Raw genomic sequence first — 576716 nt, forward strand, 5'->3', positions numbered from 1 at the left:
GTGGTGAGTCGCTGTGCAAAAGAACAGGGAGTCATGTGGTCCAACTGTAAAATAGAAAAATTGCATGTAATTATTTTACGAGCAGAGTGCGACGATGTGAAAGGAAGAACTAATGATGGTGCTCTCAGCTTGTTAGAGGCTTTTCCTTCTGGGGAGCTCAAGGTTACAAGAAGTATTGCTCACTGGAATTTTTTTCTTCCTCTTCCCTGAATACAAAATGTTACAATAAACCCTGCACCGAGGGGGTTAACGCTGCAAAGGATGCTTTTAAATAATTTCTGTGACTAAAGCCGGAGATACAAACCTGGCAATAATTCTCCCTGACTTCAAGCATCCTGTATTGATTGATTAATTATTCCACCAATGAACTAACAGGTATTGACCTTATCTGGTTGAGTAGCATTTAGCCAAAAGTCAGTAATCTAAATCGATCACTTAATGGAACATCAAAGCTCAGCATTCTGACAGGTTTATGTCATTCAGCAAAAATCTGTCTATGTTTTGCTGATACCTTGACCTTTTGTATCAAACAGTCTTTACAGAAAATGAAAAGCAATGAGAAAATTAAATCTTGGAAATAATGCTTTGTTATGTAAAAGGAAGTTCTTCTTGGACTATTACAAATAGCCTCTGCTAAGATTCCATTGAGCGGTTTCTTTGCAAACTGAAAAGAAGTTTTCTGCATGCTTGCAATTCATGATATTCTGCCGAAGCAAGAAATTATCAAAACAATGAATCCTGGACTAATTAACACTGCAGCAGAGCTTCACAGAGATAACACTGAACAAATTGGATTCTCTAGGGAGGGGTCCATATAAGGAGGACTTGGGCCAATGATTCAGAATGGGCAGGCCTAGCTGCTCTCTTTGCCCATTCTAAGTTCCAGAATTCTGATTAAATATTCAGACAAATCCACTGATCCAATCCAATAACTATCTATCTACCTCAAAAACTGGAAGAGTTTTTCACAACAGAAGGCTCAGTTGACAATACCTAAGCCCACCTTTACAGTGATCATTATATACTTTGGTATCAGATTTATGGACAGTGAATATGAAAAATACACAGTAGATTCTTATATCTATCTCCTCCTCATTAAGGAATTGGTGATGAAACCCTTAACAAACATGGCTCAGGCAATGGTCTCTAGAGCAGTCCCTCCAGAATACTCTTCTGTGGCTCCAGTACTACTGTTGTCCCATGAGGTCCGGCTGCATAAGGATGCTCACTTCTTACTTGAGAACTCTTATTTTTACGTCTTAATTAGTTCTCATGCACTTGACTCAAGTACAGTTACCGAGGACAAAGCCTTGTCTTCTAGGAAGATTCTGCTACCTTCCATCATGTGAAGACGGTGGTTCTACCCATGCAGCGCTGTATCACAGTGCACTATGCTCTCTCTCTGTATCTCTGCTCCTAAAGGCTGCTTTTGGTCTGGAGGATGCAGCTTCTAATACGCTGGAGTGCTAAGTGGTAAGTCTATTCAGTTTAAAGCTCTTTTAGTTTGAAGCAGCTATTTCTGCTTGGAGCCTTACTTAAAATGCTTCTAACAATTGCCAAGCACCATTTCAGTTCATCACATGCAGTGCTCTCCATTTGAAAACAAGCCATGAGCTGCGTCTCCCTTACATTTTGATAAGCTTGTACACTCCACGTCACGCTAAAATCTAGGTCTATGTCTATGACTTGTTTATTAATTAAAACTAAAATTTATCTTTACCAACAATGCTTTCCAATAAATGTTGAGTATTTTCCACAGCTAATCTAATAATCACTGTTTAGAATAAAAATGGTAAACAGATTTCAGCCTGGATTCTACTCCTTCTACGCTCATTAATTATTTCTGTGGCTCTGGGTAAGTCACGTGTCATCAGTTTCCTTACCTGCAAAATACGGGTGTTGGCCTAGGAGAAACTTAAGATCAACTCTATCACTTACATTCTGTTATGCTCTACTGAGTATTTATCAATCAGTTATTTCAGAATATGTTGATAGGAAAGCTCACACACACAAAAAATAATAACAATATGCTGGAGTAACTTTTCCTCCAAGCTAAAATGAAATCAGAAAAGGCATGAAATAGGAAAAATACATTAACCTTAAATGACCACATGGGGCAATTTGACTGATTAGTAGATAAAGTTCAATGCTTTTGAACTGAAAGTTGGTTTCATTAAGAACCTGACCCAACAGGCACAGCTCATATGGTATCACAGTCACCAAATGAAAAAATGCTGTAAAACATTTAGGCTCTCTGAGGAAGGAAGGAGAACTCAGACTCATCTGGGCCTTCTGTGCTCTTGTGGTTCATTAACAATAAAGAGAAAATCTTAAATGGATAGTTTTCACATTAGAATTATTTTCCCTTTAACTCTAGAGTGATTAAATTGAATCAAGGTGGCTAGAAAAAAATGCACATCTTTTATTATGATCCTGTAGAATGCATGATGTATTTTGTCTAAAAATAGTCCTTACTTTTGGTCAGAACATACATATTAATACTGACTGTGACTGACATATTAGTCATTTGTTTAGATTTTGTGCTCATTTTGTATAAACTGTAGAATTTTGTCTCCTTATATATTGTGCTCCATGATATAAACTAGTCAACTGAATTTACATTAATGCTTATTTATCTTCATAATATGCACGTAGACCCTATATACTAAGTAGAAGATACAAGTAGGAGATACATCGTCCTTCTGGAGACATAAAAATAAGATTTACTTTTCCAAAAGCACTAACCTTTGGATTTCATAATTTGAAGAAGGATACACATACTTTCTTGGTAGAAAAAGTTAGCAGAATAAACAGCCATACAATTGGACAGAACTTATTCCAGGCAGCTTGGGAAACAAGTGTATAAAACATTGGTGAGTATAACTAAATTAGGCAAACTAATACCAACTGTTAAATTTCTAGAAGTCCAAGTCATTGAGAGAATGAGGAACCAGGAATCTAGATATATGAAGTCCAGTGATTAAAATACAGACTCTGATTCATATAAGAGGCATTACTCACTCTACTGCAGTTCAGGGTTCCCAAATGTTTTGGCCTCAGGACACTTTTATACTCTTAATAACTATTGAGGACCTCAAAGAGCTTTGGTTCATGTGGGTTCTACCAACTGATATTTAACCACATTAAAAATTAATTTAGTTTTAAAAGACAATAACAAACATCTTACATGTAAAACAAATGACAGTTTTAAGAAAAATAGCTACACTTTTCAAAACAAATTAATGGAAAGAATGACATTGTTTTACTTTTATTTTTTTCAAATTTAACATGCGTCTTATATGAAGGTACCTAGACTCTCACATCTGCACTTATATTTAATCTGTTGCAGTATGTTATTTTGGTTGAAGTAATAAAGAAAATCAGACCTCACACAGATCTGTTGTTGTAAAAATATTTTAATAAATTTTTCATATAATTGTGGATATTCTTTTTGCTACTACAACAAAACTCACTAAGTGGTAGTTTCCTAAAAATCAGTTGCAATGCAGAATCTATAACCATATCAAGGAATTTTTGCATCTTAATTCATTAAAATTCTTTATTCTATCTTTTGTATGCAATTTTTTATTATGTATGGCATTTTGTATGGAATTTTCACCCATAAGTGATTTTTAATAGATTTTATTTTTGGGGAGAGTTTTAGGTTCACAGCAGAATTGAGCAGAAAGTACAGAGAGTCGCTATATACCTCCTGCTCCCACACATGCATATCTTCCCCCCCACAATCAACATCCTGCACCACAATGGTACATTCGTTACAATTGATGAACCTACATTGACACGTCATTATCACCCCAAGTCCATTGTTTACATTAGGGTTGTTCTTGGTGTTGTACTTTGTATGAATTTTGACAAATGTATAATGACATGTAGCTATTATTATAGTGTCATACAGAATACTTTTACTGTCCTAAAAGTTCTCTGTGCTTCACCCATTTATCCCTACCTCCCTCCAACCCCTGATAAACACTGATCTTTTTACTGTCTCCATAGTTTTATCTTTTCCAGAATGTCATAAAGTTGGAATTACATAGTATGTAGCTTTTTCAGGTTGGCTGCTTTCATTTAGTAATATGCATTTAAGATTCCTTCATGTCTTCTCATGGCTTCATAGGTCATTTCTTTCTAGTGATGAATAATATTCCATCATCTAGATGTACCACAGGTTATCCATTCAGCTACTGAAGGACATCTTGGTTGCTTTCATATTTTGACAATTGAATAAAGCTTACATAAACATGTATGTGCAGGTTTTTGTGTGGATATAAGTTTTCAACTTCTTTGGGTAAATACTAAAAGGCATGACTGCTGGATCATATGGTAAGAGTATGTCTAGTTTTGTAAAAAATCTGCCAACCTGTCTTCCAAACTGGCTGCACCATCTTGCATTTCCACAGCAATGAATGAGAGTTCACCAGAATTTGGTGCTGTCGGTATTTTGGATTTTCACCATTCTAATAGGTGTGTAGTAGTATCTCATTGTTTTAATTTGCAATTCCCCAGTGACATATGATTTTGAGCATCTTTCTATATGCTCAAATTTTATCACTAGCTACATATACTTCCAGTCGTTTTTTTTTTTTTGACAGGATCATTTCATTCGCTTTTCAGAAAGTATGTCTCAAATACAAAAATCTGAATAACTATAAGTTTGTCATCCATTCTTTAAAGAAAAAAAATGGTGCTTTGGGGGGGAAAAGGGCAACTCATTAAGCTCCTTTCTATTTTCAAATAACTGCACAAATGTTTTTCTTTGAGACAGCCATCATACTTCCATATCACCACAAACGATACCTTCTTCTCATTTTATCGCACAGAATATTCAGAAGACATATACTCAGTGGTCAAGATTGAATAAAATTAACTTTTATGCTTCATCATCTGTAAATTGAATTAGCTTTTTTTTTTAAACTGTGAGTGCATGGCAGTGAAAAATACACGGACTATAGTATAATTTCATGTAAGTGGTTTGATTTTGTGCTAAGGGGCCATCAGTTTTACCTACCCTCAAACTTGCACCATGCCACAGTGAAAGGCAAATAATGACTTAGCATTATTACATAAACAGTTTTGAACTTTGGACTCCTTAGGAGGGTCTTAAGGATCCCCAGGGTTTCATGAACCAGCCTTTAAAATCTGTGGCAGCTGTGCAGTTTTACCTACCAGTCACAGAAGTCTTGAGGAATTGTTGAAACTTGTACACCCCCATTCTAGACAAAGGTACACATGCAAAAAAGTTTTACACATGATTTTAGGGGTTCATACACAACCAAGAGGCCACCCCTGGGTAACCAGACAATAGGTAATGAACTCTACTTAAAAGCCATGGGCTTTATTAGTTACCCACGTAGAATTTTCTACCACAAAATTCTGAGAAGCCTTAATGTTTAAGTGTCTATTTTCAAATAAAAATACACCATGTTTGCTACACACAATGTCATAAATAATTAAGAATAGAGTCACTTAAATAATAACAATAATGATGTTTCTATAACCAAGGTTTAGAAATGTGATTTCTGAGAATCCCTAGCTCTGTCCCTTTAATTTCTTCCCTATTAAGGAAACTAAAATAAATTATCTATAAAGATTGTTTAAATTTTGATGTAGTTGACCTTAAACGAACTGGTTAGATGTTTACTTTCTGATTATTTCAGTTTCGTTTTGTTTTTCCCACCATTTGGACCTCTTGCTGCCAATGAACTCAGGAGAGTATCCCCTTTAATAGCCAGCCTCAAGTCAGTTTCAAAGGTATTCACAGAAGAATAGCCATGCTGATGCTATACCCCTGGACCAGTGATAATAGTAGACCATTACTGGTATCTGCAATTTTTAGAAACTATCAGTTTGGCACAATTTTACTCATACAAATAGAAACATACACCTTAATAGAAGCATTTTCTGGGAAAACAGAAAGTAGCCTTTTAGTACCTCATTGCCTATAAGCCGGGCTTTATGTACAGAAAGTTACTTTACACGGATAATAAACCTAACAAAAAACAGTTACTTCAGGCAGCTAATTTATCTTTATAGTTTATAGAGGTGTCTTCTTCATAATGGTACCTTCTGATTCTACTTTCCCCGAGTTCAGCAATCAGTGTATATTACTGCAGGTTTCCACAGAAATGAGACAACTAACGGTTTTTAAATCTTCATTCGTGGACTAGTTTTACAAATAGTGTAGAGTTTAGAATGACTTCTTACTAAAGACATCATGATTGAAACAGAATGATGTTTAAAGTATTTTTGTGTAGTTTTTGATAACAATAGACCCACATATTTAAACACAATGATCTATAGATCCAACACTAAGGGGATTAAGTGACCCTCCCCTAAAGGGATTTTGAATGAATTGTATAATATGGAAGCAGCTGTTGAGCAGTCGTGAAATTTGAGTTGTTAGTACACATTGGCTACAATTTGTCAGGAGCTTATTGTTCTTATAAATATTAAGGAATATCCAGATTTTCCTTAAAAAAATTTTTTTTGACATTTAGAAAAACTTTCTACACCCCTCCAAAACTTGTGAAAGAAATGCTAATCAGGTTAAGTTAATATTGTTAATTACTCGGCTTTAAAATGCATTCATGTTCTTAAGTAGTGATGCCAATTGTTGGTCCTTGATAAGTAATTGCTTATTATGCTGTCTTTGAACTTTCTGTATTTGTAATATAAATTTAATGTGTGTACCTTTTTTAGTAGTCATTTTCTTTATGCATGCTACTGTGGATAATGCATTTGTAATCCATTTATAGTACTTATCAATTAATTTAGTAATTAAAATACAATTACTAAAAGCAACACAAATCAGAGTTCCATCAATTAGTGTGGCTCATTAAAGCTGGGATCTTTTTCCAGCTCTGTAACTTCCCTCAAACCACTTGCCGGGTTCTAATTTTGTTTTGTGAGCATCGTGGAGATTACAGCTATAATGTTAGGCTTCCTATCATCTCTCCCATTAATAAGATACAAAGCACTAAACTTCATCTCAAACTGTCCAAGGGACTATGGGATAAAGTATTATCTGGTCTTAAAGAGCACTAGAAAGGTGAAAGAGTACTGGGTTTCTGAGTCTTTGAACTCCATATCCATTTTGACTTGAGTTACCAATCAAGCTTCATATTCCTCCTTTTTTCTTAAGCACACTGTGTCACCTTTCCCATTTCTGAACCAAATCTGCTGGGGGCCCTCTAATATGGCGGCTCCTCACACTTCGTTGCAGGATATAACTTACAGTCATCATCAAGGGTGCTTTATCGGTGACACTAAAGTTAATCCAAACCTCACTTACCCTCAGAGCAGATTATGCCTCCGTTTGCAGGTTGGTCTCAAGCAGAGGGTTTGCATGACTGTTATGTGCCTCGGTGGGGTACTTGTCCCGCATTTGTTGATGTCAGAAGTCTGCCATGGCTGGAGCTCACTTTTATCTAGCATTTCAAAGGCAAGTTAAAAAAACCCAGCAGGGCCCAGCTGAAATATGTTCTCTCAATATGCCCAAGCTGCAGGCATAAAACACAATAGCAAAATATACAATGGAACAAAGTAAAAGGCCTTTATAACAGATCTTTGTCATGCCACAGTGCGTACTTCATAACATCAGCTACCGTTTTTCTCAATTGACATCATATAGGTCTCAGTTAATGAAAAGAGACACGGAGCATATTGCATCAAATAGATGCTGGACAGGAAACAGAAAATGGATCATGAATCCAGGCCCCCTAGCTAAAGCAGTCAAACCTCTGAATAGCGAAAGGACTAATGTGTTTTAGCTGTTCTCCCTTCCAGCCATAAACTCAAGAGCAACATTGAAAGTATTTTTTTTTCTAGGTTGCTCACCAACCCCCTAGCCACCACACCTCACCGTGAAAGCCAGTCAGAAAGGATGAAAAACATTTCCTTTTAAATGAATCATGGCAATCCAATAAAGATGCAACACGCAGATTATGTTCAAATCAATGACAGAACCATAGCCAGTATCAGCAGGCCTCAAGGAACAAAAATTGCTCACAGTCAGGGGGTGTCTGTCCAATAATGAGCTGTGGGGTTAAACACAGAGCCCATGCTATGCTCTGGGCACAATCCCTTGAGCTTCTACTGTTCTGGCTTCTTTAAGCAACACTGGACTGCTGTAGTATTGTCCTCTTTTGTACCTCCCCAGATGGGCCGTGATGGCTTAGCTTAGCTTTCCAAAGAGGGCCTTCAGTGACACAGTTACATCCGGGAAACAGGCAAACCACTGTAATGCTAATATCTAGAAATAAATGTTCATGTAAATAGGGGACAGGATGGATTTAAGAGAGTCAATTACTATGCATGATTATTCAAGAATCCTGAAAAATAAATACAAAGAAGATTCTTAAGTGTTCAGTGAACTTGCCAACAACTGCCTGTCAACTGTTTTTTGATTGCTGGAGATATTTTTCTATTTGAAAAGCAAAGGGAATAAACACATATTGCTATGTGTCTACCACACTTTCATTTTTTAAAAGTATTTAATAGCATCAACCAACTTGCAGACCTCTCTAATCTCCTTATACCTCTCTTCCCTGATACTCGCTATTGTTCTTTTCATGTAACACTGGAAGTTCATTTTCACATTGGCACAAGGAAAGCATGATGACACTCAGTTCAATAGGCTAAGGTATGAATGAAAAGATAAAAAGATAATCAAGGATCAAACAGTAAAAACACAGAATATATTTCAGAGACCCAGGTTTTCACTCCAGAGTAAAACCAATGAGGTATAAGACTTCAGACAGGCCACTCACTCTCCCAGAGCTTTAGTTTCTTCATCAGCCACATCTTTTCAGCTCTAAATTTTCATTTTCAGATCTAAGAGTGTGCTTCCAATTAAAAGAAAAGAAACTCAGAGTCTTTCACATTTAATCAAAAGAAAGTTTATGGCCTTCAGTCTCTTCCAAGAGCATTTCATGTACTACATAGAGATTTGACAACAGTTGATCTACCATGGGCAATTTTTCTTCTTTCATATTAAAGAAACTATTAATATGAGTCACCTTATTTAATCCATTACCTGCTAATAGCCTCCTCTAGGATTAGCCCAAAGATCTAAAATAATAACTAATAATCATCTGCTCATTAAAAAACTATCTCCTTCGAGGATGCTTCTACTTCCTCTAAATTCAATAGCCCATTGTATTTCACATTCCTATTCCCAGGGTTTACTGATCTCTGAGATCGGTCAGAGCATATGGCACAGTTATCCTCTCTGGGAGGAGAGAATCAATTTATTCCAAACAGAAAGAACTTATCAGATCTAGACAGATTTCTAAAACACCTGTAAGATAATTTGGAATCACAGCAGTAATAAAATAACAAACAAATTTCCCTCTCCTGAAAATGATAAATTACTGTATTTCATTGAGGAGACTTCTCTTTATCTGATTTGTTTTAAAAATGATAAATATGTCTCCATAAATCTGAAGGCAACCCAGGAGTCACCATCTACCTAATTGAATCAGAGCTTATATGATTCAAAGAGATAAGAACACATTAAACAAATGAGGATATTTCACATTGCAAAGGTGGATATAAAATTCACCTTTGAAGAATACAAGGTGAAACATAAACACTCAAAACAGATGAAATATCAGAACTGAAGGATAATTAGTGGGAGCTGCCTCCATTTATGAATGGAGGCAGCTTGAAATCTCAATTTTACTTTTGCAAATATTCTGACCAGTTTTATTATGATTTCCTTGTACGTTTACCCATTGATTACCCAGTTCCTTGCAGCTTATAATGAAATCTTTTGTCAGTAAATTTTCCTTTCTGTTCATGACCTTAGTGTTTCCATTATCAATGATTAAGTGTTCTGTGGTTTTGATTTTCATCTTTTCAGGAAAAAAATCCTCTTTCCGATACACATTTCTTTTGCAATTCTTGTTGTCAGCATTTAGCTTGCTTCCTGTCTCATTTTGCTCTCCTCTTGGGCTCTGCCTTCTCCCACCTTCTGGCTACCCTCTAATTGAGACCTCTGCTTCATTTCCTCTTAATTCTTTGTCATTACTTTTGATTTTCTACTTTCTCTTCAATTCTTCTCAAAGTAAGGCTCTCGCTCCTTCTCTGACTACTTCTGGGCAAATGTTTGGCTTTGGAACTCTGCTTCAGGGTCATTATTTCGGCCACACGGCAGGAGGATATCTGAAAACTCATGGTGACTTAAAGGAGAAGAGCTTGGTCTCCCTAGACAAGTAAAGAATGAGTTTCCTATTGATTTTTATGAACTACGACACTAATACCATTTAGAATCAGGAATCCTTGACACAGTCTCTCAAGATAGAAAAATAAAATCTGTCTTTGACATGAGAGTGGTAGGTAATTCATTTCATAACTGGAGACCTTTCAAAACACAAAAAAATTCTTTCTTTTCAGATGGCTTAAGTGCATACTAGATGAAATCAGTGAATCCTTTCCAGTTTATAAACATAGGCATATATCTCTTTATTTTACTGTAAGAAAGAGAAAGACAAGAAAAAATAATGGGGTGAAGAAGTGCACGTCTGGACAAACTAAGGCATATGGGATACTGGAAAGGGGAGTTAGCCAGAGAAGGCTTTTGAGATCACAATACTCCCCAGATCAAAATCTCCAAGGGCTTCCTATCATATTTGAAATAAAATACAAACATCTTGTTATCATCTACAAGACCCTACCTTATCTGGTCCTTGACAATATCTCCAGCCTTACACTTTATCACTCTCTCCATCCCCTAACCCAAACCCTGCCCCCAAATGATCCACTGGAGCTCCATATGCATTCTCTCAGTTTCTGGAGCAAAACAAGCTCATTTCCACCTCAGTATGGTAGCACTTCTTCTTCCTCTTTCTGGAATACTCTACCTCCAAATCTACTCAAGGGTCACTCTCTCACTCCTGCTGGTATATGACCTCCCCAGAGACACCTTCCCCAATTCTTCTGTTAAAAAAAGATCACTTTTCCTTACCGTTATGCCCTAGACTCTTTTATGCTATATATTTTTTCTAAAACACTATGGAAAATAGTGCCTAGCACAAAATAATAAAAAAGTATTTGTTAAATAAATGAATGGAACTATTAAGTCTAAGAGTAAAATGAAATAATGTATGAAGAGTACTTAGTACAGTGCCTGGCACATAATAAATGTTCAAAAATTATCTTCTACTATTATAACTTATTATTTCTACCTTTTCCCACCAGATTATCAAGTTCCTCAGAGCAATGACCGTATCTTTTTTTTCCCCTTACGACTCTATTCTCAGGACCTAGGACAGTTCCCAGCTCATAAGAAGTGACCGCTGAATCTTTTTCTTTGAATGGATGGAAGAAAGAATATTATATGCTGGGCAACACATTCTAACATAGTTACTAATCAAACCAATAGTAATTCTCCCAACTCAATAACCTAAAGTATTAAATTAAGCAAACATTTAAATTTCCTTTGTTCAATTATATTTATTGAGAACCTACTATACACAAAACTTGATGCTAAATGCAGCAGAAGAAGCAAAGATAAACAACAATATATATGGAATCTAAAAAAAAAATGGTTCTGATGAACCAAGGGGCAGGACAGGAATAAAGATGCAGATGTAGAGAATGGACTTGAGGACACGGGGAGGGGTAAGCTGGGACGAAGTGAGAGATTGGCATGGACATATATACACTACCAGATGTAAAACAGATACCTAGTGGAGGGCAGCTGCATGGTGCAGGGAGATCAGCTCGGTGCTTTGTGACCACCTAGAGGGGTGGGATAGGGAGGGTGGGAGGGAGACGCAGGAGGGCTATACGTATATGTATACGTATAGCTGATTCACTTTGTTATACAGCAGAAGCTAACACAACATTGTAAAGCAATTATACTCCAATAAAGATGTTAAAAAAAAAAATAGATGCAGCCCCCACGAAGCTAAAGATAAGACTAAGAACAACTTACTTGATGTGGAAATGAGGGAGTTCAGTTAGACAATGATGTCACAACTTTAAATTTGTATATCTTGGAAAATTATGTATCAATAATTGAATGGAGAAAGAAAAATGAAGCAAGTGAATATTGAGTTATAATGTAAATAAGGGAGAAATGATTCACAGTCCATAGATCACATTTAATCTTATGGTTTTTTTTTAATCTCAGGGTTTAATGGAGACATATCTACAGTTTTAACAATTTCTTGATGAGTTACTACCACACAGCAAGGAAAATATACTCATGGCATTTTCTCTAAACTATTGTCTCCAAGAGGGTAACACTTTCGTGAAAATCTTCTAAATAATTAAGTTTAAATACAAATTTCCAGATCATAAAAAACTGAGAGAGAAAATATTTTCACTAAAAAAGTCTAAAGGTACAATTCACAATGTAAGAGACACAAATATATGAAAAATAATGATGATTTTTAGGGCACCAGGAATGAAATCTTCATACAGATATTATAACCTACTTAAAGACAGAGAGAAGAATTTTACAACATTTTGTATGTTTTATTTTTAAAAGGTTGCCACGTCAGTTTATAGCACAATAATGAATCCTAGCTTTCAAAATGTATGTGCTGAACTCCTGATTTTGAAGCAAGCTACAGCTGCAAAATTATATCAGAAACATGCACAAATGTTCCCTTTAACTACAATAAAAACACATAATTTTTGTCTTATACTCATCAATCTTTTCTAAATGTGCAAAAGCTTGAGGAAGCCTTTTCACAATAATGATCAACTCTTAAACACAAGAATCATTTTCTCATAAAATCAAGATAAATTAACTTTTTAAACTGCCTTTCTAAAATATGCCTCCCAGCTGATTACTACAATAGTTTCTTTTCAACTAGTTCTCTTTGAATTATCATATTAAATTATGTTCACTTGATAAATATGATGTAACTTTTAAATGTATTCACTGAACCTAAATTGAAAAGCTTCTTTAATTAGCTTAGAATTGGTATCTTTCTGTAGACGAGCAGCTAACTTGCAGCACTCCACTCCCTATAGTTCTAATTTAGTAAGGATTTAAAGTCATTAATACAAAACAGCTCTTTTTACAAAAAAAAAAAAAAGAATTGCATACTTCTGCTTCTACAGAGTTCACTTACTTTATGGATGACTCTTACATCTGATATTATGCTCCTGTAATCAGTTCCACCAAAAATGTATTAGATAAACTAAAAAGAGAGAAAACATCTTATTCTAGTGTGATTAAGTATGTTTATTCTCATGTGATCTAGTATGTTTCACGCTAACTTTAAAGTATACAAAAGTCTTACTCCTTTGTCATGCTGATCGTGATAGTGAAAGAAGCAGAGTGCAGGTTACGGGGCTGCTCAGATGCGCAAGGGCTGCCGCGTACTGCTAGTTTCATTCTCACAGAGTATACCACTAGTTAAAGTACTTGAACTGGAATAAATCATTTCTCTTTTCATTATCTGAACTTCACCAAGACTTCACTGCACTAAAATAAAGAGGAAGATATCTTAATGGGAATAATTCATTTTTATATGTAAATTCAACTTTTTTATTGAAGTATAGTTGATTTACAATGTTGTGTTCATTTCTGCTGTACAGCAAAGCGATTCAGTTATATATATATATATACACATATATATATATACATTCTTTTCATATTCTTTTTCACTACGTTTTATCACAGGATATTGAATATAGTTCCCTGGGCTATATAGTAGGACCTTATCGTTTATCCATTCTATATATAATAGTTTGCATCTGATTCACTTTTTTAAAAAAGAAACAAAACTCCTGCAGACTCACTTAAGGAACCAATACTTATATTAATAAAAATTAAAGATTTACAAATATGCCAGCTGGTGAAAATAATTGGCATGTCCCAAACGAGGGAACCACCTTCTAAACTGATACGGCTGATATGTGCAAATACAGGCTAGTCCCTCATGGTGGACCATGTCATTAACCTGCAATTCCTCTTTGACAATGGTCCTTCTGGCCTCATAAGTGACATAGAACAGAAAGAACTTGAGTATAAATACTGTACATATTAGCATATATTTTATGACTCATTTGAAGATTTATATTGTCAGAATACTAAAACACTTCATTTAATGTTACGTATTAATGAGATTACTGTATGATCTTATTACTTCTCAAAAAATTTTTTTTACTTGAATGTCACAAAAAATTAAAGAAAATGAATTTATAATGATTCAAATCCCAGAATTCTATCTATGGAAAATATTTCAATAATGAAGTGTAACCAATAGGTTAAATGAGCATGACACGGACCTGTGATCAAAATGCATCTCTAATTCTCTCTCCAAGCATCACTTTAAACATTTCTACTCTTCCTCTGCCCCTGTATGAAAACTTTTGAAGGTCTGTGAATCTTCCACTCTCTCAGGTAACAGACAATTCTACAGTCGCTACGGACTGCCAGCAGCCTCAAGGCAAAATTTAGGTTTTTCATTTCTCTGCAATAATGAAAAATCTAATCTCAGTTTAAACCTTCTCTTCTGCTGAGGTCTGAAACCTGAAGTGGGAATAGAATGCTTGCTTGTCTTCTCTCATCTCCCTGCTCTCTGTCTCCCCCTGCCTCTAACTGCTCTTGCATTCTCCCTAGAATGAACAGTAGGAAAGATAAGGATAGAACAGGTCTTGCTGAGCTTGACAAGTTCTTCCCTCTGGTTCTGAAGATGTTACAGCTGAGTACATTTCATGGGGTGCTCTTGAGTCTCCTTGGAGATTCCTCTCTGCATTTCCTTGGACTAAAATAGATGTTTTCTCAGATCCCGGGCAACCAGGAAATCCAGCCTCTTTCCGCTGAGACTTTCTTGCTTTTTGCAGACTTTATGGAAGAGAATCCAAGTTGATCCCTTTCTGGCTACCTCTGCAGTGTGGTCCACATCTGCATGGGAAATACTCACGCATCGTTTGACATAACAAACTCTTGGACTGTTCTCAACACTACATCACTGACTGTCCTGGCTCTTCCAACAAAGCAGCTAAGTCAACCCTGCCCTTGCTTTTGGGTTTTTCAAGAAGATAGCATCCTCTCTGCCTCCCAGTGCTCCCCAGGAGGCCTCTGAAAGCCCTTCTCACTGCACTGGGAGTTAGTGTAACTCCACCCTACCCTTTCCCAAAGATGGGTCAGGAGCCTTACAGTAGCACAACTACTCTCACCAAAAAATCTACTTGTCAGTCTCCCTTTCAATCCTCTGTTTGACCCTCTTTTTAAATTTTTCTGATCTTGTAAAGAGTTTAAGAGTGATGGAACAGTCTCTCTCCTTTCCTGTTGTAAACTCTGCATATTTGGGCCAGCAGGGGTGGGGAGGAGACCTTGTCTCACAATACTTTGGTTTCTTGACATCTGTCACACTGTCACCTCAAATGAAACCGAAGCTAGTCCATATTGTGAGTTACGGTAATAGCTTACTTACTCCATATATGGGCAAATGGAAAAAAATAAGCAAGAAGATAATGAACTCTGATATCTGTATATAAATTGTTTTTACTCCTGAGCTTTTGTGCTATCTTAGCTTTTTAACATGAAATAAGTCTCCATGGTATTAACACCTCTGTACAGTCCATATAACATTGAATCAATTTTTCAGCTCTTTCCTTAGTGATTTGCATTAGAAGGGAAAGGATATCAAGCTTTCTGACATCTAAGCTTTGGGGCTGCCACTGAGGTTATTTTCAATTATGTATCAAGTAACAGCAACAATGCTGTGTTGCCAATTAAATGGCTTTGATTCCCCATTTAGTGTGAATTCAAAGCTCAAATACCAATATAACCAGGCATGATAGAGCTGAAATCCAACAGGGGTCCTGCGAATCACGGGATTTAGTTTAAATAGCTATGTTTTGAACTCTCCCTTCGTTCTATTCAGCAATTAGTGACCATTAAAACCAAGAATCAAAATGTGCTAATACCAGGGAGTACAGGAAAATAAATGGAGACGTCACCAACATTTATTACAGCCTGGAATTATTTACTTATTTGATTAATTGTTTATTTCCTGTCTAGATCACCAAAATGTATATGCAAAGAGGGCAGACACCTTGTCTTTCTTATTCATCATGTATTTCCAAGTAATTAGAAGAATAATGTCTAGCACAGAGTAGGCATGTGGTAAATATTTCATTTGATTGAAATGGGTTGAATAATGAATAAATTAATGAAAAATAATTTTTTGAGTGAATACTGCAGTTAATTCTAGAATGGAGATTTAATTTTTTATGTTTTCCAGTTAATGACCAACTCTAAATCATCTAGACACTGATTTCTTTTCTTACTATAACCATAGAACTTTAATTTTTAATTCATTCCCAGAGCTTAAAAAAAATAGATTTTACTGTGAACAAAAGAGGAAAGAGAAATGAAAGGTGATTAAAACAAATACTTCTTTCACATTAGCTGGAAAACAACATCTAGAGAATAATAATGTCAGAGGTCAGGCATGGTAGCTGTATTAGTTTCCTAGGGCTACTGTAACAAACTACTACAAACCATCTGGCTTAAAACAACAGATTCTTATTGTCTCACACTTCTGGAGACTAGAAATCCAAAATCGAGGCATTGGCAGGGTTTGTGCCCTCTGGAGGCTCTGAATCTGTTCCATGCCTCTCTCCTAGGTTCTGTTGTGTAAGTAGCTCCTGGTGTTACTTGGCTTGAAGCTACTTTACTCTCTGCCTCCATCTTCATGTGTCTTTCTTTTCTCTGTGTCTCAAATTTTCTTTCCTTTCTCTCTTTTTTTTTTTTTTTTTTTGTGGTATGCTGGCCTCTCACCGCTGTGGCCTCTCCCGTTGCAGAGCACAGGCTCTGGACGCGCAGGCCCAGCGTCCATGGCCCACAGGCCCAGCCACTCCGCGGCATGCGGGATCCTCCCGGACCGGGGCACGAACCCATGTCCCCTGCATCGGCAGGCGGACTCTCAACCACTGCGCCACCAGGGAAGTCCCCCTTTCTCTTATAAGGACATCAATCATTGGATTTGGAGCCCACTCTAAATCCAGGATCATCTTATTCAAGATCCTTAGTTTAATAACATCTGCAAAAACCTTATTTCCAAATAAGGTCATAATCATAGTTACCGGGATTTAAGAAGAACATCTCTCTTGGGAAGACACAATTCAATCCTCTACAGTAACTTTCAGGTATTGGCCAATGGAAGCCAATACTAATCCTCTTCAGAACTATAAATCCAGTTAAGTTCACCTTTTTTCCCAGTCTTGGTCTCTGAACCAAGTACTCTGATTTCTCCACATATAGGTTCAGGTGCGTTCCAAATCCCTGACTAATCGAGGCATGATTTGGTCCTTCCTGTGAGACTGAATCCTGCCTGTGAATGCCTGACACACTGGGACAATGACCACTTGCCTTTCCAGCCGCCAAGTGTCAATTCCTGTCCTCTGGGTGCCATAACACTTCCTTTAGCATCCTGCCTAAATCATGACAGAGGTACGCTGAGCTTTGCTCACCTGTAGATTTTTTCCCTGCTCACCATCCCAGCCTGTGGTTTAACACAGAGGACACATTTCCTATGAGGTATGCAAACCCCACCTGCCCTGTGTTGTCAGGAAAAACCATGATGTCTTGTATATTCAACTGCCTTTAAAGCAACACACTGCCCTGATGTTTCTTCTTCATTGAGCTAAGAAGCTGCCTGAAATTCAACATTAAAGTGTTTGAGCCTCAAATGTGTTCTTAGAGAATATGTCTGCCGGAAGAGAGAGAAGAGTGCCGTGAGGAATCAGGGATAACACAAACCTGGGAACTAACTAGTGGGCTCTAGAGGAGGATCTGCCTTTCTCAAATGTTTTCCTACACCTGACCCGCCTTCAGTCCAGCCATTATCACTAGTAATTTTTAATGCCTTTTCCCTCAGTTATCTCAATGTGATGGTGAGCATGGAAGAGGAAGAATGGCAGTTTCCCCAAAGTTCAGTTAGTATTATTTTAATTCATGTGTAATATTGCAGGCCCTATAGAAATTTTAGGATGATAAATTGATCTAGCACATGTTCTTTGAGGTTTGTGGAAAAAGAGCCTAACAGATGTGAAATTCAGCTGGATGTGGATAGGCACCATGTTCTTCTGGTTAACACGCTGACCTGGGCAGGGGAGACTGGTCACTCTGTTCCGAGTAAGACACTAAACAGTTTTGTGAGTTCAGACTATTGGAAACTTAGCTTCCTCCATCAGTATAAACCAGCAGAGAGATTAGATTCCTCTGAACTCTAAAAGGTATAGTTATAATTGTTAGACAGGATTCAACACAACAGAAAGATTCATCACAAAAAGAAAAGAGAATTGAAGTAGAGATTTGCTGACTCTACACAGTAGCAGTCGTTAGTTACACTTCCCTATATGTTGACACTTGATGCTGGAATGGCCATTCTGTCACCAAATTGAAACTAGAACCTTGTATTCATTAAAGTGAGAGCTGAGATCTCAAATGCTGGTAGTCTGTCAGATCTTAAAAATTAATAATTTCACATCAAATTCCAGCTGTTCTTGAAAAATTAGTAAGTCCCCATTACTGAGCCTACAGTTTCATGAGGCATTAAACCACTGAAGCTGAATGCAGCTGCCCGCATTAGACAGAGCACAGGATTTCTAGTTTGCCACAGTCCTCACCACTCCCTCTTGTTTCCCTGAGGCTGTAGCTGAAAATCAATTGCTATGCCTGTGCTATTTTTCCCACACTAGGCCTGTTTCAGGCAGTTACAATACAAACCTGGCCCCTAGAAATTTGCAAATTTGAAATTTGCAGCTGTGGTGTAACATCCCCAGAGTTCCCCTAAATGAAGGTATGTCCGTATTGGTGGTCAAGCATTTTCTGTGGAAGGATGGATCCTTTAGAACCTACACTTCTAGAGGGAGGATAGACCTTGATTGTAAGCCTCTGCCCACAGCTCTAGATACTGAATTGTGGACTTCCATTCAGCAAGCACTTGGCCCATGTATGGAGCACTTCCTAGGTGCCAGGAACTGTGTGAATCCAGAATTTCTGTGTCAAAAAATTCCATCCATGAAGACTTTGATAATGCTCTGGAAACAACAATATGGGGCTAGGTAACAACAGGAATTTAGGCTTACCTTCCTCATACAGCTTCCTCTTCAACCTGAGCCTCTCCCCATCTTTTGCTCAAGACTGCCACAAGAGTAGAGGGCCTCTAGAGCACTTTGGAAATACACTTTATTACATATACTTACTTTTGTCTCAACTTAAGATTGGGTCTCTTCTTCTGTGTTGTAGACGACGAAGCCCACGTCCTTTGGGCAGACTGTGTAACAGGTCACTTAGGCTTTTGCAGACTTTGAAAGATCAGGCAGGATTGATTGGTTTGCAATGCAATACCTCAAGCTGACCAAGGATAAAGTTTCACCTATGAAACAAATATCAAATCAATTTTTAGATGTTCCTTAGCTAAATCTTGCTTAGAGCAGGCTTTTCATATTCTTTCAGCTCCCTCAGTTGCTTTTGAGATTTTTCCATACCAGGGTAGGAGAGAAGTAAAAACAATTCCAAAATCATGACTCAGAATGAAGCCCAGTTCTGCCCCCACATGAGGGGAGAAAGAAGGGAGGGGGCAATGAAGATGCAACATGTTGGGATAACTGGATACAATATAATCAGTTTTTTAAGAATTTACCAAGTTATTATCCAAGGAATGATGTTCCCCTTCCCTTGTGTGAACATTCCCCTTCCCTTGTGGGATGTTTCCCTTCCTTTGTGTGTCTACCATTAGTAGACACTTAAAATGGTGTACATATTGTATAAGTTATGAAGTTTTTGAGGTGGGAGCGATAGTTAGAACCACAAGACCTTGTTTGCACAGACAAATTATATGATGAAGTAAGACAGTTGTCTAAATGTACCATTTTAATGATTTGTATAGCTTGTTCAACTGATGGAGAGAATATTAGCTTCATAACCTGATAGAAGCATAGGTCAAAAAACTGAGAGTTTTAAAACAGCTGAAATGATCTCTGGCTTCATCAATATTCCTTTAACCTTTGCTGGGAAAGCTATATGATTCATCACAATCTAGAGAGTTTCCATTAGAATCAGCCTTTGCCTTGAGACCTCAGACTCCTGGAATGTATCTGACTTTCTCTCCTATTTATTCTAAATAAACTTTGCTGATGAGAGAGATGATTAAGAGGACCTCTATTTGCTATTGTAATCAAAATTTCATCTTGGTCTACAAATTCCTAACTCAGCTATCAATTGTTCACAGTAGCCTTCTATTGGTCAAGCTATCATTGTGTTAATCTTAATTACCCCATGTGTCAAACTCCAAATGCAAAATATATATTCAGCCTGGGTCTTATTTAAAAAAAAATAAAAAACAAGCAGTAAACAAATATCAAACTCTAAATCAATGGTGCATGTGCAGAGGTGCTTACGGATGAAGTCTGAAACCTACTTTTAAGAACATCAAAAAAGATAATAAGATGGCCTGATGGATGGCTAGAGGAATGATGGACATATGTGTGATAAAGCAAATATAGCAAAAGATGAACTGCAGAATCTAGGTAGTGAGGATATGCAATGCACAATTCTTTCAACTCTTCTGTATGTTAAAAAATTATCATAATAAAATGTGAAAGGAAAAATTCACTTGAGGTATGATATTAGAATACTGAATAATTGGATAATATGGGCACTGACCAACCAGAACAAATGTTGGCAGGAACAGGCCAGTTATCTGCATTGAATCACCCCTATTATTTGTGCTGAAATCTAGGAATTCTGGGGAATACAAGAGATATAATTTTAAGATACTAGGCCCTGGTCTCTGAGAACTGACACTTTTATGGGGGATAAAGGTGTAGACAGTAGCACAGTCACAAATAAAATTCACACAACATGAGTGCATTAGTCAGGGTTCTCCAGAGAAACAGAACCAATAGGATATATACAGATATATTTATGACAGGAGATTTTTTTTACAGGAATTGGCTCACGTGGTTATGGAGGCCAGGAAGTCCCACAATCTGTTGTCTGCAAGCTGGAGAGCCAGGAAAGCTAGTGGTGTAATTCAGTCCGAGTTCAAAGGCCTGAGAGTTGAGAAGCTGATGGTGTTAAGTCTGGTATGAGTCCAAAAGCCAAGAATCAGGAGCACTGATGTCCAAGAACAGGGAAAGATGGATGCCCCAGTTCAAGCAAAGAGAGCAAATTCACCCTTCCTCCACACGTTTGCTCTAATCAGGTCCTCAGCCAATTGGATGATGCCCACCTGCACTGGTGAGGGTGGATCTTCCTTACTCAGTCTATGGATTCCATTGCTAATCTCTTCCTGAGACATCCTCACAGACTCACCCAGAAATATTTTATCCACTATCTGGGCATCTCGTAAACCAGTCCGGTTGACACATCCATCATCATGAGAAAACGAAATTCTTTTGTTTTTAATTAATTTGTCTTTCCTCCTGAGCCCCTAAAATCGGTAGCAGGATAGAAACAAATTTCATCAGGTTTTTAACTTTATTGTCATCTGATTATCTTAATGCTTCCTTTATGATGGTAAAGCTCTTTCTTAGAAAAATAATTTTTGTCCTAGACTTCTTGGTCTTCTGTCCATATCTCTGGCTCCTCTACAAAATTATGTTTGAATGTATGTGCCAGTGGAAGGGAGGTGTGTGTCTCCCACCACCTCACGGTGGAGAGAATGAGCCAGTCTCTCTCCGGGCACTGCATCTCTGGCCCTCTGGTCTCCAAGGCAATGCTGTTATTTTAGTGCTGCCTGCTTTATTTGCATTTACAACTGAATCCAACATCTATGACAGCTTAGAAAATCTGCTCTGCTTAGGGCTCCAAAGAGTTCCCTGTGCCAGTGGACCCCACACTGGCTTTCAGCTTCCCCTCAAACCCTGCGGTGGAGCCTGCAGTGACTACGTGGATTCACCTATGCACAGTGGAACCAACTGCTGCCCAGGAAAGTTCAACTTCAAGGCCTCCTGTCGCCTAAGCAAGTGACACTGCCAAGTTGCCTTTACCAAGAGATGATGCACTGGCACCCAGGTAGGTAGAACATCCTGTGCAGAGACCTCCTTCGGGAGGCCCACCCTTTTCCAGCACGTGTCCCCTTCTGCCATCTGCAGCCTCTGAGGATCTGAAAGAGTGAGGAGACCAGGTATTGGAGCCACATGCTTTATTACCTCCCTCAAGCTTTTTTTTTCTCCTGGCAATGAGGGTGTATTAGTTTCCTATCACTGCTGTAACAAATTACCACAAACATAGTGGTTTTAAACAACATCCATTAATCATTTCATAGTTCTATAGATCAGAAGTCTGGGCACAGTGTGGCTTAGTGAAGACTTCCACTTAGAGTGGACTAAATACAGGCATCATCATACTGTGTTCTGTTCTGGAGGCTCTAGGGAAAAACCACCTTCCAAGCTCTTTCAGGTCATCGGTTAAATGCAGTTCCTGCTGTTGTAGGACTGAGGTCCTGGCTGGCTGTCAGCAGGGATGGTCCTTTGCTTCCACAGGCTGCCTGCATTCCTTCTCACAGGTTACACGTGACTTCCCTCCAGCAACAGCAGAGGGAGAGTTGCTCTCACACTTCAGATCTCTCCCCTTCTGCTGCATCTCTCTGCCTTCCTCTTCTGCTTCTAGCCAGGGAAAAGTTCTCTGCTTTTACAGGCTCGTGTGATGGAACTGAACCACCTGGATAATCCTGGATAATCTCCCGATTTAAGATCTATAACATATTCACATTTCCAGGGATTAGTGGTTGGACATCTTTGGCAGGGAGAGGGTATTCTGCCTACTATGGTGAGGGGTTATTAATGATTTCCTCTTCCTGGATGAAACTCTGTTAGGTAAAACACTTTGATCTAATTACCTAGCCTATTATTGATATATTACATGAAAGCCAAAAAAAGATATTGGTACAACAGTTTTGACCTATTGCACATATAAGAAAAATGAGGCTCACAGAATTTAATTGTCTTGCTCTCACAATCTGAATATTCAGTGTCTGCCTGTGATGAGTCACATAAACAATATTCAGACCATTGTTTTTCCACATTCTCCCTCTTTTGGTATGTGGAGTCATTTTTTCAGTTCTGATGACATCCTGAAGACAGCCCCTAGGAACTAATGATGTCTATTTTTAACACCATGGTACAAGATCAATCCAGTTAAGCAATATGGGCCTCTGGCAGGCACTGGCTTCTTAGGTTCCCACTTTACCTATGGTGCTGAAGTACTTGGGGACCTGGAAGATCTCTATCTATGATGAACATAAACATCAAAAAGTAAAGAGAAGAAAAAGAAGTCGTTTTAGCCAAGGCAGGAAAGTTTGTCACAAATCCAACTGTTTTCTTCCTGAGCTTCCTCTTATTTTAATGCTATCCACAAGAGGCTGAATTCTAGAGTGTGAGTCCTGGTTTACATAATTTATCGCCTAACCTATTTTATAATTTTAGAGGAGTCAGGCAATATACAGAAAAATGTGACCAATTTAGACAATATGGCAAAACATGCCATTTGGTCTCATTTATCATAATAGGAATTTAAAAGGATACTCACGAGCCACTTAGAACCCATGAGTTAGCTAAGCAGAACAAGTGGCTTTGAATAAGACCTACCCTTAAATCATTTAGTGCCTTGCTGCATCATGAAAAGCAAATACTGAAAAAAAGAAAAACCTCTGAGAATCATAACAATCAACTTCTCAGAAAAACAATTTCACCCCTGCTTAAAGGGCTTGCAATGCCAAGAGGACCACCTTTATTCTAAGCTCCAATCCCTCTGCGATAGAAGGTGCATTTCTCCCCTGGCTCTATGACAGGGGAATGGAACCTGCTTGGCCACCTTCATCCTCCCGTGTAACAGTCTCCAGCTAGTGTGTTAACTAACTCTGGGCACTCTGTCCAGCAGAAGAAAGAAGATGTCCACAGTCAATTTTGAGGCAAGAACACTGAACACAGAGCAAGAGCAAAAGGAGAGGGTCAGGTTTGTGCAGTGGGCGGGTCTGCACATTCGGACGCGTTCAAGCCGGATCTAGCCTTCTGCCCACGGGCTTCAAGCCCCTTTCATGGAAGAATACAGTGGAAAGGGAGTCACATCCCCCAACACGCCCCTCACAGTAGACAATGGAACTACAGACTGGGATCTCTTAATGGTTTATGAATCATTGTTCTTCTGTGAACAAAGGAGACTGAGACCTATAGTGAAGAGACTGTTTTGAACACCAAAGGCAGCCAGCAGAACCTCTCCTAAGAAACAGAGACTCTACTAATGGAATCTCTCAAAACCACTAAAGACACTGCCAGCAGCCTACTTCAGGATCCCTGTGCTCACATTATGAACCAAGGGTACAGAAGGTATCAGTGGTACATGTGATTTCCACTGCACCACATCATCACGGCTACCATAACATCATTTTTGCTGACCACTGATACAGCTCTTGTCACAATACATCAAAATTATTCATTTAAATAATAATTATAATAAGTTAAACTTTATATATGCTATCTCAGTTGATCCACACAGTAACCTGAAGAAGTAGACACCATGATTGTCCTATGTGATAGGTGAGGAAACTGAGCAGTGGTGAGGTTAAGTCATTCGCCTCAGATCACACAGCATCTGCTAATCCGGATCCGCCTCCGGATCCAGCCCTTGAATTCTGTGCTAATAATACCTGCAGTGGCCTGCTTTTCCTGCCAGGCAGCAAGCTCACTGAGGGCGTAGGCTGCTTACTACACATCTCTGCATCCCCCGTGACTGACATATAATAGCTGCTTAGAAAATGATAAATAAATGTCACATGAATAGTCCCACGTCTTGTCCAACACAGTTCACTGATCCTTCTGGCTAAAACATACTTTCTTTAAGGTCATGAACAAAGGCTCATTCATAGGAAGAACAGACTGAGGAGATGGTAAGCGGAGTCTGGTCAAGTGGCCAATAACATTCCTTGAATTGGCTATATTACTGGCTACTTGCCCTTATAAGCTATTGGAGGTCAGGGTGACAAACTCATTTGGCAAAGTTTCCTTGACTCAGTATTATTTTATTATATATAACATACGAGTTATTAATCAATCTATAATTTACTTACATTTATACTGAATCAGGTAAGACCTACATAATCATTGTCTAACAAGTATTACTGTTTTCTTCATTACTCAATTGGGAGATGAAGTTGGGGGGAAAAAAATTCAAATATAGAAGTACACACAGGAAAAGATCAAATCCTCTACATTCTCTATGTTTTCCTCCCAGAGGTAATGACTATAAACAACTGACTATGTATCTTGCTTTGCATTTGTATACAATTTTCTCCCAAATAAATGAGATTACATAAACTGTTGCACTGAAACTAGATTAAGTTCTGTAACAAAGTAAGAAAGAGGATGGAAGTATAACCCTGTGTCTCAGCAAAGACTGCTTATAGAGTAGGTGGAGCTCACACTCCCACCCTCCACTCCCACCTGTTCTGAGGGATTCCCCACTTCTCATAGACTTGGGGGACCTCCAAGCTTTGTGAGTCTTTGTAAGTCTCTATTAGGAGCAGATTCGTTTGCTAATAAGCTCAAAATCTGGTGCATCCTTCATACTGACCAGTTATTGCTTAAGTAGTGAAAGTGACAGTAATTTTAATTGAGTGAGTCCACACTTTCCATTTTCAGACCAAGCCTTAAAGACGGGTGTTGCTTGGGATTGCTTGTTGATTTTTATTCAAAATAAATCTTGGACATCTCTTTCTATTCTTCTTAAAAATTGAGTAATATTCTCAAGTATGACTGTTCCATACTATAATTAGTATTTCCCTTTTGATGAAGGAGATTTAGGCTTTTCCAAGATTTTTGCTATTAGAAACAGTACTGTGATACATTTCCTATAAAAGTAGTAGGACTTACTGTAGAAAAAACGTTCAAAATGTGTATTAAAATACCTTAAAAGGGTAACTGTTATGTATGGACGGCGTGGTTGCATCTCCCCCAAATTCGTATGTTGAAACACCTCAAATGAGATGGTGTGTTAGTAGATGGAGCCTTTGGAGATAATTAGATTTAGATGAGGTTGGAAGGGTGAAGCCCCCACAAGGAATTAGTGTCCTTATTAGAAGAGAAAGATTAGAGCTCTCACACTTTCTCTGCCATGTGAGAATACAGCAAGAAGGCATTGTCTGCAAACCAGGAAGAGTGATTTTACCGGGAACAGAATGGACTGGCACCTGGATCTTTGCCTTCCCAGTCTCTAGAACTGTGAGAAATAAATTTCTGTTGTTTAAGTCAGCTAGTCAATGGTATTTTTGTTTTAGCAACCTGAAATAAGACAGAAATCCCATCTGAAAAATATAATTGCTGAAACTATCTTAAAATATTTACTTATTTTGAATCATTTTCCCAAGTATATAAAATATTAGTTTATATGTTTGGCTAATGCTGTATATTTGATTGTGTATTGTGCTTTGTATTACACTTAACATTCTATCATAACATTATCTCATAACATTATTTATTGTTAGATTTGATTTTTAAAGGCTGATTTTAAGACATGATTTTTAAAGGTTGCCCACTGCATCACATGTATGTAACAAAATTTATTTACCCTTTCTTCTATTTTGGTCATTTACACTGTTTCCAATTTTCAGTTATAAACAACGGTCAAATGAATATTGTAGTAAGTCAACCTGTAAGGTAGGTAATGTTTTAATGAACATTTTATAGATAGAGACCATGAGCCACAGGAAGGCTAAGAAGCTTGCTAAATAGAACAAGTATATGGAATAGAGAAAAAGAGGAAAGAATGATAACTGTTATTTCACACTATTTACCCTCTCTGCCTCAATTATTTTACTATCTCACAACAGGATTATTAGGATCAAATGAAAAAATGCTGAAATTACTTTGAAAGAGAATATTATCATGGAGCACTTATGATGTCCAGATGTAATAGGGAATAACAAATCTGACTCCATATTAAATCTGCTTCTTTTACCTTAACCTTTGTTTTCTATTGCTTTCGTTACAAGTTAATCACTAAAGGGATGTTGTCTATAGCTTAAAGTACACATAAGCCTGTCTCCAACCCCCATGCCTGAACGTAAAACTAATATACCTTTGTTCAGCTCACAGGAAGCATCCTGACCCAGCCCACCTGTGAAGGGCTGCAGGAAAGGAGAAATTAACATATCCCCTCCTGGAGGCAGGCCAAAACCAGGAGATATTTGCAACAACTTATGGCCTTTTTACTTTACTTCCTCACCTTCCCCTTTCTTTGTTCTATAAAAGAAACTAGTATTCAGACCTCAGGAAGATGGTTCTCTAGGACATTAGTCCACCATCTTCTTGGACTCCCAGCTTTTCAAATAAAGTCGTTATTCTTTGCTCCAACACCTCATCTCCTGATTTATTGGCCTGTCATGTGGCAAGCAGGATGAGCTTGGACTCAGTAACACAGATATTAAGTTAAAAATGAAGGTGAAGCTCTACTCGGAGAAAAGAGTCAAATATAATGTAAATATTACTTAATAGCTACATAAACAAATTTGCATTGGATAGTTAGAAAATTGTGTGAAAATAAACAAATTTGCATTGGATAGTTAGAAAATTGCCTGTTCTTACTCTTATTTTATACTTCCTTGGCAATTCCTTTTTATATGTGAGTTGATTCCCTAGGGGGGAAAAATGTGTGCTAGAGCTCTTATCTGATTTATTAACAGTTTACTTTTTAAAGTGGAATTCATATTTGTATAATTGTGAATGACCTTTATGATTTTTAAATCTTTTTGCATCATTCATGAAAGATAAGTCTTAGGCTGCACATGGTTTTGGTGGCTTAGATTCAATAAGCTGTTGAACCTCATGAAAGTGTTTCTTGTAAATAAAAAAAATATATCATGGAATTAATATAGAGTTCAATTTATTAACTATTAATACTAGGGGTAATACCGGGTAATACCTTTGGACTGCTACCTAGGGGCACTATTGTCTCATAAATTCAAAGAAACAGAACAAAAGGGAAAGGGAAGGAGAAAAATATAAGTTGAATAGAAAAAAAACCAAAACAGAATGAACAGTAAGGAGGATTAAAGAGGTAGACATGAATGAGACATTGCCAAAAATTTGCAGCAACTTACACTTAATGTAGCAAGGTTTATTTATTTTATTTTATTTTTTTTTTTAAACATCTTTATTGGGGTATAATTGCTTTACAATGGTATGCTAGTTTCAGCTTCACAACAAAATGAATCAGCTATATATATACATATGTTCCCATATCTCTCCCCGCTTGCGTCTCCCTCCCTCCCACCCTCCCTATCCCACCCCTCCAGGCGGTCACAAAGCACCGAGCTGATCTCCCTGTGCTATGCGGCTGCTTCCCACTAGCTATCTACCTTACGTTTGGTAGTGGCAAGGTTTATATGTTACCTATGTTTTTCAGTAAAGATTTCAAGAAAAATTTAAATTTGGGGTTGGATATTATAAAGCAGTACACTCAATACAAGCTGTATATTATATCTCTTCAACAAGTAAATCATGATCAATAGAAGATCTTACACATGTTTTATAATCAATATGTCAGCCCCACCTACCATAGCCATGAAAGCTATCTTTTCTCCATTCTAAGGAGAGGAACTTTAGCAGAAAAGTGATTCTGTTTAGAAGTGGTAACTCCACCCATTCCCCCAAATGGTGCTAGAGTCAGTACTTCTGAGGCTGAATATTCCACCTACCATAATTTGATTCTAACTCCTTATTCCAGTTTCCACCCCCTTCCAACCATCATTCTCCTAATCAGAAATATCGTAAGAAATCAAAGCATTGCTGATGCCTTCAGAAATCCTGACATATCAAGTGGATTTCCTTCAGTTCCAAGGTATAGAAATCCCTGCTCAAACTAGCTTAAAACTGTAAAAGAAATCATTGTCCCATATTACTGAAGATCCAAAGGAAGTTCTGAATCCAGGAGAGGCTTGATCCAGGAGTTCCAAGGAGGCCACAAAAACTCAGTTCTCTGCACCTTTGTTCTACTATCAATGGTACCCACTTCATCCCTGAACTCTCCAAAGAGGCCTAGCAGTTTCTCTGGGCTCTGCTCTGGTGATAGCAAGTTTCCAGAGTTCCAAACCATGTGTCCTCACATTATACCAACCATGGGGAGAGAGAAAACATCTATGTTCCAGAAATATCAGTAAACATCTCCTTGTGTCTCATGAACTCTGACTGGGTTGTTGCCAACTTCAGAACTGGCCAGAAGAATGAGATTTGTTGATTGCATTTAGTTACTTAGGACTCAAAGCCATAATTTGGAGTGGAGTGGACACTAGTCAAACACGTGACTGCTACTGGGACGTATTCGGTATCCCAAACCAAAGTTGAGCTTCTCTTATATAAAAGGGGGATTGGATACTAGGCAATAATAGCAACAACACTCCCACAATAGCTGCTGTACATAATGGTTTAGAAGAGGGAAGACAGTAAAGGGAAAAAGGGTAATGATATCATGATAGCACATAAGATCCAGGAGTTGTTCTAAGGTCTGTACAACGGAACAGACCGAGAAAGAGTTAAATCATAAAACCTCACACATCAACAAATACAATCTTAGAAAAAGCACCCTAACTTTCACTTACCTGGGTTGCATATACCCATGAAAAATGAGTAATGCCATTTTCATCATCCTTACTGAAGTTAATCAATTTTGAAAGAGCACTGAGTAAAAGTTACAAAAATTGGAAGAAAGATATGATCTTCAGAAAACATTTCAAACATATATTAATATAGCAACAAACCTCCTAAAAAGCAGATAGTGATACATAATGCAGACATTCTTAGTCCTATGAAACATGAGAGGAAAAAAATTCAGGCCCACACTAAATGGAATACAAATTTATTGTAGGAGGCAGATTTTACTACTACTTTGAGAGAGCTGTTATTGTCTATCATGTCAGCTCTCCCATCTACCACAACACATCTTTGTCACTGCACTGTCACTCAAAATATGAAAAATCATAGACCTCAAAATAATTAGAAATCTGTAGTTTTTTGGCAGTGCATTAGAAGACAACATATTTAATAAGATCAGAAAATTCAACAAAAGTCAGTACTCCTCCGAATCAGAAAGCAGCAAGGTTTTCTCTGCAGGTACTGAGAGAGAGGTTGGCATCACACCAATCAACCCTTAGGCTCAGGTTCCCCCAAGAATTGACTTTCAACAATTCCAATCTATTACACTTTTCAGCTTCTATCATACCTTAGAAATCTGCCATCTAACCCAAGGGCCTGAAGGGTTCATGATACAAGTGCATAGGACTGAGCCTGCTGCCTCAGGGCACATTGACACAAGAAATTATGGACTAAAAAATATGTGACATTGACTGCAAAAGATATTTCAACACACTTATTTATATAATAGACAATTACTGAGTATATATTTGTGCCAGGTATTATGATATGCAATAGAAATATAAACCATGAGTAATAAAATTTAGTGAAGGATAGTGACAAAACTACTGTGTGATACAGTCTAGATTTGTGATTGAGAATTGAGACAGGAGCTAGGTTTATGGGATCAGAGAGAAAAAGAAGCCAATCTAGAATGGCCAGGTCTAGGGTCAAAGGAAGGAAGGAATGCAAAGAATGGGGGAGGCTGGAAAAAATACATTTTGATGAGCATGAACTTAAGATGAGTACTTCAAGCAAGTGTATTCAAGGGTCTTTGCAGTGTGGGTGGGGGTGAGGGATAAGTTAGGAGTTTGGGATTGACACATCCACACTACTAGATAAAAAAATGGATAACCAACAAGGACCTACTGTATAGCACAGGGAACTCCACTCAGTACTCTGTAATGACCTATATGGGAAAAGAATCTGAAAAAAGAATGGATATATGTATATGTAGAACTGAATCACTTTGCTGTACACCTGAAACTAACACAACATTGTAAATCAACTATACTCCAATATAGAATAAAAATTATAATAAATTTTTTACCAAAAGAGTCTTTGTAACTAGCTAATGTAAATAGGTATTTCCTAAAAGTGCACTTACAAACCTTTATGCCAATAATCGGAAACTATTAAGTACTATACCTAGGGCAATCATTTGTCAGCACGATATATACCTGCTGTTACAACAATATTTATTAATGGTACCCCCTTTCATCCTCAGAAGCATCCTGGTTTAGACGATAACTTGTATAGTTACCTTACTTTAACAAAATATCAGTGGGACCTTTTGTCACTCCATGATTTAAGTAAATTTGCCTAGAAGCCTCTCCCTTCCCTCACACTGTCTTGGCCTTTGGAAGCCCAAATCTCTCCCTGAGATTTTGACAAATTCCCCGGGTCTTACATTAACCCAGACTTCTGGGCTCCCATGACCCTGCATTCTCCCTGTGGGCTGCCCTCATGGCCCCAGGCAGAAAACGCATCCCTATACATTCCACAAAAAAATACACTCCCGCAATTAGCATCGAAATTCTTTTTTAGTGATGACAAGTGGAAAACAGAGCAGAGGTGTGCAACACTCATCACCCAGGAAACTAATTTCATCTGTAAAGTATGTAGCTGTCTTCTAATGGCAGTGGTTCAGCAGTTTCCATCTTACCTCTTCTCCCAGGTCATGTCCAGTCTCACGTTTGTTTTTTTTTTAAATAAATTTATTTATTTATTTTATTTTTGGCTGCCTTGGGTCTTCGTTGCTGCCGATGGGCTTCCTCTAGTTGCGGAGAGCAGGAGCTACTCTTCTGGCGGTGTGTGGGCTTCTCATTGCGGTGGCTTCTCTTGTTGCAGAGCACGGGCTCTAGGCACGTGGGCTTCAGTAGTTGTGGCTCGCGGGCTCTAGAGCACAGGCTCTGTAGTTGTGGTGCACGGGCTTAGTTGCTCCACAGCATGTGGGACCTTCCCAGACCAGGGCTCGAACCCATGTCCCCTACATTGGCAGGCAGATTCTTTTCTTTTCTTTTCTCTTCTTCTCTTTTCTCATCTCGGCAGGCAGACTCTTAACCACTGCGCCACCAGGGTAGCCCCCAGTCTCACATTTTTCCAAATCCTCTCTCTCCGCGTTTTCTTTTCTCCCCCCTTCTTTATCTTTTCCCCTTATCTCAAGGAGTCAATTTAACCATTTCTCCCTTTATCTGATATACGTTCAACATGAGATCTTGGGATCTACTAACATCTGTTCTAACCCCCTGTGAGGGGAGAGAGGCAAGTTCTCTCTCTAGTTATAGTTCTAGTGCCAGTGGAAGCAGAGCTGGGAGTATGCGGGAAAAGGAATGGAGAATTAGAAGTAGTATGTCTTGGGGAAGAGTGGGACAAGAAAGATCACAGGGATCCAGACAAATATGCAGGTGACTATTCTTATAGGTACTTAAAAAAATAATTATCCTAAATACACCTAAAAGTCTCCTGCGCTTGATTTTCCTTTTATGCAAATTATATTATTCTGGGGAAAAAAATCCATGACTTCTTCTCAAAATACAAACAGTAAGATAAAGTATATAAAAGGGAAATATAGAGGAAGGAGGAAAATTTGGTTAGTACATTTTTAAAAAACGCATTTCACGTGTGCTAGGAACAGGCTGCAAATTTGACTCAGTGCTTCCTAGAAATGAAAGCAAAGACAGAGAGAAAACCAGTAAAAAGATTCTTGATAGCTATGAGAATTCAAAAAAAAAAAAAAACCTCAGAAAGAGATGACTTTCTTATTACTAAGACCTGAGAAGAACTTCTCCCATGAGTTTTCTTTATAAGTGTACTCTGAGATGTAATGAACCTCTTCCTCAGCCATGTTCCCTTAAGAACTTCAAGTTTCCTTCACATGGCTGCTTCTTCTTCCATGCAAGTTAATGGCATATGCCCAATGTAATTGATTAAAAACATTTTTAGAAGAGGCTAAAACTACATGGTAAAATTTGTAACATGGTAAAGATTTGTAACATTTTGATGGCTTGATATACATTTTTTTAAGCCATCTACAGCATTTGAGAGTTTGCCTAGCTTTCGGTCAATCCTCCTTGATTATAATTTCTCAAAACCAAGATTTTGATAGGAATTGAAAAGCAAAGAGTTCAAAATTGTATTCTTTGTCAAGAACTTATAGTGTTGATACTGTGTGCTGCTGATTAAGGGCAAATCCATATTCCTTGGCAATCAGCTGAGCAGGTTTCCTATAGCAATTAAACAGCCTAATCGAGACTTGCTGCTGAATAGATGGCTACCCCATCTACACATGAGGTGGGTCAAGAAACTCCTATTGGCAGAGCGAAGGATTCCTCAGAACATAGCTCTGGGTCTGCTCCAACACTTGGACAAATAAGCAATCAACACCCAAGAAGTCTTTACCATAGAGCATGGGCATAATACAGCACCAGGAGAAGTCTTACGTTGAGCAGTATAACTTCGCAATGCAATCCAGTTCTAGTTTGCAGAATGCAGTATGTGATATTTGATCTGCTAAATAGAATTTGGTGGTCTCAAGCTATTAAATATTGGGTGACATTTCCTGAAAATAGCAATTTAGGTTTTGAATCAGATTATCTTGAACCATTCTTTATAATAATCATTAGCTGACAGAACTTGCTTTAAGCCATTCACTGCTTAGGACAGAAGAATAAGTTCCTATTTTCTCATAATGAGATGAAAGAAAACGAGATGTTCTTCCATAGGCTGAAGAAGAAGTGGGAGAGCCATGCTTGGAACACAGAGAGGTAGTGGCCTAATTCCACTGTAGACAGTGCAAGGCCTGGTTGGGGAAGCACAGAGCCACAACCTGGAGGCCGGGATCTGGGGTTCTAGTTGGAGTTCTACTATTTACATGGTGTGACCCGAGTCCATCACTTAACCTCTGTGGACCTTTGTCCTTCTTTTATAAAGAGGAAAAGGGAAGGCCCAGAACAGATTATGGTTCTTAAGTATTTAAAGATATAGAATTTCTTCAAATAATAAAAAATTTGTTTCTACATTGTGTAGTATAGGTGATTGCACTGTTGGCCTGAAACAAATAGACTGCCAGATATTTCTCCAGCAAAGACGAGTTTATTCAGGATCAGCAGAGAATTGCAATTTGAGGTCTACAACCATGGCAAGCCACATGCAAGTCCCTGCACGGCAAGGGAAGGAGAATGCTTTTATAGAGGAGAAAAGGAAATTGAGAGGGCTGGAGTAAACAAAGAGTTCATGGCTCTTCATTGGCTGAGTCCTTGCCAGGAAAGGAGAGGAATCTTTCTTCTTCCTGCTGGGCTCTACTATCATCAAAGGGTGTGAAAGTGTCCCCTCCTGGTTTTCCAACTCTATTTAACTGAGGTTTCTGTTTATCAAATGTTTTTGCAGCACCAATATGCCTTCATCAGAGTGTTAAAGCAATTTTTCTGCTCCAAAATTAATGTCTTCCAATTTAGAATAATATGCATAATATACCTTCATCAAAAGAGGGCAATGAGGAGCTATAGATAATATATACAGTATCCTTACCTTTATACATGATACTCCAACAAAGGTATATGTTTTTCCTTTTCTTGTATATAGATTCTGTGGAATACAAATACGAGGAAAACTACCAAAATGGAGTTTCTAAGTTCTCAATAGGGGAAAATGTCAATCCAGAGTTTCTTCATTTATATATTCCTATTTTAATGAAAAGCATTTTCTTTAATGTTATCTATGAATAAACTTAATTGTAAAACATCTGCATTGTTTTAGTTCCACACAGATCAATTTATACAAATAGCCTTCACAGGAAACAAAAGTTGAGCTCATTTTTTCACCAAAGTGAGCATCTGCTAACCAATAAGGCTATAGGGCTTCACTGGTGGTGCAGTGGTTGAGAGTCCACCTGCCGATGCAAGGGACACGGGTTCGTGCCCCGGTCCGGGAAGATCCCACACGCCACGGAGTGGCTGGGCCCGTGAGCCATGGCCGCTGAGCCTGCGCGTCCGGAACCTGTGCTCCGCAACGGGAGAGGCCACAACAGTGAGAGGCCCGCCTACCGCAAAAAAATAAAAATAAAAATAAGGCTATATATGCATGTGGCTTCCACATATTTCACTGGCAAATGTTTCCCTCTGAACGAAACTGGATCCTTCAAATGCAAAGGAATCCGCCATAGATAAGGAGTCTATTTTTAAATAATGCAGGAATGAATGTGTGAGTTCCAATTCTTCTTAGGAAGACCGGACACTCCCATGTTAACATTCTTGAACAAAGTACGTCCAATATTCCAATATGCACAATGACAGGAAAAACACAATGATGATGATCATTTATAGATATTAAATAACTTTAATCTTTTAAGTAGAGTTCCTCTTTCACAACTCTTTGAGTATATTTTCCAGCTAGTTAGCCTTCAATTCATAAAAAAAAGATAATTATTTAAAAAGTCAACCTAAAGTCTTAGATTTGATCATATACAATTCAAATCATGCCCAGTATTTCACCAGCCAAAGTGCAAATTTTAAACTATAATTTCTTTCTTGCTTCTATCCTCATAGATAAATATGGAGACTGAAGAGGAAATCCATCACCTAGAGAAGCATCATGACCACACAGAAGAGGATCAAAACTGATTCTGAATTTTTCAGAAGAAAACCTAGTTAGATTACAAATTCCCCAAGACATGTAACATTTAGCATCATTACAACTGATGTGTATTAAACCAATATGTGGGAAAACCACTCTGGTTACAGGTGAACACTTCTTATATGTTCTACAAGGAAGTAGCTAAGGCAAAATACCCAATTCCTTCAGCAGTGTAATTAGAAAAGAAAAAACTTAACTATAAAGGCAAATACTCCCATCTTGTGGCTGCTGTTGAAATAACATGTTTTAAATGAAGATTGTTTACTGTAGAAAATTTAATTCAAGAAATCATCACAAACATCACTGCTGTTTGTTGATCCTTCCTAAGTGCCAAGCACCATATTAGGTACTCTATGTACACCATCTTATTAAATGCTCACAGCAACACAAAATTTGAATGTGCCATTTACATTTTTCAGTTAAGTCATGTCATTTTATAATATGAAAGTTACTTTTTGCTACTATAATTTCACTTTTTTATTTAGTTGTTGAGAACAACTGAAATCCTGGCTGGACTCATATTCATTGATTAGTCATTTTTTCTAACAGAGCTTGTACCTCTTGGTTCTCAGTCTTGTGCTAAAATATCCGATTCCCTCTTGTAGTATATTATTCTCAGTCATATGTGAATGGCTCACATTCCATTCACACAGACCTCAAATTTAAAACTATAGTCATTATGATTGTCAAGTAGTTTTTTTTAATCAAAATAAAGAATATTAATTTCTTTTTTTTTTTTTTTTTTTGGCAACTGAATACACTGTTACAATTGATCTCTTACAGGAAAGGGATTTTACTTTTAATGACCTAATGTTGGATCAGGTCAAAATACTACTTCTGATTGGTCGAAGGCCACCGAAAAACTTCCAGAAGAAAGAACAAGTACAATTAGTCTTCAAGTGCCAATTCACAAGAGAACATGACATGAAATTTCATGCCTAGAAATATATATTATTAACAAACTAATTTTATAAAAAGGAATTCTCTAACCTCCATGCCATGGAGCCCATTTTACGGTATCATCTAATTCTAGCGAAACTGATGAGAGGCAGAGAGAGAAACAAAGAGAGACACAGACAGAGTTTCAGAGATAGAGACAAAAAGAGATACCCATTACAGTCACATCTCTTTTCAAAATAAAGTTACATTTTTCTGGAATATTTGTTAAGTTTACTCTAAAGACTTCCTGGCAGATGCAGGAGACAGAAAACACAACATTACTGTAAGAAGTTATCCACTTCAGAGACCCTAGTTATTGGTTGCTGGTTTCGAGGCCTCTGCAATTAGATCATGGCAGTGAGCTAAGCTTAAATAAAGATTTCCAGTTTTTAAAAGCTTGCTTAAGCTTGGAAAAGATACGATTGGCCAGATAAAAGCTATCTTCTTAATCACTGTTGTTTGGTTATTTCCAGCCTGTTAACAATGTGTAAATTCTATTTTATGCCAGGAGTGGGAAACGGTTGCTACCTTACCCCCTGGCTCCACCCCACACTCTTTTATCATAAATTATTGGATCTATGGAAACTGAAGAGAACTTTCTTCCATAAACTTTTATAGGCCAGAAGGATGAAGTTTTCTGGTCTATTTTTATATTATTATTGGGAATATATACCTTTCCTTAGTTTAACTAATTTGAATAAGGTAAAACAAACATTTAAGTTAATTAAGAAACTAGTAGGACTACATGTTCTTATTCAAAAGAGACAAGAACTATACAAATGGCACATACTAAGTCTTAGGTGATAAAATTTGGTTTTTGAGTAAGAGTAGTGTTAAAAAAAGTATACCTGAATCAAAGTTTTAAAATTATTTAAAAAAATAATCTAAATAAAGTTTAATCTTTTTATATTAAAAAACTTTAAACATTAGGGCAGAGTTTCCAGTTCAGCAAAATATAGTCCCATTCTCCAAATACATGTAATACTATATACCATACCAAAATAAATAACCTGTTTTCATATTTTTTAAATAAGCCCAATTTTTAAAGTGAGCTCTCATTCTTGCATATTTCAAATGTGTAACTGAATCTCCAACTATTCATACAATATGAACGTAGTTTTATACCCATGTTATAGCCCCCCAAATTGCCGTCTTATGACTTCTGAAATAAGTTATATCCGGAGACTAGTACTGCAAGTTGAAAGCTTGCCTTAGAAATTGTGTGTATTCTGTCCGGTTGGCCAATAAGCAGAAGATCATGAGTGCTGTATAAATTAGCTGCCTACTAGAGGGAGGAGCATGTCAGTAACAAAGTACAGATGGTATAATGGTCTTCACAGCCTGAAGGAGCCCCTGAGGTCATGCTTCAACATCTGTATGCAGTGACTTAGCACTTGAGCTACTGTTAAAATTGAGATACCAAGCTGGGATATGTACAATGACCAAATTAGCGCACCACTGCTTCTTGCTAATGTCAAATTCCAGGAGGCTTTCTTTCTCCTGAATTATGTCATTAACTCCTTCCAATAAGAACAGCAATCGAATAAAATGGAAACACAAGCAGATGGTATCAAATCCTAAAGTACCACTTAGATAAAGTTCTCTAAAATAATAGGATGTCTATAGGACAGTTTGAAAACAATATGGAGAGTAGTGAGGATTAGACTTAGAAAGGGTATATCCATTAATAAAGCCTGTGGATTCTTGCTCACCTCAGGGGAGAGACAGAATTCCCCTAGTTCTCCATTGCCCCCACACTTTGGAAAAAGAAGGAAAGTAGCTAAGATATAACAGCGCTCTTACTCATCCCCCAGGGCCCTTCCTCTGAGAAAAGAACCTTCTTCTTCCCAGTGGAAATGTAAACTCTACAACCTAGCCTCTGTAAACTTGACGGTGCTTGGGGCAAGCTGGGCGCAAAGAGAGAAGAGACATCACAGCATACATAGGACAAGAATGGTCTAGATAAAATATGTGGCCACACATATAATCTGATTCGAGGAACACCAAAGTGTCCTCAGAAGGATCATCCTTTCTCTTTGAAGACACTGAATTGCCAGCGTTCTAGATTCATTTCTTTCATTTTAAAGCCAGAGAACTGTTTGACTTTCAGGAATTCTTTATTCAACGGCAATTATCCGTGTGCAGGGTAAAACCCCTCTGCAGTTAACATTTAAGTGAGGATTAGTTGACTTTTTGCTGAAAAGCAGTTGAAGGAGAAGATAGCTGCTGGTTACCTACCAGCACAGAAACAGCAAAAGAAGAAAGCATGATTCTTATAAAAACATACTTTGTCTAGCATCTAACTTTTCCCAGTGCTGATTCTCTGCTCAAAATATCTGCTTTTGGTGGCTTCTCTAGTCATAAATAGCTATGAATTGTGCCTCTCAAAATAAATACGAAGGCTGTGGGAACATCTCACAGCCTCTCTCATTCACAGGCATAGGTTGTGTTTTGCATTTGGCAAACCTATATTCTGATTTCTATCACTGAGATGTCTACTAATCTGGTTCTCAAGAATATCACATAGGGATTTCCCTGGCAGTCCAGTGGTTAAAACTTCACCTTCTAATGCAGGGGGTGTGGGTTCTATCCCTAAGATCCCACATGCCTTGAGGCCAAAAAACCACAACATAAAACAGAAGCAATACTGTAACAAATTCAATAAAAACTTTAAAAATAGTCTACATCAAAAAAAATCTCTAAAAAACAAAATCACACGGCTGAGTTGTTTTACTATAAAAGGGAAGTGCATCAAAAAGCAAGGGAGAAGTTACTGACAGGTCTGGAGCTCTTGGTTCCTACTGTAAGCTCTCGCTTCCGTTTTATCAATATATTTCTTAAATATGCATATTTTCATTCATCAGTAAACCTTTGTTCTCGAGGATTAATATGTAACATCTCCTCGTTGTCTGCATTCTAATTAACTTGTCTGTCTTCTACAAATGTGGGAAGAGACCATTTGAAGTAATAGAAGGAATGTCAAATCTGGAGAAATGCACATGAAAGGTGACACTAAGCCATCACTGGAGACTCCCTGTCTCCAAGGCCCCAAGTTTTCTAGGTTTGCCCCAGTTTCTAGTGACAACATAGTGCCACTATCCTTAAAACCTTTCCCTCTAGGAAAAACCTGACACTTAGCCACTTTCGAGGAGATAATCTACCAGACCTAACCAGGGCCCCAAAGTGAGAACAACCATTGGTGAAGCAAGTATTTTTTTTTAATATAAAGTTATTTATTTATTTATTTTTGGCTGTGTTGGGTCTTCATTGCTGCGCGTGGGCTTTCTCTAGCTGTGGCACGTGGGCTCGGTAGTTGTGGCGCATGGGCTTAGTTGCTCCGCGGCATGTGGGATCTTCCCGGACCAGGGCTCGAACCCGTGTCCCCTGCATTGGCAGGCGGATTCTTAACCTCTGTGCCGCCAGGGAAGTCCAAGCAAGTACTTTTAGTAAAAAGAAGAACAACTGCTCTCATCTGATTGGAGTATAAATTTCTTCTGGTATTAGCACCTCTGTACCAAATTACCTTTAATATCTTACTGTTCTCTTTGGGGAGTAGGTGTCATTGAACAAGTTTCTCTCTTCTCATAAAACTCCTAAATTTGATTTTAACATATCAACTTCCTTCATCTAATCCAAGTAAGAAAAAAAAGGGAAAAAAAATATATATCTCTAACTCCTGAAATTCAGTTCATATTTCTTTCTTTTCCACTTTAGGTTAAAATATTTCCACTCTTTTTCAAACAGACTAAACCAGTTTCTTGCTGTGCCTTTTGGTGGCAGATAAATCCTGGACTGTATTCTTCAGGTTAAGAATGAAGGCCATAAACATTAGTGTGCCGTGTGTTAAATTTATAGAACTTTTTAAATAGGATGCTATTCAGATTAAGGAAAAACGCTGGACACTTCAAAGTTTGAAGCGTTTTGTAGATTCTTGCCGAAAGATAAACAAGAAACAGATAGTGAACATTAGACTGAGTTGATAAACATTTCTTCAAATAATGTAAAACGTATTTATCAAATTAATTTCACTCTGGCTGTGTGATGCTAAATTTGCAACGTTTTAAATTGTGGGTTCCTAGTTACAAAAGCACCCCACACACACCTTTGGTGCTCACTTTTGTTTACATTTGGCAAATGGTGTCTTCCTGCTTTTAGCAAAGGAAGGCTTAAGGAGGTTTATGACCACCTACACATCAAATAGTAGCTACAGACATCTTCCTTCTTAAACACAAGTTAGATACGTATGTAATAATTATAAAGTTGAACTAAAATGGTCAGAACAAAATGCAGGAGACCAGTTCGATAAACTCTTAGCTATTTGAAAGCTCTCTTGAAGTATTCATGAAATCAGAACTACAGCTGAATGCCCACTGCCTTCACATAAAACCATCTTGGCTATAAAAACTTGGCTTACCTCCAGGAGAGGATATTTAGTGGACCAACCCCAGAAATACATAGTGAACAAGCCCTGAACTTCATTCTCAAGGATTTTTGAAAGCCAGAGAGCATGCAAATCAGACTTCCTAAAACTTAAAATGATTTTAGTTGTTAAAAATGTATATACAAATCCATATAAACATTTAAATTATAATTATATGTACATATAAGCATTATATGGGAGTAATTTCTTATAAAGCTTGATAACAATTAACTCTATGCTTAAAATACGTTAAAACCTTTCATCTTTAACCCCCTTTTATTTCTTTAAAGTCTTTATTGAATTTGTTACAATATTGCTCCTATGTTTTAGTTATTTTGGCTGTGAGGCATGTGGGATCTTACATCCCCGACCAGGGATTGAACCCTCACCCCCTGCATTGGAAGGCAAAGTCTTAACCACTGGACCACCAGGGAATTCCTTCATCTTTAACCATTTAACCTTCTGTCCTTCAGTTCAATACGCTTTTTAAACATCTCACAACGTATAGGTGGTTTCTGAAGTAAAAAATCCAAGACCTAACACCTATTCACTTAGGTCCACTTGGCTTTCCGCAGGTAAGTATCCTATAAAAAGGAAAAAAAAATTAAATCAGATACTGTTAAGAACCAATAAACCAACTAAGTCTCAGGAATAAGAGTGTCACCTCTCCTACAGACAGTAAGATTGCCATCATTCAAACCCTGCACCAAGATGCTTTTAAAAATTAAACCAGGGCTTCCCTGGTGGCTCAGTGGTTAAGAATCCGCCTGCCAATGCAGGGGACACGGGTTCGAGCCGTGGTCCAGGAAGATCCCACATGCCGTGGAGCAACTAAGCCCATGCGCCACAACTACTGAGCCTGCACTCTAGAGCCCACGAGCCACAACTACTGAGCCCGAGCACCACAATTACTGAAGCCTGCACACCTAGAGCCCGTGCTCCGCAACAAGAGAAACCACTACAGTGAGAAGCCCGCGCACCGCAACGGAGACACAACACAGCCAAAAAACATTTTTTTAATAAATAAATAAATAGGGCTTCCCTGGTGGCGCAGTGGTTGGGAGTCCGCCTGCCGATGCAGAGGACGCGGGTTCGTGCCCCGGTCCGGGGGGATCCCACGTGCTGCGGAGCGGCTGGGCCCGTGAGCCATGGCCACTGAGCCTGCGCGTCCGGAGCCTGTGCTCTGCAGCGGGAGAGGCCACAGCAGTGAGAGGCCCGCGTACCGCAAAAAATAAATAAATAAATAAAATTTAAAAAAATTAAACCAGGAAATTATGTCTGTGGGAATTGCAAACATTTCCATCAATCTCAACAGAAATGCAGAGGTCTGAGATAATCTGAATAAATGAAAAAATTCAATCAAGCATGAGTTCAAGAAGCTCTGAGCATAGTGGGAGAGAAATTAATTCCAGGAAGGTCAACAGTAAAATCTAAAATCTATTCTCAACCAAAGAATTCATCCTACATGAGTGCAATGAATTCTAGAACCTACAGTCATTTGGATTCAGCCTTAAGATGAAAAACTGCCATGCATCCAAAAAGATGTTTTTCTCATTAACAGAACATCAAACACAGCAATCTAAAATGGACCAGCTCCAATCCATCTGCAGCAATCAGACTGTGGGAAAGGTTTCCAATCATACAGTGAAAATCAGAAATGAAAGCTTTATCAAAAAATATAGTCATCTCACAAGAGGAAGGAAGCCTCCCTCCCTCCTCCCCCTCCCTTCCACCCACTACCTCACCCCATGACTTCAAATAATCCCCAAATCTGGGCACCATTAATAGAGTTGCTCCAGCTGATTCCCACCACTGTCTGCAGTAGATGAAGGTAGTCTCTGCAGTAGCAAATGTTAAGGTTTAGTGTAAAGTGTAACGTTCATTTCAGTCACAGAGATACTCCATATGAAATAAAGAGGCCATTGATAGAGAACTGCATAAATGTCTTACATAGAACAATAGCATAGAACAAAACAAGCATAGAACAATATCCTGGGTGAGGAAGTGATAAATAATAAGGCATTCTGACCACACCTGCTACTCGTTAAGAGACAGAAGCCTCTTAGACACCATTAATACTTTCAGCATCTGCCACGGGAAATAGAGGGCTTTATAAAGGACAAGATGTTTTTAAAAGGTGGTGTTAGGACTGAGCAGATGTGTGTCTATTCGTTGATTACACTATAGCGGGATTTACTGAATAAAGATTTAATAATTAAAGCTGAGGCATAAACAACGTAGATCAAACGATTTATCTAAGGAAGTGAGGAGATTCAATTCAACTCAGAAAGACTTGGTTCCAGTACCGACTTTGCAGCTAACACTGTGTAATTAAAAGTTGTTTCTTAACTATTAGGACATCCCTCAGAATTTCCTTAAAATGAGACTTCTTCGAGATAGTTTTCAGATTTTTGGATTAAGGAGGAAATGAAGACTATAAACAGAAGCCAATCCTCTCTTCACAAGATGAGAAGTAAGTTGCCTTAAGGATCCATTGTAGTGACCTGAAGTGGCCTCTGGCACTTTGGCAGGGCCCACTGTCACTGGGGACGAAGGCAGCAGCTTGCAAACAAGTCCTTGCATTTTCTAAGCCCAAACACGGGAGCGACCCCAGGAACGGTCTCACAGTGCTTAGGGATGGGGGTACAGGAACCAGCAGAACTACAGACCTCTGGAAACACTGAAAACTGTATTTTTTCTACTACCACCTCTCTCTTACTGGACCCAAAATAATGGAAGCTGCACTTGCAAATATCCACAAGGTTGGAGTTCTTTTATCCTTGGACACCTGCACCTAGAGAGTCTGCCTTTAACCCTGGCTTGAGTGTGAAAAGGAAAAGGAGATTTGGTAGACCTGCAGCAAGTTAATTTCTCTATTAGAAAAGCATTTGTTTTGAGTCCTCAGAGCCTGAGTTTCTGGGAGAAAATCAGTAGGAGCTATAATTCTTTAGCACCACTAACGGATAATTTAAACCATGACTGCTAAGCCGCTCTCTGGCCCTGAATCCATTTCTAGCAGCTTTGCAATGGGACTGACTTCTTCCCAGAGTCTGCCTGGGCACTGAGGGAAAGTGATTTGATAACTATTGAAATGTTGATTAAGATCAAATGTTCTCTCAGGGGACTTAGCCCTCTCTCAGCCATCTGATTTTTTTTTTTTTTTCCTATCTCAATAGCTAAACCTGAAGTCTAACTCTTGAATGTAGCTTTTGCTATTTCAAGTTGCAACCACAAGATAGCAGAATAACTTAATTTGAGCTCCATCCGGTGAGGTAATGGATTCCAAAACTGATAAGAGCAACTCAGGAAACATGAGAAATATGATTATGATGTGGTACAGGACAATATAAAATTAAGTTAAATAAATGTAAAATTTTTAACTAATTTTAAGAATTTAATGTATAAATATATTATATGTAATAATCAATCATAAAGGAATATTATAGAGAAGTTTACAAGTTGCACAACAAACCTAGTACTTATTAATATAATGATGGCCATTTATATTAGAACCCCACTTTCAAGTCATTACCGATTAAAATGATACATATGAATATATATAAATCTGTGTGTTTCTAAATGATTCTCAGCCCTTATTATTTTGAATGTGTATCCATAAAATTCATAGATTAATTACAGAAAGAACATAAGAAGGAAAAGAATTTTGCATTAGCTTTTTTTAAACTACCACAGCAATAAAATATTCTCTAAGAATATTTAAATAGACTAAAATGTCTCATCTTAATAGTCATGGATGATTCTTCACAGAGCTAAACCATAAACATGTCTCAAAAATCCTCGCCAGTCTCCAGAGATTTCGCAGAGCTTCTTTCACATCTCTCCCCAAGCGCAGAGCCTGAGAAAACAGATGGGTATTCCTCTGTGGCCCTGAGGCCAGCAGTCTCAGCCTCTGGGAATGGTCAAGGGGAAGAGTTTCAGGGCCAAGGGCCCTTCTCAAAAAACATTCCCTTTCCTTTTCCCCAGAATTCAAAGTGAGACTGTAATTCAGCATTGGATATGTTGCCTCTCAACAAATTACTAGATGTCACACCAGATTCAGTATAAAAGAAGAAAAGGAAAAGATAAACAGATATTGGAGAGTAAGCAAACCACTTACAGGATACGTTTGTTAGCAGAAGTAGTCAAATACTTCATAAGATACAGTGGTGCTATATGCTGTAATTATGGAATGAAGTAAAATAAGTATAAATCAAGCAACTTAGCCTTCAGAAAGTACTAAACTTTAAGTATGCTTGTAAGAATGAATAGTTAAGTACCACATTGAGGGCATAAGTATAAAAAATACACAACTCATGGGAAATGATGCAAAATATTTTCTCAGTCTAGGGATTTTTGAAAAGTACTTGTGAGGATAGGTAAATCTCAACACCTAAGTTGGAAACAAAGTAGGAACGCAGAAAATCACTTCTGGAAAGACTGTACCCATCTTAATTTCTGTCTCTGAAAAGACTTGATTTCCCAAAAATAAAACAAGAAAAGTTTGTGGCTATACAACATCTACACAACAGAATTACAGTCAAGAATAAGATGTCAAAAGATCTTATTCTGTTTCCATTAAAAAGGTCCCCAAATTATCACTATTTTTTAATACATTAATCCCCAGATATACACTGACACAGATTGTCTTCAGTTTTCAAATCATAATTAGAAAAGATTAGCATTTATTATGCTTACTCTAATAAATATTGCAATAACTGTCTTCCTTCAAAACTCTTCCTTCCTTTCCTATTTAGCCTAGAGCAGGAGAGATGAAATTAGTTTCTTTAAGCATGAATCTTTTTCTTCACAACATAGAAAAAAAATGACAAATCACTGAAAAGACCTGTTAGGCCTGTTTGTCCTTGCATTCTGTCCCAAAGAAGAGTCTGGAAAAAATGTTTGTTTTCACCTAAAAGCTGATGAACTTCAAATTATATCTCCATCTCAGACGGCTCTCCTGACACCCATATTTCTGTGTTCAGCTGCCTTATGGACACGTCAGCCTGGATGGTCTAGAAATCCCATAAATTCAGCAAGTCCAAAACTTTAAGGAATGAATGAGTTCATACCCTTTCTTGCCAAAGGATTTCCTCTTTAGAACACCTTTTCTTCATTAATTCCATTACCATCCATCCACCAATCATTTATTGGATTCTTTATCCTATCCTCTCTGCCACTGCCTTAATTTAGGACTTTATCTCTCTTGCCTGAAATATTGCAACAGATTTTTGAACCGCCTGCTGCCTCCAATACTGAAACCTTCCATTGTCCTACTAAAGAGAAATAGCTGAAAAGCAAATCTAAAAATGTTACCCTCCGCCCCCAATTAAAACTCTTAATGGCTCCCCTCCAGTGGAAAGCTGAAACTTCTCAGGATGACTTACAAGGTCCTCCATGTATGCTTGAAGTTAAGGCTTCATGTCTACATCCTCCCTTTCTACTCCCCTCACTTCTTTATGTATTAATCACCTTGTGTTCTAGACACTCAGAAATGCTTGTAAGTTTCCAATAAATGTCATTCCATTTCACACTTCTTGGCCACCGCTCAAACTCTCCATGCTCCTTGGTTACTCTATTATCTTCACACTTTTGGGTAAACTCTTCCTTCAAGTACTTTAACATCCAGATCTCTCATGATATCTTGGCCTGCTAAAATTTCCTTAATTCACCCACTCATTTGGTTACTCCTTCCTTTGTGCCGGACTGTACCTAGAACATAAGAACATAATTCTAATACTATATGCATAACACTTTATTTTAAAATAACTTTCAGAATGTCTTTTCTACTAGACTTTGAAATCCTTATAAGAGAGAAGCATGTCCTTTCTTACCTTGTGTTCACAAAGCCTTAAAGAGTGTTTCGTATGAAAGAAGTAATAAAAATTAAATTAAAAAATAGCTAAGAACTGAATTAAAATTAAGTTCTATGATTTGGAAGTCATCATTCTAGGTATTGTGTGGGTTACAGCTACAAATAAAACAATGTTTTATACTTAAGGAGCTAATGGAAGTCACAAGATATGCATGTAAATAAAAATATAGCAGGATAGAAAGCAATATAGCTGTGAGAAATTTAAAAAGAAGAGACTTTTTTTTTTTTTTTGAACCAAAAGGACTAGAAAGTTTTCATGGGGAAGAGAAAATGGATGTGAGACTTGAGAGTCATGAAACCAAAATTCAGACTGAAGTGCATGAGATTTAACTGGAAAAAATCAGAAGCCCTCAAAGTTTTGCAAGCATGAAAACGAATGTTCAGAGCAAGACTTCAAAATGATTAATTTGATAGCAGTATAGAGGATAAATTGGATCAATGAAGGCTAGATTCAGAGAGGCCATTTAGAGAAGTATTATAATATTCCAGGGAAACCATTCTGAGAGACTTTAGACTTGAATCTGAGAAATGAAACTGCATCTGGGAAAGTAAAGAGATGGGAATAAACTTGGGATGTTTGCAAGAAAGGATCAATGAAACTTAGCAAATGATTTCAGGGCCAAATAAAAAAGATACCCAGGAAGAATTAGAATTTTTAAATCTGATGGATTTGAAAGGATGGTGGTACCATTAACAGAAACAGGGAATATATTAAGAACAACTCTGAAAAGGAAGATTACTTCTGGTTTTGTCACGTACTCGGAGACGGTGACACATCCAAGTAGGGATGTTTAGAACAAAACTGGAAAGTTGTCTAAAAAATCTGAGAAGGATTGTGACTGAAAGTAAAGATTTTGATCTTTCATCTAAAGAAAGTATTTAAAGATACAAGAATGAGTATTAATGACAAGGGATAAAAATACAGGAAAAGAAGAGTCTTGAGAAAGAAACTTGGGAACAACTTACATACAGGAAACTTGAGGAAGAAAAGAACCCAAAAAGAGAGTAGAAAACAACAAAACAATCATGAGATCACAGTCATTGAAACTGAGGAAAAGCAAAGTGTAAATATGAAGAAGTTATTGACCAGATCTAATGACTGTCCAGGAGGGTGGCCACCAGCTACATGTGCCTATTTAAATTTAAATAAATAAAATTTAAAATGTAGTTCCTTAGTTGCATTAGTCACGTTTCAAGTGCTTAATACCACATGTGGCAAGTGGCTTCCATAAAAAATAGTGCAGATATAGAATGAATCCATCATGACAGAAAGTTCTTTTAGATGGTGTTGGATTGAGGGATATAAAGAGTGGAAGAAAAGTGAGTAAATAAGAGTGGTCTTTCAAGGCATTCAAAGACATTGGTATTACAATTAGATCAGAGTTAATTCCTCCTTATTCCACTTGGTGTGTCCTTCCATAAATCTTTATACCCAGTTTCTAGCGCTTACCCCTAGAGTTCTTTTCTAAGTGATTAAATGGTGACATATGATATTTTACCACAATTCCTTGACCACTGTGAGTCCTAAATAAAGGAGAAATAGCAGCTGCATCAGCAGTGCAGTGCAGAGGGATGGAAGTCAGACTGCTCATGATTAAGAAAATAGGTGGTCCGTATGTGGATACAGCAGGTCTGGATCAGAGCTTCAGGAGACAGAAAAATAGGAGGGCAGATTATGCAAGTAATAGTTTGGAGAGAAGTTATTTTAAAGTAAGTGCCCTAGAGGATGCATGAGCATAAGGGGATGACAGAATACTTGAAGAGGGAACAGATAGGAGCAAAGCTGGAAGGATATGTAAGTATCAATATATACTTTCTAATGGTTGAGAAAATGATTGTGTTTCCTGTCAATGATAATATCACATATCTGTGCAGAGACTGGATAGGGGAATTTTATTGGGGAAGTATAAGAGCAAGTCAAAATAGGAGCAAGAGGTGTTTCCCATTGTCACTGAAATGACCTATTATTAGGTCAGGGATTGGTTTTATTTCTAAAATCCAAGTCTGACTTCTTGGATAGTTACTGCCTCGAGTCCTAGGTTGAAAAAAGATTCTGAGGCTGTATTTGAATTCATTGGGAAAGAGAGCATGAATGAAGAGCACTTCTACAGGGACACAGAAGTCAACTCTGCACTTGACCCTGCTTCACATGGTTACAGGTGATTAAATGGTCACAGTCATAAAGAACCACCCTGGGCTTTTTTCCCCAGAAGGTCTCCTGCTTCTGGGACACGTGGACTAGAAGGGCTTAGATTCTGCCCCTGGAGAACTGTGCTCTAGGGTCCACATCCATGTAAACAAAAAGCCATGTCCTACTCCTTCCTTCACCAAACACAGGATAAATTCTCCACCCCAGTCCTTCCTGTGCTCCAAGACTTCCTCAACACAAAATTCATCCCCACTTGCTCTCCAAGATCCCCTGAAGCACAACTGGTCCCCACGCCTGGTGAATGTTGACATTCTTTCCGCATTCCATTCACAGTCACTTGAACCTTGAAAGGCAGAGAGCAGTTACTTGAACTAGTTAAGGACACAGGTCATAAAAGATGAAGGTTGGGTGATACTGAGACAAACAAAAAGGGTGATACTGAGAACTTAACCTAGGTCCTTTTTTGTTTTGTTTTGTTTCCATGCAGGATTGAAGGTGATGAGCGCTGACCTGTTAGGAGGAAATGCATCACTAAACGTGATGACACAAACTGTGAACCTAAAATGGAAGTAGCTTAAAGATTCTTTGTAACAGGCTCCAAACACTATTCATTTTTGTCTGAACTTTGCGTATCGACCAATCATTAGTCGGTGTATCTGACACTGGTGATAAAATAATGAACAAGATGTCACTCCTGACTTCAAGGCAATTAAGGGCTTGCACATAGTAGGCACACAATTATTTCTGTTGTTTCTGAGTGAGTTGAGAAAGATAATGAGGTTTCTATTTGACTATTTGTAAGGGACATTAATTTCAGTCATTATGTGCTCTTTTATATATATTGGGCCTAAAAGTTTCCTAGAACAACAGCGAATATGCTCATCATTAAATGTATCAGAATAACTTAGAGATGTATTTGATTAGATAAATGAACGAATTTTTCAGATTCCCTTCATAATTTTTAACCATAGTCCAATACCATCCATACTTGAAAAAAAAGAGGAGAATATTGCTCACACCCTAGTTTTCAATCAATTAAAATCCCAGCAAGGCTCCTTATATCCTACCCCTTCTCACCCTCCCCCAACAAAAAAACCTAATTTGGGGAGAGAGGCAAATTCCTGGATTAGGTCAAGTTTTGCCAGAAATATAGTAGCCAGACATTACCACATGTTTAGTTGTTTTGCTTTAATATATTTTTCTTCATTAAATTGAATCATTTATGACAGGTTTATGGAGAAATCAGAGAAAAATGGAAGAATCACTTTGAATGATCGTGTTCAGTGTGGCGGGGTGAGGAACAACTGCAATGAAGCCTTTTTCCCCTTTACCTGAAGTATGGCTAATCCTTAAGGTTTTATTCTCCATGATCAAAATGACTTTGAAAAATTAAAGAATTGGGGAAGTGAGACAAGGAGTGTTTAAGCTAAAACAGAGACCTCTCAGAAGTGTGTTGAGCTATACCAAAAATATAGGGCAACGTGAAACTGAAAGAGGGCTTGCTCTTTGAGTCTCAGTGCCATCATACAGGAGCTCTGTGGCTATTGGAGCCCCAAAGAGCCTTTCATTTCTCTCTGAGGCAAAACGTTTCTATGTAGATACAAGAGCTCTGTAAATCAACCAAGCCCTCCAAATCAGTGTCTCAACTCTCTCTCTGTTTATATACACTAAGCATATGCTTCCTGTGACCACTTCAAAAGAAATATAACTTTCTTAAATATTATTTAAGTGCAGCTCTATGGCTGTGAAAGAGAGAAAGTATAAATGACTGAATCTTTTACTACATGGGTGGAGAAAGAAGGAAGGAGTGATTGAAATGTTACGCTGACCAGTCTAGGAAATGGGTAATAACTTGTGATTAAATGCAGATGTTAACCTGAAAAATTCAGTTAATCACAGATATTAAACATGCCTGGAAGCTATAAAAAAAGCAGAATGTGAACCAATGAATAACCTTTCATTGAAATAGTGTAGTGACACACACTTCACACTGGAAAAAAAAATAATGGACTAAATTTAAATGACTTTAACTTTTCCATCTTGTATAAATGTTTATGTACAAATGAACAGACCATTACATGGACTAGTAACCAGGGAACATTGGCCAATTGAATAAATCAAAATCAGAGTGGAAAGAGCCATGAATGACAGGGGTGTAAGTAGCACTTGGAAAAGAACAAGCTGAAAAATATTCCATTTGAGTAAGCATAAACCTCACTAGAAACAGTACAAATAGGTTTTAAAATACAGAATGACTGTTATATCTAAAGATAGTGCAGTAATTTAGAAAGCAGATCGTAATTTGCCATGAAGTGGTGCTTGGAGATCACAACGAAGCATTTCATAGCTAATGCTCCCCAGCCTAGCACCGGGCTTGGCACTTAATTGACACTCCATAAATACTGGTTCTGATTTATTGTTAGCAGTGCTCCTCAAAATAAAATACCTGAATGTTATAGTAATAAGAGGACTTCAAATAGAATTCAAATAAGTCAGTATAATTGCTACTATCATATATATATTCACACATTGGACCAGCAGCCACCACTCTTTGCCATGTCCAGTAACCAATCTAACCTTGTTGAAAAGCACCTATATTTCACTTTGAGCTACAATGAGTCTCTCATTCATCATTTTCAGCTGCTGACTTATCACTTTCAGCAGCTGGTTCTTCAAAGCTCGGTTGAAAATGCAGTCACGAGTTTGGGGATCAAAGAGGAGAACCACAGGTTACAGACTGGCTTTTTTGAAAACAAACCAAAACTATTTCTTACCATATTTGCTTTCCAAAGCAGCTTCCAAGATACATTTTCACAAAATGTGGGGATATGCCATATCCCTTCATCAAATAAACATAGTCCTGAGAGCTGTGATACTGGTCAAATCACATTAGGAAGATTGGAAGAGAATTCCAAATTTGCGAATAGTAGAAAAGTGAAATGAAAGAGTTTGGTGTTGAGGAAACCACACGAGGTCAAAGTCATGGCTGTGTAAGTTAGAGCAGGTCAACTCAGAGTCTCTTGCCATGAGACATATTCAATACGAACTAGTCTACAGTTTCTGTGGCAGAAAGGGAGAGATGGAGAATGTGAGAGCTGAGAAGACATCTCAAGTCTCATACTTAACAGTGCTTAATAGTAATTAAGGAAGAAACTTCTAATGAATGAGGCTCATAGAGGTTCCATCAAATGTCATTTCTTGCCTTTTCTAGCATATGCAAAATCCCACATTTTCAATGGACCAATGTTTGCAAAGTTAGTAATCATTCTATTTCTACAGGTCAGTTTTCCTTACCACAGGAAAAATGCTCTACAGAACAGAGGCTGAAAAAACTGCAAAACAAATCCCAGCTCTTTGAGAAAATCTTAATATCAAAGAGCAAAGAGTCATTGTCACAACTGGAACTACACTATAACTTCTGAAGTTTCAGTTTCTCATTCAGTGATACATGCCGACAAACATGGAAATACAAGTAAATTTGTTCAGTTAGAGAAAAGCTATTTTGACATTGTCCTTCCTTTTTATTCCCCCAAGCACACTACTGAAATAAAAATAGAATTAAACTTATCTTCCATGATCCAGTTTAAGTTTAACATATAGTTGGATATATCCAGGGATGAACTAGTGAGAGTATTTAAGGCTAGAGATAGAGTCAGCGATCTCTTAAGAGTTTAGTGAAATTCCATCTCTTGTCAGTTGTGGTTCAGCCAAGCAGTTTTGCTTGAAGATCTCCAGTCCGTTTGTTAAGGTGAGTCACTTGGTTTATCACAGGCCTTTTTACTTGTTTTTTGTTTTTTTGGGTTTTTTTTGCGGTACGTGGGCCTCTCACTGTTGTGGCCTCTCCCGTTACGGAGCACAGGCTCCGGACGCGCAGGCTCAGTGGCCATGGCTCACGGGCCCAGCCGCTCCGCGGCATGTGGGATCTTCCCGGACTGGGACACGAACCCATGACCCCTGCATCGGCAGGCGGACTCTCAACCAGTGCGCCAGCAGGGAAGCCCACACAGGCCTTTTTAAATGGAACATGTTTCCTGGTTCGTCAATACTCTGGTTCTATCACAAGATAGCTCACCATGTTCCTTCACCTTCTGAAATCTTTGTGGGTTTTGATACATATATATATGTGTGTGTGTATATGTGTACATATATATATATATATGTACACATATATATATAGATTTTGGGGGGTGCTGCTCTGCACCACTTACGGGATCTTAATTCCCCAACCAGAGATTGAACCTGGGCCCCCTGCAGGGGAAACGCTGAGTTTTAACCACTGGATTACCAGGGAATTCCCTTTGCTATTTATTTTTAACCTTGAGGTTTCTTTACCTGAAAACAATGACTTTTTTGAAAGAATTGGAGTCCATTTAGATGCATCATGGCAAAAAATAAGAAGATACCCATGAAGCAGCCTACAGATATGAGCCAACAGAAACTGTAAACTCAGCAGCTCCTAGTAAACCACAAATACTTTTCACTCAGGAAAATAAACTTCATTAAAGCTGGGAAAAATTTCATTGCCTGTAACGCCAGTGCCTACAGGGTGCCTGATTCATAATAGGTGTTTGATAAAGATTTATTGACTGGCAAAGTGAATGAATGAATGAGTGAAAAATAACTTAAGAATTATAAATGGATTTAGTTGAAGGATCCTAACGGATATAACATTTAATTTGCTGTACTCAAAAGCGGGGAGGCTATGCAGGTGCTGATGATTATTTGTGGTTTTGCCCAAGATTACTTAGTAGAAGATACAAAGTGAAACTCAAAATAGTCAATGATGTTTCTGCTTAATGTCTTTTTTAAAAAAAACTTTTCATTTTAAAATAATTGTAGACTCACATGCAGTTGTGAGAAAAAATACAGAGATTCTGTGGACCTTTACCCAGTATCCTCCAGTGGTAACATCTTGTATAATTGTAGCACAATAACACAACCAGGAAAGTTACAATGATACAGTCCATCAACCTTATAAATATATGCACTTATATAATATGCACTTATAAAATATTGACTGATTTGCACATATGTGTGTATTTAGTTCTATGCAATTTGATCACATATGTAATTCATGTGACCCACTTGGATGTCTCATTGTTTTTTTTTTTAATTTATTGGAGTATAATTGCTTTACAACGTTGTGTTAGTTTCTGCCTCACAGCAAAGTGAATCAGCCATGTGCATACACATATCCCCCCCTCCCTCTTGGACCTCTGTTTCCTGCCCCCCGTCCCACCCAACTAGGCCATCACAGAGCACCGAGCTGAGCTCCTTTACAGCAGGTTCCCACTAGCTATCTATTTTACACATGGTAGTGTATTTATGTCAAACCTAATCTCCCAATTCATCCCACCCTCCCCTTCCCCGCCCCATGTCCATATCCATTCTCTACATCTGCCTTTCTATTCCTGCCCTGCAAATAGGTTCATCTGTACCATTTTTCTAGATTCTACATATATGCACTAATATATGATATTTGGGGTTTTTCTTCTGACTTCAATTCACTCTATATGATAGACTCAAGGTCCATCCACATCTCTACAAATGACCCAATTTTTTATGGCTGAGTAATATTCCATTGTATATATGTACCACATCTTCTTTATCCATTCATCTGTCAATGGAAATTGAGGTTGCTTCCATGTAATGGCTATTGTAAACGGTGCTGCAATGAACAATGGGGTACATGTGTCTTTTTGAATTATTGTTTTCTTTCTTTTTTTTATTTTCAACATCTTTATTGAAGAATAATTGCTTTCCATTGTTGTGTTAGTTGCTAATGTATAACAAAGTGAATCAGCTATACATATACATATATCCCCATATCCCCTCCCTCTTGTGTCTCCCTCCCACCCTCCCTCTCCCACCCCTCTAGGGGGTCACAAAGCACCAAGCTGATCTGCCTGTGCTATGCGGCTGCTTCCCACTAGCTAGCTATTTTACATTTGGTAGTGTGTATATGTCAATGCCACTCTCTCACTTCATCTCAGCTTACCCTTCCCCCAACCCTGTGTCCTCAAGTCCATTCTCTATGTCTGCGTCTTTATTCCTGTCCTGCCCCTAGGTTCTTCAGAACCTTTTTTTTTTTTTAGATTCCATATATATGTGTTAGCATATGGTATTTGTTTTTCTCTTTCTGACTTACTGCACTCTGTATGACAGACTCCAGGTCCATCCACCTCACTACAAATAACCCAATTTCGTTTCTTTCTATGGCTGAGTAATATTCCATTGTATATATGTGCCACATCTTCTTTATCTATTCATCTGTCGATGGACACTTAGGTTGCTTCCATGTCCTGGCTATTGTAAATAGAGCTGCAGTGAAAATTGTGGTACATGACTCTTTTTGAATTATGGTTTTCTCAGGGTATATGCCCAGTAGTGGGATTGCTGGGTCGTATGGTAGTTCTATTTTTAGTTTTTTAAGGAACCTCCATACTGTTCTCCATAGTGGCTGTATCAATTTACATTCCTACCAACAGTGCAAGAGTGTTCCCTTTTCTCACACCCTCTCCAGCATTTATTGTTTGTAGATTTTTTGATGATGGCCATTCTGACTGGTGTGAGGTGATACCTCATTGTAGTTTTGATTTGCATTTCTCTAATAATTAGTGATGTTGAGCATCCTTTCATGTGTTTGTTGGCAATCTGTGTATCTTCTTTGGAGAAATGTCTCTTTAGGTCTTCTGCCCATTTTTGGACTGGGTTGTTTGTTTTTTTGCTATTGAACTACATGAGCTGCTTGTATATTTTGGAGATTAATCCTTTATCAGTTGCTTCATTTGTAAATATTTTCTCCCATTCTGAGGGTAGTCTTTTCATCTTGTTTATGGTTTCCTTTGCTGTGCAAAAGCTTTTAAGTTTCATTAAGTCCCATGTGTTTATTTTTGTTTTTATTTCCATTTCTCTAGGAGGTGGGTCAAAAAGGATCTTGCTGTGATTTATGTCATAGAGTGTTCTACCTATGTTTTCTTCTAAGAGTTTTATAGTGTCTGGCCTTAACGAATTATGGTTTTCTAATTCAATTTTATTTCAAGGAATTTCTGCCACAGAGTAGATGAAGTGGGCTTAAGAAGAAGGGAAATGACTGAAATCAGAGAAGCTACTACAGAATCTGGGTATGTGAGTAAACATAAAAGACAAAGTGTAAATTGAGAAAGATACAAACAAGAAGAACATGAGATCTTCCTGGAGTTACCTAATAAATTAGTAAGGGACACTTGAAGGAATCAGTAAATGGCAGAATATGAGAGGGTAAGCACTGGAAATCTGCTTACATGAAAAAGGTAGGACAGATAGGAACAAATTCCAGATGTTGGTCAACATGGGAAAATATCCAGTGAAAGAAGGCTATGCATTTTTTTTTCCGTAATATACATGTGTAAATTTTTATTTCTGTTTTTCAAGGTTATCATCTTCCTTGTCTCTAATAGTCCTTACTAATTTCATACCACATTCACTACCTGGTTAGGGAAACCACTGGGCATATTAAAATGTTAAGAATAGCATTTTATAAACTATGCGAGATATAAGCTATGGTTTTTTTTTTTAAGTTTTCTTTCACATACACACATCTACAAACTTGGAATGACATCTACTCTTTCAGGTAGAAAATAAACACGTCAGGTCAATGTCCTAAAGTTGACAAGTCTTATTAACATCTCTTTCCTTTATTTTCACATGCTTGAGAGGTAATAAGACAACTGCTATCACCCATAAAAAGGCTACAAGAACTGGAAGAGTGGTGTGTTTATAGAAAAACACTCTAAAACATACCTGTTCCCCATACTAAATTTGAAACTAAATAGTAGTGATGCCTCTTGAAATCTAAGCAAAATAAACATTTATCCTTTTGAGCTACATTTTTCTTTTTCATGAAATTACAGATTTATCTCTAAAGATTTGCCTATCTTGTTAATCACTTCAATTAAAGCTCTGAAACCATGCCATTCCTTAGAGTTTTTGCAGTGTTCAGACATGACTTCCTTTTTAATCGTGCTCACTTGCTGTGTAAGAACTTCTGATATCCTTTCCCAGGAAATCTACTGGATTTCTGCCAACCCACCATCCTCCATGGTAACTGATGTAAAGAATTTATTAACATTTCATCAATTTCTTCATTCTTTTCTTTAATATTCTTTCCCTTTTTAAACAGCTCTATCACATACATACTTCTGATCTCCAACCATATTTATAATTAACTGTTCACATTCTTGAGGGATTAGGCATACAGATTCTTTGGAAGCTAGTAAACAGTGCTCTCTTTCTATTTCTGAGCTATGAATAAAGAATTCTTACGAAAATAAGATTTGGGACTGGATTCAGAAGAAACTAAGAGAGACAAAATGACATTCCAGGAGTGGTCCCAACAAAAAATAGTATATGTGTGTCCTCTTGATAACTTTGGCTCTCCTGACTCTATACACCAACAGATTGCACCTATGTATGCATAACAATACACACACACACACACACACACATATATATAAAACCTATGTATGTATAACAGCTTTCAACACAAAAGAAAAAGGGAGGAAAGTTGGCACTAAAGCAAGATGCCGTTCAATTAATATAGGAAAATTCGAAATGAATCATAAACATTCATTTCAAAAAATATATCAGACAAGTAAATGTTCTTATGATTCAAGACAGCTGAACATAGGATAAAGTGGCTTACAGCAGAGTTATTTCAGTACATTAAACACTAAAACAGTATGATTAAACATAGAAGGAAGTGACAAAATTGTATACACCCTTTCCCAACTTTCATTAAACCCATGAAACAAAGATTAGTTAAAACTTTAAATGTTATACACTAGCCTGGAAAAGCAGTGAGAATGCCTGCTGAAACCCAGAGCAGTAAAGAGGGGAAAAGATTTTAACAAAAAGATATCAGAACCCCAGTCTTATTCTCTATGTGAGTTTAAAATCTAATTTACACCAAGCAGAAAATTTATTATAAAAACTGGCCCACAATCAGAGAAACTCATGGGGATCTAGTGTAGATAAGTTTAAATCTACCCCTTAGAAATATTTCTACAGACCTGGGTACCAGTAACCATGGAATCAACTGGAGCTGAAGACGTAGCTAACTGCTAAATGCCTGCATTCTAGGCAAACATGGGGGAGCATCAGTGGGCTTAACAAGAAGGAAATTTTTTTTTAAGGATTTATTGATTTTTTTAACATCTTTATTGGAGTATAATTGTTTCACAACGGTGTATTAGTTTCTGCTGTATAACAAAGTGAATCAGCTATACATATACATATATCCCCATATCTCCTCCCTCTTGCGTCTCCCTCCCACCCACCCTCCCTCCCTATCCCACCCCTCTAGGTGGTCACAAAGCACCTGAACAAGAAGGAAATTTTGCACCCAAAAGACAAAAAGTACTTTTAAAAATCAGAAAAAAGCTTCAAATAAGTAAGTTTAAAATATTCCGGAAAATAAAGGAATAAAAACAGTAAGTTTCCTCCATACTAATAGAAGAATGTGAAAAAAGAAACTATTTGAAAATTACTAAAATGGAATATTTGGAAAGAGAAATACAGTTGACTCTTGAAGAAGATGGATTTGAACTGTGCAATCTGCTTAGATGAGGATTTTTTTCAATGGTATCTGCAGTTGCGCAAGTGCACCACATATGCAGAACCCTGGATACAGAGGAACTAGGGATAGAGAGGGTTGATTATAAGTTATATGTGGATTTTCAACTGCTCAGAGGGTCAGCCCCCCCAGTCCCATGTTGTTCAAGTGTCAGCTGTATATTTTGTGTGTCAGGACTCCCCAAGACCACTCTCAGGCTCCATGTTTCACTTGGAGGATTCACAGGACTCAGAAAGCTTTTATATTCATAGTTACAGTTTCTTACAGTAAAAGGATACAAATTAAAGGAAAAGGCACTGGGGGTGAAGTCCAGGAGAAACTAGACTCAAGCCTCCATGTGTCCTCTCCCAGCAGAGTCACACAGATGTACTTAACTATACTAACAATGATGTGTGATAACACACGTGAACTGTTCTCACCCAGGGAAGCTCACCTGAGCCTTGTGTTCAGGGTTTTTATTGGCAGTCAATCACATAGGCATGCAGCACTACAGTAAGCATGCTATAGGACTTAGCTTCTCAGACTCCAGCCCCACAGAGCAAAAACAGAGGTTTACCATAAATTACATTCATTAGCATAAACTATCTGATTAAATTGGTACTGTGTTGGCCTCAGGCACACAAAAATGCTCTTATCAGAAAGAATATTCTGGCCTTTCTCACCTTCTGAGGCGGTCCACTCTGTCTGTGGATTGTGTGCCTCTCTAAATAAATCCACTTCTTACCTAAAAAAAAAAAAAAAAAATTCCAAGGACTCAAAGAGCTCAACTTCCAGGAGCTGTCCAAGAGCTAGTTCTGAAAACAGGTCTTTCTTGGGAATGTGGAAGGTTTGAGCAACTCACACCTGAAGGGTTAACCCTTGCCTGTACATATTTATAAAATTAAAAGGAAAACAATCAGTGAGTGAGTAGTACACAATAACAGACACAAGGAAAACATAAATGAATATAAGTTGAAAGACTGATCCAAGGACATCTCTTAGAATTCAATACAAATTGACAAAGATAAATATAGAGACATGAAGGATGGAATGGGAAGGTCCAGTGGCCCAGCAGGAGGAGTTACTGAAGGAGAAAATAGAATTAGAGAAGGGCTCTCATTGTTCACAGACATGTAGAAGAATATGATCTCAACTTAAAGGAGCCCACCAAGTTAGCAGCAGGATAAGAAAAACAAATACAGACCAATCAAAATGTATCTGCAGGGCTTCCCTGGTGGTGTAGAGCTTGAGAGTCCGCCTGCCGATGCAGGGGACACGGGTTCGTGCCCCGGTCTGGGAAGATCCCACATGCTGCGGAGCGGCTGGGCCCGTGAGCCATGGCCACTGGGCCTGCGCGTCCAGAGCCTGTGCTCCGCAACGGGAGAGGCCGCAACGGTGAGAGGCCCGCGTACCGCAAAAAAAAAAAAAAAAATGTATCTGCAGAATATCAAATAAAAATCTTTAAACTTACCAAATAGAGATTTATTATAAAAGAAAATTAGATGATTAGACAATATATTTTGTGTCACTGGATGTCAGCTAAGGATAGAATTTTAGAGAAGCAGTTATTTTCCCCTCAATGTATATTTTTCCATTACCTCTGGCATTCACTGTTGGTAGCTCTTAAGAATTTTCCAGTCTGAGAAACGTATTTATCCAATCAGTGACTCAGTTCATTTATGAAATGAAGATTAAAATTATAGTGTTTACTTTAGAAAATAAAGTCCAGACATTTTCAAATATACATAGATAAGGAGTTTATGATTTGGTGATCCTTTGTTAAAAGATATACTAAAAGAGGTGATTCAACAAGAAAGAAATTGAAACCACAAAAAAAGAACACAGGAAATAAAGACATTCTTAAGCTTGTTGGTAAGTATAAAAATAAGTATTGGCTATAAAATATGTTAATGATGAAATTGAGGGGCAATGTTAAAATAAGTTGGAATTAAAATACCAGACAACAGTAACATGGGGTAAATCAGAGTTAATTTTTCTAAGATCCTTGCATTATATAGGTATTCTGTAGGAAGGGGGCATAAAGATGCCGAACAACACTAAACATCTTTCTGTTAATATACAAGTTAAAATTTAAGATAAATCATTATTTTAAAAGTCAGGTGAAATGTATACCCTCTGAACCAGAAAACAAGAGAAAAGAGAGGAATTCTGTCAAAATAAAAAAGCAAGAAAGGAGTAAAATCAGAAAAAAAAAAAAAGGAAGCAAGGAAGAATAATTATACAGTTAAATAAGTTATATTGAAAATACAAATTAAGTTGTAATAACTATCCAAATATGGCAGTAATTACAAAGAATGTGAATGAATTAAATCTATCCTCAAAGATAGAATATCAGATTTGACTATAAATAAAATTCAGTTATATTCTGTTTATATGTAAGTTCACATGTCCCAGTTTGCTCAGGACCATGCTGGATTCACCTATTGTCCTAGCTTAATTATTAATAGCATCCCTTTTACTCTCAAAAGTTCTGGCTTGGATAATAAATGACACATTAAAAACAATAATATACAAGTAAATTGAAGACAAATGGGTTAAAGTATAGACTGAACAAATATTTACCAAAAGAATGTTGGTATAGAAATATCAATAGCACATAAAAAGGAATTTAAGATAAAAGTCATTAATAATGACAGAGGAGCATCTCATAAAACTAAAAGGAACAATCCACCAAGGAGATTAAACAATCATTAACTTGTAAGCCTTCTACATCATCCTAAAATATGGAAAGCAAAAAATGACATAAGTACAAGCAAGATGGAGAGCCTCATAATAATGGTGGGATCTTTCAATACAGTTCTCTGAGAAACTAATTGCTAAATTAGAAAAAAAAGTAAATATAAAAAGAATTTGTACAACAAACTTAATCTTGGTTTCTACAGAAAATACATGTTGTTATCAAGTAACTATGAAACAGTTATAGAAATTACCCATGTACTAGACCGTAAAGTCTGTGCTCCTCGATTCTGGGGCTACCTTGAGACTACTTTTGGCTGCACTAACTAGCTCTGTCCATTCCAAGCCCCACCTGTCTGTGCCAAGAGCTGAAGAAATCAACTCATTGACATACCTATAATCTATTCGTGGTTGACGCTCTATTCAACAAGTCCTGAAGAATCAGTGTTATATTAATATTCTCTGCCCAGTATGCAACCCATACTCCTAAAAAATGGATTGGAGAAAACCACAATAAAAATTATGAAATATTTAAACTGAATGACAATAGAAATAACATTTTGAAACTTGTGTGACGGAACTAATGTAGTAACTAGAATGTTATTTCCTTGAATGCCTTTTTGAAAAAGTAAAACTTTAAATAAATAAAAAGGACAGAAAAAGAAAATAGAATAAATAAAATGGGGAGAAAGATAATAATAAAGACAAGAGTAGAAATTAATAATATAAAAAAGCAGCCAAACAAAAAGAAAAATAATGATTATGAAACAATAGCTGGTTTTTGAAAAGACTAATAAAGTACAAAAACATGTAAAAGACTACTCCAGAAATGGAACACACAGACACACCCACATATATACACACAAATGCATCTTTTACATATTTACTAAGGGGTGTGTGTGTGTGTGTGTGTGTGTGTGTGTGTGTGTCTGTGTGTATGTGTATTAAGGATATTTATCCTTTAAAAGGTGAAGATTTGAAAAACTGTGGTAGATTGGTAGAATGAAATAATGCACAGATGTTTGAATAAATGGAGCAAATCTGTAAATATCATGAGTGAATCTTCATAACATAATAGAATGGAAAAAGCAAATTGCAGAATGTTATCTAGAGCATGGTATTATTTAAGTAAATATGAAAATCACATGAAACTATTGTTTATGAATGCATATATATGTATAATAAAAGTATAACCACTTGGGTTGACACCTAATTTATGATACACACCTAATTTATGATACACACCTAATTTATATACACACCTAATTTATATACACACCTAATTTATACACATCTAATTTATGATAATACTTTCCTCTGGAGAAAGAAAGCAAGAAAGAGGAAAAGAGGATTTCAGAGAAAAAAAAGAGAGCTTCCACTAATTTGTAGGTTCTGTTTCTTTTGTTTTAAAAATCGGAAGAAATATGACAATCCTTTTTTTTTCCTTTTAAGTATGGGTGGTGGCTCAGTTTGTAAGGTATTAATGTCCTTTTCTAGATTCAAATGCTTCTCTATCAGCTCTTCTGGTACAAGGGATATCATCAGAAATCTGGGATTCAGATATATTCTGAGGTCAATTTGGTAATCTAGGGTATCTCCAATATTCCCTACACTATCTTTATGGGTTGTCATGAATCTCCTACAACAGCAATTCTCAATCCCACTATATGTAATACTCTACCATCTTCTAAACAAATAATTGTATAATATACTATCCTAAAATAAAATCATTAAATAACATAGCACGACTTCATGCAGTTTTTAAAAATCAATGCAGGGCTTCCCTGGTGGCGCAGTGGTTAAGAACCCGTCTGCCAATGCAGGGGACATGGGTTCAAGCCCTGGTCTGGGAAGATCCCACACACCGCGGAGCAACTAAGCCCATACGCCACAACTACTGAAGCCTGCGCAGCTACAGCCCGTGCTCCACAATAAGAGAAGCCACCGCAGTGAGAAGCTCGCACACCGCAACGAAGAGTAGCCCCTGCTCGCCACAACTAGAGAAAGCCCACTTGCAGCAACTAAGACCCAATGCACCCAAAAATAAATAAAATAAATAAATTTATAAGAGAAAAAAATCAATGTATACCTAACTATAAACTGAAGAAGAAATAAAAGTAATTTAAAATAAAACAATATATATTTAAATATGTAAATGTTCAGGCACTATTGTATTTGAAATTATAATAAAATATTCAGTTACTTAAGCCTATCAAGCTATCAAATAGGTGGATACAAAAGGAGACCAATATATGTGTGTTACATAATACAGTCTAACACCATAAACAATGTGATTTTCTAAAATGATTAACATCTCTTGATAAAGACCTCAGCAAGGTATTGGACAATCTTCCCTCAACTTACACAGCATTGGCATCCTCAGAAAATTAGGTGTATACTATAAACTTTCAGCTCTAAGCCGAGATCAATGGTTCTCAGCATTAATGTGCAACAGAAGGCTCAATAAATCATGGATTTCTTGGTCTCACCCGTGAGTTTTCGATTCAGTACGTCTGGAGAGGAGCCCCCAAATCTGCATTTAAAACAATTTCTCAGATGATGATGGTGCTGCTGGTCTGGAGGCCGAACTTTAAGAACCACAACTTAAAAAATTTTAAATGTTCTTTTTACATATATGAATGCCTTATAGAAGAGTTGAAAGACATGTGTAACCATTTTTAGTTAGGCGTGACTACCCCATTGTTGCAGGAGGTATAGCATCCCTGGTACCCATGCACTAAATGCCAAGGTAGTTCACCTTCTTGCATGGTAGTTCAGAGTTCCAAGCACAAGCATTCTAAGAGTAGGAATATGGAAGCTATCAATCTTTTACATCCTGAGCCAGAAACTGGCACTTTCATTGTATTCTATTATTCACGGAGTCAAAGACATTGCTCAAGGCCTAAGATCTTGTCACCTCCACCGGTTCCAGGTGCAGAAAAGGTTCCTCAGATACCTATTCCAGGTACAGCTCCTCAAGTGTCATTCTTCTCTATCTGCCCCTCACACATCCACCATACAATGTTGGGACAGAGATAAGATAACTTCAGCAGATACTACCATTCAAACAGAAGAGAATGGGAGACACACAGCAGATTTTGGTCCACAGAAATTCTGAAATCAATTGGTCATATGCTGCCAGTTTACCAAAGATTGAATTGTGTCCCCCGCCCCCAAATTCATATGTTGAAGCCCTAACCACCAAAGCAATGAAATTTGGAGATGGGGCCCTTGGGAGATATGTAGGCCATGAGGCAGGAGCCCTCATCATGGGATTAGATATGATAGAATTTTCTCTCTCTCTCTCTGTGGCATGTGAAGTTACAGCAAGAAGACAGCCATCTGCCAGCCAGGAAGAGGCCTCTCACCAGAAACTCAATCTGCCTGTACCTTAATCTTCGACTTGCCAGGCTCTAGAACTGTGAGAAATCTTTGTTGTTTAAGCCACCCAGTTTATGATATTCTGTTACGGTAGCCCAAGGAAAGTAAGACACTGTTCCATGATTAGTGCCCAGCCCTGCCTGCAGGTAAAGGCTGTCTGCAGCTCTTGCTCTACTTTTCGAGTTCTTTATTTCAGTCATCCTTCCTTTTCCATAAAAAAATTAACTTATGTTTGCAGCCAGGTAACCCATGTCTCCAGCTAGGTTTGAGGTCTAAAGAGCTCTTTCTATTTTGCATTGTTCTGTTCCTTTAGTCCAAGCTGATGCTACTTCTTTTAAAACATTGTGGGTTTTTTAATATATCAGTTTATAATCAACTCCATTCAACAAAAGTCACACCCACATTTCCTTCCAAGACAAGTCTTTTTATACCTATTCCTAAGAAATCACTGTGGGATAATGCACTTAATATTCTTAAACATACTATCGTATAGTTGAGAAGGTCTAAAAAGTATGCCTTTAAAATAAGTAGAAGGTGTATGAGGTCCTGGCTTAAGTCTTTCTGAGGCCTTAACGAATGGTCTTATAGCCACTTACATCTTAATTTGATCCTTGCCTTAAAGGAATTTCTTTGATTTTGCTTAGAGAAACTTGGATTAAAAACATCCCATTAAAACATGCTTGTTGGGCTTCTCTGGTGGCGCAGTGGTTGAGAGTCCCCCTGCCGATGCAGGGGACACGGGTTCGTGCCCCGGTCCGGGAAGATCCCACATGCCACAGAGCGGCTGGGCCCGTAAGCCATGGCCCCTGAGCCTGCGCGTCTGGAGCCTGTGCTCCGCAACGGGAGAGGCCACAACAGTGAGAGGCCCGCGTACCGCAAAAAAAAAAAAAAAAAAAAGTTTGTTTTAACTCAGCAAATCCTAATTCTTTATATTTTCTCTAAATTTTGCTTAAAATGTGACCAGTTCTGTTTAGCTTAGCTTATCTTTCTCCTTTTCCTATTTTATCATATGCAGCTAAAATATACAAGTTGATGTTTTTGAGATTCCACTTAAAAACTTTATCTGATACACCAGTTCATTTGATACATTTTCTATTTTCCGCATTCACGAAACTTCCTGCCACTACATAACAACAGACTATTTCTCTAGCCTCTGGTAACATTTTTTTCATTTCCTTTAAGCCTCATCAACAGTCTCCTAAAGGCCCTTCCACTTTAACTAATAGCCTCCTTGAGGCCCTTACAGCTTCTACTCACTGCCTCACCCTAGAGGCATGTGACTGAGACAGTCACCACCCCCAAATCTTGCATATAGCCTTAGCCAGGATAGCTAGAATGCTGAGCTCCTGTGGGCACCTCTTCTCCATACATTCTGAGTCTTCTCACCTGGTCTCTCATGAGGTTTAGGCAGACTTCTTGTATGCTGGAGGAGGGCTCCACAAGTAAATACTCTGAGAGAGAAAAAGGGAAAGCCACTAGTCTCTGAAGTCCAGGCCCCAGAGTCAGGCACACCTGCTCTTCTGGCAAACACTTACAAAGCCCACCCAGGGACGTCCCTGGCGGTCCAGTGGTTAAGACTCTGGCTTCCAATGCGGGGGTGTGGGTTCGATCCCTGGCTGGGGAATTAAGATCCCACATACTGTGGACTGCAGCCAAAAATTTTTTTAAAACAACAAGAAAAAACAAAGCCCACCCGGATTCCAGGGGGAGGAAACAGATCTCACCTTTCAATGGACAGAGTAGCAAAGAATCTGTGTCTGTCTTTAATGTACCACACCTACCATCACTATAACAACCAAAAACGTCCTTTCCTTTTTCAAAAATTCTTCCCAGGGAAGAGGAGCACACTCTGTGAAATTTTTATTGAGAAGACTTGAATTTTTCAACTTGACTTTAGGAGAACTGCTATTCCCAAGAACCTGAGTTGTAATGTTCAGTTTCAGTGAAGAAGCTGATTTCTCTGGGGAACTGACCACATCCACAGAGTTTCTTGATCATACTAGGGACACCTATGTGGGCTAGAAAGGACATTACAAGACTAGCAAGTGCTCTTTTCCTTGGGATTAATTTTGACTGTTTTCAAGGTGTTTCAAGGCAATCACCAAGTGCCTCTATTTTGGCCAACAAATGCAACCCTGGTTTGTCTCCAGGGAATTCCCAAAGTGAGTTTCCAATTTGTAAGTAGAGAGTCTAGACTTAGAAATCTTTTTAGATTTCTTCTGGAAGAGGTAGGAACGAGATTCTCTGGGCTCTTACTGGCCTGGTCTGCTACTACAAACTTCCTTACACAGACTATGTTTAAGTCCTTATCACTCTGCTCAGCTGGAGCTGCCTGCACAGTGTTAGGACAGAAGAAAATAATTAAAAGGTTCAGGATTCAGACAAAAAGGTGCTGAGGGCCTAAACTTCTGTGGAGCCAGAGCTAATGCCATGGCCCAGGACTGAAGAGGCCATCTATAACCTATGGGCGCAAAAAGTCTTCAGAGGAAGGACTCTGTGGTATTCTTCTGTGCAGTCTTTCAAAACTTCTGCTAAAACACAGACTTTCTAAACTACAAAGTGTGATGACAGACATTTGTGTAAAGCCAGAATCTTCAGAACTGAGGGCTTTCCCCAATGCAATCGCCTTTATAAACCACCTGTGACTAAACGCTTCCTTCTCTAGCAATGAGCTGGAAGGATTTTCGAAGCCTCTTGCCTTTGTGTAAGTGAATAATTTCTTTCAACTTGGGGTTTGCACCTCTCCTACTGCTTAGAATTTCTTTACTCTGCTATTTTCAGTGAGCCATGAATAAATACCGAGGTCTGCTACGGGGTCTCGGGTCATGAAGTTAAATGCTGTCGACCTTGCAATTTCCACTCCAGTTACATATAGATGATGCTTGCGAATAGTAAGCACTAAAATTTTCTAAGTTGCTTGTCAGTCTAGGATTCTATGCTATTTTGTAGATCTATTTCTCCTTTTTTGAAACTTACTAATTTCACATTAGTGCCCTGGTCAATATATTTCAAACCATCTCAAACCTATGTAGCCCCTCTGTATTCTTGATTTAGGAAATTGAGACACATAGAAACAACCCAAAGTATTAACATGTTGTCCGTTTTTGTCAGAGCTTTTTTTACATCCAGAAGAATTCAGCTGAATCACACATGTGGTCTACAAAAACAAACATAGGAAAACTATTGCTGGTTTTAAATTAGTTAGAAGTGGAGAGAAGTTTCTTTTTTCCTTTTATCAAAGAAAAACCTTTGGTTTCCTTTCATAAATGCTTAATCATGTTCTAAGCAATTCCAAGCATGAGTTTATCACTGATGAATACAAACTACAATGGCTAATTTTCTTAGATTTGTTTGGGTTTTATAAACTAATTGATAGATTAACTGCATGAAAAGTGGAATGTTAAGTTATTTCTACTTTTTTTGGTAAAAGATCAGATTAATTTTTTAAGCCAAACCCCAATGAGGAATTTTCCAGAAAGTCACAGACTATAATTGTAATTTTGTAATGCATGGGAATTTTATCTGTGCCAATTGGAACTTGGAAGGAAATAGTATACAGTTACTTGTCTCTTTCTGCAGATCATGTTACAATGCTTCTCAAAGACTAAGCCAATATGCAGTGTGTGTTGTACAGTAACATCTACAGTGAGAGAAAGGGGGAAGAAAAGCTGAGCTGGTCAAAAGCAATGTCCTCTTTCATGAGGTCAGCCAATAGGAATTGTAACAGCTAATATCCTAGACAGTGGGAATGCAGTAAAGGATTTTTTCCCTTCTTTCCCAAGAGAAAAAATAAATATCAAGGCAGTCATTTTGAAATCCAGAAAAATCACAGCTGGAAACCCGAAATAAACCATCTTCAACTCTAAGATTCTGACATTTGATCTGTTACTTCTTTGGGAGTCCAGCTAAAGTAGGGATATTAACTTTACAAGGAGTTTCATCCTGATTTCTATTAGGGGATCCCAATTAGAGGTAACTTGCTACTTGGATTAAGGTTTATGTACACCTTTAAAGTTTAATACCACTTACAACTATTTAATATAAATCATTCCTATCCTTTTATATTCCTATCCTTTTATATATCCTTTTTTTATACTCTCTTTCAGCAACCTGACTTTTATCATCTTCTTCACCAAGTCAGATAAGCCTTTATGAAGTCGAACCTGGATGCTTTCCTGAATCACAGATTTCACTCCCTTACATGTCTTTACATACATGTCAGTCCCCATCCTTCCTACTTTGAAAGGTTCCATCCCAACTCTCATCCTCTTGCCTGATGAAGTGGGGATGGGATGTAGGATTCTTCAAAATCATTGCACAATCAACCAACTTCTCGCCACGAGCTGCATCTACTGCCCTAGCTACTTTATTTCTATTTGGAAGCAAAAGGACAGCAAAACAAAACAAAACAAAAATGACGGACCAAAGGATGGATATGTCCAGCCTTTTGTATTACTACTGGCTTCAGAGTAATTGATTGTGCATTTTATCCACATGGATCTTGGCCGTATACTGTGCCCAGTGAGGTTGGCCTCAGTGTAAAATAGATAAGGTAAAGACCAAATGGTAAAGCCAAACCGTGTCCATTGCCCATCTCACACCTTTTCTCAGCAACACCTGAAATTCCTCTTTAGCATATTCCTGTAAATTCTGTTAGATTAACATTTGTTAAAACTCTTCCTCTTCTAAACTATTGATGAAAGCTTATAGACAACATTATAAACTCATTTTAATAAAATATTCTCTCCATAAAAATAGTACACAATTACGGCACTTTCCATGTAACATGGCACCGTTCTAAGATCTCACGTACACAGACTCAGCTAAGCCTCACCAGATCCCTGTGTGGTAGGTATGATTACATCCTCATATTACGGTATAGATGGGGAAACTGAGAGACACACAGGCTAAGTAACTTTCCTGAGGTTTCAGAGGCAGTAAACAGCAAGCAGGCCATGGGTTTGAACTCAGGAAGTCTTGATTCCATGCCCTTAACTACGATGGTATGCTGCCTCTCTGGCCGCCAGAGGTCAGCTTCCCTGAAGGAATCAAGATTGATTGAGGTGCGATGCTTTGCCAAGAGAAGCATAGAAGAGTCTGGGGATTCCCATCGTGTTTATAGCATGGGGCTTCTACACAAAAGAACGCTGGCAACAGATGAGAGATAACAAATATGCCTTGACTCAGAAATCTCCTGATGCAGTTCTTCTGAGGCTTGTTTGAAAGAAACATAAAACACTTCTGGGAAAAATGTACATTTAGAGGCATTACAGGGTACCCAGAGTATAGAGGACCAGAGATGTACATATATCATTTTTCTGCTGCTCGTCAAGTTAATTCTCCAAACATTTATTAAGCATCTATTATTCATAAGACCGTAGACTAACAGGGCAATGCAAAGATGAGTTCTGTTTGTTTGGAGTCTGGAATGAATGATCCTTGTTATTAAACTCAACTTGTAGAGCAAATGTCCTTGAACTTTGCTACATACTAAAACCACCTGGGGAGTTCCAATTAAAAATCCCATGAGAAAAATTCCAAAGACCCCAGACCAATAAATTCAGAATGTCTAGGGTGGGACAAAGACATGAAGATCTTTTTAAAGCTCCTCAGTTATTCCATTATGAAGCCGAGGTTGACAATATTGAGAACCACCGCTTTAGGGTATCCTTTGTGTCAGAGCCTACTTGTCCTTAGTAAGCACTATGGAAAACAGTATGGAGGTTCTTTACAAAACTAAAAATAGAAAAAGGATCTCTCTTGTCCTTGCATTTTCTTTTCTTTTTTTTTCTTCCTGAACAGATAGGTAATAGGCTGTAGTTTCCTTATTGCATTTTATTTAACCTATTTAGAGTGACTTTATCTGGAGCATTCATTTGCTTCTAATTCAACAGTGGCATCAGGAGGTGTGGTGTAGGGTAGGGGTGGCCACTGCTATTTGCTTTCCATTTTGGACTATGGAAGATTGTATGGGCAGTTAGATGGGAAGCAATATAATGTTGTGAAAAGGTCTGAGCTCTAAAGATCTTGGCTCACATCTCAGTTTTTCTATTCCGTGTTATGACCTTGGGTGAGTTGCTTAACTCTTAAGTCTTGGTTTCCCTTTTTGTAAAATAGTGATAATAATGTCTGTTTGTGAGAACTAAACCAAATAACTAATATAAAGTGACCGGTACAGAGTATGTGCTCAATGAACAGCATCTTCTCTGCTATAATTATCTTTCTAATTAAAATGAACTCCGTCCCTTTTAGATGGCTTCTTTGCTAGTTTCTTTTATAACTTCCATGCTGTGTGATGGAGTCAAGGGGCTACTCTCCCCCATTCAGACAAATGTCTTTGAAACTGTCCATTTCCTTTAGCAGCAATTTCCCACGCTGGACTGCTAAAGTCACATCTTGGCTTCGCCTTAACAGTTTTTGATTCTTCGGATTCTTTTGTCTCTTTCATTTTTTTCCCATATCCTCAGACTTCCGCTTTAAAAGTGGTCTTTGCTCTCAAGATCTTTCTGTATAGTTCCTTCCTGTTAGCTTTCTCCTCCCTGTGATGAATCCCATTTTATCCCCTCCCCATGATTTTAGATATATAAAATAGACACTAAAACTCTTTTTATTCCAGCTTTTTACTTCAGCTTTTACTTTTAAGATTAAGGTTATAAACCCAATGAATATTTCATGTGGAACACTTCTCAGCCTTCATTTGCTGAGGTAGATGTAATAACCAGCAAAAAAGCTGTAATAAAATAAACTCAGTAAAGATCACCAGACAGTACATATTAAGAGACCCAAATTTATGAGTTTGATGAGTTGAATGTTCTAAAAGAAAATTTCCAAGTTCCCTTTTTATCTCACCTTCTTTAATCGCTTTTCTCAGTTTTCTCTGTTTAGCATCATCCTTTGCAATTAACCCCTACCAGCTTCCTTTTTAAATCCGTGAGCACTTTTTATTCCCTATTCTAAGTACTTTGCTTTCACTTTTACCAATTGTGAAACAGACTGAAAGCAATGATCCACTATGTCCCTCTTAGACATCCCTGAATATCACAACACTGGTCCTATTTTATGCTCCAGGTCAGCTTTCTTCTCATTTCTCATCTTTTCCACAAGTCTAGCCTAATGATAGATGGCTCTGTTCTATGTCTCCTTTCAATACATAGAGCAGAGTCTTCTGTGGAAGACTGACTTAATCCTGGTGCCTTCCTCTTTCCACCAACCCACCCATTGACTAAAGATGACAAACGTGGATTTGTGAGGTGCCATGAGTGACAGGCAGCAATGAGCTCATATTCACTATTTTAAAGAAAGGTACATCATCAGCCTGCCTAATGCTAGTTGTTTTATCAATCTTCTCATTTCTAATTTAACAATTTTTTGCTACCTTCTGAACCTTTTTTTTTTTTTTTTTGCGGTACGCGGGCCTCTCACTGTTGTGGCCTCTCCCGTTGCGGAGCACAGGCTCAGGACGCACAGGCTCAGTGGCCATGGCTCACGGGCCCAGCCTCTCTGCGGCATGTGGGATCTTCCCCGACCGGGGCACGAACCCGTGTCCCCTGCATCAGCAGGCGGACTCTCAACCACTGCGCCACCAGGGAAGCCCTGAACCTTTAAATGTAGTTTGTCACCTTCCTCTGACCACTTATATCTGTGCCTTTTATCCACTGTTGTTCTGCTAAATTAGCTTTTCATCAAGGCTGTGAGGTAACATCTTCAATTCTATTTGTCATAAATAAATATTAGAAGGGCTTTATTTTGTAGATGATTATTTTTAAAGAATCTTTCTGTCTTATCCATACTATCACTTAATAATTCAACATCTTCTGAATTTTGCTGTATGATTTTTGGCCTTTTTCTCTTTTTTTGGAGGACTGAAATATGTATAAATATGACTTAAAAACAGACTTTCTTCAAGGTAATGCCTATTGCTCATTGATAACTGTGAGTCTTTCAAATAGGTACCAGTCTGTCAATGTTCTTTAAGTTTTTAAAGACTGTGAATCTTCCTAGTACAAAATTTGAATTATTTTTGAAACAGCTGCAATAATATTGACAAAATACAATCTCTAAAATCCAGAGATTAATTTACCCAAAGTTACTTGCTCTCTCAAAAAATTTTATAAATTGCACTGCTCCTTATACACCTAAGACTAAATATATCCTCTATATCTATGTGACACCAAAATTATGTGCTATACAGAGGAACAATAAAAGGTCTCTGAACAAGAAATCCCAATGTATTCAAGGAAAAAAATTCCAGTCGGGAAATCATTGCATCAAATAGTTGAATGTAGAAAAAAAAAATGTCACCTTCTTAATTTATCCTAAATATTATGTTATCAAGCACAGAGCTAGATACACAATAGAATCTGCAAAAGTATGTAGTAACTTGTCAAATTTAGACAATAATATTTTAGCCTAAATGAATATTTATCATCTAATCAGTTAAGTTGTGATATTAATATAAATATAGAATCAGGATTACTTACAAATAATACTTTTTTAAAAAATAACATTTGGGGCTTCCTCGGTGGCGCAGTGGTTGAGAGTCCGCCTGCCAATGCAGGGGACGCAGGTTCGTGCTCCAGTCCGGGAAGATCCCACATGCTGCGGAGCGGCTGGGCCCGTGGGCCATGGCCGCTGAGCCTGCGCGTCCGGAGCCTGTGCTCCGCAACGGGAGAGGCCATAACAGTGAGGCCCGCGTACCGCAAAAAAAAATAAAATAAAATAAAATGACATTTGAAGTCATCAAGCTCAGTCATTGAAAAACTTAAGTAAACAAAACAAGAGAGCCCTTTCTCCTAAAAAAGTCTTAGGAGATAAAAACAGTTTCTGGCTTGGAAAATGGGTGGAGTCCCACTGTCTAGGCTCATCTCATCCTCCTCATCCCATAAAGACTTGTATGAAGATATCTGATCTAGTTTAATATGTTTATCTATAAGTGGGGACACTAAGGCCTAGACAGGCTAAATATCTTATCCAAGATCATAGACCTCATTAGCAATACAGCATAAACAAGAACTGAACTCTCCCAATTTCTGGTCTAGAGGGCTCTGTGGTATGTCATGATGTCTCCTCCTCAAAGAAGTCCATTTTGAAAATCATACTATGACCAAAAAAGTTGTAATGGTGGAACATCTTGAGATTCTGCTCAAAATTGTGAAGTGCACATTTGAAGAAAACAAGCACACAGGCCCACCACTGTGTCTACATATGTCCTGTGCTTTCTGTACTCTTGCATTTATGTTTTTGAACTTATCATTAACAAATGGGTTGTACAGCAGCTTATAACTGAGAATTCTGAGGTTTCACATAGTATATGGGAACCTGTGACTACAGCTATGACAACGAAGATAGAATTATATAAATATTTGTTATGGTACCATTCAGCTGTGTTTAAATTTAGGCAAGTTTTAATGAGTTTGAGTAAGAAATATTTTCAGATATCTTCTATACTGATCACTGCCCTATAGTTATGACTCAGCCAGTGACATAAAGCAGCCAATGAACAAACAAATTTCTACAAACTGGATTTGTCTTGAGAGTGAGATGTCATCACAAAGCCTCAGGGAAACATTAATGGGACAAATCATGTTTATAAAAGACTATGAAAACTTCTGTATATTCTTTATTCATAATGAACAAAAATAATCTAATTAATGAGGCCCACTGAATTCAGAACCTATGATATTTATAATCAATATGCATTTTCTCAGTCAACTTGAGCCATAATAAAATACCATAGACTGGGTGGTTTAAACAACAGAAATGTGTTTTCTCACAGTTCTGGAGGCTGGAAATCCAACATCAGTATGCCAGCATGGTTGGGTTCAGGTGAAAGGTTTCTTCCTGACTCTGTAGACACTGCCTTTTCACAGTGTCCTTATGTGGCAGAGAGAGGGAGAGAGAGAGAGGGAGAAAACCACTCTCTGGTGTCTCTTCTTAAAAGGATGCTAATCCTATCAGATAAGGGTCCCACCCTTATGACCTCATTTAACCTTAATTTCTTCCATAAAGGTCCTATCTCCAAATACAGTCACATTGTTATGGCCTCAACATATAAATTTGGGGGAGACAAAATTCAGCTTAGTGTATGCATAATTCTCATTTAATAAAAAACTTGGAATACATACCATAACATGGGCCTTTGATATTTACAGCATATATTATAAAATATTTTCTGTATTACATAATTATATTGAAATCCATATTGTATCTGTTACTGTAGAGGGAAAACCATTTTTCAAACATCATGTGGGAATAAAATATTTAGTACATATAAATATTTAGTACATATGAATTTTCCAGATAAGTAAAAATTCCCATTACACCACCTTTAGCAAAATCATTAAGTACCATTGTCAAGAGAAAAAAAAAAAAAAAGTAAAAATTACCATTATAAGTAATGACTCCTGCTAACACCTATCCTTCACAAACTCTTCCAAAATATAGCAGAGGGAGGAACACTCCCAAACTCATTCTACGAGGCCACCATCACCTTGATACCAAAACCAGGCAAGGATGTCACAAAGAAAGAAAACTACAGACCAATATCACTGATGAACATAGATGCAAAAATCCTCAACAAAATACTAGCAAACAGAATCCAACAGCACATTAAAAGGATCATACACCATGATCAGGTGGGGTTTGTTCCAGGAATGCAAGGATTCTTCAATATACGCAAATCTATCAATGTGATAAACCATATTAACAAACTGAAGGAGAAAAACCATATGATCATCTCAATAGATGCAGAGAAAGCTTTTGACAAAATTCAACACCCATTTATGATAAAAACCCTGCAGAAAGTAGGCATAGAGGGAACTTTCCTCAACATAATAAAGGCCATATACGACAAGCCCACAGCAAACATCATCCTCAATGGTGAAAAATTGAAAGCATTTCCACTAAGATCAGGAACAAGACAAGGGTGCCCACTCTCACCACTCTTATTCAACATAGTTTTGGAAGTTTTAGCCACAGCAATCAGAGAAGAGAAGGAAATAAAAGGAATCCAAATCGGAAAAGAAGAAGTAAAGCTGTCACTGTTTGCAGATGACATGATCCTATACATAGAGAATCCTAAAGATGCTACCAGAAAACTACTAGAGCTAATCAATGAATTTGGTAAAGTAGCAGGATACAAAATTAATGCACAGAAATCCCTGGCATTCCTATATACTAATGATGAAAAATCTGAAAGTGAAATCAAGAAAACACTCCCATTTACCATTGCAACAAAAAGAATAAAATATCTAGGAATAAACCTACCTAAGGAGACAAAAGACCTGTATGCAGAAAACTATAAGACACTGATGAAAGAAATTAAAGATGATACAAATAGATGGAGACATATACCATGTTCTTGGATTGGAAGAATCAACATTGTGAAAATGACTCTACTACCCAAAGCAATCTATAGATTCAATGCAATCCCTATCAAACTACCACTGGCATTTTTCACAGAACTAGAACAAAAAATTTCGCAATTTGTATGGAAACACAAAAGACCCCGAATAGCCAAAGCTATCTTGAGAACAAAAAAAGGAACTGGAGGAATCAGGCTCCCTGACTTCAGACTATACTACAAAGCTACAGTTATCAAGACAGTATGGTACTGGCACAAAAACAGAAAGATAGATCAATGGAACAGGATAGAAAGCCCAGAGATAAACCCATGCACATATGGACACCTTATCTTTGATAAAGGTGGCAGGAATGTACAGTGGAAAAAGGACAGCCTCTTCAATAAATGGTGCTGGGAAAACTGGACAGGTACATGTAAAAGAATGAAATTAGAACACTCCCTAACACCATACACAAAAATAAGCTCAAAATGGATTAAAGACCTAAATATAAGGCCAGAAACTATCAAACTATTAGAGGAAAACATAGGCAGAACACTCTATGACATAAATCACAGCAAGATTCTTTCTGACCCACCCCCTAGAGTAATGGAAATAAAAACAAAAATAAACAAATGGGACCTAATGAAACTTCAAAGCTTTTGCACAGCAAAGGAAACCATAAACAAGACCAAAAGACAACCCTCAGAATGGGAGAAAATATTTGCAAATGAAGCAACTGACAAAGGATTAATCTCCAAAATTTACAAGCAGCTCATGCAGCTCAACAACAAAAAAACAAACAACCCAATCCAAAAATGGGCAGAAGACCTAAATAGACATTTCTCCAAAGAAGATATACAGACTGCCAACAAACACATGAAAGAATGCTCAACATCACTAATCATTAGAGAAATGCAAATCAAAACTACAATGAGATATCATCTCACACCAGTCAGAATGGCCATCATCAATAAATCTAGAAACAATAAATGCTGGAGAGGGTGTGGAGAAAAGGGAACACTCTTGCACTGCTGGTGGGAATGTGAATTGGTTCAGCCACTATGGAGAACAGTATGGAGGTTCCTTAAAAAACTACAAATAGAACTACCATATGACCCAGCAATCCCACTACTGGGCATATACCCTGAGAAAACCGAAATTCAAAAAGAGTCATGTACCAAAATGTTCATCGCAGCTCTATTTACAATAGCCCGGAGATGGAAACAACCTAAGTGCCCATCATCGGATGAATGGATGAAGAAGATGTGGCACATATATACAATGGAATATTACTCAGCCATAAAAAGAAACGAAATTGAGCTATTTGTAATGAGGTGGATGGACCTAGAGTCTGTCATACACAGTGAAGTAAGTCAGAAAGAAAAAGACAAATACAGTATGCTAACACATATATATGGAATTTAAGAAAAAAAAAATGTCATGAAGAACCTAGGGGTAAGGCAGGAATAAAGACGCAGACCTCCTAGAGAACGGACTTGAGGTTATGGGGAGGGGGAAGGGTGAGCTGTGACGGGGCGAGAGAGAGTCATGGACATATACACACTAACAAACGTAGTAAGGTAGATAGCTAGTGGGAAGCAGCCGCATGGCACAGGGATATTGGCTCGGTGCTCTGTGACAGCCTGGAGGGGTGGGATAGGGAGGGTGGGAGGGAGGGAGACGCAAGAGGGAAGAGATATGGGAACATATGTATATGTATAACTGAATTCACTTTGTTATAAAGCAGAAACTAATACACCATTGTAAAGTAATTATACCCCAATAAAGATGTTAAAAAAAAAAAAAAAAAAGTAATGACTCCTTAATATTATAACAATTTCATGGAATCATCTGCAGTATGTTCATAAGTCTCCCTCTTATAGACAGCATATTTTAAAGACAATTCAAAAATATTTTCTTGACAATGCAAGGTCATCATTTAGAAGATCAAGCTTTACACTCTAACAGTGAACAATACAAGATGTGCAAAAATGTTTCCTTCTACTATAAGATACCCCAGATTTAACATCTCCATACTCAAAAAAAAAAAAACAAAGCCAGAAAAATCACAATCCCAAATATCTCAGGTAAAGACCTTCTATTAGGCTGTTCTACACTGCTATTTATTGGGTAAACTGGTATATTAAATTGCAAATCTTCCTTTTACATTTAATTCTGAATTAATAGGAGGTAGCCTAAGGGCCTGAAATTTCATCCCTAGGAAAAGAATATGAACTCTGTAACTTTTACGTTTGTTGCTACATGTTCCTTATTTATTTGTGTGTGTGTGTGTGTTTTAGTTTATCTTAAGAATCAAAGTTATTAAAAATCCAGTGATATGTAAAGACTCATTATTTGAAAGAAATCAAGTTGCATTTAATTTAAATATCCTATAATTCAGGCTTTTCACTAAATGTATTTATAAGTATAAATTTGGATTAATTTAGAATTAAAGAAATGAATGGGAAATATTATACTGGCATGATGACTGCTACTGAAATATAATCATGTAAATACTTTTCAGCTCCATTGGGAGTAGCCTAAGTACTATTTTTAATGTATACACTTCCTTTTCTCATAGACTCTCCATATTTAAATAATTTAAACTAAATAAAAACAAATGTTTTTGTATAGTCACAAGAATTTAACTCAGCTTTCTCATTACAATAATACCATTTTATACACTTTCAATCTTGATTTCAATTCTACTGAGCTGAATCATAATTTTGTTAACAATGTTTCTAGTTATTTTGATAGATTTTTATTACTATTAGTGAAACTAAGCCCTAAATTTTATTTTGTATATACAATTTCATTTCTTTAAGTAACAGTCAAGTATATATTAAACATATAGCATGTCCCTGCACATTTTGGTGTTTTAGAACATATTTGTTCTCTTTCAAAATTCAATATGTACAGTTCCAGGGAGAATTAAAGCTATTGGTTATTAATATTAATGAAGAGATCAATTCTAGATAAGAATCTGGTTTTTTTTAAAAGAGAGGTTTTGCAAATATTCTATGTAGACATTTGACTAAAACTTCTGATTTCTTCTTTTTGTAAGATTACACTAGTGCTTCATTAAATGTTACTCTTGTTGAATAGAATTTGGCCTTGGTTTTTTCACTGCCAACCTAAGCATTCCAAGAAAATCACAAAGTAAGCTGTTACATAAACTTCATGGACAGTGATTTAAATAATAAAGTAGTTCTTTTAAAAGTCCTTCATTGTCACAATCACTGGCAAAAACAATGTGGTACAATAGAAAATTTAAACTTAGATGTTTTGTTGCAAAGGAATTTGGGAATATGTATCAAGAAACTAAAGTATTCATATACTTTGACTTAGTATTTTTCTCTAGGGGACCTATCATTTATTTATTTATTTTTAAACATCTTTCTTGGAGCATAATTGCTTTACAATGGTGTGTTAGTTTCTGCTTTAAAACAAAGTGAATCAGCTATACATATACATATATCCCCATATCTCCTCCCTTCTGCATCTCCCTCCCACCCCTCTAGGTGGTCACAAAGCACCAAGCTGATCTCCCTGTGCTATGCAGCTGCTTCCCACTATCTATTTTACGTTTGGTAGCGTATATATTCCATGCCACTCTCTCACTTCGTCCCAGCTTACCCTTCCCCCTCCCCATGTCCTCAAGTCCATTCTCTACATCTGAGACTTTATTTCTGTCTTGCCCCTAGGTTCTTCAGAACCCTATTTTTTTTTTTTTTTTAGATTCTACATGTATGTGTTAGCATACGGTATTTGTTTTATTTGTTTTTCTCTTTCTGACTTACTTCACTCTGTATGACTGACTCTAGGTCCATCCACTTCACTACAAATAATTCAATTTCATTTCTTTTTATGGCTGAGTAATATTCCATTGTATATATGTGCCACATCTTCTTTATCCATTCATCTGTTGATGGACACTTAGGTTGCTTCCATTTCCTGGCTATTATAAATAGTGCTGCAATGAACATTGTGGTACGTGATTCTTTTTTTTTTTAACATCTTTATTGGGGTATAATTGCTTTACAATGATGTGTTAGTTTCTGCTTTATAACAAAGTGAATCAGTTATACATATACATATGTTCCCATATCTCTTCCCTCTTGCATCTCCCTCCCTCCCACCCTCCCTATCCCACCCCTCCAGGCTGTCACAAAGCACCAAGCCAATATCCCTGTGCCATGCGGCTGCTTCCAACTAGCTATCTACCTTACTACGTTTGTTAGTGTGTATATGTCCATGACTCTCTCTCACCCTGTCACAGCTCACCCTTCCCCCTCCCCATAACCTCAAGTCCATTCTCTAGGAGGTCTGCGTCTTTATTCCTGCCTTACCCCTAGGTTCTTCATGACATTTTTTTTTTTCTTAAATTCCATATATATGTGTTAGCATACGGTATTTGTCTTTTTCTTTCTGACTTACTTCACTCTGTATGACAGACTCTAGGTCTATCCACCTCATTACAAATAGCTCAATTTCGTTTCTTTTTATGGCTGAGTAATATTCCATTGTATATATGTGCCACATCTTCTTTATCCATTCATCCGATGATGGGCACTTAGGTTGTTTCCATCTCCGGGCTATTGTAAATAGAGCTGCAATGAACATTTTGGTACATGACTCTTTTTGAATTTCGGTTTTCTCAGGATATATGCCCAGTAGTGGGATTGCTGGGTCATATGGTAGTTCTATTTGTAGTTTTTTAAGGAACCTCCATACTGTTCTCCACAGTGGCTGTATCAATTTACATTCCCACCAGCAGTGCAAGAGGGTTCCCTTTTCTCCACACCCTCTCCAGCATTTATTGTTTGTAGATTTTTTTGATGATGGCCATTCTGACTGGTGTGAGGTGATGACTTCATTGTAGTTTTGATTTGCATTTCTCTAATGATTAGTGATGTTGAGCATCCTTTCATGTGTTTGTTGGCAATCTGTATATCTTCTTTGGAGAAATGTCTATTTAGGTCTTTTGCCCATTTTTGGATTGGGTTGTTTGTTTTTTTTGATATTGAGCTGCATGAGCTGCTTGTAAATTTTGGAGATTAATCCTTTGTCAATTGCTTCGTTTGCAAATATTTTCTCCCAGTCTGAGGGTTGTCTTTTCATCTTGTTTATGCTTTCCTTTGCTGTGCAAAAGCTTTTAAGTTTCATTAGGTCCCATTTGTTTATTTTTGTTTTTATTTCCATTTCTCTAGGAGGTGGTCAAAAAGGATCTTGCTGTGATATGTGTCATAGAGTGTTCTGCCTATGTTTTCCTCTAAGAGTTTGATAGTGTCTGGCCTTACATTTAGGTCTTTAATCCATTTTGAGTTTATTTTTATATATGGTGCTAGGGAGTGTTCTAATTTCATTCTTTTACATGTAGTTGTCCAGTTTTCCCAGCACCACTTATTGAAGAAGCTGTCTTTTCTGCATTGTATATTCGTGCCTCGAAAGGACTACTTTTAATGAGCTCTGGCCCAGCATTACTATATCATTTGTCACAACTACAAAACTCAGAAAATTGTTACTTCAGCCTCTACTCGCCATTCTTTGTTTCTGTTCTATTTCTCATCCACATAGATATCTATCTTATATCTGAGTCTAGTTGTGGTGTTTGTGTGCTTGTGTCTGTGTGTTTTAAAACTTTACCCATCATTGCTATGTGTTGGAAAGATTTTTGAAGCATAAATTCTCAGCATCATGTTAGCCTGAAAGCCTCCTTCTTTTTTCAAGCTTCTTGAAAAAGCAGTCCATTTTCAGCATCTCTATTCCTTCCTCACCAATTAAGTCCTTCACTTGTAATCAGGTATCTGCTCGCACAACATCAATGAAATTGCTCTTGCCAAAGTCACAGAGGACACCCAGTATATCTCCATATTATCTGTTTGATTGTTGTCAGAAATTTCCCTTGTTTCCTGCTAGAGTTAACTAACTACACAGAGACAGTTTCCTGTCTTCTAGCTCTGATAGCTCTGCAAAAATCCCCATAGTTAGCTGACCAGCATTTCACTCCTTTCCCCACTCCTCAGTGCTATGCACTGGATGTCCAGGGCCCCCAGACTGCTCTGAGACAAACCACAAAGAACCTCACCCTATGATGTGGTTTTGCCCTTCTCCCTCCTTCTTCTCATCTTTTGTCAAAATAGACTGAGTTGTTTTCAAGATTCTCTAGTTTCTCCTTTCTGCTTTTCATGATAATAATCAACTAAACCACCTCCATAATGGGTTAAAAATCTGTCAATGGCTTATCTATCCTGGGCAAGATGTGTGTATTTTAACAATGACTTCTTATAGCCTTAACCTAAAGAAGTAACTCAAATGGAAGTCATTCACTTTAATCTAAAATTATCATTCTAGTATGTCCCTGATTACATGACAGACAGGGATTTATGGCGCCAAAGCTGATCAATGGGTCAAACAATTAAAGGTAGGAGGAACCTCCTATATGGCCTCTGCCCAACTATTACAAAGTCCCTCAAGGAGAAAGTGAGGATGGATGTGTGAAGAAACGGTGTGTCCAGGATTAGGTCCACAACCTGCCTGAGACACTGTGAAGTAAGGGTTTAAAGTGGCCAAACTTCTAAAATTATTACTTAGTTTCCATTTTCCAGGTAAGTTCAGGCAAACACACTGGGGAAGGGAGTTTAAAAAAAAAAAAAAAAAAGCTCTCTGTGAATTTAGTCACATACAAAAATATACCCTTAGAAATGAATGTAATTTATATTCTCATTTTCATTTTTTTTTTTTTTTTTTTTTTTTTTTTGCGGTACGCGGGTCCCTCACTGTCGTGGCCTCTCCCGTTGCGGAGCACAGGCCCTGGACGTGCAGGCTCAGCGGCCATGGCGCACGGGCCCAGCCGGCTCCGCGGCACGTGGGATCTTCCCGGACCGGGGCACGAACCCGTGTCCCCTGCATCGGCAGGCGGACCCTCAACCACTGTGCCACCAGGGAAGCCCTCATTTTCATTTTTACTTGTTAGTTCTTCATCTGGATGGATGTCAGGGAAGCTGCAATCGCGTCAGAACTTGAGCATACACTGTGATTACATACTCCAGGGTTGATAGCCGAAACACTGAATGGCCCTTTCTAACTGTATCAGCAGCACTGTTTCTCCCTTTGCGCCTGGAATCCAGGTGCTTGTGTTCTCCCGTACTTATTACTTGACATTTGGAATGGGCTGGGGGGGGTGAGCTATTTTTTTTAAACTACTGATCATCAAAAGATTGCATCAATGCTCTGAACATCTTAGGAGGCCTGTTCCCATCTAAACTATTTGATCTTATGTAATTATAGGTTAATGCTCTATTTTAAAAGGCCTCGACAACTACCATTCGAGGCATTCACAGATGTACATGATTCATCATGCAGCACAGACAGTGTAGTCCTGGAAAAGCAGGGCTAATGAAAATAGATGGTGGACCGGAATATGGTTTGAGGGATAATAAGGTGCTGAGTGAAACTAAATGAGCTGAGGAAAAAACAAATAAACAAAAAACTTCCAGGACCTATTCTGCAGTAAGCTATCATTAAATTAATCATTTCCTTCACTTGAAAATAAAAAATAAATAAATTTAAAATAAATAAATTATTTAAAATATTTATTTAAAATAATTTATATTATATATATTATATATAATATATTATATTAAATATTTTAAATAATTTATTTAAAAAATAAATTTTATTTATTTAAAATATTTAAAATAAATTTTAAAAAATGAAAAGGCATATCAGAACTGAGGGAAATACATGCCATCAGATATGACCTCTTTCTGATTGTCTCTCCTGAATGGGTGTTTGCTTTCATCCAGAGACTGTAAATTAGTTTCTATCTGTCTTTATAGCTGTGGATTAGGGATAACGAGTCTCTCTTCCCCACATACACATCACCAATTATAACTTACATAGGCAAAGAGTCCAGCTATTTTTAAGAATATTTTGGCTGATTTTCTTTTGTAAAATATTCAGGAATGTATCTTAAAATCCACAGAAGAATTCTGGCAGGCATGCAAATATTTAACTCTGACTTAAAAAGAGTTCTCAGGGATAGGGCCCAACTCGAGATGTCCTGCATAATCTGATTAACAGGCAACAAGGCAGTCCTCTGAACTCTTCATCGTTTGGTTCAAAACAGCAAGCTCACCACTTAGCTTTGCAGGAAAAGGCTTTAGAGTCAAGTGTCCCTAATATTAGTGATATAAAGCTTTACCTGCAGATGCTTTGGGAAGAATTATAATATGTACCCTTGAGTAGGACTTTCAACTTACAATAGAAGTTCAGGAGGAAGGAAAGAGTCCCTTGAAAGGAAAAGGATTGGGGGCCTAGGGGTGAAAGAGATTTACTGTATCATTTACTTTGCAAAAGTATCAATATCTTTTGTATAAGTTCAGAAATAAAACTACACACACACACACACACACACACACACATACACAAATATTTTTGACATTAATTCAACAGATAGTTCCTCATCACTAAGACCATTCACTTCAACATCTAATTATAGACGCTCATTAGAATTCAGCTCTAGGCACAATATTATCAATATTAAGGCACAAAGAACTATTCATCTTTTCCTGTCTCAGGAACTGGGACTAATGTTAAAATTTTATCACAGACAAAAATCAGTCAACTTTCAACTCATGCATTAAACAAACCAACCAATACATTTGAACAATTCTTTCCTTGTAATTTTCTTAGACCTGCCACAGCAATGAGATTTGCTTTTGCTTCCTTAGGTATGTGTAGGTGCAGCTAGCTAAATATTTCTTGAGGAAACTACCAATAGCATCCTTTTGCCATAACACGACTTGTTCAATATTCTTATAGAAATCATCAGTACTGCCATATATCTTGAGATAGACAAGCCCTAGAGAAACTTTAAGTCTCTGTGTACATGAATTTACTAGTTTCCAATAAATTAACACTAAAGTCTAGAGGAGAAGCTCTCAGTGGATCTACATGAAAGTTTGAGTATTAATGGCAAAGCCCAAAGTTTACACAAATCTCAAATCATACCTTCATTTAATGCTCATTACGGAAATCCTTACATTTTTCTCACACCTCTGTACTTCTATTTGTCTTTAAGACTGAACATGGAAGCGTTCAAATACCAAAGGCATTACTCTTTTATGTTATTTATGGCCTGACCAGGGCAGGAAGTATCACAAACCTCATGAGGATTCCCTCCCTTGCGTTATTTTCAGCAAAACATGTTTCATGTTTTTAAAGGTCTGCATAGTTCAGAGGGCCTTCTCAAAAGCAAATGAACCTGAAACTTTTTCCAAAGCAAGTCCAAGACGTCCTCATAGTTGTATTCTAAAATTTTTGTAAGAGCTAGGAGAAATGTTTCCCAGACAGCTATTTCCTGACCTGTAAACTAGATTCCATAAAAAGCAAGAGGTTCATATATATATATCCCATATCTACGAATAAGCCCACGGACCCAGTTGAATACAGAGCATACAATATACTTATCCCTACTGCTATTTGACTAATAGCAAGTTTCTTTGATTCCATTAAAAACACCAAGTCATAAAGTTTCCACTGAAAGGAGCCTATGGAAGAGTGGAACCAGGTTTCACCACCAGAAATCATAAAGGCACAACAACAACTCAGCAAATGGATAATAAGGTGCAGTAATTCTAACCAAGACCACTGCTAGCGTCTATCTCCCCCTCTGGAGAGATGTAATTGAAAAGGCACCTCCACCAGAAAAGACACATTGGAAAGAGGATGCCTTTCCTACCAGAAAAGGCATTTGCATCCCAGGGTACATGACGTAGGGGGGTGGAACACAGGCTGAAGAATTGCCCCCACCTCCCCCTCTGATACAGCCTTTGTACCCAAATGCACAACCATAAAGCATGCTCTGCTTTGAATACACAGCCCTGACTACTGTCATAGTTCACAAGGCGCAAAGCCTAGAACCATCAGCAGGTGCTGGATTTAAATATTGCTCTCATTTAAGTCTTCCATCTTATGTTCATTGGGAGATCAGGTACTCTAAAGGTATGTCCTACTGGTAGGATCTGTATTCTCATTCTTCTGAGGTAGGAAGCATTAGAAAGAAGAGAGTAAAGGAACAGAATAGCACTTGTTTGTATAGGATTAGTTGAGCCTGCGTGAATTTTGTGGAGCAAATACCACTTTTTCAGGCATGTTGAATTTCATAAACGATTTACAAGGCTGACAAACGTTCAACACAAAAATCTCTCTTGACAAAAAGGCCTTTGTCAAAAACACGGAGACAGAAATATTTTTGTCACATACATTATCGATGACAGAATCACACTGAATTATGTAAGAATTTCACATCATTGTAGCTCCGCCAGAGTTATCATGTTTGTTCTGTTCTCTGTTCTAATTCAGGTGGTTGATGGGTAGATAGTTTGACAACTACTGAATGTTGAAAGACAAGTAAACAATCATGTCAAACCTCTCCAAAACAGGCTGACAGATGACATGGTGCACTACGTTGGAGAATACAGTATTTTGTGACCAGAATGCAAATTTAAAAGATTTAAGGCAACTCCTCTCATATGATATTCTTAGGTTGCCCATGGGGTGGACCACTGCCATTCATGTTCAGAGGGGAAGCACTGCCTGACACATTCAGGCTACAGGGCTCACTAGGTTTCAAGAGCACCTAATTTATAAACTCAGTGAACAGAGTTATGTTTAGACTTCTAGTTCCATTCTTTACTCAATGTGTCTTTGTTTTGGCCTTACCATATCCTAGGTACTAGAGTAAATGCTGCTAGGTAAAATGCAGAAGAAGATTAATTCTCTGTAGAGTTTATTAGTACCTTTGATAGGATGTGATATGTGTTACAGCATGCTTCAGTGGCACAAGAAATGAATCCCAGTCTTGCGGAGTTGGGGGAGGCTGCCCAGAGGGTGTGACATCTAAGGAAGATCTGAAGAAGGCATGCACGTTGGCCAGACAAGAAGAGGGGAGAATGAGGCATGGTGGGAGGGTTTCAGGAAATTGTAAGCATTTCAATGTGGTTGAAGTGTAAAGAGATGAAGCTGACAGATAAGCACAGCCAGATCATAATGAGGTTGGTATCACATATTTGATGTTTGGACATTGTCCTAAGGACAATTGGAACAACTGACAGGTATTAAAGAGAGAGACATGATCTGGTGTACACTTTGGCAAGATTATTCTTTGAAAGATAGGGAAAAAAATTAACATGGACACTGGCAGATGAAGAGAAACTTTGTATACCCAAATAGGAGGCAGTTGCAAGAAAGCTACTGAACGAAGAGTGTGACTTAGAGTAAGGTGGTGAAAGAGGGGGATGGAGATAAATAGGAGAGTTGGGAGATACTTTGGAGGTAAAACGGACGTGAATTGATCATTGACTTTGATATAGTGAGTGGGGCCAGTATTCAAGGATGATGTCATTTTCCAGCTTAGGCAAGCGAGTAGAAGGAGCCACAGATAATGAGTATAATTTTGGACACATTTTGAAGTCACCGTGAGACAGTCTCCTTTGATAGGAGGTTAAATATGGGCTTCCCCCTGCTCCTCTCTGCCCTCAGCCTAAGTCCAGACTGATCCCTCTCCATTAGCATTTGACTCGAACTATTTGGAATAAATAAGAAGTGGAAAAAGAGAATGAGCTAACGTACATAACTACAGTGCATCATATTCAGTTTTTCTCTCACCATCTTTTATGCCTCATCCAGGAGGAGGGTTTAGCTACACAGAACCAGGAGAAGAGGGAGTTATGCACTGGCTAAGAAAAGCATCTGCTCTAACAGGAGCCCTTTTGTTAAGAAGGGAGAAAATTTATGCGAAGAAATGTTTTTATTATTTATATGTGAACGTGATATTTAATTGTAGGCAGCATATTACACAGCATTCCAGTGGCTGGTTATGGAGTGCCATTTCAGCCCATATAATTTTAGAAGGTTCTGAGAATTATGTTTCTGGACATTTTCCCCCAAGAAAAAGTTAAATTCTGAGACTTGTGGCTCATTACTAGAGAACTTCCTCTGGACGGGTTGACATTAACCCACAAATGACTTTTTTATAAGGGGGGTGTTTAACGAGTTATGAATTCCCTAACAATAATACCAAGCGGTTCACACTTGTGCACAAGGATATCATGATGTATTTTTAAAATCCTTCCTCCAAATCAAGAGATACAGTGGCAATGCCTTCCTCATCTTTGCCTGTCCTAGTGCCCTATCAAATAAAGGAAGTGACATTTATTTAGCATGACTTGGTCGTTTCTGAAACTATGGGGCTTATGATAATTAACATTTTGTTTTTAGAGTGTGTGCAGACCATTGGTTTATTTGTCCTGTCTAGAATTTTGTCTTGAACTATCTAGTTATTCCCTAACTTCCAGCAACCTCTGTTTTTCCCACTGGCAGATTATCTGCTAGTAACTCAGCATCATTTTCTCCCCCGGGTGCCCTCAACTGAATCAGAAGGCTGGAAAACCTGGGAACTATTTCCCAGAATCCCTGCCAGCAGTTTCCACTCTAGACATGAGTCACTCAGGTGAAAATTAGAAGGGAAAAAAAAAAAGGCAAAAGCCTTATTTTTGGTCCTCTGAAGGCTAAGGTAGAAGACTCCCAGACTTCAGTAGACATGAAGTTATAGCAGCCTCTGCATATTTCCCTGAAAAGCACCTTTCTTCGTGCTGGAAGCAGCTGTGATCATTTGTCAGCCACTCAATTTACTGACTTCCCCAGAGCAGCAAACCTGAGATCTAGTGGTAAGCTTTCCTCCTGCCTTTCCAAAAGTCTTATAAGCACCTATCTTCTGTCTCGGGTTCTTTAATGTCTGAAAAACATAGAGTGGCTTCTGTTTTCCTGACTGATAAATTTCCCATGGAAAACAATGGAAGAGGCAGTACTGAATGGTAACTAGCAGTGTGGGCTTCTTTCTTTTAGCTTTTTCCATCAGAAACTTATATTGCAGTGAATCAAGTAAAGTTATCTTTATCTACTATGTTCGTATGTTAGACCTAAAGCTGGAAATATATCAGACATGGAAAAGGCACTCAGGACTGGTCAAGAGTGGATGAGAATAGGTATTTATATAAGAAAGGGGGGAAATGTCACGAAATAATTTTATTAGCAGTAATGGTGAAGATATTTAGTCTTTCAAAGGCAAAAAGAAACATGACATTTAAGAAAAGTCACTTTTTCTCAAAACATGGACATTTTTGACACAGACGTAGATGAACTACTGCCAGTCTCTTCTTAAAATGCCAAATTCGCCCAGAGAATTGTTAGCTGAACATTTCCACGTCACTCTAATGAAAGTAACATTCTTCTCTGGAGTGTCAGACTTACGACTTCATTCAGTGCGTGGAAAAACAAAAATGGGAAGTTTCAGAGGAAACAGGGCAGACAAAATGACGATTCTCTGCTCTTTAATTTTACTTTCCATTCTCATATTCCCATTTTAAAAAGCAAAACCTAAGGGAGACTTTTTCTTCCCAACATTTATCTGCTTTTTCACATTAAGAAAAACTGCAAAATATGAAGGCAAATGGTTTACTAAGATAGCTGAGCAAGGTCACGTATTAAAAAAGCCCATAGTATGTTCTGTGGTTTTGGTTAACTCTGTTAATTTCCTCCCTAACCATCATTTTCTACTACTCTTCTTGCATCTTCTGTAAAGAAAATTTTTGTTCAGAAGAGAAAGCGAATACTAAGAATCAAAGACACCAAGAAGTGAACTTTAATTCTTGCTATTTGGTTATTTTTATTCTACTCTCGGATTAAATGAAAGATAATCTAGCATTTAGATTTGCTTGCTTATTTTAAAATAAAAGTTGAAGTTGCTGAACTTTATGTTTGTTTGGGCTAAGAGGCTTGGTATCTTTGTGTGTCCATTATTCCTAAAATAGCCATGTGGAAGAACCACATGTATTCAACTTGTAACAGATATTTATTGCCCACCTACAAGAGTCAAGTCATGGTTATGGGGATAGCTTCTGGGTTGGATAAAAATATGAATAAGCCATAATTTTTGCCCTCACATTGCTCAGAGTTCATCAATCTAGGCAATAGATCTTACTGTCCCATGGTTCCTATGCCTTTTCTTCAGCAGCAAGGAGGGAAAGTAAAGCTAAGGGTGGGAAATTTTCTGGCCTAAAGTCACATATATGTAAAGAAAGGGAAGAAAAAAGCACTGGACTCTTCAAAGCTTTAGAGTTTTGTGGGGGAAACCTCTCAGCAGAAAATAACTGATGGAGGTAGTTAGCAAAACACCGGATATCCTGTCAGATCTTCCTTGCTGGCAAGGTTCCTACACACCTCACAAGAATGCATACGCTATTTGTTGGAGAGATGCCTGGCATTTCCTCAGGAGCCACTGACTGGCCTGAAATGTCCACTTCCTCCGGCCACACTGGCCAGAAGCAGGTGGCCTATTCTTCCCACACTTAGTCCAGCTGGAAGCACGCAGCAACCAAGGGCTTTGGCCTTTAGGACGGATGAACAATTCCAGGACTGCACGCTGCACTTATTTTTATTTTCACATTCTGCTTAACCCATTACTTCCATGCCCATTTAAGCTATGGGGGCTATGGGGTTAAAGTAGCAACTTGTACTGCTCTTTGGTGTTTCTCCAAGATTCCCAGGAATCTCCATGCGGAGCTGATGGAAAATTCAACTTCACCTGGATCAAAGGAGGAACCCCCCCACCACCACCTCTCAAATATTGCCTTTCAATGGGACTTCTCCTACCTCCCAATTTCAAGCTGCTTCCCCAGCATTTCCTACCCCCTTTCCTACTACGTTTATAGTACTGACTGCTTTCTAACTGACTATAAAATGTCCTTCTTGTATATTAACTGTTTCTCTCCACTGGCATGTAAGTGGCACTTCTGTGTCTATTTTGCTCATTGCTATATCCCCAACCCTAGACTAATGCCTGGCCTGTTAAGAGTGCTCTATCAGTATTGCTCAATGACTTATAAGTAACCTTTACTGAACATCATTGTGGACATATAACATATGGCCCATGAACCTGGAAAAGACTAAATAACACTGTGGACCTCTTTCAAGAACACATTTGTTGGAGGTAGTGGCCTAGTGTAATGAACTGCATGGCCTATAGACTCAGACTATTGAGTTCAAGTTCCAGCTCTACTACTACTTGCCATATTACCTTATCCATACCTGTATTTTCCTTCTGTGAAATGAGGATGATGATGTCATCAGTGCCTCCGCTGTAGGGCTGTAGTGAAGATTAAATGAAATATGCATTGTGTGTATGATAATATTGCTACTTATTTCTACTTATTTCCACTTAATGCAGTCTCAGTGTCTGGCCAGGCTATATTTACGATAGCTCCTTTCATTCTGTAGGGCAAACATTTTACTAGGGAATCTGTCAGTTTTCACAGTGAGTGACAACTGCCAGACTGACACTTACATTCTGGGATTAGTGACCAAGCAGGAGGCCTCTTTCATGTTGTCTTTATAACTTCAGAAAAGACTATACTCTCTTTCTAGTAACCACTTCTCCTAAGCCACTTCTCCCACACCAAAAATCTAGAGTTATAGAGTCTCAGGGACAAAAGAAACTCCCTTTAGATTTCATCAAGTCCTCTCTCTCACCAACCACTGTTCTCACTCCCACCCCCAAACTGGATCCCTTCCAAAATCTCCCTGGAAAGGTGGTCATGCAGCCTCTTCTTCATCTCTTGCCTTCTACTGCTTTACAAAAAAGTGCATCTCATATTTGCACACTGTTGTTAGAAAGCCCTTCCTCATGCTGAATTAAATCTAGCCACTGGCTTAGTTCCAACCTCTAGAGTTACCCAGAGTAAGATGGCTCCACTTTCCATGTCCAGAAACCTCGATTTCTCTTCCCTGATGACACAGTGATGAAATACTCCTCGTCTTCGTGACCATTCCTCATATGGCAAAGTTTCCAGATCCTTCTTCATCCTGCCCCCCTCCTTTTAATTTTTTTTCACTCCAACAATGACCCATTGAATTATGATCCCCATGACATGCCTCTAAATTGTAAATATATCATGTCCTGGGCCCTGGAATTTGACCGTCCAGGATTTGAACATTCAAGTTCTTTAAAGGCTACAGGGGCTGGTACAGACAATTTTGGAAACTATGTCACACTGTTGGCTCAAAGTGAGGTTGTGGTCAAGTAAAATCCCCAAGTCTGTTCTGTGTGAGCTGCTATCAGGTCAGATTTTCTGGCTTCTTTGTAAACATGGATCAGTGCTCTGTTTTCTCCAGATGCTCCAGAGATGTGTGGACTCACACATGTGCTTTTCTCTTAGCAGGCTGTGTGCTAAGCTCCAGCTGCAAAATCCTTCTTAAGAAGCCCAAGCCACAGGTTTGGTGTCAGGAACAGACAAAGAACTCATTAATATGTTCTAATTATTAATAAGGACTCACGATCAAAAGGTGATTTGAGGAATCCTATCATACAGAAATATAAAGTTCAAAACTTGTTCTGTCTAGCTATTCTTATCCTTAAATCCATGTATATACTTCAGGAAGTCAATGACCTTCCTCAAAGGTGTACAAAATTTAGTGCCAATATGCATTCATGAATTTTTCTAGGGAGAGTATCTATAGATTTTATCAGTCTTATATAGGAGCTCATAACCAAAAGAAAGATTAAGAACCTCTGTCAACCCCCTTATTTTAGAAAGGGTGCATTTGAGCCCTGGAGGTGTTAAGAAAATTACCCAAGGTCACATAGCTAATAGGTAATGTAGTCTGAACTATAACCAAGATCCTTCAAATCCCAGCCCAAGCTCCCTCCATTGCCACATGTAATTGCGAGAAAGTGTTACTAAATAAAGGAAAAAAATATGTGTATGTATATTCATATATATGTAAATGAATATGTATATTCAATACATACTTGTCTTACATCTGAAAACATATATTGCTCTATTTTATATTAGTATATTCACATCTCTTATTGAGAAGGCTCTCAGGCATTGCTAAATTGACCGCAGATAAAGCTAAAAACGTGGCAAGTGATACAGTTAGGAAATAATGTCTTCTCATGGATGCTACGCAATAGCTTTCTCTGTGCTTTGTAACTCATGCTTTGAACGCCGTCAACTTCAAAGTAAAATCTGTACTTCAAAAAATCAAAGGAATTCACACCAAAAGAGTATTTAAAAATAATCAGCTTTGTTTCACTGTGTACATGGTACACAGTGCTGAAAACTATGAGAATAGATGTCACATTGTTTTAAGTCAAGGGTGGGTGCCTTTTCTACTAGGGAGGAGTGCATCACAATCGAGTAGTATTTGCAATTTATTACTTTAACAACCGTTGCTCTAAGAGAGGGTAAATTTTGTGTGTCTTGATTTTATTCTCATGCTGGGTTGAGTTTTTAAGTAACATATTAAGTTCCTTTGAAAACCTCATGTTTCCTAGTCCCCACTACTGATTCTGACTCCACTCCCCACTACACTTCTGTTCAGAGGAAACCGCCTTTCAACAGTCATCCTGGTTAGCATAAGAAAAGTACTAAATGCAGTTTTTCTGATACCCAGGCAAGTCAATACAAAGCCCTTTTCGTTTTATGATTTCTCTAAATTGAATCTGAAATCTGGAATTTTGTGACCATGCATACAACAGGAGGCTCCTCATGGCACAACTTTATCAGTAGTCAGACAGATGTATGTTCAACATACTGCTGATCGCCCCTAGTTGAGAAAAAGTGCAGTGGAGGAGCCTATGTATCGGTGATGAGGTGTTATCAGGAGACAAGCAGCAAGCAGATGAGGACATCTGCATGGAGCAAATAACCCTAAATCATCCCCTTTTAAATGATGGAAATTTGATTGAAATTGACAAAGTTAAAGGATCTACTCACAAATAAGTCGATCCAAAAATCTTCAGGTAAAGTGCTTAATTTCCTAATGAATATGTTTCTTCTGACGTTCAATTAAAATACACACACACCAAAATGTCTTGAGCATACATTGGTAGTATTACTTTCACTTATTCTGGACAAAAATGTGTCTTAATCTAACACAGGAATCAAAGTATCTGAGATGTTAGAGATTCATCTTTTTAAAGCATTTCCTCTGATAAAAGTCCTATGGCTAATATGTGGAAGCATGTAACATTTGATGCTTAGTTCAACAGGGCTCTTTTGATAATAACATGGTGACTACTTCCAGTAAATTGTTGACCTGTTTTATTTCTCTTCATGAGATATAAGAACAAAGTGAGATGTTTTTTCATAAAGAATAGTAACCTTAACCTTTCTGCATACTCAACAGCAACTCTCCACTCCTCCAACTAACATTTTTTGCTCTCAGTGACAAGGCCCTGGACCCACTGGACAATTAATTAGTATTTGAGAACATATTTAGAAATGATCAATGTTTCTTCTTTTCCAACATCTTCTCTTGCAAACAGGTCCATTAAGTTTTGGGAGATGAACTGGTTGAAATCAGAGATAAATGTAAAGAACATTAAACTATTAATTAAACTATTACTCCTTTTTCACTTAAGATAGAAAAGTAAAACACAGAATTGAAATATTTTCTCTTTCATTCATGGAATGAGTCAGGATTCTGAGGGTCCCAGACACAACAGTACACTGATGGAGACAAGATGTAGCTGACTGAAAACGCCAAGCATTTCAATCCTATTCAATATCAGTCCTTACAGACACATGTTTCTTCTGTGTGGGGAATTCTCTTGTCCCTAAGTAAGATCACTGTCCGTCGAAACATTAAACTAGGAGGAAAGAGGCTGGTAATATAATATGCAGGCATGAGAAGAAAAGGAATAGAATAAAGGTGGAGTCTGTGTAACAATATAAATATACAGCCTGGAACACTTTTAAACTTTAATGTAAGTCAGTGGAGCTTATCATCAGCCTGCATAATATGAGTACTCAAATACTGCAAAAGGATAAGTAGAAAGTTTTAAAGTTAGTGTTTACTCAGGGTAGAAGTGTAAGCAAAGTGTCTGACTTATGTACACATATGTTTGGGGCAGAGGGGTGGCTTATCAGAAGGAAATGGAATGCAAAGGCTAAAGAAAAAAGTACAAGCATAGGCAACAGCCATTTAAAGAACTGGCTGAGTATGACGGTTAATTTTATTTGTCCACCTGTCCACACTGTGCCCAAATATTTGGTTAAACATTATTCTAGGTGAAGGTGTTTCTGGATGAATTAGCAACTGAACTGGTAGACTGAGTAAAAGAGGTTGTCCTCCCCGAGGTGGGTGGGCTCCATCTTATCCTTTTTGGACCTAAATACAACAAAAAAGGAGTAAGGAAGAATTCACTCTCTCTCTACCTCACTGTCTTTCAGCTGAGACATCAGTCTTCTCCTGCCCTTGGACTCAGACTTGGACTGGAAATTACACCATCAGCTCTTCTGCCTCTCAGGCCTGGGACTGGAACAATACCATTGGCTCTCCTGGGTCACACCTCCCTAATTGTGTGAACCACCAATTCCTTACAACAAATCTGTACATCTGCATCTGTATCCATATATCCATATATACAAATAGAACTGCTTGTATAAATATATATATACATGCATATTGGAGTTGTATATGTATATGTAAATTATATATATATGTATATATATATACACATATATATATACACACATATATATATACACACAATGTGTGTATATATGTCTCCTATTGGTTCTGTTTTTCTGGAGAATCCTGACATACATGAGGGGACAAGAAGGAGAGATAAACAGGTGATCCGGGATAGAGGGTCTGAAATACAAGAGATAGGGAACCTGTTAGAATAAAAGCTAGTACCCAAGAATCACATCACAGGCTCCTCAGCAAACTGTTGAGCTGGTGCACCTAAACTCACAGGAGTGTAACCCTATTCAAACCAAAATCCATGTGGTCCAGGCCAAGAGAGTTGTTTTCTTTAAAATGCATGAGGAAAATGGGAATTCCAATCTTTATTTTTAGCTCTCAAAAACATTTAAAGAGATGCTAGTGCACTGTACATTCACAGCAGTTTCTGTTAAATGTCTGGTCCTCACCTTTCTTTAGTCCCCAGAGACTCTCAGCTGCTTCACATCCTTCCCAAAGTCAATGTATCTTACAATCATCTCTGAACAGCATCTTCACCCATAAAATAGTCACCCAACTTATTCAACATGAAGGGTTATTTTTCTTAAGAGAATCTACTGAGTTTTATTTGTCCTTTCTCTCCTCAAGGCCAGTTGTGTATGGGGTAGGGAGGGTGTTACGAATCTCCTAATCCCTATTAATGTCTGCTCGTTACTAGTTTTGACCAAGGTTGTAGCGGGGACTTTTTTTTTTTTTTCTTTTTGGTACGCGGTCCTCTCACTGCTGTGGCCTCTCCCGTTGCAGAGCACAGTCTCCGGACGCGCAGGCTCAGCGGCCATGGCTCACGGGCCCAGCCACTCCGCGGCATGTGGGATCCTCCCGGACCGGGGCACGAACCCATGTCCCCTGCATCGGCAGGCGGACTCCCAATCACTGCGCCACCAGGGAAGCCCGCGGGGGCTTTAAGAAGCTAGGACCTGTTCCTTTTGAGAAACACTCATCAACCAGCGTCCATTTAGCCATAGTGGCTTAAGGCATGCATTGTAGGTGATGAATGAATTTATCTCCAATGCATCTGGAATGATACCAACTACTTCCATCCTTAGAAGAGTTGAGAAAATAGTCACTCAAATCATTTTCTGTACAGCTTAATTCTCTTATGGAACTGCTTGAGAAAGGCCGCTTTAGAAAGTAGATTAAGGTTAAAAGCAATAGATTCTCTACAAGATCCATGTCATCAGGAGTTACAACTATCAGATTCTCAGGGTCCTGAGTGCCCAGCACAGTGCACAGCATTCAGTGAAGATTTGTTGAACTGAGGAATGAATGATTCAGTACTGGTGGATCTATCCAGATAAATCTAAGCCCTGAAACTCAGGGTTCTAAAGTAAACTAGAACAGCAGAGAGCACCTGACAAGGATTCAGTTGTACTTTAACTGAGCCTAGAAATTTATGAGTGATAACTTGCTTGTATTAAACTACATTGTAGCTACACTGTACTCCATCATTCCCTCTCTCTGTAGAAAGGTTTAGCTGTACATCTGGACAGTATGAGCTGGAACGTCGTGTACCATATCAGACAAGGGATGCTTCCAAGAGAACAAAACACTTCCCCAAAGCCAGTGGTTTGCTTTTTTTTTTTTTTTTTTTGCGGTACGCGGGCCCCTCACTGCTGCGGCCCCTCCTGCTGTGGAGCACAGGCTCCGGACACGCAGGCCCAGCGGCCACGGATCCTCCTGGACTGGGGCACGAACCCGCGTCCCCTGCATCGGCAGGTGGACTCCCAACCACTGCGCCACCAGAGAAGCCCCAGTGGTTTGCTTTTGACATATACTCATCTTATTTTTAACATGGACCCCAACACATTGCAGTGGGGGCAAGGTCAGTGCTTAGCCTCATGATATTTATAAACCATTCGCTGCTTGCTGTGTAACCCCCCAACCATCAACTTCTTCCAGCAAAATTTCCTGTTGATTCATTTGTTACATGCAGCTTGATAAGAGCAAGGTGGGAAGTCAGGGTGGGCCTTGTTCTGCTTCTCATCTCTGCTAGATAAGGATCTGTCTTCATACAGCAAACAGCATTATGTAAAACAAACCACAATCAAACTATCAAGAAGCTGCTGCAATCTTTTAACCTTCTGTATGTTGCAAAGTTCTCTCACCATATTTTTGAGTCAAGGCAATTAATATTTCCTTCCTTCTTCCTTTACTCCTCTTTTCCAAGTAGACTATGGATTCCTGAACCTTCAAGATGACATGGATCTGCAAGAGGGGGGACACCTGGGTTCTTGATCAGATTCAGCAACATCAGTAAGTACAGAAACAGAACATTCAATACAAGAAAGGGCATAAACAATGGGATCCTGGAAGGCAGCCAGTCCCTCAGCCTTGAATCAGTACTTATCACAGCATAACTCTCATAGCAGGACACAGGTGGAGGACAAAAGGCCCAAGCTGCCCAGCAGGGTCCCCAGGCAGCTGTTATCGTATCAGTTCAAGTAAGGCAATGTGTTCAGACTTTCTGGAAAGTTCCATTTCTGTACGGGACAAAAAACATATCAGTCTTTTCAAAAAGTAGAATAGACTACAGCTTAACAAATGAGTCCCAGCTGTTTAAAATTAGACTGCTAAGGGGAACTCCATATAAAAATATTCCCTAGGACTGTAGTATTTTCACTAAATTAGGACTTGAATGATTCATTCACTGAAGATACTGGCCTCTCCATATTGAAGCCTGACATACTTAAAAAAGCGTTCCTAAGCATGCTGGTTGTGACCATGCTATCTCCATCACCTAAAGCGCTTACATTACTTACTTTTAAAGTTGTATATTTTTTAAAAACAAACTGCTTGAATCACCACCCAGAAGACACCGACCACACTGTTTGACTCATGGGAAAGCAAAAGAGTGTAAGCTGAAAGAATTCTGCCCTAGCCACAGGAAACCTGAGTGATGATCTCTGTTTTACCACTGTGAACCACATGAACTTGGGCAACTGTCTTCACCTCAGTTGTCCAGCTGTAATATGGAGATGATGTGAATGTTGATGGAACATCATGGTTGCTTGAAGTCCATTCCAGCTCTCTAATGGATAATTCCATGACTTTCCTGGTATGGATTGTATTTTTAATATATGTCTTTAAGTCAAACATGGGCACATAAAACTTGGCCCCTTAAATTGGTGTGGGTTTTCTCCAGGATATGCCTTCTACATCTTTCCAGGCCTTCCTCATGCCTCCTTAGGATAAAGATCCTAATGTGACGAGATACTTTCTGGTTTCTCTTTCCCTGGTCTTCGAGTCTGCTCTTACGGCAATACTGGTCCCTTCAAATGACAAAACCTACCACTCTTCTTTCATTCTTTGACATAGCAGTTCAGCTTATGATAATTCAGATTAACTCAGAGGATAATTCAAGCATGTTTAGTATTTTTGTAAGTTCTAATTATTTGTCAGATATTGTACAACATTATGCAAATATTATTTGTTAAATACTTGTACTTAGATATTCAGTACATAAAATCTCCATAAAATATGTATAATGCACATGGCTTCTCCTGAACAGAGTGACTAAAACATACATCTTCTTCAAAAGATTTCCATGTCAAATGACTTGGGCCTGCCTACAAACCTAGACACCCGGGGTGAATCTAGAAACCACAAATAATTTCTTGTTATTCTTTTGCCTCTGTTTATCCTTAAAAAAAAAAAAGCTCTCCCTCATCTAAGGCCATGTTTCTTCAACAGAAATAAACAGAAATGCATATAGGTACCACACAGTGACAAAGGTGGTTCAAGCCAAATAGTAAGTCTGATACATCGCCTAGAACATCTCTTTTAAGATTTTTTTTAAGCTTATATGATTTTAAAAAATAAAACAGGAGACACAAAATAATTTTAAAATTTCCTATACACTGCTTGAGAATATGCTCCCAAACCCAACTTCTCTACAGATTGAAGATATCCATCTTACTCCTCTGCCATTTAGGGATACTTCAATGGACACTTCAGGTGAATAGTCCTAAGAAGATATGAAAGTGTCTCTTCTTTGAAATACAAAAAGACCTGTGTAATAGAAAATATACATATCCATTTTCTTCAACTATATAGATAAGTTACATTCAAGTTTATGTTTGAGGGTATATTTTGCAGTCCTTGGAGATTTCTTTGCCATCAACCTTTTTGCTGCCTACTCGCTTGTGCTGTTTCTCACCCTTTGACACCTTCCCCAATGCACCACCTCAGAGCCTTACAGGGCACCCTGATTCTGGAAAGAGGCTAAATGCTTCTCATCCGATATTTTCCATCTTTGCCAAATCCATCATCCTTATTTTATGGAAAATGCTACCCAAGTTTTGCCCGGCATTATCAGCAACATCAATTAACACTATTTATAAAATGTATGTTTTACTTCAGGTTTAATTTTGTGAAAATGAAATAGGCAAAAATTTCAAACCTTTCTCTAGTTGTAACAATAAAAAAGAAAATGATATATCTCTTGCTCACACAAACACACACACACATTTCCGCACACAAAATAATTCTTAGAACAAACAAAAATGATCCTGAGGTAGAGAGAGTTTCTGAACGGATGGGAGTAAGAAGACAGACATCACACTAGGAATTTAGCCCCTCCCTCACTGTCTACGTTTCATCATAAAAGAACCAGTTTCCTCTAAAATATGTTTTGTTCACAGAATGCTGGAAGAGGTCTGGTTTCCTTTTCACTCATCTGTCTTCCATATCAATAAAGCTTGGGTCACAGACTTTACATGGCCTGTTCTTTGTTTGGAAAACAACTCTAGGACACGAGGTATGGAGAGGAAAGGGGAGATCAGAAAACAGAGCCAGCTTCACTCTGAGTCAGAGACTGAGGAAAGGACTGTGGGAAAAACAGCTGGCCCCCAGGGCCTTCCAATCCAACCACTCTTCCAAGCCTCTCCTTTATCCCCGCAGGAAGGAGGGGGCAGAGCCCTGTTGCCACCAGAGAAGATCAATCAGGATCCCTTTGGACAGAGACAGCCACATCCCCTGGCCTACTAAAGAGAAAGGATAGATTTCAAAGGGATAGATATGGCAAGTCATCAACCAATCAAACCACATGTTGCTTTTTTACAGGGAAAATAGCTTAATTTTTTTACTAAAAAAATACCACATTTATCATATAAAACTCAGACAACACATAAAAGCACAAGGAAGAAAGAATGAGAAAACTCATCTGAAACAGGCATAAAATTTCTTGAGAATCTACTATGTGCCCAGCATTGTGTACAGTACTGCTAGGAGTAATGAAGACACATAAAATGCTCTTGAGCAGTTTATAATCTGGTGGAACCCTGGTATTTGAAGCAGTCTCAAACAGGATGACAAAAGAGACCACTAGATTTCCATATTTAAGCCCTCAGGGCATTTGTCCTGTCACAGAGGGTTGGCCAAACGCCAATGAAGAGAGGGCACTCTGGGCAGCTCCGGAGGACAAAGACTTGTAAACACCGTGTTGCGGAGAGGGGGCACACCAGGCCCTCCCCCATCTACCTATTTTATTTTAATGACTTTGAGAAACACTGAAGTACTGACTCTGAGTTCAGATAATGACTCTGCCACATACAGCAGTGTGACTTTAGACAAATCTGTTAAAGTGTCTGATTATTTAAAACAAACCTAATAATGTCCACCTCACAGGACTGCTGTAACATGTATTAGCTCATTTAATCCTCATAACAACTCTGTGAGGTAGCTAGTTTATCATCACCATTCTATGTATGAGGAAACCAAGGCCCAGAAAAACCTGTGTAACTGGCCCAAGGCTACATACATAGTAAGTGGTGGAGCCAGGATTTGAACTCAGGCAGCCAAGCCCCAGAGTACATACTCTGTAGTCTGTAGCAGTAGTTGGTCACTACTGCCTCTGCATTTTACTAAATTTAGTAAAAGTCCAATCATGCCATTCGAATCAGAGTCTGGTGAAGACAGGAGGAGTGAATTTTTAGAGCCTGGGGACATGGGACCAAAGAACAGGCTTAATAAAATTTTAAACAGAGTAATAATAACAATAACTGATGTGCTTATCAGGTGAAAGGCATTATACCAAGTAATGTGGGGGGCACACCTGTGTGTGTGTGTGTGTGTGTGTGTGTGTGTGTGTGTGTGTGTGTGTGTATGTAAATGATCTCATTTAATCCTCACAATAATTTGTCAGTTATGACTTATATCACTCTACAAATGTGGCTACTGGGGCCATGAGGGTTTCTGCAATTTCCTGAAGTCACAAAGCTAAAACATTACAATGCTCATGTCAGGGTTGAGGTCTCTGTGACCAGATTCTCAACTCTTGGCATGAATTTGTTGAGTCAAAATGGTATGCAGGTCCCGTGAAAATGAAAATAAATACAGAAAAGGGATGAAAAATCATAGATCACCTCCCCTACAGTGTGCAATAGTGACAGATAGTGAAACAGGACACCTGGGTGATGATTCGAAGTCAGCCATTAATGAACCACATGGCAATGAGCAAATCCCTCCGCGCCTGTGCTCTGGGTTTTCCATCTATCAAATGAGGAGGGTGAAATAGGTTTCTGATTCTCAATCCCTTGGTGATCATAAACCACTCTCATGAATTCAATGAACTCTCCCTCCAGAAAATTGCATACATGAACATAGGACATACAAGTCTGCATTCAATTCAGTAGTGACATCATGCATTATGTATTAGTTGCTAGGCTTTCCCACTGAAATGTAATATCCACGAGGGCAAGGGGCTTAGTCTTCCTCACATGCATATCCCCAGTTACCATCATAGTACTTGGCACATCATAAGCTTCCCCACGCTATCAGTTGAATTAATAAATGGATTAGGGCTACTGGTCTCCTTGAGGTCAGTCCATATTAACCCCAGGTTAAGAAAACTTGGATTAAAGTATATCCAAGGTCCTTTTTCGTTCTGAAAGATCTAAGGTTGATCACATGAAATAGCCAATACTCCACTGCTTCTGACCCCAAAATGGCAATTTCATGTGCGTCAAGCTAATACGTTAATTTACAATTTCCCTGACTCACCTGGTAGTGACTCTGTGCATGTGCCCTTTGATACCTGGTGCTAATCTTTTAGTACTAATCATGTTTATCTGTGACAGCTGTTACTCACCTTGCATTTATCACATGATGAAAGCCAGGCAAGCAGGTAATTGTGTAGTATTTCCTGCTTCTTGTAAATTGCCCATGAATGCAAGAAGAGCCCATTTCTGTTTAAAGTACAATTCAGTGGTAGTTTCTCCTTAAATTACATAATTTGAAATTGATCAGCACTTACATAATTCCAAATGCTTCCTTAATAAGGTAGCTACTAAATAGGTTAAGGCTGGATTTAATATAAATAGGGCAGACTTCTGGAATAATTGTTCAAACAAGAAAACTGTTCAACCAGAAACTAAACTTTTTAAAATGCGTGCCAAGTATAAACTTCAGGTTGGTTAAAATGTAGTATAGCTATTCCATTCTGTGACTTCTGTATTTGATCATAAAACATTGTGTTTAGCATTTATTCAGCATTCCAGGTAACCTATAACATCCAGTATCCACTATTCAAGCATTGTGCACTGTGAATTTTTAAGTCTGTGGATACTTACTTGTAGAAGGCTTTTGACATGAAACATTTTAAAAAGATTGCTGAAACAAATATTATAGAATACACTTTTATGAGTTAACTTGATGCAGTTTAACTATTGTGACAATGTTTCTGAAATACTCTATGGAATATGTTGCCTAGTTTAGTCTTGCCAACTCTCTACTAATGGCAATGGCAATTTATTTGGATTTGTGAGAAAAATGACAATATATGGTAGTTCTGTTTGTACTAAGACCACTCCGGCCTCTTCTTAACCATAAAGATTTAACAAGCGGTGTTTCAATGAAACCTCAACCAGCCTCTAGCTAAGCTGCCTTTTTTCTTCTCTAAAGAATGTTTCCATTAAGATGGGTTGAGGTCCAGTCAGATAGAATTAAGATTAAAAGAATAAAGCAGGGGCTTCCCTGGTGGTGCAGTGGTTTAGAATCCTCCTGCCAATGAAGGGACACAGGTTCGATCCCTGGCCCGGGAAGATCCCACATGCCATGGAGCAACTAAGCCCGTGCGCCACAACTACTGAGCTTGCACTCTAGAGCCCGGGTGCCACAACTACTGAGCCTGCGCTCTAGAGCCCGTGCTCCGCAACAAGAGAAGCCACGACAATGAGAAGCCACGACAATGAGAAGCCCGCGCACCACAACAAAGAGTAGCCTCTGCTTGCCGCAACTAGAGGAAGCCCGCGCGCAGCAACGAAGACCCAACACAGCCAAAAATAAAACACACAAACAAATAAATAAATAAATTTATATATTTTAAAAAAAGAATAAACCAAAGAAATTTCCTGCCAAAAAGGCAAAAGCTAAGAGGAGTCGAGGGCATGGTAATACCTGCCAAATACCAAGGAAACAGAAATAATATGATAGGGATATTATAACGTTTAGCATGTATTCCCCTAAAGCATTCCTACTGTCTGTTATATTCATTAGGAAATCCAAAGTCGGGAAAAAACAAGTAAAAGGTTTTTTTGTCTTACTTTAATGGCTGCATTTTTTAAATATTTGACTTGCCCATTGCTAGTTGGAGGTGTCCAAAAAAATTATAGAATTGGATGAAAGAAATGAATATCTGAACCTTAATGTAATCCAAATTCCAGAATGGTGTGTGTGTGTGTGTGTGTGTGTGTGTGTGTGTGTGTGTGTGTGTGTGTGTATGTGTGTGTACCGGAGGGGGTACTAAACTAAAAGCAACATTGTAGACAAAACATTTAAAAATTAAATATATTGATTCTTGGGCTTCCCCGGTGGCGCAGTGGTTGAGAGTCCGCCTGCCGATGCAGGGGACGCGGGTTCGCGCCCCGGTCCGGGAAGATCCCACATGCCGCGGAGCGGCTGGGCCCGTGAGCCATGACCGCTGAGCCTGCGCGTCCGGAGCCTGTGCTCCGCAACGGGAGAGGTCACAACAGTGAGAAGCCCGCGTACCGAAAATAATAATAATAATAATAATAATATTGATTCTTCAATCGAACTAGTAAGTAGCAAATTTATCACTATTATGAAAAGGTACTAAATAAAAAGGAAACAAAAACAACGAGATTGGATCACCTAACCCAGAATTACCAAAAATTGTATCCTCCCTTATCATTCAGTCATAGGGAAGCAAACCTGAATCTATTTTCTAGAAAACGGATCTTATTGGCACACCACATAACTCTTCATGGTTATCTCTTTCTAAAAACAATATTATCACCCTATAGACTTAAGCACTCATGTTCCGGAACTTTTAGAGGGAATTAAATTATAGAGGGGGAAAAAAGATGTAAATCAGATCTACTTATAAACTGTACTTGTAAAAACAAACAAAAAAAAACAGTAGAGAGAAACTTGAAAATATTGGATACAATGAAGTTTGAGAATTCTTTGTTAATTTTAATTTATTAAATCTATATTTACCCCCTTTTATCCCTGATAAGGTAGTTGTCAAACCCAATAAGGGTAAATGTAAGCATTATGTTCAGAGTGTAAAACTAAGGAAATGCCTTTCATAGTAGTGAGTAAAGTTCAGATTGTAAAATTATTAACTACTTTTATGGGTATGTGTTACCAAGTGTTTTGAAAACCAGTGGCCCAGAATTCCTTTCTAACCTCTATTCCTACTTTTCTCTGAACTCCTTAAGTCATCAAAAATTCTGGAAAAATACAATAAAATTTATTTTTTTCTTTTTGAGCATATCAACATTAAAGTAAGCTTAAAAAGAAGAAGTAAGAGGAGAAAGAGAAAACTAGGAGAGAAAAGATATTTTTTTCCTTCCTGGAAAGGGCCACAAGGACCACGGAAGTTCTGCTTTTGTGAGGTCTTGTGTGAGAAAAGAAAGGGTGAGAAAATCCAGCATTTGCAAAATCAGGAGCCAGAGCCAGAGCCCATCTGGGACAGTGATGTCCCTCCTCATTATCTTATCTTTCAGTCTGAAAGGAAGCAGAAACCAGGCCAGGGTCCCTCCCTAACCAGTACCCAGAAAACCAGATGTAAAGGAGAAAAGACATAATTACCCTGAAGGAAGATTTTTTAAAAGATATTGCCCTGAGAGAAAGGTTACTTAACATTAAAAAAAAAGTCTCAAAAGTATCAAAGAAAACAAGGGAGAGAAAAGAGGGTACTAAAACATAGAAAGCAATCATCATAAGCAAAAAAGTAAAAATTAAGTATGCTTATTTCTCAGTTGAACAAATGTATAGTGAAATTACAAAGAGGTCCTGAATAAAAGGGGAAAGAAAACACAGAAATAAAAAAAATTAAAACAAAAAGCACATTAAGTCTTTTCCTCACAGTTGGATGGGAAAAGCTATAAAGTGGAAAACTGTAAGTCTTAAAACAGCAAAAAATCTTCCACTTGAAATTGCAAAACTCCATGAGAGAGAGCATCTCAGGTTACACTAGAAGGAGGCCTTCGCTGGTTGCCTGCAATTGTTCCAAGCTCAGATTGCCAGAAGGATTCGTAGGAAAAGGTTGCTCCTTGCCCCCAGATCCTGATAATCAAGGTAAGCAATAAAACACCTTTGTATTTGTCCAAAGAATGAGCAAAAGAGCCATTAACAGGAGCTCTCTGATTTACAGTGCATTAGAATCACTTAGGGAGCTGGTTAGGAATTCTGATTCCCATGATTTCTCACCAGGGATCCACACTTTTAATTAGCACCTACGGTGATTCCAAAACACATGGCCCTTGAACCTCACCTTGAGAAGCACTGCATTAGACATTGCTATAGGAATCCCTCTGCCCATACGCTGTCTATGTAGGTTGTGTTGGTGAAACGTAAGACATCTTGTTGGCTCCCTCATAAAAAGGGACTAGCACAAGTCTAGTTGCTCTCATATTTGGGTATGAGATGAAATTCAAGATATTTTCCAGCAACCTGTACAATTACGAGCAGGCCTTCTATTAAACCCAAAAATTTTGCTAAATTTATCAGACTACTGTCTTCATAGATACAAAGGCAGGCTGTGTTTGTAAGCCATTTTCAGATTATTAAGATTCCATAAAAACAACCTAAGTATATATTAAAGTACATTTTAGAGGAGAAATATATGCTACTTCTCCAGGTCACTAGATGGGGTTTTAAGTACAATTACTGACTTAATTTGAATGGAAAATTTTACACATAGGATTTTAGAAGTTATCTCCAAATAATTAAGATCACAAAGAAAAAAAAATGGACAGTCCTGTATTTCATTTCTTATAATGCTCACTTTTCTAAAGTTTCTTACTGCTCAGTGACCCCAGACTTGGCTAGTAAAACACCCTTGCATCACAGTGGGTTGCCTACAAGTATTTATATTTGAGAGACTCTCAGTACATTATTGACTGCAAATCAAACCCCCCAGAAAGTCTTCTTGCTTCACTGTCTTCAAAGGAGCTTCAAATAGAATGTTCCTTTTCAAAAGGGGCCTCAGGAGTTACTTTGCTCCTCCAGCAGAGTTAGGTTGTTTTATTTTGCCTGATACTAATCTACCTTTTTAAGGCTCAAAAATGACTTTATTATCACTCTTCTATGTTTTTCCAATTGTGGAATCTTACAGCGTTTTTTGTTGAAGTATAGTTGATGAACAATATTATGTTAGTTGCAGGTGTACAACATAGTGATTCAACATTGAAATACATTAGGAAATGATCACCCCAGTAATCCTAATAACTATCTGTCTTCATACAAATTTATTGATATTACAGTATTATTGACCATATTCCTTATGCTGTATTTTATCAATATATCATTTTTCAGTACTCTATGATCCTTTGAGAACTCAATGATAGATATTTTCTATAAAATAAAATATAAACATTAGCAGATTAAAGTCTTTGTTTTTTATGACCACAGTGGCCTATCCAAGCATTTCAGTTTTTGTCTAATAGAAGATGTGTTACTTTTTTTTTTAATGTGGTCGTTGGAGCCATGAATCACATTAGTCCCTTTTGTGGGGGACTGAGGCTTCTATTTGTAAGTTAATTCTTAATGCTACACAAAATCACTCTTCTTGTCTTTTTTTCCACTCCAGAGTAACCGCAGCAACTGTTTGGCCTGGATATTCTGAGAGAGCCCTAATATGAAATACTTTTCTCCTATTGTCAGACTCTATATCATAATATCAAGCCACCCATGACAAATTTTTCTTTGGAAAATATAATTACAAAGTCAACACATGTCTTTAAAATGACTGACTTAATTTAAGCATCTCAGAAGGACCCTCTGCACCACTTACCCCCTCTCCTGCTCTTGATATCTGTTAGGATGGTGACTTGTTGAGGATGGCATTGATCTTAACCCTCAAGGCCTCTGGATGCTTTTGGTCCTGCTTCAGCAGGAAATAGACTTGTGGGGTTGACTGAATTTAGTTTTAAAGCTCTCTTATTTCTTGGACCTGTGTCTGCCGCTGCTCTCCTGGTAATTTTTCTAACTGCGACCTCATCTTGACCTCTAGTTTTCACTTATTCGCTTATCCTTCTTACTCAGTGACAATCTCCTGTTTTTGATCATCGGTTTCATCTATCCCCAGTACTCTGGCTCTTCTGGTCCAGGCTTTTAGTCTTAAATACCAACTATAGCATCCTTATCTGTGACTCAGCCTAACTCTACCATCTGCTTTCAAATTCTTCTCCCAGGCCTTCTCATGCCCTCTCTTTCCAGCTCGACAATATCTATTCCCTTCCTCGTAGCTCCTGTTCTAAACTTTAGTCTCCTCTTCCCTGCCACTTTCCCAGTATTGCCCTGGTAAATTTCTGACCATTGAAGCTACTAGTAACAGAAGCAGAGGTCCAGTAAGGAACAAGGGTCCCAGGAGGAATACATGTAAACCTGGCAGGAATACTGACATTGAACTTTGAGAGAAGTTAGAGTTCAACTTCCAAAAAAATGAAGGCTATACACATAGAGTTTTTTCATACACAAACCAGTTTAATTATTTTGATTTATTCTTTAGTAAAAAGAAATATCAAGTTAGTAAAAAAAAACATTAAAATTAATTATTCACTGACTTGAGGGGTTTTTAAACCAATGTTTTACAGGCAATTCGATCAGAACAGGCAAACTTGTTTGTACATATAGCCCAGTCTCAAAAATACATAGATAGAATAACCAAGAGTCTAATATAAGGGCGCTTTGGGTTTTTTTAAATAATTGCTTCTCTATTTTTTTTTATATACCTTTATTTATTTATTTTTGGCTGCATTGGGTCTTCCGTGCGGCGTGCGGGCTTTCTCTAGCTGCGACGAGCGGGGGCTACTCTTCCTTGTGGTGCGTGGGCTACTAATTGCAGTGGCTTCTCTTGTTACGGAGCACGGGCTCTAGGCTTGAGGGCTCCAGTTGTTGTGGCTCGTGGGCTCTAGAGCGCAGGCTCAGTAGTTGTGGCACACGGCCTTAGTTGCTCTGCAGCATGTGGGATCTTCCCAGACCAGGGCTCGAACCCGTGTCCCCTGCATTGGCAGGCGGATTCTTAACCACTGTGCCACCAAGGAAGTCCAAGGGTGTTTTTTGTTGTTGTTGTTGTTTTGTTTTTTGTTTGTTTGTTTTCGGTAGGCGGGCCTCTCACTGTTGTGGCCTCTCCCGTTGCGGAGCACAGGCTCCGGACGCGCAGGCTCAGCGGCCATGGCTCACGGGCCTAGCCGCTCCGCGGCATGTGGGATCTTCCCGGACGGGGGTATGAACCCGTGTCCCCTGCATCAGCAGGCAGACTCTCAACCACTGCGCCACCAGGGAAGCCCCCGCAAGGGTGTTTTTTAAACTATCAAATGTTAGGCAAAATTACCAGCCAGCAGCAATAATACAGGTACTTTCCAACTTTTCTAATTGTAAATGCATTCCTATGTGCATATCCTGCTTATTTTACTAGTTTCATTCCCTAACAATGTCTAGCCTGACCTGCAATTCATGCTAAAAATACTAGTGCCAACCCCCATTACTTCACATACCACCATAGTTTTCTACAAGCCGTCTGTCAAAACAAAAAGTGACTGTTGAAGTAAGACGCATTACCAATGAGATAAACGACTCATAACAATAAGGAAGCAAATTGCACTCAGAACAAATGAAAAGGAATCAATCACCTTGCCTTATTAGCAGTGTGCTGAATACACTGGTTTCATCTGAAATACATGTTTTTGGACTCGAGCTTTCTCTGAAGAGCTAGAACTACTTGGGAGGGGGCGGAGTTACAATATTAAGGTGGTAGTTGAAGTCATGGGGTTTGATAATATTTAAAGAGACACACAATATGGGACATTAAAAGAAGAATCCATGTTGGATTAGTAGGACATACATTTGGAACAGGCAGGGCCTTTAATATTCTTCATAAAATCTGGGCCAACCTTTGAAGTCAAAGGGTCTGTCTCTAGTGCACACACACACACCAATTACACCAACCACTTGAATTACTTATTCACATAAAAAAGTATGGCAGGTTTCCTCAAGACTGCGAGACTGTTGAGGAAAGAGGCAAAGTCAAGCCATCATCAATATGGGTGGAGTTAGGAGTAAGCTCTTCTCAAAATCCCCGTGGTGATCATGACTAAAATTTTTGAACAACATAAAAACCAAAAATAAATATTCTCGAATATGGATCTTCTTATGTACTCTGTTGGTACCACATATACACACACAAGACTATACAATTGTGTTCTTAGCTGTACACAGATTTTTTTTTAACATCTTTATTGGAGTATAATTGCTTTACATTGTTGTGTTAGTTGCTGCTGTATAACAAAGTGAATCAGCTATACGTATCCATATATCCCCATACTCCCTCCCTCTTGCGTCTCCCTCCTACCCTCCCTATCCCACCCACTAGGTCTTAGCCCTTAGTAAAACTGTAATGTGGTTAAAACACATCCCTGGTACTTTAGAAACATGGAACTAAAACTATATGGAAGTCACTTAATCTAAAATATTAATTTTACAGATAAGGAAACTAAGAATCAGTAAGAGGAAAAAATATCACATCAACTATACCTCAATTAAAGAAAAACACACATGGGCTTCCCTGGTGGCACAGTGGTTGAGAGTCCGCCTGCCGATGCAGGGCACACGGGTTCGTGCCCCGGTCCAGGAAGATTCCACATGCCACGGAGCGGCTGGGCCTGTGAGCCATGGCCGCTGAGCCTGCGCGTCTGGGGCCTGTGCTCTGCAACGGTAGAGGCCACAACAGTGAGAGGCCCACGTACCGCAAAAAAAAAAAGAAAAAAAGAAAAACACACAATATCTCAAATCTCTCACACAGACAATTGCTTCCTCAATCTCTGTGACATTTTCTTCTTGATGACAGGAAGTAGCTGTCTTTTGGGATTTTCTCCAGAGTGAAGGCCACATCTGCATGTGATTTGCATACGCTCCTCTAGCCTGGAGTGCTGGCTAATTTTAACATTCAGACTTGGTTTTCTAATGATAAGATGCCAAAGGTTAACATTTTTCTCACGAATGTAGCAGCATCTGCCATTTATTGAGCATTAAATGTGCCGCGCGTTGTGCTAGGCACTTCATTCATATTCCCTCATTTCATCCTTTCAACAGTCTTGTATATTGGATAGTGTTACCCTGTCTTACAAGTGAGGACAATGAAGCTGAGAAAATAAATATTATGCCCTAGATATTTTACTGAGTAGATAATAAAATCAAGATTGAAACCCGGGTCCATCTGATTACCAAGCATTTTCTGTGCTTCTTCCATCACTGGAACTCTATTACCAGGGCCCAGGGGGAAATAGAGGGGAGACAGAGAGCCAAAGAAAGTCAGAGTAGTCACAAGCACTGCTCTAGGAGGAAACACTGGAGGAGCCAGTCTGGCACTGATGCACAGATGGTTTTCACTGTCAGGAGAGCAACAGGCAATGCTGTTCCAGCACTAATAAACATGCACTTGATGGGAAAGAGTGGGGAGACACTGCAACGAAGACTCTCATGATAATCAGTTTTACCAGAGTAGACTTCAGTGGCCTCCTCCAACAACCTGATGGGTGGAACAAAATAGCCTGCCACAAAGTTCTGGTGATCTTGGAAAAGAATAAATATCAACTTGGGATATTGCCTTAGTGAAATGATATATCCTGATTTGAGTATTAAATCTAGTCCAGCTTGCGTTTCTGTAACAAATTCTCAAACCCCACAAGATTAGGAAATGTTATCTGCAAGGAGTTAGGGACAGCTGGAGAGAAATATCTGGGGCTTGAGCAAGTTCTTTGATATGGCCTGACTTCCAGGAGCCTTGAGAAGTAGATTCCACCTTAATAAATACCAGGTGTCAATTTTACACGGACTCTGGAAAGTAATTAAGACTAGGCAGGATCAGATCCAAGGAGTTATTTTACTTTCAGTAGGAGTTATGAATTTTAGTTTGCCAATATTCAAAAATAGACCCTGGAATATGGCCAAGGAAAGAGATGATGTTTGCCCTTCAGCCTTTCCACGGAAGTTCAAGAATCCAAGTCCCTGTGAGAACAGCCTGCCAGCTTTCATGGAAGGTTCTGTCACTCCCTGGCTTAAAACCCTTCAAGAGTTACCCATGGCATTTAGAATAAAACCCAAACTCTTAAATGCAGATTTTATGACTCTCCCTTATTGCCTCCTCTTTATTTTTAGACATCCACTCGTTCTATTGTCCAGTTACAGTCAATTTCTTTCTAAATTCTGTCCCTTCTCCAAGCCTTGGCTCGTGCTACTCCCTCTTGCTGGAACATTCCCTGCTGCAATGGTCCCCTCCTCCCACAGTCTCTCTATTACCCGCCCAGCCACTGCTGGTTGGCTGAGTCCCACTCATCCTTCACTCCAACATCACTTTCTCCGGGAGCTCTTCACTGACTCCCCACTTTCCTCTGTACTTATCATAGTTCACTATAATTTCTTATTACATGGTTTCTTTGCCAGCTGGACTGTAAATTCTATGATGGAAAAGATGTGTTGCCAGCTAGCAAATATTTGTTGAGTGTCCACTCTCTGCTAGACATTGGAGATAATGTGGTCCGCTAGATGTATAAGGTCCTATGTCTGCCTCACCCAGTGTTACAACCTAACATGAAGCAGATCCTTTTCCTCTCACGTAAGATGTATTTATGATATAGGTTGCCTGTAGGAATATCAAGGATCTTTTTATTCCCTGCATATATATGAGGCAGGACAACTTCCAGATGATGGAATCTTGCTCTCCTAGAAAATGGAATCAGAGTGATCCAGAGGGTAGCCATTAGAGACGGCCTCCTGCCTGGGCTAAATCAGGAAGTGCCAATGGTGGAATACTTTGGAGGATCTTTGGAACACTGTGTGGCAAGCCCTATTCTAGAAACAAGAAAGATGCTGCCTTTGTCCTCTTAAAGCCAACATGTCTCAAAATAGTCTGAGCAAGAATCCTGGTCATCTTGATTAATAATGAAATTATTAGCTAGCACTAACCCATCACAAAGTTACTTTGCTGTATGAGAGCTAATTTATTTACAGAACTCCTGGAATGTGACATGCCAAGCAATCAATACAATTACAAATAAAGCAGTGTGAGAATATCAACTATAGAAGGCTGCCATTTCCACCCAGAAAGTTTAAATTTTGCTGAAGATTCCCAGTTTAGACTCCATCTCTCTGGTCTTTTAGCATCCAGACTAAAGTAGGCATCTCATTTAATTACACAAATATATTGATCTGTAAATTCAGGCCATCAGTGAGAATGAATTCAGATAATAAATTAATCCCTCAGCATTCTGGACTTTGAAAGCCCTTTCTCTCCCTAGTATAATTTGTGCTGCTTTATCAATTCAGAAACTATTTCATTTGTCATAGATGTACTGAGGTGAGGGAAGTTATTAGAATTTAGATTATTGACTTTAATTTTCTATTACAGTAAGTGCAATTCATATATGTAAGAATCTTCACCCACTGAGAACATTATATCATTTTACATTTTTCCTTCAATCTAAGAACCACTTGTAAAATGGAAAAGGTTGGAAGAGAGGGAGAGATAGAAGCTGAAGAAAGAAAATTGTAAATTATTATATCACATGCTTGAGATGAGAATGAATGAGCCTACACTGGGGACGGCTTGGACAGAGATGCCTCTTGGTCTTGAGTCCACTAGAGAGAAATGAATGATTTATTAAGAGAGGAATTTTGGACTTCTGAATATGCATATTAAATTTCTTTTCTTTCCCAAATCTTTTTAAAATTCCAATGTAAGAAAAAAGTATTGATGCTATTAAGTAGATATAAGTCTGGTTACTGACTGAGTAAAGCAGAGGAAGTGACAACTTAAGTATCTGCATGGGAGAAGCCCCCCCACCAAGTGAATCATTTCACTCAGCAGAAACCTTGAGGGGCTCTGAGGTAGGGTCACCAAGCATCAGGGCAGGCAAGGCTTTGGGGGAGACACCAGGTTGAAAACAGGGGGATTATTCAAAGTCTACACACTAAACAGAGGTATCTTTCAAACAGGCAATTATTAATCATAGGAGAAGCCAAAAGTTGTCTGAGAAAGAAACTTAGAATAGCAATGGTTATTATTTACATAACCATAACAGTGTTGACATGCCTGTTTAACCAAAATGTGCTGTAGAACTCTAAGGGCAGGCTGATGAGAAGGGATGTTGGAATGTGGTGATGACAAGGGGGTGCTGGGAAGGATGAAATTTTTATCTATGACAATAGGAACTCAATAAATTATATCTAAAATGGATATATCAAGAAATATCAGGAATATTATTTATAAATATGGAAGAAGCAGCAGGGGGGAAAAGTTCTAAGAGTTGAAAGTTGTTGCCTCTGGAGCATGGGCTAGAGTAGGGTAGGAGAAGGGACAGTTTTTCAGCAAGAAAACTTAGTTTTCTATGATTTCTTATATTCTCTGCATGTATTACTTGGATAAAAAATTTTTTTTAATAAGAGAAGGTCCTTTGGGTTGCCAGGATATTATGATTATTAGCCTGGAAGAAACCTTGATTCCATAATTTTACACACCCAGGATGTTGTGATCTCCTTGGTATGTATATAGGAGATACATAATCATGTCTGAATTGGTGCATCATTAAAGCCACTATAATTATTTACACTAAAAAGAAGATAGCACAAAAATTTAGGCCACAAAATGTTATACTGTGATTCTTTTGTAAACCTCAACACAGTGCCCAAGGGTTCTTTCCAAAGGACCATTTTGTGTCTTGTGAACTGCTATATTCCCAGTGCCTAGCACAGTGCCTGCTTAACATGGATCCCTTAGAAGTAGCTGTTGAAAAAAATGTACAGAGATTGCAGCAATGGTAGTTAATAAACCACTGTTGAATTAACTGGACTGGGTGGGAGGGAAGAGAGGAAGGAAGTTCTAAGGAAGACAAATTGCAAAAGGCCAAATATAATTGGGAGCCACGCCAAATTTTCTCCCCTTTTTAAGGAATCAAAACCAGGGTGAAGTCAAGGTCAAACCACTAATAAAGGGAGATGAGTAAAATAAGTTCAAGGTGGTATATTTGTGAATTTCATTTGCTTGGTAAGCACTTTGTGTATGAATGGGGTGGAGCTTATGAACTGAGAGGGCAATTCCATATCCTATATATGCCATTCAGGTTGATATTTTAAAATATGGAAAAATAGTATTTATCATTCAACTTGGATGGCTAAGAAAATGTGTAGAAGTCTATGTCATACACGACACAACCAATCAAGTTCAAAATACAATTTTGAAAAAGAAGAGAGGTCGTCTAAGTAGAAAACCAAATTTTATGTTTAAGATCATGTATTAGTTTGCTAGGGTTGCCATAACAAACTGTCACAGATTGGTGGCTTAAACAACAGAAATTTATTGTCCCAGTTGTGGAGGCTTGAAGTCTGAGATCAAGGTCTTGGCAGGGCTGGTTCTCTCTGAGCACAGTGAGAAAGACTCTTCCAGGCCTCTCCCCTGGCTTCTGGTGGTTCCTTGGTTTGTAGACGCATCACCCTAACCTCTGCCTTCATATTCACATGGCATTCTTTCTATACTCACTATGTGAGTGTCTGTGTCCAAATTTACCCTTTTTATAAGGATACCAGTCATATTAAAGTAGGCGCCCACTATACTCCAGTATGACCTGATATTAATTATACCTGCAACAGCCCTATTTCCAAATAAGGTCACATTCTGAGGTACTGGGGTTAGGACTCCAACATATGAATTTGGGGGGACACAATTCAATCTATAGCTTTTTCCAGTCTAGGTTTCCTAGAATAATAATCTTTTTTTTCTCCCTACTACTTTGATTCTAAGTATAGCCTTTGTACATTTCATTATACCTCCCCAAATCTACCTTGCAAAGAGGCAGAGTGCACAGAAGGGTGGATGGCTGGATAAACAGATGTATCTGATTGTGACTGTTAGGCCGGAGCCAGCCTGGAAGATGGTATGCATACTTGAGAACCAAAACTAATAGACCAAATGTCTCTTCTTGATGAAAGCTCCCCTAAGATGAAAGAGCAAAAAAGCCTACCTACTCCCTGGGAATTGGGGAGGAAAAAATATCCCTAGAATTAAGCACAGGTTAATATCTCAATAGATTATCACTATAATTTTCAACTTCCATTAAGAAAGTAACATTATTATATTATAATTACATTCACTTCTTTTAATAAAGTAGTAATGATCTTCAGAAAATACCACCACCATGAGAGCATTCCTTGAATGCAATTCTGAAACAAGAGGTTCAATAAATTATCTGAGCAATAGCAGTATTATCATTGAATTTAATTCTCAAGAGTGATTTTGTAAAAGACATAGTTGTTGGTTCAAGAAAAAGTTAATTTCAAGTAGTTGATGTTGTCATGAATTATTTATTCATTAACTACTTCAGTCATTTCAATCATAAGTAGAATTCCTTTTCCTATCTCTTGGTTTTTATCTGAAATTTCCTTTTCCTTTCACCATTTCTCTGCTCAGCCCCTCAACACCTGCACTTCTTCCAACACTACTTCTAGACCCGAAGACTGATTACTCCAATGAATGAATAATTATTACATTCCCCAAACAAGTAGCAGCAGGTTCCAAAGTTGGCCATATGGACAAAGGTAAAGAGCAATTATAGAAATAGAAACTATAAAACATTGTTGAAAGTAATGGAAGAAGATCTAAAAACTGGAAAGACAGCCAGTGTTGAAGACTTTATATTCCTAAGATGGCAGTACTTCCCAAATTGATCTATAAATTCAATAAATCGATATCAAAATTCCAACTGCTTTTCTTGCAGAAACAAGCAAGCTGATCCTAAAATTAATGTGGAAAGGCAAGGTCCAATATGTGACCTTGGATTAGCAGTTTCTTAGACATGACACCAAAAACCCAACAACCAAATGAACATAGATAAATCAGTCTTCATCAAAATTATAAATTTTTGTGCTTCAAAAGACACTATCAAGAAAGTGAAAAGACAACTCACAGAATGGGAGAAAATAATGTATATGATAAGGGTCTAATATCCAGAATATATAAAGAATTCTCACAACTCAACAGTAAAATGACAAATAATCCAATATTAAAATGGGCAAAAGATTTAAATAGACATTTCTCCAAAGAAGATATACAAGTGACCAATAAGCACAATATGTTCACCATCATCAGTCATTAGGAGCTTGCTAATCAAAACTGCAATGAGATACTACTTTACACCCACTAGGATGGCTATAACCAAAAGAGAAAATAACAATAATTAACCTCTTTGGGAGTTTATCAAGATCTTAAGATGTCCAGGTAAAAACAAAGTCAGAGAATAATAAAGCGTCAGAGAAAACTCTTGGGACATCTTGAGGCCAGACATACCCAGACATGTAAATGTAGACCATGCGAACTGTTAACCTGTGTGTGGTTGCCACAGGCCCCAGCACTGGATTTTACAGCCAGTGAAGCAGCTGCCTAAAGAAGCATTCAATAGAAGATCACTAGAAAGGGAGCATGAGTCAAAACTCAGAGTTGGGCTTCCCTGCTGGCGCAGTGGTTGAGAGTCCGCCTGCCGATGCAGGGGACACGGGTTCGTGTCCTGGTCCGGGAAGATCCCACATGCCGCGGAGCGGCTGGGCCCGTGAGCCATGGCTGCTGAGCCTGCGCGTCCGGAGCCTGTGCTCCGCAGCGGGAGAGGCCACAGCAGTGAGAGGCCCGCATACCGCAAAAAAAAAAAAAACCTCAGAGTACAACTTCTATCTTTAACCTAGTTTTCTAAAAGTGTTGGTGGGGGAGTTAGACTGTATGGAAACAGTCTTGTCTCTGTATGGACTGTGCTCAGTGTACTTAATTTCAGTGTGAAGAAGTGAATTAATATCAATGTAGAACCCATTCTCTGATCAGTTTTATGTGTTACAATATCTTAAAATATACAGGATCAGAAAACCACAGAAGACTTATTTAACACTTCCTTATCATTCTTGTTTGTTCCAGAAATGTTTGATATAGTTGTTCGGCTATTTTTGCTCACCTCATTACAATATTTATTTCATCAAATAGATGTTCATTCCTTTCCATTCTCTGAAAGGCACTAGTGTAGTTTGTGCTCTTATGCTCTGACCTTTGAAATAATTCATAATTAGACTAGTGAATGCTTTTCCCTCATTTTCCAACCTCAAAGCTAGCAAGTAACTGCTAGAATAGTCTGTGACTTATAAGAAAGAATGCTAAAAAGCTTATAATTATTAGAGAATGGTACTGTTTTCTGCAAAGCAACTAAACACTGAATGTCTTGTTCCTGAGAAAGTAAATAATAGGAATAAAAAATGATTTCTGTATAAATTTCCCTATAATCCATGACTAAAGTTACACTTTAACTCAATCAGAAAATAGTTCCTCATTTTTCATATTTAATATATTCCTACTATCTGCCACATAATCTGATTAAGACAGAGATACAGAAATGAGTAAGCACCTCACAGTTTAGGGGTGAAGACAGACATATAAACAAATAAAGTTAAAATCATTTTGATAATTTTAACAACAGGATCATGAACACAATATCAGAGAAAGGAGTGTTTAGTTCTGTAGAAATGTCAAGGAAATCTCCTCCTCAATGTCAAATTTCCTAATTACAGGCTCAGATAGTACCACAACTTTATCTTTGATAGAAGTTCTATCACAAATGCAATTTTCCATTTATCCAGTGAGCATCTGATTAATCCCTCTCTCCTCCATTAATATGTTAAGTTTTAAATATTTGAGCATGGAGCATGTCTGTTCCTGCCCACTTTAAATTCTCAACACATAGATAATGTGTTGATACTATAAATTAGTAACTCTTAAATATTGTTGAATATACGTAGGGAAAGTATTCATAAAGGAATACATTAGGATTCTTTACCTGGCTGTTGGAATTAGATTAGGAGTTTGCCAGGAGAACAGGCAAAAAGAGAAGGACATTGCAGGCAAGGGGTATAGCACTGTGTGCAAAGAGATGAAGGCACGTGTGCTTGATGCTGGGGTATAAAATCTGAGATGGGGATTAGAGGAACATGTGATAGAGGACAAAAGAAGAAGGAGTGTGTAGAACATGAGACATGTCAGGCTGAGCAATTTTAGCTTTTATCTCAGAGGTATGAGACAGGGGTCACTAAAGCATTTTAGGCAAGTGAGAAACATGACTGGACTTTCTTTTAAATCTTAGGAAGACCAATTTTTACAGTTCTATGTTCATTAGGATTTTTAGGTGGCAAAGAACAGAAGTTCCCTTGAGTTCTATAAGAGAGTTTATTATAAGAATAAGCAGGGGGCTTCCCTGGTGGCGCAGTGGTTGAGAGTCCACCTGCCGATGCAGGGCACACGGGTTCGTGCCCCAGTCCAGGAAGATCCCACATGCCGTGGAGCAGCTGGGCCCGTGAGCCATGGCCGCTGAGCCTGCGTGTCCGGAGCCTGTGCTCCGCAACAGGAGAGGCCACAACACTGAGAGGCCTGCGTACCGCAAAAAAAAAAAGAATAAGCAGGAAAGCAAGTGAAATTTCTGACAACAATCAAACAGATAATATGGAGAAATACTGGGTGTCCTCTGTGACTTTGGCAAGAGCAATTTCATTGATGTTGTGCGAGCAGGTACCTGATTACAAGTGAAGGACTTAATTGCTGAGGAAGAAATAGAGATGCTGAAAATGGACTGCTTTTTCAAGAAGCTTGAAAAAAGAAGGAGGCTTTCAGGCTAACATGATGCTGAGAATTTATGCTTCAAAAATCTTTCCAACACATAGAAATGATGGATAAAATGTTAAACACACACACACACACACACACACACACACACACACACACCCCGCAACTGGACTCAGATATAAGATAGATATCTATGTGGATGAGAAATAGAACAGAAACAAAGAGTGGCGAGTAGAGGCTGAAGTCACAATTTTCTGAGTTTTGTAGTTGTGACAAATGATATAGCAATGCTGGGCCAGAGCTCATTAAAAGTAGTCCTTTCGAGGCACGAATATACAATGCAGAAAAGACAGCTTCTTCAATAAGTGGTGCTGGGAAAACTGGACAGCTACATGTAAAAGAATGAAATTAGAACACTCCCTAACACCATACACAAAAAGAAACTCAAAATGGATTAAAGACCTAAATGTAAGGCCAAATACTATCAAACTCTTAGAGGAAAACATAAGCAGAACACTCTTTGACATATATCACAGCAAGATCCTTTTCGACCCACCTCCTAGAGAAATGAAAATAAAAACAAAAATAAACAAATGGGACCTAATGAAACTTAAAAGCTTTTGCACAGAAAAGGAAAGCATAAACAAGATGAAAAGACAACCCTCAGACTGGGAGAAAATATTTGCAAACGAAGCAATTGACAAAGGATTAATCTCCAAAATTTACAAGCAGCTCATGCAGCTCAATACCAAAAAAAACAAACAACCCAATCCAAAAATGGGCAAAAGACCTAAATAGACATTTCTCCAAAGAAGATATACAGATTGCCAACAAACACATGAAAGGATGCTCAACATCACTAATCATTAGAGAAATGCAAATCAAAACTACAATGAAGTCATCACCTCACACCAGTCAGAATGGCCATCATCAAAAAAATCTACAAACAATAAATGCTGGAGAGGGTGTGGAGAAAAGGGAACCCTCTTGCACTGCTGGTGGGAATGTAAATTGATACAGCCACTGTGGAGAACAGTATGGAGGTTCCTTAAAAAGCTACAAATAGAACTACCATATGACCCAGCAATCCCACTACTGGGCATATACCCTGAGAAAACCGAAATTCAAAAAGAGTCATGTACCAAAATGTTCATTGCAACTCTATTTACAATAGCCCGGAGATGGAAACAACCTAAGTGCCCATCATCGGATGAATGGATAAAGAAGATGTGGCACATATATACAATGGAATATTACTCAGCCATAAAAAGAAACGAAATTGAGCTATTTGTAATGAGGTGGATGGACCCAGAGGCTGTCATACAGAGTGAAGTAAGTCAGAAATAGAAAAACAAATACCGTATGCTAACACATACATATGGAATCTTAAAAAAAAAAATGCCTCTGAAGAACCTAGGGGCAGGACAGGAATAAAAATGCAGATATAGAGAATGGACTTGAGGACACAGGGAGGGGGAAGGGTAAGCTGGGACGAAGTGAGAAAGTGGCACGGACATATATACACTACCAAATGTAAAATAGATAGCTAGTGGGAAGCAGCCGCATAGCACAGGGAGATCAGCTCGGTGCTTTGTGACCACTTACAGGGGTGGGATAGGGAGGGTGGGAGGGAGACACAGGAGGGAGGGGATATGGGGATATATTATGTGTAGAGCTGATTCACTTTGTTATAAAGCAGAAACTAACACACCATTGTAAAGCAATTATACTCCAATAAAGATGTTAAAAAAATAAACAAAGAAAAATACAACAAAAAAATGTAGTCCTTTCATCATGGGGGAGGACTTGAGTTTCACTTTCTGCTTAGAATCATGGATTTGGTGAAACTCCCGCACTTGCAAAAAGAAGTAGGGGAACTCTAAGATCTATCAGCTTGCTGATTAGAGCTAAGAACATATAGAAATTGTGGGTTCAAGAAGGCATTGGGGGAAAAAAACATTTTCATTCTCTAAAACTGAGTCAAGCTGCCTTCAAGCTTCAACCTAGATTTGTCATATTTCCAACCAGTCCACAGAGGCAGTAACTTCAAACTGTGATTATAAAATCTAGCCCTACATTGGAGATTCAAAAGGTACAGAGGCAACTACAAAACCTAGACCAAGAGGGATGAGCAGTGTGTGTATACAGGGGCAGGGGGAAGGAGTGCATGTATGTGTATAAGAGGTGTGTGTGTGTGTCTGTGTGTGTGTGTGTGTGTGTGTGAGACAAAGACAGAGAGAGAATCAGAGAGACTGAAAGACAGAGAAATAGAGAGAGACAGAGACAGAGAGAGAAATAAAGTAGCATCAAAAATTCCAAAAAAAAATTCTAAAACATATGAAGAAAATCTAATACTAAAAAACATGATCAATAATAAAAACATGATCTAACACTAAAAAATAAAATCAGTAATCGGTTAGTGGAGCTTTTCCATATGATATTTATTTTATAAAACAGTCTGATAAAGACTTTCTTAAAACATCAAGGATGTGAAAGATATAACTGAAGACAATTTTCATTTAAATAGAATAGAAAAATTGTTGAGCAAAAACAAACACTAACACATGTAGACCAGAGACAGATAAACAGATAGATAGATAGATATGCCAATTATAAATCTTGGAAATGTAAAATACAGTAATGAATTTGAAAATGCAATAGATGGGATAATCTCTAGACAAACCAACCCAAGAATGAATTAATGAGCTAACACATAAAACTGACGAATTCCAGCATGAAGAAACAAAGATAAATAGAAAAACATAGTTAAGAATCTAGACTGAAAGGCTCCAACATTTACAAAATAGGAGTTCTTAAGAAGAAAAGTAACTAGCGGAGATGCAGTACTTAAAGAAATAATTAATGAGAAGTTTCCAGACATACAGAAGGACTAGGTTCTCAGGTTCAAGGGATTCCAAGAATCAAGAGGATTAAATAAAAATAAGTCTACACTTGAAAACATTATAATAATCGACAGAGAGAGAGAGTGATCTTAAAAGCCAGCAGAGAGGGCTTCCCTGGTGGCGCAGTGGTTGAGAGTCCATCTGCCGATGCAGGGGACACGGGTTCGTGCCCCGGTCCGGGAAGATCCCACATGCCACGGAGCGGCTGGGCCCGTGAGCCATGGACGCTGAGCCTGCGCATCCGGAGCCTGTGCTCCACAACGGGAGAGGCCACAACAGTGAGAGGCCCGCGTACCACAAAAAAAAAAAAAAAAAAATCCAGCAGAGAAAAAGAGTGATGACTTACAGGTAATGACAGTAAATCTAAGAGTAGATTATTTATCAGCATTATAGAGGCCAGAGGAAACGAGGTAAAACCTTTAAGTAGGCAAGGGAAAATAAGTGCCAACCCATAATTTTTTGCCCAGCCTAAAAGTCATGCAAGACTAAGAGCAAAATAAAGATATTTTCACATAGTCAACCCACACACCCACACATGCACACGCTTACACGCACAAACCCCACTCACACAACCATGCTTATATACACTCACTCCCATTCACAAACACACTTGTACTAACACTTACGCATACTACCCACAGTTCTTATTCATGACGTGTTTTAGCTGGCAGACAAATGAATCTGGAGGAAGGGCAAAAAAATGTGAAAAACTGATAAAAATATGTTAATCAAATTAACTGACTATGAAAAACATTTAAAATGTTTTTTAAAAAGCATAAAATTCAAAACAAATATAATGACGTGACAGGGGTGGAGGGCTATTTAATGAGTAATTAAAACCTGTGAGAGATCTCATCATGATTGAGAGAGGATAGAAATATTGCATAGCAATAAAGTCTTTAGATAGTTTTATATTTAAATAAGCATCCTCAAATTGTAAGTGTAATTACTAAAAGAAAAAAATAGAAATTCAATCATGACCCAGAAGAGATTTAGCTGAGATCGACCATTATCACCCATCAGCAAGATTTCTCAAGGTGGGCGTGAGGTTTCCTAAGGGCAAAGGGGTGGTTGGATTGTCCTCAACAAAACACTGGGTTACCTGCAGGGTGATGAGGAAATGTTTTTGTCAGAAGATAACAACCTTCAAGGGAGTGAATTTCTGTCCTCACCAGTGAATATATCCCTGGAACTTGGCCCTGGAGTGCTGTGATTGATACTGGATTCTTTGCAAAGACTGTACTGTAAGTGCTAGAGTGGAATCTTTTATAGAGGTTTTTCAGGAGATAGGAATTCCTCTCCAGGCCCAAAGTTCACAGCTCCTTGGGATGAGCCCTTGGCTTTTCTTTTAAAGTCTATCAATGCCCCTGACGGTCTCGGAACACTAGGTCAGGACAGGACCAACACCTGCCACTGCACTAAGAAAAATTGTTCCCTACCATTCACCTGAAAGTCCATTTTCTCAGTGGAGTCAGGCTAAAATGGGTCTTTCTACAGCTTTCCTATCCCCAGACCCTCACATCCACTGTCCCTTTATTTCCCTTACTGGAGTCTACCCCATGATTCCAGAGTGACATTCTGTCCCTGCCCATGCTGTGGTAGAGGGTCATACAGAGTGCTACAGAGGAGAGAAGAGCACAGCACGTCCCCAGCCAGGCTCAGGGAACCCCCTCCCTGATGGCACTGCTGGATCCAGCTGGTCCCAGGCACTGTCAGGAGACCTAGAACATTTTGACAAGTGCATGGGCTCCCTAAGGCACAGGGCCCCTGCTTTCCCAGGTCTAAGGTATGCAATGAGGACCCTGCTACAAGAATAATATTTAGGAATGAATTTGGTCCAAGTTCCAGTTTCTGGTTGGGCTAAATGCCTCTAAGGCTCAGGCCTCAGGTTGGACAGGACAGCAGTACATCTGTTCCTCCTTGAGCTCCAGAAGATAGGAGATGATAAACAAAGCTGAGGGTTCGTCATGAAAAAAGAAAGAGGACACTTCTCCATTAAACCCATTGTCCTTATTTTGCATAATCAAAGGATGTTGATTATTTCAGTATTCATGTCCAAGACTCTACTGAATATAAAATAATTATTACCACCTCAATAGCTGCTATTTGGTTTCAAGAAATTTACAGGAAGATTTAATTAAGAAGGCTTGACAAGGCAAGGTATTTTGAGAAGCTGTAGCATGCTACAAATGGTGACATGAGGGAAAATACCAATGGTTTTATTCTCGAATGAACTGTAATAACTTCCCTGAAATGCACTGTTTGGAATTTGCAATTGTTATAAAATGGAATTTATAATTAAAGGAAGAAACTAACACAGTGTACTGGACTAGAATGGAAGTCTGGAAAATTCCAACTTATTTTTAAGTATAAATAAACACAAAGAAGGGAATAGAAGAGAACCAACATTATCCTAAAGTCTGTTGAGAGCTTATTATAGATCAGACAGTATATTAGACAATTATACTTTCAGCATTTAAGTTAGCACTCACAATGGCATAATGAAGAATGTTCATTAAACAGGTAGGAGATTTCAGTATTAAAGGCACAGCAGCACTGTTTGCCAGTGAATGGATTTATCAAAAGGGGATATGGGGATAAATAACAGCAAGTACTTTCAACAGCCTATGGCCAGACATTGGAAGACGTATCAAGGACACAGCTACTTATTTATAATCAGGCCTCAGGGATTACTATAACTCTTCCAGGTACCCTGTCAGCTTGTCCACTTCTGCAGCAGGTTCTATTTGCTCTTCCATTATGATGACTCAGATACACCTGGCCCGTTTCTAAGTCTCCTTTACAATAATTCAAATAACATTTTGTATGGGTTTTAAATTCAAAATCAAGGAAAAATTGGGGAACATTATAATCTATTAAAAAAGAGATCTGGCATCAAAATCAGAAAATTCCATGTGATCCTGCTTCTATGTATTATTTCTGATAAACCGAGCTTCAACTAAAAAATGAGAGTATATTACTATCTACCATGAAGAGTTGTTATACACGTTAGGCATAACTTTGTTAAATTTTTGCACAGTACTTGGTATAAGGCAAGATCACAACGTATGGTATCACTTATTTTTATTATTATTTTTTGGATCTGGTATTCTTGGCCAAATAACATCTAATACAAGGGGTGAATGTATATGCCTGGATTATTGGCCAACTTTTGGGCCAGTGTAGACCTATCAATGGTGACCAGAATAGTAGGGTCCTGGGATACACTACACTAGCAATGCCTATCTAGCTGCACTACTCCACAAAGTTCTGGAAGGCTTCAGATGTTATCCTAAAGTGAGTTGGCATGAGCTTGTAGTTTTGCCGGTTCACTGCAGCATCTTCAAAAGGACAACTGGTGGCAGGCTTGGCCAGCTACAGTTATTCCTTTGTAAAGAGTCTCAACAGTATATGTGGTCCCTAGTTAGCATAATAATTCACAATTAAATGTTTTAATGTAAATCTTTCAGCACTGCCCTTTCTCTTTTGAAAATAATTAATTAGTCCATTAATTAATGGACTAATTAATTATTAGTCCCATGAATGAAAGAATACCCCTTGCCAAGTTTGACACCCTCTCCAAACCGACAAATCTGAGGTTTGAAGGCTAAAACATGTGGGATTTTGTTATCATCTACCCACGACCAATTATTATCCCCTGCAAAATAACTTCCTATTTTGCAGGGGATAATTAATATAAACCCTCATTTGAAAATCCCCCAAGATTTTTCAGACACCGCAAGACTTCTTCAAATCAAAAGCTGGATGAACAAGCATAAATAAACCAAAACATGTGGGATTTGTTTCCTTTAAAATGTACATTATTATTTTTTTTAAGTTCAGGCAAAGGCCATTTGAAAAATTCTAAGAGTTGTACCAAGCTAAAGACATGTGAACCTCATGGGACTGTGGTCAGAGGGTCTTGATTTCTAGTGTGCACGTAAGTACACAACATTGTAATCGTACTCATCGTCTTTAAAAGATGCATTAAGGAATGAAGGTAATCGGAAAGCCCTTAGAGACCTAGGGTATGGTCATTAGTACAAGAAATCCCCATATATTTCCAAGTTGGTTAAGAAGGACAATTCACCTAGGGTGAAACCTAGGTCATCTGAATGGTATAATGACCTCTAACTTCTCACTTCCTCTCCTCTGTAATTAGTAATAAGATAGGAGACATTCTCTAGAGCTGTACTCTCCAATAGAACTGTCTGCAATAATGTACATATTCCCCATTCTGTGGTGTTCAATACAGTAGCCACTAGCCACCCATGGCTATTGAGTAATTAAAACATAGCTGAGTCTGAGGAACTGAGTTTGTATTTTCTTTAATTTAAATTTACATAACTTCATGTCACTAGTGGCTATTATAATGAACAGTGCAGCTCTACAGAACAGGAATATACTACTCTTTGAATAAATCTCTATAATAATAATAGTAATTAGTAATAAAAACAATAAATACCTAACATTTGTGAAACACCTAGGGTTTTACGTGTTTATTCCTCACAGAGCCAGTTTCCCACCATCATCCATGCCCTGGGTGTTTGTAGACTTACTCTTGATAAGATCCTATCCTAATAGCTAGAAGCAATGACTCAGGTGATAACTATACTAAGCATTTGACTCAGGGGTATAGAGCACACCAGTTGGTAGAAATACTAGTGAATGCGCTCAGTAGACCAGATGGGGAACCCCATTCAAGGATAGTATAAGACAGAGATAATTTCATGGACCAAATGGGGATGGTGGGCTCATTCCAGTCAGTAGACTCCTTATGAGATAACAGGCTGTAGGTCATCTTGATGTGGCTGTCAGTCCTTGCTCTAATGATCTTTGTGTCTTCTAAAAGGGAGGGAAGAAAATGAGCAATTCACAATGAACTCCAAGGAGTATATTATAATCACAGGCTCAGCAAGCTGTTGGGACTGCTATAGGAATATTTGCAAGTGAGGAAGTACTTGCCTTTGGTGATGCAGTGACTTTGGAGTCCTATCTGACTCCTCTCTCTCTCACACCACACATCTGATCTCTTCAGCAAATGCCACTGGCTTATCTTTTTTTTTTTTAACATCTTTATTGGGGTATAATTGCTTTACAATGGTGTGTTAGTTTCTGCTTTATAACAAAGTGAATCAGTTATACATATGTTCCCATATCTCTTCCCTCTTGCGTCTTCCTCCCTCCCACCCTCCCTATCCCACCCCTCCAGGCGGTCACAAAGCACGGAGCTGATATCCCTGTGCTATGCGGCTGCTTCCCACTAGCTATCTACCTTACGTTTGGTAGTGTATATATGTCCATGCCTCTCTCTCGCCCTGTCACAGCTCACTCTTCCCCCTCCCCATATCCTCAAGTCCGTTCTCCAGTAGGTCTGTGTCTTTATTCCTGTCTTACCCCTAGGTTCTTCATGACATTTTTTTTTCTTAAATTCCATATATATGTGTTAGCATACGGTATTTGTCTTTCTCTTTCTGACTTACTTCACTCTGTATGACAGAAACCCTGCAGAAAGTAGGCATAGAGGGAACTTTCCTCAACATAATAAAGGCCATATATGACAAGCCCACAGCCAACATCATCCTCAATGGTGAAAAACTGGCTTATCTTTAAAATACATCCAGACTCTAACCACCTCCCATCACCTTCATGTTTGTCTGAGCCACTATCATCTCACAATAAAGGATTATTGCAATTGCCTTCTCACTACTCATTTTGCTTCCACGCTCCATTACAGTCTTATCTCAGAAAATCATACAGAGTGATTCTTTAAAATAAGTCAGATAATGCCACCCTCTGTCCAAAATCCTCCATTGGCTTCCATCTCTGTATAAAAGCCAAATCCTCTAAATAACCTGCAAGTCCCTACATGACTTGATCCCATCTTCTACCAATCTCAGCCTCGGTCAATCTACTCCAAACAGACTGGTTTCCTGAACATCCTAGGGATGCTCCTTCCTCAGGGCCCTTCTACTATAATTCTCTTACCTTGGATTCCAACATAGACCTTCTTCCCATCTTTGCTCAAACGGCATCTTTGCAGTGAAGCCTTGTCTGATTACCCTATCTTAAATTCACCACCCACAACCCCTACACACACTTCCCCCTCTATTCCTGCTTTATTTTTCTCCAAAAAACTTATCACAATCTAACATAATATTTTTTGTATTTTATTTATTTTATATTTCTCTTAATTAATATAGCTTCATTATGATGGGAATTTTCTTCTGTTTTGTTCATTGCTGTATCCCCAGCACATAGAGATTTCCTAACCAAGAGTAGCCACCGAAATAAATGAATATAATGAATTAATGAAGCTTTCTGGATGAAGATATGATTAAACAGAAGTTTGATAAACGCTTAAAGTTTATGGCTGGGAAAAAAATGTGCATTCATTTAAACTGTTTTACTTGTCCTCAAATGTCTGTTTTTTTCCATTTCAATTAACAGAAAGTGACCCACAGCTATATTTCTTTTTTAAGAGAATTTCTCTGCAACTACAAGTTCATGGATCTTGCTTGACCACACTTGAAAAATAGAGATGCACTGAATGTTACAGCTGGAAGGGGCCTTCGGGAACCTACTCCAGTGGTCCGAAACTATGTTCCCACAATGGCTAAGCCAAGATTTCCCACTATAAAACTGAATAATGCAGTATTTTTTCCAATTTGCAGAAATAGAAAGTTAATAGAAAAATTTTTCTCAATAAAATTTTTTCTTTCATAAATTTCTCTTAAGATGTTGGCACTGCAATCACTTAACAACTAACAAGTACAAACAGACATCAAAAATCAATAAACTAGAAGCAAACAGATGAAAATAGAAAAACCCAGAAATATTTATTGCAACAACTTGATTTATCATGTATGCATGGAAATGGTTGATTATATTTTGCCTCTATATAACCATATTTTCTACTAGTACAATTTCTCCTAGTTCGTCTGAAAATTAAAGATCACATATACATGGTACTCAACTAAAAATGTATATCTGGAAACAGAATTCCAACTGCAGGTTCTAATGTCAAACAAGTTTCAGAATTTCTGACCTTCCTCAGCCCCTTGTTTCCACAGATTCAGCAACTTACACCCAAGAGAAATGACTTGTCCAAAGTCACATAGTTAGTGAAAAAAATATATACTTGACAAATACTTTGTTTACCTCTGTTTCCCTTATTTCAATTCTCAAGGTTTCAATCCACTCTTTAAAAGTTCTCGGACTTCCCTGGTGGTGCAGTGGTTATGAATCCGCCTGCCAATGCAGGGGACACAGTTTCAGTCCCTGGTCTGGGAAGATCCCACACACTGCAGAGCAACTAAGCCCATGCACCCAACTACTGAGCCTGTGCTCTAGGGCCTGCGGTCTGCAACTACTGAGCCCGCATGCTGCAACTGCTGAAACCTACATGCCCTAGAGTCCACACACCACAATTACTGAAGCCCACGCATTGTAGGGCCCGTGGGCTGCAACTGCTGAGCCTGTGTGCTGCAACTACTGAAGCCCACGTGCCTAGAGCCCGTGCTCTGCAAGAAGAGAAGCCACCGCAATGAGAAGCCCATGCACTGCAACAAAGAGTAGCCCCTGCTTGCCTCAGCTAGAGAAAGCCCGAGCGCAGCAATGAAGACCCAACGCAGCCGAGAAAAAAATAAGTTCTCAACACTTACTTTATTATGTGTTGTCAGATTATGTCAAAAGTCTGTCTATTAAGTAGGGTGGAGGTTTCCTTGCATCTAACTAACTCCCTTTCCATCCTCCAAACAATCCCATTTTTTAATCATTACATAAGCAATAAAAATTTTTTAAAAGATAGAAAGTTACAAAACTACTCAAAAATATAAAAAGAAAGGGAAATTTTTAACTTATCTTCTGCCAGACATAGTCACAAACTAGAGACCTTTGGACTGTTTGCAGTCCCCAAATAGGTATTCCTGGAAGAATTTCCATTGAAGAATTGGAAGAGAAGAGGAAAAAGTCAACATATAGAAGTTAGATGACTTCTAATTTTTAAACTTGCTAAATTTTTGACTTCTTTTAAAGCACTGGAAAATATCACTATATGAAGCCCATATTCTTGAGTGGTAACAATTATCAGGATCTATGTAGCTGCTAATCGCTTTATACAAGGCCTAGAGCTTCCTGTTCACCCCAGTTCTCTCCACCTTTTTAATCAATAAGTGTCAGTTCCATTTATTATCTAATTTGACCTGCATTTTTATTTTATTATAGTAAAATATTTTTCTGTCCCCATGTCCCCATCAAACTTAAGGGAAAAAACCTGAGATGGTAATGAATCTAAGAAAACAATAAGAATCACATTTATTTTGTGGAAATGAAGAACACTCCTATCTATTTTAATATGCATATGATGTGTATCTCTATGAAAACAACTGAAGATGGATATTTTCATACTCCATGGCATGGCCTTATTTGAGTTTGTGATTTCTTACAGTCATGATTACTAACTCACTTCATAGATAGTAACTGAAAGCCTCTAGCTTCCTGTTTGCTTTTTCTTCTGAAGAATATTTATTACTTAGACTGCCACCCCATAGTAGACATGTGTGTCATGCCTGTCTCGGAAACTTCCTTGTTTATCACCTCACAAACACACACAAACACGCACAAACACCCATAAACTACATGCCCAGTGAAATAGATCTAAGCTATCCATTGCAGAAGAGTAGTCATTCTTTGTGACATTCCTGGGCACTTAACTGAAAGTCAATGCAACTTAGATTAGCTTGTGAGCCATAAAGTGGCCTATGTTTTCACTAAGGCAACCAGACTTGCTCCCTTTTGAATTTCTGCTTTTATAAGATTTTCATTTTTATATTTGTAAAATTTTAATTTTTAATTTTATGAGATTGGCCAGATAATAGTGAGAACAGAAGAGACAGCCTAGAGAAGCAGAGAAGTAAGATGAGACCACGTAGGCCATAAGAAAAGGGATTAGTGATCCTTAAAGCTGCCTCTGTGGCCAAGTGATTGTTCCCTTTCAGAATATATTAGACTATGTTGTTATAATCAAAAGAGTCTTATTTACTTTTTTACATCTTAGGGACATCTCAGTAACTGTCTTACGCTGAACGGCTCCTACCTGGATCGGTGGCCCCTTATTCCATATGTTTTTCTATTTTAAGTCATGTGGCCAGAAATTCCCACGAGTGGGCTGCATGACTCTTTTATTGATAACGTTGGTAAAATATAACCCAATTAATGGGCAAACATGCCAAAGTAATCCAAACATAGTTTCACCAATTTACTAAATATATATATTTAATTGACCAACTGCTACTAACTGATCAATTTTGATCAAGTAAAGAGAATGCAGTGTCAGCATATAAAGAAAGCCTAAAGAACTTTTTTCAGGGCTCATCCTAATTTTTAATCTAGGTTAACAACATCAGTAGTGACTTTCAGATATATTTTGGTAGGTTCTGCTAGGTGTTTGCCCAGTTTGGTCACAGAGCTGAATATTTCATTAGTTTTAAGATTTATATACACATCTCCAGAATACTTGGGTTCATATGTTAACTTGTTGAGAAAAGTTTACTTACAGTTTCATTAGTTTCTTTGGATATTGAGGCATGCAGGTATACCAGATTTGTGATTATCTAGAATGATCTTGAAGTTTATCTTCCAAGGATTTCTGCCAAAACTTAAAGTGTGTTTCATATTTCTTGTAACTTGAGAATTTCCTCTGAAATTGGACCTTCATTTACACCAACATATTTGTAAATATGGGCAATCTATGACTCTTTCCAACCTCAGGGCAGATCAGAAAAAGGAAATGAATCTCCAATTACTCAACTCACAAGTCTGGTTTGAATCTGAATATTTCACTTCTTTAAAGAAAGAAGAGCTATCCTTATCTAGTTTGACTTTTCCTTATGATTAAGTTCAATCTGTGGTGCTATCTCCTAATATCTGTAAGGAAACACCATACCACGATCCCTGAGGGGTCTGACAAGTTGGTTCTTACAGATCTCCTTAACTCCAAACATTCCTTGATAGCAACTTGTAATTCAAATTCTCTCCAACATCCTTTCACCTCCTATCCAGATGGCAGCACAAAAATAAGCAAATTGTCCATATTTTGCTTGTAATTTCTGCATACACTGGTAAGGTATGGTCATGAGTATAAAAACAATTTATAATGTTGATAATTTTCTTTGTCATGTCATGAAATGAACCCAACTTGGTAAGCTCACAGCAATACTTGCCTGACGAATTTGGACACTAGGTACACTAACATTCTTTTGGAACATGAATAAACTGTTGAAAGCTTTCCTGATCCTTTTCATCATAGTGCTCCATCCAAAGGAAGTAAAAACAATTTTCTAAAGTTTGATCAAACCTCTCAGCTTTTTTCTGGCAAATATTTATATCATTATCCTATTCTTAAAATATTGCTAAAACTTTCAGGACAGTCTGCACTGGGAGTCAGGTGGCCACAGCTGATCTGCCCGAGAATATTTCTTTCCAACCTATTATTTCTTCCAAGCTTTTGTGGAACAGTTTCTTGCAGGCTGCCGTTCTTATGTGCCACAATATAACGTCACCCACCTACCTCATTCAAAATAGAAGCAACAGACAAAAGTGATACCTCATATGCAAATAATTTCCTATAACCTACAAAAACCAGTTCCGAGAATTCTAGGCAACATAAAATAAACAGACATTAATACAACTTTGCCCACAATCTCTATTTGACTCATGACTGCAGTGACAGTTGGTGGAAACACTATTTTAAAATCAGCTCAGCTGGTATGTTGCTCTGTGTGATCTAGGAGTTCTAAGCTCTTTCTTTGTATTTTCTCTGGGTCATGGATAGGACATGGGTCCTCTCCACACTGTATTATAATTTGGAAATTTATCTCCTATGTTGGATTCTTACTTAATCTCTACTTTTTTTTTTCCTGTCTTTAGCTTAAATAATAATGTTTAATTCTCATTTCGTGAGTTTCTTTATCTTCTGGTCTTTACTATTCTTGGGTTCTCCTAACCACTGGACTCAACTCAAGGGGCATAGTTTTTAATTTCTATAATCCATGGTCACTTCTAGAGACTCTATGGAGAAGATGACATTGGAAATGGACCTTAAGGATGGTTAAGATTCTAATGAGCAAAGATGGAGTGAATGCAGGTTGACTTTTCTGTTTTCAAGATCCCCCAAATCTGCACGGTTCCTGGGCTGCCAGGAAATGACCTTATTTATCACCTATAAGGTTTACCTTGTAAACCATAGAACAGATATCTGACCAGTTTCCTGGTAGGGCCTTGTAGGCATTGGTTCTACATATGAAGTACAATCCTTATTCATTAATGATGGACCTGTTGTATGTGATTAAATGAGACTATGCACTCCAGAAAATACAAGCAATTTGGTTGTATAATATTTGTTCAATTATATCATGAAAAAAGGAGGACAATTATTATACGTATACAAATAACTACATTGTTATTAATATGGAAAAAAAGAGGAAGCGAAAGAAAGAAAAGAGTAAGAGGGTTTATTTCTGAATGCTGAGGGTCAGTAAGAACAAGAAAGCATTGAAAGAATGTTCTACTAAATTAATGATTAAAGATTAAGAATAAAGAAAAAGGATCTTTCTTTATTCTTTATTTTTATTCTTTATTTATTTTATTTTACTTTATTTATTTTATTCTTTATTCTTTATTTATTCTTTATTTATTCTTTCTTTATTCTAGGTCGTATCTTCCTTCATCATTTACAGATGGGCTTCTTAGGTCTCAGCTTTTATGTGTCAGCGTAGAGGTTTTAAGCTTCTGAGAAACTTTCACTGACCTGGACTGGGTAAGTGTCCATCACATGTGCTTTTATTGCACTGTTTACCCCTGATTAAGTCCATTAAAATATTGTTTTTAATAACGAAAATTGGAAATTACTTAAGTGACCAACAGAAGAGGACATGGTAAATCTATGTAATAAAATGTAATAATTAAAAATGATGATGTCAGTGTATAATCAATGGCATAAAAATGTGTTCATAATAAAAAACAGACTACATGGTGAAATTAGATAATGGAAAGATAGATGACAAGAACATAGTATGCACAGTATGATGATATTTTAATAAATATCTATGTATTCATGTATGTATCAAAAAAGTTTTAAAGCTTCTAAATGTTAGTAACAAGTTGTCACTTGATAGCAAGACTATGTATTACTTTATTTTTATTTATTGTCTAATTTGTATTTGTATAGATTTCTTTTTCATGAAGGGAACAATAAGGATTATTAAAGTAAACATTTCCTGAGCAAATAATTGGTGATTTAAACAACAAAACATGATTTATTCAACAAAAGCACACAAAGATGCTTTACTATCCATCACTCTAGATGTAGCACAGAGTTCTAAAATGGATTATTACAAGATTTATTTTTTTATGTCTAAGATAATGAAATGTCTTTCCCTTCCCCCTTTCTTCTGGAGTAGGCTAGACTAAAGGTAATCCTCATAAACAGACATTTTAAATTGAACCCACAAGTTCTCAAATTATTAATGAACTCTGCACTCCACTTCTGAAGGCCAGATATTTTTTTTCTGGACACTTCACATTAGTGTTCTGGATTCTGTCTGGAGCTGCTAAACTCAACTTCACTTGGCCGATTTTTCTGTAACTTAAGTTTATGTACCACAAACAAGAAATTAGAAACCAGTTGGCTCATAGATTTTCTTACTTGAGTCTTAGGCATTCCGTTTAATGACCAAATTTGTTTATGCGGTTTTATTTTCTCCAATTTTAAAGAGCCACTTAGACACAACTCTGAGATGGAAAGTGTATCCTGACAAGTCTTGGGGATCCACGCTGAGATTTATCCAAAGGATAAAGGAGACACAATTTGGAAGAGAAACTGGTATTTTCATACCAGTACACTAACATTCTCCCAAAAAAATCAGTTGTAAAGGAAAAGACTCAGGATGTATACAACTAGATTGTTACCCATTCTTGTGGTTTAAAGAATATTTAACTCTTAGATACATATACCTATTATGATCTTTTAAAGTTACTTTCTATAATGTAGAATATAGTGCCAAATTCTGAATAAAATGATGCTACTAACTGTGGATGAAAGTGACTTGAATTTTTTAGCCGTTCCCTCCTGTGCCTACAAATAGCCCTTGCTACTTGGCCAAATTATCCTCTTGTTAATCCTTTGCATCCACGTACCCAGTGAGTAGAGAGATGAGAAATAAAAGGGAATTGCTGTTTAATTTTCTTGTTTGTCTCATGTTCTTCTTCCTACAACTTCAATGTATTCATGCCATGGTTCACTCTTACTTTACATTCACCTCTGCAATAACTCACCTGCAATGCAACTTAACTCCTGGATTTATTTTTCCAATGTCACTTTTGTTCCATATCTATCATCAGTCTTCTTAGCCAAAGATATACACATTTAAGTTAAAGTTTACTTTTGTCTTTTCAAATAAACTTAGGTTTACACTGTGCGAACTTCACAAGGCTGGCTTCTTGTCCTTCAAAAGACACATCAAATTTCATTTCCTCAGACAGGTCTTTTCTGACTACCCAAATGAAAGTAGTCACCAGCCACTCTATTATAATTATCTGTGTAACATTTATTCCTATGTGACATATTTCCTCATTTATTCATTTACTGTTTATTGTTTATCTCCTCCCAACAAATGATATGCTTCATGAGGGCATGGACTATGTCTACCCTATCTTCTACTTGAGAATGGCCTGGGATCTAGTAGGTGCTCAGTGAGTTCTGAAGACTGAATGAATGAATGAACGAATGAATATATGTACAAACCCTCCTACCTGAGAGCAGCAGTGACTTAACTAGCAGAATAGTCCTCAATGAATACAGCACATAAAGATAAATAATCTTAAATCTGTACCCAATCTTGCCCCACAATTATGGACTCAGTCAAGGACAACAAGAAAATAGGTATGATTAATCACTCGTATTAACTTATGATCCAAAAAGCAAAACTCCATTGCAACATAGAATACAGTAGACAAAATCATGAACAGCATATAAAATCTTGGTTCTGAAAATGAAATTCAATAAAATAACAATACAATGTGACTTGAGGAAGTTATTAGGTTAAAATCTATTATTGCACTCCCACTGTCATCAACATCCTAAAGAAGTTCCTCTGTTAAATGGCAGCTCATTCTAGCAAAAATTATATTAGGAGGTAGTGGTTAAGTGAGGCAGGACCATGTCTTAATTCCAAATCACAGAAAGTGATTAAATATGCACCTAAATTATGAATGCAGATTTTTAAGCATAAAACTATCCTTGGCAGGTATGAAATATTAATCTCTATGTTTGAATAGTTCCATAACAAAACCTTAACTTGTTTTTTATTTGACATCAATACATTCTATCTAGTTAAGGTCATTTGATTTCCTGTAAATGCATCTCTATAGAGTAATCCAAATAATGAGCAACACATTCAGTGACTGCCAGTTATTTAGTGTCACACTGCATTGCAACAAAAGCCATTACATCCTGTGTGACAGGAAAATGGGTGGAGAACCTTGTATATCAAACTTCCAGAAGTCCTTGTTTACAAGGCTGATTTTTTGTGTTGGCTGTCCGAAACTTTTTCAGCAGGTCATGGCTTTTTTCTAGGGAAGTTATCTTTATAAAACACATTGATAATCCTTTCCTTTTGTATATAACAAAATACCTAGACACACACACACACACACACACACCCCAGCATGAAAGACTCTTATTCAATTAAAGGTTCTGAACTAGAGAAAAAATTGATACTAAATGATAAATATTTTTATAGCGGCTTATAATACTCGGCATATAGTAGGCATTCTGTTGGGTGTTTATTAAACCACTGAATCAGAAAGTAAAGCACAAGCTTCCCATATACTCTCTGCTGTTTAAGTTCTGAAGACTTCTTGTAGGTTCTTGAATAACAAATATCTTTCTAACAGAAGTGGCAGATCCTACTGATAACCACAGTTAAAGGAGATATATATATATATATTTAAACAAAGAAGTCCTTCTGCTTTCAGCTGCTCTGTGACCCTCTGACCTGTTCTGTGTTCCTCCCCTGGTAGTTCAGCTCTTTATCAACGTCATCCAAATGAAATGAAAGCACTAATTTGTCTTCTCCTTGCCCTCTAGATTTTTCACAATTGAAATAAAAGCTCCAGATTCCTACTCCTGAATGTGAACATTTCATAACCCCTCTTGTTCAGATACTTAGAAAACATACTCATTGTTCCTTACTTGTGTTCTCACAGCAGGTGGTGGGACATTTAGGCAGCACTGATCTCCATCTACTTCCTTGATTTGTCTGCTAAACATCCAGACCTCCCCTTAACATGCCCCCCCGTTACTCTGTATGTCCCTGTCCCTATTCCTACTCCAGCACTTAAAAGAGGGCCTCATTAGTATCTGTTGATAAATGAACCAAAACAATTTGAATTTAAAGACAAGAGCGTTTCAGATATTTTGTGATCCTCCCCTATATAAATCTTGACAGACAAGACAATTTGGGGTACACTGAGCCATCAAGTACACCAAAATCTCAAGGGCAGCTCATTAAACAGCAGAATAATCTAATATCCTTATTTCCTCTATTTGTAAGTTTCAAATTTTCTTTTTACATATTCTCTTATTGTATTTTCTTCAACGTTAACACTGTATTTTTTGACATAAGAGGAAAACTATGGAAGGGCATTCTGCAGTAATAGCAATCATAGTGTTGGTCATAATTTTCTCCATATTTTGAAAGTCTTTAATTCCTAGAAGAGCTGGATCTCATTGAATTAATGGTGTCATTCAGTAGAATGTAGCAGTTAATTGCCATGCATTGGCTACAGTTTTCTCCCTGACATCCTAGAGAGGTGAATTTAAGCAATCTTCAAAACATGAGAAAGTAAGATTCATTAATAAGGTTCAATAATATTTAATTATCTTAATATTAGTCCACATTTATACGATACCAAACAGATGCATTTTAAGGGCAACTTCAGTGCCTTTTGGCAAGTTTTCTTTCCTAAAATAAGAACCAGAGCGGCACGCAAATGTAACATAGGACACTTAATTCAAAGATATTTTTTCACCATACTGAAGAGTGTATATGGTCTGAACCTCCAGTGTTAATTAAGGTTGAATATTAAATTTGGGTTCAAAATATTTTCTCTTTATAGACACATAAAGTTTCAGAAGGACAAGGGCCCTTCTAGGCTGGTAAATTATCTGTCTGCCTGGAATATGCCTGCCAGCCCTTTGAGCACAACCAGAGTCCCTGGGCACCTCTGAGAAGCTACTATCAGCCTCAAGGTTTGGGTCAATATGATAATCAAAGTCCTGATCTAATTGAAGTCAGCTGAGAGGGCTGTACCCTCCCAGAGCACATCAATACCAAGCTCTGTACAAGAACCCCCAGGATTCTCCTCCAAGATTATGGCCCAACTGTGATTCATTCTCATAATTAATTCAGGATATGGAAAGCCTAAAATCAGACAGACTTGTTAGAAAACACTCACAACCCCCAATCACCATCACCAATAATGTGGAGTCTAGGGGCTGAGAGCAGGGACAGAGAGAGGTCTTGTCTGCTTAAGTCAGGTGGTCCCACTGGTAACGCAGCATCCTCACCTTTTGAGAAGGAATGCTCACTTATGTAAGTATACAGTCAAAGCAGTGAGAGGTCAATTCACCTGGCAAGTTAGTAAGCCAGACTAAGAAAATGAAGCACTGGAGATGGAGGTTGGTTATTTTCCATTTGCTCCCCCTGTTCCCCAGATACATTTTCTGCCCTTTTCCACTCTGCTCTGTGGTCCAGGGAGCCTAACCCCTATAGATGGCATCATCCAGGTCCCCTTGCCCTCTGAGAGTTAGGCCAACAGGAGCCTTTGGCAGGATACTCAGAGCAGAAGGGAGAAGGCAGATGTTTCCTGGTGCCCTCCCTGGTTCCTTCTCACCCTAGGTTCTATCTCCATCTCCATCTCCACCCCACCCCACTGGCTGCCTCCTTCTATTGGACACCCACCCCTTTCCAAGACTCCAGCTCTCACTGGTAATGCCATCTCCTTCATTTGTACCTGGAGGCCTAGGGGTGGGAATGATTTGTGATCAGACATGCCTTGCTGGTTTCCTCAGCCCTAACCACACATCTCTGCAAACTGCCCCTTTATTGATTTCTATTTGAACTCCTACCTACTTGTAGCTTCTATCATCTGCTGGGTGATGGCTGACAGAGATAAATACATTCATATGTACATACAAACATACATGCATACACACACACACGTACGTTTATGTGTGTGACCAGAAAGACCTCATTCCTCGTGAGTGAGGGATCTTTGATTTCTACAGAAAGAACCAGAAAAATTCCCTTGAAGGAGGTGAGACAGGGAAGGAAGGGATAGAAAAGGAGATAGAGGCAATTTCTTCTTTGTCTTAGTACACTTTTTTTTAGTTCTTGATGTTTGATGTGTGTTTAAATAATAAGCAGATTCCACTTCAAATAAGGTAGACGTTTTCTCATCAAAGGAATTCTAATTCTCAAATCCTTCATTTAGATTATGGATTAAGATCTAAACTAAATTACTTAATGTAGCAAATTAATATCAAAGGGCAAACCTCAATAAATTTTCTTCCAAGTCAAAAGTTTGTAACCTGCCCCAAATATAAGATTATTTAAAAGCTGTGCATCTATTTAGGTAGAACATGTGTTCTGGTGCTTCAACCACCTGTGTTACCCAAAAGGTAGAATAATATGTACTGCACACATACAGGCATCAATTTTTCACAGCATCATAAAATTTAAAAAACAGCCTGGGCAAGTATTTAAGAAATGTTAATATTTTTAAAAATCACTGAGTTCTTTGTTGAAACTCTTATTTATTGCTATTGGAAACCATATAATGTCAAGGTTTATTTCCTATCTGAATATATTCTAAGGTTTGCTTTATTTTATAAAAGCTTTCAAGAAAAATAATCAGTTCCCACATTACCAGTGAGAACTGAAAAATCTCATCACTGCTGCTCTCGTCATTTCTTGAGGTTTTCAAATGCCACTTTTCATTCCAAAAGCTTATAATCTGATGTGCACAATGAACAGGAAACAGATGTGTCCTAGAGATTTACTCTAAATTTTGTGTATTTACTACAAACAGACAAAAATTAAAATACCAACTTAAAGCAAATTTTCTTTAAAAATTCTCTTTAAAATGTTCCCAGACTGTGAGTACACAGAATTAAAACAAAACAAAACAAAACGGAGTTAGTTTTCAGTCTTGGCATGTCCATTTATTGTGTGGCTCCAAATTTCTGAAAACTAAAGTAAATTAGAGATATCTAGTCAGCCTTCCTAATCGGAAAATTGTGAAATTCAAGTAAAAGACTAAATGGGAAAAAATATAATAATAAATGGACAATTCTCAATAATTATAAAACCATACAAACAATAATTGTTAAGATTTCCTTCTGTGAATGTTTATGAAGTGTCATAACTCCTCTTAAATTTCAAAAGAAACTAAATCTTTGCAAACAATGATGAAAGACAGTTATCACTTAGAAGTCTGTGAAGCTGAAATGTAAAGGCAATAAAGGAGCAAGAGTATAAAATACTGCAAAGAGCCACATATATAACTAAGTAGGTAAGCATTCTTAACCTCAGCCTGTGTTTCTGCAGAGACCAGTGTCATATTTGGATGATGTGCTAGGATGTGTGTGTTTGCATGTGGGTGCATGTGTGATTGCACACATGCTTATGGTTATACATGTGTTTTATATGTTAGGACACAATCATTCTCACTTAATTTACTCATTATTAGTTTTTGACTGGAGAACAGTCATCTTCCTTTTTTTTTTATTGTAAGAAAATCTTGAGATTCCCCTAGATATAGTAATTTCGAGTCTCTCTTTTATTTTGTCAACTTTGAGTATCATTTAATTGCTTTATAAATAAGGGTTGAAAAAAATTATTAAAATAAGCAACTGGAGTTAATTACAAACTATAGTTGCTTATTATTTCCAGTATTTCTTCCTGTTTTCAATTTTAGGACATCTGACTTCATTAAGATAGTTATAAGCACAGATTCAATGACAGGGCTGAGAGCAAGTGGACAGCATTTCCCTATAATGCCCACTTTGCCCATGGTTTCATGTTGATATCTAGAGCATTTTCTCAATGAATATGCTCTATACCTTTTGTTTTCTACTTCATGGAAGCATGTATATTCTTTTTGTGATCAACAGAAATATTCTGGGTGAATTTTATATTGCCTACTACTTTGTTCTAATGAGTAGACACTGTTGAATCAGTGCCTCAACCAAATAGGAAACCAATCATTATCATTTAAAGGAACAAACAGTATTTATTTTGAAGAAGTCTGGTGGTTTGTTTTTTCTGTTTTGTAATCATTGCCAGTATAGTACTTCACGTTGTTCTCTAAAACTCTTACATGCATCAGGTTGAGTACTGAAAAAGAACATAATATTTTTCACTTGTTCTTGCATCTATGTGTACAGCAGCCAAATTGCTACAGAATATTTTGGACTACAATTTATAATCAAGCTTTTCTGCTGTAAAATCTCTACACATTACCAAAGAGCATAACAGGCAGCAACTGTGAATCACTGATTATTCCTGATACGCCAGTGTAGATACCTGGCCTAATCAGTTCTATCAAAAGGTAAAAAGAATCCATTTTTCATTAATCCTACTACTGTGCACGCAGACTAGGCCTCTGGGTATCTCCTCACTCACTGTGGTTTATTAGCAGGGTATTATTTTTTAATAGCTTTATTGAGATAACATAAAATTAACCCTTTTAAAGCATACAATTCCAGTGGTTTCTAGTATATTCACAGAGTTGTGCAACCATCCCCACTATCTAATTTTAGAACATTTTTGTCAACCTAAAAAAAGAATTCCCTTACTTATTAGCAGTCATTCCTGATTCCTTTCTCCCTTCAGCCCCTGGAAACCACTTTCTTTCTTTACGGATTTGTCTATTCTGGACATTTCGTATAAATGGAATCACACAATATGTGGCATTTTGTGTCTGGCTTCTTTCACTTAGCATGTTTTCAAGGTTCACCCATGTTGAAGCATATATTAGTACTTTATTCCTTTTTATGGCTCAGCAATATCATAATATTTATCCACATTTTATTTATCCATTAATCAACACATGGACATTTGGGTTGTTACCACTGTTTGGTTATTCTGAATAATGCTACTATGAACATTTGTGTATAAGTTTTTGTGTGGATATATCTTTTCAATTCTCTTGGGTATTCTTAAACTGGCTGCACCATTTTGCAATCTATTGAGAGAGTTAATTTTTCCACATTCTTGCCAACACTTGTTATTGTCATAGCCTTCTTAGTGGGTGTGAAGTACTATCTCACTGTGGTTTTGATTTGAATTTCCCAATAACTAATGATGCTTAGCATCTTTTCATGTGCTTATTGGTTATGTTTATCTCTTCTTTATACAAATGTGTATTTATAGCCTTTGTCCATTTTTAAATTGGGTTATTTGTGGGGTTTTTTAATTGTTGAATTGTAAGAATTCTTTACGTATTCTGGGTACTAGACTCTTATCAGATTTATGATTTTCAAATATTTTCTCCCATCATGTAGGTTGTCTTTTTACATTCTTGATGGTGTCATTTGAAGCACTAAAGTTTTATGTTTTAATAAAGTCCAACTTATCTATTTTTTCTTTTATTACTTATGCTATTGGCGTTGTATCTAAGAAACCTTTGCCTAATTCAAGGTCATGAAGATTTGCTACTATATTTCTGAGAAGTGTTTTATAGTTTTAGCTCTTACATTTAGGTTTCTGACACATTTTAAGTTAATTTTTGTGTATGGTGTAAGGAAACTTCCTTCACTCCCTCATGACTGTCTCCTGTTTCGTTAAATAGATATTTTTCTAATATACCATGGTAATTCTCTTGTTATTTCTCTTACATATTTTTTAGTTATTTTCTTCATGTTATCCGGTGATTACAATCAACATCTTAAAACAATCTAGTTGGGATTAATTTCAATAGTATACAAAAACTTTGCTCCAATATAGCCCCATTCCCTCTCTGCTTTTGTACTACAATTGTTACACAAATTACATCTTATTAATTGTAAGCTCAACAACACAGTTTTTACAATTATTATTCTACAAAGCTACTTTTAAATATGATAAAAGAAACAAAATGCATTTGTATTCTCTTTCACAGTTACAAATGTAATTACCTTTACTGGTGTTCTTTATTTCTTCAGGTGAATTTGAGTTACTGTCTAGTGTCTTCATGTAAAATGAAGGACTCCTTTAGTATTTCTTGTAGGGAAGGTCTGCTAGCAATAACTCATCTCAGTATTTCTGTATTAGGGAATATCTAAATTTCTCTATCTTTTTTGAAGGATAGTTTTGCTGGACATGGTTAATAGCCTTTTTCTTTCAGAAATTTGAAAATGTCATCCTACTCTATTCTGGCCTTCATGATTTCTGAAAAGAAGTAAGTAATATTATTAAGAATCCCTTGTATATGACGAATACAGTAAGTTCCCTACATACAAAACTTCAAGTTGTGAACTTTCAAAGATGTAAACGTGCATTTGCATGTCCAATCACGTAAGTTAGTTCAGGTGTCTGGGGTACATTGTCACGTGAGTGCATTCTCTACAAGTGGTTGTGTACTTTAATGTACAGTACTGTATGGAGTACAGTAGTACAGTATCTTTATCTCAAGCCCAGGATGTCCAGAAGCAAGCATAAAAGCAGTGGTGATGTAGCTGGTACTACTTAAGAAGCACCAAGCAATAATGATGGAAACAAAAGTGAGAATAATTGAGAGTGGAGCGAGGCAAAAAGATGGTAGACATCGCTCATCCTTATAACATGAATTGTGCAACCACTGGCACGATTCTAAAGAACAAGGACAAGATCATGGAACATGTGAAGCCTGCTATGCCGGTGATGTTGACAATAACATCAAAGAAGCGTGGAAAAGTGATGGAGGAGATGAAGAAACTTCTCAGTGTGTGGATGCAGAATCAGCAGCGTTGAGTCCTGCTCAGCTTAATGCTGATTCAAGAGAAAGCTAAAAGCCTTATGAAGCTGTGAAGAAGAAACACAGCAAAGAATCAGAGGACTCATCTTTTAATGCCTGCCATGGCTGGTTTCACCGGTTCAAGGCCAGAACCTTGAACCTTCACAATGAAAAAGTAAGCGGTGAGGCAGCGAGTGCTGATACAGTATTGGTCTGGGAATTTCCTGAAACACTTTGAGAAATTATTGATGAAGGAGTGTATTTACCCGAGCAGGTTTTTAATGTGGATGAGACAGGACTGTACTAGAAGAGGATGCCAGACTGAAGTTACATCAGTAAGGAGGAAAAGTTGATGCCAGGCTATAAAGCAACAAAGGATAGGCTAACTCTGTTGTTTGGTGGCAATGCTTCCAGTGATAGGAAGCTAAGCCTCTCTTAGTTTATCATTCAGAGAACCCAAGAGCCCTTAAAAACACAGCCAGGGGTTCTCTTCCTGTTGTGTGGAAGATTAACCCCAAAGCCTGGGTTTTTACATGGGCCATTTTCCAGGACTGGTTTTTCCACCACTTTATCCAGGAGATAGAGAAATATTGCTTGGAAAAGGACGTCCCATTCAACATTCTTCTGCTGCTCGACAATGCTCTGGGCCACCCCCCTTTCATGGACGACTTTCATCCCAATGTCAAAGCAGTGCATCTGCCACTGAATATTATGTCGCTCATCCAACCTATATACCAGGGAGTTATAGGGACTTTTAAGAAAAGTTATTTACGTCACACTTTTCGTCAGGCAGTAAAGGCGAGTGATGAATCAGGAACCTTGTGACAATTTTGAAAGGACTATTACACCTACAAGGACATAAAAAACATTGACTTTGCTTGGCGTGAGGTTACGGCCATCACCATTGATGGGGTTTGGAAGAACATTTGCCTGCAGTTTGTTTATTATTTTTGTGGATTTGAGAAGGTGGATAAGGAGTCCAAAGAGGTCTTTGGCCACTTAGTGACCCTCAGTGAGAAGTTGGAGCTAGATCTGCAAGAGGATGGCTTCATTGAACTCCTTGCTGCACAACACAAGGAGCTTATTAATGAAGACCTGATGGAATTGGAAGCCCAGAGAAAGGACAAAGAGAGAAAAGAGGAAGAAGAAGTAACTGAAGAACCAAAGAGATTCACAACACAGGAAATGACAAGGGGATTTTCTTTATTTGAGGAGGCACTGTTAGTTTTTGACGCACAGGACCTGAACGTAGAACAGTACACGAAGGTTGCAGCAGCCATTCAGAACGTAATCCAATGTTACCGTGTCATCTATGACAAGAAAAAAAGAGCTACTACCCAGATATCACTGGATTGTTTTTTCAAGAGGGTAGATAGAATTGATTCCAGCAAGAAATCAGAATCTGGGCCGTTAATGTCAGGCGTGAGTGAAATTGCAGCTTGCCCTCCGTCTCCTATTGCTAATGATCCTTCAGCTCTACCATCTCCCACCTCCTCTCCCTCCTCCAGTCAGTAACTCTTCTTGCCTGTTCACTCGATGCCAGCCCCTGGATGCCAGCTGTTGTACTGTACTACTGTACTTTTCAAGGTACTGTACTGTAAGATTAAAAGTGTTTTCTTTATTTTGTGTGTTTGTTTATTATATATTATGTTTGAAAAGTATTATAAACCTATTACAGTACAGTACTATGTAGCCAATTGTGTTAGTTGGGTACCTCGGCTAACTTTGTTGGACTTATGAACACACTCTCAGAATGGATCTTGTTCGTATGTAGGGGACTTACTGTACTTTTATTTGCTGCTTTCTTTATTCTCTCTTTTTCTTTGGCATTGAACAGTTTGACTATGATGAATCAAGGTGTAGGTCTCTGGATTTTTTCCTAGTTTGACTCATCAAGCTTTTTGAATATGAATATTAATATTTTTCACCAAATATTGAAAGTTTTCAGGCATTATTTCTTCAGATATGCTCTCTGGACTCTCTTCTTGCCTCCTCCTTCTGGGACTTCCATCATGAGTATGTTGGCACACTTGGTGGTGTCCCACAGGTCTCTGAGGCTCTATTTATTTTTCTTTATTTTATATTTGTTGTTATTGTTCTGTTCCTCAGACTGGATAATCTCTTTAAGTTCAATGATTCTTTCTTCTGCCAGTTCAAATCTGCTATTGAGCCCTTTTAGTGAATGTTTTATTTCAGCTATTATATTTTTCAATTTCATAATTCCTAATTTTTAATAACATCTATCCTTTATTGATCCTCTATATTTAATGAGACATCATTCTCATACTTTAATTCTTTAGACACGGTTTCTTTGATTCTTTGAATAATACATTTTATAGTTGATTTAAAGGTTTTTTCTAGGAAGTCCAACATTTAGGATTCCTAAGGATGGTTTCTATTGTTGCTTTTTTCCTGTGTTTATGTGTCATTTTTGGTTGAAACTGGACATTTAAAATATTATAATATGGTGGTTCTGCAAACTACCTCACTTTCTAGGGTCTGTTGTTATTGTTGCTGTTGCTGCTGTTGCTGCTACTGCTGCTGTGTGTATTTGCTGAGTGATTTTCCTAGACTAATTCTGTAAAGTCTTTGTTTTTTATGGCTACTGAAGTCTCTGGTTGGTTAGCTTAATAGTCACTTAATGATTAAATGCAGATTTCTGTTTAATACCTTGAAACATCAAGTCTCCCAGCCTTTGCTGAAGGGCTCTCTCTGCATGTTAGGGTGCATCTTCAACGCTCCACTGGGCAGTTTACAATTCTGCCTTAGCCTTTACTTCCTGACTGCACAGATTCAAGGTCAGCCAGAGGTGAGAGATTAGAGTCTTCTCAGGTGTTTCTGGAGCATACAAATAGACCTGCACAAGCACATGTCCCATATTCTCAGAAATACGTAGAACTTTTTCAAAGTTCTCTATGAACATCTTATTCTCTAGTTTTTTCTTTTGCATTTTCATCAGCCTCTTGTTAGCCCTGACTGGTATTGCTGCCTCAAGCCACTGTTGTGTGAAACGATGGCCAATGATTTTTTTTTTTTTTTTAACAAATGCCTTTGGAATAGGTTTACTTTCACAGAGCTAGCTCTGAATCAAGGCAAATAAAGACAAATCTTGAGAATGGAACTTTTCAGGAAATTGCCATTCAGGTCAACTAGTAACGATTCTCTTGGGTTAGGGATTTTGGGGAGGTCCAAACCTGTTCTGCCACATACAGTGGCTGCTAGACTGCCAGTTTTCAGTTACTCTAGTTGTGAGGCCATTTGCTTTCAGAATACCACAGAGCTGGGACGAAGGGGATGGAAATAGGGAAAATTAACATGCCACAGAGTTTGCTGTCTTTTTAAGGTTCAGTTGTTTTTCTTAATTAAAAAAAAAAATTGCAACTCTTTAATTCCAGAATGCGGAATAAGTTGATTTTGACAATTTTTGCCGAAGTTCTCATGGCCTTTATGAAGGAGCAGAATTTCTGAGATACTTACTCTATAATTCCAGAAATACTTCTCCCTTCTTGTTTGTTTGAATATTGCACAAACATGCCTATTACTATAGTTCACACAAAATGAGTTTTTCATTAAGACATTTTCATGGAATAAAAATACCATTTTTACTCAGAAGAGTTAACTTTGATCACCACAAAGTAGAAAATTCTGATTCACTTTCCGTAACTTCTAGTGTTATAAAATACAACAATCTCAAAACTAAGTATTATGGAGATGATAAGGAAAATCTAACTATTGTTACTCTAGGTAGATTGAATTTATATCAAAATATCTTATTCTACTTGCATTTGTATGTTTTTGGCAGGGTGGTTATTGTAAAAATGTGTTATAAGATCGTAAGAGATTAACATTCTTTGTAGTCGTTCTAGGCCCTGTTCCACCACCTCAGGATCCACCAATTTCTCTGCATTCTTATATCCTTTACAATTCTTTTTTCATCCAAGGAGTTCAACACTTTCTGTAGATCTTATTTAAAGGAAAATTCATTCTTTTGGTCATATATTCTTCTTTTTTTTTTTTTCTCAGCAAGCATTAAATTTAAAAAACTTTCAAAAGTCATTCCCAGGAAAAAATAAAAGAGAAGAAAACACTGAATTACTTCTCTATATATTAGGGGCTTGAGAGAGAAATTTAGTCTCATAAAAATAGTTTCCTCATTTCAGTGATTATGGAATTCTCCCCTGCAATATACACATATAATTGTTTAATTAACCTTATCATTTCTTTTTTAGCCTTACTAATACACTTAATATTACAATTACTTGTCCCATTACATTTTACGGCTCAGATACATTTAGCCGTAAGTCCATAGTAGGTACCTTTGTAGCACATTTGGACCAAAATGAAAGAAAAATCAGGGCAGATCCTGGTATTTATGGCCTTAGTTTTGAATTTTCTAAGCCTTCTGGTTCCAACCTTGCTCCACAATGCTTCTGTCTTCATTGCTTACTCACACTTAGCTGTTCCTTCTTGCTCTACCCCGGCAACTTTAGTGGCTTTTAACTCAAAATCTCTGGCTCCATCCTCTTGGCTGCCCCCAGTTTCCTTTCCTGGAGGGGGATCAACTAGTCATGGCTATCTTTCATGAAAAGCCCCACACGTCCTCTTTCAGGGCAGGGCCTTTAAAAGCAGTCCTCACCCCACAGAACAAAGACTTGGATGATTAGGAGTTCATGGCTGCCTTCATTCCATTGATCTACTTTGGGACCAAAAAGATTAAAATGGCCAATATTGGTAGTATATCTTTACTAATATTTAAATGCGTATTATATGGTGTCCAACTGGAGTATTTAAAACTTCTTTTAGGCATCATGATAAGTGGCTTCATTTTCATCTTCTTCAAACTTTAAAAGAACCACCGAATATTACTCTTCTAGGCTATCCGTGTTGTTTTGTCAGACAAATGTCCACCTTTATCCTAATAGTGCATGTAATTGTATTTATCGATAATAAATAACAATAAATTTCCTTAAGGAAGGCACTGCATAAAAATTTAGGGGATAAAAGTTTCACAGTGTGCTTCATGGCTTTCATATATTTCATCTCCTCTAATATATTTCAAAATTAGATCAAATGAAGCCACTTCAGGAAACAAATAAGAGAAGAAAATTAGAGTAAAAAACATGTTTGAATATGTCACTCAGAACTATGAAAATATTCTATGCTTATAAGAATTCCATATTCCTTGGCATCCTTCCAAGATTCTTTCACATCTGGTCACAACCTCACTTGCCTTTCCTAACTTCTATTCCATTCTATTCATCCATTTCATGCTGCCTGTGTCTAGAATGACCATGACCCTCCTTCCATCTATGAAACCTTTGCCCATTTCCTGCAAGGCTAAATTCCAGTGCCACCATCTCTTTGAAACTCTGTCTTTTTCCTCCCGTTGATTTTACCCTCTATTCTAGGGTTCATCAGATGCAATTAGAAATATCTTTCTATGCATATATTTAGGTAGCTTGTGAATTTTCTTGAGGGTAGGGCCACACACTTCAACATCTCTGAATCTGCAGGACCCAGAAGACTTCCTGCTGCACACAACTAATTCCATAAATGTTGGAATGAATGAATTACATGAGGGCAGATGTTTGCAGGCAATAAAAATGACTAATTGACTGTCTTGATATAGATTATAGTCTAGTAAAGCAGATGAAAAATAGCCACATAATTTGTAAAATAATTTACTTATTATTTCAGAGCCAAATAATAGACACTCTTTCTCTTGATGTATTTATTTTTATACATACATATCTAGTGACCCAGTCCTATTATAAGAAACACCTATCTTCCTGGTTTGATGACTAACTTATCATTTACTTGCTATAATCCTGGGACTTTAGAGTCCATCTCTGATTTAACTTTTTAGAAACTGGCTAAAGAAAAATATTTAAATCAAGTTGCTCAAATAATTCTAGAATTGCCTAATATCTTAAAATATAATTAACTCACATTTCAAATTAAGGGATCCAGCAACACAGCTAAAATGTTACTGCTCCTGAGTACTGGTTATTCTGAGTCAGAGAGTGCCACAAAGTGAATATTCCTGCCAGGGCACCACCCCGGCACTCCCTCTCCCACTGTAGTCTTACTGTCTCACTTATGTTGAAGTCTGCCAAGAAGTTTTAGAGAAGTTTCCTACAGTGTTAAGATCTGTCCCTCACCAGGATTCTGAAGTCAGACTTTTTTCATAAGTACCCATTGCCCAAATGTCTTTGGACCAGGTTTCTGGCACAGACTTATCCAGGAAATAGAGCGGGAGGAACACCTATTTTATATTTTAAGTGAAAAAACATTCACACAAGAACATTGCACAATAACAACAAAAAAGACTGGTCGGTGATGAAGTTCAAGCCCCACATCATTGTCATCATACATACAACTTTATTTTGGCCAGAGAAGAAGCAATCATGGGTTCTTAAGTTGAAGCAGCAACAACTAATGTGGTAATTTCACAAGACTGCTTAATTTAACAGGCTTAAAATGAAACACATGAATGTTAGAATTGAGAACAAAACTGCCTATTTTCTGTTCCTACCTACAAGTGAAAAAAATTAATGGACAGCAGATTTTCAGTAGAAAAACAAGTGTTCTACCCATTTTTGCCTCTGCAGAACATAGCCCTGGAGTCTGATACATAGCAGGAACTCAAAAATTATTGAACTAGATTAAGCTGCCCATATGGGTTAGCGCCGTGAGTTAGTATCATTGTCTTGGAGTACATTACCCTGAATACATACATAGTAAATTTTAAAATCTGAATCATCATGAAATCTTTGTAAAAACAGAAGCAGCTCAGGACAATACCACCTACCCTAGAATCCTCAGAGTCAAAGAGGGAGAATGAAAGCACACTTTGAGGATACCTTAAAATGTATTTAAGACCTCACATTTAACTTTTCAAAACACATCATTTTGTATTTTTCTTGTAAAAATATTATTTTAACATACAGTAGTTTAAAAATTATTTATTATTAAGTAAAAGTGACACCACCCTCCTACCCAGATGGGGATACCTTATTTATGCTGTGGCCTTGGGAATCCATGATTTTACTACCAAAGAACCCTGGCTTACACCAGAAGCAGAACTCTAGACTCTCTTTTATTCCCAACCCCTTAATGAATTTTTTCTTCTCTTGTTAAAAAAATAATAAGAATAATCTTTTGACAGCCAGCTAATTTGAAAAGCAAATCCTTGCTAATGTCATAAAAGTTTCTGATATCTTAACGTATACCCATTTTATAGGGGTATCTTCAAGATAATTTCCTAATCCAAAGTAAATATTCTGAAGGTGAAGATTCTAGAAACAATAATAGGAATTGATGGAAATGTTTTTAGCCAATCACTAAAGTTCCCTTTCTGATGCTCATCCAATTACATCACTTCCTATAGAGCCCACCACACAGAGGCCCCACCCTATGTTTCCACTGTCAATCTAACACTAATTCTCCTACTACTGGGAAGAATGATCATTTCTACTAAGCATTTACTGTACTTTAGGCATTGTGCTAAATGCTTTGTAGGCTTCTCTCACTTAATCTTCACAACAATCTTCAGAAAAAGGCAATATTTTCATCCTCATTTTCCTTCTGAGAAAACTGAGGCTTAGAGACACTAGATAATTCTTCCCAAATCACACAGCTACCACCTGGAACCATGGTGGTTCCAGGACTTGAATCCATGCAGTCTAACTCCAGAACCTACCATAATCTTTCTCATTATATTAGATTAGCTCCAAGGAGAATACTTTGGAATGAAGTATCTGTTTCTGTTTTTGAGATTATTGGTCAGTAACCCCAATTACTTTTGCCTCATTTCATAGACTCTACTTTCCAAATTCTTAATCAGTTCAGCCTCTAACCTCTCAGTGTACTTTTAATTTTCACCCATATTTCCAAACTCTAAAAGAGATCTGATCAGATTAGGTCTCACTTAAAATCGAAAAGTACACAGTATAAAGTCTAGAGCTTAGCATTAGCCATCAAGTGACCTTATTTCATTACTAGTTTGTGACCACAGCTTTTATCTTCTCTAAGTCTCAGTTCACTCAATGGCATGTCTTTCTGTTAGTCAGGATAAAACTGGTTAAGAAAATAGGTTTCCTGACACTGATTTGTGTTTAGATTTATTGAAATTCAGAAAATGAACACTTATTCTAAATTTACTTCTCCAGCAATACTTTTCTACATCTGCATTGATTTGACATGAAGAAGATCAATAAATATAGCCATAAGATTCATAACACATATGAAAATTAACTTCAGCCATATGTAAATCTTAGAGGAGATTTTTAAAATATTTAAATTCAAAGTATTTATTAACGCTCCCAAAGAAAGGTAAAGTTCACTGTAGTGAACTACAGTAACTACAGCCTTGATTATAAGTATGTTTTAATCCTACTTTATTTCAGTAAGATATAATTTTACAATTTCTCTTTTCATTTTTTATAATTTAATATACTGCAATTTTCTATAATTCCATATACATACATGCATGTGTATATATGTGTACATATATGTATATGCACACATAGACACACACACATACACTATTACCTGTTTTTGAAAACTCTGAGCAATTTTGAGAAATATTTTTAGGAAAATATGATTTTTTAACGTCTAAGCGTAAGTCAATTAATCAGAATTTACTGATTATTGTGCAAAGCCCTTTGGGTCATACTGAGAAGCATAAGACATAAATGAAACTAGAGACAGAGAGGTGAGATATACACAGGAAAGGCATTCTGTGGCAGAGCTTTCCCAGACAGGGGAGCAGCAGGAAGCACATTGATGATATCAAGTTAATGAAGATGGAGAGACTGGAAAGCCAAACTGGGGTACTGAGAGCACTGAATGCAGGCAAAGGAGCCCAAGTAAAGCCAAGTGGGACTGAACAGTGTCCCAACACAAGGCAATTTTTCTAGAGACTTATTTCTGCAATTTTGAAGACAGGACTAAGAAATGAAAATATGAGAGCTAGAAACAGGCGGAAACAGGGTTTTTAATATACTTACTAAGTAGTGAATCACTTCAAATTCATAAATTAGAAGAACAATTCTTTGGCGGATAGGTCCTTTTCTGAGATTTGATGGCCTTCAACCTTTCACCTCTGCCCACCCTACTTCTGATCTTCATTAAACTTTTAAAATTTTGTCTTCTCCAACTTTTAGTCCCTGCAATCTTCTATTTGGCAATCTATTCAATCATCCTTGTGGTTTTCCTCTCTGCCCTTCCCTTGGATTCTCTGTACTGTGTCACCTGTACTGTGTTCCAGGCAATGAGTCCTCCTTTGGGTGGCACTCTTGTCCTGCCTAGCCCTAGACCTGCTAGACAGAAACTTTCAGTTAGTAATTAGCTGAATTGAATTGAATCGAATGGAGTTGCATAGAATTGAGTCCCTCCACCACCTGTAAACACAAATCCACTCATCCACTCCTTCCCCTTCTTTGAAATTCTCAAAACCACTAAAACACAGCTGATTTTATTAAAAACAGCAAGTATTCGGTCAAGCTAACATGTAGTTGTGGCTCTTGACTCAAAGGATGTACAACTCACAAGACAAGGGAAGCATTGCAAACTCCTAAGTGGCCTGGGTCTCCCAGCGTTTTGATGGGCCAACTTATCTTCCCAATTCTCAGTTCCCCAGAGTAGTGGGAGCGAGGAAGGAGGGAGTAACATGCAACCGACTTAATGCACTCTTACTTATAAAAGTCTGTAGCAACAAGAAATAAAACAGTGCCCTAAATTCTTTATTAGATTCAACTTCCAGTGTACAAACATCCTAATTCAGATTAAACAAAATTGCCCACAGACATTCCATTTCTAACGAGACTGTTTTCCTCCCTTCCTTCCCCTCCCGCTTCTCTCTTGCATTTCTTTCTTTCTTGTTTTCCCCCAGTCTTGGTTCTCCTTTCCCCCAGCTGATCACAGTCTTCCCAAAGAAAAGCCTCCCTGTGACCACGAATCGCCATAAAGGAAGGAAACCCTCCATAAGTGAAAGCCAAGCCCTCAGCGGGGCGTGTCGGGGTGGACGCCCCCACCCACTATTAGTGTGAGAAGGCTGGACAGCGAAGTTCAAGTGTCCACAGGAGAGGCACGGGGGTTACCAGATCTGCTCACTTGCATAAACGGACCTATCCCTTCTGCGCAATCGGACCCCAGGAAAGCAGCCTCCCTTTGAGGGCCTAGGAGCACGGCACTTTGAAAGTGCCCTCCTTGCCCAGACCCCGGGAGAAGTGAGGGGTGCGAAGGCGGAGCCACTGGGCTGGAGACACCCTCCGAAGGTCCGGCCCTCGGCTGCGTTCCTACTACCTTAGGGAGTTGGCGCGGGGAGCGGAATCACCCTGTCAATGAAAGGCAGATGTCCCTTTAAGGTTTGCTTCGCAGCTCGTGGACTTTAGCCTAAACAAGGACCCGCGAAGCTGGCTTTATTTGTCCATGTCTCGGACAGAGCCTGGGAGGCTGCCAGTGGGATTTCAGAGACCAAGAGTGCGAACGGCGGGGAGATGTGGCAATCCCTCTGGGATGCGAGAAGCGTGAATCGAACTTAGAGGGGCTGGTCGAAAACACAGGAAATCGCTGTACTGCTCCCAGGCGCCGGGGCCAACGGGGCCAGCGACTGAGACCCACGGCGGCGGGCGGAGTGGCCCAGAGCAACGCGGCTCCAGCGCGTGGTTTCGCCGAGTCCTTCCCTCCGATCCAGTGCGTCCCCCGGGCGCTGCAGCCGCTCCAACTATGGACCCCCGGCGCCGCGCCAGCCCAGGGATCTCTGTCGCCTGCTGCTGGCTCCTCACCGGTGAGTGACCCTGCTTTTCTCTGAGCATATCCTGAGCTCGAGACTCGAGACTAGGGGCTTAAAGTGGGGAGGGAGGCATGCAGAGCTTCGGCCCGGAGGGGAGAACGGAGCGCGGATCCACTTTCCGGCGCTCCAGGTACTCTGGGCAGGTTGGAGTACAGAAAGCAGTTTCTGCGTTTGGGTTTTGTTATGAATTACGTTTGTTGTCGTTTCAAAACCTTCCACCCCAATGTTAGGCGGGAGCGGTGCTGAAAACTTTACAAGGTGGAACTGACTTTTCAAATTAAAGTTGTTTTGACAATATACGTGGTATTTTAGGACTTTGCTGATAGCTTCTACCTTCCTTTTCTTTTCTTTTTTTTTTTTTTTTTTGAGGGAGGTAACTATCGGGCACCTGATTTATAATATGCAAAGTTCCTACCCTCAGGTTGCTCAAGAGTGGGTATTATTCATTTTCTTGCTGTCAGATACTCAAGATATTTTCTGCTACAAAATGAGGAAAGGGAAGAATGCAAGGTGAAGTTGCCTCTTGTCTCGAAATGATGTTTCTGTGTTAAGACCCAGGAGAAGGAACCTATTGAAATTGAGGAAGGAATAGTGAACATTTACTTTGTAAATATCACACAGCCGACTAAATTTTTAAATGCAAAATATCGTATTGTTACTTGTGCATAAATAGATATCTTTCAGGAGAGACAAACACAGTGGAGATGCAAAGTTACGTTCAATTTAGAAAAAAGGTTGAATCGTAGCATTTTCTAAGATTTTCCAAATGATTAACCCGTGGTCAGATCTTTTTTACCAGTTACTGACTGAGAGGGAAAAGTTGCAAGGGTGAAAGAAAGAGAAGGCAGATAGGGTGAAGCTTTGTGTGAAAAGGGCCAATAATCCAAACAGTGGCAACTTCTGAACCACTTTACAGCCAGTGAATGGTTGACCTTATCAGCCACCGTCACTACCCTTTACATGTGTTTGACCTATGACTCCTCTCCAGCTCAAATTTTTTGGAGGTTGTTTGCATTATTTTCTTGTTGTTGTGCAAAATATGAATGGTTTACTAACTACTCAAGTTGTACCTTTTTCATTTTACTAAATAAGCAGTCACTAATGCAGAAATGATCAAACGAGGTCTGCATATCCTCTAAAAAGACAATGAAACTTGAAAAAACAGAAACAAATTATAATTTCTTATACATATATATATATATATTTTAAATTCAACTACTTTATTTCCCCATGCCTAAAACAGCCACAAGTTGTATACTGTGGGTTTTCTGCAATTGTTGGGGGGTAATAAACCTTGCTAAATCCAAGAAGGAACTTAAAGGAAAATAATGCATACACGTTTCTAAATTACATTTAATTCTCTTTTGTGTGTGTATATATGTATTATATCTATATCTATACACATATTATTCAATCATATTGAAATTTAGAGTTTAAAGTTATCTCAGAATCAACAGGTTCCTTATATGTGCTATATTTATGCCCATTTCACAACACAATAAGGATCTGAAATTTGACTTCTTCCTTTCCTTTGTTGGTTACCCTGTCAGTCATCATGTTGTCAGCTTCCTAACAAACTTCTCATCAATTCATAGAGTCCACAACTAATCTGGGGTCTTATCACCATACCCACCCTTGCACAGTACTGCAGAACTCATCATCTTGTCTTCATTCTGAACTTCACCTCTAATTCATCTTCCTAATACATAATTTTCATTATACCTTAGTCTTTAGTCAAAAATCTTTGGCGGTTCTTTGTTATCTTTCAGATAAAATCGAACATTCTCAACTGACCTTTCAGGGTCTGCCCTAATCCAGCACCCTCTGTCTCCTACTATGCCTCTATCAGTTTCCTATTACTGTTGTAAAAAATTGCCACAGATTTACTGGCTTAAAACAAGACAAATTTACTATCTCACAGTTATGTGGGTCAGAAGCCTCACTAGGCTAAAATCAAGATGCAAGCAGGGCTGCATCTCTTCTGGAGGCTCTAGGGGAGAATCCATTTCCAGGCCTTTTCCAGATTCTAGAGGCAACATGCATTCCTTGGCTTGCAGCTCCACTTTTCATCTTCAAAGCCACCAAAGTAGCTTCTTCAAATCTTTTCCTGTGACTCTGCTTCATCATCACATCTCCTTCTTCTCTGACTCTGACCTTATTTCCTTCCTCCTATTAAAATCCTAATTACTTTGGGCTCACCTGAATAATCCAGGATAACCTCCCCATATCAAGATTCTTAATATAATCATATCTGCCAAATCCCTTTTGCCATATAAGGTAATATATTTGCAGGTCCAGGGATTAGGAAATGAAGATATTTGAGAGACCATTGTTCTGCCTACCAAAACCTCTGAACACAAACTGCCCCTGATAGGCAGTCCCACTTCCTTATTTCCCCCTAATCCTCATCTTACTACTGCACACGTAATCTTGTTTTCTGCATCTAGAAGAGCACTCCACCCTTCTTTCTTACCACCCCCTGCCATCTAAACAAACTCCCCCCAGTCTTCAAAGCTGGGTTTACATCCCTACAACCACCTACCCAACAAACCATCCCAGTAAACTTCCCATTATATTTAGAACTGCCTTGTATTAGCTTTTCCCAACATTTAAAAATGATTCATCAAGAAAGATGCCCTTCTCTAAGTCCAAATGAAGTCTTTATTGTTAATTTTTAAGCTTTTTTAAAATTAATTTATTTTATTTATTTTTGGTTGTGTTGGGTCTTTGTTGCTGTGTGCGGGCTTTCTCTAGTTGTGGCGAGCAGGGGCTACTCTTCGCTGCGGTGCACAGGCTTCTCATTGCGGTGGCTTCTCTTGTCGCAGAGCACAGGCTTCAGGTGTGTGGGCTTCAGTAGTTGTGGATCACGGGCTCAGTAGTTGTGGCTTGCAGGCTGTAGAGCACAGGCTCAGTAGCTGTGGTGCACAGGCTTAGTTGCTCCACAGCATGTGGGATCTTCCCGGACCAGGGCTCGAACCCGTGTCCCCTGCATTGGCAGGTGAATTATTAACCACGGCGCCACCAGGGAAGCCCTTTATTGTTATTTTATATATGTCAAAGTCCCAGCAAAAAAACTAGTGGCATATATAAAGGATTTAACCGAAAAAAATTAAATCAAGGGACTGCTGGCAGAAGCATATAAAGGAACTGACAAAAGATGGCTGGAGCATGCAGAATGAGCAATAGTAGAAAGAAAGTACCTGAAGCAACATGAGAAGAAAAGCCACTGCCGTTCCTAGGCCTGAGAAGGCAGCGGTGTCAGCTTGACTGTGAACTCTGGCTATGGGAGGGGGACCACTGGACAGGAGCTGTGGCCATAAGAAGAAGAATGCAGCTAGTGCCAAAGTTGAAGCACAGCAGGGAGAAAGCAGGGGAAATGAATACCCCTGCTTTTCCTTCTACCCCCTAATGCCTTGCCTGGCCATCCCATTGGCCATGTCCAAATGGCAGAATTCAAACTCTCAGGGGACAAGGGTCAAGACAAACAATAACAGAGAAATACTAGCACAACTTATTGCTGAAAGGCACATATTTTCTGAGAATGTATTAGGTAAGAGGCCCTGTGCCAAGAATTTTGGACATATTACATTTTAATCTCAAAAAAGGGAAAATTCTGGAACTATTATCTGTATTTTAGAGATGAACAAACCAAAATACTAAGAGGCTAATTTGACCAAAGTCACCCAATTAATAAACCGCAAAGCCTGTTCAGATCTCTCATGCTCTGAAATAATATACCAGGCTGTCTAAATGTAAGTCCATTTCTCTCTTGCTCAGCCCTCTAAATGTTAAATCCAAGCATAATTGTCTAAAAGACTTTGATAAAGATCTAATTAATGGTGAAGTGAGTCTGTTATTTCCATGACTTTTAGGTATATAGTGAAATTAGATGATGTCCCTCCCTACATTAATTGTAAGTCAAATAAGACTACTATCTCTGGTTATTAAGAATACAAATATAGAATTATCCCTAATTGAGTTATATATCTTTCCTCCCTAGAAACATTTTAGTTAGCCTGAAAGCAGGAGTCTTCTTTTGTGACTTTTTTCACAGGCAAGATTTCCTATTCTAAAAGAAGTGAGCTAATGGCTGGATATGGAAGGAAGTCAGCCACCTACCCATAACAAAGAAATGACCTCCAATGACACACAATGGAAGACAGTGAATATATTTAAGTCAATATATGATGTCTGGAAAGGCAGCGATAAATTCATAGGAATTTTGTTTGTTTAATAAATAGGCAGTGACAGTAGCAATAAAATATACATGCCAAACTAGTTTGCCTATTTTTCTTCCCTGCTGTCATGATGCTATTTTGATGCATGAGCTCTTGGACCACCACTTATAACTGTGGATCTTACTTCCTTAGATGGATGTTCCTCTACCTGTGTTCCAACACCTAAACCCAACAAACTTCCCACTGGATTAGAACTTGCTGAATTTTAATATGCCCCTTAAGTATTTCATAAAATAAAGGAGCTCATGTTTTAAATATATTCAGAAAATTAGGCATCAAAATGCTATTCTTTACCTACACTGCTCTTCTGTGGTATGAAATACAAAATAGTGTATCTGAATTCATGTTAGGAAATTGAGATGAAAGATATTTGGAACTGTTGTCACAATGCTAAAGTCAGAATACGTTGCCTATTCAGAGTGGTCTGTGACTGGAGAATTGTATTCGCTCTCAAAGCAAGTACAGTAGAGTATCAGCAGATGTAAATGAGCTGAATATATTCTCATCCTCATGATTATTAAGCTTCTTTCAGCTCCTCTATTGTGCCAGCTCCTCTGCAGTCTCCAGGCTTTTGCATAAGCAGTTACACTGCTACTGGTCCTCAAGTCCCCATATGAATGTGATTTCCAAGAACCCACTGGAGTAGATTGGACCCCCTCCCCCAGAGATTTGTAGGCCCTTAGCACTTTTGCTTCTACAATATACCACATATTAAAATTAAACATCTAACTGTCTGTTTTCCCAGCTCCCTGTATGCTCTGTGAGGATAGGGTCTTTGTTCATTATCTCTACCATCTTAGAATAATAGTCACTTGAAAATTTGTTATTGAACGAGTCACAAAAGACTAGACTACAGACAAACTCATAAAATACTTAAGGGGTCAGGTTGTCTCTTTTAATTATATCCCCACCTGGAATATTTCCATCTACCCATATTTATATCTAACTGAATGGAAGACACCATCAACTGAATGCTGCACTGTTATTTTATGTACTATTAAGAAAGAAAAGTACTGCCAATCCGATTATAATTGCTAAATGGTTAGATGCCGTCAAGTTTCAAGAGATGTTGAAATGTGGGAAAATATACATCTGAAAATTATAATAAATAACATGCAGTATATCTACATGCAATTTTCTATCACGTTTCTTTGTACTTTTAAAACATGCATCATAAGATTTCAGACACACTCCTTCTAGGTACAAAGATATGAACATTGTCCCCCTTCTCAGTTCTCTTCCAGAGCCAAATCTGTATCTAATTGAGGGGATAATTGCTCCTCTGGCACCAGCAACCTCACCAGATCCCAAGAGCAGACCTTCCTCTAAATACTCTCCCTTTAAAAAGGAAGCTTCAGGAGGAGAAAGGTGACAGTAAAAGTAATAAAAAAATGTTCCAGGTCACAGGATCAATAACGCTAGTTTTGGCAAGCTTAACGTCTCTAATATTCTATCATATTGGTGGTTAGAGCTAGGGCCATGTATATTTGAAGGGACCTAATTTTTATCTAACGTCTTCTATAACTTAAAAGGAAGATGAAAAAGTCAACTAAATCTTAAAAGGAGATTACAATATATGTACTGGTTAGTATTAAGAATTCATTTTATGTGCAAAAGCATTAATATTGTTTTATCCAAATGTAGAGCTCTATAAACAAATTAAGTGAGAAATCTGATTTGAAAAATCATTATAATTCAAATATTAAAAGGAGTGAAGACATATGCTTTTTTCTATGAACTATCTGAGATCTGCTGAAATAAATGTAAATTCTTAAATTTAAATAGGACACTTAAATCAATCACATTAGAACCTCAAATGATTAAGATGAATGGTCTGCATATTTTATTATAAATCCTATACTATTAATACAAATTACAATGTACTTTCAAAATTTTCTTATTAACTATATACTTTTAGTTTGCCAAGTACTACAGTTTGAAAATGCATGGGTATTGACCAGTTCCTAAAATTATATATTTTATTGTAATATTTTTAATAAAATGATCCAGTACTGTACAGAGATTCATACAAACAGGAACATCCCCACACACACACTTTTGTTGATAAAATTATTTATTTGGTAGGAGCTTTGTATTATTCTGTGACAGTTGCAAGTAAGTAGTTTTAATTACAGGAATTTAGATAGTAAGTGAGTACAGCAAGTTCCTTTAAAAAAGAAAAAAAAAAAACCTTTCCCTTTTCCCTTTCACCATTTTGCCTGAATTCGCTGAATAGCCCTCCCTGTTGACCACTAACTTTGCCTGTGGAGGTCACATAGGCATCTTTGTACAATCTAAGGTTAGCACATTCTCTCTAAATAAACTATTGCTATTTTCACTAGATATTTATAATCAGAGTGCTAGCTATTTATTTTGTAAAGATCATTTTCCAAACCAAGTATAATAAAACTAATTGTCATCATACATTATTTTTGAACATTTTAAGACCTTTTCCTCGTTAAGATGTGTTTAAAAATTAATCATTTTCTTATCTATGCATGGATTATCTCAAAAAACTGAAAAAGGTTTACAGAAACTTTAAGAGTAATCTTTTTAAATTGTTAGTAACATTATAAAACAGAATGTGACTTCTTAATTTTAGGATATCAGTGATAGACAAATCAAAAACTCTGAATTAAAGGAGAAATAAAGCTTGTAAAGCCATGTCTTGGAAGCCTTGAATGCCAGGGAATTTGGATTTTAATTAATAGGGAATGAGAACCCCAAATAACTCGAAAGTGTAATGACTGATCTAGAAAGACTAAGTTATAACACAAAATCTAGGAGAAAAACACCTGATCATTCAACAAGCTCAAGTTACTAAAAAGAAAATTCTATTACAGACGTTTCAGATTAAATGATAATTCTGTGAAAAGTTTTGTAGTATGTTCAATCACTGAAGCACATTTATATTTAAAAAGACAGCCCAAAGCAGTGTGCCTCATAATTAAAACAAACAAACAAAAGAACCACAGAATCAACAGTCTATGGGGGTTTCCCATAGATTCTCAATGTAGAAATATGTGTGTATTTTTCTAAAGTAGAATATTAGATCTTTCTCAAGAATTACAACGGTGACCTAGGCTGAGCAAAAGGAATATTACATTGAAAAGAATATAAGGACTGTTTTAAAGTAATAAAAGAGCAAGGAAGGGACCTTCCTTTCAAATGCCCTAGGTTGGTTCCTAAGCTGTGAGTCTTTGTTTAACTGGCAAAGGTGAGAGTTAAGGGGAAATGGCAGTGGGTAATAGCACATAATCTTTGGGGTTGCAGAGATGATTTCAAGCATCCATAAATGTAGAATTGTGTCAGTGGAAAGAGAAAGTGTGGAATTAAGCAGACCTGGATTTGAATGCTGGTTATGTGATCTTGAATACATTTCTTAACTTCTCTGTAATTCATTTTCTTCATCTATGTATAAGGATAACAAATATTTACCTTACAGGTGAGGACTAGAAAAAGCATAGGAAAGTACCAGGTGAATATTCAGTAAGTGATAGCTCTTCAGTAACAACCTAACATTTATTAAGGTCCCTGTGTGCCTATCACTGTGATTCTGTGGTTTTCGATCCTTGGCAGATTTTTCAAGAGGGGGATGATTATACTTAGAAAGGTGATCAAGGAGTATCTCAAAGCATCTCCTCCTTTCCCTCTCTCCCTCTCTCTCTTTCTCGCTGTCACTCACACACACACACACACACACACACACACATTCACTCTACCAGTTAAGAATTCTTGTAGCTTAACAAGCACCTTTTAAAAAGATACATGTCCCTTGGAGACACAAGCCATACTCACACTTTAGTGTGATCAGTTCCTTGCTCAGTGAAAAGCTGCTGGGTTCTCCTGGAAGTAGAAGAAGGCAGTCTGAGTTAGGAACTTTGGAAGGGCACTCAGTATGATAGGAAGGTGGGGAAGGAAGGAGGTACAGAAAGAGAAGGAGGGAGAAGAGAGGCCACAAAATATTGGTTCTAATTTACACTAGAGTTTTGGAGGGGACCTATGTATCCCCTGACAATCTCTGAGGAAGTTAATTGAGATCTGAGTATCAAGACTTGTGCCAACATCATATTGCTCCCTTTCATCTCTGTCTCACCAGTTCAGGATGGTAAGCTTCCCTTTAAATGCCATACGCAATAAGATAGGAAGGCGAATGGGGAAGATCTGTGCCCTCTTCTCTCCAACCCATCTTAACTCTCAAGAAAACTTTGGTAGGCTTTTTCTATTCACTGGTCCTTTTAAGAAGCAAGCCCCACTTCCCAAACTCCCCCGTCTCTCCTTCCCCCCGAAAATGTTAAGTGACGTAAGGTTTTTCTTAGCAATGAATTCTGTAGCTATTCAATCAAGGTCGGTCATAGTAGAACAGTCCTTCCCCACTTCCCCAATCCTCAGCTCTCAGCTCAGCTTTGACAGTGAAGATCCCGTCCTAAACTACCGAGACCCAATTCCCCCCCGTAAACATTTCACAGGCTACTGAGCTGCGGAAAGCTGAGTCTGCCAACCTTGGATTCTGAGATTCTCAGGACATCAGATCAAGCAACTGAGAGGCCCATCCAGGGGTAAATTCCACAGATGGTTTCTTCTTTCTCTGGGATCAATGTTCTAACATCTGGGTTAATCAGATCATGCAGACTTGGTTAATTAAGCGCAGAAAACAGCTGGGCACGTTACTCACGGCCCAGACGCACCATGACCAGTCGTTCTTAAGAAACAGCTTCTGGACAGACCAGCTCCAAAAAGCGTGTGGCGTCTGAGTGCGGATAAGGCAGGAGCAAAGCGGGCCGCAGTTTGGACCTTGGGGCCAAGTCTGCACTTTTCTGAGTTCCTTTTACTTTTCCGTAAGTTTTGAAATTGCATTTACCCGGCGGGAGAAGGTGTAGCGTGGCAACCGCACACAGCTGAAAAAAATATATATGTTTGCACTCACAAACTCCCCAGATTCTTCACAAACAGGGGTGGAAGAGAAAACTTAGGACGTCCAAGTTCAGCATTAATACGAATGACTCGCCAGCAAAGATTCCGTACACTTCCCTCGGGTGGTTTATTCTCCGAGAAACAACTCCCAGCTTAGTGCGCCTGCGCACGAGCAGGCTGCGGCCCCGCCTCCCCGTTGCGGACGTAAAACGTGCGCTGGGAGGCAGGACGTGGGCTGCGCATGCGCCCTTACTGCATCGGCCTCGATCTGTACGGCGGCTGGTACCGCGGAGAAGGTGTTCGCCGGTGTCTCTTGCGCCGGTCCGACGCGGCGCGCCCCGAGACCACGAAAAGGAAGGGCTAAAGTAAGTGTTCCCCCCAGCCGCTAGAGTCATATAGAAAGTGTTTCCTTCCCGCCAGGCAAGTGCCTGTAGGAACCGGACCCCGTCCCCTTCACGGCCTAAACTTTCCCCTCCCTACCCCTTTCCTTGTGGCGATCCCCTCGGTTCCTCTTGTTCTGGCAGTGAGCCCCTGCCAAGATCATGAAGCTCTTGAGGAAGGACATTGAGAAAGACAATGCGGGCCAGGTGACCCTGGTTCCCGAGGAACCTGAGGACATGTGGCACACCTACAATCTAGTGCAGGTGGGCGACAGCTTGCGCGCCTCCACCATCCGCAAGGTACAAACGGAGTCCTCCACGGGCAGCGTAGGGAGCAACCGGGTCCGCACTACCCTCACTCTCTGCGTGGAGGCCATCGACTTCGACTCTCAAGCCTGCCAGCTGCGGGTCAAGGGGACTAACATCCAGGAGAATGAGTATGTCAAGATGGGGGCTTACCACACCATCGAACTGGAGCCCAACCGCCAGTTCACCCTGGCCAAGAAACAGTGGGACAGTGTGGTTCTGGAGCGCATCGAGCAAGCCTGTGACCCAGCCTGGAGCGCTGATGTAGCGGCTGTGGTGATGCAGGAAGGCCTCGCTCATATCTGCTTAGTCACTCCCAGCATGACCCTCACTCGGGCCAAGGTGGAAGTGAACATCCCTAGGAAACGGAAAGGCAACTGCTCCCAGCACGACCGGGCCTTGGAGCGGTTCTATGAACAGGTGGTCCAGGCCATCCAGCGCCACATACACTTTGATGTTGTAAAGTGCGTCCTGGTGGCCAGCCCAGGATTTGTGAGGGAGCAGTTCTGCGACTACATGTTTCAACAAGCAGTGAAGACGGACAACAAAGTGCTCCTGGAAAACCGGTCCAAATTCCTTCAGGTAAAACAGTCTTACCCAGGGATAATTAAGAATGGGCAGAGGGGTTTATGTAAATGACTCCTAAAGTTTTAGAACTAGGAAAAGTACAAGAGGAGGAAGGTTTAACTTGACTGGGATTGTAAGTGAGATCATGAAATGAGAAGAGACTAGCAAATTGATATAGTAAACTTGGCTTAAATCCTTAAACATATAAAGCCTTACCAGTGTTTTTGGCTTGAGGTCATTGTGGGCTGTTTAATGGGTACTCTAAGAGATCTTTTGTCTAACTTTTGTAATTGTGATTCTAGGTACATGCCTCCTCTGGACACAAGTACTCCCTGAAAGAGGCCCTTTGTGACCCTACAGTAGCTAGCCGCCTTTCAGACACTAAAGCTGCTGGGGAAGTAAAAGCCTTGGATGACTTCTATAAAATGTTACAACATGAACCTGACCGAGCTTTTTATGGACTCAAGCAGGTGGAGAAGGCCAATGAGGCCATGGCAGTTGACACATTGCTCATCAGCGATGAGCTTTTCAGGCACCAGGATGTAGCCACACGGAGCCGGTACGTGCGGCTGGTGGACAGTGTGAAGGAGAACGCAGGCTCTGTTAGGATCTTCTCCAGTCTTCATGTGTCTGGGGAACAGCTCAGCCAGTTGACTGGGATAGCTGCCATTCTTCGCTTCCCTGTCCCCGAACTCTCTGACCAAGAGGATGATTCTAGTTCCGAAGAAGATTAATGATTGGAACTAATAATCGAGACAACCTGTGTCTCTTTCACTGTTAGATTTTCTCAGCATCCTTGTGACAGAAAGCTGCGAAAGTGGCACTTTGTGATTCTTACAGGGGTTTCTCATGTATTTGGTCACATTAGGTGATTTGTGGTTGGCAGGACATGTATTCAAACTGAACAATAAAAGGAAATAATCTCCATGTATTACCATCTTTATTAATTGGGATAATTTTATTTCAGAATTATGAGTTATTCGCAGTACTTAGAAACATTTTGTATATTTAAAACGAATGCCGTATATTCTTTGGAATAGACTGTAAAATCCCATACTGCATGCTTTGAAGTAGTTTTCCTTAGGAAAAGCTTTTTAATATCTCATCTTCAGTTTACATTGTTTATTTTAATTCGGCATGGTGTTCTTACACTGGTTTTCTTAATGATCCTTTTCTCCCCATTTCCGCCCACGTTCCATTTTTTTTAATTTTTAAATTTATTTGCTATTTTAAATGATAGCTAAATAATTAGAAGATTTTCTTGGGGACAAATTTAAAATGTGTTTTTCTTAAGAGACTTGTTAAACCAATCATGTTAAGAGTAACAAGGTGGGGGTTTTTTTGCTTTAGAACTAATCGTAATTGCTTCAGAGGAGCACTTAATTAGTTATTTTTAGGTCATTGAGCTTTGGTCTGCTAAGGATTCTCAGGATAATCTATTTAAGGTGCCTTTATTTTTAAAATGAGGCTAAGGTATGTGATTTGCTTATAGGCTATATTAGTGGCAAACCTAGAAGTAGTCCCCAGTCTGGACTTGAGTTCTTTGCACTGCTACACCATTTATGTATTTATTTTGTAGCTTATCATAGTTAAATACTTAATGCTACCTTGAATTTGTATTTGCTTTTACATTCTTAATGGACTTTCTCTACGCCCTATTTTAGGGGTGAGAAAGCCTGTTCAGAAAGTTTAAGTCACATCATTAGTATGTGGCAGTTGATTTGTACTCCAGCTCTTTACCATACTTAGGGAATTTCTGCAAATAGCTGAGAGTTTAAAATATTTTCATTATTTTTTCCAAGAGTTAGGGAGGGGGCCTTGAAATGTAATTGCATCTTGACCTTTTACACATCTCAGCTTAGCAAAATAATTAGGAAAGGCCTTATGAAGAAGGAGTGATAATTCAGTCTGTAACTCCAGGATCAGTGGTGCCTGCTTCAAATAAGGACACTAAGTAAACTCTTGCTTGTCCTGTCTGTGTCTGAGCCTTTCTCCTGGTGTAAGTGCCAGGTTTGGGGATTATTTTTTTTAAACTTCCTAACTAATCTGAACCTTTTTATCTGTAATTGGGGGTGGACACCTCCATATACTTTAAAACCACATTTTTATATGTCTATTGTACTTCCTAATCAAAATAATTCAGATTGTCGTTCCGTTATAATTCATGAATATTTAAGATACCATTAAAAGTATGTTATTAATGATTGGTAGGAGTGTAGATATGAAGTCACTAAGATTCTTAATGTTAGAACCTGATTGATAATGCATCATATTCTCAGGAAGAATTTGGAGGTTTGGGGCCTCGTGCTCATAATCTATGCAGAACTGCTTATTCCTAGCTGTTATCCTTGGTAATAAAAACCAGGGGAAATAAAAGCTTATGGTAAGCCTGACCAATACATTTTAGGACGTAAGTTCTCAAATTTAGCTGCTTCTTAGCTTCACCTTGGGAGTTTTAAAAACTCTATACCCAGACTGGACCCCAGACTAAATAACCTTACACCCCTAGCAATGCTGGAGTGTTTTTTAAAATTATTATTAAAGCTCCCAGGTGATTCCAATAAGCATCAAGGCTGAGACCCTTGATTCAGGCCTTGCTATTCAAAAGTGTGGTCCATGGACCAGCAGCATCCCCTGAGAGCTTGTTAGAAACTGGAATCCAGGGCTGTACACTAAACCTGTTGAATTGCAATCTGTATCTTAACATCTCCAGTTGATTGCTGTGTATAATCAAAGCTGATAAACATAAGCAATAGCTTATTCTCCCTGTGCTACTTAATCTCTGCCTAGGGTTGCCAGCCATAGAGAAAAAGATTTGAGTTTTAAGAGAGCTAAACTGCCAATATTCAATTAAATTATCTATAAAACTCTAAATGAAAGCCTGTTTATATGTCTATAACATATTTAAAATATCTTTAAGAATTTGTATTTTTAAAAAGTTACATATTATGCCAATACCATTATCAAGAGTATAAATCTTCCTAGATGCATAGATGTAAAGATCAAAATAGTGATAGGAGCATATAAAATACAAAATTAATTCAAATAATTAGTTTTTACTATTCTATAGAAAACAAAATGAACCATAGGTCTCTGGAAATCATATGCACTAGTTTAATTCCAATTGCTCTTCATTAATAAGGAATGACTATGGTAACAAATGGAAACACTGTCAATAACATACCTCTCACATTAATGCAATGTTGTACTGTAAGTTTCCATTTACCATAAGGTGCTTGTTGTAAACAAAGATTGCTACCCTCACTAGGCTCAATAAATGAGAAGTTTGCAATTTGTTTCATTTTGTTCCAGATATGATACATATAAAATTACATTTTGCTATTCCTGGTCTATTATATGTTAAATATTTTGCTAATTTTACGTCTGGACAGTTGATGCTGGATTTCACTTTCATTACTCCCATATATACAAGTTGGATTCCCCCCCACCCCCAGGTGTCACTAGAATAGCTTTGTAAAGCTAATTTTCTTTTATCTCTAGTTACTTTCAGTCATTAACTTTAGTTTCCTTTTTTAATCCCTGTAACCAGATATCAAACTCACAGTATCTTTAACAGAAGTGACTCATAATTTCTGCAGTTCATATATTCTGGAACTGAAATTCTCTTTGTTGCTAAAAAAAAGTACACGGATGAAATGATGTATATGTGAATTCCGCAAAGTAGAAGCTGTTTGTTGGGAAGGTATTATTTTGCTTTTAAATCGGATGGTTTTCCAAGTAAATAAAACTGGCAGTTTGTATTCAGTATCGGGATATGTGAATTACATGTTGAAAGGGGTTTCTAAGGTGTTTCTTAGAGTTTGAGCAGAGAGAAATTCTTTCGCCTGTGGCCAGAGCTTAGATATGAGGCATCCATATTTATATTACACCAGTCATCAAGGGCAGTACATTTAATTTTATCTGTTCATTTTTTTAGTACCTGTTTGAACCCAGTACTGAGCTGGGTTTAGGGAAGAAACATGTAAACAAATCACTGGATAAAAGTAACTTGTAGAAAGTATGAGAGGGCACAATGTTGCAAGGGGTTGCTTTTAGAAGGAACTTTATAGAGCAAGAGCCAGTAAATGTACTTAAAATGATAAACCTGGAGAGGTTATCAGGAAGAGGAGGGCGGGGCAAGTGTGCTAATCACATCAGACCCTCCATGCCACAATAAAGAGTAGGTTCGACCATTATGAGAAACCACTGAAAAGTTTAAACAGGAGAATGGCATGATAAACTTTGCATTTCACAAATATCACTGTTTGGCAGCATAAAGGATGCATTGGAGGAGGCAAGATTGGAGGCAAGGAGACAGATTAAGAGAACACTTATTAGAAAAATTTAAGAGGAAAATGATGATGGTCTAAACAAAGGCAGTAAGAATGAACAGTCAAGAGGAGGTATTAGGAGATAGGCTCAGAGGGACGTGAGGTTTGTTCAGAGTTATGGAAGGAGTAGAGTCTAGGGGTAAATCTCAGGGTTTTTTCTTGACTGGTGGGAGATATTAGGGCATAATTCAGACACAGGACAAATAGGAAGAGAAGCTGACTTGCAAGGAAAAACAGTAAGTTCAGTTTGGAATCTGGTTTGAAGTGCCTGTGGGACATCTGTAATGCTTTTCCACCAGACTGTTATATGCTTACTTACTCCCTTCAGGTTTTTGCTCAAAATATCACCTGCTCCATGAAGTCTTCCTAAAGCAGCCTTTTTAAAAAATGTACCTTCTCCAAGATTCCCTTATCCTTCCTTGTCTTATTTTTCTCTGTAACGCTTAATTTCACTTAGCTGTTTTGCTTATCATATATCTCGAATGTAAGCTCCAGGAAGGCAGAGATTATTGTCTATTAGGTCATTGCTATATCCCCAATGCTAAGAACAAACCCTGGCACAGAGTAGATGCTCGGAAAAAAAAAAAAAAAGATGACTAAATGAATGACCGAATGAATCAATCTCCAGAAGAAGGTCCCTTAGACAGTTGTGCATACAGTTCTGAAGTTCAGGAAAAAGCATTTGGCCGGGGATAATAATACAAGAAATGTTCAGCATATGAGCAGACCTGAAATCATGGAGAAAAAAAATGACCTAGGAAGTATTAGTAAAACTAGAAATAAAAGAGGGCCAGGCATCAAAGCATAGGGAAACAGCAATATTTAATCTCTTTAAATGCTACTTCATTCTCTGTATTATAACAAAGCACAGGTGTTTATAGATTTCAACACTTGATATAGTCGGATAATTATTTTTCCCCTACATATCTCTATAGTGTACTAGAGATATACATGTAGAATAGTTAAAGTATTGATTTCATAAAAAGCTGAATTTTTAAAAGTTCTTAAGATAAAAATTTCTAAGTCGGGGGCAAAAACTAAATTACTTTTGTTTATGTTTTTTAAGTGGATCTTAACATGCATGTACATTTACTAATTTAGTGTATGAAAAGTTAGTTTTAAAAAAAAGATATATTAGGGGGTGATGATTTAATTTATTAAAAGATTTTTCTCAGGATCCCCATAGTACAGGGATTATTAGCAAGCTCTGTTTCATTCAGGTCGAAGGGTTACTGCTATACGGCCCTTAGCCCTCATGTCTCCTACCCTAATCTGCATCTTTGATTCCCTCACCACTTCCTCTTTTACTCCCTGTGGGACCGCAAGTGCCAGAGTTGTGACATAAACTTTGCAGAGTTATACCTGTTCTAAAAATTGATTTTGACCAGCCCATAATTTTGTTGATACACATTTTTCAGCAAATGAGTTCCCAGTTAGTGAAGAACAACTAAAATGGGGATGTAAAAGCAATTATAAAAAGAATAAACAATTTCAGATAAAGTTTTTAAAGCCCTAAATAAAAGTTTTCTTCATGTTGATGTTAGCGTATTTAAACTTTGTGCTGTGATTCAGTTTACGTATTTTAAAAGATTTAGTAGTTTAGAAAAGTGCTATTCAAGATTTTCGTAATGCATTGTGTGTATTGCTGATGAATTCTCAATTTAGAAGTTTAGTGCAAAAGTGTTACAGAAAAGCCAAAATGGTTTCTAACGGAGTTGAGATGCAAGTATAATACTTCTGTGTATCAAGGATGCCTTACTTAGAAAAGATTCAAAGTCAGCAATGCAGCTAATTAAGATGTTGAAGAATAAAGCCTCTAGTAATGGCCTAGAACAACTTGAGGAGTTACTTAACATCATCAAGTAGCAGGTAAACTTCACTAGAAATGAAAAAGAGATTGGCTAAGTTCAGGAAGGAGATAGTTAAATTAGAAAGACTATGAAAAGGCATTGGCAAAAGATATTTGTTAAGCTGAAGTGGAGATGATAAAATCTCATTCATCATGTTTCTTTACATGGCAAGAATTCTTCGTTTTTAGGAAGTGTTTGATACAGCATCACCGTCTCTATTCTCATCCATATTTTAGAGTGTTCTTTGTAGATTTCCAAGTATACGAATTGGAAGATAGCCCATTTATTTTTCAGTATTTAATTTCTCTATCTTAAGAAACATGTTAGTGTATTCTGTTGTGGTAAAGAACACCGGGAAGGACACTGGGATATTGTGAATTTATTCGTTTAAATTTAGGAGAAGCTAATGTGTTTTCTCAAGGAAAATCCACTTTTGTGTGCAGCACTTTAGTTGTATGCAAGTCTGCTGACACTATCATTTTTGCTTTTGACAGCGAATACTTTAATTCTGTAACAATTGACATCAGTATGGGAAGGTCTTATATTTCTAGATGCCAGTTGCTAAAGATTGTGACATTTATGATAAATTGTAGGGATTTGGATTACCAGTCTTCTTTTAGGTTCCCTTTCCTTCATCCCTTAACATTGCCCACATTCTTTAGAATGCCTGTTTTTCTATAAAGGAGGAGACCTAGAGGACTTAGAGCTTATTTCAACTTAGGCTGCCACATTTGGTTCCAGAACACCCAGTACTGAGGCAGGGCAGTATCTGCCAGACAGCAAATACCAGAGAACAGTGTCTTTGCAGCCACATGCCTGGCCATGCACAGGGTTGGCACCACTGTCCCAACTCCAGGAATGGACAACCTGTTAAAATAAAAGTAACCACGTGCTTATTAAAGACCAGACCTGTGGGAAGTGCTTTAAAAGGAAATATTTAATTCTTTGAAGAGTCCTATGAGAAAGGTTTCGTCAGTACTATTTTCAGGTAAGAAAACAAAAGAGGTTAAATAATTTGTCCAAAATCACATAGCTGGTGACTGTGATAAGGTGCCCAATCAAGCAACTCTCTAAAAATACAAGAATGCCAGTCCATTCCTCAATTTTCTGTTTGGAGTAGGTCAAATGTACCTAGAAATAGAAAAATGATTCGGTAACACTAAATTTTATGTAATTGGCCAAGCTTTGTTGCAGTCATTTTGTATGTATTTTTATTTACCTACCACTGTTATTTTTCATCTCTCATGAAAAATCAGGAACTCAATTGTATGTCATTCTAGTCTGAAATATAGTTGAGGATTAGAAAGTGTACAGAAACTGTTGTAAGTCTATATATTAAACCAAGCCCCTCAAGCCTTTACTCAGCATCTGTTACTATTTCACACTTAGTTTTAGCAAGCTTGTCTTTTAAAAAAGTTGTAAGCCTACTATCTTAATTCATGCATTATTGTAACATAGTAGCACCTTAAGTAGCAGAAACTATGCTACTTCGGTATGCAAAGATGAATTAAGGTATGTGTCCGTGGCTTTAATCAGCAAATTAGATGTCAAGGAGAGATGACCACAAATGGCCAAGCTGACAGGGAGGTGACTGCAGTGAGAAATGACAGCTCGGGTGGATCCTGAATCACCATCGAAAGAAAAAAGTCTAAGGCTCAGAGGCTTTCACTGGGGCCTGAGGACATTACTGTGTTACAATAGCTGGCGTTCATATTGAGGAAAGGATTGAATTACATTCAGAAGTCAAGGAAATGGATCGTCTTTCAAAATTACTTTTCTCCAAAAATCATTAAAAGATAATCAAACTTAAAGAAATCTTTAGCTATCTGCCATACCTAGAATGGCAGTTCCAGATAGCCAGAGTTTTACCATACCTTAATAGTCTTAACAAGAAAACTTAGATAATTGTTGAAAGATGAATACTTGTTAAAGAAAAACATCCCAATAGATTTTAGCTGTAAAATGTATTCAGAGGTAGGAGGTCCTCTGAGTTCAAGTCTAAGTTCCAGAAGTTTTATGTCTGGAATTTTTCGTCAAGTCCTAGTGTAAACATCAACTAGAAATTTTTGTTTGACAGCAGTGTGAAAAATTGCTCCGTGGATATAAAACATTTTAACCTTGTGGTTCAGCTCATTGATCCTGTGACCATAATTTAGAGTTTTTTCTTCCTCTCCAAGTATATTGTTGACAATGGTAGAAGTCACTTTTTTTTTTTTTTGATGAGGTGAAGGAGAGGAAGATTGAACATGCATTGTAGTACATGGCTCTGAATCATTTAGAATCATAAAAGGTTAATGATGTATGGAAACTTTTATGTCATCTGACCTACTCACTTCATGATACGGATGTCAGCCGAGGCCCAGAGAGTGTTGGTAACCTGCTCAAAGTCGCTCAAACGAGAGTTTTTCATAGAGTCCACATTCCTGTTTGATCCATCCTATTCCAATTTCTTACGCATTTTCTTGTCACCAGTGCACACTGGGAGGCAGTTGGGGTAAGTGAACAAAGACCAATATGAGATTCTAAAAATGCCCTAAACCCTCCTTTATCAAATAATTCTTCATCTTGGGGCAAGACAGTTTCTCAGAAACATGACTGAGACTCAAACCCAGCTTTGAAGTCCATTTGTCCATTCTTCGAACAACTATTTATCTTCTGCTAGAGAAAGACTGCCTCCTGCCTTTCTTCTTCTGAGAATCATTTCGTTCTTCTGGCAACCACTTACTAACTACCTACTATGTGCCAGGCAGTCTGGCAGCCCCCAGAGATATGAGGTGAATAGAGAAGATCACAGTCCCTTCCTTCAAGGGAAACCCAGTCTAGGATGGGCAAAGACAGAAAGAAAACAAGCAATCACAGCACTGCAATAGGTACAGGAATAAGAACTGTGTGGGAATCTGAGAGCTCAAAGGGTGCTCTTAACTCAGCCTGGCTTCACTGAGGAGGTGCTATCGGAGCTTAAACTGCTAAATTCCAGAAGCTCACACTGGTCTTGCATTGGTTTCTAGAGAAATGAGGCAAAGGAAACTGAAAGCATTCCTCTCAAATTTACTTGGTAAAATTTTTTTCTTCTAAGTATTGGTCCCTGTAATCCCTAAGCTCTCTCTAAGCTCTGCAGTAAAGAGTCAACAAACCTGAGAAGAGACATCATGGAGAAAGGAGGTTATGTTGCTTCCTACTCTCAGAAAGAAGTGAAAAAGGCATCAATGGAATCAGAAATACGAACAGGAGACCATGACTGAAAAGAAGAGAAAGATGCTAGAACCATTGTATTTTCCATATTTTTGTTATCTCCTGTTTCTCTCTCATGACTTAACAGCAAAACAATTAAACCAGAAAAGAGAGCTTGTTGCTCAGTAAGCCGGGGAGCAGGACATCATGTCCTCTCCACAGCCATTCTTGGAAAAGAGGTTGTCCAGGGTAGAGTGGGTGGTGGTGGCCTCCTTGGGGAAAGGGAAACAGCCTTCTGGGCCTGCTGTCAAGCGGGAAGTGCCAGAGAGCTGACTTGGGCCTGGGGAAAGCCCAGAGGCTGGCCGGCAGGAAGACCTGGGGTCTTTCCTATCTCTTTATGCACCACTTTATCCTTGGTACAAAATTCAGGAAAATAACCTTCATAAACAATTTCTGTCCTAAGTAGTACATTTTACTAAATGGCCAACATGGATTGGGTGTTGTGGAAGGAAGGGGAATTTTCTGCAGAAGGGAGAAAAGAACACAGTCTATTTTATGAGGAGGAGTGAACTCTGGGAATAGTGCTCTGACCCTGTGTGTCTCAGCGGTATTCTCAGCCTGGGTGAAAGGAAGTGGAAGAATGTGTGGAATGTGGGGAAGTGGGAAGAGCTGAGACACAATTAGTTCTCTGCCTCATTAAATGTAGTAATATATTTTTAAGAAAATGAGTCTGTTATCACTGGAGTAAATTTGGGCCTAACTCCTTGCCTAGAACTTGACAGAGCTTAATAAGTGTTAGAATTTTTCCTGCCTTTCTGGGAATCATTTTCACCCTTATCTCTAGCTCTTATACTCTCTCTGGGTCACAGTAAAATATAGTGGGAAATGGTGTGAGTAGACAGGAAATGTGGAGAAAGACCCGGCCTTTTTATAACGGTTTGCTGTAGATTTTAAAGCTCTTAGATTTGCATTTGATGCATGGGTTCACATATGTCCTTCTAAACGAATTAGAAACTTTAATTGTCAGAGTCAAGAAAGTAATACAGCCAGATTTTATACTTGAGACTATAAAAAGGATGTTGCACACCAAAAATTACAGTGTAATGTACATGCTGTTAGCCATAGTTACAAAAAAGACTGTGTATAAGCATTTGCAAAAGCATCGCCTTTCTGAATAACTATGAATCACAGAAGAAGTCATCTATGCCATTCTCAGAGGACTCTGGCTGTGGTAGGACAGACATGAGAACTGGCCTGTGAATCAGATCAGGATGTGCCCAGGCCCTACCGGTTGGTTGTGTGACTTGAAATCATTTCATCCATTTGAACCTCCATTTCTTCATCAGTAGATTGAGGAAAGATGGGTGGCACTTGATTTCCTAGGCACCCTTGCAGATCCCTGATTCTACTTGGTGCAGTAGCAATAATTGTTTGTTATTTTTAAAAGTGGTATCTTGGGCTTCCCTGGTGGCGCAGTGGTTGAGAGTCCGCCTGCCGATGCAGGGGACACGGGTTCGTGCCCCAGTCCGGGAAGATCCCACATGCCGTGGAGCGGCTGGGCCGCTGAGCCTGCGCGTCCGGAGTCTGTGCTCCGCAACGGGAGAGGCCACAACAGTGAGAGGAAGTGGTATCTTTCCAGCAAAATAAATCTTCAGTGACTCTCAGGTTTAAAAGGAATCTATTTTGCACCATATTCCAAAAGCTGCCAGATTTGGGGTTTGGCTGACTGCTAAAGAGAGCAGCCTGTTAGAAGGAGCAAATTCCAGAGCTGAGGGTCATGTTTTACAATGCTTTGCCAATTCTCCCATATGTTCAAAGTTGTTAGGGGCCTTTAAACTTGAGCATCAGGAGAGAAACAGTTGTTTAAAACATTTTGTCAATAGGTACACAAAAATTTTCAACTGTACAAATATATTTGAATAGTTTGCCACATTCCAATGACATGCCAAGTTGCACAGTCCTGCCACTTTCCTCCTTGTTACTTTTCCTCCCCTATCAACTTTGCTTGCTGTCCCAAAGAACTAGGTAATGAGAAGACACAGGTCTTTATTTTTACCGAAATGTTCTTTCAGTTTGGCCAGTGGTTCTCAAACCAGGCAGCTAGGGAGTTTTAAAATCACATGATGACTGGCCCCACCCCAGGCAATTAAGTCAGAATATTTGGGGAAAGGAATCCAAGCATCTGTACATTTAAAAAATGCTCCCCAGGTTTTTCTTTCTTTTTTTTTAAACTTTTTATTTTTTTAAACATCTTTATTGCAGTATAATTGCTCTACAATGGTGTGTTAGCTTCTGCTTTATAACAAAGTGAATCAGCTATACATATACATATATCCCCATATCTCCTCCTTCTTGTGTCTCCCTCCCACCCTCCCTACCCCACCCCTCTAGGTGGTCACAAAGCACCGAGCTGATCTCCCTGTGCTGTGTGGCTGCTTCCCACTAGCTATCTATTTTACATTTGGTAGTGTATATATGTCCATGCCACTCTCTCACTTCATCCCAGCTTACCCTTCCCCCTCCCCGTGTCCTCAAGTCCATTCTCTATGTCTGCGTCTCAATTCCTGTCCTGTCCCTAGGTTCTTCAGAACCTTTTTTTTTTTTTAGATTCCATATATATGTTAGCATACAGTATTTGTTTTCCTCTTTCTGACTTACTTCACTCTGTATGACAGACTCTAGATCCATCCTCTAGATCCATCCACCTCACTACAAATAACTCAATTTCGTTTCTTTTTATGGCTGAGTAATATTCCATGGTATATATGTGCCACATCTTCTTTATCCATTCATCTGTCAATGGACACTTAATTTGCTTCCATCTCCTGGCTATTGTAAATAGAGCTGCAGTGAACATTGTGGTACATGATTCTTTTTGAAGTATGGTTTTCTCAGGGTATATGCCCAGTAGTGGGATTGCTGGGTCATGTGGTAGTTCTATTTTTAGTTTTTTAAGGAACCTCCATACTGTTCTCCATAGTGGCTGTATCAATTTACATTCCCACCAACAGTGCAAGAGGCTTCCCTTTTCTGCACACCCTCTCCAGCATTTCTTGTTTGTAGATTTTTTGATGATGGCCATTCTGACTGGTGTGAGGTGATACCTCATTGTAGTTTTGATTTGCATTTCTCTAATGATGAGTGATGTTGAGCATCCTTTCATGTGTTTGTTGGCAATCGGTATATCTTCTTTGGAGAAATGTCTATTTAGATCTTCTGCCCATTTTTGGATTAGGTTGTTTATTTTTTTGATATTGAGCTGCATGAGCTGCTTGTAAATTTTGGAGATTAATCCTTTGTCAGTTGCTTCATTTGCAAATATTTTTTCCCATTCTGAGGGTTGTCTTTTCATCTTGTTTATGCTTTCCTTTGCTGTGCAAAAGCTTTTAAGTTTCATTAAGTCCTATTTGTTTATTTTTGTTAACACTCTCCAGGTGTTTCTTATCTGCAACCAGGTTAAACGTTGGCCCTTCATCACCTACTAGGCCAGTTGGCCCTAAAGTGTTCTGTGGCCACAAAACCAGTCAGGGTCTGGCTAAGAAAAAGAGATGGAGCATAGGAAAAATTGTGAAATTGTAGATTAATTATCCCCATTACTGAAAAGGCAACTCTAAAAAGTTGATGAGGGCAGTGTATTTCTTTAGCTTTAATGCCTCGTTGCAAGGTTTGACTGTACCTTATGTATTTTGTCTTGCTATAATAAATTCACAGGATTGATAGTGAATATTTATTGATGTACATATATTGCTCAGTATAGTGAAGGGAGTTACAAAAAAGTAGCTCCTTGAAGGATGGAGCTTATAAATCTTGGGATGCAAGAATTATGTAAAATGGAACATGATGTATATTTTACAGAGAGTGAAAGCTAAAATTGTTAGCAACAGGAAGATAACACAATTGGGTGGAATCACCTAAGAAGGTGGTATTTGAGTCTGGGTCACCTTCTGAATGTCTTCTTTCACTCAATCAGCAGGCAGCAGCAGTAAGAACATTGGCTCTTAGCTGGAAAATCTTAGCTCTGCTACAGATGGGCTCTGTGACCTTGGGCAAGTCATGTTACCTTTTTGATCCTCAAATTTAGATTTATGAGGTTTAATCTGTAAAATGGAAAAAAAATGATAAAACTTTCCTCATAGAGTTGCAAAGAATAAATAATATGATTTAAGCAAAATACCTGGGAATTAATAAGAGCTCTATTTAACTGAGTTTTATTCCTCCTTCCTGTTGCATCTATTTGCCATACATACCACTTGGGCACCAGATCAGCCATGGAGGTGTGAGGCAAAAGAAGTACCTGAAGTTTCTTCCTGTCATAAATCCCTACCATCTGCCGAGGATGGTGTTATAACCAGAAAAAGTAGACCCACTCCATCCAGTTACCCTCAGCAAGAGACAGGCTAGCCGATCGTTCTCAGTCTTTATAATATTTTTATTTCCTTACATTAGGATACATAATGCATGTCTCACCTCATTGCCCAGAGGATGGAGGTGAAAACTGTACTTTTGTAAGTGATAACAAGCCAGTAAGGAAGAGGAACATAGAAAAGCACATTTCATTCTCTACCTCTGCGTCTTTATTTTAAAATTAATTAATTAATTTTTAAAAAAGAAAAGCACATTTCACTTCATGCCAGGAGCAGTAACCCCTTCAAGAACACCACTGTGTGCACACAAAGAACCATAACTGCCCACCTAGGAGGTCCTGGCTCTGTGTACTGAACCACAGAAGCTCATATGGTACTGAGGTTGGATTTATATCAGCCATAACCCACCGTTAAACTTCCAATCAAACAAAATTAAGATTCTTAGATTGAACAATAGGTGCTATCTTTTCTTCCATTTAGTCACCTTAATTCCTGTGGTACCTGTTAATGATTATTTGAATATCGTTCTTCCACTGCTCAGCTTTCCTTGTCTGGGTGTTTCAGCCATATGTAAGTCATAAAAAAATCACAATTCCCTTACTACTTCTAAGTCAGTTGCAAACAACAGAAGGCAACTCTGGTAATGGAAGCAACAAAAAAATATTTTAGGAGAAGTTGAGGAGGCCTTAGATAGGAAGAGAAAGAGGAAGGCATAGTCAAATCTCTGCTGCAGAAATATCTATGAAGGACAATGCAGCCGATAGAATCGCCACCCCCAGACAACCACCACCAATCCACTGGACTTAAAACTCAACCAGAGATTCTGAGAGTAATCTTTAATGTGCAGAAACATCAGGTTGGCCATCCAGAGGTCACATGTTCACCTTCCCTGGACCAGGAGGCAGGATGAAGGACTGTTCTATACTCCTTCACTCCTCTGTATCCTAAAATCCCACCCCTTCCCCCAGCTAGGAAGAGTGTGGTTGCTGGAGAGCTAAAAGAAAAGAAAATATCCACTGACTATTGTAGAACAGTAGGAGTAAGAGAACTAACATTTACCGCATCCCATACAAGGCAGACTCTATACCGTGTTAGAGGCACAGGCCTGCAGCCAGATTGGCGTTGTTCAGACCCCCGCTCAGCCATCTGCTGGAAGAAGCAAGGGTGATGCTGAGCCTGGAACCCATGTCCGTCCAACTCTAGGGCCTGGTATCCCATCACTAGTTCATCCAGTCCAGTAGGTTTTAACTCTTACATTCTTCATCAGAGCAGAGATGCAAATTAGCTAGGAAAACCTTACCCTGAATCCCTTTCAGGCTTCATATCTGCTTGGGAAAAAAAAAAAAAATTACCTAACCATATAAAATAGTTGAATAATTGGCACATTTATTTTTCTTTTATGTGACTACTTCCCTTAAATCTTGACTTCAGTCTTGCTCTTGGGCTCCTGATATCCCGATGGATGTCTGATTCACCAGCAAGAACTTAAGAACCAGTCCTACTGCTAGATTTTAAATGGTGGCTTATTTAAATAGTCCAAGTCAGTCAGCGGATCACTAAATTTTTAGACTGGGCAGTTCTCAGTAGGAGATTCAGTATGAGTCCTGAAGCACAATGGAAGTTCAGGAGACTCAGGGAGCACCTGGCTTCCACAGTCACAAGTCTTGAGGTCACCTCAGGCCACTTACGTTTCTTGTCACTGCTTTTCCCCAGCTGACGTTTGGCTCTGGAGGGAAATGGAAGCCAGGAAAGAGGAAGATGATATTGTACCTCCCCACTCCCAACACACACCGGTCCTTAGCCTCAGCATTGTTTTCCAATCCGGCTGTCAGACTTCACGCATGGAAGAGGAGGAACTAGCAAACAAATCCAGATTTCCTCTTGGGCACCAAATGCTAAGCAGGGTTGGCCACAAAAATTTTAAAGAACAAAACCCACCAGCATTTTTGCTCTCCTACAGTGAAGCCTCAATTTAGAGGTGAGCCAAAGTTAAAAATATAAAACATATAGTAAGTGCTTCTCTTCCACCTTCCTAAGGTGGTCAGATTTAGGGGCTGGGGGAAATAGTGAACACGACAGACTTATTCTAAATGATTATTCATTGCTTACCTGAAATTCAAATTTAACTGGCTGTCTAGCAACCCTACACCCCCATGCTCATGTCTCTTTCACCACTGGCCATGATTGGCTTTGGTTGGAGAGATCTTTGCTCGGGTGGAAGTTGGGAGGAGGACTAGTGAGTGTATTCCTGCCCAAGATTGGTCTTGGCTCTAGTTTTAGAGCCTTTGTTGGAAGAATGGAGAAGGGCTGATCTCTTATGTGTTTGAAAAACACTGACCGAAGCCTTTCAACGATAGCATTGGATGTAAATAAATGTCTACTTAGCAGTCACTTTTTCCAGATGATCCTAATATCCTAAAATAAAAAGGTTATTACCTTTCTCAGTCCAGTCATCTGAGACTGTTACTCCAGAGAGGTGCCTAATTGCAAGATGTCTTTACAGTAGTACTAGTTAACGTTTATGATGCAATTTGATAATGTGAGGTTATCTTACAAAATTAAATTGGTAATTGCAAGTAGGCTTATATTCTTGATAAATTAAGGAAGATTAATTTTAAATGTATCGCCAAACATAAATTAAGTCACAATAACTCCATAAAGGTAGGAACAACGTACAACAGGGAGACACTATTAGGTGGTACTTAACAGAAAGGCTCTGGAGTTAGACCTCCTGAATTCAGTAGCTCTAGTAAGGACTATTTCAGTGACTGACTTCAGTGTCCTCACTGGTAAACTAAGTGCCAAACTAATAGGGTTTTTTTGAACATTAAGTGAGGTTTTTGACGTCTTTTATAATGATTGGTCCAGAGTAAATGCTCAACACATTTCACCTGCTTTAGATGGTATATTGAAAAATTTTCTCCTTGGGACTCAAAAAATATCCATGAACACTGAGCACATTTTCAGTTCTGAAAGGAAACCAGTGTGCCAGCAGAAATAGAAACAGATATCCTTGTTTTCAAATAAAGACAATTTCTTTATGGGAAAGATGAACATTAATGATGCCTTACAGACAGTTGAACATAGCTACTCATGGTCAGGAGCTTATACCATCACGTTAGTGTTTATTTCTATTAATCTAAAATAATTTTTCCCGAGTCATGGCATAAACTTTTCATGTTTCCTGCCCCCTGCCACCATAAACACACTAGAAACTATCATTCTCAGGCAGGGATAGGGAAGCTGGGGGGTATTGAAGGGACTGTTTTGTGAATTATATAGTCAATTAAGAAAGGGCTCGCTCACAGACTGAAAGAGAGTTGACCCATCAGCTGCCCAGGCCAGCTCAGAGACCAGGGTCCTGGTTACAGAGGAAGGACCCTGAGGCCACATCCGGGAGGAGCAGTCCTCAGAGCCTAGTCTTGCATATCTCCTCCTAGGGTCTTGGAGGCTTAACCCTCCCAGAGAGATGGCAAAGCTCTTTTTCCAATACTCTGCATTTTTGGAAAGTGGTATGTTTATTCCCTCCCAGGCCTTTTCACTTTTATTCTGAATCACAGGAAAAATCATAATAGTAAAATGTGTCTGTATTATGACTGGTTACAGCAGATGGGGATTTTCTTCAAAGTTTTCAAGGAGTGTCCCCTAGCAGCTGGGTTCCTTTGCCTGGATAGAATTGGCTCCCTAAAAGCAAAAAAGAGATGGAAGCACTTGGGGTGATAAACTTGTGTCAGTTTGGAATCAGTCTAGAACAGTTTAAAACCTCTCAAATCCAACACATTCTAAAGCTTTAAATGCTATCCACTAAGAAGTCATATCTGAGGAATTTTTTCCATTAAACATTTAGTCTGGTTCAGACATAATAAGATACTAATCTTTTCAAAACTTGTTTTCCCTTATTTGGCTTTCTTACTTTTTCTAAAAAGTAAGAGTTTAATATACTAGAAGTGCTGAATACAAGGGGTGGGGTAGAAAGTACCCTGGCTTGGTTTCAGGAGAACTAGGTCCAAACCTGGATTCCATAACTAAGTGATTTTATGACCTTGGGCATCACTAAGCCATTGTGAACCTCATCTGTAAAGTGGGGATAATGCCACCTGGAAATGTGGGGAACACTAAATTATGGAACCTTTATGTAAGCGCTCAGCTCACATAGTAGGTGCTCAATAAATTTAAATCTGTGGCCATAGGGGGATCTTGTCACAGGCATCGTTAGAGCTTCTTCTTTAATTAAGTGTGAAATGAATGTTAATTGTAAAGCTTTTATGTCCTGATCAAATAGAGATTATGATCTTCTCGAAGAAACTAAAATAGTTTGAGAAGACAGACATCATTCTAGGGTAATAATAGAAAAGCATAAATGGACAATTGTGCTTTAATTCATCAAAGATTAAAAAACAATGCAAAGTCAGAATAACATTTGTTTCATCTGCCAGAATCTTACCCTATCTCTTACCTTCGATTTGTTTAAGTATAGGACATTAGGATGGTACAGACTTTTGAAGATCTAAACTATTTGTAAATATGTATCTTTGCATATGCAAATTATAATATACATATTATAAAAGGTTGTTCCAACTTTATTTGTAGCAGAGGTCAGCAACCTTTTTTCTGTGAGATGATGTATATTTTTTAGACTTTGTGGGCCTCAGAGACTCCTTAGTGATTACTTAACTCCCACAGTCTCCTTAGTCGTTACTTAACTCTGCCATTGTAGTGCAAAAGTGGCCATAGACAATAGTAAACTAAAGGACATGGCTGTGTTCCAATAAAGCTTTATTTACAAAAACTGGTGTTGGGTGACATTTGGCCCATAGGACAATTAGCTGACCTTTGGCCTAGAGCATGATATAGAGTCTATTTACAAATTAGGCATAAGTAAGATAATGTATCCAAGGAGAAAATGTGTATGAATATATATTCATAAGTTATTAATTCAGCAGTTATATAAAAATTAACCTTATTATATACATTTATTTCTTTAGCATCATGGCTTGCTGAGTTTAAAAAAATAGTGTGGTTATCTAATATATTCAGTTGAGATGCTGGTATGTAAATCACGTTGGAATAAGCATTTCACCAGTACATTTCTATTTTAACATCTTTATTGGAGTATAATTGTTTTACAATGTTATGTTAGTTTCTGCTGTATAACAAAGTGAATCAGCTATACATATTTGTACATCCCCATATCCCCTCCCTCTTGCCTCTCCCTCCCACCCTCCCTCTCCCACCCCTCTAGGGGGTCACAAAGCACCAAGCTGATCTCCCTGTGCTATGCGGCTGCTTCCCACTAGCTGTTTATTTTACATTTGGTAGTGTGTATATATGTCAGTGCCACTCTCTCACTTAGTCCCAGCTTCCCCTTCCCCCTCCCCATGTCCTCAAGTACATTCTCTGTGTCTGCATCTTTATTCCTGTCCTGCCCCAGGTTCTTCAGAAACTTTTTTTTTTTTTTTTAGATTTCATATATATATGTGTGTTAGCATACAGTATTTGTTTTTCTCTTTCTGACTTACTTCACTCTCTATGACAGACTCTAGGTCCATCCACCTCACTACAAATAACTCAATTTCATTTCTTTTTATGGCTGAGTAATATTCCATTGCATATATGTGCCACATCTTCTTTATTCATCTGTCGATGGACACTTAGGTTGCTTCCATGACCTGGCTATTGTAAATAGTGCTGCAATGAACATTGTGCTATATGACTCTTTTTGAATTATGGTTTTCTCAGTTTATGTGCCCAGTAGTGGGATGGCTGGGTCGTATGGTAGTTCTATTTTTAGTTTTTTTAAGGAACCTTCATACTGTTCTCCATAGGGGCTGTATCAATTTACATTCGCACCAACAGTGCAAGAGGCTTCCCTTTTCTCCACACCCTCTCCAGCATTTATTGTTTGTAGATTTTTTGATGATGGCCATTCTGACTGGCGTGAGGTGATACCTCATTGTACTTTTGATTTGCATTTCTCTAATGATTAGTGATGTTGAGCATCATTTCACGTGTTTGTTGGCAATCTGTATATCTTCTTTGGAGAAATGTCTATTTAGATCTTCTGCCCATTTTTGGATTCCGTTGTTTGTTTTTTTGATATTGAACTACATGAGTTGCTTATATATTTTGGAGATTAATCCTTTGTCAGTTGCTTCATTTGCAAATGTTTTCTCCCATTCTGAGGGTTGTCTTTTCATCCTGTGTATGGTTTCCTTTGCTGTGCAAAAGATTTTAAGCTTCATTAGGTCCCATTTGTTTATTTTTGTTTTTATTTCCATTTCTCTAGGAGGTGGTCAAAAAGGATCTTGCTGTGATTTATGTCATAGAGTGTTTCTGCCTATGTTTTCGTCTAAGAGTTTTATAGTGTCTGGCCTTACATTTAGGTCTTTAATCCATTTTGAGTTTATTTTTGTGTATGCTGTTAGGGAGTGTTCTAACTTCATTCTTTTACATGTAGCTGTCCAGTTTTCCCAGCACCACTTATTGAAGAGAGCTGTCTTTTCTCCATTGTATATTCTTGCCTCCTTTCTCAAAGATAAGGTGACCATATGTGCATGGGTTTAATCTGTGGGCTTTCTATCCTGTTCCATTGATCTATCTTTCTGTTTTTGTGCCAGTGCCCTACTGTCTTTATTACTGTAGCTTTGTAGCATAGCCTGAAGTCAGGGAGCCTGATTCCTCCAGCTCCGTTTTTCTTTCTCAAGATTGCTTTGGCTATTTGGGGTCTTTTGTTTTTCCATACAGATTTTGAATTTTTTTTGTTCTAGTTCTGTGAAAAATGCCATTGGTAGTTTGAAAGAGATTGCACTGAAACTGTAGATTGCTTTGGGTAGTATAGTCATTTTCACAATGTTGATTCTTCCAGTCCAAGAACATGGTGTATCTCTCCATCTGTTTGTGTCACCTTTACTTTCTTTCATCAGTGTCTTATAGTTTTCTACATACAGGTCTTTTGTCTCCTTAGATAGGTTTATTCCTAGGTATTTGATTCTTTTTGTTGCAGTGGTAAATGGGAGTGTTTCCTTAATTTCTCTTTCAGAATTTTCATCATTAGTGTATAGGAATGCAAGAGATTTCTGTGCATTAATTTTGTATCCTGCTACTTTACCAAATTCATTGATTAGCTCTAGTAGTTTTCTGGTAGCATCTTTAGGATTCTCTATGTATAGTATCACGTCATCTGCAAACAGTGACAGTTTTACTTCTTCTTTTCCGATTTGGATTCCTTTTATTTCCTTTTCTTCTCTGATTGCTGTGGCTAAAACTTCCAAAACTATGTTGAATAATAGTGGTGAGAGTGGGCAACCTTGCCTTTATCCTGATCTTAGTGGAAATGGTTTCAGTTTTTCACCATTGAGAATGATGTTGGCTGTGGGTTTGTCATATATGGCCTTTATTATGTTGAGGTAAGTTCCCTCTATGCCTACTTTCTGGAGGGTTTTATCGTAAATGGGTGTTGAATTTTGTTGAAAGCTTTTTCTACATCTATTGAGATTATCATATGGTTTTTATCCTTCAGTTTTTTAATATGGTGTATCACATTGTTTGATTTGCGTATATTGAAGGATCCTTGCATTCCTGGGATAAACACCACTTGATCATGGTGTATGATCCTTTTAATGTGCTGTTTCACCTGTACTTTTTGAAGTGCTGACCTGGAGACATGTGTACTTGCACAATAGGCTTTACTGTTTCCCTGTGGTAGACAAATTTCAAAATTCGACTCAAACACATTACACAGATGTCCAGGACAGGATTTCCTTCTGCTGCACAAGAATATTTTGTGAATTTCCTGAGAAGTACATTCAAGGATAGCCTACCTGAGAGTAACTGAGCCATTGTTTGTAAGGAATTTCCTGCAGGGATTAAACTGGTTAGCTTAGACCTCAGTTTTTTATAACTATTTCCCACATTCACCGTTAACAGTGCCTTTTAAGAATGTTTTTCTGTGATTCTTTTCTCCAGGAAGAGATTGAAGGTAATGAAATACCTAGACCATCAGAGAACTTTGAGAATTAGAGAAGGCTAGAGCATCCCGTTTTGGCCGTAATAATGAGAAGCCAACTCAATCCTCAGTGCCTTAATAAATCATCCAACATTAACATGCACATCAGAAAGGCAGCCAGTCTCTCACCATTTAGAGTCTAATTCTAACTTTATAAATTGTAATTCTATTGTATTTTGAGAGTATCTAGGAATCGGAAGTTTTATGCAAGGATAATAACAAGGTAAATATGGTTAGCTGTCAGAAGACCCCAAGATATCAGTGTCTTAACACTGACTTTCTTTCTTTCACATTTCTCAGTCCAATGTGGGTGGGGTGACCCCGCTCCATCTTGTACTCTGCCATTGGGAACACATCCCTCTAAGATGACAGCAGAAGAGAAGAGAAAGGTGTTGGTAGGAAACAGCATACCTGCTCTTACCTGCCTTGGCTGGAGGTGACACATTGTCACTTCTGCTTATCATTTATTGACCGGAACCAGCCCTTATGGCTCCCACCTCACTGCAAGGGGCACTGGGAAATATGGAGTAGCACATGGATGTTTGGTCATAATTGGTGAGGCCTGCCACAGAACAACATTTAAAGCACTTGGTTCTTGTGCTGAGTCGAAAAAGCAATCAGATAAGGACTAATAAGAAACTTATTATCTCAGTTTTTATTTAGTTGGTTTCGACAAAGACGCAAGGTGATAGGATGTTTGCTGCATTCTCTGATTATTTTCCTATTTTAAAATAGTCTGCTGTGTTTACATTTCTCTACCCCTTAACTTAGTGGACAGATAAAGCTCTTGTCTAATTATGTAATCCTTAATATCTGTGTCATTAAATTGATACTTGTCATATATTTCTTTGTAGTGATAGCCTACTTTCTAAGTGTGTGTGTGTGTGTGTGTGTGTGTATCTTATTTCTCCAGTTATAATCACTACAGGAAGACTATCAGTGTGTACTCAATAAATGTTGGTTGATTAATAGATAAAGACAATTTTATAGACACCAGGGAATATGGAAACTTATATTCGGTAAACTCTGGTACCACCAACAGCATGAAGATTAAGGGTGACTGCCTTTAGTTTGCATTTCTAGACTGCTTAGGGATTTTAGTTTCTCAAAGTATGTCCAATGAACTAAACTGGGAAGTCTGCTGTGGAGTCCAGGAACCTACACTAGTAAAAAAAATATATGTTTTTAGGCTGCTTTTTCCCCTATTCTGAGTGAAAGTGGTCCTTTTGAAATCCACAGAAAAAACTAGAGTATTCTATTTGGGTGCATGTTGCTGTAAACACATTACCTCATACATAATTGGTAAATGGGGCAATGATGTCACTCTAACACTCTAATGCAGTTTTCCCCAACACCTTAATGTTTATGCCACCAAGTACCAGCACCTGAATGCCAGTTACATTAAGAGCTGGACACAGCACACATGGACTAACACAGTATGTACACAGTGCCCATTCTCCTCACATTCTTCCTCTTGGCTTAGTTTTTCCATGTACGTGATTTCTTGGAAGAATTTATTACCTGGTTGGCCCCAACTCAGTTCATTTTCCCCTTGTTGCCATAACTTTGCAGCCTCAACATTTTCTTGCTTCCCTCCATGAAAGACCCATATTTTGTGTAGCATTTATTTGTTAGGAATTTAACATGCCTTTAGTATTTTTAGTATTTTTTTTTGTGTTGTTATTGGTGTTATTTGTGCTTTGGCCAAAAAAATTGTGTAGGTTTTGAGTAGGTTGCTCCAAACCTATTTTTACTGTAAGCTCTATTATTTTCACCTTTGACTTTGTACAAGACATGAGGTCACTTGTAGGAATAACTGTATTACATTATAGTAGACAGGCCTATATTCTTACAACTTTAACTGCATATATTTTATGGAATAAAGAATGTCAGTAACAAAAATGGCATTGCGCCCATTTGAGACGTTGCCATGTGGAGACAGTTTTCTGACCTTTTATCCTTTATGTGTTATAGTGCTTTAGAATTCCCAAATGGTGTTCACATGCAGAATCTTACTTCAATCTCAGAACAATACCACAGAATCACTATGAATATTAATACTTGAAGTCTTGGAAATTGAGGGTCAGAGGAGAGAAATAGTCTGCCTAAGGTAGATTGGTGACAAAGTTCTGGTTATAATCAGATATTCTACTCAAATAACTTTTTTAAAATTTTATTCTATTTATTTTTTGTACAGCAGGTTTTTATTACATATTTATTTTATACATACTAGTGTATACATGTCAGTCCCAACCTCCCAATTCATCCCACCATCCCCAGCCCCCACCGCTTTCCCCGCTTGTCTCTATTTCTGCCCTGCAAACAGGTTCATCTGTACCATTTTTCTAGGTTCCACATATATGCGTTAATATACGATATTTGTTTTTCTCTTTCTGACTTACTTCATTCTGTATGACAGTCTCTATGTCCATCCACATCTCTGCAAATGACCCAATTTCGTTCCTTTTTATGGCTGAGTAATATTCCACTGTATATATGTACCACATCTTCTTTATCCATTCGTCTGTTGATGGGCATTTAGGTTGCTTCCATGACCTGGCTATTGTAAATAGTACTGCAATGAACATTGGGGTGCATGTTTCATTTTGAATTATGGTTTTCTCTGGGTATATGCCCAGTAGTGGGATTTCTGGGTCATATGGGAATTCTATTTTTAGTTTTTGGTTTTTTTTACATCTTTATTGGAGTATAATTCCTTTACAATGGTGTGTTAGTTTCTGCTTTATAACAAAGTGAATCAGTTATACATATACATATGTTCCCATATCTCTTCCCTCTTGCATCTCCCTCCCTCCCACCCTCCCTACCCCACCTCTCTAGGTGGTCACAAAGCACCAAGCTGATCTCCCTGTGCTATGCAGCTGCTTCCCACTAGCTATTTTACGTTTGGTAGTGTATATATGTCCATGCCACTCTCTCACTTTGTCACAGCTTACCGGTCCCCCTCCCCATATCCTCAAGTCCATTCTCTAGTAGGTCTGTGTCTTTATTCCTGTCTTACCCCTAGGTTCTTCATGACATGTTTTTTTCTTAGATTCCATATATATGTGTTAGCATACGGTATTTGTCTTTCTCTTTCTGACTTACTTCACTCTGTATGACAGACTCTAGGTCCATCCACCTCACTACAAATAACTCAATTTCGTTTCTTTTTATGGCTGAGTAATATTCCATTGTATATATGTGCCATATCTTCTTTATCCATTCATGCGATGATGGACACTTAGGTTGCTTCCATCTCCTGGCTATTGTAAATAGAGCTGCAATGAACATTTTGGTACATGACTCTTTTTGAATTATGGTTTTCTCAGGGTATATGCCCAGTAGTGGGATTGCTGGGTCATATGGTAGTTCTATTTTTAGTTTTTTAAGGAACCTCCATACTGTTCTCCATAGTGGCTGTATCAATTTACATTCCCACCAACAGTGCAAGAGGGTTCCTATTTCTCCACACCCTCTCCAGCATTTGTTGTTTGTAGATTTTCTGATGATACCTATTCTAACCGGTGTGAGGTGATACCTCATTGTAGTCTTGATTTGCATTTCTCTAATAACTAGTGATGTTGAGCAGCTTTCATGTGTTTCTTGGCCATCTGTATGTCTTCTTTGGAGAAATGTCTGCTTAGGTCTTCTGCCCATTTTGGATTGTGTTGTTTGTTTTTTTAATATTGAACTGCATGAGCTATTTATATATTTTGGAGATTAACCCTTTGTCCATTGATTCGTTTGCAAATATTTTCCACCATTTGGAGGGTTGTCTTTTCATCTTGCTTAATAGTTTCCTTTTCTGTGCAAAAGCTTTTAATTTTTTAGGTCCCATTTGTTTATTTTTGTTCTTATTTCCATTACTCTAGGAGGCGGATCAAAAAAGATCTTGCTGTGATTAATGTCAAAGAGTGTTCTGCCTGTGTTTTCCTCTAAGACTTTTATAGTGTCTGGACTTACATTTAGGTCTTTAATCCATTTTGAGTTTATTTTTGTGTATGCTGTTAGGGAGTGTTCTAATTTCATTCTTTTACATGTAGCTGTCCAGTTTTCCCAGCACCACTTATTGAAGAGACTGTCTTTTCTCCATTGTATATCCTTGCCACCTTTGACAAAGATTAGTTGACGGTAAGTGCGTGGGTTTATCTCTGGGCTTTCTCTCCTATTCCATTGATCTATATTTCTGTTTTTGTGCCAGTACCATATTGTCTTGATTACTGTAGCTTTGTAGTATAGTCTGAAGTCAGGGAATCTGATTCCTCCACCTCCATTTTTTTTCCCTCAAGATTGCTTTGGCTATTCGGGGTCTTTTGTGTCTCCATACAAATTTTAATATTTTTTTGTTCTAGTTCCGTAAAAAATGCCATTGGTAATTGGATAGGGATTGCATTGAATCTGTAGATTGCTTTGGGTAGATTAGTCATTTTCACAATGTTGATTCTTCCAATCCAAGAACATGGTATATCTGTCCATTTGTGTCATCTTTGATTTCTTTCATCAGTGTCTTACAGTTTTCTGAGTACAGGTCTTTTACCTCCTTAGGTAGGTTTATTCCTAGGTATTTTATTCTTTTTGTTGCAATGGTGAATGGGATTGTTTCCTTAAGTTCTTTTTCTGACCTTTTGTTGTTAGTGTGTAGGAATGCAAGAGATTTCTGTGCATTAATTTTGTCAAATAACCATATTTTGAGCGTCTATTTTATGCAAGACACTGGAGACACAGAGATAAATAAGATGAAACCCAGCTCTCCTCCAGCCCACTTGTTCCACTAATGTGGGGACTCTTCACCTTGGGCTGGGTGGGCCCCAGAGAATTGACTCAATCCCAGAGAGGCAACAGCATTATTAGTTTCTTAGAAGAGCTGGCAACTGAGTACCCTGGCTGCTTTGTGCAAGGCTGTGGGACACTTGGGTGGCTCCTGGCCAAGGGGCCTCAGCCTGTTACCAGCTGGAAGTCTGTCACGTGACTCTGCTCCCTCACCAGTCCCTATTCTAGCCTCTACACATGACTTTGATTTACCCAGTGGAAACACAGCTGCAAGACTGCAGAAGTCCTATTGCCTTTAATCTTTCTGCTTTGTATGAGCTGTAATTTCATCCATGGATACATTGTGAAGATGACTCATCATTGCTTCATGTGCTTCCTCGTCTGGGACAGTAGACAGGGAACTCAAATAAGAGCAAGGAAATTGTTTTCTCCTCCTGGTCGCATAAGTAAACCAGCCGTGGTATCTTAAGCAAGGTATTTCAACTGCTTGGGCCTCAGTGTCCTCATCATTTAAGGACACTCTCTAATTAGATAGTCTAAATAACGCCTTTCCCAGATGTTGCCTTCTGAGATTCCTCAAGGGTACACTCGGGTTTACTCAGTGTGTGCTCAGAGGAGGGCTCCAAGGAGCCAGGTCCACAGAGCTTTATGGAGAGTGAGGTCTTGATGGTGCCCTGACTTTCCTGAGATCGTTCTGTATCTTAGAGAAGCCTCAGAGCTAGTTACAAACTGAACTATTCACAATGGCGACACCTTATGTGTATGGAGTATTTAAGCATTTTAAATGATCGTGTATTCTTTAAAAACATTTTAAAAACCTATTATAGAAAGTACAGAGCTGTTTAAGATACAGAGACATTAATGAAGAAGATAAATATGTTTGAGGGCAATTCAAATTGTTTTTAACAAATAAAATATTGGAGAAAGTAATCATTTTCAAAATTAATGAGAAAGACTCTACAATATTCATATTACTATCAAGTTCACTACTTGATTACAGATATTTAAATCCTAAGTGAGCATTTAAATGTATGTACTTAGAGTGAGTGACATTTAAGGCTGTCTTATTCTCTCTGACACCCCAGTCTTTTTCTGCTTTAGGAAAATGGAGGTCACCTAATTCCTGAGATCCCTTCTAATTGTAGTTTTGATTCCATGATCCTACTTAGGCAGAACCCACAACGTGTTAAATGTTTATTTACTTTGTCAGTGCTTAGCCTGTGGTTGGGCATTTAAATATCCCAATGGAGACTGAGAAAGCAGAGCAGAGAATGGTGAAATATAGGCAAAGGAAGAGAAATAATTGGAAACCAAAAGAAAACAAGGAGAAAGAATTGAATGGTGCTTTTACCATATCTTTTAAATTTTTCCCACGTGCTTCAAAAATAGAATAGGTTTTTGTACGTTTGTGGTAGTCTTACAAATAAATTAAACATATCATCAGCACTTGCCGATTTATTTCACAAGTATACAAAATCTGGTTAACATGTTCTACACTCCCCAGATAGATGGTATGTCATATGTTTGAAAAGTTATAGCTTGAAGTAAATGTACCCTACCTTAAGAGTGTGATATTTGTTTTATATTCTCATACTTAATGATCTGTGACCTAATTTCTTTCAGCCCTGGCCATGCTTTGTTCTATGGGTTTTTTAAGAAAAAAGAAAAATATATATGCACAATTATAAATCACTTATCAAAGGAATTAAATATGGAAATACATTTGAATATGTACATGGATCATCCATATTTTAATATCTATCCTTATTTGTGTTTCCTTTTGTCTCCCATGAAAGATAAAATAACTTAGAAGGTTGTTTTCTCTTAATGGGCTGATAAGTAACCAAGTAAAACATATTGTACTTTTACCCAGTGCTCATGGCAGGAAGCCCAATTTGCAGAATTCCCAGTTACACAATCCTATATAGCCACCAAAGAGAAGGGTTATTTTTTTAATTTTAATTTTATTTTTTAAATAGGAAAAACAAGGACCTACGAGTCTTTAAAAAGCAAACTGCATAAAGGGTGCATGGGAACGCTTTGTATTATTTGGCACAAATGCATGTGAATCTATGATTACCTCAAAATATAAAATTTAATTTAAATAAGACATATTCTTGGGAATGCCCCGGTGGTCCAGTGGTTAGGACTCCGCACTTCACTGCAAGGGGGCACAGGTTCGATCCCTGAACAGGGAGCTAAGATCCCGCAAGCCACAAGGCGCAGCCAAAAAAAATTAAAAAGACATATTGTTGTATGATTATATTGGTGTGGACAAAAAATATTGCCTGCCATATCTGTAAACAAAGGATGTTGCGGCCATCAGGCCATCAGCCACTGTAGCTGCCCCCGACTGTGCACCCTGAGGGGATCCAGGACAGAAACAAAACAGGATGCTGGCCCTAGATAGTTAAAGTGCATATCAAAGGAAAGATTTCAATGAGCCCAGACTCTTGCATCTTCCCATACAAAGAAAAGCACTAAATTCATTAACTTGAGGTGTCTGGTTTTCTTTAATGAACAGTAATCTTTTGATGTTCAGACTACCTAGTTTTCACTGCAAAAACTGTATATCCTGGCTCCTCCCTCACCTCTTCAGAGTCCCTCACTCAGAGCTATCGGATAGGCTGTGTCCCAGGCTGAAATCCTCGGGAAGTCTGCCAAATAAAATATAATTCTCAACTTTTAGGTCATGTATTTTGTTTCAGTCGACAGTGGCTAATTGAGCTGCTTTGATTTTTTTTATTTGTGGTAAACTATACATAAAGTAAAATTTACCATTTAACCATTTTAAAGTTACAATTCAATGGCATTAAGTACGTTTACGATGTTGTGCAACCATAACCACTGTCTAGTCCCAGAACTTTCCTACCACCCCAGAGAGAAACTTCATATTCATGATGTAATCACTCCCATACCTCCCTCCCCTCAGGCCCTGAAAACCGCAAATCTGCTGTTTGTATGACTGTGCCAATTCTTTATATTTCGTATAAATGGAATCATACAGTACGTGGCCTTTTGTATCAGACTTCTTTCATTTTGCATGTTTCCAAGGTTTATTCATGATGTAGCATGTATCATTTTTTCCTTTTTATAGCTGAATAGTATTCCATTGTATGGATATATTATTTTTTGTTTAACAGCTCATCAGTTGATGTAATATTTGGGTTGTTTCCACCTTTTGGCTGTCATGAATAGTGTTGCCCTGAACAGTTGTGTACAAGCTTTGTGTGAACATATGTTTTCAATTCTTTGGGTATTAAACCTGGGTTTGGAATTATTAGGTCATATGGTAGCTCTAAGTTTAACTTTTTAGAACCACCAAATTGTTTTCCTTATCGGTTATACCATTTTACATTCCCTTCAGCAATGTATGAGGGTTCCAATTACTCCAAATGCTTGCCAAAACTTATTTTCTGGTTTGTTTTAATGATCATCCTATTGGGTGAGAAGTGGTATCTCATTGTGGTTTTGATTTACTTTTCCCTACTAATTAATGACGTTGAGCATTTTTTCATGCGCGTATTGGCAATTTATGTAGCTTATTTGGACAAATGTCTTTTTTTTTTTTTTTTCGCGGTACACAGGCCTCTCACTGTTGTGGCCTCTCCCGTTGCGGAGCACATGCTCCGGACGCACCGGCTCAGCGGCCATGGCTCACGGGCCTAGCCGCTCCGCGGCATGTGGGATCTTCCCAGACCGGGACACGAACCCGTGTCCCCTGTATAGGCAGGCGGACTCAACCACTGCACCACCAGGGAAGCCCTGGACAAATGTCTTTTAAAGTCCTTTGCCGATTCTCTAATTGGGTTGTTTGCCTCTTTGTTATTGAGATGCTTCTTATTTTAAAAGGAACTGGAGATTTCAGTTGTGCTGGAAACGTTCTTTTACTAGACTTGGGTGGTAGTTACATGGATGAATTCACTTTGTGATCATTTAAGCCCTTGTGTACATTTGTCAAAAATGAGGATATGTGCCATTTTCTGAATGTATTAGCTTCCTAGGGCTGCTGTAACAAATTCCCTAAACAACAGAATGTATTCTCTCATAGTTCTGGAGGCTCAAAGTCCAAAATCAAGATGGTGGCAGAGCAAGTCTCCCTCTGAAGACTCTAGGGGAGAATTCTTCCTTGTGTTTTCTAGTTTCTGGTGGCTCCTGGAATTCCTTGGCATTCCATGGCTTATAGGCACATCTCTCCAGTCTTTATCTCTGTCTTCACATGGTCTTCTCTTTGTTTCTGGTTCTAAGTGTCTCACATCTCCCTCTCCTTTCTCTTATAAGGATAACATTCATTAAATTTTGGGCCCACTCTAAATATGGGATGATCTCATCTGAAGATCCTGAATTACATCTGCAGAGGTCCCATTTCCAAATAAAGTCACATTCACAGATACCAAGGGTGGGGACTTGGACATATTTGGGAGGAGGCACAATTCAACCCACTACACTGAATATATGTCATGCTTCAACTTTTTAAAAACAGGATTTTAAGAAAAAATATGGTAAACAATTTTAGAAAAATGCGGTAATCTGAGTTTCTGAGTCAACAGATCTGTAGGTTTAGTGAAACAAGGAAATTTGTACAAACTTGCAACCCTATAAAGGAAAACTTCTTAATCAATTTTTGAAAATGTTTTTACTAAATACGAGGCTGAAAATAATGTTTTCAAATAAAGTTTTCAAAGGACATTGATGTGGGGTTTTTTTTCTTTTTTTTAAGAGAAGCTCATGAGAACAGTAACATATGCACATATAGAGAGAATATCTTTTAAGACACTAAAGAGTTTGGGCGTTTTTATATTGTCAAATGCAGTACTCTATTAAAATGTCCAGAAAGAATATTTTTGTGTTCACACTGTTACCCATAATGCACTCTTTTTTTTTCTTTTGTCCTTTAACCGTCAATAATGTTGAGATTTGGGCCTTTTGACCATTGTGATCCTCAACTTTGGTCTGGTTTACAATTGGATAAGATTCAGATTACAAAAGGAATATTATACCTGACACTTAACCCCAGCACCATTGTATTTTAGTATGACATGTAGTTGGACATGACTAGCTTTATCAGGGTCTCATTTCATGCCAGTTGAATAAATACGTAAATGAAGTAATCCTTTCTTCTCGAGAATGACGTTTGATTCAATATATTAAAAGTTATTTGAGTTCCTAAATATAAAAAGCTGATAGAGTATAGTAGTTCTGTGAAAGGCTGTTTTAGTTTGAGAACATACATACAAATTTAAGAATTCAGACAATGGCCTTATTCAGAAGACTGAAAGCTTAGAAGACCATTTTCTGGACCCCAGTGCATATTTGCAGTCTTTTTTTTTTTCTTGGGTAGTGCTATCTGTTAAGAAATAAATGACAAGGCTTTGATTCACCACATTTGCAAATTGTCTATAAACAATAGACAATTGTCTATAAAATATGTCTTCAAAGAGAAATTTTGGAAACTTTCATATGTAGGATTATATGAAGGTTTTGAATAAGTCCTATTTATTTCACCAAAGAATATATCATAAAACAAAACAAAAACAAAACTTGTCTTTACTTTATTTGACTCGTATTTTTTTAACGAATCTAACAGTCATTTTTAAGTTGATTGGAGCTCATCCAGAAAATCACTACTTGCTGGTAAAAGGTTAAAACTTAAATTTTAAAAATTGGATTTCTTTTTCACAAAGCTCTTCTTATACTTTTAGAGTATTCAAAGGCAAGTATTTTGTAGAAAGTGTCAACCCAAATTACTGATCTTTCATCATAATATGGAACAGTAGTTGCACTCAAGAGATGAAGGGAAAATATGCTTTAGGGTTTGGCTGTGAAATAACCGACATACAACAGAATCACTCACCCCCGTAGTTTTTCACTCTAGATGCCAGGCAGGGGTGTCAGTTTGTGGATCATTCATCTCTGCCCTCATACTAAGACCAGCCTGACACAAAGCTGCAATTATTCGGTGGTGACATCACCACCATACTGCCCTTTCGCTTGTATTTAAATAAATTGTTCTTACGTTGCATAACGGAAGATTTCAACTTTAAATCTGACCTAGCAATGAAAGTCAGTGTGAGCTCTTATGTCATGTTTTCATCCTTCTTTATTTTCACCTTCTGGCAATGCTTCTCACATAGACATAACATCCTGAAAGCAATTTCCAACTTGAAATGTAGAGTCCTCTCAGTAAATTTTTATAATCACCTGTCTAAAAGAGGTGTTATACTTTTTCATAATATGTAGACGATCACCCCAATTAAATCCCAGTATATATCTATTACCAACTCTCTTTTAGATAGCACAGACCTTTTTAATGATTAGTTAAGAAAGAAAAATAACTAAGATTGTTAGGATTTATAAAATTGACATTAAAATTACAATAGTCACAATTACAGTAATCACTTATGGCCCTTGAATTTTTCTTTTTTTTTAACTCTTCTTTTAACTTTAACTTTTTTTTTAACTTTTTTTTAATGTTTATTTTCCCTTTAATCACTCATAGCTCTTCCCCATTACCTTGAACATGGTGGACCTTTATTAATGTTTGCTGAATGAATATCACATATTCATAATGTAGTCACATATATAGATTTATTTACATACTTGTGATCTACATATAGAGCAGGCTCAATAACTTTTCTCTCTTACTCTCAGTCTTTTTTAAAATTTTTAATAGCTTTAGGAGGGGGCTAGGGAAGTAAAGGACATATTGATTGAATCAAGTCATTATAGCCTTTCTTAGCTACCCAGCATCCGTCTTCTTCCCCATCCCTCCCCAAGTCACAGAGCAACAATAAAGCTGACAGGGGAACCACTTATTGAACTAGACAATCTCTCAGCTCCCTTCCATATTTTAGAACTCCCTCTCTCCCTCATCTCGACTTCACTCCCTCACACTATGAACCTGCTTCCTGGCAGAAATCAAGCTCATGAACTTGATTCCTGAGCCCCCTGTCCCATGATCTTCTCCAACAGAACTGGAGCCTATATAAGGTGCCAACCTGAGATCAGAGAGCTGAGTACTGTGATTGGCCCCCTTGGAATTGATCAACAGTGGCCAGGAGGGTGGGACACTCACTAGATGGCTCTTTTTAGATCTGATGCTCATTCTTGAACCAGTCAGTTGTAGCCTGGGAGGTGGGATCACTTATAAACATGGCAGCACCTTCTGGAACCCCTGATTGGAGTAAGATAGGTCCCAAAAGTAGGTCGTTGCTGGCCTCTGATGAAATGGAAAGACCAAATTAGACAATAGCTAAGCATCTCATACCTTCCAATTACAAAGTCCTGTGGTTTATCACTATTGCAGTCAACTATTAGGAAGGTATAATTAATTCCATGAAGGTTCTCCTAAATTCAATAGTTTGACCTAGGATCAGTCAAATGGATTTCTCTTGCAAGAATTACAATATATAACCACATATTACCTACACTATGTTAAAATAGAGAATAAAAATTATCACGAGAAATCTGGAAGCAGATTAAATCCTGATAAATATTTTAGGTATTGAGAAGACTCTTTTTATTCTAACAGAAATGTGTGTGTGTGTGTGTGTGTGTATGTATATATAAATATATACACACACATTTTTTTTTCTGATGCCATTGCTTAAAAGAGTTTAGTTTTGTTTGGTTGTTTTTTCTTAAAAATTTTTATTTAGTTTTGGTAAGTTGTCAAAAGTTTTAAAATGAGAGTGTTTGTGTAGTATCACTAGACAGCAAAGGAAGACTTTGAAAAGACTGTCAAATGACCTTTCACTAGGATAAACTACTACATAGCACCCTCAGGAACCTGACTGCTACCTCAGAAAAGAGTGCATCCAGTCTAATACCACTTGATTATCCATACATTTTTATAAGATGCACTCTTTCTATAACTCTATAAGTCTTTTTAAAAAACTCTTTATAACATTATAGAATAATTATGGGCTCCATAATATAGCAATATATTTTCTGGAAAAATGTTTCCTAGTAAATGTGCATATCCCAGACATTTTACCTTTCTCTTAAATTATTTCATCTGACTTTACTACTCTTATCTTGGCCAGAGTTAAGAGTTTTCTGAAAGCTTATTCAATACACACGAATACTTCTTTTTTTGGGCTATTGTTGTAGGTATTGAAGTTTCTTTTTTATGTGGTCATGAAGTTATGGTTTAGAATAAGGTTATTCTGTTGCAAAAATTTACTTTAAGAGTAATATTTTTAAAGTAAGTTGAAGTTGTTATGATAGATGTATATATAAATTAAAATATAACTTTAATCTGTTATTTGGCCATTGACTTAGTTTAGCCGAATTGTACCAATGAAGACCAAAAAAAGAAAAAAAGGAAAAAACAACAATGGCTAGGTAAGGTAGCACAAAATTGCACCTTTACATGAGATGATAATTAGACTCAACAAGAAACATTTTGTAAAGGATATTATTTATATTATATATTCATTCAGCCAACAAGTTTTATGGAACACTTATTAGGTACCAATGAATTCGTTATTAGGTTTCCCTGTAACTAGCAGAACTGTGACTTTAAGTAATTTACGTAATATAGAACAATGCGGAATAACATATAACATAAAAAAGTCCATATGAGGGTAGTTCAGTGCTAGTGTGGGTGGCTCTACTATCATTATAATCTAGTTCTTCTATCACATCATTTCCATTCAAGTTCATGTCATAGTCTCACATGACACTTGGAGTTTGTATTAGTCTGCTCAGGTTGCCATGACAGAATACCACAGATTGGGTGGCTTAAACAACAGAAATTTATTTTCTCATAGCTCTGGAGACTAGAATTCCAAGATCAGGGTGCCCTCAGTGTTGGTTTCTGGTGACGCCTCTCTTCCTGGCTTGTAGATAGCTGCCTTCTTGCTGTGTCCTCACATGGCCTTTCCTCAGTGCGTGTGTGGAGCGAGAACTTCTGGTTTCTCTTCCTCTTCTTATCAGGACATCAGTCCTATTGGATCAGGGTCTTACCCTTATGACCTCATTTAACCTTAATCACCTCCTTAAAGTCCCTATCTCCAAATAGAGTCACACTGGGGTTAGGGCTTCAACAGATGAATTGGGAGGTGCACAATTCAGTCCATAACAGAGCTCTACCTGTTATGTAGGAATTTATAATTGAGGGAAGGAGATAGGAGAAGGACAAAAGAAGGAGAAAACAGAAGGGTAAAAAAGGGCAAATCTTGTAGATGAGTCAGTTCTACTTAAGGAGCCCCCTGGATGTCTCCTGCAACACTTCCACTTACTGTTCATTGGTCAGTATTTAGTCACAGAACTACACACAGCTGCAAGTTGTCTTTAAGCCATGTGGACTGCTACCCTGATTAAAGTAAAGATTTTATTACTAAGGAAAAGGAAGAAATGGATATTAGAATTCAACAAGCCATCTTTGTCATGTCTAGAAATCGTGCTAGGCATTGAGGATGAGAATATGTGTTCCTAACTTCAAGTAGTTTATGGTTCAACAGGGAAATAGAGCATGTAAACTAATTACCTGAAATATAAAGTAATATGTCCTCTGGGATAAATGTGTAAACGTTCTATGGAAATGTAGAGAAAGAATGAGTATCGGCAGGGGTGGTGACCTTGAGATAGACTTTGAAAGATGGATGGAAGTTCATCAGGCTAAGAAGTGATTCAGATGAGAATACAAGGTGTTTCAGGGAACTGCAAATATTAAAGGGTAGCCATAACTTGAAGTTCTTAGATGGAAGTGGTAATGAGATTGGAAAGGTGGAATAAAGCCTCATTTTAATGGGTCTAAAATGCTATGTAGGAAGTGGGACAGCATTTATCAGGCTCTGGAGAGCCAAGCAAGAATTAGACAGTATTATAACCAGATATGGTTTTTTTGTTTGTTTTTTACATCTTTATTGGAGTATAATTGCTTTACAACCCATCCATTCAAGTTCTTTTGTTTTGTGCCTCCTTGCAGCTCCAAGAAACAAGAATGGCTTTGTGTTTGTTCTAATATCTTTGTTTAAAATTATGAAAATAGAAAAAAATTAATGAAATTTAAAAGAATTAGAGCAGTTGTATCTGTCAAAACATCTTCAAACATATAATGATAATTACACAGAGAAAATTCATAAGCTTTTTAAAATTATGAAATAGTGCAAGCAAACAAGAAAATTAAAGGAATAACGTAACAAATACAAATGTACCCAATACCCAGCATTGTGAAATCTAAACATTTTTCCCAGTATTGTTTATTTTTCATAAGAAATAAAACACCATTGGGTTTTTTGAGAAAGCTCAATAATGAGCAAATCTCTTTATCACTTGAGGTCAGAACCAATTGGGAAATGAGAAAGAGTCAGAATGGAACACGGCTGATAAATGAAATTCCCTCTATTGACCCCTAGATGAAGCTGACTTATCAGCACCAGCTCAGAGCCTGACACTGGAGGAGTAGAACAGAGTATTTTTTTGGTTTTTTGTTATGTTTCGTTTTGTTTTTTGTTCTTCTGTAGGCAGGCTCACTTCTAAGAGAAACCCAGGCAGTTTCTCCTTCCAAACTCACCGATCAGTTACGTGTGAAATGTGGGGCAGGTACAGAAATAGACAAAAAATATTACAGCTTGTGAAGCTCCCTCCACATAGAAGGAAACATCAGGAATGGGAAGTAAGCATTTTCCTCTAAAACATAAAGTTAAAGCCACATTTTTATCTCCTTTTGGATCCTATTCTCTTCCTTACCTTTCCTCCAGTGCAGAAGTAACCTCTACCTGAATTTTAAGATTCTTATGTATAACAAGTACTTAGTCACAAGAATTTTGATCTGCTTCCATTTAAGGAAAATATTGGCTGCCAGTTCTTAGGAATATTGACTATAACATCTGTATTTACTTCCATTTCAAGATACCCTAGTAGTCTCATGGAAAGAATATAAAAGATGATGCTACTAGATAGGAATAGAGTTTGGATCCAAGGATGTTACTGCTCAACTAATGTTCTAAGTGCTGAAAGATCATCGTGGTCTTAGCAACAATATAGCTAAGAAAACAAAGTTTAGAGCTATCCCAAAACAGAAAAGAAAGCATCAAAAAGTTATCTCTTTCCCCTGAAAAGAAAACAAGCATTCTGCTGACCCTTACCTTCTACAATACTTCAACATTCCAGGCTACTGAGATTTTTCTTCATCTCTTATAAACAAGCCCCAGTGTCCTTTAAAATATTTTCTGATTTATTTCCCAAATTTTTCTGGGTGAATAACAAGTTATATTTGTTTAGCTTACATTATTTCCTCTTGATAAACTAGACAACTTTTAAATTGAACAGAGGTACCAAAAAGCTTCTGAATGAAAAGAATGTTTGGTAGTGAATGATATAATGGAAAATTGCTATCATAAGTATCTAAGAAGGGAAAAAATTATACAGAATAATTTTAGTTTAAGTGGTGGTATATTACTAGGGGCAGAGCTGAGCTGTCCAGAAAAATGAGCCTATTAAATGGAATAGGAGAATCAATAATGGCATCTCTTGTTATCTGGAATTTGAAATTGCCAGTTAAAGCTACTAGGTAGCTCTAGGATGAGCAATTATTTTCTTACAGATTTGGGGTTTAGTTGCAGTATACTGTTGGAGTTTGCACAGTATTTCATTTTGTTGGTTACCTTCATGAAGCCCTTAATTTATTAATATTAATAATTGACCACTTGTGTGTCAAACCAGAAAGTATTTAGATAACTGTATTCCAAAAAAAGAATATTACAAATATTCTTATATATATATGTATATATGTATATATACATATATACATATATATATATACTTTGCCTCCTACTTTTGAGCAATATAACAAAGTTTTAAAAAAATGAGACATTAAGGCAAGCTAAGTCTAATAGCCCTTTGTGACCCACAGCAAAATAAAATATAGGTAGACTTCATTGTATGTGTTGTGTTCTTAAGCCTTGCATAAAAATCACATTTTTAAAAGTCTAGGCACGCTCACTCTTTGAAAGAACATTATAGCTGACTCACCATGCCGATAATTACTTTCCAGTCTAAATAATCACAACCTAATTAAATTGATTTTTTTCACATGTTGGAATTTTACTAAGCGAAGAATGTGTTAGATTTTATAGGTGATACCGTAATGCAGTATAAACAATCATATTTTTTAAAAAGCACTAAACTTTCACTCTTTAAATTTCAACAATCTAAATAAATGTTTCAAGTAAGACATATATTTGAAGATTTTATGATTATTCTTTTACATTTATTTCTAATTTATTTTTTGTTACACACAAGTGTGTTTTCAATTTAAAAATTTTAGTTCTGAACTCCAATTGTACAATTAAGAAAAAGAGAATGGTTTTTCACTCTTTTTGTATTACTTGTACATTAAATAACTGGACAATCCTTTTTTCACAGTTTTGAGATGTCATTGGTTCAATCTCAGGGTCCAGTCTTAGCCAGCTACCATATGCATTCTGTCCATCGATGCCTTAGAAGAAGGAGCCTGAATAAAAAGTTGTACTTTTATTAACAGATTCTTTTCAGTGAATTTTATTAACTCACATATAATTTCTTCTCAGTGAAATTTATAAGCCAGTAACACGTTGCTAGTACTAAGGTTGTTTTTGCTAGTATGTACAACAGATAGTTTCATGGGTCAGGAAATCAAGGAAGTAGTATATGCAGTTATATGAATGATTTTCAATTTCCTAATTTTCATTGGAGTTATTAAACATATAAACAATCAAATAAGTAAAAGAAGAAGTGGCACAAACTCATTGTCCCCAGAGAAGCAGTGGAAGTATCTGATAGTAACCATGCTTCACACACTTGGACATGTATATGGCCTTCAATAGCCAACACTGAAGCCATCCAGAAAAATTGTCTCATTAAATGATATAGGAGAATCAATATGGAATCTCTTAGTGCCTGGAATTAGATATTGACAGTTAGAGCTACTAGGTAAATTGAAAATAGTTTATTTTATATTATATACTACCTCTTTGCTCTTCTGGCCCTGAAAACTACTTGTTGTGCCTACAAACAAAAATAACCTTAAAACTGGCAATGTCTTACTGTCTCACTGAGAAGAAATTATTTATTAATTAATAAAGTTCATTGAAAAGTTTTCATTAACAAAAACACAACATTCCCGCAGATTCGTACACATCTAAAGACTTCATATGTCATATATCTGGGTAAACACTTAAATAGGGTGCAACCCTACTCTGTTTTGAATTGCAATACGCCTTTCCGTATGCAGCTCTCCATGCTGTGTAGTCACAGAAAGTAATGAGTTCAGCTCCCAGGACACCAGGGCAGCTGGAGAACAGAGTTCTGTGCTCATGTTGCTTGCACAAACATACAAGCTGTGTTTCCCACAGTGGGATCCAGGGACCCCTAAGGTTCTGCAGCTTTTTTATCCTGTAAAACACAGAGCCAGAAGACGATGCTTGTAGGGTGGAGGCACTGGGTTCTGAGACTGTTTAAGAATTTCAGGAGAAGGCACAGTCTGAGAGGAGCTGGCAAAGAAGGCAATTATTTGTGGTGGGAAGATTTTGGGGAAAAAACAGATGTCTGTAGATATTATAAAAATTTATAAGGATTTTTAACAAAGGATGTTTGGGAAACTCTCCATTGGAGTTTAATATTCTGGGCAGCACTTATGGAAGGAGACAAATTCTTATAGGCAGAATGACCTTTATACTAAAAACTTCATTTCTCTGTTTAGTCCATCCTGTTCCATTTAACAAACTTGTATTAAACACCTACTGTGTGCCAAGAATTAGACCTCCTTGCCTCTTTCCTACCAGTCATATACAGATATGCACATATACACACACTCACTTTGAAGTTCAAATACCATTCGTAGTAACTGGAGGCCCACAGGACGTTAGTACTGAAAGTCAAAACAATTCCCTCACTACAGCAAGCCGAAGTTAAAAAGCAGCTTCCCAGGATGAAACTTGGAAAATGCTTGATCATCGAGGTGTTTATTTGGATTGGCTTTTCTGGGCTTGCTGATGGAGGTTGGTATCTTGCTGACATATTACATCATTTCTGTTGAAAGGACTTTGAATGGTGAGATTGATTGAGCCAGATTTTCTTCTTACATAACTGTATAGGGAAGCTCCACTTGTTTGAAGGAGACAGTGAGTTAGGTATGGTGTTTTTTCCAGAAAATATAGATTTTCTGTATTTGAGATTATGACGTCATTTCCAAACACTTGTGTTGATTCTATACTCTGTGCTCAAGGCTTTAATATTGTCTTATTTTCATTCTATTTTTACTTCCTTTGTCTTCACCACTGGAGTTCTTTGGCTCTCAAGATTGCAATGCTATAAAAGTAATCATCTCAGATTTCAACTAGAATTATATAGTGCTGTCACTTTTGTGGACAGATTCACTTATACTCTTGATCAAATTTTATCTTTTAAGGCAACATGTACACAAAATTGAGTTCCAACTCACTTAAACTAATTAAGATTTCAGATCCACAGTATGAATACTTTAAAGATGTTTTGTTATATATTTCAAGGTGAGGAAGGGCCTTCCATCTTTTACCAACGTTTATCATTAAAATGTTTTTCTTCCAACTGCTGGAGTGCCTCAAAGTTGAATATATTTTATTTGAATTTAAGGAGTAGAAAACTTAAATTTGGAGTAATGTAAAATACCTAATGTATCACAGAATTAGTTATAGTGAGTATATATGATTTGGGGAGTTTATATCCATTCGAGCAGTGGTGGATGAACTCTTTGCATCTGAAGGCTTTGGTACAACAAGAGATAAGGATGTACCAGCGCTCAGGTTTGGGGAGTACAGAGGAGTCTGCTGCCCTGCAACACAAAGCTTGCATTCCTAGGTATGCTCTCTCATTCTCAGGTGGCTGAAGACGGTGACTCAGTGTGGCCTAAATGTATTAGAAGAGTCACTGCAGGCTCATCCTGTTCTTAGAATAGACTTAAAATGTTTGAAGTCAGTTAGAGGGGAGTAGATTGTCATTGGAGTGAGAGAAGCCTCAACTCGCTGTTGGCTCAGAGCCTGGGTGACATCAGCAATATGCATCACCACTTGGGGGACTGAGATGAAAATCCAAGGGATCTAACTGAGAGGACAGGATCACCTGCCCTCCTCCTCAGCTAGCCCTTCCACTTGGAAGGCCTGACACCCTCATCTTAGATTTTCTTTACAAATGTCATTGCAGCTAGGTTTAGAAACAGGAAATTTGCTACTGAAATGAGTCAATGAACCCACTGTCCTACCCGCAATAATATAACACATCTGTATCACTTTTCAATATACAAATTGGTCATCAGAATGGAGGGAAATCCACTTCTAAAAGAAAACTGAAATGCCAGATGGTAAACTGACTCTTTGGATTCTACCTATGAAAGCAGTTAACTCACTTATGGAGCATTCTTTATTGCCACATGAATAATTTGTATATCTCACAGCAGCCAATACCTGGAAGATATTTATAAGCTTCTTTTAAATATGATAATCTGGGGTTCACTTGCCATTTTTTTTCTCAGCTAGGCTATAAGATCTGTGAAAACAGGAGCACCATCTTTTTATGTCTGTATCTCCAGGGCCTAACATATATTCAACCCAAAATAAAGACTTGATTAAAATTTGTGGAGTAGTTTAATAAATATGAATAATTGAATAAATAATGTAAGTGAAAGTGTTAGGTTTAAGCCCAGGCTCATATATCTCTAAAGATCACCATCTTTCTATACTGTCACGGAGTTTGTTCTAAAAACCATTAATTAACTATAATAACACAATTACTATGATTTCCTATCTCATTAGTGTATCATCATTTCACTCTTTATATTAAAAATAATAAAATATGTTAATTGCATGATTTCTATTATGTCTAGGTTGGATAAACATGTGTAGGAAGTTGTTGAAAGAAAGCAATAGCATTTTAACATACATTCCTAGTCACCAATTATTTGATACCCTCTTGCCTTGGGCTTGGAGTTTAAAATATTCAGAATTCCATTGGCTATTAAATACTCCAGTCTGGATATTACCAGGTCAAAATTTCTGGACCACCCTATGAAAGACAGCCTTTTTTCATTAAGAAGCAAACAATCAAACAGGCTTCAGTGACTTTTTTTGGAACTCAGAGGATGTGTGAAGGAGGGGGATCCTCCTTCCACAAGAAAGTCAATGCCCACTAGAGATGCCCAGACTTGTCCCCTTTCATTCAGCTTTTCCTGCCAATCTTACACTCAAATGCTTCAAAGCTACAAGATGATTCAGAGCTCTCACGGGCCATTTGAGGGTTTTATTGAGCTGGGTTGTTATTTTTTTATTTTTATTAATCTTACTAACTTAATAGCACTCTGGTCATAGTGAGTCTATGATTTGACCTCAGAAGACCAATGTTGATGTCTTATCTCTGCCACTAGCACAGCCTGATCTTGGACAAATCACTTAACCCCTCTAAGCTACAGTTTCCAGCACACAAAAAGACAGTAATGACTGCTATCCTCCTAGCCTCTGCAGTTTGCTGACTAGCTCAAAACCTTTGTTTGTATGAAAATATTTGTAAGCAGAAAACATTGCACAACAAATAGGTTGTAGGTTACTTCTCCGCCTCTTTCTCTCTTTCTCTCATTTAGTTGTCTTACACATCATATTCCATCCTAGAGTAAAGAATTTGCACAAAATGATCTCTTTCACAAGAGCTATCCTTCAATACCAACAACCTCATCATCCTCTTCAGCTTTTAGCCCTTAGATATATAACTCGTATAACCATATTTGAAGGGGAGCAAGCCTTTCCACTTCTTTTCTACCTAAACATATGTGTTTTAGCTGAAGTCCCAGTACAGCTTTATCTAGCTGGGTAGCCATGACTTATCTCCTTATGACAACCTTCCCCTCACTCCCAGCATCCTCCCAGCCATTGCCACTGTGGAAGAGCCTCCTCCCCAAATTACTTCTCAGAAGATGGAATTACATGGACACATAGTAGCCTCTCTTCTAAACTCATCCTCATGTCACCTTCTACTAAATCTTCACAGTTTTAGTGCTAAGATATAAAAATGGGATTATTGTAAATGATTTGGGAGTCCTGAAGAAATGTAGGCAAATTTCTCTATCATCTTAAGCCTCCTTCTCCTATTCTGTCCAATGGTAATAATAATGGTATTTGATTGTAGGCTTGTTAGCAAATTAAATGAGATGGAGCATGTGAGGTGTAACACATAGTAAGTATACTATATAGCTGTTAATATTATTAAAGGAAAAACTCTCTCTTTTGCTGGTACATATGAAATCAGGATTTACTTTTTTTTTTACATCATTATTGGAGTATAATTGCTTTACAATGGTGTGTTAGTTTCTGCTTTATAACAAAGTGAATCAGTTATACATACACATATGTTCCCATATCACCTCCATCTTGCGTCTCCCTCCCTCCGACCCTCCAATCCCACCCATCCAGGTGGTCACAAAGCACCGAGCTGATCTCCCTGTGCTATGCGGCTGCTTCCCACTAGCTATCTATTTTATGTTTGGTAGTGTATATGTGTCCATGCCACTCTCTCACTTTGTCACAGCTTACCTTTCCCGCTCCCCATATCCTCAAGTCCATTCTCTAGTAAGTCTGTGTCTTTATTCCTGTCTTACCCCTAGGTTCTTCATGACATGTTTTTTTCTTAAATTCCATATATATTTGTTATCATACGGTATTTGTCTTTCTCTTTCTGACTTATTTCACTCTGTATGACAGACTCTAGGTCCATCCACCTCACTACAAATAACTCAATTTCGTTTCTTTTTATGGCTGAGTAATATTCCATTGTATATATGTGCCACATCTTCTTTATCCATTCATGCGATGATGGACACTTAGGTTGTTTCCAACTCCTGGCTATTGTAAGTAGAGCTGCAATGAACATTTTGGTACATAACTCTTTTTGAATTATCGTTTTCTCAGGGTATATGCCCAGTAGTGGGATTGCTGGGTCATATGGTAGTTCTATTTGTAGTATTTTAAGGAACCTCCATACTTTTCTCCAGAGTGGCTGTACCAATTCATATTCCCACCAGCAGTGCAAGAGGGTTCCCTTTTCTCCACACCCTCTCCAGCATTTATTGTTTGTTGATTTTTTCTTGATGGCCATTCTGACCGGTGTGAGATGATATCTCATTGTAGTTTTGATTTGCATTTCTCTAATGATTAATGATGTTGAGCATTCTCTCATGTGTTTGTTGGCAATCTGCATATCTTCTTTGGAGAAATGTCTATTTAGGTCTTCTGGCCATTTTTTGATTGGGTTGTTTGTTTTTTTGTTATTGAGCTGCATGAGCTGCTTATAAATTTTGGAGATTAATCCTTTGTCAGTTGCTTCATTTGTAAATATTTTCTCCCATTCTGAGGGTTGTCTTTTGGTCTTGTTTATGGTTTCCTTTGCTGTGCAAAAGCTTTGTAGTTTCATTAGGTCCCCTTTGGATTTTTTTTGTTTTGTTTTGTTTTGATTTGTTTTGCTGTACGCAGGCCTCTCACTATTGTGGCCTCTCCCATTGCGGAGCACAGGCTCCAAACGCACAGGCTCAGCGGCTATGGTCATGGGCCCAGCCGCTCCGTGGGGTGTGGGATATTCCCGGACTGGGGCATGAACCCGTGTCCCCTGCAAAAGCAGGCAGACTGTCAACCACTGGGCCACCAGAAAAGCCCCCATTTGCTTATTTTTGTTTTTATTTCCATTTCTCTAGGAGTGAGTCAAAAAGGATCTTGCTGTGATTTATGTCATAGAGTGTTCTGCCTATGTTTTCCTCTAAGAGTTTGATAGTTTCTGGCCTTACATTTAGGTCTTTAATCCATTTTGAGCTTATTTTTGTGTATGGTGTTAGGGAGTGATCTAATCTCATACTTTTACATGTACCTGTCCAGTTTTCCCAGCACCACTTATTGAAGAGGCTGTCCTTTCTCCACTGTACATTCCTGCCTCCTTTATCAAAGATAAGGTGACCATATGTGCTTGGGTTTATCTCTGGTCTTTCTATCCTGTTCCATTGATCTGTCTTTCTGTTTTTGTGCCAGTACCATACTGTCTTGATTACTGTAGCTTTGTAGTATAGTCGGAAGTCAGGGAGCCTGATTCCTCCAGCTCCGTTTTTTGTTCTCAAGATTGCTTTGGCTATTCGGAGTCTTTTGTGTTCCCATACAAATTGTGAAAGTTTTTGTTTTAGTTCTGTGAAAAATGCCAGTGGTAGTTTGATAGGGATTGCATTGAATCTGTAGATTGCTTTGGGTAGTAGAGTCATTTTCACAATGTTGATTCTTCCAATCCAACAACATGGTATATCTCTCCATCTCTTTGTGTCATCTTTAATTTCTTTCATCAGTGTCTTATAATTTTCTGCATACAGGTCTTTTGTCTCCTTAGGTAGGTTTATTCCTAGATATTTGATTCTTTTTCTTGCAATGGTAAATGCGAGGGTTTTCTTGATTTCACTTTCAGATTTTTCATCATTAGTGTATAGGAATGTCAGCGATTTCTGTGCATTAATTTTTTTATCCTGCTACTTTACCAAATTCATTGATTAGCTCTAGTAGTTTTCTGGTAGCATCTTTAGGTTTCTCTATGTATAGTATCATGTCATCTGCAAACAGTGACAGCTTTACTTCTTCTTTTCCGATTTGGATTCCTTTTATTTCCTTTTCTTCTCTGATTGCTGTGGCTAAAACTTCCAAAACTATGTTGAATAAGAGTGGTGAGAGTGGGCAACCTTGCCTTTATCCTGATCTTAGTGGAAATGCTTTCAGTTTTTCACCATTGAGGACGATGTTAGCTGTGGGTTTGTCATATATGGCCTTTATTATGTTGAGGAAAGTTCCCTCTGTGCCTACTTTCTGCAGGGTTTTAATCATAAATTGGTGTTGAATTTTGTCGAAAGCTTTCTCTGCATCTATTGAGATTATCATATGGTTTTTCTCCTTCAGTTTGTTCATATGGTGTATCACGTTGATTGATTTGCGTATTTTGAAGAATCCTTGCATTCCTGGAATAAACCCCACTTGATCATGGTGTATGATCCGTTTAATGTGCTGTTGGATTCTGTTTGCTAGTATTTTGTTGAGGATTTTTGCATCTATGTTCATCAGTGATATTGGCCTGTAGTTTTCTTTCTTTGTGACATCCTTGTCTGATTTTGGTATCAGAGTGATGGTGGCCTCGTAGAATGAGTTTGGGAGTGTTCCTCCCTCTGCTATATTTTGGAAGGGTTTGAGAAAGATAGGTGTTAGCTCTTCTCTAAAATGTTTGATAGAATTCGCCTGTGAAGCCATCTGGTCCTGGGCTTTTGTTTGTTGGAAGATTTTTAATCACAGTTTCGATTTCAGTGCTTGTGATTGGTCTCTTCATATTTTCTATTTCTTTCTGATTCAGTCTTGCCACGTTGTGCATTTCTAAGAATTTGTCCATTTCTTCCAGGTTTTCCATTTTACTGGCATAGAGTTGCCTGTAGTAATCTCTCATGATCTTTTGTATTTCTGCAGTGTCAGTTGTTACTTCTCCTTTTTCATTTCTAATTCTATTGATTTGAGTCTTCTCCCTGTTTTTCTTGATGAGTCTGGCTAATGGTTTATCAATTTTGTTTATCTTCTCAAAGAACCAGCTTTTAGTTTTATTGACCTTTGCTATTGTTTCCTTCATTTCTTTTTCATTTATTTCTCATCTGATCTTTATGATTTCTTTCCTTCTGCTAACTTTGGGGGTTTTTTGTTCTTCTTTCTCTAATTGCTTTAGGTGCAAGGTTAGGTTGTTTATTTGAGATGTTTCCTGTTTCTTAAGGTAGGATTGTATTGCTATAAACTTCCCTCTTAGAACTGCTTCTGCTGCATCCCATAGGTTTAGGGTCGTCATGTCTCCATTGTCATTTGTTTCTAGGTATTTTTTGATTTCCTCTTTGATTTCACTTCGTTATTAAGTAGTGTATTGTTTAGCCTCCATGTGTTTGTATTTTTTACAGATCTTTTCCTGTAATTGATATCTAGTGTCATAGCGTTGTGGTCAGAAAAGATACTTGATACAATTTCAATTTTCTTAAATTTACCATGGCTTGATTTGTGACCCAAGATATGATCTATCCTGGAGAATGTTCCATGAGCGCTTGAGAAAAATGTGTATTCTGTTGTTTTTGGATGGAATGTCCTATAAATATCAATTAAGTCCATCTTGTTTAATGTATCATTTAAAGCTTGTGTTTCCTTATTTATTTTCATTTTGGATGATCTGTCCGTGGGTGAAAATGGGGTGTTAAAGTCCCCTACTATGAATGTGTTACTGTCGATTTCCCCTTTTATGGCTGTTAGTATTTGCCTTATATTGAGGTGCTCCTATGTTGGGTGCATAAATATTTAAAATTGTTATGTCTTCTTCTTGGATTCATCCCTTGATCATTATGTAGTATCCTTTTTTGTCTCTTCTAATAGTCTTTATTTTAAAGTCTATTTTGTCTGATATGAGAATTGCTACTCCAGCTTTCTTTTGGTTTCCATTTGCATGGAATATCTTTTTCCATCCCCTCACTTTCAGTCTGTATGTGTCTCTAGGTCTGAAGTCAGTCTCTTGTAGACAGCCTATATATGGGTCTTGTTTTTGTATCCATTCAGCCAGTCTGTGTCTTTTGGTGGGAGCATTTAATCCATTTACATTTAAGGTAATTATCGATATGTATGTTCCTATTCCCATTTTCTAAATTGTTGTGGGTTTGTTATTGTAGGTCTTTTCTTCCTCTTGTGTTTCTTGCCTAGAGAAGCTCCTTTAGCATTTGTTGTAAACCTGGTTTGGTGGTGCTGAACTCTCTCAGCTTTTGCTTGTCTGTAAAGGTTTTAATTTCTCCATCAAATCTGAATGAGGTCGTTGCTGGGTAGAGTAATCTTGGTTGTAGGTTTTTCTCCTTCATCACTTTAAATATGTCCTGCCTGTCCCTTCTGGCTTGCAGAGTTTCTGCTGAAAGATCAGCTGTTAACCTTATGGGGATTCCCTTGTGTGTTATTTGTTGTTTTTCCCTTGCTGCTTTTAATATGTTTCCTTTGTATTTAATTTTTGACAGTTTGATTAATATGTGTCTTGGCGTGTTTATCCTTGGATTTATCCTGTATAGGACTATCTGTGCTTCCTGGACTTGATTAAGTATTTCCTTTCCCATATTAGGGAAGTTTTCAACTATAATCTCTTCAAATATTTTCTCAGTCCCTTTCTTTTTCTCTTCTTCTTCTGAAACCCCTATAATTCGAATGTTTGTGCATTTAATGTTGTCCCAGAGGTCTCTGAGACTGTCCTCAGTTCTTTGCATTCTTTTTTCTTTATTCTGCTCTGCAGTAGTTATTTCCACTATTTTATCTTCCAGGTCACTTATCCGTTCTTCTGCCTCAGCTATACTGCTATTGATCCCATCTAGAGTATTTTTAGTTTCATTTATTGTGTTGTTCATCATTGCTTGTTTCATCTTCAGTTCTTCTATGTCCTTGTTAAATGTTTCTTGCATTTTCTCTATTCTATTTCTAAGATTTTGGATCATCTTTACTATTATTATTCTGAATTCTTTTTCAGGTAGACTGCCTATTTCCTCTTCATTTGTTAGGTGTGGTGGGTTTTTATCTTGCTCCTTCATCTCTGTATGTTTTTCTGTCTTCTCATTTTGCTTATCTTACTGTATTTGGGGTCTCCTTTTTACAGGCTGCAAAATCGTAGTTCCCGCTGTTCTTGGTGTCTGTCCCCAGTGGCTAACGTTGGTTCAGTGGTTTGTGTAGGCTTCCTGGTGGAGGGGACTAGTGCCTGTGTTCTGGTGGATGAGGCTGGATCTTGTCTTTCTGGTGGGCAGGTCCACGTCTGGTGGTGTGTTTTGGGGTGTCTGTGGACTTATTATGATTTTAGGCAGCCTCTCTGCTAATGGGTGGGGTTGTGTTCCTGTCTTGCTAGTTGTTTGGCATAGGGTGTCCAGCACTGTAGCTTGCTGGACGTTGAGTGAAGCTGGGTGCTGGTGTTGAGATGGAGATCTCTGGGAGATTTTTGCCGTTTGATATTATGTGGAGCTGGGACCAGTGTCCTGAAGTTGGCTCTCCCACCTCAGAGGCACAGCACTGAGTGCTGGATGCAGCACCAAGAGCCTTTCATCCACACGGCTCAGAATAAAAGGGAGAAAAAGAAAGAAAGAAAGAAAGAAAGAAAGGGAGAAAGAAAGAAAGAAGATAAAATAAAGTTATTAAAATAAAAAATAATTTTTAAGAAAAACAATTTCTTAAAGAAAAAAAAACGGACGGATAGAACCTTAGGACAAATGGTGAAAGCAAAGCTATACAGACAAAATCTCACACCGAAGCATACACATACACACTCACAAAAAGAGGAAAAGGAAAAAATCGTAAATCTTGCTCTCAAAGTCCACCTCCTCAATTTGGGATGATTTGTTGTCTATTCATGTGTTCCACAGATGCAGGGTACCGCAAGTTGATTGTGGAGCTTTAATCCGCTGCTTCTGAGGCTGCTGGGAGAGATTTCTCTTCTTTGTCTCACAGCTCCCAGGGGCTCAACTTTGGATTTGGCCCCGCCTCTGCGTGTAGGTCGCCTGAGGGCATCTGTTCCCGCTCAGACAGGATGGGGTTAAAGGAGTAGCTGCTTCAGGGACTCTGGCTCACTCAGGCTGGGGGGAGGGAGGGGTACGGAGTGTGGGGCGAGCCTGCAGTGGCAGAGGCCGGCGGGACGTTGCACCAGCCTGAGGCGCGCCATGCGTTCTCCCGGGGAAGTTGTCCCTGCATCCTGGGACCCTGGCAGTGGCGGGCTGCACAGGCTCCCCGGAAGGGAGGTGTGCATAGGGACCTGTGCTCGCACACAGGCTTCTTTGTGGCGGCAACAGCGGCCTTAGCGTCTCATGACCATCTCTGGGGTCCGTGCTGATCACCGCGGCTCGCGCCCGTCTCTGGAGCTCCTTTAAGCAGCGCTCTTAACCCCTCTCCTCGCGCACCAGGAAACAAAGGGGGAAGAAAAAGTCTCTTGCCTTTTCGGCAGGTCCAGACTTTTCCCCGGACTCCCTCCCGGTGGTGCGCTAACCCCTTGCAGGCTGTATTCATGCCGCCAACCCCAGGCCGCTCCCTGCGCTCTGACCGAAGGGTGAGCAGACAAGCCTCTCGGGCTGGTGAGTGCCGGTCGGCACCGATCCTCTGTGCTGGAATCTCTCTGCTTTGCCTCCCGCACCCCTGTTGCTGCGCTCTCCTCTGCAGCTCCGAAGCTTCCCCCCTCCGCCACCCGCAGTCTCCGCCTGCAAAGGGGCTTCCTAGTGTGTGGAAACTTTTCCTCCTTCACAGCTCCCTCCCGCTGGTGCAGGTCCCATCCCTATTCTTTTGTCTCTGTTTACTCTTTTTTCTTTTGCCCTACTGAGGTACGTGGGGACTTTCTTGCCTTTTGGGAGGTCTGAGGTCTTCTGCCAGTGTTCAGTAGGTGTTCTGTAGGAGTTGTTCCACGTGTAGATGTATTTCTGGTGTATAATAGCGAGACATGTATGCAAGCAAAATGTCTATGTACAGATGAATGGACAAAGAAGTGGTACATGTACACAATCGAATATTAGCCATGGAAAAGATGAAACAATGCCTTTTGCAGCACCACTGATGAACCTATTCTGTTTAATGAAGTCACATGGCACCCATCATCACCAATATAACGTGCCTGCAGTTGGAGGCCTCAGTTTCTTGCCACATGGATCTCTCCTTAGGGCTGCTTGAGTGTCCTCATGACATGGCAGCTGGCTCACCCCAGGATGAGTGATCCGGCCCGCCGTCCCCACGATTGTCGCGGCTTCGGCCGCTGGGGCCCCTCCAGAGCCGGCAGCCTCAGTGAGGCCGCCCTCCCCTCGGGCTCCGGGGAAGTTCCGTGACGGCAGAGGGAAGAGACCCCGAGCTGGGAGTTCCAGCTCTGCGGAAACGTGGGCTCCGTTCTCTAGGATTTACTTTTGACATCTGATTATCGTCTATGTTTCCCAACATTTTCACCCTATGTTGCCCCCTAAAGCCACCTCGGTCTGTTTGCTCTTTTTTTTTTTAACTTTGATTAAGAATAAGTATGACAAAAAGAAGAAGTATGATTTTGCTTTACTTCCGGTACATAAAGTTCCAAGACAACTTAATATAACAACATGAACATTGAAGTAAAAGTTATGGGAAGCTGCTTTTACTGTGTATGTACTCCTTTAAATCAAAAGAACAAGATGTAAACCTTTTTTATTTATGTCATCTCCTGTGCTTCAGTCTCCTTGGTGTTTTAACATGAAAGAGGCTGATTTACAATCACTTTGGGCAAATTGCCTGTGGAATTCTGAGGACAGGAAATGAAAAAAAGTGCAGCACACACCCCCGGACATTCCACACAACATGTAGAATAAACAAACAGGCCCCAAATAGGAAACCAAAAGCTCTTGGTCTTATGTTGAGGAGCACCATGAATGCCCTTTGGGAAAGCATGTATTAAAGATGATGAAGTTCTGGGAAAACCCTTCAAGAGGGGTGAAGTTGACCCTGATTAAAGGGTCAACTTCCCCCTTATGTCTAAAGTATGGTGAGTAGTTTTAATGTAGGTAAATTCTGTTACCTGCATCAACATTATGAGAGAGGAGTACCATATTACAGACCTGTACTTCGCAGACCTTAACAGGAGTCTGGTTCTCTGGGGAACTTGTTGCGATGTAGATACTGATTCAGGAAATCTGGGGAGGGCCTGAGATTCTGGATCCCACACAAGCTCCCAGGTGATGCAGTTGCTGCTGGTCTGCAGGCCACAGTTGGTTTTCAGGCACCTTCTTCAACAAAATCATTGGTGGTGGTTTCCTGCTCTTTATCTATAATACAGTGGTTTTCAACTCTGGGTGATTTTAGCCCTAGGGTAAATTGGCAGTGTCTGGAGACATTTTTGATCTTCACAACTCAGGGGGGCTGCTAACATCACATGGCTAGGGCCACAGATGTTGTCAGCACCCTACAATGCATGGGGTAGCCCCTGGTAACAAAGAATTTCCTGACCCAAAATGTCAATAGTGCCAAAGTTGAGAAATCCTGCTGTAGAAGTACTGTTTTGTGTATCTCTCGTATCAAAAATAATCTGTTGAAAGTGTTCCAAAAAAACTGTGAGGAAAGAGTAGGAACATGTACTATTTAGTTTGGAGTAGAGAGTGAACAGTGTTTAAAACTGTCTTCAAATATATGAAAGGCCATTATGCAGAAGATGGTAACCAGCTGTTCTCCATCATCCTTGAAGAATGAACAGGAAATGTACATAAACGGACTTCTGCTACCCATCCATTCTTTTTCTGCATCTTCCACGCCAGCCAGGCAAATCTCTCCATGATCTTGCAACCATATTTGTCCCGTTCTGTATCTTATTACTTGCAGAGACTCTCCCAAATCCTTGGGACATATTTTCCTCTCACTGCCAAGTTGTATCTCTCCCTCTCCTTAAAAATCTAACTTAAAATTTCCAGCTCCATGAAGTCTTCCTTAACTAAGATGACATAGTTTCCAGTTCACTTCTATCTACCACTGGCCCACTTTCTCCTTCAATGTATTATCTTTCATTCTATGAATATGTTATTGCCCACAAGGAGCTGTGCTAGATTTTGAGGAAGGATAAGGAAGATGAGTAAGAGAGTCCCTGCCTTTAAGAATTTTCCAGTCTAGGGGAAAAAAAATCTCACACAGGTAACTACAACATAGATAGTATTTAATAATTATTTCTCTGAGGGATTTTTTTAAAAAATAAAAGAAGAGGGCTTAGTAGTTAAAAGATTATTTCCAGGTGGGGAGATCAAAGGAAGACTTTATAAGTAGGTATACAGAAGTATCTTTTTATGAAGAATAATTTTCTGTAAGTTATGTAAAATTTTGTGCATCAAATAAGCATTTAATATTGTTACCAAAATTTGAAGGTTATTAATTAGAGCATGGAATGAGTTGGAGTCTGAATTTAGACTGTACTTATGGCAGAGTTTACAGTGAATAAGGAAAGAATTTTTTTTCTGTTTACACGTAGCTATATATCATGGTTTTAACAGAGAAGAGTGAATTTAATCACCTCTGAATATACCTTATGATGCTGTGTGATTTTATAAGGGCGTACTCTTTGGGAAGAATTTTTAGTTACATCTAGGAGGGGAATACTTTGGAACTTCACAAGTATGCTTTAAAAACCAGTACCAGAGATGGAATTTGGCACCATCCATTTGAGATAATTTGGCACCATCCAGAACACTTTCAGGAGAGAATCTCACCTATAAAAGATTTCCATTACCTGAACTACAAAGAAATTGAAGAGATTTAACCCTCAATGAATATGTAGTGTGTGCCAGACATTGAGTAAACTCTTTAGATATATCATCTAATTTAATCTCAACAGATTAACCTCTCAACCTGTGAGGCTATCACCACCAACAACACTAGAAGGAGACGTCAGTGCTAAGTATAAGCTTCCACCCACTGCTTGATTCAGAGAGGGAAGCAGAGCAAATCTCGAGCCTGCATAAGCCAGCTCTGGGTGGAAACAGTCAGCTTGCCTTCCCTTTCGTAGCAGCAAGGAGAAAGCTACCTCTTGAGGCTTAAATGGTCTGCTTGTATCCTCCGTTGTCAAAACAGGAAAATGAAGCTGTTTACATTTCATGGTGGCCATGGTTTGCTGTAGGGATCACTACTGGAAAATTATCCGTGACTGCATCAGTCATGTGTGAGCATGAGTTTCTGCCAGCTCCTTCCCACACATTCTGAAATCTTTAGTTCTGGGAAGGGTACAGATACTGAATTACTATGGGATTTTGTTTGAATGTTAATACCTATGTTCTTCAAAGTCATTATGTTGATTTCCAGTCAGTAATACAGTTAACATTGCAGACCTTTCTTGTTCCCATTCTTTGAGTGTCATTGCTCTTTTTAATAAGCGCTCAGCTTTGAATGGTAACCTCAAGAATGCCTTCATAATTCAAAACATAGTGGAATCTTAGTTAACTCTATGTAACTGGACTTTGTTTTCCCTCTTAAAGTTCTAGGCTTCTGCATATCATTCAATGTTGATGTGAAAAACTCATTGACTTTCAGCGGCCCAGTGGAGGACATGTTTGGATATACTGTTCAACAATATGAAAATGCAGAAGGAAAATGGTAAGTTAATGGGTTTTGTTGTTGTTGTTTAGTTTTCTTACAAGGTAATGGAAAATATTATTTGGTTACAGTTCGTTTTATGAATGAGACTTAGAATGAATCGTTTATGGTAGGAAATGCAGTCTAATCATTTGGTAATGGAAACTGAAAAAGTGAAAAAGGAAAAATTCCTTGGCAATATTAAAAGACATGGTTAGTGATTCTGTTGAAACCTGGGTTGACCTCAAGGAAGATCCTTATCCAAAATAGTCATTGTTTTGTAAGTATGTTATTCTGGCAAGAGTTCTTTAATTGTTCTCATTTTAGCATGGCTGAAATTCAGCAGGAGGTATTGGGAGGCAGATGAGATCACTTCCATAATATAATATTGGGCTTATATTTTTGGTGCTTTACTGACCTACTGAGTTTGGTCTATTACTTATAATGAACCTTACTGAATTTCTTTTATACACTTTAAAAACCCTTTAATATTGGTTAAGTTCACTTTAGTATGTTTTTTTAAAGCATATTTAACTTTTGAAAATTATACAAAATTATTAGAGTTCTTTTGCTTTATATTTAACATAATTTTTAGGGAGTCTTTTTTTTTTTAATTGGACCTTGTAGAAAAAGAGAACAGGAGTTAAACTTTGCTTCAGTTTAGTAACTTAAACTAAACAAGCCCACTTTTCTAGGGACTACAGTAATACAAACAAAAATGGATCTATATCTATTTGGAAAACAGTGAGCTATCTCTCTACTATATTTCACAGATGAAAAGATGTGACTTTTCGATATTTCACTTTACCTTCTAGACTTGCTTAATTTGACAGTAATCCTCTAAGTAGTATCAAAGTAAGAATTTGAGTTCTCACATTTTTCAAGTACAGATATTGTATCCTGGGCATAAACTAAAATTTGTGGAGGTGCTTCACTCTTCTTCTCTCCCTATAAATATCTCAGATAAGACATCTAATAATAGAGTATGAGTTTTTATATCCTCTGTCTTTCAATCCTATGCTCTCACTTTACCACCCACCTCCTTTTTTAAGGTTAAATGGATAAAGTCATCCCTCTATACACCAATTTTATTCTTTTAGGCATTATGTCTGCAATTCAGGGAGTTCTACCTCTGGGAGAATAATGTGAGTGGGCCAACTGGTCAAGCTTCTCTTTGTGCATAAGCTAGAATAAACTGACACTCAGTGCACGTTTTTCTTAAAAAGCTTAACTTTTACATAAAACACATATTACAGTGAATTTTCACTTATTACTAATAGTTACATAAATTTTAAAAAGGAATAGCAAAACTTAAAGTCTTAAACCACCTACTTAAAATGAACTGCCTTTTTAAAGAATAGTCAAATAACAGTCAGCCCTTCCTATTCACAGGTTTCGCATTCGCTAATTAAACCAACTATGGTACCAGAGTTGCGGTGGGTGGACTGTACCAGGCCGTTTTATATAAGGGACCTGAGCATATGCGAAGTTTTGTAGCCACTGGGGGCCTGGAACCAATCCCCCACGGATGCCGAGGGATGACTGTATTGTTAGCAGATTTTATGAAAGTCTGGTTTTCATTCTCTGATAGTGAGGAAAGCCTGTAAGCTTCCTACCTCATTCAGTCCTGTCTCTCTGATTTTAGGGCAGTCTGCTATCAGAAGCCCTGAATTAGCTGAATGAATCTTAGTAGAGTAAGAAGGCATTCATATTTCCTCTTGGAACTTTAGTGCACCCATACGATTTCTTCAATTCAAGAAGGAGGAAGTGATGCTTGATTCTTAAGCTGAATCTTGAAAGATGACTTACCTTTCAATAACATCAGAGATGTCACTCTAAGCTGGGAAGCTACATAAACAAGGGCATAGACCTGAGGATAAGTGAGAGTGTTGGTAAGCAAACAGATCTGACGTTGGGATGATAGAGGGGAAAGACCTTAAAAGCCAGACAAAGGAGCTTGTACCTAAGTAGAGGGTACTGAGAAGCCATTATAGGTTGTTTTATGAAACTTAGTTTAGGAAATTATGTATAGATTGGATTGGAGAAAGGAGTGCCTGAAATCGGGGAAATCCACAGGCAAGCAAGGACAGCAATCTGCTTAAACAATGAGGCCTGGACAAGGAGGGCGAACTGCAATGCAAGAATAGTGTACCCGAGATAAATGTAGGTGAATAATTAAATCTGAGTGGAAGTCTGGGAATGGCAAATGAAGGTGTAGGAGGTGTCAAACACATTCCAAAATGTCTACACTGGATTACCGGGAGGTGGGTAGTCATTCAGAGACAAATGTACAGGAAAGGAAAATCAGTTTTATCAGGAAGTTGATGAGTATGGTTTTAGACAGCTTGAGTTCAAGGTAATGTCTAGGTACTTGGAAACTTCAAAATGGAAAACAGAAAGAGGGAGAAGTTAATGTATTAGGGGACATGTTTAGAAAGCAAGAACTGGTTTGGGTTCCAGCTTGCAACCCTGTGCATTGCCCAGCATCCGGCACAGGACCTTAAGCATAATATGCACTCAGTAATGCACTCCACTCAGTTGGCTGAACAACTGAATCTAGTTTAACTTCCTGTCCTCATTGGTGAAAAAACAAAACACATAAAAGAGTAAGGTTAAAAGTGACTCTCTCATAACTATTATCAAAGCAAAGTGTTGGCAAGTATGTGGAGAAAAGGGAACGTTCGTACACGTTAGTGGGACAGTAAATTGGTGCAGCCACTATGGAAAACAATATAGAGGTTCCTCAAAAGAACTGAAAATAGAGCTACCCAGTTCTGGGTAAATAGCAAGAGGAATTGAAATCAAGATCTCAGATATCTGCATTATTCACATATTCACTGCAGCATTATTCACAATAACCAAGACTTGAAAGCCATCTAAATGTCCATTGTCAGGTGAATAGATTTTAAAAATATGTTATATACATACAGTAGAATATTATTCTGCCTTAAAAAAAGAGGAAAAATTTTCCATTTGAGACAACATGGATGAACCTGGGGGACGTCTTGCTAAGTGAGATAAGCCCGATGCAGGACAAATACCACATGACTCCACTTATATGAGGAACCTAAAATAGTCAGACTCGTAAAAGCAGAGCACAGAATGGTGGTTACCAGGGGTTCAGAGGAGGGGAAAACAAGGAAGCATTAGTCAAAGGGTACAAAGTTTCAGTTAAACAAGATGAGTAAATCCTAGAGATTTACTATACAGCACAGTGCCTATAGTTAGCAATACTGTGTTGTACACTTAAAATTTGTTAAGAAGGTAGATCTTAAGTTTTGTTCTTATCACAAAATAATGATAATAAATAACAACAACCACTACTAAAGAAAGCAGGAGGAAACTTTTGGAGGTGATGCATATGTTTATGGCATAGATTGTGGTGATGGTTTTAAGGATGTATACTTATCTCCAAACTCATCAAGTTGTATCCATTAAATTGGTACAGCTTTGTGTATGTCTTTCATACTTCAATAAAGTGTTTTGTTTTTTGTTTTTTTTGCGGTACGCGGGCCTCTCACTGTTGCGGCCTCTCCCGTTGCGGAGCACAGGCTCCGGACGCGCAGGCTCAACGGCCATAGGCTCAGGGGACCAGCCGCTCTGCGGCATGTGGGATCTTCCCAGACCGGGGCACGACCCCGTGTCCCCTGCATCGGCAGGCGGGCTCTCAACCACTGCGCCACCAGGGAAGCCCCGTTGTTGTTGTTGTTGTTTTTAAAGTGACTCCCCTAGGGAAATATAACTACTTGGGGCCAGAGCAGAAAATAGGGCTCGAGTCTCTCCACTCCCAGTCTAGGTCTGTTGTCCTTATTAGAACTATATTAAAAAGTAAATGTTGATAATAACTGTATCTGGCGTATCATACTTTACATTTTAATATGTGTGTGAGAGTTTGTGAGCATTTGAATGTATATATGGATATCAGATACTTTGATTCCATTCTGACATTCCATATTTACAATGATTTTATGGAAAAGGTGTGAAAAATCAGGGAAACAAAAACAGTGTGGTCAATTGAATTTAAAAGTAAATAAACTACAAAAATCTAAATGTCCAAATCTTTAAGGATGACATGGTAGCAACATACCATTCTAAAGAGATCCAGGCACTGGTCATGCAAAATAAATTTTAGTAATATGTTTGGATATTCTGTAAGTGTTTATAAAATCAGGAGGCAGACTTATTTTAAGAAATGGACTATGAAATAATTGACATATTTGGGAGAACATGAATTTTGTTATTTAATTTTCTCCAGAGGTGGGAATCTGGAGATTATTTTTTTAATTAAAAAAAAAATTTTTTTTTTTAAATCATCCTGACCCATCTTACATCTTGCTGAAGTGTGCGTAAAGGAGTACTTGTTGACCCATAACAAGTGCAGTCTGTGTATTTGAAAAGCATTAGTTTAAATCTTTGGAAAGAGTAAACAGTTAACAGAAAAGGCGGCCTATGCCCCCCTTTATGTTTCAGAAGTTTCCTGTGGAGTACAACCTACTTTATATCTTTGGCTCGGAAGCCACATGTTTTTTCAGTAGCAGAACACATTTACTTCTGATTAAATTCAGCTGTTGTTCATTATGATTAGCATGAGCTGGAGCATCCAAGTAACTGCAACGTGGTTCAGAAGAATCACAAAGAATACAATTGGTTTAATAATTTTGCTTTGAAGAGAAGAAACTCAAATGTGCTCAGCATTGCGCAGCCTTCCAGAGTTAGTGGTAATCACCAGTATAGCAGGGCTCTGCCAGATGGGAAAAAAATGAGATGCTGGCGTGGGACTTTCCACTCTTTGTTGTTCTTTGCTTCCTTCCTTCCAGCGTGTGCACCCACCCCTCTGAGTGCTATCTAAGCGTCCATTCTTAGGGGCTTCGGTGACTTCAGTGGGCCTGTCTTTTCAAAATAGATTCTCATGATGCAAATACTTCCCTAGCCAATCCCCAACCCGATATATATCAAAATGTACTGGCTTCATGCCTTTACCCTAGAGGACCCTGCTTTGTGCCAGGTAAGGTTTACTAGTGGGCTCAAGTGACTGATGCCCTGTTTCCAATGTATGTGTGTTTTAAATAAAGCCTATTCACGCTTGGGGTGAAAAAACTTTTTAGAAGTTTTATCAAATTTTCTCTCACATATTTTAATATAAAGTTTATTTTAAATTGCTTATAATATCTTTTGAAGTTGAAATTTCCTCTTTGCCAAACGTCAGTTCTTTGGTTCATCTCATTTCTACCCCTCTACCTTTCATGACTGAAAAGCACAACAGCTCATGGGGCCACTGTATAACTTCATTCTCTAAGACGACCAAACACTCTGTTGGTTTTTGTTTTTTGTTTTTTAATGCCTGGCAGGAGGTACTTGGCACTCTGATACAGACTTTGGCTTGGAGATCAGGAAAGAGTTAGGTGAAAAGAAATAATGTAAATATGAGACAACAATCTCCAGGAAACTATCTTTTACAGAAGAAAAACATATAAATATGAAACAGAGCAGTCAGAGGCCAGCTACCCTTCAAATAAATATAATAGCAGTCATATTGACAAAAATAACTATTATGAATAGGAAGCATTTCTCAGTTTATTAAATTTTATATTTGGAGCTTTTTCATGGAGAAGAAGTGTTTCTCTCACTTTGATGACCTTTGAGTTCATCAGGTGTTTCTCTAGTGATCAATAATGAGACCCAGAACATTCTTTAATCCTCAATCTGCATACAAATCATTGCAATAATATCATATAAAAAGCAGAAATTTAATATAAATAAAATTTAACGAGTTAAAGCAAACTTGCATTAAAGTTTAAAGTAACAATATCCATCGTTCATGAAACAATGTGCTTTGGGTCTTCACCTTGACCCTGTGTGTTTGAGTGAATATGACTGTTATCCTCATTTTCTAGACAGGAAGCTGGGACTCAGAGAATGAATTGCCAAAGGTTAAACACAGCGAGTGTGACAGGGCCAGGATGTGGAACCCCAGCCTTATGCCTTCAGCCAGTTTGCTCCTATAACAGCAAGGATTCTCTACAGCCTTGACCTGTGGAAATGCCTGCTGTGTCACCCAAAGGCATATATGGTATTCTGCTTAAGCAAAATATCCAGCCTCTAAAGTGAAAAAAAAAAGACTTCACAATTAGCACCTCTTAGCTGGTCACATGAATGACCAGGTATTCCTTATTCAGATTCTTAGAGCATTTGATGCAGTCATAATTTATTCATTCAATAAATATTTATTGAATGCTGATTTTTATATCTGGCTCTGTTAGAGTCACTCAGGATATATGAGTGAATGAATAGGTGAAAATTCCTGCTGTTGTGGAGTTTATATTCTATTGGGGATGGAAAAACAAAAGACAAATAATAAACTTAATAAACAGGTAGGTTATATGTCAGAATGTAATAAGTGCTGTGAGAAAAAATAGAGCAAGATAGTGGGGCTTGAGAATACTGAAGATTCCTAAAATTCCATAAACTCTATGCTGATATTCTTCTAAGATCTTGTCATTTTTATGCAGCTTGGGAAAAGTGAGGCTTTCTTAGGATTAAGGGGTGGGATATATTCCAGAGTTGCATGTTTGATATCAGAAATACACAAATTTGTTTTATATTCTACGTCCTTTGTCCTGCTTACCCATTCTTTATCACTGATTCCAACTCTCAAACTCCCTGTCTCAGTCCTAGCCTACTACACTCTACCGTTTTCTGAGTTCTCACACCCCAGGCTTTACTTATCCAGAATATACAATAGGCCATGGCTCCAGTTGCTATATCAGGTTATTTCCAATTATCATCATACTCTAGAGGTTTCTATTGGCCTAGAGTTCAAATATAAATTCCAGAACCTTTCCTTCAAAGTCTACTGCTTGCCAGTCTCAACCTTCCTACTCCAGGTTATACAGAAGCTTTATGCTGTGTTCCAGTCACCCATACTTCCTCATTACCTTCCATTTTCAGTCCTCATGCTCCTGTTTCCACATTTTTGCCTGGGATATCTGTGATCTCTCTTGTCTCCTGCCTTATAACCTGATAACTTTATTGTTAACATACTGTTCAGAACTCACTTTTTTATAGATTGTTCTAGATTTTCCCCAGTTAATGGTTCATGTTTTCCAGCTAATTAGTACTCCTCCATACACTTATAATTTGTTCTATTCAGATGATGGACTCTTAGAATTGGAAGGGTCTTTGGAGGCCTGGAGTTTGCGGCATGTGGGCTCCAGTTAGGTGCACAAGCTCAGTAGTTGCAGTGCGCGGGCTTAGTTGCCCCGCGGCATGTAGGATCTTAGTTCCCCAACCAGGGATCGAACCTGTGTCCCCTGCATTGGAAGGTGGATTCTTTACCACTGGACCACCAGGAAGTCCCACATCCCTCTTTAAAAGCTTCAATAGTTCCCAACTCTCCCCTCCATACAATAAATCCAAAGTTCTTAAAGTGCACTGTAAGAACATATGTGATCTGGACCCTATTTACCTTGCCAGACTCAAGTTCCACTCCAGCTACCCTGAGTTACTTGAACTTACCGAAAGAGCCATGTGCATCCCTTCTTGCTTCTAAGACTTTGCTGAAACTGCACCAAGTTCAGAACTATTCAATATGGTAATAGAACATTTATATTTTTGCTTCTCCCCTAAGTTTTAAGCAACCTTAAAAATTGTGTTTTATCCATTTTATATTCCCAGTGCCTGGCATTAATGCTGAGCATGTAGGATTTTCTCTATAAACATTAATCAATCTGTCTAGTCTCAACTTAAAGACTTTCATAACATATCCACTACTTTTCTCCGAACTGTTTTAACTATAAAGCTTGTTTAATCAATCACATTACAAAAGGTTTTGAAAAATTGGGGAAAAAAACCTTAAAGCCTAACCATAATTTCCTTAATAGAATTTGTTTTTTGGTGTACTCCCTTTTAATCTATGTTCTACATAGATAGAGTTGTCCATCATCTGAAAATATGTATATAATAATAAAAAGAACCAACACTTAGATAGCACATGTTATAAGCCAAATACTGTACTAAGCATTCTATATACATTAGCTCATTTAATGTTCATGATGATCGTGTCAGGTAGCTACTCTTATTATTTCCATTTTACAGACGAAGGAACTAAAGCACAGAGGATAACTGGCTTGTCCTAAACCATACAGCTAAGTAAAGGGTAAAACCATGATTTGAACTCATGAAGTCTGGCACCAAAGTTCATGCTATATTTTATGGAGAGGATTAAATTACTTAGGACATGGAAAACACTTAAAACAGTGTTCTGCACATGGTATAAATTCAATAAATGCTGGCTGTTTTTATCATTGCTGTTATAATAAGTACATTGAATATAATTTGGTATCTTTCACTTCAAATTGTCATAGGTTTTCAACAAATTAGGTAGGTTTTTACTTTAAATTAGGTCATCACTAATTTTTTATCCTACCATGCAGTCTTATTAACTATTTTTTTATGACTGCACAATATTCTATGGAATGAACCTACAATAATTAATTAGTCTTGCTGTTGATCACACTTCTTTTAAACTTTTATGATTATATATACCACTATAAGCATTATATCTTTATGCATTAAGCTTGTTTCCTTTAATTTAGGTCATTTTTTTAAGATAGATTCCCAGAAGAATTATGCGTTAAGGGGTTTGAACATTTTTATGGTTATTTATGTATATCAGAAATGGCTTTGCAGAGGCATTATATCACAACTATGTTTTAGGGAGTCTGTTCAACAATTCAGTATTTGCAGTTGTTGTAAAACTTATTTCCATAATACCAGCTTTGTCCAAAGGACTTACACAAAATAAATCCCATCCCTTTTCAATATGACAAACTTTCAAATTTTGAAAATTTTTAAAAGGAATGCCCAATCCACCTGCACTCCTTCACAACCTTTCAACTCTCCTTCAGACGTTTTTTTCTCCATGCTAAACGTCCTCAACTTTCCCTCAAGCATCTCTGGTCTGACAAAATTACCAGAATCTTAACTATCTGAGTCATAGTCTCCTAAATACATTCCATTGTGCCTATGTCCCTCTTAATTTGGAGATTCCAGACATGGCCCGACAGTGCAGAGCACAGAGGGGCTATCACTCTCCTTGACCAGGGCATCTATTTCTAGCAATGATGCCTAAGGTCACATTACCATTACCATTTTTGGCACTAAAATACACTGTTGGCTCATGTTTTCTTGCTGTCAACTAAATCCTCCATGACTTTTTCACACGAACTTCTATTAAGTCAGGTTTCCGACATTCTGTACTGATGTAGATAATAGTACACAGTTAAGTGAAGTTGTTTACATAGGTTCTTATTAAACTTTACTAGTTCAAGTTTCTTGTTCCAGAATGTTGACACTTCTGAATGCCCAAATTGGTATTTTGATTTACTTGATGAGTACCTTTATGCTTTCTGTGTCTTCACTTAAGTCATTAACAAAGGTATAGCCTAAGTCAATCCCAAGTGCAGTCTTATGGTATATAATTAGAGTCCTTTGGTTGCTAGTAATGTGTCTTTGTTTTTTTTTAAACTTAATTTATTTTTTATACAGCATGTTCTTATTAGTTATCCATTTTATACATATTAGTAATCAGTGTGTTTGGATATAGCTGTTTAGCCAGCAATGAATCAGCAGCTGTGGATCCCAAAAAGTACCTTAACATTCAACCATATTCACCCATCCTGTTCCTGAAGATATCATAGGAAACCTTGTTAAATGGCTCGCTAGGACTAAAATAAATCATGATTATGTTTTTTCCATTAATTATTATTAGACTGATTTCATACTTCTGTCTAAAAAAACAATAAGTGATTTTAAACCTGAGTCTCATAACTATCCTTATTTTAAGTGCCTACAAACTAGTATATACTAATATTAAACCTTATGATATAATGTTTATATTTCCTGACCTCTCTATGACATTATCAATTCCTCGTGGGAAAAAGTCATTTATACTTCCATGTGTATTTTGTAAATTAACACAGCAGCAGGCTTAACCAATAATTATGATTCAGCCCCCAAATAAAAAAAAAAATGTGTTAAAGTAACATATAATACAAGAAACTAAAATATTCTCAAGTCTCTCTCCTATATATTTTACTGTTTTTTAATTTAAATCAATCTGCAATTTGAAGAAGACACTCTGCTTATTTTAGATAACATTAAGTTACTAACTGAGGATGGCTATCTAATTATGTCTATGGGAGCTACGGTCAATCGTCTTCGAACTAGTCATACAGTAACAAAAATAAAATGTTTCTCATTATTCAAAAGTGTTAATTGAGTTATTTAATTTCCAGGGTGCTTGTTGGTTCTCCTTTAGTTGGACAACCCAAGAACAGAACTGGAGATGTCTATAAGTGTCCAGTTGGGAGAGGTGAATCATTACCTTGCATAAAGTTGGATCTTCCAGGTATGTAAAGTCAAAATATTAAAGTCTGGGGCTTCCCTGGTGGCGCAGTGGTTGAGAGTCCGCCTGCCGACGCAGGGGACGCGAGTTCATGCCCCGGTCCGGGAAGATCCCACATAACGTGGAGCTGCTGGGCCCGTGAGCCATGGCTGCTGAGCCTGCGCGTCCGGAGCCTGTGCTCCGCAACAGGAGAGGCCACGGCAGCGAGAGGCTCGCGTACCGCAAAAAAAAAAAAAAAAGTCTGATCCTAAATTATGCCCAGCATTCTCACTGAAAGTGAATTTCAACCAACTCAGGAAAAGATTAGAAGGAATCTATAAACATTCTTCCATTTTTATTATTCAGATTTACATAAAATGACATTTTGATGCCTTCTGCCCTTCATTTACTTTAGAAATTCATCATAGAATATCTATAGATATAGAAGGTCTTACTAGTTTTGTAACTTGTAACCACCTCCATTGTTCAGAATCCTTTGTAAAACCAGTGGTAACATAAAAAGAACTCTTCTAAATAAACCTATCCATCACATTTCCTCCACAAAATTTAACTTAGTGTTTGTTTTTTTTAAAGAAAATAACATGAGAAATATAAAGTTAAATTTTAAAAAGAATTGCAAAAGGTAAATTTATATTGAAATGTATGTATTTGATAGAAGTATCAGCATAGTTAGAACATGACCAGAAAATTCCTACTAGAACTATCCAGGAATTGGAAACCTGTCAGTGTTCTGTGCAATATTAAGTACCATGGAAATGACTCATCCTCTTCAGGTTTATTTAAGATATTGTATTTTTCAGTTCTCCTTTTTTTCAATTTCCTACTTGTTTATTATGAGCATTTTTTTCTTTACATTCAAGAGCATAACTACTTTAATATGTCTTGCCTGATAATTCCAACCTCTGTAATATCTCAACATCGCTTTCCACTTATTACCTTTCTCTTGAGGTTAGGTCATATTTTCCTGTTTCTTCTTATGTTTATTAATTTTTTATTGTATCCTGGATTAAACTCTTGAGTTTTAAGTGTGGAGATTCTAGATCTGTTATGTGCTTTTGAAAAGTCTTAACTTTTAGCTTTAGCAGGCAATTTACTTGGCTGAACTCAGTTTCCAAACAACAGTGGGAAGCAGTTAAAATCTCTATTCAATTCTTCTAATTTTTTAGCTGGGCTGTGTGACGTTTACCCCGCACATGTACAGTTCAGGTCATTCAGATGTTTGGAAAGAATATCTGTATATACTCAAACTCTCCTTTTGTGGCTCTACTTTCCAAGATACCCCCCACTTCACTTGGCACTGCTGTCATTGCCCCATTCTCTGTCCTCTGTTTCTTCTAGACAGGAAGACTGTGAGGTCTATCTGAGGTTTAGCCACTGACTCAGGCCTTCCCTTAGGGGAAAACAAACAAACACAAAAACAGGAAACTCATCCAGTTCTAATCTCTTCTTACAAGTATAGACTCCCTTCCAGTTTCTGCCTGCTCTTGGTTGCTTTACAGTGCCTTCAGACGGTTGTTTCATACATTTTTTTCCCCTTTTCCTAGAGCTTATAGTTGTTATTTGCAGAAGAGTTGTTCTGATAAGAGCAACTCCTCCATTACTGGAAACTGGAATAGAGTTTTAACAGTAGTGTGAAGATGTTGGCTACACCGAGAACAGTACGGAAGTTTCTGCTGTAGTCTCTCATGTCCCAGGAATGCTCATCCTGTGTCAACGGTAGTATAAAAAATTCTAATCTAGATTATTCAAGACCAGTTCCAGATGCTTTTAAAGCAAACCAGACTGGATTCTGGGACAAAGACCAATGCTCAGATTAGGAGGTGATTGTGACCTTTCAGGAATCTCTGCTTCCATTCCATTAAATCTACATGTAATCTTAAGGTAAGAAAAACTTCTAGGCATGAACAGTGAGACAAATCTTTCCTGAACTTGAGTTTTGCCACTTTCAATTATTTTAGCGCTCTGCTAAGCAGGGTTTAGAAGCTTTTGCCTTTCCTGTCCAATCTTTTTTTTCTTCTTCTTTTTTATTGTGAGTGAGTGGAACTTCTTTTTGCCAGGTTGGCATGCTTTAGGGCTCAACATTCTTATTTGTTCTGTCAGATGTAGTCCCTTCATTGTGTCTTTACCCAAACTTCCTGACCACTGCTCTAATCTTGCTCCAGTTTTCTTTGTAACCCTCCTGATGTCCCTGTGATGGTGAAACTAATGGTCAAAATCTTGTGTTTGAGTTTTCTTTTCTGGCCTTCTACCCATTTTCCTTCTTCCTGCCAGAAATCATGTTTCATCATTGGTCATATATAACATGTAGATGTAACATGTTGGATGATTGTATAAGTTTACTTTGCATCTACAATATTATGAGACTAAATATTTTATTTATTTTAGTTAGCAAAAATATGTGAAAAGCTATCCCATGTTCTCATTGCCCTGATAGTTTACAGTTCAGCAAAAGTATGTGAGGCAGTGATCCAGACAAAGTTTCTGAGACAAAAGCCAGAATGTTTTAATGAGAAGACACTTAATTTTACTTTGTTTTCCACCATCATAAACGTTTCTTCTATTTTTAGTTAATACATCAATTCCCAATGTCACAGAAGTAAAGGAGAATATGACATTTGGATCAACTTTAGTCACCAACCCAAATGGAGGGTTTCTGGTAAGAAAAGGAAGAGTCAAGATAGTTAATGAACCAAGAATTATATTACAAATCTTTATAAAATCTGTTATATAATTTTTAATCTTATGACTTTAATTTTTTAAAAGGCGTGCGGGCCCTTATATGCCTATAGATGTGGACATTTGCATTACACAACGGGAATCTGTTCTGACGTCAGCCCCACATTTCAAGTCGTGAACTCCATTGCCCCTGTACAAGGTACAGATTTTATGCAATGTTTGTGCAGTGTTTGAAAAGAGTAAGCAATGAATGAGACATATATATACACGGGAGCATACCAAAAAGCTTGAAGTATTTTCTCGGCTACCAGCATTACCAATTTAGGTAAATGTTTGCTTTGCCAATATATAACCAAACCTCACTGCTATTTTGGAATTGATGTTAGTGTAAATAACCTTTACAGAGTCATGTCTAAACATCAGAGCTAAAGCTTTCACATTGTTTTTATTTAAAGGGTGAGTTTCTTTGAGAAAAGTAACCTCATTTGAAATATACACAGAATGAGAACTGTATAGAGAGTTCATATTGAGAAAATTTCCAAAGATAACTCAGACAGTGTTAATTAAAATTAAGTAGGTATGGGTTTCACTTGATGTGAATCCCAAACCAATTGTTACTGAATGCAAAGAGTATTTCTTATCACTCTCCTTCTGATTTAAAAAACTCTTTTTTCTGATTTTAAAAGTAATGTGTCCACTTTGTAGGATATCAGTTCATCTTTTAAAATGAGTTCCTTTTAGCTGCGAAAACATTTCATATACCTCTAAAGATAGACACCAAATTTGCATGATTGAATCTTTTTCTTGCAGAATGCAGCACTCAGCTGGACATAGTCATAGTGCTGGATGGTTCCAACAGTATTTACCCCTGGGAAAGTGTTACAGCTTTTTTAAATGACCTTCTTGAAAGAATGGATATTGGTCCTAAACAGACACAGGTAAGGCTTCATGTTTTGATTTCTGTTGTCCTAAAGATACAAATGCATGGAGTTTTAATGACAAATTCTTCTGAAAATAAATTAATCAATAAAGCTAAAATTTAGGATGAGCTTTGTATTCCATATCCCTGTTCATATTCCTGCACGTTACTGGCAGGCTGTTTATTTTCTAAGCAGAAAGTATTATGAAAGCTGCATTTTCAATGCTCTGAGAAAATATCCCCTATAGATATCTATAAAATCATACTTTAATTCTTAATTATGAAATAAGCATAGCCACCTTTGGTAATATCAGAGCAGGGTTTCAGAATTTGTAGAAACGATTCTGATATGCCATCATAGTGTCTTTTCTCCTGTTGTACAGATAAATTAGGAATTGGCCACAGGATACTGCTGTAAGTCTATTTTCGCCTATATTTAATAATTTCTTTTCTTAAGTAAAAAGCAAATGCTCCAGGCTTTAGCTGCAGTAAGTTGAATAATTGGGTGTTTTTCTCCCCGTGAGTCTCTGTTTCTAAACACGTCCCCCTTTATTGCCACTAAATAAAGTGGAACTTCTCACATGGCTCTTCCACTTTAGACAGTGCGTTTGGGTTTAATCAGTCTAACGTTCATTAATATTATATGGCCACATGGCTTAAAATATGGATAAGACGCAATGGATAATAGGAAAATTAAACGTCAAAGTGAGGACAGTGCCTTGAGGGTAGGAATTAACACTAGAATCAGAGTCAAAAATGGCTGTTGCAGAGACTGGGGACCTCAAGAGAGCACAGGAGACAACTGGGCTGCACACGCAGTCCAGTGTTCTTTTCTTTTTCTCTGAGAGCTCTACTCTTGGAAAAATTTCTGGAACACTGAAAAAGTTGTATGACTGCATTAATATTTGTCACACCTGCATTAAAATTGGGATATATGGGCTTCCCTGGTGGCGCAGTGGTTGAGAGTCCGCCTGACGATGCAGGGGACACGGGTTCGTGCCCCGGTCCGGGAAGATCCCACATGCCGAGGAGCGGCTGGGCCTGTGAGCCATGGCTACTGAGCCTGCGCGTCCGGAGCCTGTGCACCGCAACGGGAGAGGCCACAACAGTGAGAGGCCTGCGTACCGCAAAAAAAAAAAAAATTGGGATATAAATAGACACACACATCTATATACACATATATGCATGTGTGTTTATACCTATGTATACACACACATACATATATTACATTCATGCATATGTACATATACATACATGTATCTGTATATATATTTTTTATATTTTTGTATCTGTGTGTATATATATTTTTATACCTTTATGTTTTTTTAAATATGTAACATAATTTTATTTTATAATATATATTTATATAACACATATTTAAAACATATATATTTTATTTTATATATATATATATATATATATATATATATATATATATATATATCATACATTTTCCCAAAAGGATGGTAGTTGAAAATTGCAAATTAGAACTCAAACTTCAAAGTGAAATGTCATATGGCTGTATTCCAAGGTTGAATGGATCTCTTTAGAGAGCTAGGTGAGGGGTAATGTTGTGTATATCCCAGTGGACAATAGGGAACTTCTTGAAATCAGAGTAAAATTATTATACGAAATTGTACTTTTCTTATAATCATATCACAAAATGTCAGTTTTCCTCGATGCAAGCTTCTTATCTGCAGTCATCTTCCCAAGTGGATTGCTGGAAGTTTGGAGAGGATATTATCCTTCTTCTTGCCACAGGGCATCAGGTGGCCTGCATCCTTTAGAAGACCACTCAGAATGGTGACCTGCTCCTCCTTTTTGTACAATACGTGTTCCACCCTTTTCCCTTCTGAGAACTTCTCTCCCTTCTTCCTTTCCTCTCTTCCCTTATCCTTTCTCTCCGTGATCAATAAGATTTCATAGAGCCATAAAATTATAGCTGGAAGGGGTCTTAGAGGTCATTTAGCCCCAAATCTCAATTGATGGAGGGGACCTGAGAAGCTAATTGACTTGTGCAAGGGTCTCTTGCTTGTTGATGGCAGATTTGAACACACAGCTCTCCAACTGCAGTGCAGCTGTCTTTCCTTTCTGAGACCTCTACTTCTAGAGAAGTTTCAGAGCAGGTGCCTCTGATGTCCCTAAACTGTGGTCTCTAGTCCTTTGTCCCTGTGCCTCCTCGGCCAGCCCCCTGGTTGGAAGCAGGCCCGGACTCTTGGTGCTCTGTTGCCTGCACTGACATACCGAAATTCAAACTGCTGATCACAGGTCTTCCCTCTCTCAACACGTTCCCCACAATGAGTTTTCCTCCCTTCCACCTGTTTTATCCACCCCATTTTACCTTCTTATCCAATCCTTTCTTTCTAAACCTAATGACAGTCTTGGAATATTTTAAAGTTTGTATTCTTTTTTAGTCATCTGAATATTTGATTTTACTTTTAAATTTATCTATTACACTATAAAAATTAATGTTTTTGTAGCTACTTGTGGAAATTAGTGCAGCTGTGACATGTTTGAAGTTTCTCCACAGCTTCAGGAAGCAAACCTACAAGGCTGTTTTAGAGGGATAATCACTGCTTCAGTGGAGATCTATGTGCAGTTTTGTAAAGAAATAGCTAACAATCAATTGCTTATATACTCAACCCATTCTGCTGCAGTTTTGATGTTTCCATCTATGAGAACTATAATTAATTTTACATTTCAGTAGTGAGAGTCCCAATAGAGGAGCCATTCTGTCCAGCACCAGTGGAATTCCAGCCTTCCAGAGTGGGCTTCGTGGAGTTTATGTCTTTCTGGGAGGAAACAGTGGCTCTATTCAGAGGAATGGGGATGATCCCTGGGGTCTAGATGCTGCCAGTGAATGAGAGGGACACAAACTTACTCTGAGAAGAGTCAGGTCACATTTCCTTGGTTCCATGACCCCATTCCTCAAAGAGGAAGATTTCAGAATGCAGCCCTGTGCACTGAGTCATTTGTAGCATCTGCAGATGAGCTGCTTAAATTGCTGAGTTTTTATGTCACATTTTGCTTGTGTCATTCATTATGGAGCTTAGCCAGACTCATTCATTCATTTATTCACTTGTTTTTCCTGAGGATTTACTATGTACCAGGCTCTGTGTGAGGGCTTGGGTAATTGTGGAGAATAGACAGATACGGCCACTGCCTTCATGGAGCCTCTGTAAAAAGCAGTGTTTCTCCAGATGTGGCTCGTGGAATTCCTCCTTCTGAATCCCAGAGGTACTTGGACTGGACCGCAGACTTTAAGAATCAGAATCTCTGAGGGTGGGGCTCCAGAGCCTGCATTTTAAGTAAGCAACCCACATGATTCTTAAATAGGTTAAATTTGAGAAACAGTGGATTAAATGCATTATTAAATTGATGTGTGTGGTGTGTGTGTCTGTGCTATGCTGCACCCTCCAGATGACAGGGACCTCAAGACTGAAGCCTTTATATCTCTTTTTATCCTTGTCAGTGGCCAGCCCAGTGCTCCGCTGTGACATAGTGGCCCTTTAATGAGCACCTGAAGAATAAATGTGTGTATCATAATGAATGTATTTTTGTATTTTTCTCTGATAGGTGAACGTTTAATGAGACTTTTTCTATAACTGGCATTTTAGTATTCTTTTAAGTATATTATTTATATGTTAGGCTTTAGTGTTTATACTTTAGTAATTTCTAATCTTTTTCTATGTTGGTTTAAGTTGTATTAATGACTAGTTTCATAAGTAACTCTCTAAACAAAAGGGATTGAGAAGGACATTTACTAAGCCATCACTTTTGCCAAACTGTATTTAATAGTGTTTTATGTACAACACATTTAAATACCCTTTAAATTTGACCTTCCTTCAGTGGAGTCAGACAAGAAATTCATTCATAGAAATTTGGAAAGATACTTTCACTTCAAAGAAATGCGTACTAAAATGTATGATTTTCTTTCATGTGGTCTTACAGTAATTCTCTCGAAAAACATAGACAATTTATTTTAACAATCATTTTTTTCCTGATTTATTGATAACATAGTTTAAATAAGGGGTTTTTTGTGTGTTTTTGTTTGTTTTCAACTGAAGCACCCAATCCTGCCCTAAGATTGGCAGAATTAACTTCTGGAATTTTTCCTTCCCCTACTTAAATATAAAAATGAATTTCAAGAGATACTGCCCAGAAGAAGATGCAAAGATGGAAAGTTATAAGCTAGATACAGGACTCTTTAAACTCCTCACCCATATCAAGGATATAAAAGCATTAAGAATGAAGTTGACAGATTTGTGAAGTGGATTTCTCTGTAGAAAGAGCCTAGTGAGAAAGGCTTCAGTGAGATCATACAGGGAGATTGGTGTGTGTCTATGAAAGTTGGGACATGCAATTGATGAGTGTCTGACTCCTGCCTGAAATATCTAAAGGGCAAGATAGCTGTCTGGCTGCTGACGGGCGAGTTAAGGCAGTGGGATTGGCCTCACACCCAGAGTTGTCGGTACAAAGAATGTGTTTCCCATGGATCATTCTGGAATCAAGTTAGCTCCTGTCCACAGAATCTCCTGGAAGTAAGTGGAGGCCTCTGCACAGAACAGCCGAAGCTATCCCTGATTCCTAGGGACCACAGTAGTGAGATGCATTCACTCAGGCAAGGATGCAGGTGAAGGGAGATCTCCAAAGAGCCCACCAGAAAGATAACACCTGTTAGCACCTACTCCATCTTAGGACAGCACCAGTCAAGTACGAATTTCTGTACCCTGTATTTATCTTCCCTCCCTCCATCGGTGGAGATGTCAGATATTATAGTCAGCAATCTGAGAGAAGAGGGGCAGAGAAACAAAGAAACAGCCAATCATGCCCCTTCCTCAACTACAGGCTTCTCACCTCCCATAAGCTTTAGTAAGGGGAGGAGAGAAGATTTAACTACAAATCAACTTTGATATTTTGTCTTATTGATTTTGTTTTAGTTTAGGTTGAACCATATGAAATTGTTGCTATTTGATCCTTTTTTGACCTACAAATACAGCACTTTCATGTGATACAACCTAAATTAAAATATAGAGCTTTTTTTAAACAGACATTTTAAAACTAAAAATAATAAAAGTCATAAGACATTTATCTTTCCATCCAGTGAGAGTAGAAGAATTTCACCCTAAATAAGTTTTAAAGGGATCATGGGCCAAAAAAAAAAATTTACATTCTAATTATACCTCATGAGTTCTTATTTGTTATATCGATATTAATTACAATTATTCACTTGATACAAAAGGTAAAGATCAAATATTATGGCCTACTTTCTGCAGTCACAGATTTTTCATTTAGTAATTGCAATTATTGGAAAGGAGTCTCAAAGATATGGAATGTTTCTGGAAGTAATTTTCACCTCCACAGCAAAAAAAAAGAAAGGGGGAAGGAAGGAAGGAAGGAAGGAAAATAAATTTTAAAACTTTCATTAAAGTTTCCATATGACAATTAGTATACATTAGGAAAATGCAATGCAAGTGACAAAAACATTTACCCTAAATAGTTACTCAGAGTTTCTCCCATGTTTCTGTGTGGTCCCATTAACACTTTTTGCAAATATAGTCAAGGAACTTTTGCAAACCAGTTTTTTACCCAAGACAGAGCAAAGGCTATAAAATTGTTTTGTAAAAAACCACCTATAAAAACAAACCTGAAACACTCTGAGCTTGCCATAAAAGATACGATGGTATAAACATTATGGAGGTCTGATTGATCCTCGATACCTAAACATAACATTGCTTTTAATAGTAAATGAGAATGATATAAATATGCCATATACAAGTACATTACCCTAAATAAAAGCAGTAAATTGTGAGGCTTGATATAAAAGTGAAATATACTAATGGAACAATGTCTAGACTGTTCCTAGCAAGAGTATAGCATAATATTAAACCAGGCAAAATGAAAGAGGGAAATTAATTAAATTTTAGGAATATTATTTATCTTTCTTTTTACGACACATTTTATGGCCATTTCCCTAGGAGCCTAAACTATGAGGCTCCTAATAGGTTAGGCTAATAGCCTAAACTATTCACTGTTTGGAGGTCTGACAAGAAACCTGTCTGAGCTGTGCAGCCGTATCCTTGTCAGTCAGGCTGTCGTTTCTGAAAGTGATGTTGTGAATGTGGTGAATCTTCTTGCTCACTAGCGTCCTGGTCTCCGTTGTCCTCTACCTCCATTCATCACTCATCTGAGTTATTTTTCCCATGTAGAGTCCAGATCATGGAATTTCCCTGAATAAAAATCTCCTATCCTTGCCTGTGGAATAATACCCAAGCTCTCCAGTGACTTATAAGATAAGATGTTCGTCACCTAGTGGCTGTCATTCCACTGTCTCCTGCCTCCTTCCCTTCTTGCCCTGTAGCCACTCCTACCCTGGCCTTCCCTGAACACATTGCTCTATGCTCTCATGATTCTCTCTGCCCGGAAAGCCCTTCTCCACCCAGGCCCCATGTGCGAGGTAAACTTCTGAGACTCAGTTCAAGCGTCACTTTCTCTGTCCTTTTCTGTGGTTATTCCCCCCACCCTTCCCAAGAAAAATCCCTTCCCCTCCATATTCCCACAGCATTTACACACCCTTCGTCCACTGCTCTCATCACTTAGTGGCATCGCTTTTTGTTTCGTGAGTGCGTCTCTCCTGGTGGAATGTGAATTCCACAATGACAGCATTGTGCCTTCATCCTTTTATTTATGGAATACAGTTCAGTGTTTCCTGCATTGCCTAGCACATAGGGGGCAAGTCATTTATGTTGGAAAAATGTAATTTCTGTAATTTTTAATTTCTCCTTGTGTTAAAAATCATTATTGTACTGACCACCATCTCTCACTCTGCTTCATGAAGTCATTGAGCTAGAAGGGACTTGTTTGTGGGGGACACCCCAGATTCCCCTTTACATTGTGTTTCAGGCTTTTCTTTGCAGGTGTTCAACACATCTAGCCCCATTCACCGTTGGTCCTGATTTCTCCCATAGTCTTCCCCATTTTAACATCTTCTAGCCTTACATTTTTGAGCATGGGTCAATTTCATTGCAGTATCTTCCATCAAGCAAGAGACCAGCTAAAGATATCCTTTTCTTAGGACCTACATCTTTTTTTTTCTAATAAATTTATTTATTTTATTTATTTATTTTTCGTTGCATTGGGTCTCCGTTACTGCGCAGGGGCTTTCTGTAGTTGTGGTGAGCGGGGGCTACTCTGCATTGCGGTGCGTGGGCTTCTCATTGCTGTGGCTTCTCTTGTTGTGGAGCACGGGCTCTAGGCGCGCGGGCTTCAGTAGTTGTGGTGCACGGGCTTAGTTGCTCCGCGGCATGTGGGATCTTCCCGGACCAGGGCTCAAACCCATGTCCCCTGCACTGGCAGGTGGATTCTTAACCACTGTGCCACCAGGGAAGCCCAGGACCTACATCTTTAATTTACCGACTTTATTTGTGTTTCTGAGGAATCATTTCATCTACCTGTGAACCAGTCCTGTTCATCCCTCTCCATAGTGACAAAGGTTAAGCCAGGTTTCAGCTAACACAACGTTGAATGGTTTGTGTTGACAGTTGATTTGGATTGCAGCCTGTATTACCACCACGTTCATACTCTCATTTAATTGCAGTAGAAGCATGTTGTAGGGCAGGGCTTTTGCACCTTACTTTGGTAAAAGGAAACATAAAATGACGTGATGCATAGTCTGAGCTCTTATCAGATTAAGCAACTGTGTATCCTACAGAAACACAAAAAGCTTTACTGTGCTTCCCTGTCATTACACCCCTAAAGAAGCTATTGATTGGATAATGTTAGTTGTTGAATGAAAACCCAGAAACTTAGCTCATTTTGGACATTAAAATTTAGGCGCTGGTGTTATAACTCTAACTTAAGAATACAAGGTAATCGTATAATTCTAAATGAGGAAGTAATTCCATTCATTCATGATTCTTTGACTCAGTATACTTAATAGCTATTTTAAACACTTCTCTTTTTTTTAAAACTCCCTTGCCATTCTGTTGTGACTTTAAGTTTTATGAGAAAAAATTAGTGATTTTTGTGATTTCTAACAGCATCATTCCTTCCATATTCCTCACACTCACTTTCCTCCTTGTTCTTTTCTACCCTCAAAAGAGAAAAAGCCATTTGGATAATTAATTCAGTTTAATTTAGCAGATATTTATGAAGTATCTTATGGGTCAAGTATTATGCTAGATGTGATAGCAATATAAATAACAGACTCTAATACTTTGTCCCTAATCCTGAAAATCTTCCAACTTAGAAATGAAGCAAAGTCTTGTATTTGGATAATTGCAGTGCATGACAGTGTGACATAAATATAACAAGGGTGAATAAAGCAGACCAATTAATTGATCTTTACGAGTAGATAGCTCAATATTAGAATAAAGCAACGTTTTCCAAGCTATGTTGTTTGAGGTGTTGAATATGTTCCTTACAAAAAAATATTCTCTTAAATAAAAATAAAATACATCAGGTCTTCCAATTCATGATTCACAACACATGTTTTCATATTAAAGATTCTGGGAGCACTTTCAAAAGAATCCGCGTATGAGTCAGAGTAGAGCAATGCAGGAGTGAGAGAAAGCCTTGCTCTTTTGCTCCATTTGAAATTTGTGGCATTTTTTTTACTTAATATAAATAGCAGAGGGAGGCAGACAGACAGAGACAGAGAAACTGTTATACTTTGTATTAACAATTGCTTTCCAAGATTATTTGATCATGGACTCTTTTTAAAAATTCATACCTAGCAACTGACAAAGTTAGTATTCCCTGGAAAAGGGGTAAGGGAGTACTAGTTTGGGGCTTATATGAAACATGATTGCAAATTTTATGTTTAAGTGGAAAGTTCTAAGTGTTACAAACCTCTTGTTCATGTAACAGAATCCTCAGCCAGTTGTGTGCCTGGTTTATGCTATAATGTGAATCAGCTCTTACTTCTCTTTGGACTTAGATTGTAATTACAACTGCTTAATCAAGAAGTTCAAACTGCATCTCCCCAGGAGCTAAATGTGTCCCTTACAGTTGTCTCTGAAAAGTAACTTTTCTTTCTACTGTGATTTATCTCCCCTTTATAAGAATCTACTGTTACTATCTTCATCTACTCTTTACTGATGCCATAAGCTGCTCTACCCATTCTCCCCTAAAGAAAGCCCACGTTTAACCCATTCTCCTTTTAGCTGCCATCTCTGCCTACTTTTTTGCATTTAGCAAAAATGCCTAGAACCTTTCCATCTTTACTCTTCCTCACCAGCTCTCTTCTTTTTTTTTATAAATTTATTTATTTATTTATTTTTGGCTGCGTTGCGTCGTCGTTGCTGCACCCGGGCTTTCTCTAGTTGCAGAGAGCGTGGGCTCTTTGTTGTGGTGCACTGGCTTCTCATTGTGGTGGCTTCTTTTGTTGTGGAGCACGGGCTCTAGGCTCATGGGCTTCAGTAGTTGTGGCGCACGGGCTTAGTTGCTCCGCAGCATGTGGGATCCTCCCAGACCAGGGCCCGAACCCGTGTCCCCTGCATCGGCAGGTGGACTCCCAACCACTGCGCCACCAGGGAAGCCCCCTCACCAGCTCTCTTCTTAACTCCACCCTCTGGGTCTTGTACCATCCAATGCAATTGGCCACTTCAAGTCAAATATGGTGATTATTGATTGTTCATCTTTCTGCAAATTCTGGAATGCTTTAAATGTCTTTAATGATCATCCCTGACAGATTTTCCAGGCTCAAGCCTGCTTTGCTTCCTCCCATTCTACTATCATACTCTGCTGTCTGTTCTTTACCTGGGTAGCTCGTTCAGAAATCTGGATCCTCCTTCCTCCATGAGGGCCTTACAAGTGAGACGATAAATGTGCTTGTGATTCTCTCTCCCCCTGTTTTCTCACCATGTGTGTTCATCACTTTTTATCTCATTATTTAATTCTCATACTTATTTGGCTCGGTTGTAGATGCATGTATACCCATTATGCTAGTACAAATCTGTTTCACCTGCCTTAAATTATAAACTAAGCCGGGACTGAAACTGTTTCTACTAAAGTGGGTCCCATCGGTACTCAGCAAAGCATTACATATGTCTTGTGATTTGAGCATTCTCCCGTGATGAAAATTAATAAATGGCACTCTTTTCTGGGGAAGACATAGCTGACCTTATTCTATCTGGTTCCTAAGAAAATAAGAACCCCTGTGTCAGCCGGAGACCTACACTGAATGTCATTTTCCTGAGATGTGAGTTCCCACTGCCCACTCTTCTAATTTCCCACACTTCTTTATGTCTCTCTTTTTCTGTTTATCATTATTTCCCTACTATCTCAGTTTTCTACTTGCCTCTGTGAAATGTTATAGTCATCTAGTAAGAATGTACGAGGGTCAACTGTGAGCAAAGCAAAACAGTGGTAGAGGATAAGAGAATACCAGAAACTATGATGTAGTCCATACTCTTTACCCCTGCTTGCCCCTTCCTAACTTATAACGGAGTTGGGAGATAAAGCACGCATACAAAAGTTGAGAAGAACGCAGGGCTCACAGGAGCAGCACAGACAAGTTTGCTTCACAGTTTGAAGAAGGGGAAGATCAGTGTGGACTCTTGGCAACTAGGTGGACAAAGCTGCAGAGAAAGTGAAACTTGAATTGAATCTTACCGAATGGGTAGACTTAGCTTAGTTGGAGGGAAAAGGAAGGGCATTTTGTCTGGATAGAGTTCATCCTGAGGAGTCCTGAAGATGAGGATGAATAAAGAAGGTAGGGCCAGACTGTTGAGTGGCTGAAAGTCAGGAGGAAAAAACTGAATTTTAACCTATAGGCCTAGTATTTCAAGAAGCAGCTTGAAGCTTCATCTACTTTCTGTTTGAATTAGAAATACAATTCTCTTTTAAAGTATATTTCAAGGTCCTTGATGTAGGCAATGAAGAGTTATTGGAGTTTTTGAACAAGGAAGACACATGATAAAAGCAGAATTTAAAGACGGTTAATCTACCAGTAATATGTAGAAGGATTTGAGGAAGTGGAAATGGAGGGAGGGAGATCAGCAGTGGAAAGACCCGTGACTGCCGTGGTCCAGGTTCAAGGCAATGATGCCTGGCCTGGGCTGGAGAAGGAATGAAGAAACATAGGTAATAGCTGCCTTAGATCCAGTTCCCCAGAAGCAAACTCTGAGAGGAGGAGTCAAGTGATAGCAATTCATGAAGGGCGTGCTTCCAAAAGAAAATAGGAAGGGATTTGGGGGAACAAAACAGAGCAGCCACAGAGGACAAGAAAGCATGTGAGGGGCTTCCCTGGTAGCTCAGTGGTTGAGAGTCCGCCTGCCAATGCAGGGGACATGGGTTCGTGCCCCGGTCCAGGAAGATCCCACATGCTGCGGAGCGGCTGGGCCTGTGAGCCTTGGCCGCTGGGCCTGCGTGTCCGGAGCCTGTGCTCTGCAACAGGAGAGGCCACAACAGTGAGAGGCCCACGTACCGCAAAAAAAAATAAAAAGAAAGCATGTGAGTTCAGGTGAAGTCAAGGCCTCAGCCTGATCTGGAAGGGGCTCCAAGTTAAGTCAAGGAGCTGGTCTTGCATTTTCCTGCACTCAGGCATTACCTATGGATCAGGGCAAGGGGTGAAGAGGGAGAAAACTCCCAGGCACTTCTGACTCTTTGAACCTTGGGGCAAAGCAGCTCTAGCAGTCCAAAGACAATCATCTGGGGAAAGTCTCAGGTGTAGCTGTTAGAAGCAAAGTGTACAGAAAGGGTAAGGGAACAGGCAGTTATAAGTCCTCTTATATCCTAACATTTACAAAAAATAAGCTTATGAAAGTGAGATATATGTTAAGTAGTAAGAGAGATAGATGATAGAGAGATAGATAGAAGATATAAAGCACTGATCTCTGACATACCAAGGTGTTACATCTTCTGCTGTTTCTGGTGTGAAGATAATTTTTCCAGATAATCCAATTCATAGTAATCAGTTCATAGTATGTTCTATGAGATATGGAAAGTGCGTTGTAAATTTTACATCACAAAGCAGCCTTATTTAGTTGGCATGACTTCCATCTCTTCTCATGTGAACTCCTCCCCATGTATAAATGAGATGCTATTTTTTTCCTGAGGAGTTACTAGCTTATCACTAGAATTTGATCGAAGGGAACAGTACACTCATTAGTAAAAAGTAGTAGGATTGTTGGGCAGTGCTATGTGCAACCGCATTTGGGATTCATGAGCAAAACTTTAAAGTGAGACCAGTCTACAAGGTATGTGATTTTTGTCTAACAAAATTCGGTGTCATAGGATCACACACAGAGAAGGAGATATTTGGACTTAACCAGAGTTGGAAGTTAGCCAAGTTAGTTAATGGAGGGAAAAAAAGGTTAAAGTAGTTAAATGTTTGCAAGTAAATGATTATGGTGATGGATCATGGAATCTAGGCTGGGTACAAAAAAAAAAAAGATAAGATCTGTGAATTAATTAGACATCTTAATGTGGTCAAGGAATTGATGAATTGGATATACTAGGTAAATGAGCTGAAGTTAATGATCAGAGAGAAGAACACTTGACATTGAGATTGAGGTGCTGCAGTTTTTCCAGATGACAAGGTGAAGGCTAAGACCTTGGAAGTGGATGACATAGGCAGACTAGAGGAAAATATTACTAAAGCCAAGGAAGTCAAAGAAATGAGAGACTAGGGTGTTCAATAGATTCATCCAGGTAGTAAAATGTCCAAGAATAATGACAGGAGTGACAGTTTTCAAAGTTCTTTAGTCTCCTGCTTAATCAAATCTAAACAAGGAGAAATAAAAACAAAACCAACTCTGTAAGACACCCTAAATGGATGAGCAATTAACTTCCACAGCAGCATTTATTCACCTTGGTACCATAAATTAGGTATAATGATTATCTAAGTAACAAAATCATTTTACTTTTATTTACCCTGAGCATTTATATACACAAAGACAATGTCAAACCTACATGGTTTCCCTTAATAATTATTCAGTGTCTCTCTGGATTACTAATTAAAAGCTGTTAGGGTCATTGGGAAAAGAATTTTAAATCTATTCAGAGAGTAACAGATAACTGTACATAACATTTAATTGTCAAGGAAATAACCTGAATTGGAGTCATGGGAGACTAATAATTGTCTTTTTCTAATTATAACAGCACATAGTCTTGGAACAGATGGTGACAGATATTAGGTGAAAGATACAGTCAAAGAGCAAACCTAACCTGAACATGGATTGAGCAGATTTTGTGTTTATTCAGCTTACGGTGTACCTTCTCTTATACTCGCACATGTTCTCTAATTATTTCTTATTTATCTTATACCTGATTCAGCAATTCTAAGGAAGGATTCGTATATTCTATTTCTTTTTTAAAAAATATGATCTATTTACTTGTTTGTTTGTCTGTTTTATCGTATTTTCTAATGTATCTCAGTTGGCTAGCTAGCTACCTGAACTCACTGAGTGGCCATGACGTGGCAGCAGCATTTAGCAAAAGCTGAGGTGATTAGAAAATGGGGGGAAGTCAGCTATATGTCAATTTTCAAAAAAAGAAAAAATTTTTAATTTAAAAATAAAAGAGGAGACTTAAGTGGGAACATAATTCTATGTGCTGTAACAAGTGAGTTTACACCTATAAAGATTTAACACGAGCACCTAAAAAACAAAATATGACTAGAAAAAAAAAAAGAAAGAAAATGAGGGGATTTGGGCGAGGTAAGTTTTTACGGAGACAAAATAGAGAGGTGAAGGATACACATCCTAGACTAGGCCTCCTTCTGCCCCTTCATTATGGAAAGTGAGGTTTCTTTAACTCAGCTTCTTCATTTATAAAATGTGACACTAATTTCTGTTACTATAATTTGAATAAGTTAGGAAAGAAAGCTAAAAAAAGCGTAAAAATATAGGATAGTATTCAGGCATGGTGGCGTAATTGCTCCAGGTTGTCTAGTATACTCCAGAAGGTGGCGCAGAGACGATAAAGATTATGTTTAATTGGGAGTTCTCTTATTTGTTTCTGCAAGTGCCAGGGTATGCTTTTGGTTTCCAAAAGGACCAAGCTGTAGAAATATATCTATAAATCAGACAAATAATTAAGCCTAAAGATTTCTGACAACAGTGACATCAAGGGAGGTACAAGGTAGACGCTGATCATTTATGCCGTTTGGAAATAGGATCAGACTTGGAAATAGAACTGGCTGAACAATGGGCAAACTAGACAACTGCCTGGAAAGAAAGCAGCCCTTTCTCAAATTACTTCCCCTACCTAAGAAACGAAGTGCCCAGAACTCCTACATTAAAAAGACATTCCTTTGGGTAAAGAATTCTCTGAGTCCCTAATTTTGGGGTAGGAAGGTTAAACAAAAAGTAACGTCAGGCACAATTCTTGATATAGATTAGTTTATTGGTTCACATAAACCTTCAAAGGAGGGTGTAGAAAAAGGATAAGGAAAATGGGCAAGGGGTGGGAGAGGGTATGGAGCAAGGGAAATTGAAGCAGTGGCACTTAACCTTCTAAGTCCTTTTCCTTCATGATTGCTCTGCAGTTAGCTGCCTGCATTATCCAACCTGTAGGAAAGAAAGAATGAAAGGAGAATGGCAGTAAGAGAGGGAAGACAGAGAACAAGAAAAGAGAGGGAAGGGCTGATTTAGGAGATGTGACGCTACAGCTGAGCTACATAAAGCAGGAAGCACATGTGTGTCCTTGCCAGATACATGCCCTGCTTATGCTTCCAACTTCATCTTGCCCCACTCTCCCCTCCTAGCTTGGTCCAGACTCACTGACTTTCTTTCTGTTCTTAGAGCACCTGCCACTTTCCCAACTCAGCTTCTTCACTTACACAGTTCCCTTTGTATGGACCCCATCCTCCCTCTCAGCCACCATCTGAACAGGTCTCCACCCTTCTAGCACATGTCTTTTAAGTCTCAAATATCACTTCTGAAAGGCCTTCCCTGAGCCTTCACTTTAAATTAGGCTCCTAGGTTATACTTGCCAATAATAGCTTTTCTGTTACAGCCCTTTTCACAGTTTGCGATTGAACCTGTATTTAAATGATTCTTGTGTTTAATCTGTCTCTCCCTCTAGTTTAGAAGCTCCATGAAGGCAGAGGCCATGTCAATTTCATGTTCTACCCCCTCCCCAAGCTTACCAGAGTCATTCAGTAAACACTGTTGAAGAGATAAGCCAGTCCTTTGAGAGGTTTAATAACACTTTCATTTGTGTTCTTTGGCATCCACAAATGGCAGTGATCATTACTGTCAAAGTAGAAAGATTTGTGTACTGATAGAGTTTTAAACTCATCTGAAAGACTAAAATGTATTACTACATCTGATGCATATGTTTAAACGCAAAAAAATTGAAACAGGGAAGTCTGCTAGATGGATAACTCACAGTGGCTTGGTATTTCAGGTTGGAATTGTACAGTATGGAGAAAATGTAACCCATGAGTTCAACCTCAATAAGTACTCATCAACGGAAGAGGTGCTTGTTGCAGCAAATAAAATAGTCCAGAGAGGTGGCCGCCAGACGATGACAGCCCTTGGAATAGACACAGCAAGGTATATGGATAAAAAAATAAGCCAAAGTAAAAGTCTGTGCAAAAATTACTGCTTATGATCTAGCCCTTTGGAGTATTAATTGAACAGTTGCCTTAGCAATATTTAAAGCCATTTTGTTGAAAAGAGATTCAACTGATTAACTAATAGTTATAGGATCAAATTTTTCTATATTACAGTCTCATCACTCTTCTTATCTTTCGTCTTATTCCAAGGCTTTGACTGATGGAGAATCAGTCCAAAAAATCGCTGTAGTCTACGGCATCACATTCTTGGGTACTAAGACATAATATTAGATAATATCTTTTCCTTTTATTCTTTGTTTTCAGCCTCTAGGAATCTCAATCTAAAAAAATGGATTAATATCAGTCCGCTTCTACTCAATATATATCTATACCCTAATATGTCTATAATTTTACAGCATTTTACAGATTTAAATTTTACGGATTTAGGGTTATTGAAGCTCTCAAATAAGAGGTTTTAAGAGGGCAAACTAAATGCTGTCTTATTTGAAATCATTTTCAGTGAAAAGATTGAAAAGAAGTGGAGGGACTTCCCTGGTGGTCCAACGGTTGGGACGTTGTCTTCCAATGCAGGGGGTGCGGGTTCCCACATGCCTCACGGCCAACAAAGAACCAAAGCATAAAACAGAAGCAGTATTGTAGCAGGTTCAATGAAGACTTTATAAATGGTCCACATCAAAAAAAAAAATCTTAAAAAAAAAAAAGAAGTGGAAAGGATTTCATGATTCGTGCTCTTTCTCTTTCTTCCTTACTTTCTCCAAATTCCCTCTAATTCACATCACTCCCTTCCTCCCTTCTGCAGTTTCCTTCATGGAGCACACATAACCCACCCTGTGGTTGAATTTCATCCTATAAGAACCTACAGAACTGTCCTTTTCTTACAATGTTCAGCTCCTCTTCTCTGTATTTTTTCTGATCTCCCTCAGCTCTTATCTTTTGCTGTTTCTCCCCTTAATCATCATGAAAGCTTCTGAACAAAAACTAAACAATACCAACATCACAGGAAATCTAATGGTCAGTTTGACTAATGTTAAGGATCCTTCTCTTAAGTGCCTTGAACTTCTGGACACTCAACTGATTCTGAAGAGTTGATTACCCATGGCCTCACTTCACCTGCCTGCTAAGATCAGTGTTTTAAGGGGGCTGAAACAGTTAATATGGATACTCCAAAGAATGGGTTGGATTTTCAAAAATTTAAAATTTCATGTGCAGCTTTTAGACTCATAAATGTTAGAAAAGCATGTGGTTCTAGTTATATGGGGCCCATGAGAAAAATAACCACAAACAGATGGGGTAATTTTACATTTACCTGCCCGTAGATCACCAATTTGCATGCACAAAAGTGCACACGTTTAGGTGTGCTGAGTGTGCATTCTTAAATAATTGACTAAGTGTGACCGCACATTCAAAGTAAATCAGAGCGTTCTTTGAAAGCCCTGAGCCTGTAGGGAACTTTGTTTTCCAAAGGCAACCGCTTAAGATGAATATTCATTTTTGAAAACTAACTGCAGAAATATTCTGGCTGCTTTTGCTCCTGCATAAATACCACTCTAAATACCTTGTCCCTATATGGTTTTTGCCTATGTGTTTCACAGAGGGTCTAGCTGTAGGACACAGAGTTTATTGAGTTTTGTATAAAAATAAGACTCCATAATGATATTACTAAGTACTCTTCTTTTTTTTTTTTTTTTTTTGCGGTACGCGGGCCTCTCACTGTTGTGGCCTCTCCCGTTGCGGAGCGCAGGCTCAGCGGCCATGGCTCACGGGCCCAGCCGCTCCGCGGCATGTGGGATCTTCCCGGACCGGGTCACGAACCCGCGTCCCCTGCATCGGCAGGCGGAGTCTCAACCACTGCGCCACCAGGGAAGCTCTTAAGTTTATTTTTAATTGTTCTTTATTCTTTTCAGGCAGGACCAGTTGTAAATAATATTTCTAAATGTTTTAGAATCCTTTACCTCAATTTTCAGTGTCTCCCAGTTCAAAATATTTTTGTGTCCTCTTAACCCTATCCCAAATTTTCTTTCTTTTCATTGCTTCACAGTGTTTAATCATAAGGCCTGGATTCTCCTGTCCCAAAGAAAGGGATTCTCCTGGGATATGTTAATGTTTAAAAACATGCGGGGAAGTCAATGCTTATTTTAAAGAAAGAATACTGGATGGTGGTAATTGGGGGTCAAGGGCAATTTGCTGAAGATATTTGAAACAGAAAGGGTATACTCAAGAGCTCTGCCATAGAAAGCCAGCCCTAGCTACCAGATTTTCTTTAAGGAAGGTGGTTTGATCATCTCCTTCAGCTGATGTTCATTTAGTTATGACCTTGATCTTCAAGAGAATTAGGAAGTTTTGGTGATCCTCTAAGGAATTAAAACTGTAAAAAGGATTAAATCTTATCATATCCGTGTGCAAACTTCATTTAGAGACTAGCCTTTAACATCTATTTTTCACCTTTGTCTGTACATAGAAAGAACTCAGAGAATCTGTTTGTGTGGTGTAGAGGACAGAGACACACAGTTTGCCAGTGATCAATATATTTTTTTAAATAGCTTCTTTTTCTCTTTTGAAAATTTTAAAATGTAAAAAACAGTACAACAAAATCCTATGTGCACATCAAACAGAATCAACAGTTGTTAACATCTTGTCATATTTGCTGTTAGTCCTTTTAAAGGAAAAATAAACACAGATAAAATCGCCTTGCTCACATCACAAGGATCCTCTCTCCCTGCTCACAAAATACCCACTACTGTGCATTTACTATATATCTACAGTAGAGCCAATGTGTACTGTGGCAAACTGTTGGAAGGTGAAAGACAGGTGTTTCTTTGGTATATCTCAGCTGCAGCTGTTTGTCCTTATGACCAAAGTAAAATATTTAAAATGATTATTCAGCACAATGATTGCTGCATTTTACACCAAAATCTAAAAAATATTATATGAAATCCATTCACTGTTTCAGTCCTAAGTAAAATGTACTCTTCTTTTCGAAGGCTCCAGAAGGGAAAGTAGTTGAGTAAAAGAAAGTAATGGAGGGAAAGTGTGCCTGAGTGAGTGTGTGTGTGTGTGTGTGTGTGTGTGTGTGTGTGTGTAGAAGGTACAAAACAAACAAAAACTGTCAGTTTCCCGTATCTTCCATCTCTTTCCATAAATGCTTGTTGAATTAAATCAAAATTCCTTTCTTTGAAGTTAGGTTATAGCACTTTTCCTTTCTCTCCATGCCACCTCCTCCCACCTCACCCCCAGCAGCTTGTGTCCTAAAACCTAGTTCAGACTTTCATAGCTATGCCAAACGCTCCTTGCCCCCCAGAAGCCTACTCTGTCACTGACTCAGACCACTGCCATCTGCAGTCTTTAATTCCTATGTCTGAATTTTTACCCCACATCCAAGCGCACTCTCAATCACTCACAGCCATACAAATACTCTGTTTTCTCCCATGCCCCCTCCATAGCTTACAGGATGTCCAAGCTGTTCTGTGAATGTCAGAGTAGGTGGGGGAAGTGAGGACTAAAGCAAAAGCTCTGCCAGAAGCAGAAGGAAAGAGGCCTGTCAAGCAAGAGAAGGAGTGTTTACAGAAAAAGGAGTGACTGGGAAAGTATTTAAAATCTGACCTTCTCTAAATCTGCTGTATGCTTGTCACACTCTCCCTTTGAAGTTTCCAAAGGATGAAAGACTGCTGCCTTTTGTTAATGGGATCTGTGGTGACTGGCAAAATGGTAACCTCTCCATCATCTGGAATAAGTCTTAAACTATTACAAACAATAAGCATCATGCCTCCCAGCTTGAACAATGGGCAACAATGTTGATCTTGGAGGGAAAGCACTGGGCTACCTGGAGTTGGCAGTGTTTTCATTTTGTTTACCACTTTGCCTAACCTTGGGCTGGTGTTTTATTTGCTGCCCTTTTGTCTGTGATTATTTCAGGAAAGAAGCTTTCACTGAAGCCCGGGGTGCCCGAAGAGGGGTTAAAAAAGTCATGGTAATTGTGACTGATGGAGAGTCCCATGACAACCATCAACTGAATAAGGTCATCCAGGACTGTGAAGATGAAAGCATTCAGCGGTTTTCCATAGCTGTAAGTACAGGGCTAGAGATGGCTTTCAGGCTGTGGTGTGAAGAGAAAAGCTGTGTGCATATCATGGTTATTTTATGAGAGTTACACAAACAAGGTTGAAAAACAGAAACTTCTCCATTTGGAAGTAAACTCTATGGGGGCAGGATTGGGTCTTGCCCCTTTTGTGTCTTCAGCACCCGACACAGTGCTAGGCAAATGGAGACTCAGCAAACAATCACTACAAGAAAGGAAGGAAGAAAATAAGGAAAGATAAAAGGAGGTAGAAGGGAGAAAATACATAAGAAGAAGGAAGGAAGGGTGAGAGAGAGAAAGGGACAGAAATAGGGAGGGGAAAAGAGGAAGGGGAAGGGGGAAAAGATGGAGGGATGGAGGGAGGAAGGCATATGCCTCAGTCTAGGGGGAGGGGAGTTTCTTAAAGTGATTTTTTAAATAAGTCAGAGAACAAAAGAGTTCAGAACTCTAAAAGTTCAACCAAAATTGTTTTTCAACAAAATCCCTTTTATTTATAGTAACAACAGATATTGCCCACAATTGTTTTTCAGCATTTAATCAGGGATATTTCCTTTTTCTCTTTCAAAAGTGTGATCAGTGAAAGACACTCCACCAATAGTAGGTAGGGAAGAAAAATAGATTCATCCCTGATGAAGTCCCAGAACACACAATTGATTCACTTCTTCCCTGGGGCAAGGTGACTGTACTTCTTATTTTATAACCAAGATAACTAGGTTGTAAACACTTGCAACATTTTCTTTCTCATTTGGGGTACAAGATGTAAAAAAAAAAAAAAAATTAAAACATCTCATTATTTCTCTTTCCCTTTGTTGTTACTTCGGTAAGTTATCTTTTGCCAACTGTTATTCAATCGATTATTACCTCTCCTGTTAACTATAGCTATTTTGATCTTTTCGGTGGTTGAGAATAATTCCATATGGCTCAGCCTTCACTCAGAGATACTGTCCACAATTAGAGTCTATGCTCGGTCTCTTTAGTATGCAAAGCCAGCGCATGCCCAGTTTGTCCCACACAACCGGGTACCAGAGGTGCCATCATTTGTTCACTTTCTTCCCAGAGGATATAGTCTAGCATTCCAGGCCCCGTAGATGCAGGCCATGAGCTGAATTAACCATCAGCAGCATTAACAACGTTCGGGAAACTTCAGTGGAAAGAAAGTATCTATCAATGGATTGCTTCTTAATTTTAAGGGAATCTTATATCACTTTTGCATTGTATCTGGCTACATAATCAGTATTTCTTGCCCTTAAATCTCTATTTCCCTTTGTTGTATCCCTGGTTGATCATTCATACTTTGCCTTTTATCTGATCAAAAAGAGGTCTCATGATTGCATTAATCTTCCTGGAGAACCATAAACTCATGAGTTCCTTTCCCATTTTAATCAGTGAATTAGCATCAACTTGATCTTTGAAATGGTATAAACAAAGTATAGGAAACTTTCACTTTAGCAATAATTATTTATTTTCCTAATTCATATTTTTTCCTCAGTGAACCTTATATTTTTTTTTAGTTTGTGCCAAACTAGGAAATAAGCCATTTATTTTACTTTCTCTCTTTGTTTATTCACACAGAAAGGTTTCAGACTTTTCTCCACATCTATTCATGATGCATGAGATCAAATGTTCACGGGGGTCTGTAGCCCTGTTATGTCCTGGACTGTTCCTCCTACTCCATCTTTTTTTTCTTTTTTTTTTTTTTTTTTTTTTTGCGGTACGCGGGCCTCTCACTGTTGTGGCCTCTCCCGTTGCGGAGCACAGGCTCCGGACACGTAGGCTCAGCAGCCATGGCTCACAGGCCCAGCCGCTCCATGGCATGTGGGATCTTCCCGGACAGGGCCACGAACCCGTGTTCCCTGCATCGGCAGGCGGACTCCCAACCACTGCACCATCAGGGAAGCCCCTCCATCTGTTTTTTCCCCACCATTTGATCCTGAACACCAGAGCCATATGTTTTGGGGGGAGACAACACTCAAAAAAGGTTGATTACCGAAACTATAAGCACTCTGTGATAAAACTGCACACATTTCCTGTGAAACATCCAGATTTGGTGAGGGTGCTAAGCTGGTTGGAGACCCTGTTACATGGTCTCTATTCTGTCACTTGAGGATATTAGACATTGCTAGCAGGAGACTGGTGGGTTTTGGGGGGGGGGGTTGTTTGTTTTGTTTTTTAAGTTTTCTTCTTTTTTTTTTTCTTTTTACAAATTTATTTATTTTTGGCTGCGTTGGGTCTTCATTGCTGCACGCGGGTTTCTCATTGCAGTGGCTTCTCTTGTTGCGGATCACGGGCTCTAGGCACGTGGGCTCAGTAGTTGTGGCTTCTGGGCTCTATAGCGCAGGCTCAGTAGTTGTGGCACACGGGCTTAGTTGCTCCGTGGCATGTGGGATCTTCCTGGACCAGGGATCGAACCCTTCTCCCCTGCACTGGCAGGCAGATTCTTAACTACTGTGCTACCAGGGAAGCCCAGGAGACTGTTTTATATTCAGATTCTAATCTTAGAAGATAGTGGCTGTGAAAGTGTATCACCTACAGCATTCAAATGAAAATAAGCAACTTAGAAAGTATCTTAGAATTTCATTCATTTGCACACAAAAGGCACTGTGCTACATGTAAATGAGCCTTACACTTTACATTTGACATGTTTGCCTCAAGGGAGTTTCAATTCTGAATGTCTATTCCAGGTAAATATTAGCAGAACACCAAATGCCTGGGCTTGACGTATTTGTATTAAGTGAAACAGAAGTAATTTTTAAGTCTTATTTTGTATCTCTTTTGATTCATGGAAAATAATGTTTTTACCAGCTACCAGACCCTTGGGTGAAGGACCAAAATACATTTCTCCCTGTTTTCATTTTCATTCTGTGATGCAAAATAGTTCAAACTGGATGCAAGTGATAGTAATTCCAGGGAATTCTTTTCTCTTATAGTTTCTTCTAAATATATGCTCGCATATTACATTTATACATTTTACTTTTATTAAGTATGTCAGTTGGGCATCTTCCCCATTGAACTTTACCCATTTGTCTCTGTCCTGTGACATAGAGCACTAAATAGCTGACAATGTTTACATCACAGTTAAGAACCTAAATTACACATAGTCCAGGAGCCTTTACAATTTTTGTGTATTTTCAACAACATCAACTTGTAAGTGAAATGGAAGTTAACATGTCAATTCAATAGTGAATCTAGAATATGGTAAATAGGAACCAAGGAGGAAAAATAGTGATTTTTCAGCCCAGGATGTCATATATATAACTTACAGAATAAATTAGGTAAATCAATGGGGACTCAGAAGGCTTCACACCATACGGAATTTGTATAAGTCTAAAAGAAATCCATGCATAGCAAAACTACTGACAAAAGAGGAGTCTGCCAGTGTGTTCAGAGGAGAAGACCAAGCAGAGAGTGGGGTGTTGAGCAAGGCCCCAGTGATCCTGAAACCCACACCATGGATGGAATGGAGGCTCCAGAGCTCGGAGACTGCCTTTTCCATCCTTAGTCTAGGACATGTACATCCAGCTCTGGTGAGATACCCAACTATAGGAAGAGCATCTTAACTGTTTTTAAATGAGAGAGGATTTGTTCAATGTAATAAGAGCAAGTGGCCCTTGGGTTTTCCCTCTCTATTTGGACAATTCTCTACTACCATTCCATTAATTCTCTTACCCCTCAAGCAGCTAAAGTGGGAAAAGCACTAGTGGCCTCTGTTCAAATATAAACCACTTCTGATGTTTGGCATTTGCTTTTCAGCCAGATAAACAAGAGCTAAGTTTTTGTGTTCTGGTTCGATTTGTAAGCTGCTGGTATAGATCTTCCTACATAAATCTGGACGTAGTAGTTGAGAGTAATTTCAAAAATCAAAAAAACTCCCCAAACAGTATGCCAATTGTCTTAGAGCCACCTCTAGTTTTCCTAAATAGTGCGCTTTCTTCAAAACAGCTCAAAGTTAGTCACATACAATGAGGCATTTTGCCTCTAAGAACGTTTTACAGATGTAGGAGCTATGAAACTGACAAGGGCACTGGAGTGACTCCGCTGTGGTCCTGGAGCTTAGGAGGGGGTTCAGATGCTGCAGTACTTCCTCTGGGCTCCTCCAGCAAGGGGAAGGAGCCAGGAATAAATCCCCCACCCCCTTCTCACTAGGAAGGAAAATTTGAGAACCAATGCACTTGCTGCTTGACTACTTGGTGCCCAGCTCCTTTTGTCACATTAACATTTAGCGTACATTACAGTGATTCAGTTGTTGATCTTAAACCATTATGCGTTTTATGATATACAAATAAACGAGTATGTTGTAGGTTATAAACAACACTGAAAACAATAATTTTAGTTATTGTTTTTCTGCAAGTGAAAATCTGTACCCATCTTAATAAAAATGTCAGTTTTTAAATCTACCATTCTAAATCTAACATTAAAAAATACGTGTAGGGCTTCCCTGGTGGCACAGTGGTTGAGAGTCCGCCTGCCGATGCAGGGGACACGGGTTCATGCCCTGGTCTGGGAAGATCTCACATGCTGCGGAGCGGCTGGGCCCGTGAGCCGTGGCCGCTGAGCCTGTGCATCCGGAGCCTGTGCTCCACAACGGGAGAGGCCACAACAGTGAGAGGCCCGCGTACCACAAAAAAACAAAACAAAACAAAACAAAACAATAGAAATGTCCTATCTACACATCGGGTTGGGTTTTTTAAATTTTTTGCATTTTTAATTTACATATTATTTTTATTATTTATTTATTTAACTTCTTTTTGGCTGTGTTGTGTCTTCATTGCTGTGCGCGGGCTTTCTTTAGTTGCAGCGAGCGGGGGCTGTTCTTCATTGCAGGGTGCGGGCTTCTCATTGCACTGGCTTCTCTTGTTGCAGAGCATGGGCTCTAGGTAAGCAGGCTTCAGTAATTGTGGCTCGCGGGCTCTAGAGCGCAGGCTCAGTAGTTGTGGCACTCAGGCTTAGTTTCTCTGCGGCATTTGAGATCTTCCCAGACCAGGGCTCAAACCTGTGTCCCCTGAATTGGCAGGCAGATTCTTAACCACTTGCCACCAGGGAAGCCCTACATATTATTTTTAAAAGATTTTTTCATTTACTTTAACTTGAACATTTTCATATTTATATACATTTCTAAATATTAAGAAATATTTACATTAACAACTAAATTTTTCAGAAGAAAAAATGCAACATAAAAAAAATTAGTTGGACTTCATCAAAATTAAAAACTTCTACTCATCAAATGATCCTGTAACAAAAGGAAAAGGCAATATATAGACTGGGAGAAAATATTTACAAGACACATAAAGAGTATGTATCCAGAATATTGGGTTGGCCAAAAAGTTCGTTCAGTTAGTGAATACATTGTTCAATAAAATTTTTGGTGGAAATTTAAAATTTGTCTTTTATTTTTACTTAAAACCGAACAAACTTTATGGCCAACCCAATATATACAAAATCTCACAACTAAATAATAGGAAAACAAACAATCCATTTTCTTAAAAATTGGCAAAAGATCTGAACAGACACCACACCAAAAAAGGAAATACTATGGAAAATAATCAGGTCTCAATACCATTAGTCATTAGGGAAATGTAAATTAAATGAGATACCACTACACACCAATAGAATTGCTAAAACTGAAAAAAATTGCTAAAAAGAAAAAAACTGATAAAACCAAGTGCTGTCAAGGATGCAAAGCAACTGGGTCTCTCACACATCACTGGTCGGAAAGGTAAAATGGCAAAATGGAACAGTTATTCTGATAAACATTTTGGCAGTTTCTTATTCAGTTAAACATACACTTACTATAGAACCCAGCACTCTCATTCCTAGGTCTTTACTCAAGAAAAAATAAAACATAAACCTAAGTGCAAAAACTTACAGCAGCTTTATTCATAATCACTTGAAACTGAAAGCAACCCAAATGTCCTCAACAAATGAATTGTGCTTCTACATAGTAGAGTCCTACTCAACAATAAAAATGACTGAATTACTGATACATGTGACAGCACAGATAACTCTTGAAAGCATTATGCAAAGTGAAAGAAGCCAGACACAAAAGACGACATGCTATTTGATTCCTTAAATTTAACGTTCTAGAAAAAGCAAAGCTATAAGGACAGAAAGTAGATCAGTGTTTGCAAGGAGTTAGAGGGAAGAGAAGACTGACTACAAAAGGACAAGAAGGAACTCTTTGGGGTCATGGAAATAGTCTAATCTCGATGTGTTAGTAACACAACTGTGTAGGTTTGTCAAAATTCATAGAATTGTACATCTAAAGAGGGTGAATTTTATTGTATATAAATTATATCTCAATAAACCTTACTTTAAAAAATTTAAAACTAAATGTTTGCGAAAACCCGCTAGAAGATCTAAATAATTATGGTTAACTATAGTAGATAATTCCTGCCTCTCTCTCTTCTCTATTTAAAAGAATGCCCCCGTCTTGAGCATTTTGTTTCAGACAGGAATGTCCCAATTGTTTATTTTCTAAATTGCCAAGTTAGACTACTACTTAGTCCAACATCTGTTTAAAAAATATACGTGTCTGACTTCCCCTTGGTAAGAGTTTCAGGAAGTACTGCCTATTTGAGATCAAGCAATTCACTGGCTAATTGCTTTTGCCAGCAAATGGTGATGTCACTGACTGGAATAATATCAGAAACACTCAGAAACTGTAACATTACTTTTGAACTATCAGACTTTAAAGATACAGCTGTTGATAAACAGGGACACAGGAATGCCAGAGAAGAAACTTTTGCAAACATACAAGATGCCCTTTATATTTTCCTACAGCAATTATAGAATATAACAGTTAATATTCTACAGATTCTGAAAATTACCCTTCTAAGAATGTGGAAGTACATAAAAATTTCATTATGCCACAGTACTATACACTCTCTTGCTTATTGACAAAATGCTTGAGATTCTTGTTTAACATATAGAATTTAAAAGATATTCTTGCTGTTTTTGTCGTCTTAGATTCTTGGCAGCTATAATCGAGGAAATTTAAGCACTGAAAAATTTGTGGAGGAAATAAAATCAATTGCAAGTGAACCCACAGAAAAGCATTTCTTCAATGTCTCTGATGAATTGGCACTAGTCACTATTGTTGAAGCTCTGGGAGAAAGAATCTTTGCCCTAGAAGGTATGACTAGTTCTCATAAGCCTGAATATTCTCTCTACAATTCAAACTCAACGTAATTGGTTTTGGTATTTGTTTCTACCACGTGGCTAATGCGTTTTTACTGTGTACAATAGCCACCATGGAACAATGTCCTCTTATATAAATCTGTCCATAGATGGCTGTTTCACATAGCACTGTGTCTGCTGGCAGCTCTCTTTGTAAGGACCCGGCAGTACTGATGTGAGGGCCAGATGAAGACAATGGTCAATGTAGACACACAAGAACAAAAATGTGCCCATGTGTTTTATTCCTTTTCTGTGACACAGGTTTAGAAAATGGAGACACTAACTCAAGTTTTGTTTTTGTCTTTGTTTTTCATTTTGGGCTTCTGTAGGACAGTTCTTGTATAATAACTTCTTTGTTCATTTATTTTCTCCTATTTTTCTCCTTGTCCATTTTAAAGGTCTTCATGGAACCCTGCCTCAAGACCCATGGCAGTGAAACATTGGTTCACTGTATTTGTCTGAGTCATGTTACCTCTTTGTAAATTTTTTCTTTGATTTTTCAACGGCAGCTGGCCATTGCGGATAACGAGTCATGACATTCCCTCCTCTGCCTTAGGTAGACAATGTCAAGGAACAATGTACTTTGGAACTAGATCTTCCCTGACAAAAAAAGAAGTCTTCAGAATTGTTATGCCAGGCAAACTGAAAAAGCCTCTTCCTTCACATTCTCTGATAATCTGGAGACTCAGAGAACATGGCTTTTTTTCTCAACCTAGGATGAGAAACCACCAGACGGTTCTGCTCTTCTGCTCTGTCTGAATCCTATTGATAATCTGGAGACTCAGAGAACATGGCTTTTTTTCTCAACCTAGGATGAGAAACCACCAGACGGTTCTGCTCTTCTGCTCTGTCTGAATCCTATTGACTTTGTCCTTGTGAGGACAGGACACACTGAGGACTGTTGTTTTTCATCTTAAACATAGAAATTTACAAGCACCTTCTCAGTCTCCCCTTGGTGTCCATACATTTGTTGCTTACATCTGTGTCTCTATTTCATTTCTAAATCTCATCTTAAGTAAGCAAGTAAATATAACCTAAGACTTGTAGAAATGAATCCTGTAACAGCTATCAGGTGGAGGAGGGATCAATTTGCCTTAAATGACATTTTCAGATTCATTCTAACCTAACGACACCATGAGTTAAAGGTTATACATTGAAGTACCTACATACACAAGAAATGTCTCCATATTTAAAAACAAAATCATTTTATGAGGAACTCCATAGATTAAAAATGTCTCCCATATCTTCATTGCTGCACTTTCAGGACTAACCAAAAGCAGTGTTTTTACTAGCCTATTTATGACTTTTTTCACAATGAGATCCAAAAGGGCTTCATTTCCTTGTTACTTTGGAAATCTCCATTTCCTATCAACATTTATCTTTAGATGACAACTAGCAGCAATTGTGAAAACCATGCTTGCTGAAGGACAGTGCCACCTAGTGAGGTGAGCGTACCAGCTATTTGCCCATAAAATCAGGAAACTACTGTCTCCCGTTCCCATCAAGCACTGGGAAAAATGCTGAAATTCCTAACCAGAAGCTGGTCAGAGTAGATATTGCAACACCCATGAACAAGTCCAGGGAGGAGCTGACATTAAGAAGTTCCGGCATGTACACTGTGCTTTGCCAAGATGCCAATTCAGCAGGCAGAATTTCACAGAGCTTCCTTCTCTCTGTTCTCAGTTGTTCTCTCTGTCCTCAGAACAGCGACAGGGGAAGGTGCTGGAACTATGTAGGTCTCCACTACTGCATTCTTATAATTGATCTTGCAGAGATAAATGAGAAAGCACCTTACACCATTGTGGGCCTAAAATAAAGGTTCAAATTAAAGTAAAAGTGCATCTCAGTCATTTAAATTAGAGGGCAATTTGTATTGAGATTAAAATGATATAGTTGAATTCTTGATTGATTTCCTCATTTAATCTAGTCCTATAAAAAGGCAATTACTGATGTATTTGTTAACAAATTTACGCAGGTAAATAACTAGTAAATAAGTTTGGTTTCACAAATTTGATTGTTCTCATGCCTCAGTGAAAGAGTAGTTTGACTTTTAAAAAATTATGGGCTATTTTTAACTTATCAGCAAGGCCAAATAAATCAGTAACTCCCTCCTGAAAGCAAATTAATCAACATTCCCTTAATCCCCTTAGGAGGCTGTGGCTTTGGCTTGGTGAATATTCTGAGAGCAGCGCACTCCCATAGAATGCTCTGGATTATTTCTGTGTTTCAGTAAAGAGCTTCAAAATGGGCACAGGGTCTTTAAAAAAAAAAGTGTGATTGAACGGCATGTGGCGTGGAGCCCTGTCAGAAAGTCCCTTCCTGATCTGTGAGTGACACCCACAGCCAGAAATCAGAGCAAATACCAACCCAAGAATCCCTAAACCTTTATCACACAATGGAATTCTGAGATTGATATAGGGCAGGAAATGCAAGTGAGGCTGGTAGAATTAAGAAACCTCTTTAGGGCTTCCCTGGTGGTGCAGTGGTTGAGAGTCCGCCTGCCGATGCAGGGGACGCGGGTTTGTGCCCCCGTCTGGGAGGATCCCACATGCCGTGGAGCGGCTGGGCCCGTGAGCCATGGCCGCTGGGCCTGCGCGTCCTGAGCCTGTGCTCTGCAACGGGAGAGGCCACAGGGGTGAGAGGCCCGCGTGCCACAAAAAAAAAAAAAAAGAAAGAAAGAAACCTCTTTAAATATGTGAATCAAATGTTATTATCCCTGTGACGTATCAGGTAAGTTTAACCTAATCTCAGGAGGATTCCCAGGGCATGAGGGTGAGACACAGAGCTTTCAGCCACGTTGATCCAAAGCTCCATAGGATCTGTAAGAGTGCTACAGTATAAGAACAGAAGGATGAATTCAGCCAGGATGGGGAAACTAACAGGAATGTGAGACACAGCCCTTCTGCTAACCCTCTCCGTCCTCCACCCAGCCCTACCTAGGAATTTTGAGTTTGAGAAATGTGTGGCTGAAAATGCCCTAAAGATGCTGGAAGTTCTGGTTGGTCAAGACCACAGACTGTACTAGGTCTCTGTCTTCTGCAAATCAGCAGTGTGCTAAAGGCAATTCTCCTCTGTTACAGCTACAGCTGACCAGTCGGCAGCATCTTTTGAGATGGAAATGTCTCAGACCGGCTTCAGTGCTCATTATTCACAGGTACATTGACCACTTGGTAGAAAACTTTTTTTTTTTTGAGGTTTCCTTTCCCAAAGCCAACACCCAGACATCAGCATTACAGGTGCAACTTGCAGCTCATGGCATGAGCAGTTATTCAGACCATGTTGTTTCTAATCCAAATAGGAAACAGCACTTCACAGGCTTCTTATTAGGAAAGCATGTTATCATACACAGCTCACTACATTGTACTAATAATTGTGAATCAGACAGTTTGATGTCTGCCTTCTATAATTATACATCTAGCTAAATAAAATATTTAACATATTTGCTAAAGATACGGAATGTATCTTTTTCTTGGTGTCAAGGTATTCAAGGGTCTTGCTAGAATTCCATGTTCAAGACCCAGGCTTCTTAGCAGTCATAAAGCAGAAAGGCAAGATTAGAAAATATATCCTTTGTAGCTGATGGAAGAAATGGTACCGTGGTCCCTGCACAAGAATATTGACATTTCAGTGTGTAATTGTACTGTATGACCTAGGCAAATTCACTTATTCTGCCTCAGTTTCTTCTGTAAAAGAAGTGGTAATAATGGCATCTAGCCCAATGGATTATTGTGACGATTTTATGATTTAATATATGTAAAGCACTTCGAACAGTACTTAACATATTGTAAATGCTATGTAAGTGTTTGCTCTTACTATTTTTGTTAAATATCATTGTCTTCTCTATTTTGGATATAAGGACTGGGTCATGCTTGGAGCAGTAGGAGCCTATGACTGGAATGGAACAGTCGTCATGCAGAAGGCTAATCAAATCCTAATTCCCCAAAACACGACCTTTAATGTTGAGTCTACCAAAAAGAATGAACCTCTTGCTTCTTATTTAGGTAAAGTTTGTATGTAATTGAGAGAAAATTTGTTTGTTTTTTTTAATTTTTGTGTTTTTTATTTTTAGTATTATTTGCTTATATTTATATAGGCGTATTTTGTAAGAGAGATCATGTCTAAGAGTTAGATATTTTAGATGTTAGAGACCCATGATGGCCTCTGAGTAGCCTTAGAAAAATAACAGAACGTGGAGGAGCCTTTCTCAGAAGGGCTGCCTACACGGGAAGTGATTTGGGCTGAAACGCACATTTTGTGAGGTCTCTCTGTGTCTGGTATTCGTGTTAATGTCAAGAAGTGCTTCAGACCCAGTGGACAGGAAACAAAGGTAGAAAAAGAAAACTTGACTCGGCCTATCCTGAAGATCAGACTCCCATATTCTCTTAAATATCCTCTACCATTAGTTTCTCTCTATGGGTCCTAATTTTGGAAGATAAACTTTTAACTTGTTTGTCATATGACTTCTTTAATACCTCTGTTCACAATCAGATACATATTGAAGTGAAACCCAGTAATGTAATGATTTTCCAAAGACTTGTCTAGAACGAGGAGGTGTGTGTCTGGTGTCACTTTATTCTGAATCTGTGTCAGGCTGGGAGCTGCCTGGGGGATAGCTGGGGACTCTTCTGTCACTGGTCGAGCTCAGTAAACACTTGGGAGGGACTAGGATGGAAAGGACCCTCAGGGTATGGTTTCTCAGCTCTCTCTCTTCACTCAACAAATATTTTGGGAGCATCTCTCTTGCCCCAGGCATTGTTCTTGGTGCTGGGGATACAGTGGTAAAGAAAACAAATACGTGCTGTGTTCATATTTTAGCATGTTAGCAGTCCTGTCTGGGATTTTTATGTCCTGGAAGTTTTTCTCTCTCTATCCCAGTTTCTTTCTATTTTATAGGAAGGTGGCAGGTCTTTACTGGCTCAGCCATACATCTTATTCAAGGCCACGTATTAAAGCTGTAGAGGCAACAGGATTTAAGAAGAATAAAGAGTCTAAGCAGTTTCGATAATTAAAAATATAGTGGTAAGCAGCAGGTGTAATGGGAGTGCTAAACCCCCATAAGACATGTTAAACTGCACTAATGGAAGTCTAGTCTATTTCTCATAAAAGTCCTATTTCATTCTGCCCTAGTCGGAGAACAGCTAAAGTATTCTAAGCATTGTCCTAAGCATCACACATTACAAAAGAAAATGCCAAACTAGAATTGCCAGTAAAAAACTATCTGAAGGATACAGATCTAAAAACAATCCCCATCTACACATCCCTCTCCCCACCAAACCTGAAAAAACTGGTGGTTAGAAAACAAAGTATACACTGCATGTCTTTTAAATATTTGGAGGATTGTGATATAAAATAAAGGGGTTGGCATTAAAATTCATATTGAGTTTTACAATTAAAAGAGATCTTAGAAAGCGAATGGTACACATCTAATTTGCCAAATTAAGAAATTGAGGAGTAGAAATATTATGTCGCAGCTAACTGTGGCAAATCTGAAAGTAGAATCTAGGTTTTTTGATTCTTATTCCAGTGTTCATTTCGCCATGCTAAAGTGCCTGATTCTGGGTTGATCAAGGAAGCACTTATAATAATGAGTACCTGCAGTGTGCCAAACATTCAGTTATAACTTGAGGATAACAAGATAAAGAAGGGATATTTATCCGTGTACTGATGAAGCTTACCTTTCTGGAAAAGAGACAATAACAGAACCAACCAAATCCTGTCAGTATGATATGAGCTGTGACATAGGATGCCTAAAAAAGAGGAAAGGAGGTTAGGTTGGATAATTTCTTTTTTTAATTTTTATTTTTTTATACAGCAGGTTCTTATTAGTTATACATATTAGTGTATATATGTCAGTCCCAATATCCCAATTCATCACACCACCCCCCTCCCCCGCCAGCCACTTTCCCCCACTGGTGTCCATACATTTGTTCTCTACATCTGTGTCTCCATTTCTGCCCTGCAAACCAGTTCATCTGTACCATTTTTCTAGGTTTCACATATATGCGTTAATATACGATATTTGTTTTTCTCTTTCTGACTTACTTCACTCTGTATGACAGTCTCTAGATCCATCCATGTCTCTACAAATAACCCAATTTTGTTCCTTATTATGGCGGAGTAATATTCCATTGTATATATATACCACATCTTCTTTATCCATTCGTCTGTCGATGGGCATTTAGGTTGCTTCCATGACATGGCTATTATAAATAGTGCTGCAATGAACATTGGGGTGCATGTGTCTTTTTGAATTGTGGTTTTCTCTGGGTACATGCCCAGTAGTGGGATTGCTGGGTCATATGGTAATTCTATTTTTAATTTTTAAGGAGCCTCCATACTGTTCTCCATAGTGGCTGTATCAATTTACATTCTCACCAACAGTGCAAGAGGGTTCCCTTTTATCCACACCCTCTCCAGCATTTGTTGTTTGTAGATTTTCTGATGATGCCCATTCTAACTGGTGTGAGGTGATACCTCATTGTAGTTTTGATTTGCATTTCTCTAATAATTAGTGATGTTGAGCAGCTTTTCCTATGCTTCTTGGCCATCTGTATGTCTTCTTTGGAGAAATGTCTATTTAGGTCTCCTGCCCGTTTCTGGATTGGGTTGTTTGTTTTTTTAATATTGAGCTACATAAGCTGTTTATATATTTTGGAGATTAATCCTTTGTCCGTTGATTCGTTTGCAAATATTTTCTCCCATTCTGAGGGTTGTCTTTTCATCTTGATTGTAGTTTCCTTTGCTTTGCAAAAGCTTTTAAGTTTCATTAGGTCCCATTTGTTTTTTTGTTTTTTTTTTTGTTTTTTTTTTGCTTTTCTTTCCATTACTCTAAGAGGTGGATCAAAACAAATCTTGCTGTGATTTATGTCAAAGAGCGTTCTTCCTATGTTTTCCTCTAAGAGTTTTATAGTGTCCAGTCTTACATTTAGGCCTCTAATCCATTTTGAGTTTATTTTTGTATATGGTGTTAGAGAGTGTTCTAATTTCATTCTTTTACATGTAGCTGTCCAGTTTTCCCAGCACCACTTATTGAAGACACTGTCTTTTATCTATTGTATATCCTTGCCTCCTTTGTCATAGATTAGTTGACCATAGGTGCATGGGCTTATCTCTGGGCTTTGTATCCTGTTCCATTTATCTATATTTCTGTTTTTGTGCCAGTAGCATATTGTCTTGATTACTGTAGCTTTGTAGTATTGTCTGAAGTCTGGGAGTCTGATTCTTCCAGCTCCGTTTTTTTCCCTCAAGACTGCTTTGGCTATTCGCAGTCTTTTGTATCTCCACACAAATTTTAAGGTTTTTTGTTCTAGTTCTGTAAAAACTGCCATTGGTAATTTGATCAGGATTGCATTGAATCTGTAGATTGCTTTGGGTAGTAGAGTCATTTTCACAATATTGATTCTTCCAATCCAAGAACATGGTATATCTCTCCATCTGTTTGTATTATCTTTAATTTCTTTCATCAGTATCTTATAGTTTTCTGCATACAAGTCTTTTGCCTCCCTAGGTAGGTTTGTTCCTAGGTATTTTATTCTTTTTGTTGCGATGGTAAATGGAAGTGTTTTCTTAATTTCTCTTCCAGATTTTTCATCATTAGTGTATAGGAATTCCAGAGATTTCTGTGCATTAATTTTGTATCCTGCAACTGTACCAAATTCATTGATTAACTCTCATAGTTTTCTGGTGGCATCTTTAGCATTCTCTATGTATACTATCATGTCATCTGCAAATAGTGACAGCTTTACTTCTTCTTTTCCAGTTTGTATTCCTTTTATTTCTTTTTCTTCCCTGATTGCTGTGGCTAGGACTTCCAAAACTATGTTGAATAATAGTGGTGAGAGTGGACATCCTTGTCTTGTTCCTGATCTTAGAGGAAATACTTTCAGTTTTTTACCATTGAGAATGATGTTTGCTCTAGGTTTGTCATATATGGCCTTTATTATGTTGAGATAGGTTCCCTCTATGCCTACTTTCTGGAGAGTTTTTATCATAAATGGGTGTTGAATTTTTTCAAAAGCTTTTTCTGCATTTATTGAGATGGTCATATGGTTTTTCTTCTTCAATTTGTTAATATGGTGTGTCACATTGATTGATTTCCGTATATTGAAGAATCCTTGCATCCCTGGGATAAATCCGACTTGATCATGTTGTATGATCCTTTTAATGTGTTGTTGGATTCTGTTTGCTAGTATCTTGTTGAGGGTTTTTGCATCTATATTCATCAGTGATATTGGCCTGTAATTTTTTTTTTTTTGTAGTATCTTTGTCTGGTTTTGGTATCAGGGTGATGGTGGCCTCATAGAATGAGTTTGGAAGTGTTCCTTCCTCTGCAATTTTTTGGAAGAGTTTGAGAAGGATGGCTGTTAGCTCTTCTCTAAATGTTTGATAGAATTCACCTGTGAAGCCATCTGGTCCTGGACTTTTGTTTGTTGGAAGATTTTTAATCACAGTTTCAGTTTCATTACTTGTGATTGGTCTGTTCATATTTTCTATTTCTTCCTGGTTCAGTCTTGGAAGGTTATACCTTTCTAAGAATTTGTCCATTTTTCCAGGTTGTCCATTTTATTGGCATAGAGTTGCTTGTAGTAGTCTCTTAGGATGCTTTATTTCTGTGGTGTCTGTTGTAACTTTTTCTTTTTCATTTCTAATTTCATTGATCTGAGTCCTCTCCCTCTTTTTCTTGATGAGTCTGGCTAATGGTTTATCAATTTTGTTTATCTTCTCAAAGAAGCAGCTTTTAGTTTTATTGATCTTTGCTATTGTTTTCTTTGTTTCTATTTCATTTATTTCTGCTCTGATCTTTATGATTTCTTTCCTTCTACTAACTTTGGGTTTTGTTTGTACTTCTTTCTCTAGTTCCTTTAGGTGGAAGGTTACATTGTTTATTTGAGATTTTTCTTGTTTCTTGAGGTAGGCTTGTATTGCTATAAACTTCCCTCTTAGAACTGCTTTTGCTGCATCTCATAGGTTTTGGATCATCGTGTTTTCATTGTCATTTGTCTCTAGGTATTTTCTGATTTCCTCTTTGATTTCTTCAGTGATCTCTTGGTTATTTAGTAATGTATTGTTTAACCTCCATGTGTTTGTGTTTTTTACATATTTTTTCCCTGTAATTGCTTTCTAATCTCATAGCATTGTGGTCAGAAAAGATTCTTGATATGATTTCAATTTTCTTAAATTTACTGAGGCTTAATTTGTGACCCAAGATATGATCTACCCTGGAGAATGTTCTGTACGCACTTGAGAAGAAAGTGTGATCTGCTGTTTTTGGATGGAATGTCCTATAATTATCAGTTAAATCTATCTGGTCTATTGTGTCATTTAAAGCTTCTGTTTCCTTATTTATTTTCATTTTGGATGATCTGTCCATTGGTGTAAGTGAGGTGTTAAAGTCCCCCATTATTATTGTGTTCCTGTCGATTTCCTCTTTTATAGCTGTTAACAGTTGCCTTATGTATTGAGGTGCTCCTATGTTGGGTGCATATATATTTATAATTGTTCTATCTTATTCTTGGATTGATCCCTTGATCATTATGTAGTGTCCTTCCTTGTCTCTTGTAACATTCTTTATTTTAAAGTCTATTTTATCTGATATGAGTATTGCTACTCCAGCTTCCTTTTGATTTCCATTTGCATGGAATATCTTTCTCCATTTCCTCACTTTCAATCTGTATGTGTCCCTAGGTCTGACGTAAGTCTCTTATAGACAACATATATATGGGTCTTCTTTTTGTATCCATTCAGGGAGCCTGTGTCTTTTGTTTGGAGCATTTAACCCATTTACATTGAAGGTAATTATCAATATGTATGTTCCTATTACCATTTTCTTAGTTGTTATGGGTTTGTTTTTGTAGGTCCTTTTCTTCTCTTGTGTTTCCCACTTAGAGAAGTTCCTTTAGCATTTGCTGTAGAGCTGGTTTGGTGGTGCTGAATTCTCTTAGCTTTTGCTTGTCTGCAAAGCTTTTGATTTCTCCATCAAATCTGAATGAGATCCTTGCCGGGTAGAGTAATCTTGGTTGTAGGTTCTTCCCTTTCATCACTTTAAATATGTCATGCCACTCCCTTCTGGCTTCTAGAGTTTCACCTAAGAAATCAGCTGTTAACCTTATGGGAGTTCCCTTGTATGTTAATTGTCGTTTTTCCCTGTTGCTTTCAATAATTTTTCTTTGTCTTTAATTTTTGCCAACTTGATTACTCTGTGTCTCGGCGTGTTTCTCCTTGAGTTTATCCTTCCTGGGACTCTCTGCCCTTCCTGGACTTGGGTGGCTATTCCCTTTCCCATGTTAGGGAAGTTTTCAACTATATTCTCTTGAAATATTTTCTCGGGTCCTTTCTCTCTCTCTTCTCCTTCTGAGACCCCTATGATGTAAATGTTGTTGCATCTAATGTTGTCCCAGTAGTCTCTTAGGCTGTCTTCATTTCTTTTCATTCTTTTTTCTTTATTCTGTTCCACAGCAGTGAATTCCACCATTCTGTCTTCCAGGTCACTTATCCGTTCTTCTGCCTTAGTTATTCTGCTATTGATTCCTTCTAGTGTATTTTTCATTTCAGTTATTGTATTGTTCATCTCTGTTTTTTTGTTCTTTAATTCTTCTAGGTCCTTGTTAACCATTTCTTGAGTCTTCTTGATCTTTGCCTCCATTCTTTTTCTGAGGTCCTGGATCATCTTCACTATCGTTAATCTGAATTCTTTTTCTGGAGGGTTGCCTATCTCCACTGCATTTAGTTGTTTTTCTGGGGTTTTACCTTGTTCCTTCATTTGGTACATAGCCCTCTGCCTTTTCATCTTGTCTGTCTTTCTGTGAATATGTTTTTTTTTTCCCACAGGCTGCAGGATTGTAGTTCTTCTTGCTTCTGCTGTGTGCCCTCTGGTGGATGAGGCTATCTAAGAGGCTTGTGCAAGTTTCCTGATGGGAGGGACTGGTGGTGGGTAGAGCTGGCTGTTGCACTCATGGGCAGAGCTCAGTAAAACTTTAATCTGCTTGTCTGCTGATGGGTGAGGCTGGGTTCCCTCCCTGTTGGTTGTTTGGCCTGATGTGACCCAACACTTGAGCCTACCAGGGCTCTTTGGTGGGGCTGATGGCGGACTCTGGAAGGGCTCACACCAAGGAGTACTTCCCAGAACTTCTGCTGCCAGTGTCCTTGTCCCCACGGTGAGCCACAGCCACCCCCCGCCTCTGCAGGAGACCCTCCAACACTAGCAGGTAGGTCTGGTTCAGTCTCCTATAGGGTAACTGCTCCTTCCCCTGGGTCCCGATACGCACACTTCTTTGTGTGTGCCCTCCAAGAGTGGTGTCTCTGTTTTCCCCAGTCCTGTCGAAGTCCTGCAGTCAAATCCCGCTAGCGTTCAAAGTCTGATTCTCTAGGAATTCCTCCTCCCATTGCTGGACCCCCGAATTGGGAAGCCTGACATGGGGCTCAAAGCCTTCACTCCAGTAGGTGGACTTCTGTGGTATAAGTGATCTCCACTTTGTGAATCACCCACCCAGCAGTTATGGGATTTGATTTTATTGTGATTGCACCCCTCCCACCATCTCATTGTGGCTTCTCCTTTGTCTTTGGATGTGGGGTATCTTTTTTGGTGAGTTCCAGTGTCTTCCTGTCAATGATTGTTCAGCAGTTAGATGTGATTCCGGTGCACTTGTAAGAGGGAGTTAGAGCACGTCCTTCTACTCCTCCATCTTGAACCAATCTCAGGTTACATAATTTCTAAAGGTTCTTCATGTTCTAAGATTCTATGAGACTGTTCTATGTGAAATACCTTGAAATCAAGAACCAGTTTAACCTGAGGTTTCTTTCGATCCTAGATAGAAGAATCTGAGAACATTTGTCCTCATATGTAACAGTGGCATATAAAGGAATATAACTTTTTAGGAAAGTCGTTTGACAGTGTGTATCCAGAGCCATAAAAATGTTTACACCAGCTTGACCTCGAAATTTCATTTCTGAGGATCTAACCTAAAAAAAAAATCCAATTATTTAAGAATGCCAAGGGAACAGTTGTTTTCATAGTATTTTATTGAGGTAAATGGCATATCCTTAATGTTCAAAAATAAGGGAATAGTTAAGTAAGTGGTAAATAGTAAATCCACTTAATGGAACATCATGAACCCATAAAAATAAAAATTATAAAGCTGCTGATCCCATCATACTTGAAGTGACTTGAAGTGGTTATGGCACTGTGTATACAATCAGACAGTACAGAGATACTCTTAGGTCATAGAATCTTGAGTTTGCTTTCTGACTCTGCCCCTGGTTATGACTTTAGACAAATTGCCTTATTCCTCAAATCCTCAATTTTCTTATTTATTTAAAAATATATATATAATTTGCTTTGTTATGAAAATGAGATTAAATAATACCTGTCAGGTGCTTAGTGTTGTGCTTGACAGACAGCTGACCTTCAATAGGTATTGTCTATTGTTGTATATTATGTAATATTGTATAGAAAACATTCCTCTTATTATTAGTATTATGATAGGCAGAACAATGCCCTAAAGATGTGCATGTCCTAATCCCAAGATCCAGATCTTATATGGCAAAAGGGACATTGCAGATGTGATTAAGTTAAAGATTTTAACATGAGGAGATTATCCTGAGATACCTGGCTGGGCCCAATCTCATCACATGGGTTTTTAAAATCAGAGAAGCTTTCCTGGATGTGTACAGGGGATGATAGAACTATAGAAAAATGGTCAGAGATATGCAATATTGGCTTTTAAGATGGAGAAGGTGGGCCACAGCTAAGGAATGTGGGTGGTCTCTAGAAGCCACAGTGGGCAAGGAAATGGATTCTCCTCTACAGCATCCAGAAGGAACCCAGCCCTGCCAACACCGTGATTTTAGCCCAGGGAGACCTAGGTCTGATTTCTAACTTGAAAAGATAATATATTTGTGATGTGTTACCATCAAGTTTATGGTAATTTGTTACAACAGCAATAGAAAACTAATACAGGTGTATTATATACCTACTAAGAATAGCTGACATTAATACTACTACTAATTAGTATTGAATAGTTACAACATTAAAGATATTGCCCACAAAGACATTGAAGTCCACAAAGATGTGAGTGACATTGTCACTTCTCTAAGGAAGTTCACACACTTTAACACGATATTTAATAATATATTAAATACTAATGTTATTTTATAAATAATACTATAGTAATTTTGGTATTCTGAGTGATTATCATTGAATTCCTTAAAAACAAATAAACTTAAAGAACTCTAAATCTATTATTCTCAAAAACCTTGGGTTAATGATTTGCTTAGAGCAGACTTAGAGAATTCAGGACTGAAAGATACTGCTGTAAGTAAAAAAAGTTAAGACAACCTTCATTTCTGACCACAGTATTTATAATACATGACTCCTGTCTGCCCAGAAAAGGAAATTTGGGGGTATGTTGTCTACAGTCTGCTCAGATGATGTGTTTTTTTGGTTTGTTTCAGAAATCCTTTCATTATCTTAGTCACAGGTTGGTGCTTTAGACATTTTGCCAACATAAAGTTTATTATATGTAAGATTTCTTCCAAAATAGAAAAGCACTCAGAAAGAGGTCAGGGGAGAAAAATAGCTTTTCTTCCCCCAAATATTATTCTAAATCTAAAATTAAGCTTTCAAAATGTTTCCTTGTATAGGTTACACATTAAGAAGAGTTTGAATGTGTTCTCTCAATCCATGTGGATTGAAAGTTGTTAGACTATGGAAATTCTTACTGAAGAAGAAAAGTGAGAGGTAGACAGTTTATTAAAAAATGCCATAGTAACCAATAATAATCAGAAAGAAGCAGGAACTGAAGCTGTGCAACCTCCCTCAGGATGGAATCATCCACCTGTCTCTATAGCCCAGTAACTGCCTTTTGCCAACATGCACTCGGCAAGCGGGTTTGCTGGTGAGAATACAGTTGAGATCCTGTTCCCTACCTCCCCCACCCACAGTTTGCTGATTTCTAATCACGCTAGACTGATTCACGAGGAAAAGTAAAGATGTGAGGCCAATTCATGACATCAAGTCAGATTCTACCTGTTTCCCCTTACCTCACCAGATCCTAGCACTTTTCCCAAGAAGTGAATCGTGAGAGCTGGCAGGATTTACTCTTTATAAATCTACACACAGAACCATGCCATCAATTTTCCTTTCTCTTCAATCGTGTGCCTTTCCTTTTCAGAAAGTGATATTAAGCTTTTAAATCTTTATAATGATTATCCTTCTATTATGACTAGACTTTACTGGGCCCTTGTTCTCACTTTCTCTTTATTGTCTTTAGATGCCTGAGCTTCAACCAGGACTACCTGACTGGTTGTTATTGTCACTGTGAAGATTTCAGCTAACGGTTTAGTAATCAATTGTGCATCATCAAAGTCAAGTAGATAATCACACAACTCCAAGCCTCAGACATAATTTTCAACTTATTTTTTAAAGGTTCTTTTATCAGTTTGCATTCATAGCTCTGAAAATTGCAAAAAAAAAATCACTGTGTACTCTCACCCCACTCACCCCACTCTCTTCTTAATATTTCTAATAGAGCTGCATGAAATACAACAACCTTTGTTTTGCAGTCTTCTTTTCCATTTTATTTATGTATAAACATGACTGTAAAGTTTTTATTTTTTAAGCAATACTGTGGTTAGTAACATAAAAATGTAACACATTACACATTAGAAAAAGAATATTTTACAGTCTCTATTATGTATAGTAATTTTTTTAAAAAGCTCTAAGTTGAAGAAATGAAAATATGAGAAAAATATTCATGAAAGGGAATATGGCTGAGGAATTGTGTTCCTTTAGGACTTGTAAGAATAAACATATTTCAGTACAAAACTTCTGTTCCTCTTTTAAAGTTTTGGAAGAAAGTGGAACTATTATCTTATGGTAAAATACTTGGTAAGTGAGTTATCAATATAATCTTTTTCTCAGTAAAAAATGCTATTCTGTGGCATTTGGAAAAATAATCTGCCTTCTACTCCAATGATGGACAGTTCTGGTTATTAGAACATTTCTTCCTTCTGTAGAGTTGAAATCTCCACATGGTAATTTTTATCTATTGATTTAGCTCTGTTCTCTAGAGATACAAAGAATAAATCTAATTTTTCACTCAAAAATTAATAATAATCTGCTTTAAAGACACAGTTTAAAATTTTAAAGGTCATGAAGGTCCAATTAAAAAGAGGAATAATTGTGAAAAACTGTTCAAGCTTACTTTTAATCAAACAAATGAAAATTTAAATCACAGCAAGGTGATATTGTTTAACATTTATTAGAGCATCCACAATTTTAAATAATAGTAATGTACCTAATGTTTGTAAGAATTTGGTTAAACTACTCTCTCCAGTGGCTGTTCATGGAATGAATTAGTACAAATATTCTGGAAACAATTTGTCAGACATTATAAGAACCATTAAAAATTTGCTCCAGTAAGCTATTCCTTGAAATTTGTCATCAAAAAAATCCAAAAGAAAGAAAAAAATTGAATACTCAAAGATGTCTTTGCAGGCTTAAGTGTAATGCCAAAAAATTTTAAAAAAACACCTAAATTCCACCATTCCAACAGGGAATGGTCCTATGGTATAAACACAAGGCAGTTATACCTTAACTGAGAAGGAAGCTTCAACCATTTAAAATTACAATTAAAAACCTAGGCAGCAATACAGAAAACGTTTACATTTACTATGATTACAACTGTATAAAGTTATGGATTTCTATGGCACAGACACATGCATCCAAATGAAATACAGTTGATTTATTTCAAAGGGGTAAATTGAGATTGCGAGAGTTTTGTATGTGTGTGTGTGTGTTTTCTTTTCCTGTCAATGTTATATCATTTGTGCTTTTAAACAATGAAAAACTGAGGTTTGGGGGAAAATACCTTTTCAGAATGAAGCAGTTGTGGTAGATAATTAGGGAGCACACTAAAAGCTTCTACCTAAACAAACTTTCCTGCATTAAAGTATATATATTTATTTTCAAAAAAAGAGAAGTCCATATAAACATATAACAATGATTCTCCCAACCGTTTAGAATGGATCTTAACTTATTCCATGCAAACTCCAAGGGGCCAGTGAGTATATCCAGCGTCTGTCTTTCATTAGGTTACACAGTAAACTCCGCCACTGTTTCTGGAGATGTGCTCTACATTGCCGGACAGCCACGGTACAATCATACAGGCCAGGTGGTCATCTACAGGATGGAGGATGGAGACATCAGGATTCTCCAGACACTCCATGGAGAACAGGTAAACTTCAAAATCGTTGTTTTCAATTAATCCATTCACACTCTATCTATGTAAATTGAACTGTCTGTTGTCCTAAACTTTTTAAAAAACAGTACCCCCATATTCAACATGCACTGTGAACAGGGCCCCGTGTTAAGTTCCTTGGAGGAATCTAAAGTGTCTGTGTCTTTGGCGTCAGTAATATTTCAGCTGGATGGAGGTAGGTGTAGGATGTGTAGATAATGATGTAGATACAGATGTACAAACATATACACAAGCAAAGAAATCTAAAACATTAATAAGCATGAAAGTGCCAGGGCCACAGACAGTAAATTCAGAACATAGATTCTTTTAAGCTAGGATGGTACAGAAAGTCTTAATAAGAGATAAAATGTGGGCTAGTCTAGAAGAAAGACAGAATGTAGATAGGTAGAAAGCACAGTGAAAGAGCCAGTGGGGCCCAACTGTGTGAGGTTTTGAATGGTAGACTAAGGAGTTTGGATTTTCCCCTGGAGGTGATGGGAAATAATTTGTAATGTGTAAAGTCAGAGAATTCTCATTAGATAATATTGAATATTAAAAGTCGTTTAAGAAATTATATATGCAATATGCAAACATAAGTATATATAAGTCTTTTTTAAACTGAAAGAAACATCTGTGCTGTTGTTGGTTATTATTAAATGGTGATAATTTGGGTAATTTTTATTCCTTTCTTCATAGTTTTCTGCATTTTCCAGGTATTCTAGAATGAGATTTTATTCTACATTCCTCATAGGATGGGGGCGTTCTTGGGCTTCACTAAACATTCCAACTCACTAGACTACCCCCCCAACACACACTCACACAAACTACTCAGAAGGGCAGGGCAGCACCGGCCTCCCTCCCCTGTAGGAGCCCTGGAAGCAACCCAGCACAGCAGCACAGCTGAGGTGCCAAGAGACAGACACTTAAAGCAGGTGCAGGAGCTGCCCTGGCTTTAAAGCCCTACAGGAGCCAACATCTTTTATAACAGCACCATAGACATAGCTTCCCTGGGTCCTGCTAAAGGCATGCAGTTAGAAGAGTTACTGCAATCTAGGAAGCCCAAAATATGTTATCTCCATCGGATGTTTATAGTTCCACCCAGCCTAAATGCAATGTTCCAATCAGAGATTTTTTTCACCACACTCCATGTTGCTAAGTGTTATAGCTGAATATGATGATCATATTTCCAGGGGGACAGAGTTAGAATAAGCCAAAGGTCAGATTCTCTTTTACCAGCTGAGGGGGTGTTATTAGCCCTTTGACAACATTTATAGTCAGAAAATGCATAAACAATAAAAAACAAGGCTTTTGTTGGAGCTGAAGGATGAGGCGAGAAGAACCTGAAATGGTAGATCAACAATAAAAATAGAAAAGGAAGGGATGTGGCAGACAGAAATAAGGAAGAATTGACAAGATTGTAAAAGAAACCATTTGGATGACATCTTAGGCCCATTATCACTCTATTGATTGTCTCTAAGACAGGAAGTGTAAAATTTTGTGAAAAAAATTGCTTATGAACGCTTGAGGAGAGTATCACGAATAATGTAAATCATGAGTGATTTGAGTTTCAAGCCTGGGAGTCTGGGAGAAAGGGCGCCATGATTAGAATGTCAGCAACTCATAAAAACAAAAGTAAACAAATGGGACCTAATGAAACTTAAAAGCTTTTGCAAAGCAAGGGAAACTACAATCAAGATGAAAAGACAACCCTCAGAATGGGAGAAAATATTTGCAAACGAATCAACGGACAAAGGATTAATCTCCAAAATATAGAAGCATGCAGCTCAACATTAAAAAACAAACAACCTAATCAAAAATGGGCAGAAGACCTAAATAGACATTTCTCCAAAGAAGACATACAGATGGCCAAGAAGCATAGGAAAAGCTGCTCAACATCACTAATTATTAGAGAAATGCAAATCAAAACTACAATGAGGTATCACCTCACACCAGTTAGGATGGGCATCATCAGAAAATCTACAAACAAATGCTGGAGAGGGTGTGGACAAAAGGGAACCCTCTTGCACTGCTGGTGAGAATGTAAATTGATACAGCCACTATGGAGAACAGTATGGAGGTTCCTTAAAAAACTAAAAATAGAATTACCATATGACCCAGCAATCCCACTACCAGGCATGTACCCAGAGAAAACCATAATTCAAAAAGACACATGCACCCCAATGTTCATTGCAGCACTATTTATAATAGCCATGTCATGGAAGCAACCCAAATGCCCATCGACAGACGAATGGATAAAGAAGATGTGGTACATATATACAATGGGATATTACTCAGCCATAATGAGGAACAAAATTGGGTTATTTGTAGAGACATGGATGGATCTAGAGACTGTCATACAGAGTGAAGTAAGTCAGAAAGAGAAAAACAAATATATTAACGCATATATGTGAAACCTAGAAAAATGGTACAGATGAACCGGTTTTCAGGGCAGAAATTGAGACACAGATGTAGAGAACAAATGTATGGACACCAAGGGGGGAAAGCAGAGGTGGGTGGGGGTGGGGGTGTGCTGGATTGGGCGATTGGGATTGACATGTATACACTGATGTGTATAAAATGGATGACTAATATGAACCTGCTGTATAAAAAAATAAATGAAATAAAATTCAAAAATTCAGAAAAAAAAAGAATGTCAGCAACTCAAGCAGTTTAGATATTTTTTAAATGGTGTTTGGTTTTAGACATGTTTTCTGTAACAGTGAGCACAAATCCAAATGGTTGCAGGTGGCAGGGAGGTAAACAAATAAAAAAGCTGCTGGACAGAAGACAATAGAAAGTGGGAACCATGGGCTGGGCAGCTTGTGAACCATCCATGGGCTTAGCCCCTGCTCAGCTTCAGTCAGCTATTGCCATGTGGGAATGAAGACCCAATATTGCCAGATCTTACAGCATTTTATTTAACATTTGTAATTAATTCAACCTAAAAGCAAAGACCTTTTAAACCTTTCATAAGCCTGTGAGAAAAGGACATTCAAAAAATCAGTGTCTAGCAGCTGTCTGGCAATCTGTAGAAATGTAGAACTGGGAGTCTTGAGAAGGAAGATGGAGTGCATTTGCCATTTGAGATAGTGGGAATTGGTAGGGGAGAATTGGTCATCTAAAAGAAGGGAATGGTTGCAGGCCTGAACTCAGGGGAGGCCAAAATCTAGGGAATGGAAGGAGAGAAAGGAGCCAGCAAAATGGAAAGAAAGAATGGTCTGTGATACAGTGGCAGAATCAGAAGAGCAAAAGTAAAGTCATGGAAGACGACAGGAAATTTCAAGGATAAAATTATACAGCACGTCGAACATCAGACACAGGTCAACATTTGAGAAAGTTATTGCACTTGAATGATGAAGCACAAGTACCCTGGATTTCCCTAAAATTCATCCCTATCATTAAAGAGAAAATACAGTCCTGCTAGAGGATGGTCCCCCAGCAATCCTTTTATATTTCTCTATCTCTCATAGCTGCTGGGACAAGACTTAGCGATTTTGTTGAGTAGACAGTCTTCTAAGACTCTAAGGTGAAATATGTTGCCCCAGTGTTCCGAGATAATTCAGTTCCTCATGGTGTATTTAAACATATACTGAAGCCATTCAGGAATGCCTTCTATTGTTTATTTCATTTATTTCCTTAAAAAATTGTTGTATTATTACTGATCTTTTCTGATTTGTGGAGAAGAGAGGTTAGGGTGAAATACAGAGGAAATCCTTTCTCTTATTCTCAAGTTACAGAATCTATGACAACTGCTCATCCCCCAGGATGGACCTAATATTCATTAGCTTCATGCAAGAGCAAATAAAGAGCTCTCAGGTAGCATCGGTTTCTATATTTCATTTCCTTTGTCATCTGACTCCCAAACACTCTTCTCAATTGGTATAAGTAAGAGAAATGCAGGTTTTTAGTTTCCTTGAGAATTTCTGATGTTCATCAGACTGTTTTGTTCTGTTTTGTCTTGTGTCCTAGATCGGTTCCTACTTTGGAAGTGTTTTGACGACAGTTGACATTGATAAAGATTCTAATACTGACATTCTTCTAGTCGGGGCTCCTATGTTCATGGGAACAGAGAAGGAGGAACAAGGAAAAGTGTACATCTATGCTCTGAATCAGGTAATGGTAACCGTAACCTGATAACTTTGGTCGAAATCTGGGAGAATCTTTCTTTCTTAAAATTTCAATTAATAATGTTGTTCTAATTTTTCACTTGCTTCGGCAAAAGGAGCAAAGAAGCTTTCAGGGCCAGCCTACCTCACTAACTCCTCAGTCTCTAAACGAACATTTAGAATTCTGATAAAGTAGTTCAAACTGTTAGATATTTTCTGCTTGTAAATGTGAACTTTTTAAAGAGTATATAGAATAAAGATAAATAAATCACTAAATTGCTAAATTCACAGAGCAACCATTCATGAGCTCTGGTCTAGAGGTGGGTCACATTAACAGTTCAAGCTCTGTGTGTGTGTGTGTGTGTGTGTGTGTGTGTGTGTGTGTGTGTGTAAAGGGGGAAGGGGGAGAGACTGTGGAGAAGCAGTGACTTTTAAGGCAGTGACACCAAAGACTTTGAGCAAACTGCTGTGGTCTTTGGAATACTTCACTCTGCTACAGTGAGATTTTGTTTTTCTGATCCTAACTTTAGACATCATTTGCTAAGCAAAATAATTCTGATTTCTTCATTAGAAGAATTTTTTGATGTTTACAGCAAAGTTGGGATGTATCTATTTAGCTTGTTAAATTATTAGAGTCTTTCCCATAATAATTATTTTAAATCATAAATTACATATCTTTCTTCCTATCATCTTTTTGATTCCTCCTGTCAACATTTTTTTACCCCTGTGCTGTTTTTCCCTTTTTTCCCAAGAAAATCTGTTCCTGTTCATCATTGCTAGCACTTGCCATCCTTTATAGGGGAGAATAGAGAGAGACTTTTCCAAAAAGCACAATAATGGGCGAAGAAAGGATAGTGACACGAATTGAGGATTTTAAAATTCAGCTCTTCAGCTTTAAAGAGCTGCTGTGAGTTACGTACTCACTTGATTACATTAAAAGGAGAATCCATTAAAGTCCTCAGTACATCATCTTTCCCACACTGCTACAGTCTGTTCTTTGAAATCTCTAACTTTGCTCTCAGATAGACACACTTTTCAAGAAATTTTACAAACTTTACCATCGAGGTACAAATGGTTTTTAGTAGCGCTGATTTAGTATGTACTTAGAAACTTCGCTCTGCTGTAGTAATGACAGAATCCATAAATATCCTGTTTATCTTTCTTCCAGACAAGGTTTGAATATCAAATGAGCCTGGAACCCATGAAGCAGACTTGCTGTTCGTCTCTGAAGCACAATTCATGCACAAAGGAAAACAAAAATGAACCATGTGGGGCTCGTTTTGGAACAGCTATTTCTGCTGTGAAAGACCTCAATCTTGATGGATTTAATGACATCGTGATAGGAGCACCCCTGGAAGACGATCATGGGGGAGCTGTGTACATTTATCATGGAAGTGGCAAGACTATAAGGGAAGAGTATGCACAAGTAAGAAGTTAAATCTACAGATTCTTTTATTTAATTATAATTTAGTGTAGCAGGACTATACAATAGTCCTATACATAGGACTATACATAGTCCTATACAATAGGACTATGCAATACAACAGTGGTGTATTGTCATACAATCAGTGGCAATATATGGGTTTTTTTAGCTTTATTATTCATTGAGATAACATTGGTTTATTATATTACACATATATTTCTGATTCTGTGATTCTTGCCCTTAAGTGATAAGTGGGTTCAATACCAATGTCTTGCTTCATGAGTTATTTAATTTTTTTCCTCTGTCTCTTGGGAAACTAGATTTCTAAATTTTCTTTATAGAAGAATTACTTGTAATTTTATTCTTTTATCTAGTTTTTTTTTTTTTTCTGTTGTTATTTGCCTTGTCTCCATGACCTGATCTTTTGAAATGGTAAAAAAAGCAAAACAGGGGCTTCCCTGGTGGCGCAGTGGTTGAGAGTCTGCCTGCCGATGCAGGGGACACGGGTTTGTGCCCCGGTGCGGGAAGATCCCACATGCCACGGAGCGGCTGGGCCCATGAGCCATGGCCGCTGAGGCTGCGCGTCCAGAGCTGTGCTCCACAAAGGGAGAGGCCACAACAGTGAGAGGCCCGTGTACCACAAAAAAAAAAGCAAAACGAAAGAACGCTTTTTAACAAAGCTATTTAACATCTACAGTGTGCCTGATCATAATCAGAGGATACCACTTTCTGAGTAAGAGAACAATAATTACATGATTTAGCCAATAAAGGAGATGAAATTGTTTTTATATTCAATACCCATGTTTTTATAATAAAATCACATTAAGTTTATATTTATGAAGTAAATTGGTATATTTTCATCAAATAAATTTGGGCTTCTGAAGGTTTACAATTTTCACCCAAGTAATCCCTCTTGGAAAAAAAAAATCTGAATAATTAAACTTAACCTGCAGGGGATTTCTTTTGTTCTTGTTTTAAATTTATTGTCAGTTAATGGCTCTAATACATAAATGTAACTTTTTCCTACATGAGAAAAATGTCCATTTACAGAAGTGTTTCATGCATTATAAAAGTAAAAGAGTTTGAAGGAATTCTTCTAATGTAGTTGTCTGTTTTTACGTAACAATAGTTAATTAGGCATTGAACAGCTACTTGTAAACAAAATAGAATTCACTACTTTTCTAGCTTACATAACATGAAAAGAAAATCAGAACATCAATTATTTCTCTTTACAGTTGATTGTTCTTCGGTTCTGTTGTCAATAGAATTCTCAAAATATATTCATGTCTTGCGAAGTTGTGCTTAATTTTTCATAAAGTCATAATGACCTTAATAGTGAAACAACAAAATAAAGGGCATATTTCCGTAATGACACTGCTATCCATTTAATAAGTGATTTGCTTCTGTTAAAAATCTTCATGATTTTTTGTAACTGGAAATAGGCTGTATTAACTATGGGAGCATGATGGAATCAGGAACTGAAGGAAGGAGTTTCTTGTGTTCTACCCCTTTATTCATTCAGTTTCAATCCCTCACATTTAATGGAGTGGCATTTGCAGTAGAAAAAGAAGGATTTTTAAATCATTAGTAAGTAGACTAGATTGCCATAAGGAATTAATTTTGTAAAATGGTGGTAAATCAAGGTGCAGCTTTAAGCAACAAAAACAATAAAGAATATTAGAGTTGAGTTTGTTTAATTATTGGCAAAATGCTTTCCCAAGGATAGGTGAGGATGTGCTCATTCATTTCCATGGTAACTAGAGGTGCTGCTTGTGTATGGAATGGTCCAGAATCAAACTGAATCAAGTCCTCCAGCAACAGTGGGGCTGATAACTCCTGTTTTTTTTGCTGAAAAAATAAGGAAATAATTTCCACTGAGCCACAAACATTTAAGCATGAAAAATGTTTCCATCTGGTTTGCCTTATTTTGCTTCTTATTTTATGATATTTAAGTGGAAAAACAGGAGGATAAGGAGATCCCGAGTTTAGGGTGTGTCTGTCAGTTGGGTTTCCCTGCCATCAGGTTCTATTAAAATATTATCAGCTTGAACCCAAGCTAAGTCAGGAAGTACAGATGTCAAACATATTATGTGTGGTAATGTGCACAGATCAGTCTTCGAGAACTCCATATTCATCGTGCCTTCCCAACATTGTGGATACATATGAATGAAACTGAGTCTATTATGCTCTTGACTTTCAGAACCACTTTTGACAGACAGTAAAGATTGCATATTGAAAAATGTATTTGATAGCATGTATTATTTATACCCAGCCTCAAAGTTCAGTGAACCCCAAACTGACCCTAGGATAATTTTGTACTCCCCCTCTTGCTTGTATGATGTGTTTACAGCACCTTTAAATATCTCTGTGTAATGGAATTGAACAGGAACTAGAAAGTAGAGCCAACTACTCATAATGTTTTCCTTGAGGATTGGACAAGATGACGTTATTATAATATTTTCCCCTCTCCCTGGTGTCAATAACCCTGAAATGATTTTGTCTGCACTATAAAAAGAATATCCTTTGGGAATATCTGAGTAATTCCTCTTGTCTCCACATGAGGGGCCTCTTGGGCAGGTTTCCAAAAGATCTCTAATTTTAATTTTTTGTTAACCAATCCAAGTTCTCAGATTTATTTGAAATTGTTTTTGAAGAGACTCTTCTGACATTAAAAACTCTCTGCTGGGATTTTCACAGCGTATTCCATCAGGGGGAGATGGCGAGACACTGAAATTTTTTGGCCAGTCTATCCACGGAGAAATGGATTTAAATGGTGACGGTCTGACTGATGTCACTATTGGGGGCCTTGGTGGTGCTGCCCTCTTCTGGTATGTATTTGAATAACATCCAATTAATATGATAATATTTTCCGAACAGTTCCAGAGCTCAGAGTATGATAAGAATTTATATACCAAATGTCTGTTTCTTTTTGTGCTCCATTATTCAGATAAAAATTATGCAGTTTGGGAATCTGAGAAGTTGATAAATCTTAAAAATAGAGAAACCATATTAAAGGAACAAATAGAATCAACACTTAATTGGGGTATCTATTATGTAATTGTCACTAAGATAAGTATTCTGCTTGGAGGGAAGCATAGGGGAAAAGTGAGCCTCATACAGGATGTATATAAACAAGAAACTTTCCCTAAATTTAAGTTACTCACAAGCTTTTAGCTCTTCATTCATTTACCTAACACATAGAACTAGACATTTGTGCACCATTGTCTGATTATGTTTACATTGTTGCAAGCATAGAAGCATCTACAGTAATATCTTTTCTCAGCCTTTAAAATTCCTGCATCCCCAAATTAATTTCAGTTAACTGTAAGATCCTCATCAATCGTCAGATATATTCATTAATACCATTTTATTAATCAATTAACTTATTAATAAAATAATTTATTAATTAATAGCATTAATAACTAGCTTTAACTAGTTAATAAGACATGATTTCAAAAAGGTTCTATTTGAAAAAATGTGACTAAAAAATGTCAATAACCTTAACGAGAAATTTGTGTGATAATTTTGAAATATGTTGCAAACTTTGTTAAAACATATAAAGGAAGGATTTAATAAATAAAAAAAATTTATGCCATGTGCCTCAATGGAAAGTCCACATGTTGATTCTTTCAAATTAATCATTAGTTTAGTGCAATTCAGATAGTCTTTTGCCAAACTTTATGTAGAAGGATAGTAAAGAAAATTGTGAAAGAGGTGAAGACAGAGACTGGAAAATATGACTTTGTCATAATTTAAGATAATCCTTAAGAACTAATGGTCAAATAAAAGTTGTACACTAAACTATACAGAGTAACCATTATGTTTTTTAAAAAATATTTTTAACTGTACAGTAGAGGGAAAGGAAAACTGAAAGGTGATGCCTAGGAGGGGAGAATGCTGGGCAGCAATGGCTGTGACTTTCGGGGGAGCCCACCCGAAACCAAGGCTCCAGACCAGAAGTCACCAGTTTTGGGAACAAAGAGAACATTTAGTTTTTGTTCGAACTGTTAATCCTGGATTAATTCATTAAGATAATCTTTACCCAGGAATATTTATTGTATTCACCCCTGTATATTAAAAAATATACATAGTTTTTTTTGTTTTGTTTTTTGCGGTATGCGGACCTCTCACTGCTGTGGCCTCTCCCGTTGCAGAGCACAGGCTCTGGACGCGCAGGCTCAGCGGCCATGGCTCACGGGCCCAGCCACTCCGCGGCATGTGGGATCTTCCTGGACCGGGGCACGAACCCGTGTCCCCTGCATCGGCAGGTGGACTCTCAACCACTGCGCCACCAGGGAAGCCCAAAAAATATACATACGTTTTAAGGACGATTTTTATTCTCCAGTTTTGTCTCAAGGGCTTCTTACAAAGCCCTGAAAACTTGTTTCTGGCCTTTCCTGTCCCCAGTCAAGGCTTTATCATCGAGGGGCCAGAATGACAGATTCGGGTCCCTGTTGTCGCCCAGCAAAATGGACTAAACCAGTATACTGCAACGTGAAGACCAAGATTTTCAATGCTGAAGGAGGGATTGAGAGTGGATATGGATGGCAGGTGATAAACATAGGCCCACCCAGCAGTCAGGGACATCCAGGAGCAGATGGGAGAACCCCATCCTGTGGGTAGACTGAGCCACAGACACTGTGAAGATCTGCGTGGGGCAGAGAGGAGATGTGGGTTGGGGAGTGGTCAAGGCAGCCTCATGCCCAGAGGATCCAAACTTCCAAGCAGGAAACTAGACACGCTCATTCACTCATTCGTTGCTGGTGAAACAGTAAACTGGTTAAAACGCATTAGCAGGCATTTGTCACTGAAGTGTTAAAAAGCCTTAAAATGTTCATACTTTTTAATTTTACCTCCTAATAATTTTTTAAAGATATAGTCTATGGTTAAAGATGTATGGTCTTTAGAGTAATCACAGTGCTGTAGGTTATAGATATTTTTTTGAAGAAGGTAAGATAAATATCCAGTAAGAGAGGTTTGAGTAACTAGATTATGGTTCATGCATATGTTGGAATCGTATACTGCCATTAACAATAATGTTCTCAGAAAAATAGAAATATTGGAAGGTTGTTTATTATATTATGTTTTTAAAGTACTTATGCTTGTATATGTATATGGGCCAGTGTGTGTGTGTGTGTGTGTGTGTGTGTGTGTGTGTATACTTATGCATGTATGTGTGTGTATGCATCTCTCTATATACAGACGTACATATATATGTATATGAATGGTGATTATTGTTGAATGATAGAATTACAACTGATTTGTATTTTCTTTGTTTCCTTTACTATATCTTCTATGTGTAAATTGTTTTAAAAGAAAAATAACTATAATTTTTCTTTTCAAACGCAGAAGCATAAGCAGGGACCTATGTATTCACAAGATACCTAGCTCTAAAGAGCCAGTCTGGTTACAAGGCAGAAACCAGATAACAGTGTTCAATAGTTATGCTGGCTTTATTCTAAGGCATTAGCGTCAAGCTCCGTATACTCTGCCTAATTTTGTATTACTCTGCTCTCACTTCAGATTACTGGAAATCACTGGGCTTTGGAACTAAAAAGACTGGGTTTAAAATCCCAATTTTGCCCTCTGAACAGCTTTTGACCTTGGATAAAATATACTTGATCTCTCAGAGCCTCAGTTATCTCACATATGAAAGAGAGATAATAACATGTCTTGTTATGAAAGTTAATTTAAAATTTAAATGAATAATAAATAGCATGTGTGCCTAGCACAGCGCTTCAAATGCTATTCTGCTTCTCCTTCTCAGAAACAGGGACAAGGCTGAACCTACAAGAAGAACAGACAAGTATTAATAGTGCAGAAACGATGTCCAGGGGCCTCTGGACTCTTTCCAGATGGGGAGCAAACTCAAAAGTGCCGAAAATATGGTTTTGGTTCTAAGGTTGCACCTGGTTGCTTGGTTTTATCTCTTTTCTATCATGGGCAATATGGGTCTTTGGCCTATAAATTGTAGGGGATGAAAAATAATTTTGCCTTTACCCTTCTGAGTTCTTGGCTGAGATGACTGTAGTAAAAGAAGACAAATAAGAAAAAAAAAAAAAAACCCAGAAGTTTATTAACACGTATACCTCATGTATACATGGGAGATCCCAGGGAAAAATGAATAGCTTCCCCAGGTAGCTTAGCATTCACACTTCAAAATCATCTTAATAGGGAAAGGGGAGGGGGCTGTAGGCCTCAGGGGAGAGTAAATGATTTTTTTTAGGAAAGATGAATAGGCCCTCAGGAGAACAGATGGGAGGTAAGATGGTTTGCAACAAAGTTTGTCTGGGTGTGGTGTCCACTGCAACCTCCTCTCTTGTAATGAGTCGATTTTCCCTGGTTGATGAAACTCCTGGGTAGAGATTTATGACAACTGAGTTTCTTTTGGAGGATCTGTCTTTAAGTAAGTAAGTAGAGTTCAGAGGAAGCCTCTCCCTGCATGTTTTGTGTTTTAAGTGCCTGCAGCTCAAAATCAATATACCAAAGCGGCATGTTTGGGGGTGGCCTGTCCTAAACTCCTATAGCCGTATTTTAGGGTTGCATATTCTGCTACCCTTCAGAAACCAAAGCCTAACATGGTTCCAGAATAACCTGGGTGCCTTCAGAACATCAATTCCAGTTTCTTCTATATCAAAGATTCAAGAGAGAAAGGAGTCCTGAGAGCCCATACTGTACACCAAGAAGAATCCTCTTGGATGCCCTCCCTTTGCACTGCCAAAATGATGGCATGCATTAAATGTAAAAATGTGTGAGTCATCACCATGGCTTATGTGATTGCAGGTCCCGAGATGTGGCTGTAGTTAAAGTGACCATGAATTTTGAACCCAATAAAGTGAATATTCAAAAGAAAAACTGCCGCGTGGAGGGAAAGGAAACAGTATGCATAAATGCCACAGTGTGTTTTGATGTGAAATTGAAGTCCAAAGAAGACAGGGTTTACGAAGCTGGTAAGTGTCGTATATACAGAAGCACTTTGGGGCAGGAGGACAATGTATTTGCTCCTGCATGATGAAATCCAGTGAGATATTTTTTTTTTATTTCCCTCGATGATAGGAATCTGCACATCACCTTTGCCCCTGCAAACAGGTTGAACCTTGAAAAAAATTCTATTGCAGAAGGAATAGGTTATGGAACCCAGTAAATTCTGGAGCAGAAACTACATGCTTATATTTGGTGGCCTTCCGCAGCTGGATTCCATGTTTCCCCTCTGGCTCTCCTATTGACTGTGAACAGTCAAGTGCTAAGGAGAAAGAAAGACAGAGACACCAGTTGAGAGGCAGAGTTGGAAACTGGGCTCTCTCCAGTAAGACTGGTACTGCAGAGGACCTGACTGCCCAGCCACCCTACCTTCCTGAGATTCCTTTGCTCCAGTCAGGAGGTGACCCTGGTTTTTGAGTCTCAGACAGATTCCGTGTGTGTTCTCAGGCACATCACGTCAGCCTGGGTATCCCCTTTTTTCCTGCACTCCACAATTTCTAAAGCGGTTTTTAATGATATTGAAACATGTTGGAGTCAAAACTATGAAGGCCATTGGCTGCCGAAAGGTAATTTACTCTGCAAACCAAATACAAGTAGAATGAGAAAAACCCCTTATCCTTAAAATCTATTTTTCTAAATTTTTTCTATATGTGCATGTTTATGATCTGCAGTGGACCTCTGACTGGAAGATGAATGAGGTATAGGAATGTAAAATAACAATTAACATTTTCATATGCAACATTATTTGTCTTATTTTTGTGTAGTAATTAAGCAATCAAGTAAGAAAGATTGTTGCCTTCATAGAAAGTATAAGGTTTAACTTGTTTTGCTCGTTGTGGTATGCTTATTTTGTTAAACTTATTTACTAGGCTTATATTATTATATCCTTTGAACATAGTCTAAAATGACATTTTTTATAAAATAGGTTAAAATGTCACTAATGTATTTTTTTCTCTATTGAAATACAACATAACGAATATTCTAATCAGGGATCCAACATTTCTACACTAAAAAAAAAAAAAATTAAGTGAAAACCCAGTAAACATAGGCATGGACAAGAAATTAGGTGGTATGTAGGGGGGTGTGTGTGTGTGTGTAAACATACATATACATTTTAAAATAAGCGTAATTAAACATTAAAAGCCTTGTGAATTCAGAAAGCAGTTCTATAGAGTTCCTCAAGGTTATCTTCATGACTGCAAATACATTGTATTACAGTAGTATGGATATGCTGAATAACAGAGAACTTTTGTCGACTGATTGCCCAAGAGATTTTTCTGTAATGTTAATTTAATGAACTGGATCATATGAAAATCACCTGAAATGAACATATCTGTCAATTATTCTTTTTTTATTTTTATAGATATGCAATACCGTATCACACTAGATTCTCTAAGACAGATATCACGGAGTTTTTTCTCTGGAACTCAAGAGAGGAAGATTCAAAGAAACATCACAGTTCGAGAATCAGAATGCACTAAGCATTCCTTCTACATGTTGGCAAGTAAATCATATATAATAGCTGCCTTGTTCCAAATCAAAAATGAAGTATAGATGTCTTATTTCAAGTCAGTCAATCTTACTTTTATTTCAAAGTGCAAATCATGAATTAAACTTTGTTCACTTTTATCAGAAAATCACAGGTCTGATTTTCTAATTTCCAAATACATTTCATAAAACCATCTTTCATCTTCCCTGTGTATGCTGTCAAATATCCATATATTATGGAACATCAAAAGGCACAGTTGATAGAGACCTTGTATTTCATTCATTTATTCATTTCATTCATTCATTCTTTCTTTCTTTCTTTCACCTTGAACTTTAACAACAAGTTAGAATCTAACTCGTTGAACATTTGTGGGCCTTGTCCGTCAGAAGTGCTTAAATGCCCTGAGGGGAAACTGTTGGGCCATATGCATTCCAGGGTCTGTTCTTGTCCACTGAACTATGTGTTTCACTCTTTGACTTTAGATTAAAGGGAAAAGATCTGGTATTTTCTATCATCTGTAGACTTTGTGCTACCTGTCCCTGTTTTGGTGGGTGAGGGAGACTTGCAAAGCAAATGATGAACCTCTAGAAATGGCTGATAAGCCAGTTTGAACCATTTTAAATGTATTTTATCGGGTCACTGTGTATGTGGGACAGGAGTTTCTTAAACATTTTCTTAAAAGGTACATGACACTAAAGAAGAAGAAAAGAAGAATGGATGTACTGAGAAAACACTGATTTTGTTAACGGAGACTGAGACTTACAGACTTGAACATGATCTTGGAATTTTAAATGAAATAGGCCTATTTGCCCCACCTCTGACTTATTTCTGTATTCTTGATGCATTCATCTTCCATATTTTGAAAATATTGTAGTCAGGGGCAGGAAAGTGACAGAAGACATGCATGCTGGTGTGCCATGTTTACTCTTCCTCAGTGATTTTCAAGTCAATATTCCTCATGACATATGTCAAAATAAGCTTATTTGGTCAACATTGAAGTCAATTTATGATTAGAAAAATAAAAATGGAGGATTTTTTTTAATTTGTTTCATCAGAATTGAACATTTAGGAGTTAGAACTGGGATAAGATTTGAAAAGCCATGAAACCAGATTTGGCAGTGCCTCCAACCTGCTAAAAAAGCACTGTAGTATATGTTTCTCCAAAAATTTAGTGTCTAGCTATATCTAGGCACTGGGATTAAAAGGAATGAACTAGTTTCAAAATTTCCAAAATTCTTCTGGATTTTAATGGATACTTTAACATTTGTTCTGGAGTCAGCCAGGATGGAATTTGTATCCCAGCTTCCTCACTTTCTGAGTAATTTTGACAAAGTGGTTTAGTCTCTTAGAGACTCAGTTTTCTATCTGTAAAATAAAGACTGTAATTAGTATGCATCTTGGAGGATTGTTGAAATAATTCTCAATAATGTGTATAAAGCTCATAATTCTGGTTATGTCATGAATGATGGCTGTCAATGATGATAGTATAAACAATGTTCATCACATCCATATTATTTTCATATCATTTCACATATAAAGTTCTTACAACTCAAGGTATATATTATATTAATGAAATGCAACTCAATTTAAAGAAGGGTTGCTCCCTTGAAGTCGAAAGACTTTCCTATAAGTATTACACAGTGATTTTTAGCTCGAGGTCTCAAGAGAAAGGATATTATTATGTAAGTAGCTTTGAGGGGTACATCCTGACATGGCCAAGAACGACCTATCCATCATTCCAGCAGGCCCATCTGAGAAGCTGGACGTGAGTCAACTGGTCGCAATAGGAAGCCTCTGCATTCGTTCTAGCAGCGTCCCTTGTCAAGGTAGAAGGGCAGTCTCTCTCCAGTGAAGCAAAAGCCTGATCAGGTCATATGTCAGATCAGGTACACAAGAATGTCCAGCGAGCCTGGCCCACAGGGCAGAAGAAGGAAGCCATGACAAGGTCAGAACATCCAATTAATATGATGCCAATAACATATTTTATGTTTTCACCTCTAGGACAAGCATGACTTTCGGGACTCTGTGAGAATAACTTTGGATTTTAATCTTACCGATCCAGAAAATGGGCCCGTTCTTGATGATGCTTTACCAAATTCAGTACATGAATATGTAAGTCAGATTTTTTTTAATTCAGAATACTTATTTGTGGATATATTGGGGGAAAAAACTGAAACACATAAACAGATGTATACACAGAAGCCTAAATCAATTATATTATATTAAAAAATTAAAAAAAGAATTAGGGCTTCCCTGGTGGCGCAGTGGTTGAGAGTCCGCCTGCCGATGCAGGGGACACGGGTTCGTGCCCCGGTCCGGGAAGATCCCACATGCCGCGGAGCGGCTGGGCCCGTGAGCCATGGCCGCTGAGCCTGCGCGTCTGGAGCCTGTGCTCCGCAACGGGAGAGGCCATAACAGTGAGAGGCCCGCATACCACACACACACACAAAAAATGAATTAGACTCTTCTAGACTTTTCCCAATTCTTCTAACTTCCTACTGTTGGAGTTTAAGGGAACTTATAAATGACACCTATTTTTAGCGCCCCCAAATTTAGGACCAATCGAAAGAAGGACATGGGTTGGCCAATTGGAACTCCCCTTTATTATTAATGAACACTGGGTTGCAGGGCATGGTTTGGGTATAATCGGTGTCCTCCTACGGAGCCAGGCATAGACCACAGGTAACCAAATAGGTCATTAGCAGTGCTCAGCAATCTCAGGCCAGCAATCTCGGGCCTTTCCGGGGGCCCACCTTGTAAAACTTGCAGAATGGAAATGTAGATGTATGCTTCCCATGAGCTCACCACCGCCCCAAGAGCAGAAGAGACAGGAAGGGACTGAGCTGTGTTCACCTAGTTTTTGCTTCCAAATTCACAGAGTCTACTGTCCCACCCCTGAGAAAGAGTGAGTGAGTGGATAAAAGCATGGGATCACAAGTGTGGCACCAATGGAGGAATCACTAGTGGTGGAGAATTAGCTTTCCCCCGCACCTATCTTCTGCTTTCCCTTCTCCCTTCCAAATATATTTACTGAGTGTCTTATATATACCAGACATCAGAGCTTACTGTCTAACCTAGGAAATAGGTATTAGGTAGTAATTAAAGCACATGCTCTGGAGAACTTCCAGAGCTCAACGGGAACTTCTGCTAGACTGAAGTGTTTCAGGGCCACTCCCTGGAACTTATGACATTGCATTTGAGACCTGAAGCCTAGGAAGTGGAAGAGCAGTGGTCCAAGCAGAGGGATATGTGCAAAGGTTCTGAGGCATGAAAGGAACTAAACTAAAATCACTAGCATGGCTGGAGCTGAAGAGCAAGGGTGGAAGGTCATGTGGGATGAGGCAGGAGGCACAGGCAGGAGCCAGATCACCAGGACTTTGTGCCACTGCACAGATTTTAAATGTTTTTGAGGAGCCATGGAACGCCATTGTTGGTTTTAATTGGTTCACTGATAGCACTGGATTTTTTTTTTTTTTAAGGATTACTTCAGCTGTGCAGTGGAGAATGATTGGAGGGAATCAAGAGTGGGTGTGGGAGACCAGTCAGGAAGCTGTTACTTTAGTCTAGGGAGGAAATAAGATGGGTTGGACTAGAGGTGGTGGTGGAAATGGAGAGGCAAGGAGAGCTGTGGGAAATATTGAGAACAGCGGTAGAATGGACTGTTCTTGGTGATGGATTAGATAAGGGGAAGGACTTAATGAAGAAAAGGAGTCAAGGGAAGCTCCCAGTTATGTGGCTTTCTCATTTTCTACCCTCTTGGCTGAGATATTATGATCCTAAGTATTTGATTCTTTTAAATAGAAAATCTCATAATCAGAGGTGAGTGTTACAGTGTTCTCTCGTAACTTTGGATTGTAGAGTACTTGACTTATTTCTTTGAAACTGTTCTACTCTGGCAGACGAAAGGCATTGAAAAACATCTGTGAAAACTGTGCATTCCTTAAAGGAATGGAAGAATTTATAACCAAAAGTAAAGGTTATAATTTTCCCCTATCAATTATAGGAACAACTGTAAAAATTCCTTATGATTTCTGCAGTGAAATCTATTCTCTTTATGATTTTCTTCTTTTGGCAGTATGTCATTTCTTTTATGCAAGTTCATAGGTAATTTTCAATAATGCCTAGCTAAAGTTTGAAAAATGTTTTTCTGTGAACATTTCAGATTCCCTTTGCCAAAGATTGTGGAAACAAGGAAAAATGTATCTCGGACCTCACCCTGGATGTCTCCACCACAGAAAAGGGCCTGCTTATTGTCAGGTCCCACAATGATAAGTTCAATGTTAGCCTCACAGTCAAAAATAAAGAGGACAGTGCCTATAACACCAGAACCATAGTGAATTATTCTCCAAATCTAATTTTTTCAGGAATTGAGGTAAACTTTTAGTTTTACATTTATTTATTCTTGTAATACTCACACATTGAACCTACTTTTCATACTACTGAGGTAAATTTTTATTACATTGATTTTAGAATAGAAAGCATTTTGTACAAAATTAGTACTCACTGATGGTGAAAGGACCAAGATTTTTTTAAAAGCTTTTTCTGGATATATTTCTTTAGAGCTCTACGACTCTTCTTGGATTCAGTATGAGGAGAGGATCTCTGATATACCAAAACTTTATGCATGGGCTTCCCTGGTGGCACAGTGGTTGAGAGTCCACCTGCCAATGCAGGGGACACGGGTTCCTGCCCCGGTCTGGGAGGATCCCACATGCCGCGGAGCGGCTAGGCCCATGAGCCATGGCCGCTGAGCCTGCGTGTCCGGAACCTGTGCTCTGCAACGGGAAAAAACTTTATGCTTCACAGAAGGCTTACACCACTGAAACTGAGACTTGAGTCAAGAAAAAAAATAAACATAACACTCAAAGTCAAAACAGTTTAACAGAAGGGCAGAGAAGGAGTAATACATGTGCTGAACAATAACAAAATATTTACATGCAAAAAAATCGATACCATTCCCTACTTTTTCTATGCACAATCCTTAAACTGGCAAGAGAGTTGTATTAAATGATTATGTCTCATTGTCATGACAGAAGGTTGTTTTAGTTTTTGTTTTGTTTTTTTTGGCCATGCCACGCAGCTTGCAGGATCTTACTTCCCTGACCAGTGATCGAACCCAGGCCCCTGGCAGTGAAAGTGCCGGGTCCTAACCACTGGACCACCAGGGAATTCCCCAGAAGTTTTTTATTATTTTGGCAATAACATACAGCTGCCTAAGATGCTCTATCAGGATTAATTAATACTTCCAAATTTGAACTTTGCTTTTAATTCTGATCTCTGAATGAATTCCCCTGAATTAAAATTCAGTATATATGAGTTAGTAATATATATAATTCATATTAAAAGCAAATACACTTATTATATACAATATTAAACACTTTAATTGTCTAGTTTCTATAAATTCAGATTTTCACTGACATTTCTCTCCATTTATTAGGGTATCACTTAGGGACATGATACTAAGATAGGCTTTAAAAATGTCCTATATTACTACCACCTATTTATTTTATAATAATAAACATTTATTACTGATATGTACTATTCTAAGTTCTTTATAGTTTTTTTATTTTATTGAAGTATTGTTGATTTACAATATTGTGTTAATTTCTTCTGTATAGCAAAGTGACTCAGTTATACACATATATATACGTATTCTTTTTCATATTCTTTTCTATTATGGTTTCTCACAGGATATTGAATACCCTGTGCTATACAGTCGGACCTTGTTTACCCATCCTATACTACCACCTATTTTAGATTCAGGAAAGAATGTTAATTAAAAGTCCAAATGTGCACATTGATGCTGGGAAAATATTACCACTGAATTCTTCTCAGAAAAGAGGACTATATTAAATATCATCGTATCTTCTTCAAATGACTTCATGGCCTTGGCAGCGAGGCAGAGCTATGAAATCCACAAGGCCTCTCTTCTCCTCCTATTAATGACAACAGTAGTAATAATAATAATAGCAGTCTTTTCTTGAGTCATATTATGTGTCAGAAACTGTTCTACAAGTTCTACTTATTCATAGTTATTTAACTCTCATTAATTCCTTTGTACGTAGGTATTATTATACTACAGAGATTCTAAGATCAACCCCTTTTTTCACAATTTAACATTTCTGTAATTGCATTTTACAATTGCTGTGTTAATTTAACAGGCAGCATTATTGTTTCCTTCTTATTGGTATGTAAAATACTGGTGAGTCTCATATTCAAGGTCATTTTCAATTTGATGAGATAGAGTTCGACTAACCCCACTTGACAGAAAATCAGGCCCAGAGAAGTGAGGAGTCCTGAAAAGGATAAAGCTAACAGTGGTAGAATCAGAGTTTAAATCCTGGTGTTTCCAGGTCAGAACTCAAGCTCTTACCCACTCCTCCAGTGACGACCATTCACTGTGGGCTTCCATGTGTCGGTCCGGTATGTGTGGGTTATTCAGCCACCTATTCACCCTGTGAGGTAGATGCTGTTAGTACTCCCATTTTTCAGTGGAAGATCTAGACAGGCTGGTGTGATGCACTTCATCCTACAGCCATCCTTAACCGAAGTGATGTTTTCACATTTCCATGGGCTGTGGGACAAGTGATCCCAGAATGCTGTGACTCTCACAACTATACTGAGAAACAAATCCTAGCAAAGCAGTCTAAGGCTCAGCTGGGAAAATTCTAGACCATCAAGGTCAAGTATTTCACCTGCGTGTCTGCTCTAATTCTGTTTACTTTCTCTTCCTAGGCTATCCAAAAAGACAGTTGTGAATCCAATCATAATATCACGTGTAAAGTTGGATATCCTTTCCTAAGAAAAGGAGAAATGGTAAGCAGATTATAGAAAATACATGTGGTAATTGGATATGAAAAACAATCTGCTCAAAGCCAAATATATAAATCCTTCTAGTGGTAGTTTAGGATGACATAGATGAACAAGATTGAATTCAAAATTGTGAGATCTTGAAATCAAAAGGCAATTGCGGCATGGGTCAAACTCAAACACCAGGACAAAATTAAGAATTTTTACTCTACAGCTTATATGATAAATGGATCTAGGAAATTCTGGTATTAGTGTCGCCTATGTAGTAGGCTTTTCTACTGTAGGAAGAAGAATCTTTCAAACCAGTTGGTTTAGAATTTTGTATAGAAACTCTACTTCCATTTCTCTTTTTTTAAAATAACCTCACTGAGATATAATTCACATTCCACAAAATTCACTCATTTAAAGTTCAGTGGGTTTTAGTATATTCACCAAATTGTGAATTGTGTACCATCACCACAATGGATCCTATAACATTTTCACACCCCACAAAGATACCCTGTATGCATCACTAGTTACTGCTGTTTATTTCCCCGATAACCCCTCCATCAATCCCAGGCAACCACTTATCTACTTTCTTTCTCTATGGGTTTGCCTATTCTGACATTTCATATAAATGGAATCATACGATATGTGGTCTTTTGTGACGGGCTGACTGGCTTCTTTCACTTAGCATAATGTTTTCAAGTTTCATCTATTTATCAGTAATTCATTTTTTTTAAATTTCCAAACAATATTCCATTGTATGAATATATCAAATTTTATTCATTTATCAGTTGATGGGCATTTGGGTTTTTTTCCACTTTTTTGCTGCTATAAATAATATTTCTATGGATATTTGTGTATAGGTTTGGTATGGACACACGTTTTCAATTCTTTTGGATATAAACCTAGGGGTGGAATTGCTGAGTTATATGGTAACTAAGGTAACATTTTGGGGAACTGCAAAACTGTTTTCCAAAGTGGCTGTACCATTTTACATTCCTGCCAACAATGTATGAGGATTCCAATTTCTCCACATTGTTGCTACCTGTCTTTTTATTATAGCTATCCTGGTGGGTGTGAAGTAGTATCTCATTGATGTTTTGATTTGCATTTCCCTAATGGCTAATGAAGTTACATCTTTTCATGTGCTTATTGGCCATGTGTATTTTCTTTTTTTTTTGAGTAATGTCTATTCAGATCGTTTACCTATTTTTTAATTGGGATATCTTTTTGATTATTCGGTTGTAAGAGATCTTTGTATATTCTACATGCAAGTCTCTTGTCAGAAATGATTTGCAAATATTTTCTTCCATTCTGTAAGTTGTCTTTTCATTTTCTTGATGGTATTCTTTGGAGCGCAAAAGTGTTTACTTTGAAGAAGTCCAATTTGTTTATTTATTCTTTTGTCATATCTTTTGGTATCATATCTAGGAAGACTTTGCCTAACCCAAAGTCACAGTTACTCCTGTTTTTTCCAAGGGCTTTACAGTTTTAGCCCTTATATTTAGATCTATGATCCATTTTGATGGACTTTTGTGTATGGTGTAAGTAAAGAGTCCAACTTCATTCTTTGTGGATATTCCCACACCATTTATTGAAAAGACTATTCATTCCCCCATTGAATTGTCTTGGCACTCTTGTTGAAAATCAGTGGACCATAAACACATAGGTTTATTTCTTGTATCTTTGTTGTATTTCATTGATCTATATGTCTATCTTCATGACAGTACCACATTGTTTTGATTACCATAGCTTTGTTGTAAGTTTTGAAATCAGGAATTGTAAGTCTTCTAACTATGCTTTCTTTTTCAAAATTGTTTGGCTATTCCACGTCCCTTGCATTTCCATTTGTATTTTAGAATCAGCTTGTCAGTTTCTGCAAAAAAAAAAAAAAAAAGCCAGCTGGGAGTTTGGTGGGTATTACATTGAATCTGTAGATCTATTTGGGGAGTGTTAGCATCTTAAAAATATTAAGTCTTCTGACCCATGAGCATGGGATGTCTTTCCATTTATTTAGAGCTCCTTTAATTACCTTCAAAACTGTTTTGTAGTTTACAGAATACAAGTTTGCATCTCCTTTGTTAAATATATTTCTAAACATTTTACTCCTTTTGATGCTGTTTTAATGGAAATCTTCTTTTAATTCATTTTCAGATTGTTTATTGCTAATGCATACAGATACATTTTTTTTTACTGATCTTTTACCCTGCAATCTTGCTGGAATTATTTATTAGTTCTAATAGTTTTTTTTAGAGGATTCTTAGGATATTCTGTATATAAGATCATGTCATCTGCAAATAGAGGCATCGTTTCCAATCCAATGCCTTCTATTCCTTATTCTTACCTAATTGCCCTGCCTAGAACCATACTAATTGAATAGAAGAGAGAAGAGTTCTTTCATCTCTTTTTAAAGAAATATTTGTGGGCTTCCTTGGTGGCACAGTGGTTGAGAATCCACCTGCCAGTGCAGGGGACACGGGTTCCATCCCTGGTCTGGGAAGATCCCACATGCCGAGCAGCAACTAAGCCTGTGTGCCACAACTACTGAGCCTATGCTCTAGAGCCTGTGAGCCACAGCTACTGAACCCGCGTGCCGCAACTACTGAAGCCCATGCACCTAGAGCCCGTGCTCCGCAACAAGAGAAGCCACCACAATGAGAAGTCCGCACACTGCAATGAAGAGTAGCCCCCGCTTGCCACAACTAGAGAAAGCCCATGCACAGCAATGAAGACCCAACACAGCCAAAAATAAATTAATTAAATAAATAAATCGAAAAATAAAATAAAATAAAGAAATATTTGTTTCCATGAACAGCAGAGAATAATTATCTCATTTAATGATAAACATGGTATTTGCATGTATTTTCAGTGAACGTTGCTTTTCGGTATGAATATTTGCTCCTTACTCACTATTGAGTTAAGGAGGGAAATCTTTAATTAATCAAAATGATTAAAATAAGAAGGTATTTTATTTACTTGACATAGACTTAAACAAAAAAAGAGAAATACTATCCCAATATTTATTTCAACTTTCTTAGATTATAATATTTTTATAAGACTTCAAAATAGATCCCTGACATCTTTAACACACATCCTAAAAAGTTGACAAACACTGGTTTGGACATCTGGAAATGGCAGATGTCTATCTATAGTGAAATCCTTAATGACAAATTATCGATAATGAAATCTTTTAGCTCTTCTTTTTGCAAATGAGAATTCAAAAAGGCCTTTCCCCTTAACACATGTGGCATGGTTACTAGTGATTTAGGATACAAACCACGAATCATAATAATTATCATTAAATTCAATAAATATTTTCTATGTCCATTTTAGCTTATAGAACTAACTAGATGTACCAATTTACTTTTGGAACCCCATCATAAAGTCTGTTCTTGACTATCTCAAATGAAATATACTGTGAATTTGCATTCCTTCCCTACAAATCTATAAAATACACATCACTTCTGAAAAAAAAAACACTCCTAATTCCTCTAATTTGACATGGAAATAAGGAATGTCAACTCATGTCTACTCCTTCCTTTGACCACTTCAATTAACCTTGGAATTATCTCTATTTCCTAAAGAATAATGATACACCCTCTGTTTTATCCCAATCATTGGAGACATTCATTGAAATCTTAATAATTTCTTAACCATCTCTTCCTTTCTTTAGCAATTCTTTGGTGCTTAGGGCACAAGCTTTACTCAAAGTGTGTCATTGTCATCAGTAGAGAGATGGAAAGATAACGTGCAAGTAATTTTTACATGGGCTTTACACTTAGAATATATTTTTAGATTTGCAGTGTAAGCATTTCAGAATCAGGTCAATATGCATAGGCAGCTTCTTCAGCCCCTCTTCTCTGCTAGTCTCTTCCCTCCATCTGAAGCCTCCTCGGGAATGCCAAGACAAATGTCCAGGCCAGTCAGAGGGCTAAGGACAGTCAGTGAAACAGGAGCTCACTGAGAGACTCTGGCAGTGGGACACACCCAATAAAGCTTCTGCTGGAATTGTGATTACTGTTTCAAAGCAAGAAGAAAACTATAGAGCTTCAGATTCTTAGAAGAACTATTTTTTTAAAAACTAACTCAAAAAAATATGTGGGAGAAGAAAATTCCACACATTAGAGTGTACGACCATGCAAATCTCAAGATCCCTGAATTCTATAAATGGTGCCTAAATTGAATAAAAGAGCTTTAAGTATCAAATCTTGTCTAGTCACAAAGATAAAATTTTAGGTAGCATTTATTAATTGTACGTTTTGAACTATCAATTTTGCTGGCCCAAATTCCAAAATACCTCAGCACATTATTGGGTGTGTAAGCATTATTATGAGGCCTCTTGGACTAGAATTCTGCTGATGACATATTTCTTCAATGAGTAATCTAGTTTTTGTTCTGCCTGTTGGTGGTTATAAAGAGCCATGAATTACACGTGTTCAGGCGTAGTTTCTCAAAAGTAAGTTACTTCCTGTATTTGAGTGTCAGTAAAACAAAAACATTTTCCACCTTGTCTTGGATATTGTTTTAATTCTGCAATTTATAAACAAAACCCACTGCTTTTTTAAGTTATGATTCTTATAGTTTACTTTAAATGGCCAAGCCTTTTATTTTGTTTTATATTGTTTTTGTTATTCCTTAAAGGTCCACAACTTTTTTATACTATCAAATCAATGGAATTCAGTATGTGTTCCCCTATTTTATAATGGATAGATACAGATGGTTGCTGGTACTTGAAGTTTCCATTTTAAAGAGGCTTTAATTATGACCATTTCATAATAACATTGTTTATGATTGTGATCTGGTAGACAATGGTAATATGATAAAATATCATTTATATAATTTAATGTTTTAATCAAAGCAAACATTCTACTTCTTTATCCGTTACTAAAGATATTTTTATTTTATAGGTAACATTCAAAATATTATTTCAGTTTAACTCATCTTATCTCATGGAAAATGTGATTATTCATTTAAGTACAACAAGGTTGGTTCCTATGTGTGCATGAGTGTATGTGTATGCATGCATATAATTTCTTTCATGTATTTAAAATATGTTGTTTTATAGACTGACTAGAACTTCTTACAGCTTTTATGGGATCAGTAGAAGTAGAAGGCAGTGAACCCCTTTGCTTCACAAAAACATCCTTATGAATAATCAGCAAAATAAAGAAATTTTCATTTAATAGACATAATACACCTAACTGGATTAAATCATTGGTTCTATGAGCTATAAAATATGTTGTAATCACACATCACTTATATCTGCAAATTGCATTTAAATCCATTTAAAATTTTACAGGCTTTTCTAATTTAAAAACTTTTACTGACTGCCCATCAAGGTCAACTGAATCATTAGAGGGACTTAAAGTTTTATGATACCCTTTTGTAGTTTAATAAATTTTATTCAAATCAGTCAAAGCTTCTGAAATGGCGTAGAATACACAAACTAAAAATAACAAAAGTCTAATAAGGAAATTGAAATAGCACTTACCTTTCTTCTAAGTATAACTATCCACTGGACCATAAGCAACTTGAGATAAACTTTTATCATTTGTTATTTTATTCCCCAGTAAAAAAAAAAGTCTAATAATCACTAAATATATGTAGAGTGATAATGAATGAATTAGTGAGTAGTGAATAAGTGAGAAGATGAATTAATAGATGAGTTAATTCTGTATGCTCAATTCAGTTCAATTCAACAAATATTTATTTGAGATCTATTATGGACAAAATATTGAATTTGTCACTTAGGGAATATAATAAAATTAAATAAGGGCATGAACCTCTTCATGGGGTGAATATTACAGTAGGGGACTGAGACTAGTATTTAAATTATTATAATACAGGATAGAACAAGGAAAATTCATTAGAGAATTATAAGCCATGTGTCAGAGACTTAATGGAGGGTGAAATTACATCTGCTTGGCAATGAGAATCCAAGAAAGCTTTATCAAGGAGGTTATAATTGAGAAGGACCTTAAAGGGTGGGTAGCAATTCAGAGAGGTTGGTCGGTAGTTAGATGGAACATTTCAGGCAAAATTTACAGCTTGAGCAAAAACTCAAAGGTAGACCACTAGATCTATTGGGGGGAATATTGGCTGACCCATTTTAGTGCAAATATAGAGAATACATAAAGGAGTAATGGAAGATAAACACGGAGTGTACATCTTACTATGTTACAGTGAGTGTACATCTTACCATGTTACAGGAAGTATTGAATTTCAAAATGAGGCATCTTTTCTTAGTTGAACAGGCCATGAGGAGCCAGAGAAGTTTTTGAGGGGTGAAGTCATAAATACAGAGCTGTTTCTTTGGAGTATTAACTTAGCTGCCTTGTGGAACGGGACCGTTCACAGCAAAAGCTCAATCACACATACATCTATAGCCCAGGGCAGGGAGCTGCCTTCACTGCCCCATCATGCATACCAAGCCGCTGATACACTTGGGAATAAGCAAAGCCATTAATGGGTACTCTTTGCCCATTCTGTGAGACAAAATGCTAGGTGCTTAGTCACTTGGTAGAGAGGTGTGTGTGATAATAATAATAAAATCTAATATTTATTGAGTATGTCCTAGGCACAATGTTAAGTATTTTACACTTGGTACTCACCATTTATTAAGAATATAATGGTAGGGCTTCCCTGGTGGCGCAGTGGTTGAGAGTCTGCCTGCCGATGCAGGGGACACGGGTTCGTGCCCCGGTCCGGGAGGATCCCACATGCCCGTGGAGCGGCTGGGCCCGTGAGCCATGGCCGCTGGGCCTGTGCGTCCGGAGCCTGTGCTCCGCAGCAGGAGAGGCCACAACAGTGAGAGGCCTGCGTACCGCAAAAAAAAAAAAAAAAAGAATATAATGGTAAAACCCCCATTTTATAGATGAAGAAACCAAGGCACAGAGAGATTAAATAACTTTCCCAAAGTGGGTCTATGTCCAAGAGCAATTTCATGCACTCTGGCCCCAGAGCCAGTGTTGGTTACTATTATATTATTTGGACGTACTCTTTTGTAAGACAGAAGAGTATGAGATATGTGTGTGTATATGTACGTATAAAATATATGCATGCATTTACATAATATATAATTGAAACGATAACTAAAATCAGGGGAATAAGTGCTCAACAAATAATACAATCATCAAGTACAAGGTATAGAAAGACTATTAAATGACAAAAAATTTCAGATTTACTCTCAGCTGTGTGATCCTAGGCATGTTTCTTCACAAGGGCCTCATCTGTGATAAATAAGAATCACCTGTGTGGTTTGTATTAAAAAACACAAATTCATGAGTCCTAACTCAGACCTACTAAATCCGTATTTTTCTAGGAGAGAAGCCCCAAAATCTGTGTATTTAACCATTGACCCAAGGATACTTATCATTATTCTCATAGAAGTTTGAGAAACCTCATTCTAAATCAGTGTGGTTTTCGACCCTCGCTGCACTTCAGAATCACCTCGACAACTTTTAACAATACCCATCTCTGATCTCCCTCTCCACACTGAAATTTTTAAAAAATCAAGGATCCCACACATGTTGTGTGTGTGCTTTATTTAGCTGCCAAAATAAGCTGCTCGTTCAAATGCTTAGAAAGGTCTATAAATAGTCAGTGGTTTAATGATTTGTCCAACTGTGCTGTATGTTTTCTAGTGACAGTGAAGAGCCACCTGAAGCCCTTTTCGATAATGAAGTAAACATTTCCATCCCTGTAAAATATGAAGTTGGTCTACAGTTTTACAGGTAGGAGAACACCGCACTTTCATGTTGATGCTTCCTATAGCCCGGTGGATCTCAGCTTGTGTTCCCTGGCCAAGGGCATCAGAATCACCTGGGAGCTTATTAGGCAGATTCTCTGCCCCACCCCAGACCTACTGAATCAGAAATTCTGGGGGGGGGGGGGGGTGGGAGGGGGCCAGAAATCTGTGTTAAACTCTCCAGGTGATTCTGGTGCACTCTAAAAATTGAGAATCAGCATCCCAGATAATCTAAACTGTGGGGTGCTAATGATACTGGATTGCATTAGCAGTCCCGTCTTAACTCCGAAACGCAAGGTGAAGACTCAGAAATCCGTCACAAAAGGTGATGTTCTTAGAGGTCACCAGCATATTTCTTGGCTCTTGTTCTCATTGTATGGGATCTGAATAGCCTGCCCATTCTGGACATTCAAGTTTAAACTATTGCTCATTGACAAGAGCTATTTATTTCTCCCATTATTCATAAACCATCCTTTTTCCTAAGAACTTCTGATCTATCCAAACACCACACATGTTGGCAAATTTGTATAAGCAGGACTCAAGGCTTTTGCTAGATACATGTGCACAATGTACAAAAAGTACAAGAATCTGTGGCAAGTTTAGTCTAAGAGTCTTGTCATATTATTCATTTATTTCCTATGGCACTTTCCTTTTGCTGATAACAGATGACAAAAATGAAAGGACTGTATGATATACATGTAGATTGGCTGTTTTCTATTTTTCTGCTTCCACTTCTCTTGGTACACTGACTTCTCCCAAGAATTTTTCATTTATTTAAACTAATAAATATTTCTTATTTGTCTTCTCTAAACTGAAGTACTGCTTTTAAATATGTTTATATTACATTTCATTCTACCAAGTTCATCCAAAGAACATGGAGAAGTTGTATGAAAAAGACTGAACTGTTAAATTTAGCAGTAAATATAGAACCTTAAGTTGTGAAAAGGTAACACATTTTTTAAATCTATTTAAATTCAGCACTATTAAAAATACCAAGTTTTAGCCTGATTATTCACTAAATGTATATGATATTAGTGAATTAATGAAAACTTTTCACTTGGTAACAATGAAACTTTTACTTTAAAAACTGTACATATTTTAGCATCAGTAACTATGGAATTAAATTATAATCTTTCGCACCCTCCTCAAAGTTTTAACTTTAGATTTCAGGGTAAAAGAATTTGCCTTTGATTTGAAATCTCTATAAGTACTTTTTGTGGAATTACCTGGTATAAAGAAAGAAAAAGAGTGAGGTCAAGTAAAAGTTAAACTTTGTTGTGTTTTACTTTTCTTTTTCCAATTAATTCTTTTAAGCTCTGCAAGTGAATACCATATTTCAATTGCGGCCAACGAGACAGTCCCTGAAATTATTAGTTCTACCGAGGACATTGGAAATGAAATTAATATCTTCTACTTGGTAAGAAATTACCTCTAAATTAGTATTGTAAAAGAGTTATTTGTAAGCTTATAAGTTAAATAAAAGTATTAACAGACACATACAGACATGTTTGTTCAACAGTTAATCTCTATGTTCTAGCATATTTTTCTTTATAATTTCACTAATTTAAAATAATTTTATTGAAATTGATAATTATACTTTTAAGCTACTTCAAAGACTCAAGTCCCTAATTTCCTTATGACACAATTAATTATCATAAATTCCTAGAAAAAATAGGGAACCAAGTAGACACTACCTATAAACATGTAGACTTTATTTGCATTTTTTAGTATAACTGAGAAAAGCACTTTTTAAAAAATAACATGACTAGTTCAGAAATTGATTATTTCAGATTGTCTTGGTAATAATTTCCCTACTCAACCAATAAATTTGTATCTTATTCTGCTCCTTGCTACCTTTCGTATGTATTATACCATAACTTACTGGTGTTCCTACTATCGACTCCTTAAATGATATTTTCTATTTTTGATATTTCTATTAATGATATTTCTATCATTTCTAAATAGAAATTATATTTCTAATTTTGAACTCTTCATAACAGACTTTTCCTAACCATTATAATAAGTAATTATGGAGCTGAGCCAGGCTGTCATTTTAGGTACTGCCTACTTACAGACACAGACTCAAGTTAATATTATGCAAGTAAAAGAGAGTCCAATTCAAACAACGGATTTAAAACTGTATTCAAAAGTATGAAATAATACAGCATTATTAGAGGTGAAGATGGTCCCAATCTCTTTGGGAATTGGCAACGATGAAAAAAGGGAATTCTCTTACAAAGTGGAAATAAATGAATACTCTCAAGAACATTTCATTGTTTTTATTTGTGCCCTTTGCTGAAATGCCTATGCAACTTATACCCAGGAAGTTAATATGAGTGCCAGTCACTCTGCTACTGGAGTAAATTTTTGAAATGTAGGCTCCCCAGTTTTTCAAGTCCCATTTGCTTTTCCTGGATTAGAGAATTCAGCAAACAACAAGGGAGAAAGGAAGGAAAGAAAAAAAGGAAGGCAGGAAGGAAAAAGAAAGGGAGGAAGGGAGGGAAAGACTTTGAATGTTGTAGAACCTCATGAATTGTCACTTTTTAGGGTCCAGACTTGAAACAGGTACTCTCAAACTATTATAAATAATATCGATATAAATAATATTGTTAAGAATATCCCTGAACATAAATCTTTTGTATCTCTGATTACTTTGCCAGGGTAAAATCTAAAATTGGAGTAATGGAATTAAAAAAAAAAAAAAAAAGAACATTTTTTAGGTGAGACCCAGTAACTCTACCGCTAGAAATTTCCCATAGGAAATTATTGGTGGTATAAACAGATTTATACCCAGAGATACTCTTAACAATGTTATTTATATTAGTTTAAAAATTAAAACCTGGGCGTGGGAGACAGCTATTATAATGGTTGAGAGGGCACCTTTTGGAGTTGAAAAAGAAAAACCTAATTCTGCTCTCTACCAGCTCAGTGACCTTGGAAGTCTTTATTCTCATTCTAACCTTATTTCCTCATAGATAAAACAGGGATAATAAGAGAATCTACCTCATAGGGCTGTTAACAGGATTAAAGGGAATAATGCAAGTGAGAAAATTAGCAGTGTCTGGAACAGTCAACAATAAATATTGATGTTGTGGTTGTCATTAAGCAGCTAATAAACATCATATTCTCAAAGAGTCTCTAAATTTATGGGAAGATGCCATGACATAATAAATTTTACAAATGGGACACCAAATTTCATATTTTATATGATACAAATTTTATAAGATACATAATATGCAAATATAAAAGGTAATTTGTGCACTAAAATGTTACCAATATAGAATTGTAGGAAACTTACTGTTTTTCAGTATTTTCCAATGTATCTATAAGGAACATTGTTTTTAATCAGAAAGAATAAGTGTGCATTACAGAATACCCAATTTCTGACTAAATATTGAAAAACAATTGGAATTAGACTGGGAGGCCACGCCAGGCAAGCCCAGGGCATATTACAATTAGAAGATAAGAGTCAGGGAGCATGGTTAAGAGACCAGGCACAGGTGGTCAGGAATCTCCAGAATTCCAGGGTTAAGGGTTGCATTCAATCTTCAGCAACCACAGAAAACAGCTCCAGATCTGAATAGCTCTCAGTCTAGAAGGCTCAGGTAGGGAGGTCAGTTGGACTTCCTGGCATCTGTCTCTGTAGATTAAGGAGCACCCTGCTCGCCTAAGAATTCAGCGCAGAAGGGCCAAGGAGACGGCTGAGGACCTGGAGAAGAGGGGGTGGGGATTGCACCTGGTTGGCCCAGTTCAATGCACTTCTCCTAAGCAGGCAAGGACTTCTGGACAGTGAGTTCAGCTTCCTGCTGAACTTCATCCCACCCAGACTTCCTCCCCTATGCACTTCATCGCCATTGATGGCAGGATGTGATGTGAAGTGATCATTTTAGGTTAGTGGATAAAAGAGATGGGGATTGAAATGAGAGTCAGTCTGACTCTCATCGGACTGGATTACCAACAGCCAGGGACACAACAACCCTAGCTGGGGACAGGATTGTGAAGGGAAGCAGATGGCTGTCTGGTTTGCCTGTACCGTTGTGGCAGATACCATCTAGCTGGGGTGAGAAATGACTCTGTGGGCTCAGAGAATTATAGCAAGCTGGGTTGAGGCAAACAAAAATATGCTCACCTGTTCTGAGTGAATCAGGTAAGTGTTCTCCCTCCTTTCCACCCCCAAAAAGACTGGTGTGTTGAAAAGTACAATGAGCATGGTAAATTGACTCAAAAAAAATTAACTCATTTTGGGAAGGTGAAGGACCAATATATGATTTTAGCTGATGCATATGACCACTGACCATGAAACATCTTTATTTTTTGCTTGTTTAATTATGCCAATTCTCTGTACAGGGCCATAAACCCTCTGCATTCATTTTGGCTTTCAAAATATTTCATACCTTAATTCATCAATTAAGAACCAAAATCCTATGTAAGACAGAAAAACTGCTGTTGAAAGAGGAATAAAAGATTACATTTCCTTTTTTCCCCTGTAGATTAGAAAAAGTGGGCATTTTCCAATGCCAGAACTTAAGCTGTCAATTTCATTCCCCAACCTGACATCAGATGGTTTTCCTGTACTGTACTCAAGTGGGTGGTCATCTTCTGAGGTAAGTCATGTGTGCCTCGGAGTTATGTCATTATGTTATCTTCTTCAGTTTGTATCTAAAGCCTTTTATTCTCTGTGATAAATAGATTTTATCAAAGTAACATGGAGAGGCATTTAGAAAATTATACTACTACTACTACTAGTAATAATAATAATGACTTCCACTAGTTATTTAGTAGAGGCATTAGTTCCTTACCGCTGCTGTGGTAACAAATTACCCAAAACAGGGTGGCTGAAAACAACAGAAATTTATTCTCTCACAGTTCTGAAGGCCAGAGTCTAAAATTAAGGTGTCAACAATGTTGGTTCCCTCTGGAGGCTCTGAGGGACCCTTTGTTCCATGTCTCTCTCCTAACGTCTGGTGGCTTGTGGCAGCATAACTCCAATCCCTGTCTTCACAGGGCCATCTTCCCTGTGTTTCAGTGTCTTCTCCTCTTCTGTTTCTTAAAGCACATCCTTCAGTGGATATAGAGCCTGCCCTAAATTTAGAATGATCTCATCTGGAAATTCTTAATTTAGTTACATCGGCAAAGGGCCCTATTTTCCAATAAGGTAATATTCACGGGTTTCAGGTATTAGGACTTGGGCATATCTTTGGGGGCTCACTATTCAATCTACTGGAGCAGAGTTTAGATAACTAGTTGTTGACTTATGCCCGAAGAGTTTGTTGCACCTTTAATTTGCTTGAAGTGATCAAACCACCCTATAAAAAGGCTTATTCACTGCTCCTGAGCACAGACAGCTGCACCCAAAACGGTATAATACTACTTACTCATCCCAAGAGTTAGCAGTATCATGCCCCCTTTGTACCTATAGCATTGAATGAGTCGATATGGTAGTTTATTTTTATGGTTTAGGTATCTAAAACATAGAAAATCACAATAAGTATTGAATTAATGCATGCCTTATTTCAGCATTTGACAGTCTCTTCTTTGCAGAGATTTTAAATTAAGGTATTCTCAGAAATCAAATAGCAACAGTGGTGGTTGACTTGTAATATTTAAATGTTTTCCTAAAGGCAAGGAGAACATAAACCTCTAGCATTTACCTCTAATCCGAAAAAGTAGGTTTGTGGGAACCTAGAAAGAATAAAATTAGACTTGTCCTACTACTTATGAACCTTCATCCTTATTACCTTTTATCAAGGATGTAGAGAGTCCTAGGGAAGCAAAAGGTTTACTAGATTAAGTCTAGAAAAACCATCCAAGAATCAGCGAACTTATAAACATGGCATTTTAACATCGATAGGGCCACTTTCTTACATCTCCCTCCCACACACACTGTGTCTTACCCTGGTGTATAGGGACTCCAGAAATATTATTGGATGAATACATAACTACAGACAAAAGTCCCTCTCTGGATTTTTTGGTTTGTTTATTTTATAAACCATTATATGAGCCAACATATTGACTAACAGATGCTAACCTTTTTTTTTTTTTTCTCAGTAGAGTTAAATTTTTTTCTCTCTCTATTTTATGGGACTCTACAAACTAATGTTTGATGAAAACAAATTAATGAATGTATTACTTATGTAATAGTAAGTTCTACTAGCATCCTTCCTTTTCCATAACAACTTCACTGCTATCTATTACAATTGAAAATGGTAACAATAATTACTATCGGGGGTGGGGGATAGTATATGTATATGGCTGGTGCAGAATAGCTTCTTCCATGTTGCACACTTATGAAGATGGACCTTTCAGGTATGGCAATGGCTGTCGTTCACAGATTCTTCACATTATTGCACCAAGTCATTTTTCCCTCTGACATCAGATGTTGTCTGATAAAAGACATATTTTTATTTCTTAGAATGTCAACTGCAGACCCAGTAGCCTCCAGGATCCTTTTGGTATCAACTCTGGGAAGAAAATGATAATATCCAAATCTGAAGATATCAAACGAGGCACCATTCTGGTAAATTCAAATTACCAAGACAAGTACTAATTTTACCTCATGCTTTCCAAGTGAATAAATTCAATACCAACCTAAAAATAACTATGTTGTAGAATATTTTAATATACTATCTATTATCAAAAGGCAAGAATACTAATTTATACCTCTGGGCATTTAAACAGGACTGCAGTGCATGTAAATTTGCCACCATCACATGTAATCTGATTCCTTCTGACATGAGCCAAGTGAACGTTTCACTTATCTTATGGAAACCAACTTTTATAAAAGTAAGTGATTGTATAGTTCTCTGCAATAACTGAATAATATAAACAAATATTTATTCAACACTTAATAAAAGCAAAGCAGAGTGCTTCTCTAGAAAGAACACAAGACTGGAAGTCTGGAAAAATGTGGTCCAAGCCCAACTCTACTAAACCAGCTATCTGGGTGTCATTTTCTGTCTGTTAGTAACTAAGTTATCTCCAAGGTCCCCTTTCACGTATATGCTTCTTTTTAGTCTCTCTTGTTCTTTCCTTTACACTTCAAGAGATAAACACCTATACAATAGCAAAGTTTGCACTTATCTTAATACCTTAGGACTCAGTTAAGAGACAAAGAATTATAGAGAGACAATCCTTGACAGCATTAACAAAGAGTAGAGCTAACATATATTATAGACTCATTGTATTAGATCAGACTATCTATCTAGCTATCTATCTGTCTATCTATCTATCTATCTATTTTGGAGGACATTTTTAACCCCTAATAAAGTCAAATCCATCTGACAACTAGCTCTTTTAAACTTAATCCATTGTATTTTATATTATTTGTTTCTCTATTAGAAGTATTTTGTTAATTATATGAAATTTCCATTTTTAGATTTAATCATATTAAGTTGCTATTTTCATAAGTCACAAACTGTTGAATATTGGTAATTTCATGCTTAATCCTAAACAAGCTCCTATGTAAACCTCATTACCAGAGAGTAGCTATTCCATATCCAGCTCCATGAAAGGAGGACAGGGTTTGGAGTTTGTTTTGCAAAGGATAAATCTGAACAGAAACTGTGTTATTCAGAAAAATTCCCCATTCTATAACAAGGATCTAAGTGAGAATTTGAGTGCAGAGAGGAATGGTGGGTGCACAGTCATCATTTCACACCATCAGTTCCATCTGGATGTTAAACCAGTGTTTCAATCTGTCAGAAAAATTTTAGTTTGAAAAATTGCGCTAAAACATTACTAGCTCTCAATGTGATTAGCTCAATATATTGAAAGTAGTAAATCCTGTTTGCTTTTCAGGCACATTTTTCCAGCTTAAATCTTACTATAGGGGCAGAACTTCAGAGTGAAAATACATCACTAGTTTTAAGTGCTGGCAATCAAAAAAGAGAGGTAAGTGTGACTCCAAGTTTTGAAAACATTATACATTTCACTCTGTTTGTAACATATGTTTTATATTTGCTTATAGTCCCTAAAGCAGTGACTAGCACTGCTCTCAATAAGTGACAGACACTTTCTGCTTCAAATTACACTTGATTAACTTCAAGTGTGATTTCAGTCTCATTCTTCTTGGTAAGAAACTGGGAAAAACCATGATATTTACAATTAACATGCCGTGTTTAACTTGATTACTTATAATTATCACAGTAAATTGATGTTTTTACTCTCACCTTGATAACAAATGATGCATTAGTAATTTTCCTACTTAAAAACCAATATTATAAAATGTAGTTGACATCTGAAGAACAGACTAGAAAAAACAATTTCTTTACAGAAAGTGTCTTTATACTGTATAGGAATACATGTAAAATTTTAAAAGGTTTCTTCATTTAGTCATTGGGAAATTTGAAACAAAAATGAAGTACTATTCCCCAATACAAATTCACGCTGGAGTCCTAGGTAAAAATAAAATGGTGTGCGTTTTTTTCTCATCCTGTTATAAAGTAAGGCCAGAATACCTGTTATAGATGTGAGCACTTCAGCATAATTCCCCCTTTTATCATGAGAGTTTAACTATTTCATGTGGCTATCATGAGTCATAAAATTCTATGGAAGCTGCCTAACCCTGATGTTTTAATTTTTTAATTTCAAATTAGTACCTATTTTAAATAATTCCAGTGACCTCTGATAAATATTTACCTTTAAAGAATATATACATAGAATATCTGGATATAATGTTTACTTACTTTATAAAGAGCACTTAACCCAATAAATGAAAAGTTATTCCACATGTAGAGAAGCTAAAATTTCGCCAGTAAGCATCAGAAAATATGAGTATATATTATACTGGAAAAGAGTATATTTGATTCCTAAATATGCATTGTTAAAATATTACAGTTAGCTTTATTTTCCCTAAATGTTAGTTTAAAATTCCTCATGGAGCTCTTTATTTTACATTGTATCCTAAAGACAAATTATACTTAAATTGTTAAAATCACTAAAAATGATCATTTTGTAGTTCTATGATCTTGGGGAAGTCACTGATATCCAGATTTCCCTTTCTGCACCTCTAAGTTCAAGGAAATGTTTTAGATGTGTTTAAAGTCTATCGTCAAAGGTCTGATTCTCTGTACATCTATACTCCTGCCAGCTCTGTTTTCCGGATGCATGAGTAGTGACCTACCCGGAGCCATGTGAGGGGTTTGGATCAATATCCACTGCATGCAAATATCTCCCCTGTTAGTTTCTTTTTTTTTTAACCCCTACTCTTCCCCTCTAGGTTAAGGAATTGAGATGTTCCCCATTAAACGGAGAGGCAGAACCTTGAGCTATTATTGGTCATTGATAGCTACCCTGACTTAGTTTTTTTTCTCAGAAACCTAAGGGATGGGATGCAGGGCAGACAAGTTTCATTGAGGTTTGGGTGCCACACTGAGAGAGCTTGAGTAGCTGGAACTCTAAAAGCTGTCTCCTTCAAGATTTACTTCAGTTAAGACCTAATTTAAAGATGCTAAGAGTATGTCAACGGGAATAGACAGTGTGGTATAATTTAAAAACACACCAGGGCGATGTATTCATGAATTCATTTATCTGTACATTTGAGATTTGTGCATCTTACTATATGAAAATTGTACCTCAATTTGTAAACAAAAAACAAAGCACATTAGAATTAGAATTAAAGTTACATTTAGAATTAGAAGACCTACTCAGGTTTATATGTCAATAACCTGTGACAACGCTCCAGCCCCCAACTTATGCTATTGTGATGATGCACTAACGGCTACTAATAAATCTTTAAAACATATAATACTGTTGGTTCTCCCTGAGTTAAATTCACCTCTACCATTGAGAATTCTGATTCATAGATAGTTTACTCTTCATGTATAAATTTCTGAAGGATAAAATTATAAAATTGTTTGGGTAATAATGAATATGACATGGTTAGAGATTTAGAATAGATGAAGGGCATTTTAAAGTATGAACTCATTGTTTTCTCTGTATGTAGTAATGAGATTAAGTACACTGGTAGAAAATTATAGCCTGAAAGAACTCAGTGTACTGGGAGTTCTAATAGATGTTTATCAATGTTAACAGTCTTGTTTAATAATTTTCAGCTTGCTATTCAAATATCCAAAGATGGGCTACCAGGCAGAGTACCGTTATGGGTTATCCTGTTGAGTGCTTTTGCTGGATTATTGCTATTAATGCTGCTCATATTAGCACTGTGGAAGGTAAGAACCAAAGCTCCTTTGACTTTTCTACTTCAATTGTCAACAGCATATTGGTGAAACAAATTGTGATTTATCCATGCTGTGAAATATAGTATCACACAGCAATTGAAATGATAACCAAGACAAAATTAAAAAGAAAAATGCACATCTCATACATTGTGCACAACTTGATCCCATTTTTGTACAAGAAAAAAACTAGACATATCCAAAAATTATGTAAGATCCCTCTAGAGGTTAGGATTATAGGGGATCTTCATTTGTCTATAACACTGGAAATTTTAAATTACGTGTGCATTACTTTTATAAACAGAAGAATGAAAACTCTCTTTTATAGAAAAAACAAGAAGGAATTCCTATGTCAATTTAAGAATATATAGCAGCAGAATTATGGTTAAGATAAGCCCTATCCTAATCACATATCTCTATGTATCTTAAAAAGTATATGCTTCCTTACTATATAAAAATACCACATTTTACGCAATAGTCTCATGCCTGAGTGAGAAATGAGAGATTTATTCAATTAGTCGATGAAACGGAAGTCTTATAGTTGCATAGACTCCTGTTTCAAATCCTCCTGTAAAACTGAGTAACCATCTATTTTCTGTCGGGTCAATCTCTATATTTACATAGATGTTTTGCTTAAACTGAGATATGCAAAATTTTTCGAACACTTAGCTGTATCTTTTTCAAATTAAGCAGAACTGAAATGATAGCTTTTAGGATAAATTTAATAGAGCATAAAATCTCATAAAAAGTTGAATTTAATATTTTTCTAGTTAAATATCAAATTGGCATTTATTCTACCATATATCACCCTATATTTTACTTATCGTCTTGTTTAAAAGCTAAGCTATGTTAAAACTACAGATTGCGGTTACATATTCATTTTTCTGATGCCTGAGCAACAGAATTATCTTTTAATCAAATAGTTTAAATAACAAATTTCTCTCCCACCAAATTACCAACTGTTCCTATCCATTCTGACTAACATTAGTTATAATGACTTAACTTCCTCTTTGGGGGGGTTACTCTCAGAGAAGATGAACAAAGCCATGTATATCAGGAGCATTTAGTTCAGTAAATAGAATCCATTGCTTTTCTCCAGCAAAGTCTCCAGGACAGAATTCTCCACCATCTCAAACCTCCAGCTCTTCCTCCTACTTTACAGGGTATCCGTGCTCTGTCTGTAATACCTGGCTTTGCCACACTGTGGTACCCAAGGCCCGGCTTAGTGGTGTCAAGGTTGTGCTTGAAATGCAGAATGTGGTTTCTTTGTTCATATGCACCTGTAATAGAAGATTTTACTGTTGGTTTCTTTCAGTATGGTCTTCTAAGCACAGCACTTGCTCGTATAGTTTCAGGGCACCGCTGCCAAGAGAAGAGGAAAGCCAGAGCTGACTATTGGGATAGTCTCTCTAGTTGTATACCTCTTTTTAAAACTAACAAATAAGTTTCAGCCTCCTGTTTTTTGGTCATCAGTCTGAAAAAGCATAAGTATAAAAACAAACACATTCTTCCATCCAGGAGATGTTTTGATGACACATTCTGATTGCTTCTTAGATCTTCTTTTTAAGCCCAAAGAAAGACCATTTAACAGCCTTTGGCCTGTCCTGACCAGTAGGTATAGTTAGTTCAGCAGCCACATCACTGGGAGCTCCAGCAATGAGAACGGTGATTCCACAGTAGAAGGGAGGGGAACTAGCACTTACTGAGTGTTTACTATGTACCAGGAACTGTTTTAAGCTTTTCCACTTAGATACTAACGTCAACCCTATGAGGAAGACACTATTATGGACCTCATTTTGCAAGCTAGGGAGCTGAAAAATAGAAAAGTTAAATATGTTTCCCAAGGCCACATGGTTTGTCAGTTTCAAAGTAAAGCTCTGAATCTGGGCATTTCACTTTTGTGTCAACACTATTAGCCCCCCCACTCTATGTTCTCTCTTGCTTCTATTCACTCTGTTTTCCTTACAACCTCTTCAACTAAGTATTTTAACTACATTTTACCCTTGGGGACACTGAAGCAAACAGAGAGTAACTCTCCCAAGAGTTACCAGCTAGCAAGGGACTGTGTTCAAGCAATGCTCTATCTGCAAAGCCTACCCCTTATCCAATATGTCCCACCGCTGCAGGCTATGAGGCAAGGCTCTTCACTCTGGAGCTCCAGGAATTGGGTTTTGTTTAAGAGGGTCATAAACTCTCTGAAATGTATAAAAATATTTGGTACTGGAGTGAGAACCCCTGGTTGGATTCAGACTTTCAGCAGCTCCATTATACTGAAAAGATTAATTGGCCCTCCTCCTGCTCCAACCTCCCTGAAGAATTTGGTCTGCGGTAGGCTCAGAAGAGCTACTCTCATCCCCAGGCATCTATTTTTGCGGTACGCGGGCCTCTCACTGTTGTGGCCTCTCCTGTTGCGGAGCACAGGCTCCGGACTTGCAGCCTCAGCGGCCATAGCTCACGGACCCAGCCGCTCCACGGCACGTGGGATCTTCCCGGACCGGGGCACGAACCCGTGTCCCCTGCATCGGCAGGCGGACTCTCAACCACTGCGCCACCAGGGAAGCCCCCCAGGCATCTTTTTAGACTAACTAGATATGGAGCAGAAACCTCAGAACTATCCTTTCTTCCTTCTTCTTCCAAATCCCACCAGTCTGGAAGTTCATCAAAATTCTCAGTCTGAGACTTTGTGCAGGGAACAGGCTAAAGCTTCCTCCTAGAGCTGGAATTCCATTTCAAAAGGCACAGTCTTTATAGCTTTACCTTCGTAGCATGCATAGCAGAGATTAAAGCTTGACAAAATCTTAGTAGGTGCTTAATATACTTGATGTTGAAGGGAGAAGGCTTGTAGAGGACACAGGTTTAAATAGGTTGGGAAACATGTCCTGAAATATGGTACCACACACTAAGGGAGATGCCCAGTCAAGTCAATATAGCCAATAGGATAGAATGAGACTCGGTCCACAGAGGATCCCCGAGAAATCAGATCGTTCCTGTCTTTACTTGATCTCATACTGATGTCTGATCCACCCTTGATGATTTATTTACTAATCCCAAAGCTTTGTTCCTCATGCAATATGCATATCCTTAGGGAGTGTGGATGGGGAATAGCACTGCCACCTATTAGTCTTTTATATGTTAATTTATATTTATTTATATTAACATATAATATAAATAAATTAATTTATATTAACATTAACATTTATATGTTTCATTCAACATTTATTCTATATTAAAGTCATTGAGTGTGTATTTCTGCCAAGGACTGTTTAATCAGACCTTTGCCACAGGGTTTTGAACTAGGGGGACATAAATAAGATCATTAAGTAAATACAAAAAGAAAAAGAAGGAAAGAGAAAGCTACCAAGAAAGTCTGGGTGCTCAAAACAAACTTAACTTGTCGCAAATGTTGGCTAGTATTGGCCCTGTTCAGTTTGAAGCTATAAACTGTATTTTCCTAATCTCCACTCTAATCACCCAACTTCCACTGAAAACCCAATGTTAATAGAATCAGTTGGGTGGAAAAGTTTAGATAACAGAAGTTAAGCTTTAAAATAAAGCATTTAACATGTGAAAGCAAAGGAATGTTGAAAAGAAGCAAAAAGACTTGAGGAAGAAGAAGAAAAGGTCAGGAACTGGGCGAGGCAGGAAAGAGAAAAGTCATGATTCACCACTTGCTTTTGTAAAAGGCTTGTCTGATTTATTTTCAGAACATGCAGGTACAAGTTAAAGGGCTTAATGGTTTGTGAATCCAGAACTTTTATAGTTGGCTCAAAGGAAAAGGCCTGATACATGCAGGAGAACTGGCATTCTAAGGAAGACACATTTATTGTTTCTTCATGTTCATTTGTTCTGTTGTCACCTTTTCTGTGACGTCTACCACCAACTAGATTCTGGCGTGGAGAAAGACATAAAGCCCTGAGTAAAATTTCTCTAATTTAAAACTGCATATGTTTGACCATTTATGCCCTCGAAGCCCTCAATTGTTCAATATAATTATTTTTTAATATATAATTCCCTTGCATAATTTACCCTAACTTCATGATTAAAATGACATGAAAGTACCACACTTTCAAAGAATTAACTCACTGTCTTTGCTTGAACTATTATAATCCACTCTCAAATTAAAAAAAAAAACACAGATTTTAAAAGAGAATACTTCTCTAGGACCCTTTTTTAAATTTCTTTTTTTTGAATATCCATTTTAGATTAGAATATTGCAAAGGTACCTTCTAGCTCCTATCCTTATTTTTATTAAACTCTTTAATTGGAAATAATAAAGCACTTGTAATTTTTATGATGCCCCATATCACAAAGCATAATGAAAAGGGACCCACATTCACCACCACGTGAAATATTTCCTATGTTCAGTGACTTCATTTTCATATCCAAATGATACAGGGTGTTTTCAAGAGACTCTTTATGTCAGGCCTATATAGACAGATGTGCTAACACATTTAAAGTTAATCCAGACAACTCAGAAATCCTCCCCAACCCCTTAGCCATAGTGTACCTACGAGATTCACCATCAGCAATAATTACCTCAATTTATGACCATCAGTTACTTGATGGAAATTCCTCTGCCACATCCCTGAAAAAGAAAGGTGATGGCAAAGTAGAGACAGTGCCAGTTTGTATGTTTGTGTGCAGTTTGTATGTCTCCCAAAATATTTTTCCAAAACCCTTTAAGTTAGTTTGCTACATATACTAGTTTTTACTAGGAGACATGATATATTTAATTTACAAAAAAGTTAAAAATGAAATAGCAATTTGATAAATGACATTTCTTGACATTCAGTATTACTTAATAGATCAATGAAAAAAATACCTCTTGATTATATTATTTGTATGCCCACAATTGCTAACATTTTACTAAACTAAATTTTATCTGAGATTAGTATTTATTACTTAAATTCAAATAACTAATTGTATTATGTTTGGTATTTTCTCAACAGATTGGGTTCTTCAAAAGACCACTAAAGAAGAAAATGGAGAAATGAAATATTTTAGAAGAAATAATTATTCAATGATCTATCCTCAGGTTTGCCTCAAATATGTGACAAGAAATTTATAAATACAATTAAAGACATAGTCACATAACTCTACATAATCCATCAGGGATTAATCATTTAGAAAATGACAGATCAAGCAAGATCCAAAAACAATACATTAAAGCTTTATTTTATAAAATGTTGAAAAATATTTTTAAATAATTACTCATTTTTGTTGAGTATTTAAGCAAAATTACAAAGTGTTTTGAAGATGAAAAGTAACCTGTACAAATATGTTTATATATTAAATCACCATTCCAAGTATTTAAGGAATACATAAAAAGATTTTTATGATCATTGAAACGTCTACTTTCAAAATAATATAAATTAAGCTTTTTCCATTGATTCCTGATGGATATCCACATTCAGCATGATGGTCAATATTTGTAAATGTCAAGAAAGGAATTTTACCTGAAAAAGGTCACTTCCCCCCATTTAAATGAGAAAAATTTCCCAGGTGGAGTCTATATACAATATAGACTGAAAATAGAATTAAATCACAGAGAATATATTCAGCATCTTTGTGTTGGGTTCTATACTGGGAAAGTTTTCTTTCCAAAGTGTTTGAAAAATAGTACAATTGAGCTGAAATTCTATCTAGGATAGAAAATCAAGATAGACTTGTTTAAAAGCAAGTGCACTGAAGGGATTAATTTAAGCTTTTACAGAACACGCCTAGTTTTGGTATTGAACTCTAAAACTCAAAACTCTTTTATACTGAAAAGCACAGCAGTTTTATGTGGCATAACAGTGATTTGTCATGAAAAGTCACGTTGTGTGTGGGATATGCTAAAATGGTTTCTGAATGGAACTGACAATGTAGATGGATGCCGCAGAAATGCTGGTCATCTTTTGAATGTGAGGGGGTCCCAGGATGTAACCCAAAGTAGGAATTGTCTCAACTCCTTGGTACATGGTTCATTCAAACCCTCAAACTGTGAGAGTATGTTTATTTTTAATATTTTAAAAGATATTTAATTTTCCAAAAGTGGTTCTTCTTTTTATGAAAAAGCAGTATTCCATTTCAGTATTGCATTTTACCAACAAGCCACTGCTTTTTGAGTGTGGCATATGAATGTTTAAATGGATCTCCGGAAATGTATTTTAAAGAATTTCAAGTTTGAAACCTCGCACCAACAGAAAGACATCACACCTTTGTATGAGCTTCTTTGTTCTTGAAGTAATCACCGTGGTGCATCGGACTCTACTGTAGCATAAGCTCCTAGGTTGTTCCATTTCTTAGGGGAAAAACAATGAATGAATGTACCTGTGAACTACTGCTGTAAAATTTTCTGATACTTCTGCAACTCTATCTCTCCACCCGATTGGCCATCACAAGATCAGAACCTGTACTTATCTGGAAAGTCCTGGGCTCTACTTTTCTCAGAAAGCAGCAAATCAATGGAGAAATTGAATGCCATACATTTAATTTTTAAAAACTAATTTCCAGGGAATTATCTGTGGACTCAGAGGCAGCCTACCTCATGGCTCTCTACATCTACATCTGAGATCCTGATGGTCAAAGACATGCACCTGGGGAGTGCTGAGGTCCTCAGTAGCTAGAAGAAAGGCTAAGTTTTTCCAGAGATTTGGTATCCTCTTCCTGGCCTGTGGTTGCTCAGAAGTGTCCAGTTTTAGAATTTTCTTCATTCCTGCTGTCTATCTCCAGATTCCAAAATCATTCTTTCCACCTGTTCTTTCTTTGCCCAACAAAACTCAGGTCTCTCGTATTCAGTCACCATGGTGCACAACTCCGGTGCACAACCTGCTCAGCAGCTCTGATCCAGGCTCAGCACATTCTTAGAAATAAATCTAATAGATAAAATTTTTAAAAATTCACACTTGTCCTCTGACTCCTAGGCAAAGTATTTACTGAACCAGGAGTATGCACATTTCAACTAAACATGTTAACGTAAAGGGGAAAAATAGAAAAGATGGCATTTTTAACATTTTAGAAAAGAGAGTAAGAGCTGTTTGGCCAAATCAAATAGCTGCTTATAAGCTCAGCACAGTTTTTAACATAATTCATTCCTGTTTTTTAAGTAGAATATTAAATGAGCCAGATATCCTATTTCCTTAATATTGTGATTTGTTGAGGTTTATGTATGTATGTGTCTGTGCATCTGTGCGTGTGTGTGTATAAACACACATGCACACACACACGCATGTATGCATGGACACAAATTGGAGAAAAAATACCTCAACACCAAATAACAGAGTTTACAAGAAATAAACACACAAAAGCTACACCACAAGAAAAGTTTGACTCATCCACTTTGCATATAGTTTTCACTTTCACTAATATTTAACTTTAGCATACATTTATGCAACTATCTAAAAATCATAAATGTATAATTATTATTTTGACTAAATTAATAAGTCAACAGATGTCCCAAATTAGCTTTGTACAGATATCCTAAAACAGAGACAATGATTAAGAAATATACTAAACTCTATTATTTTATTTTAAAACATTTAATAAGAAAAGTGATATTTAAGACAATTTATGAGCTTATTCATTAAATTAAATTGCAAAATAGTTTCTTTTTTTAACTTTGGTATTTTTTTAAATTAATTATTTCTTCCACTGTGGACTGAACTATGTATGAAGTCCCTTTCCATACCAAGCCTACAATGGTATATTGGTAAATTATTGAACAACTTGGCTCTCCAGGAGGAAAAAAATTCCTGATTTGTGTCATTTACCAGTTTTCATGGTCTAAATAGTTTTGTCACGGCCATTTTCAAGCTACCAACATAGCCCTAACCAGCTTGCACAATTCCTGAAAATGTATTTGTCAGTTCTCAAGAACCAGTATGAGCTAACTTCAGTGCACCATTGAGATAGATTAGATGACAATGATAGATAGAAGATAGATAGATGACAGATGATAGATAGATGACAGATGGTAGATAGATAGATATAGATGATAGATGGATAGATAGGTATAGATGATAGATAGGTGTAGATGATAGATAAATAGAAATGTAACATGAATATATATATATATACACACACACACAAACATGCACAATACAATCATATTTCAAATTATTCTTAAAACGTTGATCTCAAACCCAGCAAAGTGCTACATAGTTTCCCATTCTTCAATTTCAATTTCTAAAATTAGAGTCTTCCTTTAATGTTAATAAAATGATACGAACTTGCAGGAAAAGGAGTTGAAAGCAATATATATATATAAAGGGTGACACTGAAAATCAGAACTACACAACCACAAAGAAGCTGTTTCACTTTCTCTCAGAATCCAGAGCCCTGCAGCCATACTGTGAAAGGTCATCCTTTGTAAATATTTGTAATTTCTATGACCCAGTTTGAACTTCAGTGATCCAATTTGTTCAATTATTTTCTCCGAGCACTAGATTCATGGGCAATTTAATCTCTGAATATTTTTTATGTCATAACTGTGCTTGAAATGAGGCTGTGGGAGGACATATTTTACAAAATTTGATGTTTACTCAACCACAGTAATTTATAATTTTACCTCTTATAAAACCAATATCTAGGCTCAATTAGAAAACAAATATCTGCACCAAAGCAAAAGGTGGTTGCGCAGTGCTTGAGTAAACCTGGGTGGAAGGAGAAGCTGAGAGAAGGGCTGGCATGTTCTCTCCAGGCGGCCCCCCGAAGGGCCACGGTTTGCACTGTATGAAGGCTGCCCGCCAGCGTCTATGCACTGCGCTTTCCTACAGGATATCTTGTCTGTCAAACATGTTGTAATCTGCTCCGTGTGAATTAACTGTCTTGCTTTGCACAACAGTGAGAAAACTAAGAAAGACCCAGGCTCAGAGCATGGTCCGTGTGCCCAGAACAGTCACAGTATTGTTCAAATAAAGAGGCTTCTGGCAAATCAGCCTTTTAAAAATAGTATCCTATGTATCCTTCATTGATTTTCAACACTTCTCAAGTCTCCCTCCATTAGATTAGTCTTCTCACCCAAGGGAGGTTTTCAAGAAGACTACTAGAGAAAAATCTTTTTAAAACGTGTGCTCTGTTTGCTACGAATACCAGCTTCTGTGATTTGATCATTTACACAGGATGTCAGTCCTCTGTTCTGTGGCAATCTAAAGGGTTGGTATGGTAAATGTAATAGGGACAGAATGAAAGGCTTGAAGAGATGAAACAGCTTGAAGAAATTTACAGACTGTTATTGGGACACTGTCAGCATCTACTCCAGTGGGGAGCTGGCAGGATTTGGCCCTTTGGTGGGTCTCCATCAGCACCCCCCCAATCCCCATCCTCACCCATGGAAATTATAATCTAAAACATGATGGGCTTCCCTGGTGGCGCAGGGGTTGGGAGTCCGCCTGCCGATGCAGGGGACACGGGTTCGTGCCCCAGTCCAGGAAGATCCCACATGCCGTGGAGCAGCTGGACCCGTGAGCCATGGCCGCTGAGCCTGCGCGTCCGGAGCCTGTGCTCCGCAACGGGAGAGGCCACAACAGTGAGAGGCCCACGTACCGCAAAAAATAAAAAAGAAAGAAAGAAAAGAAGAGCTTTAAAATCCTGGAAATGATGCTACTTTCTAACTAAAATTTCCAATTTAACTGTAAACAGCAGGCATTTTAATGCAAACACAACTTCCAGGTGAATCCACTAGACAGCCCTTCCAATCAGACTGCTGTCTCTAAATACCTCCTACCCAGAAATTCTGAAACTGCCACTGGAAGTGAACTTTGCAGTGCATTACTAAAGGCTAAAGGCTGCCGTTTCAATGGGAGCACTGTTGTGCAACATCTTAAGTAGAACGATAAAAAGAGAGTTAAAATCTAACATTGTAATCTGGTGAACGAGTATTTTTGATCCTCATATTAAAATGTAACCTTGAATTTAGCAATTCCAAGTAACAGCCTTTAACCATCAACCTTGAGGAAAAGTACAGGAGCATGTGCCGGCTCTTCAGCCCCAGGTGCATTGTCCCCTACAACATGTGGTGCCCAGGAGGTCCAGTTCCTAACTGATGAGAATGGATCCTCTGCTGCTGTAAATGGCCTAAGCTCCCAAATCCACTTCATCCCAGGATCGGCCCTCCCACATCAGACACACACATATGCACGTGCTGAAATTTTACCATACTGAAAAATATACAAGGATAAGTTCTCACTTCTAATGTTGGACTCCTTGCTTTGAGATCAGCTTTTTTTTTTTTTTTTTCCTTTTAAATTATATTAAAGGCTTTCTCCCATAGCTAGTGACTTCAGAACTTTACACAAGACTTCCTTGCATTTTCCTCCCATTACAGGCTAGAGAATTTCAATACCGTGAAGACTGGACAGTAGGACCCAGGGCCCATTTGCAGGATCTCTCTGCTTTCTGCCTTCCAGTTGGCTGTTTCTCTTCTCAACTGTACAGTGGGGATGTTTGGTCTTAATTTGGGTCTTCTTGGCAAGGCCATTCTAAGCCTGGTACTCCTTGCAGGGCCTTGAGATCTAGGTGTTCTTTACTGGTGAATTGAGGCTTGGAAATCCTTTAATTATCTGACACACCATGGAAATCACGGCAATATACTAGGCAGATACCAGAGACAATCATAACTATGATTATGTTTGATCTTACCATATTTGAAGTCACATCTTAATGAAAAACGACTAAGTCTGGAATTTCAGGAGCTTTCCTGCAAGAGACTGAGACTCAGTGTTTAACCTTTTATTTCAGTTTGATCTATGCATAGAGATTGGGGACAAAACTTTTAAAAGAAATGTTCCAAATGACAAAATAAAAGGCAGGATTCAGCGATCTCCTACTGACAGTCCCTGTCCCCAGTCCTGTTTTTCAAGAAGCGGAAAGAGGATTGGATGGGGAAAAGTGAGTATCATAATTGTTTCTTTCTGCTACATATTGCCAAGCAGAAGGAAGTCACCACACGGCACACTAATTGTGGCTTTCTGAGAGATCTTAGCATCATAGGTCCAAGGACAGGTGACGGTCTTCCTGCCATGCCCCCGAGGCATCTTGCATTTTGAGAGACAGAAAAAAAAATGTGGGGAGAGGGAAAGGGAGGGGAAGAAGCTATTCATCTTTTATGTACACACCATTACTCCTCAAAAATACTGTAAGCTTCCTTAGCCCACATCATACCTGGCTACAATACTAACACATGTACTTCACACAAGTAAACTGTTGATTAAATAAGAGTAAAAGTATATTCTTACCTGTCTATTAACTAGGGCTAATTTCCTGAAGTTTAACATGCTTTGGCTCAAGTAAAAGCAATCATTTGAAGTAACAACAGCTCAGATCTTCTTCTTCGTTCCAGAAGCATTTCACACAGTACATCCCGATACTTAGTGTTTAATTGAGAGACACCACTGCCTTTATTCAGGTTACAAGAGCCACCCTGTGCGTTCCTTATCAGGAGGACCAGTCTGAAGGGAGATTGGTGTACTGTGTGTTACTACTATTAGGTTGTAAAATTGATAAGAGACAGTGTAAAAAATTGTGTCCGTTTTATTAAAAAGTAAAACACTGCATATAATAACTACTGCCCTGAAGCATGTATCATACTCACTCCAATAAACTTTTCTGCATGGTCTAACATAAAGTATATTCATTGCTTTTTTATTATTATTATTTACCTCAGAATAAACTCATTAAAATGAATAGCTTAAGGGTGTGTGCATTTCTACAAGACTTTTATTGGACCAACTCGTTAGAAGAAAATATTTTGATTGCATTCAAGAACAAAGAAGCACGAACTTTGTTGATTCTAGTAATCTATTAAGTGCCTAATTTCAACCCATTTGAAAAAAGAAATGGTCATCAGATTACAATGATTTCAGTTGATATAATTAAAAATAGCTGAGAGAGTAAAAGAGTGCTTTGAATGTCCTATGTATGGTGCATCCTGTATACTGATTTGAGGTCAGAGGTTTGGTATTTTTGTATAATTCTGTCTTATCTTGGGCATCAGCTGTGTATTTTACGTCAAGGTAAATGAGCATCCTGTTTTATATGTTAAATTTAAAAAGATGACTTTTTAAAAGAAGAATGTGACTGCTGTGATTTTAAATACACAAATTTTATCCAAGATTAATATTTCTTCCAATGCACCAACTTTTTTTTTTTTAGCTCCTTGGTAGGCTTTCAGTTTGATGCTCTAAAGGGAAAAAACAGAAAGCAAATTAAGTCTGTCTATGGTGTTTCCTGTACACAATATAGCAATGTGATTAGTCTTTTGCAAACTTGAGACAAAAACCACAGAATCCATTATTACTACATATCTTCTTCTAATGAGATGTTTTATTCATAAATTGTCTGCTACACAATAATAGATTGGACCACGTAGTATAAAACAAAAATATACTAAGAAGTAAAACAAAAAGGTATTTTCTCTATTCAGCTTATAGTTTAAAGAAATAAACTTATTTCATATATAAGGGCTAGAAGAAAATGCAGGAAGAAGTTTGAGTAGTAATAACATGTTCATTTTGGGTTTTTTAATATTTATTTATTTATTTATTTATTTTATTATTTTTGGCTGCGTCGGGTCTTAGTTGAGGCATGTGGGCTTCACTTTAGTTGTGGCGTGGGCTCCAGAGTGTGTGGGCTCTGTAGTTGTGGCACACAGACTCTAGTTGTGGCATGTGGGCTCAGTAGTTGCAGCATGCGGACTTAGTTGCCCCAGCATGTAGGATCTTAGTTCCCTGACCAGGGATCGAACCTTCATCTCCTGCATTGGAAGGCAGATTCTTAACCACTGGACCACCAGGGAAGTCCCGACATGTTCATCTTGTAAAAGGTTTTATCCTCAAACTATGCAGTATGGTGAGTGAGGGAGGTATTTTTATGGAAGACAAAGACTGAGTTTTGAAGAGGTTATTTGTAACGTCCTGTACCAAATTTGTGTCAGTACATGGCCCCAGTGTGCTGTCTTTTCTCTCTTACTGTGAGGTAAGTAATTCTTCTCCCATTTCGCCATTTGCCCAGGAGGAAAATGCAGTGCAGGTACTAGAAAAAATCTGGATATGTTCTCTGTAAAATAAATGACATATATAGAAATTTATTATTTATAAGTCTGGAGCATAGACACAATATTTGCTGTTCTTTCCCTTCGTGATGTTTGATTATAAAATTAACGTGACAATCATAAGCAGATTTCAGTAACAATGTTCACCAAATACAAGTGAACATTAAAAGGGATGGAGGTGATTCTGTTTTCTTCTTTAGAATAGCTATATTATTTGAATTGTTTTTAAATAAATATCAATTTTTAGGTAAGAAAAAATCATTTAGGGTTAAAGGGAATATATTCACATTGTAAAAAGTTTGGAATTCAGAAAAATGATTGTAAAACAGTCGTTACACCAGCACCAGAAATTACTAACATTAAGTTGTCTTGTTTCTGAGCAAACATGTTTATTTTTTCCATATTTCTATTTTGACATACTTGAAATCGCAGAGAATATGGTTCCCTGTACTTTAAAAAATTTTAACATTACATTTCTTAATTTTTCTTTCACATTAAAAGGGTGATAGCCATCAAAGTCTTTCCCTTATTCTGGAGTTGACAACAGGGAGGAAAATTACTCCCACATTCTCTCAAGTTAATAACCATTATACACATATACACATGCCATACTAGAATTCTCCATAGTCCAAGTGTCAAATAATTACTTCTTTAACTACTTCTTCAAGCAGCAGTGGGACAGGGTAGAGAACAAGGAGTAGATAGGGAAAGATGGGAAAGGTAATCTCACTAAGAATAATAGCAAATGTGGTCCCATTTATCATGCAAAACCAACTGGGTTATTTTTTAAACAAGCCTAGAAAAAGAAAGAATTTTTGCCAAAAACAAGGCCTGGCATCAGTATCTTACAAGCCTAATAGAAAGAAGTCAGTGAAGGGGAAACAGAGGAACAAATGAGCTAGGAGACAGATAGAAAACAAATAGTAATATGGCAAACGTAACTCTGAACATATCAAGAATTACATTAAAGGTAAATGGTCTGAACACTCAAATCAAAAGTCAGAGATTGTCAGACTGATAAAAGAATAAGGTCCATCTACATGTCCTCTAAAAGAGAAAGATTCAAAAGCACAAATAAATTGAAAGGAAAATTATGGGGAAAAGATATACCATGCAAACAGTAACCATAAAAAAGCTGGGGGTGGCTATCTTAATATCAAACAAAATGAACTTTAAGATGAGTGCGATTCCAGACTTGGGAAGATTCTATCCTTATGAGGGAGAAGGAGACCCCTGGAATCCCTCTAAGTATATAGAAATCCTAGATTTATACTTGAGTTGACTTTGTTGTCTTGCAGGTTTTCAAGGACTCATTGGTGCCTGAAATTAAGCTTCTGTGTGGATTAGAGCCGAATCATGGAGGCATCTCACTCTGAGACTTGAGTCTTAAAAGTGTGTAGCATCCCTGACCTGCACAGAGTTTAGTTACAATGGTCCAATTCCTTCCTCATTTCAGAAATAATAGGGCAAGCACCCAGGCTGCCAGCCACTTCACAGATGAATGCTGTTTGGTCATGTGCCAGAGTTCTAGTTAGTACTCGACTGGCAAGTACTGGCTTGAATTAATAAAAGCAGCATTGAAACATCTGCAGGTTTGGTCTTTAGCTGCCATTTCACCCAGATATTTTTGTTGTTGTTGTTGTTGTAGTATCTTTCAACTGAGTATGTGTGGCATGAATTCATTTAGATATCAGAATCTCAAATGGCATTCCAAAGGCAAGTGTGGAAATGCCCCAACCTGGAAAATAAAGAATAGCTCCAGAATTGACCATTAGATGGTAATTAGTGGAGCTGGAAATTAGCCATGCCAAAGAATCTAACCGTCCTTGATGAAAGGCCCAGGGCTTTTTAGTTTTACATGCTGAGTCTCTCATTTGCTATTTTCTTCCTTTACTCTCAGACTTTTCTATTCTATTTGCACCCAAGTACCATCTGTTGTTCCTTTTCACACACTTTTCAAACCTTTCTTTCACTCCTGCCCATTCTGCATACCTCACCATTATAAGGTGGGTAATTGTGCAAAGATTCCAATTAGTGTATTGTTTGACAGCACCTCCGTTTTCTACCATCTAAGATGGACCACATCATCATGAATGAAGACTGTATATTTAAATGGAGTCATTTGTATTCTGCAAGAGATTTACAGCTGGGACATGCGATCAGGTAGTTTTATTTTGTTTTGTTTCCTAATAATTTTTTTATTGAAGTATTGTTGATTTACAATATTATATTAGTTTCAAGTGTAGAGCATAGTGATTCAGTATTTTTACAGATTATACTTCATTATAGGTTATTACAAGGTAATGGCTATAATTCCCTGTGATATACATTATACCCTTGTTGCTTATCTATTTTATACTTAGTAGTTTGTATCTCTAAATCCCATACCCTTAATTTGCCCCTCCTCTCTTCCCTCTCCCTATTGGTAACCAGTAGTTTGTTTTCTATATCTGTGAGTCTGTTTCTGTTTTACGTATACATTCATTTGTATTATCTTTTAGATTTCACATATAAATTATACAGTATTTGTCTTTCTCTGTCTGACTTATTCCACTAACCATAATATTCTTGACGTCTATCGACTTTGCTGCAAATGGCAGAATTTCTTCTTCTTCTTTTCTTGATGTGATATATGTCACATCTTCCTTATCCATTCTTCTGTTGATGGGCATTTGGGTTGGCTATTGTAAATAGTGCTGCTATGAACATTGAGGTCCATGTATCTTTTCAAATTAGTGTTTTCATTTTTCCCAGATGTATACCCAGGAGTGGAATTGCAGGATGTGAAGCAGGTAGTTTTGCATGAAACTGATGAGGCTTGGTGAAGTTTCCCATTTTACTAAGAGGAAAGGGGAAAAAGGGAGGACACTGACATTTATTGCCTATATCTCACATGCCAGGCATTGGGCTAAGGAATTTGTCAACATTATGCTTTTTAATTCTATCAATAATACTAAGTGGAGATTGACAGCAAAGGGCCGTGAGAGAAATTCTTTAGCGCGAAGGAAGAGTTCCCCATTGTGTTTGAGGTGATAGTTGCATGATTATATAAATTTGTCCTAACTCTTCAAATTGCACACTTAAAATTAGTACATTTTATTGTAATGACATTATATCACAACAAAGGTAAGAAAAATAAGAAGAGAAGATTTTTAAATGGAAATTATAAATATCTAGACTGATGGAAAGCCAGCAACTCAAATGATGGTGAAGCTGGGTGACAGAAGCAGATAGCAGTCTCGGGAACAACAACAACAAAAATACTGAAAAGGAGAAGACCCACTATGCATATAATATTTAAAGAGATGGAAAGGTAGAGATGAAAGTAGAAGCAATAATCAAGGAAATAACAGAAGGAAATTTCCCTGAACTAAAAAAATTTTAGAATTTTCAGATGAAAGAGGCTCACCAAGTTCCAGTCAAGATTGTTTTAAAAGGCACAACCTTAAATACGATCTGAAGAGAAAATCTTGTAAGGTTCTCAAGAGATGAAGGCATTAGGTACAAATAACCCATCTCCAGCTCTTCCTGGAATTCCCCAAAAGGCTGTCTCATGCTCAAGAATACAGCTTCTGGGCTTCCCTGGTGGCACAGTGGTTGGGAGTCCACCTGCCGATGCGGGGGACACGGGTTCGTGCCCCGGTCCGGGAAGATCCCACATGCCACGGAGCGGCTGGGCCCGTGAGCCATGGCCGCTGAGCCTGCGCGTCCGGAGCCTGTGCTCCGCAACGGGAGAGGCCACGACAGTGAGAGGCCCGCGTACCGCAAAAAAAAAAAAAAAAAAAAAAAAAAAAAGAACACAGCTTCTTTGTTATCAAGGGGCATCTGCCATTTTCTTCCTCTAGTTCTTGCTCCTGGCATGTCCTGCCGCTGGCATCCTCAGTACAAAGGTGCTGTGTTGTCTTTACTTCTGAAATGAGGATGAGGGGTGGGAGGGAGGCTCAAGAGGGAGGGGATATGGGGATATATGTATACATACAGCTGATTCACTTTGTTGTACAGCAGAAACTAACACAACATTGTAAAGCAATTATACTCCAATAGATATTTTTTTAAAAAACACATAAAAAAAAGAAAAGAAAATATTAAGTCTATAGAAAAGGAGATTGCAAGGGTGTGTGTGGGTTAAATTGTAGGCTCCAGAAATGACATCTGGGGAAGGAGCTGTGGTGGACGTGGACTTTAGGATGCAATTTAAGGAAACTAAATGCCAATGTTAATGCCACAATGTCTAGGAAAGGAAAGAAGAGAGACTAATTATTCATATTTAATCACATCTTTAAAAGGTATTTTCAATCTAGGCCCATATGGCTTCCTTGACTAGAAACTGATGAAACAGAACGGATATTTCTCTTACATATTTACCTGTACTGACCAGGCTGAAATGCTCAGATCCTAAATGCTGCAAAAACGACCTAATACATTTATGTGATTCTTTTCCCTATAATGCAGGTTTTTGTTTTTGTTTTTGTTTTTGTTTTTGTTTTGTGGTACGCGGGCCTCTCACTGTTGTGGCCTCTCCCGTTGCGGAGCACAGGCTCCAGACGCGCAGGCTCAGCGGCCATGGCTCACGGGCCCAGCCGCTCTGCGGCATGTGGGATCTTCCCGGACCGGGGCACGAACCCGTGTCCCCTGCATCGGCAGGCAGACTCTCAACCACTGCGCCACCAGGGAAGCCCTATAATGCAGTTTTGAAGAGTGTAAGCTGGGATTTTGTATCTCAAAGTGTAATTTGGTACTGCAATATACTGGAAAGAGAATAGATTTTGGAGTCTGTGGGGCTTGGGTCCACATCTCCGTTCTGCTGTTTACTAGCTGTGCATTCTTGGGCCCTGTTTCCTGACCTTGGCCCTCTAAGAATAAGCTTCTTCACTCACACAATGGACATCATAACAATAGCTCATAAAGTTGTTATGAGAAGCCAAAAGAAAATAAACTTAACATAATAATACATGTGGCATGTCATACATTCTTAACACATGGTAGACAGTCAAATAATTATCTCACTGCCCTCTTCTTAGTGAGATATATAGATTTTAAATTTCTGTAATAACTTAGGACAACAAGAAAATTGTTTTTCCTTTAGATTCCAGGTAACTTTTTAAAACTATTTCCAATGTAATTCCCACTGTAGTTGACATTAACAAATATTTTTTTAGTCAAAAATAGACACATTTTCTTTTTGCCACAGTTTATAGAACATACATCTATAATTTTAAGCATATAGAAATGGCAACAGTTAGTTTTGGTTTGGGTTCAAGTTAAACTGTGTGTCAATGGATAGAAAGTGATTCAGCAACCTGTTGATCTAATCTTTTCTAATCAGCACTGATGCTTGTCACCGAACTTCCCCTCCATCCTCATGTTCATCTCCGCAGCCTACAACTCAAAAAGAAATGCAGGAAGTTCTGTTGCTTTGCTGCAATTACTGAGAGCCAGTAAGAGGAGTATATAAGGAAATCCTACTTTGGGGCTGGGGGTGGAAATAGACTATAAACAAAAACAAAAGGCAACTTACATGCAACAGTGCATACAGGCGTACATCAGAGATACTGCAGGCTCAGTTCCAGACCACCACGATAAAGCAATAATGCAAGAAAGCAAGTCACACAATTTTTTTGGTTTCCCAGTACATATACAAGGCATGTTTACACTATACTATAGTTTATTAAGTGTGTAATGCAATTATGTCTCAAAACCCCTCATGTACATACCTTAATTAAGAGATACTTTATTGCTAAATAATGCTACCCATCATCTGAGCCTTCAGCAAGTCATAGTAGTAACATCAAAGATCACAGATCACAACAAACATAATAATAATGAAACGTTTGAAATATTGTGGGAATTACCAAGATGTGACACAGAGACATGAAGTGAGCAAATGCTGTTGGAAAAATAGTGTCGATAGACTTATTCGGCACAGGGTTGCCACAAACCTTCAGTTTGTAAAAAACGCAAACCTGTGAAGTGCGGTAAAGAGAAACGCGATGAAATGAGATCTGCCTGTAATATACCAAGCATGTGTGTGTAACCCTTGGGTTCTCAGGCATGAGAGCAGTTATAGAGGCATACAGTAAATGGATTGGAGTTTTACAATAAGATTTCTCTGAATCAAGTCCTGTTTAGAGATGTGTAGGACCCTCAGACCTAAATCTTTCCTCTGATCTTCTGTGGGTCACTAGAATGTAGATCTCACAGATATCAATCAGCAGCAAGACTGTCCTCATTTTCCTTTGCTCCTCTTACTACGAAGATGGTCCAGACTGCATAGTATGGGGCCCAGGTCATAGTTGGCTTCTTCTGCTTTTGATATTGATCATTTGGATATGCTTGGTGGTGTTAGCAGGGAGGAGGGTGCTTTCAAGAAAAGAAAAAGCTGAAGTTTATTAACATGTGCATGGAGCATATATATGGGAAACTCAGTGATGAGTAATTCAAAGGTGTTGGTTCGCAAACTGGTCCCTTGCCATTTAGGAAGGCAAGGAGAGACCGAAGAAAGAGGCAGCCACTTCAGATTGGTAGGTGGCAGATTTAAAAAGCAAGGGAACTTCCATTCAAGGCTTGTCTTGGGCCCCTGCAAGATGAGTAGAAATGCACAGTCACCTGCCAGAAACATCAAAGTTTACACAGAGGCCTTAAAGCGGTTCAGTCACATACACAGTCTAGTTGGTCTCAACAGCACATTAGTCTCTCAAGGCTGTATCCCTGAAGGGGCTCCTAGTGTGGGATAAGTGGGTGGAACACACATTCCCAGGACAGGGGATGAGGTGAGGAGCCTCCAGTTGCCTGTCCAGCTTGAGGGTCAACCATTGGTCACATCTGCTAGGTGACCTTCTCCAACAGGAGGGGTGGTTAGAACTTGGGGTTTTATAGCATCTTAACAAAGCACAATAATTTTGTAGAGAAATGACAAGACAAAGGAAAAGTAGTTTAGGCTTTTATGGGTTGCAAACCGTGGAAAGGTAAATATACAGGGAAACGAAAGAAAAGGGCTAATTAATAAGGCTTGTCATATAGGTTTCTCTGGTGCCCTCTCTTGGTTGGTAAGTCTAGAGCTATCTCTGGTGATTAAGAATTGTCCTGCACTTCCTGGTAGAGAGGAGAAAGCAGAGTCTTTCTTGAGTCTGTTTATTCTCAATTGCTTTGGGCTCAAAATAACCTTTATGTCAAATTGGCATGCTCTGTGGTGGCACACTCTGAACCACTTCTGTGGCTTCTAATTTGTAGTCAGTCCCTCCTCTTGGTTCATAATCCAGTCTGTGTTTGCTGAAATGAGGAAGCTATCTACCACACCACTTGTGGTATAACTTAGCCAAAATATAGCACTATCTTTTACTCTATTCCTAGTATGATACTACCGTTTACCATTCTCTCTGTAATCCTTTTAATATGTCCCCCCCATCCCCTGCTCTGGGATTTAGAGCTGACACCTTGCTTTACTCAAATTAATATCTCCCCCTGAAAAACCCCTTGTTTCTTGGATTGATATTTCACACCTGATTTATGTCCCAGGGATAGTTCCTCCCCTGGATGTGTGGGTCTGTAAGATTAGCCCTCCAGACTCTGGATCCTCAAGTTAGCTTGCCTCCTGTGAGTACATCCTCCTCGCACTCCAACCCCACACACAAATATTCACACATGTGGGAGCACACACTCACACGCATACACACACACTCCTACACAAGAGTGTCGGTACTTTAAAAAAAAGTTTTAATATTATTTAAAAGTTTATTCAAAATATAAATATGTAATGCCAAGACTTATCAAATCATATAACTTAAGTATGTACAGTTCATATGTCAATTCTACCTCAGTGCAATTATTAAAGAAAAAACAAATATAATCACTATTATAATTTTCTGCTTAAAAAATATATATATATAAGTATATGGCAGGGGTTTGTGCTCGGGTTGGAGCTGAGATTTAGTCATATGTGTCATGTGGAATTAGGTGGTTGGGGAAGGAGAAGGCGGAGAATGGAAAAGAACAGAAGCCAAGATTCAAGGAAGTATGATGGAAAAAATGCTGAGCCAGACTCAGAAACAAAGCCAAGGATCAGGAGGAAATAGCGTTTCTGGATATAATGTGGTAATTTGTCTGAATGCTTTGAAACTCAGCCTCCCAGGATGCAGATATGCACCCTGGGGGAGGGGGAAGGAAGTATGGCCACAGGTGAATCTCACTGGCTCTGGGTATCACACTGGAGCAAAAGAAAGCCTTTTGGGAAATCCCTCTAAGAAAATGTCAAATTGAGAGGAGGTAGCAGCCTCCTCATTTTTAGGCAGATTCATAAGCCAGTGTGGCAGCATGAAGTCTGAAGTTATCACAAGAGGGAAAATGGAAAGGGATCTACACACACTTGGTGGTTGAGGAGAGAACCACTCTCAAGCTGTAGGGGCCAACAGCAGTCGCAACTGATCTCCGAGCACAGGTGTGTAAGTCACAGCCCAGGGACTCAAGAAGGGCCCTATACGGTGAGAGGAGGACATCTGGGTATTTGCATGAATGGGATCGCATTTGTACTCAGAGACTGGCAGCTGACAAATTTCAGTTTAAAACCTCTTTGTACATGTCACGGGTGGCGACTCTAAGAAGAAAAGGAATGGCCTTACCCTAGTGTCGCATGTGAAAATGTATTGTTTTAAGGGCTTGAAAAATGTTAAATCCCCTCAACTTTAAGCTTTGAACCATCTGCATTGACCTTCAGATTTAGAGGTTTTCAATGGTATAAGCCACCTCTCATGTAACTATACCTTTATAAAGGTTCATACTGAATCAAAAGAAAATATGCCTAAATGTTCTTTCATTGAACTGAATGGCATACACCAGACTGAACTTTCGTATCCTCTGCTCATATGCTTCATATAATTTCAGCTAGAGCAAGACTCTAAGGACAATATTTGGGAATGAGATTTCAAGCTCACTGAGGACAGGCAGTTAACATTTTGGTCCTCACCACAGTACTGAGCCCATTACTTTGTGCATGGTAGGTACTAAATAAATGTTAAATGAATGCGTAAAAGTTATTGCAAGATTCTCAACTTAATTCAAGTGAAAGATCATGTTAGAAACTATAAGAATTTATAAGAAAGAGAGAAAGTCTGGAAAAGAATTATACAAGAAACTTAGAGGCAAATATTACAAGACCATGAAATGGACCAAAGTTTGTGAGGCAGGAGTGTAGCTGTTCCTTTCTCACATAGCATAATAGGGGATGTGGAAGCAGAAAAGCTTTAGATTAGATGATTAAGACTGAGATTCCTGGCAAAATTTAAGTTCAAAATCTTTTGAGGCTCTCCCATCTTCACTGTTTTCATTCTTTTGATGTGTAAACAAAACTCACTGGCCTGCCAGTCAGATAAATCCTAATGGCAAAATTGGCTCTGTTTGACTTTTTGATGTTAAACATTTGAAATTCATTTCCATCAAAAAGGATTGACTCCAATCCAAATGGGACAATCAAAGTTACTTCAAATAAGATAGGAGTTAATGTCACTCATAGGATGCATTAAAAGTTAAATTGCCAAATGGTTGAGAAAGGAGGGGTCTTGGTTTCAGAAAAAAATAAAAGCTACCTAAAGAATCAAAGATTGGCAGAGGACTTTAAGAAAAAAGATATCGTGAATGGTTTATGAGTGTGTCAAACTAAAGAAGACCGTGTATTGAGTTAAACTTAGGTCTCATAGAATCAGGACTAGAGATAGGCCATGGAAAGCTAAAGGTACTTGCTGGGTGAAGTTATAGGACACTGGAAATGATGAGTAATTAAAGAGGAAGTCAGTCTACAGAGAGGAGAATGGAGCAGGTACACACAGGAAGGCGAAGCCAGGAACTCACACAATCCCTAAAAGTTATAGAGTGAACTGTGTTCTTGCCTTCCCAGTCTCCACTTTAGGTCCCTAAGACCAGGCTGTAATTCATGTCTTTGGGTTCTCTGAAATTTCCTCATGTCCATTCAATTAACTATTCTTTGACTTAGACAAGTAAGATTGATTTCTTCCCCTCTGAAAAACAGCTGATTTCTAACTGAAACATCTAAGTTTTCCCGAGAGAGCAGAACAGCAGAGAGCCATACAGCTGGCTGGATCCATCATATGACGCATTTCTTTAAAAGAATCGAAAGTATATATGAATAATGTTTCCCCTTCATTGAGCTTTTCCTAAGTTCTAAGAGATAAACCTAACTCCTTTTCTCTGGTTTACCTTAATAAATTAAGATGTTAGTCCTTAGTTGAGCAAATGTACAAACATTTATTGTGCATCAGCTCTATGCCAGGCCCTGTTTTAGGGACCGTGAGTAAAAGAAGTTAGTGATACGTGTTCACTGTCCTCAAGGATTTCCCATTGGAGAAACACATATGCCTTAAAGGTAAGCTAGTGCTAAGCATAGAAACCTACTCAAACCAGATTAAAAAAAAAGAAAAAATATTAGGATACTGGGGCATTTCATGGAAATAAAGTTTGGAAGGCCAGGCAGATCTCACAAATGACTGGAAACAGAAAATAGAAAGAGGTAATAACTAAAGCAATCTCTCGCTTCCCACTCCCTCTCTCCCTAGCGCATGTGTGCTTCCGTTTCTAGGCCTTTCATCTCTGCATCTCTGTTTTCTATGAATAGCTGCAGACTGGCTTTTTCTATACTCATTAAAGAAAATGGTTGCCCCGGGTGAGCATGAATTCTAGTGCATGTAGTCAGCAAAGTCTCTAGAATCTATACCCTGAATACAAATCCCTGGGAGACAGTCTGATCGATCAGCTGGGGTCAGGTGTCTACCCTTATCCCTAGGAGGCAGGCAGTGACTTCTGGAGGAGAGTCATGGCAAACTCAGAATGACCTACAGGCAGAGCTGACGCTTTGTGCATCTGGCTCACGTATGAAGACAGATACGGACAATCTAAAATGTGTAGGTATATTGATAAGTGCAGAGAACTGAGAAACATAGAAGTATTTTACTTTTGCTTATTTGTTTTGTTTGTTTTTTAGTTGAAATGTCTCTTACTTGTGGACATTATGCAGCTCAACCAGCACCTGGACACCCATGGTGAGTCAAACTCAGTGGATTCTGAATGTCACTCAGACTTGTCATGGATTTACTGGGTGACATTTGAGGAGCCACTGGTTACTTCATTTCAAAATTTTCAGGACTTACATAGAATTTCACATTCATTACCTTTTTCAGGACTAGGGAGAGGAATATCAAACTGTTAGGGAATTCATTTCAATTTAGTAACTATTTTTAGGAACTTATTTGCCAGGTATAGGAGTAGAGTCTTGTGATATAAACATATCTTTAAGAGATCTAGCATTTAAGTGCGAAGGTGGAGTATACACATGTAACTGAATTCAAGTCACACCATAATACATACAAAAGAAAGATTTTTTTTTGTTAAACTGTGGGAGATGGGAGCCAAGAAAGAATAATTCATTATGAATAAAGGGGATGGAAAGGCTGGGCAGCTAATACACAATTCTATTGGAGCCTTGAAGTAGAATTTTAAGAAATGCAGAAAAGGGAGAAAACTATTCCAGGTGGAAAAAATAGCTAAGGAATTAGCAAAGAAGGGAGAGGTCAGCCAGTGAATGGGTGAATTTGCCCTAAGTGTAGGGAGGAACCATGAGATACGGCAGAGGCAGGTTGGGGTTCAAGTGGGAGCTTAAACGCTAAGGTGCTTGAACTTCTTCTGGTAGACGTCCAAAGATTTTCAGCAGACCAATCCTGCATTTTAGAAAGAAAACTGTGATGATGGTATAAAAAGTGGTTTGGAAACAGGGATGGAGAAAGCACAGAGAGATGATTTAAGAGACTGTCTCGTGGTACAAGATCAAAAGGGCTTTAAAGAGAGTAGCAATGGAACAGAAGGTAGGAGATGACATCGATAACCAGGGTAGAGGGTAAAGAGAGAATTGATACAGTGCGGTGGCCGGGAGGCCTGGTGGTAGCTCTGAGGACGAAAAGCAGAGGTTTGTGGTTTAAGTGAATGTATACATGGAAATGAGATAAGCAGAGAAGAGCCTGATATGAAGATAAAAAAGATCAGAAGGGAATGCTGGGAAAAACTCATCTGAGCCTCCTCTTTTTTTTTTTTTTTTGGCGGTACGCGGGCCTCTCACTGTTGCGGCCTCTCCCGCTGCGGAGCACAGGCTCCGGACGCGCAGGCTCAGTGGCCATGGCTCACGGGCCCAGCCACTCCGCGGCATGTGGGATCTTCCCGGACCAGGGCACGAACCCGTGTTCCCTGCATCGGCAGGCTGACTCTCATCCACTGCGCCACCAGGGAAGCCCTAAAGACCCTTTTAAGTGATCAGTAGGTCAAAACTACTTTTATAATAATACTGAGACATTAGTTGCATTTTTCACTGTTTTCACGTTTGCCCTGATGGTGCAATGGGATGGTGCCCTGATCTTGCATTGCAAGAACAATGATCAGTAAGAGTAATCGTTGCATTCTTCAACCCTGAGCACTAGCAGAGAGAGAGAAAGAGGGCAAGAGGGAAAAGGGAGAGTGGGGGAGGAAGAGGGAGGGAGGGAGGAAGAGGAAGAGAAGGGAAGGGGAGGAGGGAGGAGAGAAGAAGGAAGGAAGGAGGGAAGGAAGGAAAGAAGGAAGGAAGAATGGAAGGAGAAGGAAGGAAGGAAGGAACGGAGGGAGGGAGGGAGGGAAGGAAGGCTAGTTTTACTTGAGAATGTCCTTGACAAACCCGTAAAAATTATTACTTTCATTAAATCTTGACTCGAGTACATGTCTTATATTTTGCATGAGGAAATCGGGTGGTACGTACAAAGCACTCCTGCTGCGCACTGAAGTTGAACGGTGGTCTCAGGAATGCACAAGGAAGCCCAGTTTTACTTGAAAGAGCAACTGGTAGACAAACTATGATTATCCAGACTTGGGTATTTCACAGACATTTTTCAAAAATGAACAAAGTGGGCCTTTCATTTCAAGTGAAACAACCGATAGTCTATTTTGCCAATGATAAAATTCAAGCTTTCAAATGAAAATGAGAAGTTTGGAAAATGTGCATCTGCCAGCATGAGCTCGACAGCTTTCCGATATGTAAAGACTTTTCTCATGAGATAGGTGGCGATATGATTTTTTTGATATCGTATAAAGAGATGTATCAACAAAGAGTTGCATCACTCTATGAACTAGTGTTTTCCGAATGAACAATGCAAGCCACAATGGGACAAAATCTTGCATGAGATCTAGTCAAAATACTCAACGGACCAATGAAGTTTAGTGCACCAGGTGCTGGAGGAGGTCACCGAGAGGATAACTGTGAGCTGGACCAAGGCAATTTCACAGGCTTTCCCCGCCCCCCAGTACCTTCTACCCACTGTTCCCACAGCAGGAGTCACTCCAAGCCTTGAGAGAGTAATGTTACTGAGACCATCTGAACTGTACATGTGACTGAATGCTATTAAGGCCTCTATATAAACTCATCATCTTGCAGGAGGGCACAGGGATCCACTCATCTTACCCAAGACAAGCCTCATATGCAAGTTCCCTTGCTTATTAAAACTGCCACCTACCAATCTGTAGTGGCCTGCCTCTTTCTTGGGTCTCACCTTGCCCTCCATGTGCTGACTGTACGTGCATGCCCAGCTGAAGGATCAAGGTTCCTATCCAGTCTTGACCAGCTCAGCTTGAACTAGAGGCAGCTGACTCCACGTGGAGTCCTTCGAAATTTAGCATAAGTGTTCCTTATGCAAGAAAGTCTTCCAAGATCCTCCAGGTCTGAGTCAGATGGCCCCCTTTGTGACCCTAAGCTACTCTCTGCCTGTATCCATTGGAAGTTATCCTGCGGCTGGTGGTTTATTTCCCCATCTCCCCCCACTAGATTATACTCTCTCTGTGAAGGGCCAATTTCGAATTTCACCCAGGGTACTTCCCAGGTTGCAAACCAGCACTAGGGTAGGAAACGTTCATTGATATGGCTTCCTGTTTCACACTGCAACTGTTACCAAACCAGGTGCATCTTGTCGGACCCATGGCAAGCCAAAAGGCTGAGACACCGAGGTTTACAGCACAGAGAGGGTTTATTTGCAAGGCAGCCAAGTGAGGAGATGGGAGAGCAAATCTCAAGTCCACATGCCTGAAGGCAAGGGGCTGGGGCTATTTATGGGATAATGAATAAAGAAGCAGGGCGGTCTGAAGCATGGGGAGTGTGGAGAGCATGGGGAAACGTGATTGGAAAAAGGTGCGGTAATCGTTGTCCTGCACCAGCATAAAGAAGCTACAGGCCTCTGCACCTTCCAAAGGTCACCCAGGACACTTGCCCAGTTGAAGGATCAGTGGTCCTATCCAGTCTCAACCAGCTCAGCTCAGACTGGACACAGCAGACTCTAAGTTTCTAGAAAACAACTCACTGGGGCAAACATCTTATAGTTTAGGCTACGTGCATCTTGGAGGGCATGCAAGTCTTAAAAAGACTTTGATGAGTGAAGGCAGGTGAAATGGATTTAACCCACAGTTTCACAACTAGTCTTTTAAAAACACCACTTGTTGAATCTTGGTGCAGTATCAGAGGAATAGCCACAAGTACGTTCTATTTTTCCAGCTATAAATCTGTGCAATGACAGAGTAATTCACATAATTTCACCAAAACTATGTATCTACAATGATTGACTGCAGAAGCGGATAAGAGAATCCAAGTGTTTATTTTTTAAGCCAGATATTAAAAAGTTTGGCAAAAATGTAAAACAATGTCATTTTCTCGTGAATTCTTTTATTTTGGGAAAGAGTTATTTTTCATAAAATGTATTATTTATGTTAACATGTAATAGTTTTATTGTTATTTTAAGATGAATTAACACAAAAATATTGAAAAATTTATCCATTTCAATTTCTTCCATGGTAAACATTGATAGAAACAATTCACATATACAAAAGTTCTTTGAGATCTTCAATATTTTTTTCCAGCTCTATTGAGGGGGTAGTTGACAGTTAAAATTTATGTACATATTTAAAATGGACAAATTAAGTTTTGATACATATACATTGTGAAATGATAACCGCAACCAAGCTCATTAACATATTCATCACCTCATAATATTTACTTTTCCTGTGTGTGTGGTAAGAACACTTAAGATCTATTCTCTTAGCAAATTTCAAGCATATGAGACAGTATTATTAACTATAGGCACCATGAGGTACATTAGATCTCCAGAACTTAGTCATGTTCTAACTGAAAGTTTGTACCATTTGACCAACATCACCCCATATTCCCCACACCCCAGCTCCTTGTAACCACCATTCTACTCTCTGTACAATAAGTTGACTTTTTAAGGTTTCACATGTAAGTGAGATCATACAGTATTTGTCTTTATCTGGCTCATTTCACTCAGCATAATGTCTTTTAGATTCGTCTATGTCACTGCAAAGGGCAGAATTGCCTTCTTTTTTATGGCTGAATAATATTCCATCATATATACAATCACATTTTTTTATATTCATTCATCCGAGGGATCCTGAGACCAAAGAGTTTGAGAAGCCCTCCCTTAATCTTATTTCCAGCTCAGAATGTGGTGTCCAGAAAAATCACACTTAGGCAGGATATCTCCTAGGAAGTTTAAGGCAGAAGTTCTCAAACTGTTTTGTGTCAGGAACCCTTTACACTCTTAAAAAGTTAATGCGGGGCAGGAGTTGGCTCTTTGTTTCTTGAAATTTGAAATTGTTGCCTGCTCTGGAAAAATATAGCTCCTGATTTATCCTGTACCTCATGCCAGGATGTTAATTTGTCTGGTTCTGAGCACAAAAGCAAAGAAGGGTGCATTTTCCTCTCCAGCGCTCTGAGACAAAGCACAGATTCCTGTCTCACATGAAGGGAACTCTCCTGCCTCCCAAACAAGGGTCTGTTCCAAACACTTACTCACATTTCAGTGAGTCAGAAGGAAACAGACAGATATTCATCTCCCTGAAACCTGGCTGACTTCCTGCAAGAAGTCTGTGAGGAGAGCCACGATTGGGTGTCAGGGTTAGTGAGCGGCCACCTACAAATTCTCAGGTGTTATATGGAGTCTTAGCAGGTGAGTACCATCCACAGCGCAGAAAAAAAATGCCTTCAGGTGTTTGTCAGGATTAGTAAGTAGTAAGTGACAGATAAGAAAACAGGAAACAACCAGGGGCCATAGATTTTGGTTTCAAATGTATTGAGTTTATAGTCATGATTTATAAGCAGTAGCATCTGATGAATACCAATTTAATACTTTAACTATTTGAGACTCCAGCCCTAGCTATGGTAAAGGGGAGCATTTGATTTTTACCAGTTACGTCCTTCCCATCTTGAACCACTTTGCTTCCTAGTGGCAGTATGCCAGTATGCTCGTATCCCATCCTCCTAATAGTACCTGCTCCATAAAGATTTGGAATGGTGATAATAATAATGATTAGACCAGCAAATCCTTAAGTTTAGTTTATTAAAACTTTTGATTACTTCATAAAAGTAGTCACTGGAAGGATTCTGGTTTCAACAATGTGCTGGGAATTTGTGGGTGAACTTTCGGAGGAAAAATCAGATTTAGAGAAAAGTGAATATTCTATTTCTTAGGTTGGGAAGTAAAAATCTCAGAAGTGGTTATGGAATGTTCTCTTTCCAGATCTGAGCCTGAAATAATGGAAGAAAATGCTCACGATGTAATGTAGACAAACAGAAAGAATCACGAGTTCATACGGGGGTTCTCACTCTTCTGTGTGTCTTGAAGTAAATCGCTTAAAGTTGGCAATCAAATCAGCTCCTTATTTGGAGAGGAAGGTATGAGGATTTATAACACACACACACACACACACACACACACACACACACACACACACACGGCGCTCTTGCAGCAGCTCTTGCTTAAATATCACTTCGGGATAATCATAACTTTTGGGCAGATCTTCTTTCCTGTCGAGTTAGTTTCTAACCTGGTCATTGTGCTTATTTTTGTCCGTTTTTCCACCCACTTGGGAAAGGCAGAGCAGGCATGCACCGAGCAGCCCCTGAGAACTGTGGCTGAGGCTCACGGCTCCCCCCAGCCCTCCCACCCCTGCCAGGAGCCGGGAGCCGGAAGGCCTGTACGATGGCCGGGGCCGCTCGGGGACCCCGGGTCCCCCGCGGGCCAGCGTCAGGCTGTCAGGGGTGGGGTAGTAGACCAGCTAGCTTTCGCCCGTCTGCTGCGCCCGGCAGGAAAAGCCCCCAGGGGCGAGGTTCCCACCCCCACCACTTCCTGGATCCCTGGGCTGGGAGGGTGTGCAGGGGTGGAGGTGAGGTCTGCGGGGGTGGAGGTGAGGTCTGCGGGGGTGTGGAGGAGCCCAGGTGCAGCTCTCCGGGCGGCGGGGCGGGGCTGGGGCGGGGCCGGGGCAGGTCGGGTGTTTGCTGAGGCGAAGGGGCGGGCCTTGGCGCCCCGGGAGCTGCCCGGCAACTTTTTCCTGCTCACACCCGGGCGCGGGAGAGAAGACCTCGGGACGGCTCCTGGGGAGTCTCCGGGTCCTTGGGCCCCCGTGCAAACCCAGAGCAGCTCCACTGCCCGGGGCGGCGGGCTCAGGATGCGGCCAGGACGGACAGGCGGCACACTGCTGCGGCTGGTGTTAGTGCTCAATCAAGGTAAGCGACGGGTTTGCTCCGCATGAGTTGCAGGAGGAACTTGCGTGGGTCCTGGGGGCGAAAGCGAGGAGTTCTGCGCCAGCGAGGCACAGGTGGCGCGCGTCTCTGCTCTGATTCCACGTGGACCCAGGCGCCTAGCCATCCCAGCAGGATGGAGAGAGACTCCCCATTCCCGCTCTCCCTCGCCTGGTGTCCCCATAAGGCACGGCTCACCCTGTCTGTAAAGCACCTTTCAAAGTCAGCTCGATACGCGCTTCGCTCTTAGGTACACACGCACGCGCACACATGCATGGGGGAGTAAAGATTAGTGGAGCGCCTGGAGATCCAGAATCCTGCTGCCGGGCTCAGACAGGTGCCCCGCCAGACCCGGACCCGGAGGTTCTGTGCGTCCCGGGAATCCGGTCCTAGGCGACAGCCTGCCCCTCAGGGCGCTGCCTGGTGGCTTTGCAGGAGCCTGAGAGCCCAATATGCTTATTTTTCAACCCCAGGGTGTGAATAATGTCCCTATTTCTTCAGGACGCAGCACGGATGTTTCTTCCCTTAGGGGACGTAGGAAAACCAAGCGCCTCTTCAATACTTGGCAGAGGGGAATTCTTCACGCCCTTTTGCCTTCTTCTTACTGTTGTAACGTCGTCTGTTCGACGAATGTAAACTTAGGCCAGGAAAAGTTCTTTTCCGCTTTCTGGATCGTAGGCGCCGCAACGAGAGATTTACCCGCAGCTGCAGCTCCAACGGCAGGGCGTTGAGAGCCGGGCCCACCCGTCGCCTGACTCCTTTTGCACGAAGTGGGGAAATGAGGCTGGGGGTACCCAGCTGCGGCGCAACCACAGTCCATCAAGAGTACTTTCCCCAGGGGACTTCCCTGGCGGTCCAGTGGAGGGAGCGCGGGTTCGATCCCTAGTCGAGGAGCTAAGATCACGCGTGCCGCCAGGTGCGGCCAAAAAAAAAAAAAAAAGCTACGTTCTCCAGACCATTTTCCAGAGCCTCGTGTGTGCTTACTTCAAGAACTTTACTTTACTTTTGGGGTTAGGTGGGGTGGGGGGAGTCGCATTTGTATATCATAGTTTGAATAGCTATCAAAGCAAACCAAACAAAAAAGTGGTCTCTGATTTTCAAGTGTTTTTACCAAGAGGAGAAATCTTTCTTAGACTGCCCTCCTATGAGGCATTTAACCAGTTGTTATCATGAAAGAATTCTAATGCAGAAGACCCTGTAGCATTTTCTCCAGGTTAGAGAAAGAGAAATAACACGACCCCAGCGGAGAATAGGCATCGTTAGTTTTCCTGCCTAACCCTGGATCTGGTGCTTCACAGATATTCTCTCCTGGGACCCCAAGAGTGTTTTGAGGGGCCATCAACCCTAACTTAGGGGTTTCGGAGAAAGTTGGATTCACCTTGAGAATCAGTTCCTGGACACCACCACCTTCCCAAGAGCTAATGGACATTTCAATGCAAGCCTTTCATCACTCTTTAATTACCCATTATTAACAGAAGCTATGGAAATATAACATCATTTTCTTATCTTTGAAGTGTTGAGGCTTGTTCTTTAAACAGCAGTGAGAAATACTTCAGAGGAATGTAGTGCCGCAAGGCATGAAGTCAGGTACAGAGACTTTACCTGGAGTTGGTTAACAAGCGCAACTCGCTGCAAGCCAGCAGAAGTGATTTAAAATGACATCTGTCCAAATAGTTTGTATATTTCCTCCTTCCTCCTGCTCCAGATATTTACATACTCAAGGAACAGGTTTTCTCTTAATTCCGGGTAATCATAATAAAACTTTGTCATTTGTTCTCTGAACCCAAGTTCCCAGGGAAACAGCATCATTTTTTGATACCATGAATATCCAAGATTAAAATGAATAATTGAAAGCTCTAGGTTTGTGACAGCTGCAGTTTTTTATGGCATGACCCTATCTGTATAAAATTTTGAGTACTCATCATTACTAAACAGACACACATGTAGTTGCTTATAAGTTATATCCGTATATATTTGTGTAATATAAATACCAAAAATTAAAATGTAAAAGGCGCATGTGTGTATGCGTTTCTACATCTAGCACACACCAACCACTGTAGAAACTTAAAACCATCAAATCTCACTTTAACACGTAGATTCAAATTCGCTTTCTATAAACATTCTCACAGGTATTTAAGAAAAAGCAGTGCTCATGGTTTGGTTTCATATTTATCGCTTTTCATCGATCATTCCTTAGTTTAAGTGCTCGCAATCATTGAAATGGTAACCGGCAGGTTGAGGATGGAAAAGAAAGACCATAAGAGGCCTGGATAATCCATAAACTGTAATAGGTCCATAGGGAAAAGGGAAATGTGATTTTAAAACGCACGACGTCACTTACACTGTCTAGTGTGTTGCTTGGCTAAGGATTACTTGCCTAGCCTCATCTCTTGTTATCTCTGGTACCCTGCCCGAATCACCCCCTATTTTCAGATCCCTAATTTCCCCTCAGGCGGTACATATTCTAATTTCCCTCTTAGTAAGCAGGTCCTCCTTTAGTGTGTAATCTGGCAGCTGTTTCCTCCTGAAGCACCCTCCAGCCCTGGCTTCTGTTCTCCCTGTTTGTCTCCTATTTTCCTGGCTGTTCTTTCGTAGTCTCCTTCCCAGGCTCAGCTGTTTGGCCCGGTCCTTGTTGGTGTTTGCAGAGTTCCATGCTGGATCCTCCTCTTCATTTTACCAGTTCCCTCTGGGCCTGCTCCCCACTCAAGTCAGCATCTCCAGCCAGACTCCTCTCCTGAGTTCCAGATCAGTGTTTCCATCTGTTAGCAAATATCTCCACCTAGATGCCCTCTATGCACGTCCCACTCCACATGTCCCCAACCGAAGTAGATATCTGTCCTCTGAAATTTTTTCCTGCGTTGTCTATTATTGTTTAATGGCAGCATTATCCTGCAAACATGGAAACCAGGGATCTCTTCCCTTGTCTGCAACCTCACAAACTGTCTCTAAGTTCTGTCTGCTCTCCCCAACTCATGTGCCTTCCGCTACTGCCCAGTTCAGGCCCTCGCTTTTTTGTGTCTGGACTCCCACCGTCTTTAAGCTGGTTCTCCTGTGTTTGTCTCTTATCCCTCCAGTCCATTCTCTGCTTTGTCACCAATGGTATCTTTCTAAACACTTATCTGTATCCAATCACCCCTTTGCGTCAAACGTTTGGTGGCTTCCCAGCTCACGTGGTGCACGGTCCAAATTTTGTGACACGTCAGAAAAAGTCCTTCGCCATCTGGTCGCAGCCTGCCTGTTCAGCTTCTTCTCTACCACACTCCCCCGTGCACACTTACACACAAGCACACACACTGCACATACGCACACTCACAATACACACACCCCAGAGCCATGGACATGCACCTATACACACCCTTCTGTGTTCTGACTGCACCTGATCATCCCATATTTGGTGTTAGAATATTTTCCAGACTATTTTCTTGGCCTTCACTGCCTTGATGCTTTCCCCCCTTTTTTTTTCTCATCCCTTTGCAACTCACCATTGTCCTATGTTAAAAGAGATGACCCCAAGTAAAATTATAAAGTAGGGAAGTTTTTATAACAAAAAGGGAAGTTTGAAGTAATCTCTCATTTCTGGGACCCACCCTCAACGACCTCTCTCATCTCAGCCCCTCAACCACCTTAGACCACCAGCTGATATGGTAACTCCCCTCCCCCATGGCTCTCCAGCTACACCGGCCCAACCTCGACTAAGCTTTGCTTTTCTACATACTGGTTCACAAGCCACTGTTTTGATTCACATTAATAGATTGGGGCTCTGGATTCAGTATTTAAAAACAATTACTCATACGTTTCTGATGTGCATCCAGGTTTGGAAGTAACTGCTTAAATATTAGCACTGCACCTTCTCTTTCCTAGCAAATTAAAATTCCAGAATTGCCTGTACCACCTTGTTTTGTGATGACCACCAAGTCAGGTGTATTTCACCACCAAGAGTCAGAGAATGCGTCAGTTCAAGTGACTTCCTTCTAAAGTATGTGATGACTGCTCCTTTCTTAGTGTGCTGAAAGCCATGGGTGTATAAAAAGGGAAAAGCCTGTTAATACAAAGAGATGAGCTGCTAATGGTGGAATTTCAGACATTCAGCAAAATAAAGGCCATTCAGTCTGTGTGTTGAAAATAAAGAGTTTCAGGAAGAATAGGAAAGATATTTGGGACCGAAAGTGTCATCTTGACATCATGTAAATGTTACCACTAAAGTCACTATCAGCCCTGCTTAACTTGGGACATTACAGAAAGATCGAGCACAGCATAAGAGAAAGAACTATGGAAAGCTGTTACCCCAGTCAACAAGTCAAAGATGTGGAGGGTGTGTGTATGCGTGTGTGCTTTTTTATCTTATGGTAACTAATGATTTACCTGGAGGAACACACAGAATAATGACTCTTAAAGAGAAGAATCTTGATACCGCAAATCCCGAGACAACAATAGGTCCCCTGTGTGAAAGTGACCCCTATGATTCTCCCTTCTGATGATACATAGGTGCTTTGTTGCTCTGGATACAGTGAATTCCAGAAAACTAGTTTTTGATCGTATCTTTGTGCAACACTTGCTTTATGTAAGGCAACGTGCTGGATCCAGTGTAGAACCACTGGAAACTTGAAATGTGGTCCGGAGAGGTTGCAGTCCATTTGGAAACAAGTCCACACATGAGGGAAAGACATTGTCTCAGTCCCTGGGGTTTGCCTAACCAATTTCATACCCTACCATCCTCCTTTCTGACAGAAGCCCAAGTACTGGGTTAACCCCTCCTCTGCACAGCTAGGAGATCCAGGGAATGTTGAACGGTAATTGGACTGAGCCAGTGTTGGTGGTCCCAGACCTCTCGCCAGTGTCTGATTTAGACATGGGCATATAATGGAATTTTGACCAATGAGATTTGGAATGAGATCCTCTCAGGGACTTTGGGGCAAGAATTTTTCATTCCTAAGGGAGATGCTAGTTAATAAACATACTGTCAGGTCTAGATGTAAATCTTGGAGCAGCTATAGCCATCTTGCAACCATGATGTCAGGACTAGCTTGGAGATAAAGCCAGGACACTGGCCTAGTGGAAAGAGAGGAAGAAGAGGGTCCTTCATATTGTCTTTTATTGATAGTTACTGAAATTTCGAGCCATCATACATCTTGGTGTCTTGAAAAATTTCCGTGTAATTTACAACTTGTTGTGTTGTTCCTGTTATGTTGTTGTGTTGTCTATGCCTATAACATAAAGATGTAATGTAAATTTCTATAACGTAATAGGTGTCATATGGTCTCATGCAGTTAATTGCTGAATGAATGATACAGAACTAGATGTTGAGTTCAGAGGATGGAGAAATATCACTGTGACACGTTTAAGTATCAGGCCTCTAGAGAGGCCGTCCTGGGGGCAGGAAATAATTGTTACCATTCAGATCTACTGTGAAGGGCCTTAGAGATCAAAGTTCAGTTCTTTGTAAATGACTGTAAGTGGTAATACAGTAACGTAATCACTAATAGGCCCCAAGTCTCCTAGTTCCTGGGGCCAGGTGTTTTAGATACTTAAATAGGAAAGGAGAAGGCCATTATGCCCGGAACACATTACTCAAGGTATTCACAGAAAGTGAGAGCTGGGGGGTGAGTGAGTGCCCAACCGTGAAAGGCCTTGTAAACCCTGGAAAGGAGCATGGAGTTTATCTGGAGGACAGTGGGAAGGCTCTGAAGGTTGTTAAGGGACAGTGACATGCTCCGGTTGGCCCCTTGACAGATCACTCTGGCAGCAGGGGGGATGGTGGAGTGAATGGAAGCCAGACTGAAGGCACCAAGACCACTTAGGAAAGAACTCGGTCTAGGTTCGGTGTTAGAGATGGCGGTGGTTCAACTATACTCCAGTATAAAAAAAAAAAAAAAAGATGGCAGTGGTAAAAACCCAGATAGTGGCAGTAGGGAAAGATAGCTGAGGACAGGTGTGAAAGGTATTAAGGAAGAATGGACAGGATTTGGTGATTGATGTACGAGGGTGGCAGGGAGAGAGGAAGAAGGTTAAGACTGAGACCTGGGTTTCTGATGTAAACAGCTCGGGGGATGCCATTCACCAAGACAGGAGCACTAAAGGACAGCAAGGCTAGAGGAAAAAGAGAGCAGTTCAGCTTGACAGCTTGAGTTTGAGACATCCACGTGAATACGTGTAGTTACTAGATGGTGATGTGTAGCGGTGTTAGGAGCAGGAGTGAGAGCAACATGGGGATAGAGATTTAGGAGTCGTGGGCATCTGGAGAGGGATTGAAGACATGACGTTGATGAGTCAGACGAAGAGAGACTAGAGGATGACTTTGGCTGCAACCTGAGGAGCTCCCTTAGAAGGTCGGGTGAGGAAACGGAGATGCCAAGGGAGAGAGAAGATGCAGCTGGAGGAGGAGAAAGAGGACAGCGCAGACTGGGCACCGCGGAAGTGTTTTGAGAAGGAAGAGTCGGTCCACAGGATCAAACTCTTCACAGAAGTCAGGCAGGTCTGACCTCCTGGGTGAGGGCAGCCTCTGCTGAGGGGAAAAAACAGAACCAGAGGGGAGCCAGCTGAGGAGTCAGTGGAAGATGAGGGATGGGGACAGTGCCAGGAACTTTGGCAGGAAGGCAGGAGTTAGAGGGATGAGGTGGGAGGGGCTGCTTAAAAACAAACAAGCAAGCATTGGAGAAACTTGCATAAACATTATTGTGGTTTTTTTTTTTACTTCTGTCACGGTACTGCATGGTACTTGTAAGTTTTGAAATTTACATTGAGGCATCCGTATGTGGCAGGAGTCCGTGACACGAGAGAAGCAAAGAGGAGAAAAGGGGCACGCGTGTCCATGGAAAGGATGCTGTCAGGGAGAAAGAAGAAGGAGGGGGGAAACTGGATGACCCACAAGAGCAGCAGCTCCGGACGGATTAGAAACCACAGGTGATCACGTGAAGGAAGTCGAAGCAGGTTCTGGGCTATGAAATGGAGAGGATATTAATTGATGAGAGAAAGGTGAAGCTGACCAAGGCACACAGAGAGAAAACTCAAAACAAACTTTTCAGAAATCACAGTCCCATATAGCACAGAGAATTGTGTTGTCTTTGAAAGGTTCTGGTCATAAAATATTAAAGCCTTTTATTCTGCATAACAGTGGGTTTTTTTCAAGGCGTTTTAAACATTTCTATTTAATATAAATTAGAAATAAATTAATGTCCACTCTTAATTTTGTTAAAGTTATAATTAGTTCAAGGTACTGTTCAAGTGTTTTATCCAGTCTATGCCTGCTGACTCTTGTACACGTAAATTACATTTACTAACCAGTATAAACTCGAACTGCATATTTTTGTAATGTTTTCAGGTCCATTGAATATTGGAACTGTTCATAATTTTCAAATACATTTTTTCCTCCTTGGAGAGAATTGTCTGTTCTGTTGACCAAACAGTTCATAGAAACTGGGCAACTTTGTCAATGAAGATTCCTGCATTATTATTCCATGTTCTGAAAGGGTAACTGCAATTCTTCCTTTTATTAGTTTAAAGGGACTAGAGCAGTTTTTACTGCAGAAACCGTACATAACTCCTGATCATTGAAAGGCTTTCTGTATAAAAATGAGGTTAATGTTTAAATGAGCAAAGGGGAAAAGAAAGAGTGACGGACACTGTATTGTCAGTGTAAGAGATGATTTCATTGTGTTCTGAAGAGCGTGTACAAAGCTATTGTGCCCCTGCATGCCTTGAACATTGGCAGTTGTCATTCTCCTGATTCATTCGAAGGTGGCCTTTGTTTGTCTTTGTGTAGGCCTGATCTCATTTCCATGGATACCATGTAGAAATGCAGACTGGATGCAAGCTGGCTCTTGGCCAGTTCAGTAAGATAACTCTATTCCAAATTGTTTACCAGTTTCCTTCAGGTCCTTTAACCAAATAGCTTCTTGGACGATTATTAGAATATGGACAATGAACCTTCTGAATTGTATAACCTTTTTGTAACCATATTCTGAATACTAGTGCATAAAATAGATATTTCAGAGAAATTGACTTAGTTTTCTGTGTACTTATTGTTTGGGGGGGGTGGGGAGGGAGGACATAGCCTTGGTAATTGGGATACTTTTATGTGATCTTTATTTTCCTTTCAGTATAAAAATGTAATAGCCCAGATAAAAAAGTCTTAATGCAAAGTGGAAAGATGGTTAAATAATTTATGTAAATGTCATAGTGTCGTAGTTCTTTCAGGCTGCTATAACAAAATACCGCAGACTGGATGGCTTACAAACAACAGAAGCGTATTTCTCACCATTCTGGAGGCTGGGGAGTCTAAGATCAAGGCGCCAGCGTGGTCGCATTGTGGTGAGAGCCCTCTTCCTGGTTCATAGCTGGTGCCTTTTTGCGATGTCCTCGTATGGTGGAAGGGGCTAGGGGTCTCTCCGGAGCCTGTTTTATGAGGCACTCATCCAATTCATGAGGGCAAAGCCTAAGCACCTCCCAAAGGCTCCCACCTCCTAATACCATCATCTTTGGGGGTTAGAATTTCACCATATGAAGTCTGACGGAACACAAACATTCAGACCATAGTATGTAGTACTTAAGAAGTCCCTTTTATTATTACAGTATCTAATTTTTGCCCCCAAGGAATCAGACTTTAACATATTAGTATCATTTTTTTTCTTGGCTGTGGTTCCAGTGAAATATGACCTTAACCCTTTTTAACAGTATAGTCCCTTAGTCTCTTACCTTAATCTGTGTTCTCTCTTTTTAAAATACAATTTAGCCCCCAACCCGTATTCTATACATCCTTTAAGTAAGTCTCAATTTCACTGAGGCTTATGCACCCCAGGAAGCCTTCCCAACCACTAATCCAATTTAGTTGTCCTCCTCACGTGGACCCTTTCATAGCAGTTGTCACATTCTACCTCAATGATATGTTTACTTGGCTCTAAATCCTATAGATCGCAAACTCTGAGAAGACGGGGGCCATGTCTTCTTCACTTGTGCCAAGTTGAGTTTTGTTGAATGAATGAAACACGTATGACAGCTATTGTAACACGGGTTAAAGGCACACTTTCCGAATGAATGCCAAGCCAAAAACCTCCTAGTTCTTTCCAACTCGTATATGCCAAAATGCTTCTGTTTGCTAAATCCAAATTTGCTAAAATATTCCTTTAGTTGATCAATTTATTTATTTTTTTTTTTACTTCCTTGAGAGAGTTTGTTTGCTTTTGGAATATTTCTCCTTTGTCTTGAAATGTCTAACTAGGATAGCGCTATTGACAAGTAATAAGATGAATAAAAGTATTAGGACAGTGCAGACATCTTTTTTTCCCCTAAAAAACCCTCTTGTTCCCCTCTTCTGTCCTCATAAAGCAGTACCATAATTTATCTTCAGCTTGACGCTCTCTCCCACTGAATACATTTTTAAGATCACCTTTCATCCTATTTATCATTGTATTCTCAGGACCTAGCATATAGTAAGCACCCAGAAAATGGTTGGTAAAAAAATTTTAAAATAAAAATAGAATTTTGATAATATGAGGTAAGTATGTTCATCAAAGTACTAAACTTGATTAATACTTTCAGTTTATAGCTTTTTTTATAAAGCAGAATATTTCAATATCCTTATAGAAAATGACATATACTAACATTCTCGTAAACAGAAAAAATATTTATATTTCTTCCTTTTGATGTTCGTAAGTGTGAATGTAAATTTTCGTAGATATACTTGCCATTTATATGAAAATGACTCATTTACTTTTTTCACTTGGTATCTTTTGTATATACTTTTCCCTGTGGCCCTCATATTTATAACTTTACATTAATACATCCTGCCATGTCATGGTTAACTATTGTCCCATTGTTGTATATTTAGGTTGTTTCCTGTGGGGTTTTTTTCCCCCTACTGCAAGTAATGTGGCTATAAATATCATTGTACAAGAAGCTTTTTCTTTCTTTTTTCCTTTTGGACAATTTCCAAAAGCAACATTACTGGATCAAAGATTATCTGTATTTTTTAGCTCCTGTTGCATACTGAACACTGTGGTCCTCAGTAATGTGTGATTTTTACCAATTTTACCAACATTAGATTTTAATTTACTTTTTGTAGGTTTTTTTTTTTAACTTCTTATAGGTTGATGAGTGTAACCTGGTGCTTCATATTTATTTTAATTCTCATGCTTTATATTCATCAGGGTGTCTTTCTAAGTTACAATTTTAAAATGCCTATCTTTTGAAAAATATATGTAGAGTAGGATATTGTAGAATTTAGGCCTAGAAGAAACCTCAAGAGATCATCTAGTAAATGCCTCATTTTTACAGTAACCAGCTTTTGAAAATGACTAAAGCCCAGGACTCTAACCTGCAGTCCATCATTTCAAGATAGCCTTCAGAATTTCCTCTGAAAATCTCTTTGTCAAACTTCTCCTTGTCAGCTATTTCCCACAGATTGATCACAGTCCATTTTCATTTGAGGAGTGGCAGTCCTCTGGTTAAGATTTCCATACTTCCGTGGGTCAGAACCTTTTAGGGGGAAAGAGAAGACATTCTGTTTGCTGGAGCACTTGACTTTGAGTCTCCAAATCTGGAGATTGTTCTGGTTAACTATTGCCATGTAACCAATCACCCTAAAACTTAGTGGCTTAAAATGACACCCATCATTTGTCATCTCTCCTGGTTTCTTGCATAGGACTTTGAGAAGAGCCTGGCTGGGCAGTTCTGGCTTGAGATCTCTCATGTAGTTACCTTCAGAGGGTAGGCAGCTCTCTCTCTTCACGTGGTCCCATCAAGGGGTCTCTTCAGCATGGCGCCCTCTGGGTGGCCTGATTTCTTGCAAGGCGACTCAGGGATTTAAAGGCAAGTGTCCCCCTCAAAACTGGCAGAAACTTGCACTGTCTTTTCTAACCTAGACTCAGAAATCATACAACTACATCTATTCATCAAAGAAATTACCAAGCCATACCTAGATTCTAGGGGAGGAGACTTACTCAGCGTCTTGATGGGAAGAATGTCAAGTAAGTCCCAGACATGTTTTGAAACCACCACAGTGACTTAGTCAACTTAATGGTGTTTACAAGACTGTTGCTTGTTTATATCATAGTTGTTCAACTTCGACATTATTGACATTTGGGGACTAGATAATTCTTTTGGGGGATGGAGCAGTGGCAGTGGCAGGAGGGGCTGTCCTTCGCACTTTAGGATGTTGAGCAACTTCACTGGCCTCCACCCACTAAATGCCAGTAGACACTCCCCTTCCCCGCAACAGTGTGACAATCAAAAATTTGTCCAGACATTACCAAAAGCCCCCTGAGGGACAAAATTGCTCCCAGTTGAGAAGCACTACATTAAACAAACATGTATTAGTGTTCATGGCATCCTGAAAGGAACTCTAGCTCTGAAGAGTAAATTTTAATTTTAATGCCATTTTTCTGGCTGACTTTGGATAAATCACAGTCAGACTCTTTCCTACCTTGCTGGGTCATTGGGAGGATCAAATGGAATTATGAATGGAAAAGTATTTTGTGCACTGTAAAAGCGTATATAATGTTACTTTTCAAAATTCATATCCTTGGTATTCATCCATTTTTATCATCATTCATTATTTTAAGGGACCTCAATGGAGTGTCTATCAGAGGGTAGTAGAGTGTCAGACATGGGAGGAACTGGAGGATTCAAGGCAGTCCCTCCAGGAGCTCTGCTTTCCATTTCTAGTGTTACCTGTGGAGGAGAATCTAGATCCTTACTGAATGTAAAATTTAACACTCAAAACAAAGACTTTTAAGGAAAAGTTGCATTTTTCTTTCTTAATAAAAGCAGGAGAATGTTATGCTGCTATATTCCAAACGCAGTTTTATGCGTTTGGCTTTTGCACTACTTTTATTTTTTCTTTTAAGCACTATAGCTGTAAGCCAGACACTCTAGAGCTTAAATCTGTATGTACAGTGAATGTGTGGTTCTTTTCAAAGGGCCCACAGTTTCTAAGTTTAGTTGCTTTATTTTTTTTTGAGAGGAGGGGGGATGGGCTTTCTAAATTATTTCTGCAGTATTGTCCTTTCAGCATGAAGACAATGCTATTGAGAATGATTTCCTGTAATTTTGTACATGTTCAAAGGATCTAATGCAACCTATGACCATTTTCTGTTGTACATATTCTCGCTAATGATTAGCTACACTTGAGAGTTCGAAGTCTGTTTTCTTTTTTCCCTAATATACTGTTATTTATTTATTTATTTATTTTTGGCTGCATTGGGTCTTCCTTGCTGTGCACGGGCTTTCTCTAGTTGCGGTGTGCTGGGGCTTCTCCTTGCGGTGGCTTCTCATGTTGCGGAGCACGGGCTCCAGGTGCATGGGCTTCAGTAGTTGTGGCTCGCGGGCTCTAGAGCACAGGCTCAGTAGTTGTGGCTCACGGGCTTAGTTGCTCGGTGACATGTGGGATCTTCCCAGACCTGCATTGGCACGTGGATCCTCAACCACTGTGCCACCAGGGAAGTCCCATGAAGTCTGTTTTCTTAGTTTCAAAGTCAGGGTCTGAGTAACCCCATTTCCTGCGTTTGTGGTTTCCTGGAGGGTCCATGGGCTGATAATGTTTTCTTGGCTCTCATGGTGAGTGTGTCTCAGCAAAATGTAGACATGCTGTCCTCCTATCCATTGCACAGCAGTTCTCAGAAACTTAAATGGAAACTTATTTAGGATATAGTTTTTTATGTCAGAGGTGAAAGTAGGATCACAAATTAACATGCCTTTTACAATTTCTCAAAAAGTATGCCATTATCAGTAATATATAATGATATGAATAGTAAAAGAAAATAACAAAAACAAGCTGTCTTTACTGAGTGCTCATCATTTGCTGGACACTGGGTTAAGGTTTTATATATACTGTCTGATCACAATAAGGTAGGCTCATAGATTAGGTCTATTTCACGGGTGAAAAAGCAGTGGCTTATATAGGATGAGGATCTTGTCCAAGGTCACAGAGCTATTCCAACCTCAGAGGCCAAGCTTTTAGGCTCTACAAGGTACTGTTGGTCTTGCTCGGTATGTGGATGTTTCAGTTAAAAAAAAAAAATCCTTGTACTTCCAGCACTGGCATACTTCTGCCACTACATCACCCCAAAATATAGGGTTCTCCTAAAGCTAGATAAAGAGCAAAGTTAAATGTTCTCTAAAATTCTAAATAGAAAATAAAATGTGTGTATATTTGTATATACATATATATGTACATATTTACTAATCTTTTAATCTACCTCTATAGGTATCTTCTCAGTAACTTGCATTCAAGCATCTTCCTTTGAATCAATCCAGAACTTATATTTATTGATAAACCTGGTCTTTACTGATATCCCATTATATGTATAACTTATTATTATGTGGAAAGGTGAAACAATCAGCAGTCCATCTGTTAATTCAATTGATTATTGATCTACAACCATGTAGATACTCTGAGTAGGGGGGAATATAGCAGTAAACAAAACAAAGTCCCTACTTTTCGGGACAAAGACAGATTTACCATAAAACAGGGGAAGCTTAAGCTTCAGGCACCCTCACTCTGCAGACCTTTCCCATGTATTCACATGCCTGATATTTTTATTAAATATGCAGAAGTTCAGATCATTGTCTCTTTTATACCCTAAAATAACATATTTCAACAAAGACATCAACAGCAAACTGTTTGATCAACGTCATCAGTTCAAAAAGTTTCTGGATTAATCCCTTTAAAAGAAAATTTGAGGTACCTTGAAATATTATAGCTCCTGTATGATACTGGAAAACAGTCCTAAACATTTACATGACATTACAAATAAGGTGTTATGAAAATGAAAGAAACTTTCCTTAACTGTAAATAATAATAATTTTAAACATTCAATTTATCATGCCAAAAAAATTACTTTTTAGAGAGTATGAGTTCATAAAGTTATCAAGTAAAGAGGTGATCAAAAGATGTAGAGCTGGGCTTCCCTGGTGGCGCAGTGGTTGAGAGTCCGCCTGCCGATGCAGGGGCTGCGGGTTCGTGCCCCGGTCCGGGGAGATCCCACATGCCGCGGAGCAGCTGGGCCCGTGAGCCATGGCCGCTGAGCCTGCGCGTCCGGAGCCTGTGCTCCGCAATGGGAGAGACCACAGCAGTGAGAGGCCCGCGTACCGGCCAAGGCAAAATGTATTACAGAAGTATGTCAGGCAATCAGTAAAAGGTATGTTTTTTAAAAAATATATTTTTCAGGTTTTAAAACTATTTGCTAGGATTACTTTTCTCATTCTAAACAAAAGTTAATTTTATACCTGAATTTGTTTCACAATTTTATAATTTTTTCCTTAAAGAGACATTCTGTCCCAAATTGTAGACATGTCAATCCCTACAAAACTTAACTCTTCTAATACAGGTTCTAATGAGGGTGGAAGACAAATTAAAAACATAAATACATCACATAAGAGGTAGCAATGCACAGTAAGGGGGACAGAGAATGCTAGGCAGGGAGTGGGAAGCAGGAAGATATTTTTTTGCTTGGGGTCATATTATATCTATTGCTATATAACAAATTACCACACATGGGGTAACTTAATATACATTTATTATCTTACAATTTCTGTGGGTCAGGAATTTGGGCATGGCTTCACTGAGGTCCTCTGCTTCAGGTTCTCTCATAAGGCTGCAACAAGGTGTCGGCCAGGGCAGGGGTCTCATCTGAATTCTTAACTGAGGAAAGATCCACTTCTGCTCATTTTAATTGTTGGCAGAATTAATTTTCTCCAGGGCTATTAGACTGAGGGCCTCAGTTCCCCATTGGTTCTCAGTGGAAGGCTGCCTTGAGTTCCTTGCCCTGTGGGCCTCTTTGCTTCATCAAAGCCAACAAGAGAAGGCATCTACTAGCAAGACGGACGTTACAATCTTATGTAATGTAATTACAGAAGTGATACTCTGTGATATTTGATTCTGCATTTTGAATCTTCATTTCTATTGGTTTGAAGTCATAGATCCTGCCCTCAAGGAGAGAGGATCACACAAACGCATGGATAGCAGGAGAGGGGGATCCCTGGGAGCCCCCTGACCACCACAGGTAATGAGGAATGGCAGCTCTGATGGGTTGATGTTTGATGTAGAAACAGAACACTCTCTGGGAAGAGTGTTTCATGCAGAAGAAACAAATGCAAAAGGTTAAGGTCAGAGTGAGTTTAAGGAAGAGCCAGGTGAGTGAGCTAAAAAGATAGGATAGGAGGTGAGGTCAGACAGGGTGGGGAGGCAATGAGTATGCAATTATCAAGAGACAAAACGTACACAAGTGAACAGTAAGTAACATTTCGAGGTAGTACATCACAATAAGAGATGCAGATGGTGAATTATAAGATGGGTGCGTACAGGCTAAAATGATAGGGGAAGACCCAAACCAAAAGTTTATAGAGAAGTGGCCTGTGAACAGAGATATAATAGAAGAAATACTACCTCAGTTATGTCTATTGTTTCCATACATGGCCTTGAGATGTGTCAGGCATATCTTGTTAATGAGCAAGCTATTCAACAGGCGCTGACTTGCTAAATGCACAAAAATGCTATTCTGAGAGGGAGAGGAAGAGAGAGGCGTTTCTCCTTTCACATAAAAGGAATTTAGGAAGATACTGTTAAAATAGAAAGTGAATTGATGAGCTGGTATTCCACTACTTAACCCCATCCTCTCGGCCATTGGGAGCCAGTGAGTCTGCCAGATGGCAACTCATCCTCCAACATCCTCATGAAAAAAGAGAATATATTGCGCTGTTAGGAAGCACTGTCATAATAAATGGACTTCAGAAGCAATTGCTATAGACTTTTGAAGATGTTCATTGCCTGCAAGATCGAAAGTTGTGAAAGGGCATCAAAATCACCCAACAATGTGCGCAATACTCTAATACTTGATGTAGTTACTTTGTCACAAAAGAACGACTTGTATTTTTTTCATACAAAATGTGAACCTTGAATGATATAACTTGAATTAGTATATATCTCTCCTGTATTTATATATGCACATCTGTATATTGACAGGCTTATCTTTGAAACGCAGCATAGTAAATTGAAAATTTCTGATATTATCCAATTTCCCCCATCTTAGTCTGCTGGAGCCGCCGTAGCAAGACACTACTGAATGGGTGGCTTTAACAACAGAAATTTATTTTCTCACGGCTCTGGAGATAGTAGTCCAAGATCAAGAGGTCATTAAGGTTGATTTCTGGTGATGCCTCTCTTCCTGGCTTGTAGACTGCTGCCTTTTGTCTGTGTCTTCATGTGCCCTTTCCTCTGTATGTACATGCAGAGAGAGAGATCTGGTGTCTCTTCCTCTTTTTATATGAACACCAGTCCTATCAGATTAGGTTCCCACGTTTATGACCTCTTTTAACCGAATTACCTCCTTAAAGGTCCTATCTTCATATATAGTCACATTAGGAATTAGGGGTTCAACATGGGAATTGGGGGAAGATGTAATTCATCCATAATGCCCCTTTAGGCTTAACTACATAGTAATGCATTTATTTCTGCACGGAAGTGATGCACATGTTTCTTTAATATGCATGCAGAGTAAATGTCAAATAAATGATACATGCACACATCATTTTTTAAAAAGTGGTCATAAATTACGAAGCAGAACAAATTATGAAATCATTACCCAAATATTAGCTGTAATCTCTTTGCTTCTTAAAATTGAAATATAATTCTTTTGGATCCCTATTCCACCCTTATAGGAAAATATAGTGCTCTCCCAAGATTTCTCTGAACCCCCAGGAGTTATCCATTTTCATTGTCATTCAGCCCTCAATACCCAGACGGGGGAGTTTTTGTTCTCTACCCTGACAAATCTGATATTTGATTTTACGCTCTGTAAAAACTAATACGTTAGCTCGTTACAGTTTCATGGATGCTGACAAATGACATGAGGTGCCTGAGTCAGAGACCAAGGACTTTATTACTCATAGCATGACAGGTAGCACGAGCACGTTTACATCCGTTTCCCTGCGCTTCCCCACAAAGTATCATGAGGGCAACGGGAAGGGATGCAAATGGAAGCCTGCACACGTTGAGTAGGTTGCATTATGAGAGAGGAAAACTGAGTTTGGTGACCTGCTGTTTCACAGCAAGAATTCAGCAAACCCATTCTTTGTCCTGGAGGTGAGATTTACCTTACCCTCAAGCTTTCTTGCTGCAAACACAACCCTGAAAAAATGGCCCAGGTAGACATCGGGCAGGATCTAACTTTACTGGCATACCCGTCATATTGAATTGAATGGTGGTCCCCCAAAGATATTTCTATATCTCAGTCCTCAAAATCTGTGAATATTACCTTATTTAGATAGAGGGGCTTTGAAGATCACCTTGTGGAAACTGTTGGCAGAAACATGAATGTCGAAGCCACTTCCAGTGAGGGCTCGGAAGGAAATGAGGAACATGTTGTTGGAAACTGAAGGAATGGTGATTCCTGTTATATAGTGGCAGAAAGTTTGGCCTAACCGTGTCCTGCTGTTGTGTGGGAAGCTTTCAAGCAATTAACTTAGATATTTAGCTGAGGAGATTTCCAAGCAAAATGCGGAGGGTGCAGGCTGCTTTTTTCCTTGCTGAAGGTAGTAAAGTGCAAGAGGAAAGAGATAAATTGAGGAAGGAAGCATTAAACAAAATAAGAACAGTACTTAATGATTTGAGAAATCCTTAGTCTATCCAGATTCAAAAAAAAAAAGAGCAAATATTAGGGGACTCATTGTTAGGAAAGTGTGCTCTGAAGGGAAGGCCAAGAGTGTCGTTGGAAAACGTTTTGCTAAATGGATTAGGCGTGTGATTCCTGGATCCTCTCAACGGTCTCCGCAGAGGCCAGGAAGAGAGAAAGAGTTATCCAGGAAAGATCTGTGGAAAGCTCTCTTGTCAAATGGCACAGATCACCATGACATACACAGGAGACCTACAAGGTTTTTAGGAATGTTGTCTCAGCAGAAATGCTGCTCTTGAACTGAAGGGGACAAAGAAGAAGAGGCCAGTAGAGCTGTTGCAGGCCCAGAGGACAGAGCCTTGAGCAACAGAGGATTATTTTCAGGCCTGAAAACCTAGTGGAATTTGACCTGCTATGTTAAACTTTCTTGGTACCAGCGACTCCTTTATTCCTTCTAATCTCTCTTTTAAATGGAAATGTCTCTCACATGCCTGTCACACCATCCTTTTTTAGAAGCAGAGAAATTATTTTCTAGGTTCCCAGACCCCCAGATAGGGAGAAGTTTGCCCCAAGACAGATCATACCTGGAGTTTCACCCATCCCTGATTTAGATGAGAGTGTTTCTCCTGGACTCTTAAGCACAGTTCTTCTGGGAACGTTTGCTGTCCCCTAAGAGAGTTCCCCCATGTCTTGGTGATAACTGGACCTTCCTGCTCCCCTGCCTTTGCCCATACCTCTGCAGCTTCTGAGGACCAGTCCCCACCAGCCATGGGATAGAGATTTGCTCCACATTCTTAAATCAGTGAGACCCTGTGCTTGCACTTTCATAGACATTCAGACCTTAGAGTTCATGTATATGAGTAATTTGGATTTTATTTTATTTTGTATTGAGATATAATTGACATATTAGCTTCAAGTGTACAGCACAATTAACTTTTAGAATTTTTATTGGAGTATATTTGACTTAATCTTATGTTAGTTTCTGGTGTACAGCAAAGTGAATCAGTTTTTTATATGTATATACATACATATATACATACATATATATATACATATATATATATATATATATATATATATATATCTCCATTCAGATTCTTTTACCATGTAGGTTATTACAGAATACTGATAGAGTTCCCTGTGCTAATCAGTGGGTCCTTATTACTTATCTATTTTATATTTAGTAATGTGTATATGTTAATCCCAATCTTCTAATTTATCACTTTCCCCCCACATTTCCCCTTTGGTAACCATATGTTTGATTTCGAGATCTGTGAGTTTCTGTTTCATAAATAAGTTTATTTGTATCATTTTTATTAGATTCCACATGTAAGTGATATCATATGATATCTGTCTTTCTGTCTGACATTACTTAGTATGATAATCTCTAGGTTCATCCATGTTGCTGCGAATGGCATCATTTTGTTCTTTTTCATGGCTGAGTAATATTCCAGTCTATATATGTACCACACTTTTTTTATCCATTCCTCTGTTGGTGGACATTTAGATTGTTTACATGTCTTTCCTATTGTAAATAGTGCTGCAGTGAACATCGGGGTGCGTGTATCTTTTCAAATTATGATTTTCTCCGGATATATGCCTGGTTGTGGGATTGCTGGATCACATGGTAGTTTTATATTTAGTTTTGTTTTTGGTTTTGTTTTTTTATGCCTGCTTTGGGTCTTTGTTGCTATGTGCGGGCTTTCTCTAGTTGCGGCAAGGGGAGGCTACTCTTTGTTGTGATGAGCGGGCTACTCATTGCAGTGGCTTCTCTCGCTGTGGAGCACGAGCTCTAGGAGCACGGGCTTCAGTAATTGTGGCACACAGGCTCAGTAGTTGTGGCTTGTGGGCTCTAGAGCACAGGCTCAGTAGTTGTAGCATACGGGCTTAGTTGCTCCATGGCATGTGGGATCTTCCCGGACCAGGGCTTGAACCCATGTCCCCTACATTGGCAGGCGGGTTCTTAACCACTGCGCCACCAGGGAAGCCCTATATTTAGTTTTTTAAGGAACCTCCATACTGTTCTCCATAGTGGTTGTATCACTTTACATTCCCAGCAACAGTGTAGGAGTGTTCCCTTTCTTCACACCCTCTCCAGCATTTATTGTTTGTAGATTTTTTTGATGATGGCCATTCTGATTGGTGTGAGGTGATACCTCATTGTAGTTTCAATTTGCATGTCTCTAATAATTAGTGATGTTGAGCAGCTTTTCATGTGCTTCTTGGCCATCTGTATGTCTTCTTTGGAGAAATGTCTATTTAGGTCTTCTGCCCATTTTTGATTAGGTTGTTTGTTTTCAACACAATGATTTGATACATGTATATATTGCAAAATGATTGCCACAATAAGTCTAGTTAACATCTATTACCACACATAATTACAGATTTTTTTCTTGTGTTGAGAGCTTTTAAGATCTATTCTCTTAGCAACATTCAAACGTACAATACAGTATTATTAACTATAGTCACCATGCTGTACCTTACACCCCCCTGACTTATTTTATAACTAAAAGAGTTCTTGTATTTTTGTTTACTACTTAACAGACATTTCCTCCCGAAAATGCCAGCATACATCTGCAGGAATGGGCTAGAATGCAATAAGAGAGTCCTAGTTAAAAATACTCCTCTCTTCCCAATTCTACCTCTTGCTTTGGGCCTTAATTCTCTTCTCTTAACATGAATTTTTTTCCCCTTTAACTCTGTGGATCTTTTTGCAAATGAACCCCTTCCGTGAAAAGCCAGCCCCACCTGCCCTTCAACGTATGTAGATATGCTTAAGTTTTGCATTAGCCACACAAATTAGACTTTCCTACCATCTTCTACTACAAATATGTGTCATTGAGCTCTGACAGTGATATCATGGAAATCAAGACACTTCCTGACAAAATCTTGTGTTGAATATAGAATGATATATTTTGTCTAATACATTTATTTCTGCCCTTGTTTTCCAAAGATTTTGTTCCTTTCTGAGCTTCACTACATATTGAGAACAAAACTGGGTTAACTATATCTCATTACCAAACATATATTTATTTCTCTTTTGAATTATCTTATAATTTAAAATCAGGTTCCAGAATAAAGTGGGAGAATGAACTCCATTTTTACTTAAACTAATTCTTAATTATTAAAGTTTCCCAGAAATCTGTTTCAGAGATGAGCAGGAACTCTCAGGGCAGGAGGTGCTATAAAATTTTTAAATGAGTGGAAGAAAACAGAAGTTTGCATTAATCAGTGTGTGCTTAACTATCTGGTTTGCCTGTGGATATAAAAATGACAACAAGCCAGGTTATAATCAAGGATGAAACACGACACCCTTTTAATTGTGGACAGAGAGGAAATTAGTTAACCCCCCAGGACATACATTGCATATTTTTGCAGTAAAGTTTCGTGAGATTCACTGAATACTTGGGCTCGGTTACTATCAACAAATATACAGCAAGGTCACCTTGGATAAGTACTTTGCTGTACTATTACTGCGTTCACAGGCATCCGCATGAGGACAGGGGAGAAGTGTTACACCCTGACATGACCCTGACAGGACAAGGCTGAAGTCACCCTGAAACTCAGTGCATCTAATATAGACCTGGAATGTATAAATTAATAATCTATGACTTGCTGGGCCAGTTTCTCACCGTCCCCATACTCTTCTCTTTCACTTCTCCATAATACTGAGCAGGATGTTCCTTGGGCCTGGAATGACCTTGGCCTTCCTCTTTATGCAGTGAATTCCAGCTCATCCTCCAAGGTCCATGGATTGCCACCTCTTCTATGAAGCCTTCAAACTCGGATGTACCCTCTTCTCAACTTTTGGATCAGGGTTCTTTTAGCTTTCTGAAATTTAATGCTTATCCCATGATGATATAATTGTTCATTATTTTATTCCAATTACAAGAATGAAAGCTCAAAGACAGCAGAGATCTTGTCTGTTTTGTTCATTGCTACATCTCCAGGACCTAGGAAAATGCCTCGCACAAAGGAGTTGGATAAATATTTTTTGAATGATTCATTTCTTAGTGTGTGGGCATGTTTGGGGGGTAAGGAAACACAATGAACCAAATAGGGTTATTATTTTCCATATGATTCAGTTAATTTATGAGAACAGACATAGGAACACATTACTATGACCAGTGGGATTGTAAAGAGGAAATAGACATTGAATTAGACCGAATACTTACATTAAATTTATAGAAGCTAATTAGCTATCATAGGCAAAGTGTGAAATGGTGACATAGTGAGTTTTAAATATATATTTGAGAAAAATAAGTATAGTGAACTGAGATTGTCCAGATTTATCAAAAGTGGCAGGCTCTTGAGGGAAGGATTGAAGTACAGGAAAGAAGAGATTTAGTATCAAGGAATGAAGGAGTGGTGATGGAGAAGGACATGTTTTGTGAGAAAAATGAGCAGACCGTTTATGAATGGAAATTCTGGACAATAAGTTTGAGAAGATGAGCCAGACCAAGACTCAGATATCAGCTACCAATTGTGTGACACTGAGGAAGAAAGACATCTAATCTCCATGAGTTGCAGTTTCCATATTTGTACATTGGTAATAATAGCTAGGTTTTGCTGTTTCACAAGGTTGGTGGGGATCAAATGAATCAAGATGATTCTGACATAGGCAGACAAACATAAGCATTAAGAAATAGTAGGCTACAAATTGGAATATACATTATGGTTTAAATATTGGAAAAAATACTGGAAGGAAATTAACTGCACTTGCATGAGAATGATATGATTATGAGTGATCTTTCTCCCCCTGATTTTGTCTATATTCCATATCATTATCGAAGAACACATATTCATTAAAAATTCATTTCATTCAACAAATATTACCCTAGGTGCTGGGAAAGTAGGAGTGAATAAAAAAAATAAGATCTGAGCTCTCAAGTCGCTTAGATTTTAGTAGGCAGAGAGACACAGAACAATACAGATACATAAGATCACTTCAGATGATAAGCGCTGCGATGTTGGGGTAATGATGGAGAAGGATGTTGCTGGTAGAGGAGTGAGGGGAGGTCTCTACGAGAACAGCAGAGACTTGAGCAAAGACTTAAATGGTGAATAGGTGGCAGGACACAAATACCGAGTGGGGAAGAGTGCTGTAGGCAGTGGGTCAAGCCGCTGCAAAGGCCATAAGCAGAATGAACCGGATGTGTTCAAGGGACAGAAGGAGAGCCAGAGTGGCTGGAGCACAGTGAGCGAGGACAGTGGTGGAAAGTGAAAGTCACCAGATACACAAGGGCCAGATCATGAAGGGCTTTTGAAACTGTGGTAAGGAAATTGGATTTTATTCTCAGACATTGGGGTATTTTAAGCAGAGAGATGAAATAATATGATTTACATTTTTTAACTCATAGTTTATATATGTATGTATAGACACATGTATATATGTATGTAAACACATAGTATATACATATAAGTATGTATGTACACATTTGGGCGTATATATAATAAAATTTAACTGCTACGTGATAAAATGGACTCCATCGTGATTTCATGTCATGCCATGATCTGCCAAGGTCTAATTAATAGGGAAAAAAATGAGGTCATTATATATATAACCATATGTGGTCTTTCTAGCAAAAGATATTTTAAAAGAGGAGACAGTTTGATATCACCTCCCCAAGCTTTTACTAGTTTGTTAGATAATTGGTAACGTATTTAAATAGGATTTATTGAGTTCTGCACTATGGGGTAAAGTTAAACTGTTGATTGGAAACACCAATATTCTGAATGTCAGTTCTGGTTCTCTGCTTACTTTGCTACATTATTTTCGTTTGCATTTTATTTCCTGAAAAGTATAAAGAAGCAGTGGTGCATATCAAAAATAGATATTAAGGAGAAAATGTGCACATGTGAAGCCGTGTAGATTTTGCTACAGAGTATTTGAAAATTATGATTTGTCCTTCTCTTCCTGGCAACACATTTATTTCTAAAAAATAATAGTGACCTGAGCGCTCTTGAGTGAACAGATCCACAGTAGAGTGATCTTGGCAGGTAAAGAGGCACGTCAACTACTTTAAGTCCCCAAAGCTTCATCACTGACCTCATTATTCCTTTGGAGCACATTTCAGAATCTGTCCCCAGAAGTACACGGGCATAATGGAAGAGCCAGCCCTTTTCCTCCATCCTTTCAATGCCTGAAACAATAGATTTATGAAATACTGTGCACTTCCAATGTGGCCCAGAAAGTGGGTTATTCCTTTGTGAAAACACATATTGATGGAACTTTGATGTCAGTTTTGAAAAGTCCACTCTGCCTTCAGTGTCTGCTAAGGTAACTACTGATCTCAAACAGCTTGAAATCTGTTCCCATCTCCATAGAGAATGTTAATATCCACACAATCTTCTTTCTCTAGAACATAGGATGACCAGCATTAATGCTATCAGTGTCAGAGGGGGAGACTTCATCAACCTTACTCTTTCCCCTCTTTCCCTTTCCATCACAAACAAGGTTTTTTAAAAAGGTCTATCCAGGCTTTATCCTATCAAGGCCTTTGTTGTTTCTGAAAATGAATATCATTTCTCGAACACTCAGAAAGAAGCATCAGAAAGCAAAACCACTTTTGCAGTTCCTGCTGGAATAAAAGATATGACCCCTTTCCCTTACATTTCATTCTCAGAAATGATCCTTTCTGAAAAAATGATACAATTTTCAAGCAGCTGTGATTTTTTTTTTTACCTCCTTTGATGTATTCAGCAATGCTCTTTCAACAGACATTTCATATAGAGTTCGTGTCAAGGTCTTCAGGGAGATTCAGAAGAAATAGAAGATAACCTTCCAACCCTGCCCTTGGGTGGTTTAGAGTCTTGCATTAGGAAGGACAAATAGAACTGAAGTTACTTAATCCCTAGAGGTAATATGTTGTTTAAGAATTCAAGCTCTTCAGTCAGACAGCCCTGTGTTCAAATCCTGCCCTTCCCTTATCACTTTCTACCTGTGAGACACACTTATCTCCAGGAACCTCAGAAATTTCTGCAAAACAAATATAATATTAGCAATCAGGGAATTCCCTGGCTGTCCAGTGCTTAGGACTCCATGCTTCTGTTGCAGCGGACATAGGTTTGATCCCTGGTTGGGGAACTGAGATCCTGCAAGCCGTGCTGTGTGGCCAAAAAAAAAAAAACCAATCATATTTTAGGATTTCTATGAAGATGAATGAAATAATGAATCATGGAAGTAGAGTACTTAGCATGGTGTCAGGGCCCCAAATTAGTACTTAAAAATCAGTAGCCACTATTTCTTGGTAAACATTGATAAAGAGAATAATTATTACTTCAAACACTTTTTTTAAGTGGCCTTTGATAATTATATTACAAACTTTTATTCACAAATTGTAAATATGGACTACGTTTTCATTTTTCCTTCATAGGCATTTTAAATTGCTGTGTGGCGTACAATGTTGGTCTCCTGGAAGCAAAGATATTTTCTGGTCCTTCAAGTGAACAGTTTGGCTATGCAGTGCAGCAGTTCATAAATCCAGAAGGCAACTGGTAAGAATAGTCTCTTCTTTATGACTTCAGTAAAAACACTAAATAAATTTAATATTTGACTACAATTGCTTGTTCAGATTGGTGCATGTATATGTTATTAATGGGTAGTCCTCAAATATCCTTAAATGAAGGATTTTTCTTTGGGAGTCGGTAACTCTCAGATTAATAACTGATGGGATGGCATAAAGGTACTTTTTTTAAACCTAGATAGAAACTTTTCTATAAATATTCCATAGTAAATTCATAATACCAGGTTTTGACCATTTGAAGTTAGATAGATAGATAAATAGATTTGTCTTCCTTTCTTACTCTGTAAACTGGTATCCATTAGGCTTTGTAAATGCTCAGCTGGCTAGTGCTGCTGCTGGACCATTTCTAGGTGGTAGAATTGTTCCCTAAATTTTCTCCTTGAGCAAAGCTTTGTCTACTGGCTTCATTCTAAGTCAGCATTCCCTACTCCAGGTGACAAAGGGTCCTCACAAGCATTCATGCTCCCTTTTGCAGCAGAAGGCTCCAGACAGATCCTAGCTCAACTAGAACTCTTTCCAAAGAATAACTGGGCTGTTGTTGGCTTATCAAATAAGGGCTATAATTTATACCTGTCAACTAAAAAAATTATTCATACCCTAAAAGATGAGAGTTATGTTTTATCCGGTGGGAAATTTTAGGACTTCAAGCCCTGGAGGCCGCATCTCAAGTAACCCTGAGAGAACTGCTCCCAGGAGGCGAGGGGGCAGCCAGGATATATAAGAGTTTTGCAACAAAGAGCAGGTAGTCTGAATGTCAAAAGAAGGAAAAGAATAAAATATATAGGAATAAACCTATCTAAGGAGACAAAAGACCTGTATGCAGAAAATTATAAGACACTGATGAAAGAAATTAAAGATGATACAAACAGATGGAGAGATATACCATGTTCTTGGATTGGAAAAATCAACATTGTGAACATGACTCTACTACCCAAAGCAATCTACAGATTCAATGCAATCCCTATCAAACTACCACTGGCATTTTTCACAGAACTAGAACAAAAAATTTCACAGTTTGTATGGAAACACACAGTGCCCCGAATAGCCAAAACAATCTTGAGAATGAAAAACGGAGCTGGAGGAATCAGGCTCCCTGACTTCCGACTATACTACAAAGCTACAGTAATCAAGACAGTGTGGTACTGGCACAAAAACAGAAAGACAGATCAATGGAACAGGATAGAAAGCCCAGAGATAAACCCACACACATATGGTCACCTTATCTTTTATAAAGGAGGCAGGAATGTACAGTGGAGAAAGGACAGCCTCTTCAATAAGTGGTGCTGGGAAAACTGGACAGCTACATGTAAAAGTATGAGATTAGATCACTCCCTAACACCATACACAAAAATAAGCTCAAAATGGATTAAAGACCTAAATGTAAGGCCAGAAACTATCAAACTCTTAGAGGAAAACATAAGCAGAACAATCTATGACATAAATCACAGCAAGATCCTTTTTGACCCACGTCCTAGAGAAATGGAAATAAAAACAAAAATAAACAAATGGGACCTAATGAAACTTAAAATCTTTTGCACAGCAAAGGAAACCATAAACAAGACCAAAAGACAACCCTCAGAATGGGAGAAAATATTTGCAAATGAAGAAACTGACAAAGGATTAATCTCCAAAATTTATAAGCAGCTCATGCAGCTCAATAACAAAAAAACAAACACCCCAATCCAAAAATGGGCAGAAGATCTAAATAGACACTTCTCCAAAGAAGATATACAGGTTGCCAACAAACACATGAAAGAATGCTCAACATCATTAATCATTAGAGAAATGCAAATCAAAACTACAATGAGATATCATCTCACACCAGTCAGAATGGCCATCATCAAAAAATCTAGAAACAATAAATGCTGGAGAGGGTGTGGAGAAAAGGGAACACTCTTGCACTGCTGGTGGGAATGTCAATTGGTACAGCCACTATGGAGAACAGTATAGAGGTTCCTTAAAAAGCTACAAATGGAACTACCATACGACCCAGCAATCCCACTACTGGGCATATACCCTGAGAAAACCATAATTCAAAAAGAGTCATGTACCAAAATGTTCATTGCTGCTCTATTTACAGTAGCCAGGAGATGGAAGCAACCTAAGTGTCCATCATCGGATGAATGGATAAAGAAGATGTGGCACATATATACAATGGAATATTACTCAGGCATAGAAAGAAACGAAATTGAGTTAATTGTAGTGAGGTGGATGGACCTAGAGTCTGTCATACAGAGTGAAGTAAGTCAGAAAGAGAAAGACAAATACCGTATGCTAACACATATATATGGAATCTAAGGGGGAAAAAAAATGTCATGAAGAACCTAGGGGTAGGACGGGAGTAAAGAAGACACAGACCTACTAGAGAATGGACTTGAGGATATGGGGAGGGGGAAGGGTAAGCTGTGACAAAGCGAGAGAGTGGCATGGACATATATACACTACCAAACGTAAAATAGATAGCTAGTGGGAAGCAGCCGCATAGCACAGGGAGATCAGCTCGGTGCTCTGTGACCACCTAGAGGGGTGGGATAGGGAGGGTGGGAGGGTGGGAGACGCAAGAAGGAAGAGATATGGGAACATATGTATATGTATAACTGATTCACTTTGTTATAAAGCAGAAACTAACACACCATTGTAAAGCAATTATACTCCAATAAAGATGTAAAAAACTTAATTAAAAAAAAAGATTACTGTTAATTAAAGAAAGCCAGATATGTCAAGTTAAAGAATTTAGCGCTTTTCTATGTAGGGAAGATGCAAGAATCTGAACTCACTGAAATCATTCCTTTGATGTGCACCTCAGCTATCTGGGGCCAGTATCCTGTGTTTTCGTACCCTGAGTTTCCTCAGGGCTCACGGAAGGGAGTGGCTGCAGTCTGTTGGCTGCCAGATGGCAGGTGTTCTTTCCTTCCTGTGCCCTCAGGGCTCATCAGCTCATCATCGGCTGTGGCTGCAATGCTGATGACTGTGGCATCCTTTGTTTACCCATATGGCAGGCAGTATTCCATCTTTCATACCCTTTTTCCTGTGTGAACTTATGTAAAAAATGGAATTCAAAGAAACACTTATCCACATTTTGAAGCGTGCCTGTCTGTATGATGGGGAAGCAAAATGAAATTATCACTCATACGGGTAGTGTGTCACAGAAGACATCTTGGAGGAGGTGAATTATGAGGTGGGTCTTAAGAGTGGAGATGAACAGGTGGGAGAATATTGTGAACTCATTCCTGCTTCAGAGCTTCGGTGCACACGCTTTTCTCCTGGAAGGGACAGTCTTCCCAGGATTTTGTCTCTTATTTCTCAGTTTTGCTCAAATGCCTCTTGCTCAGAGAGACCTTTCAGAGCCAGCCTGTCTGAATTAGCACTTCACAACACCTCCCAGTCACCCTCTAGCCTTTTATGTTGGTTTTTTTTCTAAATAGCAGTTAGTACTATCTGAAATTATCTTTATATGTTTGTGTGCTCATTATGCATCTTCTGCTCTGTCTCCGAGGATAGGGACGTTGCTTTGTGCACTGGTACGTGCTCAGAACCCAGAGTGTCACCTGGCATCGAGTAGAGGGGTCACTAACTACTTGTTGAATTACTGAATGAAAGCCCTAGTCCCCACTGATTCACCCGAGGTAGTCTACAAAGTGATCTCTAGCAGACAGACTTACGTAGGCGCTGGACAAGACCTTCAGACGCACTCTCATGGTCCACTTCATAAGTGTGGCCTTGCTGAGGACAACCTGGCATTAAACTTGAGGTTATTCTTTTTAAGTAACGGTTTTTCTGGGACAGAGAAAGAGGCACCATTAGCAATAGATGCTGATAGGGATGATAAGTCTGTCAAGGATTGTAGGCACTCAAGCACTGGCCACACTGCAGGTTGGAAGTTAAGACCAAAAGGGACAAAGTTGACAGGAACCTAGCAGGCAGAGTCCTGGCAAAGTGAGCCATATCTCCTTTCTCTTTCCAGGACTCCCTCTAAGCACACAAAGTGTTGCTAAAAGACAAATATGTTAACTGTTTATGGTGAGATTCTGGTGCTGATGGTGTTATGTCAAGACCGGGGACACCAGGCATTTCTAAATCCAGCCTTGACCTTCTCATGACATTCTGGAAAGATATATAAACACAAGACAATGGTTAGTGGCCAACAAGGTAGCACTCTACTATTGGCTGGGCTGGTGATTTTAGCTCCACTATAGAGCTTTCTGGTTAGATGTAGTATGAGGCTTACTGAGGCCTTCCTTCCCTCAAGCCTCCGTATAACCACCAGCTGGTATGTGCATACCCCACCCCCAGGAAGAAGAGAAGGGAGCATCTTACCTGAGGGCTACAGCCTGTGAAGGTGTGAAGCAGAAGGGAAAGAGAACAGAACTTGGCCTGGCATGCCAGCCTGGGTCCCTCACTGATCTGGCCTTGTAACATCCAAGTCACGGACATGATTTTCTAACGCACCACAGGCTGGATGCTATGTGAGGTGCAGGAAGTACAAAACAGAGACCTTGACTTGAAGGCACGTGGAGTCGAGTCAGTGAGGAAGATGGATGTGCAGAGCAGGCAGTCGTGAATAGCGCCAGAGGCATAAGTGCCAACCCCACAGTCAACAGCATGTGTGCCTTTAGTGTCACTTGCTATATTAACTTCCTATTAAAAGCTCCTTTTCTGAAAGTGAAGCTAAATTTTCTGAAGATCTAGCTTTCTAAAGAAGCTAAATTCTTTAACTTGACATATCTGGTTTTCTTTAATGAACAGTCATCTTTTCACATTCAGACTACCTGCCCTTTGTTGCAAAACTCTTATATATCTTGGCTCCCCCCTCGCCTCCTGGGAGCAGTTCTCTCAGGGTTACTTGAGATGCGGCCTCCAGGGCTTGAAGTCCTAAAATTTCCCACCGGATAAAACATAACTCTCATTTTTTAGCGTGTGAATAATTTTTTTAGTTGACAGGTATAAATTATAGCCCTTATTTGATAAGCCAACAACAGCCCAGTTATTCTTTGGAAAGAGTTCTAGTTGAGCTAGGATCTGTCTGGAGGCTTCTGCTGCAAAAGGGAGCATGAATGCTTATGAGGACCCTTTGTCACCTGCAGTAGGGAACGCTGACTTAGAATGAAGCCAGTAGACAGAAACCAAGGCCTGGGACACTAAAGGGGCAGGGTTCCGTCCTGACCTCTCTCGCTAGCTAGCCCTGCCAAGGTGCCTTGCTTAAAGGGCAGGGATGAGCACGATCCAGGTGAGTGGGCTTTCCCGCTCCAGTGCTGGGGTGGCCGTGGGTAGGTCCAGCAGCGTTCACAATCCTGCGGCTCAAGGAACATAACACGAAACTTGGAATCCAGAGTTGCCTGTTTGCTTTGACAATTGGCACCGTGCCCTTCCCCACTCCTAATTTATGACAATTGCACAGACATTATGGGAGTAGCAGATGTGGGAAAGACTGTTTAAACATTAACTTTTCTTCTGATACTAATCAAGTTAACCTCGGGCACAGAAAGTGATTTTACTATGAATTTCTTTAATAAACTGTGAGTGTTTTTCCCTTAGACTTTATATACGTAGTACACACTCACACACACATCCCTTTATTTTTTTTGCTCCCTACTGCCTGTTGTGAAGCTGCTGTCTTGGCCGTGTTTTCCTCTGATCGCTTGGACTTTCTTTACAATCTGTCTTGTTGAGCCCTGACTCTATCTTTCAGCCCTTTCCTGCCTTCTGACAACTCGTTTAGAGCTCTAGTCTGAGTTTTCTTAAATCACACTCCACTATTTTTAAAGTACAACTTTAGCTGTTCCATATGTCCCATTTTTCTAAGAATTTATAGGCATATTTTGCACTGGGATCTACAAGATTTTAACAAAATAATCTTGACTCCTTTGCTAGTTTTATTTATTATACTTATATTACACTGTGGACTTTTATTCTAAAAACAGTAGTAATACGGCTTTGCAAATTCTTGAAACTTTCTCATGGTCTCCCATGAGCTGGATGACTTTAAGAGCAAGATTACCTCACAAATAGAGCACCAGAGCACTCTACCTGTGTGGAAAGCTGTGGTCTCTTCTCCCCTGAGTGAGACCCACAGAGGGTCATTCCGCTTTGGAGCCCTCGCTTTATACACAGGATGTCCGAATGTAGGTGATGCAATCCTTATCACGAACAGTTACACAAAGGATCGTGATATGGTTAAAGTCATTTCCTGGAATCTTGTGGTGATATGCACTCTTTCTGTTTGTCTCATCTGAGGGCGTGTCCCAAGAACCGTTTGAGCTCATTATATGACTCAAAAACCTTAGGACACTGTAATCGCTTGTGTGACGAGGACTGTCTGGGAATTGAGGGTATTTCCAGTTGTAGAAATGTATTTTCTTGTTCTATTGAGGACCAGTGCATGCTTGTTCTTTAAGAGGAGAAATATAATGAACAAGTGTCATAGCCAAAAAAAAAAACCTTCCATCTATATATAGTATAGCTTTTACTTTTTATAAATTTATTTATTTATTTAATTTATTTTGGCTGCATTGGGTCCTCATTGCTGCACATGGGCTTCCTCTAGATGCGTTGAGCGGGGGCTACTCTTTGTTGAGGTGCATGGGCTTCTCATTGCGGTGGCTTCTCTTGTTGCGGAGCGGGCTCAGTAGTTGTGGCTCATGGGCTCTAGAGCGCAGGCTCAGTAGTTGTGGCACACGGGCTTAGTTGCTCCACGACACATGGGATCTTCCTGGACCAGGGCTCGAACCCATGTCCCCTGCATCGGCAGGTGGATTCTTAACCACTGAGCCATGAGGGAAGTCCCCATTTTTACTTTTTAATTAAGAAAAATTGTAGTAAAGCATTATGTGTGTTACAAATATAACAGATTGTACAAAATATCTCTTGTAGAGAATTTTAGATAAATAATAAAGAAGTAACATTCAATTCTGCAACAGACATCAAAGATTATGTTGTATAGTACATTGGTAATACCAATACTGGTAAGTTCTTTGCCAAACACCTAATACTCATGATGAATCTTTAAGAGCTTTGTCAAATAATTACCCATTTTACAAATGAGAGGAGAGGAGTGAGACTTAGAAAGCTTTATTAGTTCGCCTAAGTTTACAGAGCTAAGAAGTAATAAGCATAGGGTAGATGAATGCAAACAGAGGTAAGGTGTTCCAAGTGGACATATTTTTATAAGCAACCAGGGAAGAAAGTGGCAGAATGTAATTGGCATTTATAAATAATATTTAAATATAATTTTCATATAAACTTTATAAAGTAAGATAAACTTCATTTAGCATTTTGAATGAAAAATTGTTACAGAAAAGGGTTGCCTGGGATGACAGTTCCCATCTGTCTTTTCATTCTCTCATAGACAGGGATTTGTCATATAAATCAAGAGCCAGAACAGAAGGGCTTTACCCTCAGCTTCCCCATCACTAGCTGGGTGACTTTGGGAAAGTCACACAACCTCTCTAGAGCACAAAGAAAATGCCATCCTGACCAAACCAGAAGTTTTTAGCACCTTGTGAGAGAATAAAACACTTCAAAAACTAAACTACTGTGCACATATGAGGTACTCTCATTAGCTCCTTGTAAAAATATACAGGAGGAAAATCAGGATTTTAAATAACTAGTTCCTCCCCACCTCCCCCCACTGCCTCATCCTCAGCCATTTCTCATCTGTCACTTTAGCTTTGGTCCATTTCTTCTTCTTCTTGGCCAAGGATGCTATTCTGATCCCTTTTCCAAAATAATCATGTCTTCGTCTTTCATTATGTAGCCTTTAAATGTTAGCCAATATCCTCCTTTATGTCTCTTTCCAAAGGTAAAATTCTCTTGACAGGTTTTCCTGGTGGTGCCATTTAACATGCTTACGTTGCTTATTCACAAGGTTTGCTTTTATTTTAAATCCATGACATATATATTCCTTTCTGTTCTTCCATTACATTTTAGTTATTTTCACCAACTTCTAACTTAGTCATCTTTTTGATTCCGCAAAGGCATTAGAAGTCTGACTGTAATATATCCTTGCAGTTTTAAGTTTAAAAAACTTACTGTTAACATTTTTATAACTAATTATTATGCTATTGTCATGTACTTAAACCAACACTATTAATATAGGTATACAAAGTGGCGTGTTTCCTATCAACAATGACTTTCCCTTGGCTGGCAGTAGGGGCAGGGTAAGTAGGGAACCAAGTACCTTTTAGACCCCCATGGACCACTCTAGTTGAGTTGATTCTAGTTGATTCACCTACCTTTGTCACATCATAGTTGTTAATTTTTTTCCACTAAGTTAAGGTTATCTTTATAGCTAAATTTTTTAAATGGTTTGCATTATAGTAGAAAGGGCACTTGAAATGTTCCCTGCTCTGGACACAAATTTGTTTGCCCATCTTTTGTGACTTGCATGTGGAATAGTTCTGCTGCTCCGGAGTATCTGGAGACCTTCAGTGATCTGTGGAAATCCTCTGTGCCTCACCAGCTAGTCTTATCATTTTAAGCTTTCCTCTGTGTTAATGCCTGAATGTCTGTTTTTAGAATGAGTTCATTCACGATGGTGCTGGGACTCACACACACACACACACACACACACACACCTTCCTGGCGGCTACTTGTCTGAAACTTTTCCATCCATCAACTCCGTCCGAAGAAGGATCTGGTTAATGCTAAGTGGCACAGGTGGAACCTATTTGTTAATTTACTTAGGGCCCAGGTGACAGGACAACAGTGAGTAGCTCTCCTGGAAGAGTTCTAAGTCAGCTTAATACGGCAGAAAGAATTGGAGGTTTGCAGTGAAAGGGCAGATCTAGACTTTGCTGCTCATCAGACAGAGTCAGTTTCTTTATATGAAAACAGGAGTAGTCATAATATTTGATCTCACAGAGTATTTATAAGGATCAAAGAAGATCCTTATAAAATAAAGGATAAAATGTGCTTTATAAAGTGTAAAGTAGTTTACAAATATGGTTGCTTTTCCAGTTCTTAGCATTGATAGCCATCTGCCGAAGCACCTATTTAAAAGGTACTATCTCATGGGCTTTGACTTATAAAAATGTGTGACCTTAAAAGCATTCCTTTCCTCCCCGCCGGGGCGCAAGAATGTGGAATTTATACCATCACAAGACTTTAAATGGACTATTTTGGCTTTTGAGTTTAACTTCAGGAAAACTGCATGTTGGATGAGTCAACGTAACAGAATCAGTTTTTATGGATTCAATTGCTTCCAGTGCAAAAGCTAATTTCCAGGATTTTTGTGAGACAGAACAGTAGGCTTAAGATGTTCTAGCAGTAATGAAGTCGGTGGACTTCGCACTGGGGAACTGAAAGACCTTGAGAGTGTAGCCGTCCCACTGTTTGAGGAAGTGATCTGGCGGCCACAGAAGTCTGAGGCAGCATGATGAGGCCAGGAGACTGAAACTGCCTTTCAACGTATGCCAAAGAGTTTAGCTATTAAATTTATAATTGCAGTGTTTCCCAGCCAAGAGCTGAAAATGAACTCTCTTACCCATCTTCTCCCTTCCTAGAGATGTGAAGTCTTACAGGTGAATTCTTCCCATCACCAGCTCCTTTTATGTTCCAAGCAGGTAGCCATATGGAACTCAGCGGACTCCTTGTGTTGTCAATGGCCTGGAATGAAATATAAGGAATAGTATTTATATTTATAAGCTGTAGGCTTTGAAATTTCTCATCTTAATGTGGGTATTATATGTAGTAAGCTTCTAATGGCAAACAAAATACCACCATGGATGGCTGATAGACATCGCCAATTGAAAACACCTCCTCCTGACCTTCTGAGCTTCCCTTGCCTCAAAATCTTGCTCTACTGACCGTATCCCCCTTATCTGATGATGGCCGCTCGGTTGCTTTTAGTTCTAGCTGAAAACCTTGGGGTCATCCTTTGAGGTTTTTTTTTATTATTATTCAAACACTAACCTCTCAAGAAATCCTGCTGGCCCTACCTTCAAAATATATCTGAAATAAGGACACTTGTCACCACCTTCCCTTCTGCCAGCCCCGTAGGAGCCTGGCATCACCTCTTGCCTGTATTATCCCAGGTGCCTTCTAAGTGCTTCACCTGTTCTGCCTTTACCCCCATGCAATCATTCTCAACAGAGAAGCCTCCAGAATCCTTCTGAAATATGTCAGATCATACCACTACTGTGCTCAGAACACTCCAATGACTTTCTTTCTCATAGTTCACTCAGAGGGAAAACTGAGTCCTTATGATTTCATACAAGGCTCTGCAAGATCTGGGCCCATTACCAGCATGACCTCATCTCTTACAATTTCCCCCTTGTGCATTCTGGTCCAGCCACAGGGCTTTTGCACTTGCTGTTCCCATAGCCAGGACTATTCCTGGCTCTTACGGTTTTACTCCTTTCCCTCCATCTACTCTTTACTTAAATGTCACCTCAGTGAGGCCTTCCCTGGCCCTCCTAATAAAGATTATAACACCCTCCACCTCACGCTCCTAACTTTATCCTCCTCACTTTTCCCACAAAGCCCTGATCACTATCACCATATGTTTTACTTACTTATTACACTTATTGTCTGTCTTTTCCCACTAGAATGTAGCCTCTGTGAGGCCATAAATTTTTGACTGACTTACTCTCTAATATCTCCCCAGTGCCTAGAATTGAGTCTGGCACACAGTTGGCCTGGCCACCAGGTACAGCGTCACAGGTTGTATACTGCACAAGGCCAGGGCACACCATGCATGTGGGAATGGTACCTGCTAGAGCTGTGCAACATGTCAGCCCCCAAAGATCTTAAAAAACATTTATTGAATCAAACAAAACATGCTTTGCCCTAGTCAATATTTTTAAGTGCACCTCTGTCCATAATCTCTGGAAAAGTCTCTAGTATCGAAGGAATGCTTGGAGAGTTTAGAAAATCACAGACCAAAGGAAGATATTTATAACAGCCCCCGGATTGTGGGTTTAAAACTACCTACACCACCGTAAATACTGTTTACTAACTAAACAAAGTATTTTGAATTCCACTGGAGGTGGGCAGATTGGCTATGTTTTGGAACTCTATATAATCACTATTTTCCCACAAGATAATTGAATAGTAAGTGTTATTTTAAGTCGTCTTGGAAGAATTCCCAGTTTCACTGTAGGAAAAGAGGAGTTTATATCTTGGGATTTTGTTTTGTTTTGAGAATCAGCACGCACGACGGTTCACGCAGCTCTTTGTCTGGTTGTGATTAAATTAAATCCGTAACTTCAAAGAGGCTTTGCCGCGTTTCAGCAGGGTTTACCTACCAACGTATCCCATTCCACACCTTTATAACATCCTCTCCTGGCATGTTTCTTCCTGCTACAGCTGATTACATAAAATTTTTATAGATCAATATATCTGCCTCCCTCATCTTTCTGTCTGATTAATTTGAGAATGTCACAGTTCCCTCGGAGTAACCATGGGTGATGTCATAGCCTTTCCTTGTGAGGGTGAGTTGTCAGGAACGAGGATTTCACTGGGTGCAAGGGAGGAGGAGAATCTACTGGAAACACTGCCAATAAAGGAGGTGAGCAATGATTTTACAAACATTCTCTGTAGTCACTAGTATGACCTGTGACTTCCTAATGTGGTTCACAGTATTTAAAGAATGAATCATACACGATGAGGATATCCTTGCTGTTCTTCAGCAGTCGCCAAAATGGTCCGGTTGCCACCGTCCTCCATTGTTTTGGGTTAAGAGTTCAATATGGCATAATGCTGCCAGAGATTTATGTGTTCTGTGTGAGAATCTCAGGTCCTTTCATAAATTCCTTGTTGAGGGGCACACAGCTGCACAGATGCTTGCCTTCTCTTCTTCCTGTCTGATGAATGGGGTGGGGGTGGGGGTAACTTTCACGGTGGTGGTGGAGATGTCATCATCTCCCAGAGCCTCGAGGTTGTCAAATCATGAATTCTGGGAGGGGATAGGAGGGGGTGGGGGGAGAGTGTCCAGGGAATGTCGATAGGAAACAGCAAGTGGGCTTTTGAGCTTTCTCACTGAGAAAACAGGTAGCTAGTGATGCAGCTTTACTGCTGGAGGCTCTGAGGAACAAAATGGTTCAATTTTAGGTGAGAAACACTAAACTTTTGTTTCTCAGTGTGTTTCTCTGGAATATGCTGAGGGTGGGTGGGAAAGGCGCACAGCAGAAGCCGCACAAATGACCACATTTGGGACCATCTGAACATACGCTGCTCTTCCCTGTCTGTAAGCAGTACGCCTCCCATCTCAGTAGGTGTGGCCTGACCCTCAAGTTCCAGTTCCTACTCCTTGATGATTCTGGAGCCCAACCCATCTGTTCAGACAGTTTTCCCAACCTGGGCCCTTTGCCAGGCCTTCTTGCCACTAATAGGAAAGAAAATAAATAGGCTAAGGGTCAAGAGCTTGGGCGTCAGAATCAGTTATGCTTGGCTCTCACAACCTAGTTGCTCATCTCCCTGTGTCTCAGCGATTCTGTATGGAAAATGGAGATAACATAATCTCAGACTCGTTTTGCACAGGAAGTTAATAATGTCCAGAAAGACTCTCATTCAGTACCAGCTGTTGTAAGATTTGCTGTAATTAATATCAATTCCCAGCATGTAAAGGGGCAAAGCCACACTTCCTATTAGAGTTCCTTGCTATCAGGTGCCATGTTGTTCCCTACAGACTCCTCAGTCAGCTTTTGTTTAAAAAATAAAGACACAAGTTAGACGCATCATGGATATGTGGAGACTGAATCAGGAACAGCAGACAGAGCAGTGACCATATAATGCTTTCCTCTCAACTTGGTGGAGTTTTTTCACCTCTTGTTGTTTGTCTGTTTTTTCTTCAATTTGGACAGAAAGAAATGCTCCTCAATAAAAACAGAACTAAAAATTTTCTACTCAACTTCTCCTCAAGTAAGAGAATTCTCTTAGGTAATAATGTAGAATCAACACAACATCGTAAATCAACTATACTCCAATAAAATTTTTTAAAAATAATGTAGAATCATCCATTCGTTTGTTCACTTGTGTTTTCATTCATTTGTTCAACACCTAGTCACTCAGTGCTATAGTCTCAATTCCTAGTCCCCATGGACTTTTCCTCTCTAGGGGGGATTTAATCAGGAGGCAAGCACTTCCAGGGTAACGTGATGAAAACTGGGACAGGGAAAGCTCAGAGGCTATGAAAGTCTTCAGGAAATCCACCTTTCTCAAATGTGGAAGAACCAGGTGACTTCCTGGAAGAAGTGGTTGTCTAATGGGAGACATAACTAATGAGCAGAATTTCCCAGGCAGGGAACAGCGTGTGTGAAGGTTTAGAAGCAAGAAGAACTCAGCTTCTCCACCAGATCAGAGTCTAATGACTAAAATACAGAATTTCAGGAATGTACCAGGAGAAAACAGGGCTGGAAAAGTAAGCAAGGGCCAGATTATCTCTTTCTTTCTTTATTAAAGAAATTTTTATTGATGTATAGTTAATTTATAATGTTAGTTTCAGGTGTACAGCTAAGTGATTAAATATATATATATGTGTGTGTGTGTGTGTGTGTGTGTGTGTGTGTATGTATATTCTTTTTCAGTCTCTTTCTTTCTTAAATTTTAAGATGTATACTGCACACAAAGATCAGAGGTAATACTGTGTATTTCCACTATGGAATGAAGACCAGAGATTTGTACAAATGGAGAAAAATCGAGCTGCTGGAAGATAGTTTTTTTTTTTGTGGTACGCGGGCCTCTCACTGCCGTGGCCTCTCCCGTTGCGGAGCACAGGCTCCGGACGCGCAGGCACAGCGGCCATGGCTCACGGGCCCAGCCGCTCCACGGCATGTGGGATCCTCCCGGACCGGGGCACGAACCCGTGTCCCCTGCATCGGCAGGCAGACTCTCAACCACTGCGCCACCAGGGAAGCCCTGGAAGATAGTTTTTACAATACAGAGTCTTCATAAGTTTCCTAACTTCCTCTGAGTTGTCATGAATTTGAAGAACATCAGATATGTTCAAACATGCACTTCAAATCCTGCTCTATGATTCTCTCCCTCCATTAAAGTGAATATTGGGACTTACTAATAGCCAGTATTTCAATCCTATTTCTATTTGTGTTTCAGGTATACAGATTGTGGTTCACAATTTTTAAAGGTTATGTTCCATTTATAGTTATTATAAAATATTGACTACATTCCCTGTGTTGTACTATATATCCTTAATAGCTTATTTATTTATACATAGTAATTTGTGCCTCTTAATCCTCTACCCCTATATTGCCCCTCCTCCCTTCCCTCTCTGCACCGGTAACCACTAGTTTGTTCTCTGTATCTGTGAGTCTGTTTCCTTTTTGTTGTATTCACAAGTGTGTTTTACTTTTTAGAGTCCACATAGAAGTGATATCATACAATATTTGTCTTTCTCTGTCTGACTTATTTCACTAAGCATAATACCCTCCAAGTTCATTCATGTTGTTGCAAATGGCAAAATTTCATTCATTTTTTATGGCTAAACAGTATTCTAGTGTGTGTGTGTGTGTGTGTGTGTGTGTGTGTGTATACCACATCTTCTTTATCCATTCATCTGTTGATGGACACTTAGGTTGCTTTCATATCTTGGAAATTGTAAAAAATGCTGATTTGAACATTGGGGTGCACATATCTTTTCAAATTAGTGGGGGTTTTTGTTCTTGTTTTTGTTTTTTCCCCAGATAAATACCCAGAAGTAGAATTGCTGGGTCATATGGTAGTTCTATTTTTAGTTTTTTGAGAAACCTCCATACTGTTTTCCATAGTGGCTGCACTGATTTACATTCCCACCAAGAGTGTACAAGGGCTCTCTTTTCTCCACATCCTCACCAACAGTTGTTATTTGTGGGGTTTTTGATGATAGCTATTCTGACAGGTGTGAAGTGCTATTTCATTGTGGTTTTAATTTGCATTTCTCTGATGATTGATGATGTTAAGGATCTTTCCATATGCCTATTGGCCATCTGTATGTCTTTGGAAAAGCGTTTATTCAGGTTTTCTGCCCTTTTTTTTTTAACGGCTTTTTTGGAGTATAATTGCTTTACAATGGTGTGTTAGGTGCTGCTGTATAACAAAATGAATCAGCTATATGCATACATATATCCCCATATCCCCTCCCTCTTGCATCTCCCTCCCACCTTCCCTATCCCACCCCTCTAGGTGGTCACAAAGCACCGAGCTGATCTCCCTGTGCTATGTGGCTGCTTCCCACTAGCTATCTATTTTACGCTTGGTAGTGTATATATGTCAATGCCACTTTCTCACTTCATCGCAGCTTACCCTTCCCCCTCCCCGTGTCCTCAAGTCCATTCTCTATGTCTGCGTCTTTATTCCTGTCCTGCCCCTAGTTCTTCAGAACCATTTTTTATTTATTTATTTATTTTTAGATTCCATACATATGTGTTAGCTTATGGTAGTTGTTTTTCTCTTTCTGACTTACTTCACTCTGTATGACAGACTCTAGGTCCATCCACCTCACTACAAATAACTCAATTTTGTTTCCTTTTATAGCTGAATAATATTCCATTGTATATATGTGCCACACCTTCTTTATCCATTCATCTGTCAGTGGAAACTTAGGTTGCTTCCATGTCCTGGCTATTGTAAATAGTGCTGCAGTGAACAATGTGGTACATGACTCTTTTAGAATTATGGTTTTCTCAGGATATATGCCCAGTAGTGGGATTGCTGGGTCGTATGGTAATTCTATTTTTAGTTTTTTAAGGAAACTCCGTAGTGTTCTCCATAGTGGCTGTATCAATTTATATTCCCACCAACAGCGTAGGAGGGTTCCCTTTTCTCCACACCCTCTCCAGCATTTATCGTTTGTAGATTTTTTTGATGATGGCCATTCTGACCACTGTGAGGTGATACCTCATTGTAGTTTTGATTTACATTTCTCTAATGATTAGTGATGTTGAGCATCCTTTCATGTGTTTGTTGACAATCTGTATATCTTCTTTGGAGAAATGTCTATTTAGCTCTTCTGCCCATTTTTGGATTGGGTTGTTTGTTCTTTGATGTGGAACTGCATGAGCTGCTTGTATATTTTGGAGTTGCTTCAGTTGCAAATATTTTCTACCATTCTGAGGGCTGTCTTTTCATCTCCTCTATGGTTTCCTTTGCTGTGCAAAAGCTTTTAAATTTCATTAGGTCCCATTTGTATATTTTTGTTTTTATTTCCATTTCTCCAGGAGGTGGGTCAAAAAGGATCTTGATGTGATTTAAGTCATACAGTGTTCTGCCTATATTTTCCTCTAAGAGATTTATAGTGTCTTACATTTAGGTCTCTAATCCATTTTGAGTTTATTTTTGTGTATGGTGTTAGGTAGTGTTCTAATTTCATTCTTTTACATGTAGCTATCCTGTTTCCCCAGCACCACTTATTGAAGAGGCTTTCTTTTCTCCATTGTATATCCTTGCCTCCTTTGTCAAAGATAAGGTGACCATATGTGGGTGGGTTTATCTCTGGGCTTTCTATCCTGTTCCATTGATCTATATTTCTGTTTTTGTGCCAGTACTGTACTGTCTTGATTACTGTAGCTTTGTAGTATAGTCTGAAGTCTGGGAGCCTGATTCCTCGAGCTCCGTTTTTCTTTCTCAAGATTGCTTTGGCTATTTGGGATCTTTTGTGTTCCCATGCAAATTGTGCAATTTTTTGTTCTGTTCTGTGAAAAATGCCATTGGTAGTTTGATAGGGATTGCACTGAATCCTATAGTACAGTCATGTTCACAATGTTGATTCTTCCAATCCAAGAACATGGTATATCTCTCCATCTGTCTGTATCATCTTTAGTTTCTTTCATCAGTGTCTTACAGTTTTCTGCATACAGGTCTACCTAGATAGGTTTATTCCTAGGTATTTTATTCTTTTTGTTGCAGTGGTAAATGGGAGTGTTCCCTTAATCTCTCTTTCAGATTTTTCATCATTAGTGTGTAGAAATGCAAGAGATTTCTGTACATTAATTTTGTATCCTGCTACTTTACCAAATTCATTGATAGCTCTAGTAGTTTTCTCGTAACATCTTTAGGATTCTCTGTGAATAGTATCATGTCATCTGCTAAGAGTGACTGTTTTACTTCTTCTTTTCCGATTTGGATTCCTTTAATTTCTTTTTCTTCCCTGATTACCGTGGCTAGGACTTCCAAACTGTGTTGAATAATAGTGGTGAGAGTGGGCAACCTTGTCTTGTTCCTGATCTTAGAGGAAATGGTTTCAGTTTTTCACCATTGAGAATGATGTTGGCTGTGGGTTTGTCATATGTGGCCTTTATTATTTTGAGGTAAGTTCCCCCTATGCCTACTTTCTGGTGGGTTTTTATCATAAATGGGTGTTGAATTTTGTCAAAAGCTTTTTCTGCATCTATTGAGATGATCATATGCTTTTTCTCCTTCAATTTTGTTAATATGGTTTATCACATTGATTGATTTGCATATATTGAAGAATCCTTGCATTCCTGGGATAAACCCCACTTGATCATGGTGTATGATCCTTTTAGTGTGCTGTTGGATTCTGTTTGCTAGCATTTTGATGAGGATTTTTGCACCTATGTTCATCAGTGCTATGGGCCTGTAGTTGTCGTTTTTTTGTGACATCTTTGTGTGGTTTTCGTATCAGGGTAATGGTGACCTCATTGAATGAGTTTGGGAGTGTTCCTCGCTCTGCTCTATTTTGGAAGAGTTTGAGAAGGATAGGTATTAGCTCTTCTCTAAATGTTTGATAAAATTGGCCTGTGAAGCTGTCTTGTCCTGGGCTTTTGTTTGTTGCAAGATTTTTAATCATAGTTTCAATTTCAGTGCTTGTGATTGGTCTGTTTATATTTTCTATTTCTTCCTGGTTCAGTCTTAGAAGATTGTGCTTTTCTAAGAATTTGTCCATTTCTTCCAGGTTATCCATTTTATTGGCATATAGTAGCTTGTAGTAATCTCTCATGAACCTTTGTATTTCTGCAGTGTCCGTTGTTACTTCTCCTTATTCATTTCTAATTCTGTTGATTTGAGTCTTTTCCCTTTTTTTCTTGATGAGCCTGGCTAATGGTTTATCAATCTCCTTTATCTTCTCAGAGAACCACCTTTTAGTTTTATTGACCTTTGCTATCGTTTCCTTCATTTCGTTTTCATTTATTTCTGATCTGATCTTTATGACTTCTTTCCTTGGGCTAACTTTGGGGGTTTTTTTGTTCTTTCTCTAATTGCTTTAGGTGTAAGTTTAGGTTGTTTATTTGAGATTTTTCTTGAGGTAGGATTGTATTGCTATATACTTCCCTCTTAGAACTGCTTTTGCTGCATCCCATAGGTTTTGGGTTGTTGTGTTTTCATTGTCATTTGTTTCTAGATATATTTTGATTTCCTCAGTGACCTCTGGTTATTTAGTAGTGTATGGTTTAGCCTCCATGTGTTTGTATTTTTTACAGATCTTTTCCTGTAATTGATATCTTGGCTCATAGTGTTGTGGTCAGAAAAGATACTTGATACGATTTCAATTTTCTTAAATTTACCAAGGCTTGATTTGTGACCCAATATATGATCTATCCTGGAGAATGTTCCATGAGCACTTGAGAAAAATGTGTATTCTGGTTTTTCTGGATGGAATGTCCTATAAATATCAATTAAGTCCATCTTTTCTAATGTATCATTTAAGGCTTGTGTTTCCTTATTTATTTTCTCTTTGGATGATCTGTCCATTGGTGAAAGTGGGGTGTTAAAGTCCCCTACTCTGTTTGTGTTACTGTCGATTTCCCCTTTTATGGCTGTTAGTATTTGCCTTATGTATTGAGGTGCTCCTATGTTGGGTGCATAAGTATTTACAATTGTTATATCTTCTTCTTGGATTGATCCCTTGATCATTATTTAGTGTCCTTGTCTCTTGTAATAGTCTTTGTTTTAAAGTCTATTTTGTCTGATATGAGAATTGCTACTCCAGCTTTCTTTTGATTTCCATTTGCATGGATTACCTTTCTCCATCTCCTCACTTTCAGTCTCTATGTATCCCTACGTCTGAGGTGGGTCTCTTGTAGACAGCTTATATATGGGTCTTGTTTTTGTATCCTTTCAGCCAGTCTGTGTCTTTTGGTTGGAGCATTTAATCCATTTGCTTTAAGGTAATTATCCATATGTATGTTCCTATTACCGTTTTCTTAATTGTTTTTGGTTTGTTGTTGTAGGTCTTTTCCTTCTCTTGTGTTTCCTGCCTAGAGAAGTTCCTTTAGCATTTGTTGTAAAGCTGCTTTGGTGGTGCTGAATTCTCTTAGCTTTTGCTTGTTTGTAAAAGTTTTAATTTCTCCATCAAATCTGAACGAGATCCTTGCTGGGTAGAGTAATCTTGGTTGTACGTTTTTGCGTTTCATCACTTTAAATATGTCCTACCACTCCCTTCTGGCTTGTAGAGTTTCTTCTGAAAGATCAGCTGTTAACCTTATGGGGATTCCCTTGTGTGTTATTTGTTGGTTTTCCCTTGCTGCTTTTAATATTTTTTCTTTGTATTTAATTTTTGATAGTTTGATTACTATGTGTCTTGGCATGTTTCTCCTTGATTTATCCTGTATGGGACTCTCTGCACTTCCTGGACTTGATTGACTATTTCCTTTCCCATATTAGGGAAGTTTTCAACTATAATCTCTCAAAATATTTTCTCAGTCCTTTTCTTTTTCACTTCGTCTTCTGGGACCCCTATAACTGGAATGTTGGTGCATTTAATGTCGTCCCAGTGGTCTCCGAGACTGCCCTAAATTCTTTTCATTCTTTTTCTTTATTCTGCTCTGCAGTAGTTATTTCAACTATTTTATCATCCAGGCCACTTATCCATTCTTCTGCCTCAGTTATTCTGCTATTGATTCCTTCTAGAGAATTTTTAATTTCATTTATTGTGCTGTTCATCATTGTTTGTTTGCTCTTTAGTTCTTCTAGGTCCCTGTTAAAACGTTTCTTGTATTTTCTCCATTCTATTTCCAAGATTTTGTATCATCTTTACTATCGTTACTCTGAATTCTTTTTCAGGTAGACTGCGTATTTCCTCTTCATTTGTTTGGTGGGTTTTTACCTTGCTCCTTCATCTGCTGTGTATTTCTCTGTCTTCTTAATTTGCTTAACTTACTGTGTTTGGGGTTTCCTTTTAACAGGCCACAAGTTCATAGTTCCCATTGTTTTTGGTGTCTGCCCCCAGTGGGTAAGTTTGGTTCAGTGGGCTGTGTAGGCTTCCTGGTGGAGGGGACTGGTGCTTGTGTTCTGATGGGTGAGTCTGGATCTTGTCTTTCTGACGGGCAGGACCACGTCCAGTGGTGTGTTTTGGGGTGTCTGTGACCTTATCATGGTTTTAGGCAGCCTCTCTGCTAATGGGTGGTGTTGTGTTCCTGTCTTGCTACTTGTTTGGCATGGGATATTCAGCACTGGAGCTTACTGATTGTTGAGTGGAGCTGGGTCTTAGCATTGAGATGGAGCTCTCTGGGAGAGTTCTCACCGATTGATATTATGAGGGGCCAGGAAGTCTCTGGTGGACCAGTGTCCTGAACTTGGCTCTCCCCCCTCAGAGGCTCAGGCCTGACACCTGGGTGGAACACTAAGACCCTGTCAGCCACACGGCTCAGAAGAAAGGGAGAAAACAAATAAAAAAGAAAGAAAGAAAAATTAAAAATAAAGTTATTAAAATAAAAAAATTATTAAAATAAATAAATAAAAAGTTAAAAAAAAAAGAGCAACCAATCCCACAAAGAAATCCACCAATGATAACAAGCACTAAAAACTATACTAAAAAGAAACGGACAGAAAGAACCCTAGGACAGATGGTAAAAGCAAACCTATACAGACAAAATCACACAAGGAAGCGTACACATACACAATCACAAAAAGGAAAAGAAAAATATATATACATATATATATATAAAAGAAGAGAACAAACAAATCAATAAATAAATCTACCAATGATAATAAGCTGTAAATACTAAACTAAGATAAACATAAAAGTAGAAACAAATTAGACACAGAAAGCAAACTCCAAGTCTACAGTTGCTCCCAAAGTCCACCGCCTCAGTTTTGGGATGATTCGTTGTCTATTCAGGTATTCCACAGATGCAGGGTACATCAAGTTGATTGTGGAGATTTAATCCGCTGCTCCTGATGCTGCATGGAGAGATTTCCCTTTCTCTTCTTTGTTCGCACAGCTCCTGGGGTTCAGCTTTGGATTTCCCCCTGCCTCTGCAGGTAGGTCGCCCTTTGGCATCTGTTCTTCACCCAGACAGGAGGGTGTTAAAGGAGCAATGATTCCGGGGCTCTGGCTCGCTCAGGCCGGGAGAAGGGAGGGGTATGGTAGTTATAACTGGAATGCAGGGTGAGCCTGCGGTGGCAGAGGCTAGCAAGACATTGCAACAGCCTGAGGAATGCTGTGTGTTCTCCCAGGGAAGTTGTCCGTGGATCATGGAACGCTGGCAATGGCGGGCTGCACAGGCTCCCAGGACGGGAGGTATGGATAGTGACCCGTGCTTGCACATAGGCTTCTTGGTGGCTGCAGCAGCAGCGTTAGTATTTCATGCCCGTCTCTGGTGTCCACGCTGATAGCTGTGACTCATGCCTGTCTCTGGGGTTCATTTAGGCGGTGCTCTGAATCCCCTCTCCTCACACACCCCGAACAATGGTCTCTTGCCTCTTAGGCAAATCCATACTTTTTCCCAGACTCCCTTCCGGCTAGCTGTGGTGCACTAGCCCCCTTCAGACTGTGTTCATGCAGCCACCACCAGTCACGTCCCTGGGATCTGACCTCCGAAGCCCGAGCCTCAGCTCCCAGCCCCCACCCGACCCAGCGGTTGAGCAGACAAGTCTTTCAGGTTGGTGAGTGCTGGTCGGCACTGATCCTCTGTGTGGGAATCTGTCCACTTTGCCCTCTGCACCCCTGTTGCTGCGCTCTCCTCCATGACTCTGAAGCTTCCCCCCCTGCCCACCCTCCATCCCCACCAGTGAAAGGGCTTCCTAGTGTGTGGAAACTTCTTCCTTCACGGCTCCCTCCCACTGGTGCAAGTCCCGTGCCTATCCTTTTGTCTCTGTTTTTTCTTTTTTCTTTTGCCCTACCCAGGTATGTGGGAAGTTTTTTGCCTTTTGGGAAGTCTGAGGTCTTCTGCAAGGATTCAGTAGGTGTTCAGCAGGAGTTGTTCCACATGTAGGTGTATTTTTGATGTAGTTATGGAAGGAAGGTGATCTCCATGTCTTTCTCCTCCACCATCTTGAAGTTCCTCCCTCCCCTTTTTTTTATTGTTTTTTTTTCTTTGATGTTGAGTTGTATGAGCTGTTTATATATTTTGTACATTAACCCCTTATCAGTCTTATCATTTGCAAATATTTTCTCCCATTCAGTAGGTTGTCTTTTTGTTTTGTTGATGATTTCTATAGGCAGTATTTTAACAGGTAAATTAGGTAAAATATCTGCTCAGAAGAAGACAAAAACTTTCAACTGTAACCTTAATCAAAGTTAGCTGCTTTAAAGTATTCTAGGAACTTCCCTGGTGGTCGAGTGGTAAAGAATCTGCCTTCCAATGCAGGGGACGCACGTTCAGTCCCTGGTTGGGGAACTAAGATCCCACGTGCAGCCAGGCAACTAAGCCCTTGTGCCACAATTGAGCTTGTGTACCTCAACAAGAGAGCCTGCGTGCTGCAAACCACAGAGCCCATGCACCCTGGAGCCTGCACACCACAACTAGAGAGAGAAAACCCGCATGACACAACTAGAGAGAAGCCTGCACACCGCGGAAGAGCCCATGCGCTGTAACGAAAGATCCTGAATGCCTCAGCAAAGATCTCGTGTGCCAGAACTAAGAACTGACACAGCCAAAAAAATAAAGAAAATAAATAAAACGAATATTCAAAAAAAGTATTCTAGAATGCTCTATAAAATATTAGTTTGAAAATAATTGTATAAGATGAATAAGGGGAGAAGACTATTACTGAATCATTAACTCTCTTTCAAAATAATTTGTATTTTCCTCTTTCCATGATTGTTCATGGTGTTCCCTCTGTTAAGAATGCTGACTACCAGCCTCATCCTTTGATGTCCATTTTTGCTTCCTTAGACCATTTTACTTTTTTTCAGGAAGGAGAACTTATTCATATCTTTCTACTCATTTGTATGATTATTATTTTTGTTTTGTTTTGTTTTGCGGTACGTGGGCCTCTCACTGCTGTGGCCTCTCCTGTTGCGGAGCACAGGCTCCGGACGCGCAGGCTCAGCGGCCATGGCTCACGGGCCCAGCCGCTCCGCGGCATGTGGGATCTTTCCGGACCGGGGCACGAACCCGTGTCCCCTGCATCGGCAGGTGGACTCTCAACCACTGCGCCACCAGGGAAGCCCTGTATGATTATTATTTTACTTGTTACGTATTTTAAACAGTTTTACTAAGTTAGTAGAAATGTACCGTAGACTTTTTTATCCACTGTAGCACTTAATTGGGCACATGTTGTTTAATCAGTAATGTTAAAATATTTAGACAGAAGCCTCATGAAAGAATTTTTTTTTTTTTTTTTTGGCGGTATGCGGGCCTCTCACTGCTGTGGCCTCTCCCGTTGCGGAGCATAGGCTCCGGACGTGCAGGCTCAGCGGCCGTGGCTCACGGGCCCAGCCACTCCGCGGCATGTGGGATCCTCCCGGACCAGGGCACGAACCCGTGTCCCCCGCATCGGCAAGTGGACTCTCAGCCACTGCGCCACCAGGGAAGCCCGACATGAAAGAATTTAAGTTTCATAGATGAATAATCTAATCCTTCCCAACTTTGACAAGGAAAAAATGTTGAGTCAAATACGCTTCTTTAGTCACTGGATGCTGCTGAGTAATTAACATACAGGAGTTTCTAAAGATCAGGCTGTTACATGGACTCTTTCTGTCCATTCTTCTGTGGCCAGAAATGTCGAATGAGTGGTTCTACAGGGAAATGCATAGTCTCTTACTGGAAAAATTCTGTAGGGAGTGAACTAACCAAAGGGAAGATGTTAGCACCCGTCTCTGACCTCAGTGTTCTGTATTCCGGCTATAAACATGATACACATAAGGAGAGCCCCACAGTACACTTGCTCTTTATTTTTGCTGAGGATTCCCTTATATAGACGGTAAGCATAAAGCCATTTAGATAGCTCATCTGCTCCCTAAATAACATATAAAAGTGCTTAGGGCATAGAAAGCACTGGACAAATATTAGTTTTCACTTTAGCTTTTAATATCGTTTCATTCTTTAGAGCTATGCTGACCAAAGAGCCACTGGCCGCCCATGGGTACTGAACACTTGAAATATTACTTGTCTACCTTGATATGTGCTCAAAATATACACACTGAATTTCAAACACTTAGTATGGAAAAAAGGATATCAACTAGCTCATTAATAACTTTAATATTGATTGCATGGTAGTGTGGATATATTGAGTTAAATAAAATATATTATTTAAGTTAATTTCACCTGTTGCTTTTTTGTTTTATTAATGTGGCCACTAGAAAACTTAAAATTACATATGTGCCCACATTTATGGCTTGCATTATATTTCTGTTGGACAGAACTGCTTTAGAGAGACTCCCAGGTGTGTGGCAAGACAGCTGTACTGTAGATGTTCATCAAGGATCTTGATCATCTAAGAGGAAAAGAAGGAGAGCAAATTATAGCTGAGCAAATAGAAACTGTTCACTTATTAAAAATTGAAATTAAATTTGTTTTTTTTTTACTGTTTTGTGGTCAGCTTTATCTTTAAGAAACTATAGCTAACATTTTATGTCTAATGGAAAATAAAATCCCTATTTCTAGGTTACTGGTTGGTTCACCATGGAGTGGCTTTCCTGAGAACCGAATGGGAGATGTGTATAAATGTCCTGTTGATCTATCCACCACTACATGTGAAAAACTGAATTTGCAAAGTAAGTTATAATTAGCAATGTGATTACTTTACACGTAACAAAATCTCATTTGTTATATACCCAGCTGAAAAATAACAACAAAACCAATCATAGTTTTGTGTTTAAGGAATATAGACAGCTTTTGTTGCCTTTATGTCTGTAGTCATATGGGGCCCAACTGTATTCAAATTTCCAACACGGTTTGATGACCTGATAAGAAAGATGGATGCATGGGAAACGTGCTGCCTCCTGGGCCATCTATCCCCAGACTGTGGACCGATTTCCACCGACATGTAGGATTATTTTGCTGGTTACTTACAGAAATCTGAGACTATCCATACTTCTCTCCCTCCTCAAAACAAACCATTAAGTATAGAAACATCAGTACTAGGGCTGATTTGGGGTGTGCTGAGGAACACTCTTTATTTCTGGTCATGTCTAAATGATTTCATTCTACTAAAAGAAATTCATAGTTTAGAATTCTTTGTAATTGTTTGCAATTGCTGTTTTAATTATCCACAAAAGTAGACCTCTGTTTCCAGAAGTTAAGTAGTGAAGGAGAATTGGGAAAATAGTTTGATAAGGTAGCAGAGTTAAGAGACAATTTTTCTAATAAAAAAGAGATGATCCTATTTGTAGGGAGAGTGGAAGGAGGCAATAAAAAGGGAGTGACTCCTGGTCAAGAATAAAGTTAACTGGATGGAATTAATGTCTCTGGTACCTGGGAAAATGAGTCTTAGGAAGAATGCTCTCTTCTCTGAAACACAAAGGAAAGAGAGGAGTCAGAATTCTAGAAGGACCTTTAGGTAAAGATGAGAGAAGTTGAGATTATCTTTCAAGTGTGATTATCTTCTTTGCAGTAGAGAGTGATGGGATCTGGGTTGAGTTTGGAGGCTTGAGAAGAAGGGTGAAGTTTTAAAACAGGTATCCTGGGAAATGGGGCATAAACTATATAATAAAACTTTTGAATACTCACCCCTAATATATATATTTTTATTATTTTAGAAATTTTATGCATATGTATATATACATATGAGCAGATGACTTAGCATAATTTATGTGTATACACATATACATAGACAGCGTAATTTTATGTATATATATACCTGTATGTGTACATATATGTATACACCTTGGCAGAGATTAGAGGATATGAGAAAATAATGATACTATTGAGAAGAATTTCAGTGTTCAGTAGCTCAAGAATGGATACAGCAGATGATGCCCTATTTGAGTGGGAGAGAGAAGGTTGGAGAGATTTATCTATTATTCTACATGCTAGTGTCATGATTTCCTTTTAAAGTTCATTCACTATTGCTTTGAGCCAGATTCTACCATACGGCATCCTTTGATAACACTTTAAGGATATTTTTTTCCGATCCAGAATAAAGCTTTAGCTGGAGCCACCATGACCTTTGCAGACTCCACCCCCTAGGATCACATTCTGCAGATGTGATCACATATTTAAATGAGCTGCCAGATCACTGAAGGCATCTCATTTCCATACACTTCATTATATAACACAAGCACTAAATTCAATGCTACATGTAAACCTGAGTGTACATTGAAAAAAAATGGCTTTAAATAAATGATGATTTAACCACTCTTAAAAATCTTCTCCCCTTTGAAAGCTTCCACGAGCATTTCCAACGTTACTGAGATGAAAACCAACATGAGCCTTGGCTTGACACTGACAAGGAACGTGGGAACGGGTGGATTTCTCGTGAGTGTTTACTTTTCAAATCCTCATTCCTCTCAAGAAAGGATGAAGTCAGTGTCTTCTCACCATCCCTCCTAGCAAGCCAGATCTTGAGGTTTAAATGTTTGAGCTTGATTTTGGATAAGACATGCTAGATGGAGAGCCAACATGAAAGAACAATATGTTGATATGTAGATGTCTTAAGATATTTAGTAAAACCATTGCCACAGAATGTTTTGGAAAAAGGGATCAGAAGGAACACCGATTCTTTACCCTTGGAAAATGTGCTTTGTATTTGTTGATAACAGCAGAATTCTAGCTCTCATTTCTCCTTCCTGTAGGAACATTCAGGATAGGTACTGCAAATTCAGAAAGTAGGTTTCAAAGCTATAAAGTACTTTTATTTTTAATCGTTTCTGATAATCATTGACCAATCTGATATTATTTAAGGTATGGCTTGATCTCGTCTTATTTCATGTTAATGTGTACTCTCATTTAGTTTCTAGAAAGCTGTGAAAAGACCACCACAAATCAGTAAAAGAGAATGCCTTATTTAACAAGAGGTCTGGGGACAATTAATTGGTGAATAACTTGCATATCCAAATATACTTCTGAGTGAATTAAAAAGTTAATATAAAAAACTAGAAGAAAATGGAAGTTTTCTGAAAGAGAGAATAATTCCTGAGCTTGGGACTAACAAAAAAATAACATAGAAAACTGTTGAAAAGATGCAACTGTAAAAAAATGAAAACCATCACACACCAAAAAAAAAAAAAAAAAAAAAAAGTGTTTAAAGGCAAACAAAAACCCAGTCTCATCTGACATTTCTGCCAGTCCATGTAGGTGTAACCTAGTTGTATAGCCCTGTTAAAGTAGTCTTAGAAAGTTTACTTTAACTTTACATTGGTTATGACATGCTACATTGATATGCTAACTTAAAAGCTTGGGTGTATAACCAGATTGCTCTAAAAATGTAATCAATTTTGAATAATATCATTCTATTTTTACTGAGAGATATTAGAGAGACCTTGGTACCACTAACTGAATTAAGTGTTGCTTATAATATGTGTTAGATCAATGCATAAATGAATATTGCAATGAATCTTCCTGTTTATGATCTTCTGAAGTCTTTATCATAAGGTTGCTTTTGTCTTTTTTTTAAAGTTGAATAAATTAAGAAAGAAAAACATTAAGATACAGGGATTATAGAATGTGCTTCAAAGTTTTTAGTCTGTAACTTCAGATTTTTAATGTGTAACTATAGATTTTTATATGCAAAATAAAACATTTTGTAAATCTTATTTATAAAATAAAATTGTAAGAGAATTTGAGAGATTAACAGTCAATGTAGCAAGTAGAAGGAAGGAGGGAGGGAGGGAAAGAGAAAAAAAAAGAAAAGAAAAAAGCCAAAGTCTTCTTTCCATACCTAAAAGGTCAAAATCTTAAGATACTCTTAAGAATTCTGTGGAAAAGACTGACAATCATCACATTTTTTTTTTTTGAACCTTCTTAAGTTCCGGGCTTAAAGCAGGAATGTTGTTCTGGCATTAACAATTGGCATATTCTAATTTCAACTCCTTAATGCTGTTTTCCATTGCTTTTAAAACAAAAAAATCTTTTTTAATACTTCATGAGTTAGTATTTTTAAGGGTGATTAAGATAAACCAACTTGGGGGTGGGGATATAGGAATCAGTAGTTGGTATCTTATTCGGTATACTAACCCAAGGCATCAATAGTGATTTCTCCCTAACTAATTGGCAAAATGAACCAGTTTTATAAGGGAAAAACTATGCCTTGTTCATTGAGCATGAAATATGACCACAGCAGCTTCTCCTTTGAGCTACCAACAATTAAAGTGGGTCAAATAAGTTCCCTTTCATTCTTCCAATCACTCTTTGCAAGTCCACACTTTTCAGTTAAGTTTTAATAATTGGTCCACAGCTTTACATAAGGTTAAACTGTATAGATTTGTTTTTAAGATCATCACTAGACTTCTCTTCCCCATTTTTTCTCCTTTCACATCTAACGATTTGAATATTATTTAATCTAATGTTTCCCACGTGATTTAATCATGATTTAATCAGGAGTTCTTGGCATTCAAGGGCTGCTGAAAGGGAGAGCTTTGGGGTCAGGTCAGTGGAGATATTAATAGTTGGAGTATGATGTGCACAAGAAGACAAACGCCAGCTTTGATAACTGAAGGTTCTAGGGGCCAGAAGTATGGGGTTCTGAAGTCCTCAAAGAAATACTTTGATAACTACAGAGTTGAAAACTGGCGGTTCATGAACCTCCTTTGTGTTTGTTTAGCATGTAGAGTGTTTCAGGTTTTTGTTAACTATAAATTTTCACACAAAATTCTCTCTTTGACTCTCCTTGAGAATTTGGGAGGTCTGGCCACACGGGGCCTGTTGCACACCAGCCCACGGGCAGGAGCCACAATGGTCTGCCCTGCACAGAAAGCGTGGGCTCTTCATTCACCATGGTGTCTACACCTGGCTGGAGCTCTCTTCCAGGCTGCCTGCCTGGCCCATGGGGACATGAGGACTTAGGGTTTTTGCTGAAGAGTATAAATGGAAGGGACAGGAGGAGACCTATGTTCAAGGAATAACAATGATAATGATGCTGGCTAACAATTATATATCCCTTGCTATTTACCCAGCACCGTTCTAAGTGTTAATAGCTATAGACTCATTTCGTCTTCACAGCAGCCTTAAGTTAGGAGGAGGTCTGATCATCCTCATTTTACAGATGAAGCAGCTGAGACCCAGGTGTCTGAGAGACAAAAAATGAACTTTGCACGCATTTTCCTCCTGGGTGTTCTCTGGAAGGACGGCACCCCTTTTGTCGAGCTTGGTGGGTGACCTGATGGGCTCCTCCCTACACTGACAGTCCCAGTGCTCCGGTCCCCAAGACGCCTGACACCAGGCACAGCACATCTGCCACCCTCTCCCTCCCGTCTGTGGGCTCCAGTGCACTTTCTCTCAAAGGCACTGTTGACTTGTTAGTTTCAAGAGTTGACGATTCCTAGAGTCTTATAAGAGAATAGAAATAGTCCTGAGTTTCACAAATGGCGAGGTGGAGGGTTAACGTTTTCCATGTGTTTTGTCATTGTTTTCATTTCTTTTAAGACCTGTGGTCCCCTGTGGGCACAGCAGTGCGGAAATCAGTTTTACACAACCGGGTTATGCTCTGATGTCAGTCCCAATTTTCAGCTCCTGACCAGCTTTTCACCTGCAGTTCAGAGTAAGTTATGAATGTGCAGAGGGTCTGAGCAATGCCTTACCTTAAAGGAGGGGAAAAATTGTGTCAACAAGTGCCATCCTTTTTTACTTTGTCTCATTTGTATGTGGATGTGATTTTGCCTTACCTATGGACATATGTTTCTTTCGTCGTTTCCTGTGTAGCCTGCCCTTCCCTCATAGATGTTGTGGTTGTATGTGATGAATCAAACAGTATTTACCCCTGGGATGCAGTAAAGAACTTTTTGGAAAAATTTGTGCAAGGCCTGGATATAGGCCCCACAAAGACACAGGTATGGACATCCATTATATATACACTAACCCACGGCTTTCGTTCTGAGAAAATATTATTAGAGATGAGGTCTTTATCTTTGCATTTGTCAAATCCCCATATTAAAGGCATTTAATGGTAATCTTGAAAGTTAACTGAAATTTGTGCTACACTGAGTTATTCTATCTATGACTTCCCCTAATGCTAGTCTTTAAGCTTGGATTTCTATTCCCGATTCAGGCATCAGATATGTGTATAGCATCTTAATTCTCTTTAGATGCTTATTTTTTCCTCCACTAACTCATGAACTAATCAATACATTTAGAAATCCAATATGTATTTTTTTTACACACGCTTGGACGAATGATGACTTTCTTTTACTTACTCTTTACTGGTGAAAAAATTATCTTTGAATTTTTATAAGTAAGTTCATAGACAGAGTAATTCTACCATTTATTATTTTATAGTCTTTTGTCATATTCTAGTCTAGCCTTCCATTTTTCACACAGGACAAGTCTTTTCAATACTTTTGAATAACTTTTTATGTTTTAAAGAGTCTTTAATTTGGTTTTCTGTCTTCCTGAGGTAGGCAAGCAAAACTCAGGAGCAGAAACGTCATGCTTTTATAACGCTGAATAGCATTTTTTAAGTTTCAGGGTTTTTTCTTTCTTTCTTTCTTGTTGGATCTGCTATTTCGTGGGCCATCCTGGTTGTAGCAAGACATTGATCCAGTATCAACAGGAATCAATTCACAGAGTTACTAGTTCCTGGGTTGCATCTGGTGCTCCAGGGGCCAACAATTGTTGGAACACTTTTCTGAAAAGCTTTCCAGTTATCTATATTGAAATTTGCTTTTCTGCTTCCCTATACAGTATTATAAAATATTGTTATATATTTTCCTATTGACATTGCTTTTCAATACCAAGAGGACATTAGTATCTGTCAAAACTTTGGAGGTTTCACTGTGGGCTTTCACCAGAAAATAAAATAAAATTTCTGTTAAATAAGACTAGGTATAGTACTGGTTTCTGGAGAGCATCACTGTTAAGGCCCTCATAAGAGAAGTTTTCATCTGTATCTGCTTATTTTCTCTGTTTCTGAATGGGTTTCCCCCATAACGTGACTTATTGAATTTAATAGTCTCTTGTGTGGAATTCCTGGCCTTCCTCTTCTATCTTCCAATCCCGATGCACCTTCTTCGTCTCTAGAGGTGGTTTTACTCAGTATCTTCTCTTCTGTTCTAAATGTGACCTTTCTTTAAGCCCTACTATACCACATTTCTTTAAATCTTCTCTTCCACCTTTATCTTTTGCACATAGAAGTTATGGGGCTGTGTCAGGGGGTCACCATTCTCTTCCTATCACCTTAGATTTTGAAATCCTTAGAGTTATTTTTGATCGTTTCCTCTCTCTCAAATCTTACATCCTATCCTAAAGAGGAGGGTTCAGTAATATATTTTTTGTCATTTTTCCAGTGCCTAGTTAACAGCCTTCCTAGAGAAAGTAGCTGATTGAACTCAGAAATCCAGGCCTTGCCCTTCCTGTCTTCCTTACACATTGACCTCTATTTCAGAGACCCTTTTACCACTGATCCCTCATCACCATTCCTATTCTGGAAGCCCCAAATCCTAGGCATAGAGGGTGATCTCAGTGCTGAGAACAAGGACGTTAACAGAAGTGTCTGACCTCCTTGATCTGAAGGATTAGGGTATGTGCCCAAACATCTTGGTCAGAAGTTGTTCTGCCTCTCGGCCCTCTCAAATAAGACCCTCTCCAATGGCATTTTCCCTGAAGACCAGAAACTTCCTGCCCTAAATGCACATAGAGCAGCTTTCTTTCTAACGTCTGTGATTAGAGGAAATCCAGCACAACAAAAACATTCATGTTGACCACATTGATTAGCACATCACTTTTTCTTGTATTCCACTATAATTCTTTGTTTATTATATAATCATCCTCACTTGATGAGATGTTCTGTTCCGTCCATGACTGCTTATAATTGTTTACATGTTTATATCCATTGGTAACTAGAAAATCTATTTATATCATTTGAATCTTCCTGTTAAGAACTTAATATTCATCCATATGGCAGTGCTTAAAAATCTACAACTATTACTCTTGAGAATCAAATGGTACACAAATGGCACATTATCTTGCTTGTCAGTAAGTAAGGCTGCCCTGCACTGATGGCCTCTGACCAGGAAGTTATTCCACTGGAAGAAAAATAACTATTCTTAAGAAAAAAGTTGGAAATGATTCCCTTAAGCTATCAGCCCATGTCTAAATGCACTTTCGATTTTTATTATATTGGTTAAATAAGAGTGATTTATAACTTAATGGCAAACCTGTAATAAACTTCTTTTCTCTTGAAGGTGGGCTTAATTCAATATGCCAATTATCCAAGAGTGGTGTTTAACCTGAACACTTTTAAAACCAAAGATGAAATGATTAAAGCAACATCCCAGACATCCCAGTATGGTGGAGACCTCACAAATACATTCAAAGCAATTCAGTATGCAAGGTAAGTTATGTTGCTAATAGGCTAATATTTTGATAAAATAGAGGTGCTCATAAGTACTAAAAAGGAAAGACGAAGAAAAGTAAATATGTGGTACCTACACTTAAATCAGAACTGGTAGAGAAGAAAAGTCTGAACATTCTGTTACTTGAATACTTTGAGAAGGCAGTAGGGGATGACATTTTTAAATCTTTGATTTCTAGAACTTTTATAAGATATTACATAATTTTTTAAGATTTTACATGAAGTAAGTACAGTGAAATTAAAAGACCTTAGTTTAAGTTGGCAATGGAGCAATCTGCATTTATTTGTTAATATTTATCAAGGCCACAGACAACTTGAGCTACTGGAGCACTTCATGCAAATTTAGAAGGGCCAGAGATTCCTAAGTGTTAATGACCTAGAAGTCTGAATTGAATTGAAGGGCTCATTCTACTTATAACAGGCTGGGGCAGTGTGAATTTCACAGCTATGTAACATTCTCCTAATTCTTTGCTCAGTGTCTCTTATTTTCTCAGCACTGCTGACCTTCATCTTCACTCTGCTTTAATCAGATACCTTTACAAAAAATGCTAACTATTCTCCTACTGTTAAAAAAGAAATGAGAACTGTAGGTTCACCTTCCCTTAAACCTACTTCCTGCCCTTTTTCATCGAGTTGGGAGTTCCTTCCTTCCACTGCCGTAACTCCTTGAAAGAAGTGTCTATGCTCCCTTCTCCACATCCTTGAAACCTATGTCTCTGCCATCAGGTAAACTTGGTCCTGCCTTAAGCCTCATCCTCTTCAGCTTCCCTGAACATTTGACAATAAGGAGCACGCACTGCTGTTTCTACTCCAGTTGCCATGACACCACACACTTCTAGAAAACCTGCCAACTTTTTGTCAACAAGTTTGCATCTTCACTGGCTCCTTTTCCTAATTTTTCTTCACCAAACAGAGCCCGCTCTTTCATAGCCCTGTTCTCTTAGGCATGGTATCCATTGTATACACATGAGCCATCAGCCCTGCCCGGGTTACCCCATTGCTTTGTCATTAGCCCTGACCTCTCTCCTACAATGCACACAGGCATCCGGCTGGTGCTGAAAATCCTTATTTGGAGTGTTGGCTCACTAATCAAATTCAGTACATTTGAAACTGGTCTTACTCTTTTCCCTGCCCCTCCTCATGACCCTGCCATTTTGATTCATGTGTCCATCTTTTCCCCTAGTCATTCAGACTAAAAACTTGATGGTTTACTTTACTCTTTCCGCTCCTCCTTAGGTCACATATCTGGTCAGTCACCACATCCTGTCCTTTCTTTTTCTGAATTTCCTATTTTATCTGTCCCTTCTTTTTTTAGTATATTCTGTGTTCTAGTTGCTGCTTCTATCAACTGCCTACTCTCCCTATATATCTCAAAAGTAGATTCCCTACAAGAGAAGATATGATTGGTTTGGTTAACCTTTTTTGTCCCTATTAAGATGTCCTTTGGAGCCAAGCCATCTCAGAGGCCGCTGGCCAATTGCCATTATGTGAAGTACCTGTCCTGTTCCAGTAAAGTAGACTTAGGGGAAGACTAAGATGACGTAGAAAAATGGCCTCGTAGGAGTTAGAAACAGCAAAGGGCCTGTATTTTTCGCAGGGAATGTGGGTGTTGCATTTTTCCCTGGTAAAAGCCCTGGGGCCTGGCAAGCTTCCTTCTCAAGGAGAATGGCCACTTTCTGTTAAAATGGGACTCATATGGCTGTCATGATCTTTTCAAAACTTTTTCTCTCCAGCATCCCTGTCTCACCACAATTTCCCGAGCTAACAGGACTCTTTCCGTTGTTAGGAGAGTCACCTAACTTCTCACGCCTTCTGGAATTTAATTACTTCTATTTTCTTTCTCTTCTTCTTCTTCCTCCTTCTTCATCGGTTTCTTTTTTTTTTTTTTTTTTTTTTTGCGGTACACGGGCCTCTCACTCTTGTGGCCTCTCCCGTTGCAGAGCACAGGCTCCGGACACGCAGGCTCAGCGGCCATGGCTCACGGGCCCAGCTGCTCCGTGGCATGTGGGATCTTTCCGGACCGGGGCATGAACCCGTGTCCCCTGCATTGGCAGGCAGACTCTCAACCACTGTGCCACCAGGGAAGCCCTTCATCGGTTTCTTTACAACAACAAATAGCATTCCAATACTCTTTTAGTAAATATTGCCATTTTCCTTTGATCTTATCTGAGTGCCTACACTTACAATTTACTGTTCCAAGCCCTGCAGGGAATCAAAACTAAATGAGGCATGGTTTCTACCCTCAGCAAACTTATAATCCTACATGAGCTCTACTGTATTTCATAAAGAGTATAATTCACTCAAAAATTATTTGATGTGGGTACAAGAATTCAAATTTGGCTGAGAAATATTTTTCCATATTTCTATATTCTGCTATATAGAATACAAAAAAAGCTTTAGAAAATAAAATGATAGTCTCAGTTTTACACATGTTGAATTTAAAGAGCTCCTTATACTTTCAGGTGAAAATATTCAATGCATTGAATATACAAACTTGAAGATAGGAGGGATGAATGGAAGCAAATATAGACTTTAAATTGTCATCATGTAGGTGGTGGTAGTGAACCTATATGATGACACCAGAAAGAATGTGCAACAAGAGAATCCAACAGACAGAAAAAAAAGTTGTTGGACAACTTGTTAAACATCTAGAAACAAAATAAAGCTGAATCCCTGCCTCACTCCTTGAATCAAAATAAATTTCAGCTGGACCACCAACTTAAATCTAAGAAAATGAAACCATTAAAAGACTATGAGAGGGCTTCCCTGGTGGCGCAGTGGTTGGAAGTCCGCCTGCCGATGCAGGGGACACGGGTTCGTGCCCCGGTCCGGGAAGATCCCACGTGCCGCGGAGCGGCTACGCCCGTGAGCCATGGCAGCTAGGCCTGTGCGTCCGGAGCCTGTGCTCCGCAACGGGAGAGGCCACGGCAGTGAGAGGCCCGCGTACCGCAAAAAAAAAAAAAAAAAAAAAAAAAATACTATGAGAAAACTTGGGTGATTAAAGAGAAAAGTCTTAGAGATAAGCCCTTTTAAAATACCATGTCAAATATAAAAGACACACACGCAAAAGTTAATGGATTTGATTATATCAAAATATAAAATTTCTGTACAGAATTAATATCACTAAACTTCAAACAGTGATTAATGAACTGACAACTATTTACAATATATATGACAAAGGATAATTTTCTTTATTAACAGAAGTCTTACTTGTCAGGAAAGTGATGAAAAACAAAGAAAAATGGGCAAAGATAAAGAAAAATCAAGAGTTCATGAAGGAAGAAATATAAATGGCTAATAAACATATTAAAAATACTCATCGTCCTTCATAGTGAAAAAGTACATATTAAAATACATAGTGAAAAAGTACAATTAAAATAACAAAGAAAAATGGGCAAAGATAAAGAAAAATCAAGAGTTCATGAAGGAAGAAATATAAATGGCTAATAAACATATTAAAAATACTCATCATCCTTCATAGTGAAAAAGTACATATTAAAATAACATATTAAAATAACAATTTCACTTCATAGTGAAAAAGTACATATTAAAATAACATAGTGAAAAAGTACATATTAAAATAACAATTATATATTATTTCTCACTTATAAGAATATCCCAGATTAAAAAGTTAGTAATTCTCATTGTTATGGAAAGGAGGTGGAGAAAATTGCATTCTTGTACACTGATGGCAGTATAAATTGGTGGAATTATTTTTTTTATAAATTTATTTATTTATTTGTTTGTTTTTTACTTTCGGCTGCATTGGGTCTTCATTGCTGCGCACGGGCTTTCTCTAGTTACAGCAAGCAGGGGCTACCCTTTGTTGCGGTGCGTGGGCTTCTCATTGTTGTGGCTTCTCTTGTTGCGGAGCACGGGCTCTAGGCACACGGGCTTCAGTAGTTGCAGCATGCGGGCTCAGTAGTTTTGGCTTGTGGGCTCTAGAGCACAGGCTCAGTAGTTGTAGCACACGGGCTTAGTTGCTCCATGGTATGTGGGATCTTCCCGGACCAGGGCTCGAACCCGTGTCCCCTGCATTGGCAGGTGGATTCTTAACCACTGTGCCACCAGGGAAGCCCTAAATTGGTGGAATTTTTGAAGAGCAATTTAGTATTTTATTTATCAGAATTTGAAATGTGTAAATACTTTGTCTAAATAATTTCTCTGCTAAGATTTTATCCTACTGACACAATCGAAAAAGTATGCCAAGATAGATACACAAGGACATTCATTATAGCATTATTTGTAAAACTCAAAATGGCCTAAATGCATAATAATGGGAATTGGTTAAATAAACTATGGTTCCTCAAAATAATGAAATATTATGTAGCCATTAAAAAAGGAGAAGTCTAAACTAGTGGTTACCAGTGGTGGGGGAGGGGCAACATAAGGGTGAAGGACTGGGAGGCACAAACTACTGGGTGTAAGATGGGCTCAAGGATGTACACCATGGGGAATAGAGCCAATATTTTGTAATAACTGTAAATGGAAATTAACCTTTAAAAATTGTATAGAAATAAAATCAGAAAATCAAAGACAAAGAGGAGAGTTCTATATGTGCTGATATGGAAAGGTCTCCATCAAAATGAAAAACAGCTGCAGAGAATATGTTCCCATTTTTATAGAAGTTTAAGGAGTAACTTTTGCATATATTTCTCTAGATGAAACATTTTCTAGAAGGAAACATAAACTGATAATAGTGATTACCTTTGCAGTAGTGGCTTGGTGTGAAATTTTTGTTTTACACCTTTCCAAATGCTTTGGATTTCTTTTACCACGTATATTTGTTACCTTTTAAAAAACAATTTACTGTTGAAAAAAATAAATGCAGATCCAATGAGTAATATTTATGACAGGAATGAGTATCTTTACCCTGTTGATTAGTTTTAATGAGTTTAATCTTATTAGCAGAAGATAATTCTAAGGATTCCTGGTGTAAATACACACACACCCACACACCATGGAAACCATGGAAGTTATTTTTAATGCCAAGCAAGATTTATATTTTTATATGTTTCTCTACAAGCTACAAATAGAACGTAGTTCAGAAGTCACCAGCACTGATAGAGAAATTCTAAATCACAATAGGTTATGCTCAAAGAAGTCAGTTTCATATTTATATTTCTAACCAGAGGTCCACGTGTTTAGTTTATTTTTTGATTGAGTTTTTCTTTTATCTGCCACAGAGATTCTGCTTATTCAGCAGCTGCTGGTGGACGACCAGGTGCTACCAAAGTCATGGTGGTTGTAACTGATGGTGAATCCCATGATGGTTCAATGTTGAAAGCTGTAATTGATCAATGTAACAATGACAATATACTGAGGTTTGGCATAGCAGTAAGTGGCTTTTCTTTTTACTTGTCTTTCAGTTGATGGGTAAATATTCCTTTATAACATCACTTCTGAAGACTGCACTTTCTTATTGGTTGTTCATAGCTTAATATAAAAGAATATTTTTACTCTACCTCTGCTTCTTGCTGATTTGCAGTCCTGTCAATGAAGAGGATATGGAAGTGTTACTTGATTTACTTCTCTAGAGGGCCTATTGTGTTCAGAAATAACCTAGAAAACACGAATAGGAAAATTGAAGTACAACACTAATGGCCTTCTCCCCTCTTCCTCTATTTTCAAGGTTCTTGGGTACTTAAACAGAAATGCCCTTGATACTAAAAATTTAATAAAAGAAATTAAAGGAATTGCCAGTATTCCAACAGAAAGATACTTTTTCAATGTTTCTGATGAAGCAGCTCTACTAGAAAAGGCTGGGACATTAGGAGAACAAATTTTCAGCATTGAAGGTAAATGAACTCCTTCTTTCCAGAATTTTTTTCAAATTTTTTTCAAGAAAACAAACTGATGTTTACCAGGTTGTAAGGCAGGGAGGGATAAATTGGGAGATTGGTATTGACATATATACACTACTATACAGTATATAAAATAGATAACTAATAAGGACCTACTGTATAGCACAAGGGACTCTACTCAGTACTCTGTAATGGCCTATATGGGAAAAGAATCTAAAAAAGAGTGGAAATATGTATATGTATAACTGACTCACTTTGCTTTATACCTGAAACTAACACAATATTGTAAATCAACTATACTCTAATAAAAATTAAAAATAAAATAACATGTTCTTCAAAAACCTTAAAAAAAAGAATTCTTTATTACCATACTTGTTCTATTAATGTTAACTTATATACCTTACATAAAGAGAACTCCTAAATAGCATCAGTAAGAAAAATAGACAAAGAATGATGAATAAGTAGTTTATAAAAGATAAAATACAAATGGCCAATAAACATAAGAAAATATTCCCAATTTTAGTAATTATTTTAAAGTATAAATGAAATCAATGTTACTTTGTGTCTAAAAGATAACAAAGATTAGTAATGTTTAATCTTGGAGAGATTATGGGGAAGCAAAAAAGCTCATACACTATAAGATTATAAACTGTATAACCTTTTGGGGTGGCAACTTAGTAATATCTATTATAATCGTAAATAGTTTTACCTTTCCATATTGTAAACAGTTTTTGTAATCATAAAAAAAGTTACCTTTTTACACTGTTACATAATTTCTGAAATTCTTGAATTTGTTTGCAACAAACATGTCTACTTTTAAAATTAGAAAAATACAGTGAAGATTTTTAATAGTTCAGATTTTGAGGAAACGCTTTACTTACCAGATCTACAATAATTTACTTCTATGGCCTTGGAAGGTCTAGTCTCTATAGAAATATCATGTGTTCAAGAGCTCACTATAAGCAGGACTAGAACACAATTCCCCGTTGGTAAAAAGTCCCACATGACCCAAATCCTGGTTCCTGATGGTTAACCCAAATAACTCTCATATTTTATTGAGCACCTACTATGATCAAGTACTGCTTCAGAAGCTGGATCCAAGGGGATTGTGTAAATTAAGTATTAATCCCTATAGTCAGATCTTTATCTCCCGATTATCCACTGGAAGGATCTATCTAAAAACTTTTATTCTTCTCTACATTAATGTGGCAGTCCAGAAATTTAGCTTCCTTTTTGCGAAGATTAGTGAAATGTAACCGCTTTGGCCACATGTATGGAAAATGAGTTCTAATTGAGTCTTATGGTGCTAGTGTCAGAGGCAAGCACATATGTAGAACTTGGACCAACTTCCCAATTGGTAAAATTCCTACTCAGTCTTGAATCCTAGTTCCTGAAGCCTAATCCAAATATCTCTCAACACAGTCTTCACTACAGAGCAATTGCCTGGCTCCTCCAACTGCATCTGAGATATATGTGCATTTATTACTACAAATATTTAAAAGCTAAAAATTCAGTTAGGTTCTTAGCAAGTAATGATAATTTTCTTAAAAAAGATAATCATGTCAGTTTTCATCTTACCTCATCCCCTATGCTGAGTGTTCTCTGATATCAGAAATTTCATAAGTATGCCAACAAATACATTAATGTATGATCAAGATTAATGCCAACTTCAGACACTACCTCAGAAGCATTATGGATTTCTACATCTGTTAGAACCCTTCCTTAGAGATTCCTCTCTCAGAATCTGCCAGCTCTATATTTTTGAGTGGACATCAGAACACTGTGTGTGTGTGTGTGTGTGTGTGTGTGTGTGTGTGTGTGTGCGCGCGCGTGCGCATGCGTGCACATGTGTTTCAAAATTTTATTTAAGACTGATAACAGTGATATGATTTTTGAAACTGCTTCCTAGGTACTGTTCAAGGAGGAGACAACTTCCAAATGGAAATGTCACAAGTGGGATTCAGCGCAGATTACTCTCCTCAAAATGTGTGTATATCAGATAACATTTGCCTTAATACTTCTGGGTGCAGTAACCCCCATACTAAAGAGGGAAAAACAGCCATCTAGTGATCAGCAGTGCTCATTTCTAGTCACAGCCGTTTAGCTTCTTTGCTCTGCTGGCTTATCATCTGAAAAACAGGGGTTAATAATGCCTTCCCTTCCATATTTCACAGGGATTTTTTTATGGGAAAAAAAATGATAACATACAAGAAAGCTTTTGAGTGCTCCAGGGAACAGGCACTATATTAATTCAAGGTATTATCACTGCAGGAATTTTCTTTATATCAATTAACTACTGGAAAAATTTGTTAAAAACACACACTCTTGTCATCACTGTTGTTGAATTCTGAGTTGCCGGCGTATCTTTTTTCTAAGAGCAGAGACAGAAAAAAATAGTTGAAAAAGTAAGGAGTTAGGAAAAGAGTGAGATGGGACATCTTCTTAGCTCAGGGAAGTCCATTCTTCCTTAGAAACATCCATCTCGCAGACCTCTGATTCTAATTCTACTCAGGATATGAGTGCAGTAGTAATAATAGGAAAAGAGGTGACACTGGGAAATGCTCGGGGAACAGTATGAACTCAGAGGATTTGATTGGCAGAATAAAGGACCACGATTACCTTATTTCTCTCTACAATAAAAGGTGTACTAACCTTTTCTGTATCAATTGTTAGAGATTAAAGTTACAGGTCTTTCCCTCAGAAAAAATCTAAGTGAACCCACGCAGAGAGAATTTTTCACACAATTTCTTGAGGTTTTGTACACTCCCTGAAGCCCCTTCCTGCACCCAGATTCAGAGTCCTGGATTTATGACAATCATTCACATAATTTCATGGTCTCTTATCCTCAAAATGGGACACGTTATTTCCCTGTTTGCTATTTTTTTAATGGCTTTGTATTTTTCATTCCAAAATCATATCTTCATAAACCATAATGGAAAAGAAAATGAAAAAGAATGTATGTATAACGAATTCACTTTGCTGTACAGTAGAAGTTAATTCAACATTGTAAATACTTCGATAAAATAAGTTTAAAAAAATTAACAAAAAACCCCCCAAATCGTATCTTTGATGTTTTCTAAGATCTAAGATCAAAAACTTAAAAATAAGAAGTCCCATCCTGACCAACCCTACCTTCTGCGATGACTTGTACCTTCGAATATTCAGATTGGGTTTTGAGTCAATCCCCAGTGGCCTGTCCTCTTTGGCCCCTCCCCACTGGTGCTGACCAACGGCAGTTTCTTCTCATATCCAGTGTCACAGCTTCAGGTTCCTTTTGTAGCGGTGCCATATTCACATAGATGGGATAGGATAGAGAGGATTAGAGGAACATTTGAGAAGGAGTAAAGAAGAAAGAGAAAGGAGTTGAAGATAGACCGGGTCAGAAGAGGGCCAGCAGGACGGGTCTGGGGTAGCAGCGCCCACCTCTCCTCCTCTGGCAGCAGCACTTCCTGTTTCTGGAGGATGCCTCATATCCTGAGCTCTTCTTAGGAGTATGTGAGGCTGGAGGCTCACTTCTGACTCCTTTCTAAATGCTCCCAACTGTTTGGCATTTGCAAACATGTGCCTTTGCATGGAAATTTGAAGATGGCTGTGTGCCCCTCCTGTGCCGTGGTGCAGATTTATCTTTAAAATGTGTTGTACTAAACGAAGCCCAAGGTAACGTGGCCCGTGGGAAGGCTTTTTTTCCGGCACAAAATGTATCAAAACAATTCAGAGATATATCAACACACAGTCTGTTAAAAAAACCAAATTCAGCTGAGTGAATTTGAAGATCTAAGCAGCTTTATTTAATGATTCATGAATCAGGCAGCATCCCGTCTAACAGACAGAGAGGAGCTCCAAGGAGCTGTAGAAAATGGAAGGCTTTTACAGGCGGAAGGGGGAACAGTTGGTTCAGGCAAGTTCACCTTCCTGTAGGGGACAGAAGGACTCTATCGGGTGGATTACCTCACTAGTGCTGACCAGGAAATTCCAAACTGACCCATTAAGATCACATTCCTGGGAGGGGGGCCTTTGAAACTGCAATTAGGTTTGGTATTAAGTCTGGGTTTGGTGATGTGGGCTTGGCACAAGTGTTTCCATTTTGGGGCTGTTGTCTCTTTTCTTCTTAGCAATTCCTATACATTTTACTTCATCATGCTTAGTTTTTTTTCTTTAAATTTAGACCATTTGTTTCAGTGTTTGGCACACACTACACTCTTACGCTTTACAGGTGATGTTAATGCTTTCCATTTTTCAATTATTTTAGGATATTCTGATGCTGGGTGCAGTAGGAGCTTATGACTGGAGTGGGACTGTTGTCCAGCAGACACCTCATGGACATTTGATCTTTCCGAAACAAGCCTTTGACCAAATTCTGCAAGACAGAAATCACAGTTCATATTTAGGTAAGGCCTAGCAGCCTTTGGCTCAGCAAATTTAAATCCCATCCTTTAAACGAGCGTCTTGTTGAATCTCAGGGTCAGTTCGGCAAAGTGCTTGAGCTATCCTCTAATTGTTGTATTTGTTGCACATATTTCTGTTGCCTCTTTGCCAGTCAGCCCTTAGCCCGTAACAACTTAATGAAACGCTGTGTATTTGACTCATTAATCTCTTCTGGCTGTTCCAGCAGTTGTTATTCCTGGGACATGATTGTGTTTCTCCAAAATAGAAATAGTTCCTAAGAATCAATACGGTAAGTGGTAGTCTTATATCAATTTGGAGTTCCTAGTCTTTTTGTTCGTGTAATAAGCAGCCACCAATTTCGAGCACCTACTACGGGACAGCTCCTGAGTTGGCTGTTCTATCTACGTAACATTTAATCCTTCCAACTACCCTTCTTTTTTTCTTGCGGTACGCGGGCCTCTCACTGTTGTGGCCTCTCCCGTTGCGCGGAGCACAGGCTCTGGACGCGCAGGCTCAGCGGCCATGGCTCACGGACCCAGCCGCTCCACGGCATGTGGGATCCCCCCGGACCGGGGCACGAACCCGCGTCCCCTGCATCGACAGGCAGACTCTCAACCACTGCGCCACCAGGGAAGCCCCAACTACCCTTTGAAGGAAATATTATTATCCTCATTTTACCTTTGAGAGCCAAAGAGGTTAATTACTTGCCTAAAGATAAAAAACTTACTAAGTGGCAAGTCCAAAATTTGAACCTGGGACTGTCTGACTCCAAAGCTTATGTTCTTTCAACTGTGCAAACTTCCACCTTTTAAAATTCATTTAGTTATTCATTCAAGAAATATTGGTTGAGTGTCAGATTCATGAGTGGCTGATGGGGACAACCCAGAATCTAGGGCCAACTTTATAGGGAGATGCCCCGCCTCCACTGGGCAGTGCTGGTCTCAGGATCGCTAGCAACTGTGCGTCACACTAACGAAGAGGACCTCTGATCACCTCTGCTAGATTCACAAGCCTATCTGGCCAAGATATTCAGTAGTACCTACTCTGTGACCCCTTCTCTCCTAGGTTACTCTGTGGCTTCAATTTCTACTGGAAAAAGTGTCCACTTCGTTGCTGGAGCTCCTCGGGCAAATTATACCGGCCAGATAGTGCTGTACAGTGTTAATGAGAGTGGCAACATCACAGTTATTCAGTCTCACAGAGGTGACCAGGTAAATTCCATTGTTTAAGAAGATGAAATTAATTTCAGGGACAACAGGACAGGTGGGGAGTTAGTAGAAATGGAAACTAACATTTATTGAGTGCCTATCCTGTAGCTGGCTCTGTAATCTGTGTTTACTTGAATATTCCTTAAATCTTCACAATGGTACTGAGCTCTACCATCCCCTTTTGACAGGTTACTGAGGGTTTAACTACCTTTCTAAGGCCACATAGCTTTCATGGGGTGAAGCTGTCATTAAAGCCCAGTGATGACAGGCACCTAACCAGCGCTTTGTAGGTAAGCCCCTACAAGGAGGAATAAGGAGAAGGGAGCAGGATAGCATTATAAAGACTGAGCTGCGACATCTGGGCTTGTCGAGGTGTCCTGTGGCTTTGACATTTCTAAAAGTAAAACAACTCCCTTCTCTGCCACTTTCTTCTGATGTGTGACGGTTTGGTAGTCAGAACCTGTGACGCCGCCCAGTCATGGCCCACGAGAGCAAAGGCCAGCTGATAGATTCCTATTTCCTTGCGACGTAGTTTTGACTCACGGACTTAGCACATATTTGAAATGAGCATCACTGAACTCTAACAGCCAACAGAAAATTTTCTTCCTTAAATCAGAGAAACCGACTATCCACAGATTTCCCTTCTCTGGGATTAAATCTGATCCACTGTCTCTATGGACTTTCCAGGAGTAAGAAGATCTGAGTCTTTGACTTCCTTGACCACAAACCAGCTATGGTCACATACTTTTCCCTCCTCTTTACTATTTTAAAGAAGGGTGCTTTTATTTTGAGAAAAGTAATGCAAGTGTTATGGAAGGACTCATTTCTGATTCCTTTCTGAATCCTCAAGAGGCATTCACGTAGGCATACGTTGAACCTTGGTTGGATGGAATGATGATCATTCAGATTCCCAGCCTCTCATTTCCTTTTATCAGCAACTAGTTCTCCAGCCCAATCTATCTGGGAACTACTCCACTGTCCCAGACCATGCCATGGACGCTTACGTCGCTCGTGCTTTCCCACTCCACTCCATCTAGCGACTTCCTTGCCATCTTCTAAGATGCAATTCAAATAATACTTAATCTTTCTAAGCCTTTCTGACTTCTGTGCACTCTGATCACACAGCATTTGCTACTTGCCTCTATTATCATACATTTTACCACGGAAGCACAATTATTTGCTCCGCCTCCCTCTTCCCCTCCTGCCTTTGTGTACAACCTCTCACAAAGTTTCTAAGTGTTGCTTAAATGTGGTCTTTTACCCACCAGCATCAGAAGCACCTGGAGTGCTTACTTAAAATATTGTTTTCTTGATCACCCCATGGACATGGTATCAGAATCTCTGGAAATGGGTCTCAGGAATCTGTATTTTACAGATACTTTTTTGGTGATATTTGTGCACCCTGAGGTCTAAGAACCAAATGTTAGATTGTGATACAACCGGAGAGGAGGGGCTATGTTATCCATCTTTAGGTACCTAGCACCTTACAGGCAACGAATGCTCGAGTTTTGCTTGCTGAGTGAGTACACAGAAGTTCAGCGTGATACTAGGAGTATAGGAATCCTAAGGCCAGTATGCTTTGTTACTCCAGATTGGCTCCTATTTTGGTAGTGTGCTGTGTGCAGTCGATGTGGACAAAGACACCATTACAGATGTGCTCTTGGTAGGTGCGCCAATGTACATGAATGACCTAAAGAAAGAGGAAGGAAGAGTCTACCTGTTTACTATCACAAAGGTAAAAAAGAAAAAATTATTAAACTGACTTTGTTTGATTTGCTTTAGTATTGGTAGATAAAAGTTAATCTACATTCTTGCAGAATTAAGAAAATTTATTACTGAATGATAATTTTCATATAGAGTATGGTTTATTTATTGATAAATTTATTTATTTGGGGCTGCGTTGGTTGCTGCTCACGGGCTTTCTCTAGTTGCGGCGAGCGGGGGCTACTCTTCGTTGTGGTGCACGGGCTTCTCGTTATGGTGGCTTCTCTTGTTGTGGAGCATGGGCTCTAGGTGTGTGGGCTTCAGTAGTTGTGGCCCACAGGTTGTAGAGCGCAGGCTCAGTAGTTGTGGCGCACGGGCTTGGTTGCTCCGAGGCATGTGGGATCTTCCCGGGCCAGGGATCGAACCTGTGCCCCTGCATTGGCAGGCGGATTCTTAATTGCTGAGCCACCAGGGAAGTCCTAGAGTATGGTTTATATTCCATCATTTTGAGGATGTCACCATTAAGTTATAGTGTTAAAAATCACATTGATAATCATAACTTAGAGCTTAATAGTGCCCTGCCGTTTTCCACGAGGTCTTTGAATACATATTCTCTTTACAAATAAAGTCATTATAAATGCACATTGTTTTTTGAAATACACACACACACACACATGCACAAACATCTGTGTATTTCCCAAGTATCTCATTCAATTATTCTACTTTGCTATAAAGGTATATCAATAACAGGGCAAAGCTACCTTGTTAATATTTTACAGTGGTAAGTACAAATTTTACCAGGCACTTTAGAAACCTCCATATATTCCTGGATGCTTTCTACAGTAGTTTGTCAGGAAATTCCATTGCTTAGTGTAACATTTAGGTATATATCCAAGTCTTGGAAATTCCAGTTCTTGCACATAAAACTAAACATACTCTAACATGGAAAAGCCCAGTTTTTCCAACTTGCAGACTGAACTCTCTAAATCCATGCACATAAGTATAGAGAACTTAGTGAAACCTGAAAGAAAACCAAAATTAAAGGCACAGGTTGACATAGAAAATTAAATGACCAGATACAGAAAGGATGGAAAAAGAGAAGCTAATATTAATACAGTAAATATTATATTTATCTGTTGTGATAGTTTGTCCTACCTTATTTATTTAAATTAATGTAAGAGTTAGCCCTTTATCAGAAGCAGTTAAAACAACTTTAAAGCATATAAAGAATGTGCAATTGAGTATTTAATAAGGGAAGAGCGTATCTACTAGTTTGGAAATTTAACAAATCCCCAATTTCTTAAATGTTTCTTGCTAGTCAGTCTGAATTATCATTAATTGTTGAAAGTGAGAAGATCTTCCAGTATTTTACCAGACTCAGCAACAAATTGATTTCCATAAGGTTATTAGAGAGGAGAAGGAATCAACACTGACCCAGTTTCATGGGTGAGAAGCATTGCTTTCTTATGAGGTCATGAAATATTTCCATTCTTGATTTCAAAATCTGAAGGAAAAAAACCACACGACTGTGTCTTTCACAAGAAAATGTCTTTTCTTTGGCAGAATTATTCAGTGTGTCTTATAATGGGATATTAACAACCTCATTTTTCACTTTCTGTGCCATTATAATTATGCCTCTGTTGTTCAGTAGTTTTTAAATAAGGACTAAATTAAGATACTGTGTTTTATTTTGTCTCTACCTTAATTTTATTGAAGCGATTAGTAGATGTTTACCAGAAAATTTTTAAATCAAAAAATTTGGAAACAGATGAGTGAGGATTCTAATACTAAGGGGGAAAAAAGACAAAGAAATGGACACTTTCATGTAGGTTGCGCAGCCACAGTAAAGAGAGTTGCTTCCTTTCACCTTGCTTTATGAGCAGATCGATTGCCTAGGACCTTACTTGCTAAAAAAATATTTTGTATGTCTCATCATAAATAGAGAATTTTGAATTCTAGGTTTAAAATCCTGTCCATTTTTAACGGTTTGCAAATTGGTTTGGGCATCATTTGCTGTGAATTTTAATGATAAAAATTGTAAGTTTTTCTCTTTTTTTAATTGAAGTATAGTTGATTTACAATGTCATGTTAGTTTCAGTTCAGCACAGTGATTCAGTTATACATATATAAACAGATATAGATACATTCTTTTTCAGATGCTTTTCCCTTTTAGGTTATTACAAAATATTGAGTATAATTCCCTGTGCCATACAGTAGGTCCTTGTTGGTTATCTATTTTATATATAGTAGTGTGTATATGTTAACGTAAGGTTTGCTTTAATTGTCCCCTTTCCCCTTTGCAAGGGCGTTTTGAATTGGCACCAGTTTCTGGAAGGCCCCGAGGGTGTTGAAAATGCTCGGTTTGGTTCAGCGATTGCAGCTCTTTCAGACATCAATATGGATGGCTTTAATGATGTGATCGTTGGTTCACCTTTGGAAAATCAGAACTCTGGAGCTGTGTACATCTACAATGGTCGTGAGGGCACCATTCGCCTGAGGTATTCCCAGGTAATCCAGTTTCGTGGTGATTATTTACATGTGAGTATCATTCCTTTAGAGCTAGAGAGTAGCATGCGGACCATCCAATCCACCCCTCTTGTTTTATAACTTCATGCACTCATTCATCAGATGTTTGGTGAACCTCTGCTGTGTGTCAAGTGCTGATAAGTCTCTGGGAATGCTGTGAAGTACCAGACAGACAAAATTGTGCTCTTTGTAGATCTTCCATTTTTGTGGAGGAGACGGGGAAAATGAGATAAATAAGATAAAATAATCCAGATAATAATAAATGATAAGGAATTTTAAAAAACCAAAATAGGGAATAAATTTTCAGGGCTGGGAGATATCAGGTATTTGAGTGGGTGACCAAGAAGCCTCACTGAGAAGGCAGCTTTTGAATAAAGACCTGAAGGATATGAGCTAGGAGAAGAATCAGGACCCAAACTTGCATCAACTCCTTCCCAGTCCACTGATCTTTCACTGCTTTGTTATTTTATGTGAGAGATTCATGCTATTTCTTTGAAGAAAATGTGGCTGCAAGAATGATAATCAGATAAGATGTGATTGAAAAGTCAATGGAATTCTGTGGAGAATAAAACAACCTGAGAAATGGCCATATAAAGAACATACCAAATACCGTATGCTAACACATATATATGGAATCTAAAAAATGGTTCTGAAGAACCTAGGGGCAGGACAGGAACAAAGACACAGAAGCAGAGAATGGACTCGAGGACATGGGGAGGGGGAAGGGTAAGCTGGGACAAAGTGAGAGAGTGGCATGGACATATATACACTACCAAACGTAAAATAGATAACTAGAGGGAAGCAGCCACATAGCACAGGGAGATCAGCTCGGTGGTTTGTGACCACCTAGAGGGGTGGGATAGGGAGGGTGGGTGGGAGGGAGACGCAAGAGGGAAGGGATATGGGGATATATGGGTACGTATAGCTGATTCACTTTGTTATAAAGCACAAACACACACAACATTGTAAAGCAATTATACTCCAATAAAGATGTTAAAAATAAGTAAATAAATAAATTTTAAAAGTATGATTATTCTTGTAATAAATCTAAAGTATAAAATTTAAAAAAAAAAGAACATACCAGGGCAATGTCGATGCTGCCTTTTTTCTGTTTCAGTCGTCATGCACTATGATTTCGTCTCAAACTTGCTCTTTTAGAAAATCTTGGGGTCTGATGGCGCCTTTAGGAGCCACCTCCAGTACTTCGGGAGATCCCTGGATGGCTATGGAGATTTAAATGGGGATTCCATCACTGATGTGTCTGTTGGTGCCTTTGGACAGGTCATTCAGCTCTGGTGAGTCAGTGAGAGGCAGACACAAATTAGCTACCGAACAAATGGGCTGCTAAGTAGAGAAGATTGCTGTGCCAGTATTATTGAAACGTCACATGCGTTATGTAAGACTCTAAGGCATTTATATGTCATAGTTTGCATAGAGGAAGGAATATGTTTTTCCTGGTGGGAGGAAAAAAATATTTGCTTAACATTAGAATCAAGTTTCTCTTCTCTATATAGTGAGCAGGAAAAGTACAATGAAAAGACAAAGGTCTTGAAATGGTATTCAGGATATTTCTGATTACTACCTTCCAAATAGCCTTACCTCAGCTTGCAGAAAAGAATTCTCATGAGAATGCTCTAAAAATACTGAACACTGAGACCACACAAGTAAAGTGCAACTTCTCATGTGGTTAAAAGGTGTCTTTTACAATTATTGGTCATAAACAAGAAGCCATTATTTAGGTTTAGCTGACCTCTCGTTGACCTCAGGAGGAGTTGAAGAGCATGTGGGGAACAATAAGGGATTCAAGGTTCCTGTGAGTCAAGGACAAAAATAAATACTTTGGGCTGGCGAAGGACTGGAATCAAAAAGAAATAGAGAATTTGATCAAGAGTCCCCAAGAAAATATAGTTCAGTTATCCATTCATGTCTGCTGAAAAATGTGCTTTTTTAAATGTCCAAATACATCAAGAACAGAAAAAAAAATTACCTATTGAGTAAATTACAGTGAGTTCAATGAAGCTATTTACAGTATCTCACTTGTGCTCTTAAAGGATGAAATGCATTGTTTTCAGCGCAGCATTGGTTTTTTTTTTTTGGCTGCACTGTGCGCGGCATGTGGGATCTTAGTTCCCCAACCAGGGATCGAACCCATGTCCCCTGCAGTGGAAGTATGGACTCTTAACCACCGGACCACCAGGGAAGTCCCTTAGTGCGTCATTTTAATGAAAACTTCATGTGGAAAAAATAAAACTCAAGGATAATATTTAAGACTTTGAAAAAAAGAAAATATATTTACTGAATAAAATCAGTTAAAATCAGTTAAAAGTAGCATTAAAGTAATACAAGGTATGATTACACATAATTATATGGCTGATTTGTAAACAATTTTGTAAGAAATCATACCTTTCAGTGAACATCACCCTGTAGCCACCTTGGTTGGCCTCATGCTTGGTAGGCTATATACTTACTATATTATGACATTCCCTTTTTAGATAGTCCATGGTGGCCAAACTTTTTTCTTTGAAGGTGAATTTGATTCTTCTAAAAAGTCAAGACACATGGAGTCAAATCAATTTATTGAGGGGATCAGTTAAGCTAGGTTAATGCCGTTTTTTGGTCACATTCCTATAAGGTGCTAAGACTGGTTTTTCTGGGTAACTTCCTGAGAATAACTTTTTTAACATTTATGTCTTTTAGGTCACAGAGTATTGCTGATGTATCTGTAGTTGCTTCATTCACACCAGAAAAAATCACTTTGCTCAACAAGAACGCTGAGATAAACCTTAAACTCTGTTTCAGCGCCAAGTTTAGACCTGCTAAGCAAAACAATCAAGTGGGTGAGTAAACCTGAAATAATCTATACAACAGATAGGTTTGCTTATAGAGTTTTAGTCCTGAACATAACCCACACTTTGGATTTGGAAACCAAAAGAAATAAGGGTCTTGCAGACATTTGAATTGCCACATATTTGAGGTGCCTGAGAACGGTTAATTTGGCGTGGAAGGTTTGTTTAGACCTTCGTCCGTCATCTCTAGAACGTAACATTCTGCTGCTGAAGGTCATAATTTCAATGACATAATCATAGGCTCACCCAATCTGTCCTTTAGGTCTCTCTTACCCACACCTTCCTAACTGAAAACCATGGGCACGCACAGATTACACTGAGCTCAAGCCCATATTAAATGAGTGCACTGTATGTTGGCTTTGCCATGATCTCGATAGAGTGTGTTCAGTACAAGGGTCAAATACTCCTATTCTTAAAAATTTAATAAGCATGAAATAATGAGAAAATATAAAACAATATATAATTTGTGCCCAGTGTTTTACATTTTCTAAATAATCCAAAGGAGTGAGTGAAAGTCTGAAGCATGTCCTGTCAGCAGGAGAGAGTAGGGAAGGCTGTGTGCAGATGTCAGCAGAAGCTGTTGTTCTCTCTCCCTGGATGGGTCCAGTCATCTTCCAGGGCCTGACTGAGGTCCCACAAGTTCTCTGACGTCTTTCTAACCACTGCATCTCACCTCCATCTCTCCTGCTCCAATTGTCTCAGCTCCCTCAATACGTAGCCATTGATTTAGCACTTGATCCAACACTACCTTCTTTCATTTGCTACTGTTTCATGGGTCCTAATCCCCCTTCATCAGATTTTGGCCCTAAAATTTAGAAACCCGTAGTTCCTACAGCTATTTCATTAGGTGGTGAACAAATAAACTAGCTTAAAGGGTAAAAACATAAGAGGTAGGTTATTTGTCACGATTCATACCAAGAAATAAGTAGCTTACGAACAAAAAAAGTTAGATTCACATCTTGGCATGCTTTCCATATTTCCTACTTTTCATATTCATCTGGCATTTTTCCTTTCAGGTGTTCAAACACAGACCCAACTCTGAGTAGCACATCTCACAGACCTGCCTTGTAGCACGTCCATTTCAGTAGCCGTGATAGTTGAGTCAAAAACCATTACTGTATAAACATGAAGTGGCTAGATGGAACGTAGAGCATCGTGATTTTCATTAACAATACTGTATTGTATATTTGAAAGTTGCTGAGAGAGTTTAAAAGTTCTCGCCACACACAAAAAAATTGTAACTGTTTGAAGTGATGGGTATGTTAACTCACTTTATTGTGGTAATTATTTTGCAATATATAAAATCACTATGTTGTATACCTTAAACTTACACAATGTTATATGTCAATGATATTTCAATGAATCTGGGGGAATAAAACATTAAATATAAAAGATTAATTTGGAAAATCTATTAGTTGGCAGAAATGACTGGTAGGTCACCTCTCCTGGCCCTGAAGCATGGATTTGTCTCATGTATCTTCCTCCCAATTTTTTGTTTGTTTGTTTTTTTTTTTTTGCGGTACGTGGGCCTCTCACTGTTGTGGCGTCTCCTGTTGCGGAGCACAGTCTCCGGACGCGCAGCCTCAGCGGCCATGGCTCACGGACCCAGCCGCTCCGCGGCATGTGGGATCTTCCCGGACCGGGGCACGAACCCGTGTCCCCTGCATCGGCAGGCGGACTCTCAACCACTGCGCCACCAGGGAAGCCCTTCCTCCCAATTTTTGACTGTACTTCACCTCTTCTGTTGCCACACACTCAAAAAGGGCGTTCTGCTTTGAGAATTTCATTCCCTTCCACCCACTGTCTAGGGTCTCCTGCTACTGGGCATCTTTCCCTTTGAATCCTTCTTCTTAATGCCTTAGGTCCACACAGTCATGATCATTTGTCACTTAATTACCTGGCAATAATAGTATGTAAGACAGGAATCCCAACTCTGTGACTTTGAAAAGTGAATTTATAAAGCATGTGGCTTCTATTATTTATTGCGTCAGGTGCACACTCCAGTTTAAAGCGAATAACATTAAAAGGATTATTATATTGCCTATGTGACAATGTATCATTTTTACCAAGCTGTTGGAAAAAAAATAAAACAGTATAATTACCACACCTACTAACTTTGTCCTAGCCACAATCACTTCCCCAGCATAACTTGTCCTTTGCTTTATTTTCACCATTTATTTTTAGTTCTTGATTCCTTTGTGTTTTATCTTTGTTAACCTCATTAAGTCATCGGAGCAAGAAAAATTATACATCACTTCTAACAGATAACAGACAAGGTAACGCATAGAATGCTTTCGGAAGTATATTCAACCTTTAAAATAGTGGAAGTAATAAGACAGAGTACTCTCAAATAAGGCAGTTGATGCTATTAACCTCATTAAGTCATCGGAGCAAGAAAAATTATACATCACTTCTAACAGATAACAGATAAGGTAACGCATAGAATGCTTTTGGAAGTATATTCAACCTTTAAAATAGTGGAAGTAATAAGACAGAGTACTCTCAAATAAGGCAGTTGATGCTATTAATAGTATCAGATCTTCTCTCTCAGTTTTGGACGTGTAGCCAGCAGACTTTATTGAAGGTTCTGATAGTTTGGACATTGGCTACTGACCTCAAGTTTTATCACATTTCTCATTTCCATTTCCTTAGGTTAGTAGTATCATCTCTGTTTGATAGGTGAGGAAATGGAGGTTCAAAGAGGTTAAGCAAATTGCCTAAAGCTCGTAAATGGTGGGATTAGGATTCAAAGCATCCGTCTGATTCAAAATTTGTTACTGCAGTGTTACATGCCTTCCCCCAAGTAAGCATCTAGAATATGCCAGGCACTATACATGTCCCCTTAGAGTATCTAACTTCATCCTCAAATAACAGTGAATCCTCAAAACTGCATAGAAACAGCAGGAACATGGGATCTGATTTCAAAATTACCCAAACTTTATTTCTGACCATGCCCTAGCTGTATGAACTGAGGTGAATTATTTTGAAAAATAGGATAATATTCTGCTCATAATCTGAAAAATAGGATAATAATATCCACGTTTCAGGTTTATTGTAAAACTTGTATAAGATAACATATAAGAATGTGTTCAATTGTAGGCACTCAACAGTTCCTTTCCTTTTCACGTCACCACTTTATGGACAATGAAACCGGTATTTGAGGAAGTAATTTGACCAACTTCATTCAGTAGATTTCCTGGGGGCAAATCTACTTTTCCTTCCACTGCATCAAGCCATGTTTCTTTGAATCACATTTCTTTGCATCCACAGTCATATATTGACACATCATACCAGAACTAGAATTACAAATATCATAGGCCATCCATGGTTCACAGGCCATCAATAGAAAGGCTGGTTTTTGTTTTCTTGAAGTCAAAGACTTTACCCAGTAAGACACGATAAAACAGGGATGCTTTTTCCTTAGAAGTTTATTTGTAATAACATTTCTTTATGACTTTTATTACAGCCATTGTATATAACATCACAATTGATGCAGACCAATATTCACCCAGAGTAACCTCCAGGGGATTATTTAAAGAAAATAATGAAAGGTGCTTGCAGAAGACCATGATAGTAAATCAAGCAGAGAGTTGCTCTGAGTACATCATCCACATACAGGTGAGGCTTCAGTCCTCCCTTTCATCTCATTTCTTCTTAAAGACTAATGAATGGCGAAAGCCTAAAATGGAAGCTTATGGGTTAGATAAATGCTTGTTCTTCTAGTTAATGCTTTTCTTACCTATGAACAGGAGTGTATTTCCTTTATACTAGTATATATGGTCACATTCTATTATTGTGTAAGTTAGTTGCATTAAATTTTATTTGGGATTGCAAGTAAAAGGGCTGAAAATAAGATTCTTAAAGAAATCAAGGACAGTGCTTTCTTAACTGTTTAACAGGAAGAACTTTTAGTTGACAATAAATTTTATGTTGACATTTTCATATGAGGAGAAATTTTATTTATTTTTAAACGACTGAAAAGGACAATTCTAATTGTCCTTTCCATTATTGGATTAAATTGATATAGGTGAAGGATGGTAGATTATGAGGTAAAAATTATTGGCTATAATCTTATGCCATAATTACTATAGTTCACATGGATTTTGAAACTCTCCCAAGTAGGAAAAGTGCTTCTCAGGAGAAAACTAAAAGAAAATCTATTTTATAAATTACATGAATAGTTCCCCCTAGAAACCATGTAATGGTATTTGAAAGTGTAATTTACTCAGGAAACTTTTTTTTTTTTTTTTTTTTTTTTTTTTTTTGCGGTACGTGGGCCTCTCACTGTTGTGGCCTCTCCCGTTGCGGAGCACAGGCTCCGGATGCGCAGGCTCAGCGGCCATGGCTCACGGGCCCAGCTGCTCCACAGCATGTGGGATCTTCCTGGACCGGGGCACGAACCCGTGTCCCCTGCATCGGCAGGCGGACTCTCAACCACTGCGCCACCAGGGAAGCCCTAGGAAACTTTTATAAAATGGATATTCTGGAACCCCACCACCAGAAATTTGGGTTTGAAGGTCCAAGGAATGCGTAGGTCTAAGGGGCATCCCCAAATACTTCTGATGTAGATGGATGGTACAGAGATAACATCTCAAGAAATGCTAAGTATAAGAGTTGGAAAAACAAAGTTAATGGTCGGATGGACTAAAATCAGTTGAGTTATTTATATTCAAGTTGAAGCGTTCTTCTTTGTGAAGGCCTGGACTTTTTTGTTGTTGTTAATGTGCCAATTATACAGCTTCTTTAAAGGAATAAAAGCCAGATTCCATTTTCTCTTACCCTTGTGCTAAGTGGTGGATCAAATTAAATGTGTAATCCATTGTGGGGGAATGAAGACAGCCAGGCTGTGGTGTATGTATGTATGTGTGTATATAGATATATCTCCTGTTCTCTGACATGTATATTGGTGAAGTTTTTACGAGATGTGTGTTATTGTGGTCAGCTAAGACCACAGGTGTTCCACGTAACACACCACATTTGCTGTCAATACCAAAGTCCATCCTATGTGCCAACCCTGCAGCCAGCCGAGGACACATTTCCTTGTAGTCAGGAAGCCATTGTAGTGGTCAGGCCCCTCCAAAAGGGCTCAAGATAGGAGTAAGTCCTGCCTGTGAATGAACTAAGAGATAATAAAGACACCACTTCTAGGAAAATGCAGACTTCATTTTTAGTGCTTACCATTGTACAGACATTGTTCTTTCTTGAAGAAGAATGCTGGATGGCATTTGCAACCCTGTTTTAGCATTATTTTCATTTTTCAATAGACAGGAAACCTCAAAAAATGGAAGCGGCCCAGGCCTCCTGGAACACTGCAAATCCTCCACTGTTTTTACTAAAGACAAAGAGGAAATGTTGTACTTGTAGCTGGACAGTGTTGCTTTTAATGTCTGTAGAGTGATACGTGCATCATCTTCAATGTGCAAAGAGCAGTTCAGCCACTAACAGTCAGCTAGGCCAGAAGCTGGGGAGCTTGGTTTGAAGTGTGGGAAACACTTTATCTGGTTTTGTAGACTAAAGTTAGGTTCTAAGGAAGGGAGTCTCCTTGTCCATTCCTGACAGCCAACCCTGGGCACTTCTTTGCCTTGTAGGTCCTAATATTCTCTTCCAGAGATTTGGTCAGGACACCTAAGGACTCCATAAGTCTTGGCAATAGGAATTGGAAGAACATGGCCAACAGCCCCAGAGCTTGGTAATGACAGAGGGGTCTTCTGAGCATTTAAAACTGGACATCTCATCTAAATATTGATAATTACTTGTGTATAAATAATGAGATTACTGATGAGCTTAACTAAGAATTATTGCTTCAAATTTTTACTGAGCCCAGGTTTTTAAGTCTCTTAGAAGTGGAGAGGCTAAGAGCAGACTTAGAACAGAAGTGAAGAAGCAAGACCCTTGAAAATTCAAAACAGAGCTATTCTGCATGATTGAGAGTAGACTGTGTCCTTAATCATGAACACATGTGTGGTTGTTTTCTTGTTTTGAAGCTGCCGTGCCCTAATCAACTGACTCTGTGCATGTGTGTGTTTAGGAGCCCTCTGATGTTGTCAGCTCTCTGGATCTGTGTGTGAACATCAGTCTGGAAAACCCTGGCACTAACCCTGCCCTTGAAGCCTACTCTGAGACAGTCAAGGTCTTCAGTGTAAGTGTGGTTTGCCCTTCTTGGAATTCAGACTAGCTGACGAAGTTTCACAGTCACTGCCTTAGTGTTTGAAGGATACTTAGGACATAGCCTTTAAGTTGTTAATTTTCTAACTGAAGTACAGTTACTTATATGTAAAGTTTACCAGCATGTAATTTCCATGAAGGCAGGGATTTTTGTTTTCCTTGTTCCCTGCTCTATTTCCAGCACCTTGAGCAGTGTTTGGCCCACCACAGGTGCTCAATAAATGTTTGTTGAAGAAATAAATAACAATAAAGTGAACACCTTGTGCTCACCACCCACTTAAAAAAAATAAAATGGTACCAATACCTCTGAAATTCTCTGTATCACTCCCCACCCCATCATACCCACTTTTATCTTGTTCCCCTAAAGCAAATCATCATCTTGAATTTTGCATTTATCAATGCTTTTCTTTCTGATGTTGCTAAACATGTATATATTCCTAAAACATTGTTTAGTTCTGCATGGTTTTGAACTTTATGTAAATGGAGTAATACTATATGTGTTCTTCCACAATTTGCTTTCTTAACTCAAGAGTAAATTTCTGGGATTATTTTTCCTTTTTTGTAGATCCCTTTCTATAAAGATTGTGGTGATGATGGAGTTTGCATCTCTGATCTAGTTCTAGATGTTCAACAGCTGCCAGCAGCTCAGTAAGTTTTCCTTTAAAGTTCAGTGAAAACTGTAGAAATAAAAGACACATTAGATTACTTCATTTGGGTGAATGTTTATAGAGATTTTTTTCTATAAAAGAAACATCTATAACTCTTAAAAACCTTTAAAATCTAAATTTCAAAGTATCTAGGAATAAATTTAACCATGGAGGTGAAAGACCTATACTCTGAAAACTATAAAACATTGATGAAGGAATCTGAAAATGATCCAAGGAAATGGAAAGATATCCTGTGCTCTTGGATTGGAAGAATTAATTTTGTTAAAATGTCCATACTGCCCGAAGCAAACTACAGATTTAATGCAATCTCTATCAAAATGCCTAAGACATTTTTCACAGAACTAGAACAAATAATTCTAAAATTTATATGGAACCACAGAAGACCCCAAATTGTCAAAGCAATCTTGAGAAAAAAAACAAAGTTAGAAGTGTCTTCAGACTATGCTACAAAGCTACAGTAATTAAAAGAGCATGGTACTGGCACAAAAATACATATATAGATCATTGGAACATAATAGAGAGTCCTGAAATAAACCCATGTATTTATGATCAATTAGTCTATGACACAGGCAAGAATATACAATGGAGAAAAGACAATCCCTTCAATAAGTGGTGCTGAGAAGGCTGGACAGCTACATGTAAAAGAATAAAATTAGAACATTTTCTCATATCATATACAAAAATAAACACAAAATGGAGTAAGGACCTGAAACCATAAAACTCCTAGAAGAGTACATAGGCAGAACACTCTTTGACATAAATTGTAGCAGTATTTTTTCTGTCTCCTAAGACAAAAGAAATAAAAGCAAAAATAAATAAATGGGATCTAATTAAATTTAAGGGCTTATGCACAGCAAAGGAAACCACTGACAAAACAAAAAGACAACCCACTGAATTGGAGAAAATATTTGTAAATGATATGACCAATAAGGGGTTAATATCCAAACTATATAAACAACTCATACAACTCAAAAAACCAAACAACTGGGGCTTCCCTGGTGGCACAGTGGTTGAGAGTCCGCCTGCCGATGCAGGGGACACGGGTTCATGCCCCGGTCCGGGAGGATCCCACATACTGTGGAGTGGCTGGGCCCGTGGAATATTACTCAGCCATAGAAAGGATAAAATTCTGCCACTTGTAATAAACACAGATGGACCTAGAGCATATTACGCTTCATGAAATAAGTCAGAGAAAGACAAATACTTTATGTTCTAACTTATATAGAGAATCTAAAAAATAAAAGAAACGTATATAGCAAGACAGAAATAGACTCACAGTTAAAAATAATAAACTAGTGGTTACCAGTGGGCAGAGGGAAGGAGGAAGGGGAAAGACAGAGGTAGGGGATTAAGCGATACAAACTACCATGTATAAAATAGATAAGTAATAAGCATATATTGTACAGCACAGCAAAATATAGCCATTATTTTGTAATAACTTTAAATGGAGTATAATCTCTGAAAAGATTGAATTGCTATGTTGTACACCTGAAACTAATATAATATTGTAAATCAACTATACGTCAATAAAAAAATTAAATAAAAACATAAATTTCAATTTCTCTCATCCATATAGAAGTAAAACACTAAGAAATATAAAACCACTTGTATTTGGATGGTGCTTTTTTCTGCAATGTAATTAAAAGCAACAAAAAAGAAAATCCAGTAGCATTTAGTCATTCATTGTCAATATTATTTTACTATGAAGATAATTTATTATTAAGCAGTTTTCTCAGTCTTCTAAATAGTAAATCTAAAGAGTTTTTTTTAATGAGTAAAGTATTTGAATACTAGCTTTTTTTAAAAAAAACTGTAATGACTTTCTTTTTCTCCTTTTTACTTTTAACAGACAACAGCCCTTCATTGTCAGCAACCAAAACAAAAGGTTAACATTTTCAGTAACACTGAAAAACAAAAAGGAAAGTGCATACAACAGTGGGATTGTTGTTGATTTTTCAGAAAATCTGTTTTTTGCTTCCTGGTCCATGCCGGTATGTGAAAGCACCCTGTGTTAACTGATCTGTTTCCTACTTGTTGTCAATTACCGTCTCCCTTATACTCAAATCTCCATGTCCTCTGTGTTTTCTGAAGAAACACCTTAACCCTGAGCATGATCAGTCCTGACTTGTGGCTCCCAACTAGTTTAACCACTTGGGAACATATCCTGGCTGTGTATCTAGACCAATTCTGCTTCACAGCTGGGGTCAGTTTTCCTTTGCCCTGACACTTGGCAGTAGTAGCCAGACTCTACCATAAACTCTCCTCAAGCCATCTGTGTGATGAGGCTTCCTCGGTGCCGCACAGATGCTGGGAGCTGCACTTGCTCGGAGAAATTAGAGTCCCACAGCTCAGCCAGAGCTTAGTAACCACAGGTCTTGCTGCTGCCAAGATGCCGCATTCCAATGAGATCAGTTAATCATGTTGACTTGATCGCTATAGCAGGAACACACTTGCCCATGAATGTCCCTCTGGTCCCTCCTCTGCCACCAAGCAGTGAAAAGGAGAGAAGGAAAAAGCTGAGATTTTCCAAATTCACTGTTTGATGAAAGGATTAAAAAATAGTTTCATCCAGTTTAAAGTCAATGTGAACTTAATAGATTTAGTGTTCTAAACCTATTCTGACTTAAGTGTTTAAATTTCTTGTGCCAAATGACAACTTATTTTAAAGAGAAAAAATCCTGAGGAAAACTAAAATGATTCTTTAAATTATTTAAGGTATAAACAAAAACTGTATTTGTCTTTCTCTTGAAACTACAACTTTGAAAATATACTGAGAGAAAAGTATGCATTAAAGACAGCATTTCTAAATACTGGATTAAAGTTAAAGTTTTGTGCTTCTAAAATATAAGAAATATAATTTATTTCTGGGTAAAATTCCAGTATTTGACCTCTCCTTTGTCTTGTTGGGTGTCCTGCTTAGCAATAAAAAATAGTATGTTAGGGGCTTCCCTGGTGGCGCAGTGGTTGCGAGTCCGCCTGCCGATGCAGGGGATACGGGTTCGTGCCCCAGTCCGGGAAGATCCCACATGCCGCGGAGTGGCTGGGCCCGTGAGCCATGGTCACTGAGCCTGCGCGTCCGGAGCCTGTGCTCCGCAACGGGAGAGGCCACAACAGTGAGAAGCCCGCGTACCGCAAAAAAAAAAAAATAGTATGTTAGCCACTTGGACAATTCATATAAAATTTTCAAGTCTTGGTGTGAACCAACCTTTCTGCTGGAATTTCCAGGTGGTTTATACATCCTTCAGCATGTATGTGTGTGCGCATACACACATTGCGTACTAATTGATCATTGTTTCCTTGGTCTCATTCAGGTTGATGGGACAGAAGTGACATGCCAGATTGCTTCATCTCAGAAGTCTGTTACCTGCAATGTGGGCTACCCTGCTTTAAAAAGGGAACAACAGGTACACCTTGCATTTTATCTTTAAATCCATGCTGACCCCTCCTTGCCATCGGTGTTAACCAATGAACCATCTTTATTAGGTATCGTCATTTGATAGGCACCACAAAATAACTGCCTGCATGTGTTTTTTTAATTTATATTTTTTATACAGCAGGTTCTTATTAGTTACCGATTTTATACACATCAGTATATATATGTTCATCCCAATCTCCCAATTCATCCCACCACCACTGCCCCGCCGCTTTCCCCCCTTGGTGTCCATACATTTGTTCTCTACATCTGTGTCTCAGTTTCTGCCCTGCAAACCGGTTCATCTGTACCATTTTTCTAGGTTCCACATATATGCGTTAATATACGATATTTGTTTTTCTTTCTGACTTACTTCACTCTGTATGACAGTCTCTGTGTCCATCCACATCTCTACAAATGACCCAATTTCGTTCCTTTTTATGGCTGAGTAATATTCCATTGTATATATGTACCACATCTTCTTTATCCATTTGACTATCAATGTTGCCTGCATATTTAGAGGAAGTTTTTAAATATCTGCATGTTTTCTTTAAGTTATTAATAAAAGTGGGATTTTCCCCTGTGCAGTTCATTCCCAAAGGCACATACGATATAGAAAGTTCTTTATTTCTGAACACATTGACCAACACTGGTCAAAGTGCTTTACAGAGTCATGGATATCATTTTTAACCCCTGGTAAGCAAATTTTACATCAGCACAAAGCCTTCAAATTCAGATAAGTGTAAGTGCCTGTGATGTGTTGTATATATATGTCAGGTGAATTCAGTTCTATTCTGAAGGTAAGGCAAGGTGGACAAATACATAGATATTCTACAAATTATAAAGCTTAAGGTTTATAAAATTCAGAATCAAATGGGAGTGAGTTTACTTTTATGGGCCACTTTTTTTTTTCATGTTGGTCCCGGAGCACAAAGCGTCATAGATTGATGAATTTTCATTTTGTGTATAGGTGACTTTCACTATTAACTTCGACTTCAATCTTCAAAACCTTCAGAATCAGGCCTCTGTCAGTTTCCAAGCCTTAAGGTAAAACATGATGAAGTCATGAATTAATGATGGGAGGCTTTTCTAATATTTCTCTTTCAGTAATTTCCTCATGTTCCTTTCAATAGTGAAAGCTACGAGGAAAACAAGGCAGATAATTCAGTCAACTTCAAACTCTCTCTGCTGTATGATGCCGAAATTCACATAACAAGGTAGGTCAAACAGTGGGCAGCCTGTGACCATGGACATCACTCTGGCTCTTAACATATTTGGTTCATGACTGAACAAGTCCTCTATATGCTCATTCTTAACTGAGGAATTTGAATTAAAATATTTCCTCCTTGTCAACTAAAACAGAAGTCCAGGGACAAACTGGTGCCTAGGGGAATCTTGAGGGACCCTTTAGGTTTATTGACTAAGAGCAACACCAGAAAGACAAAGGAATAATCCTCTGTCACATGCCGAGGGAAACTCCCCCGCAGGCCCTCGGACAAGCTGTCAAAGCAGAACTCGCAGGGCCCCGAGGAGCTGCCACCACTTCCTTCTCCACGCCTGTGTCCTACTGTCCACGTGAGATCTCAAGCAATGTCCCCACTCCTGGACGTTGAAGCCCCAAAAACAAATACTGAATCTAGTTACAGAAAATTAGTTTCTGGTTGGAAAATTCCTGGCATAGCAGATGAGGGGTTTCTTCCAACCAGGAGAAAATTAGGCATTTTTCAAAATGGTACTAGTTGATACCAGTTATCTTGAATTGTTCAGAGACATGTGTCTTGAGAGGTGAATAACGTATAGAAACCACAGGTGCTAATAGGATCACCTTCGAGAAGGGAAGTGGGTTCATGGGCACAGACACATTGGGGCACAGCTATGCAGGTACACAGGCTGCAGGGGACACCCATTTCCGAGCCTGGGAACCAGAGTTCTCTACCTGCTGAAACACTGAGGCAGCTTCGCAGCACAGATCAGTGACCCCTGGAAAACACGCAGCAGCGTATCCCCAAGGAGCCACACTTCAAAGTGTCCAGTGACCGCAGATTTCTCTAACATCACTCCAGCCCCTACAGCATGGAATATGTAGATCATCCAACAGATCCCTGAGCAAAAACAAAAAGGAAAATATGTCATTATGTCTAGAGCTAGAGACACATGAGCGAAGATGAAAAGAATGCTTCCTTATCGAGTGAGTTGCAAACAGCAAAAGCAGAAACGAAGTATAGCCCAAGTCATCCATCCCTGAAAAATTATTCAGTAACTGCAGATTTCAAAGGGCCCTCAGCTGCTAAAATAAGTAACTGAAAACAGATGCAGCCAAAGAGATTGATAGCACCACATTACCTGATTCTTTTTCTTCCTACCTTCAATGCTTCTTTCTCATCCTAAATGCTTTTTGTTAATAGAGCCTTTTTCTAATTCCATTCTCCCACCATGGCCAATTTTTTCAGATATTTTAAGATGAAATAAATAAAATACTGAAGTGGGACTTCACTTTTACTAACATCTCAGCTATGTATTTTTTGTGATGGTAAATTGGATTCTCAGACATTCTCATATTCTTTTAATTATATCATGCAGTTAAAAAAAGTATGGAGAATTATAAAGACTAAAGCTAAAGTGGCTCCTAATCCTGCCTCTCAGGTAATTTCTCTTAATGTCTTTTGTAAAAAAAGATATTAAATGTACATGGATAGAAAATCCAAACATGACAGAAACGTACACAACGAAAAGTGAAGTCATCCCTCCGCATCTCCTCTGGTCATTTTGTAGATGACTAACTTGACTGTTTTCAGAATACCTTCCAGATACAGGGTTTATTTATCTACCAGGATATATGCATCATACACACACACACACACACACACACACAGAGTTTACTTTTTTTGAAAACAAGTCCTACCCAATTATTGAGTATATCCCTTAGGAATCACTTTGATACTGTCTAAGTGTGTAATTATTTTGTGCAAATATGATGGATGGAAATAGATGACAGTAGAATTACTTCTAAAACAAGATCCGCCTAGTATAGCTAACTGCTAATATAAATATATTGATCAATATTTAAGTAACTGAAGGAGCACTTAAGTAACATGGAAAAATACTGGATCTCTTTAAAATGCAAAAACAGAGCATATTAATCAATTTAAAAACTGGCCATACTTAGGGGCTCACACAAAGATCTTCTGGAAGGCAAAGGGAATAATTCATGGACACACAGCCAGACTTTCTGTTTTATTTTCTTTTATTGTAATTAATTTTTATTGGGGTCAGGCTTTCTGTTTTAAATCCTAGTCCATTTTCCCATTTTCCATGTAAGGCTGACAAATCATTGTTTCCTCTCATAGGCATAACCTTGACAAATACTACATCTATTTAAGTCCCTATGGCATATTTTCCTTTTGAGAATTTGGGAAAAAATTCTAAGGCATAAAAAAAGAAAAAGGCAAGATTTTCAGTAAAGAAACCAAACAACTCTATCTCAGAAAATATCCAGTCCAATTTTTTTTTTTTTTAAGGAAATAGAATCAACATCCTGCAGTTAGGATAAATTCTGTTGGGAATAAATATTGCTTCTCAGACTCCCATCCCTGCTATCTACCCTCCACCCCTCAATGAAGCTACCCTAGTTGAAATCCATCCTCAGATTCCCAGAAATGAGTGAAGAGAGGGAATGGTATTCAGTTACCTTCCAGTCTGAGTGGTCCTGTGGGGTTCCCTCTGGCCTGGTCATCACTTCACTTGCAAACCCTACTCAGCAGCCCCAAGCAAAGAAGTCCAATTAGGCCAGCGCCTCTAGGCCTAGTCTAATAAAACTCCTGGGTCAGCCACCTTAGAGATGGTCTGTATGGTCAGTGGTGGAAACAGACTGACCAACCCCAATTCAGACCAAAGTGTCAGAGCTGGTTTGGAACTAGGGAAGACAGGGAGAAGGAATAATAAATAAAATGTATACCCCGTTTCACAGGCGTCCAGTGATGAGTAGTGTAGGAGCTAATGCCCGATATCTTATCATGGTATTTCAGCCATCATACCAAGTGGAAAATCCTCTGCCTTATAAATCCATTCATCCAATCAATAAGGACCAAGTGTCCACTATATTAACACACCTGTCAATATATCTTGACATACCTGTCAAGATATAATATCTTGAGAAGAGTTTCACTACAAATTCTTAATACATTTGTACTTATTTTAGAAACTTTACAACTGATACACATATAACACAAAGAATCTCAGCAGAGTGATTATTAAGGGATATGTTTTGAAAGGAACTTGTTTTAGCCTTAGAAATGTATAACTGGATCATAAGTCCATAATAAGCATTTGTTTTCATTTAACGTTTTGTACCTAAATGTAAACTCTTTCACTTGTAAAATAAGCTAGAAGATATTTAGATAAAAGAAATATTAAACTTCAAGAACAATAGCATAACTAAAATGTTCGGCTTTACAAACATCATCCAACAGATCTACCAACATAAATTTTTATGAAGTCTCCTCGGATGGGAATATTCCTTCTATTGTGAACAGTTTTGAAGATATTGGTCCAAAATTCATCTTCTTCATTAAGGTTGGTAAATCTGACATAAGAATGGAAAATCAAGAGAAAGGGGGTAAAAAAATGAGGGCAGGAGGAGAAGAAGAAAGTAAAAAGAAGTTGAAATATACCAGTGGTTCTCAAACTTGAGCACGCATTAGAATCACCTGGAGTCTTGTTAAAACACATGTCACTGGGCTCCATCTCCAGTGTTTCTGATTCAAAAGGTCTGGGGTGGACCTAACAATGTGCAGTTCTAACAAGTTCCCAGGTGACGCTGATGCTTCTGGTCCGGGTGCCATACTTTGAGAACTACTAAGGTAGACCATTGATAAGTAAACAGGTGGGCTTTGTACATAGTTATGTGTCCTGGGTAAGAGATAATTGATGTATTTTGAAAGCAAATGTTGCACATTAATCAACAGAGCAGTAATATAATAATATTACTATGGACAAAAGTCTCTGAAATATAATCAGTATGCCAATTTATCCTTGGAAACCACTTCTATTTGAGAAGCTCACCATTTGTATACAAATATTTATTTCGTACAGTCATGCTAAGTAGTATATAAAAATATTTTAAAATCAGTTTCTATTGGCTATTAGTAAAGTACAAAGTACAAATTTAAAGTTTGTTTTCAGTTATATAAAGAGAAATGAATTTATGAGAGAATGATATTTTATAATAACATTGCATGAACTTTGGAAAATAAAAAGGGAAGAATCCGTCCACCACCCTTAGTCATTACCACTTTATTTTTGTACATTTCCTATAAGTCTGTCACATGGTTGCAACTCTATAATTCAGTGATTTAAAAAGTTCTTAAAGGAGTCTTGATTTGTGATCCAGATACTGGAATTTATAAAATGTACACGGTATTTGGCAACTACTTCTTTAATAAAACATTTAGTCAATTAGTAGTATATAATATTCAGAGAACATGTAATAAGTATCCGCCTTTGTATGAAGTGCTTTATGTATGTTAACCCATTTAATTCCCAGATCAGTTATGAGATTGATAGGATTATTATTCCTATGAGTGTTCTTTAAAATGTTTAACAACCAGTAGGGCATGAGCCCTGGACAATTAGGACAGACTTTCCAACAGCGAGAACAGAGGCTGTATCTGTGCATACCTACTGATATGCCAAGTATCTTTATTTTACAAATGAGAAAACTGAAGCATAAAGAGGTGAAGTACCTTGCCCAAGCCACACTGCTAGTCAGGGGCAGAGTGGGACTTCATGCCCTAGCAGACCAAACCCACAGATGGTAGGTGTTTTTAATCATCTCCTAAGTCACAAATTATTTACCAGTTAAAACTGTAGATGTTGAGATTCTTCCAAGAGGTAAAACACAGTGAGCCAAAGAGTGACCATAAAGTAAGGACTCCCTTTCATATGGACTCACTCTTACCACTTAATAGCTGCCCTTCATCAACACTGGGGTTATTGATCCCATTCCTTCCAACGTGTGTATGATGTAGCGGCAATCAGAGTGTGTTCTTACTACATAGGTAACAACAGGAAGTGTTCCAGTCAGCATGGCATCTGTAATCATCCATATCCCTCAATACACCAGAGGCAAGAACCCGCTGATGTACCTGACTGGGGTGCACACGGACCAGGTACGTGCAGCCAAACTGCCTATAAGAACGTGTACCTTCCATACGGAAATGTTCCATGAAGTGGGGGTGGTCATGTCTGCATCATACAGACAAGAAACTGAAAAGATAACCCCTATGCACCCTGGGTGCTAGGAAACAAGCAGTTAATTTCATATTAGAAGCAGGATATTGTTATAAGAAATGTCTGAGTCTAGGGATGTACAGATGGCAGAAATTATTAAAACCTCCTGACCAGCTGAACATCTGACTTTGTCAGAGCCCTGTTTATAGAGAAGTTAGTTGGCTGGGAAGTGAGAGGTTGAACCCATAGTGGGAGAGTAGTTGGTCTACACAGCTGCAGTCAGTAGCTGGTCTTCAAGCTGCCAGCCTGGACTTTCAACTGGTAGTTGCCAACCCTGGTTGCTCATTTAATCACCTGGGTTGCTTTTTAAATACGTGATGCCCAGACCTACCCCAGGCAATTAAATCAGAATCTCCAGGGCTAAGGCTCTAGGACCCGTGTTTTTCTTTCTCTAAAAGCCCTCCGGCTACAGGGATGCTGTAGCCAAACCCCTGACAGTGGCTCAGCCGTAGTGTAGCACTTAGCTAATGCTACAGCAGTGTTACTTCTGCGCTGTTTATAGGTGACTACAGGAAAGCAAAATCCTAAACTGTTCCACAGGAAAAAACGCTGAATTAAATAAATCACAGACAACTGTTATTACAAATTTGTGTCATCACATGTGGGCTGCAAGAATCAGCGCCATGCCATCGAGTCACGCCAGGAGGATCTGAATACTTCAGGGTTTACATTAGTGATGAACAGGTGTGGCCAGGTCAGCACAGTGCAGAGAATCCTGGGAGCCCCTCCCCTGCCCCAACATGTGAAAATAGGATTTCCTAACGAGTGAAAAATAACATCATAAACCATCTTGCTTCCTAAGACTGATTTGATGTCCTTCTTTGTAGGCTGGTGACATCAGTTGCAAAGCCGAAATAAATCCACTGAAAATAGGACAGACATCTTCTTCTGTATCTTTCAAGAGTGAAAATTTCCGTCATGTAAAAGAACTGGTGAGGACAGGTTAATGGGGTGAAAACTTCCTTTAGTGATTCATTGTTTGTTTTACCTGGAAATTGAGGCACTTCTTTTTTCCTGCCACCTCAGGTGGTAGAACTTTCCTATTTTGCCTTTGATGATCTGTGTGAATCAAGAAAATACAGGCTGATGGGCTTCCCGGGTGGCGCAGTGGTTGGGAGTCCGCCTGCCGATGCAGGGGACACGGGTTCGTGCCGCGGTCCGGGAAGATCCCACATGCCGCGGAGCAGCTGGGCCCGTGGGCCATGGCCGCTGAGCCTGCGCGTCCGGAGCCTGTGCTCTGCAGGGGTAGAGGCCACAGCAGTAAGAGGCCCGCGTATGGCAAAAAAAAAAAAAATGCTGAAATTTAGGTTATTGGAATTATTATTTATGCCATTATTATAAAATACATGTTCCAAATTTCATGATATTAACAGGACTCCATGTCAAACTGGTTTTGTGTCGTGCACAGTGGAAACGTTGCAAAGAGCTGAGCGGGAGCTGGGCATGTGTGGGAGGTGAAGCCCTCCTCACCTCCTCCACATAATCACTGACGTCTTTTATTGAGCTGTTAAATTTGACTCTCTGACCACCCTTCTCTGTTTTCAATATTTTCTCATCTCCTGCTCGAGAGTTATGCCACATTTTTGGGAAAGACACTTGTCTAGCATCTAGCATGGTGCTTGGCACATATGAAGTATTCAAATAAGCAAACATTTAGTAAACAGTAAAACCTAAACCAACCTCAGTTCTCCCCTATGAACAACATTGAAATTCTCCTGTTTTTCTTTTATTGCAATTATTTTATTTCATGAAGGATGGGAAAACAGAATGAACAGTTTCTTATTTAAGTAACTATAGTGTAATTACAGTGTAAATGTGGTCTAAATCTGAACAGAGGTATGTAAAAATGCTCAGGAGAAACTCATCTCAGGGTATGAAAATGTTTTGATTTTGTAAAAAAGGCAACTTCTGTGAACAGTATAGAGGAAACATAAGACGAAAAACAAAGAAAAAACTAAAGTTCTCCAGAAATCTAACAGCTGGCCACTTAACATTTAATGAACATTCTTCCTTACCTCTCTAATCATTAACCTACGTATAAGCACATGTGCACTGTTACATAAATGGACCAAGCTACCTTTTTTCATTGGCCGATATGTCACAGATCTTTTAATAGGCTTTATTTTTAGAGCAATTTTAGGTTCACAGCAAAATTGAGTTTAAATTACAGAAATTTCCCATATACCTCTTGCCCCACTTACCCACAGCCTCCTACACTATGAACCAGGCCCCCCCCCCCCCACCCAGAGTGGTACATTTGTTTCAATTGATGAACCTACACTGACGCATCATAATTACCCAAAGTCCATGGTTTACATTAGGCTACCCTTGATGCGTGTTCTATCGGTTTGGATGGACGTATGATGACATGGATCCACAATTACGGGGTGCAGAACAGTTCACTGCCCAGAAGCTCCTCTGTGCTCCCCCTATTCATCCCTCCTTCCCCCCTAACTCTTGGCAACCACTGATTCTTTTACTGACAACTTTTTTAAAATTCAAGGAATGCACCTGTATCATGAGGTTACTGACTAAATTGTACTACATTTTGTGTATGTATACTCAGTAATTTACTTAACTAGTACACTGTTGATAAACACGGATTGTTTAGTCTTTGGAGTTTTTTTTTAATCTTACACTATAGTTGATTAACAGTCTTGGTGAGGGTTGTTGTTTCTCTTTAACTCTGATAAACAGTAGTTCAATAAACAGGCCTGCTGTACTCTTCTGCACACACTTATTATCTCCTGAGGCCTTCCACACAGATGGGCAGCGGCAGGGGCAAAGGACATGCACTTTTTACATTTGGAGGCAAAGTGCTAAAATCTCCAGAAGAAGGGTTGTAACTACTACTAATAGTTCATGAGATTGCTCATTTCCTTAGCTCCTTCCCAGTACTGGGTTGTATCTGTCTTTGTAAAATTTTGGTGTTTATTTTTTAAAGCTTGTACTAACTCTCTCTTCTTTTACCCTTGACTACAACCTGAAAGAACTGCAGAACCGCTTCATGTAGTAACATCACCTGCTGGCTGAAAGACCTTCAGGTGAAAGGAGAATACTTCCTTAATGTGTCTACCAGAATCTGGAACGGGACTTTCGCAGTAGTAAGTATCAGCTTTGTTTATTCGGCTCATTGATAGCATTGAAACATAAGCCTTCACTGTCAATAAGGTCGCACCCTCTGACAAAATCAGCATTCTGACTAATGTCAGCCGTGCCCAGTGACCCAGAGCAGTCTTACCTTGGAAGGCAGTGTGCTTCCATCCCTTTCCAAAGCTTGCCCAACCTGGCTGTGCCTCAGAATCACCTGGGCTGCTGGTAAAGCATCTGCTTCTTAGACTCCATGCCAACCTACTAGAGCAGAATCTCTGGAAATGGTGTCAGGATCCCCTCAGCTGCCTGGGGTGCAGTGGGCCACCTGCTCTGTCTTCCTCCCCCTGCTCTTGACTTTTCTGACTTATGGTCTCCACCACACCCAGATCAAAGCGCCTCCATTCCCTGTGCTCCCAGGTGACTGTTGATTGATCTCAAACTACCTGGTAGATGAATCTAACCTGAGAATCCATCGTCCTCTATTAGAGCCAGGTGTAACCACTCTGCTCTCCTGTTTTTAATCCCTTCTCTGGTGAAAGCCCCAGTGTGCTTACAGTTTTTTTTAAGTCATTTCAGTCTCACAAGTTTGAGGAATGTGCCAGAACAATGTCAGAGTGTTTTTCCAATTGGCAGGTGTGACTTGGCAGTAGTGATACCTGCTTTCAGCAGAGATTTCGGTAGCCAGAATGTCAGTCTGGCACGGGAAGAGTAAGGATGGACAGAGCTCCTTAAGTCTGACTACATAAGCGGCGAGCTGTTCATTTTACTAACACTGGCTGTGATCGAGGCAGCAAAACAGAAATTAGTTTGAAACCTCCAGGGGGCCTTGTGGCTCACAGTGAATTTTTTTTAAACGCATAGATCAGTCTTCAAGGTGCTTACCAACCGTACCCTATTCCCTATTTTCTAACCACTTCATGATCTCTCCAACAAACCCCTCCCTGCTATGGGGTTCTATGTCACATCAGAGAACTTGGCTCCCTCCGAACTTGGCCCCGGAACCAAAATATAAGCAATATTCTTCGATAAAGACACAATAGAAAGAGGAATTGTGAAAGGCAGGTGAAAATCTAGAGAAGTGGAGGAGTGAGGAGTTGGGTTTTCTCCTTGTTTGCCTTTATTTGGTTTTCTTGTTAGTTGCATTTGCTTTCAAGCCTTCAGGATGCCTCTAAGTCCTGTAAGACTGCAAAGCAGGCAGTTATACCATCATCCCAGCTGCTGCAGTTTGGCGCTCAGTTTTACCCATTGGATCTTGGCTCCTTGGATTTGAGGAACAAATGTTTTCATAGTAACCTTTGCCAGCTGGGAAGGAAAACTCACTGTTGCAAATCAAAAGGCAATCACCCCGGCTCTGTAAAAAGCATCTGGTTTTTCTTGAGTTTGTTTAAAGCTACATCATTTTAACTGTAAGACTTTTTATAGTACCTTCCCCAAGGTTTTCAGAAGCAGCAGTTTCATTTCTGGAAGCAAAATTCTGAAGAAGTGTATTATTTATGCTTTTTCAACATGGTTATTATGATAGTTAAGCTGAAAAACACCCATGAGAGTTATTGCATATCATGTCCTACACATCTTCCTCCTTCATGAAAGGTCAAATGTTTATCCTCACCTTGTTTTGAAGCATTTCAACAGTGGATGTTCTCAGACCATCTAGGAGATCCAGTCTGAAATACGAATCATACTTCCTGTATTAGAGCCCATGAATATACTACCTTTTGCCCTTTTTCTGAGGCAGTGCAAGTCAACATTTCAAGTAATTTCATCACAAAGTGATTGCTCAGGCTTCCAAATCAGTGGCATTGTTGGTTGCCCTTTGTAAGGAAAAGGCTTGTTGAATGCCAGCAGGTGTGTGACTTCAATCTCCTGGGTGTGCATGGTACCCCTACCGTTACTTGTTAACCCTGCAGGATACTGCGTACCCGTGCAAAGGGCCAGACTTAGGAGGGCAGATATATCAGTGTTGTAAGGAAATTCTTTCATCTCTAGTCTGCAGGGACTATTAAGTAAGAACATTCACTTAACTGTTACTCCTTTTTAAATTTAAACCATCATCAATACTCCTAATGTTCCCCAAATAATGTATGTTTGAGACACCAGTGATCAGGGTTAACTTCTACTGCAATCTTCCATCTTGAGAAAATTAAGGCTAATCAGAGACTGAGCCAGTGGAAAGGAAATAAATTGCTCACTTTTTGGATATGCATTCTCTCTTTCTGGCTCCCAGATATAGTTTAGCAAATTACCTCATGGAGTGTATTGAATTATGTGCCCTAGTAACCACAAAAACTAAATCCTAGTAGCCAGATCATGTGAAGGCAGTTCTCAGATCTGGGCATTGTATTCCATCTCGAAGTAGTGTCAGTCCCAATACTTGATTATAGAGAAAACAATATACACATCAGTAATGTATCCACTGAAAAAAAGATTATTTTTCTGTAACTAGATTCAGGAATGCATGTAAAATTATTTCATTTTTGGAGGTTACTAATAACATCAGCATAAAATGTATGTCCTTCCTATATGCCTGCCCCCAATCCAGTATTTTTTATAAAAATGCTTAGATTAGGAAAGCTGAAATTATTACTCATGTTATCTAGCACGGACACAAGGTTTAGGATGTCTGCCACTGACATGCATGGCCTTTAAACAGTATTATTTTACACATGTGTACCCAGAAGAGAAATTCTCTTCCTTTTGAATCTGATTTCACATTGTTTTGTGATTCAGGTAAATATTTAAAAACACCAAGTTTTCAATTTTCTCTCATGTCACAAACTTCGTTGTTTTTAAAAACCTAAACTATGATCTTTCCCAATTAAAAACTTCGTTTCTAAACCCTTGTTTTTCACCCCTGTTTACAAGTTAGAGTTACCGGGAGAGACGCTTTAACCAGCTGGTATCTAAACCCCACCCCCCAGAGACTTTTTTTTTTAAACATCTTTATTGGAGTATAATTGCTTTATAATGCTGTGTTAGTTTCTGCTTTATAACAAAGTGAATCAGTTATACATATACATATGTTCCCATATCTCTTCCCTCTTGCATCTCCCTCCCTCCCACCCTCCCTATCCCACCCCTCTAGATGGTCACAAAGCACTGAGCTGATCTCCCTTTGCTATGCAGCTGCTTCCCACTAGCTATCTATTTTACGTTTGGTGGTGTATATATGTCCATGCCACTCTCTTGCTTTGTCACCGCTTACGCTTCCCCCCCCCCTTATCTTCAAGTCCATTCTCTAGTAGGTCTGTCTCTTTATTCCTGTCTTACTCCTAGGTTCTTCATGACATTTTTTTCTTAGATTCCATATATATGTGTTAGCATACGGTATTTGTCTTTCTCTTTCTCACTTACTTCCCTCTGTATGACAGACTCTAGGTCCATCCACCTCACTACAAATAACTCAATTTCATTCCTTTTTATGACTGAGTAATATTCCATTGTATATATGTGCCACATCTTCTTTATCCATTCATCCGATGATGGACACTTAGGTTGCTTCCATCTCCTAGCTATTGTAAATAGAGCTGCAATGAACATTTTGGTACATGACTCTTTTTGAATTATGGTTTTCTCAGGGTATATGCCCAGTAGTGGGATTGCTGGGTCATATGGTAGTTCTATTTGTAGTTTTTTAAGGAACCTCTATACTGTTCTCCATAGTGGCTGTACCAATTGACATTCCCACCAGCAGTGCAAGAGTGTTCCCTTTTCTCCACACCCTCTCCAGCATTTATTGTTTCTAGATTTTTTGATGATGGCCATTCTGACCGGTGTGAGATGATATCTCATTGTAGTTTTGATTTGCATTTCTCTAACGTTAGTGATGTTGAGCATCCTTTCATGTGTCTGTTGGCAATCTGTATATCTTCTTTGGAGAAATGTCTATTTAGGTCTTCTGGCCATTTTTGGATTGGGTTGTTTGTTTTTTTGTTATTGAGCTGCATGAGCTGCTTGTAAATTTTGGAGATTAATCCTTTGTCGGTTGCTTCATTTGCAAATATTTTCTCTCCCATTCTAGGGTTGTCTTTTGGTCCTGTTTATGGTTCCTTTGCTGTGCAAAAGCTTTTAAGTTTCATTAGGTCCCATTTGTTTATTTTGCTTTTTATTTCCATTTCTCTAGGAGGTGGGTCAAAAAGGATCTTGCTGTGATTTATGTCATAGATTGTTCTGCCTATGTTTTCCTCTAAGAGTTTGATAGTTTCTGGCCTTACATTTAGGGTTAGGCCAGAAAGCTTTTGACAAAATTCAACACCTACTTATGATAAAAACCCTGCAGAAAGTAGACACAGAGGGAACTTTCCTCAACATAATAAAGGCCATATATGACAAACCCACAGCCAACATCATCCTCAGTGGTGAAACCATTTCCACTAAGATCAGGAACAAGATAAGGTTGCCCACTCTCACCACTGTTATTCAACGTAGTTTTGGAAGTTTTAGCCACAGCAATCAGAGAAGAAAAGGAAATGAATCCAAATTGGAAAAGAAGAGACTTCGTTTAATTTGCTACGGCAGGGCCCAGTCACCCGCACGGTTTAAGTTCCCACATGGGGTCCCAGCATATCGGCAATTTAAGCACACGCAGATGCTTGAGTCTTCAGAGTTGGCATTTGCTCTTGTCACTTTCCACAAGAACATAAATAAGGAACATGCCAAGTTTTATACGTTAACTTCTGCTAGGATAAAATATACTCTTTATTCTTCTTATGTTCCAGTCGACTTTTCAGACAGTACAGCTGACGGCAGCAGCAGAAATCGACACCTATAACCCTCAGATATATGCGATCGAAGAAAACACCGTCACGGTGAGTGCATCACATCCCTACCTGTGGGCGCTGGAGTCTCTGACGGGCATTCCATTTCTGACCATTTACAACGGTCACGTTCGCATCTACATGTATATAGAAGTATCTTACTGAAACTCTGAAAGGCTAATGTTTATCATGCTGAGTTTTTGATAAGGGTGTCTGCTACTCAAAAAAGGCCCCTGGTGTACTTGCCGTCCCCCTCGTGCCCACGCTGGCAAAGCTGGATCAGAAGTGATGATCTGACAGGAGGCACAAGGGGCCCCATCTTGCTGTGGCTCCCTCCTCCCTGCTCCAGGCGTCAACCAGCACCATGGCTCCTCCTTTCTGCTCATGCTTATACAAAGCAGTTTACATCCTCGGCCATGAAATCTAAGTTATGCTCCTTTGAATCATACATAGTATTTTAGAGCATTTTTGAAAGTGCTTAAGTGTGCTTAATAAATAAGGCATTTATTAGAGGGCTTTTTCTTGTTTTTAGCAGTACTCCTTAAAACTAGACACTGACACTGTGAAACATCCATTCATTCATTAGATCTTCAGTCTAGAAAACTATAAATGCTTCTCTTGATTTAAAAAAAAAAAAGCGTTTGGCAAAGAAATGTACGTTCACAGAAAACAAAGGCTCACTGTTCCAAGAGCTGGCACGGGACAACCTTCCTTTGCACTGGAACTCTGGTTAGAATATGCCATATTTAGATATAGCAGGATTTCCATGCTCAGCTAATCTGCTGGCAGAGCCCTGGGCATCTTCCTCCCAACGCTTTTGTTAGGAATTGGAAGCCGGTTCAAGACTCCGCCCCGAGGACAGCTTGGCAGCTGGCCCCAGGCCACTAGTCCACTGCTGCAGTCTATGGACTTGGCTAAAAAGCCAATGGCCTTGTGAACTCTGGACCTCTCTCGATGCCTGAGAGTGGAGCTCACAGCCCTGCTGTCCCGCTATTGCCCCAGCAAAAATGATGCCACACAGAGGACGCTGCTCTGCTTCTGGTTTAGGACTATCAGCGAAGGCCCGCACCTTCTCTTCAGAGGCTGGGGTGCGGAAAATCAGAAACGGAGCCAAAGGAAACGTGGCCTTCAAATTCAGAGTGCTATGAACTAAGCCTCGGGAGGGGGGAAGTACTATAGATATTTTAAAAGTTCATTTCAGAAAAATGTAGTGTTCAGACAATACCTGGACCTCTGCTGAAATCTGGGTTTTTTTAGAAAGCAGTATTAAATAAATGCATTAATTAAAAATTCAAGTTAACAATTTCAGTGAACCTTTTGGGAGATTTTTCTTTTCGTGGTTTTCTCTGAGCAATATTGATAAGTAATAGAGGCCAACTATTTTTTTTTTTTTTTTTTTTTTTTTGCGCTATGTGGGCCTCTCACTGTTGTGGCCTCTCCCGTTGCGGAGCACAGGCTCCGGACGCGCAGGCTCAGCGGCCATGACTCACGGGCCCAGCCGCTCCGCGGCATGTGGGATCTTCCTGGACTGGGGCACAAACCCGTGTCCCCTGCATCGGCAGGCGGACTCTCAACCACTGCACCACCAGGGAAGCCCGAGGCCAACTATTACTTGTGTCTATAAAAATATTTTTTGAATCCAAATAAATTAAATAAATTTTAAAATTATATTTTGGAATCCAAATAATAAATTGACCTATCCCTATAGGTAGACAAGTGATTCTTAAATTTATTTGAATTCCAAGCCCACTTAAAAAGCCGATACAAAAATCATGTACTCATAGTTCCCTAAAGATCCATGGAGCCTGGATTAGGAAGTTCTAGAATAGAGAGAAGTAAGGATATGACTGCCACTAAGCAGTGAACTACATGAGTCTAGTTATTTTATTCCTAAATTTATAAAGCCTTAGTTTAGCTCTTAAAAATCCAAATGAGAAGAAATATAGTCACCAAAAGGCCAGACTCAAGTTTAGCCCAACTCATAAATTCTGTGGTGAAAAGCAGCTTATCTGCCACTGTAATTCAGTGTTAAATCAAGTAAATAAATTAGGTTTTCTCCCCTTGTTTGGCTCCAAAATTAACTCTTTAAAAATGGTTGTGATTCTTTCCCCAATTAAAACAACAAAAAAAGAATATACAGTTTTATTGTTAGAACTCTTACGGCAGCCGTGCTATTACAAAGCCACAAAGACTGCCAGGAAGTGGACGTTAAGAATCATGTGTAACCTCAAGGGCAATTTATCACTGAAAAGGTCACCTTGAGCCCTGAGACATTACCTCTACTTGTTAACAATCCATATCAAGTAAATCAACATTTTAGGAGCCCAATTCAAAGTAGTTGTTGTTGTTACTGTTTAATCACAAGGGATTTGTGTTGCTAATTTTTTGACTCGCCTCCCCAAGACTGGGTTCCAAATGCTTTCACTTGATGATGAGGCTGGATGCCAGAAACTAAAGTTCCAAGTTTCATAAGTGATTAAAGCATCTGAGACTGTCAGAGATGACATATCCACTAAATACTGATGCAGTGCAGTTAAAGGAAGGAAATGGGAAGACTTGCATGCCTTGCCTGTATTTGCAGGAGCATTTTCTCTCGAGATTGTACTGTACAATATTTAACTGAGGAATGTGATCGTGAGGAAGTCACATCCCCTTTCCAGACCGTCACTTATAAAATTAGAGGATTTGACCATCTCACTTTTTTTCAGTGCTAAAATTAACGCAATTGTTTTGTATATACACTTACAGATTCCCATTACCATAATGAAACCCCACGAGAAAGCTGAAGTACCAACCGGAGTTATAGTAGGAAGTGCAATTGCTGGAATCCTTTTGTTATTAGCTCTGGTTGCAGTTTTATGGAAGGTAAGAAATGTTTCATATTTAAAAGATACAGGGGTCCTGAAGACCTCTGTCTTGAATTTCCTTATCACAGAGCAAACCTGTTTTATATGGTACCTCCTCGTCTATCATAAGAAAAAAGGAAATGCAAGTTTATTTGCAAATTCTCACTCATGTTCTTGAAAACAATCAGTAAGGATTTTATCTCCTTGGTCTTGGTCCCTTTTCTCCAACCTTCTTTCATCCAGACACTGAATGTTTTGTTCACCTGCAAGTAAGCAGACCCTGAAAAATTTAACTTTATGCAATTCATTTCAACTCTGGGTATTAATCTCCTCACTGAAGGGCTGATGCCAGGTCAATACTCTGCACACTGACCTATCCAGCTCCCCACGATTCCCAGAGGTGCAAGAAGGGGAGAGTCTGGGTCCATTCAAAATAAGCCAGAAGTGGTAATGTTTTTACATCATCATCTTACAGCTTGGATTCTTCAAAAGAAAATATGAAAAAATGACCAAAAATCCAGATGAAATTGATGAGACCACAGAACTCAACAGCTGAATCACCCAGCAGTTCCCACTGCAGTGGGAAGGGGCAGCATCACAGCCAGGGTTTACTATTCGCATGAATAGGTTTCTTAAAAATCCCAGTGTAACTTAATAATGTAATAGGTAAACTAGAACTGCAGGTCAGTTTGGAAAGAAACTGTGAGGGATTTGGGAGGGCAGGAGTATAAAGGGTAAAAGACTATTTTATGTTGGGGGGAAAGTGATCTTTACGTTGGCTGGTCCAGAGTTTACATGAAATGCTTCCTAACAGGAGAACTCTTAAAGAAAAATATAACCTTTCTCAGAATATTTTTTGGGGAAAAGCCCAGTCATTTAAAATGATTGTTTTTAAACAACAGAAGTGGAAGTACTCGGTATAGGTATATAATTAGCTTGGATATATTGATGCTGATGGGCAAAAAAAACCCCACAGGTCTTCAACTTAATGCTGCTTATCCAAAGTTGCCACAGAGGATATTTTCAGTGATAATTTTGTTGATACACTAGGTAAAATTTGCTGTTGTCAGCCCACAGCTGCTTCCTTAGAGTCCCTTTCTTGAGATGATGTACTTATCAAAACATGCTTGATGACTGGTAGGGGCCTCCTGCAGAGGAAATCTCCATTTCACTGGGGGAGGGTTAGGGGCCTAAAGGACTTAGAGGCCAAAGCACAAACCTTGGTTTAAACTCTGTAACATCATTTATGGTAGAATCTTGTCTGCTGGAGGCCCCGCCTGGAAGAAGGAGGAAATTTTTCTCCTTTAGGATGCATAACTAACTGGCTGACCCTGACGGGCTGCGGGGGGACCTTGTGAATTTTTGAAAGATGAGTAATTTCTTTGGAATCCTTCCTCCTTCCACAATGAACCCCTCCCACCTCCTGATGCCCCCATATTCTCAATGCCTGCTGCTGCCCGCCTTCCTCTCCAGGAGTCCGGAGTTTTCCACCCTCCTTGTCCAAATCTCCCACTCCCAGGGCAGCTGCTCTTCTCCAGGTGTGAGAAGGAAGTCATCTGTTTCACTTCCACACTTGCGTGAATTACTGTATAATCCCCTTAACTTCAGGGAGCTATTTTCATTTATTGCTAAATATGCAAGAAAAGCCCAAGTGAATTTCTAATTGTTGAGATTTCAGGCAGGGTAAACAAGGCAAAGTATAAACATCTCAGGAATTTGCAAGAAGTTACAAGGAGACATTAGAAACCACCAAATCAGCATGTGCACCTGCTGTGCTTGTCTGTTTCTGGAGAACTTACACTTCCAGAAGGACCTGGGAGTTTGCTCACCTGGTAGAGTCTCACGCCCCAATTCCTCAGAGTCTTATTTAGTCATCAGATCGGGATGAAGCCTGGTGACCTGTATTTTACAAGCATCCCGGTCCTATGATGTAAATGGGCCACTGTGAGGACCACCACCCATTTCTCCTTCTGCACCTTTTCTCTACTTCTGAGCCCACCTATCCTCTAGGAGGGACTGGGAGAAAAAGGGCAGTTATGTCAAAAAGTACATACCTAAAGCTTCAGACAAGTCACTTAGCCTCTGTAAACTTCAGTGTCCTTGTTATAAAATGGGGAGACTGGGGCGGAGCTCAGCAGCGACGCTTTTAACTTTAAAAACCTACTATCTGGGTTTCTTATAACACAAATAGACAATCCTCCAAGAATCTGACACTGAAAAGAATTCGGAGGAAAACAGGTATTTTGCCCATGGGTGCCTGTGATGGCAGTGCAGGGCTGTCTGCACAATTACAGAATTTATTTTGCATCTGACAAAGGGGGGAAAAAAACACAATTAGAAATAAAACATCAGGGGTTTACAGCAAAAACAGCGTGGTATTCTCTAGTTACATGTGCTAGAGCCCAATTCTTTTAACAGCTTGATTCAAACACTGTTTCATTCCAAGAAAAATTGTTTTAAAAAAAGAGTGGAGGGGAAACTGGTCATTAAGTTGATAAAGACTATTTAATAAACTGGGTAACTGCTGTATATATTTACTAGTTTTTTAATGTAATATACTGAGAACATTGGAAGTCATCCTTTTATTTTACTCTGCCTCCCCTTCCTTAGATGATAAACCCTAATCTGAGGTCACATACTCACAGGGAGCTTGCGAGCTCTGGCAAGCCTTGCCTTGGATGAGCCGCCTCGACGGCACTGTTTCCACGAAGGAGTTGGATTACTATAAACTAAAAAATTAGCCATTTGTCTCTGCACCATTGATCACACTGGGGCAGGGTTTCTCAGCCTGGGCACTACTGACATTTGGAGCCAGGTAATTCTTTCTTGCGGGGGGCCTGACCTGTGCATTGTGGGACGTTCAGCAACATCCCTGGCCTCTGGCTATGGCCTCTACCTACGAATACCAGACGCTCCCTCTCCCACTCATCGTGGTGATCAAAAAGTGTCCCCAGACATTGGCTAACGCCTCCTGGAAGGCAAAAGCACCCCGACTGAGAACCACTGCACTAAGCAAGTGGCCTAAATATACAACTTCTGTTACCAGATCACAGATTTGAGGCAGAGGCTCTAGTGAGGAGTATTTCTCAAGCACTTTTAAGCAAAGGTTGAGTATTCATCCAAGAAATTAAAAAATTATTTGAGAAAAAAAGCTCTGTATTCCTATTCAGCCATACTTTTATTTTAAAAGTAAGTAGAATATGGGGCTTAAAAGATGTCATCTTTCAAAGTTTCCATTTCATAAATGGTGTATAGACAATATGTATAGAATGTGATAAGAATTGAGTTGCTTCATGCATGGCTGCCACACAAGCCTTACAAAATACTAAAGTAGAAACAGCCTGTGAAAAAATTGCATTGAGATTTGAATTTGTGCATTGTCCATTTTAGCAGCAAAATGAGAACTGGACAGATTCCTAGCTGGCTGTGCTATTTTTATAAAATAGTAAAAGTTATTAAATGTGAAAAAACTAAAACCATTTTATCATCATCACACAAGTGATTATACTACAAGTTATTATAGAAGGTATAATTTTATAATCTATTCTGATATACAGCTATAATGTAATATGACAGTCCCATAAATTAAGACATCATTAAGCAGAAAGCATTAAACAGGATTCCTCAAACTGAGCTCCCTGGTCCATGATGAATACAATTTGCACACAGTAAATAATTATAGACACAGCTCTTAGGACTATGCCCTCATTAACGCATACTCATTTCAATCAATTCGAAAGACTAGACCTCTAGAGGTAAAAGGTATACATGGGGGTAAAGTTTGAGACAAAAATATTAACTATTTCTTTGAACCTTAAAGAATGAAAATGTAGCCATTATGTAAATATTAAGAAATGGTTTCATTCGTACCTGATTTATTTTGGCAGATAAAGTCACAATGTAAATGTATATATTGCACAACTATGTTAAATTGTATTATTTTTTTAAAGACAAATTGTCTAGGATAGTTTCCTTCACACATAATGTATAAATCTTTGTTAAGTATATTTGCTTTTTTGATAAACTGGGTTTTGTCTTTTTTCTCTCCACCAAAAATATAAAAATGAATATGCATGTTTGTATATGAAGTTTCACAATTCGTTTGATTTTTGAGAAGCAAAAGATCAAATTGGAGCAGTAATCAACAAACTAGTTAAGAGCTTTTCTCCTATTAAAGTATAAGAATCAAACAGAAAAGTTATTATTTAATTGTAAACCCCTCTTTAAATACCACATTACTGAATACAATTAAAATCATTTTGAAAATAAAGCTATTTACTTTGGAATTTGAATTTTACGACTTAACGTATTTCACTGTATTTATCTTATGCACTCACTGTGCTTCAGAACACATTCAAGACTCAGTAGAAGAGTGAAGATGTATCTAACCTCTTCCGCCAGTAGCAGTGGCCACAAGGATGCTTTTGCAGGAAACTTAAACCGCCTTCATAGCTTAGAGACTAGGTGTAAAGGCTTGCTCCTCACAATGTGGTCGATGGGTAGGCAGCGCTGCATCACCTGGAGGCTGTTACAAAATGCAGATCTCAGCTGCCACACAGAACTGAATTCCAATTGGAAGTTTAAGATCACCAGATGATTCATATTATGTTAAAGTTTGAGAAACACTACTCTAAAGCACAACTTACCTCTAGATATAAATATGTGCTTGGTATAGAAAAAAAAAATCGGTCAAACCGCTGCAGCCTATATGAGTAGTCACCTGCATAGTTTTTAAAAAAATTTTAATAGTGAGCTAGAGGGTTTATATCTGAAGGATTAAATATGCTGAGATGAACGTGCTGAAATTATAAAACAAGATACATATCAGGCTCGTAGACTGGCCCTCATTCTATAGCTGGCACATCAGTGCAAAGGTTGCTGGGTACGTGTCGCCTTTCACACCTATGCACAAACACCTCCAATTCCTACCAGGTGAACGCCCACGTGCCTTCCTCAGTTTGGCCCATCTCAGTTCTGGTGAAGCACATCATAAGGGCAGCTGATTGCAGAACCACCACCAGTAAGCGTATCTGGTATGCTTCGTACATTAAAATACAACTCTGAAGAAAAAGAACATTCATTTTTCTTTGGATTGTCACAGAGTAGGTTAAAGACCTGTATCAAATCTACCATTCTGTCCCAAATCGGAAGTTTTATATTTATGTATTTTTAAAAAGTAATTCCTTTTATTCATTCTATATCATCTTTTAAAAACTACATAGAACATTTAAAAAAAATTCCTCATCCTATCATGACCCTTTAATATTTTAAATTAAGATACCAATTAAAGATTGGAAATAATCTTATTCAAAAGGAGGGACTGATTTTCATCTTAGGACCACTCCAACCTAACTAAAAGAAAAAGGCTACTAACTAAACTGAACTTCTTGATTCTGTGCAAAATGAAGGTAAAAAGCTAACTCAAGTTGTTCTTACTATAGCCCTAGCTCTACTGCCCTCTGCTGGGTGAGCTACCTAACTACACCACACAAATCGTTACTGCCTTAAGAGAGGCCTTTACTACAACTAGGTGCTCAGGAACTATGTAGGAGAGACATTGCAGGATGGGAGTGAGGAAGAGAGTGCAGAAGAAAAAGCTGCACCTATCCACTCATTCATCTAGCCAGATACTTTTACACATCTGTAAGCACTACAACTACACACACAATACTTAACACGGACAGAACTTCTGAGCACTCCTCTTGAGTGCATGTCATGGTTAGACACTGTGGTGACGGAGACAAAAAATCCCTGGCCTCAGGAAGCTGACAGTCTAGTGATGGAGATAAACGAACAGATGGAGTACATGAGGTAGCGGTTAAGTGCCGCTGCAAGATATAAAGTGGAGCAAGGGAAGGGAACAGGAATCCCGTTTTAAATAGGGTAGTCAGAGAAGGCTCTCTGAGGAGGTGACACTTAATTAGGGAGGAAGTGAGGAAATAAAGTGAGGAAGCAGACTATAGGAATTCCTGGAGGAAGGGCATGCTAGACAAAGAGACTGGCAAGGACTCTTAGGGAGAATAAGCCTGCCACAAAGCACCATAGCAAAGCAGGGAGCCTGGTGCAAGAGAGGAGGTGAGAGGGGCAGGCAGGAGCCCGATCATGTAGGCTGTAGGTCATGGTGAGAACACTGAAGTTCTAGGATGTGATTACCTATCAGAAGGTTCAAGTAGGATGATGAAGTGACGTAAGTGGGAGAAGGAAGGGGGACTGTCACCAGGCCACAGCAACAGTCCAAGAGAAATGGAGTGGTGGCTTGGATGACAAATGTAGCAGCGGAAAAAAGAAATGAGTGGATTCAAAAGATATCCAGGAATTGTTTTCTAATTCTCCAACAGGTTCATTCAGGGATCTAAGATCAAGATTCAAACTTCTGGCTCCTTTATCACTATTTCTCAAAACATGCTGAGAATACAGTGCCTCAACATCATATCTAACGGACAAAAATATCCACAAAATCACAAAACACTTCATTTGTTGACCATCTGCTATTACTTTCATTCAAAGATAAAATTCTTTAAATTTTGCTACCTGTTAAAAAACTTGAAACACAAGTAATCTGAGTTTCCTACTTCTTGGGTGAATTTACATAGACTGTCATACAAAGCCACAGTTCCAAAGTGACTTTAAACATTACAATCCACTTAAAGGCCGATTTTTTTAGGTTACTATTCTAATTAGTGAAGCAACTAAGTTACGGGTATAAAAAGCCTGTGTCAAAGTGATGCTAGCCCCTTATTACCTCACCACCAATTAACACTGCCACACCTAAGAAACTGGGGATCAAAGACCCTATTTAAATCCAGTGCAATGCGCTAAAAACTGTCAGGGATGTTCCATCCCAGTTTTAGCATGCCCCAGATTAACTCCTTAACCTCTGTACTGGAGACTTAAAAGCATAATAGTCTGTGTTCCGGACTTAGAACAAAACCTACTCAAAATTAAGACATGATTGTTTAATAAAACATGCATAGAGAATACTTTATGTTCTTTAAATATTTAATTACCATCAATAAAGATCCTCTAAATATTTGAGTAGAAAAATCCTGAAATCCACATATACCTCATGATAATCTCATGATACTGTGCTTTCACACAGAATGTAACTGACTGTCGTCCAACCACCAGTCCCTGTTCTCAAATAGGAGCAGGACAAAGTTAGGTGGGAGGGAGGCAGGCAATGAATTCAGGAAGGGTAAGGTTGAGACCAGGCAAACAACCCCATCTCAGTAAAGGAATAGTTGGTGGAGGATTTGTCAGCCTTCCCACGATTCTTCTGGTCCAATGTCTGAATAGGTGAAGGAATAAACACCAAATAAGCAGGAGATTCCTAGTGTCCATATGGCTGTTCCATAGGTCCCAGCCAAAGACAGGATGCAGGATCTTCCCCATGGTATCTAAAATTGGCAGACAAAAACCACTGGTGGGTGCCTGGCACAGAACAGGCATTCAGTATTTGCTGAATAAATGAATTCCTTAGGTAAAAAATGCTTCGCTAGATGTAACTAGTGATGTTACTGAAAAAAAAATCTTTGGGTATGAAAGTATAAGTCTTTTTTCCCAAAATGCATAATGAAAATTTTATGATGATGTCAACTGCCCAAAATTATGCCAATATATTATTACTTTAAAAACTATATGGAGGTCAGATCAAGATGCCAAAGTAGGAGGACAGGGAGCTCACCTCCCCTGACAAACATATCAAAATACATCTACATGTGGAACAATTCACACAGAAAACCAACTGGAAACTTGGCAAAAGAACTCCTATACAACTGAAATGGCAAGAAAGATTTCCACATAACTGGGTAGGATGGAAAAGAAGCATAAAGTTGGGGCCTCCGCCCCTGGAAGGGATCTGAAAGGAAGATAAGGTCCGCACAGGTGAACCCTCCTCCTGGGGTGTGAGCAGGCTGAGCCACTGACTGGGCATCCCAGTCCCGGGCTCCTACACAGAGGAGACAAGCCTGGTTGGTTGCTGGGAAAACTGCTGGGGCAGACAGAAGGGCTGGAGAAGCCTAAACTCTGTTCTTGAGGAGTGCACGTGTGCTGGCTTGCCAACAATCAGGGTGGAGAGGGCCTTGCACTGGTGCCTGCCGCCTCGCTGCACTCCCCAGTCCAAGCAGGGTGAACACCCTGGGCCCTGCTCACTCCACATCACAGCTTGGCACAAGAGCTCAGCCAGCCGGACCCTGGGAAAAGATTCATTCTTGCTACGCAGAGACAGTCCGGGGGTCCAGGGGTGATCCAGGTGGGGCAGCAACGGCCACCATAAGCACATGCACAGGCAGTGCCACTGAAGCACGCTGCAGTCAGTCTCCCGCCCGAGCAAGCACCCTGGCCTCACCCACTCCACAACTTGGCACTGGATCTGCGGCAGTCAGGTCCTGGGAAGACTGCCACTGAGGCAGCCCAGACCTCTGGTGGCAGAACAGCCACCTCAATTCCTGCAGCCACACGCCCCAACTTCCAGTCCCAGCTTAGCAAACGCTCCGGCCCCACCCACTCCAAGCCACAGCCCTGCACTAGATCTGGGACAAACACAATGGGGGAAGAGACGGAAGCTTGGGCTGTGTGTGAGCAGAGCCACAGACACCACCTCGGTCCTCTGTGAGCTCACAGGCCTCACTTGCTTCAGCACTCCCCTCCTCTGGGGCAGAGCACACACTCAAGGGGAAGGGAGCCTGATTGAGCCTGACCCTCAGAGCTTCTATTCCAGCAACTGGGGGTCAGACTCCACCCATATCAGTGTGGTGATAGCCACAGGGCAGAGAGGAAGTCCTGCCTCACACCCTGCACAGGCTTTAGATCCTCCGACACCAACCACACCCCCTATCAACGTGATAGTGGCCAGCACACTCTGAGGGAAGACGTGGCTGGCATCCATATCAAAACCAGCCCCTACACCCAAGACTTTGGATACACACAGTCTACACAGGGGTGCTCCCACATAAAAACACCCCTTCAAGACCAAAATAGATAACTTTCTCCTAAGTTCATAGAGACAGAGAAAGTTAAGTAAAATGAAAAGGCAGGGGAAGTAGCACCAATTAAAAGAGAGGAATTCCCTGAAAGAATAAATAATGAAACAGAGTTCATCAGTCTACCAGACCCTGAGTCTAAAAAGTTGGTAATAAAAATACTAACTGAATTAAGACAGATTATTGCTATAAACACAGAACACATTAAGAAGGAACTAGAAACCCTAAAGATGAACCAATCAAAAATAGATAATTCAATTTCGTAGATGAAAAACAATCCAGAAGCAATGAATAGACAACTAAATGACACAGGAGAATGCATAAGTGATCTGGAAGATGGAATAATGGAAATCACCCAATCAGAACAGCAGACAGAATGAAAAATTTAAAAACATGAAAGCAACATGAGATCTATGGGATAATATAGAACAGGCCAACCTACACATAACAGGGGTTCCAGAAGGAGAAAAAAGAGAGAAGGGGATCAAAAATGTACTTAAAGAAATTATGGCTGAAAACTTCCCAAACCTGAAGAAGGAAACAGATATCCAGGTACAGGAAGCATGGAGGCTCCCAAACAAGATGAACCCAAAGAGACTCACACCAAGACATGTCATAGTTAAAATGGCAAAAGTTAAAGATAAAGAGAGGATTCTAAAGGTCATGAGAGAAAAACAGAGTCAGTTACGAGGGAACCCCCCCTAACATCATAAGCTGATTTCTCTGCAGAAACTTTGCAGACCAGAAGGGAGTGGCATGACATATACAAATTCCTGAAAGGGTAAAACCTGCAACCTGTGATACTCTATCCGACAAGACTATCACTTAGAATAGAAGGAGAAACAGAATTTCTCAGACAAGCAAAAACTAAAAAAATTCAGCAATACTAAACCTACACTGTAAGAAATACTGAAGGGTCTTCTCTAAATGGAAAAAAAGAATCTATAGGAAAGGGAAAATACCAATAGGAAAGGCAAATATAAAGTAAGGACTGAAGATCACTTAAATAAATCAGTACATAGATTAAAAAACAAACAGAAAATGTAAAAGCGATTATAACTACTATTTTACATCTTCATGCTTATTCTTTTACTGCTTATATAGTTCTTACTCCCCTCCTCCACATTTTGTGATCAAAATCACAAAATGTGAAGGAGGGGAGTAAAAAATGTAGATCTTTTAGAATGTGTTTGGACTTGAATAACTTAGTTTAAAGCAAGTAGATATAGTTATGGATCAACATACATGAACCCCATGGTAACCACAAATCAAAAACATACAACAGATTCACAAAAAAGCAAAAAGAAAGGAACTCAAGCATACTACAGAAGAAACGCACCAAACCACAAAATGAAAAAGAATAAAGTAGAACTGGAAAACAAGGAATAAAATGGCAATAAGTACATACATATCAATAATTACCTTAAATGTCAATGGATTAAATGCTCTAATCAAAAGACATAGAGTGGCTATTGTATAAAAGAACGAGAAACTGCAATATGCTGCCTAAAAGAGACTCACTTCAGGGCAAAAGACATACCAGACTGAAAGTGAAAGGATGGAAAAAGATATTTCATACAAATGGAAATGACAAGAAGCTGGGGGTAGCAATACTCATATCAGACAAAATAGACTTTAAAACAAAGGCCAGGGGCTTCCCTGGTGGCGCAGTGGTTCGGAATCTACCTGCCAATGCAGGGGACATGGGTTCGAGCCCTGGTCCGGGAAGATCCCACATGCCACGGAGCAACTAAGCCCACGCACCACAACTACTAAGCCCGCGCTCTAGAGCCCACGAGCCACAACCACTGAAGCCCGTGCGCCTAGAACATGTGCTCTGCAACAAGAGAAGCCACTGCAATGAGAAGCCTGCTCGCTGCAACAAGAGAAAGCCCGCCCACAGCAACAAAGATCCAACGCACCCAGAAATAAATAAAATAAATAAATTTTTTAAAAAATCAAACAAACAAAGGCCATAAGAAAAGACAAAGGAGGGTATTATATAATAATAAAGGGATCAATACAAGAAAAGGATATTACACTTGTTAACATATACACACCCAATACAGGAGCACCTAAACATATAAAGCAAATACTAACAGACATAAAGGGAGCAATTGACAGGAACACAGTAACAGTAGGAGACTTTAACAGCCCACTGACATCAAAGGACTGATCATCCAGACAGAAAATCAATAAGGCAACAGAGGTCCTAAATGACACAAATGACCTGCTGGACTTAACTGATATGTACACGACACTACATCCAAAAAAAAAGCAGAAACACATTCTTTTTAAGCATGCATGGAATGTTCTCTTGGCTGGACCACATACTAGGACACAAAACAGCCTTGAAAAATTTAAGGCGGTAGAAATTATATCAAGCATCTTTTATGAACATAATGGTATAAAACTAGAAATCAGCTACAGAAAGAAAAACGAGAAAAACACAAAGATATGGAGACTAAACAACATGCTCTTAAAAACAACAGTGAGTCAATGACGAAATCAGAGAAGAAGTAAGAAAATACCTGAAGACAAACAACAATGAAAACAACCTTACAAGATTTATGGGATACAGTAAAAGCAGTTCTAAGAGGGAAGTTCATAGTGATACAAGCCTTCCTCAAGAAACAAGGAAAATCTCAAATAAAAACTTATCACCTAAAAGAATTAGAAGAAAAACAAACAAAGCTCAAAGTCAACATAAGGAAGGAAATAATAAAGATCAGAGAGGGAATAAATAAAATAGAGATCAAAAAACGATAGAAAAGATCAATAAAACCAAGAGCTGGGTTTTTTTTTTAAAGATAAACAAAAGTGACAAACCTCTAGGCAGGCTCACCAGGAAGAAATGAGAGAGGACTCAAACAAACAAAATAATAAATGAAAGAGGAGAAGTAACAACTGATACCACAGAAATAAAAAAAAAAAAAAAATCATTCAAAGCAATCTACAGATTTAGTGCGATCCCTATCAAAATACCCATGACATTTTTCACAGAATTAGAACCAAAAAACCCTAAAATTTATAAGGAACCACAAAAGACCCAGAACTGCTAAAGCAATCCTGAGAAAAAAGAACAAAGCTGGAGGTATAACCCTTCCAGACTTCAGACTATACTACAAAGCTACAGTACTCAAAACAGCATGGTACTGGCACAAATACACACAAATAGATCAATGGAACAAAATAGAGAGCGCAGAAAGAAACCCACACACCTATGGTCAGTTAATCCACAACAAAGGAGACAAGAATGTACAATAGAGAAAAGACAATCTCTTCAACAAGTGGTGTTGCAAAAGCTGGACAGCTATATGTAAAACAATGAAATTAGAATATTCCCTCACACCATATACAAAAATAAACTCAAAATGGTTTAAAGACCTAAATATACGACATGACACCATAAAACTCCTAAAAGAAAACATAGGCAAAATATTTTTTGACATAAATCTCAGCAATTATTTTCTTAGGTCTCCCAAGGCAAAAGAAATAAAAATAAACAAATGGGACCTAATGAAAGTTAAAAGCTCTTGCACAACAAAGGAAACCATCAACAAAATGAAAACCTACGTAATGAGAGAAAATATTTGCAATGATGAAACTGACAAGGTGTTAATATCAAAAGTATATTTATAAACAGCTCATATAATATCGAAAAAACAAATGACCCAATCAAAAATTGGGCAGAAGACCCAAATAGACACTTTTCCAAAGAAGACATACAGATGACTAACAAGCACATGAAACACCATTAATTATTAAAGAAATGCAAATCAAAACCACAATGAGGTATCACCTCACTGAGTTATCACAGTCAGAATGGCTATCATCGAACAGCCTACAAGTAATAAATACTGGAGAGGATGTGGAGAAAGAGGAACGCTTGAACACTGTTGGTGGTAATGTAAACTGGTGCAGCCACTATGGAAAACAGTATGGAGGTTCCTTAAAAAACTAAAAATAGAAGTACCACATGATTGAGCAATTCCACTCCTGGGTATATATCCAGAAAACATGAAAACTCTAATTCGAAAAGATACATGCACCACAATGTTCACAGCAGCACTATTTATTACATAATAGCCAAGACAGGGAAGCAACCCAACAGATGACTGGCTTAAGAAGATGTGACATATACACACATACACATACAATGGAATATTACTCACCACACACAAAAAACAAAATCACCATTTGCAGCAACATGGATGGATTTATGGAATCTTATGCTTAGTGAAATAAGTCAGACAGAGAAAGACAAATGCTATATGATATCACTTATATATGGAATCTAAAAAAATAACACAAATGAATCTATATACAAAACAGAAACACTCACAGACATAGAAAACAAACTTATGTTTACCAAAGGGGAGAGGATGAAGGGGAAGGACAGATTATGAGTATGGGATTAACAGATACGAACTACTATACATAAAATGGATAAGAAACAAGGATTTACTGTACAGCATAGGGAATTATACCAAAATCTTGTCATAACCTATAATGGAATATATTATGCAAAAACCCCCAAATCACTATGCTGTACACATAAAACTAACAAAATATTATAAGTCAACAATACTTCAATTAAAAAAAAAAGAACTATATGGAACTTATATACTAAGATCTACCAAGATAGTATATACGTCGACCAAGCAAAAACTGGACCATTATTTAGTATAAAGATTTTGCAGAAAACATAACTTTATTAATGATAATGTTGCTTAAGCTAAAAAAAACTATCTGAAAATACTTTACCAAATAATCATATAATTTCCCCTTTTAATTGGTTGTGGGTACAATTTTATAACTAACATTATAACACAAAGCACCCTTTCTGCTAGTCTGCCTTGTTTTACAATTTTATGCTAATTTATATATTGATACAATACTAATAACTAATAAAATATAAGTATTATGGTAAGATTATTGATTCTGAAATACTAGAAAGCTTCATATGATGAATCTTAGGTATTATCACTGAATTTTTAAAAACAGGATATTGCTTTTAAACTTTTAAAATCATGTTTATTTAGCTTATTTTAAAAATATATAAATTCTAAAAATATATCATACCAAGAGTTACCGATAAGGACTTTTTACACCTTCCAGTTCTGCCTACATTCCCAAAACGCATCCCTGACACCAATATCACTGGGCGTAGGGGGTTGGGGGCAGCCTCTGAGACAGTCACTGAGGAGGGGCCACACCTCAATGTGAGTCAAGTTACAGTTAGAGCTTAGTCATAGAATAATATGTCTACCACAGGCATCTTTCCTTAAATTTAAATTATTCTTCCATTTTTTCCCTAAAGCCTTTCTTTCCTCTATCTCTAGTTCCTGAATAAGCCCTCATCCTAAACACTCATTTATTTATTTTTTTCTCTCTTGTTCCACTGGTGTAACATAAGAGTTTATGTTCAGTAAACTATCTTCTGGAGAAGAAAAATCAAAACATGATCAAAGAATTTACCAAGTTCAAATTCTAAGACTCTAAAAACCTAAGTGGTTTAATCATCGGTTGCCCAAAAGCATTCTTTGTTTCTTTTCCAAGATGATGATGATTCTTCGTACATTTCCTAAAAAGCAGACCGATAATAACAATTTAAAGGAGAGCATTTTAATAAATGCAAATATATCTGAATAAATCAGGCAAATGAACATCACAACTATTTATATCTGCTCCTCTTTTAACAATCCAATGGCCATTTGCATAAGGCATTAAGAGCAAACAAAGGAATAAACGTGCTCCCTACACTCAAGGACTCAGTCAAGTAGGAGAAACGACAGATAAGAAGCCTTAACAAGACAAGGGGCAAACACAGAAAGGAATAAACAATTAATTCCACTTGGGATCATGACAGGAGACAGCCTGGGCAAGGTTATGTACGGAAGATGGAAGGTCTTTCAACACTTTTTTCTTTCCAGACACACCTACTACTTCCACATTTCTAAATATGCGTTTCCAAAGGCCAAAGGGGTATTTCCATTCGCTTTGAAATTAACAGACCACCCCAAAGGTTCCTAAACAGGTCTGAGCTGCGTGCTGTTGGCAAACACCCTGTAAGTGCGTGCCCTACCCACCTGCCCATCCCTTGCCTGTATCACAGATGATCTCAAAGCACAGGCTGAAACCAGAACCAGACTAGAATTCAGGTAATTTTTGGACAGAAGGGGAATAAGAATATATCACTTTCTCTTCTCACTCTCTAGTCAGGTTCTATTTCTGCAGGGGTAGAGATCCAAATTCAGTTATCCTCTGAACACCTGTACACCCTCCCACCCTCTACACACAGAGAAGTAAATAGAAAGCCCAGCCAGTTCTTGAAGCACCACAATGAGTATACCCCCAACTCCTACCCACTCCCTTATTTGGGGGGCCTACCGTCTCATCTACTTTGTCAGCTGGCTGTCCATTCTTTGCTCCAAGGCAAAGAATCTCTTCCAGCCAGGCTCACAATTCATTCTGGAATACTTTTCCTACCTTGCTCTCTCCAGGGTCTCATGGTCTATCAAAATTGTGGCAGCCTTGTTCACAGCAAAGCAACCAGATATCTGAGCTTCACTAAGACAGATTCCTTTCACATATCCTATCCTCTAATCCCTAAGTATCCCCTTATAACAATGGGTTTCAGTTTTTATCCAGAAAATATGGTCACTAAATTTCACAGGTGCTGGTTCAGAGTCCAATTTGCTCATCTCACCACTGGTCCTTCACTCTGGCCTTCTGCTGTACTGGGCAGTGAATTCATTCCTCAGCTTTGCTATCAGCCACAATGTTGTGGGCAATTTGAGGCTCTTAAGTGTAATTACACATTTCTGAGAATACAGAGTGATCCCACTGTTGAGGTTACTACACCAAGGGAGAAATCAGGGAGCTGGGCCTTTTCCTATCTTCAGAATGCTCTATTTAAGCAGGCACTTGTTTGCTTTTATTGATGGGTTTGATGTATGGATGGAAAACAAGCTAGAATTTCCTACTTAGGTTTTTTAAGTCCACTTACTATGCATTTTCTCCAAGGAGGGAATATCCCACTTTTCTTTTCCTAAAATGAAGGAGTTCTAGGAGAAGGCTCTTTTGCCTTGAGAAGTCTCTATTTTAGCCAGTGACTACATAGCCATGCATTATTCCTGCTCTCCAAAGGAAAGACCCTCTAACTCAAGGGAATTCTAATATAAGGGATAATACTTCATATATGAACCACTGGAACGTTCTAGACTAGGAATTCTAACTGTTACCACTTGTTGAGGTCTTCTCCAGGCCATGCATTCTTTGGGGCACATATTTTTCATGCTTAATAAACCCTGGAAAGGAGATTATTACATAAACATCCTATTTCCTAGAAAAAGAAAAGAAGATTCTATAAAGTCAGGGAAGTATATACTCTGTATGTACTCTTCTTCCTTGTTCTTTAAAAATTCCTGAGAAAAATCATGTCCAAAGACAAAATTAGATATTTTCCTAACTTACCTTTTTCCATATGGGCACCTTGGCTTTTAAAGTATCAATGGCATAGCTCACAGCTTCGAGGGATGCAGTCCTATGGGCTGAGGACACAGCAATGATAATGCTTGCTTCTGACACTGGAACTAAGCTTTAACAAAATGAAGGAAAAAATTCATCATCTCCTCTGAAGCTACAAGTTAAGAAATCTACTAGACATGTGAAAAAAAATAAAAATTCCAGTGAAGCATTCCTAGAACTAAATATCCAGTTCTGTTTTACCTGAACATCCCATTTAGTTAGAAAACAGTAATTCATCCCAGTTGCATTTAGCAGGAAGTGCCAAGCTTGTGACTAATCTGTAAGCATGTATCCACTAAATTTATCGAATGGGCAACAAGATGAAAAGTACCTCACTGATTCAACAAATATCTCATCAAACAAACAAGGCACAGTGCCAGGTAATGCCTAGAAATACAAACTAATCGCATGATGAATATAAGGTAGAATTTAAAGTATTAAATAGCAATGAATAGTAAATAACAGAATTGATAACATTAATAAAATTATAGTTACCAATAACTAATAGATGATAGATTTAGTCCCATTGCTGGGTTCTTTTCAAAGCCTGGAACTCCACTCTTCTTAGTGATACAAAACAGCAAACTAATCTAATGACCTTAAAAGGCTTTTACATCAAAACAATCTCAGATTGTCATATAAACAGGGTACAGACTACAAAACAGTTCTGAAAAGGTCTCATGGCCTTGAACACACATCAGCACAGGCTGTTGGGCACAGGGCCAAAGAATCTTGCACATTTGGACTTTGTTACAGCATCAGCCATTCTCCAAATGTTACAATGTAACAAGCAGCCTTAAAGGCACTGTCTGCCAGAATGATAAACAAACCTCCCTCTCAGGGTAACACAGGATGCCAATGAAGGATTCCAGAATCAGAATTAGTACAAAGGCGGAAAACAACTACACTTAAACTTTTAAACTGATAAAGGAAATCATACCCAAGCCGATGGAACACTGCTATGTGTTTGACTGGCCATTTCTGTCTAATGTCACTACAAATTTTTCTGACTTCATTTTCTGCCATTGGTAGATATGCTTCATACTCTAAGCTAATGACTTTTTTCCCTTCGAAGTTATTCCTTGTAGTTCCTAAAATTAAAAACAAAATTACAAAATAAGCTTTCTTCCTACAGTAGAAAAAGCACACTAATAGAATAAAAGGATTATTTTTGAATAGACAAGTAGCACACCAATTTGTATAAAAATTACTTTGAAATTTTCTAAACACAAAAACTTGATTAGAAAATCAAGATAATCATCACAAAGATGAGGAAATAAAATGACACTGATTAGCCAGGTTTACTGAAAACATTCAAATGACAAACCAGTATATATTCCCTCTGTAACAATTAGAATTTGACCCTTAAAAGGAAAATATTATGTTCCCAGGATTACCAGAATTCTCTCTGCTAATAATGACTTTTAGTCTACTTTTTTTTTTTTTTGCCTTTAACATATGTTAATTTGAAGATTACTAACACAAAACAAGAACTAAAAAAATTTCTACTCACCACCATGGGTAATCGTGGCTAACTGCTCCATATCTTAAAATCCTCTTACTATTAACACTGAACATGAGAAACACCTGCTAATTTCTACTGTCCTGTATAGTCAATAGATGCCATGAAAATTACAACTCACCTACAAATAGGGATATTGCACCACAGAATGGAGAAATCACCAGCTGTGAGACTTCATCTACTGAAAGTTGCTCAGATGTGAATTTTATTATATCTTTTGATTTCTCTTCAACTTCACTTATATCTTTCCTGGAAATAAAATATTACCAAACCTTAACATTGGTACTAGAGTAAAAACACCCAACTTACAGGCTATGTTTCAATTTATATATTTTTTCTACATTAGATGCGTTAGGAGGCATGATTTGATCTGAATGATAAAAATAAGCAAGTGTAAAGTTCGAGCAAAACTCAGTAATTTTACAAATATCCCTAACGAATCAAGCATGATATAAAAAGGAACTTACCATTAACATGATCACTTAAAATGAAATCTATTTCATTTGACAACATATTCCAAACTCTGGAATTGCTACTCTTTTATCTCCTGCATCCACACACACATCACCTCTAACCATTGGATTACCAAGCACCACACTCAGAACTGCCTTTTTCTTTACCCAAAAAAGGAGGGCAAGCAGAATGATGCCTCCACAGGAACTGGGTTCATTTCATAATCAGGCACAACCTCAGTTAAGTAACTGAGGAAATAAAAGAATTGACTGCACGCCTATTCACCAGATGCTGCAGAAGTCCTTTGCCATGCATTTCTCATTTCATTCATCAAGCGTTTATTCCGTACTCACTAAGGGTCAGAGACTAAGCCCACACACTGGATACAGACCAGGGAACAAAAGACCTGGCTCCTGTGCTCAGGCACTTATGCTAGAGGAGGAACAAAGCAATAAATAGGAATTACAAATAGGGATAACTTATGGAAACAAACAGCGTTCTAAGATAGAGCATGGGGGCTGGGGAAGGTGTGTTTAAGATAAGAGGACCATGCTACTGAAAAAAAAACCATTCAGATGCTACTGGATTCCAAGATGCTTCAACCTCCTGTACATGTCACCTGAGCTTCTTCCAATTCATCTTGCAATACGATATAGGTAACCCAAACATCGTCTATGAACTTCAGACCACACTGAGTTCCCACAACTTGATTCTATAATAACATAGATTCTAAAACTGCATGTTACAAACCCTGTCAAACACACTCAAATCATACACAATGTTGCTGAGTATCTTCCTAGTCTTCCCAAAGAACAGCTCTAACCATCACACACAAACACACACCTATGGCAGCCCATTGTTTTCTGAATAAATTACAAAATCAAAAACAATAGTATTTTTCTATATCATGGTGGTGATATGGTGACCACAGTTTCCAAATAAAACTGAGATACATATCTAATGGAGAATTCTATTATTTCCAAATAATAGGACTAAGAAAATCCAATCTCTATCAATGCCAGGCAGCTGGCTTTACAATATTTATTCTTCACTTCTGAGGCACTACCCTCCAGAAGAGTGGGGAAGAAATGGGTGAAAAAAATAAATAAGCATCCTTGGCTTGTTCTTTTCTTTAATAAAACCAAAGTTTTGTCATCCAATATGATAGTTACTTGATTTTGGAGAAAAACACTATCAAATTAAGGAAGTTTTCTTTCATTCCTAACTTATAAGAGTTTTCAATTAGGGATGATTATTAATTTCTACATTATTTATTTCTCAGTTGACAAATTAAGCCTCATTCTGTCTGCCTCTCCAGACCATACTAAGAAATGTTCCTCAGTGTGGAGGAGCCTTAAAAAACTAAAACTAGAACTACCATACAACCCAGCAATCCCACTACTGGGCACATACCCTGAGAAAACCATAATTCAAAGAGTCATGTACCACAATGTTCATTGCAGCTCTATTTACAATAGCCAGGAGATGGAAGCAACCTAAGTGTCCATCATCGGATGCATGGATAAAGAAGATGTGGCACATATATACAATGGAATATTACTCAGCCATAGAAAAAAAAACGAAATTGAGTTATTTGGAGTGAGGTGGATGGACCTAGAGTCTATCATACAGAGGGAAGTAAGTCAGAAAGAGAAAAACAAATACCATATGCTAAAACATATATATGGAATTTAAAAAAAAAAAAAAAGGTTCTGAAGAACCTAAGGGCAGGACAGGAATAAAGACGCAGACATACACAATGGACTTGAGCACACGGGGAGGGGGAAGGGTAAGCTGGGACAAAGTGAGACAGTGGCATGGACATATATACACTACCAAATGTAAAATAGATAGCTAGCGGGAAGCAGCCACATAGCACAGGGAGATGAGCTCGGTGCTTTGTGACCACCTAGTGGGGTGGGGTAGGGAGGGTGGGAGGGAGATGCAAGAGGGAGGAGATATGGGAATATATGTATACGTAGAGCTGATTCACTTTGTTATAAAGCAGAAACTAACACACCATTGTAAAGCAATTATACTCCAATAAAGATGTTAAAAAAATAAATAAAAATAATAATGGGTTAAATTTTAAAAAGCAGAAATGTTCTTACACATTATCCTACTCAGACATGGCTTACTCTATTTGGAAAGATGGAAATATGACATGGGTCCTAGAGCCACTAGCAATATAACTATAATAATAAAGCTGTTTTTTATACCTGGAAAATAATAAAGCTGTTTTTTATACCAATATAACTATAATAATAAAGCTGTTTTTTATACCTGGAAAATGGTAAGCGTTTTTCAGGAAGAGTGATCTTTTTACTTTCCAGCTATGCAATTTTTCTACATTTCTCTGTGCCCAGGAGAGCTATTATCCAGTATTAACAAGCATATTTGTGGAAAACTACACAGAGTCCAATAATAATCTGAGTTCAAATGTTGGCTCTGCCACTTATTAGCTATGTGATCTTAGACAAGTTTCTTAACTTCTCCCTCCTGCAAAATAGGAGTATTAAAACTCCAGTGTCTAGCGCTGTGCCCGACACAAAATCTCAATAAACCATGTTAAATCAATAGAAGGAACAAATCAAGATGACATTAAACTGCTTACAACACAACTGATGCAGAGATGACAGGTATCTGTAAGTCCATCTGCACCAATAAAGAGTTGCTGCTTTATCAAGAGTTGGTACAGACAGCCTGACAAAGAGTATACAGTTAAAGGAAACCACATATAAGTTATTATCTGTATGATCCTTCTCCACGAGACTGGCTAAGAAAAACCTATCTCACATACCCAGGTGGCTCAAAAGCACTATCCTCCACTAATGGGGGGGATAATGGCAATTTCATCTCCTGATTGAAGCAGGAGGAGCTGATCTCCAAGCTCGACATATTCTTGACGAACAGCAAATATCACCTGATTTCTGACGTCAGCCAATCTGAAGGGAAAAAAGTATAATTAGATGTATCAATGCTGTTAGACCCCAAATCTCCTCAGCTAGCTGCAATCAAAATTACATAAATATTACTTTATGAAGCATCATCTGCAAAATCACTAATTAAACTCATATTTTGCAGAGAAAGGATATATCCACTGAAGAACATACTTATTCACCACAAAGAATGCAGTAAACTGCTAACAACTCTTTACTGGATGTTGGGTGTCTTGGGGAATTAAAGAAACAAACAAAAAACACTAGACTGGAGACAACATTCAGACCAGGTCAAAAAAAAAAAAAGGACAATTTCTTAATCAGTACATGCCCTCCCCAGGAGCTTTCCATCTAAGCATACAAGTATACTAAGTATACCCTGAAAGGTTCCAAAACACCAGGTGCCTCTCAGTAGGTATAACGTTAAAGGTAAAGTAGGAAGAGGCCCCACTACGTTTCATTGATTATCAGGGCATTTTAAGAACTTAAAAAGATATGAAATCAAGAAGGAATAATTTTCTTTATGAACATACATTGTGGGCTGTCTTTTACACAGCACTAAGACTTCCAAGTTAAACATTCACACAATTTAAGTGACACTACTAATATACCTTGAACACGTTCAAACAGGCCACTTTTATATTTTGTTTCAAAAAAGGCTCATTGAGGTACGAACAACAGCAGTAAAATGATACATTTTCAAGAACCAGAAAAAAAATCAAATATTGTAAAAACTCAAATTCAGCAGCAGCTGTTTGTTATCTTTCATTTTTCTTTCAATCTTAAAAATTTCTATTTTGAGTTCTCTAAAGAAGGGGCAGGACATCAAAGTTTAAAGCACACACTTTTAACAGAATACGTAACAATTTCATTTAATGTTACAAAAATGCAGAATCTACATTTTCAGTATTTTGTAAATTATAAAAGCAAATATAATCATGTCCCTTTGGGAGTATCACAGCTCACTGTGCATTTTAAGTAAAATATCTTTAACCTTTATTAAGGAATTTTGCATTTTTAAATACTAGAACTTAAGTTTTCAGGAAAAAAATACAACTAATGATCCTTTTGACATTAAACGTGGAAATCTAAGTTAACTTTTTACTTTTATCATTTACTCACACATTTTTAAATATTAAAAAGTGTTAATCATATACATTCTGCAGATTTTTAACTACCCAGGATGGCGCGTTTCTATCTCATTCCACAGCTGCAATGCTTTTATTTCTTGTGGCACAGAAATGGTCTCTGAGCGAACTCCTGTTATTTCAGCACTTTCTGCAAAATACAACACTTCCACCTGAAAAGAAAGGATATGTTTTTAACAATAACAACCCATAGTCCTTTTCTGACTGTCCACGCTGGGTTTTGTTTTTCAAATGTATTACTTTAATCAAAGACACTTTTTATAAATTAGAAAAAATTTAAAGTGCCCATAAAAATTTCAGCATACCTACAAGCTCAAATTTTGAAAAATTTTTATGTTTTAAGTACAAGTCAGACTAATTTCCAGATGCTTTTTAGTTTTATAAATGTTACGTGTGCCACAACTAAAATCCTAACAATATCTTCTTAGAAACCATGAGGTTGGCCTTTAACTGACATAAAATTATAGCACCTTTTATACTTAAGCAGTGAACAAATGTCTGAATCAAGAGATGAATTACACAAATAAATGACCAAATAAATGAAAGACACGCCCTTCACGGTTGTCATATGACCTTTGATTCCAGTCTACATTACATTGAACCCAGCTGTCCAGGATTAAGTTATGCAACATACAAACCCTGATATTTACAAAAGCAGATGAGTCTGAAATACAGGATAAACTTCTATTTCCTAGGACAAACCTATGCAGACAGCCTGGTATCTAAGCCATCCGACCAAGTAAAATAACCCACTTGTGAATGAAAGCAAATCATTCTCTACGAAATAATCAGAGGTCTGCAAATAATCAAGGGTTCGCAAATGCACAGATGGAGCACATTTCATCAAAGAATGCTTAGTTAAGGGCATTTCTTTCTATATTGAAAACTTGTCTTAGAAACGAACAATCTGAGAAGCAAGGGCAAATATCAAGGGTGATTTAGAAACCAGCTGGTCTTCCAGGCCGTCACCTGCAGAACAAGCGTTCGCGGAATGGACTTGACTTTCGTTGGGGAGACCAGAGCAAAGCCTCCGAAGTCGGGAGGGCCTACCGCGGCGGTGGCGGTCGCCGGGGTCTGGCCGAGCAGGACCGGGTCCGTGGAGGGAAAAGGCGAGGACAGACACAAGCCCGGAGGGCCTTCCCCATTCTTACCTGACACCGCGGCACCATACCGCCAGCGAACCCTAGCCGGGTATCCCGGCGCGGAAGCCGAGGCGTCTGATCGACGCAGCGCGCAGGCGCAACCTGCCTGCCACCGCCCCCCCCCCCCCGCCCACAAAGAGCATGCGCAGAGCTAGCTCCTCCCCGCTGTTCTCCCCGCTTCGTTTGCTAAGCAGGCTCCTAGAACTTGGTGTTCACTCGCGGAGATGGGTCGCGGTGGTGGGCAAGAGCTGTAGGTGTCGCTAAATGGGAAAAGGGCTGGCCACGCATGTCTTTAGCCTCAGCTGAGAGGCTGAAGTGTGGGAGAGCTGACCCCGGACTCTCCTGGACACCTGCCACCTCCCTTATAGAAGCTCGACTGTTTTCGCCGCTCAACTGCAGGGTTCTCTTTAACACTTTATCTACCCAACCTTCTGCTTAATGATTACTGTTCCCTAAAGACTTAAAGCATTCAACGTATCTGAGCACTCGAACTGTATCACATTTACACTTTGCCTGCTTAGTAATTTGTCCACACGCCATCTAAAACAGCGGTCCCCAACATTTTTGGCACCAGGGGCCAGTTTTGTAGAAGACAATTTTTCCACGGAAGGGGTGTGGCGGTGGTTTTAGGATGATTCAAGTGCATTGCATTCATTGTGTACTTTATTTCTATTATTATTACATTGTAATATATAATGAAATAATTATACAACTCACCATAATGCAGAATCAGTGGGAGTCCTGAGCTTGTTTTCCTGCAACTAGATGGTCCCATCTGGGGGTGATGGGAGACAGTGACACCCCAAGTGTGTTGCTAATGTCCAGTCTCCTCTGTGATCTCGTTTTCGTTGCTGTCACTGCAGAAAACCCTGCTTCACAAAGACAGGATGTTGGAAATGCAAGCAGGCTTTTCAGTGCTTTTGTGGCAATCTCAGGATATTCCACCTTGACTTTAATCCAGAGCGTATGGAGATTTGAAGTTGTCTCAAACATAATTTTAAGGGCACCGTTATTTGCGATCTCAAGCAGCTGATCCTCTTCTAGCACGGACAAAGTTGATTCACCTGGCTTATTCACAAATGGGTCTCAGATCCATTCCTTCCCAGTTCGGGGGTCTTTTGTGGTTGGGAAGTAATGCTCAAACTCTTGAAAGCTGAAAAGAGTGATCAAGCACCAGCTGGGAGAAAGAAGGCCCTGGCTCAGTCTCTCAAAATCTCTGCTAATGTTTGAGACATGTCAAAAATCCCAATGTTCACTCGTCGCCCCCATAATTCCAGTTTGGCTTTGAATGCAGCCACGTTATCTGCTGATTTGAACACAGTTGTTGTTCTCCCCTGAAGTGACAGGTTGAGTTTGTTGAGCACGTTGAATGTGTCACACAAGTAAGCAAGTTTTGCGACCCATCTGTGTCACTGAAATGTGCTGCCAGGGGTGACTGTTTTTCTAAAAGAAATCTCTGGAGCAGCTCTCATAACTCAGAAACTCTGGCCAGTGATCTACCTCTAGAAAGCCATCTCACTTCTGTGTATAAGAGAAGACGTGTGTGCTCTGCGTCCTTCTCCTCACAGAGCTGCATGAACAGACATGAGTTAAGGGCATGTACTTTAATGTGGTTGATAATTTTAATCACATCCTGCAAAACGTTGTTAAGTTCAGGTGACATTTTCCAGCTAGCCAGCATTTCTCTATGGATGACACAGTGCATAGACTCACATTCAGAAGCGACCTCTTTGACCCGAGTAGTGAAACCAGAAGGCCGTGAAGTCATGGCAGCAGCTCCGTCCATGCATATATGGACACAAAATGACCAATTCAGTTTTCCTGATATGTAATCATTCAAAGACTTGAATAGTTCTGCAGCTGTGGTGTTGGCAACAAAAGTGCACATAACATATCCTCATGCACATCCTCCTGAAAAATAGATTACACAAAAACAAGCATTGTTGCCTTGTTGTCAACATCAGTAGACTTGTCAACCTGGATTGTGTACCACAGTGACTCATTAATCCTAACAATTGTGCCTCAATATCGTCTGCTATTTCACCAGTTCATCTAGTTACGGTGCTAGCCGAAAGAGGAATACGTGTCATCTTTTGAACTGCAGCCTCTCCTAAAAGTTCATGACAAATGTCCTTAGCAGCAGGCAGGATCAACTCTTCACCAATAGTAAAGGGCTTCTTAGCTTTAGCAATGTGGTTAGCCACTAAGAATGATGCTTTCAGGGCAGACACATTTGATGAACTTCAATAATTGCTTCTGTTATTTGTGTTCACACTTTTTTTCTTTTGAAAAACTCCATAGGCTTGTCTTTTAATGCAGGATGCTTGACCTCCATGTGGTGAAGCAGTTTTGAAGGTTTCACAGCTTCCTTGGATAGCCGGTCGCCACATATTATACAAAGCTGGCTTGGAGAATGTGAATCACCTGTGGCAATGAACCTGTAATTTAAGTAGGACTCTTGGTATTTGCTCTTAAATGCAGCTTTCTTTTTGTTGGCAGTCTTAGAGTCTTCTGCTGTCTCATCATTGGGTCTTTCCCCCTTTTCAAAGAAGCTCTCCAGTGATGTTTGTTTTTTACACATTTTGGGTAGGGTTAGCCTGTGGGCTTACCAAAACTGTGACTGAGACAAGTGTGCAGTGCCGGAAAGAGGCGCAGATGGAAGTGGTAAATAAAATAATGGGTGGGCCAAGTGCAGACTAAAATAAGTGTCGGATTCTGACTTAAAGCCTGCCACCAGATGCAGCTTATCACTTGCCACTCACTGATAGGGTTTTGATGTGAGTCTGCAAGCAGTTGATTTATTATGGTCTCTGTGCAGTCAAACCTCTCTGCTAATGATAATCTGTGTTTGCAGCCGCTCCCCAGCGCTAGCATCACTGCCTCAGCTCCACCTCAGATCATCAGGCGTTAGATTCTCATAAGGAGCTCGCAAGCTAGATCCCTCACATGTGCAGTTCACAGTAGGATTTGTGCTCCTATGAGAATCTAATTCTGCCGCTCATCTGACAGGAGGCGGAGCTCAGGCAGTAATGCGAGTGATGGGGAGCGGCTGTGAATACACATGAAGCTTTCTTCTATCAGCTCGCCCGCTGCTCACCTCCTGCTGTGCGGCCCGGTTCCTAACAGGCCACGGACCAGTACTGGTCCATGGTCCAGGGGTTGGGGACTCCTGACCTAAAATCTCCAATATTTTACCAACATAAACTCTTTTATTTATTTATTTATTTTTCCTCATTAAACTTTTTTAATGGGTCTCAAATTCTGTGACAGATTTTTGGTCAAGTTGTTTCCATGAAAAAGTACTGATTTTAAAAATAATAACTTAGAACTGCCACACACAAAACAAATGGTCCACAACACATTCTCCTTTCCTTCTGAAGGTTTTACGATGCATTGGTATCATTAACCAGTCTTTTGCTATTAAACTTAAATGGCCAATTGAGACAAACAGCTCTGAGACCGTTCTTCCACCACTGATTAAGACTGGGGTGGCAGGTATTGGGGATAATATTCATTTAGCCTTCTGAGCTTTCTGGGCAGACTTGGTGACCTTGCCAGCTCCGGCTGCCTTCTTGTCCACTGCTTTGATGACACCCACAGCAACCGTCTGTCTCATGTCACGAACAGCAAAGCGGCCCAGAGGAGGATAGTCAGAGAAGCTCTCAACACACAAGGGTTTGCCAGGAACCATATTAACGATGGCAGCATCACCAGATTTCAAGAATTTGGGGCCATCTTCCAGCTTTTTCCCAGAACAACGATCAATCTTCTCCTTCAGCTCAGCAAACGTGCAGGCAATGTGAGCTGTGTGACAATCCAGCACAGGTGCACAGCCAGCACTGCTTTGGCCTGGATGGTTCAAGATAATCACCTGAGCTGTGAAGCCAGCTGCTTCCATCCGTGGGTCATTTTTGCTGTCACCAGCCGCGTTGCCACGATGAACATCTTTGACAGACACGTTCTTGACATTGAAGCCCACACTGTCCCCAGGAAGGGCTTCACTCAAAGCTTCATGGTGCATTTCAACAGACTTCACTTCAGTTGTCACGTTGACTGGAGCAAAGGTGACCACCATGCCAGGTTTGAGAACACCAGTCTCCACTCGACCCACAGGGACAGTGCCAATACCACCAATTTTGTAGACGTCCTGGAGGGGCAAACGCAAGGGTCTGTCAGTTGGGCGAGTTGGTAGCAGGATGCAATCCAGAGCTTCAAGCAGTGTGGTTCCACTGGCATTGCCATCCTTACGGGTGACTCTCCATCCCTTGAACCACGGCACGTTAGCACTTGGCTCCAGCATGTTTTCACGGTTCCAGCCAGAAATTGGCACAAATGCTACTGTGTCGGGGTTGTAGCCAACTTTCTTAATGTAGGTGTTGACTTCCTTTACAATTTCCTCGTATCTCTTCTGGCTGTAGGGTGGCTCGGTGGAATCCATTTTGTTAACTCCAACAATTAGCTGTTTCACACCCAGAGTGTAGGCCAGAAGGGCATGCTCACGGGTCTGCCCATTCTCGGAAATACCTGCTTCAAATTCACCAACACCAGCAGCAACAATCAGGACAGCACAGTCAGCCTGGGATGTGCCTGTAATCATGTTTTTGATGAAGTCTCTGTGTCCTGGGGCATCAATGATGGTCACATAGTACTTGCTGCTCTCGAACTTCCATAGGGAGATATCAACGGTGATACCATGCTCGCGTTCAGCTTTCAGTTTGTCCAAGACCCAGGCATACTTGAAGGGGCCCTTCCCCATCTCGGCAGCCTCCTTCTCGAACTTTTCAATGGTTCTCTCGTCGATCCCACCACATTTGTAGATCAGATGGCCAGTAGGGGTGGACTTCCCCAAATCTACGTTTCCGATGACAACGATGTTGATTTGCGTCTTCTCCTTTCCCATTTTTGCTTAGGTTTAGCGGTGGTTTTCACGACACCTGTATCCTGGCGGCAAACCCTTTGCGAAAAAAGATAAACTCTTTTAAATTGCATAGTTATGTGGGTATAAACTAGGTGGCCCTCCCCTTGGAGCTCACAGTCCTGGATGTGAGACAGTCATAAACCAGTGATGGTAGATCAGTGCACCAAATGTAATACTAGGGGTACATGTTACATTTCATAGGGGTGGAAGGGGAGAGTGGCCGGTCACCTGAGGAGTGTGCTCTGGAAGTCCTCATGGAGGAGAGAGTTGCTTGAGCTAAATCTGCTGGAAAGAGCGGCAGCAAACAGCAGGGTGGAGGGTAGGGATGAGGGAATTTTACTAGCCTGTGCCAAGCCAGAAGAATATTAAAGCAGCATAACGAGGTCACAGAAGGGCAAAAAGTTGGCAAGGTGGGCACGCCCCCTGCAAGGAAGTAGTGGGAAATGAGGCTGGAGATATCAAGTAGTAGCCCACGGCAGAAGAAATTGACAAGGACTAACACGAATGTATGTTCTGGCAAAGTTGTCAAGGATAAAGAATTTTATTCCCATTCAGACAGAAAAACAGGGGAATGATGACAACGAACTTAGACTTGTCTGAAACATGTGATGCCAGAAGACGGTGGTGTGAAATATCTTAAAAAGGCTGAGAGCAAAAGCATGACCCAAATTATTACATACAGCCAAGCTGGTGTTGACAAAGGGCAAACTGACACTCCTAAACCCACAAAAACTCAAAAATACAATAACCAAGAGCTCTTTTTTAAAAATCTCCTTCAGCAAAAATCCAGTCAATCAAGAGGGTAATCAAACTTTAAAACTCAGTGATAAGGAAGTTAATGGTAAAAAACAAAAACAAAAACTGGAGGTGAGATTTTAATCCCTTTAAGTATAAAACAAAAACAATTGTGGGATTATGGTTATGGAATAAAATGTAAGTGACATCACAATATTAAAAAAATAATAATAGAAACGGCCCCAAATTGGAACATGTAGTTAACAAAACATTGGTTCAAGCCTCTTAATAGTTCTCATAGTCTTGTTAAGTTTAGAAGGGTATTTTAGGGGTGACTATGTCTTGTGAGTAGATAATCTGATGATTATTAATTCCTTCAGTTTCACTTCAGTTATTTTGTTGTAAATAAACTAAAAGTAAAAATAAAAGTGAAATTAGAGTAAAATTTGAAAAGAAGAAGTGTATATAGTATAATTGCATTACATATATATTATATATATATAACTTTAATGCCCAAAGAAAAGGGATGGAATAACATTCACCAAATAACAACAGTTACTGTATCTGGGTGGTAGAATTGTGGATAATATAAAAAAAATTTTGCTTCCTCTTGTAAATTTCTTTGATTTTTAAAATATATTGAGGCCACCATTACCCTGACACCAAAACCAGAGAAAGATGTCACAAAAAAAGAAAACTACAGGCCAAAATCACTGATGAACATAGATGCAAAAATCCTCAACAAAATACTAGCAAACAGAATCCAACACACATTAAAAGGATCATATACCATGAACAAGTGGGGTTTATCCCAGGAATGCAAGGATTCTTCAATATATGCAATCAATCAATGTGATACACCATATTAACAAATTGAAGGATAAAAAACATAGTATAATATCAATAGATGCAGAAAAAGCTTTCAACAAAATTCAACACCGATTTATGACAAAAACTCTCCAAAAAGTAGGCATAGAGAGGACCTACCTCGACATAAAAAAGGCCATTATATGACAAACCCAAAGCCAACATCGTTCCCAATGGTGAAAAATTCCACTAAGATCAGGAACAAGACAAGGTTGCCCACTCTCACCACTACTATCAACATAGTTTTGGAAGTTTTAGCCACAGCAATCAGAGAAGAAAAAGAAATTAAAGGAATCCAAATTAGAAAAGAAGAAGTAAAACTGTCACTCTTTGCAGATGACATGATACTATACATAGAGAATCCTAAAGATGCTACCAGAAAACTACTAGAGCTAATCAATGAATTTGGTAAGGTAGCAGGATAAAAAATTAATGCACAGAAATCTCTGGCATTCCTATAGAGTAATGATGAAAAATCTGAAAGAGAAATTAAGGAAACACTCCCATTTACCACTGAAACAAAAAGAATAAAATACCAGGGAATAAATCTACCTAAGGAAACAAAAGACCTGTATGCAGAAAACTATAAAACACTGATGAAAGAAATTAAAGATGATACAAAGAGATGGAGAGATGTACCATGTTCTTGGATTGGAAGAATCAACATTGTGAAAACGACTATACTACCTAAAGCAATCTACAGATTCAATGCAATCCCTATCAAACTACCAATGGCATTTTTCACTGAACTAGAACAAAAAAATTCACAATTTGTATGGAAACACAAAAGACCCCGAATAACAAAAGCAATCTTGAGAAAGAAAAACGGAGCTGGCGGAATCAGGCTCCCTGACTTCAGAATATACTACAAAGCTACAGTAATCAAGGCAGTATGGTACTGGCACAAAAACAGAAATATAGATCAATGGAACAGGATAGAAAGTCCAGAGATAAACCCACACACATATGGTCACCTTATCTTTGAGAAAGGAGGCAAGAATATACAGTGGAGAAAAGACAGCCTCTTCAATAAGTGGTGCTGGGAAAACTGGACAGCTACATGTAAAAGTATGAGATTAGAACACTCCCTAACACCATACGCAAAAAATAAACTCAAAATGGATTAGAGACCTAAAAGTAAGGCCAGACACTATCAAACTCTTAGAGGAAAACATAGGCAGAACACTCTTTGACATAAATCACAGCAAGATCCTTTTTGACTCACCTCCTAGACAAATGGAAATAAAAACAAAAATAAACAAATGGGACCTAATGAAACTTCAAAGCTTTTGCACAGCAAAGGAAACCATAAACAAGATGAAAAGACAACCCTCAGAATGGGAGAAAATATTTGCAAATGAAGCAACTGACAAAGGATTAATCTCCAAAACATACAAGCAGCTCATGCAGCTCAATATCAAAAAAACAAACAACCCAATCCAAAAATGGGCAGAAGACCTAAATAGACATTTCTCCAAAGAAGATATACAGATTGCCAACAAACACATGAAAGGATGCTCAACATCACTAATCATTAGTGAAATGCAAATCAAAACTACAATGAGGTATCACCTCACACCGGTCAGAATGGCCATCATCAAAAAATCTACAAACAATAAATGCTGGAGAGGGTGTGGAGAAAAGGGAACCATCTTGCACCGTTGGTGGGAATCTAAATTGATACAGCCACTATGGAGAACAGTATGGAGGTTCCTTAAAAAACTACAAATAGAACTACCATATGACCCAGCAATCCCACTACTGGGCATATACCCTGAGAAAACCGTAATTCAAAGAGTCATGTACCACAATGTTCATTGCAGCACTATTTATGATAGCCAGGACATGGAAATACCCTAAGTGTCCATCGACAGACGAATGGATAAAGAAGATGTGGCACATATATGCAATGGAATATTACTCAGCCATGAAAAGAAACGCAATTGAGTTTTTTGTAGTGAGGTGGATGGACCTAGAGTCTGTCATACAGAGTAAGGTAAGTCAGAAAGAGAAAACCAAATACCGTATGCTAACAAATATATATGGAATGTAAAAGAAAAAACAAAATGGTTCTGACGAACCTAGAGGCAGGACAGAAATAAAGATGCAGACAGGGAGAATGGAGCTCAGGACACGGGGAGGGGGAAGTGTAAGCTGGGACGAAGTGAGAGAGTGGCATGGACATATATACACTACTAAATGTAAAATAGATAGCTAGTGAGAAGCAGCTGCATAGCAGAGGGAGATCTGCTCAGTGCTCTGTGACCACCTAGAGGTGTGGGATAGGGAGGGTGGGAGGGAGGGTCAAGAGCATGGGGTTACGGGGATATATGTGTATGTATAGCTGACTCACTTTGTTATACAGCAGAAACTAAAACAACATTTATAGCAATTATACTCCAATAAAGACGTTTAAAAAAAGTAATATGTTTATTCTATAAATATTTATTGAGTGTTTATTGTTATTTAAGCACTGGGGATACACTGTGAACTATAAAAATAAGATCCTTGCATCATGGAGCTTGCCTTCTAGTTAGGAAGACAGACTATATGTAAGAAAACAAATAAGGGTAGTTTATGATGAGTGATATGAAGGAAATGAGAAGGGGAGGAGCAGGGTGCACATTCGTTAGGATCAGGAGGGAATGAACATTGAGCTGAGCTGAGACCTGAAGCAGCAGAGGAGCCAGCCTGTGCAGTGCTGGGGGAAGAGCATTCTGGACAGAGGCAACCTGGCTTCGGGGTAGGAAAAGACTCAGCACATTTGAAGAATAGAAGAGAGGCTAGTGTGTCTGAAATATAAGGGAGAGAGCTTGGTGGGATGATTTTTAAGAGATTAAAGGGAATCTGAACATATAGAACCTGGGAGGTCCTGAAAGCCAGTTTGGATTTTATTCCACTTTCATTAGCAAGACACACACACACACACACACACACACACACACACACGCTTTTTCAGATATGACTGCATCTGCTTGGAGCCATTTTTGAGGAGCCTGAGCTCAAACAGTTCTGAAAAGGAAGCCAACAAAGCCTCATCCCTGGACACTTCACTTATGCAAGATAATAAATTCCTTATTTTGCTCAAATATTTTCTGTCATCATTTTCAGCTATTAAATGGTATCTAGCCCCAGGTACCTTGTCATATGTTTGGGCCCATTATCAGGAACTCTCCATGAAATGCTACTTAGCTTCAGTGACTTTAAGCAAGTTGAAGCCTGTATGCTATGTTAAAAAATAGAGGAAATAGATTTTCAAATCTCAGTCCACATTTACCTTTTTATTAAGTGTAGCAGAATTTATGGAAAGTAAAAATATCTCTCTATGAGGAAGTTTGAACTGTGTGGTAGGAGATCTGTAGACATTTGACTCATATCTTTAAGATATTTTTGGTGGTAGTTGAATTTCTCATTAAAAATAGATGATGCAGTAGTTATTGTGTAAATTATTAGTTCAACATAAACCCAACTGGAATTGCTCATTTTAACAAATCACCCAATATTTCAAGCTCCTTACTATATATCTGGCTTGTAAAGACCGATTGTAGCATCTACTAACAGCCTAGCGGAGAGCCTTGCACCTTGTAGGTGTACAAAAAAATTGTTGATTAGGCTTTGTGATTGGATAGAATTATTTACAAAATATCACATTCTACTCGTGTAATTTTTTTTTTTTTGCGGTACGCAGGCCTCTCACGTTGCGGAGCACAGGCTCCGGACACACAGGCTCAGCGGCCTTGGCTCACAGGCCCAGCTGCTCCGGGGCACGTGGGATCCTCCCAGAGGGAGGCACGAACCCGCGTCCCCCGCATCGGCGGGCTAACTCTCAACCACTGCGCCACCAGGGAAGCCCTCTACTGGTGTAATTTTACTCACTGGTCACAAACATAAAACCCTGCATAAACTATATGTATTAGTTTTATTGAAGGAAATGAAAATCAAAAGAAACACTCCCCCTTGTGGTTAATTATTCCAATTGCAAATCCTTCACCTTACAAGTGGAAAGAAATTAGATACAAAAGAGCTTTTTGCAAATATGTTCTTTACCGACCATATTCTGAAACCAATATAGAATCTCCCAGTTTCATATGGTAGAGGAAAACCAGATCTCAAAGTTTCATTACTGTAAAATCTAAGACATACACAACAAATTGGTTAAAAAACAGAGAAAAATGCCCCCAATAAGGGTTGATAACCAATGAAAAGCAAAGCTCCCTTAAGGAGTGCGGTATGGGCTCTAGGACAGCTCCTAGAACTCACTTTCTGGAGTCATTAAGAGAGGGCGCTGAGGGAAACAAAAACCTGAAAAACATTACCAAAGGGGTTTGGTGAAGCAGAAACCTATAGAATTGGAAGACCCACGCCCTCAGAAATAAAAAAGAGATCTGAGGCAGTTGCAGGTGCAGGGAGAGGCTGAGCCGAGTCCTTGGTAGACAGGCCAGGAAAAGTCCTCCTCGTCTTAAAGGCGCTCAAGAAGGGAGCCAATTCACTTTTCACACACCTGTCAGCAGTATGAGAGTAGAAATGACTGACGCCTGAATACCCGGCAAGAGCACAAGCGGGGCTGCATTTCCTTAAAAGTAACAAAAGTTCCAGAGGCCCAAATCCAGCTAGAGGTTGAGGATGATCTGAAGCCCCAGTTTACCCCTAGATGTAAAGAGGACACCCCTGGCATTATGAAGTAAACCCGGCTGAAGACCTTTAATAAAGCCCCAGAAGAGAGAACAGAGCCTGTTCTGGCCAATGAAGGTTGCAGGCAGGCCTAGCTGAGAAAAATCTCTTCCAGCCCTAACTGACACCCCACCCCATGCCCTCAGGCTACACATAATTTTTCCTTCTCTGTACCTCAGGGGTCAACAAACTTTTTCTGTAAAGAGCCAGATAGTAAATATTTAGACATCCCAACCATATGATCTCCATTACAGCTGCTCAACTCTGTTGTCGTGCAGCCGGTGATAATATGTAAGTGAATGAGTAGGGCTTGTTTCAATAAAATGATTTGTAAAAACTGGAGATGGGCCACTTTGTCCCTCAGGCCATATTTGCTGATCCTTGCAGTGTCACTTATAAAGTAAGGAAAAAAGAATGGAGTGAAAGAGAATTCAGCCATATTAAACAGCTCTCTACAGGCACTAGATAGAAAGGGCTAAGGTCCTTGAGGGAAGGAAAGCACATGTGGTGAGCCTCACTTTAATTCCAGCTTTCTCTTTGAGGGTGTTCTCCACACCCTGGCACAAGGAAATAGAGCTCAAGAAGAGAACAGGCAAATCAAAAATAAAACACTAACTAGAAGAAACCTGGTGTGACTATATTCACATAGAACAAAATACAGGGCACGAAGTGTAAGAACTGAAGGATAATACATCATAATAAAAAGGTCAATTCAAGAAGAAGGTACAACAGCCCTAAATTAGTGTATATCATATAACATGGCTTCAAAATACATAAAACAAATATTGACAGAATTAAAGCAAAGGTAGATAAATCCACAATCATAGTTGAGGATATTAACCTACGTCGATGAACACAAGTCTATCAACTAAGACAAACGAGCAGACAAAAATCAGTAAGCATAGAGATGAGTTGGATACAAGTTAATCAATTTGATCTCATTAACATATAGAACACTATATCCAACCTAATTCTAGGTTGATAGTTATTTTTCTTTAGGTACTTTAAAGACATTTCTCTACAGCGTCTTGTTTTTATTTTTGCTTGTTACTTTACCTTTCTTCCTCTTTACCTAATGTTTTTTTGTTTGTTTTTTTGCCTCTGTCTGCTTTTTAGTTTTCTCTGCTTTAGTGTCCTGAGAACTGTTGTTTCATATGTTTTGTCCTGTTTTTTAGCTGTTTCAATTGGAAGGATAAATCTTGCCCATGTTAATCTTAACCAGAAGAAGAGGGTTTTTCCATACCATTTTGGTATAAAAGCCAGAGAGGTAACAATACATTCCAGTTTGTTTCTTGGGGCATGACAGTCTGGCTGCCTGGAGTTCTGTGCATACAGAGGGTGTGGTGGCTGGGAATTCAGGGGTCAACTTTCTAAGTATATATTTTAATTTAAAACTCTAGTTTTTCTCTCTGTTCTCATTCCCACACACCATTTTCTCCAGCTCCAGGTTTCTGACGCCCAATCTAAACCTCCTCAGCTGTAACCTTCTCACTTTTCTTTACATTTGCATGCACTCAGCCTGCCATACTGACAAGACCTTGCCTTTATATTTTTAATGCTGGTCAATTCTTTTAGCACTCTATATATTTATTTTTACTCAGGGAATCAAATTATTTAACAGAGTTCTAAAAATAGCAAAGCAATCTAATGCTCAGTTAACATTATCTAAGTCCGGACTTCGTCACGTTTCACTTAGCTTCAGGAGTCCATTTAATCATTTTACATATCTTATGCACTTTTATACACATTTTATGCACATTTGAATTACATGCATTTGAAGTCATCCAACTAAATGACAGGAATAAAGTTTCACTCTGTAAAATATTTGAAATAACAATAATGTAAATGAAAATAAATTAATGAAAATCCATTAATTCAATTATCAAAATGAATGAATTAAAATCAGTCCAAGATTGCTACTCTTAGAATTGGCTCTGAGTGCATGCGATTTTTGCTTTTGCCACATGATGGCATCACTTTAGCTAATAATTACAAATATCATTCTCCAAAAGAGTTTTGTCTTAAATTATGCATCTTCTGAATGCTACTATCTTTGTAAATTATCCTTTTGTATATATAAACTGTGATCGCCCAGTTTGTAGGCCTGACCAATCCAACAGTTTGACTTTGAACTATGGAATAGTCAGGGATAATCTATCAAGGTTCTCCACAGATCCTTCACTGTGGGGACCTGAAGCTGTTGATTCCTAAAAGTTTTTGCTGTCGAGTTTAGAGATGTCCTTATGAAAAGCCCAGTGAGTTATACAGATTACAATGCCCTGCTCTTACCGATATATAATTAAGTCAGATAAGAGTGCTTACTGTGTGAATCCAAATGCTGAGAGATTAAAATGTGTCCCGGTCAATAATCAAAGATAAAATATCAGGGAAGATGGAGATAGTCCCCTGATTCATAAGGTAAGCTTATCAGGGATAACCAATGAACACAATTTAATTATATACAGGAAACACTTCAGTGTGCTTTCTCTGTGCTTATGGGGCCTTAAACATCAAGGACCCTTTCTGGCTATGGCTCCACCTTTTGTATTGTTTCTGTCCCTTAATGAGAATACCTAGCATTTTTTGAGAGCCTTCTACATGCCATGCTCAGTGCTTCACATTTTCTTATGCCATTTAATTCTTACTGCAACCCTGTGAGGTAAGCATCATAATTCTTATATCAATAGATGAAGGAAGCTCAGACATTTATCTGGGGTCATTCATCTAGTAAATAACAGAAGCAGGGTTTGAATCCGGCTCCTTTGTGCTCCCAAACCCACACATTCAAACCTTCACTCAGGATGCTTAACGTTTCCCTTGAATATGTGACCCTACACCTTCTACCATTTCCCTATCTTAACTGGCATCCACCAGTTATTATGCTTGACAGTTTTCTGCTAAAAATAACTTATATATTCCATAATTATTCACAACTGTTTAAAAATAATGGTGAAAGGGCATCATATGTCTATTATGCTCCAGTGCCCTGATTAATGTGCACTTTGAATGGTCCTGTGGAGGTTCCGAGAGTTTACTTGATAGAGTAATTCCAGAGGGACATATAGACCTGCAATGAGTGGGTTCAAATCTGCAGTTAGTTCATTCAGCAGGGCTGGACATCACATTACACAGAGGAGCTTTAGAATCTCAGAGTTAGAAGGGATGACGAAGATCACTGAGTCCAAATAAATGACCTTGAATGCACTCTGCCGGGCGCCTACCAAGCAGTTGGCCACCCACTCCTTGAATACCCTGAATACCAGAGAACTCTGTAGCCCAAGAGTTCCTTTCAGTCTTGGACCGGTGTGACTGTTCTTCTTTATGTTCTGACATATAGCAGGGATAGCCAGCTGCTAAGGAGATGGAGGTGGCCATGGCAGCTAAAGTTGGCAGAGGATTTCCCACTTGATCGAAACTGGTTCAGGTGCTGGGTCAAAACCTATCTCTGGAGGAGGGCCATCAAGAGAAGTTTTGGCAGGGCAGATGCTGGACGGAAGTTTAAAGCTTGTGAAAAGTATTTTTATTTTAATGTACCTATCTGGTTCAACCTTTTGAGGTGAAATATAAATGTACATAAACCAGGTCTGATGAAGGTTCTTAGAACAGCTGAATCAGATGACAGATCAAAATCTACTTAAGAAAAAAACAGTCATAATGTAAATCTGCAAAGACCATCATTACGCTACATATTAAAATCTCCTCCTGGACTTCGTGTATAAACAAAACTATATGATTAATCTGAAGTCATCAAAAGTGCCTGGAAAAAACACATTTATGACAGGTACGCCTTAATAATTGTGCTGATTTTCCTTTCCAACTAAACACCTAAAATAATAATAGCTAAAATAATCATTTCCACAAGAGGGCGCCAGTAGCTATCTTAATCTCAACAAACGGGAGCTCAGTTTTGGAATACAAAACGGGCTGTCACATTTTATATTTACGTAGTCACACCATATATTTCAACGTAATTCACATATTTTACTTGGGAAATTACCTCCACTGTTGCTGTCTCTCAAAAAAATAACATTTTACTTTTCAGAAAGGTGCAGTTCCTAGTTGATATTAAAAAAATGTTCTCTCACCTTTAATTCCAGTATTGTTTAATTCTTTAAGATAAATACAAAATGCATTTTACAACTGAATTCATGTTATTAATATTTTTACAATTTCCTTAAAATATGAAATTTGGGCAAGATTGCTTTGCTTTAAATGACAAAACAAAAATGCCTCAATTTCCCCCATTTTATGGACAAATCTAAGAGAAGGTCTGGGCAATGTCTAGGGATGTTGCTAAATTCATAGGTGGCTCAAAATTTGGCAGGTTCTCCAAAGCGCCCTATGTTGCTCTTTGGAAATGATTAATGAATCTCTGGTAGTTACTCCTAGCATAAGCTTCCTAGTTCACACACACACACACACACACACACACACTCACACCGATGCTTAAGACATTTCATATACTTAGTTTTCCCCCACCCTCCATCTTTCACATTGAGTCCTCCACTTGCTGCATACAAAGAATAACAGGAAAATTGACAGGAAAATCTGTTTACTCCCTGGGACAACAGTGTCAAATTGGTCCCTTCTAGGAAATGCAAGGAGAATCTTCATAATTTAGTATGTTTTTCCATAGTGTTGGTCTCTGTCCACAAAGGAGGAAGTTCTTAGCAATAAAAATAGTATTTATTGAGCACCTAATTGTGTCAGACATTATAGAATAATAATCATACAAGGCACAATTTATTTTATCCTCTTAACAACCCAATGACTTAGGTATTATTAACACTCCCATTTTACAGCTGGGAAAACTGAGAAACTGAGTCTCAGAGAATTTAAGTACTTGGTCACGTTCCCTTGCTCTGGTAGAGCCAGGATTTGGATCCAGTTCTATCCTATTCCAAGGTCCTAAACTTTAAACTATTATTCTTCATACCCCTCTGAAATGTTTGAACAAGGGTAGATCTGGAAAATCTATGACCTCCTTTGATGGATGTCATAGGATGTGGGAGAGATGGAGGAAAGTTATTTCCAAACTTCAGGTGGATCTGAGTGGCATCAGCCACCTCCAAACACTGTTACTCGGTCAGGAATGGGCACGTGACCTAGGTCACATTCCAGGATTTTTGTTTGAGCGCCTGGGAAAGTGAATTCTCCTCTGCTGGCGTCTGATGAGGTGAGCCTTGAGTGAGCCTCCGTAAGGACCCCAAGACTCCTCCATCTACCATTTCTCACCCAGAGAAAACACAGTGGAGCTGGGGACCTAAGGACACCACGTAAACCAGGAATCCATACGAGCCGAAGTTAGGTGACACAATACACTTCCTCACTGGCAGAGCCATCTTGGGTTGAGCTTTCTGCCTCTCATACCTCGATGTGCTTGAGCTGATTCATCCAGCTCAAATACAGCAGTGCAGCAGACACTGAGCAGACTTTCCCAAGCTTGGCACCAAGAACAGAAAACACCACATGTGAAATCATGAAGTGCCTGCATTCTGAAGACAGCGGCCAACAATGGACCAGACAGTTCCCGCAGGGCGCACGAAGAGTCCGCAGAACTGACCCACCCACATGCGACTGTCCCCGGCTCTCCAGTCTGGAGGGCAGAGGACTGGGGAGAGGAATGGGTGAGAGCCAATGGATTGCTTGTCCTCAGGGAAACTGTAGGGTTTAAATGAAAGATGATTCTTCCCCTTCCCCAGGGAGAAGGGGAGGGTACTCCTGTCACCAAGACAAGTGAGAGTGAGACTGCAAGAGAACAGCTCAGGCTGGGGCCTGCATGACTCACACTCTCAGCAGAATGGATGGATGCCCTGGTGAGATGTCTGCCTAGGCAGTGAACTGGCTGATTTGTCCCTGTGCCTATCTGGGTGGGGGACCGAAAGAGACAGCAGAAGGGAGAGAGGGGGCGGTCTCCTCTTCCACTGTTTGGTGGCAAAGATGAGCGAGTTGACTGTGGGTCAAGTGGGTACCACAGAAAGTAGCCAGGTTTTAGGCATCTTGCTCTGCCCACAGTGGTGGCCTCCTGGCAAGGGGAGTCCAGTAACGAGAAGCTGTGGGGTGTTGGCACCAGCAGATGGGAGGTGGGAGAAGTGGAGTGAGAGTTGGATCTCCTGGTCAGGGAACTGTGGAGTGGACAGGTCCTACAGGACCCTCTGAAGGACTCATCCACGGACCACACAAGAAAGATTACAAGGAAGGGATGGGATTTAAATCAAATTTGAGATTGATGCTTTAAAATAAATGAGTTTTAATGACTCGAAGTGACTGGAAATTTATGTGATCGATCCCAGATGGTATTAAGTGACAAGAAATGAAGAATGAATGAGGCAGAGTTCAAGGCAGTGACTGGAAGAAATAAACTGTTTATAAATTTCCACTCCACAGAGTTGAGACTGTTCAGAAACTCTAATGGGATATTGGAGAATTCCTCCCTCACCATACAGACATCTGAAAACGGACCAAGAGGCAATAGAAACTCTGGCATTAGGTCAGAAGTGGCCACGGCAAATGCGGCGCCAATATCTCCGTCCACGGTTGCACTGCACTGAGGGTCTTCCTATAAATCCTATTTCAGAAGACTTTGCTAGAACAGATTTGGGGTGGGGAAGGCTAGGCCAAGGGGAAGGTCAAGGTGTATATCCAGTGGCTACCCAGGTTGCATTAAACTGGATAAGGCCAAAATCTATTGAGACTCATTTTGAGAAGCCATAAGAAATCAGCTGCTCTTTCCTATGTGAAAGTTGTCTCTTATTTTCTATATGTGGGGATGTGTTGTTGTTGCTTTTGTATAATTTTAAAAGATTACTCTCATCCTTAAAAATTCTGCATGGGCAATGGGAACCTCTAGAATAATTTTAAAGGCTAGTGGGATATGGGAGAATGAGAGCACGGACCAAGGTTTTGCACTCAGATATCCAGAGGAACCACCAAGCAGGGGACGTGGCAGTGAAAGGGGCTGGGAGGGGCACAGTGCGCATGCCTCATCCTATGACGCAGCGGCTGCTGAACTGCAATGTGGTGTTGCCATGTGAGCGTGCATACTCAGTTTGGCCAAGTCTAACACTTTTTTAAGAGAAATGAAAAATTCAGGTTATTATATAAATCTCATCATTTTTAAGTATTGGCAATTATTCAAAAAATTTTAAACAGTGCTGTATGGGCCAAAAGAAACCTATCTATGAGCTGATATGGCTGGTGGGCTGCTAGCAACCTAGGCCATAGGTAACGTGAGAAGGTGGTCGGAACTGAAAAAGGAATGAAGGCTCAGGGCCTATCAATCATTATTGCTCCTAAAATGAGTTCTGGACCAGAGGCATCTCTCAGACTGGAAATAGGAATTTTGTAGGAGGTCTGAGGGGTACAGGAAAGCAGGACAAATTCTGCTAATGCTAAGAATGAGGCACTAGTGCCCCTAGCACAATGTCATCTGCTGCAAATCAGCTACTGACTAATTTCAAGCACCACTCAGAACAGGTGAGGAGACTGAGATCCAGCTAAAGCTAGAACCTGCTTTGGTAACATATAAATGAATGCGCTGCAGATAAGACCAAGAAGATTTTTTTTAAATGGACCAAGGGATGTAAGAGAATTTCTCAAAGATAGAGGTATCAGAGACACCCTGGATGGTACAAATAAACTTATTCACAAAACAGAAATAGAGTCACAGATGTAGAAAACAAACTTATGGTTACCAGGGGGGAAAGGGGAGAGGGATAAACTGGGAGACCGGGATTGACATACACACACTAGTATATATAAAATAGATAACTAATAAGGACCTACTGTAAACCACAGGGAACTCTACTCAATACTCTGTAATGGCCTATTTGGGGAAAGAATCTAATAAAGAATGGATATATGTATATGTATAACTGATTCACTTTTCAGTACAGCAGAAACTAACACAACATTGTAAATCAACTATACTATAATAAAAATTTTTTAAAAAGACAAAAAACACATTACCCAGAAAAAGAGGGGGAGAGAGAGAGAGAGAGACACCTTGGAAGAGGAGAAATATACAAATGCAAAGTTCCTGCAAAAACATCTGAAGCACAGAGGAAGAATCTTTGAAAGCCCAAAGGCCAAATGTCTTCCTCCCCCAGGAGAGCGTCACAGAAGCTGAATGTGGTGTAGGCGGATAGGGGATATGTACAGCAATGAAATCAGAGCGGGTTATGAACTGTTCTGAGAAAATGCTATGCCCAGACGCTGGCCGTGAGGTGAGCATCTTGGTTAGACATCTAACCCAGACAAGGCTGGAGTCATAAATTTCTAAGACAAAAGCTCATCTAGCATTTGAATTACTGTAATAGCCTCCTAACTTGTCTCCCTGCTTATGAACTTGGCCCTCTACAGTCTGTTCTCAACATAGCAAGCCAAAGTGATTTTTTAAGACTTAAATCTGATATCACTCTTCGAAAAAATCTTCCATTGCTTCCCAGTCACTTGGAATAAACGCCAGAACACTTAAAATGGACAACAAGGCCTTGATCTGGCCTCAGCTCTCTCTTATCTAATGTCATTTCCTCCAGCCCCACACACCTTGCCCGTTCTGCTCCAGCCATGCTGACCCCCAGTCATTCCCTGAACACACCAACACACTCAGGACCTTTGCACATCCTGTTTCCTCTGCCCGAAGGGCTCTTCTCCCAGATAACTAAACTGTGCACCCCCTCACTTCCTGCTCAGCGTGCACTCTCAGAGCAGCCTTCACTGACCACCCAAGGCAAAACAGCAGCCCTCCCACCTAGTATTCTCTTTCCCCATAAATCTGCTTATTTTCCTTGTATCACTTATCACTACCTGGTATATTGTTTTTCATTTATTTGTTTATAATCATCTCTTCCCACTAGAATGCAAACTCCATTAGGATTTTGTCCATTGATGTAACCTCAGAGTCCAGAACACTGCCTGACACATAGTAGGTGCTTGATAAAAAGTTATTGAATGAAGAAGTGAATGAGTGAGTGAACAAAGTAGGGAAACTTCCAATAACATCTGAGAAGACTGACAGTCATAGACGAGGAAATGACTTAATTCTGAAAGAAATTTGGAACCTTTGGGCTGTTTCCAAATTTAAAAAAACATGATTACCCTTGTCTATTCCTCCACTGTGATGACTAATGTTAGTGACACGAAGTTGAAAGAATGGGTGGTTCCTTTCTGGAAAGAAGGAAGGCTGACTCCTTGAAAACTGTTGAGAGATCTGAAAGGAGCAGATAGAGTTCCAGGCTTGCATGAAGAAATTGGCTCTGAAAGGACCCATATGTGGGTTTACAACTCAGAGGACATTATGTCTAAAAACTGTTAGTGAGATTGCGCCAGAATCTGTAATCAGGACCTGTGACTTTTCTGGATTTCTTAACTTTAAAAAAAAAGTCCATGATTTAGATATATTGCTTCAGAATGCTGGCTGTCATCAAGACCTAGTAGTGACAGCAGTCTTTAGGGAGTGCTAGTGGGCTTTCCTTATTTGCTAAGCATTTTTTCCTCTGTAATACATATTTATAAAACATGATGGGGAGAGAGAGGCAAATATTTGAAATATTTTCTCCCAAAGCTTTTTTTGTCTACTCTCTCTCTCTCTTTAAGGCCATAGATATGTCTGTCTGTACATATGTGTAAGTATATTTATTTCCCCTCATGGAATTGTTTATCCTCATCCACACTTTGCTTCTAGAAGTCGGTGGGAAGGGGCTAGGCACAGGATGAGTAACTTAGTTCATTACCCAATATTAGGCATTTAACATCACATTAATCAAATGGCCTCCACTAGAAAAGACCAAGGGACAAAAATAACTCTCATGTTGCTATAATAAATGTCTATATTTGATATGGGAAAGGCCTTATCAATTTTAAGATTTATATTTGCTTAATGTTTTGAATTTTAACTTTATTTAGTTTCAAAAGTTTTTCAAGCTGCAGTGTAGGAAACAGCTTTGTTTTTAGAATAATTTCTTTTAATTCAAGTTTAATAAACTCAAGATGGGGAAATGACTCAAAAACAATAAAATGTGTTTTTCTAAGCAAGCATATTAGGTTATAACATGAAGAAAACATGTGAATAAAACCTCAAAGAGTATAATTTTTTATTAGAATATTTTATGGGCCCAGTATTCCTTGTAGCATATATAGAATTATGTGCCCAAATCTCATTACACGTAACAAAAACAATGTACCAAAGCACAACCACTCAACAGTCAAAATGGGCCTTGAGACACAAGAGTTGCTTCATTCTTTGCAATCGACAAAAACCTCATTAGGTTGTCCTGAAATGGATGGAACTTTTCATGGCCTCTTTACAGTAAGCGAATACTCTACTCTTTGACTCTATCGATGGAGTCCTCTCTATTTCAAAACTTCTGAATTTCTGTTGCTCCCAACCTACTTTACATTGTAGACACCTAAAATCCATTTCCTTTATTCACTGATCTACTCATTTAGAAAAATAACTAAATAAATAAACACCTAAGTTCAACCCATTCCCAAGGAGAAATAATGACATATAAGTCAAATTTTAGTCAAGGATTACAATTTAGAACATAAATAATTATATTCTGGGGCTTGGTATGATCTTTGTTGTACAGAGCCAAGTTTCAGAGGAATTCAAGAAGGAAGCTATCACCTCCAGGAAGAGCAGGAAAGTTTTCATGGAGGAGGTGACATGTAAGCTGGATATCCAAGACTATACAGCAAGATTAGAGGCAAAGAAAGGAGGGCAGTGTTGGTAGAAGAATACAAAAAAATGAAGTCCACATGGAAGAAATAACATGAGCTAAGTCACTGAAGCAGGAAAGGCCAGAGAGTGTTCTAGAAATGGGAACAGTGAAGATTCTTCTGAAACATGGTGATCAAGTAGCCAAGAAAACACAGATGTGTATGGAAGGACAACTTCAAATCAGATAGTGTAAATGTTTGAATGCAAAGCTGAATTAGGAATAATGTCATCTGCAAGAAACACAAAGTCTGGTTAAAACATAAAGACAATTTATTGCTTTCTTAACAATAAATCCAGAAGTAGGCAGCCTCAGGGTTGTGTCAGCAGTTCAACAGAGTTCTCACAGAACACAGTCTTTCTACCACTCTGCCATCTGCAGGGACTTTTTATCCTTATATCTGTCTCCTCATGGTGGCAAAATGGATGCATAATCTATATGCATTATAACTATATTCAATATAGGAAGCAGGAAGAAAGAACAGCAACAACCACATATGTTCTTTTTATCAGAAAAGCAAAGTCTTTCCAAGAATCTCTGGTAGTCATATCTCATTACCTAAAAATGAGTCAATGGCCACTTGCAAGGGAAACAGAGGCAGAGTAAAAAAAGTATCTGCTTTCCAGCTTTTGTAGTGGGGTGGCGAAGAAGAAAAGTGTTGGGAATGGCTGTTGTTTTAGCAAGCCAACCTGCCCAAGCAAGGATGGATTCCGTGGGTCTTACTGGCAATAGATAGTCATTAAAGATTTCAGAAGAAAAACAACACACAGGCTTTAATATGATTGATCTGGTGGTGGTACGAAGAATGGAGAGAAAGCTGAGAGACTGGAGGCAAAAAGAAAAATTCAGAGCACACCCCATTTTAAACATGTTGAATTTGAGGTCTTTTTGTACACACATACATACATGCACACATATGTACATGTATATCCATTCCCAAGTGGAACAGTTTGATGATGGGAGTGGATTTGTGTCAGTTTGTGTCTCCTGCCTTTGACTGGGTTTGCACTCACACTTCGTCCACCACACTGTGCTGTAGGGGGGCATCACTGGACCAAAGTTACAGATGCTTACCCGCCTGTCTGCAGGCATCTCCACTTGAATATCCCACCAACCGTATCCAATTTATTACTTCCAACAATGAATTTAAATGGCCACTATGACTAAAACAATTCGTGGCCAAAGGCATATTTTTGTATTGTGTTATAGCATTCTACATTATTAGAAAGAATAGGAAGTCTGTTTGTATTATTTTAGAGAAACATGAAATAGACACAAATGACTCTAAGGCTAAATTTGAATTGGAATAAACTGTATTCATTCGTTGTGCTATCCACAATTATAATGTGTTTAAATTCAAAGATAATATTTCGATTATGTACAGTGCAAAAAGTTCAACATGCTGTTTATACTTAAATGACATAGGAAATTTACCATTCACCATATTAAAAAAATAGACAATTACGAAGAGTCTCTCAAAATTTGCATATTACCTTCTGAATCTGGTTGGCAAGCAAATTTTGAGGCAATAAAAGTTATAATTTCCAGGGCTTCCCTGGTGGCGCAGTGGTTGAGAGTCCGCCTGCCGATGCAGGGGACACGGGTTCTGTGCCCCAGTCCGGGAAGATCCCACATGCCACGGAGCGGCTGGGCCCGTGAGCCATGGCCGCTGAGCCTGCGCGTCCGGAGCCTGTGCTCCACAACGGGAGAGGCCACAACGGTGAGAGGCCCGCGCACAGCAAAAAAAAAAAAAAAAAAAAAAAGTTATAATTTCCTTACCACGACTATGCCAGTTATTAGAATGGCTGATGGAAGCAAGGTGTCTTCCCCATCACATCACTTATTCTTTATGTGATTATGCTGTATAATTTGTATAAGTTGCTTCAAATTGGTTTTAGATTGAAATGGAGATAATTAAGTAAATAAATAAGAACAAGATATGCTAGAAAAATGGTTACGGGATCAGAAGCCTGGTTTTCATAAAAAAGGATGACGGAATCTGATGCCTAAAATGTAATCTGTTGAACCTCAGCACTACAACAGCACTTGTCCTGCTCCCTGTGTGTCAGTAGAGCAGAGTGGTGAGCAGAAAGGCTATGGAATCAGAAGGGCTGGGTTTGAATTCTGGACCCATTACATTATGGCTGTGTGACTCTGGAAAAGTTAGTTAACTTTTCTGTGACTTAATTTCCTCATCCATAAAGAAAATGATTACTGTGAGGATGCAATGAGATTATCCACATGGAGCCCGAGGAACAGTGCCTGGAGCAGGGTGCCACTGCTGCTGCTACTACACGACTACCACAACTACCGCTACCACTACTACTAACACACTACTGCTACTAACACGGCGCTGCTGCTACTACACGACTACCACGACTACCGCTACCACTACTGCTGCTACCACACTACTACCCCAAAACCACCACCACCACCAGCACTGCTACTACTACTGTTACTACACTGCTACTGCTATTACATTACTATTACTACACCGCCACCACTAATATTGCTACTAGTGCTGCTCCTGCTGCTGCTGCTACTACTACCACCACTACAACCACTGTTATATTACTACCACCACCACTACTACAACTACTACTACCACTGCCACTCCTGTGACAGCCAAGGTGAAAACATTTCTTGATAGAAAAAATAACAAGAGACTAAATAACAAGAGAATCCTGAAGCTTTTTTTAAAAAAAAATCCTCAAATGATCTGGCTGGCAATGACCTCAGGTGACCTGTCAGCAGCATCCGGCGTAGTCCTTTCCTACTCCTCAAATCACTGTCTTCTCTTGGCTTCCAGGACACTGCACTCTTTTGGTCTGTTTTTCCCCCATATCACTGGCTATTCCTTCTCAGCCTCCATTATTGGTTCTTCTTCTTCTTCCTGAACTCCTAGTACACTACAGTATTAGTATTTGTATTAGTGTATTAGTTCTGGGCTCAATAGTTGGTTCTTTTGTTTTATCTGTAGTCATTCCTGAAGATATATTGTTCAGTCCCATGGTTTTAAATATCAGCTATTTGCTGAGGACTCCTGCCCAAACCTCTCTCTCAAATGTTAGCCCTTTAAAAAAAATATTTTTAATTGAAGTATAGTTAATTCACAATGTTGTGTTAGTTTCCCATGTACAGCAAAGTGATTCAGTTATACATATATAGATTCTTTTCCATATTCTTTTCCATTATAGTTTATTACAAATATTGAATATAGTTCCCTATGCTATACAGTAGGACCTTGATGTTTATATATTTTATATATAGTAGTTTGTATCTGCTAATCCCAAACTCCTAATTTATCCCTCCCCGCCCCCTTTCCCCTTTGGTAACCATAAGTTTGTTTTCTATGTCTCTGTTTCTGTTTTGTAAATAAGTTCATTTGTATCATATTTTAGATTCCACATATAAGTGATATCATATGATATTTGTCTTTGTCTTACTTCTCTTAGTATGTATGATATCTCTAGGTCCATCCATGTTGCTGCAAATGGCATTATTTCATTCTTTTATATGGCTGAGTAGTATTCCAATGTGTGTGTGTGTATAAGTATATATATATATATACACACACACACACACACACACACACACATATATATATAAATATAAATACTACATCTTCTTTACCTATTCACCTGTCAATGGACATTCAGGTCACTTCCATGTCTTGGCTATCGTAAATAGTGCTGCTATGAACATTGGGGTGCACGTGTCTTTTCAAATTGGAGTTTTCTCCAGATATATGCCCAGGAGTGGGATTGCTGGAGCAAATGGCAACTCTATTTTTAGTTTTTTAAGGAACCTCCATTCTGTTCTCCATGGTGGCTGCACCAATTTACATTCCTACCAACAGTATAGGAGGGTTCCCTTTTCTCCACACCCTCTCCAGCATTTGTTATTTGTAGACTTTTGGATGATGGTCATTCTGACTGGTGTGAGGTGGTACTTCATGGTAGTGCTGCTTTGTATTTCTCTAACAATTAGTGATGTTGAGCATCTTTTCATGTGCTTATTGGCCATCTGTATGTCTTCTTTGGAGAAAAGTCTATTTAGGTCTTCTGCCCATTTTTTGATTGGGTTGTTTGGTTTTTTATTATTAAGTTGTGTGAGCTATCAAACATTAGTCTTGATTTCAAACTGCTTATGTCACATTTCAACTTTGATGTCTAACAGACATTTGAAATAATATGACTAAAATGAAATTCCTGATCTCCTCCCAAGAAATCTGCTCCACACACAATCTTCCCTATTTCTGTGTATGGCAACTCCATCATTCTAGTCATTCAAGCCAAAAGCCTTAGACTGATCCTTGACTCTTCTCCTTTCCTCTTCTCCACCCTACACCTGTTCATCAAGAAATCCTGTTGTCCCAACATTGAAAGTAGATGTGGACTCTGACCAATTCACACCACCTCCACGCTACTACCTTGGTCCAAGCAACAATCATCTCTCACCTGGACATCCAAAATAGCCTCTGTGGCAGATGGTTTGCCAAAAGGCAGCAATTATTTCCCTCACTATATCATACTCCTTCATAATCTGTCTTTGTAGCTTTTCCTATCAAGATGTGTAATCTGCTCCTTCTAATCCTTCAATCTGTGAACACCCCATGACTTGTTTCAACTAATATAATATACCCCAAGTGATGGTATGTCAGTTTTGAGCCTAGACCCCAAAAGCCCTTGAACACTTCTGCTCCTTCTCTTGAAATCCTGCTGCCATCATGTGAATAAGCATATGGTCCAGTCACCCTCATTGTCCAAGCCAATAGCTAGGCAGCTCCCTGAAACACAGACACTTAGCTGACCTGTAGCTGACTGCAGACAAGACTAGGAGACTGCCCATTTGAGCCCTGTCTAATTTGCCAATCCAAGGAATTGTGAGCTAAATAATGGTTCTTGTTTTCAGCAACTAAAAAATAGGATGGTTTGTTACTCAGCAATAGCTGAGGGATACACTTTCCTAACACATGTCCCTGCTACTACCCTTGGGCTCTAAAGTCTATTCTCAGTACAGCAGACAGAAATAACTTTTCTAAAAACATAAATCAGAATCACAGGGTTTCCCTGGTGGCACAGTGGTTAAGAATCTGCCTGCCAATGCAGGGGACACGGGTTCGATCCCTGGTCCAGGAAGATCCCACATGCCACGGAGCAACTAAGCCTGTGCACCATAACTACTGCGCCTGCACTCTAGAGCCCATGAGCCACAACTACTGAGCCCATGTGCCACAACTACTGAAGCCCGCGTGCCTACAGCCCATGCTCCGCAACAAGAGAAGCCACCGCAACGAGAAGCCCGTGCACTGCAATGAAGAGTAGCCCCCGCTCGCCGCAACTAGAGAAAGCCTGCGCGCAGCAACAAAGACCCAACACAGCCAAAAGAAAAAAGAAAAAAAAAACAGAGTCACATCTCGCTTTGGCTCAACACTCTACGATGAGCCTGTAAGGCTCTACTTCACCTGGCTTCCTGTTACCATGCTGCTCACATCTCCTACTACTCAACCCTTTGTGCTCTCCATTCCAGCCACACCAGCTTCCTTGCTGTTACCTGAACACACTCCTGCATTAGGATCTTTACTCCAGTTGGTTGTTCTGCCTGAAATGCTCTTTCTCCAGAGAGCCACTCAGCTAACCCTCCCAGTATCTTCCAATATTCTCTCAAATCTCATCTTCTCAATGAGGCCTCCTCTATTTAATAAAACAGTCTTATTCCCATTCCCAACATTCCCAGTCCCCCTTATCCTACTCTACTTTCCCCACTTTTCCTTTCACACTTACTATCTTCTAATATAGCATATAATTTACATATATATATATATATATATAAGGAGTGACATAGAGAGGAAGATTTATTTTAAGAAATTTGTTCATGTGAGGTAGGGGCTAGCAAATTTGAATTCTGCAGGGCAGGTTGGAGACCCAGGGAAAATTTGATGTTGCAGCTCAAATCCAAAGGCAGTCTGGAGACAAAAATGCCTTCTTTCTCAGTCTTTCCCTCTTAAGGCCTTCATTTATTGGATGGGGTCACCCAAATTACAGAGGGTAATCTGCTTTACTCAAAGTCTGTCAATCTCATCTTAAAAACATCTTCACAGCAATGTCCGGGCTGGTATTGGGCCAAATATCTGGATGCCATGACCTAGCCAAAGTAACATAAAATTAAGCATCACACTCTTTTTACTGAAATATAGCCTCCTCGAGGAAAGAAATCTTTATTTTGTTCAGTAATATATCTCAAGTGCCTATAACTAGGCCTAGCATAAAGTTGGTGCACATGTTAGATGACTCAATGAATGAATGTCTGAGTCTTAAAAAGTAAAGCCCAACAGGAATATTGTGAGAGTGACTGAAGCTTCGTGGGGTTAGTCCACAAGCTCCCCAAAGGATGTGTGTTTTACGCAGCGTTTTGAAAGGAGCCTGGGATGTAATTTGGCAGAAGGAGGAGTGAAGAAACTCCAGGAAATCAGAGTGATGCGTATGCTGGCTCCAAGCAGGAAGAAAGCAATGTGTGCCTCTAAGATAACCACGTCTTACGTAAAGAAGAGGGACGGCTTTCAATTATCCCTGAAGAACTAAACACTTCCTTATTATCTCTTGAAGTTCCAGAGCATCATTTGTCTGTCTATAATAATCAAAAATTGTGGTCTCTCGAACACTTGAACTTTTTCCAAGTGAAATAGAGCATTTATACAAAGCAGATGCACGCAACATAACCTTCGCCCGTGATTCTCCTGTAGCCACATTAAGATCACTACAAATAGGAGAAGCAATGCCTTAGGTCAAACCAGCACTTAAAAGTCAAGTCCAATTTGACGACAGTATTACAGGTACCAGCCAAACCTGGGCAGTTTTCTGGAGAGACTAGCAGAATTCCTGGTGCAGAACTGCAGCCAAGTTCACTCAGGTGCAAAAGTCTCCTAACATCTGATACCAGTGAGGGCATGGGAAAGTCCCAGGCACCTATTATTTCTACTAAATACCAGAAACTACAGATTGGCTGGAGAAGGTATTCTTACAAATAATTTTTTCTCCTTGTGGTGAATTTAATCAATATCACAAAAATAAATTCTGGTGATCTCTGTCCATTTATGACTCTCTCTACCTACCTATCCACCCATCTTTCTCTATTAACTCTATCATGTTCAATGTTTTACACACTAAATCCATCCATGGGCATCCAAATTCTGATATAAATGCAAGTCACCCTTCTGCTCTTTGAGTCAAGGTCAGAATGGGCTGCCTGCTGGAATCAGAGTACAGAGAGCCTGCTAATCAATTCAAACAGACTTGAGTGGTTGCAAATCTCTCTGTGACCACAGTTTAGAAAGTGGTCTTTATTTTGTTTGTTTTTGAGAGACTGCAGAGGCCTTAACCTTCTCATGGGACAAACTTCCAGAATTGTATATAACCTTTGAGAATAAAAATCTCCCAAAGTCAGGCTGTCCAGGGAAGGCAATGGCCATCTCCGAATATTTGTTGTTTTCTTTCGATAGTAGCACACGATACTGGAGCAGATTATAAGACTACAACACATCTTTTTTTAATAAGATACAGAGAGCCATTCATTCAGCCTTTCTTTCATCTATTCATGAGATGTTTTCATTTAAATTATTTATAGATTTTTCTTTAAAAATTTAAATATTAACCCATAAGCATATACTTAAACATTAATTCCCAACTCAGGTAGTTACACTTTGCATGGAAGGGAGCAACTCAGGACATACTGATTTCCATATGATACTCAAATGGATTTAAAACATATTTTACAGAGTTGATTAGTATCATCTACCAGTGATTAGCAACTATTTTATTGCTAATTGTGGGGAGCAACAGTAAGTGTGCGAGAGCAAGCAGGTACCTAAGGGGCTATCTGGAGATTTTTCTATAACTCAGTAAAGATGTCAGCATATGGTAGTAATGTATGCAGAGTGTTAGTTACCTACTGGTAGCAGCGTATAATCCAAGTTTATTCCAGAATCCCCAGAAACCCAAGATATATTTTCTGATCCTCTGGGTAGTCTAAGCTTTTAAAATAAATGCCTGTCTGACTTCTGCAATTCATCTCCATCTTTAGAGCACATGACATTGTTGATCAACATATCACCAGAGTCAGAAAAATGATTCCCAGGGACAAAAAAAGTAAAAGAAATCACACTTAAATTATCCATCTTAAAAAGAAGGGGGAAATGCTGACTATTTTACTGGCACTTATAATAAGTTTTCTGTTTTTTCTTTTCATCTTGCTTGATATCAGATATCAACTCTGGTAATCCTCTTGCTGGAAATTTGTTTTGTATAACAGAAGAATATCACCATCAATCCTTTAGAAATAATTTACAGGCCCACAAACTCTTATAGTGCAATTTGTAGCTTGGTGGCCTCCCCACCCAACACCCTTCTGAAAAAAAGCAACCACTTTCACAGACTTTAGGAGTTCACTGTGACAGGGTTTAATTTCTTTCCAAGTTAACTTGTGTTTGGATTAGTTTATGTTTTCATCTAAAGTCAGGTTCATGCTGGGTATTTCTTTTCCTTATTGGGCAGTTTTAGCAGGCTAAGAAATTTTTTTATAGTCAGGGTAGCTTGAATATCAGTGGGAGTAGTGATATTTCTGAAAGGCTTTATGCCATTAGTGAAATGATATTCCAGAAAGAATCCATGCTTCCTGCCCTAGGCCTACACTAAGTGGTTGAAGAAGAAAGAACATTTATGATACTATCAAAAACATCTTAATATAATTTGCCCTGAATTTGGCCTTTACTCTGAAAAGCAGAAAATATATAAAGCTAGATTCTAAACTCATCTACCCCATAAAAATACATATAACTTGACTCTCCTAGTGGAAAATCAGAGGTAATGAACTAACTATGCTCCACAGTTGATCAGAGGATGCTAAAGTTTCAACGGTCCTTATATATTGTTTGCTTTATTCTCTTCATTTTTCAGATGTTAAAACTGAAACCTGGAGGGATGATATAACTCGTCCAAAGTCAACAGCAAGTGAGCTGCAGAACTAGGGCTTCAGAGGATAATTATGATGATCAATCTCTTAATCCATCGCTATTTATTATGTACCTTGCACTGTCGCAGATAATAGAGCTTTAAATATACACAATGTAGTATTGTATTTTAATTTCCATTTTAACTAGAGCATTCATATTGTGCAAGTGAAAAAATAGTACAAGAATAAGGTAAAACCAAAGTCTTTGAAGTGCCCTTTTTATTTTCTCAAAATATAAATAAGATCTGCCAACAAATGAACAAATAAAAGGAATATAGGCAGAAGGCAACCATTAACACCCACAAACTTGTAGATAGATAAAAGCACAACTTATGGATAAAAACAGCCCATGTGCTTTCAGGGCACCTGCCTCTTTTGTCCCCTGATAAAAGAGAAGAAATAATACCTATTACTGTATAAGGGTACAGTGATGACAGTTGCTGGCCCAGGAAAATATTTACAAAGTGACAGATTTTTAAATGTAGAAATGTTTTTCATTCAACATGTTACTGATATTAAAAGACTCAAAAGTGTCATCTACTAATCCAAAAAGAGTACTGATTTTTGAACTTGAATCATTCCATCTAGCCTTGATTCTAAACTATCCTACTTCATTTGGGACACACTCAGCACAGTTCTTTTCTACACAAGTCCCTCATTGTACACTCCACATGTCAGGCCATCTCAGCAGGAATGAATTCAACAAATGTTTGTGACTTACCACATCAAGAACTGCTGGGTACTGCTGGAGAAACAAAGATGGCTAGAACAGTCTCTGGCCCCAAGGATTGGACAATCTAGTTTGAAGAGATGAAGAAGTATAGAAACACTTAGCTAACTCTGATTCATGGCACCTGAAATACTTTCTAGAACAAGATGAGTTATAAATTATTTTTAACTCCACAAGTCAATTTAATTTCATATCTTTAACTCTATAAGTTAAATATAATTTAAAATAAAATAAAAGCATAAATAACATACCATGAGGTTGTCTAAACAATGCTCAACAGACATCACAGCCTTTGTTTTCTGACCCTATGTCTGTCTTCTACATCATTTTGTTGTCAACCAAGTCCTAAATGAACCTAGAAAATAACATTCTATGGAATAAGAACTACATTAAGAAGATGACATTTTCATATAATAAATCTTATTTAAAGAAAGATAATCTTAAAAAATTAAATACCAATGCAGAGACTTCAATTTGTGGTTGGGGAAGTTGGATCTCTGGTGGGGGTAATGTAAGATAGTCAGGCTTTAAAGCCTGACCCAAGTTCAACCCCAACTCTCTTCCTATTATATGTGTGATTTGAGCAAATCTCTTAATATATTAACTTTCCAGAGGTTTAGTTTCCTTATCTATAAAATCCGGATAAGACCCCTTCAGATGTTGCTGTAAAAGGAATATATGTTAGGTATTCAATAAATGGAACCTATTCCATTCAACTTACTTCCATAAAACTCTCAAAACAGGGGACTTCCTGGTGGCACAGTGATTAAGACTCTGCGCTCCCAGTGCAGGGGGCACAGGTTCCATCCCTGGTCAGGGAACTAGATCCCACATGCATGCCACAACTAAGAGTTCACATGCCACAACTAGGGAGCCAACTAAGAGTTCGCATGCCAAAACTAAGGAGCCCACGAGCCGCAACTAAGGAGGCTGCCTGCCTCAACTAAGACCCGGCTCAACCAAATAAATAAACAAATAAATATATATTTTAAAACTCTCAAAACAATACCAAGTGGCAAAAAGGTTTCTGTGTAGAAAGAAAAAACTGCATATATATATATATGTATTTATATATACATATATATGCATATATATGTATTTATAGATATATACATATATATGCATATATATACTGTGATATATCACATTTCCTTTATTCATTCATCTGTAGATGGACACTTAGCTTGTTTCCATGTCTTGGCTATGATAAATAATGCTGCAATCAACATGGAAGTACAGATATCTCTTGGAGATACTGACAATTTCCTTTAAATATATACCCAGAAGTAGGATTGCTAGATCGTATGGTAATTCTGTTTTTAATTTTTTTAGGAACCTCCATACTGTTTTCCATAATGGCTGCAAACCATATATACCATAATGGCTGTATCAATTTATGTTCCCACCAACAGCGTGTAAGAGTTCCTTTTCCACCACAACTTCACCAACACTTGTTATCTTTTGATTTTTTGCTAAAAGCCATCCTAATAGGTGTGAGGTGCTATCTCATTGTGGTTTTGATTTTCATTTCCCTGATGATTAGTGATGTTGAGCATCTTTACATATATCTGTTTGCCGTTTGTATATCTTCTTTGGAGAAATGTCTATTCAGGTATTTTGCCCATTATTAAATAAGGTTGTGTGGATGTTTTCGATTTTTTGTTTTTGTTTTGCTTTTTGGGTTTGGGTTTTTTTTTTTTTTTTTTTTTGCTATTGTGTTGTATGAGTGACGTATATATGTTGCATATTAACCCCTTATCAGATATGTGGTTTGCAAATATTTTCTACCAATAAAAAGGTTGCCTTTTTATTTTGTTGTTTCCTTCCATTATTGTTATTATTATTATTAAATGGCTCCCCACCCCTCTTTTTTATCCTACCACCTGGATTTATCTTCTTCCTTCTCTTCCTTTTCCCTTCTTCCTATGGACCTTCCAATAACACATACTCATGAACATTTCCATGAACATTTTCCTAGTTAATCAGCTGGGATTAAAAAGTTTTCTGACCTTGGCGAAATCTCAAGACTTTTCTTTCTAAGTCCACAGTAAATACCCTTGAACATTATGTTGGTCAGTTATTGGAGCAGGATTATCATTTATTAGGATTTATTTCTGATCCCCTTTGGCCTTTGGTTACTGTTCCTGGGTCAGAAGAGGCCGACCCATCCCTCAGCTAGCCCTGCAGCTTTGCTGAGAGTACTCCTAATGAGACAGAAGGCATTATGACAATTTCATAGACTGTACTTTTTGGCTTCCTTTAGTCATAGTTTTTCTCTTTTTTTAAAGGAAAGGAAAATAAAATAGGAAAAAAAATTGAAATAAAGTCCTGTTGAATATAATTCCCCAGGATCCATAAGATATTCAAAAGTGATTTGTACCCCAGTGCTCGTATTTCAGAACTAGAAAGAGATGAGCTCATTTCCTGTTCTCTCACATAGCATGTGCTACAACACTTTGGCACACATGCCCCTAATTCACTTGAAGCGAGAAGCGTTTGTCTTTAATTTGTCTCTAAGCTGGCTTTTCATGACACTTTAATGTCATCCTTGTGTTTTTATATGTATTAATATTTATAAATACTGGGTTGGACAAAAAGTTCTTTCGGGATTTTCTGTAAGATGTTACAGAAAAACCCGGATGAACTTTTTGGCCAACCCAATACAGAGGCTTATTTATGAGGCCCTTTGTTTTCCTATTAGCTGGAAGAGAGGATCTGAGTAATTTGGGAAGGAGAGGTTTGTTTAGCTGGAATAAGAAGGGGAATGGTCAAAGATGAAATTGTTTAATTCTTTCTTGCCGAGTAACTGCAGAATTACAGATGTTTCTTGAATACAATAAATTAATTTCAGTCATGCTTGCTTATTTGTAACATGTTGCCAAAGTAAAGACATAATCCAAAAACTAATGATTTGAGAATCCATTGGGTATTCTTTTGGACCCAGTTCCATTAATTTTCACATGAACACGTAGCCAAACTCTTCTACAGTACAATATGTAGCCCCCTGAGTGATCGATTAGGCAGCTAATACATATCAAGGCACAGTTAAACTCACATCTTCAAGCTAAGGCAGAGTTCAGCTACTAAACTGAAGTCATCTTTTAATATAATTAAGTCTACTGGGCTCCAGTTATGTGGAACCAGAAACTAGAAAAGTTGGGTTACTCAATGGAAATAACAACTGGTTATAATCTACAGACAAAAGTAATAAAAGTATTCAAGGGAACAAACTTTTTGTTAAAAAGAATCAGATGCTGTGTTATTGACTTTTTAAAAAGTATAACAAACTGTTTCATAATTTGCCAAATAATATCCACCTACGTAAGTTAACAGAAGTACCACTGGTTAGTTTCAGGGAATATGATTAGGGAAAGGGTTGAAAGTAATATGCACTTGGTAACAGGAGATTTTCTCTTCATCACACTATCTTTTATATGGTTATCTATCCTGATACATAGGAGGGAACACCACCATTTTCTATGTGTGGAATGTGTGGAATCATCAATCAGTAAATTAAAAAAAAATTTTGGAGTACGGTTTGTTGCCCTGTAAATTGTGTCAAGAAGGTTATTACTGTTATAGAACTGAAAGGATCAATTTGTGACAACTCATTTGCCCCTTGCCAATTCCTATAACGATAATAGCTATAATTACTTTATACAGTGAAGTTTTCTTGCCCCTATAGAAATTTTTTATTATGCCCTCACACAGCATCCTCAGTCCACCCCTCTCCCATTTAGTTAGGCTAGATAGGAGGACAGTCAAAGTAACAGGTTTGTAAATTGCCCTCTTAGTGACAAAATGATATACATGTATGCTTTCAATCAATAAGAACAAAATTCTTACTCACAAAGAAGGAAGTTTCTTTGCATTACCAAGTGAATAAAGAAACTGTTGACACCTAAATATAAGACCAGAAACCACAAAACTCCTAGAGGAAAACACAGGCAGAACACTTTTGACATAAATCATAGCAATTTTTTTTGGATCTACCTCCTAAAGCAAGGGAAATAAAGCAAAATTAAACAAATGGGATTTAATTAAATTTAAAAGCTTTTGCACAGCAAAAGAAACCATTTATAAAATGAAAAGACAACCTACTGAATGGGAGAAAATATTCGCAACTAATATGACCAATAAGAAGTTAATATCCAAAATATATAAACAGCTCATACAACTCAACATCAAACAAACAAACAACCTGATTAAAAAGTGGGCAGGGCCCTGAACCAAGATGGCAGGGTAGAAGGACGTGCTCTCACTCCCTCTTGCAAGAACACCAGAATCACAACTAGCTGCGGGACAATCATCAACAGGAAGACACTGGAACTCACAAAAAAAGATACCCCACATCCAAAGACAAAGGAGAAGCCACAATGAGATGCTAGGAGGGGCGCAGTCACAGTAAAATCAAATCCCATAACTGCTGGGTGGGTGACTCGCAGACTGGAGAACACTTATACCACAAAAGTCCACCCACTGGAGTGAAGGTTCTGAGCCCCACGTCAGGCTTCCAAACCTGGGGGTCTGGCAACGGGAGGAGGAATTCCTAGAGAATCAGACTTTGAAGGCTAGCAGGATTTCATTGCAAGACTTCGACAGGACTGGGGGAAACAGAGACTCCACTCTTGGAGGGTACACACAAAGTAGTGTGCGCATCAGGACCTAGGGGAAGGAGCAGTGACCCAAGGGGAGACTGAACCAGACCTACCTGCTAGTGTTGGAGGGTCTCCTGCAGAGGCAGGGGGTGGCTGTGGCTCACCGTGAGGAGAAGGAAACTGGCAGCAGAGGTTCTGGGAAGTACTCCTTGGCGTGAGGCCTCCCAGAGTCTGCAATTAGCCCCAACAAAGAGCCCAGGTAGGCTCCAGTGTTGGGTTGACTCAGGCCAAACAATCAACAGGGAGGGAACCCAGCCCTACCCATCAGCAGTCAAGCAGATTAAAGTTTTACTGATCTCCGCCCACCAGAGCAACACCCAGCTCTACCCACCATCAGTCCCTCCCATCAGGAAGCTTGCACAAGCCTCTTAGATAGCTTCATCCAACAGAGGGCAGAGAGCAGAAGCAAGAAGACCTACAACCCTGCAGGCTGTGGAACAAAAACCACATTCACAGAAAGATAGACAAGATGAAAAGGCAGAGGGCTATGTACCAGATAAAGGAACAAGATAAAACCCCAGAAAAACAACTAAATGAAGTAGAGATAGGCAACCTTCCAGAAAAAGAATTCAGAATAATGATAGTGAAGATGATCCAGGACCTCAGAAAAAGAATGGAGGCAAAGATCGAGAAGATGCAAGAAATGTTTAACAAAGACCTAGAAGAATTAAAGAACAAACAGAGATGAACAATGCAATAACTGAAATGAAAACTAAACTAGAAGGAATCAACAGCAGAATAACTGAGGCAGAAGAACAGATAAGTGACCTGGAAGACAGAATGGTGGAATGCACTGCTGAGGAACAGATTAAAGAAAAAAGAATGAAAAGAAATGAAGACAGCCTAAGAGACCTCTGGGACAACATTAAATCCAACAACATTCGCATTATAGGGGTCCCAGAACAGAGAGAGAAAGGACAGAGAGAGAAAGGACCCGAGAAAATATTTGAAGAGATTATAGTCGAAAACTTCCCTAACATGGGAAAGGAAATAGGCACCCAAGTCCAGGAAGTACACAGAGTCCCAGGCAGGATAAACTTAAGGAGAAACATGCCGAGACACATAGTAATCAAATTGGCAAAAATTAAACACAGAGAAAAATTATTGAAAGCAGCAAGGGAAAAACGACAAATACCATACAAGGGAACTCCCATAAGGTTAACAGCTGATTTCTCAGCAGAAACGCTACAAGCCAGAAGGGAGTGGCATGATATACTTAAAGTGATGACAAGGAAGAAACTACAACCAAGATTACTCTACCCAGCAAGGATCTCATTCAGATTCAAAGGAGAAATCAAAAGCTTTACAGATAAGCAAAAGCTAAGAGAATTCAGCACCACCAAACCAGGTCGACAACAAATGTGAAAGGAACTTCTCTAAGTGGGAAACACAAGAGAAGAAAAGGATCTACAAAAACAAATGCAAAACAATCAAGAAAATGGTTATAGGAACATTCATATCGATAATTACCTTAAACTAAAATGGATTAAATGCTCTAACCAAAAGACACAGGCTTGCTGAATGGATACAAAAACAAGACCCATATATATGCTGTCTACAAGAGACCCACTTCAGATCTAGGGACACATACAGACTGAAAATGAGGGGACGGAAAGAGATATGCCATGTAAATGGAAATCAAAAGAAAGCTGGAGTAGCAATACTCATATCCAATAAAATAGACTTTAAAATAAAGAATGTTACAAGAGACAACAAAGGACACTACATAATGATCAGGGGATCAATCCAAGAAGAAGATATAACAATTATAAATATATATGCACCCAACATAGGAGCACCTCAACACATAAGGCAACTGTTAACAGCCATAAAAGAGGAAATCGACAGTAACACAACAATAGTGGGGGACTTTAACACCTCACTTACACCAATGGACAGATCATCCAAACAGAAAATTAATAAGGAAACAGAAGCTTTAAAAGACACAATAGAGCAGATAGATTTAATTGATATTAATAGGACATTCCATCCAAAAACAGCAGATTACACTTTCTTCTCAAGTCAGCATGGAACATTCTCCAGGATAGATCACATCTTGGGTCACAAATCAAGCCTCAGTAAATTTAAGAAAACTGAAATTATATCAAGCACCTATTCTGACCACAACGCTATGAGATTAGAAATGAATTACAGGGAAAAAAATGTAAAAAATACAAACACATGGAGGCTAAACAATGCGTTATTAAACAACCAAGAGATCACTGAAGAAATCAAAGAGGAAATAAAAAAATACCTAGAGACAAATGACAATGAAAACATGATGATCCAAAACATATTGGATGCAGCAAAAGCAGTTCTAAGAGGGAAGTTTACAACTATACAAGCCTACCTCAAGAAACAAGAAAAATCTCTGATAAACAATCTAACCTTACACGTAAAGGAACTAGAGAAAGAAGAACAAACAAAACGCAAAGTTAGCAGAGGAAGGAAATCATAAAGATCACAGCAGAAATAAATGAAATAGAAACAAACAAAAGAATAGCAAAGATCAATAAAACTAAAACTTGGTTCTTTGAGAAGATAAACACAATTGATAAACCATTAGCCAGACTCATCAAGAAAGTGAGGGAGAGGACTCAAATCAATAAAATTAGAAATGAAAAAGGAGAAGTTACAACAGACACCGCAGAAAACAAAGCATCCTAAGAGACTACTACAAGCAACTCTATGCCAATAAAATGGACAACCTGGAAGAAATGGACAAATTCTTAGAAAGATATAACCTTCCAAGACTGAACCAGGAAGAAATAGAAAATATGAACAGACCAATCACAAATAATGAAATTGAAACCGTAATTAAAAATCTTCCAACAAACAAAAGTCCAGGACCAGATGGCTTCACAGGTGAATTCTATCAAACATTTAGAGAAGAGCTAACACCCATCCTTCACAAACTCTTCCAAAAAATTGTGGAGGGGGCTTCCCTGGTGGCGCAGTGGTTGAGAGTCCGCCTGCCGATGCAGGGGACATGAGTTCGTGCCCCAGTCTGGGAAGATCCCACATGCCACGGAGCGGCTGGGCCCGTGAGCCATGGCCGCTGAGCCTGCACATCTGGAGCCTGTGCTCCACAACGGGAGAGGCCACAGCAGTGAGAGGTCCGTGTATGGCAAAAAAAAAAAAAAAAAAAAAAAATTGTGGAGGAAGGAACACTCCCAAACTCATTCTATGAGGCCACCATCACCCTGATACCAAAACCAGACAAAGATACTACACAAAAAGAAAATTACAGACCAATATCACTGATGAATATAGATGCAAAACTCCTCAACAAAATACTACCAAACAGAATCCAACAACACATTAAAAGGATCATACAGCATGATCAAGTGGGATTTATCCCAGGGATGCAAGGATTCTTCAATATACACAAATCAATCAATGCGATACACCATATTAACAAACTGAAGGAGAAAAACCATATGATCATCTCAATACATGCAGAAAAAGCTTCTGACATAATTCAACACCCATTTATGATAAAAAACTCTCCAGAAAGTGGGCATAGAGGGAACCTACTTCAACATAATAAAGGCCATATATGACAAACCCACAGCAAACATCATTCTCAATGGTGAAAAACTGAAAGCATTTCCTTTATGATCAGGAACAAGACAAGGATGGCCACTCTCACCACTATTATTCAACATAGTTTTGGAAGTCCTAGCTATGGCAATCAGAGAAGTAAAAGAAATAAAAGGAATCCAAATTGGAAAAGACGAAGTAAAACTGTCACCGTTTCCAGATGACATCATACTATACATAGTATAGTATAGATGCCACCAGAAAACTACTAGAGCTAATCAATGAATTTGGTAAATTTGTAGGATACAAAATTAATGCACAGAAATCTCTTGCATTCCTATACACTAATGATGAAAAATCTGAAAGAGAAATTAAGGAAACACTCCCATTTACCATTGCAACAAAAAGAATAAAATACCTAGGAATAAACCTACCTAGGGAGAAAAAAGACCTGTATGCAGAAAACTATAAAACACTGATCAAAGAAATTAAAGATGATATCAACAGCTGGAGAGATATACCATGTTCTTAGATTGGAAGAATCAACATTGTGAAAATGACTATACTACCCAAAACAATGTACAGATTCAATGCAATCCCCACCAAATTACCAATGGCATTTTTTATGGAACTAGAACCAAAACTCTTAAAATTTGTATGGAGACACAAAAGACCCTGAATAGCCAAAGCAGTCTTGAAGGAAAAAAACGGAGCTGGAGGAATCAGACTCCCTGACTTCAGACTATACTACAGAGCTACAGTAATCAAGACAGTATGGTACTGGCACAAAAAGAGAAATATAGATCTATGGAACAAGATAGAAAGCCCAGAGATAAACCCACACAACTATGGTCAACTAATCTATGACAAAGGAGGCAAGGATATACAATGGAGAAAAGATAGTTTCTTCAGTAAGTGGTACTGGGAAAACTGGACAGCTACATGTAAAAGAGTGAAATTAGAACACTCCCTAACACAACACACAAAAATAAACTCAAAATGGATTAGAGACCTAAATGTAAGACCGGACACTATAAAACTCTTAGAGGAAAACATAGGCAGAACCCTCTTGGACATAAATCACAGTGAGATCTTTTTTGACCCACCTTCTAGAGTAATGGAAATAAAAACAAAAATAAACAAATGGGACCTAATGAAACTTAAAAGCTTTTGCACAGCAAAGGAAACTACAAACAAGACGAAAAGACAACCCTCAGAATGGGAGAAAATATTTGCAAACGAATCAATGGACAAAGGATTCATCTCCAAAATATATAAACAGCTCATATAGCTCAATATTAAAAAAACCGGGGGACCTTGAAGATGGTGGAAGAGTAAGACGCGGAGATCACCTTCCTCCCCACAGATACAACAGAAATACATCTACACGTGGAACAACTCCTACAGAACACCTACTGAACGCTGGCAGAAGACCTCAGACTTCCCAAAAGGCAAGAAACTCCCCACGTACCTGGATAGGGCAAAAGAAAAAAAGAAAAAACAGAGACAAAAGAATAAGGACGGCACCTGCACCAGTGGGAGGGAGCTGTGAAGGAGGAAAAGTTTCCACACACTATAAGCCCCTTCGCGGGCGGAGACTGCGGGTGGCGGAGGTGGGGAGCTTCGAAGCCGCGGAGGAGTGCACAGCAACGGGTGCGGCGGGCAAAGCGGAGAGATTCCCGCACAGAGGATCGGTGCCGACCGGCACTCACCAGCCCGAGAGGCTTGTCTGCTCACCCGCCAGGGCGGGCGGGGCTGCGAGCTGAGGCTCGGGTTTCGGTTTCGGACCGAGCGCAGGGAGAGGATTGGGGTTGGCGGCTTGAACATAGCCTGAAGGGGTTAGTGCACCACGGCTAGCCGGGAGGGAGTCCGGGGAAAAGTCTGGACCTGCCGAAGAGGCAAGAGACTTTTTCTTCCCTCTTTGTTTCCTGGTCCGCGAGGAGAGGGGTTTAAGAGCGCTGCTTAAAGGAACTCCAGAGACGGGCGCGAACCGCGGCTGAAAGCGCGGACCCCAGAGACGGGCGCGAGCCGCTAAAGCTGCTGCTGCCGCCACCAAGGGGCCTGTGTGCGAGCACAGGTCACTCTCCACACCCCTCTTCCGCGGAGCCTGTGCAGCCCGCCACTGCCAGGGTCCCGGGATCCAGGGACAACTTCCCCGGGAGAACGCACGGCGGGCCTCAGGCTGGTGCAAAGACATGCTGGCCTCTGCCGCCGCAGGTCCGCCCCGCACGCAGTGCCCCTCCCTCCCCAAGGCCTGAGTGCGCCAGAGCCCCCGAATTAGCGGCTCCTTTAACCCCGTCCTGTCTGAGCAAAAAACAGACGCCCTCTAGCGACCTACACGCAGAGGCAGGGCCAAATCCAAAGCTGAGCCCCTGTGAGCTGTGAGAACAAAGAAGAGAAAGGGAAATCTCTCCCAGCAGCCTCAGAAGCAGCGGATTAAAGCTCCACAATCAACTTGATATGCACTGCATCTGTGGAATACCTGAATAGACAAGGAATGATCCCAAATTGAGGAGGTGGAATTTAGGAGCGAGATCTATGATTTTTTTCCCTTTTCCTCTTTTTGTGAATGTGTATGTGTATGCTTCTGTGTGAGATCTTGTCTGTATAGTCTTGCTTCCACCATTTGTCCTAGGGGTCTAACTGTTCATGGTTTTTTTTAAAATTTTTTTTCTTAATAATTAATTTTAATTGTAATAACTTTATTATACTTTACCTTCGTTCTTTCTTTCTTTCCTTCCTTCCTTCCCTCCTTTAGACAATGAATCACCCCAAATTGAGGAGGTGGTCTGTGAGAGCAAGATTTATGATTTTCCCCCCTTTACCTCTTTTTGTGAGGGTGTATGTGTACGCTTCTGTGTAAGATTTTCTCTGTATAGCTTTGCTTCCAACATTTGTCCTAACGTTCTATACGTCCCTTCTTTTTTTTCCTAAATAAGTATTTTTTAATTCAATAACTTTATTATACTTTATTTTATTTTTACTGTATCTTCTTTCTTTCTGTCTTTTTTCCTTCCTTCCCTCCTTCCTTCCTTCCTCCCTCCCTCCCTCCTTTCTTTCCTTCTTGCCTTCTTTCCTTCTTTGCTTCTTTCTTCCTTCCTTCCTTCCCTCCTTTCCTTCTTTCTTTCCTCATACTTCTACTAATTCTCTCTACTTTTTCTCCCTTTTACTCTGAGCCGTGTGGATGAAAGGCTCTTGGTGCTCCAGCCAGGAGTCAGGGCTCTGCCTCTGAGGTAGAGGAGCCAACTTCAGGACACTGGTCAACAAGAGACCTCCCAGCTCCACATAATATTAAATGGCGAAAATCTCCCAGAGACCTCCATCTTAACACCAGCACCCAGCTTCACTCAACGACCAGCAAGCAACAGTGCTGGACAACCTATGCCAAACAACTAGCAAGACAGGAACACAACCCCACCCATTAGCAGAGAGGCTGCCTAAAATCATAATAAGTCCACAGACACCGCAAAACACACCACCAGACGTGAACCTGCCCACTAGAGAGACAAGATCCATCCTCATCCACCAGAACACAGGCACTAGTCCCCTCCACCAGGAAGCCTACACAACCCACTGAACCAACTTAGCCACTGGAGACAGACATCAAAAACAGCGGAAACTACAAACGTGCAGCCTGCAAAAAGGAAACCCCAAACACAGTAAGATAAGCAAAATGAGAAGACAGAAAAACACACAGCAGATAAAGGAGCAAGATAAAAATGCACCAGACCTAACAAATGAAGAGGAAATAGGCAGTCTACCTGAAAAAGAATTCAGAATAATGATAGTAAGGATGATTCGAAATCTTGGAAATAGAATGGACAAAATGCAAGAAACGGTTAACAAGGACCTAGAAAAAATAAAGATGAAACAAGCAACGATGAACAACACAATAAATGAAATTAAAAGTACTCTAGATGGGATCAATAGCAGAATAACTGAGGCAGAAGAATGGATAAGTGACCTGGAAGATAAAATAGTGGAAATAACTACTGCAGAGCAGAATAAAGAAAAAAGAATGAAAAGAACTGACGACAGTCTCAGAGACCTCTGGGACAACATTAAACGCACCAACATTTGAATTATAGGGGTTCCAGAAGAAGAAGAGAAAAAGAAAGGGACCGAGAAAATATTTGAAGAGATTATAGTTGAAAACTTCCCTAATATGGGAAAGGAAATAGTTAATCAAGTCCAGGAAGCACAGAGAGTCCCATACAGGATAAATACAAGGAGAAATACGCCAAGACACATATTAATCAAACTGTCAAAAATTAAATACAAAGAAAGCATATTAAAAGCAGCAAGGGAAAAACAACAAATAACACACAAGGGAATCCCCATAAGGTTAACAGCTGATCTCTCAGCAGAAACCCTACAAGCCAGAAGGGAGTGGCAGGACATATTTAAAGAGATGAAGGAGAAAAACCTACAACCAAGATTACTCTACCCAGCAAGGATCTCATTCAGATTTGATGGAGAAATTAAAACCTTTACAGACAAGCAAAAGCTGAGAGAGTTCAGCATCACCAAACCAGCTTTACAACAAATGCTAAAGGAACTTCTCTAGGCAAGAAACACAATGGAAGGAAAAGACCTACAATAATGAACCCAAAACAATTTAGAAAATGGGAATACGAACATACATATTGATAATTACCTTAAATGTAAATGGATTAAATGCTCCCACCAAAAGACACAGACTGGCTGAATGGATACAAAAACAAGACACGTATATATGCTGTCTACAAGGGACCCACTTCAGACCTAGAGACACATACAGACTGAAAGTAAAGGGATGGAAAAAGATATTCCATGCAAATGGAAACCAAAAGAAAGCTGGAGTAGAAATTCTCATATCAGACAAAATAGATTTTAAAATAAGGACTATTAAAAGAGACAAAGAAGGACACTACATAATGATCAAGGGATCGATCCAAGAAGAAGATATAACAATTGTAAATATTTATGCACCCAACATAGGAGGACCTCAATACATAAGGCAAATACTAACAGCCATAAAAGGGGAAATTGACAGTAACACATTCATAGTAGGGGACTTTAACACCCCACTTTCACCCATGGACAGATCATCCAAAATGAAAATAAATAAGGAAACACAAGCTTTAAATGATACATTAAACAAGATGGACTTAATTGATAGTTATAGGACACTCCATCCAAAAACAACAGAATACACATTTTTCTCAAGTGCTCATGGAACATTCTCCAGGATAGATCATATCTTGGGTCACAAATCAAGCCTTGGTAAATTTAAGAAAATTGAAATTGTATCAAGTATCTTTTCTGACCACAACGCCATGAGACTAGATATCAATTACAGGAAAAGATCTGTAAAAAATAGAAACACATGGAGGTTAAACAATACACTACTTAATAATGAAGTGATCACTGAAGAAATCAAAGAGGAAATAAAAAAATACCTAGAAACAAATGACAATGGAGACACAATGACCCAAAACCTATGGGATGCAGCAAAAGCAGTTCTAAGGGGGAAGTTTATAGCAATACAAGCCCACCTTAAGAAGCAGGAAATATCTCGAATAAACAACCTAACCTTGCACCTCAAGCAATTAGAGAAAGAAGAACAAAAAAACCACAAAGCTAGCAGAAGGGAAGAAATCATAAAAATCAGATCAGAAATAAATGAAAAAGAAATGAAGGAAACGATAGCAAAGATCAATAAAACTAAAAGCTGGTTCTTTGAGAAGATAAACAAAATAGATAAACCACTAGCCAGACTCATCAAGAAAAAAAGGGAGAAGACTCAAATCAATAGAATTAGAAATGAAAAAGGAGAAGTAACAACTGACACTGCAGAAATAAAAAATATCATGAGAGATTACTACAAGCAACTCTATGCCAATAAAATGGACAATCTGGAAGAAATGGGCAAATTCTTAAAAATGCACAACCTGCCAAGACTGAATCAGGAAGAAATAGAAAATATGAACAGACCAATCACAAGCACTGAAATTGAAACGGTGATTAAAAATCTTCCAACAAACAAAAGCCCAGGACCAGATGGCTTCACAGGCAAATTCTATCAAACATTTAGAGAAGAGCTAACACCTATCCTTTTCAAACTCTTCCAAAATATAGCAGAGGGAGGAACACTCCCAAATTCCTTCTACGAGGCCACCATCACCTTGTTACCAAAACCAGACAAGGATGTCACAAAGAAAGAAAACTACAGGCCAATATCACTGATGAACATAGATGCAAAAATCCTCAACAAAATTCTAGCAAACAGAATCCAACAGCACATTAAAAGGATCCTACACCATGATCAAGTGGGGTTTATTCCAGGAATGCAAGGATTCTTCAATATATGCAAATCTATCAATGTGATAAACCATATTAACAAAATGAAGGAGAAAAACCATATGATCATCTCAATAGATGCAGAGAAAGCTTTCAACAAAGGCAACACCCATTTATGATAAAAACCCTGCAGAAAGTAGGCATAGAGGGAACTTTCCTCAACATAATAAAGGCCATATATGACAAACCCACAGCAAACATCATCCTCAATGGTGAAAAACTGAAAGCATTTCCACGAAGATCAGGAACAAGACAAGGTTGCCCACTCTCACCACTCTTATTCAACATAGTTTTGGAAGTTTTAGCCACAGCAATCAGAGAAGAAGAGGAAATAAAAGGAATCCAAATAGGAAAAGAAGAAGTAAAGCTGTCACTGTTTGCAGATGACATGATACTATACATAGAGAATCCTAAAGATGCTACCAGAAAACTACTAGAGCTAATCAATGAATCTGGTAAAGTAGCAGGATATAAAATTAATGCACAGAAATCTCTGGCATTCATATACACTAATGATGAAAAATCTGAAAGTGAAATCAAGAAAACACTCCCATTTACCACTGAAACAAAAAGAATAAAATATCTAGGAATAAACCTACCTAAGGAGACAAAAGACCTGTATGCAGAAAATTATAAGACACTGATGAAAGAAATTAAAGACGATACAAATAGATGGAGAGACATACCATGTTCTTGGATTGGAAGAATCAACATTGTGAAAATGACTCTACTACCCAAAGCAATCTATAGATTCAATGCAATCCCTATCAAACTACCACTGGCATTTTTCACAGAACTAGAACAAAAAATTTCGCAATTTGTATGGAAACACAAAAGACCCCGAATAGCCAAAGCAATCTTGAAAACGAAAAAAGGAGCTGGAGGAATCAGGCTCCCTGACTTCAGACTATACTACAAAGCTACAGTAATCAAGACAGTACGGTACTGGCACAAAAACAGAAAGATAGATCAATGGAACAGGATAGAAAGCCCAGAGATAAACCCACGCACATATGGACACCTTATCTTTGATAAAGGTGGCAGGAATGTACAGTGGAGAAAAGACAGCCTCTTCAATAAGTGGTGCTGGGAAAACTGGACAGGTACATGTAAAAGTACGAGATTAGATCACTCCCTAACACCATACACAAAAATAAGCTCAAAATGGATTAAAGACCTAAATGTAAGTCCAGAAACTATCAAACTCTTAGAGGAAAACATAGGCAGAACACTCTAGGACATAAATCACAGCAAGATCCTTTCTGACCCACCTCCTAGAGTAATGGAAATAAAAACCAAAATAAACAAATGGGACCTAATGAAACTTAAAAGCTTTTGCACAGCACAGGAAACCATAAAGAAGACCAAAAGACAACCCTCAGAATGGGAGAAAATATTTGCAAATGAAGCAACTGACAAAGGATTAATCTCCAAAATTTACAAGCAGCTCATGCAGCTCAATAACAAAAAAACAAACAACCCAATCCAAAAATGGGCAGAAGACATTAATAGACATTTCTCCAAAGACATACAGATGGCCAAGAGGCACTTGAAAAGCTGCTCAACATCACTAATTATTAGAGAAATAGAAATCAAAAGTACAGTGAGGTATCACCTCACACCAGATAGAATGGTTATCAAAAAGAACACAAAAAACCAATGTAGCAAGGATGTGGAGAAAAGGGAACCCTCCTATACTATTGGTGGGAATGTAAATTGGTGGAATCACTGTGGAAAACAGAATAGAGGTTTCTCAGAAAACTAAAAATAGAAATACTGTATGACCCAGCAATTCCACTCCTGGGTATATATCTTAAAACAAACAAACAAACACTAATTTGAAAAAGCACATGCACCCTAATGTTCATGGCAGCATTATTTATAATTGTAAGATATGAAAGCAACCTGTGTCCATCAATAGATGAATGGATAAAGAAGATGTGGTGGAGAGGGGGAAGACGGCAGAAGAGAAGGACGTGGAGATCACCTTCCTCCCCACAGATACATCAGAAATACATCTACACGTGGAACAACTCCTACAGAACACCTACTGAACGCTGGCAGAAGACCTCAGACCTCCCAGAAAGCAAGAAACTCCCCACGTACCTGGGTAGGGCAAAAGAAAAAGAATAAACAGAGACAAAAGAACAGGGACAGAACCTGCACCACTGGGAGGGAGCCATGAAGGACGAAAGGTTTCCACACACTATAAGCCCCTTCGCAGGCGGAGACTGAGGGTGGCGGAGGTGGGGAGCTTCAGAGCCGCGGAGGAGAGTGCAGCAACGGAGGTGCGGAGGGCAAAGCGGGGAGATTTCTGCCCACAGGATCGGTGCCGACCAGCACTCACCAGCCCGAGGGGCTTGTCTGCTCACCAGCCGGGGCGGGCGGGGCTGGGAGCTGAGGCTCGGGCTTCGGACGGAGCGCAGGGAGAGGACTGGGCTTGGCGGCCTGAACACAGCCTGCAGGGGGTTAGTGCACCACGGCTAGCTGGAATGGATTCTGGGGAAAAGTCTGGACCTGCCGAAGAGGCAAGAGACTTTTTCTTCTCTCTTTGTCTCCTGGTGCGCTGCTTAAAGGAGCTCCAGAGATGGGCGCAAGTCGCGGCTAATACCGCAGACCCCAGAGACGGGGCATGAGACGCTAAGGCTGCTGCTGCCGCCACCAAGAAGCCTGTGTGCGAGCACAGGTCACTTTCCACACCTCCCTTCCAGGGAGTCTGTGCAGCCCGCCACCGCCAGGGTCCCGGGATCCAGGGACAACTTCCCCGGGAGAACACATGGCGCACCCCAGGCTAGTGCAATGTCACGCTGGCCTCTGCCGCCGCAGGCTCGCACCGCACTCCGTACCCCTCCTTCCCCGCGGCCTGAGTGACCCAGAGCCTCCGAATCAGCGGCTCCGCTCACCCCATCCTGTCTGAGCCAAGAACAGACGCCATCCGGCGACCTACACGCAGAGGCGGGGCCAAATCCAAAGCTGAGCCCCTGGGAGTTGTGAGAACAAAGAAGAGAAAGGGAAATCTCTCCCAGCAGCCTCAGGAGCATCGGATTAAATCTCCACAATCAACTTGATGTACCCTGCATCTGTGGAATACCTGAATAGACAATGAATCATCCCAAATTGAGGAGGTGGACTTTGAGAGCAAGATTTATTATTTTTTCCACTTTTCCTTTTTTTGTCAGTGTGTGTATGCTTCTGTGTGAAATTTTGTCTGTATAGCTTTGCTTTCACCATTTGTCCTAGGGTTCTATCCGTCCGTTTTGTTTTTTTACTTTAAAAAATTATTTTTTCTTAATAATTATTTTTTTATTTTAATGACTTTATTTTATTTGACCTTACTTTATTTTCCTTTATCCTCTTCCTTCCTCCCTCCCTCCCTCTCTCCCCCCCCTCTCTCTCTTGCTCTCTCTCTCACTCTCTCTCTCTTTCTTTCTTTCTACTTTTTCTCCCTTTTATTCTGAGCCGTTCAGATGAAAGGCTCTCGGTGCTGTAGCAAGGAGTCAGTGCTGTGCCTCTGAGGTGGGAGAGCCAACTTCAGGACACTGGTCCACAAGAGACCTCCCAACTCCATGTAATATCAAACGGCGAAAATCTCCCAGAGATCTCCATCTCAACACCAACATCCAGCTTCACTCAACAACCACCAAGCTACAGGGCTGGACACACTATGCCAAACAACTAGCAAGACAGGAACACAACCCCACCCATTAGCAGAGAGGCTGCCTAAAATCCTAATAAGTCCACAGACACCCCAAAACACACCACCAGATGTGGACCTGCCCACCAGAAAGACAATATCCAGCCTCATCCACCAGAACACAGGCACTAGTCCCCTCCACCAGGAAGCCTACACAACCCACTGAACCAACTTTAGCCACTGGGGACAGACACCAAAAACAACAGGAACTACGAACCTGCAGCGTACAGAAAGGAGACCCCAAACACAGTAAGATAAGCAAAATGAGAAGACAGAAAAACACACAGCAGATGAAGAAGCAAGATAAAAACCCACCAGACCTAACAAATGAAGAGGAAGTAGGCAGTCTACCTGAGAAAGAATTCAGAATGATGATAGTAAAAATAATCCAAAATCTTGGAAATAGAATAAAGAAAATGCAAGAAACATTTAACAAGGACCTAGAAGAATTAAAGATGAAACAAGGAATGATGAACAACACAATAAATGAAATTAAAAATTCTCTAGAAGGGATCAATAGCAGAATAACTGAGGCAGAAGAATGGATAAGTGACCTGGAAGATAAAGTAGTGGAAATAACTACTGCAGAGCAGAATAAAGAAAAAAGAATGAAAAGAATTGAGGACAGTCTCAGAGACCTCTGGGATAACATTAAACACACCAACATTCGAATTATAGGGGTTCCAGAAGAAGAAGAGAAAAAGAAAGGGACTGAGAAAATATCTGAAGAGATTATAATTGAAAACTTCCCTAAATATGGGAAAGGAAATAGTTAATCAAGTCCAGGAAGCACAGAGAGTCCCATACAGGATAAATCCAAGGATAAACATGCCAAGACACATATTAATGAAACTATCAAAAATTAAATACAAAGAAAACATATTAAAAGCAGCAAGGGAAAAACAACAAATAACACACAAGGGAATCCCCATAAGGTTAACAGCTGATCTCTCAGCAGAAACTCTGCAAGCCAGAAGGGACTGGCAGGACATATTTAAAGTGATGAAGGAGAAAAACCTACAACCAAGATTACTCTACCCAGCAACGATCTCATTCAGATTTGATGGAGAAATTAAAACCTTTACACACAAGCAAAAGCTGAAAGAGTTCAGCATCACCAAACCAGCTTTACAACAAATGCTAAAGGAACTTCTCTAGGCAAGAAACACAAGAGAAGGAAAAGACCTACAATAACGAACCCAAAACAATTAAGAAAATGGGAATAGGCACATACATATCGATAATTACCTTAAATGTAAATGGACTAAATGTTCCCACCAAAAGACACAGATTGGCTGAACGGATACAAAAACAAGACCCATATATATGCTGTCTACAAGAGACCCACTTCAGACCTAGAGACACATACAGACTGAAAGTAAGGGGATGGAAAAAGATATTTCATGCAAATGGAAACCAAAAGAAAGCTGGAGTAGAAATTCTCATATCAGACAAAATAGACTTTAAAATAAAGACTATTAGAAGAGACAATGAAGGACACTACATAGTGATCAAGGGATCGATCCAAGAAGAAGATATAACAATTGTAAATATTTATGCACGCAACATAGGAGGACCTCAATACATAAGGCAAATACTAACAGCCATAAAAGGGAAAATCGACAGTAACACATAGTAGGGAACTTTAACACCACACTTTCACCAATGGACAGATCATCCAAAATGAAAATAAATAAGGAAACACAAGCTTTAAATGATACATTAAACAAGATGGACTTAATTGATAGTTATAGGACATTCAATCCAAAAACAACAGAATACACATTTTTCTCAAGTGCTCATGGAACATTCTCCAGGATAGATCATATCTTGGGTCACAAATCAAGCCTTGGTAAATTTAAGAAAATTGAAATAGTGTCAAGTATCTTTTCCGACCACAACGCTATGACACTAGATATCAATTACAGGAAAAGATCTGTAAAAAATACAAACACATGGAGGCTAAAAAATACAGTACTTAATAACGAAGTGATCAGTGATCACTGAAGAAATCAAAGAGGAAATTAAAAAATACCTACAAACCAATGACAATGGAGACACGACGACCCAAAACGTATGGGATGCAGCAAAAGCAGTTCTAAGAGGGGAAGTTTATAGCAATACAATCCTACCTTAAGAAACAGGGAACATCTCGAATAAACAACCTAACTTGCACCTAAAGCAATTGGAAAGAAGAACAAAAAAAAACCCCAAAGTTAGCAGAAGGAAAGAAACCCTAAAGATCAGGTCAGAAATAAATGAAAAAGAAATGAAGGAAACGACAGCAAAGATCAATAAAAGTAAAAGCTGGTTTTTTGAGAAGATAAACAAAATTGATAATCCATTAGCCAGACTGATCAAGAAAAAAAGGAAGAAGACTGAAAACAATAGAATTAGAAATTAAAAAGAAGTAACAACTGACACTGCAGAAATACAAAAGATCATGAGAGGTTACTACAAGCAACTGTATGCCAATAAAATGGACAACCTGGAAGAAATGGACAAATTCTTAGGACTGCACAACCTGACAAGACTAAACCAGGGAGAAATAGAAAATATGAACAGACGAATCACAAGCACTTAAATTGAAACTGTGATTAAAAATCTTCCAACAAACAAAAGCCCAGTACCAGATGGCTTCACAGGTGAATTCTTTCAAACATTTAGAGAAGAGCTAACACCTATCATTCTCAAACTCTTCCAAAATATAGCAGAGGGAGGAACACTCCCAAACTCATTCTACGAGGCCACCATCACCCTGATACCAAAACCAGACAAAGATGTCACAAAGAAAGAAAACTACAGGCCAATATCACTGATGAACACAGATGCAAAAATCCTCAACAAAATTCTAGCAAACAGAATCCAACAGCACATTAAAAGGATCATACGCCATGATCAAGTGGGGTTTATTCCAGGAATGCAAGGATTCTTCAATATACACAAATCATCAACATGATATACCATATTAACAAATTGAAGGAGAAAAACCATATGATCTTCTCAATAGATGCAGAGAAAGCTTTCAACAAAGGCAACACCCATTTATGATAAAAACCCTGCATAAAGTAGGCATAGAGGGAGAAACTTCCTCAACATAATAAAGGCCATATATGACAAACCCACAGCCAACATCATCCTCAATGGTGAAAAACTGAAACCATTTCCACTAAGATCAGGAACAAGACAAAGTTGCCACTCTCACCACTCTTATTCAACATACTTTTGGAAGTTTTAGCCACAGCAAGCAGAGAAGAAGAGGAAATAAAAGGAATCCAAATAGGAAAAGAAGAAGTAAAGCTGTCACTGTTTGCAGATGACATGACACTATACATAGAGAATCCTAAAGATGCTACCAGAAAACTACTAGAGCTAATCAATGATTTGGGTAAAGCAGCAGGGTACAAAATTAATGCACAGAAATCTCTGGCAGTCCTATACACTAATGATGAAAAATCTGAAAGTGAAATCAAGAAAACACTCCCATTTACCACTGAAACAAAAAGAATAAAATATCTAGGAATAAACCTACCTAAGGAGACAAAAGACCTGTATGCAGAAAATTATAAGACACTGATGAAAGAAATTAAAGATGATACAAATAGATGGAGAGACATACCATGTTCTTGGATTGGAAGAATCAACATTGTGAAAATGACTCTACTACCCAAAGCAATCTACAGATTCAATGCAATCCCTATCAAACTACCACTAGCAATTTTCACAGAACTAGAACAAAAAATTTCACAATTTGTATGGAAACACAAAAGACCCCGAATAGCCAAAGCAATCTTAAAAACGAAAAAAGGAGCTGGAGGAATCAGGCTCCCTGACTTCAGACTATACTACAAAGCTACAGTAATCAAGACAGTATGGTACTGGCACAAAAACAGAAAGACAGATGAATGGAACAGGATAGAAAGCCCAGAGATAAACCCACACACATATGGTCACCTTATCTTTGATAAAGGAGGAAGGAATGTACAGTGGAGAAAGGACAGCCTCTTCAATAAGTGGTGCTGGGAAAACTGGACAGGTACATGTAAAAGTATGAGATTAGATCACTCCCTAACACCATACACAAAAATAAGCTCAAAATGGATTAAAGACCCAAATGTAAGTCCAGAAACTATCAAACTCTTAGAGGAAAACATAGACAGAACACTCTAGGACATAAATCGCAGCAAGATCCTTTTTGACCCACCTCCTAGAGAAATGGAAATAAAAACCAAAATAAACATATGGGACCTAATGAAACTTCAAAGCTTTTGCACAGCAAAGGAAACCATATACAAGACCAAAAGACAACCCTCAGAATGGGAGAAAATATTTGCAATGAAGCAACTGACAAAGGATTAATCTCCAAAATTTACAAGCAGCTCATGCAGCTCAATAACAAAAAAACAAACAACCCAATCCAAAAATGGGCAGAAGGCCTAAATAGACATTTCTCCAAAGAAGATATACAGATTGCTAACAAACACGTGAAAGAATTCTCAACATCATTAATCATTAGAGAAATGCAAATCAAATCTAGAATGAGATATCATCTCATACCAGTCAGAATAGCCATCATCAAAATATCTGGAAACAATAAATGCTGGAGAGGGTGTGGAGAAAAGGGAACACTCTTGCACTGCTGGTGGGAATGTAAATTGATACAGCCACTATGGAGAACAGTATGGAGGTTCCTTAGAAAACTACAAATAGGGGGCTTCCCTGGTGGCGCAGTGGTTGGGAATCCGCAGGCCGATGCAGGGGACACGGTTTCATGCCCGGGTCTGGGAGGATCTCACATGCCGCGGAGTGGCTGGGCCCGTGAGCCATGGCCACTGAGCCTGCGCGTCCGGAGCCTGTGCTCCACAACAGGAGAGCCCACGACAGTTAGAGGCCCGCGTACTGCAAAAAAAATAACAAAAACAAAAAAGAAAAACACTACAAATAGAACTACCATATGACCCAGCAATCCCACTACTGGGCATATACCCTGAGAAAACCATAATTCAAAAAATTCATGTACCAAAATGTTCATTGCAGCTCTATTTGCAATAGCCCGGAGATAGAAACAACCTATGTGTCCATCATCAGATGAATGGCTAAAGAAGATGTGGCACATATATACAATGGAATATTACTCAGCCATAAAAAGAAACGAAATTGAGCTATTTGTAATGAGGTGGATGGACCTAGAGTTTGTCATACAGAGTGAAGTAAGTCAGAAAGAGAAAGACAAATACCGTATGCTAACACATATATATGGAATTTAAGGGGAAAAGAAATGTCATGAAGAACCTAGGGATAAGACAGGAATAAAGACACAGACCTACTAGAGAATGGACTTGAGGATATGGGGAGGGGGAAGGGTAAGTTGTGACAAAGTGAGAGAGTGACATGGACATATATACACTACCAAACGTAAAATAGATAGCTAGTGGGAAGCAGCCGCATAGCACAGGGAGATCAGCTCAGTGCTTTGTGACCACCTAGAGGGGTGGGATAGGGAGGGTGGGAGGGTGGGAGGGAGGGAGACGTAAGAGGGAAGAGATATGGGAACATATGTATATGTATAACTGATTCACTTTGTTTTAAAGCAGAAACTAACACACCATTGTAAAGCCATTATACTGAAATAAAGATGTAAAAAAAAAAGATGTGGTATATATATATACAATGGAATACTACTCATCCATGATAAGGATTGAAATTTTGCCATATGCAACAACATGGACAAACTTGGAGGGCAGTATGTTAAGTGAAATAAGTCAAATAGAGTAAGACAAATACTGTATGATATCACTTACATGTAGAATCTAAAAAATACAACAAACTAGTGAATATAACAAAAAAAGAATAGAGAACAAACTAGTTACCAGTGGGGAGAGGGAAGGAGGAGGGGCATTATGGGGGTAGGGGATTAAGAGGTAGAAACTACTATGTATAAAATAAGCTACAAGGATATATTGTACAACACGGGGAATATGGCCAATATTTTATAGTAACTATAAATAAAGTATAACCTTTAAAAATTGTGAACCACTATACTGTACACTTGTAACTAACATAATATTGTACATCAACTATACTTCAATAAAAAAGATTAAAAAATAGAAAAAGAAAGAAACTATTGACAAAGTTGGATATCATCACAGCTATGATGAAGTTTTAGAGTTTAGAAACATGATATTTTAGAGTTGACAAAATAAAGTTTTGTTTAGGCCATGGCTTGGTTGACTTGGAAAGGCATTCTATGTGCTATCTCTTGGTTTTCTATCCATTATTTGACTTAAGTTGTAAGTTTTGACTCCTAAGAAAGAGTGATTAATTTGAGTAATTTCTTTGTGGTCTCTTAATACTGAAAACTGCAGAAAGGACTGAATTTCATTTTGGGGTCATTATGGTATAGGATAAAGGTGATGAATGAAAAATCTAAGAGTTAAGGGAGGTTTAGGAAATAGAAACCACCTGTGGATTAGCAGACACTCTTGGGAACGCTTTGAATTCCCACAGATCATGAAATTTGGAAGGTTCAAGCAGCAGGGACGCTCTTGATGACATCTGAGTCACATGATTGACACCTCATCTGCACACTCTACTGTTGTCTTTGGAGGATTCACAGAAAAATGACAATTTTACACTTTGAATATTTAAGAAAAAAAAGATCAGTGTACTCCTAGTTGCTGGGCCTGGTGGGGGTAGCAGTGGTACTGTCCTGGCCTGTTACAGAGCTCAGGAGCTGCTCCTGGAACAATTTCATGAGCTTCATCTGAGTCATGCTGAAAGTTATCTACCCAATACATTCTTTCTAGAATTCAGTATCTTTTCAGATTAATACGATAACTTTTTAAAATAAGATAAGAGCTAAATAACCTTATGGACTCTCCACTGTGCCTTAGGTGCTGGGATGCTCAGAGCTCAATTACTCAGTGTCATCAGCATCTGTATTTAAGATTTATTCAACCTCTATTGACTTCCTCACTTTTAATAGTTTTTGAATTTGTTGTACTTCAGTCACAGACTACCAGGGCTGGTGATCCATAAAAGGCTCTTCTTCCCAGGATACTGGTACCTCAGGTCCCAGGATACTGGTACCTCAGGTAGGCATTACCATCAGTTGGAAGTGAATGACCTATGAAAGCATGAACTCTGGTATATCAGCAGCTGACCAGAACCTCTCATCTCGCCATCTCTTTCACTCCCTAGCTTCCAGAGCTCTTGGTCTTAGACATCTGGGCCCTCCCTCTTCTTCCTAGACTGTCACGTCCTCGTGGTTTCCTGTCCTTCCCACCACAGTGAGTCACACTATAATCTCACTTGCCAGCACCCTGAACATTTTTGGCCCCATTTTTTCCACTACACTCACAGTGACAACCTTTACCTTTATATCAATTCTTAGGCCAATCCAACCATATACATTCCAGACCCCCATCCCCGGGAGTCAAGCACCCCCAGAGAAAAAGTATATAAATGATATTGATTGGTGCCAGTGCTGATCTGTGGACTTCAACTTTGTCTTGGCTTCATCACTACGTGATGATCTTTATATGTGCACACAGCTGGCTATCTTTCTTATTTTTCCATAGCAGCTAGTTTAAACCTATACTACTTTCCTCTATATGTATCACCTTATCTGTTCTTTTCCCATACTAGTAGGATGCTTTAAAATTCAACTAACGCTCACTGTATCCCTTTCTTCAGTTCCCAATCACATCTCAACTTCCATGCGCTCTATCTAGTTTGCTTTGAAATTGGTCTCGCCAATTTTTTTAATGTCCTCTTTGTTGCTAAAACCAGTGGATATTTTCTAATCCCAATTTTACCTGTCTGTACCTTTTTCCTTATAAAGCTCTCCTCCTTTGGTTCTTCGTTTATTTTTTTCCTAACTTCTCCTTCTCGGCCTCCCTTTAAAATTTATCTCCCTTGGCCTGCCCTTTAGCAGGCCAAGGGAGATAAATTCACCTATTGTTACTCCCTAGGCTTTACCATCTTCTCTCCCCCATAATACACTAATCCTATCCCAATAAGTACTAAAGGTATACCACCAACCTACACTTCTTTCCTAAGTTCCAGACCATACATCTAATAATTCACTGGGGACTCACCATTAATCTTTGTTGCTAGCAAGAGTAGTTAGTTCAGCCTTGAAAGCTCATGTTGTTGGGCCCATGAATAGCCTCCATCCTTGCCAATGTGGTTACTCGATTCACATGTCCATTATGATAGCACTGGGGTGGCCAATGACACAGTCTGGCTGATGTCTACTGCCAAGTCCTTTTGATTACCTAACAGTTTAGTGCCTCTTCTGTGAGAGATGCTCTCTGGTAGACAGCAACATGAAATACAAAGATATTCACCCTTTATGTCCATTCCCATAGGTCCACTTGTCTCTGGCTTGAAACTTTCTCATTTCCAGCTTCCTACAGACTGAGGCAAACCATTTGGCACTGCCAGTAAGTCCATGTATACTGTGTATACTCTAACCTCAGGCTACTTCTCCTTCTAAAAAAGGTGGACCTGCTGCCTAAAGTTCTGTCCATCATGAAGATTTTCCTTTACCACTGACTTTCCAAGCCATGCCCGAGGGAGGCTATAGTGTAGCCACCATCCATTTTTGGCTTATGCTCACATTCCTAACCTGATTTATCCATGAACCAAGTTTGGGCCTTTATTCTCCTTCATTTCCTGGCCATAAGGAATTCCCCCATAGGTGCAAACCAAGGAAGGCCCAAGTACAACAGTGTTAGATGACGTGGGAGTCTGGGCTACCTGCTCACAATGCTTGCACTTCCTCTACTGGTCCCACTTGTGCTTTATCTTGGAGGTACCACTTCCATTTTAAGACTGATTGATACTGTACTCATTTGACTCTCAGGTTTGGTAGGCTTGATAATACTTACGAGAGTAGTTCTGGTGATGTGGCTATTTGAGGTCCCATGGTCATGTGCTCTGTCTCTACCAGGGCTCAACAATAGACCTTATTTTTTGAAAGGTATATAATTTTACACTGCAGATGGCATGGCTTTGCCCCAGAACTGAAGAGATCTGTATTATGAATCCCCCATTGAAGTTTGCCATAAACTCTAAACAGTGTCTGTTCCCACCAGCTATGCTTCTAGTAACATAATGTCTTACTGATCATATGATTAGAGGAGGAGATCTCCTTGCACTGCAACCTGGAACTGATGCCGAGTCTTTTCCTGCTCTGGCCTCCCTCAAACCTGTCAGTCTTTTTGTCACCCCCTATATTAGTTGAAGCAGTATTAATAGGCATGGTATTGCCACTGGGTGGGAGCTACAATAATCAATAATGTGGCTTTGACTTTGAAGGGGATGTCCCAGCATGCCCCAGACCACTAGCAACCTCAAATGGTGGTGGGCCCCTGAATTTTTGTTAAGTTTCATCTCTCTCCCTCTGTAGTACATGTATTTTATGAAGGCCTTCTACTTTGTACTCATAGGGTCTGATGTGCATGATGCCCGTATGTGATGTTCTGTAGGGTGTCTAGTAAGCCCAGGTCTCTTTATATTATGATAAAGGCCAGGAGAATTGATATAGCCCTGAAGCAAGACTGAAGATGTATAGTGTGGTTTGTTCCAAATAAATGCAAAATGATTCTGAACTTCTTTTCTGATAGGGATGAAAAAATAATGCATTCACAAAATCAATGGTAAATTATCATGTTCCTGGATTTGTTTATCTGCTCTAGCAAAGATAATAATACAACCAGCACAGTAGCTTCAATAGGGGCAACTATTTGGAAGATTTCATAGTACTCTACTGTTATCCTCTAGGATCTGTCTGATTTCTGCAGGAGCCAGGCTCCTGAATTAAACAGAGATACGATGGGGACCACTACCCCTGCAACTTTTTTAAAAAAATTTATTTCATATTGGAATATAGTTGATTAGCAGTGTTGTGTTAGTTTCGGGTGTACAGCAAAGTGATTCAGTATTACATATACAAGTATCTGTTCTTTTTCAAATTGTTTTCCCATTTTGGTTATTACAAAATATTGAGCAGAGTTTCCTGTGCTATACAGTGGGTCCTTGTTGGTTATGTATTTTAAATATAGCAGCGTTTATGTTTTTAAGGGTGGCATTGGTTTCTGTTACAACCCCCAGATGTATTATTTGTGATTTACTCTCTTGGCTTAAGCTAAGGTAGTTTCAGAGGCTCCACTTGGCTTTCCCTACTATGACTGCTCTTACCCCAGAGGCCCAGGAACCAATATGGGTTGTGTCAACTACCAATTTGTTTATTTCAGTTATACACTTGAGACCAGGTAAATGGCCACGGATAGTCCATGGACCCTAAGTAGACCCACTGGGAACCAGATGTGGACCAGGTCTCCATTTATCACCTGCCCCTTACATGCCCTGACTTTAACCAGGGCCCATAAAGCCACCTCAGATATCAATGTCAGCTCGGACACTGTATCCAAAAGTCCTCAAAATATACGTGTATTACTCTTTCCCCAGAATATATTTACCTCAGGAAATGGCTGTAGGTTCCTTTGGGAAAGATTAGGGAATTATTATTGTTTACATTGTTTGCAAAGCCTTCCTCCTGGGTACCTGATCTCTTCTTCAGTCAATGGATTCTAGTTCTGAGAACAGCCCCAGATGTGAAAACTGGGAAACTGCCCAGTTTCTTGATTACCAATCCTGGATTTTATCTGTCATTAAGGACACCATGTTCCTTTAACCATATCCGTAACTCTCTGTGGGTTAGCACCCTCCTTGCCCCTCATGACAGTCATTTCAACTACTAGGATTCTGTTGGTAAAGTGATCTATCTCACCTATATTGTTTCAGAGTCCTGTCATCCACATCACTATTTTGGGTCTAATTCTGTAATGGCATTACCCACCATCCCCCCAGGCTACAAAGGGGTACTATTGGTGGAGCTTTCGAGTGACGCTGGGGCTCCTTTCACCAGTACATGCTTTACTGCTTGAGTAAATGGTGTATCCTCTGGACATTCCAGTGCAACACAGTCTTGGTGGGTTTTTTGCCTGATGGTATATCCACTCCAGCATGCCCACTTCTCTGAGCCTTTCAATCTCTTCTCTCCCCACAAGCCATGGCATTTTGACCCTTCTGCCTCACTTACTGTGGGCCATCATTTTCCCCAAACTCTTAAGGATTGTCCTAGTAACTAGTGTACACCATCTCCTGGATGTTAAATGCTGTATCTTAGGAACACGATCCCAAATTGATAATCTCTCTCTTTTCTAAACCTATGCTCCTCCTCCCTTGATCAACAGCCTCAGAATCCAGCCCAATGCATACGCTCCTGGCTCAGGACCATCGTGGGTGACCCAGCTCCAAAAATCACATCTCAGCATCTGCTTTCTCAGAGCCCTCCTAGCACCAACTACTGAAGTTTGTGTTCTTTGGGAAGCAGACCCTGAGTCTAAGATTGGCAAATAGGATATTATTAGGTAGTGCTCTTGGGACCAAGACCTGTGGAAAGGAGCAAGATAGGTCAGACAGAAAAGCTGAACTGGGATATAGTCTCAAGAGAAGCCTCAGCTGATCCTCTAGGTAACTCTGAAGATGGGATCCTCCCTCAGCAATAAAAAGTTGGGGAGAAAGGGCGAGGCCCTTATCTCTTCGCCACATTGAATGTTGACCACCCTAGGAAGGGCATATGGCACTGAGGCTGTTTTCTTCAGCTGAGGCAAACTTGAAGGAGGCTAACAGCCAAAGAGTATTTTTGATAGCACACCCAGCAGCTAGAGTAATAAATCCTTCATTCCTGAAGGGGAATCTGGGTGGGGCACCACAGTCTCCACACACAGTGTTAGAGTATACTCATACTAGACAAGGCATGTCTGCAAGACCTTCCATTTATCACCGTTCCAAAATTAGATGAGGTTGAAAAATCTCTGGAGGGCATCCCAAGATCTGATCCAAGAGCTTAGGAATCAGGGAAATTGATACCAGTTAAAAGAGTATGACCATGTTTAGGCCATGGTCTATTTCCAGAAGCAGAGCTGCACAAAATTTTTCTTCAAACAGAATACTATGTTTCTCCCAAAAGTGGTTGGGACCTCAATGAAACTCTGTTAAATTTGTGTCAATGCACTTGCGAAGTCTAAAAGAGTTTGTATATCTTCTTGCCTTGAAGATGGACCCTAAGTCAATCACACAGTTTTATTCATGATGAAAATAAGGGCAAGGCGACGAGCATTGGGGAATATGCTTCCTCATAAGTGGCATGTTTGTTCACAACCTATGGAACAGAGGTTGCATGGGGCTTTGTGGGAGAACCTAGTCCATGCTAGCAGAAGTCTGAAAAGAAGCAGAAAGGGTAGCTCATTTACAAGAAGGTCAAATCATGGACCTCTAGCCAAGCAGGTGAAGACTGAAGTACGGTGTAGGGAGTATGTGATCAATGGTCCTAACATCTCAGGATTTTCCTCGCACCTCTCTAAATGGATGTGGTCTCCTGGGTCACTAACCCAACCATTAGTGAAGTATATCCCAAATGCTACAGTCTTGATGTAGACAGTCAGCCTGGACTAGCAATCAAAGTTCAGCCCATGCCAATGTTTCTATTGTCATAACCTGGAGCAAACCCCCATCTCCTGGAAATCCACTGGAACTGTAACTCCCCCTTCAGGGAGTTGAGGCTTAGCATGCAGCACAAGTGGCTCCAGCTGCAGAATCTGGTGGGGGGGGGGGCAGAATCCCCAGCATCAAAGCATCTTCTTCCTCTTGGTATGGATGGAAGAGGTGGTGAGCAAAACGTGATACTTCTGCCAGTCTCATATCTGACATCAAGGCAAAGTTCATCAGCCCGTAGAAGTGGGGTTTTCAGAGCTTTATTATGTCATTGCATGGACAGTTCTAAGTCTTTCCTAGAGCAGCAGTCAACAGAGCTATATTTGGGCAAAGAAGCTGAATTATGCAATGTGGTTGGGAGCTGACCTCAGTAGGACCCTCAGGTAGTACTGGTATCCAATTCACAGAGATGTTGCTGTGTGACTCAGTGTGGCTGAAAGACACCCTGATCCTTAGTACCCCTGCCAAACACAAAGCCACTGTGGCCACATATCCTTCTGGCTCCCACGAGCCCAGAACTTGCTTCATCCTGAAATAAGTACATCTTCAGAAGGGACAGAAGGTTCTTCAGGTTACCACCATCCCTCTGAGGTTGACAGTAGCAGGGAGCAGGGTTTTGAAGAAGCTGGCTGACATAGTATTGAAATGGGTGGTGGCCTCTCCCTAGGTTTGGTCTATGGCACTATAGTCAAGCCCAAGGCCTTAATTCAGTGACTTCCAAAGTGGGAGCTTGGACAGATTTCCTGTGGCAACAGCACCCTGGGGTGGGAGGGAGGCAGGAAGAGGGACTTTTATGTCTTGTCCACCTCTGAACCCCTTGGGGAGAGAGGAGAAAGTTAAGGGCTCTGAATAGATTAAGATACACCAAAAAAAAAAAAAAAAAAAGCTACATCATTGTCTTAAAATTTTTCACAAGGTCCCAATCTTCCTCAGCAGTAGTTCTTAATCCTCCTATTTTTATAACAAATATTTTGCAATGTCCTTTTCATTACCCTGAAATAAAATTTATAGACAAGTAGAACCTTCCTGTACCTACTTAAAACAAAACAATGCAAAAACCTAGAATTTTTTCTAACGGTATTATGAAACAGAAACATAAAGAAAGTACTTATAACAAAATAATATATATTTCAATAGTCAAAGCCCAGACACCAAACACTAAAAGATATAATAAAGCAGACAGATGTTTACATCTATGTGTTCAGCCATCACATGTGACAATTATATATGCCGACTGATACAGGCATACATATTGGAATCATGAACACCAAGAATCGCTTTATTGTAGCAACATGATTTTCTGAAATTCTGAATAATGTTTAGACATTTAAAAAATATTTTTTTTCAATTTACAGGTAGTGACATTCCTGAAAATTTCAATGTATATTAAATTATATAAAAACACTAGGTATTTTTGGGTAAAATGGAGATTGGTTCTGGACCCAGAAAGGATAAACATGTTTTTCACCTACATAAATGTCTGGTAGATGTGGAACATTTCTTCACTGCATGGGAATGTTCCATGAAGCAGAAAACACCTAACACCATTGGCCCCTACTGAGTAAATGCCAATAGCACCTGGCAATCACCGTAACAGTAAAAACAACAACAACAACAAAAAAAAACCCTATCTCAAATTTCCAAAATGCCCCTGGCAGCAGTACTTCCCTGCGAAGAATCCTGGGTCTGCAGGATGAAGTCCAGACTCCCTTGCTGCCTTAGTCAGCTTGGGCTGCCATAACAAAATATCAGAGATTGGGTGGCTTAAACAACAGAAATTTATTTTCTCACAGTCCTGGAGACTAGAAGTCTAAGATCAGGGTGTCAGCAGTTCTATGAGTACATTCTTCCTGGCTTACAAAAGTTGCCTTCTCACTGAGCCCTCACATCGTGGAAAGAAAGAGAGGGCAAGCCCTCTAGTGTCTCTTTTATAAGGTCACTAATCCTATTGGATGAAGGCCCTACGCTTATGACTTCATTTAACCTTAATTACTTCCATAAAGGTCCTATCCCCAAGTACAGTCACATTGTGGGTAAGGCCTTCAACATATGAATTTTGGTGGAGACAAAATTCGGCCCATAGCACTAGCACATCACATAAGGTCCTCCACTTTCTGCCCTCTGAGGGCATCCCTGCCTTCCAGGCTCATCAACACCATGCTGCTGATAGCTCCTGCTGCATTTTTTGTGAGTTCCTTGAAGACACTGTGTCTTCCTGGGGATTGAATCTTCATCACCAAGCACAATGCCTGGCACTCAGTGGCTCTCACTTTCCATGTGGTGGAATCTTGAGCAGTTAGACTCATGGAAGTGGGTGGATTTACAAAAGAAGTGAGTGATGAGCAGGAGAAAAAAATAGCTCATTTCAGTGGTAGCATGGAGAAGGAATGTTCACATAGGATGAAGGAGAAAGAGAAAATTTCAGTGTCATTGAAAATTATGGGAAGAGATATTCAAGGAATATATAGCCAGTTGGTTTCTGGCTATATGTAGAAAACTGAGAGAATTAAGATAAAAGAACATCAGGTCTTTAAAACGGACAAATCATTGGTGAGATTCAAAAGAGAGTTCCATCAGAGTGGGGTTGAAGAGGAACAGAAAAAGAAGAGGTTGATGACATAAATTACAGCAAGATCCTTTTTGACCCACCTCCTAGAGAAATGGAAATAAAAACAAAAATAAACAAATGGGACCTAATGAAACTTCAAAGCTTTTGCACAGCAAAGGAAACCATAAACAAGATGAAAAGACAACCCTCAGAATGGTAGAACATATTTGCAAACGAAGCAACTGACAAAGGATTAATCTCCAAAATATACAAGCAGCTCAGGCAGCTCAATATCAAAAAAACAAACAACCCAATCCAAAAATGCGCAGAAGACCTAAACAGACATTTCTATAAAGAAGATATACAGATTGCCAACAAACACATGAAAGGATGCTCAACATCATTAATCATTAGAGAAATGCAAATCAAAACTACAATGAAGTATCACCTCATACCAGTCAGAATGGCCATCATCAAGAAATCTACAAACAATAAATGCTGGAGAGGGTGTGGAGAAAAGGGAACCCTCTTGCACTGTTGGTGGGAATCTAAATTGATATAGCCACTATGGAGAACAATATGGAGGTTCCTTAAAAAACTAAAAATAGAACTACCATATGACCCAGCAATCCCACTACTGGGCATATACCCTGAGAAAATCATAATTCAAAAAGAGTCATGTACCACAATGTTCACTGCAGCACTATTTACAATAGCCAGGACATGGAAGCAACCTAAGTGTCCATTGACAGATGAATGGGTAAAGAAGATGTGGCACATATATGCAATGGAATATTACTCAGCCATAAAAAGAAACGAAATTGAGTTATTTGCAGTGAGGTGGATGGACCTAGAGTCTGTCATACAGAGTGAAGTAAGTCAGAAAGAGAAAAACAAATACCGTATGCTAACACATATATATGGAATCTAAAAAAAAAAAAAGGTTCTGAAGAACCTAGGGGCAGGACAGGAATAAAGACGCAGACGTAGAGAATGGACTTAGGACACGGGGAGGGGGAAGGGTAAGCTGGGATGAAGTGACAGAGTGGCACTAACATATGTACACTACCAAATATAAAATAGATAGCTAGTGGGAAGCAGCCACATAGCACAGGGAGATCAGCTCGGTGCTTTGTGACCACCTAGAACGGTGGGATAGGGAGGGTGGGAGGGAGACACAAGAGGGAGGAGATATGGGGATATATGTATACGTATAGCTGATTTACTTTGTTATACAGCAGCAACTAACACAACAATGTAAAGCAATTATACTCCAATAAAGATGTTAAAAAAATAAAGAAAAGAAGAGATTGAATTGATGAGAAATGGAAGTACATGCCACAAACAGCAAGCTCAGGTATTCTATAGATACTCGAAAGTTAGCTCTACATCAACATTTCTCAAAATACAAGTTTGTCTTTTTTAGAGTACAAAATAATTTTTTACTTAAACTGTTTAAGCCATACATGAAAAGTTTAAAGAGAAAGAAAAAAATCATCCAAAATCTTACGACCTTGAGGTAAACACCTTATTTTTTGGTGAGCGTTCTCCTAGTCACCTTTCCATGCAATTATACATTTTTATGAAAACAGGAGATTATTTCTCTTTTTCTAGTTTGCACACTTGATAGTTTATGGAACTGTTTTTAGGATCCAGTGATTGCGAAGTATTTGCATAATTTTTGAAACATTCAGCATCTCATTACTTCATGTGTTGCAGATCACTTAATTAAAGGATAGAGAGATTTCACTGGTAATAGAAATTGACATAATTTACTCTGGGAAACTTGGCTTTAAATGACATGCATTTGATTAAATAAAGTACAGAGTTTTCTTTGGTTTTAGCGCTTTTGTGAATAAACAACTCCGCAACTCTCTTATGCTTTGCGGGGGACATGTCCCTTCAGTGTTTGCCTCACCTGTATTTTCACTGAACTCTAAGCTCTGAGAGATGAACCAGGGTGGGAGGTCATGGCCACTTGTCTTACCTTCAAATTGTGAATTAAAGCCTGATGAAAATCCAAGGACAAAGTCTTGTCCTCTGGCTTTGGAGGTGGGTTGGTTGGCCTTGTCTTCCCTACCCATGCCCCGGAGGTGTGGAGGGTGTCTAACGCGTTGCTTTGTGCCTCTTGCTGACCCACTTGTGGGAGGCAGGCCCCGGTTCCTGCTCCAAGTGGAATTTAAAGGCAGGCCCACCTCTCTGCTATGAACTTTTGCCTCTCCCTCTCTAGCATGCAGAGGAAAGTTAAGAGCAGTTAGCTGTCCTAAAATGAGGGACTGGATAGTTGACCTTCAAATATCCTCCCTGTCTAAAATTCTGTGCATCTCTAAGGCAGAAGCTCTGCAGAAGCAAGGAAGTTTCCATTTTATTGTCAGGAACCTTTAGGAGCAAACTTAAGGTTGAATCTTCCAGTCCAGGGTATGCGATGTAACTCCTCTGTTCTGCAAATAACACTATTGGCAATTCCTCCACTTATTCCCTATAGTTTGGTTCCAGAATCAAATATTTTCTGCTCATGTACCAAGAAAGCCTGAATCCCCTAATCTAGTACTGCAGAAAAAAGACACAGAGTCGTACAATATACAAGTTTGCTCAGACTATCTCAAAGGAATATTGTTTGTTCTGATATAAAAACTGAAGATTAAAAGAAAAAAACCACACATTTAGATGCCACATTGGACATTAGAAATAATTTTGACCCACCTAGACACTTCATTTATGAAGAAACTGAGACTTTATAAGATCAGTTATTTTAAATTGGGTCAAACAGTGTCAGAGCCTGGTGTAGAAGAGAGATCTCGCGACAAACTGTTCAGTGCTTTCTCTCTTTTGTGGTTCGTCTTCGCACACCACCATATGCTCTCTCAGACAAGCATGTCTATGAATGTATATAGAGAGATTCACATATATATGCCATCAACCATTTCCAGCATTTATGCACATAATGGGGTGCCTGGAAATATTTTACTTTTCTCTTCCAAAGTGCCCACATCTGCTTATTCTAAACATCTGTAACAATGGAACTCTGAGCAAAATACAGTGTGCATAATGCCAGGCACACTTAATCCCTCTTTTGAATGAATTACCAAAATTAGTGTAAAGGAAAGTATTAAGTAGACCTAATAGAACCGATCTTTAATATCACAGCTAATATACTGCAGCACAAAAATCTCCCTTGAAGTAGATTTATTCGTATGGAAGCCCTGTCTCATGGGCTGGAAACAAGCCATAGTATCGCATCCAAAAACAGTGATAAATGGCCATCCCCAGACAGGGGAAGGTGTCCAGTAAGGCCTCTATACTACTGGAGTAGAACCAGGTTAATTTAATATCTTTATTTGTTTTTGGTAGAGGGTGGGGGTAAAGTGTATCCCCTGCTAGTTTGATAAATGTGTTAAGTTGGTAGCTGTATGAACTTGTAACAATAGATGATATAATGCACCATGGAAAAAAGAGGTTAGAAATATGGCAGAAAGTCGTGAAATGAGATTCAACTTGGAAATATGAATGCCCATACAATTGGGAATTATAATATAAAACAGGGAAACTGTCCAAAATCTGGTCTGAAGGGAGAAAATGGAGCACGTAACAAAAATCACAATACTTTACATTCCCGAATAGGATCTGCCACTTCACATATTTGCAAATATTATATGAGCCAGAGTGTGTAGCTGAGAGCGTTGTAGCAAGACCACAGAAGGGCACATCAGGTCAAGAACCACGTGAGGCCACTCTAATAGCAACACAGAATGAGCTGGTAGCACTTCCAGAAAAGCCAGAATTGCATTAGCAAATCTATTCGATAGCCTCAGCCTTTCCACACACAGTAGAAAGGTTTTCGGACTCCGGGAACATGGGATAGGTAGCAAGTGACAGGCATTTTAATGGTCTGCCTATGACAATCAACCTGTGTGCAATTAAGACTCAAAGCATTAAAATGGATGATACAATCCCTTAAATAGAAGGTAAAAATAACATGCTAATGCCACAACTGCTTAACTATGACCAATAGGCAGAATCCAGTCGAGTAAGTTTTTTTTTTTTTATGATACAAATGGTGCTGCTCATGGGAAAAAGTGCTGTGGAGGTCTCAAGTGTGAAACCTGAGATGAAAGGACTTGCAGGAGAATGAAGGAGTTCTTTTGAAATCTCCTCTTCAGAAATTTTAAGTTATTTGGGGGGCATTATTTATTTTTCAGATTATTTCTCATAAGTATCAACTCTGAATGAATCAGATTTAGGTGCAAATCCTAGTTCTACTACTTTCTATGAAGGCATCACTGAGAGTCTTTTATCCTTGATTTCTTCATCTGTAAAAGGTGAATTATAGTTATTACCTCTTTGGATTGATTTGAGGACTCAATGTATTATGAGTAAACAAGTCTTTGCCTAATACCTACTCATAGGAAGCACTTACAATTGAAGCCATAAAATTCTATCAGAAGGGGTAAAGTACAGTAGAGAAGAAATATCTAGTTCAACCCTCAGTTCTTCCCAGATCTTTGATTTGGAGCAAGTCATTTAAGCACTCTGTGCCTCTGTTTTCAATTATTTTAAGTGCAAAAGAGCAGTAGTAACTGCAACCTGGGTGGGGGGATAGTGACTGGAAGAGAGAATGAGGGGTCTCCTTGGATGATGGTAATGTTCATTTTTTGAATTGGATAGTGCTTTCAATTTGTAAAAAATTATTGAATTGTACATCTATGATTCTGTACATTTTTCCATATGTGTTATTTCAGTAGAATATTTATTAAAAAAATAACAGTAGCACCTGCCTTTCTACATCATGTTTGTGAGATTCAAATGAGAAAAGATATGTAAAGCTCTAGTGTCTAGCACATATCTACTCAAAAATATTAGCTACCATAAATCCATATATTAATGCAAGAGTCTCTAAAGTCCAAACATAAAACATAATTGATTAGGTCATTTGTATTAAATTTCATTTGTTTTAGTTGGTAAACCCAAATGTCATAGGTGCTGTTTACATGATAGGGTATCTGACCTGTAGTGATTAAGAGCATGATACCCAGTGTCAGGTTCAAGTGCTGGCTCTGATTCTTACTAGCTGTGCCAGTCTGGGCCTGTGATTTAACCTCCTGAGATCTCAGTTTCCTTATCTATAAAAGGATTATCTACTTTATGGGGTTGTTGTGAAGATTCAAGGGACTAATGCCCATAATAAGAATGGAAGGGCATTGCTGGAAGTTGATATCCTTCACTGCCTACCACCACAGCCCCGGGTCCACAGAGTTGGAGAGAGCTGAGGAAATCTCTCTTCTATTCCTCTCATTTTGTTGGTCAGCGTCTTCTGACTAGTTCCTAAAACTGGGACTAGTTCCAGGGACAAGCTGCAGCTGAGGACAGAAAACAGAACTGAGAACAGAAATCAGGGACAGATGAGAGACATAGCTGTGGGCAAACTCAGATCCTCGTGGATGGAAGTTTGCTGGACCTGGTGTCATTGGGCAATGACCATAGGAAGGAACAGACAAACAAGAAACATTGCATGGTCTTAAAGACACAGAAAAAGCCTCAGAATCAAAAGAAAGGACAAGGTGATTTTTATGAGTGGGTCCGTGGAGAGTAAAGGATGAGGGTGGCTCTGGAGAAATCATAAATACTCAAAATGCTGTTTTCATTTTGTCACTAAGGGCATATGAAGTATGACATGGTTTTTGAACCACTGCTATTCCTTAATTAACTACTTGAGGGGTTTACCCATTCATAAAGCACTGATTTATCATAAATGAAATCAATCCAAAGACATTCTTTTCATTTTCCAAAGTAATCAAGTTTTATTGTATACTGTCCAAATTAGAAAGTCCAGATGAGGTCGTAGAATAGAAATCTTTTCACATTAAATATTTCTCCCCCACAGAACAGTTTGTTTCCTCAGTCCACTTGAAGGGAGAAGAACAGATATAAATTTTGTCAAAAGAAAACAAAATATCTCCCTTAAAAGGAGTTAGAAAACTAAAAGGATAACAGAGGGTTCTACAAACAGTGGATGTGTAGTTGATGTTATTAATGATGGATGACAAAGTTAGATATAACGGAATAAAATTAGGCAAATTAAAGTAACTCTAACACTGTAAATCAAGATCCAAAATATGAACAGTCTATGAAGATATTTATTCATCCATTCATCTTCTGATCTATAGAGTGGGTCCCCACACAGATCAAAACCAGTAACTTCCTGTTCATAAATTACTCCCTGGGAGTCAGCTGGGCAACTTTAGAAAGTTTTCAACTGCAATGTCATTTGAGAGCTATTAGTGAAAGAGTGAATTTGCTAACTGATACCCTGAGGAGCTTATAAGAATTAAGATGCAAGTGACTTCTGTACTTGGAGAATTTGGCCAAGAGTAAGACAAATAGGAGGTAAGACAGATCCTTTTGTGACTCGTGCAAGTCAAAAGTAGGGTCATGATTTACATGCACTTCTCTAGTGATTCTCAATCCCAATGAATTACAAGTGAGACAGAAGAGCCTTTCTCTTGACTAGGCCTGTAGATTCCCCTGTAGCCCTCTAGCAACTTCCTTTGAGACAAATTTATTCATGAGGACCCAGCAGAGCAATTGTACTCCCATGTGTTTAGTTTGTCATTAGAGTATCACTATGTATCTGACATACATACAACATTTATAACTTTTTTAGCAGAGTACTTTATCATTATTAAAGTAATCTGGTTTGATCACAGAAACTTTCTGCTGACTAAAAGCTGCTATCCTTGGTACAATTTTTGTTAAAAATTTAATAGGTATTTTTTAATGGAACAGAGTAGCTCCTAATTATAGCAATGTTGTACTAATTTGCGTGATGATCAATTAATGTAATGTCCCATCACTCTTCCATTCAGTAGGTGGGATTCATATTTTGAACTAACTTCTGTTTTAGACCATCAGTCAGCCCATGCTGGCCAAGACGTGGTAGTGCTCCACCCTGACTGGGCAAAGATTCTGTCTCGTTACTTATCTTTATATCTACATGTACAGCAAGATATCTACACAGAGCACATAGTAAGTGTGCAACTGATGTTTGTCGAATGACTAAATGATGTTTATCACTTCTGACACCTCGATAAACAGGAAAACTCTGCAAAGCCCCCACGAAGCCTAGCTTTAATCACCTATTCAGGAAATCCATACAAGAAATTTACCTAACATTCTAACATTCTTCATTAAACCAACTTAATCTCTCTTGTCACATTTCATAATATAACTTGAATAGTCACATGTTACATTGTTAGGTAATTATTCCCTTTGGAGACTGGGGTGTTAAGGTAATCAAATGATAAATTCAGTAAGGTAATTGCTGCCCTGAAAAAATTTTCAGCATGCCCATCAGGATATTACTTTGCTCATACCTTCTTAACAGCTAAAGTTAAAAAGGGAGCTCTGTGGGCTTCCCTGGTGGCGCAGTGGTTAAGAATCTACCTGCCAATGCAGGGGACACGGGTTCGATCCCTGGTCCAGGAAGATCCCACATGCCGCGGAGCAACTAAGCCTGTGTGCCACAACTACTGAGCCTGTGCTCTAGAGCCCGTGAGCCACAACTACTGAAGCCCATGCACCAAGAGCCCGTGCTCCGCAACAAGAGAAGCCACCGCAATGAGAAGCCCGCCCACGACAACGAAGAGTAGCCCCTGCTAGTCGCAACTAGAGAAAGCCCACACGCAGCAACAAAGACCCAACACAGCCAAAAATAAATAAATGAATAAAATCTATTTTAAAAAAAGGGAGCTCTGGTTCCTATGCATTGGGGTCCCATCCAATTTCCTCTGTTACTTCCTATGGGAAAAGCAGAAGTGGTGTTTTGGACATAAAGAGCCTTCATAGCAACATTCTCACTGAACTGGAAATTACTTTAACTCTTCCTGAATGATGAATTCCCTTAACAAAGCAAGCCTCTGACACCAAACTATCTTATTTAAAAACTCGCCATGGAACAATATACTGGTTATCTCAATTTTTCCTTTTTTTTTTTTTAGCATCTTTATTGGAGTATAATTGCTCTACAATGGTGTGTTAGTTTCTGCTTTATAACAAAGTGAATCAACTACACATATACATATATCCCCATATCTCCTCCCTCTTGCGTCTCCCTCCCACCCTCCCTATCCTACTCCTCTAGTTGGTCACAAAGCACCGAGCTGATCTCCCTGTGCTATGTGGCTGCTTCCCACTAGCTATCTATTTTACATTTGGTAGTGTATATATATGTCCATGCCACTCTCTCACTTCTTCCCAGCTTCCCCTTCCCCTTCCCCGTGTCCTCAACTCCATTCTCCATGTCTGCATCTTTATTTCTGTCCTGCCCCTAGGTTCGTCAGAACCATTTTTTTTTTATTCCATATATATGTGTTAGCATAAGATATTTGGTTTTCTCTTTCTGACTTACTTCACTCTGTATGACAGACTCTAGGTCCATCCACCTCACTGCAAATAACTCAATTGCGTTTCTTTTTATGGCTGAGTAACATTCCATTGCATATATGTGCCACATCTTCCTTATCCATTCATCTGTCGATGGACACTTAGGTTATTTCCATGTCCTGGCTATTGTAAATAGTGCTGCAGTGAACATTGTGGTACATGTCTCTTTTTGAATTATGGTTTTCTCAGGGTATATGCCCAGTAGTGTGATTGCTGGGTCGTACAGTAGTTCTGTTTTTAGTGTTTTAAGGAACCTCCATAGTGTTCTCCATAGTGGCTGTATCAATTTAGATTCCCACCAACAGTGCAAGAGGGTTCCCTTTTCTCCACACCCTCTCCAGCATTTATTGTTTGTAGATTTCTTGATGATGGCCATTCTGACTGGTGTGAGTTGATACCTAATTGTAGTTTTGATTTGCATTTCTCTAATGATTAGTGATGTTGAGCATTCTTTCATGTGTTTGTTGGCAATCTGTATATCTTCTTTGGAAAAATGTCTATTTAGGTCTTCTGCCCACTTTTGGATTGGGTTGGGTTTTTTTTGATATTGAGCTGCATGAGTTGCTTGTAAATTTTGGAGATTAATCCTTTGTCAGTTGCTTCATTTGCAAATATTTTCTCCCATTCTGAGGGTTGTCTTTTGGTCTTGTTTATGGTTTCCTTTGCTGTGCAAAAGCTTTGAAGTTTCACTAGGTCCCATTTGTTTATTTTTGTTTTTATTTCCATTTCTCTAGGAGGTGGGTCAAAAAGGATCTTGCTGTGATTTATGTTCTAGAGTGTTCTGCCTATGTTTTCCTCTAAGAGTTTTATAGTGTCTGGCCTTACATTTAGGTCTTTAATCCATTTTGAGCCTATTTTTGTGTATGGTGTTAGGGAGTGTTCTAATTTCATTCTTTTACATGTAGCTGTCCAGTTTTCCCAGCACCACTTATTGAAGAGGCTGTCTTTTCTCCACTGTATATTCTTGCCTCCTTTATCAAAAATAAGGTGACCATATGTGCGTGGGTTTATCTCTGAGCCTTCTATCCTGTTCCATTGATCTATATTTCTGTTTTTGTGCCAGTACCACACTGTCTTGATTACTGTAGCTTTGTAGTATAGTTCGAAGTCTGGGAGCCTGATTCCTCCAGCTCCGTTTTTCTTTTTCAAGACTGCTTTGGCTATTCGGGGTCTTTTGTGTTTCCATAAAAATTGTGAAATTTTTTGTTCTAGTTCTGTGAAAAATGCCATTGGCAGTTTGATAGGAATTGCATTGAATCTGTAGATTGCTTTAGGTAGTACAGTCTATCTCAATTTCTTAATCAATAAAAATATGAAAATGCCTATTCAACATCTTTTTAAAAGCACCTAACATACAAGTGATTTTAAGAACTTTTGAGGTAAGTTACAAATTCCCTCCCTTTAAATACTTTTTATCAGAGGTTTGAACAATGACATTGATAATGTAATCACAAGGGTGGAAGGGACACTGAGGAACATTCTAGTCCATTCCTCCTCTTGAGTACTCAGGACTCCTAACAAACTGCCCTTGATACATAAGAATCAGGGTGATTCCACAAAAATAAAACAAAACAAAACAGGAATAAGGCTGAAAATTTAGAGTCCTGCAGACCATAAAAACTGTGGTCTATTCTGTTGTTTATTTCCAGCCTCAATTCATGATACAATTTATACATCACGTGGAAAGGTTATCTGTAGCATGTTAGTAATGTTTCTATGAAATGGTTACTGTTACTTGATATCACTCAAGATATTCATAGGCAATTTCACTATTTCACTATAGTCATCTCAGATCAGATTTTGAATGAAGCTTTTTTTTTGCTGGGTTTAGAGTGGAAAACATTTTTAGCTAAAGTTAAACACCCCACCCCTCTCTCCCAGGACAATCCAGTTCATTCTGGGTAAAGCATCCACCACACTGAATGATTTGCACAATGGTATCCAGAAGGATGTATGGTCTCCAAACCTACAAACTGGTGCCATTGGGGCACATCTCCATTGGGTGGCAGTACATGTTCAGAACAACCTAACACTGCTAGTTTAACATATTATTTTTTAGATGGAGTTTGTACTTCATTTTCTTAAATTCTAATAACAATCTCTTTATAAAGGCCATTCATTGGCCATATAACTGATGAAAGATGATCAGGAATGAAACTATCTTTCAGATGTTTTTATACATTTAATTAATGATTGCAGAGACCATATATTTTTTATTTATGGATATCTAGTTCAGTGCCTGGCAAGTAGTGGGCATTCAAAATGTTTTTTAAAAACACAACTTTCTGCCAATATAAAAATCTAAAGATATGGGCTTCCCTGGTGGTGCAGTGGTTGAGAGTCTGCCTGCCGATGCAGGGGACACGGGTTCGTGCCCTGGTCTGGGAAGATCCCACATGCCGTGGAGCGCCTGGGCCTGTGAGCCATGGCCGCTGAGCCTGTGCGTCCGGAGCCTGTGCTCCACAACGGGAGAGGCCACAACAGTGAGAGGCCCGCGTATCGCCAAAAAAAAAAAAAAAAAAAATCTAAAGAAAAATTCTGAGTTCAGAAAAATTATTATTCCTGTCTATTCAACCAACTGTCCAGGATTTCAGCCTAAACCATCTAAACTGTAGTAAATTCAGTGATCATTTTTATCTGGTGCTGCTTAGAGAGATGTGCAAGATCCTGTTTTTGAAACTGCACAGGTGGCAGCCGTTCAAGTGACCATGTCCCATTAAATCATGTATACAGTCACACAATCAATTTTCTATTTTTTTATATGTTTGTATTCTAGATTAGATTTTTTAAAAAAAAACTAGGACTAGTAATGTGGGAACGGCCATTTATGACGCTCTTAGGGGTTTTGATTCTTGTTAATCTCTGTTTATTTTATTAAAGATGCTTTTTAAACTAGTTTATTAAGCTAGGGTGCATTCTGGAAAGTGTTTTTGGCTATAGACAAATACCATCTGTAACAAAGTAAACTTGGAATTATTTGTAAGAAGAAAAGATTATTAGTACTAACCAAAAACAGAAAAAGATCCCAAAATTGGTCCTTCGAGAAAAGCTAGAATATTCAGGTTTTGTTGACAACCTTTACAGCAAGTGGATTTTTCAATTAAATAACTGTCATTTACAATTGATCAATCCACAGTAGTAGTTTTAGGGCAATGTAACTCACTAAATAATTGCTTAAATGATTCTTAATGATTTTAATAGAAAGAAAAATTATAGCCCATTAAAAAGAAGCTAAATTTAAGTAAATGTATATATTATAACATACATACTCAAGTTTTAAAGGTTCATGTTCATGTGTAAGTAAATATTTTTATATATCTCTTGATGGAAAATGTAAGATTCTGTTTGATTGTAATACTTACGATTGAACAGATTTTCAGAAGTATTCTTAAAAGTCTCTTCCAATTTGCCAGTAAAGATCAAATTAAACCACAAGTACAAATTAAACCACAGAAAACTAGATAAGCAATTACTCTATTTATCATTTGTATAAGTACAAAATGCAATGTAAAGAAACTTAAATTTTAATTTTCCTTGGCCATTACTTAAAGAAACCAACCCATTTCCTGGATATCAAAGGAGTATGACTTATAGAATCTATCAAACAAGAATACAATTTACCCATTGGTAACAGAACATATAGTGTGCATTATATTTGTATATTTCTTTTTTTTTCTATTGAAGTATGTTGATTTAAAATACTGTGTTAGTTTCAGGTGTATAGCAAAGTAGTTTTAGGTGTATAGCAAAGTGATTCAGTTATTTATATATATATGTATTTTTTTAGATAATTTTCCATTATAGGTTATTACAAGATATTGAATATAGTTCTCTGTACTATACTGTATATTTCTTTTTAATAAACAACAGAATCCCATGCACTGTAAAGATATTTAAGATAATTTTTTAAAGATACAATTCTTGATTAGAGGATTGCTAAAAAATAATACCGCAAGGTTACATGAAGAGTCTGAGTGAATTAAGCTAAGACTTCAAGCCTTTAAAGGCCTGTCTTCAAAGGAACACTGCCTCGGGCCTGAACTCAACAAGATGCTCATTTATAGTGCCCTGATGTTACTGTTGATAATTATGCCATCAGAGGAAGGAAAGAATGAATCAAGCACAAACCATGTCTACTGTTGTACTTAGTAGTTCTCTCTGTTCACCTCCCTGTGTGGAGATAATAAAAATGGGGTGTGGTTGAATAGATGTGGAAGGATTTCAGTGCTTCACATTCCCCATTCCTGCCTGGAGCACGTCTCAACCATAATCTGCTGGGCACTGATGCTTGGTAAAGGGTGGGAAACTACAGCTAAAAGCTTCAACCGGTGCCCATAAGAAGTCTTTGCCAACATGTGATGTCAAACATTTTTCAGTTGACTTAGAAAGACTGAGATTAAGAATCTGTGTAAACATTAGCCAATGAGAACTTTAGAGCTTTCTGAGGCATCTTCCTTCACAGTGGAATTGGGTAATGCTTTAAAATCACCATCAGTGGAGCAGGCATACAGCCACTGAAGACTTATTGAGACATCCCAAGAAGTCATTCTTCACTGAGGTGACTTTTAAGTGAACCGGTTTCAGTGAGTAGTAGTGTTGGTTTGGGATGGAAATAAAGCTGCAATTCCCATCTGCCCATAATTAGTCTCTTTGTATTCTTCCTGACCTTGTCCAAATGCCAGTTTCAAATGCTGGTGCAGTCACTTTTGAATAGAAATCTGAAGACGAGAGGTTTGACTGTAAATTCTCACCTCTGACAGGCTAGAAATAGCTGGATTTATTTTTTTCTCCTGATAACCCGAAATTCTAATACGTGAAGGTGTCCTATGTCCATAGTTCCCCCCACCCACGATGCTCTTTTCCTCATTCTTCATGGTTGGCTCCACCCCAAACCTCAGATCCTTAGATGCCACCTCTACAAAGTGCCCTTCCTAATCCTCGATATGGACTGAATTGTGCCCCCCTCCCCAAGTTGAAGCCTTAACGTTAAATGTTTGGTAAAGTTCACCAATGAAAGAGTTTTTAAAAATATGAATCGAATTTATTTAATAAGTACAGGTCTATTCAGATTGTATATTTTTTTCTTGAAAGAGCTTTGAGCATTTGTGCCTTTAAGTGGATTTATACTTTTCTTCTAAGGTGTCAGGTATATGTACATGAAGTAGCAGAAATGGAGAAGGTAGAAAATAGTCCCTTATCATCCTTTAAATGTCTGTAGGATCTATACCAACGAATTCTATTTCATTCTTGAGATTCATAATTTGTAAGTTCTTGCCATTAACTCTTTTAATATTTCTTCCACCCATTCTCTATCTTTTCTCCTTCTGAGACGCCAGTTACTCATGTCAGCCCACTTGATGGTGGGCACTGTTCTACATTTTTTCCTGTTCCCCCCCTTTGTATTTCAATTTGGATAATTTCTATTGACTAACCATGTTTTCTTTTTCTTCAGCTGTGTCTGCTCTGCTAATTAACCTGTCAAAAGAATTATTCAACTCTAATAATCCAACTATTCCTAGGATTTCCATTTGACTTTTTAAAATAGTTTCCATCTCTCTACTGTAATATCTTATATGTTTGTGCATTTTGTCTATCTTCTCCACCAAGCCTTTAACATGTGAATTATAATTATTTTAAAGCCTTCATTAGGTAATTCTAACATGGAAAGGAGAGGGGGAAGATGGTGGAAGAGTAAGACGCGGAGATCACCTTCCTCCCCACAGATACACCAGAAATACATCTACACGTGGAACAGCTCCTACAGAACACCTACTGAACACTGGCAGAAGACCTCAGACCTCCCAAAAGGCAAGAAACTCCCCACGTACCTAGGTAGGGCAAAAGAAAAAAGAATAAACAGAGACAAAAGAATAGGGACGGGACCTGCACCAGTGGGAGGGAGCCGTGAAGGAGGAAAGGTTTCCACACACTAGAAGCCCCTTTGCGGGCGGAGACTGCGGGTGGCAGAGGGGGGAAGCTTCAGAGCCGCGGAGGAGAGCACAGCAACAGGGGTGCGGAGGGCAAAGCGGAGAGAGATTCCCGCACAGAGGATCGGTGCCGACCAGCACTCACCAGCCCGAGAGGCTTGTCTGCTCACCTGCCGGGGCGGGCGGGGCTGGGAGCTGAGGCTTGGGCTTCCCTCAGAGCACACGGAGAGGACTGGGGTTGGCGGAGTGAACACAGCCTGCGCCACGGCTAGCTGGAATGGATTCCGGGGAAAAGTCTGGACCTGCCGAAGAGGCAAGAGACTTTTACTTCCCTCTTTGTTTCCTGGTGCGTGAGGAGAGGGGATTAGGAGCATTGCTTAAAGGAGATTCAGAGACTGGTGCGAGTGCGGACTCCAGAGACAGGCATGAGACGTTAAGGCTGCTGCTGCCGCCACCAAGAAGCCTGTGTACGAGCACAGGTCACTATCCACACCTCTGTTCCAGGTAGCCTGTGCAGCCCGTCACTGTCTGGGTCCCGGGATCCAGGGACAACTTCCCCGGAAGAACGCACGGCACGCCTCAGGCTGGTGCAACGTCCCGCCGGCCTCTGGCACCGCTGGCTCACCCCGCACTCCGTACTCCTCCCTCCCCCCGGCCTGAGTGAGCCACAGTCCCCGAGTCAGCTGCTCCTTTAACCCCGTCCTGTCTGAGCAAAGAACCGACGCCCTCAGGTGACCTACACACAGAGGCGGGGCCAAATCCAAAGCTGAGCCCCTGGGAGCTGTGAGAACAAACAAGAGAAAGGGAAATCTCTCCCAGCAGCCTCAGAAGCAGCAGATTAAAGCTCTACAATCAACTTGATGTACCCTGCATCTGTGGAATACATGAATAGACAACGAATCATCCAAAATTGAGGAGGTGGACTTTGAGAGCAAGATTTATTATTTTTTCCCCTTTTCCGCTTTTTGTGAGTGTGTATGTGTATGCTTCTGTGTGAGATTTTGTCCGTATAGCTTTGCTTTCACCATTTGTCCTAGGGTTCTATCCATCCGTTTTCTTCTTTTGTTTTTCACTTTTTAAAAATTTTTTCCTTAATAATTATTTTTTTATTTTAATAACTTTATTTTATTTTATCTTATTTTATTTTACCCTCTTTCTTTCTTTGTTTCCTTCTTTCTACTTTTCTCCCTTTTATTCTGAGCCATGTGGATGAAAGGCTCTTGGTGCTGCAGCAAGGAGTCAGTGCTGTGCCTCTGAGGTGGGAGAGCCAACTTCAGGACACTGGTCCACAAGAGACCTCCAAGCTCCACATAATATCCAATGGCGAAAATCTCCCAGAGATCTCCATCTCATCACCAGCACCCAGCTTCACACAACGACCAGCAAGCTACAGTACTGGACACCCTATGCCAAACAACTAGCAAGACAGGAACACAACCCCACCCATTAGCAGAGAGGCTGCCTAAAATCATAATAAATCCACAGACACCCCAAAACACACCATCAGACGTGGACCTGCCCATCGGAAAGACAAGATTCAGCCTCAACCACCAGAACACAGGCACTAGTCCCCTCCACCAGGAAGCCTACACAACCCACTGAACCAACTTTAGCCACTGGGGACAGACACCAGAAACAACGGGAACTATGAACCTGCAGCCTGCAAAAAGGAGACTCCAAACACAGTACGATAAGCAAAATGAGAAGACAGAAAAACAAACAGCAGATGAAGGAGCAAGATAAAAACCCATAAGACCTAACAAATGAAGAGGAGACAGGCAGTCTACCTGAAAAAGAATTCAGAATAATGATAGTAAACATGATCCAATATCTTGGAAATAGACTAGAGAAAATGCAAGAAACATTTAACAAGGACCTAGAAGAAGTAAAGATGAAACAAGCAATGATGAACAACACAATAAATTAAATTTAAAATACTCTAGAAGGGATCATAGCAGAATAACTGAGGCAGAAGAACGGATAAGTGACCTGGAAGATAAAGTAGTGGAAATAACTACTGAAGAGCAGAATAAACAAAAAAGAATGGAAAGAACTGAGGACACTCTCAGAGACCTCTGGGACAACATTAAACACACCAACATTCGAATTATAGGGGTGCCAGAAGAACAGGAGAAAAAGAAAGGGACTGAGAAAATATTTGAAGAGATTATAGCTGAAAACTTCCTGAATATGGGACAGGAAATAGTTAATCAAGTCAAGTCCAGGAAGCACAGAGTCCCATACAGGATAAATCCAAGAAGAAACACACCAAGACACATATTAATCAAACTGTCAAAAATTAAATACAAAGAAAAAATAATAAAAGCAGGGAAAAACAACAAATAACACATAAGGGAATCCCCATAAGGTTAACAGCTGATCTTTCAGCAGAAACTCTGCAAGCCAGAAGGGACAGGCAGGACATATTTAAAGTGATGAAGGAGAAAAACCTACAACCAAGATTACTCTACCCAGCAACGATCTCATTCAGATTTGATGGAGAAATTAAAACCTTTACACACAAGCAAAAGCTGAGAGAGTTCAGCACCACCAAACCAGCTTTACAACAAATGCTAAAGGATCTTCTCTAGGCAAGAAACACAAGAGAAAGAAAAGACCTACAATAACAAACCCACAACAATTAAGAAAATGGGAATAGGAACACACATATCGATAATTACCTTAAATGTAAATGGATTAAATGTTCCCACCAAAAGACACAGACTGGCTGAATGGATACAAAAACAAGACCCATATATATGCTGTCTGCAAGAGACCCACTTCAGACTAGAAACGCATACAGACTGAAAGTGAATGGATGGAAAAAGATATTCCATGCAAATGGAAACCAAAAGAAAGCTGGAGTAGAAATTCTCATATCAGACAAAATAGACTTTAAAATAAAGACTATAGGAAGAGACAAAGAAGGACACTACACAATGATCAAGGGATCGATCCAAGAAGAAGATATAACAATTGTAAATATTTATGCACCCAACATAGGAGCACCTCAATACAGAAGGCAAATACTAACAGCCATAAAAGGGGAAATCGACAGTAACACATAGTAGGGAACTTTAACACCACACTTTCACCAATGGACAGATCATCCAAAATGAAAATAAATAAGGAAACACAAGCTTTAAATGATACATTAAACAAGATGGACTTAATTGATATTTATAGGATATTCAATCCAAAAACAACAAAATACACATTTTTCTCAAGTGCTCATGGAACATTCTCCAGGATAGATCATATATTGGGTCACAAATCAAGCCTTGGTAAATTTAAGAAAATTGAAATCGTATCAAGTATCTTTTCCGACCACAACTCCATGACACTAGATATCAATTACAGGAAAAGATCTGTAAAAAATACAAACACATGGAGGCTAAACAATACACTACTTAATAATGAAGTGATCACTGAAGAAATCAAAGAGGATATCAAAAAATACCTAGAAACAAATGACAATGGAGACACGACACATCAAAACCTATGGGATGCAGCAAACGCAGTTCTAAGAGGGAAGTTTATAGCAATACAATTCTACCTTAAGAAACAGGAAACATCTCAAATAAACAACCTAACCTTGCAACTAAAGCAATGAGAGAAAGAAGAACAAAAAAACCCCAAAGTTAGCAGAAGGAAAGAAATCATAAAGATCAGGTCAGAAATAAATGAAAAAGAAATGAAGGAAATGATAGCAAAGATCAATAAAACTAAAAGCTGGTTCTTTGAGAAGATAAAAAAAATTGATAAACCATTAGCCAGACTCATCATGAAAAAAAGGTAGAAGACTCAAATCAATAGAATTAGAAATGAAAAAGGAGAACTAACAACTGACACTGCAGAAATAAAAAAGATCATGAGAGATTACTACAAGCAACTGTATGCCAATAAAATGGACAACCTGGAAGAAATGGACAATTCTTAGAAATGCACAACCTGCCAAGACTGAATCAGGAAGAAATAGAAAATATGAACACACCAATCACAAGCACTGAAGTCAAAACTGTGATTAAAACTCTTCCAACAAACAAAAGCCCAGGACCAGATTGCTTCACAGGCGAATTCTATCAAACATATAGAGAAGAACTAACACCTCTCCTTCTCAAACTCTTCCAAAATATAGCAGAGGGAGGAACACTCCCAAACTCATTCTATGAGGCCACCGCACCCTGATACCAAAACCAGACAAGGATGTCACAAAGAAAGAAAACTACAGGCCAATAACACTGATGAACACAGATGCAAAAATCCTCAACAAAATACTGGCAAACAGAATCCAACAGCACATTAAAAGGATCATACACCATGATCAAGTGGGGTTTATTCCAGGAATGCAAGGATTCTTCAGTATATGCAAATCATCAACGTGATACACCGTATTAACAAATTGAAGGAGAAAAACCATATGATCATCTCAATAGATGCAGAGAAAGCTTTCAACAAAGGCAACACCCATTTATGATAAAAACCCTGCATAAAGTAGGCATAGAGGGAAACTTCCTCAACATAATAAAGGCCATATATGACAAACCCACAGCCAACATCATCCTCAATGGTGAAAAACTGAAACCATTTCCACTAAGATCAGGAACAAGACAAAGTTGCCACTCTCACCACTCTTATTCAACATAGTTTTGGAAGTTTTAGCCTCAGCAAGCAGAGAAGAAAAGGAAATAAAAGGAATCCAAATAGGAAAAGAAGAAGTAAAGCTTTCACTCTTTGCAGATGACATGATACTATACATAGAGAATCCTAAAGATGCTACCAGAAAACTACTAGAGCTAATCAATGAATTGGGTAAAGAAGCAGGGTACAAAATTAATGCACAGAAATCTCTGGCATTCCTATATACTAATGATGAAAAATCTGAAAGTGAAATCAAGAAAACACTCCCATTTACCACTGCAACAAAAAGAATAAAATATCTAGGAATAAACCTACCTAAGGAGACAAAAGACCTGTATGCAGAAAATTATAAGACACTGATGAAAGAAAGTAAAGATGACACAAATAGATGGAGAGACATACCATGTTCTTGGATTGGAAGAATCAACATTGTGAAAATGACTCTACTACCCAAAGCAATCTACAGATTCAATGCAATCCCTATCAAACTACCACTGGCATTTTTCACAGAACTAGAACAAAAAATTTCACAATTTGTATGGAAACACAAAATACCCCGAATAGCCAAAGCAATCTTGAGAACGAAAAACGGAGCTGGAGGCATCAGGCTCGCTGACTTCAGAATATACTACAAAGCTACAGTAATCAAGGCAGTATGGTACTGGCACAAAAGCAGATATATAGATCAATGGAACAGGATAGAAAGCCCAGAGATAAACCCACGCACATATGGTCACCTTATCTTTGGTAAAGGAGGCAGGAATGTACAGTGGAGAAAGGACAGCCTCTTCAATAAGTGGTGCTGGGAAAACTGGACAGCTACATGTAAAAGTATGAGATTAGAACACTCCCTAACACCATACACAAAAATAAGCTCAAAATGGTTTAAAGACCTAAATATAAGTCCAGAAACTATCAAACTCTTAGAGGAAAACATAGGCAGAACACTCTAGGACATAAATCACAGCAAGATCCTTTTTGACCCACCTCCTAGAGAAATGGAAATAAAAACAAAAATAAACAAATGGGGCCTAATGAAACTTCAAAGCTTTTGCACCGCAAAGGAAACCATAAACAAGACCAAAAGACAACCCTCAGAATGGGAGAAAATATTTGCAAATGAAGCAACTGACAAAGGATTAATCTCCAAAATTTACAAGCAGCTCATGCAGCTCAATAACAAAAAAACAAACAAACCAATCCAAAAATGGGCAGAAGACCTTAATAGACATTTCTCCAAGAAGATATACAGATTGCCAACAAACACATGAAAGAATGCTCATCATCATTAATCATTAGAGAAATACAAATCAAAACTACAATGAGATATCATCTCACACCAGTCAGAATGGCCATAATCAAAAAATCTAGAAACAATAAATGCTGGAGAGGGTGTGGAGAAAAGGGAACCCTCTTGCACTGCTGGTGGGAATTTCAATTGCTACAGCCACTATGGAGAACACTATGGAGGTTCCTTAAAAAACTAAAAACAGAACTACTATACGACCCAGCAATCCCACTACTGTGCATATACCCTGAGAAAACCATAATTCAAAAAGAGTCATGTACCAAAATGTTCATTGCAGCTCTATTTACAATAGTCCAGAGATGGAAACAACCGTAGTGCCCATCATTGGATGAATGGATAAAGAAGATGTGGCACATATATACAATGGAATATTACTCAGCCATAAAAAGAAATGAAATTGAGCTATTTGTAATGAGGTGGATAGACCTAGAGTCTGTCATACAGAGTGAAGTAAGTCAGAAAGATAAAGACAAATACTGTATGCTAACACATATATATGGAATTTAAGGAAAAAAACTGTCATGAAGAATCTAGGGGTAAGACAGGAATAAAGACACAGACCTACAGGAGAACGGACTTGAGGATATGGGGAGGGGGAAGGGTGAGCTGAGACAAAGCGAGAGAGAGGCATGGACATATATACACTACCAAACGTAAGGTAGATAGCTAGTGGGAAGCAGCCACATAGCACAGGGATATCAGCTCGGTGCTTTGTGACTGCCTGGAGGGGTGGGATAGGGAGGGTAGGAGGGAGGGAGATGCAAGAGGGAAGAGATATGGGAACATATGTATATGTATAACTGACTTACTTTGTTATAAAGCAGAAACTAACACACCATTGTAAAGCAATTATACCCCAATAAAGATGTTAAAAAAAAAAAGATGTGGCACATATATACAATGGAATATTACTCAGTCATAAAAAGAAATGCAACTGAGTTATTTGTAGTGAGGTGGATGGACCTAGAGTCTGTCATACAGAGTGAAGTAAGTTAGAAAGAGAAAGACAAATACCGTATGCTAACACATATATATGGAATCTAAGAAAAAAAAATGTCGTGAAGAACCTAGGGTAAGACGGGAATAAAGACACAGACCTACTAGAGAATGGACTTGAGGATATGGAGATGGGGAAGGGTAAGCTGTGATAAAGTGAGAGAGTGGCATATATACACTACCAAACGTTAAATAGATATCTAGTGGGAAGCAGCCGCATAGCACAGGAAGATCAGATCGGTGCTTATGACCACCTGGATGGGTGGGATAGAGAGGGTGGGAGGGAGGGAGACGCAAGAGGGAGGAGATATGGGAACATATGTATATGTATAACTGATTCACTCTGTTATAAAGCAGAAACTGACACACCATTGTAAAGCAATTATACTCCAATAAAGATGTAAAAAAAATAATAATACTTCTAACATGTAAGTCATCTCTTCATCTGGTTCTATTGACTACTTTTCTCTTGACTGTAGGTCAGGTTTTCTTTTCCTTGCTTCTTCTTAAATGTCTGACAATTTTTTTGTAGTACAATATGTTGGTTATTTTGTGGGGGAAAAAAAGCAGTAGAGACTGAGGTCAGTAGTATTTACACCTGGAAAAGGAAACATTTCTTCTTCTGAAAGGCTGTTAGTATAGGGAGTTGAGTCAATCTACTCAATTCCTGAGCTGAGTTTGGATTTGCCATTGACTTAGTTCCTTTCAATGCACTCAGACTTCTACCTCTTCCTCAGTGGGAAAACTAGGGGAGAAGGAGAGTTTCCTATCTCTCCATACTGTCCTGTGGGTTTTACTCCTACCCTTCCCCCATAGGTGTTAGATCTTCTCCTGGCCTAGTGTGTAGAAGTATTTCCTTGCACTTCTATGGTGGCTTGCAGCTTTTGCTTCTTATGAGAGAAAGTTCTGGGGATGAAGAAGTGGTTTTATGTCTGTGCACTGCCAAGGAACTCTCAGCTCTCTTGTCCTGCCCCCAACCTTTCTCGTGAGAACATGGTAGAGACCTGGCATGGAAAAGAGCTGACAAGTAAGTGCAACTTCCCTGTGTCTTGGGTTTACAGGACTCTAAATCAGGGATCAAAAAACATGTTTTGTAAGGGGCCACACAGTAAATATTTCAGGCTCTGCAGGCCATATGGTCTATTGTAACTACTTAACTCTGCCATTGTGCAAAAGCAGACACAGACAAAGCATAAACAATAAGTGTGACTATGTTCCCAAAAACTTTATTTAGAGACACTACAATTTGAATTTCATATAATTTCCATGTGTCACAAAATATTAGTTTTTGAGTTTTTCCCAATAATATAAAATATTTTAAAATGCAGAAAGCTGGATTTACCTCATGGGTCGAGGTTTGCTAACCCTTGCTCTATACTGTCATGTTAGCCTGGACTCTACCATGGAGAGTTTGTTGAATTTTCAGCTGTTTCCTTCTTACCCTCTTTTATGGTTCCTGACTCTTCCTCCAATGCTCTGTCAAAGGTGAAATAGTTCCTGTGTCCATCTTTTATAAGAGGAGCTTGTCACCCACTGGAATTCAGTCCACCTGGTTGCCTTGCAATCTCACTCCTTGATAGGCCCCAGAAAGTTGTGAGTATGTAGATTGTATAGATTTTACCTGTTGTTAGGTTGAGATCAATGTTCTCCTGCATCTTCCTACATCCTAAGTGGAAGCAGAACCTCCACTCACGTATTTTTGTAGAAGTTGCAGAATTAAGACATTTTAATCAAAATCAATTAAGATCACTGACTCTTGCCACTTTACTTTCCCCACAGTCTTACTTAGTTTGCTAGGGCTGCTATGATAAAATACCACTGACTGAGTGGCTTAAACAACAGAAATTTATTCTCTCACAGTCTGGAAGCTGGTAATCCATGATCAAGGTGTCGGCAGCCTGGCTTCTCCTGAGTCATCACTTCCTGACTCTCAGAGCAGATGGCCACTTTCTTGTCATGTGTTCACATAGTCTTTCCTCAGTATGCACACGAGTATCCCTGCTGTCTCTTCCTCTTCTTATAAGGACATTAGTTCTATCGAATTAGGGCCCAACCCTTAGGACCTCATTTAAGCTTAATTACCTCTTTACAGGCCTTATTTTCAAGTACAGTCATGTTGGATGTTAGGGCTTCAAGATATGAACTTGGGGGAGACACAATTCAGTCCATGACACCCTCTGTCACATTTACCCTTGTGTTACATGGAGCAGGGGTAGTCCTGGGCATACCTGAGATCTAGGTGAAGTGAACCCAATCTGGGGATATATTTAGTTAGGGTTTAGTGATATATAATTAGGAAGTTCATAGTCACTTCGTGAGTACTATTCACAGGAAGGTCAATTTCACATACTTCCAACAGGAGTTGGAAGTATTTGGACAATTCAAAAGAACCCAGAAGCTAGTCTGTGGAAAATTTGTCTAATCATCATACATGTAAATTGGAAGCAGAAGATTTGGTTCTCTTTGATGCTTCATCAAAAGGGAAGTTCTTTCCTTTAGGAATATACTAAATAATACAGTGAATACAATGATAAATGCACCGTACTTTTGAAAGCTTTTTGATGGAAATCATGCAAAACAAAATTTATCAGAATTCCTGTGTCTATAGGGCTCACCAGCAGCAATGCAACAAAAATCAAGTATATCTGTAACATTTCACATGTGAAAGAAACTTGATAGGTATTTTCCCAAAGTTGACCATGGTCTTAAACACTTGCACTGCATAACCAATAAGTTTTGAAGATAGAAATTTTCTAAACTCTCAATAATAAAAAATAATTTCAATCAAATTTCTAAACAATTTCTGCTAAAAACAATCATAGAATCACAGAATATTTGAACAACCAGGACGTTTAGAAATCACTTCCTAGTCTTATTTTACAGATAGAGAAACTCAGAGGTTAAGTAATTTGCCATAGGTCATCCTGCTAGTTAATGGCAGAGGTAAGCCTATTTTAGTGTTTTAAAGGGTCAATATTACTACCCTGCTCTTAACCACTTAAGTTTAGAACCACGTGAAAGACAGACTTAGGTGTTATGCAAATAAAATGTTAACTTTATTAATGATGAGAATCTTTGGGGAAAACAAATCTTAAGCATAAGACCAAATGGGCAGGCCAATACTTTTGTTCCTGAATTAGGAATCTCACCTAGTCATTGGGTGAGCAACTTCAGGCCTCCTCCACTAGGTGAAAGTCCCTAATAGGGACTTTCACCTAGAGGTGAAAGAGTAGACCATAAAACATTGTCTCTGCCAGTAGGCTGACCCCAAATGGAAGACATTGCATTAGATATGTCTGACTTTTTCTTCCAAATTTATAAATCAGATTACAACCTCATCACCTGGGGTAGGCACTTCTTCCTCATCCTCCTCATTCGATACTCTATACCCATCACTTAACATAGTGCCTGGCACATAATAGGTGCTTACTAAATACACAGTGAACACATGAATGGGTTGTAAATCCTTAACTAGTAATCTGCACACTAAATGGTGAGTCAATGTGGTACCTAGCCTTAAGAAATTCATAAAGTTTTGAGAAACCAATATATAAACAAAAAAGTAAAATTGGTCAATCATCTAAAAATTTCAATTCCTGGGCTTCCCTGGCGGCGCAGTGGTTGAGAGTCTGCCTGCCGATGCAGGGGACACGGGTTCGTGTCCCGGTCTGGGAAGATCCCACATGCCGCGGAGCGGCTGGGCCCGTGAGCCATGGCCCCTGAGCCTGCGCGTCCGGAGCCTGTGCTCCGCAACAGGAGAGGCCACAACAGTGAGAGGCCCGCATACCGCCAAAAAAAAAATTTCAATTCCTAAATTTACTCTTCCATATATTTACTACTTATGTAGCATATTATTTCTAGCTTGGAAATATTATGTTGAAAAAAGATGCTTTTGTCTGCTCTACTTCCCATATAAATAAATGTGTTTGCAAAGACTGGTGTGTGACCAGTGCCCTGGCTGTAGTCATAGCTCTCATTTGACTCCTACTTACATTTGCCCATGAGTCTGTGGTGACTTGCAGACCTCTCTTTCTTGTAAGCAAAAAGAACGAATTTGGCTCAAACTGGGTCACCGACTGTAATGTTAATCATGTGTATCCACTGCTGCTCTGCAAGTAAAGTTACCAAAGTAAAAGTTATATAGTCATGCTTTGGTATTATTTTTGAAAAGCTAACTTTTAAAACTAGAAAAAGTTACCAAAGAAGAGAAAATTTTGCCAGTCTTGAAAGGAAAAGGCATAATCTTACTTTTGGCTATCATAAAGAAAAACACATTAAACAAACCATTCATTAAGATAAGGGTAGGATTCCACATCTATCATCATTCAAATACTCCTATATCCTTTCTCTGTAAAATATGCTGAGATTATCTGAGGCAAAGTCTCAGACTCTTTTTTTTAAACTCCAAAAACTCCTCTTTTTAAAAAAAAATTTAACTCTATTTGTGGGTGTCAAGGGTTGGTGGGGAAAAAACTATGGAGAAATGTACCTTTATACATTTTGAAGAAAGAAATACTTTTAATTTTAACCAGTAAATTTTACCCCTGTACCAAAGTAACTTAATTTGCTAGAAAGACAAACTTTATTATTTCAGCCAACTTAAAATAGCCCTCCTTGAAATCTGAAAATAAAAGCATACTGCAGTATTTGTTTTTCCTCCTACCATGAGGTAGGAACTTGGATAGGCATTATTTTGATGATGTACAGAGGTGAGTAGATAGAATCCAGGTCACTTTTGTATGGACTCCAAGGCTAACAGTTGAACAACTTGTGTTTGGGGTCAACATGTACTGTCAGAACATGCATGCAACCCTCATTGATGTTGCGTGTGAGCGAATGAGGACATTGGTTGGATCACTGTCAGTAAACAGATGTGATCCAGAGACACATGGGGAGCTGCAGATATGGTTCAGTAGGAAGGTGACATCTTGTACAGAGTCGCTTTTCTAACTCTAATCATGTTCTCAGGTTAATGTGGCCAAACGCGGGACATAGAAGTTTAACAAAATCAAGCTGGTCTCAGATGTAGTGAAATACCCCATCAGAAGGGATTAAAGTCATTCAGTGAGCAATTTGTTTTTTAAACACTTTGGCAGTTTCTTTTTTTTAATATTTTTTAATTAATTTATTTAATTTATTTTTGGCTGTGTTGGGTCTTTGTTTCTGTGCAAGGGCTTTCTCTAGTTGCGGCAAGTGGGGGGCCACTCTTCATAGTGGTGCGCGGGCCTCTCACTATCGTGGCCTCTCTTGTTGGGAACACAGGCTCCAGACGCGCAGGCTCAGTAGTTGTGGCTCACGGGCCTAGTTGTTCCGCGGCATGTGGGATCTTCCCGGACCAGGGCTCAAAACCGTGTCCCCTGCATTGGCAGGCAGATTCTCAACCACTGCGCCACCATGGAAGCCCCAGTGAACAATTTTAAATACCCAAATCATCTTCAAAATGATTCCCATGTTAACATGGTATTTCTGAGATCCTAAATTAAGCCAAAATAATCCCAAATATTTTTGTTTAACCAAGCTACCTCCTCATTGGTTCAGGGCAATGATTCTTTGCTGTTTTAGAAGGAAGCATGCTATTTGATTTTGTGACCTTCTATTTTTAATCCCAAATATTGTATGGCATTCCTTTTTTAAAATGAAATTTTACTCTGTTTCAGAAATCATTTCTAGGACTTTCTTGCTTCATATTGGAATAATTGGAGACATATTAGATGACACTATGTTAGGTTTGAGGATTGACAATACTGTCTCTAAAATATCTATTTTTTTCATGGCATTTTAAGATTAAACAGAAACAAAATGTGTGTTACAACAGACACATAGATCAATGGAACAGAATAGAGAGCCCAGAAATAAACCCACACACTTAGGGTCAATCACTCTATGACAAAGGAGGCAAGAATCTACAATGGAGAAAATAAAAGAGTCTCTTCAATAAGCAGTGCTGGGGAAACTAGATAGTTACATGTAAAAGAATAAAATTAGAACATTCTCTCACACCATATTCAAAAATAAACTCAAAATGGATTAAAGACCTAAATGTAAGACCAGAAACCATAAAACTCCTAGAGGAAAACATAGGCAGAACACCTTTGACATAGATCACAGCAATATTTTTTGGATCTGTCTCCTAAAGTAAAGGAATAAAAGCAAAAATAAACAAATGGGACCTAATTAAACTTACAAGCTTTTGCACAGCAAAGGAAACCATAAGCAAAACGAAAAGACAATCTACAGGATGGGAAAAAATATATGCTAATGATATGATTGATAAGGGGTTAATATCCAAAATATACAGCTCATACAACTTTAGTTTTTTTGTTTACAAAAAAACAAACAACCTGATTAAAAAATGGGCAGAAGACCTGAACACACATTTTTTCCAAAAAGGACATGCAGATGGCCAACAGGCACATGAAAAGATGCTCAACACTGCTAATCATCAGGGAAATGCAAATTAAAACCACAATCAGATATCACCTTACACTGGTCAGAATGGCTATCATCAAAAAGATGATAACAAATAACAAATGTTGGCAAAGATGTGGAGAAAAGGGAACCCTCCTACACTGTTGGTGGGAATGTAAATTGGTTCAGCCAGTGTGGAAAACAGTGTGGATGTTCCCAAAAAAACTAAAAATAAAACTACAATATGACCCAGCAATTCCACTCCTAGTTATATATACCAAAAATAATCCCAAGACAAAAACATTAATTTGAAAAGATACATGTACCCCAATGTTCAAAGCAGCATTATTTACAATTGTCAAGATATGGAAGCAACCTAAGTGTCCATCAACAGATGAATGGATAAAGACGATGTAGTGTATGTGTGTATATATATATATATATATATATATATACACACACACACACACACACACACAATGGAATACTACTCAGTCATAAGAAAGAATGAAATTTTGCCATTTAAATGACATAGATGAACTTAAAGAGTATTAATGCTAAGTGAAATAACTTGAGAAGACAAATACTGTGTTATATCACTTATATATGGAATCTAAAAAATACAACAAACTAGTGAATATAACAAAAGAGACAAATTCGCAGATACAGAGAACAAACTAGTGGTTACCAGTCGGGAGAGGGAAGGGGGGAGGGGAGAATAGGGGTAGGGGATTCAGAGGTACAAACTATTAGCTATAAAAGAAGCTACAAAGATATATTGTACAGCACTGGGAATATAGCCAATATTTTATAATGACTATAAATGGAGCATAGCCTTTAAAATTGTGAATCACCATATTGTACACCTATAACTTATATAATATTGTACATCAACTATAGTTCAATAAAAAACAATGCTGCATGTCATTCGAGGCTTGAACACCATATCAATTTCTACTACTGAAAGAAGGTTCACATTTTATATCATTAATTTACTTGAGAAATATGTATTAAGCTCTAAGTACGTGCAAAGATCCGGTGGGTAAAGAAAAGACGGATAGAGCTTGATTTGGACAGTTTAAACTTTCAAACCAGAGATTGTAGATCCAAGAAAACAGCCCCAATCTTCTAATTTAACGTTTACTCTGTAGATATTTACATGTAATATTCTTGCTTCGAATATGACTTTGGGCAAAAATAATGACCATACAATATCTGTTTTCCATAAGACAAAGGCTATAAGTGTGATCAGCACAAATGGCCGCTCATGTGATTTCACTCGTTTATAATATATTAAGAGCAAAGTGTGTTATAGGGGCCGAAGGTCAGGATTATGTAGACTGGTCATGGCTTATTAAGTGTTTAGATAACTCTGATGAAAAAGTAATGTCTGAATACAAAAGCAGCTGCATTTCCAGTTCATGTTAAGAATCTGAAATTACAGCAAAGGTGAGGTTGACCAGGCTGCCTTCCACTTAGCATCCTAAGCTAAGGAATGCTGACAAACCAGCACTGTCATTGCAAGTTGCCTTCCTGAAGCCTCTGGCTCTGCTTGGCTTTATTTGAAATGTTGTTTGCATCCTGAATTTACTTTTTATGTGTACTATAGACGGTGAGCTATAATGTCAGACATGGACGTTCAACCTTTTAGATTTTTTGATACACAACTGTGCCTACAAGCTAGTAAGTGATGGCAAATCCAATAAATATGATAAGTAAGTAATAACCATCTCATTGTCTAGAATGTCTAGCCTGGCATGCAGGCTAAATTTTCTTTTCTGAAAATTCATCTTCACGTTTCTTGCGTCCCACTTGGAACCATAGCTCTTGTACCATAGCTCCTTCAGAAACAGTCTGGTTTAGACTTTTGGTCAATACTGTAACCTTCACGGTTTTCAAATAAAGCCAACAACAAATTTATAAGGTCAGTGCATATGGAGCAAGGTAGTATAGTCTTACTGTATTTATCATCTACATGATAAAGCTACAAGATAATTTAATAATATCACACACACACGGACCTATCTACTGTATTTATAGAATCAAACTTTCAAGTCACACTTTACTACCCCTACCCTATTTTGATTCTTTGTGTTTACATTCTCCTCTCTTTATTCATTCTCCAGTGAAAAAGTTAGGGAAGAAAACACTGGCATCGTTATAAGTAAAGTAAGAAAAATTGAATAAATTATAGAGAAGACAAAATTGCCAAAAAGTTACCTAAGTTATTAGATCTGTTGCTGCTTTTGTTGTTGGAGGCAACTGAAAACCCCTTTGAATCTGGCTTAAACATTAAAGGGAAATTATTTGTTCATAGACTTGAAAAGTCCAGAGGAACTTCTGGCTTCAAATAGTGCTTAATGCCAGGGCTCAAACATCATCTCTATGTCTTAGTTTCTCTCTCTCCATTTCTCAACTCCACCTCCTCAGGCAGCCTCACACCTTGAAGGAGCAGGACAACTTTAACATATCTAAACTTTGCATCCTTTTTGCTTTCAATCCAGCAAATAAGAGCAAGCCCAGCAATTTCAGCAAAAGTCTCATTTCATTGTAACAGCTCTCACCGGGTCACATGCCAATACCGGTGGCCAGGAAGCACCATGCTCCGATTTTCACAGGCTCGAGCCACATGCTCCACCCCTGAGCTGGAGGAAGCTGAAGCACCAAGGCTGAGGGGAGAGAAGTCATTCTTGAGAGGGATTTTGATCTGGTTATCAGAAAAAGGGCAAATGGATGCAGAGTGGCAGACACAATTGATGTCCACTATATTACCCTTCCTTCAGGTCCTAGATTGAAACCCATCCTTTCCAGGTAAGCTTTTCTGAACATCCAGGCCTGAAGGACTCTACAATGAACCCCCAAATATACTTACTGTCTCTATCACTCCTTTGGCAATAACTTCTGCACAGCATGCGATACCCTAGCTGTCATAAATTACTATTTATACTTTGTACTCTTAGCTTCACACGTGGGTATTAGATATTGTGCCCAGCTTCATGTTCTCATGGCCTACCTTTTCAGACCAGGCACTGGTGCAGCCATCAGCTATGGCCAGTATAACCTGGCGGCACCTCATGCATCTCAGCTAAATGGACTAACTCACTTTCAGCCCCACGGCCCCTTTGCCATGATCACTCTGGATCCTTGCAGCAGGGACCCACTCAGCCATCCTGATGTCAACATGGAAAGTGCAAGGGATCCTTGACCAACAGGGGACAGCAGCCAACACATAAATATCCCCCTTTACTGTCTCCTGAGCCAAAAATTCCAATGCACATTCTACATGAATTCTCAGCTGGTTCTAAAGAGGATTGAGCCCCAATTGCCCACAGTAGTAACCAGCTGATCACAACTCTTGGACTGACTTTCCCTCAGTTCCTGTTTTAACTTCTAAATGCCTCATTCCTGCTCCTTGAGATCAGCTGCCCAAATAAACCACTTGTCCTCAAGCCCCTGCCTCAGCTTCTATTTTCAGGGGAAAATCAGGTTAAGACTAACTGTTCTTCAGAGGTAAGCTCAACATCTCTAGTACGTGAGGGTACCCAAGATATATCCATTGTTATAATCTGAGTGAAAGGAAAAAGTGACCGATAAAGATGACTACCAAAGTGGGACAAGTATGTGGGCAGACAAATGTGTTAGATGGTACAGTTCTGAGTAAACAGATGACTATTAAAGCGCTAATGTGGTGAGTTAGGCCCACTGGCCAAAGTAAAAGAATTTCGAGTCAGCCAACCATTGGAACCTAGAATGGATCACATCCTTGACATATATATTCTTTTAGTCATTATTCATTCCAGATACCCAATTGTTTTTTATTCCATTAACAGTAATTTTGTAAGTGAATTCAAATTTTTACTTTTTCAGGGCAATGAATATTTTATTTCAAATCCTTGAGATTTTCCCTCTTGACTTAGGATTGGTGAGTTATGAAAATATTTGTCTCTTTGTCAAAATAAATGTAAGAGTTGATGAGTCTATAAAGTTGAGCAATATCCCAAAGTTCATAGCCAAGGGCTATGACTCTTAAATTGCTCCTAAGTGCTACTTGACCTCTGCAGTGACTATTCTTCCCATACACTGACAGGCAAAGGAGAATGAGTAATGCTTAGAGAAAAAAAGATCAATATACAACTACTCTAAATTGTACACAAAGCCCATTGCCATATCTGGCAAAATGAAGCCTGGAAGAGAAGCCCTCTCTGAAATGTATCACTGGGTCCTCAACACAATAATCTTAATAGTTTAGACTTCATTAGCACAACAAACAAAATTATTTCCTGCATTAACATGAAGTTATTCATCTTTGTGTTCTTTTTATTTGTATAGTGACCAGACTTGTCTAGAAGACCAAGTTGTCTATCCCTTGCTTAGAAATAGAAAGGCCAGCAGATACAAAGTCTGACCATTGAGATTAAGGCCCATCAGTGGCCTAGCGGATGCATAATAGTGGGACAGTAGGAATTTGAATGTATGAAGGACCTCTGGTTTGCCAATATACTTTACATATTGGAGGAGGCTGAATAGTGGCTCCCTAAAGAATCAGATTCTAATCCCTGGAACCTGTAAATGTTACCTTATATGGAAAGAGGTCTTTGCCCACGGAACTAAGTTAAGGATCTTGAGATGGGAAGATTATCCTGGATTATCCAGGTGGGCCCTAAATGCAGTCATAAGTGTCCTCATAAGAGAGAAGCAGAGGGAGATCATACCAAAGATGATAAGAAAATGTGGCCATGGAAGCAGAGATTGGAGTGATGCAGCCACAAGCCAAGGAATGCCAGCATCCCCAGGAGCCAGAAGAGAAAAAGGAATGGATTCCCTCCAGAACCTCCAGAGGGAGTGCAGCTCTGCTGACACCTTGATTTCAGCCCAGTGATAGTGATGTCAGACTGCTGGCCTCCCCGAACTGTAAGAGCATAAATTTCTGTTGTTCTAAGCCACCAAATTTGTGGTAACTTTTTATAACAGCTACAGGACACAAATATGCTATTGCACTTATCCTCATGACCTTTTGTGGTAGCTACTATCCCTATTTTATAGATGAGCAAACTGAGGGTCAGAATAAGTACCTGAAGTCACCTGACACATAAGTGGTAGAAAAGTCAAGTTTAGTTGAATTCCAAAGCTGAAGCTCTTTTCTCACACTCTATATGCCAGCCCCACAGACTTATTCAAATGCATTTTCCCATCTCCCCACTATCCATGTTTTGCTCCCTGCACCAGATGCCCTCTCATACGTGACCTTAAAGACATATGTCACTTCACCCTCTTTCCTGACCCCCACCCCTGGTTTGAGGGTCCCATTTACATGCTCTTTTACTCTGGTCTCACTCATGCACTTGTCTTTTGGCTCGTCTTTCTCCTCGCTAGACTATAAGCTCTCCTATGGCAGGGTCTGTGCCTTTATCTTTGATCTCCAGCTCTACCTAGTGTCTGGTAAGTGTCTGTGCTTAAAAATATTTGTAGAATGAATGAATTATGTCACATTAACTCCTAAATAAACACAAGAATAAATAAGCTTACATTAGTGAGAGTGAGGGTCTTTGGAGTTCCATGTTCAAGCAAGGTGAGATGCAAGATGGGGAGTCATCACTTTTCATTTTTTATACTGCCTCAGTTTCCTCATAGGTAAATGGGTATAGTAACAGTATCTACTTTATAGAGTTAGTGTGACTATTAAATGAGTTCATATATGTAAAAGGCTTAGAACTGACACAGAATCAGAACTATGTATTCTCTATTTATAATTTTTCTCAACTCCTTTTTGTTAGTAAAGAGAGAAGGCTTTTTTCTGGAAAGTAAATGAATAAATTATCTAAGAAGCTTTAAAGCTACAATTAATTTTTATAATTTTGTGATTTGTTAGAAAACAGAACCAATCTCAAGATGACAAATTTAACTCTGAAATAAATACTTAACACAACGTTAGCAGTAAGATAAAACTGGAAAGGTCAGTGCCTTTACAGTCTCTCACTTAAACCTAAAGTGGGAAAAATAGCATTTCAGAAATACCAATATACATCATTATGGAAAATCTCAAGTGAAATTCCCAGGAAAGGAATCTTATTGACTCTGAGTCCTAATGTTGTATTATTCTTTCAGTACTTTGATATTCCTAGATTATCCTCTGCCAGGAACTCAGTCTACTGCTTTATTTCTCACCGATTGAACAAACTGGACTAATTTGAAACATGTGGAGAAGAAAGAACGATTCTTCTGTTTACATGTGTGAGACCTGACGTTTTTAATTGATTCACAAGTTTTTATATAATAAGTGAAAAACAAGGCCTTTCAGAAGACATACAGATGAAAGAATAAACACACTAAAAAGTTTTGAGGCTGGTTTTGTTTTATCTTCATGTGTTGCTCGTCTCACAGAGTAAACACAAGATTTTTTTACAACGAACACTTATTTCAGGGCACAAAGATGCATGGCTTAAAACGTAAGATGTAGAAAGCATTGCCTGAACTTAAGTAACCAAAACCCCCATTGTAACTCATGGACATTAGGAACTTGGAAACAGGTGATACTAGTGTAGTTTTGTAGCTTTGCTGCTATCCCATCATTGTTGTCCTTGGTTGTAGGTAAGATGTTGGTTGCACTACAGGAAACGTACCAGCCCATTTCTTCCCTCAATAGGTTCACTACACACCAAATCCCCTGGACCAGGGCCTCAAAGATGCCTCTGTATTTTATTTAAGGGAATATTTTTTGGTTGGCTGAAATATATCATGACTGCAGACTCTGAGGCAGATGGTCACATCAGAAAGGACCAAAATACCTGGCCCTTCCCTTTGGCAGTGCCAGGTTGTGTACAGCACTGCCAAAGGGAAGGGCCCAGGAACATCTACTGATCCTCTCTCATAATGAGCCATAACTGGTATAGAGGTAATATACTGTTGATAGATTGGAAGAAGAAGAAAAATGATCAGGATCTGAACAGGGCAGAAGACTAGCAGCATTCTAAATGGAACGGTGGGGTGGATTCAAGAGGCATTTTAGAGGAAGAATCAACAAGATGTGTAAACTGATTGGATGAAGCAAGTATGAAGATTCAATACAGACATGTGTTAGAGATGACCCCAAAGCTCCCAGTTGAGAAAAACGGCCAAGAACTAATAGAGGAAATGCAGGATGCAGAGGACAAGGTGAAGGGAAGCCCCATGGGAAGGGAAGATAGAATTTGCTTCCGAAAATGTTGAATTTAAATTGCCTGGAATACAATGGTGTGGAGATAAGTGTCCAGCAAGTAGGTAAAAATTCAGAATTAATGGTGAGGAGAGTAGTTGGGACTATAGCTTTAGATCTGTTTTCCTTGGTAATATTTAGAGTGATGTTTTTAATAGTTCTGTACATCAAAGTACATCCTCACCATTTTCACATTTTACCCACGCTACAGTTCTACAAGAGTAAGCAGAACAAATTTTATTTCCATTTACATGAAAAGAAACCAACACTCAGAGATGTTAACTAATTTGCCCCAAGGTCACATTGGAAGATAATGCTAAGACCAGAAATAGACTTACACCTTCTGAATTATGCTGATATCTGCTAGACACTGAGCACTGGGAAACTGGAATTTTTCATTTATTGTTTGCAAATATATAGATTGGATCTACTGCAGAAAGGTGACACGTAAAACTATGGAAGCTGATAAAATTCCCCTGGGGACTATATTAAATGTGCAGCTGGGGGAAGAGGAGCTAGGGAAGAAAAAAGAGAGAAAATGGCTAGAGAGATAAGAGGAGAAACAGGGAGAAGGAGAGTCACAAGAAAAAAGAGGAAAAAATTTGAAGATCAAGGGGTAAGGGGCTGTCAACAGTATCAAAGATTGTTTCTTTCACAATTCCTTCCACTTCCCATGCCAGTCCCATCCAAGAGTGTGCATAGATATGGTCCTCTCACAGTCAGATGCACCAGAAATCCTGCCCCCCACATGAAATACCTCTGCCCATGTGTAAAGAACAAGTACATGTTTCTATCTCCAGCTCTTTGCCTGCTATCTCTAAGATTCAGCTTGAGGGTTACTTGAATGGATTTTACTCTCTACCTCCCAGTCATAAAGCCATCAGTAAATTTTACAAGATTCCACATGTAACCTTTAGTCATAGATCAATATGTAATAACATACTTTTAAATGTAGATCACATCGGAGAGGCCATGTCTACACAACAGCAAACAGATGTTTTGGCAAAGAGAGGAGTCTCCATATGTTTATTAGTGGCAGTATCTCATGGTAAGAACCAATTCCCACCCTTTCCTCATTTTTGTTTTCAGTTTTATGTTAAAGCATTCATTTCTGATATACAGAGGTAAGTTTTCCAGACATAAACCTGACTTTCAATATGTCAGGTTTCCTCTTAATGTAGGCAAATAATATACAAGGGAAAGCAAGGCACGGCAAACTACTTAACATATTTAAGGCAACAAATAATTATTGACTGTTTTCCACATATACAGCACTATGCTTGGCACTGTGGGGATATAAATACACAATAATAGAGCCCTCAAGGATCTTTTCGTTAACAGAGAAAATGGTGTGCACCCTATATTTGATCTGCTCCGCTGCATTTATCAGCCTCCCTGGAGTTAGGCAAGACCATGTGGTCAGCTCTGCCAAAGATCTGTGAGTGGAAGGAAGGCCAAAGCATAGAAGAGCTGGCTCATTACTTTCCCTGTTTCTCTTCCCCTTCCTTGACAACCAAGAAGGCTGTTCTAGATGGTGCAGTTCCACAGTAGAGCCTTTACCAGCTGGAATTTCGAGTAACTGGATAGATGGGCTCTTCCCACTGCCATATGCTGGACATATAGTATAATAAATAATCTTTTTTTTTTTTTTCAATTAAGCCACTGACATTTTGGAGTAGTTTGTTACTGAAGAATAAACCTGACCTATCTTGACCAACACACTTGCCTTTCTGGAGCTCACATAATAGCGAGAGCAAATAGTCACACATCTAAAAACTTCCAATTGGCTGATGACACATCTCACTTTTTTCAAACTTGTTATATATTCATTCACACCTGTTAATTATTTTTAGCACATCCTTTCACTTTCAGAAGTATATTGGTTTGGATGATAAATTACACAGTTACCCTACAGAGAGAAGGTATGATAAATAGTACAGGAGACACATATGGCATTGGGGAGATATAAATAATCCTACTAACAGGATTTGATCATTGGAACTAAAACTTAAAATACAGTGTTCTGCTAGGGAGACAGCGGGGCAGGTGAGATTTGGGGTGAAGTGCATTCCAGTTCTGAGTCTGAGCAAAGATCCAAGGTAGAAGTATGACATTTTGGAGATTAGTAGGCAGATTAAGGTAAGTGTGGTAGGGGTTGGGGGGCAGAGCAGTGGAGAGATCAGAGAAGCAGAAGGAAGACTGACAGGATACATTATTGAGGGCTTTGAAGACCCACCTGGGGAGTATCCATTTAAGGAGTTCACTTGGAGGAGCAGTGCACTTGACTTCCCTGATTAGCTCTTCCTCTTACCTTTGACTTTCTAGCCCAAATCTTGGATATCCCAATTCATAAAACAGACAAATATACATATGGGTGAGATAGAGGATTCTTGATAAGCTTCAAATAAAAATGTTTTTAAAAAAGGAATATCCCAGGTAGAATATGATAGCTGTTCACCTGAGCATCAGCCATCGATGGTGGCGGATGCTTATTACATTCCATATATGGAAACGGATACCCTGCCAAACTCTAAAATATTGTACAAAGGAAAATAACTATAGATATGGCAGATGTGAGCTGCACTTCTCACTGTGCTCCACATACTTGTTCATGCCTATAGAATCCCCTTTTACCCTCAAAAGGATCTCAGCTAGGATGATAAATTCTGTGGTCTCCCTTCCTATGACATTCACGATGGAGGTAATTTCACCTTCTTTCATTTTCCTTCTTCTCTCAGATTTAATTGAAACCAACTTGAATGTGATTCTGCAAAAAATTGATGTGAAGTTCAGGATCAGTCATTTGAGAGCCCTTCTCCTCTTACCTTGGACAGAATGAGAACTTCATGGGTTCATGTGTCAAAGCCCCCTCAAGCTCTCCATGCAGGCCAGCAACACCATTCAGCCTGGCTGAGCATCACCTTCCAACGGCCCTTGTACAGGTTGCCCAGGCTTCAGAATTAATATATAATTC

At 38.7% G+C, this 576716-nt stretch overlaps 5 protein-coding genes and 1 long non-coding RNA gene across 10 annotated transcripts; 3 read left to right on the plus strand and 3 right to left on the minus strand.

Annotated features, from left to right (window-relative positions):
- Positions 1-18945: 18945 nt before the first annotated feature.
- On the minus strand, positions 18946-164242 carry LOC307183808. Its single transcript, XR_013827613.1, has 3 exons — positions 164106-164242; positions 163402-163449; positions 18946-19373 (listed from the first exon to the last, which is right to left on the minus strand). It is a non-coding gene; the product is annotated as an uncharacterized lncRNA (long non-coding RNA).
- Positions 154115-327683, plus strand: ITGA1 (integrin subunit alpha 1). 3 transcript variants are annotated; one of them, XM_079916899.1, is made up of 30 exons: positions 154115-155359; positions 220271-220388; positions 230663-230775; positions 233340-233428; positions 233536-233647; positions 234259-234386; positions 249722-249870; positions 253806-253956; positions 260932-261097; positions 264222-264295; positions 264998-265142; positions 277231-277373; positions 281346-281489; positions 282651-282908; positions 285603-285733; positions 289689-289855; positions 291250-291386; positions 293377-293487; positions 295538-295747; positions 298111-298191; positions 303078-303154; positions 305814-305903; positions 307232-307334; positions 310408-310521; positions 312330-312434; positions 312596-312700; positions 313715-313807; positions 315970-316086; positions 321042-321127; positions 326399-327683. In XM_079916899.1, the coding sequence occupies exons 1-29, from the start codon at positions 155299-155301 to the stop codon at positions 321084-321086; spliced, it is 3537 nt and encodes a 1178-aa protein (XP_079773025.1). In that variant the 5' UTR covers positions 154115-155298; the 3' UTR covers positions 321087-321127; positions 326399-327683. The 3 variants fall into 3 exon arrangements, with proteins under 3 accessions (XP_079773025.1, XP_079773024.1, XP_079773026.1); XM_079916898.1 differs by having other exon boundaries at positions 321042-327683; XM_079916900.1 differs by lacking the exon at positions 154115-155359 and adding an exon at positions 164772-164882 and having other exon boundaries at positions 321042-327683.
- PELO (pelota mRNA surveillance and ribosome rescue factor) lies at positions 165042-166710 on the plus strand. Its single transcript, XM_079916901.1, has 2 exons — positions 165042-165785; positions 166073-166710. The coding sequence occupies exons 1-2, from the start codon at positions 165060-165062 to the stop codon at positions 166502-166504; spliced, it is 1158 nt and encodes a 385-aa protein (XP_079773027.1). The 5' UTR covers positions 165042-165059; the 3' UTR covers positions 166505-166710.
- Positions 327684-346544: 18861 nt separating the features above from the next.
- On the plus strand, positions 346545-451346 carry ITGA2 (integrin subunit alpha 2). Its single transcript, XM_079918933.1, has 30 exons — positions 346545-346706; positions 371701-371821; positions 396570-396679; positions 398290-398381; positions 401487-401601; positions 401763-401890; positions 404240-404388; positions 409596-409746; positions 410042-410207; positions 412123-412199; positions 414463-414601; positions 415665-415810; positions 417399-417542; positions 419816-420019; positions 421196-421332; positions 422735-422874; positions 426350-426501; positions 428912-429022; positions 429614-429696; positions 431566-431707; positions 433028-433120; positions 434099-434175; positions 434262-434345; positions 437598-437700; positions 439185-439295; positions 440244-440348; positions 442407-442520; positions 447225-447314; positions 450012-450128; positions 450585-451346. The coding sequence occupies exons 1-30, from the start codon at positions 346649-346651 to the stop codon at positions 450663-450665; spliced, it is 3540 nt and encodes a 1179-aa protein (XP_079775059.1). The 5' UTR covers positions 346545-346648; the 3' UTR covers positions 450666-451346.
- Positions 451347-454307: 2961 nt separating this feature from the next.
- Positions 454308-472837, minus strand: MOCS2 (molybdenum cofactor synthesis 2). 3 transcript variants are annotated; one of them, XR_013827888.1, is made up of 8 exons: positions 472716-472837; positions 471399-471543; positions 468267-468394; positions 467564-467714; positions 466570-466693; positions 464572-464677; positions 455039-455169; positions 454308-454634 (listed from the first exon to the last, which is right to left on the minus strand). XR_013827888.1 is itself a non-coding variant. In XM_079918931.1 (7 exons), exons 2-6 carry the CDS (start codon positions 471494-471496, stop codon positions 464609-464611), a joined length of 570 nt encoding a protein of 189 aa, XP_079775057.1. In that variant the 5' UTR covers positions 471497-471543; positions 472716-472837; the 3' UTR covers positions 454308-455169; positions 464572-464608. The 3 variants fall into 3 exon arrangements, 2 of the variants coding, with proteins under 2 accessions (XP_079775057.1, XP_079775058.1); XM_079918931.1 differs by having other exon boundaries at positions 454308-455169; XM_079918932.1 differs by lacking the exons at positions 454308-454634; positions 455039-455169 and adding an exon at positions 457369-457506.
- A 4080-nt stretch (positions 472838-476917) lies between these two features.
- Positions 476918-505728, minus strand: LOC307185127 (elongation factor 1-alpha 1-like). Its single transcript, XM_079918930.1, has 2 exons — positions 505470-505728; positions 476918-478781 (listed from the first exon to the last, which is right to left on the minus strand). Exon 2 carries the CDS (start codon positions 478725-478727, stop codon positions 477339-477341), a length of 1389 nt encoding a protein of 462 aa, XP_079775056.1. The 5' UTR covers positions 478728-478781; positions 505470-505728; the 3' UTR covers positions 476918-477338.
- Positions 505729-576716: the final 70988 nt, after the last annotated feature.

This window comes from Stenella coeruleoalba (assembly GCF_951394435.1).
Source record: "Stenella coeruleoalba genome assembly, chromosome: 3".
Taxonomy (NCBI): Eukaryota; Metazoa; Chordata; class Mammalia; order Artiodactyla; family Delphinidae; genus Stenella; species Stenella coeruleoalba.

Bases quoted from the DNA above. Each gene is read 5' to 3' on its own strand.
- ITGA1 (XM_079916898.1), top strand. From the start codon at position 155,299: ATGGACCCCCGGCGCCGCGCCAGCCCAGGGATCTCTGTCGCCTGCTGC. The intron at 249,871-253,805 runs GTATATGGATAA...TGATTATTTCAG, and splicing joins CTTGGAATAGACACAGCAAG to GAAAGAAGCTTTCACTGAAG. The intron at 310,522-312,329 runs GTAAGTCATGTG...TTTATTTCTTAG, and splicing joins GTGGGTGGTCATCTTCTGAG to AATGTCAACTGCAGACCCAG.
- PELO (XM_079916901.1), top strand. From the start codon at position 165,060: ATGAAGCTCTTGAGGAAGGACATTGAGAAAGACAATGCGGGCCAGGTG. The intron at 165,786-166,072 runs GTAAAACAGTCT...TTGTGATTCTAG, and splicing joins ACCGGTCCAAATTCCTTCAG to GTACATGCCTCCTCTGGACA.
- ITGA2 (XM_079918933.1), top strand. From the start codon at position 346,649: ATGCGGCCAGGACGGACAGGCGGCACACTGCTGCGGCTGGTGTTAGTG. The intron at 417,543-419,815 runs GTAAAAAAGAAA...CCCCTTTGCAAG, and splicing joins ACCTGTTTACTATCACAAAG to GGCGTTTTGAATTGGCACCA. The intron at 421,333-422,734 runs GTGAGTCAGTGA...TATGTCTTTTAG, and splicing joins GGACAGGTCATTCAGCTCTG to GTCACAGAGTATTGCTGATG.
- MOCS2 (XM_079918931.1), bottom strand. From the start codon at position 471,496: ATGTCGAGCTTGGAGATCAGCTCCTCCTGCTTCAATCAGGAGATGAAA. The intron at 467,715-468,266 runs GTGAGTTGTAAT...TTTTAATTTTAG, and splicing joins TGCAATATCCCTATTTGTAG to GAACTACAAGGAATAACTTC. The intron at 466,694-467,563 runs GTATGATTTCCT...ATTTTGTTAAAG, and splicing joins GCAGTGTTCCATCGGCTTGG to CTTAGTTCCAGTGTCAGAAG.
- LOC307185127 (XM_079918930.1), bottom strand. From the start codon at position 478,727: ATGGGAAAGGAGAAGACGCAAATCAACATCGTTGTCATCGGAAACGTA.